This window comes from Oikopleura dioica, chromosome PAR (assembly GCF_907165135.1).
Source record: "Oikopleura dioica chromosome PAR, OKI2018_I68_1.0, whole genome shotgun sequence".
In the NCBI taxonomy this organism is placed as follows: domain Eukaryota; kingdom Metazoa; phylum Chordata; class Appendicularia; order Copelata; family Oikopleuridae; genus Oikopleura; species Oikopleura dioica.
Window position 1 is genome coordinate 12,576,545 of NC_137293.1, and position 481,103 is coordinate 13,057,647.

Consider the following 481,103-nt stretch of genomic DNA (forward strand, 5'->3'; position numbering starts at 1 on the left):
AAAGAGTTTGATGTTCTCGTTGAAATTTTGCTCGCGAATGAAGATCATCGGTCGAGATATTTCCTTGGAAATGTTTTCAAGATAAATGTCTGCAATTTGGTTCTGCTCGTCGTTGATCAGGTCGAAATCCAGGTAAATGTAACTGTCTTCGTGTGTGAATAAGAGAGGATGGTTTTCTTTCGCAACGATGAGTTTTATTCCTCGAAGGGCTGCATAACAAGTGGCTGAATGAATGCTCGTGACTCGGATAGTATTGAGTGGATCGTTTTCATCAGCGAGTTTGGCTAGCCTACAGACTCCAGAGACATAGCATTGGACAGTATTAGATGTCGGCCAGTAATCGATTTGGCGATTGTTGACGTAGATTTCGTGGTCGTCATTGTTGATTGCAAGAGTTATTTCTGTCGGATCTTGAGAAATCGCTCCAGCCAAATTTTGAAGACGAGGAATATTGGTTTCGGACAAACCTTTCTGGAATTTCTTCACTTCTTCGTCTGTTATATCAGCTTCAGTCGAAAATTTCAGGTAGACCAAAACAAGCAACATTGACGGCAACGATGATTTATTCCAGAAATCGACATCAAGAAGCTTTTCTGGCTCCTTTTCTAAAGCAATGATCGCATTTTGTGCATTTTTCTTGCAAAGGTTGATCACTTCTGACTCAAATTTCTTGAAAAATGCGCCAAAGAACTGGGTCTTTGAGGAAAACAGGTTGTCGAATTTTAATTTTGTTTGATCTTTGAGCAGGACGGATTCGATATGCCAGCCTTCGCAGACTTCTCGGATATTGAAGTCGCATATTTCTGTGAAAAGAGTTGCTGAAATTGTGCTAAGCGTTCTTTTATTGAGCCCAAGAGGGATAAGTTTTAAGAGTTCTTGTTGAGGAATAAGTCGCAAAAGCTCATAATCATCGAGGTGCTTAGACAGGACGTTTTCTATTGACGGGACTTGAACATTGTTGATTTCGTCGGTTAGAAGTAAAACTTCGCTCGCATATTTGTTCTCAAAAAGCTTGAAAAGCCTCATTTTTTCTTCCAGAAACGCGTCGAAACCAACCAGTTTATACGTCGCGATCGCCTCTGCGATATTATTGATGCGGTAGATTTTCTCCAGCTTGTTTATGATCGTGCAGATTCGCTCGTGGATCAAGTGCGCTTCGACACACATGATTCGATCGAGATCGTCGTCGCCGAGGTGCTCTGCCCAGGTCAGCTGGACTTTCCAAGAGTTCGCATTTCTTCGGTATTCGTGCATTTGCTCGATTAGTTCTTCTAGCTGCGAGTCGAAATACAGCTCTTCGTTCTCTTGGTGCACTTCTCTCAGGACGACGGGGATGAAATCATGATCTAAGGACCTCTTTACTTTGTCCATTTCCAATTGAAGATTTTTCGCGCGATCTGCAGCAGCTAGAAGTCTGTTGCATATTTTCTGCTCTTTTTCGATTATTTGAGTTTCTTTGATTTTCGTCTCTTTCGGCGCTTTTTCTAATTTCAACACGCTCATGAATTGATTCCACTCTTTTTCTCGGAAATTGCTGCTGATGATTTTGACGACCAAGGCGACGACGCACTCCCAAAAATGGACCTTTTTAATAAATGGCTGTATTTGCTCCTTGATAAATGGCGTTTTCTTTATGTGACTATTCGTATATTCTTCGTTTTCTGCGTTTTGTGCTTGTTCCTCTTTTCGACTAAATAATACATCTGCATTGAAATTTTGTATCTCGCCAAGTTGCTCGTTTAAATTGTGCAAGGCGTCGCCAACGTCTTCGATAAGTAGCTGTAACTGCTTGTACGTGTCGTTGATTTTGCGCTGCTCGGCTAGTTTGAGTTCTCTGACGCTTTCGAGTTTGATGTGGCTTGATTGGACCGAGTTCCAGATTTGATAACATTGTTTCGTTAAAAATGCGCATTGAGGAGTGATGCTTTCGTAAGGCAAAGAGTGGCCCAGTGCTTCGATTCCTGCAGTTATATTCGAGTTCACTTCATTCAGCTGGCTAATTTCGTGATACCGTTCCAGGTAAAATCTCAGTTGTTTGCGCGAATACTCGTCGCTGGAATCGAGTGTTGGTTTCGTCGACAAATTCCCCATAACGTTATTTAACAATGTTTTTGTTTTCTTCTGAGTCTCGATGTAGCGCCGCTTGAGTTCATCTACCACGTGCTGTTTTGGATTCTTGAGCCCATCGACAGTATCGTCGACGTTTTTGTGGATTCCTGAGAAGAGATTCGCGATCTTTTCCAATTCTTGCTTGATCTCTTCGTTCATTTCAGGAATATGGCCCGAAATAAGAAGCAACAGCTTTATCTTCGCCACAGCCTCATCCCGACTTGCAACGATCTTGCCAATATCATTTGCGATTTGGTGAATTTTCTCATAGTTCTTCGTTTTTGCAAGTTCTTCGGCGAGATCGTCGGCGAGAGATGAAAAGTGGGAGATATAGTTTCGCATATGAAACTCGACCGAGGAGACGACTCGAACACGCATGGATTTGATCTTGGACTTCATGCCATTACAGTAGCCTTCTGTCGTGAGAATCGCAGTGCCGAAAATATGGCTCCTTCCGTCGAGAGATTCGATCCATTCATTGAACTCGGTAAAACTGCTATTCAAGAAGCCTGGGCCATCTGCATCGCGAAAGACGTTCTCCACAAATTTCTCCAAATCGAATTCCCACAAATACTTGGCAGCCTGATGATGCTGTGGAAGTTGGTGATCGACAAAAGATCTGAGCTCGCCAAAGCACTTGTGGATCTTCTCCATGATTTGGGAGATGAGAGCTTCGGAGGCGCCATCTGCAGCGATATTCGGCAGTGTTGACTCAAAGCTCTTCAAAATGTTCAGTGTGGAAGGTGAGGAGGTGGTGACAGCGTAATCCTGTTTGAATGGTCACAAATTTGAATTTATTTGAACAGCCCTAATATTTATGTTCTCAGCTTTTGACAAGTTACAGTATTTTTATCAGACCGTTTCCTGAGCTCGTTGAAGGGCCAGGCCGAAAATAGGGATCATGTCCGAAACATGAATTTTGAACATTTCTTCCCACTTTCCGATTTCAGGAATAAGTTCTGCTCCTTCAGCCGCTTGCTTCAAAGATACAATCGCCAGGTGATCCTGATTGATCGTATTCCAAATCTGCATGAGCTGTTTTCTCCTCGCTTCCACCAGCGCTGACTGGAGTCGCAATTTCGTATGCTCCACCAGTTTTGGATGATTCCTCAGCGCTCGCTCGAACCGCGCAAGTGTTGCCTGAGCGACTTGTAGGTTCTTGCGCAGTTTATGCCAGCTTTCTTGTTTGTTGCGCGGCGCCCGGTCCAGTTTTTGGACCGTCTCCTGGGCTTCAAGCACCAGGCGGTTTATACGAGTTAACGCAGTTGAGCAAATCATTGCTACCATGTGGTAAAGATTCTGCAGCGCATCGGCCAACTCGAGGTGGCAAAGGGTCGAAGCTTTTAAGAGTTGAAAAAAAAAATAATTTTTTGACTTATAATTTTTCGAAATTTTCCAACTTTTCCCTTTTTCGAAGCTCTCAAAGAGCCATCCTTTCGGCAGATGTGGGAGAAAATTGAGATCCTTCATCTCCTCAAAGAGCGACGAAACTGCCAAAATCGGTTGTGCCAACTCCACCTCGGACAAAATGTGATTTCTGCTGAGTAACGTTCTGTGCAACGAAACCCGCGCTCCGTCAGAAAACTGCCGCCACGCATGGAAAGCTTTTGCCTTTTTGAAGTTTTGGAAGAATTTTACTTTCTGCAGCGATTTGAATTTCCTGTATTGCTCGGCCCAGGCGGCGAGGGTGAGGAACTCAGCGTCGTCGGGGGAGGAATAAAGGACACCGTGGTTGGAGAAGAGCCAGAACTCGGAGGAGGAAATCACGTCTGGAACAGTTTCTATATTTTGGATTCTCTTTGCTGATTTCTTACCAGAGTAAATCTTAAGGGACCTGGGCGAGCAGCGCTGAGCCAAACTTCACGCGCTCGCCGTTCTTCTTAGAAATAAGATTTTTTGAAATTTCTTTTTGTAAATTATATCTCCAAATCTTCAGCTTTCTTTTCCGATTCTAAGTTTTTCTCTATCATTCTTGGTTGATGAGCTAGCGAGAAAATGAGAAGCCCAACTTCAAAAGGCATCAAGTCTTGGAGACTAAATTTTTTCTTCATGAAACTAGCACCATTGAAAAGAGCGTTAAATTCTGAACAGATCCCACTCCATCAGCTAAACTAAATCTGTACAAACTGGAGATATAGGCCAGATAAACAAGATAACTTAGCGCCCGCGCAGCGGGAATTATGTCCAGGAAGCCCAAAATAGCTAAATCGGAGCGTCCAGCCGCGCCGCGACCAGCTGCGCGCGCTAAGTAATTTTCTTAATCTGGCCTTACACGCCAATAAGTACGGACTTAGTTTAGCTGATGGAGTGGGATCTGTTCAGAATTTAACGCTCTTTTCAATGGTGCTAGTTTCATGAAGAAAAAATTTAGTCTGCAAGACTTGATGCCTTTTGAAGTTGGGCTTCTCATTTTCTCGCTAGCTCATCAACCAAGAATGATAGAGAAAAACTTAGAATCGGAAAAGAAAGCTGAAGATTTGGAGATATAATTTACAAAAAGAAATTTCAAAAAATCTTATTTCTAAGAAGAACGGCGAGCGCGTGAAGTTTGGCTCAGCGCTGCTCGCCCAGGTCCCTTAAAAAGATTTTGGGGTGAAACCTTTGTTATCAAGATAGTAAAAGGAATCCATTCCTATATCATAATGATTCGATAAAACTTCTCCAGCTGGATACTTCCTTTTTAGAAAAGCAAACCCAATCTGTTTCTGAAAGCCTGCTCGAGTAAAGAGCTTGAAGCATTCCATCCCGTCATGGCCAGGTTTGAGTGCCTGCGGAGATTTTCGCCCGCCGCCCATTCTTCTTCTCAGACACTAAAAAATCAATTTTTGACGGAATAATGATCATAAAACTTACATCTGCTGCTTTAGACGGGGTCAGATCATCTGGGAAAAGCGGCGGCAGTCGATCCCCAGCGGCTCGCTCGGCTGTCTGGTTTTCTGGCGGGCTCAGGCTCACGCCCGCGGCCTCCACCATCAATTTGAGCGACTGAAATATAAATAAAAATACAGTTATGTGTATGCAACTTTGTCAAATCAGCGGCCTTAGAACAAATATTGACGAATCTACAATTTTCGCCACGCATACGGATAATTTACATATGCACTTGTACTGTTAATTTTACAATCTCCAGGTAAACATGCTACTTGTTCAATACTCGTGGAGAAAATGGCCAGATTTGCTGTCTCAAAAGATTTTTGAGAATATCTAGATATTATCGTATATCAAGAAAAGTTAGAACAAAAAGGATGAAACCGTATGGTAGCTTGGTAAAATAAATAAAATAAGTTACCTGCTCCCATGGTGTTTCGAACTCGGCATATTCTGCGGCGACGCTTTTTTAGAGGGCGACATTTTGTCTCCGTGGATTTTGATAAGCCCTATCTCTAACCGAATTTTATAGAGGTCATGAAGATACAGACTCTATTTTTCTTGTTTTATAATTTCAAATTTGTTTAACCCCTTCCTTGCAGCAGCTTCTTCAAGTTGCGAGAGTTTTACTTGGCCAACAGTGTTCGCAGGTTCATACCGACTTTTGACAGCGTCGAGGCTTTTTGCGAGGATAGAAGTCTTCGGGTAATTTCGAACTCTCGGTTTTCCCGTCGGCATATTTCAATTTCACGAAGAATTTTTTCTCCGTTTTCTTCTTTCTTTAATTGCTCATAATTTTTCCCGAAATTGGTCTTCTTTCTTCCTCGGCTGCGCAGAAACTAATCTCTTGAAAAACAAACTCACTCCCCTCGGGCCATGTTCTAGAAAAATTCTGATTTTTAAGTTTTCTCCTCTGAGTAGGAGCTGAGAGCTGGGCGAAACTACTAACTCGATCCAAATCTAAACAAAAGCGAACGTAAAGCGCCAAAATTTGCGCTCCGCTCCAGCGATATTTTGATGTCTTGATGGGCCCTTGAGTGCCTTTACTTGCTACTGCTCCTTTTTCCCATGCTTTTGAGGGTTATTTTGCCTAGAACATTAGGCGTGATGCTGATTTTTAGAGCAGATAGATGTTTTGGTTGATTTTGGATAATTATTCAGGAAGCTGTCTTGAAATAATGGTAACCATAGAGATTGGTGAGTTATTGGAGCTACAGGAATTCATTATTCTCACGTAAAATAAGCAACCTGGACCCGAATTAGCCTTTGGAACATTTGAACCAAATCGGAACACTTCAACATGCAGTGCATGTCGTGCACGCAGACGATGTGAGAACATATCACCTGATCCACAACTCTCTCACAATAATTCGATCTTTTAAATTTTCACGAAATGAAGGTTCTTCCGACTCTTTTTGCTTTTTCTCTCGGACTAGATGATATTTCTTTGTCTGTTTTGATTCAGTCGACTGTCAATCGGTCAGTAAGATTATTATTATTATTAAAATTGTGTTGAAAAGATGTGCGACTTTGGGAACTTCTAAGGAAGCCTGTGTTGCAAATGTGCGAACACAAATTGTCTCGACATATTATATCCCTACAACTTGCTCTTTCGCCGAAAACTGGACAACAGTCGGGAAAAATTCAAAGTGGTGGGGCAAGACAGAAGGCTACGGAATCATCGGATGTGGAGATATTACAAACGCTGAAATCGACCAAGGCGTCTTCGACAGTTACGCGAACAATGGCTACATCAACTGCTGGGCCGCTGGATCAGGCCAAAAATACAATGATTGCGTAGTGGAAGAACTTGAAAAGGGCGCTCCGTGGATTTGCCCGGGCACTAGAACTGCGCATTTTCTCGTCGCCGAACCAGGTTTGCCATGATAAAAAATATCTTTTTTTTTTTCACGAAACAAAGGAACCGACATGTACTGGGATGGTCATGGCGGTGGATACTCGGGTACAAAGTACTTTGATACTGTCGGCTACTGCGTTGGAATTGATATCTAGTGAATATAATTTCACAATTCACCGCTCAAATAAAGAAATTGACAAAAGTAATTCGAAGTGTGTAAATTTTATTAAAAAAAAAAACAGTTTGTGAATGTTTAAGCTGCAAGGATGGTTTGTCGAATTAGAAAAGGTGTGACCAGCAAATTCCTTCTCCAATCGAGAGCGCTTTAAAAATCAGTTCATCTTCGAGCGAACCACAGATGAACTCGTCTTTTGACAGTTGCCAATCTCCATCCTGCAAAATAATCAAATACTGCTAGCTAATTAACTTAAGAACCAAATCATGCGCCTCAAAAAGGCGATCGACTCTGAGCTTGTGGTAGTGCTCACATTCTCCATCGAGATCTTCCTCGCCAAACATGCAAAGAATCGCTTCAAAAAGCTCCGTGACATCGCCATATGCAATTTTCCCTTCATTTCCATTATCGTAGATCTCAAATGCCACTTATAAATAAATATTTATCTTCCTAAAAAATAGCATTACGTTCGAGCTTATCATGCGGCTTTCCCTTGGAATGGAGAGACAGCGCTTGTAGAAACTCAAGAAACGTCAGTTCCTCTGTGTTTTTCTCGTCAAATGCGTTGAAAACGAAACTTATAAAAATATCATATTTTCCTTTTTTTCACGAACTTAGTGAAGGTCTCTGCATCGGAGTCAGGGAAGAACTCTTCATAAATCTCCATGAATTCTTTTCTTGTCAAAAAGGGTTAGCTTTCATCGATTGCTCTTATAAAAAAAACTGTCATAAAAACCCTACTCAGAACTTTTTTGTAACAGCTTCTTGGAAAACAGGACATGTACCAAATCTTGATCTCATCAATAGTCCACAAGGTTTTTTCGGCCAAGTCTCTCAGTTTTTCTGGAGAAAGAGTTGATTTTTGTGCTCCCATTTTTCTCCTGTGGCTTTTCGAGTCTCTTCGTGCTTATATTGCCCTGCGAAATAATGAACCCTAATAACTGTCAGTTGAAAAAGTAGGTTACTCTTGAGAAATCCGCCGTTCAAGATTTACCGTATTTTAAGGAAACAGTTTTGGCAAATTGCCGGTCTTTGATGAGTTCTCCAGATTTACTGGGAAATCCCCGTAACCAGCTTCAAAATAAACCCTTCGACTGTACTTTTTGCTTATAATATTTATTATTAGAATATTGCACATGATCAGAAGATAAATGTACAGCGCATGAGAAATAAAAATAGTTAAGAAACGAAAAAAGGAACTGTGCTCACCAGTAGGAAGATCGGGTAGAATTGAAATGAAGAAAGTAAGTATATATTTTTGCGGTTTGAAGGGGCTAGAGTTTGTTTTTTCAATAAGTGTAATAAAGCTAGTCTATTTTAGTCGGCTTTTCGCGCTCCTAGTTTCATTGCTCCTGATTTTTTCATTGCGCGTTTTCTAAATGAAAAATATTTAGAACGATCTTTATGTTTGAAATTTTACTTTTCATTCTCAGCTTTTCTCGCCGCCAGTTTCGCCTCCCTTTCTGCCTTTTTCTTTGCTGCGGCTGAGGTGGCCCCTGATTTCGAGGAACTGTTCCAATTATCCGTATCCCAATCATCTCCGGCGCCCCATCCGCTATTGTCGTCATTAAAACCAGAGTTGAGGCCTGTGTTGCTGGTCTTCCTTGCACTTGTCTTCGAAACTTGCTTAGTAACTGATTTTTTCACGGGGATTATGGGTTTCGCAGGCGCATTCCAATCATCACCCCAGTCTGCATCCTCATCGTCAAGCTCTTCCGCGCCCCATCCTTCAGGGTGAAAATACATTCATACAGAAAATTGGAAAAGATGAAATTCAATTCAAATCAAAATCAACAATGATTAAAAGAATCTTGTGCGAAAACAGTGAGTTCGTGCTTGTGTTAAAAGTCCATGCAAAGAGGGTTAAAATGTATGAAAATTCAATTCAATTATTAGAGCGAATGTTAATTTCACGCCCTTACCCCATCCATTGCCTTCATCTTCCGATGCTTCTTTCGTTTCTGGAACGATGGCGTCCCAATCGATTTGATTTGGCTCCTTTTTCTGAAGCTTCATTCCTCCACTGGAAGAAGTCTTTGGCTTCGGCGGGGGAGTAGATTGGGCTGCTTGCTGATGACTCGTGCCACTAACAACGATTTCTGTTGGAACTTCTGGAGCGGCAGGGCCGGCTTCAGGGCCTTTCTTGAGCTTAGAAGCGGCGGCAGTAGCAGCAGCCATTGTCATGTTCATTGCCGCAGAGGCAGCCCATGAGCCCCAGCCTGAAGCGGCTGAAGCATTGTCGGAAGAAGCACTTGTTGACGAGCTACAATTAGTTCTCAAAATAATTGCAATCAAAGGGGTTTTAAACTGTTCGAACTGTTCCTGACTCCTCCAGTTTTATTTGGGGTCGCCTGTCTCGCTTCTTTTGGCAAGTACTGAGCAGCTTCTTCTGGATCATCCGAAATAATCTTCAGTTTCTTTACAAAAGTTGCCAAAACTTCAAATCCCGAATCCCGGACCATCTTTTCCGCGTCACATAAAGACTGTGAGACAGCCGGAATGATTCTTTGAGCAATTTCTTGTGGCGTATAAATTTCTGAGTTTTCCATCATTGCTTTCAACCCAGCTGATCGAGCGGGAGGGAAAGGATCCTTCAGAGCTCGCGCGAAGGCGGAGAGTGCAACTTTTTGACGAGTTTCTTTGTTCAGATATTTGAGGATCTTCCCTAGGCAGATTGTGGTGTTAGTTCGGATAGGGCCCTGGTCATCTTTGGCTTGAAGTTGAGCGAAGTGAGTCATGAGTTTCGTGTTGAGATTCTTGTCGTCGAGTTTGTCAGCAATGTGAAGAATGGACTAAAAAGGGATAGGGAATGATTTGAAGGAACAAAGATTACTTTGACTGTAGCTTCACGAATGAGAGGGGCAGAGTCGTGGAAACCAGCGGATAAGGGTACGAAAATTTGGTTGTTGATGACATCTTTTTTGAGGTGGATAACAATGTGCTCGATTTGGCGAAGAAGAGCTATTCTCGTCGCTCGATCACTGGACGAAAACATTTTCACTAGACACGGGACGATTTTCTCCTAAAATAAGTTAGGCGGCGAAAATGGATTGAAAACGGACCTGATATTCACTTTCTTCAAGCAATTGGCCAAGTTTGAAAATCGGCCCGAGCGCTGCAGCTCCCGCATCTCCGAACTGATAGGCATTGAGTAAAATGGGCAGAATTTTAAACCGAGCATAGTCTTTAGGAAAGTGGTCTAAATTCTTTCCCAGTCGTTCGAGAAAGGCCGTTCGGATATCTGCGTCTTTGATTTGCAGTTCGCCCAAGAAAAGGTTACAATCGACGAACATGTTGTCCATGAACTGTTTTCGCTCACGACAATTGCTGATGAATGTTTCTGGATTGGGTCGTTTCTGAGGATTTGCGGAAACGAGCTCGGCCCAGTGAGGCAGGAGATTCTTGGGTATCCTTCCGACGTCTCTTAGCGAGTTTGCAGTGTGCATCGTTCCATTAAAAGACTCCCAAATCAGACAACCAAGCCCCCACATATCAGAGGACCATTTACAACTTCTTTTTCGAGATGCCTTCTCTGGTGGGTCGTATTTTTCAAGCCCGTGGGAAACTTTGATAGGAGGAGAGTCGTTTTCTCCAAACATGTAATCGAGGCCCATTAGTTTCCATTCACCAGCTCGATCTACGTAAATCGACGACATGCACACATTGTTGTGTATTAAATTGCAGTTGTTGACGAGAAAACTGTTCAGGATTTTCAAGATTCACTCTTCCATAATTCCAAGAGTAGAAAAACCCGTTCCTGAGGCCGGCAACAACCTGATGAAGACCCCAAGCAATGGCCATGCCAATTTCTGTCTCGTCATCGAGCTTTTCAAGATAGCTCGAGAGTGGGATTACAGGCTCTGTAACGATGTAGATCGCTTTTTCGGATTCCAGACAATCTTGAAAAAGACTGAAAAAGAAGCTCGATTTCGGACAGAGTTACCGATGTATGTGACGATATTCGGATGGCGCAGGGTCTTTATCCTCTTGAGACAATTCTTAGCAACTTCAGTTGTGACATCGGAGCCAGTCTTTGGATCGTAGTTGAAGACAGAAACTTTCGTGTGTGGCGCCTTTTTCAGCTTGCCTTCGTGAATCGTCCAAATCGACTGGGCCGCGTCGAGGCCGGGAATTCTCTCGCCAACTTCATAGGCGAAAGAAGCCGTGGGATCACGAGTTAAAAGTCCTGATAGATACGAAGTCATCTGCAAAACATTTTTTTAGTGAAAGTGGACTTGTATTCACGAGATTTTTATTTTTTGACTTTTTCAAGTTGAAATGTTGGCAGTTAACAAAAACACTTTTATTTCTTCTTTTCGGCTTCTTTTCTCGCCTTTGTCAGCTAAAACAATCATCAGGAAATGAAGATGAAAGCTTGACTTTACCTTTGCCACGGGATCATCATCAGAATCTTCGTCCGAGGAGCTGGAACTATCCGACGAACTAGAGGAACTCGAGCTACTGGAGCTGCTGCTGGAGCTTTCCGCTGGTAATCCTTTCTTGATTCGCTTTTCGCGGATCTTCTGTGCGATTTTTTCATCCTGCTTTCTTTTCAGTTCTTTTTTCAACTCTTTCGTTCGCGAATCTCTGGAATAACTGTCAATAAAAGGAAAACAGGGGTAGATTTTACCGCTGGAGGTATTTTCGTTTGTTCGAGCATTCGTAAGACCAGTGGCCGTAGTCGAGGCATTTTTGGCATCTGACATTGCTCTACAAATTTGATAAAATGTCTATTAGAATTAAATAGGGCTAACTTATTTATAGAATATATTGTCAATATAAAACCTTGTTGGTCTCTTTTTGTCGTCTGAGCAAAGTATTGACCCAGTGCGGCCTGGATCCTCCCGACATAACAATTATCGAAAGCCACCTGAATTTAAACACTTTCATCCACTTTGTAAATTACTTGTTTTTTCTTGAGGATAACTGGCAAATATAAGACAAATATAATAAGTAACGCAGAAATACGCACAACTTGGCAAAGGCAGTAAATGATCAGTCTACAGAAAGTAAATGAATGAACTTATTCAATTATTTAATTTTTCAATTTAGAGAATGGAACTCAAATTTTTGCTTCATTTTTTGTAGATTATAAAGCGCTTATTAAATTATAATATTTTAATAAAATATAGTGATATTTATTTAGTTTAAATTAGAATAGTTTTTAAGTGCGTAATAAATTGAAATTGTGGAAAAAGTAAAGATACAACGATAGATATGTTTTGTTTGTTGTTGTTTGAAGAAGTAAGGCCTGAAAACAAAATAGAGAAAGAAAGAAAGTTTAAAATTTCAAATCATAGTCGCGCGGTTTTGCGAATTGAAATATTTTTGGATGCAAGTTGGATAACGATATCAGCGATCGGCTCAATCGTCTGCTGCGGAAGGGTAGAGCCAAAAATGCGGCTCAATCGTTGAGAACCGAGATTTTCTCGGACTTCGTGGGTCAACTCGATTCCTGCCTTTTCCGCAAGGATCATCAGTGTAAGTTCTATGAAAAAGGTTATTCAGGGAAAAGGGGAAGATTTGCTTACGTGGGAAAGCAGTGGTAAGCCTCTTGATTTTCGTCATTTTGTCAGAGAATGAATCTGCTCGTTTGGCCTGCCGTTTTGCTTTCCTCTTTCGCCGAGCAGACATTTCATGGAGATTTTCTGGGCTTCCAAGATCTGCTCGAGTATCTTCACTAAGATTGCGGAACCAAGGTTCTATGAAAGATCCATTACAATCAGAAAATAAAACTGCAATTAACTTTTTAACGCTTCTGTAGCCGACAAACGGGTTTTCGGATTCAGTCGTAAAAGACCGTCGAGAACTTCAAGCGCATCAGGTGGGAGGGCACAGAATTGCTCGGCAATTTTCCTTCTTGGCTTTGGGTGAAAACGAGTGATGAGAGGAGTGACTAGAGTTTTGAAGTGTTTGTAGTGGATGATTTCAGGCCATGCGGCTGGATCTGGAATGCCGCACAGTTTTGAAATGACTTCAAGTTGAGCGACGTCTGTTGAAGCCTGGGAAATTATTTTAGCGAATTTTTCAAATCAATTGATAAATGATTTAAAATCTAACCTGGAAGACCGGTTTTCGTTGATACATCTCTCCCAAAATGCAGCCAGCGCTCCACATATCAATTTTGCCAGTATATCTGTCATCTCCGACCAAAAGCTCAGGCGGCCTGTACCAAAGTGTTATCACTTTATTGGTAAAAGGCCGTGAATCTGTTGGTAGACAAATTCGCGCGAGTCCGAAATCTCCGAGTTTGACACTTCCGTCTTTTGCGATCAAGATATTTGAGCATTTCAAATCGCGGTGGAATACGTCGTTCGCGTGACAATATTCCAACCCAAGAAGAATTTGATAGAAGAGTTTCTGAAACAGTTTTAGCGAGTGATCTAGTAAAGACAGCTACCTTTATCTGGTCTGATTTCAGCGGAGCGTGCTCAATGATCCCCGTCAAATCATTATCAACGAATTCGAAGACGAGAAAAAAGGATGACAGGTCTTTTGCCTGAACAACAGTCTTTAGGTCAACAACATTCCGATGATTTAGCTTGGACAAAAGCTTCACTTCTCGTATCGCTGTAATCGGGAAGCCTTCCTTTTCCCTATCCATTCGGACCTTACGAATTACAAGTAAATAATTGTAGAAATTATTGCTTGTCACCTTTTTGAGGGCGACCAAAGACTTAGTTGATTTGCACTCGCCCCTGAAAACTTGTCCGAACGTTCCCTCTCCGATAATTGCATCCAGTCGATAATTATCTACGCATTCAAGCGGATCTTCGATAGTCAAATCCTTCCTGCTTCCGCAAATAGAAGGAATGGATGTTAAAGTCGGTCTTCTTTCACCTAGGGTTCGGCGAATTCCGTCGAAAACGTTTTCAGTTGGCCTCTGGAGCTTTCTAGAGCTTCTCCTGGAAACAGCCTTCGACGATGAAGAGGGTTTCACTGTCGAAGAGGAACTACTAGCAGTACTCGAGACAGTAGCATCAGAAGAAACGCCGAGTAACTCGCTTTTTGGCGAATTAGAATTTGACGAGCAGGCGCCTAGAGAATGTTCTTTTACTTTCCGCTTTCTACTTGAAATGGTCTTGGATCTTGAATTCTTTAAAATTGCCTTGACTCGTAATCTTGTGGGCCGCGAAATCTTGGGTCTTGATCCTTTTTCTATCGAGCTTGAGATTGTACCTTTTTGAAAATTGCTTCTGTAGTCCTTGGGCGTGCCCTTGGAGTTGGCCAGCTTGTCTTTCCCGGGAGTGGTGACTTTGGGCGATTTGGAATCGCAAACGGCGTATTTCAACCCGTTCAGCTCCTCCATGATACTTTGCCTGCGCTTATTGTTGCTGTAGTCTAGTCCAAGTGCAGAAAGAGGGTCGAAGACATCAGCCATCTGTTCTTGTGGAATCACAGCGCCCGTCATTCCGGGTTGAATTTTCGCAGCTGCGGGTTGAGCCGAACTACTTGGGCTTTTGCCAAGAAGCGTGGAAATTGAAAATTTTTTCGGCTGGGCTTCGTGCCACCATCTCTCGATTAGGACGGAATCCTCTTCAGAAAGCCGCAACGACTGGATTAAAAGCTTTGGGCTGTTCTTGAAGTCGCTTTTGGAGAGAAGCTTTCAGGAGGGATATTTTTTGAATTTCAATATTTAGCAATTTCAATCTCAAAATAAGAAAAAAAAACTTTCTAAAACGCTGAAATCATATAATCCCTGGCTTGTGTTGTTTTAGCTCAAGAAATCCTTCAGTCGAAAGCGACGGAAAATCATGCTGCGAGCAAACCCAAGACTTCATTACTGGATCTTCTTCTTCTTTTAAAATCTTCTTTTCTTTTTGAGCATTGAGCAGATTTCTGACTTCTTCCGCCACCAGATCTTTGTATGAATCCATCGCCACTGAAGCCTTTGACTTTTCTTTTGGCAAAATTTCCATAAAAAGCTCTGAAACTAATTTTTGGACAAGATGCGTGAAGAAGTCTTCTTCAAGCTTTTTCGAAAAAACAAGTCGCTCTTTTTCGTTTTGAAGAATATCTTTGACGAGTTCGCGCATTCTGATATCGATGCTCTCTCGCGCTATATGAAGAATAGCGTGTTCGTTTCCATAGAATTGTTGGAAGATCCGGAGCACTGACTTTTCGGTCACTCGCTCTACCAGCTCGTTTTCCTTTCGTTTTTCATTCTCAAGAGTTTCTTTTACCAAGTCAGAGACGATGCTTGAAATGATAGGTTCGTAGAGTTTCTCTTCTACTTGGAAATTTTCACTTTTTGAACTTGATTTCGTCGCTTTTTCAGATTCGTCGGAGCTCAGAAGACTGATGACTTCCTTCGTCTTCTCTTGTGAAGCGAAGCAATCTTCTGTTTCCTTATCATAAATCGGCAAATCTCCATCAAATTTTGGTGAAATCGACTTTGACACCGTCTGAGATCTCTTCCTGCTTCCTGAATTTGAGTTTTTACCGCTTTTGGACTCCTTTTTCGCAGCAATCATCGCGTCCAACTGGATTTTAGCAGGACTTTTTGCGCTCTTTCTCTGTTGGAAACGCTGTTTTCTCGCAAGATTTGGCCATTTGTAGACAACCTCGTAATCTTCCTGGTCAAATTCGATTTCGATCATTCTTTCATGGGAGAGATCAGCAAAGTCGTCGCGGGAAAACAATTCGTTCAAGCAAATTTGAGATTTGCCTTTGACAGTTATGTCGTCGAAATCAGCAAGATCCTTCACCCAAGTGTTTTCCAACCTTTCGTCCATAGATTCAAGAGCTTCGCAAAATCGTGAGCATTGCTCAGAGCTCCCTTGGGTCCCTTCGAGGCAGCAATCATCATGAGCTTCGATGTTTTCCAAGAGATAGAGAAGATCTTCATGTTTCTTATCTTCCTCAAACGATTTCTTCTCCTCCTCGAGTAGTTCTTTCACAAGGTCTTCTACCATCCCACAATATGTCTTTGACATAGTCGCTCTTTCAATGACTTCTTTCTCAGTAGATTCAACAGCGACTTGTTCAATATTTTCAACGAGCAACTGGTCAAATAGATTCGCCGTAGTTTCCACCAAACAGCATTCCCGCTCGATAGAAGATTTAAAGACGTCTTGAGTCAAATCCAGAATCACTTGATCAAGAAAAATATCAAAGTAGACTTCGGGTACTTGGACAAGATCGCCAAGAACGGAAGAATCCCTCCTTCCTCCCTGTTCGTCCGGGCAGCTGTTTCTTCTATCAGACGTTGGAAAATTGTTAGGCTCAGAAGACACCCTCTGAACTGTATCATCTTCGCAAGGCGTTCCCGGCGACGGATGCTCTTCAAAGTTGTCGATTTCTGCCAGAGGATCAATGAGATCTTGCTCTAACGCATCCAGTGAATTTCGATCATCGTCATCTTCGTTCTCCGCTTCATCGTCATCGTCCAAAATTTCAACAATCTCGCTTGAACACTGAACTTTCTTCTCGTAGTTTTTGGGCAAATTTTCGCTGATAGGTCTATTAGTGCTACTGATCGTTCTTCTTTCTGAAATTGAACTCTTGGCAGAATCCACACTGATTTTTCGTGGCTGGGCATTGTCGGAGAGAATTTCGCCTTCTTCGCTTGCTGATAGTTTCGGCATAGTCTTTCGGGGTTGATGATTTTGACTTTCTTCTTGTTCTGAAGAAATGTTTCTTAACGCTCTTGGATTGGAGAAGGTCCGAGAAGGAAGAGGAGATTGTTTCGATTTTTCGAGCATTTTGGATTTTTCTGAGTTTTTCCGAGTTCCGCGAATTTTCAACTTGCGGACGGAAACAGACTGGGCAGGTATGAGCTTGCGGTAATCTAAAGAAAGCGTGTAAGCAAGGAAAATGTTGATGAACTGTACCTATGTCACTTGAATTCGTATATTTCCTAATGTCAGTATTCTTATCTCCATCAGATTCAGTCGAGCTGCCAGTAATCGGCTCTGATGATGAGGAACTGTCGCTTTTTTCGACAGATTTTGGCGTGTGCTTCGGGAATTTACGATTGTTTTCACCTTGTTTCGGATTTTTATCCACTTGCACGATCATCATCGAGAGTCGAGCATTTCTGATTGATGCTTCTGACCAAACATCGGTTGTGCTGCCCTGTTGTCCTTTTTGGGGAACGCCTGTGCGGGAGACATCAGAACTGGCGGTTCTTGAACGGGACTGATCGCTGCTAGATAAAGCGCTTGGGAGGTTAGACGAGCTCGTTGTTTGTTCTGTCGAGGAGGAAGAGCCTGAGGAAGGTTTTCTTGTGTTTTTCCCCGTAGAACTGCTTTTCCGACGACTCAAGCGTTTCTCCCTCTTTTCACTTCTGAACTTTTTTGATCGATGCTTCGAGCAGTAATGTCTACTTCTGCTTGTACTTCTGGATCGATTCTTTCGTCGGCGGATAGGACTGCGAGATCTTGAGCGATGCTTTCGACTTTCGACAGAGTTGGAAAAAGGATCAAAATTGGCAAGATTCAAAGAAAATTGCAACTCTAACTTGGACTAGAAGATCTCGACCGCTTTCTTTTCTTCCTTCTCTCCCGAATATCCGATCTTTTTCGGTGCTTTCTTGATTTTCCCGGCTTCGAATCGACAATCACAAGATCATCGTCTTCATCCTCGCTAGAAAGTTCGATTGGATCAACGATTCGTTTCAACACAGGCTTGACAGTCCTGACTCTACGATGGTGTTTATCGCTTCCATCTTCTGTTCCAGGAAAGAGCTGGGGTTCTCGGTAGATATCTTTTGGTCTGCCAGAGGGAAACAATTCTTTGTCCAAAGCATCAAAAGAATCTCGCACTCGAGAAAGCTTTTTCTCAGATCTTTGGCTCACTGAAGAGTTGATTAGCCATGATTTTTCATTTCTAGAGCCGTTTCGACCTCTAGAATCGCTTTTACCTGTCTAAATGATCATAAACTCGTTGCAAAATCGGCTTACTCGACGCTTTACTGCTCATTCCAAGTCAGATTTAGCAAGTCAGTATTTGAGCACTGTTTCGAACCGTGCTCTACTGTATCTTCAACTTTAGACCAACATCTTTTTTTTCTGTTTGATTTGATTGGACGAGTATTTCGAGTTACTAATAAGCCAGAGAGAAAATATTTTTTTATTCTTATTTCTTCCAGGAAGGGCTTGTCTTCCTCCAAGATCTCGTTTCCGGAAGTTTTCGAGTTTCGTTTCGTTTTTTCGAGTCAAAGGCGCGAAAATGAGAAATGTGCGATTGGCGCGCGCGCAACTCTACAACTGCGCCTCCGCAAATTCGAAACTTTTAGGCGTCTCCTTTTTGGTTGTTACTTTTTCTAGAACTATTTTCGAGAAAATTTACTTAACAAAAAGTTACTTTGCCTTCAGAAGAGATCGAATATACAGAAGACATCTTTAATTTTCGACAAAGATATATTAAAAAAAAAATCCTCTTTAGAATGAGTCTCGTTCCGGGAACCATCCCCCTCGTATTCAACAGAGAGGTCACCTCCTCCGATGGGCCAGTCTACGTCCTGCTCATCGTCAGTCGAGAACTCAATAAGAGCGCAACTACTCGTCGACTTCGTGGAAAACTCACAGACGGAAAATATGAGTCGCAAATGACAGTGATTGTCACAGACAAACAACTGGAGAAAGGAGATCTGCTGAAGGTGAAGCACTGGAATATTACTGGCAGTGCGGAAAAGGAAAAGAGGTTGAAAAAAGAATAGATACTTTAAACTTTTGAATACTCGTTGATTTTTGCTTTTTTTTCAACCGATTCGAAGATGCTCTTTCAAATCGAAGAGTTCGAGGTCGAAACAAAGAACTTTCCGCTGCCAAAATCAGGCACGACCAAGATCTGGAAATACGGCCAACCGTTTGACCGGCCAAGCAAATCCGTCGTCGCTGCGCCGAAGAAGAAAGTAAACGTCCCCGGCGCACCTGCCCGTGGAAAGGAAAATGCGAAGCCAGCCACTGCTGATGGACGATTCATGAGCATCATGACTCTTACTCCTTACATGAACAAATGGGTCATCAAAGGTAACAATTTCAAACGCAAGAACTCTTCATAAACCCTTTTTTCTAGCGCGCGTGACACAGAAAAGCGCACTGAAAGAATACCAAAACGCAAAAGGAGCGGGAAAATTGTTCAGCTTCACCGTGGAAGATGGAACTTGCGACTTGAAAATTTCTGCGTTCAATGACGAAGTTGACAAGTTCATGAACATCATTGAAAAAGGCAAAGTGATCACGATTTCTAATGGAAGCCTGAAGCCAAAGAATCCGCAGTACAATCGAACAAAGCACGACTACGAGTGCACTTTGGGAAGAAATACGGCGATAGAAGAAGTCATGGATGATGATGGAGAGTAAGTCACTTTTTCAACTCAATTTTCCAAACGCTAATGTTCGTCTAGTATCCCTGAAATGTCCTTCGACTTCGAGAACATTTCAAAGATCATCGCCGAGCGAGCGAAGGGAGCATTCGTTGATGTTTGCGTTGTCATCAACAACGTCGGCCCAGTCGACACCATCAACACTCGAGCAGGAGCGCAACTCGAAAGAGAGATCTCGAAGTTGTCGATGATTCCACCAAAGAAAAGCTCCGATGCACGCTGTGGGGAAAACAAGCTGTCGAAGTAAAATTGTGTATATATTGGCCTATATTTACTATTATTACTGACCTAGAAAGTAATCTTACTATCCTATCTAGTTTAACGCCGAGAGAGGGCAAGTTCTCGCCGTAAAAGGCGCCAGCGTTGGAGAATTCCAGGGTAAGACCTTGTCGGTTGGACGCGACTCTGAAATCGTCCTTGATTTCACCGAAAAAGACGGAGAAAGAGTAAGCGTTTCTTCGAGTGAAAAATGTTCACAGATTTGTTCAGCTTCGAGTCTGGTGGCAGCAGGAAGGCCAGGACTCTACATTTGAAGGACAGTCTGGCGCGAACACTGGAGGTGGAAAAAAGAACCAGATGGTTACTCTTGACGCCCTCATGCACGGAGCCAACTACGAAACAGAGGGAGACAAGCCCTACTGGTTCAACTCCAAATGCTACCTTACCTACATCAAGAAGGACCGCATGGTTTACAAGGGATGCGTTGGAAAAGTATGGCTTGATTTTCAAGAGACAGATCTAGCAACTAAATTTAGGAGGGCACGGGATGCAACAAGAAGTTGATCGAGGAAGACGACGGAACCTATCGATGCGAGAAATGCAACTCGAACTTCCAGGACTTCAACTATCGAATCATGATGAACGCAGCGGTAAAAGAAAAGTTCACCGAGCAAGAAAATTAACATTTTTAGGTCACCGACGGTCGGGGCCAGCATTTCTGCACGTTCTTCGGTGACACTGCCGAGCAAATCCTTGATATTTCGTCGAAGGACTTGGGAGAAATGTTCATGTCCGACGGAAATGAATTCGACGATTTCATCAATACAAAGAGCTGCTTGGTACGTTTCATTTTTCCGAAGCCTTTCTGAGAGTGATTTTAGGAGTTCATTCTTGGCGGACGAGCGAAGTCTGAAATCTACCAGGACGAGCAGCGATTGAGAGTTGCTGCTCAACGAGTGGCTCAGATTGACTACAATAAGTACGGTATGGACTTGATCAACCGAATGAAGGAGTTCGAGAACAAATCTCTCTGAGACGCTGCGAGAGCCATTCATGTGACGAATTTTAAATACCTGCACACTGACTTGTTTTACTGTTCATTTAGCACCCACTGCCCTTAGCAAGAACATAATATTCCAATAAATACAGAAATCAGTCCCATCAACAAGGAAAAGTGTTTTATATTCGTTATTGGAGAAGGGGACAGATAAAAATCTAATTCTGGTAGAGCTTGATGATCTGATCATCCTTGAAGGCTGCTCGACAGACTGGGCAGAACTTTTGAAAAAGGCCAGCCAAGCACTTGAAGCAGGATCGATGACCACACTGAAGGGTGCATTCCTGGTGATCCTTGCCGTTGTAGGTCTCGAGGCAAACCTTGCAAGAGGAACGCTCGCTTGGAACTAAAATGATTTCAGTTATTTGCCGAATATCATATTCGGAATATGGAAAGAATTCTAATACCTGCAACTCCAATCGCATCACAGGCGGTTGCGAGCTCGTCTTTCATGCTGTTCTGATCTGCGGTCGCTTTTTTGACCTCCTCCTTGAGCTTTTTGAGCTCTTCTTTGAGTTTTTTGACATCAGTTGTAGCCTCTTCGAATTGCTTCGACACCAGACTCCAATGGGTAATTTTGTCTTTTAGTTCGGTTAGTAGTATTTAATTCGGTTACTGCATGATGCAGTCTATATCAGTCATAAATTTTATTTTCGAAAACAAAAATTTACAGAACCAAAACCCGTAGAACCAGCTTGTTTTTCCTTAGCAGCCTCGCAGCATTTTCCGACGAGATACTCTCGAGGACTTAGATTTCTGGCAGAACAATATTTCCTTGGACACTGCAGCTTTGCATCCGAGATGACAAGCCGGTGCTTAGCTTCGGCGTAGTGTTTTTTCAGACTCATTAAAGATTTTGAAAAGATGAATCAACCAATATTATAATTATATTAATAGTCAAGAGTTTAAATTAATTTCAAAAGCCTTCACAATCCTGGCAAACAGTAATTTCCCCATCTCCGTGTAAATAATCTGTAAGGAGAGCCATCTTTTCGGTGACTCTGCTACATCTCTTGCAAATTCCGACGCTTCCTGGCGCGATGATATAACCGAGCTCTATTTTTGTCGGATCCCACCGAATTGGTTTACATTTGGTGGTGCGTTTACTCATTTTTCTCAATAAACGTCTGTTTTTTTCAATAAACGACTGTCGGGAGACGATCGCTACCGGTAGGGGAGAAACAAAATCAGAAGCTATCACTTCAGAGCCTATTCACCAGGGCTGGATTCTCATCTCGAGACCGGTACGTGACTCTCCGAAAAAACGGTTGGCCTCAGAGTTAATCATTCTAATTTAAAAAAATGCTTGTTCAACCCAAACTACAAACCAAATTTCATGAGCCATGGTATTGTCTTCAAAATAATGAGCCTGCTTCTTTCAGATTTCAATTATTCAAAAATTCAGTTGATTTGATTTCAAAATTTATTGCAGCAAATACATGTATTTATTTATAAATTTTTCATGATTGCAAAGAACATGTTTTCATGAATCCATAAAGTTGACAAGAATATATCTCGTGCCCTTCGTTGTCGGCAATCCAGCATGCTGATGAGTCAATCTTCCGGGAAAAGCAAATCCCATTCCCTGCTTGACCTCGACCGATCTTTGATCTCCCTCCGTCACGCTTCCAACGACCGAGCACTTGTAACGAGTAAAGTAGGTACCTCCGCCTTCAAAGTCCACATTTGGTCTATTGAGGGCGATTTGAAATGTCCAAGTTGAAGAATCATGGTGAGGTCGAAGTCGATCTTGCTCGCCCGGTTTGTAGCGGACGACGAACATGAGGTTGGGCTTATTGTCGGGAGAGTAGCCAGTGTAAAACTTGGAAACCATCGGAGCAGCGTAAGTCTTGACAACGTAAAGCCACTCGTCATGAAGACCGATTTGATTCATGTGAATATCAACTGTTGGAACATTTTCGTATCCTCCAGACAAGCGGTCGTCTTTGTGAGCATCGTTGCCACCAGACCACTTTCCGTAGTGTTCCATTTCTTCAATCATATCAAAGCCGCCCTTCGAGGTCAAAAATGGGAAAGCAACAACATCAGGGCAAGGTTCTTCCATTTCCGTTTCTGGTTCAAGAACTCTCCAGTAATCAGAATCGAGATAGTCTTCTTCCCAATCTGGCCTGTTCCATTCAGGTTGCCAGAGCTCAGGATGAAGTCTATCAACAGGAAGGTGCTCCTTGTCAACAAGACGACCCCAGTAAGCTTGATTCGATACATGCATGAAAATGCCAAGAGTTCGAAGATTCGCAGAAAAGTCCAAATCCGGGTCCTTGAAATTCCCTCGCCACGGTGATTGAGCGAGTCCAGCAAACATGTCAAGCAAGTCAAGAGCAAGATTTTTGTGCATGAGGTAGGCTCCGTTTACAAATGGCATGTTCCAGATTCCGACGCGTGTGCCTTGAACAATGTCTAGATAATCATCGCTCCTAAAAATAAGATTTAGAAAAGTGAAGTAAATAGACATTTATGGAAATGAAAGACCAAAATAGAGGTCAATAAACCGCGATCGCCCGGAACTGAGAAATGCAGCTGATGGTGTTTTATGCTTCTGGAACTAAATCGAACTCGATCTTCAGCTGATCTTGGGGATTAGATGCTTATCGGACTGTGGCGCTCTCGATTGCGCATATAAATACTCTTGAGAATCGGAAAATTACAATTATAATCATGACTCCGAGAAAACCAGTCTTTTCAAAGAACAATTTTATGTTTTACAACGCTGAAGAGATTATTGACGAAGATATGGAAGAATGGAATAATATTTCTGTCATTTCGGTTCGGAAATTCATTGGAATAGTTCCACTCAACATGTAAAAAACCAACCTTGAATAATAACCATCAGAAGCAACTGCACCCCAGTAATTCGACCAAAGCTTGCCATATCTACTCATCCCTGGAGCAACCAATTCAAGTCCAGTCTTCATCAGCTCTCCAACAACTGCGGCGTTCGTCAATTGAACATATCCATCGACAAAGAACGCGAACTCTGCCGATTTGTCTTCCGTCAACTGAAGAGCGAATTTTCGCGCCATAATACTGCTCATATTTTCTTTTGAAGAAATAAACTTTGTTGACTTGTAAGAGGACCCAAAAGCTTCTAGGAAGGTTTCAACGCGTTCATCGGCCCAAGCAGTGTTGGAGTAAATTAGTAAATGGGTATTTTCTGCTGGGTAGTCTATCGAGGCAATTCTTTTGAGAGCATTGTGCACAAAAGGAGTGATTCCATCGATGATGAAAGCAAGGACGATGTCGCGATTTGTATCAGTAGCATCTTTGAGAGTTCAAAAACTAAATTTTCGACAATGTTTTAAAGAAATTCGTCTCAAAAATAAGTGCTCTCGAACTCGTTCCTTTCAATTTTTTGTCACAAGCTGGGCATCCATAATCCGGCCTCCAGCCCTGAGGAACGTAATTACTAATTCTATTCAGCTCATTTTTGCTCGGTCCGTTTCCATGAATAACCAAGGGCTTTGTCCGGTACTTTGTGTTCTCAACTCGATTGTCACCGTCGGCAGTTCGGGCGAAATCGATTCCAACTTCTTCGAGAGCTCCGTTGAGATTGAAGAATAACTCGGCTTTGTGATCCAGTGCGATTCCGTATTTCTCTCTGAGTTCTTTGTCGATGTAGGCTTCGGTGTAAAATAGCTGGTCGTCGTCGCGGTCACCGATGGAGCGAAAGTCGAGGAGCTGGAGGAAGATATCCGCGCGCGCTAAAATTGCGCCAGAGCAGAGGAAACGTTTCCCGAGAACAAGTGGGTACTTTGGCTATAAATTACAGTCCGTAAAAATTCGAGGCCAACTAGTTTTTACCTCGAGTGAACGATCCGGCCAAATAAGATCTTCCGCGGAAATCAGCACGTTCGTTTTATAATCAACTTTTCCCGCGATTTCATCGAATCTTGAAAAGATCTCTTCTTCCTTTCCAGTAATGATCACATCGTAAGCATCTGTGAAAAGAAAGTACAAGTCTTTATTCCCTTCGTATTCGGCAAGTTCTTTTTTGAGAAGATTGACCTTGTGTCCTCCACCGGGGCCATTTGCGATGTCTCCTCCAAGCCAGTCTTCTCCGAGTCCAAATGTTTTGCTTTTCAGACCAGAGTATTTTACAGATTCTTCCCAGCGAAGATAGCCATCAGTTTTTTCCGTCGCTACGGTAACAACAAGAAGCTCTCTAGCATTCGCCACCGATTGACTCAGTAAATGAGCCAGCGCTAGAACTTTCATTGCTTTGAGAATTCTCTTGCTTCTTCTTCTATTTCACTCTTTTTGGACCTCGTTCTCTCTCTCTTTTTTGATCTGATTTTACAACCGTATTTGGGATTCGTCAATTGGCCGCGCGGGGGACTTCACAAGTGCGCGAAATAAGCCGGCCACGGAGGATCGTCAATTGCCGCCAGAGCCTACTTTTGGGTCACCCTTCTCGACAATCTCAGCTCGGCAAACACAGCCAGCTCAAGTCGGCCCCTCGAGCTCATCTCATTTCAAAAGAGCTGATTGGTTGACCCGGCAGATTTCAAACGCCTGCTTGCTTTATCATAATTACCAAATTGTAAATTTTTTCTACTTACGACTGATGAGTCGCTTATCAAAAATAATATTGTACTTATCATCGTTTTAACGTAAGAAATTTATTGTAATTTGTAAATCTATTCAAAATCAGTCGAAATTGTGAGAAAATTGACTTCCTCTCGATGAACAGGAAAAAGTGGGTTTGAATGTGATGAAAGCTGAAAATAAAAATATAACTTATAAAGTGTCAATTCTTGCGCATTCTACCATTAAATTTGTTCGAGTTGATTTGCATCAACTTTCTTCTTTACTTCCTACACAAATCTGGCGCTGTCTACTTCGGAATTTAGATTTTCGTATATAAAAATGATCTTCCCGTCAACATTCCGATTTAAAAACTCAAGAAAATGAAACTTTTTTCTTGTCTTTTTCTAAAGGCGATAGCATCAGGGGAAACCGGATATTCGGGGAACTTTCGACGGCATGGCGTAGATTTCACTTGCTTTCCTGATGAGAGTTTCTCATTCAATCCTGCTGAAAGCTACCTGTCGAATTTTCCAGGGCAGCGCAATGACGGATTAAGACGTCCTGTAAGTATCAATTTTCAAGTGTTCCTTTTCGATTGAAAACTGCTCAAGCCTAATAATTATAGGATAATCGGGCAGTATGTATTGTCGACCGTCAAACTTCAGAAGATGTCATGTCTCTTGGACCAACGGATGTTGTCAAGAATGTTTTTAAAACAACTGAAACTTGTGCCTGCGAGTTTAATCCCTACAACCAGAGTGAGAAATTTAAATTTGATTCGACTCCAGGTTGCGCCGATATCTTTAAACGATCAGAAGACATCCAGGACGGACAAACAACCTGGATTTTCGGAATCGGATATGACGATTTTTGGGATATAAATGTAATAAACACGATGAGGCTGATCATATTTTATTATTTTAGAGCTACGGCATGGATTATTTGAAATATGACGGACGAATGTGGCAACTTCAGTGTACAATGAAGACAACTAGTGAAATCGGGATCGATCCCTTTTCAATCATTAGAAATGTATACGACAAAGACCAAGATTTCGCAAAAACATCGCTTTATTTTGGCTTGCGTGCTAGATTCAATGGTTTGATCAAAAATAATTTATAAAACGATTATTTATCGAAGGTGCTCGCTTCGAAAGCCGTATTTATGGACCTAACCTCCCACAAATTGGTTGGAAGAATAGAGAAGCTGTAGATCTTAAAATCGGAGATGACCCGGAGTTGCGTATCAATTTCGATACACTATCAGAATTACCAGAATTAACGTTTCCGGAGTTTTCCCAAGGTGCCCTAGTTTTTGTTTATTTCTTAGCTTCATATTTCAGAATCTGCCTACTCTCCTTTTCTTGCTCAATGTGGCCTGAATGTAACTAGGGACATTTAAAAATTAATGATAATTAAAAAAATAAAATTTTGGCATTCTGTTAAACATATTTTAAATGATTAAACAGTGAGGACGAGCTTTTTTATACCTATTATCCTGTGGTTGAAAACGGATGCATCAACACGGATTCATTCCTCGTCAACAGCGATGAATTCAGTCTTGCTACAGCTGAAACAGAGCAAGACACATTTGTTTGGAGTGGAGTCCAACTTTTGTACGGTGGCGTACAAAAAGTAACGTTCACTTGCAAAGTGAATGGCTGCAAAAGTTACGGCACAGGAGAGCACTGTACCCCTGCTGATCGCTGCAAAAACAACTACGGTTCATCGACTCGTAAAATGACAGTAAGAAACAATGATGATGCCGGTAAGTTAAATAGAGAAATTTTATTTATTCTATAATTTCATCTATATTTCTAAAATTTTCAGAGGATGATGATGACATCGACGGCTTCATTGAAGAAATCAGTTTCATCTTGTCGGACGCTGGCACAATCAAAATCTTCCTCCCTCTCCTCGCATTAATTTTCTTGCGATAAGCTCTTATAGGAAGACTCCCTTTCTTTACAATCATCTTTCGTTCTTTACCATCCCAAATAAATCATCAACTAACGCTTTATTTGAAGGAAATTAAGATATTTATTGAAGTAAAAATTGACAGTATGTTTATTGATAAGAGGCGTAGAATTTCTCAAGTCGTTGGCGTGCACTTCCAGCGGGCAATCTCGACTCTGGGTCTTAAAAGCGGTTTCGCACCATCGCTTTTGCATAAAAGCCATACCTTTTTCCCACATTTCAACAATCATTTGAACAAAAAACTTTCCAATTTCATCTTCGGTCCAATTTGGTCGTATTCTCGGTCGGAGATTCTTAGACACAACGACTGTTCGCATGATTTCTTTACTTGGCTGATCGCAGACCAGATGAGAATAAGGAGCAGCGTATTCTTAAGAATTCTGCCTTCTTGATTTCATATTTATTTTTTACCTGGTGCTTCGTGCATATTCGAAAACTTCGAGCGATTCAAAATTTCCCAAATAACAAGACTCAGGGCGTATAAATCGACTTGTTTGAAGCTCTCAGGATTTGATAAGTCTGAGTATCGGTCGAGTAGTTCTGGGCTCATGTAACGACTCGTTCCTTGAAAATTTTAGAGTCTTAGAAAGCACAGCATAGTTTATACCAGCTTGCCCAATAGACGATGCAGTACTGTACATATCTGGAGATAGTCTCATCGATAAACCAAAGTCGGCCAGAATAACGCTTTTTCCACAGTCATTGACCAGAATATTTGATGACTAAAACCAAACCATCAAAAACCCATACCTATTTCTAACAGTACCTTTATGTCCCGATGAGCCATTGGCATCCGCAGGCATCCAAAAGAATCTTTTTCTGAATGAATAAACTCCACTGCAGACAACAAGGAGAGCGTCAATTCCATCAGCAAAAGAGTGCAAGGAGAGGTCTTCTTCAAATATTGCTGGAGATCGCCGTTTTGGTAAAATGGCAAGACGAGCCAAAGAGAGTTGCGGCCAGTTTCACTCTTGTGCTCAACGGAGGAAAGAAGCCGGATCACGTGCTTTGATTGATAAAGTGGCGAAGCTTTGAAAATTCATAAAATAAGGTCTCTGATTGAAGATAGTGCTGATGATGAACTTTTCCTAAGACGGATCGCTCTTGTCTCCAGGAAGCACTTTCCGAAGCGTTGAATTCTTTCACACAGAAATCTCCCGGCTGAAAACATTCTCTTCTCAAACCAATCAAAAGCTTCTAACCTCATTTAAACACTTGACTTTCCAAACAGTGGAAAACCGACCTTGGCCGATCACACTGTCAAATCTGATATTGTCACTGTAATAACGCGACGTCGCAGCTGTACTCGCTGTTCTGGAGGAGGTCGGAGAATGGGCAGTGCTGACTTCTAACGAGTCGTGAAGAACTGTTGTCGGAATGCCGGAATCACGTGAGCTGGATTCTTCGTAATGAATTGATAGAAGTTTTTCTGATTTCCGGAATTTTCTCAGCCATATTTTTTTTATTGAATAAACAGATTTTTAAAAGGTCAAAATGTTAACTATGGGATCCCTTAATCGCTCAGGTGCGTAAATAATCGCAGGCTGTTTAAATTCCATTCCTTGAATTGATTGCGTATTGCAATTTTGAACTTGTTGGTCCCTGATTTCGTCCGTGGGGCGGTACTTGCGCATCAGTTTGGGATGAAGCCCAAGGGCCTAAATTTAGACTTGTCAAATCCTTTCTTCGCGAGGTATGCTTCCACTGTCAATCCGCGGCTTGTTCGCTTTCGACAAACATACCTTTGCCATGCGGAAATAAGAGTACGCGCAGATCATCACCAGAAGACAGGCAAGGCTCATTGAAATCAGCACAGCCGCAATCATGAGCCCAGGATTCGGAATGACGAGCGGATCATATCCTTTAAGACAAAGTAACTTCTTTATTTTTTTCTCAATTTACCAGAGTAGACAAATTCAGGGGGCTCGGTCGACGCCTCATAAAAATCGACATAATCCACGGATCTTGGACCGTATCGTCGCAGAAACTCTTCAGTATTGTTGAAGTTGATAACTTTATTGCATTTGTCGCCTCGACAATAACAGAATGCTTGTGCTCGGGCCAGGTCAAGACTGCATCCTTTCAGCTTTTGGCGATGATCGTAGGATCCTTCCAGACATGTAGCAAAGCTATTCAAGGTTTACAGAATATAAAGAAGGTGAAATCGTTATAAATATAATTGTTTCTCATGTCGTTATTTCGGTTGATTTCTTTCTATCAACGAGAGCAAAGAATAATCGCTTATCATTTTGTAACCTGTCCTTGGAACCTTGATAAGACCAGGTTGGATTTCAGTTGAGTTGTCTGGCGAAGTAAGTGCCCAGTAGCAAACACTTTGCTTTGAACAGATCGTTGACTCGGAGCAAACTTGTTTACAAACTGTCCCTTGGGTTGACCAAATTCAATCCGAAGATTATCAAAAATAAACTTTACGAAAAGGAGCCTTTTATGGTGATCTACTTTGTTTTTTCTTGGCTCAGAGAGAAAAGGACAGGGTGTTGATTCTTCATCACCCCTAATTTTATGGCTTTTCATACAGTCATAAATCACAGTAACAAGTGGTCACTTAGACATTATTCCGTTCTCTTTTTGAACTTTCGAAGTCAAACATCAAAATTGCCCACTTGATTTATGAAAATTAATTTTTGTTCAAAGATCAAAGGCCGAAAATTTGCTGGCCAAGAAGATAATGAAGAATTACTCAATTACGTCCTTTTCGAAAACCTTGACAAAGGATGGGCGGAAACGCGACAGGACTAAGCCAACTGTCACACATTCATCCTCAATCTTTTCTAAGGACTTCAAGGAGCGCCGAATGGGCCCCTCCTCTTTGACAATTGGGACGCAATTTCGGGATGAATTTAAATTGACAACCAAGATCCCTTTTTTTCGAGTCGAGCACACAGCGTAAGATTCACCGGAGCAGCACTAAATACCAGTTTTTATTCAGTTCTTTATAAAATAAATAAATTGTAAAGAATATAAAAATCAAACTGGCTATGTTCCAATATTTTCGTATAAAACCCACATTTTTGTCTACTTACTCGATGTGCAGCTGTTCCAGAACTGATAAGACCCAGCGCGAGGCTGATAAATGCCACCTCGGCGTGTGACCTCATTCTTATCTTTTTCTCTTCTGTTTTATTCTTTTCTTTTCTTCGGCAATTTCTGTTAATCGTGTTACTTTACTTGTCTTTTCTGAGCGTTTTATTTGTTCAGTCGAATTAGGCTCTGATGATGCTCGTTATCTCACCTTCTCGACAAACGAGCCGCCTCTTTTCTCCTTTATTACTGGTCACGTGGACAGGCTCAACATCCGCCCGAAAAGAGGAAAAATCAACAGGAACAGTACTTTTATATATTTAGCGAATCTCACGAAAATCCCCCGCAGTTTGCGCGGCGCACGCGCGGGCCTTAGTAGGGGGCGCTCGTCTTTTTTTTATACGAGGATTAGGCGAGATCAAGAGAATTTTTGTATTTTGATAAATAATTAATTGGGAGGGATAGTGACAAACAAATATTGATCTTTTAGTTTAGAATGAATGAAATAAATATTAAATTTACTGCTTTAGTAATAGTTTCTTCATTAAATTCAAAAAATTTTGAGTTGTGGGAAGATTTTGTCGGGGTAAAGGGTTCAATGGTTAGGGTTAGGATATCAGTCTCACATGTATAGACTTTTACCTATAGTCTTTCGGCCTGGCCAATAAAGAATGTTAGAGGTTGATTGTTTCTTCAATTCTATTTGTGTCTTTATTTTTCTTTGACCCGGAAACAAGGACATTTTCAAAATGTTCTCAAGGAGCTCAATCAATGCCAGCGACTTCCATAAATAATAAATGTGTGTTTTGATGATGGGAAGAGAAGCATCACAAACTCTCCTCTCCTGCTGTCTATTTTCAGGATGTGATCCGTCCCTTGATCGATGAGCAAAACTCATTGCCCAACGTCGCCAAAACTTCGGGATCATCTTTTTATGCGATCTTTATTGTTTTGATAGAAAAATATAGGTTGAACATAATGTATAAATACAGTATCTTGGCGCTGGAAAAACGAACAGAAGTTTTAGCTCAGTAAGAGTTCGTAGTACATGTCGAGATTTTCGGTCGAGGAGGGTGTGTGAATCGCTAGAATTTTTGATAAAGCCGGAATCGATTAGATCAGTACCGTTTTCGAGGATCGACTTAGCAAAATTCGCCCGGATAGATTCCTCAGCAACTTTTTTCGCTTCCTCCGGATCAGTAGGTCCTACAGTAGCTCTAGAAAGAAATGGGTTAGCGATTGCGTCAGCGAGTTTGCTTCTAATCTCACCTCAATTTTTCGAGAGAATTACGATCCGCGAGAACGAGGACTTTGCACGTGCCTTCCGTCATGTGATTAACGAGATTATCGAAGAACTCTTCGCCTTCCTTTCCGTTGTAGATTTTAGACGCGACTTCCTGAAGGTATTTTTTAAGAAGAACCCGCTTGTTTTCGTTGGCGCTTAAATTGTTTTTTTGTACCTTTGAAAGAGTCACATCTTTTGACTGTTTTACTTCGAACCCGCTCTTTTTCAAATGTTCCACAATATCATCGGCCTATAAGAAAGCTTCTTTGTCAGTACTCTTTGACTTCATTACCTGGTCAAAAGCATCAGGCTTGATCAGTGCAATGGCATCCTCGTCGTCTGGAAAGATTATCGACCTTTCTGCTTGGACACTTTCTTGAGAGTCGGCTGCGTGAATCGGATTAATTTCGGATGATTGGAATCGAGCGCGGAAACTTTCCGGAGCTTCTTCTGCCGCTCCTTTGGCAGGACCAAGGTACTCTCGCCAGTTTTTGATAGCATCGATCTTTGGAAAATCAGAAATTGAGCTTTAAAAAATCGGCTACCTTGGCCAAGCAAAGCACTAGGCAAGGACCAGCGGTCATCTGGGCAACAAGCTCGTCGAAGTACTCTTCATCTTTTTTGGAATCGTAAAGCATCTTGACCTGCTCCTCTGTCAACGTAACTTCGGATTGTCTTGCAATTTCAAAGCCAGCTTCTTCAAAAAACTATTCTCTTCGTTGATTTCAATCATGCCTTACCTTTGATCTCTTTCAAAATTTCCTCCCGGTGAAGTTTCGCGGCTTCTGGACGAATAATGGTTATTGTTGTTTCGGCTTTGGGCTCTGGGAACACTTCTTCGCCCTCAGCTGGAAGGAAGTCTGCCATTTTTTCTTGCACAGATTGAGGAATCACAGCCTTGGGGTAGTTGAATGTCGGGAAGAAAAACGCAAGTTCACGAGCAGCTTCGTCAGTCGAGGAACTACCGTGAACGGCATTGGAAATACCACTGAAAATTAAAATGATTTGTAATTATGCAGATTTTATGTACCTTGATCCAAACATAGCTCGGATAGATTCAGGACTTGTTGACTTGGCCTCTTCTGGTTCGAAAGGCCCGATGATGGTTCGCCAGAGATCAACAACTCCATCGCCCGTATCTCCCTTAGTCAGCCCAAGAACGCGAATAGGCCCGGAAGTCATGAAGGATACCAGTTCGTCATAAACTTCTGTATCTACTTTTTGCGGCTAAAACAAATTATTACTCGATATCAAGAAAAAAAGACTCACATAAAGAGAGGCAACATCATCAGCATTCAAAATTTTCTCCTCATCTGCGACGATTTCAATTCCATTTTGCTCGATCATGTCCAGAATCTTTCCGGTCTTGTTCTGGTCACTAACGACGTCTGGTTTCAAAATGCCGACAGTGACGATTTTCTTCATCGACTGAACAGTAGAATTTTCATTTTCAGATGAGAGCAAGCCTTCATTGTCTTCAGAATCGACGGCAAGAGCTGGATCAACAATGACGGTTCGTTCTGCTTCTCCTGCTGCTACTGCTGTTTCAATCTTGAACGAAATAAAAAAACTGCAGAGTGAAAATCAAAACCTGATGCATTTCCCGAATCTTTCTCTCGACAACTGGCGCGTTGCATCCTCTAATCAGAGCCACGAGCTCTCCACCGCCGTAAAAATGAAAGCAAGGCTCGCAATTTCCTCGGTAATTCTCCAAAGAGTCTATGGATTCGCACTCCGCAGTGGCAAAATGAAGCAATGGACTGCTAAACTCGACTTTGAGTCGCTGAAAGAGGCCGGCCATTCCTTTGCATGGTCTTTTATAGGTTTCGAAAATTAACTCATTCCTCGAGAAAAAATCATATTTTTAAACCGCTGCCCACACCAGTTTTGAAAACAATCAATGACAGTCAATCCAGGTTTGCCAAGAAATGCATCCCATTCTTCTTGATTCGTGAGTTCCTCTTGAAGAACAATCTCTTTCTTTCTCGACATTTTTCAGGGCGGAAATTTTCCTTTTGGAATCTCCTCGACCGTTTACTCACTTTTCTATCTGTAGCCATGACGACCCTCGCTCGTAGCTCGAAAAAAAAAAATCATTTTTAGGAGACAGCATGCAAAAAATGGTCAATTTTGATAACAATGATTATTGATTCATTGAAAATCAAAATTATTAACATTCTCTATATGTTTTGTTTATTTTCATGATTTATTAAATACGGTTGAAGAACATTGAAAGCAGACAAGTAAGATGCCGTAGTTTTGTAAAGTTTATAACGCCAAATTCATTTTTCAGTAACGGTGGGAATATTAAATATGGCCGATGTCAAGGAGTAACGCTTCAAATGAGAGAAATTCTACTTCTCCCTTGCGTCTTTTCGATTACTCTGGATACACTTGAAGTGTGGCAAAAGTTTCTGCAAAAGGAAGCTTTAGATTTATACGATCATGGTCGACTTGTGACTACTAATGAAACTGCCGAACTAGTGGAGTGTTACTTGTGCAATTGGATTTCTTTGGAAAATGCTGGCACAGGAGAAATGCATCTTTTTGGCGAAAACTGCGAAACAACAAATGAAAGAACTGAAACTGGCTTTGGAGAAACGTGCGGAACAATCGAAATCCGACGAAGTATTTTTGATATTCCTTACTCAGAAGTTCCGTACCACGATATGAAAAACAGCGTCCACCGATGGGATGTTAAGATGACTCTGAGAGTGACCTCAAAATTCGAAGTTGACAACGATTTTCTATTGAAGACTTGCTCGATGGATGATAGCTTATGCGTGTTTGATTGCGAGGATGACTTATGCAACCACTCTGGCTACGATGGATACCCTGATGATGGACGATTTCCGCGTTCAAAAACAACAATACCTAAAATAGTTCTCCATGATATGGGGTGAAATAAATATAAATTTCACGAAATTACAAAATCTTTTCTCCGTGAACATTTTCAAAATCTGACTGGATAAGCTGATAGAGTAGGTCCAGTTCTATATTTTCCAAGAAAAAGATCAAAAATCGAAAAGTTTTTTTGCCGTCTAGAAGCAATTGAAGTAATTTTCTGCTGACAGCGATTGTGCAAAAAGTACCCATTAGGGACTCCAATTTTTGACGGAAATATATTCTCGAGACTCTGAACTAGGGCGCCAGCTATTTTTTTGTCCATTCTGATCAGTTTATCACCGGTTTATCAGCAATCAAAGTTAGGTGAAAAATTCGATGTGGCGATGAGCGCGGCGGTGACTAGACAGCGTAGTGGCGCTGTTGCCCACCCTAACCTGACGCTTGACAGGAAAATGCTTGAACGAGATTTTCATTCGTGCGTGGGTAGGGTGCGCCACAGCGTCACCATGCCGCATTGTCACTGCCGCGCTCCCCGTCTCATCAAAATTTTCGTCTGACTTTGATCGCTGATAAGAGCAGAATCGCGTTATCAAAATGAAATAAAAAATAGCTGGCGTCTTACTTCAGATGCCCAAGAATATATTTCCGTCAAAATTATGATGTTACATTGAATATTTTTTACGCTAGAGCCGTCAGTAGAAATGTACTTCAATTGCCCTTAGACAGCTCTAGAACTTTTAAATTTCAATTTTTTTCCTCGGAGAATATGAAGCTTGGCCTGTTCTTTCAAGACCTCTATTCAAAGTTTGAAAATATTTAGAGAGAAAAGATTTTGTAATTTCGTTAAATTTATATTTTTTCCACCCATGATATCATTGATATCCATCAAAAGAAAACTCCTATCCAAGGCGAGCAAAAACATTTTGACCTAAAGAAAGAGACTTCAAATCGGCAGCTACAGTGGTGTCATGTTTGCAAAGCTACTTTTTCAGGTTGGCTCAACTTTAATCTGAATTTCAACCCAATGTTTTCAGGTGACGAGCTTGTTCAAAATACTGACTGCATGGAAATCACAGAAGATTCTATCGCTCTACCAATAGTTGACTACAATTGCGCGACTCAAATGGATCGTCAAAGGTCTGTTTAATCTTAGTAAAGCAATAATTAATGATTAAAGCGTGCTATATCGAAACAACTGGTACGAAGTTTGGAATCTGGAGCGCACCCGCTCAAACTATTTCTACTCCCAAGATGAAGTTATTGATCGATACAGTAATTACGACCTTGTGGCTACTGGCGAAAGTGCGTTTGATAGAAGACAGGTTCCATGTGCAGAAAATTATTGCAACAACATCAGCGGCTGGGAAATTTTGGAAGCTTTTCCAGCCACAGAATTGTTTGATGAAGAGAATTTCGCATCGAAAAACAAAGAAAATGAAGAAAAATCACCGCCTGAAAGTTGTTTTGTCTGCCAAGAAGTACTTGTAAACGATGCTGGAGTTCTCGAAAGCGTCGAGGGAAATGAAAATTGTGTGATTTTGAACGATTCTAGTATCGTTGAAAGCATCACTACGGAGCATAGAGAATGTGGAGTGACAGAATCTTGGGGATACGCAAGAAAAAAGGACGGAACGATTGCGCATCTCTCCTCAGCAGAGCGCAGAATTGTATCTTGGGGTGATCCCTCTCCGGTAAACTGAATATTGATACTTTGAATGATGTTACTTTAGTTCAATTGCTTGCCTGGTTGGAGCTATTGCTACGCATATTGCCAAGAAGGCGATAAATGCAATGGAAGATTTTTTTGATCGCTGAACATGCAAAAACATTGAAATAAATAGTTTCTGTTCTCATCGCAACTTTAATGTGTATTCTCATGCTGATAAACACCACGAGAGAGCAAAAATTGACGGTATCAATTCTGTAACCAATTTTCTCATCCACTTCATCTCTAGAGTGTTTGGGTTTAATTTGAATACCTTTTTTATGTCTTGCATTTAAAAGAAACAACTAAGAAAAAGAGATAGACAAAATAAACTAAGACTTTCCCGCAAAAATCAACTCAGGGTGAGAAATTTAAAGATGTTATTTGCCTCTATTGCGTTTGAATGATCTGCTAAATGAATTTATATCTAATCCACGTATCAGGGGTCTAAATATCATTTGCACGTATCATTTGGAGAGAAAAAGAGCTCTGCTAGCGAATCAACTCAAGTAGCGACGTTGAGCGCCCTTTTTGAGTACAATAAGGGCTCATCGAGAAATTAAGCCTAACAAAAGGATACAGCTTTCTAACAATTTTCAATCCACAGGTCTCTGTCGCAGACCTGAGCGGCGGAATTTCAAGCGGAAATCAGAGAGAATTAATAGTCAAATTGGCCTTTGTGCTCATGAATTTTTACAGCTCCTGCAATTGTCTTTCCTAAAACCCGAAGACAGCGAGAGGCGTGAAAATAAGAAACTGACGAGAGAGCGAGAATTCCCGCTGTTGCTTGAAATTGACCGCTGGAGAAATCATTGGCAATCGATAACAGGGTGCATATTTAGAGGGTGAAAAAGAAAATCGAAAATTCCAATTCTTCAACAAGTCAGATTTCAAAGGAACGGCTTTGCACTTCCTTATCGAGTAATAGAACAATACGAAAAAGTTCAACCAAATAAAGGACGTTGAGAGAACACAAAACGGAAGTGTTTCTCGTTTTTTCACAAAAAAACCATTCAAGAGAAAGCTCAGTAACGTAGAATTGACTGCCCCGCAGGCAACACCACGGGAACATAGGGAGAAATCGCGCTGGACCTTCCAAAACTAATCACCTACAAATAATCTTATGAAAACCTCGTGATGCCTCGTTGGAAAATTGTACCTACTGCATGCTTCCTTATCTTCACGATTTGGTTCTATTTCATATTGTTAAATCACCACGAATTCGTTGATGAAAACGAAGAAGCCAAATTGGTCAAGAGAAGAGACAAAGAGCCAGAAATATTTGAAATAGAGAATCAAGAAGAACCACCAGTTATCGAGGAAACAAATGAAAAAGTCGTAAATGAAGAGAAAAGCTCATTTGAAAATGGTAAAAATCTTGAACTTCGCCGATCATTTTCCGTTTGAATGCGTTTGACAATAATTAATTCCTAGGACTTCTGACAGATGAAGCCATGGAAAGAATCGAAAAAAGGTTTCTCAAACGACGCGAGTTACTCTCTTCAACCTGCAGAAAAAATGGCATTGAGCCGGTCGAAACTTTTGATCAAATTAGACAACTTCCGACCTTCAAGGTAAAAAATCATTGACATTTTTGCATTCAATCCTTTTAAGGACAAACCAAGAGAAAATATGCTCCTGAATCACATAATGCACGAATACAACGTGGATGTCTATGGTTGCATCCCTCCAAAAACTGGCAGCACAACCTGGAATAAATGGTGGTGGAATACTTCGCCGGATGATAAGAGCAGAAAATTCGATTCTTTCCAAACTCAAGGCAACAGGCATCGAATGAATTGGGGGCGAGAATTGGCTTCAAAGAAGCCAGAGCTCCTGTTTCTTCAAGTTCGCCATCCGCTGTCGAGGCTTGTTTCTGGCTGGAATAATATTTTGTGCAATGAAAACTGCCGAAATGCCGATCGAGTTCGATACTCTAAAACAGTCATAAGTCGACTTCAGAGTATCTATCAACGAAATCAGCATCCACCTTACAGTCCAAAGCATACCGAAACCATCAGGTACCAATGAAGCTATGATTACTCAATATCTAGCAAAAATTAAGGATGACCCCGTTCGAAGACTGGGTAGACGTTATCCTTGAAAACAACTTCTTTGTTGACGACTATTTCGATTTCGACATTCACTTCCATTCGTACAAAAGAGCATGCCACCCCTGTGGGATCCCATACAAGTACATTATCAAGGTTGAGACTTTTGCGGAAGACTTCCAATTCGTCCTCAGAAAACACGGAGTCTGGGAGCAAATGGTCGATAAGGCCAAGGAAGCTGCTGGATCTACCGGTAATTCAACCATATTTTCATTTATCTCAAGCTCAATTATAGAGAACAAGAGTATCGGACTCGAGTATCAAGAGGTCCTGGATCGACTAACTCCCGAGCAATACCAAGCTCTCCTTGCTCTAAAATCAGAAGAGATGGAAATGTTTGGCTACGGAGAAAATTTCACTTCACTAGACTAGCTTATTTAGTATAACACAAACTTATAGCTCTGCTACTTCTTCAGAAAATGGTGCCAAAAAGAATAAATACACGCAAGCAGTATTTGATGAGTCGTTATTTTTTTATTCTCGGGAAGGTTCTTTTCAGTGCATATCGGGAAGTTCTTGTTTCAAGTGGTTCATGTCTTTGATCTGGTACATGGTCGTTCCAGTGTGGCCTGTCTGCGAGACATCAAAGCAGAGGCAAAGCGTCAGGATCAGTTCCTAAAGAGGATATAGATTCTCTTCTATGTTTTCATTGTGATTACCTGTGATTTTGTATCGCGCACTGTCATCAAAACCCATAAGTCCTCAAGTACGTTTTTCTTTGATGTCTGATCGGGGAGAGTCAGAACTCTTTCCATAAACTTCTTGAGAAATGCGCAGACGGAAGTAGAGTCATTTTTGAATGCATTGGCTGTTCCTTCTGGTCTTCCCATCATCAACTACGAACAAGTTTTAATCAAATTCATATTCCGCTGATAAGAAAATAAAATGAAATAGTTTACCTCTGTCTTTCTAAGCATCAATTTCTCATGTGACCAGACTTTTGTTGTGACTTGAAGAGTTTGCAAACACAGCTCAGGGGATTCAAAGTGCTACAAATTAGTATTAAGAAAAAAATGCTTGTTTAGATATTTGTACTTTGAGGAATTTGAATTTGCGGGAGTCTTTTTGAGCAGGTGGAAGTTCTAGGTCAGCCCAGAATTTGATCAGGAACATGCTATCAGGAGTTGCTTCAAGGTACAACTTGTCCAGAGCTTCTTTGGGGTTGGTTTCGGGAAGCAAATCGGAGACGATCTGAAGCAATTTTAATAAAAAAAAAAGCCTGGGTGTTTGAGAATGATTTCTGTTCATGATGCAATTATGCTTATTTATACCTTCAACTCAACCGATTCCAATTGTTCAGGAAGAACATTCGCGTCGAAATTTAGCAGCACGTGATCCTTGGTTTGTTCGCCACCAAACTCCATCTCATTTTCACCAAATTTCGATGTCATCATTTTAATTTCGCCAATCTTGAGACGGGAAGAGCCAATTTTCCGGGACGGCGGCGTCTGAGCTCCCAGCATCCCATAGTCGGCCAGATTCGGCGGGTATTTCAAGCCTCCAACGCTAGGAAAAGAAATGTTGATTGAATGGAAAGAATGCAATTTGTAAAACAAACGGGATCATTTGTAGCGGCTCCGGTGCATGCAAATGAGATGGAATTATACTTACTCGTTGGAAGGATGCTTCGGCCATACAAAAGGATAACCGGCTAGGTTGCCCCAGTTGAATGCGTTTGTGATTCCGGAAGAGTTTTTAAGTCCCGCGTGTTGCTCCCGAAGTTGTCTCCGATGAAGCACCTTGAAAAGAAACTTGAGCAATCGGTCTTTCAACAAATTCATTTTTTGTTTCCAAATGTCTTTAGATTTTACCTGTATGTGAGAAGAAACCTGCTTTCTTGTCCGTCGTTTCCCAGTTGTCATGTAAATATATCTCGCGATAAGCTCATTTCGACCTAAAAAATCGATGGTTAGTTTGGGTGTGAAAAAGTTGTTTACGGTTTCCGTGTCAAACAGAGATTCCAAATCTTTGATTGATTACTGACACGAACACGCGCCGCTGATTTTCGCTGTTTACGAAATCGGCGATCTTCTGAGATTGGCTAATTATCCGATTTGTTTTGGAAATATAAAATGTACTTTGGTACTGTATGAAGTTCGGAAAGAAAGAAAAAAGGTTGAACGGGGTTTAGTCCAAAGCGGAGCGTCCGTTTGAAGCGAAATTGCGGAGGGGTTCGCTGGCGATTGCGGTGGTGCAAGGAATGTAGCACCACACTCTTAACGAATTCCTGTGCCATTCCGGGAACATTCCGACCCTCCCCGCCAAGTACCTGCCCCGGACTTTTCGTTGCGCAAACAGTCACTCATTTTTTAATTATCAAAACTTACCGTACATCTTTCCTTCATCAGAAAGTATGATTTTTCTTCGACCGCATGGTGGGTAGATTCGTAGAGCGTCTTGGAAAGCGTTTTCGATATCTGGGGCCCAGACTCCCTCATCCTCTTCTAAATGGCTCAGAAATAAACTTTCTGCTTCAAGAATAAAATTCTAGTGCTAAAATTGAGGAACAATTTAGAATCTCATAGAAAGCAGATGGTGAGAAATCAATTATAAATGTAGTACTTTCTGAGCCATTCCGTTATCGTCGTCCTTATTCTTCAAATCAGCACTCATACTGTGACTGTTATATTTGCCAGTAAATCTCTGTGGAACTCGTTCAAAGCCTAGAAATTTTTTTTTCTCTTTGCAACCGAAGAATTTCAACTTGGTTATTACTAAAATGGTACCTATCTCTAGATTGATAAGAGGGAAACAGCGCCGCCACGCAAAAAAATCAAGCTCTGGCGCCAGGTACGAAAAAGCGTACTGGCCCAGTGAACATGCAAGAGGGGCGGGACGGGCCTTTTCAACAATTAGTAAACCGAAGCAGCCAGGCAAAAACGAACCTGTCTGCTTTGATCAAGTTTAGAAATAGAAAAAAATCCTTGACTTTCAGATCTTTCCAGGTGTCTTTTGGCACCATCAAATTTTGAAAAGATATTTTTTAATAATAAAATTGTTTTCTATTAAAAAATGGGAAACGCTCGTCAAAATTACCAATTGGTAATGCATTACCAATTTTGGTAATCCATTACCAATTTTTGGTAATGCATTACCAATTTTTGGTAATGCATTACCAAACTTCCCAAAAATGGCCGATTTTCCTAGGTCAGACAGCCTGTGTGCGCTCCGCGCCTGTCTGGTAGGATACATTTTGAAGTGATTTACGTACGTGGTATTTATTGAGCAAAAAAATTGCAATTGTTGAAAAAATTTAGTAATGAATTACCAATTTTTGGTAATGCATTACCAAAAATCTTTGGTAATTTAGACGAGCGTCCCCGTAAAAAATTCCTAAATTTGTTAATGAATTTTTTCATAGAAAAGTTTCAAAACTATCAACCAGCTTCCGAAAATCTCATTTTAGACGTAATCATGTTCATACCTCTCGTGAATAAATCTGTAGGATCAAATCTGTTGTAAAAAGCCCCCTGCAACATCATTTTTGCAAGAATCTCTGTCGGTTTTTAAATTTGGTTTTTGCTGCTTCGTCGGTGCGAAGCTCTGAGTAACTGCGGGAGTGAATAGTTTTGATGGGGTAAAAGAGGAGGATTATCAGGCGGCTGATGAAGGCGGCGCTTTGATCTGATTCAGCAACTTCAGCAATTTGCTCGATCTGTGAAGGCAACATCCGACATCGCGGCGGGAATTGGAAAGCCAACGGGATTCCTTGCAGCTTCGCAGGAAAAAACCACAATCATAGTCAATTCTCCCAAAAATTTGACGGTAGTCAAAATTACATTCGTAAACATCGGTTCATCAATTTATCTATCGAATCTTTTATTTATATCAATTAATTTGAGGAGATAAAAAGTCTCTCTTTGAAAGATGTTCAAATTAATAATCCAAATAAGGAAGTGAGCTATATAAAGAATTTCAACCTTTGACCATTCGTGGCCACAAGTTGCAAACTGAAGAGCATTCAGCTTCAATTTCAATTAGAGAAAAAATAATTTCGAAAAAAACGATGGATCCAAGTTTTAGTTATGCGATCAGAACTTCTGACTGTAAATCTCACAGGCCTCCGTGTGGACCGGGAATAACGCTCAGACAAGAATACGAGTACCTTTCAAACCAAATTATTCGATTGAGGTAGGAAAAGGAGACTTCCTTCGAAGAAATATTTTTAGATCAATTCTCCTCGAGACAGATATTCTTGATGAAAACACTTACACAGACGATATTATTCAGCGAAATTTGACAGATTTACTGTTTCAAATCGAGAAAGTTATCTTGGATATGAAAGGTACGACATGCAGTAAAGATTAACTGCTACAATAAGATACGAATGGGATCAGGAAGGAGTACCGAAGAAGATACACCGAGCTCAGATCTCATTTGATGAACATAAGACGCTGCAGAGTTGCTCAACACAATGAAGGACCGGCGAAGATATACTTTTATATATGAAATGTTATTCCTATCATCAGCCGAAGATAAAGAATTACAAGCACACGACGATGGCCAAATCAAAGTCAATCACGAGCTTCAATCCCGGCTTAATTTCTTCGACGATCTTCTATTTACATTATAATTTATAAATGTTTAATTCAAATAAAAATTTATTCTAATAACAGCTACAGTAATATTTAGTATGTAATATTGATATTCAGGCAGATTGGCAAATAGTAAATTAAACAAGTTTTTTCTTGAGGAAGAAGCCGCGCATGTGAGTCGTTTGCCAAAGACCGACGCAGACGACGAGCATTATTTGGATGACAGCCCACCAGAGAACGCGCGAGTTGAGGATTTCGCTGATTTTTCGGAAACCTTCTTCTCGGTAGCGCTAGAAATCGGGTGAGCGATTGATAGAAGCGATCGAGCTACCTGGAAATCCTGCTCTTTGGAGATTTGGGAAAGTTGATCGGCAAGTTTTACGACGTGAAGTTGAAGCTCGGATAATTTATCGTCTTTAGCCACTCGCTAAATGGACGATTAGACTTGATTTTTCCCCCTGAAAAACCTTGTAATACTGTCGATCTTCTCCTATGTGGAACTGAATATCAATCCTCAACCTCTGCGCTCCATAAGCTCCATGCTCCTCGGTCCATTTCGTCGTATTCGAACTAGAATTATTCATTTTTAGCGAAGAAGATAAGAAAATACTTACCTAATGCACATTTTATGACTTCCAGGAGTATGAGTTGTGAAAGCAAATTTTCCCTTCGAGCCGTAGTTTTTGTCCATTATCACTTTTCCTTCGGGATCGGTGACTTTTACGTGCATTCCCAAACCAGGAGTTGTTTCCGAAATCATTCCCGTGGCTGTTGTTACGATCTTTTTATGGTCTTATAACTCTGAATTTGCTAGCAAAAATCTCGATTATTATTTTATAGAAAAACCATTTTCCTTTGCATGGTATTTTCCTGTCATCATCGTCTCGTTAGGCATCTCTTCAATGAAACATCGTGTCTCTCGGCCGTTCAAGTCAAAGAACAACGGCTCTAGATTAGCCAGGCAAGTGCCCAAAAGTAGCTGCAGTAGTATTTTCATTCTTAGTCAATGTTTTTTTGGTGGAGGAGTCGACTCCCAGCTCCGCGCGCTAAATTTTTCAAGGCCACTGACGCACCCCGCGGGCGGACCTTGGGATAAACCTTTTATGGCTATATTTAATCAATTTCATAAAATAAGAATGATTCATCTAACTTGGAAGTAACGGTTAACCAGAAAATGATGAGTTTGACAACCCGACTTTGCCTAATAATCATATCGAAGCCAGTAAAAGCAGATTTTACGGTCGATGGAGTGCCCAAGGCAGGATCATTCCACCTAGAGCCCGGTGCAAAACTCAACAAAATAAGATAAAAAATAGTGCACTAGAATTTTCGACCCCACATGACTCGGTAGCTAAAATAAATTGTTGAAGAGTAGAGAATGGGTATTCTTAACAAGAAAAGATGCTGCATGTACTTTTTGATCATCTGTGTTGTTGCGACGACGACTTTACTCAATGTCAAGGTAAAATAAAATTTTTCTTTTTTATCAAAAAATTAAAAGAAAAAAAATATTTTTGAATAATTCATCATCGAGGCCGATTTTGTGATCTATAAATGTGATGTACTTCAGACAATTTTTTTCAGAAACTAGTGGAGACCCACAAAATGCTTTACCAACTAGAGCATTGGGACGAGCTTGACGAGGAAGAAAAAGAAGCGATGGAAACGCTGAAATTCATCGAAAAAGCGCACGAGTTATTACACGAGCATGATCATCTGGGTCTTGGAGACGAGCACGATCATGATCATGAAGCTGATGATTCGAAGGTCTTTGCCGACGAAGGTGTCAATGAAGAAGTCGCAGTTCAATACGACGCTGTAGAAGAAAAACCCGCGGAAGTTCCAGAAGCTCAAGCTCAAAAAAGCTCAGAAGAAAGCGAGAATAACTTTGAGCCTGCGCATGCCATGGACCTGAATGAAGAAGGACCGTCGTTGGGATTTGACCTGGCGGACTTGGCTGGCTCAGGAAGCCTTGTTGATGAGCTTCGACGATTGTATAGTTTCATTACTCATATAAATACCGAGTACAGGAGAGGCTCTAAAATTATTTTTGTCGTAATTCGATAATCTGGAATTTCTAACGATCGTTCTACTTTAGAGCCTTTTTTCTCAGGTGTACGCAAGATAATATAAAATTTATCGGCACAGACAAGAAATACTTCATGGATTTTTCATATCCTCTTTGTTTTGACAGATCGAAGTTCTGGACTCCTGACCCCGAAAAGGGCTGTCTTGTCTATTCCTTCGGAGTTGATGACAACTGGAAATTCGACGAAGAAATGGTTCGCATGGAACAATGTAAGGTTTATGCCTTCGATCCGAACATGTACGACGAAGAAGACGGCACGAAAGATTCTGGAGTGGAGTTCCGGAAGATCGGAATCGGAAACAAAAATGGTACGATTAGCTTAATTAAATTTATCGTTTTTATCGACACGCGAGCATAAAATATTTAGCGGATGATGTCTTGCAGCCGGGCAAGCGTGATTATAAATATCGGAGTAGATATGGTGACGGTAAACTTGACAAGATTCGAACGCAGCCTATGCGCACTCTCTGGGGACTCATGCGAGAACTTGGTAAGCCGACTTATTCGTTAACTAAGAAATGTCATTTACAACTGACGGATTGTAGATTCTCAAGATTGCGTATTCACTGCCTTACTGTATGTTTTCAGGCCATACTGATAGAATCATCGATGTGGTAAAAATCGACCGCGAAGGACCTAGAAAAGCCTATGAACCAGCTGTTTTAAGAAATTTGCTTGAGGATGGAACCTATGCGTAAGATTTCTAAAAAAGGCTTCATTTGATCTTAGAGAGCTGTCTATTTTATGGTTCTTGCATATTTTATTAGATGCGTTCGACATCTGGTTTTCGAACTTCACTTCTTTGGCCCGATTGATGACGCGGACGAGGTTCGGAGTACTTTCAGCATGCTCAAAGGTAAGCGCAAATAGATATAGTCAGGGCTACTGTCTGTTTTTAATGTCTGACTGAAATCGTTGTTGATTGCAATTTTTAGGACTTGAAAACGCCGGCCTCAAACTTTATAGAAGCCAGGCATCGAAGACAAAGTCAAAAATCGAGTCTGTCGATGATTTCCTAACACTGAAGAATGAGAAGAGTACGTTTGTGTACGTCTTGTCCTGGTTTAACCCGAAGCCGAGCATATGCCATTAGGACCTTATGATTAGGTTAATCTTGTTTATAACTGCCAAATAAACCAATATATTGCTCAAGAATTCTATAGAAACATCGTCGAATTGTTTATTACTTACTTTTTATGTTTGAAAAGGAAAACACTGTTAAAAAGACCAGCGAAAGCAGAAAGAAATATGTTTTATCCACGATTGCGAGGAATCAAACTAAATTGAATAATCGAAGAGGAAAGCTGAAGGGGATTTTTGGTCGAGTCGGAAGAACAATAATTCAAGAGTTAGTGGATGTAGATAAGTGATAGTTTAAGTATTAATAAGAACTGGGAATTGAATGGCTCGAATGCTGGTCCTTTATCGATTGTGTGGCCGCTGATGGCGCCCGAGGGGGGAGCCTTCTCTCCGCCCCACCACAATGTGGCTTCCGCAAAAATGACGCTCCAGAGATTACCATGAACACGGCCGACATTTCTAATGCTCTGGTAGGCTTATCAGCAGAAGAAATAGAAAACATAAAGAAGGTCCTTCAACGGGACAAGGTACAAGTTATCAATGATATGATATGAGCGGATTTTTAAACCTTCTTTGCGTAGAAGATACGAACTAATGAAAGCATACGCGTCGGAAAAGTTAGCAGCCTCAGCTCGCAGGACTCATACAGCGGCTTGCCCATTGTTTCAGCAGACGATAGTTCTAATTCAACCATGCCCCGTAAGTAATTGTTATTCTGTAAATGGCAAACAAGATAAATGGCAGTAATATAGTTTTATTTAGTCCCTAGAGAGGCACAATTCTTCAAGAAAATGATTTGTAAAAATTTAATTAAAAAAATTTAGGAAACATTTCAACCATTCTTCATTATTTTAAACATTTCCCATGTCCCGTGTTTCTCCGATAATTCATGGTTTCTGTCTCTTAGTCCTATTAGATGAATATAAATTTGCGTTAAATGAAGCTCGCCATGGGACCAAAATTGCGGCTCCACGAGCTCAGCGACTACTCTCGCTCGAACCGATAAGAAAGATGAGATTTTAAATTGATCTTTATTGAAATAAAATCTATATTTTCGTTTTTCAGCAACCTCTGCAAGCAACAACAACAGTCAAGTATTTTCTGTGATAAATCCGAATCATGTGCCGAGTCAGTCTGTTGCAGCAAAGCCGAAGATAGTAACCGCAGGAAGAGCAAGCTCGATGAGGTCTCCTGCGAAAATTTCTTCTGCAGCGTCAGTCAGAGAAAGATTACGAATGCGCTCGACGGAAACTCTAACAGCTGATGACTTTCAAGTTCAAGTTCCTGCCCCAATGGAAGCTTTTCAAAGTTCACCGGCGAAAAAGCTCGAGAGCTTGAAAAGTTCTACATTGGAATCATCTGTCTCATCTGTCAGTAATCATACAAGGCTTACAGTAATGAGTCAAAATGGAAGCAAACAAAGTGAAGATGGCGACTCGCAAAACATCCAAGCAAGACCAATTCCAAAACCTCGATCAAGATCGCTTAGTCGAAAAACTTCAGCAAGTTCAAGGTATGAATGTACCATTTTGATTTGAAACTAATCTTAGAAGATCAAAATCTGTGGATGTTTGGGAGCCAAAGATGGTTATTTATGCTACAGTGCCTCAAACATGTGATGGTACGTTTTATATTACTAACATTATCGATTCTTTAAGGGATTATTTAAAACTCCAGAGGGGGATGCTGTTCTGACAAAAAGTTTTTTGCTTTCTTTTGCATATTTAATCCGGTTTTGAACACAAATTAAGATGGAGAATTGCTACCACCAACGCCTGTTCCTCGAAAGACCGTATCAACGCAGCAAAACCAGAGCTCAGCAAAAGAAGTTTACCAGCGAAACAAGCAAGAATACACGAACGATATCTTCACCGAGCCAGTTTCTATCAACGTAATCACACGACAAGGAAAGGGGTTTCTTTGGACCATAAAAAGCATGCTCGCATTAACCGCTGAATAATTTATGAGTAGAAAAGTACAGCACAGATCGATCTCCTTAACGAAGTTCGTCCGTTGAAAATCACGCGAAATTCGTCATCAGAAAACTCTACGCCTAAACGACGTCTCAGCCGTCAATTAACGGTTGACGAAAGTGCGATGAACAGCAACAACGAGACGCGTATTGGCCAGCGTCTTCCAACGATGCAAAACTCTACCCCTAACAACCCGCATCAAGGACCGATGAAACATCATTATACCAGTAGTTTACCTGGATATAGGCAGCGACCGCCTGCACCGGTATGAAAACGAGATAGCACTTGGAGGTAATGATATGAACTTTTTCAGACCCAGAACATGAGCTTGCCTGCCGGTCGAGGATCCATAGATCTAACCCAAAATCCTTACCGTCCGGAAGAAATCGTCAATTTACCAGCAGATCATCGACAAGGAAGCGCGCCAAAAGTTCGTCTGTCTAACCAATCCCCCATCTTATCCGAGGGACTTTCGGCGACATCTTCGACCCTTTTAGCTCATCAAAATTCAATAGATATGGAGCTCGATCCCGGATTGATGGCTTCGAATTCACCACGGTACTGAATATGTCTGCAAAGTGCGTCAGTGTATGAAATCTTCTAGGTCGATGATCCGAGGGACAAGTTCACCATCAGAAGATGATATCAATGTGCATAAGCGTCACCCGCGCCAATTCAGCAGACACCAAGCTTTGTTATGGGATGAAATTAATAAATAATCGACCCTTGCTCGGGTCGGCTTTCGCGACGATTGGAAACCCATTTTCTTATTCGCGAGCCCATTTATATTCGCTTGAATAGACGTTCTTTAATTTTCCATCCTTTCATCAGTCTAGGCCGGGGAGTAGATGGACCACGAACTCACTCACGGACTCGTCTTCGATGAAACTGTCGCATTTAAACATGGCATCTGAATTCGACACTGACAGCTCACTATCATACAATTCAACACCAAATATCGTCAAGTTAAAATTGGCTATTCGCGTCAAACCAGCGCCACAAGAGTATTCTATTCGATCTGGCTTGCCGGGGAATGGCAATCAGGTTAGATTGAACCTGATCTAATTGGTTAAAAAGTGGTTCAGGTGAAACCCGCAGAATTGGAAATCTACATCGAAGCCGCGAGAAACCTCCCACTTGTCAACGAAAAAGAACCTTCTGCTTACGTCCGGGCTTCAGTGAGCCATCCAAAGTACGGACGAAAAACTGGGAAAACAGAAAGAATACGAAGCGACTGTAATCCAATCTGGCGGCAAACGATTGTTTACGACCGAATAAAACTTACAGAGCTCGAGGAAGCGATCATGACCGTGAGCATAATTCATAGACACCGGACGAGGAAAAAGCTACTAGCCGAAGTGGAGATTGGTGGCTTGCGTTCCAGTAGTAGCTCACAGGTAGAGTGCCGAAGAAGACATTATTAAAACAGATTTATAGCTCGCAAATGGACAAGTAGGAAACAACAGTAACCAAGAAATTCACCTCCGTCGTCAAGCCACAACAGAGACGGAATCGACCCAGGTAGATTCAATCAAGAAATTTGAGTGATGCTCAATTTAGTTTGAGCAGTCGACGACGTCGATAGGCTCGCCGGAGACAGACCGCACGAAACTCATTTGGTCCTTGATGTTCAAAAACAAGGGCAAATGGGTCGACGCATGGATCAAGGTAAGATCTGCAGTATACAGTAGGCAACAGCTTAGAATGAAAATGAGTCTGACGTAAAGCTGAATAAAAAATAAACCTAGCAATCTCAGCTCGATAGACTGAGAGTAATTTAGATGCAATATGAACTGACTTTTCTTTTTCAGTTAGCACCACCGAAGAAGCCTAAAATAAGTTATTTTTCCATGTAAGAGTCCAAGACCGTTCACTGTTCAGAAATAAATTATTGAAGTTCCTGCCTTATAATCTCATGTTGTAACTTGTAAGTGATCAAACTTTCATTCCGTACAAAGGAGTACAGACAAGGCCCTGATCGTTGCAACCGAAACTTTTAAACTCTTGGAATGCTAGTGGATTATTAAGACGGATTAACATGTAATGTTAATGCACCTGTGAGCCGTATTTTCGACGTTGAAATTTATTGGAAGGTTCTGTACTTGGTAGCTGTTTTGTGGTGCAGTAGGTATGGTCGAGAGCGAGTGCTTTTGTCATGTTGAGAACGAAATGGAAATAGTTTAGAAGAAAGATATGAAAGGTAAATTATGCTAGACAGAAATGCGGCAAAAATGAATTTTGTTAGGTAAAAGGACAGCAAGTCAGCTTCAAATTGAAAATATATAGAAGGAATTTTAGAAAGGCATTCATGAAGTAACAAGTTTCCGTCTCAGACCCAAGAGTCGCCATTTTTAGCCCGCTGGGGTCTGATCGTTTCTCCATCGTGGAGAACTTGCGGCTAAAAATGATAATTTTGATAATGATAGAACCCGAAGAGCTCACCTGAAAATGTGATTTCTTGAGACCAAGATCATTTTTGTACGATTTTCTCAGTTGCTTGATTTGCCACAAAGCTGACAGCACCTGATTCATTTGATAAAAGACTTGTTATTATGAAAAATCTTAACCTGGCCGGCAACTTTGCGCATTTTGTCCGAATAATGCTTGGACTCATTGATCGCGCTGACTTTGAGTACGCCCTGATGTTCGATGAATTTCTGAGCATTCTCCGAGTGGTATTCTACCAGCGTTTTTGCCAAGAATAACGCTGCTAATCCGATTTTGTCATCAACAGAGGCCTGTTCATGAAAAAATTATTAGTTCAAAAGTAAAGAGCAAGAAAATGAACCTGCTTGGCGTCGGGAATGTTTGCGCAGACTTCACCCATTCCGTATTTGCCAATGAGCTCCTTATTCTTCAGATCGACGGCTAGGTTTCGCAAGGAGATGATCGCCGTGTTGGAGATCGTTCTACTTTCATCGGCGATCTTCTCGACAAGGAGAGGCAGCCCTTTTTCCTTACGAAAGTGAGCGCGCAGATAAGCAGAGGAATAATAGTTTTCGGACGTTAGATTCTGTACAATTCCGATTGAAGCTAAAATCAACAATGAGAGTTTGCAATTTGCGACTTGAACCCGTTTCAACTTCGAAAGGGCATTTGAGTATAATCCATTGCCTCAATAATCAATATTTGGTTGTCAAGAAGAAAGCCCAAACGCATGCATTAATAGTCAGAAACAGTAACTCAGATCTAGGTTAATTATTTAATCTTTTCTTATCCCTTTCGTTCCCCGAGACCTCTAAACTCCCATCGCCAGCAGCGGCGATTAATAATTTTAATCAATGAATATCTGAGTGACTCTCTTCATAATTAACCGTTGTTTACCTTCGATTGTTTGTGGGTTTTCCGATTGCATGATAAAATATACAAGAGGAGGTAAAATTGAGATCTGGATCAATCTTTCGACACCTTTGGCAGTGATATTGGGAGGTGGAACTCGCGGTTCCTGAATAAGATTTTTGAAAGACTGTAATCTTAAAATACAATCACCTTGTAAGGGGCTTGGACAAGTCTTGGTCGCCAGAAACAGCCTTGTTTCTCAACAGTAAGCTGTGGAATGAACTCTTTTGATGAAGCTTCGCGATGGATCCGAAATGTCAGGTTTCTTCAACTGGTTGTCTTTATTGCATCAGACAGACTTTTTGACATGGAAAGAACAACCCTTTCCTGAGAGCACAGACAGTGCCTTCGACGCCTTTACAGTTGGCGTTTCCAACCACAGAGCTGACAATCTCAATGATGTCACAGAGTGAATCTGAAATTTTCCATAGATCGACGAGTATATCAATTATTGCGCTGACACTACGCTCTTTAATAATTTAAAACGAGTACGGACCTATGAGTCCATCAGCATCGCGCAGGCGACGTCGGGCGGCGTCAGAATGCGACGAAAGGTTTCGCACGAGACCGGAACAATTCACAAAGCTCTGAAGTAGCCCACTTTGGCGGCTGTAGGCAGAGTGAAGACCGTTGTGGCGGAGTTCGGCAGCGTATGGAGCCAGGACGATTTGAACAACGTCGTTGATGACTTGGTCTAGGAGCGGTTGTTTCAGAGAGTGGTGTGATGAGAGATTCCACAATGTTCCAGTTACATGCACTCTTATCATTGGAACGTCTCTTCGTTGCCGGAGAACCTGATTTGTTTTTACTCAAAGCTCGCTTAGCAAAAATACCTTGAGAAGCGCAGAAATGCCTTCAAAATTCTTGATACTAATCTTGTTCTCATTACATCCGTAAGACGAATTTCTCAGAGCTCCTGCTGCATGCTCCAGCAGTTTATCAGACGAGTTTCTATCTTCTAGCACGCTTATGAGAACTTCAATTGCTCCAGCTTCTCGAACTAAATGTTTGTTTTCGGGATTGTTGTAGGTCAGGTGTTGGAGGTATGCAGCGGCATTGGTGGCTATACTGTCGTCCCCGTTTTCAAGAAGCTCGACAATGGCGGGAAGCGATAGGTCCTTGAACTTTTCGACGGTTTGGACGCGGCCGAGCGTAGCAAGGCGACCGGACATGGAGCCGAACTGATTTGTCCGGTTGAGGCCGAGTGATGCCATGGATGCACCTAAATCTGCCGAAGCTACTTCTAGCCCGCCCTGATAGGACTCGCCGGTGAATGATCCCATCGAGCGATTTTCCATGTACTCCTCGTATACATCCCCTTCATATGGATCGTAGTACACGCCCACACTCTGTTTTAAAAGGATCAATGTTGCTTTCTCTTTCTCTGTCAGAAATCTTACCTGGGAATTGATAGAAGACGGAGCATTGCCAATTCTTAGGATATTCTGTTGATTATGTTGGTGGGGGTCCATTTCATTCTGAGCCCGCTGAGCTGACTCTTTCGATTCGATCGAGAGTTTCTTTATTCGTTGCTCTCAGTGTCTATTCACAAGCGCAGTGCTGGTTATTCATCGTTTTCCCATAAAAATCCAGATCTGAAGATAAATCTCACTCAATCTTGTGCTGACTCAAGCTGCCTGTCTTACAGTTTATCTATCTTTATTAAATAATTATAATCGATTGGGCAAAAATACTCTTTTGGGTAAGGTTATACATAGTTTGAGAGAGATAAATTGGATTGGAAGCAATTCGTATTTAGACGTCAATAGTTTTTTAACACTGACTTTACAGAAATGGGAAAATAGAATGATGATGGTCCTTAGTACCGCTTGGCATCACTTTGATAATTGATAGGAGATAGTAAATTCGGATTTTTAAAATGAAAATAGCCCTAGCAAAAATTAAAAAAAGATTGAAATCGCAAGGATTGAGTAAAACATGTACAGCTGTCACAGTAGTTAGAATCAAGCGGAAAGCTTTAGGGCTACGAAACTAGGGCAAGCTACGCAGACCGAAACCGGAAAAAAACAGCGGGGGGATAAATCAGGCGATTCAATATGAAAAAAAAACGAGATTTTTAGAACTTTGATTTTTTAAAATTTTGACTTTTGTCGTTGTTGTTGTTCGAGAAGTGATAAAAGGCAAGAAAAGTGAACGTAAATGAACTTGGTTGTAGAAGTTTTCTATTGCTGAACGCTCATGAAGTGTGTAAATGTTTGTTTTTGTTTTGCAGAGTTGTTTTTGTACAGAAAACAAATATGAGAAATAAAAGATACCCCAAAGAAAAAGAATGAAAATAGAATGGAAGCAGGGGTACTTTTATGCCGTAATCATGTCGTTGTCTTCATCAGAAGAGTCGTCTCTAAACTCCCCAGCAGATGCAGCTCCTCCGCTCTGAGCATTGCCAGAATCAAGGGCGGGCACATCATCATTGGTAAAATTTTGATACGAAACGACACTCGACGAGGCTTGGGATTTTCTGTAGTAATGGAAAGCCACGCCGCTAAGAAAAGAAACCGCCAATTCATCAAGAAAACATGTCGCTAATTTACCTCAACGCGCCAATTATCAAAACGCTGAATACGGTCCAGCCCTTGGAAGATTTACTTTTGCCTTCTGCTTCAATTTTTGCCGGCTCGTCTATGTCTTCAATGTCGAAATAATCACGCCACGACCTAAATAGTACCATAACTTATCGAGCTTTCTCAGTAGTCTTACGTTGAATCTTTCATTCCGTAGTCTTCTGGGACTTCCTGTTGTTTGGGGCACTTGGTGCTCAATTTGGTTTCTTGATGATGAAATTTTTCTTAATAAAACGAAATGATAATTGGATATTATGATAAATCTACCTTTTTCGTTCTCAGACAGCTTTGATTCATCGCATTGATCGCCTGGTATTTTGATATATCCTTTGGAAATAATCTCTTCTTCCGTTTCACCGATGCAAATGTCTCGGTGTCCTGGGAAAAGATAGAACAGAAAGGTCGAGTATTCAACATACCAGATGATTTAAATGATGGATCAGGGATACAATCAGCTGAATCAGGATCTTTTCGATAGTAACCAAAGTCACAGAGATAGTCGTAGGCGGTGCATTTGCACTTGCTGAAGGTCTTCTGCGGTTCGTATCCTTTTCCGTTGTAGCAGACAGATTCCTTCTTGAGTTTCTTGTAGGTCGTCCTCTTTCCGAGCTGACAGCCTTCCTCTGATTCGCCTTTCAATTTAATATCTTCGTGAGCTTGCCAGTTTTCGTAGTCGTCATCGGTACAGGCTTTTCCCAAGATTGCCTTGAAATCGAAAGTGTAGACGACCCAGTTTTCTTCTTGCTCGTTCCAGCCCCAGATAGCAACGTCTGTTGATTTCTCCCCAGGCTCACCGACAAGTCCTGAGAAATTAGTGTATTTGAAGATAGCTGTCTTTGATTTGAGAATCTTGAAAATCGATGGATTACCTGTGATGTCAATCTTCTCTTCTGTGAATTTATAAGAATTCCAACATTGACCTTCATTAAAGCTGAATTTGATGGTGTCGATTTGTTCGTCATTAGTGACAGCCCAGATCACGGATCCAGAATCACCGATCAGCGTTCTTAAATAAACGATGTCACGAGTCATCATTTGCCAGAACATTCGAATCATCGAATTTGACGATGCTTACTTGTGGGGTCCTTCCAAGGTTCTTCTCCAGGTGTAACCACCATCGCTGGAAGCGAACACGTCGGGTTCATCGGTTGAAAGACCGTCTCCTACATTTCCGTGGCTGAAGATGAGGCCTGGCGCGTAATTAGTCGAGTATGGCATTTCTGGCACAGACACACCCTTGATTTGGGAAAAGGCACAGTGAACCTGGAGGCGACAGAAGTCGTTTTCGTCTTTTGTGCAACCACAACCCCAATCGTTGCAGTTAGTTGGTTGACCTAGAGGATCCCAGGTTGCTCCCTTGTCGTAGGTAATACGAGTCTCGATTCCCTTGTCATCCTTGAGCTAGATAAAAGAATCAGAAGAAATAATATAGGAGATAATCTTACGATGGATGTGAGATAGACGCCATTCATCGAGTCTACTTTCGCAAAGTCAGTTACATCATCTCCATTTGGATAAAGATTGTTGTCCAGTGATTTGCTGAAGACAGTTCCTGTATGATCCGAAACGTAAATCGCTCCTTTGCCAGTATCTCCTTCGTCATCGACGTGCATGAAGATCATGTTTTCCGAAGCATCGAGAATCGAGTAAAATTGCTCCGAATTAATGGCAGGAAGCTGGACCGCTCGGAAGTTATCGCCATGGTCGGTTGACACGTGCATGATTCTGCGTACATCATCGTCGCCTTCTGCCATGTATCGAACGGACACAAAGAGAAATTGCTCTTGAATGCCGAAGCTCCAGACATGTTCGGTGAGGGCTTCGCTCGTTTTACCATCATCTTTTGAACGATAAAGGGTCATTGAGAAGCGATCCCGGCGGCCCGATCCAAGAGGGTCGTGAGTGTAGTAGAAAATATCGTCATCTGAAGATTTGGTTAGTAAAGGGTTATTGAAAGAAGTCAGTCTTACTTTTAGGGTCCCATTTGAAGGCAGAAGTCTTGCCAGAATCATGAACAGCCCGCCAGCTCTTACAGAAATCTGTAGTAATCCACAACTGTTGAGAAGTAGCATCCGTCGCCAAAATGTGAGATGCTTTTTTCGGGTGGAACTTCATCTGGCTTCCTGATAGCTCAAAGGGGACAGTCTGTCTGGTCCAGTGGACTCCTTCGTCTTCAGAAACGTAAATGTCGGATGTTTCGCCGAAGCCGAGAGGGTGGTTGTTGACGATGAGGATAACGTGGCTGGAATCGGCAGTGGCAGTGAGAGCACCACGCTTACGGCTGAAAATAAATATGAAAACGAAAAGATTAGAGTTGAGAAATTTACCGGATGTATTCGTTTGAAATTTTGTCAGTGATTTCCTCGAAGTGTCTCCCGCCATTCGTCGATAAATAAAGCTTACTGGGATAAGCTACAAACGATTCGTACGTGGTAACTGCAAGAATGTGACCATTCTCGCCAGTCCAGACGAGAGATATGGAAGGATTTGTATCCTTGGGAATTGTGAAAGTGCTTACAACATTGTCTTCTTTGAATTTTGAGTCATTAAAATCTCCACATTTGTTAAAGCCGTCTTCTTCCTCTCTTCTGCTTCTCGATGTGCTTTCTTCTGATCGACGTTTGCGAACCGGAAGATTTTTTCGTTCAGGTCTATCGAGCGTCCGAACTCGCGAAAGATGATCCGGTTGGAGATGTGAGAGGTCGAGGCGATCTTCCCGAAATCCGATTACAGAGCTGACTCCAAGAAGGAGAAACAGCTTCATTCTACAAGAAATACGTTCATAGATGGCTCAAAAGTGTTAAATGTTGATGTTCAGTTTTTTTTCTACACTCAATTAATCAATTCACAAGTCGCTCAATAATACGTTCAATATGATTAAAGTGCGAGGGGAGAACCCATTCACGTAAACATTCCAAAATTTCGCCTCTGCTCTCTTCGACATTTATCTTTTCGACAAAAGCCGAGCGAGATGTCAACCCATGGATGCTGAAACATCTGATCAGATTCGTTGTTCTTTCGTGCAAATTCGCCCAGGTTCGTAATAACACTAAAAATTGTTGAATATGAAAATACATCAGAAGAGCGCCCTAGGCGAAAAGACTGTCATACTGTCAAAATAAAGAATTTCATTCATTGTTAATTACCTGCAGGCGGAGATAACCAAAACGATTTCATCTTCAAAAACGCTGGAAACACTTCTCCCGTCAACAAACAATGCGCAAAACATCTCAACAAAGTCTCATCTTCCCCGGTTAGCTGCCTCCAGTGCTCCCCAAGAGGCGTATTCGTCGCTGTATAGTAGCAAGTGTACAGTGCCTCGATTTCGCCAGAAGTGGAGTTGTATTTTGGAGTGTTGTTTTTGTTTCGATTGAAGGTAACGTACTCAGGAACGATGTGAACGATTTGCTCCGCCGTAACTTGGTGGCAGCATTTTAAATAGGTGTTGCCCTTCTGGTTCTCTAGCTTTTCTTGGTAGCAAATTATCTAAACAAAAAATAAATAAGGATCTTCTTTGGAAACCCTTACGTTTGGTCGTTTCTTTGCCAAAACACTTGTCGGATAAATCTTCCCTTTCTCCCCGGTGGGTAATTTATACTCACCCTCTTCAGTATGGAAAGCGATCTGGTCTCCGAATCCGGACAGAAAGAGCTCGCAGAGAAGAGTACACTCCTTTGCGCTAGGTTGAGGAAGTTCTCTTTCCACTAGCACTTTCTCTTCCTCATCATTCGTCAGCATTTGCCTTACGACGTGCGTAATCAATCTTCGCAACTTTCTGACTTCCTTCAATCCCTGTGACCGAACTCCAATCGTCGAAATAAACCCTTCTGGGTCTTTGGAACTTTCAGAAGCTCCGATAACAGACAAAAGAATGAGAAGATCGCCTAATTGCGATTTGGTTGCATCGGCCCAGAGCTCCTTTAGCGCCTTCATTCTGTCATTATTTGCATCAACTAGTTCTCTGACTGTGCAAGCGGCGACAATGGCAATCGCGAATTTGAGTAAGTTTTGTTGAGATGAGAGCGATAGAATTCGGCCGAAACGGGGAGATACTGGAAACGCGTTCATTGTTTTACCCAGAGGAGTAATGTTTCCTGAAAAATGAATGGTCAAATGAGCAGCGGCCGAAACTATTTTCACTTATGTCCTCTTTTTTGGCAAAAACATTTCGGCAAGCTGCCGAAACTTTTTTCGTATTTTACTTCGGTTTTTGTAAAAATGTTTCGGCACACAAACTGAACTGGAAATCTCAATGTTCATCGGCATCAATCAAACATTCCTCACTCCTCATCCTCTTCTCATCCAGGCTATCAGGAGAAAATTATCATGTCTTGGTGCGTAGATTTGAATTCAATGACCATGAAAGATGATATGAGCAGAAAGTATTTAATCTAATTGCCCCTTACCACGGGGCTTCGCCCCTTAGGTCCTAAAATGCCGGGGTCTAGTCTAGGGTTAGTTAGGGTTACCTCGGGAGATTTGTTCCGTCATTTTGCAGGTGCCCCCTAACCCTAACCTTTATTTTAGCAAGTACCAGAATTTTGATTAATTTTCTTTTGGAGAAAAGTCTTAGTGAGTTAGCTTGGGTTTCTGAAATAGGGTTCGTCAATTTTTGCAAAATGAAGAATGAATCTCCAGAAATACATCGTCTGAATATCAGAACTGATAGTAACACGAGATTTTGGAGGTGACAAATTGATAAGGACCATTTATTTGATGCGCATACCGTCGCGAATCAGGATGAGAATGGAAAAGCCTGCCGAAATTTTTTTGCTCTAAAGACGGTTAATTCTGATTTTCGTTTCGGCTCGTGCCGAAATGTTTTGCCAGAAAAATGAGTGGAATTTGTATTAATATTTCGGCAGGCTGCCGAAACATTTATCACATTAAAGCCATTCAAAGTGATTTCTGTTTCGGTCGCCTTTGCCGAAACTTTTATCCGTACTAACAGGTTTTTTTTAAGACTGCTCCTCAACTGTGGAGCGGTTTTGAGTATCTTAGAGTCGAAATATTTCAATTATCTCTTTTGCAGCAAGTAGGGGAGGGTCCATAGTGTGTTAAATAAGCTTTTGGTGGTTTGATCTAAATCGGTGGTGGAGCAATGACGTCATCATTCCGTAATTCTGGCTATTTTATAGACGGCAAACAAAAATTGAAAAGTGGTAAAAAGCAATATACTTTTGTTCTAATCGAGCAGAGGTCTTCCGCACATCAGTAAAAAGTATTTCGGATTATTTTTGGAGTCATCACCAAAGTTGGTGGTGGAGAAATGACGTCATCGTCAATTTTTCCTATGCTTTTAGTGTATTTTTGACTATCTGGTTACTCCACCACCACTGATGGTGCTGACACCAAATCCTTATTTAACACACTACAGTGCTTCTCTAACAAGGTCCAAAAGAGAGATTCAAAATATCTCGACTCTAAGGCACTCAAAACCGCTCCACAGTTGAGGAGCAGTCTTAAAAAAAACCTGTTACTACGCTTGATTCATTCTAGCAAATTCGTAGAAAAAATGACTGATCGTTATTTGAAAAGTGGATTGCCGGAAATCAAGGCTGACGGGAAAATATTTCTGAGGTGATTTTTTTTCTTTGATTGCTTACCAGAAATTTGTCTCTTTGACGGCCTCTTGAGAGCGCCCAGCTTGACACAAAGTTTTTCTGCCTTGGTAAGCGCTTCTTCGTCTGGCAACGTAACAAATGGAAAATTCTTGATCTCCTCGATTCCGAACGCCTTCATGCCTAGAACAAGATCGTCCAATGGCTTCATAGTGATTTCTGGCGGAGGAAATTTAGCGAAATCTTGGAACACGGCGGAAGAGTAAAGTCTGAAGCATCTTCCAGGCCCAGTTCGACCGGCTCGTCCGGCTCGTTGATCTGCTGCTGCCTGTGAAATCCATTCAATTTCGAATTTAGAAACTCCGGTAACGGGCGAGAACTTTTTCGCTTTATGTCTTCCTGTATCCACAACGTATTTGATTCCAGGAATGGTCAGGGAGGTCTCGGCGACGTTTGTCGCTACGACGACTTTTCTGATTGGTTCGGGAAAGTCTTGGAAGATGTTCTTTTGCTCGGAAGGAGGAAGGACGGAATAGAGTGGAAGTGCACGCATGGGGAGGGTAGCATCGAGTGCGGTAGAGGAAATGTCAAAGGATGAAAGATCGTCATCCATGTCGACTTCTCCAAATTCATCGTCATCTTCGTCTATAAGATCGTTAGTTTTTGGAAAAGAAAAGTTCTTGAAATGGTTCGTTTTTGGGGTTGTTCGTTCTCGATCAGATCTGACTGAGAACTAAGGCTACTTTGATGCTTATCATTGGGCATATAATTGACGGAACAAGACAAAAATCATCGTTTAAAATGAATCCTAATCTCGGTTTATTCTTTCCACTATACCTTGGGCATTTTCGGCTCATACTGCAAGAGTTACCCTTTTAAAAAAATTAAAAATTGAGATTGTAAAATATGTATTTCAGTCTTATTGTCATTCGACCTTGGGGTATCATTTTCAACCGAAATATTCTTACCTAAATGCAGATCGTCATTAATTCCAGGCTCTTTTTTCTCCTCTTCATCTTCTTTTTTTGGCTCTGATGAGAAATTATCCAAATCGAGCTCTTTCTTCTCTTCTTCTTTTGGCGGATCTTTCGGAAACGTTTCTGATAACATTTTTACAAGTCGCTTGACTTCATCCTGCCCCGTTACAAATACCAAAATTGATCCAGCGGGCTCTTCTCTGTGAATTCTAAAGGTGAACGTTTATACCAATTTATTTGTTTGAATGGAAAGATATGACGAACCTGCATATTTTTCGATATGCTGCTGCAATATAATCCCTCAATTCTGTCTGTTTGGCAAAAGACGTTGTCACTGGATATTGCCTGCTTTCGATTTTCAACACTGGTGGCACGAGTTTTGGAAAGAGCTTTTTATTTGCAATAAAGTCGTCGATTCGAAGTGTTGCTGACATGATGATTAGCTTGAGTGGGTTGATATTTCGCTTTCTGCGCAGCATCACTACACGGGTCAACATTCCAATCAGCACATCCGTGTGGATAGACCGCTCGTGCGCTTCATCGATTATGATACAGCCGAATTTGGACAGTAAGAAGTCGGAGCTCATTTGACTGAAAAAAAAATTCACTTCATGGGCCATGAATCATGGCGCATTTGGGATACAAATGTGGCCAACTCCCCAAAAAATAAAATCTTGTCTCGTTCGTGCCTATAGAATGGCCTACCTTAGCAAAACACCATCAGTCATAACACAAATCTCCGTCTCCTTCGAGGTCTTATTTTCGTATCGAATATGATGCGCCACTTGTGGTTCTTTCTTGCACATTTCGTAGCGAATTCGCTCCGCAGCCGAAGTAGCGGCAATTCTCCTAGGTTCGGTCATACCAATCATGCCTCTAGCGCAAAATCCAGCTTCGTAAAGAAATTGAGGAACTTGTGTCGTCTTGCCCGATCCAGTTTCTCCACAGAGAACGACGAAGTCATTTTCTGCCACGGCTTCTAAGACGGTTCCCTCATCGGAGAGAATTGGAAGTTCTTGACGAGCTTCTTGGATCTCTGCAGGGCGGTTGATCAGGACGTAATCGAGCTTCGGGTCGTTCAATTTTGGTTTTTCCTCGACGACTTCTTCAGCGACTGTTTGAGCTTCCTTGACTGGAGTTTCTGGAACTTCTTCTTGTATATCAGATGACTCAAGCTTGTGTGGCTGCGGAAGAACTGCATCGTTGTCAGATTCTTCATCGGTAGAAACATCCGAAGATTCGACCTCTTCTTTCTCTCCCTCTTGCTCCAGTTTTGCTCTTTTCGCCCCTCTGATCGCATTAATCTTCTCCTCCTTCAAAATTTCCCTATCCGGACGCTTCGCCAACCAGACCGACTTTTCCTGCGCTTTCTTGTTTCCAATGTGAGCAATCGACTGATACCTAGCCAGCTCAGAAGATGGAACGCGGAGTTCATTCAGTTTTTCAAGCAGCTCTCCTCGTTTCGCTTTCTTTTCTTTTTGCTCGACAAGCTTTTCCAAATGCTTGCGCTTTTTCTTCGACAACTTTGGCTTCAGAACTGGGGCGCGTTTGATCGAAACCGTCTTTTTCTCAAGGATCAAGGCGTTTGAATCATCAGCTCCTGCTTCTTCTCCGTCTAACAAAAATTGTCTAAACTGTGGCCAGAAAAGTAGGTTACCTAGTAATCTACTGTCCGCCTTGACCAATGTCGCTACAGTCTGATCTCTTCCACTTTTGTTAAACCGCTTTCGATTGCCCTTTGCCATAACTCAACTTCAACCCTGAAACACGAGTTTTCAGACGATTATTGAATCATTTTTATAAAATTTCGGCAAACTGGAGAAAATGTGAAAATTATATAGAATAGTAGTAATAATATTTATGAATCGAGAGAAAGGAAAACGGCGGAAACAAAAACTGAAACTGAACTCGGGAAAGAAAAAAAGGTTAAAATATAGAACAATGCGGAACATTTTCGGAGGACAGAAAAATATGGAAACACGAAAAAAATAGAAAAGAAAAGTAGCATAAATTGAGTCATAAAAGATTAAAAGAGAGTCATGAAGATAAAGAGGCGTTTTATTTTGTACACTTTTGAATACTTGAAAATTAGAACACTATGAGTTGGAAAAATAAGTTTGAAGTGAACGGATTACTGGAAACGACCTTCGGTGACGTTTTTAAGATGCCTGAGATTATAAAACTGCTTCATAAAAATAGAAGAAATTGGCTCGATTCAGACTTATATTTTTCACCAAGATGGGATCACAAAAAGCCTTGTTTTATGGGGAAACTGAAGCACGGAGACTCATATTTTTATTCAAAAAGAACCATTTTACCTTCCTTTTAAAATGAGTTGCGTTAGAATTCTATGTGGAAAACGCGAGCCAACAGAACACGGTCGGATATTTGAACAGTTGAATATTTTTGTTTATTTTTATTGTATCTGAGATGCCGAGGCAGAACTCTCGGTCAGGAACATTGAGCATTTTTATATTTATTGGAATTTGGATTTTTTCGTTTTTCTCGATCAGTTCATATCGTTTAGGATGGAAGACAGGCTTTGAGAACTTTTCCCGTTGCCATTCTAAAAGAGGGTTGAAAGGAGACAATCAAAAAAGGAGACATTTACCTGCATCAAGTCTAACTGGTGTTGCGTTGGCGGTATGAGCGGAATGTCAAGGGGTTGTGATGACGCTGAAGTCAGTTCGTTGAGGAAGTTTTCGTTGAGGAAGTCGTGCGTTGTGTTTGTGCTTGGCAGCGCTGTTGGTTGACTAGAATTGGGGAATTGGGGAGTGTTGAACTCGTTGTTCAGCGAACCGAGCCGCGGCAAATCGTAGCCGCCAGCTACTGAGGCGGAGGAAGAGGGGACGCCGTAATTGTTCATTTGCAACGGGTGGCGCTGCTCCATGCCAAAGGGGACAGATTCTAAAGAAGTGAATGTGATCAAAGATAGGTTAATTCCTTACCATTGTCATTGGAAGGGGTGAACACAATATTAGGAACTGGTGAAGTAGGACCCTGATAATGATGCTGATTCTCCGGCTGCGAGAGTTTGTTATTGCTATTCGGCGAAGTAGTATGAAGGTTGTTCTGTTGTGTGTTGGTCGATGACGATGTCTGCATTAAACTGTCGAAAGAGTCCGTTTCCGATCGTGTCTGTGGTGAAGATGGCAGCGAGTTTGAATTAAGTCTTTGATTGGCGTTGAAAGAGGCGGAGACGGGCGAGCCTGGCGACGATCCTGGCATATTCCAGCTCATTCGGTTGTTATTGTACGGATGCTGAAGGATTTTTGATATCAAGGAAGGGAATAGCCCAGGGACTCACCGGCCTTCTTGGGTTTCTGGGCGAGGCGAGTGAAGAATTTGTTGAACCAGTGGAATCTCGCTGACGCATCGCGCCAGGCGAGTCAATTCGACGATTAGGTTCCTTCAAAATTAAATGGTAAGGGGATAGGAAAGTTCCTGAGTGAGTACCTTAGCACTTGAAGGCCTCGAGTTTGTCTTGGGAATAGTAAGAGTCGTCAAATCCGGCAAACTTCCACACGGAGCTCCTTGTGGCGTTGAGAGTTGCGGCGGTCTTAGTCGGCGGTTCATCTTAAAAATGTATAAAAAAGGAAGAATTGTAGATTAATTACTGGTGGGTTAGGAGGTGATGGTTGAGAGTGAGCGGGCGCAGGAGCCTGTAGCTGATTTTGACCTCGTTCCTGATTGACTTGGTCGATTTTCTGATTCACCGTGTGGTGCAAAGCAGAATCAGAAGTCGCCCGTAAAAGTCCGTAGTTCTGTCCGCTACCGCCGTTCTGAGAACTCATCCCCCAGTTGCCAGGTGGTTCCAGAAACATTCCACTGCTATTCTGGGGATATGAAGGGGGTATGACTGGAGGAGGCTCTTGGGGAGCAGAGATTGCCGGCGCATTCATTGGAGGCTGGGGATAGCTCATTTGGCCGAAGTTTTGGCCGCACTTTAGAACGGATTTTAATTGTAAGGCTTTTTGAAATCAAGAAAGAGTTTATTTTTGAAAGTAATAGGTAATAAATAAAAATAATCCGATTCCTGAGAGCCGCTGTTATAATTATTATATGGCATTTGTGGCATTGGAGCATTCTGCGCAGCGGAGTGAATATTCGGCATGGAAGACCAAAGTGCATTTCTCGGGCCCATGCCCATCCCATTTTGTCCCTGGACTCGGTTCAACAGCGGATTCATCCTCATCGGGCCCATTCCGGGCAGCGGACCACCTGGCATCGGCATTTGCGGTCCTTGGCCCGGGTGATGTGTGACTGCGCGAACTTCTCGCAGGATCCGTTCATAGTTGCCCTTTTCTTCGGCTTCCTTTTGCTTCAGGAGCGCGATCTTCTCGCTGAATTTTCGCGGGTTCGCCATACTGGCTGGTCCAGTGCCAGATCGACTGGGTCACTTCAACATTTATCAAGTCTGAAAAGAAAACTATTAGCTTCAAATTTGGCATGAAAATTTGTCTCTTTTGGCAGACCAGAAAGAAGATAGAGATACTATTTCTGTCGATTCATGGGTAAATTAATCGATATCCGAAAAGAATCTGACTAGCACCGATGCTTCGGCGACACATACGAGCGGCTAATTATTCATAAACGGGTCCGCGAGCCTATTTACTCTTCCACGAGATATTTTTATCGCCTCAAAAATCGCCCTACAGGCAGAAAAAATAAATAATAAAAATTTATTCAAACAAAAGAATCTCCATCTAACTAATCCAAAATTAAATCATTTTTACAAAAAAGGAGAATGAAAAAGAATGTCTCTAGCACCATTGGAGCTTCTATTTTATGCATTGATCTAAAAGCTTCAGCATCTTTTGATTCAGATGCGAATCAATTCTTCTGTAATGGAATTGAATTAAAACCTAAGAGCGTGTCTTTTTCTCTCCGTCGTTGACCGTCAAAAAGCAGCGACAGTTCGATAGAAACAAATCAGTATTAATAAAACAAGCTGCTTCTGATTCCGCCGCAAGTAGTACATACACGAGTGAAAGAAAAAATGGCGCAACAGAAGAGTCAACAAATGCGCCGCACTGAAAGGGGCCCACTCGCACTTTCAATGGCACGATTTCAAATACTTTTCTGTTCCAATTTCTAAAGGACTTCACCATTCAACGCGGGTAGAGTAGATAAACTAGGCCGTGCTCAGTTTTCTAGGGAAAAATTAGCCTAAATTTATCAAACAAAAAGGCACTGATACTCTTTTTTTAAATTGCAATTCCGAGTCAGAATTTTTGAAATCAATCTTAATTTTCTTCAACAAAAACAAGCACTTTTATGGTGAAATATCTTTCTTGAAACATGGCATTTATAGACCTCGTAAAAAATTATAAAGCAATTAGCTGTCATTATTTTTATCTGTCTTGAAATACCGAACCTTACTTTTGTCCGTCGAAATGCAAGAAAGAAGCATCTCTTTTGAAAAATAAACTTTCAAGAAAAATAACCTCTTTTGTGAGGGAAAATGAAACGTCAACTGTACAATGATCTGGTATTGAAGCTGACAGCTTCCGTCAAAAATAAGATATTAGAAATTATAAAAAATTAAAATATGCCCGTCCCTTGATGTAAAAATATAGGATGAAACTATCGACCCACCTCAATACTCGAAAAACGGTCATAAACCGTACCGTGGTTTTCCATCTTAAGAGCGCCCAACTTAAGAGCGTTTTTGCCAATATTTTCCATATTTTGTCATCTGAAAAAATCCCAACTTTAGAGCGTTTTTAGGAATTTTTAATTAATAATTAGAATAACGTTTATTTCAACCTGAAAAATCATTGAAAAAAATTGTTTTCTACGCTTTTTTTCAGGTGAAATCATAGCCTCTGATTCAAAGATCGTAATTTTTTTATCATAAATAGGTAAAAATGACCTCAGATGCATTTTTATAGTTTTGGAAAAAGTTCATTTTATGCATTTTCATTCATCATTTTTTTCCCACTGTCGTCCTAGTTTGATCGTAAATTTTCCAACTTAAGAGCGTTTTGGTCTACCCTTGTCATCTGAAAAACGCTCTAAAGATGGAAAACGACGGTACTTGAGGCGCAAGTTATGAGCATGTTTTCCCACGCTATCAATGCGTTTGTGTGGATAACTCTATTTGCTCAGGATTACAGTAAAAAGCTAGTGCCGCCGCATCGAAAAAGAATGCTTGAAGGAAAGAAATTTTATTAGAAAAATGAAGACAGATCTTTCAAAAGTCTGTCTTCATAGACTATCGATTTCTGATGAACCATTATCTATGGAAATTATGTTGCGAAAGTCTAAGATCCTGTCTTCAAAAACGTTCGTTGCTCAAAGCAATCCTTGAAGTCGAACATTTCAACTAAAATTTGGCTATTCTTGACCGTTATAAACTTCGAAAGGCTCAATTCAAGAATGAGGATATTCTTTTGGCCTCGATCTTTCAAGAAAAAGATGGTGATCTTGAGTATCATGAATCATAATCTTAGGATTATCTGATGCTCATCATTTCCGAAGCTTCATCATGCGATGGCATCAGATAAATCACCATTTTAATCGAAATATTCTCCTCCTTGATTTCATACGAATTTATCTTCCGCTGGAACAATCTCTAAGTCGCTTATCTGCAGTTGTTCTTTTGGCCGTATCTTCCGATAATCTCTCTCTATGAGCGAGGAATTCGATCATTCAAACAGGGCGAGGACTCAGTGTTCGTTTTCATAATTACGAAATCGCGTAAATACGCCGCAGTTGGTTCTTTTCACACGATTCGCATCGTTACCCTCTAGTTCCTAGCCTCTCTTACAAATGAAAAGCTATTTTCGCAGTAAAGTAATTGGTCGATTTCCGCTGTAAAATCGCTTTTACGATGGCGATATTGTTTCAACCGGAAGCTAAGAAGAGCATTTCGTAGTAGATTTTCGCAATCTTTTAGTATATCGAATTTTCTAGGGCAACATAAAACTGTCAACCTTGAGGTAACAGGAGATTCATGAACGATTCTGAGTTAATTTCTCTGTCTAAGGTCAAAAAGGCCTATTTCTTTAGGGGCGATAATCCTTTTAAATTGCTTGGAGGTTGAGCAGCTCAGTGGATTATTGAAAATTTCGACTCGAAAATATTTTTTTCTTTCATTTTTTCTCTAGATCTCGAGCGCGCGCGAACCCAGGGCTTGGGAGGAGGGGCGAACGCGACAGCTGATTGGACGCGCCAGCTCAGCGCCCACGCCGCACTGAAGATCCAGGATCATCCTCGAGCACGAAGACGGCAATTTCCGGACATAGGTCGGCCTAATTTCCCCAGATATGTCATCGTCACCGTCTTGTGGAATATACTCCGACCCTGAGGCAAATTGATATCTTCAGTAAACGAATTCGACAAACACCTGATTTTCCAAGAGGCATAGTTTTCGCGAATTTTATTATCACTCGTCTGGGAAAACCGGGAACTCAAGTATTGCCGGATTTAGGACTGTAGCTCATCATGAATTAATTTTGAGCCAAACTGATTTTCCTTCAGACTTCATCTTTGGCAATGAATGAAAATCAAGATACTGTCAGCTTAGAGCCGATTCTTGGAAGAAATACTGTCCGAAAGAGCCCCTACACTTGGCTTACCGCTATTCTTCCTGGATTACCATCAATTTAGAGGATAAATCTGGGTCCCTATAGCACGAACAGACTGCTAGTCTGGATCCTGGGCTAAAAACTTGCGTCATTTTATCGACCATCGGACGGTAAAACAACCGCAGTTCAGCTCTTTCCCACAAATATGTGTAAAAGTAACGAGATAGCCATCGTAAATTAGTGCATTTTACTACACGATTCTCGTACTAATAAAGGACGAGTTACCATTACCCGTTTTTTTAAACCATTTTATCCTCGATACCGCATCTATCCTCATAAGTTTTCCCTCTCTTTTTGAGTCAGGAAATCCGCAAATCTCTAAAATCCGACTTGATGAAACAAAATCAACTCGTAACTGGAAAAATTCCTCAGTGTCCTCGATTTTTATACCCTAACGCCCCCTGCCTCTCGCAAATAAAATTTTCCCTGGAAATCCTAGCATTAAATGACGCCACTGGTTTTCGAACTTTCTGACAAACGATTTGACTGTTCTTTGTGTTCACTGTGACGTCAAATTCGTCGCTTCTATCTCGTGGCCCAGGAGAATCTCTGAAAGTTTGTCCTTGCCGGAAATTTTCGAAGGACATTCAAAAAAATGAATTTCTTATTCGATTTTTCGAACATTTTTCTTTACAAAAGTGTTGTTTATCCAGCTTCATTCCTGAGTTTTAAAGATAACAATACTCACCAGACCGGAGAATAATTATTTTATTAAAGAATATTATATTATTTAATTTAAAAACTTCAAATGAAAAACCATCGTCAATAAACTGCGCAAAAGCCTCCTGCTTACGCCCGAAAATCAGCCCGCTTGGCGTTAGTAATAATAAAATAACATCATTCTTGATTATATGAATGAGAATATTTTATTGAAATGTTTTATTGAATAGTTGTTTCGAAGATTTCACCAAACCAGTGCGACAGGAGAGAATAAGAAGAGAAAGAGGAGATGAAGAGAAGGGAAGTGCCGAGATCTACGACCGGAGGAGCCGGAGGAAATTACCAGCTGCCGCGTGGATCCCGGTTTACCTGACCGTTGTTTCGTCGTGTATCGTTCAGCTCGTTCATTTCGAACATGTAGACGCGAAGGTTCACCGACTGAAACAAAATCCATCAGAACATATTCATTTGCATCAAAATCAGATACTCTTATAGGCTGATATAGTCGATGAAAGAACTTACCTTTGAAGAAATAAATCTGTTGACTTCTGCCGCAGATTTGAGGGGCAAGGTGAACAATGGCGTTGAGGAGATATCCTTTGTGAAGCGATGCAAGTATGTCACGTGATCCAGCTGGAAATCACTTCCCGGAGCTCTTGTGACTGAACAAAGCGGTTTCGTCATCTGCCTCTGTCAGTGCAATGCTTACCGAAGAGTTGAATGTCTCGTGGATACTGAGGTTTTACTCGTAGCGATAAGGAGAAGCTTATTTGGCGGGTGCAGGATTGCGAGTCTCCTTGAATCTCACAGGAGAGTACCCACTCGTCGTTGAAGACGCGCTGACGATTGGACTCAAAGGCCAGCTTTGGGATGTAATCGTCGGTGCGATATGATCGGACCAAAAGTCTTTAAAATTTTTTTATTTTTTCTTTCTTTCGTGAAATTTGCATACCTGTGTAGATAACGCTGTCAAACGCAAACAGGCTGAGAATGTTATCTTTCACGCGGGCCTGGTGCCCCTGAACGTCGATGGATTTTTCAATTTCTTCTTTGGCTGATTCGCAGGTAGCAAATTTGTATTTGCAAGCTTTAGTGTGCGTGTCCAGCTAGAAAATAATTAGAAAAAGGTTAAAAAACAAGGAAGATTTTTTAGAACAGCAGCGTTTTTTGATCAAACAGGATGGACTGGAATCGGTAGATGGAAAACTGGTTTTTCTACTGGTAAAGATGAAGTGATCTTTACCTTATCTAAGGGTCCCTTCCAGTCACACCCCGCAAAGTTGTATCTGCATTTAGAAGGTCTAAAATACGGCGCGTGACTCAGAGCTTGTACTCAATTAATTTCAACCTTTTGTTACAGCGATGCCTTTCATGCGCCTCAATGTTACATCGGTTCACCATTTGCGAGCACCAGCTGCATTCTGTGGGAATTTCGCCGACAGCCTTACAAAAGGTTCGAAACGGGCTTCAAAGGAAAACTGATCATGTTTGCTTGACAGGAGCTCGAAAATTGATCACTTCGGCTTTTCAAAACTTCGAGAGGTAAGAGAAAATAAGCTCTTACTAGATTCTGAACCTATCCCTTTTCGGCTGCTAAGTTCCTCATACAGCGCTCCATACTGAAATAATCAGATGTCAACAATGATTGAGTTTGGTCGCGTGGCTATTTAGATTTGGCTGCGCGCCAAGATAGCTCGAGCTGAAGTCCGTGGCGTCTGTCCTCTGAGACGCACGAGCTTTTCGTGTGTATTCCCCAATGTGTCGTTACCTGATTTCGCAGCGGCAATTCGGACATGTTGACTGTTCTTCTTTGAGACGGGCGTCTGCAAGAAGATGGTTGAGACACGTGTAGCACATCAGGTGGCCGTTCTTGCACTGATAAAGAGCGACGCCAGGGACATCCAGGCAAACAGTACAGGAGCAGTGTCGGGTGATCTTATCCATCATCTCATCCGGCGAGTTTTCTTCCTCAACACGTGCTCGCTTTCTCGAATTAGAAGAACTTGTTGATTCTGGCTTAGCAGAACTTTGAGCAGGTGGGTCCAGAAGCCCTTCCAGGCCTTCCTCTGTCGATGTCATTTTCGAATGTTTGCCAAGTTGATTTTTTTTTCTCAAGAGTTGATCTTCTTCCTAAAAGAGGAGAAAAAATATTTTATCTCTCGGCTTGAGCTTGCTGAGCGAGACAATGAGCCGGAGTAGCAGCCCCGTGGTGTGTTTTTGGCTCCTGGTGGTTCGATCCTGGCCCCGACCACGGGCTACTAAGCCCTTGTGGACGACAGTGATCACACCCTAGTCGTAGTTATCTATGCTCCCAACTCTGCCATCATCGTACCTGTTAATCTGTCTTCAGGACTCTTCGTTAATAAAACTCACAGAGGACGAAAATCACTTTTCTTCACAAGTTTACTTCTTACTCAGACTTTGCGTCTGTCTATCCAACGTTGTCAAAAATGTGCCGAGTTTGCAGAAAACCCAAAGTCTGGCTTGAAAGTCTTTTCGATTTTACGAAAAAGTGAAACCGTTTTTGGTGATCTTGAGACACGTGATCAACGTTTTTGTGGAGCTGTATCACATGAGAGTTGTTTTCGGAGAGGTTTGGCCTGAGAGAGAGGGGCCTCGTGTCACGAGTTGAGTTTAGTTGAGCGTTGGCCAGATGCCAAAATAAGTGTAGCTGGACTTGACGGTCGAATGTCCAAAGGCCGTCTCAGTCTGCCTAGAGTTAGTATTTCAGCCTGTTTGAATCGATAGGAATATTATCTAATCATCTGGGTGCTGAGTTGGGTGATTAAATTTTAATTGTTTTGGGTGATAACAACTCAAAATTGGGATAAAGTTTGCTCCTCATCTAAATAACATCATCTTGATGAACACTATTACCATTTATTTTGTATTTTTAAAAGTGTAATAAATCGATCAATATTATATTTCCGAAGTTCTCGTGCTATTGTGAGAGATGACTCCTCCTTGATTTCAAGGGTCCAAATCCCAGGATCTACTAGTAGAATCCAGATTCAAGTGATGATGATTCGAGTCCTCTCCAGTAAAATTATGTTTACCTTTTTACTCTGTTTATTTGTCCTCCGAAGTCACTATCTGCCTCGGAACGTATCGACCAACAAAAGATAAAAATGAGAATAGTAAGTGCGCTTACTTTACTAGCAACTTACGCCACAGCGATAACGAAGACTGTAGCTGTTAGGAATTTAAAATGTTACTCGAATAATTATGAAGTGGGTAATTGTGACTCGATCTCCTTCAAATTCAATCTTGAGAAAAGGAAAGGATTCAAAAAAACAAGTTGATAATTCTTAACGCTCAGTTTGATCCACAAAAAAAGATCTCGAGCAGAAACGAAACTAGAACTTCTATTAGATGGAAAAGCAAGACCACTTGATATAAGAATCGTCTCACAACCTCGACGAATGATGAAAATTTTTCTCTTTGACGGACGAAGACTTCGACCAAGAGTATCCCCCTTTTACGCTGGAGTTCTAAGTACATCTGGCCTCAACGAACTGTATGTCACAATCAACAAGAATGATTACGTGGTCCTTTTGAATGGAAGAAACATTGCCCAGATAAGCAACAGAAATCTCGGAAAGTCGATGGCTCATCGGAATAAATTTAACAGAATCGTCAAGGCTCGCGCCACCAGTACCCTGCCCATCAAGTATGCAAATTAAAGTCTTCCATTTTTTCTGAAGGCGTTCAAATTTATATTTAAATAATTTCCAGACGACTGGTGGTGGCTGAAGGAGGACGGGTAAAGCGATGGGCTCGAAATGCCAATGATCCCAATTGTGGTTACACGTAGGATAAAACTAGAATTCATGTTGGTCAAATATTTAGTTTTGAAATTCCCTCGAGTGCAGCATCTGCTCGTGATAAAGCTACAGCCAAGAACTTCGAAGACTACGAAGGGGGAAAATGCATTACTCGGAGAGACAATATCAATTTTAACATCGCAGCGGTAATTGATCTCCGAAATTCGGGATTTTTAGGAAGTTTGATTTAGGCCCACGTTGTCGGCGGCGTAAAATCTATCCCCGGGCAATTCCCATGGCTTGTTTCTCTACGATTTGATCATTATGGAACAGTCACCCACGAGTGCGGAGGTGAACATATATTTTTATCCCTCGAAAAACAGGATTTCTAGCGTCTTTGATCAACAGAAAATGGGCCGTTTCTGCAGCGCACTGCTTCGCTAGCGACTATGTTGCTAAAAACTACCAAGTTTACGTTGGCGACTACTCTGTTGCAAACGACGATTACAACAAGGAAAGAACTCATAGGACAACAATTGCTCAGTACGTGAAACATCCTAACTTCAACATGCAATCATTGAAGGATGATATTGCTCTTTTGAGTTAGCCGAAGAAGTGCCGAGTTATAATGAATTCCGATCGCCCATTTGTCTGCCGACTTCTTCACAGCAATTTGGAGAGGGAGACTGCTGCCAGGTAAGCATAAAGATATTTTCCATAGTAAGGTTTTTACTTTAGGTTGCTGGGTGGGGCAAAACAGCATCAAACCAAGCTGATCTCGATAGATTCATTGAAATGGATCAGCAATGCGCCCGAAAAACTCCTGGATACTCGCCATTGTACACGAAAGATACTCCCTTAGTACCGGACACTCCAAGATTCACCTACCAAGAAATCTTTCCAGGCAATGAGTGCGCCAGTCTTATGCGAGGTCGCATGGATACTTCTGGAGCGCAATTTTGCGCTAGCAAGAGACTTGAATGCAATCTTATGGCTGATACTTGCCAGGGGGATTCCGGAGGACCCTTCTTTTGCAAAGAGCCCGGAACCTGTAAGAGAAAGATATAATACAGCTAAATAATCATTTTAGTTGACTCTGAAGAACCGTCAATCACAATGAATGGGGCTAGTTACAAACTTGCTAATACTGATAGAGCGGTTCTTTGGGGAATCACGAGTAGTGGCGGAAGTTACAATTCTGCTGGTGAGCATACTGGCTGTGGAGATGCTACGGGAGACAGTAAAGGAGGTTAAAAAAACTGACACTTTTAGGCACTCTTTTATCAAATTTTCTAGCTGGTATTTACACTAATGTTGCTTCGTACATGGAATGGATCATGGGCGTCTTCCGAAAGAATAGATTCAGCCCGTCAGGATGATCATTTTTTAGCTTGTGAATAAAAAAAAACTAGAAAATCATAATAACAAGCTCATTTGTCTAAGACGAAATGGCCAAGCGGGTTTAATTGATTTTCAAATTCCTCAATCGTTCTAAACAAAATGCATATCGTATAATAACCTTTCCCGCAAATGCATAAAATTGAATCGAGTTATGTTTTGAGTTGATTTTTATCCAAATATTGGATAAAAGGTAAGTTGTAAGAGATTATTTTCTGAAAGAGAAATTTCTTTTAGCAAAATGTTGCTGCTTTTCGGAGCATGTTTCCTGACGGGAATATCGGGCCGAGTTCAATATTCGAGCTTCGATAACCTTGACGGAATCCAGGTTGGCTCCAAATTTTTCTATCTCAATGCACCGCAAGGAGCTGCGGCTTCTCCAGCAAACTTTAACGACGCAAAAGAAGTTTGTGAGATGAATGGAGGGAAACTCGCGATCCCTCAAAACGCAGATGAAGATCAAGCTATCTCTAGCTACATCGAGGAGCATTTTCTTGGAGATGCGTCTCAAATCCGACAATACGACGGGGCGTGGATCGGAATCTACATGCTTCAAAACGGAACTTTCATGGACATCGATGGCAACCAGGCTGATTATGTTCCCCTTGATTTTCACTCCCGACTCGTCGCGGATTTCGATATTTGTCTTTCCATCACTCAAGGTTTCTACTTTTCGTCCTCGGAAAGCAGCTACACTGAAGCAGTGATGTGGGATGAGAGCTTCTGCGGCCGAAGTAAGATGCCACTTTGTGAGATCGATCTCTCCACGACCTGTAAAATTACTCTTGTCGCCCCTGCTGTCGAAAATCTGAGCCTTTTGCCTCACGAAGAATCCTGTGAAGGAAGCAGCCGATGTTTCAACGGGACATTGGTTGTTGACACCTGCACTTTCCCTACTCTCTATTCTGTCAACGAGACTGCTTGCGTTGATCCAAGAGAAGTGCCAGAATGTGATGTTAACGAGTGCCTTGACCCGAACGCTTGTCCTGTCAACTCCATAAACTGCACGAACGAAGTGGGTACATACACTTGCGAGTGCGATGCCGGATACGAATTCAACGACTTTGGCTGGACTTGGAACACAACTGCTTGGGAATGTTCAGATATTGACGAGTGTGCTGAGCAACTTGATGACTGCAGCGGCAGGAGCTCCTGTAATAATTTTGACGGTGGTTTTGATTGCATCTGCCACACTGGTTTTTATTACGAGAACTTTACCCACGGAGAATGCGTCGACTACGATGAGTGTCACGATGGAATCTTCTACGATAGAAATGTTTGGCCAGCGATTCTGATTGGAGACAGTCAAGATCCGATGAACACTTCTGTCATGGCGGATGTCTGGGAAATGATCACAGCATGCCCATCTTTCTCGAGTTGTGCCAATCAGCTTGGAGCGTACAACTGCACTTGTGATGATGGGTACATGATGAAGATGGATAACTTCTCTGACTATGGCTTCATGTGCGAAGACTTCGACGAATGTGCAAGTGGCGATCACATGTGCGATGAAAACGCTTTTTGCGACAATGACTCGCCTGGTTACAATTGTACTTGCATGATCGGTTACATTGGTGATGGCTGGAACTGCACTGACGTTGATGAATGTGCGGACGGAACTGATATGTGTGACGATAATGCTGTCTGCGACAACTTCGACGGCGGATACAATTGTACATGTGAAGTAGGCTGGGAAGGATCTGGATTCAACTGCACCGATGTTGACGAGTGTCTCGAAGAAGAAGCTCTCCGACAAATCGGCGCTTTTGATGACTGTGATATCAACTCTTCTTGTAACAACTTGCCAGGATCTTACAACTGTACCTGTGACGAGGGATATTTTGGAGATGGATTTAATTGCACCGACGTCGACGAGTGCGATCTTGGGATTGATATGTGCAATGATAACGCGGAATGTGGCAATTTTGAAGGTGGATACAACTGCACATGTGTGATCGGATGGGAAGGAGATGGTTTCAACTGTACGGACGTTGACGAATGTGCACAAGAAGATCTTCTTAGACAAATTGGTGCATTTGATGACTGCGATGTCAACTCAGTTTGTCAAAACTTGCCAGGCTCGTACAACTGCACTTGTATGGACGGATTCACCGGTAACGGAACCGTCTGCGACGATATTGACGAGTGCTCAGACGGATCCAACGACTGCCATGAAAATGCTTACTGCATGAACTTTGATGGCGGGTTTAACTGCACTTGCATGGAAGGATATTTCGACGCAGGTTCCCAAAATGATACAAGTGGTACCTTATGCGAGGACTTTGACGAATGTCTCGCGGGAACCGATGCTTGTCACAATCAAGCTACTTGTAACAATACTGATGGAAGTTATACTTGCGATTGTAATGACGGATTTTACGGCGACGGCTTCTGCTGCAAGGATTCTGATGAATGCGGATCACAAATCTTTTCAACTACTGATGAACCTACAACAACTACAAATTGGCAACCAACAACGACTACATTAGAAAGCTGCGAGTTCGGTCCGATCTCTCTTCCATGCCCAGCTGATTTTGAAGATTTCAATGGACGATGCTACAAAACACTTTCTAGCCCTCGAGATTATTATGCTGCTGCTGACCGATGTCAAGAACTTGCTTTCGAAAATGACAGTCCGAATGGCTACATCGCGACTTTTGTTGATGGAGCTCCTTTCTCTGAGCAATTTGATGTGCTTGTTTCACTTGCTGGTGATAAAGCACCTTGGATGGGGTTGGTCTGGAGTAGCGGCTTCTACGGGAACATATTTGGGGAATCATTTTCAGAAATTTTGGGTGATAATGATGCCAGTTTCTTTTGGGCGCCGAATTTCCCAAAACCAGCAAACGGCGACTGTGTCCATTTCACACTTGTTGCCACTTTGAAAAACAACGATTGCTCGATCGAAAGACCAGTCATTTGCATGATTGAATATCCCGAAACATTCCCTGTTGACTCTCAAGTTGCGACCAATAACTGCAGTGCGTTTGCCACTTGTGCCAATACTTTCGGAGATTATGAATGTTTCTGCAATGACGGCTACAATGGAACTGGATTTTCTTGCGAAGATGTCGACGAATGCGCTTTAGAGATCGATGAATGCGGTCCTGCTAATGTCGGTTGTGTTAATTTTGACGGAGGCTACAATTGTACTTGCGAAGACGGCTACCGAGGAGATGGTTTCGACCCTGCTTTCCTCGCTACTCGAATCGCTTACACCGGGTGTGAGGATATCGACGAATGCTCTGAAGGAACTCACATGTGTCACGGTATTGCAGATTGCACAAACTTTGATGGTGGTTACAACTGTACGTGTCATCTCGGCTATGAAGGTGATGGATTTAATTGTACTGATGTTGATGAGTGCCGAGAAGAAAATATGCTCAGAATGGTTGGCGCTTTTGACGACTGCGATGAAAATTCACACTGTTCGAATTTCCCTGGTGGTTACAATTGCACCTGCAATGATGGATTCCAAGGCGATGGATTCAACTGTACCGACATCGATGAGTGTGCAGAAGATGGAACTTGTCATGATAATGCCTTCTGCAATAATTTTGACGGAGGATTCAACTGCACTTGTTTTGATGGCTACCAAGGCGATGGATTCAACTGTACTGACATTGATGAATGCGCTGATGGATCTGATGAGTGCGTCGATTTCTCCTTCTGCACAAACTTTGATGGTGGCTTCAACTGTACCTGCGAAGACGGTCTCGAAGGAGACGCCCTCGTTGAGTGCGTTGATATGGATGAATGCGCTACCGGATTTAACACTTGTGGTGAAAACGCAAATTGTACAAACACTTTCCAAAGCTATGAGTGTTCCTGCAATCCTGGATTCCACGATGCCGGATATTGTCCAAGAGGATCTTCTGATGGATCGGATGACATGTTCTTCTCCACCATTGACCATGACAACTGCATTAATCTTTACCCATCTCTACGAAATTTCGACGAAGCCATCAATATCTGCCAAAACGAAGGCGGTGAACTCTTGACCTTCGATCAGACCAATCAAAATGATCTTAGCATGTTCAACGCTTGGGTTTTCAATATTGCTGCTGGTCTCCCTGCTTGGATTGGCTACACCGCTCCATCTGGTGCCAACGATCCATCTTTGATGACCAATATATACACAAATGAACCAATAGCGAGTACATTCAACCTTGCGCCAAAACACCCAAATATCTGGGACGAAGCCTGTTTCCACATGACGGCTATCGGCCAGTGGAAACAATCCGAATGCACAAAGTTCAGACCAACTCTTTGCATCTTTGATCAAGGTCCTGTTGGGGAGATTTGCGAAGACATCGACGAGTGCGCGGAGAATATTTGCGCTGAAAACGCTAATTGTGTCAATTCTGTCGGTTCTTTCGAGTGTACTTGTCCAGATGGGTTTTCTGGTGATGGTTTCACTTGCGAGGATATCAACGAGTGCGATTTTACTCCTGTTCCATGCGCTGCTAACGCAAACTGCAACAATTTTGATGGTGGATTCGAGTGCCTCTGCGCAGAAGGATTCGAAATGAATGCCAACGAAACTAGCTGTGTTGATATCAATGAGTGTGCTGACCCAACCACTTGCTCTGATCCTAATTCTTCGTGTTCCAACACTGAGGGAAGTTTCTCCTGCGACTGTAATGCGGGATACGAGCTTGATACTACAGATCTCTGCGTTGACATCAACGAGTGCCTCGATGGATCCAACCAGTGCTTCCATCAACTTGCTACTTGTGCTAACTTGGATGGAGGGTATGAATGTATCTGTGCCGATGGGTACGAGGGAGACGGTCTTACCACTGGTGATAACTGTACTGATATCGACGAGTGCTCAGATGCAACAATCTGCGATGCTAAGGAGAATAGCGAATGTGTCAATTCAGTCGGTAGTTATGATTGCGCTTGCAAACCTGGCTTCTTGCCTCTTGGAACTGAGTGCCTTGATTTTAACGAATGCCTTATCCCAGGCGCACATGATAAGTGCGATCCCGTCAATGGAATCTGCGACAACACCATTGGTTCATATGAGTGTTCTTGCCCAGAATTCTTCAGCGGTAACGGTACGGTCGATGATCCTTGTGTCAGCGACCTTGGTTTCTGCTTGTACGACGAACTCAACATCGAAAATGCTGTAATGACTGATTGCAGCACATCAACAGATGAGTTCGAATCCTGCACCGGTGTAACTTGTGCTCAAGGTCTTTACCTGACTTTTGATGGAAAAGACCCCATGAATATTGTTTCTGAGTGTACCTGCGACAATCATGTCAACTGCACTCATACCTTGAACAAGAATGTTGCCTGTGTTGACTGCCCCGATAACGATGTCATCACTTGGTTTGGATTCAGCACAAATCAAATCAAGGTAAGACATTCGTCAGTCATAAATTATTTAGATATTGACTTTCAGGTTTCCGGCCCAACCGGTGGCCTCATTCAATCCCGTGTTGAAGCCAACCTCGCCGTCACTTCTGACTGGAGCACTTACACCGTTCTCTTGGTCTTCCCAGGCGATCTCACCGACGCACGAATTTTCACCTGGGTCTTTGACGTTGCTAACGTTATTCTTGAAGCTGATGGAAGTTCTACAATGGTTGTGCTCAACCAGAATGCGAACTCTCCAAGTTTAACGGACGCCTGGTCCGAGTTCTTTGTTGGTCTCGACAACGTTGCTTCAATTGTTGACTCGGATGACTTGACAACATTCAAAGTTGGAGTTATGCCCGGATCTATCGCCAACCCAGACTGTGTTCTCGATACAAACGCTGATATGCCATCAGAATCTTCCTCGAGAATCAAGCAGAGAAAAGAGCGAAAATATGCAAGAAGAAATAATGCATAAATTTTCGTAAAAGCTGTAGTGACTCAAACGTAGTGAGAAAAATAAACTCTCATTTTTATATATCCAGAATTTTTAATTGTCGTTCAATTATATTTTCATTTTGATCAATTTATTAAAAAAAACAATGAACTTTGAAGAAGCAAGAATGAAATTTAAGTCGTCAAAAAGTATTCAGCGACAGGTACTTGTTGTTTTTTGGTAAAACATATCTTTACAGTGTACCCCGGCTGGCCACGAGAAGCCCTCCACTTTGACGAATTTCATAGTACAGACTTCTTCCTTTTCGATGGATACTTTTTGAATCGATCCACGTCCACAGCAGAGCTCATCACAGGTTCCAGCTCCGTATGATTTCGTAGCGTCGCAAACTCTTCCTCGAGTGACTTCGCAGAAATTGGGAGATTTCTTCCCAAAGATCAATCGGTCGTTGATGAACGAATCGAAGACTGCTTTTGGTAGAATTTCAAGTTGTCGTTGTTGGATTCGAGCAGCAGATTCGTACTTTTCTTTGATAATTCTGTTCATCTTATTGACGTTCGTGCTCGCTTTCCAGCAGGTTTTCTGAGCGCAGCTTCCGGAAGGACCATGGCACTTGCAGACAGTATTCTTGGCGCTTTCAGCAGCATTTCGACCGACTTTGTTATTGTGAATTCCAAATAAGAAGGGCTTCTTTTTAAGAGCAGCGACATCGGTAAATTCAAGAGCGAACTGCTCAGCATTGAAATTTTCACAATCAGCTGAGCCCAGTTTGCAAAATTTTTCGAGGGAGTTCTTGAGATGAGCCGTAGCGAGAGCATGGAGATATGCGCTTTCTTGAGTTGGTTGTTCAAGTTCTGGTTGCTCTTTGGGAAGCGTTTTGATGCCGTTGCAGCCCCAGAGGGTGTCAGACATCGACTCGAAGCAAGAGGAAGAAGTGACTTCAGCTGCATTCTTAATCGCAGGGGCGATGAAGCTATTGCGTCGACAGAGATTTTTTTGCTGAGAAGTAAATCCAGAGTAGGAGCAGATCTCACCAGCCGAAGATCGGATGCCAATCCAGGAGAGAGAAGATGCCTCTGAAAAGGCAAGGAGAATGTTGGAGATTTTCATTTTTGGTTGTTTTTGTAAGAGTTTGAATGATCATTGAAGGTATGTCTCCGCTTTTATATCGTCAAAGACTGTAGCGCTAGAACCTGATTCAAACAGATGTCCCAGTATTTTTTCTTTGAAGCGCAGATGGAAAATATAGCCAACATCCGTTTTTATCTGATTGTCCATCGTATGTTGCAACTTCTCAGAAGTGATCCGCAACAGATGCACCGATCCACCTTACCGAAACAAGCGGCTATCAAACAAGCGAATATGCATGAAATCGTAGTTCAAAGGTACAGGTTCAAGAGTAATTAGGTCAAGAATATACAAATTCATAATTATCTAAATTTTCCACTTCGGGTCTTTTTCGAGAAGATGATAGAATATTCCAGAAGAATTTGAAGGCTCCAGACGACAGACATCTACAGATAGAAGATTCCAGAACATTGTACCCTGGAAATAGAACCTTCTGGAAGAAACGGCGCCAGTCATCAGAAACTATAAATACCGGACGAGAGACGGTTTTTTCATCACACCAGAGACACAAAAACGAACGAAAATGTTTACTTTTTCCAACGAACACTTTGAACCGCTGATGAACCAGCTCTTTTCTGAGTTCGCCCATTCCGCCAACAAGCGAGGAGGATGCTGCCAAACTGCTGAGAAATCGAGCAAGTGGTGCAGCTGCATCAACCTTTCTTCCATCCCCACCAAGGCCGAGGAACTGCACGTGAAGGTGGACGAGAAGAGCCGCACTTTGACCGTGTCTGGAAAGTCTGAAACCGAGTCTACTCGACGAGACGGATTGAAGATCTTCTCAACGCACGTTTGGACAAAAGAAATTCGAATTCCAGAGGATGTGGAGCTGAAGACGATCGCGTCAAAGTTGCAGGAGAATCAGCTCACTTTCGTCGCCCAACGAGTGCAGAAAGAAGAAGAAAAGCAACAAGAAATTCCGATCGAGATCGTCGATACTCCTGCTCTTGACTGAGAAAGTCGATTATCGTTCATTCTTTTCTTAGCTGATTTTACGGAAAACACATAGATACAGTATTAACCTGCAATAAACGGAATCCTGATTTAAATTTTGCTACTTATGCTGGCTAGAACCAGCCTCCTTCGCTTAGCGTCATACCGCGTAGAATAAACCAGTTCTCGTCCGATCACTGAAGTCAAACTACGACGGGCGGGGTTAGTACTTACATGGGTGACCGGTTGGGAATACCTCGTGCGCTAAGCATTTTGCATTTTATTCAAATGATGATTATCGTTTTTAACGAGGAGCCGTTCATGTCGTAAATAATTCAACAATTGTTGAATAACCAACTCTTTAGTCATTGAAAAAAGTCACCATGTTTGCGTGCGGCAAGCATTGAGTTTTGAGCTTGCCTGGCGGGCGGCGTGGCACTTGGGAAAAAGCGCCCTCTACCGCGCGCCTTTCTGAAAAGAGGCCGAAAATAGGAGCGCGCAGCGACAAAACGACCTCGAAATCAAGGACCCCTTCTCTTTACTCATCCCATTTTTGAGTCCGATTTCGATTGTCTAACAGGTAAGAATCGTCTCCATGCCCTCTCTCTCCTATCCCTCTCGCCTCTTACAAAAAACAATCATGGCCCTACATACGAGACTTCTCAGGGGTGGCTGAAACTTTCCAGCCCACCTCCGGACTTAAGGGACCTGGGCGAGCAGCGACGTGCTTTTTCTAAGGTCAACGAAGTTTTCCAGTCCACTTCCGCCTTATAGACCCCCTAACATTATACCTTTTTAGAATCAGCAGAAAATTTTAAGAACTTTGACGGTTTAAAATTCTTGAAAACTCCACTTCCGGTCGATTCTAGAGCCGGAAATTGACGAAATTTAGGTGTAATGGTAGAGTGTGACCTCTCAAATTGATGCTCAGAAGATTTTGAGTCATCCTGTAATCAATATATCTGAAGAAACACTCCCAAACGGGGTGAAACCGACCGGTAAAATTATGTAAAAAAAGGCATAAATTATACACGGGGATTCGTCCCACGCGGTTAAGTCCGGAGGTGGGCTGGAAAGTTTCAGCCACCCCTGAGAAGTCTCGTATGTAGGGCCAAGATTGTTTTTTGTAAGAGGCGAGAGGGATAGGAGAGAGAGGGCATGGAGACGATTCTTACCTGTTAGACAATCGAAATCGGACTCAAAAATGGGATGAGTAAAGAGAAGGGGTCCTTGATTTCGAGGTCGTTTTGTCGCTGCGCGCTCCTATTTTCGGCCTCTTTTCAGAAAGGCGCGCGGTAGAGGGCGCTTTTTCCCAAGTGCCACGCCGCCCGCCAGGCAAGCTCAAAACTCAATGCTTGCCGCACGCAAACATGGTGACTTTTTTCAATGACTAAAGAGTTGGTTATTCAACAATTGTTGAATTATTTACGACATGAACGGCTCCTCGTTAAAAACGATAATCATCATTTGAATAAAATGCAAAATGCTTAGCGCACGAGGTATTCCCAACCGGTCACCCATGTAAGTACTAACCCCGCCCGTCGTAGTTTGACTTCAGTGATCGGACGAGAACTGGTTTATTCTACGCGGTATGACGCTAAGCGAAGGAGGCTGGTTCTAGCCAGCATAAGTAGCAAAATTTAAATCAGGATTCCGTTTATTGCAGGTTAATACTGTATCTATGTGTTTTCCGTAAAATCAGCTAAGAAAAGAATGAACGATAATCGACTTTCTCAGTCAAGAGCAGGAGTATCGACGATCTCGATCGGAATTTCTTGTTGCTTTTCTTCTTCTTTCTGCACTCGTTGGGCGACGAAAGTGAGCTGATTCTCCTGCAACTTTGACGCGATCGTCTTCAGCTCCACATCCTCTGGAATTCGAATTTCTTTTGTCCAAACGTGCGTTGAGAAGATCTTCAATCCGTCTCGTCGAGTAGACTCGGTTTCAGACTTTCCAGACACGGTCAAAGTGCGGCTCTTCTCGTCCACCTTCACGTGCAGTTCCTCGGCCTTGGTGGGGATGGAAGAAAGGTTGATGCAGCTGCACCACTTGCTCAATTTCTCAGCAGTTTGGCAGCATCCTCCTCGCTTGTTCGCGGAATGGGCGAGCTCAGAAAAGAGCTGGTTCATCGGCGGTTCAAAGTGTTCGTTCGAAAAAGTAAACATTTTCGTTGGTTTTTGTGTCTCTGGTGTAATGAGAAAACCATCTTTCGTTCGGTATTTATAGTTTCTGATGACTGGCGCCGTTTCTTCCAGAAGGTTCTATTTCCTATCAAGTGCCTATCAACTTTGTTCAAAGTGAAGAATAAAGATTACAAATCAACAGTGTTTTATAAATTATAATGCTTTTAATATTCAATGCTTCCACATAGAAGAATATATTTTGGAGGTAATTGATTGAGGTATTGTGCGGCGATCAGCTGAGGATCGTGTGGATACAGATGATAGAGATTTTGATGGCTTCGACTTTTTCTTTATGTCATCAGAAGTCACTATGTTTTGAATAGGTTTTAAAGTCATTTCTGAGGAATCACCTGAGGGAAAAACCCGGTTCTTACGAGCTTTTTTCTTTTTCTCTTTTGGATTGGAATTAGACTTCGAAGCTCTTAAATTCACTTATTTTTCCAATTTTTAACAAAGAAAAAATTAACCTCGAATCACCGGAGGTTTTTTCACAATTAGTGCTACTTTTCGAATTTAATGCTGGCAAATGTCTCTTTTTAGGCAGAGTATCTTGGATCTTTACCCCATCACTGTTTGCTACAATTCTGTCTTCGGTTTACTATGTTATTGCGAAATTATGGCAATGAGCTATCTTATTTTCCGATTGAACCGAGGCCTTGGTTTTGGAGTTTCTGTATTCCAGGGGTTACGACTAAAGAGGCGGTCTTTTTTCAAATCATCAAGGTGACACTCTACTCGTTTCTTCCTTCTCCACCATGCCTGGATGATCACTGCTGCTTGAGCTGACCTTTGCACGTATTCATGACGACGTCTTGCTTGTTTCAGAAGATGATGACGAGCTCCAGGCACAGTTCCGAAAAGATGTCTTGCAAAAGCTTCGGGGGATTCTCCACTGTACCTAAGTGCTTTATCAAGTTTCTCACTATCGCTTATTCGGGCTTTGATAGATCCCTGAGTTCTAGCCTTAAACTTCTATGTCTTTTTTTCTTGAGATTAAATAGGCCCGATAAAATTATGTCATTTCTCAAGCCGTTCATAGGAATTTCTTCGCGAAAAAGGATTCCTTCCACTTTCACAGAGCTAAGTTTTCTTGGAGTCTGAGTTTGATGCGTTTTCGTTTTCAGTTCCGTTTGTGTTCCGATCGAGACTCTTATTGGGTTTGGCGGTGGTGCTTCTACCGGTACAAATGTGCTCACAACTTGCTCTCGTTTTTTGTTCTCATTGATTTCAGTTATCGGCGTCGCTTTTGACATTGAAGCAATTCTTATTCGTCTTATTTCATCTGCATCGCGTCGAAGATGTTCTTGCTTTAGCATAAGGAATTTTTGCTTTTCTTCTTTGAGATTTTCACTGTATCGTCTCCATGCTCGCTGAATCTTACTTGCAGCCAGGTGCTTCACGTCTTCACCAACCAGTGCGTCCAAATTTATTAAAATAGCAATTGCATCCTGATGATCCGCTTCAAATGCCATGTCAAGTGGTGTCTCTCGCTCGATTGAGAAGGTCATCGAATTGATAAAAGCATGATATTGGAGAAGAAGTCTCATTGCTGCAACATGATTACTTCTTGCTGCGAGATGAAGGGGAGTGTATCCGTTTTCGTCTTGAGCGTCGACATCAGCGCCCCATTCCAGGAGGGCTGCCATCGAATTCGCCTTGCCATTTTCACTTGCAACATGCAGCGCTGTCTGACCTGATGAGTCTTTTATCTCAAGTCTGAGCATATTCTTTGCATTCGCAAGTCTTGCAATGTATTCGATCACATCTGCATGACCAGCTTCAGCTGCAAAATGGAGCGCAGTACTTCCAAAGTTGTCCTTTTCGAAGGTTTGAAATTTCTTTAATAAGAATCTTTTGAAAATAAAAGGAAATAGAAATCTATCCTGATGGAAAATCTCTTCTGGTGACGCATTATCCGCTAGATTCTTTACAGTTGACAAGCTGCCGGACTGAAGAGCTCCAAAGAGCGCCGTTTGACCATCATGATTCGATGCTTGAGTATCTGCCCCACGAGAAATTAAGGCACTTACACTCAGACTTTTGCCATGTGCAGCAGCTGCGTGGAGTGCTGAGTTACCATCATTGTCTACTGCTTGAATCTCACCACCGGAATGGATCAGCTAAAAGCTCTCTATGAGTATCCGGTTTCCAACAATGAAATCAAATAAAGAAAATTCTTCAAAGCGTACTTTCTCGATCGCGAAATCAGCGCCACGAGATGCAGCCCACATAAGAGGAGTCGCACCAGTTTCATCCTTGACATCCACATTTACCCCATGTTTGAGAAGCAGTTGAATAGATGTCTGGTGATTTGACGTGCTTCCAGCCGCTGCGGCGTAATGCAGTGCTGTTGCCCCATTACAGTCCTTATGAATGCCAAAAACTGACGAAATTCTAGTCCTACCTGCGCATGAACATCAACATCGCCATCAATGAGCTCTTGAATAAAATCAGCACGCCCGAGCTGCGCGGCCCAGTGAAGAGCCGTTCTACTTAGATTATCGGCTAAATTAACATCACATCCTTTAGCTTTTCAGAGGTTCTGATGATTCTAAAGAAATTTAATGATGAGTTGCCACCTCAAATCCTATTAACAAAGACGCCACGCTTTTGTTTGCAGCTTTGACGGCAACATGAAGTGCAGTCCGACCTTCATGATCCTGCCAATCAATAAGAGAAGAACTCCCTTTCTCCAGTAGCACCTCCGAAGTAAGAACAGCATCTGCTTGAGTATTTCCAGCGCAAAAATGCAATGGAGTCTTTCCTTTCGAGTCGCCAATATCTGGGTTCGCAGATGCCTTCAAAAGAAGACGGACAGCTTCCACATTGGCAAAATAGCTAGCACAGTGAAGCGCGGACTGGCCTTGATGGTTTTGAACATCAATATAATCAGAAGACATCGCTTTTAGAATATATTTTACACATGATCCGTCGGTGATTCTACGATTGGTAGCAAGATGCAGCGGAGTTTGACCATCTTTATCTGGTAGGGAAAACTGACAATTCTTAGCAACCAAGAGCTGAAGAAATTTAATCGATCCCTTATGTGCAGCGATGTGAGCAGCACTTCGACCAACATTATCGACGGAGCTAACTTGAGCTCCTAGTCTGAGAAGACATTTGGCAGTGTTGAGTCGGTCGGCGAGGACGCAGTACATAAGAGGAGTGCGACCGAAATAGTCTGGGGAATCCATCAAGGTGCCGTTTTCTTTTAGAACTTCCTCTTTAGTAGGGTCGCATAAGTGCTTGTTAGTTATAGAAGAAATTGAGTACGTAAATTATTTTCGCCCGTTTTCCTAGTTCATCGCGATCGCCTTAGAAATTGTATTTGTCAAAAGATGTGAATAATTTTAAATAAGCAGTAATCTAATAAACAGCTAATTCTATGACAATTGGACAAATATTAATTTTGCCCTGTTTGACTTTTGTGAGCTCCTTTAGTTTACCTTTGAGCGCAGCTTTATGTGCAGCTGTAATGTCGTCAACTTTAAGCTCTACTTCCATTGTTATCTATTTTTTTCAAAGAGTTTTGTATACTTTTTCTGGTCGGGCAAAAAGTCAAATATTTTGGTGAAATTGGATTTTCGCGGGAAAGCGTACGACGCTGAACGACTTCTACCACGCAGCGCCTGGAGTAGACAAAAGCTGACCTACAAGTAGCTTCTCAATAAGCTTTATATCGGCTTAAAATGTGCGAGACGCGTTAAACAAACATCTGAAGACGGAATTCTGCTTTTTTTTCTACGAAACATTTTGAAGATATTTCGACCAAAAGTCTGACCATGATGCGTAAATATAATATTCTGCGTTGTCCAATTTGTTAACTGAGGCTTACTTTTCGTTATTGGCAATTTGTGATTTGACATTTTAATTTGCGTCATTTTCTTGTTGAAATGTTGAAATCGATACCTGCAAAAGCTGCTTACTAACTAACCCTTACAATGATGAAAAACTACTATCTAAGGACTAACAAAACTAGTTAATACAATTTTTTTCTGCAGCAATATTTATTTCAAAAATCTATCATAAAGGGCGCTGAGGTAAATATAAATAAAAAAAAAACATTGCGGCGTGTAAAACGATAATTAATCACGGGGAGAAACTCGTGAATAAAAAGAAGGGAAAAGGCAGCAACGTCGATCGCGACGGATTGGGGTTTTTGAGATTTGTGTCTAGTTAACTTGGACTAAATAAATAGTCCAAGTAAGCTAATCAGAATTGTAGTGGAGGTGAATGAATGGAATCGGGGTAGATCTGAGCCTTTACTGGAGCTACAAGGGTCGCTCCAATTTTCGGGTGTCTCATCTGTATAATTAGAAGAGTTACTCGAAATATTAGAGTATGAAAAGCATCCTGGAGCTGACTCTTCCTCACATGACAAAGCAGGCTGTCCTCCATATAGCTGAATTAAAAGTTTTAGCTAAAGAGTCAAGCTCTTTTGTTCTAACCTGATTATCTTCGACTCTCAAGAAAGGACATTTCAATCTAATTCGACAACAAAAGTCTCCGCATAAAGTATCATTTCTTCCTCGCCGCAAGAGCTGGGCACACACAAATTGCTCATAGGTTTTCGTACATTCTTCAGCGATCATCTTCGTCGGGTCACCATTAGTAGGATCGGCAGCGTCGTCCAAAACATCATTTAACTCTTCGATAAATTGCGTTGCGCATTTGTTAATTCTATCTTTGCAGCAGTCACATAATGAAGGTTGCTTAGTCGTTCCTCGTTGAGTGAAGTTATTAGGGCAAAGAGCAGATGTTGATTCAGAACTTGAAGACGCACTTTTATACAGTAGACCGCATTTATCATCTTTGCTTCGACCATCCTCTTTTGAACAGGACGGGTCACTGAGTACTGTGGAACTAAAATTGATTTGATTCACTTGTCAAGGCTCATTTGCTGATTAGACGAATAAAATATTCCCTGTTCAAGTTTGAACTGTGGAAACAAAACTTACCAATATTCAACCATATCTCTTGAGCACTCTTCTTTGCCGAAACAATTGTATTTGATTTCACAGCTAGAGCTTGTATTCTCGTCCATAGGAAATTGTCCGACTAGATTCAACAGTGGAGAGCTGGTTATTTGGTCAAGGGTACCTGTCGATAATATGAGTATTAGGGCGACTAGCCAGGCACATTGCAGCATTTTTGTATACACCTTGTCATGGCAGTCCCAGAGTAAACTGGCTCATCCGAATCTTTTTCTTCTTTTGAATATCTCTTCACTGATCCCTTTTAGGTGGTGAATATTTGATATTAACGCTTCACGAGAGCGCGTTGTTTCTCTAAGGCGGCGTGGTAGCTCCCCTGTTAATGGAACAGGTTTTACTCCGCTTTGGCAAGTGAAAATGGCGCGAATATCAAGGGGATTGAGGATCGATTGACTTATCTGTTGCAAGAGGCCAATCGGCGTGGCGGCGATTACCGATCAATGCCTTCGGTCGCAGAGCAATGCACGGTGCACTGTGCGACACGCGCCCCGGCGTGGACCTGCATGCCTGCCGACCCGTCGGCCCCGCTGCACAAATTAAAAATTATCTCTCAGACCTGACCTTATACTCTCCCAGAGGGAAAACAAAAATATAAATCAACAGCTTCTTATGAATGCTGGAAGCACATGAGATATGATTCAAGATCCTATAATCATCACAGCGCTCAGGTTAGTGTTCCAAAAAGAGAAGCCGCTAAATTTGACTTAGTGTCTTTGCGATAGGATTTATGTTCATGTTTGGATTTTATTTCTATGAGCAGTTTTTCCTGAAATCCTATCAGAGAAAGAAGCTAAACCGCTTTAGGACACCAGGTGCAAGTCAGGATTGGGGTTGAGTCGACATCCTGGAGTATAAATGTCCTTGGATCTCGCATCAACCCTTACTTAGCGCTCTATGTTTGGCGAAACCTCCTTCAACGATTCCAAGAAAGAGACGAATACAGTTTAATTTCTTGGCGTCAAAGCTGTCATCGACACTTCTGTACTAAAATGTCAATCACTTCCATTTTTTCTGAATACATTCAAGCTAACCCATTACTTCCACAGTGCCGTACCGCATCAGGGCCATCGTTAGAGCGGTCCTTTAAAGTGCATTTCTTCATTATTGATAATGTTTGACATTAATACATCAATCGGTATAAAAGCAAGAGTCAGGTGTCATTAGCTCGGATCAGAACATCATGAAGATTTTCAAAGCTTTAGGATTACTTTTTGTCGCGACTGATGCGATGATGTCTTCAAGGCAGAGTTAAGAACAGACGTTTCTTGAGGGTTCTTTTTTTGAAAGCTCCTATTTTTAACTCTGTGAAGTGCTGCAGCTCGCAAAAATCAACGCATGCAGCGACTTCTCACTGGAAAATCCCGAAAGGTAATAAATATTTGTTAATTCTACTTTGAGATGTATTTGAATCAAACTATTTCAAACGTAGAGTTTAATCAACACTCTATATTTACGACGAAAATACTAGTTCAACAGAATGCGATTCCAGGGTTGAAATACGCTTCCTCAATGTTGTCTTCAAATATTTTATTGTTCTCAAATAAACTTGTCAAACTGAAGTAGGGTCTATGGCATGATTTCGGCGCGGTACTTGCAGGATGTACTTGTTGATCGGAAACGGGAACAAAAGTGCTTTGGATATTCTTGAGTTTTGATTCAAGCGAGGATTCCGCTGAATCCATTTGCAGTTACAAGCGAGCTTAAATTATCAGAAACAAAGAACAGTAGCATTTTAAGTCTTACTGATATAAAAACACCGAGTACGATGAGAAAGCCAACCGCAACGAGGATAAGATCCTATAAGCATAAGTCACTGACTGATGTTAGTTTAGGTAGGCCCTAATTGATGTTCTATTCATACCGCTGCTACAATAAATTCCAAGGTGTGCAAGGCGCTTTGATTATCCATGTTTTCTCTCTTGCTAAATATGAAATTCCGTCATGGTTTCAGCGTTTTATGAGAACGAAGAGACAATAGTCTGAATTCGAATGTCCTTCGAATCTAATAAATTTGCTAGACTGAGAGTAAGAGACATGTTCTTGTTGAGACAGAACAGTTCTTTCAACCAAATTATGTCCGTGATGCCCCCTGACAAGTTAACAGCCATTGTTGTGAAACTAAGTTTCAAAACAAATTGCTCCTTTGTTTTCATAAATTAATACATTTATTCATTCTAAATGAGTTCGCAGTGATCACTTTCTTATTTCATCATTGTGTCGACTCCCTTGACGTCGAGCAATAAGTTTCCAGTATCCATCATAACCTGAGCAGATGTTTTAAAATGAGCTCGAATTGTTTAGGCCTGATTACCTTGTTGGGGCTTTGAGCGATGACTCGAGAGACCTTCTTTCCGTACTCTATTCTTTGAAGCTTGAGATAAGCTGGGTTTTTCTTCAGAGCTTCACCGATTAAAGTTGCGCTAGAGTAATAAAATTTATCCCGATTCGAGATGACATAATTTACGATTGAGCTTCTCCCTCAGCCGAGACAATCTTCTGCTTCTTTTCTTCTAGCGCTTGTTGAACGATGAACTTGGCTTGGAAGGCTTGCTGCTGAGCAATCTGCTTGTTTTCAATTGATTGAGTGAAGAGAGGACTAAACTGGGTATCCGTGATAGCAACGTCATCGAGAATAATGTTAAAGTCACGTGCTCGCTGCTCGAGATCATTTCTGATAGCCATAGACACCTAGAAACTTGTCATTTCTTGTTTTAACAGGTAAATTTTATACCTCGTTACGTTTTGTCAAAAGTGAAGCAGCATTATATTGAGCCATCACAGATTTAAGAGTGTCATGAATGATTGAGGGCAACACTTTATCAGAGAAGTCCTCACCAATAGTCTGCGCGATAATACCGATTCTGTCTGGCTGAGGGCGGTAGAGAACACGGAGACCGATGTCGACCATCTGCAAATCAGCGGTTCCAGAGGGCGAGACGACCTTGTATGCTTGAGAACGAATGTCGTAGATCAGGGGCCACTGGAGCCATGGGATTCTAGGGCGCTTTTAGAAGAGACTCATTTGGGTGGGACTTACTTGAAGTGCATTCCTTCGGTCTTGATGTCTTCGCTCTGGACGCCTCCGACTCGAGAGAACAAAACAGCTCTGTGACCACCATCGACGGTGTAGATACTGTTCATAACACCGTATCCAGCGGTGAGAGCACCAAGGCCAGCATAGAGAAGCTTTTGAGTAGCCATCTGAAATCTGAAACATATTGAGTTGGTCAACATAACTGTTACTTTTTTCGTTTATTTTTAAACTTTCTAAAAGGCACACGCAATGTTGAAGCAACTTGGAAGGCACTGGATATGGATTTTTGGGAGGAATTTTACACTTTCAGAACTTTTCGTTTCGTTTGAAATAAATGAATTGCAAAAGTACATGAATCGTCAAATGAATGAGTATGTATCGCTATCGTAGTACTGCGAGTCCTCCGACGGTATCTTTTGCACGGGAAATTAGAAAAATATAAAGAGACTAATTAGGCACGATGACCCGATTGTAACATCTAAGAATTATAGCTTGAAATAATGAGATATGAAAAGATAGCAATGATCAGAAAAAATTGATGGTTATATTTTTGAATTCGCACTACCCGGATTAAGTTAAACTTCATACACTTTTTGTATGGAATAGAGGTTCTTTGAAGCGATTTAATTATGTTTTCATGGGTTTTTAAAGTGGTCAACAGCAACGAAAAATAACATGAATAAGAAATAATGTAAAAAAATATTGCAGATTTTCCCAAGCAGTTTGGTGGTGGTGAACAAAATATGTTTTTTTTGTTATTTTCATAGAGTTATAGCTAAGAAAAGTAAGTTGGTTCCATTTTGGAAATGGTACAGCAGGTGGTTTGAGGTAACTTGGATAGAAATTAAATTAACCGTGAGGGGAACGACGGCTTCTCCAGAATCAAAAATGGATTTGGCTTGTGAACAAGTCGCCAACTCGCATTCTCGAGTCGATCCTTTTTAGTGGAATATATGAATTAAGAGTTGCTGGCTTTAGGCGGAAGCAAGGCGCTTATGCAGCAACTGGAAACACAATGGACCAAATAAAGCAGCAGAAGTAGCGCTCAGAATGTTAACAGCGTGATTATCGAGAATGTCTTGGCCGGATATATGGCTGAAAGAAGAATTTTACTTCCTGTCGAAGAGAGGTAGCACTTACATAACACCATCGCCAGGTTCAGAGACGATAAGTCGGGTGTCAAGGTCTTTTCCCGAAAACTGGAAGAGCGCCCCTAGTACTGAGTCTATTGCTGATCCAAATAAGCCTAAGAAAAGATGAAAATAAAAGCATTTCTTGCGAACATTTACCTGTAAGCGCTAGGCTCAAGAAAAGCACCTTCGCAACCAGCTTCCCACTGTCATCGGCAAAGTCAATTCCATTTGTCCACCAGAGACCAGCAAGAACACAGACAGCAATCCAAGCCCCAGCAAGAGCAGCTGCCACGAAGCCAACGAGCGAAACGCCTCCATTGGTTCCTCTCGGAACTTTTTTGAATGGAGGAATGATGAGTCGACACATGGGCAGCTTTTCTTTTTTCACGTCCTTGCTATTGTCGAGTGTTTTCGACTGTTTTCCGCGTTTCTTTTCGCCCAAGCGTAGAACAGAACCTATTTCCGACGACCATGTATCTGCTGTCGAGCAGACAATCGTCCCGGTTATTGCTAAGAAGACTTACTCGACGGTCAATGAATAATGACTTTACCTAAAAAGAACCAGCTAGCGTCAATCCCTCGTGGCTGATTGAGTGTGAATGTCTTGGACTCCTGAACAGCCAGGTATAGCAGGCTGTATGCACATGCAACTCCACCATTACAGATGACCTGAAAACGAAAGAATTGGGAATATGGGGTGGATAGAGACATACGTTGATAGCGTTTCTTCTGGTGTTTCCAGAGTGATGATCTGGATCGAACTCTTTTTTCTGGTCCTTCTTGAACTTTGACCAGTACATGCTGCTAATGAAGAAAGCAAGAATAGCTAAACTTTTGATTAGGCAAACTCCGATTGAAAATTGATTACCGATAAAGAATACAGAACTAGCAGCGAATAGGATAATTCCTACTAGAATAGAAGCGAGCCTTCCATCAGGCGTAAGCTTGTTTGCCGATTTCATTGCAATTAAAACGCCAGATATTAGACCCAGGAGCGCGCGCAGGTGGCAACCCTCCGGCAGCGGATGAAGTGGCGGCTTCACTTCTCGTAATACCAGGCAGGGGATGGCCATCAACGCGGCCACCAGCGATACAAACAACGTAAACCGCATTTTTCACCAGGGCCTCATCTGAACAAAAAATTTCACGGTCAAAAAAAGGTCACAAAGAGCGGCAAACAGTGTCGCGTGAGTTTTTATTCTGAAAAAGAAAAAAAATAAAAACAAACAACACAGATTGGAAATGTGAACAAAGCGCGCTCTTCGACCAATTAAGTTTGAGAACGATGAGGGATGAGTGCTTCATGAGATAGGGAAGATAGCGATAAGGCATGAGAAACGATTTACGGTATAAGTAAGTCAGAGGCTGGGAGTAGACGGCAGGTACTGATAAAGCAAGCAGTGAGTGTTGAAAGGTTTATGGCTCGGTTTCAGAGGGAGAATTTGAACTTTCTGTCCATGGAACTCGCTCGTATGGAACGTCGATATATGCACGAGGAACACATTCAAGAGTTTTAAGTGATTCCGCGGATTTATCCTTGTCTCCAAATGCAATTGCCAAGACGCGCATTTCAAGTGAATCGGCCCGCGGAAACTCTGGCGCACAGAAGTTCTCATCGGGTATCTGGATCCAGCAAGTTTTCCCTTCAGACGCTAAAAAGATTAAAATATTCACTATCAATAAAGTTGACTAACTTTCAAGGAAACGAAACATCGCATCATGGTCAATCCTTTCGTCGTCTCCTGGGATGTAATCTCCGATTATAAACGGAATTCCCTGCGCCGGAAGCTCCCAAAATTCTCTTGGCCGATTGAGAGAGATTACTAATTAAACTTTGAAGACGCTTTAATTTTCTATTCCTTACCATCAACAAGTTGAATATGTCCGTAGTCAATGAAATAAACGCGATGCAGCTTATCTTCGTCTCCTAAGTAAACTCCTCTGTAAACTTTTTCATCGTAAATAGCCGTCACAAATGATCCAACTTTGACTGTTCCGATTGGTCGAATATGATCTATTTTATCCAAAAGTGCCTTTTCTAAAGACCAGAGTTCAACTGAAGAGTCCACATCTTGACCCCAAATGAACGAGCCCGAAGGATCGTAACGAGTTATTTTCACGGTCATCAAATCGTCGTTCGGCTATTAAGACATAATGAGTTGATAAACTAAAATTCACAAAAGTCTTACCCAAGGAAGATTGTAGATAATGTTAGTAGGTGAACTTGAACATGAGATAGAACTACACCCAGAGGCTGCCGTATGTTGTGTATTGCCTGACATAACGCTTTGATTTTCGTCAAAGACTTGACGCTCGGTATCTTTCACTATTTCAGGAGCATTGAGGCTTATTTCCGATAGTTTTGAGTTGACACTTGAAGAAGTTACGCTAAGGTTGTCTGATGCTGGGGATGGTACTCTTTTCTCTTGTTTTTGGCCAGCTGCATGTTGCTTTTGAGATTCGAAAGGAGCTGTAGAGCGAGATATATTCTGTTCTGTTTCATTCTTTTGCGTGTCAATTTTAGACGCTTCTTCGAGCTCAAAAATAAGGCTGCTGACTTCGCTACTGGAATTTGAAGAATTACTCGACGAGGTGGTTTTTGGTACAGCTGATAAGTCTTCTCGGTCGGTTGAAGGCTTCGAGGGAGAGTTTTTAGAGGGTGAAGGGCTTGAGGCGCTGCGTTGAAGCACGAGAGGACCGTTAGCTGGTTGCTTGAAGATCACCCCGGGAATTGATGGGGCGCGCTGGAGGTTCATTGGCGATTGTGATGGATAGTTTCGCCTGACTGAGTGGCCAGATTCTCCAGGCACGAACTCACGAACCTTAGAAGGTGACTTGAATTTGAAGCTCTCATTTTGTGAGCGAATTGATGGCGAGTCGCTCTCAAGAAAGTTCAATTCCTCCAGTATTTTAGAGAAATGAGTCATGTTGTTTTCTGGATGCTTTTTGTATAATTGGACCATTTGGGGTTCGCCGGAATCAAAAGGGATGATGAAGCAGGAGTAGCCATTCAGGTTTTGGTTCTTCTCGTCGAGGTACATATTGAAGATCGATCTACATAAATTTTGGTCGCTTTCACTGTTGAACTTTTCTGGCTCGTAGATTTTACACTTCACGATTTCACTATTGCCTGGTGCTCTGTACAGCTTCTTGTTGAAAACTTTTCTAATTTCGCCAGTAATAAGCTCGATTTCAGAGTATCCAAAGGGACTCTCATTTGGCACTCTGATCGTTGCCAATTGAGGGATGACTTTTTCATCCTTTTCCGACTCTAGCAAGTATATACAGGTCGAGTTGCGCATCTGTGGAGTAAGTTGAAGTTGAGTCAGCGATTCTAATTTGAAGTCACTTTGGTGGAAGCTGTTTTTAACCACGGTGAAGAACGGTAGAGAAACAGATTCTGGTATGATTTCTGCTGTAAAGCCTCCCTTCGCGTTTGGATGCATAGAACTTTGTGTATCTGTATGATGGCATCTGTTTTGGAAGCCATTGTATCGTGGGTTCTGGTAGTCATTCTGATTCGCACCGTCGAAAAAGTTTGTCCTGCGATACGCTACTCTTGCGCTTTTCGGAATGTGGACTTTTGCGCTTATTCCGCCATAATCCCTGCCTCCTGGACCTGGGCCTCCAAGGAACATCGGTCTTGATTCGTTATTGAAATGTCTGTAAGGTCCTCTATTGGAGTTTATCATCTTCTCCACTCTAGCTGCAACTTCGGGCGAATTAAACGTTGCATACGCGAAGTTCGAGTTACTAAATCTATATTAGCTTTTTAGGTGATGATTCGTTACCAACCTGCTTTTTCGGTCTGGCTTGATTCTGAGAGAAAGGAGAGTTCCATCCACTTCGTTGCAAATATTGTTGAGGAGTCTCTCAATATCCCCTTCACCGTGCATTTTGGGAATGTTAAACAAAGCGACTTGTGTGCCATCCTGACAGTCGAATGCGTTCTCGCTGCTAGAAACCTCCTCGAAATATTCTCTATGATTGCCTCTATAGTTGCTAGTGTGGCTGCCTTGGTAATCTGCAAAGAAATCATCTCTATTGCGTGATCCCGTCATTCTAGAACATTCTCGAATTAGCACTCGATTGGAGAACCTTGGAGTTTATTGAAAATTTCTGTCTATCATATGCGGATTTCAGAATGCAATATTTTGTAAGAATTTGTTAATGATTTTTCAGCAATGATTTTACTAGTAGAAGAAAAAAGGAAAAGAGGAGAATTAGCACTCCCCAGGCAGATCAGTGTGAGCGTGGGTGGTCGGACGTTGTCTAAATTAGGCGTAGTAGAGCTCGAGTGAACAGCCGTCGTTGATCTCGTAGTCGTAGAGGGTGACGTTGTCCTTGAACACGGTGTACCACTTCTTGAGAACGATCTTCTCATATCTACGCAAGCTTGAAAACACCAAAAACTACGCGAATTCGTACCTGGTACCAGTCTGCGCGGCGACTAGCTTTTTCAAGTCACCAACAGTATCCTGCGGGTTGCACTTGATTCTAACCTTTTTGCCCAATCGATCATTAACGATGATTTCTATCATTTTTATTCTTAAGTTTTTCTTGTCAGTGTTGCTAGCTTTACGACATCAAAAGTATTTTTTTGTTGTTGAAAAGAAAAAATGACTAGAGGCAAAAATGTTTTCTCGGAAAGAGTGAGCTGACTTTGACAATTCATTATTTCAGGGCAATGTTAGCTCTTTAAAAATTTTTCTAGGAAGAAACATGAGTCAAAGATAGAAGGTAGAGAAAGAACACGGTAAGATAAGAAACAAAATTTGCCTTTTTAATTTTTTTTTAATAGATGTGAGTAGTTCAGGAGGGCAGTATCAAGAGACTGAACGGAGTTACAATAACTTGTTTCGCTTTTAAATGTCGTTGCTTTTAATGATGGTGCTTTCTTTTCGTTTTATTGGTCAAATTCTTCTACAGTTAGATCAAGTCCGCTACGTTCATTGGCATTTCATCAATCTGAGTCGAGTAATACTGTTCAATATCTCGCAGAATTCGAATATCGTCGTTCTTAAATATTTCGCTGAAAAGAAAGGCAAAAAGAAGTCCCTTACTCTGACAAAGTTGATGGCAACACCCTTTCGTCCATATCGACCGGATCGGCCGATTCTGTGGATGTACAACTCACGATTGTTCGGCAGATCGTAGTTGATGATCAGCGAGACCTTTTGGGAAAGTGGGTTATCAAGAGCGATAAGAGCTGAGAAAGGCGTACCTGTGGGACGTCGAGACCACGGGCCCAAACGTCGGTGGAAATGAGAACTCGAGTCTGACCGGATCGGAACTCGCGCATAATCTCGTTTCGTTCCTTCTGTGGCATGTCTCCGTGCATCGCCGAGACTGTGAAGTTCGCCTCTCGCATCTTTTCGGCGAGCCAGTCGACCTTTCTCTTTGTGGAGCAGAAGATGACGGCCTGGGTGATGGTGAGCGTGTCGTAGAGATCACAGAGGGTGTCGAACTTCCATTCTTCGCGCTCAACGGCGACGAAAAACTGCTTGATACCTTCGAGCGTCAGTTCATCACGCTTGACGAGGATTCGGATCGGGTCAGACATGAATTTGTGGGTCATCTCGAGGATCTCGTGGGGAAGGGTGGCGGAGACGAGGACGACCTGGGTTGCTGGAGGAAGGTATCGGTAGACATCGTAGATTTGTTCTGAAATTGCGTCAAAGTTGAAGCGATAAAAAACGATGTACCTTTGAACCCTCTGTTCAACATCTCGTCGGCTTCATCAAGAATCAAGAGCTTGATGTTTCGAGTTCTCAAGTTTCGTCGACGAATCATGTCGAAAGTACGACCAGGAGTACCAACGACGACGTGCTGACCGAAATCGAGCTTTCGGATATCCTCTCCTACGTTCGTTCCACCAATGCACACGTGCGCCTAAGCACTTCAATAGCATCGGAAACAGTTTATAATTATACCTGGACATTCATGTAATCACCGAGGGCGAGGATGACTTTCTGGACTTGCTGGGCCAATTCTCGAGTGGGGCAGAGGATGAGAGCTTGGGTCTCTCGGACAGAAGTGTCGAGGACCTGGAGAGTGGAGATCGAGAAAGTGGCAGTCTTACCAGTACCGGACTGGGCTTGAGCGATGACGTCACGGCCCTAGAAACGCTTGACATCAAGGAAGAGAATGCTAGTTACCTTGATGATCTGCTTGATGGCTCTCTGCTGGATGGCCGAAGGTTTCTCAAAGCCATAAGCGTAGATACCTCTCAAGAGGTCCTCTCTGATGCCCATGGAGTCGAAGGTTGGGACAACATCGACCTCTTCAGAGGTCTCGAACTCGACCTTCTGGAGCTCATCATCAAGCGCCTTGCGTGCACGGGAACTCATTCTGAGAGATAAAAGCGATAAATTAAAAGAGACAAGACATTTTTCTGCGCTGTTCCATTCATGTTCTGTCGAATGAAGGTTCAGGTACAGTAGGGAAGGATTCATTCTAAGGTCAATACAATCAGTAGCGCAGTAGAGGAGCTTTCTGGAAGGGGGAGAGTCAGGGAGTGTTTATTCTTCGTTCGGGGATCTTTCTTTACTTCTTCGGTGGCGGTCTGTAGATGCCAACCACGACTGCGTGATCTCTTTCGTAGGGCTCCAAGGTCAACTGTTCCTGAGGCTTCATTTTCTCAGCCTTCATCTTTTTGACCTAAAAAACAAAAGGAAACTCCGATGAATAAATTCGGCATACCTCGGACGCGAAAACGGCTTCTGGCTTGGCAGTGGAGTCGATGCAAGAGGCCTTGATCGAGATGACAAAGTGACCCTCCGCTTTCAAAAAGTGGTGGGCATTGAGAGCCACGATTCGGGTCTGATCGGGCTGGGCAACGTCAGCGAAAACACAGTCAACCATGCCGACGAGCATTCTGTATTTGTGGGGGTGTCGGGCATCCTCGATGATGGGGACGATGTTGGTTCGCTTCTTCGCGACGTTGAGAAGATCTCGGCCGGATCTGTGGGAGAATTCAACGGCGTAGACGAGACCTTCTGGTCCGACGATATCAGACACGTGAGAAACAGTAGTTCCCGAGGCAGCACCAAGATAAAGAACCTGAAAAACTATTGAAGGGAGTAGAAAGGGAAGGACTTACTCTTTTGCCAGGAGCGATGTGGATTTTATCAACACCACCGAGAATAGCAGCAGCGAGCTTAGATCGGAAAGGATTCCACGATCTGTATTCGACTTTCTGGATTGGGTTGGCAGATCCTTCTGGAGCTGGAACCTCAACCTGAGGAATATTTTTAAGCAAAGAATTCGAGCAAGCTATATTTACCTCAATTTTCTTTTCACCGTAGACGGTATCGCCAGGGACCAAGTTCTTGGTGACAAGAACGTCTTCCTTGCCCTTGGCGATGAAGACTCCTCCGTGTCTGTGGGGCTCGACGATGACCTTGGCACCGCCACCTCGAGCACCCCCTCGGCCACCTCCGCGTCCACCGCCTCGTCCACGTCCGCCACCTCGACCTCCGCCGCGGCCGCCGAATCCACCGCGTCCGCCGCCTCGGCCTCCGCCTGAAAAGACAAGATAGAATCTTTTGAATAGAAAATCCCTGTTTACCTCGGCCACCGCCTCGTCCGCCTCCACGGCCTCTTCCGCCGCCTCTACCTCCACCTCGGCCTCCAAATGGAGCTGGTAGTGGTGCTGGTGCCATTGGAGCCATATTTCTAGAATAAACAAATATTTAATCGGCGGAGTAAATTTAAGATTTTGCAGGAGATTCTCTTAATAAATTAATGACTAACTAAAATGACTAATAAACACGTAGAATAGGGATTTATCGCAGGGAAAGACATTTCTCTCTTAGAATTTTTGTTGGCGCATGTTTGGCGGCCAATGGGAGCGTGCGAAAGAACAAAAATCACTCATCCGGGCTGGATCGAACCACCGCCCGCGTAAAACTGGAAAGCTCGTAGTTTTCAAGAACAACCTTGGTTAAATCTTTATTTCTTTTGTTTTTTAAAATACGTTATCTGATATCATCAAAGCCAGATTTATTTGTTTATATGAATATTTTTTTCTTGCAAAATTTATAAAGAATCGAAAATAAAGGAGTTTTAGACTCAAGAATTTGATTATCTGAATATAAAAAAATGATACTACAATATATCTGAATTTCATCAGACTCCAAGCCAATAAAATATTGATATGAAAGCGTAAAAATGAAATCAACGAAGGCGTGGCGTAACACATAAAAAGTTATATTTTCGCCGCCCAGTGAATTGTGAGTCACTTGGAAAGTTTGTACGCTTTTCGGCAAGAGTCAATTTAAAAAATGAAGAGTTTTGTAGAGGTTCCTGCTAATTCCGACTTTCCCATTCAAAATTTGCCTTTTGGCGTCTTTTCGACCTGCGAGAATCCGACGCATAGAATCGGAGTCGCCATTGGAGAGCAGATCTTAGGTAAGAACAAGTTTACTATTCACAAGTTACTGTAACACACAGATCTTTCGGCTGTTGATGATTCGATCTGGGCCGGCATTGACGCCAACTTGCCATCTGCGTTCAAACAGCCAGTCCTCAATGACTTCATGTCAATGGGTCGATCTGTCTGGTCTGCAGTAAGAAAAACTCTCCAGGATGATCTTCTTGCTGAAGGGTCATCAAGTCAAGAAAAAATTGCTGCTTGCTTGATCCCGCAAGCGACTGCTAAAATGCACTTGCCTGCAAAGATTGGGGACTACACTGATTTCTACTCATCGGTTCATCATGCAACGAATGTTGGAATCATGTTTAGAGGGAAGTTTTTGTTATAATTTATATAGGAAAATATCGCAGGATATGCACTTCAAACGTGAAACATAGCCGATACTTGAAGCCTCATTATAACACTTCATACAGAGTGCTTAAAACTTCAGATTGATTTCTTGACTGAGTTTTTCACGATCATGTGGAGCGTATTTAAAATCGATCTCTCCAAAAGAGGGCAGTACTTGTCCGGCACACACCGGGCGGTACAAACGTGCCCTGCTGTGATGATCAGATCGCTCAGATAAAATACGATTAGTATCAAGTTCTACCGTATGTCATTTAAAACTTCCGAAAGGCAAAGAAAATGCGTTAATGCCAAACTGGACTCATCTTCCCGTCGGCTACCATGGTAGAGCATCCTCTGTTGTCGTTTCCGGAACTCCTCTTCATAGACCAAAAGGTACTTTTCTCCAAAATTTATCAAATATAACAAAATCAGGTCAACGAAAGCCAGAAGACGGCCCACCAACTTACGGTCCTTGCCGATTGATGGATTTTGAGCTTGAAACCGCATTTTTCGTCGGAAAAGGGAACGACCTCGGCGATTCTATCAATGTCAATGAGACTGCCGATCACATCTTCGGAATGGTCTTGATGAACGACTGGTCAGCACGAGACATCCAAAAGTGGGAATATGTTCCTCTCGGCCCATTCCTCGGAAAGAACTTTGGAACTACTATCAGGTAGTGTCGCAATCAAGGAAGAATACCAAAAATATTTCAGCCCTTGGATCGTCACGATGGAAGCAATGGAGCAATTTATTGTTCCAAACATGGAAATGAAAAATCCTATTCTTGATTATTTGACGATGAATAAGGACTACAACTTCGACTTGAATTTGGCTGTTTCAATCAAGGGCGAGAACCAGTCGGAGTACAACCAAGTTGGCACCTCAAACTTCAAGGTGATTATTAAACAAATACAAAAAATTATAATTGATAAGTACATGTACTGGACAGTGGCGCAGCAGCTGGCTCACCATACAGTCAATGGCTGCAATTCCCAGCCAGGTGATCTTTATGGCTCTGGCACAATTTCTGGCCCAGAACAAGGTGAATATGGATCCATGCTCGAGTTGAGCTGGAAGGGCACGCGAACAGTCAAAGTTGGCGACGAAGAGCGAAAATTCATAAAAGGAACCGTTCAAGATTCTCATGAAGAAATCTTGCCTATAAAATGTTTTATGAGCGGTAAAAAGACGGTGACTCTGTTTTGATCTCCGGCTTCTGCGAGCGAGACGGAGTTCGAATCGGCTTTGGCCCTTGCGAAGGCACCATTCTTCCTTCAAAATAAACTTTTTGATGCGCTTCAATTGAGATCTTGAATAAATTAAAAATCCCTCAGAAACTTGATGACGGCGATTCTCATTTCTTGCCCTTTTTATGATACGCGCTTATTCATGCGAGCTGTGCGCCGTTGAAAATTTACTCGTGACAGACAATTAAAATTGTCAAAGACAAAGCCCCACAGTTTACAACCAAACGTCGAAAAAACCGCGAGAAAAAATGGATTCGAATTATAACGAAAATGAACGAAAGCCATGTGAAGAAGGAAAACCTTGTCTCCGATTCAATGGAGTACCTGACCCTTTAGATGGGACTGTGAGTAAACTTTTTATGATAATTTTATTTACATGTATATTTTTATTATATTTTAATAATTCACTTTAAATAAACGATTTTAGTCGAAATACGTTATTTACGGAGCGATTGGAGTTGCCGTTCTTCTTCTCCTCATAATTATATTTTTCGCCATAAGACTCCTAATGAAATCAAAAAAGGGAGACGGAATTCATGAGCCGGAGTCCCTAAAATCAGGAACCTATCGCGCTGAATCAAATGCGTACAAGTCCCCCGATGATGGATACATTCCCCCTCGAGTCCAAGCATACTCATATACGCCGGCTCAATCAGCTGAATCAGGTACTAACATTGACGATGGATACGTCGCGCCCAGAAATGATTCGCAAACTGAAGGCTACTTGCAGGAAAAGTTCTAACTGAGGCTATATTAGAATAAAATAACTATTGAAAGCCACTAAAAACTTTCGAAAGCCAAGATTATATGACTACAATCCTCAAACAAGAAAATAAGAAACAGTTATTTTCTCCTTCACTCCTGTAAATACCTAAAAATTTTCTGCATCAATATAAAATAAAAATCTCTCTTATCAATTCTTTATTTTGCTTTTCTTCCAAAATAAGGTCCCAATGCAGTAGAAAGTAAACATAAGAATTAAATGAGATCCTAAAATTATGAGAGAAAAATAAAATTGATCATCAGATCCATCAGTTGCTTCAAGGTGAAGCTTCTCGCAATCGTCGAAACTAACGATTCTTTGACTCATTGTACCGTTACTGCATATTTTTGAATAACATTCTAAGTGCTCTGAGCATAATTGACAATAAATAAGTTATTCAAAAACTATCCAAAAGACTTCTAAATCAATATGCAACCATTGTGACAGAAGTATTCCACGGTGATATTGATAACTTGTTGAAGTGACCTGAATCATTGGGCCACGTTAATTTACTGTGTTTGTACCTGTAGAAGGTAATCAACCCACTCTTCTGAAAACTGGCCGAGTGTTTCAGTAACGCCTAACAAGAGCTCAAAAATAAAGCCCGAATGATCTTGGCCAGATCTTCAATTTCTCCAAAGAAAGCCTTTAGAAATATATTTTAGACGGACAGAAGCCCGAAAAATAGTTTGAACTCTTTCCTGTTAGCGCAAGAGATGGCAAAAGTATGAGAATACTTTCAAACCATAATTACTAATTTCTCATTTTAACCGAGCTTAAAATACAAGCTCAAAATCACGGTCTTGAGCGACCAGAAACAACTATTCTTAGAAAAACAATTCTTTATGTAATGCACTCTTGGAAAGGCTGCCTTCCAAAAGATAATTTAGTAATTTCTTCCTGAAAACGATAGTTAGATGGTCATTTACGAAGATGACGCCGGCGGAGATAAGCAGTCCAAGCACAGTTGAATGTAGCTAGAACAAGAGCTTATTTAACCTAACAAGTGTAGAAAAATGAAAAAGGAACAATGGCCCCTCGCTCCCGCGAAGTTCCGGTGGCATGCATGGTGAATTATCGCTCTGGCTAATAAGGGCCTTGTGCGGTTACCTGAACAAGCCAGAAGATGCCCACGTAGACGCCAAAGTCGGGCAAATTCGCCGCTAAACGTGCATCTTAGAAAGTAGCGTTTTAATTGACCGATTTCTCCTCTAATGAAGAGCTACGGCAATCCAAGTCGGAATTTTTATTGCGCAATCTAGTTCAAATTTTGTTAGCCCGGAAAGAATTCGTTCTCAGAGGAAGAACGTCGTAAACCTTTAGGGTTCCTGCATCATTACATAAGGGATTACGAGTCAGAGTTACGTGGGATAGGATCTAAAGGATTAATGGGCAAAGAACCCTGCGAATTTCATAAAGAGACGATATCTAGGGCAGGAGAGCTCATTCAAATGGAAAAAATTGTCATTAAAAACCACTCTTACAAATCTGAAAACAGCAGTGATCAACCGTATCGCTGGACTGTGCGGGGATTGAACAATGCTCTGAGCGAAGAATAATTAAAGGAGATTAGGTAATTCTGGTTTGTGGAATTTTCCCAAGGATGGAAAATATTCTTGAGGAAGTAAGCAATCCTGGATCAATCTTGCCCAATACGTACCGAAGCCGAAAATCGCGTAGCAAGCCGAAGCAGGGAGTAATGAGTTCAAGATCGACTAAAGACGAGATTTATTAGACAATTACAAATCCTCGCTGGCTTCTTGCCGCCGCGCATTTCCACGCTCATCCGCTAACAACGCGCTAATGAAGAATATATTGGACTTACGATGAATGTACAAATCAAGAGAATCGCAGTATTCGTCGAAGCTTTCGAAATTTGAAGCTCTAAAAAGAAATTAAAATTTCGAAATCTCAAAATCCACTCTGCTTGTTTTTCTTTTTACCTTGGACGAAGTAATAAGCATCTATAAAGACTTTGTTGAACATTCGAGTGGATAGATAAATATTTAAAGTTATCTCGGCGCCGATATTATCACGTCTAAACGTGCAAGTGGGTTACCAGTTTTTCTAGCTAATTAATTTCAGCTCCTGTATTTCGTCTCCAAGTATTCGGGTGTTTCGAATCGAGCAATAATCTGGTGTTGAAATGAATAGTGGTTATTACCGATGCCGTGCTTTGAAATCTCATCTGAGCTCAACTTATGACGTTTCGATTTAACCTCTTAGGGTTCTTAGTTACACTGTAAGCTTCTTAGCAGATGCTCAAGGTTATGCAACAACTTCTTTTCTTGTCGAACTGAAGGTGTAATTAGGAAGCACGCTACGTGTGGGGTACCGTTTGACTGTTTCGCCAGCGAAATTAGCTCATGTTTGTACACATCGCTTCAGTCGGGCTCGCAAATTAGGGGCTGTTTACAAGAGAAGATTTTTCGTAATGTTATTACTAAGCTCATCAAATATTCAAATCTTGAAAAGTTCAAATTTCACGTTACAAAATTTCACATGAGTGAGTTTTTATCGGTTCCTGAAGAATCGTATTGGTCCCAAGATAAGTCTTCATAAGAATATACTTTTCCGCCCCAAAAGAAGCCATAAAACCGTCATCCCAGATCATATTTTTTGGATTCAGCCAAAAACACGCATAAAATCCAAGTGTGAAGAATGGTAGAAGAATTGATTCAAGAAAACATCGATTGATTGTCAGGTAACGGAAAAGGTGATAAATTAGCATTCCGATTTGTCGAAATCCATGATTTGATCGCTTCTTTGAAAACTTTTGCGATCTGTTACTTACTCTCTTACTAAACCACTTCGACTAACATAGAAAATTTCAGATAAAATTTTGACATTGAAAAGTATTTCAGCCTTGGGAGTAACAGTAAGCTTGAACGTATTTTTGCGGTATGAATAATTGTCCGTGACAGATTCCTGCGTGTCTTGAGCATATGTAAACTCCACCGCCATGTCCATGCCAACGATAAGGAGGTGTTCGTCGAGTTTTCTCTCGAATTTAGCGCCCAATTGCAAATGATAGTTGATCACGGAGAGGTCTTCTGTTTTATTGTTCATTCCTTAGCATGGCCTTAACCCTTAGCTTATGAAAGAAGACATGGGAAGCCGGATTTTAGAGAAGATTTTTGAAAGAAAACAGCTCATTTTTATTCACTTCTCTGTCAAAATCCGGACTAAAACATTATCATAAGAGCCATTTAAGGGTGTCAACAACGATCGAATTAGGGTCTGTCTTATGATTCGACCAATTAATATCTTTTTATTCAGCCTTTGAGGATTCCAAATCTTTTTTCAGATCTGAAATATCTCTGAAAATATGAAATCAAATATCAGGAAGGTACCTAAACTGTGGTAATAAAATTGGCAAAATCGTTGTTGACACCCTTAATAATGCAATTTTATGAAATTAATCCGCATAAGATACGTTAATTGTTGAAGCCCTAACTATTCGATACACCTGTTTCGCATCACTGACGGATCTTTTTTAGGGTTTAACTGAATCAAATTTATATTTCAGTAATTCACCAAATTGTCTGAACCCCAAGCCATGAAATAGTACAAGCGAATTTTTGACCACGATTAAATCATCGAAGCTGTTCAAAATCTGGTAATCGTGGTTCATCGCACAAACGATATTCGGCCCGAATTGAGCAATGTGTCGAAGGGATGAGAGCAAATCCTGTGTTTGCGAGAGATTAAGCGAGTTGAAAACGTTTTCCAAGAAAATAAACGGTGCTCGTGTGAAAAGCGCCGTCGCTACTTTGAATTTAATTCTGTTGAAGGTGGTCCATTTGTCGGTGATGTTCAGCATTCGAATCACTATAAATAACAATCAGATAATTAGGAAACCAGGTCAATTAGGAATTAGCGACGTTCACTTGAGGACAAGCTTCTTAGAAGCGTTGCTGGGGTGATGTAACAAGAAGCTGGAAGCTTGGCAAAAGACGAGTTTAATCAGCGTGGCAAATTACCGCCCATATTAACAGGCTATTTCAGGTCATCTAAAATGCCCTCGCCATGTAAAGAAAAGTTTTCAAGAGTTAGTGATCAAGTTACTTTTTCTTTTTTCTTCCGGTCCAAATTAATCATCGGTCGAAAATTTGACTTTCTTCGCCCGTTACTCGGAAAAGAAGGAGTTTTTTTTTACCTTGATGGACAAAATCATTCTGGTCCTTTTTCTTCATCGTCGGATTCATGAGCGAGAAACAGATTCCCAAGGAAGTAAGAACATCGCCCTTCATTTTTGTATCTATGGCTTCTCCGAAGAGGATTTTGGAGTACTGTGCGAAATTTTCATCTTCTGCGTGGCCAAATCTGAAATTCGGGTAAATCGGATGCTGCACGTTCCGACAAAAACAACAGGGACATTGATTACGTCTGTAATTGGCGGCTAATCAGAGCACCACTCGGCTGCTTCTTTTTATCACACTTTAGGTGTTTTAAGACATCGCGCAGTCATCTTTGTGGTTTTTGAACGTGGTTTTGAGGAAAAAAGACCAACATCAATACGATGATACCTTACTTGTTGTTTTAACTAAGATATGAGTATTTACTTTGACACCATTGAAATCCCCTTGACTGTGTATTTGATTGTATCAAATACAAATCTTGGATTTGCATCTCATTTTTCTAAGTTGATTTGATAATATAATGGATTCTGAATTCGAACCTCTCAAATAAGGGGATAGATCTGAAAGGATCCTTTAGGTCATTTATTCCAGAAAAATAAGGGTGTCACTTTATAAAATCCATGCAAAAAAAAACAACTAATAAGGTTTATCGATGTCTTCCTCTTGAAATTTCGACCTACCTCGTGATAGATTCGAACAAGCTCTTCGCAAAGAGAATATCTTCAGCATCATTTGCTATGAGAAGAGTTAGCCTCCTATTCGGAAAGAATCCATTTTGACCATCCTTTGAAAATTCAGCAAATAACGAAGGTGCTCTAAAGTTTCCATTTCAAATTCAAGCCGTTAAGTTATGAAATAAATTGACATATTTAAGACGCTTTTTAGACGTGCTTGAGAAGCCGCAAGCATTTTAAAATTGTGTGTTTATTCTACCGAGGCTTGAATCCAGAAGTAGCCGTGTACTTTGTCACAAAACAGTCATTATTCCACATTTAGTGATTTTTTTTCTCTCGTGGAGGAATGCACTTTTTGCCGTGACGCGGGTCATATGTTTTACGATAAGTAAATGTCTTCAAACGGTGTTTTCACTCTTTTCTTTGAATCTTTGGGAAAACTGGAAGCAGATTGAAATTGATCCGCGGAACTCATCGAAGATCCCAACGGATCAACTGATAAGAATAACGGAAGCCGTCGAAAGCCCAGACGAATACTTAGCTGTTGTTTAAACTTTGACGGCTAAAATACGTAGATCAGAAGTTCAAGCAATTTCTCGTCCGCAGATTGAAAACCAGTGTCAAATATAACTTTGATTTTTAATACTAAGCTGGATTTTTCGCGCGAAGAAGAAGACCAGATTATCCGCTAATGAGATGATTTCTTGAGCAGCTTCAAAGAATTATCGATCTGATAGAATTCGGGATTACTAGTTGGTGTTATTTTTTTGCGAATTGAACACCATGCAAGGTCAATTTCAAGATTCCCTTGAGCTCTTCTGCCTTTTTTAATATTAAAAAAAAAGAATAAATTCAAGTCTAAACTCGGGGTTTGATCATTTTTTTATGTTTTTGTATTTTTAAAGTGTACATTTAGTTTATTACTTAGATCAGTATACTTAGGTGTTCAAGCAACATCAAACTGCTTATCATCTCATTCCCCTCGAAGCTGCCTGTAATTCCAACAATATTTATACTGCACGTTCCCTTACTCTTCAAAAACTGATTTTCAAGTAGCTCTTGCTGGCTCTATTTTCGGCGATCCCGAAATTTCACTGCCGTGGCACTTCTAACGGAAGCCGCAAAAATCACCATGGGCTTCTATTTTTTCGGTTGCTAATTTAGTGATTTGATTTTGTTTTTCAAAAAACTTGCTTCTCCGCCACCTCGAGCTGAATATTCGCGTTTAGAAATGATCACGTCCTCGCGTCAAAGAATCCAGGTCACATTGACCTGTCCCTCTGACCTATCATTTTTTTCTTCATCATTCTTCTCTTCATTCATCTTCAGGGATGGTTAAATGGTAAAGAGATGGAAAAATATTACTCTTGTAACTGAAATTAATATTCTTTTAGTCAATCTAATAAAGGGAAAGACATAGGATAAGACTAATTTTCCGTAAGAAAGACATGTCAATTTACCCATAAACGAGGGTCTTGTATTTTTTAAGAATCATTTGTCCAGTTTGTAATTTGATTTTAATTTAATTTATTATAATTTAATTTAATTTTTGTAATTTATCATAAGGTTCCATACTCGACCCGTGAGGCACTACCAGATGACATTTGGTTTAATGGATTTCAAAATTGAATGCAGATGTCTTAATTCATTTCACACGTTCTTTTGTCAAGGGATTCTATAGATAGTTCAAGATAACTAGAAATTTTTATCTCTTTCATTTATTGACTGATTTAGATTCTGTACTACATTTAATTAAGTCGTACGAAAATCGTATTTTTTTCTCACTCAAATCATGTTTGATGATATTTTTAAAGGACCTTAAAAATCTTGCTACCAATGAAAATCACTTTTTTATATTCTTAAATAGGCTATTTTAAATAGCCTTTCGTAAATATAGTCCATAGCCTATGGACAATAGCTTTGTTTTTAAAAGTTAGAATTTGTATTTAATAAATAAATCGTATAAAGAAGAGTCTTAATCTTTCCTTCCTGTGTCGGCCCAAGATCGAGTATCAATATTTACTGATCCTCTACTAGAAAAAAAAACGCTTTGCGCTACGCGCGCCTGCCGCGCTAGGTGGCGCTGATATTTAGCGCGCTTCATTATAAAATCACGATAACTGCCATTCAAGCTCGAAAAAGTTGAAACACACAACCAAGTTCTAAGTGTCGCTTTTGTTTGCTCTATTTTTTGAAAGAAAAGATAAATTCCCGCTGAAACATGTGGCTTTTATCGAAAAATCAGCTAGTTAGAGCATTACCGCTTTTTGCCGCAGTCGATGCTCGAAAAGAGAATTGGGAATTTGGGGAGATTGAAGATACAACAACAGTGGCTTATAATGCAACGAAAGCTCCAATTCCAGCCGGAAGATTCAGTCTTGAAAGATTCGCTCCTGATGACATCGACCACTTCTGCGACTCTATCGAAGCCTGCATCGCGTTCAATCCACCTAACAGCATGAATAGGGCAAAGGTGAGTCGGAAAAATGATCCTCCACCATCTTAAATTTACTTTAAGTGCGACGGACGAGTCTTCAGTGAAGAAAAGGGCACGATTTCATACAGCAACTACCATAACCACGCCGCCTGTCGTTGGGAAATCCGCGCTCCAGAAGGCGCGAAAATCAAAGTCAAAGTCCACAGTGGTCCCACATTTGGGATGGAGCACCACAGCTACTGCGGCAATGATAAACTCTCGCTAGGATATCCTTCCGAAGATGGAACTAAAAAACTCTTTGCTCGAATTTGTTCCTCGAAAAATAACTCAGAAAGGCCGTATAATGGTCTGATGCCGTCTTTCTCGCCTAATGGAGAAAAAATTCAGTCGTATAAATTCAGGGACGGAATAATCTTAGGTACGGGACTCTTACAGTTGCTCGAGCATTATCGCTTTTTATAGATACAAATGTCTTGATTGTCCATTTCCAATCCGATCAAGCAGATAAAGGCGTTGGGTTTTCTATGGAATACGAAATGGTCAACCTTCCAACTCAGTTGCCCATCATTGACGTCGGAGACAATCTGGAAGAAGATCTCCACGGAGTCATCGAAGCCCTCGCACCTCAGCTAGCGGACCATCACGAGGAAAAACTAGCGGCTCGTCTAACGGTCAGTTGGCGTGAGATTGATTCATTCTAGCTTTTTTGTAGAAACTCTTCAAACGTTTCGACTCTCGAATGGTCAAATGCAACAAAACGCAAAAACTCCACGAAGTGATTTGGCAAGTCTCTCATGAAGACATCGACAAAACAAAAGAACTTTGGATGAGCTTCTTCCGAAACGCCTTCAACCAGTGCGATATTCCAATTATCAAGTAAGCCTTAGAATGCAATCGAGAAAGCAATAAATCATTTTTCAGCAATAATGAGGACAGATTTGACGGAACCAGCTGGCCGCGAAGAATCACCACGTGGTTCGAACGACTCAGACGCACGCTAGAACGCGCAAAAGCAAAAGAAGCGCGGCTAAAAAAGAAAGCTGAAAAGCAAGGGTAAGTTTAAATCTTCATTTTTTATAGAATTCAGGTGATATGCAGCTCGTGCCGATTTGAAAAACGCAAATAGACACGAAAAAATGACCTACTTGTAAAAATTTGTAAATTACTGCTAAAATATACACAATACTATTCCAAACCTTTTATTTTGATTTCAAATAGAGCATATAAAAGATTATAAAAGCAACTGAAAAAACACAGTGGTGCGGGATCGATTTCTAAAGTGCGCGCGTTTGAATGCGGAGCACAATCAATAGGAATTTTCGAATGTCATTCACGCATAAATGAATGGGCACACACTCTCAGGGAGCGCGTTGTGCGTTGCTGCCCGATTCCAGCAGCGCCGCGTGGGCGCTTTTCTTGAACCAAGATTTTGTTTGTCTTTTCAGCCGCCAGCGAGTGACTTTTCCGAATATTGAGTTCTTTTTTCTCGAGAACAGGAGTGAATGGTGTTTGTTTTTTGAAAGAAGGAGAGAGTAATTTACGAAAATGTCGATTTCCGAAGCGTCGAGCATGAAATCGGTGACGAGGAAGTCAGAAACGTCGGATGCTTCCACTTCAGAATCAGAGCCAATGGGTAAATATTGAAATTGTGAAAGCAAAAGGGACTAAACGATTTGTAAATAGCGCCGAAGGATTTTGAATTCAAAGTTCCTGGTAGGGAATTTATCACTTATCGAAACTCATTTATCGTTAATTGCCCATTTATCCCTTGAATCCTGTGCTCAAGTGTGTATTGTGCTTGTATCTCAAGTAATTTTTTGAACCAGAATTTTCAGTCATTCCACCGGCGAAGAAAATGCCAAGCGTTGATCAGCTTGACCCGAGTTTTCGAGGAATCAACGAGGATGTTCCACAGGCGCTAAAAGACCCAGTAGAGGTTCAGAAGCTTCTTCTCGCAGAGCAAATGAAAAGTGCCGAAGCAAGGGTAAGATTATTTCTCCGAAATAAATCTGAAATTTTTTCAGTCGAGTTTCGACTTTCTGATGGAGGAATACCAAAATGTGAAGAATCGTCTCAGTGATAAGGGATCGCCGGAAGCTCTCAGTCGCAAAACATCCAAACAAAGTGTCCAAGAGAGCACATCTGATGAGCTGCGGAAAATTCAAGCTGAACTGAATGCCACGAAAGCTCAGCTAAATGACATCCAAATGTCGAGTACCAAGAGGGTACTCAATGGAGAGGACGATCCCCAGGTAAAAACCTCCATCTAGCTTTGTGAATTCAATTAATTCAGGGTCTGCACATCCCGGAAATGTGTCCAGCTGAGCTTGAAATGGTCAAGGCGACAGTTATCCACGAGAACAAGCACAAATACAATTTGGAAAAAGTGGGCTCCCTCGAAGAAGAAATCGAAAAATACAGATCATTATACAACGAAACGCGATCTCGACTTACCATCATCAATGCCGACTTCGAGCAAGCCAAGATGGAGCGTTTTGAAGAAGTTGACGCGCTGAAATTCGAAGCTAATGTGCGCGTCCGAGAAGCCGAGAAAGATAGGGACTCGGCCAAGGCTCAACTCTTGGAGATTCGAAGACACGCGAATTCGCAAGTTGATGGGCTAAGAAGAGAAATCACTGTTCTTAACGAAAAATTGGACTCCTACAAGACAGAAAACAAGACCCTCGAAGAAAGCAGACTGAAATCGTTGAAAGAAGTTGACTCTACAATCGTCGAAGCTAGGTAACTGTTTCCCTGTTGATTGTTTTACAAAGCAATATTAAGAAAGTCCGCACTTGACGCCCAAAATCAAGCTAAAATCAACGAGCTAGAAATCGACAGACTCAACAATCTGGTAGAATCGCGCGAAAAAGAGTTCTCCAAGTTGAGAGTTGAGCTGAAAGACACAAAAGCAAGCCTTGAAGTGCAGCGACGAGACTACAAAACACTTCAACGCGAAATTAAGGAGCAAGCGCTCAAGTTTGAGAACGATAAAGAAATGATAAAAGCAGAGTATACAAAGCAGATCAACGATGGAAGACTCGAAATCGAGAAATACAGAGGAGCTTGGAAAAAGGTTTGGAATCAAGGAAGATTATTTTTTATGAGGATGATTTTCAGGCTAACTCGCAGCTAGAAACGACACGAAAAAATGCAGAGAAGAGATCTGGTCTCGCCGAGCTTGCCGAGAAAAGTGCAAACGAAAGAATCGAAGAAATTAAACGCGAACAGTGGGCTCTCGTTGAACAAATCCGTAGCGAAAAACGAGAGACTGATGCTCAACTTCAAAAAGAAACTGAAAATTGCAGTCGCCTTCGAAGCGAACTCGAAATGGCTAAGGAAGGGTTCAAAAGAATATTTTCGAGGGCTAACTTTTTCGAAATCGAAATCATGGAAGAATATTTTGAACTTTTGAAAGGATGAAATGAAAAATAATAACAGCGAAGCAGACCGAGTTAAAGCCAAATTCGAGAAACAAATTGTTAATCTACGAGACGAAAAGGCGAAGATTCAACAGTCGCTGAGTGAAGCTAGAATCAGAAACGAGCAAATTGACGAATTAAAGAAAACGATCGAAGTTGACCAAAAAGAAAAGAACGAATTGAGTAGACAGGTTTTTCTCAATACTTTTTCTTCAATAATTTTTAAAATTTTATTCAGCTCACAGAAAGAGATGGCCATTCAAAAGAGCTTTCTCTAGAAAAAGATGCTCTCAAGGCGGAAATTACAAAACTCCGACAAGAGCTCGGCATCTCCCTTGACGAAGCAAAACGAGCTAGAGAAGAAGATCGCATCAGCTTTTGGAAGAAAAGAATCGTCTCAACCAGCGAATTTCTCAGCTTGAAATCAAAAATCAAAATGTCTCGGATCAACTCGCAAAGTCAATTAATGATTTTGACGCGGCAAAGAATAAGCTTCAGAAAAAGTAATTGAATTGAAGACTTTTTATTCTCAAACTTCGTTTAAGAGTACGAAATCTGACAGAAGAAAGGTTGAAACTAGCGGCGGAGAAAGATCGAAGCCATGCCGAGCTAGAGCTTCTGAAGAAGACAGGAGGCGTTCCGAAAGAAGAACATGATCGACTTAAGAAGAGGCTGCAGAGAATGCAAGGCAGGATGTCCAACTTTGCTCACGTAAGAATGATTATTTTCTCAATAACCTCAGCAAAATTCTAGGCAATAAATATGCAAGAGGAAAGCTTCTCTGCCTCGCCTCATTGGATATCTCCGCGAAAAGCAAGATCTAAAGAATCGGTCCTAACATTGGATGGAGTTGAAAATATACCAGCTGAATTAACTCTCATCAACAAAAGGTACACTTTTGATTGTGTTCTTCTCTCTTGAAATAAAACATCAGGTTGGATCAAATGGAACAAGACCACAAAACGCACGAAGAAGTATTCAAAACCCGCATGCAGTAAAACGCCTCATTCCCAACAATTCCTATCTATTTTTCTACACAACCGCAATGTCCTCTGAGTTCCTTCTTTATTTTTCTACTTCAAATCTTATTTTTACAATCAAAATTGCAACTTTTCTATGAATAAATTTCTATTTCTATATAACTTTGAGTATATTTTCCAAATGCAATTAGTTATGATTACGCATGAATGATTTGACTTTTGAAAAAAGCCTTTGAACGTAAAATTTGAGTGCTCTTAAAAATTACTTCAATAAATTCTTAGCTAGATTTAGAAAGTTCAGAAATTATTCGCTCGGCGGCAAAAGTAGCCATGTTAGCATCGATTGAAAGAGTTAAATTAATTAAAAGTTAAAAGTTGTTCTGTCTGTCTGTATTTCTCGCTTTTGAATTGAGAAGCTATTCATTTACAAATTGATAGTTGCGCAAGTGAGAAAAAGTTTATCAGCAGTTGTCACCAAGGGCCTCAAGTTAGAGAGACAAGTTGAGCGCGCGAGCGATTGAGCTGGAGTCATTTTTTATAACTGAGATCATCCCACAAAAAGAGTCACAGTGTGTCACAAGTACAGACACAACAAGACCGATGGAGCAAATTGTTGACCAAACGCGGGCAAGATTGGAGAGAGTGAATGAAGAAACGCTCGAGCTCAGACATGAGCTCATGAAAACGAGAAATGAAAATGTAGTTCTGAAGTGTCAGCTGAAGCAAGAACTAAAGAAAAATGAAGCTTTAGGCAAAGGGTTTCTGATGAACTTTTCGTCAGACTTTTTCTAAAAAAATTCTTTTCTTTTTCATTTAGAATGAGAATCGTTATTAAATTTCGATTGTCAATTATAATTACTACCCTCTTGAAGACTCTAAAAATGAAGAACTTACTGCTCATATCAACCACCTGGAAGAATCGACAAAAACTGCTTTGAACTTTATGAAATGCATTGCCTTACAAGCGAAGGCTGAAATAAAACAGAATCGTGCAGAATTGACGACACTTTACAAGAGGTTTGGGGAAAAGACGGTAAGGGCAGTTAATATCTTTTTGTAGCTTCAGACGATTAGCAGAGTACGATAACTTGCACAGAATTGAGCTAGAAACAAATCTGACAGTAACTGATACTCGAGTTATCGCTGCGCAAACAGAGCTTGAATCTCTCCAGCTGCACATCTCCAAGGAAAGGAAATTATCAAGTTTTCTTTAGATAATTCGAATTTATTTTGAGCATCTCTTGATAATTTTCAAAAGCTTCGACAAAGCTTTCATGACTTCAGTGACGATATTTTGGAGATAAAAGAGACCAAAAAACTTCCAACGGCAAAGTCTGAAAATGAAGAGCAAAGAGACAAAAATCAAGACGAAGAATTTGACTGGGCTGATGATCAAGTCTAATCTTTTTTCAGAGAAACAATGTGCAGCCATTCGAGCCCGCCTTTGCGTACTTTATTATTTTTTTCTAGAATGTAAATGATCTGTATTCGTTATTTATGATTTCATAACAGTCATCCGAGAGAAGGTTGGTTCACGAAGTTAGCTTGAAGTTTGGAATCTGCGAATGATGATGGAATATTCCAAATGGGCTCTTCTTCCTGTAAGTTTATTAATTGATTCTTTTTCGAATGTCCGTTTAGTCCATTTATTGTATTTGGTTCATTATTATGCTGATTATTCTCCTCATTCAAGCAAAGACTAGTTGTCATATAGAAGAGCTCTGGTGGCCCTTCATTTCCCATCTTGGAACTAGGTAAGATGAACAAGCTTTGGCAATTTTTTTGAAGAATTAAGAGACCCGGAGGACAAAGTATTCACAGCGACATTTGCCATCAGCGGTCTGTTGGCAATGTCGACAATGACAGTCGCATATAAATTCTTCGACTCTTCGAATCCAAAAGAAAACAGCAGAATTAACATGATTGCTTGGATCATTGGTCTCGCTGGAGCGTTTTTCAAGCTTCTTGTCGGCGGCTATGGCGTGAGTACTTCCTGTTTACGTTCTGGCTAAATTGAGTTAGGTTTATGATGCTGCGACAATTCATTTTATTTGCGCTGGGTTAGCTTTCTTTTTTGGCACCATTTACTGCTCCTTGATGGCTGTCGTGACAAAAAGGTAGGAAAATTGTCTTTTGTAAACAGGTCATTCTTTAGATATATTGAGCAGAACCCAAAGAGGAGATGTACGTGCATTTACTATCTCCGATTAACCCTGTCCGTTGTCTTGATGATTGGATTTGTCATCGGCTTTGTTCTCCATAATTACGTCAGCTCGATGCCTGAGTTCTGGGAGTCACCTGTCATGTAAGTTATCATATTTAAACCTAAACAATAAGATTTCTTTAGAGATTTGCGATCACTTGGAAGACCAGAGTGTAACCAATTCGCAGATGAACTGAAGGCAGAACCAAATGCATGGAAGCCGAGACAACATTCTCAGGAGTACATGGTCCTCACATTCGTTGGCGGCATAACCGAGTGGATTATGGGTACGTAAAATTTAATTTTCTGCCTCTGAAATTCAGTTATTTCTAGGCTTCGGTTTCATTACCTACCTTGGAAGCTTTACTGTCGAGTTCGCCCGAATCGAAAATATCACTTTCGAAATCGAAGAGCGCGCCGAACTCGAGGAGCAATTTTCAACGATAGAACAACCCAGCTGGTCAGCACTCCACAAGCAAAAGGAGCTTCCGAACCCAAAGCCCTAAGAAAACTTTAATCATTCGCAGGAATCAACTCTGACACAAGTGCCTTTCAATACTCAATAAAACTACATAAACCTCAACTCTCGTTACTTTTTAGAAACTCTTTTTTTTGAGAAAGAGTTTTCTTAGTCGGTTTTTTGGTTTAGTTTGAAGGGTTCAAAGCGAGTTTGTTTGTAGAGGCGCGTTATATTGCCGTGAATTACACTTTTGAGACTTTGAACTTCTCGATTTTGAAAGGGAGTGGAAGTGTCACGTGCCGAAAATGGCACTTGAGAAGCTAAAGCCGCGGCGAGCTCAAACGCTTTTGTTGTTGATTCAGAGGAAATCAACTAAAACACAAATATAATAACAAGTTTGTATTAAATCGATGAATACTCCTCTCCAGCTATTTATCGATAAATTTGCAAATTTTGGATTTTATTACTCGGGTAATCATTTCCGGAGAAATTCGCAAAAGCGTGAAAATTTCGCGCCGTTATTGACAGTTAAAATATCACTTGTGACGACAAGTGCTGACTCTGTTTACTGGCCAAATGCGGGGATGAAAATTTTTATGCAAATATCAGGTTTCTTTGAGGCTGGGCAAGAAAGACGGTTTACAGATGATCATCATTGAAGAATTGCAATTAGGCGTAGCATCAAAGGTTATTTGCAGGGATTTTAGGAAACTTGGATGATACGAAGATGAATCAATAAAGAGTTTTTTTTTCGAAATAATTTACGAAATCGAAAAGAAGAACAAAGCGGGTACTTCACACTGTTAGTCAAGATTCTTGCCAAGAACTACCGAGCTATTTTCCTATGTTCAGCTGAACGGTGCCCAAGCAACACGGAGTCCCCAACAAAGCTCGCTCAAAAAACTCGGAAGTAGCTACAGATGGCTTTAACTCTCACAGATTCCACTTCCTGAGCCTCTCCAAACGGCGATTGTGTCAATTGGAGAGATGAAATGGCGCTAACAATTCTCTTTTGTAGCGAATCCGATCCAGCTGTAGATTTTAACCAAAACAAAGAGGAAGATTAATTCAAGCCACAGGAAAGCGGATTACTCTGTGGTTACTGTTAAGTAACTATGGAACGCCGCGATATACTGTTCTGACTCGTATGGTTAATGGAACAACGGAAACAGCGAGTCTTCTTTGATTTTCTCCTCGAGGCCTAGGACCAGTCTTATTCAATCTCACTCATTTATGATCGAATATCTTTCTTATTATGATATAAATGATTACTACTAATTTTTAAATTGAAATTCAATTGTTTAATAATTTATGATATTATTCTAAAAATTATCGCATTGATGAGATTAATACTTTCAAAAAATCATATAAGCGTCTAAACAGGTCAAATGTATTAATTTGGAAGATTACCGACAGTCTACCTTTTGATCTTCTTTTCAACAATAATCTTTGGATAGTTCACGCCTTCGGCGCTTTCTCTGGCGCACCGGAGCGCACCTCCAACAGCGCCGCGTTTTTTTTTGGTAAAATCTGTTTTCAGGTGAGAATAACTATTATTACAACTTATAAAAAAGTTTCAAAAAGATTAAAAATCGATTTTTGAAAAGAAAAAGAAATGAGTGCCAGTGATGACAACGAGGAAATTCTTAATTCCCCAGAAGATGGAGTCATTCCTTACCCAAGAACTGAGAAAGGTGCTAGAAAACCGAAGTGCGCTCGTTGCCGAAATCACGGAGTCATCTCCTGGCTGAAAGGACACAAGGCGAATTGTCGCTACAAAGACTGCAACTGCAACAAATGCATCCTAATCTCAGAGAGACGTCGGGTGATGGCAGCGCAAGTTGCGCTCAAAAGGCAGCAAGCAGCTGAAGATGCTATTGCTCTAGGCTTACGAATGCGACAGGACTCTTCTGATGGAGTAGACAACGCTGGTAACCCAAAGCTAGGATACTTAGCCCCTGGACCAGTGTTCCCAAAAGGTAAAACTTGCTAAAAGCACGCACAAATTTATGATTCTCTGAGGATCAGATCATGAGGACGAACTCGACGAAATCAGCGATGATGATGACTCAAAGCCAATCGTCGGAATCAAGCGCAAACTCGATGATAGCTTTGAATCTGCCCCACTCAAAAGATCCAGAACGAATTCAAAATACGTGAATCTCCTAGAGAGACTTTTTCCCGATCAGAAATCAGACGTAAACGCTGATAGTTTTGATTCAAATTAACATAATAAAGGTCCTCGAGCTCGTTCTTCAAGGTTGCAATGGAGACGTCGTCCGAGCGATCGAGCATTGCCTGGCAGTCGATGACAGCCGCAATGAGATCTCAAAGATAACGCGACAATCTGTTTCATCTGAGACTTCTTCTGCTACCCCGACGACCTCCTCTACGTCGCCAACATCGCCGGCTGAGTTTTTCCGAACTCTCACAAGTCCAGGTCGACCTCTGATTCCGCCGATCTCCCCTGCTTACCCTTACATGGTAACAAATTTTGTAAACTAAACAATTCTAACTTTTTGGCTTCAGTCCTCCCCAAGTCTTCTTTTCCCGTGCCTCTACCCAGGACTTGCCGGCTTAGGAAGCCACCCTCATCTCAACACAGACTTGGCAAAATGGAAAAAGTAAACTTCCCGACAACAATTACCGATATATGCCGGCCTGTATCTCTTTTTTTCAATTTTCTGACAACACAAGCGCATAGACGTGCTTTTTTTAAGGTTGTGCAATTTATTTCACCCACTTCCTCATTTTGAGACCCAGAACACCATACATATTTAGAATCAGTGAAAAAAATCTAGAAACTTGACCGTTTTAGTTTTTCGAAATTCACTTCCGGTTACGATTCTAGAGCCTGAAGTAGGCGAAATTTTGGAGTCATGGTAAAGTGTGACCTATCAAATTGATGCGCAGAAGATTTTCAATCATCTCATCATTGAGTAATTTGAAGAAACAGTCCCAAACGCGGTTAAACTGATCCGTAAAACTATGAAAAAAACATGATTTAATGAGAAATTTTTCAATTTTTACCGGTCGTTTACCGGCGGTTTTTGACCGCGGTTGAACTCGGTTCCGATAATAAATGACTAAATTCGTTGTGAGCTTCAATTTGATAGGTCATAAGCACGTTTTTCTTATAAATTTCGTGAACTTCCGGCTCTAGAATCGTAACCGGAAGTGAATTTCGAAAAACGAAAACGGTCAAGTTTCTAGATTTTTTTCACTGATTCCAAATATGTATGGTGTTCTGGGTCTTAAATTGAGGAAGTGAGTGCAATAAATTGCACAACCTTAAAAAAAGCACGTCATAACAATAAAGCGATTTTATGGAACTAACAAAAGACCAACTTCCCAAGTTGCTTCCAATTTGGAGGAAGTTTCTTTTAGAAAAACTTGACAATTGTTCTTCTACAATTTCCGTAACCACTCGATTTTAGGAAACACGCGCAAAATTCCATGATCATAAATTATATTTACAGTTAGTTACATGTGTTAGGTTCTTGAATGAAACTCCGTCGATTTTCTTTTCTTGGGTTTAAAAGCAATCTTCGTAGAAATCGACTCTGTTACCATCGGGGCAGCACTAGAAAGTTTTCAAGAATAATGTCAATAAACGAGCTGACCTTCTGCCCCTCACGGTAGTACTGAACATTGGGAATTCGTCCACAGCAGCCTATTATTTTTCCGTAGTGTAGGAATGACACGATGTTTGGTAGACTTATCGATCGAGCTAGAAACGAACATATCTGCTGGGGAAGAATAATCTGGGCTTGTATTTACGGCGTGTTAATATTTGTGTGGGGTTTTTTCTAGTTTGTTTGATGATTGTTTCTCCCCCGTGGGGGAGTGGGCCGAGCTCGCCGGTACTGCAATAGCGAGTCAACCCGTGGGAAGAGCGGAGCAAGCCCCTAACTACATCCCTAGTTCCAAAAATCAGGGTGACAATAGACGTCCCAGTAGGGACGGTCCCAGCTGTCACACTGAGAAGAACAGATACTACACTTGATCTTAGCCACAAAGGCCGGAAGCGATGCCGTGCTGGTGTGGAGAAAGGTACCGTTTTTCAAAACTGGCTATCGCGTTATGGTGCCTATTTCGATAGATGGCCTCTTACCTGTGAGAAGCGGAGGGGGCGCTACCGCGCTCGAGATAGCGGAGGATGGTGCTGGAAGACGATTTTCAGCTGGAAGAAGTTCACAACAATTTACAAAAATGAATTCCAAATTAAAGTTTCTAGGTAGCTTGCTATAATGACTTCTTATTACTTTTATTACTTAATTTTCTTCATGACAATATTTTGCCTAATGTGACATTAGTAATCAATTCCTTTCAAAATCAACATTCACTACTAAGTCGGAAAGACGAGCTGATTTAGGAAAATTCTCATCTGAAAATTGCTGATATCCATGAGAACAAGAACTTGTGTCTAGAACTTGTCTTGAGCGATGAATTGTTTTTCGAGTTTGGGAAAGTCAGAGAAGGTGCTTCTGCTAGGCGCGGCCCCGCGCAGTCGCTCGATTTCTAAAGAAAATGATATTTGTGATGTGTTTTCGCTTCCGGAATCGGTTACGGTTCGTGGTGCCTGAATGTTTGAGACATCTTCGCTCCCAGTTGAATGGCGGCTGGCCCCACTTCCGGTGGTTTTGGATATTCCACTCAGGTTCAAGACCGGCCAGCTTCTCCGCCAAGGAGAGATCGCACTCGCATCTCTGTCGTTTACAAGTTCCGATGTCATCCGCGCAGACGAGCAAGTTCTCACCTGTCTGCTCGTTTTCTCGCCCGTAGACGTTATAATGACCTATTTCGTTCTCAGAGCAAGGAGCGTTGAGCTTAGAGCTGTACATGCAATTATAGCAGGTGCTGTACTCTCTGCAAGATTTATCGATATTGTCGACTGGGTCTCCAGTCCCGATACCGAGGTCACCCGCCCCGTTTGGAAAGCACCAGCAGCCGTAGAAGCAATACTTCCCGAGGAACTTCTGTTTCTGACGAAATTGAATTGCGAACTATTGAAGGTTTTACAAATTAAAATGATGTCACCGAGAAAAAGTTCTATCTTTATTTTAACTCGCTAAAACCCGCCCCTTTAGCTGCACATATCGTTTGACAAAAGCTTTATCTTCTTCCGAAAACTCGGCTCTCGAACTTTTCAATCTTACGCGTTCCCTCCCCGTCGCAATGAGTTCCAACAACCCTCGATCAAATTGGGGATTTCTCTGAAAACCGTTATTAAAACTACTCTTACCAGGTGGCGGCGCGGGTCTGTAGCTTGGTATGAAGTTGACCATTATTTCATCGTATAAATTTTGATAGTCTCTTCTGCTCCAGTTCTCTAGCTTCATGTGTTCCATAAGCTCTTTCACTAGAATTTCTCTTCACAATAAATGTCGATAAAATTGTTTTTACCATCTTGCGTTCGATTGTACTGCAATTTGCGAATATCAAACTTATGGTGGCTCGACTCGACAAACACTCCTCTCGCCGAGATTACAGTAAAAAAGGGCCAAAACAGGAGCACGCCGCGCAACATGATTTCAAAATAGAAACTGGCGGAAGTTCCAGCGACCGCGTGGTCGATTGTGGTCAGCAGCGCCACGGAGAATGGGGGCGCCTCCCATCCTGATTCTCCAAAGGTTGAGTTCAAGGAATGCTTCTTTTTGATTTGATATCTATCACATTCATGATTCAAAATCGCAATAATAAAAAATAGGTTCTATCATGAATGATTGAAATTTTCTACATTTTTAGGTCTTTTAAAATTTGCGATCTCCTATCTACCATGAGATTTTTTTAGAGAGGGAGAAGGCCCCATTTACCCACACGTCATTCATGTTTTGAAAAATTTTTGAGTAAAATTCAGATTGAGATTTGATTTACCGCAACTTTCCCAGATTTCAATTCGCATTTAGCCAGAATATTTACTAGAGAATGGACAATTCCACTTTTCCAAATAACACCACCTCACATTTTTCTGAGGTCAGCAAAGCTTATGAAGAATATTTTTATTGAATTTTAAGGCGGATCCGATTTCTTTCTTCAATTCTTCAGAAGACTATGTTTTCGCTAATGTGACGGAAACTGCTATTTCCCCAAGAGAACTGGTCTTTGAATACGACGGCGATGAGTTTGACACTGTCAACGAAACTTACGCCCTCGTCAACGGAATTTACCTCGAAAACGGAACAATTGGAAACGACACGCTTGATGGTCGACGATACGTACCTTCGGCTATTCCCGATGTAAGAGTTTATAATGGTTTCAATTAAAATTTCCCATTCAGTACCTCACTACAACTAAACCAACTGAAGAGACGAAGGGTAACGACGGGAAACAAGGTTTCATATTCCTGTTCGGGCTTTGTGGAATCATTATTCTCATCGGTCTTCTCCTCAAGTTTTTCAACAAGGGAAAAGATCAAGAAGAAGATGAAGAGCACCAGAATCTGAGTAAGACCAAATTATCCTTCTTTTTTTGTTAATTTGCTAAATTTAGAAGCGAATGAAAACCCGAACGAAAAATTTAGCAAAATGTAGCTTTCAATTACGCTATCAGAATAATATTCAATAAAGAATACATGTTATGAACATGAAGTTTTATTTCTGTCGACTGAACTTGGGGCTTATTGAGTTGCGATGAGTTTGGCACTTGTATTCTTATTCAGGGTCATCGAGCAAAATTAATGATTACCAAACTTTCATCTAGTCGATGTTAGTGAGCATTAGTGGTGAAACGTCAAATACAAAGACAACTGTTTTCCAAAGATGAAAACATTGTCACGCGTTTTTAGTTCGTTAGTCAGACATGTGCAAAGGCATTTAGAAAGTCATTAATTAAGGCAGTCTACGTATTTCTCACAGTGCTCATTCCAAATTTACATTTCAACACTTCAACCCTGAAAAGTGATTATCAACACAGTGAGAACAACTTTCCTTGCGGAAGGATGATCCCGCTTAACAGCTGGCAGCCACGGGAATTTAATTAACAAGCATGCACCCTGGAATACGGTCTAAAGGAGAAGAAGGCTGATTTTCAAAAGGACACGCTAAAATTCACACTAGTTTCTGTTTTTCAAATGTACAGTATCGCTTCGCTCTTTACGACAATTGCATGACCACTGTGGCAAAAGAAGGCCTCATGCTTCGCGATATCTTTGTCGGAGTTGCTTTTGCTGCATTGAGAATTGAAGTCCGCACTTTCTGATATTTTGTCTTTTTATACGTCACGTGGGGCCCATGATCTGCCTTTTGTGGCTTTCTTCTGTTCTTCATGTTGCCTTGGCGCAATCTGAAAGACTTGTTCTTTCCAATCAAAAAGTTAGATATTGATACTATTTCGCTAACTGTTTATGTTTGCGCAAAAAAGTCAATTCCAAGTTCAAGAAACGAAGAAATATGTGAATCGGCTAACAGCGTTGCCCTTTTCGCCAATTTCAAAATGATGGAACTGGCTGCTTACTTTACAAAAAGGCGCAAGGCGAGAAATTGCTTTCTCCGGTACTTACAGCAGGTATTCGATGTCTACTTCCCGCTGGCAAACATTCTTTCGAGAAGGGATTGAGTCAGAACAAGAAGTTGAAGTGGATGGAGAATCCCTTGGAGAGATATTCTTTTCTTGGCCTCGACGATTTTGACAATCGAATCGCGAAGGATCGATCTTTTCCTGATGAAAAAAGTTAATTTTGTTTAAAGATATAAACATAATTAATAAGTAGGCAGCGCCTGTTTTGCCCAAATTCCCGGATCGCCCACATCCCGGATCGCCCATTTTCCTGGATCGCCCATTGTGGGCAAAACGGGAAAATGTGCGGAACGGGATTTGTGTGCAAACCAGGATTTGCAATTGTAAATTTGAAATTTGATAATCGATCGAAATTGATCTTTGGAAATCAGACATTCCAAAGAAGATTTGACCGAGTTATGATTTTATTTGTAGGAAGAAAAGATATAATACCCAGGCAGGGGTCTAAATATCAGCCAAAAACCCAGTGCGAGAGCGAAACTTTTTTTTCAAATTTTGTGCGAAGAGAAAGCGAAGCGAATTTGAACTTCCAGTGCGAAGCGAAAATTTCTTTAAAATTGCGAACATTTTTGGAGATAAAAATTTTTATTTCAAAAATAATAGAATTCATTGGTTTTCAAAAATTTGACAATTATAAAAACGTCGATATAAAAGGGTAAGTTCACAAAGGTTTGTGATACATAAGGCGACCATCTCGAATGCCTGAAGGAAAACCCTAAAATGTATTTTTTGCGGAATTATAAGACCCAAACTAAGGTCCCGAAGCCTCCGAGAGAGTTCAAGCTCTTATCTTTCAAATAAGGTGCTCAGGGCTACTGTGTTCATAAGAATTAACCCTGAGATGGCCCATCTCAAGTAAGGTAACATTCGGCACTTGTAAAGGTTAAAAATTTCAAAGTGACAAATTAAACATCACAATTGTTATGATATTCTTACAGACGCCCTACTATAGAGCAAAAAGTAACCGCCTTTTGATAAATAATGTCACTTTTTCGCTTTTTTTCGCTTTTGAGAGTTTGATATTTTGTGCTTCGCTTCGCTTCGCTTCGCTTCGCAATAAAGCGAATTCGCACTGCGAATTTAGACCCCTGACTCAGGGATAAAGAGTTCCTTTTCTAATTTTGTAAATCCCGTTCTGCCCAATCCTGAATCGCACATTTTCCTGATTCGCACATTTTCCCGTTTTGCCCACAATGGGCGATCCAGGAAAATGGGCGATCCGGGATGTGGGCGATCCGGGATTTTGGGCGAAACGGGAGCTGCCTAATAAGTATGAACGTACAGATAATAAAAATTTTAACCTTCGATTTTTTCTCTTTAAAAATTTCAGCTAACTTGTTCCAACTCTTTCCAAGAATAGTCATTGTTCCGTTTTGTCTCTTGAATACGCTAGAAAGTCGCTTGTTTTCTCTGCGTGTAAGTGTTTCTATCAGTAGTTTTCCAGAAAATCCAAAGTTAAAAGGGATAACCGCTGCTGATTGTTAGATGTCGTCAAGTATAAGTAGCAGCTGTGGGCCGTTTCCTTATTATTTTCCGTGTGAGGCCTTATCGAAAGCATTCTGTCGAGATCTTACTGTAAAGGTGGTGACACGAGAAATCAAGCGAGCAATACATCAAGTGAAGGAAAGCGATTTTGACACTATAAACTTGCAGTCCTGTGGTTACTCTTTCTGTCAACGAAAAGAAGACGGACCTGCCGATCTAGAGTCGCGAAATAATCGGTTGCATTTTTTTGTTTATTGGAGCTGATTTGTACTTCCTGATTCTTGACCGGTGTCGCGTTGACTAGCAGTTGACTTTTTGCGGTTTCCGTAAACTCGAGAGAAGATAATGATTTTAGCGGGCAAGAATGGCCTTTTCAAAAAGAAAGAAAGATAAAATTCAATTTTCTAACACTTTGTCATTATGAACGGCCACCAGGAAAAATGTCAATTTCGGAAGTTTTGCGAAAATAATCTTTTACAAAAATTGGCCACGAAAGAATTGTGGTTGAGGAGACTAGAAAGCCGGAAACGGTTCTCTATTTCTAAAAGATACGGTTTCGACAATTGTGCAATATTTTGTTTATTTAAATATAATTGGAATAGAAACATATAAGCTCAGTAGTGATGGCGCTGATGTTGTTGCTGGTGCGACCGTTCTTGGGGTCGATATGTGCTCCGTCCTTGGTGAAGATGCTGATCTGCATCGCGTTGACTCATTCGGTACGAGCGCAGTGGGTCTGACATGTGAGTTGAAGCCTGCTGCCCAGGACGGGGAGGAACTGGAGCCAGGGGATAGTAAGGTGGCGGGTAGGGTTGTTGGTAGCTCATCGGATTCGGATGGTAACTTGGAACTGTGTTGTAATTAGCCCGATGTGATCCTTGTGGAATGGAGTTGTAGTTCGGCATTGACATGGCATTTTGTTCTTTTGAAGTTTCAACAGTGTGGTCTTTTTTTCAAATTCAAAAAGGTGATGTTATTGCTGAAACATTCCTCTGGGGTAATTTCGATTAACTGGAGGATGGCTAGGTAACAAAGGATGAGATAATTCATGTTTGCCATAATCTGTATCCTGAACGTCGTCACTTAAAATAATGAAAATATATTCATCTTACGTGACTAAGTTTCAACGGCGGTACGACATTTTTCAATTCGACGTCCGACGATGGTTTTCTCTTTTCATACAAATCACTGTATCCCATTTTCACTGGTTTTTGAGGTGGTTGTTCTGTCTTCTTTTTCTCTCGCTCGCTTCTATGCCTCGGTTGGACAGGTGTTTGAGTTGACGCTTCAGAAGTTATAGTTCGGCTGCTGAGTTTCGAGCTCATTCTGGTACTTTGAGACTGAGATGGCTCCGGGCTGGAACCGGAACTTTCTTTCAGTTGTGGAAGTTCTGTGGAGACCGAATTCTTCATTGAAATTTTCGATTCGTTCAACGCCTTCTGACGAAGCTCCTTCGAAAAATTAGAAAAATATATTTGATGTTTGTGGCACCTTATTTGATGTTCTCAAACTTTGATTCTCCATCATGTATTCTTGAAGCAAATTGTACAAGCTCCGATCTTGTTCTGCGTCTATTTCGCCACTGTCGATCTTATTTTTGGCGATTTGCTGTCGTAAGTTTCGATTCTCCTCCTTCAACGCGTTCAGTTTATTTTTTATCTCCACCATTTCGCGAACTGAACATTAATATATATTTTCTCATTAGTTGTATTAACCGGAATCGAGATTTTTGCTATTATCTCGAGCTGATCTTGGGGACCTTCTTTTCTTTTCCGAGATTGACCGAGATGAAGTCGGAGTTTTCGCCCCGTGAGACCGAGCAGAGCGCGGAGTTCTATGTGATTCGGAACGTGGGGTCTTATTCATATCAGGCTTATTTGATTCTGCATGATCTGACTGAAGCTGATGCGCGTGACTTGTGCTTTTTCGGCGCTCTCTTCTCCGTCTTTCATGTTGAACCCTCGGAGAGTACTCATTTGCTACGTTGCGCTCAGCACGGGGACTTGCTCTTGGACTTGGACAATTATCCCAAAGGTCCTTTCGATCTGGTAGGGGGCGCCTTATCGGGATAAGTAACTCTTTTTCTAGCTTGCCAAATTTATAAAATTCAATTATCCTACTGGCCTTTCGTTCTGCGATTTTCTCCCATCAGACCGGGGCGTCAAATAGTCTGCATTTTCACTATCCGACATTTGCTCTCCCCAAGAATTTTTCAAACTGATCTTTTTCATGCCACTTTGGAACAACTATCCTGCTCGTATTCTAGAAGTCCCCTTTTACAAGACTTTTATTATACTCGATCATAATTATGAAAACAAGGCTTTTTACCTTTTATTAATGAGTTTTTAGCCATCTGAACTTTCTCTTTTTCATGATTTTCTTGAGCAAAAATGGGGAGGTGTTTTCACTTTGATCGGGGTGATCAATTTTCCTCTTTGTCTAGCTTGCTTCTTTTATATTTTTCTTTCTGAAAATAAAAAAGAAACAATTCTTCCTTATAATATTTGAGTACTAATCAAATAGGCCCTTTCTCGACTCCCCTCTCTCGGAAGTAAATATTAAAATTATAATAAAAACGAAGCCACAGATCGGGCTCCTGTATTTGACCTGCTGAGCTTGCGGGCTCGATTTTCGTAAAAAACCTGTGTCAAACTGCAATTTACTCTCGTTCACGAACGAAAGTAAATAATCGGAGATTAAAAATATTGATATTTATTATATCTTGTTACTGAATAAATAAGTCTCGCACAGTTATCGAGAAGTAGTATTGAACTGATCAAAGTACGCGTTCGATGGCCGGTTGGTGTAAACTTCCGAGTCCATGTGATTGAGTCGCTCGCACTGCTCCTTGGCGAGTTTGTGGTTTTCCTCATCCAGCTTCTTCTGGATATCGCGGCGCTGTCGTTTTTCGCTATAAATCGGCTTGATAATATTTGTATGCGAAGAGTTTAGGGATAGTTTGCGGGTATTCTCTTCCATGATTTCAAATGAGAAAACTTAAGCCGTTCCTGCGCTCCATAAGCATAAGAGTTTTCGCCTGCTGGATTCTGTCGTTGTCCCATTGATTGTCGATTTCTTTATTTTGATTTTGGATCGCTTTATTTTCGCTTCGCTGAAGTTCTTGCGTTGATCGGATGTCTTCGACCTGCGCGGGACTCATTCCCTAAAGGAACTTTTATTTAAAAAATAAAACTAGACGATTTTACCTTCCATCGGTCAGTAAGAACTCGGTGGGAGCCAAAAGTGGACTTGGCGACAGCTGGATCTTCCGTCAGCATAGTACCAGTAACGTTGTTTCTGATATCGGTCAGTTTGTCCTGCAACTCGCGGTTCTTTTCCGCGGCTTCTCGCTCACGCTTCTCTTTAGCTTGCTAAATTGGCATTCAGAAACATTTGTAATTTTTCAATTTACCTGTAAGTTAAATTGCTTCAATTCCTTTAAATCAGCTAATCTCTTGGCCTCTTTTTGGTCGAGCATCGTTTGCCACATCTCAGCCCAGGCGATTTGCTCAGTAAGGTACTTATGGGTGGTATAAGCTTCTTCCTGCTCTCGTCGAAGTTTTTCCTCTCTCTGGCAGTCTGAAACACACAATTTTTGAAATCGAAAAATTAACAGTGATTTTACCTGCCCACTGTCGTCGCTGATCCTGCTGGATGGAATTTCGCGATGGACCAGCAAGATCTTCTCCGTCGAAAACTTGTGCCGACGAAATACCAAGATTAGTGTCGACATCGGCGACTCGAACTGGAGCGCTGTTCTTTTTCGATTCCGGATCGTTGAGGTCCCACTCACGTCGGGACTCCTTGGTCTGATGCTCGAAGCGGAACTCGTTGATGCGCTTGGCCAAGTCGCGTTCGTCGCGCTCTTGTCGCTGCTCGTAGAGAAGACCGAGCTTGGCGTTCTTGTTGCTCTCCCGACCGTACGCCGCGTTGCGCTCATCTTCGGCTGCTAGTCGCTCCTTCTTTTCAGCCGTCTGCCGATCGAGCGCGGGCTTGTCAACGCCGATAAGTCTGAAAGGCTTGGTTATCATAAAAGAACCAGCTGCTTAAAAATAGAGATAAGGATGCATATCCACCCTCGGGTGAAAATTTCAATTCGAATTTCCAAAAATCATTTAGTTCAATCTTTAGTTTGCGAAATAATTTGAATTATTGCTGCAGAATCTCAATCGAAGCGAGCATAAAATGCATTTTTTTCATTGCAAAATATGAATTTACATCGATTAACAATAGCATTGACTATTTTTGCGATACTAACTTTGCTACGTTATGTATCTTTCAGCCTTCAGAGCCAGAGAAAACTGACTGAAAGAAGAGTTTGGCCTATTTATTATTTGAAAAAGGAGTTTCGTCATTTTTCTTGATAAACAGTAAAATATTATTTCCAATATGAAAATCCTTAGACAGCTCATAAAACAGGAAGTTCGACGCTGCAAAACATCATCTATCGATATGCGCAAAAGAATCATCTACGGCTTGCTTTTCCAACAAACGATTTTGCAGTCTTTTGCAATGGAAAACCGTTCAGAAAAGACTGCACGTTTCAAAAAGAATTCGATATCATAGGTCTGGTTCCAAAAAACTAAGAATTTCAATCTACCAACGTTTTCAACCAAAATTAAGCAAACCATCATACTTGGTCGCCTGTTATCGACAAAGTTTTACCGGCTGCTAAGAGAATAACCATCCTTAGAGAGCCTATTTCGCAAACAATATCGAGTTTTATATACTTCGGTAAAGATCATATACGGGCTAATTCAAAATCACTTGATTCGTTCGAAGAATTTATACGGCGAAAATTTCAGACTAAGAAAATATACGGCTTCGAAGTTCGAAAAATTACGCACAATCCGAATTCAGCAGATTTAGGTTTGTCATATGTTTTAGGTTTTATTGAGATAATATCATTTATTAAGGATTAGCGAGTATAGCCGAAGAACACAAAACTCCAGAAGCTTTTGCTGAACACATTCTGGGATACTACGATTTAATTCTAATCATGGAGTACTTCGACGAGAGCCTTATCCTTCTCAAACAGCTGTTATCTCTAGAATACGAAGATATTATTTACCTAAGAGCGAAAGAAAATCACGAAAAAAGCTTCAGCGAGGAAGATTTGACCAAAAAGTCGAAAGAAATCATTTTAAAACGTCAATCTATCGACCAGATTTTATATGACTGCGCGAATAGAACGCTTTGGCGGAAAATAACTGATTTCGGACTTGTAAAAATGGACTCTGAATTGAAAATCTTCCGAGAACTCCGAGAAAAAGCCGACCCGAATGATCTTCTTTTAAATTTTCAGGGGAAGAAATTCATGAATTATTTGAAAAACGAGCAGCTTCTTACCTCTCCCGAGCGTTGAAGATTCGCTCTTGGCGAAGAGTTTCTCGCATTCGAGACTTCTCAATTGCCTCTTTCTCTTTTCGGTCGAGGAGCTCTCCGCGGGTCTCCATTCTCCAGCTGCTGACTTTTCAAACTGACGATTAAACGTAAACACGCCTCAGGCCGAGACGTGTTCTAGAAAATAAACGACTTTTGGGATGATTTATTTTTATTGTTTTATCAGCTTCTGAAAGGTAAATAGTTATGGCAAGAGAGAGAAAGCAGTATTTTAAACCTTGTTATTCAAAGACAAAAATTTGTTTTTGCATCATTTTTACGCAGTTCTTCAGGCCGAGAGTCTTTTCTTTCGGGTCGAGCTGAAGACACAAGTTCTGAAACTCGCTGAGCAGGTAAGAGTGCGCTTGGCCTCGGGTTTTCCATCGTTGAGCCTCGTTTTGATCTTTGCATCTTTCCAAGCGCGGAATCGGATTGTCTTTCATCGGTTGGAGGCAGATCGGAGGCGTCACGTCGTAGTCGTACATAATTTGCTTATTCTTATTGTACTGAGTACTTGTTTAATTCATTGAATCAAGAGCAAATCATACTTGAAAATATTGATTTCGGGCTCTGGCATGACACTTGTCAATTGTCAGTGTTTTGTTTAAAACTAAAGCTTATATTAATTTTTTATTGAATAAAAAACAAACCGGTTAAACACAAGTCCGTCATTTCTCCACGAATCTGACCAGCAAAGCGCACATCTTCGTATGGTAAGAATTCCAAACTCTTTAGAACTTTATTTCGGTACCATAAAAACGGTTTCGATTCTTTTTTCTTTCGAAAGAATTTGATCTGTTTCACGAGGACTCGATTTTCCTTGGAGAGCCTTTTTGATGGATTTCGTTGAATTACGGCCTCGGCAAAGTCGTCCATCCAAGATCGTGCAAGAATAAGGATCGTCTCATCGGAAGGAGAAGGAAAACGATCTTGGAAGAGTTGGCCGATGTGCGAGCAAGGATGAATTTCAATCGACCCTCCAAGCATCCAGATCTGAATAAAAGTTTCTGGAGGCACTATTTATATTCACAATAAGTTACGAGATGTAACTCGAAACTACAAATTTTTGCATTTTTGAGTCACTAAATAGGTCTCAAGATTTTTCATCGAACATTCACATAAATGTCTTATGAGACCTTTCCTGCAGCTTGCGAGCACGGCACCAGCAGATTTAATTTCTATACAAGTATGAGTTGAAGGGTTATAAAAGCGAGAATATTCATCGAGTATCCAAGTTTGTGAGGGGACCGCTAATTGACGCCCCTGCACACGACTTTGACAAGTTTTAAAAACGGGCACTGCGACGCCTGTTACAACTGTGATGCACATTTCATAATCGTCAGATTTCCTAAAAAAGAATATATTTTCGAAGAGAATGATTTCAAACCTTATGTCCTTGATGTTTGTGTACTCGAAATATTGATTTCCGAGCATACCATGGCAAGGAAAGATCTGGATCTGAGCATTGTCTTTTCCAGAACTGTCAAAACACTGTCTGTTATTTGGATTTCGTGCAGTCATCAGTCCTTGAAAAAAATTGAGATTTTTTCTTTTTTTAGTTGAAAACCTTGAGCAATGATTTCTCCGGCAAAAATCAAATCGCTGTTCATCGTGTAATCGAGCTCCGGTAGAACGTTTTCCATGTACCAATGAAACGATTTGCATTGAAGATCTTCTCGAAGTTGAATTCTGGAGGTCAAGTCACCTTGAGAGGTTTATTGAAGAAGAAATCAAGGAGGACTACCTGCATCGATTTTCGCAAGATCAGGCGACCCCCTTCTGAAGTAAACTTCTTGGAACTCATCGAGCCAGACGTCTGCGACCCGGATCGAATTCCTGATGATCGGAGTCTCTCCTCCAGGATGAGAATAAGGCGATTTCTCGCGGAAAACATGCCCTCACGTTGGATTTCTCGACTTGTTGAAAATTCTCAGTGTTTAAAAAATAGAATATAGAATGAATCATGAAACCGTAACTATATGCGAGCAGGGATGAATTTCCAAGCTCCCACCGCACATCCAAATCTACGTGTAAATGGTCAAAGTTAAAAATTCAGGCTACGTGAATTTTTTACCCGGAAACTCATTTCCAAATTTTCGCCGCCCCAGATTTTCATCTCTTCGTCATAAGTTCCAAGCCAGTTGAAATACGCTTAGATCAATAATAACGTTTCGATTCGCTCAAAATACCTTTATCCATCGTGAATAGACCGCCAGCCATCGTTGGTGATCGAATCGGTCGAGCTTCGTCTTTTAAAAATATTAATAAAAAATTGATAAAATTTAGGTACATGCAGACGTATATGGATTTTGAGGACCATATGCTTCCATCCAGTAGAAGACGAGATTCCATCCGAACACTCCTTTGAAAATGTTGGCAGTTTTCGTCTCAGTAGTACGGAAAGTACCAGCGTCGATCACCTTAGTTCTTCAAATTGGTGTCTTACTAAAGATACCAAACCTCGATAACAGGTGTCATCACTCTAGTTGGATCCTCAGCAATTCGTTCCAATAAAGGCTCCGCCCAACCAGGAAAACACTCGCAGTGTGCATCGAGAAAAGTAATCGTATCGGCTTTTGCCGCTGCTGCCCCAGCAAGACGAGCTTGAATAAGCCCCATTCTTGTTGGCTGCCTGATCACTTTCACGAAGTTTTCTCCCATTTTGCTGTTTATTTCATTAACAATGTATTGCTCCAGCTTTACTCCTAGCTCAGGTCTTTTGTCGATTTCCGATTTGTCATCGACGAGGATAATTTCGGTTAACAGGATTTTTGGCGTTGTTCCGAGGATAGAGTAGACCGTTCGCAATAGAGTGCATTCGGCTTCATTGTGAAAAACAATCACAACTGAAGTCGTCGGCAGCGGCTTCTTCCACCTTTTTGACATGCATTTGCTTGGTCGTTTGTCCGACAAGTGTCTTGTTAGTGCGATTTTGTTGCAAACGAACTCGTTGAAGCCGTGTCGTTCCCAGCCTTTATCAATTTTGGCCTTGTCTTCGGCAGACGGATTCTCTGGAACATACGCTTTCCCAAACTCACCAGGGTCCGACTTTCTTGGTAGAGGCTTTCTGAGACACGGTTGAAGCTCTTCATCAGAATAGCAATCATGTGGAACACCTGGTTCCAACAAAACACGTCCCTTGAACAAGCCGAACATCTTTTCCTTGCCATAATGATCTCCTCCCGCAAGAGGCTCTGCAATTATTTCTTGTTCATCGTCATGCGATTCTTGCTGCATTGTCTCATATTCTTCTTGGAGAAGCTCTTCTTCCCCTTCGTAATCTTCTGCCCGTAATTTGTCTTGAAGCCGTTTCTTCGCTGCTAATTGTCGGCGAAGAGCTTTTTATGATTATGAATCCATGTAAAACTTATTAATATAATAACTGGATATATAACCATAACTTCTGCCGCTTCTTCCTTCTTTCTCAAAAACTCTTCTCTTTTCTTTTCACGCTCCTCTCGTTCTTTCAAAACTTTCTCACGTCTTTGCTGTTCCTCCCTGATTTTCTGAAGCTTTTCTTCTTCAGCGATTCTCGCATTTATTTCAGCTTGCTTCTGCTCTTTCAGTCTTCGTATCTTGTCGTCTACTTCTGCCTTCAGAATTTCCTTCTCTCGACGGATCTCGTGATCTGGCTCAAACTCGTAACTAGCGTATTCGTCGACTTCAACGTCGACATCAAAAATGTCCTTGATCATTGCTTGCTCCTTATTATGAGTTCGCAGATGGGTGATTTTAAATTTTGAGCCCGAGGAAATGTTTTGCAGAAAAGATTCATAATCTTCAGGTTCTTCTTGTGGAAATGTCACTGATAAAATTGTGACTTCTGTTTCAGAGTTTAATTTTTCTGTGGCAATTTTACCAGACTCAATTTGAGTGACATTCTGAGACTCTAACTCCGAATCAGATACCGTAGTTTTTTCTTCTTGACTCTCGTTATCAGATTCACTCTCTTCTTCTTCTTCCAACTCATTATCTTCATCTTCTGTATCGTCCTCTTCCTCGTATGATTCTTGTTCTTCATCCAACTCTCCTCCCTCTGACTCAACATCTCCATATTCCTGTATCTCCTCGTTGATTTCTATCTGATCTGCGAACTCTTCCTTTCCGTTAGCCACTTTTGGCTCTCTTTTTTCAAACCCGAAATTCGGAATTTCGGGAGCCACCGGCAATCCTGCTCTCAAATGCGCTAATTCTTCGTTTATTCCTCTCTCGACTTCGACTATCATTTGATTACTATTCGAATACAATATCGTGCACCAGAGTAATAGTGCCAGTATCAAAGCATAAATGCACCCTGATCGTCGCCGTGATAACACAGCCATTAAAAATATCTTGTTTGTATTTTGTAAAAAAGTAGAAATTTCTCAGTATCTTTGGGACGCTGACCAGGAGATCCGGGATTGCGGCACTTGAGGAGAATACTTTCCAAAATTCATTGTTGCTCAGATTTTAACCGGTTTGGGTCATGTCCAAGAAAAGGCTCTAATACAGTTTAAAATTTTATACAGTTGTGCTTCGGAATCTTTGATTACCACAAGTTTTAGTCTTATTATAAGATGTTTAACATGCAATATTATTTTCCAGATAACATACAGTATGAAGCTCATTTTATTATCACTGATAATTTATCAGTTAATGATAACAGAATAGAACGCGCAACATTTTGACACCAGCAAAGTCTTGATTTTGAATAAATATTTTTCAAAGTAATCGGAAAGCTCATTTCTTCATCGTTCCGATTCAACCTATGATTGTCCCTAATTTCATTCTCCCTGGAGTCACAGTGTTTCACAGTTGATAACGCGTGCCCGTGAAGTGCTCGCCCCCTCTTGTGAAATTACTATTTTCATCAGCCTTGGTGAACGTTACTCGGTTCATTGTTGCCCGGTGCTCGAGTGCTCCATTCAAAATCTCACTAACCCTGGCATTGAGCTGAGTTTTTTTGAAAAAGAACGACAGAGAAAGAAAAGAAGCTTCACGCGCCGTTTCAACACACTCGCCGGGCGCCGCTTCTTTTGTCCAAAAGAAATATTTTGCTCGTCTTTCTTTTGGGTGGGAAGCTTTCTTTATTAAAGTTTCTGGTTTTACGATTTTCACGTTTTTCGCGCTCTGATGATTACCTAGCAGTAGTAAAAGGCGGTACACACGACACGAACACTCACCATCCAAATTGAAGCTGAGAAAAAAAGAGAGACGATAAGCCGGAGAAGCTTTATTTACTCAGATTCAAAACTCAGAGGTTTTTAACAGAAGAGAAAATTGGAAGAGAAAATGGCAACTTTAAGGTAATTATAACATCGGTAGTCTTAATATGAATTTATATTTATTAAGAAATGCTCAATTCGGTTTTGATCCCGAAGATCTCAAACCAAAATGCACGTCCGTTTACGATTTGCTAGAAGACCTCATAAAACACTTTCGATACCTGATGGAAGACAACCCATCTCCACTACAGAAAGGTGTTTCCAGACCAGCACAAGTTTCATTGACAAAAATCAAAGAAGCACTATCAGAAATTCAGAAGACCGGCCACGAGGTATTCAAATTACCACCCTTTAGGCAAATCGCGTATTTTATTTCGCCTAATTTATTATCTGATTGCTCAATCTTACTTTAGGAAGTTCTTCCAAGTGCGGATAAAAAGTACACGCTCGCGCTCAAGCGACAGATTGAAAAAACCCTGGGTGATGTGGATCATGAAGGGAAGAATTTCTACGCGGCTGCGCACACATTCACCTCCGATCCGTTAAATGTTGAAAAGCGGCAGACGATGATTAGTGCATCGAGGACGCTGGTGAGGGAAGTCACAAGATTACTCATCCTTGCTGATTATGTCGACGTCGCAAACATCGTCGAGCTTGTCAATAATGCGGAACAGCTTTTTGCAAATGTCCGTCATGCGAAGAATAAGGGGGACTTCATGAATGCAATGAAAGAACTGGGTGCCAAATGTGGCGAAATTTACGTCAAATCTGGACAAAGGGAAGATGACATTCTCCCGGAACAAGAAGATCAGCGCTACGCCATCGCCGTTGCCAGACAGAATTTAAAAGGTAGGAAATCCTCACCGTTTGCGAGATAAACTAAGCTCAAAAAAAGACGCTGGTATCCGATTAATAACTGCTGAAAATGCATATTTTGCAAATCCGAAGCTTATCGAGGCGGAGAGGGCGCAAACAGACGCGCGAAGACAGTTCCAGGAGGCGCTCAAACGGATTGCAGCAGTTATCAAAGGAGAAAACTTCCAAGGATACAGCGACGTCGGCATCAATGCGGCTGATCTCACTATTCCGGCAAACATTGGTGAAGCATTAGAGGATTTTGATATGAACATTCCGGATCCTATTGACTTTGATTACCAGCAAACTCCTCAGGTAATTTTTTTCAGCTGAAGCCAAAAACTATCAAATCAAGGATCTCCAATCTCGTCTCGAGAAGCTCATTGAAGGAGCTGCTGCTATTGCTGATCTTGGATTCACAACTCCGAATCGGAAAGACCAAATCGTTTCCAGCTGCGAAGCCGTCCGAGAAGCTCTTACCGGTCTTCTAGATGACTACATGAACGCGTCAAAGACTGGTCAGCAGATAAATTTCCAAGATGCAATCGACAATTTGATAGAAAAGAACCGTTGTCTGCGAGAGTAAGTAGCTATTTAAAATAGCCTATTTTTATACCTTTTTCTCATTCACTTCAAGCGAACTTCGCCGAGCAGCTGGTGACCAGATCGGAAACGCATTTCTCAACGCGCAGGTTCCTTTCCTCAATCTCTACTCACTCGCGAAAAAGGGAGACAAATCTGGAGTTGACGAGTATGCACCTGAATTCGTCGAACATTCCGCCCAAATGGTCGAATCTGCGAAGATTTCTGCCTTCACAATTTCAAAGAACCCAGTGCTAAAGGCTAAAATTCTCCAAGCCGCGGAGGCGCTTTCCGACATGATTCAACCCGCAGTGACTTCAGCAAAGATGCTTGCTTCGGATAATCAACAGAAATGTTACATCGAACATATGGACGTTGTGATGTAAGAAAACGATAGCCTTCTACTTCTTATAAAGCCGATTTCAGGAATGAGTGGGAGCTCAAGCTCGCTAACTTGGTCGAAAGCGTCAACGAGTCCGTCGAACTCGTTGATTTCCTCGCAACTTCCCAGGAGCACATTCTCAAAGAAATCGGGGATTGTGTTTTGGCCGCGGAAGAAAAAAATGCCACGTGAGTTGCAAGATGAATAAAAAAAACAAGCTATAATTTACATAATGCGCTGACCTTTATCAACAACTTTAGTGGACTTGACAACGCCGCTGGTTTGATTTGTGGTCGCGTCCAGAGAATTTGTGAGGTTGTTTTGGCCGACATTGAACAATATGAGCCCGATTTTACTACAGAACAAGTCAAGGCAAGGGTTTAAGGAGTGATTTGTTAAAATATCTTATCGATTTTGTGCTCATAAACTTGACAGAACCCCTTGAAAGGAAGCAACAGAAGAACTCAAAGGTATCAACTTGCCTGAATTCTCAAAAGAAGCCACGGACGGCGTGGAGAACATCAATCAAAATGGCGAATGCGACAAGGAGGAAATAATCAGAGTTTCCAACCAACTCTTTACTGGGGTTAATGAAGTTTTCAGGTTTACTCAGAATAAGAAATTGTCTTGACGTTCTTTAGGGCTGTGCTTCAGACACGAAGTCCCCACGAATACGCTCATCTACGTGTTGAGGATCCTGCGAACAACAGCTTCAGAGTACGTTTCAGCGGCAAGGCAATCGTAAACAAATTTTAAGGATGATGGTTCTGTAGCAACTGGTCTTCTGACTGTGGATACCGTGGATTCAACCGAACTCGCAGAGCGTGCTGAAGTCATCGATGCTTTGACTGAGGAACAACAAGTCGAAATCAAAGCTGAGATTGCTGGTACACTCAATTTTAAGATCACCGCATGGAAAACTGTTTCTTAGATTTCCAACAAATTAGAGATCAAGCTCACCAGGAGTTTGATCGATGGGACGATGACCAGAACGATTTGATCACGATTGCCAAGAAAATGTCGTCAATTATGAAGCAAATGACTGATTACCAGACAGGCGAAGGGCCTCTCCAGACAAACAGGGAACTTATCAAGGCCGCGAAGAAGCTTTCAGAATATGGAACAAAATTGAACAACAAAGCTGCACCAATTGCGGAAGAGTGTAAAGACAAAAATCTGTCGAACAATTTGAAGAGTCATTTGGCAAAGATCGACCCTCTTCAAGTAAAATTATTTACAACTGCAAGATCTTTATAAAGATTTTAGCATCAACTGAAACTCCTTTCTCGAGTCAAGCAAGAAGTCGAGTCTGTCGCTGGGGATTTGGTAGTTAGTGGCTTGGAATCTGTCAACTCTCTCGTGCAAAATGCAAAGAATCTTTTGCGAGCTGTTCTGGAAACTGTGCGAGCTGCTCATACTTGCTCTATTCGACTTGAAGGTGCACAAAATCATCATTTGAAAATATAACATAGCATATTTTAGCATCCCCGGTAATCTGGCGACCAAAAGTTCCTAATAAAGTTCCTTTGATGGCAACGAAAGATCCCAACCAAAAAGAAAAATCGCGCAAAATTGTGCGACGAGAAACGAACAAATTGAAAAAACAAGAAAACACGCTCATGGATTTCATTAATATCGACTAACTTCTGATTCAAAATACCTATGTGTAAATAAAAATCCACTGAAAGAGCAAGTATTGGAAGAACATTCGCTGTATTTTTATTGAACTAGTTTGCATATGCATGAATTCGGAGAATGAGTGAGTGTGAGAAAGAGCAGGGGATGAAGCAGTGAAGCGAATTCATGAAGAGAATAGTGGTAGAAATGAAAGGTCAATAGAGGTCATTATCGTACGTTGGTCTAACGGCGCTGTGGCGATCCGTACCCGTGGAGGGCTTTTGCCTTGAAAATCTTATAAATCGAGTTACGTAGAGATAAATACCTTGTCTCCTTGGTTGAGATTGACACCACTAGAAAGATCGGCTCGTCGGGATATGATCAACAAGTATTCGTTGCCTTTTTCTTGGCCATTCGAAAGTTGAGTTACTTGTTCGAAGGTCCAGCCGTCAGATAGGGATGATAGGGTATTTGTCAGGTCAAGTTCGGAGCATTGCAGGACGCTTCAAAGTTTTCATATACCAAATAAACTCGGTTTATTTACCGATAAGTTGGTTGAACATTAGCAGATGGCGTGGGTGATTGACAGTTAGATCGTTCCATGAGTTTCTCCTTACACAGCGAGATCAAACTCTAACAAGAAAAGTAAAGTTAAAAATTGAAAAGGGCAACAAACTTGTATATTGTAAAATTCTGCCTCCAAGAGAATTCCTTGTAGAGTAGCATGACGAATTTCAATAAGGATTTCTGAGTGAAATCCTTACCCCCCTTTTTTATTGGCTCATCTGAAAGAGCGTAAAAAATTACCCTAGATGAGTCGGAAAGATTGGCGAATTTTCGAACTTATGACGTCATAGCACGTGACGGAAGTTATGAAAGTACCAAACTTTGGACGCTTACCATTTTCATGTCGCTTGAGCTATCATGACATGCAATACATGAAAATGATCGTCTGATCGAGATCTTGGTGTGCATTTAGGTTTCATCCCTCGAAAAAAATCTCATCCCTTTTATGAAAATCAGGTACTAGTGATAAAGGGTTGAAAGAAATTTTTGAAGGGATGAAACCTAGATGCACGCATAGCTCTCGTCGCGACGATCATTTTCCACTATCACACGCCCTGATAGCTAGAGAGGATCGAAAATGCGGAGCGTCCAAAGTTTTGGTACCTTTGGAACTTTGGTCACGTGCCATGACGTAATTTCGAGGGAAATTTCATCCTTTTTTGGGCGAATCTAGGATAACTTTTTACGCTCTTTCCAATGAGCCAATAAAAAAGGGGGGTAAGGATTTCACTCAGAAATCCTTATTGAAATTCGTCCATCGTTATCATAAATAAGCTTGTTGGTTCTCAGATAGTTGAGTAATAGCTCGAAATATGTAAATGATCGATCTGAATGTTAAAATAAATTACTCAAGTTTTATCGATTTTATATAAATTGGTGGCGCATTAATCAAATTACCAATTAAAAAAGCGCCTGTCTCATCCTTTTCCGAGCCTAGGTCATTAAGCTGATCGACGTCGTTTGCGTCGATGGAGGCTAGTCGGGCGAGGAAGCTTTTTGGGTCTTTCTTGAGCGTCGTCTTCGTTGTTGTGAAATATTTTCCACCGACGTTGAGGGTGATCCAGTTTTCGCTGATTGTTCCGTTTCTGTGGCCATTTCCTAAAATTAAAGATGACGGGTTTTTCATCGCTTATTTTAACAAACAAGTTCTTCTAAAGTTGTAGTACCAAAAAATTATTTATGTTAGATAAACCATCATTTTAATATCGTACCTTCTGCAACATCCGTCATTGAGCAAAAAGACATTTGCCCAACAGATGGGCGTCGATTACTTTCTATCTCGTGTTTTCCTTCTGTCATTCTTCCTGAGGGAATGGCTGTAGTAAAACAACTCTGACGGTACTTCTATGTTCTTCCTTTTTCCTTCTCTTCCTTGATTTCAATTCCTTGTAGTGAAGAAACTGTTCTGTAAAAGGTCTATTCTATATTCTGAGAGGCGCCAACGCGTTGTGCTGTGGTCCCAGGGCGCACCAGACACGAGCTAGATACACGGGAATGATACTGAAGAAACAAGCGCCACTATGTTCTCACAAATGGCAGGGTAATGAGATGCCGATATCCCTTCGAGTGGAAATACTCGAAGATGCTTCCCTTTCAATATCTACTGCCTAGCGCCGTAGGGAACCTTTCTAAAATAGAATTATCTTACACTAAAAGGTTTTTCTTCGCAAAAACTAACTATCAGGAAATATTAAAAAAATCGTTAATAAATCAGCGGCAAGTACATGAAACCTAGCTTTCAGCATAATAAATTTAAAATATCTTCTGGGAACTTTTATCTGCTTTAGAAGGTAATTATCTTTTTCGATGAAACATGCCAGAATACGATTTCTCTGCATAAAAACATTTCTCCGTGAAAAACTGGTCTCTCGATTTTTGAGAGCGATCTATTTCAATTGATCGAAATCATTTGCATGCAGATCGCCTACGGGTTTAAGTTCTGTAAATTTATTATATTACGTCGCGTGATAAACAAGGAAGTACAGTTTTTGAAAATTTGTTGAATGAAAAGAAAGGAGAATTAAAGGCGTCTTGAAACGGGAACTTTATGTTTCTTGCCATATTTGACATGTCGCTCTGGTTTTCCTTGAGTAACGCAGCACATAAGACAACCGAATGATACATTCAGAAACAAGTTCAAGATCACGAGAATATGACCGAAAAGCACTGTGGGGAGCCATTTGGCAGCACTCAGCTTTTCGAAAAGACTTGGAAAGCACCCTTCAGTGAAAATATTGTCCACGACATTTTCAATTGGAGCTGTTGTTGTAGTAGGAATAGCAGTAGTGGAAGTGTTGCTAGGTAAACAGGGCGATGGAACAGTGGAGTTTATAGGATCTGAATTGTTAGTAAGGCAAATGTCGGATATATTTACAGAAGGAACTAATGTTCGGGCTGGCAGTTTTTGTCGCAAAATAGAATTCTCAAGGCCGCAGAATTTCGATTGTCGCTCGCAGCAAGATTCCGGAACAGGAAAGTCTCCGGGCGAAAGATTTAGCTCTTTGGGAATAAGAAAGTTTTGAGAAAATAAGCTTTCTTCATTGAAAGGGAACTCGGCAGACGCTTCTCGACTACAAATATTTCTTATTTATTAGGTAGTTTTCCTTTATATACTAACCCAAGTCGTTGAGTTGTACACGGCTCTTCTTCACAGAAAGTCCCTCGGAGTGGCGGACCCATGAACCATGGGTAATTTGCTCGTTGATATGTCCACGGTAACGTTCGATCGTTACGGGTATCTTTCCATCTTCGCGATTTAGTCGTTGGCTGAGGCGTTGTTGTCGGTATTTGTTGAACGGGCACTTGTGGAGCGGGGTCATTTATATTTATAGTGCAGCCTGTGCAGGTGAAACCGCCGGGTAATGAACTTGAGTTCAACGGAATATCGTGTTCATTCGGATTGAGAGAACCATCTGGGTTTATCTTTGGAGGTGACACCGTTGGTGGAGGTGTAGGGTCTACTCGAACAAAACCATATTCCTGAAACCAAAGAGGTACAGCATTCTGTCCGGCGAATAGTTTGATGATTGGATTCTCCTTTGCAAAGTCCCCAGGTCCATTAATGCCGCAGCATTCAAACTTCTTATGGAAGAAATCGAGCGACAGACGCGTGGCAGTACGGTTTGACGCGGTGAGAAAGGAATATTGAAGTTGAAGAGCTGCTGCCTCGCGCCAGAGATTGAAATCTAGGTCGAGTGTAGAAAGAAGACTAAGTGCAGCTAATGCAAGGCCAAGTGAGCTGAGAATTAATTAGGTTCTTTTATGCTTGATTTCAAAACACCTGAAGACGGCAGTAGTTATTGCGAAGCCTTTTGATTCGTAACATACAGCGAAGAATGATAAAAAATTGACGAAGAAGATGAAGCCAAGTGACGCGATGAGAAGCACTCTTGTGTGAAAGACGAAAAAAAGAATCGAGTAGACTTCCTCTCGATGATCTGGTTTCGGGAAGAGGTCATAGAGAATTGAGTCGTTCCAGAAAGATGGCTTTGGAATGAATGGTTGGAATTGCACTTCGCGGGGATCTGTTATGTTCGGATTGAATTTTCTTGGCGGAGCTTTGGCTGCTTGAGAAAATGGCTGCGTCCAGAGAAAAATCGGAAAAATAACAACCAAGATGATGAGACTGCATGAACCAAGATTGATAAGCTGCGCTAGACTGGGCTCGGCAAACTGTGTCAGGAACAGACACAGAAACAGGAAAAAAAAATTCTGTCCCATATTTTACACAGGTACACAGGTCAGGAAGCAAAAATATCCTGATTTTAGACAGGTACTCAGACAGGTTTTTTCACACAGCTTATCAAACAGGTTACACAGGTCAGGGCCTGCCTGAACAGGTCTAAGCGGGTCAGAAAACAGGAAACAGGCCCTGTGACAGGACAAAAAACAGGAAATTTCAAAGAAAAAATATTACAAAGAAACAAAAAGACGCGAATTTATCGGTTATTTTGATTGTTGTACTCTTTTTCACGTCTTTCGCTATTGATTTCTTTATACATTTTCCCTGACTTATGCAGTTCCTGACCTGGTTACACAGGAACCTGTCTATGGTCAGGACCTGAGCGGGAAACACAGGTCTGTTTAACACAGAAACAGGAACAGGCAGGGTCTCGAAAAAAGCGTTGCCTGCCCGTGGTATTAGCGCCACCGCTCACTTTCGTCCACCGCGCTTTTGTTTTTCGCGCTAAAATTCCACCGCGGGCCCGTAGTAGCGCCACCCACGGACACGCGTAGAATTCCACGCGAGCCGGTGGAAATAACGAGTGCCCAGTTTTAATTTTGCGCGCTCGCGGATAGGTCTCACCCTCGGCGAGCGCAGCTAACTTGAAGATTTAAATGTTTAATAATTATATTAACAACAATAACCTCTATACTTATAAGTTATAACACTGGGAAATATGAACAAAAAAGTTCCCGGAAGTGGTAAGCTACCCGTTTGCTAAATATTAGCCGACTCACAGTCGAGGATTACTTCCAAAAAGAACCAAATACTAGGACTAACCGTCAAGCGACCTTATCAGATAGTATTCATAATGTGTTAGTTTCATAATAATTGAGTGCACTTTGTTTTCCGATAGAAACCCTGTATTATATATAGGCTAAATTTATTCCTATTTTATATAAAATACATAACTTTACTTATCCCTCTTATATCTGAACTGGACTAGTAAAGATATTCTTTTATCAATTCATTTAATAGTGGCTTCTTAGTTCCCCACATTGGATCGGCAATCGGAACGAACTGTGTAGTGGTTCGTATTGCGCTCTGCGGGTCGCCGCTTGGTCTAACTCCCCTCTGGCGCAGGCCTTATTTAGCAAACCGAGCCACCGTTGTTTTTGAAAGTGTACCACGGGCGGGCCGTGGAACGGCGAAAGTGGGGGCGCTAATACCACGCGCGTACCACGCTTTTTTCGAACCCCTGGGAACAGGGACAGCAAAAGAAAAATTTATCCCCCAATTTTACACAGGTACACAGGACAGGCCCAAATTATTACCCGATTTTACTTAGGTACTCAGACAGGTTCCCCAAAAACAGGAAACAGGACCTGTGACAGGTTTTTACACAGCTCAGTTTGCCGAGCCCAGGCGCTAGAAACTTCGTTATTCCAAGACAACCATCACATCTGATGAAGCAAGCACACGATGTACCAGCATGGCGTAATCTCATAATTTCATTTTTGAATAATCGTCATTCTTGAAACAGAAATTCTATAAAAAAATCAAAGAGAAAAATATTTCAATAACAGAAGTTTAAATTAAATTCTAATGAAGAATCAATTCAGATAATTTATTTTGCCCGTTCGCAACAATAACTCTTTCTTTCGACGCCAAAACCATGTCGTTTATTTTCGTTGATAATGTTGTGGACCTATCAAATCTAAAACGAAATTTTCCGGTAACCGAAGCAAATTCGAATGTTAACCTGAATTTGAGGGATCTCTCCTCCGCTTCTGCTGTCCAAAATTTCACTGCATTATCATTTCCTCCAGAAACAACCAACCATCTATCATTCAAGCTATAATTGCAAATCTTTCCAATTCCGAAACTGTGAGATCCTTTGAACGCCTGCGTCAGCATCTTATTCGACGACAATTTCCCACATTCGAGTTTGTTCGACACTATCGTTCCGTTTTCACAGCCAGCAAGGACGAATTCCGGGTCGCTGTTTCGCAGAATTGAAATCGTATGTACTTGAAGATTGTGATTTAGAGAATTGAATTGAAGAACAAACCTAGCGGTGGGGAAACATTCACTCTCGTCTCAGTTGATTCTTCGCGAATTTCATTTTTAAATTGCGACACGTCGAGCGTTTTGACGCACTTTTGCTGGTCTACTCGCCACGTTCTGATTGACTGATCGGACGAAGCCGAGGTAAGAATCTGATCAGTCGTCCATTCTACCGCAGTCGCTAAGTTCTCGTGCTTTGCGCGAAATGCTTTTATTTTCGGTTCTCCTTCTGCTTTGCTAAACATTTCGCACTCCAAAACTCATTGAAACGCTGTCATTTACCTGACATCAGCAACTCTGATTCTACCGTCGTCATCGGCCGTGGCTAATTTTGTCAAGTTCTCGTTCATCGAAATATGGTTGATTTCGTCTCTTCCAATTTTGAACGATCTTGTTGGCTCGATGGCATTTCTCGGGTCTCATTTTCGATAAACTAAATATTCCAATTTCTTTCCATACCTACTTGATAGACAATTTCTTCCGCGGCGACGAATATTGTTTCATTCGCCCCCGCACAAATGGATGTGATTTCTTCATCTGATATACTCATCGATTGAAGTTTATTTCCATTATCTAATCGAAAAAAAGTAACGTCTCACAGAACAAGAAAATAATTTACCGGAGAAGAAATGGATGCATCCATCCTCGTCCCCCGCCACAAACACTTTCTTCTCAGCAATATGCGCAACTGCATTGAATCCACTGTCACTAGATCCTGCTGCTGCCCACAATCTTACAGTGGCCATTCTACAAATTATCCGAAATGTAACATAATACGTGATTTTCAATATTATATTCTGGAAGAGCGGAATTGACATGAATATTTTACATTGTACCTATTCAATTTTTAGTGATCCATCTTTAGTATATCAGTTAAAATTTCATTATCAGTGAAAAGAGCTTCCCGAGAATTATCGTCTTCGTCATCAATTTCATTAATTGTTATTCCATTTTCTTCCTTTATTTCAATTTTTATGTCATCTGATTCTCCAATACTGCAGGGAACTGCTAATGCATCAATCGCGGATGCCAATGGGAAGGGATTCGATGGGATGACCAATGTTTCGTTCGGGCGTTCTAGCGTTGGAATTGCAGAACTTTCAACAAGGATTTCGTTAGCCATTCGTGCTTTTAGTCGTCTATCTCTGTTGACCAAAGTTTTTCAACTGCAGTTTGTAGTTACAGCTTGAGTCAATTTTAAGATATATAAAACTCTTCCTGAACCATTTAGAAACACGAGATTCTCTCATATTCGTGATACTGCAGGTTTTCAGCATCTCTTCTTTCGACGGATACTTATTTTGCAAGTAAAAGCTTTCTAGTTTTTCCGTCGTCGATATAAATTCCTGAAAGAATTGATGAAAACTAAAGGGCATCTTATAAGTTATAACTAACTTGTGTTAACTCGCATTCAATTATGAGAACTTTTCCATCGAGTTTGAGGGCAGGTTTTATTTCGACAATGTCGGGAACGGAGATTTCTTTGGCCCACCCGCTCTGGTGGATTTTCATTCCATCTGGCCGAGTGATCCATTGATCGCATTTCCCTCTTGGGATAATGAGACCCTTTGAGAAGTCAATTCCAACGCTTAAATCAGTCGGATCATTTTCAAACTCATTCAGATCGACTTTGATTATCCATTTGTTCTCCTCGATCGTGGGTTCATTGGGATTTCTCTTCTTTCGTTTATTAACAACTGGTACTTTTATATTAGCAGCTGGAAGGTTCTCTTCGTTGTCATCTTCATTTCTTTCGGCAACTTCAGCTAGCGCGTCCTTGTATTGTTTTAGAAATTTTCTTGAGGAGCTCGATATATGCTTCCTTTCGAGCTCATTGACAACCGAATCAAACAATTCTTCGCTCATGTTCATTTCTTGGCGGATATGACTATCGAAAGGATTAAAAGATAAGAATCTACCGAACTTACATCAAGAAAGCCGCAGGAGTGAGAGCTGACTCAGAAAGTCTATTGAGACAAGCTACGCCGCGGACATACTTCCTTGTGGCTCTAGCCCAGCAGTCAACATCAGTGCAGTTTTCTAAATGAAACTGGGCGTGTTCAAGGTTTTCCAGCCGAAAATTTTCCACTTTAAAGAAGTCTGGATCTGTCGTCAATGACGATGCTGGTAGCTTTGAGTACATATACATTTTGGAATAGCACCTTAGCTCTCTATTTTTGTTGCAGGTAATCCGCACCCGGAAGGGCCACTCTGAAAGAAAAAGTTGAAAAGAAGGTTGATAAAATTGATATTTACCTTCATCGTCGGTTTCTAGGAATAACAAAGGTGGACTCGGACGGTACCATGAACCGTATGGACCGACTCGGACTAAGATCACAAAATTCTTCCCGAAGGCTTTGTCTGTTGGTTGAAAGGTGATCAACTGTGGCTTTTCTATCGTCCCTATTTGGGGTAACGCGTCAAACTCTTCCTTCGACGGGGGCTTGTGTAGTTTAATTGAAAGGTTTTTCAAAAAATCCATTTCAAAAGTGCCTCTTTCAACTGTTTTGCTAAGGGGTGTATTTTGCGAAATGCGACGCGCGGCTGGGTTGGCGCAAATGAAGTTTGGCGTAATTGATTAGCGCGCGTGGGTGGGATCAAGCTATTCGTTTCAGGACGGTACACGCTCTGGTCCGAGCGGGCGATTAATGAATTCAATTATTCACGCCGTGAAATTCACGGAATCTTGGGGTGAAGAATTCTAACTATTAAAAACAACTCCAGGTATTTAACATTAACTTAACATTTTCATAACACGCATTAAAACGATTATTTTTAAGCATTTCTTATATATTGTAATCTTGGCAGAGGGAGAGTGTACAAGTTTCAATGTGCAATTGGTATAATAAGGACAGTTTTATTCCAGTAATAGTCTTCATTCGTCCATAGAATCATCCATAGCCCCAATCGCTTCCGTAAGGGGGCGGTCATCATCTTGATCGGAAAATGATTCAGTTTTTACTTCATCATCAATCTCCAAGATTGTCACTCCATCATCACCTTCATCTTCGAGCACTTCTATCTTCACGCTATCGGCCTCTTTTGATGAAGGCTCTACGATTGTACTCGTATTTGGTAGCTCCAATTTCTCATTTGTCATTCTAGCGATTCTACGTCGCCCTCTTTTCAACGGATTTAAAAATCATTCCCGATCAAATTTAAATTTTCAAAAAGAAACAAGAAGAAATCCGTTCCTGAACCACGCCCAGACCACCTTCTCAAGCAATCCAGTTTTGCTGCAGATGTTAATGATTTTCTCTTTATCTGGAAAATTGTTCTCGGCGAAGAACTCTTCGAGAATCATCTTTTTCTTGTCGGTTATTGTTACTCCATCGTCCGCTTGGATGGTGGTCCGCTTCATTGCTCGCTGTTGGAACCAATTGATAATGTGTGCTCTACTTTTATTCAGCATTGATGTTAATTTTTCTATTTCGTGCTCCGAAAGAGTGTTATCGTAGTTATTATAGCTCGCTTCCAGGACAGATTCTTCTTCGGGAGTGAACAAGGATTTGGGTTGATTTCCTGGGGTGACAACAAGTGGGACTTGGTAACCGATCGGAGAGGAAAAAGGCGCGTTCGGATTTCGAGGGATTCCAACTTTGAGACCCTCGGAAGCAATTGGAAGGACAGCAGAAGGGCTAAAAGCTCCTCCCTCGCCTGCTTCGACGACTTTGAGAGCTTGTCCAGAAGAGTTGGGTTCGTTGTTGATTGAATTGTCGGGTTGCTTGATTGCTTGAAATTCCTGAAGATAAATTAAGAGCTTATTTTTTTCGAAACTTACGGGCTTGAGTTCGCATTCGATTTTCAAAATTTTACCCTGAAGCTTGATCGATGGCTTGATCTGGACAATGTCTGGGATTTGAATTTCCTTCGACCAGGCAGTCGAAGAGCTGACTTTAACGCCATCTGGTCGAACGATTGTCTGTGCGTATTTTCCTTGGGGAATGATGAGTTTCTTTGTTAGGTCGACTCCGACGCGGATGTCCGACGGTTCTGTTGGCAGTTCGGTGAGATCTACGGAGGCAGTCCAGATGTTGCCGCTGATCGTTGGTTGAAGGATGTTTTTGGGTCTGTAAGGTAGGTTCATGTGAAGTGGGGTTTTCGCTTTGAAATCATCTTCAGATATTTCACTGAAAAAATGAATAAGGATCGGAAAATCAAAGTAGAGACTAAGGGTAATGCAAAAATCATGGAATTGATCACCCATGTAACACACCTAGCATTTTTGGAAAAGGGACAGGATTCTCCGAAAAAGTAGAATCTTTTTACAACCTCCTTTTTATGAGCTCTCGGGTTGTAATAGACAAGTTCGAAACCCCTGCTTTCTAAGCCAGGCTTCTTGACAGATTCTTCAAGAAGAACTTTTATTTTTTTCAATTTCTTCGAAAACCATTTCATTGAGTTTCGTTCTTCCATCGATAAAAACAGTGAACAGTTCTTAGAAAAGAATCAAAGCTACTAATTAAAATGTGGCGTTGAAGTTCGCCACCCCTGGCGAATTTGGAAACCCCCTCTGACTGGCTACCGTAGAGTAGGAGAGAACGCCTACTCGTGCTGATTCTTCATCAAGGCACTCTTACTCGATTTGTTTAAATATGACATTAGAAGGCCGCTGATCATCATCTTGATCGGAAACTGTCTCAATTTTGATCTCATCTTCTCCATCAAAAATCTCGATCCCCTCACACTCCTCAACTACTGCAAATGCGTCGTTGGAAGGTGTTGGCGCCTGAGAAAGAAAACGGGGGAAGGATGCGTTGCGTTGTGCTGATCTTTCCGCGTTTTCTTCAGCTCGTTTTTGGCGCCTTCGTTCGGCTTTTCGTTTCAGTCTTTCAGGTCGATTTTGCGCCAACAATAATTGATCGGGGTCAGCCCTTCGTAGGTAGCCCTGGCTGGTCCCCGAAAGTTCAACTGATTTTCGGATTGTGTCGCGGTTCTTCCAAATTGATCGAACTGAGTTTTCATTTCGCCCAAGTGCTCGAGCAACGCGTGCAAGACTATCAAAATTTATTTCGTAGACATCAATTCTGAATTCTTTCAAAATACCTGTAACGATGAGTGCGCGAATTTTCTTCCAATGTTTCGATAATTTGCATACGTTCAGCTAACGTAGTCGTCTGTGCTCTATTCTCTGGTTTCTTGCGAGTTTTACGAACTCGAGGAGTCACATCATTTTTCTCTTTCACCTTGGGTAATACCAAAGCCGAAATACTTTCGACTTCGACGGAGATGTCGCCCTGGTCTGTTGTCTTCTTCTCCATTTTATTTAAAAACTTATTATTTACCCGTTAAAATCGTATCCCTCTGACTCATTTTTAACAATCGCCGGTGGCCAATAATCGATTACGAGGCCGCCATCCCGCCCCCATTGGTCCGTTAACAAGGGCACCCGTTAACACTAACTTACCTTTCACTTTTCTTTGAGACGGGACACAACTCGCCGAGAAAATAGAATCTTTGAAGTGTCTTTTTACATCTGCCTTTTGGGTGATGATAAATGAGCTCAAAGCCGCGATCGTCGAAGCCTTTTTGCTTGATGCATTTCTCGAGAAGGGTTTTGGCTCTGTTGAATCGCTTGTAAAAAGCGCTATAGCTAGGGAAACTCGATGAAAAATGAGCTTTCTTCTGGGCTTAGTAGGGGGGACATATAATACAGTTTTAGAAAGCCCAGAAGCTAGGGATCATTTTGACTATTTACAGTAAGGGGTTTGACTCATGCCCTGGGGCGTTTAGGGACGTCTAAAGTCCCGAAAATTGGGCAATCTCGGAAAAATGGCCGTAACTTTTTTTCTGTCGAGCTTCAGAAAATGCGACTACTACCTACTTGTAGAGGAGGCTCTGACGAATCAGAATCAGTATAGAAACTCTTTGTCACCCCCCTCTTCTAGGGGCTCTAGAAGCTCTAGAAGTTGAGGAAATCATCCGAAAATCGTTACTTTTTTAGGAAAATTGGGTAAAAAAATTTAATTTTTGTCGGAAATAAATTTAGCCTAGTAATAATCGACTTCGCGCCGAAAAAAATACAGTTTGGGGTCATTCGCGGTCACTTGGGGTCATAAAATGAGAAAAACTAGAATTTCGAGGAAATTAAGTCCGAAACGTATCAAAATGACCCCAAACTGCATTTTTTTCGACGTGAAGTCGATTCTAACTTGGCTAAGTTGATTTCCGACAAAAATTAAACTTTTTTACCCAATTTTCCTAAAAAAGTAACGATTTTCGGATGATTTCCTCAACTTCTAGAGCTTCTAGAGCCCCTAGAAGAGGGGGGTGACAAAGAGTTTCTATACTGATTCTGATTCGTCAGAGCCTCCTCTACAAGTAGGTAGTAGTCGCATTTTCTGAAGCTCGACAGAAAAAAAGTTACGGCCATTTTTCCGAGATTGCCCAATTTTCGGGACTTTAGACGTCCCTAAACGCCCCAGGGCATGAGTCAAACCCCTTACTGTAAATAGTCAAAATGATCCCTAGCTTCTGGATTTTCTAAAACTGTATTATATGACCCCCTACTAAGCCCAGAAAAAAAGCTCATTTTTCATCGAGTTTCCCTAGCTATAGCGCATATGCTGTTCAACCTCCATTTTTCGTCACAAAGAATGAATACAAAAAATGAAAGAGAAGGTTTGTCGCCAGTATTGGCAAATGAGGAAAGCTTATGATTGGGCCGCGGGTTAGATAAGTGCGTTCCCAAAAGCACTGGACTCGGCAACCTGTGTATAAAACCTGAGTCAGGGTCTGAAAGAGGTGAAATCAAAAGCCGCAGAGATTTTCCATAAGTAATATAAGAGAAATCGCTTCACCTCCTTCAGACCCTGACTCGGGTTTTCTACGCAGGTTACCGAGCCCAGCAAAAAAATATCCAGAAAAAACTTGACACGACAAATAACATTCAGGTGATAAAATAATGAAAATAAGTGTAATCAATTGACTTACTCATTGTTGTCGATTTCTCTCTCAACAAAGTCTTTGCCGACGAATTTGTAAGCAAACGGAGTTCTAACGCTTCTTTTGATCGAATCGGAACCGTCTGGTAGAAATTGCTTGATGATGATCTTTCTGTCCGTGTAGCCAGGAATCTTGACGAGACCCTCCAGAATTGATTTCGCCTTTGCGAGGGCTTTGCTGAACTTGTTCTTCTCTGTATTTCCGATACCCATTTTAAGCCAAAAAATGGAGTGATACCGGATTGAAGAAATGGTAGGAAGGGCCAATCAGGTCGTTTGGCTTGTCGAGTGACTCAGATCTAGCGGTATCCAGTTTTTTTTTATTTTTGTTTCCAGAATTTCAAGCTTTTTATTTCTTTTGGTTGCTGATGAAAATTTGCTTGATTCTCCATTTCTAGTCATTTTTGGCTTCTTGCATCGATTCTGGAAATGCATGAAATGGTCTGGTAGAGATTCTCATCGCGCGCTGATTGGCCGCTCCCAAGAAAGCTGAAAATTACTTCAGTTCAAACCAGGAGTCATTTGTCGTCACACTTGATAAAAAATTTGGATGCGTTTATTTTTCATGACTTCTTAGAGATTTCGCGAAAATAAAAGAACGAAAACCGAAGTCAAGAAGCAACTTTTATACCTTCCAGTTAGATGAACGAAGAACTCCGAAGTCTGATTGTTTTTCAACTTGAGACGCGAGACGTAAACACTAGAATTAATAGTAAGTCGAGAGACTGAACGCATCATTTCACAGCTTTTGTTTTGTAGAATTTCACTACTGTGCTCCTGTATCGCTCAAAAACGCGCAGAATATAGAAAGAGCCGAAATTTTTGAGAGTTTTCAGCAAGACGCTTTTGATTTGAGGTAAATATATATGGAAATTTATTCATCCTCCTGGTCATTAGATAATCATCTGTTACATAATAATTAAGTCTCCAAGAATGCTCTGATAAGTAAGTTTTCGTTAAGTTTTGAAGATGCATTTTCTTGATTTCTGATTTGAAACTTACAACTAAACTTTCCATCACGCCATCCACATATTTTCATTTGCTTCTTTTTAGTCCTATGAAACCCCGCCGAGCTAGAAAAGAATCAACAGTGAATATCATGTCCTCGAATGACAAAGAAAAGTCTCAAGAAATGCGTGGATCTCGGCAATTCGTCGAGTACTCAATCGAATCCGTCGATTTTCCTTTAGAATCTACTTATGCCGACGCTCTCAAGGTAACTAAAGCTCAAGCAATTCATCTTCAACATCTTTTCCCTCTCAGAATTCATCGCAAAAAGTGACTCACGAACTCACCGACCGAAAACCGTTCATGTCCGGAAATGCTGCGATAGAATCTGTCCACGGTAACTTTCCCCAACCCAAGTTCCTTTTTAATCAGTTCAAGGGCTGATTCACTTGTACAAGACAAACTACGGCTTCAATATCACGGAGGAAGGCCCTAGCGACATGCTCCTGCTCGTCCATGTTCCAGTCGATCTAGACACGCACGATCTGCTCCGTTTTCTCGGAAATTACGATAAGAAAATGGAATACATCAAGATCGTGCGCGACCAATCTCTGAATCAGTACATGGTCCTCTTAAAATTCGACGAGCAACAAAGTGCTGATACTTTTTATCACTCAATTAATGGGCAGAAATTTAACTCGCTGTTAGAAGAAACTTGCCAAGGTAAATAAAAGTCGTCACATAAAACATTAATAAAGGTTTTCATAAGTCGCGTATGTGGGAAAAGTGGAACTGCTTCACGCTGGAGAAGGCGCAGGCTGGCCGTTACCGAATCTTACCGAGCTGCCTGCTTGTACGATTTGTTTAGAGCGAATGGACGAGTCGGTGAAGTCCGTTTTGACCGTTCTTTGCAATCATTCCTTCCACTCTCAATGTCTGAAAAATGGGAAGACTCCACTTGCCCAGTTTGTCGATATACGCAAACTCCGTCGAGTGAGGAAAGCGAACGAAATGCCTGTCTTTCTTGCAATTCAAAAGAAGATCTATGGATTTGTCTCGTTTGCGGAAACATTGGCTGCGGGAGATACACACAAGAACACGCTCAGCAGCACTACTTGGACACTTCTCATAACTACGCGATGGCGTTGAGCGACAATCGAGTTTGGGACTACGCTGGAGATTATTTCGTCCACCGACTGGTCACGAACGAAAGCTCGGAAAAAATCGTAGAGACGAAGGTCAATTCGAAAGATTTGGAAGCGAAAATTCAAACCGAGTGCTTGAAATTCTTCAGCGTTCAGTTGGAGGAACAGCGAAAATACTGGGAAGAGAAGTTGAAGCAGAAAGATCAGGAGCACCAAGAAAAATGCGAAAAGATCACTGAAGAGCTCGACAAACTGAAATCCCGCGCTGTCACCAAGGACGAATTTGAGAAAGAAAAACAAAGCTACGAAAAACGACTCCGATCGGCGACGGAAAAAGCAGTCAAGGCGTCTACGGAGTTGCAGAATGAGCGTTCGATGACTCTTAGCATGGTCGAGACAAGAACGGCGCAAGATAAAAGAATTAAATCATTGGAGGAAGAAAACGCCTCTCAATCAGCTACTATTAGAGATCTAATGCTCCATCTCGAGGCGCTGCAAACGATCAATAACGAAAACGAACTCAAGGTAGAAAAAAGTGCCAAAGGCTTTGATTCTTATCGAATTGGCGTTGGATTTGACTTGTTTTAGTTTCAAAAGCTGGAGTGAACCGCTAACAATTATTTTTTTCAGGGTGGAAGTGTCACTCTTGGCCAGGGTGTCTAAATTGGACAAAATTTTCGGGTCTGGCCGGCCATTTTCCGGCCAATAATTTTTTTTTGGGTTTGATCCGGCCAAAATCCAATCCAATTCCAATTTAGCCCAATAATCCAATAATTTGCCAATTTTGAAGTTCCCCAATTTAGCCAATTTTCCAATTATTTTCCGATTCCAATAAAAATCCGAATCCGATAAAAATCCGACAAAGTTTACTTCCCAAAAATATTTCCGATTTATATTATCTTATTTCTTCCCCGAGAAACTAAAAAAAGGACTTTAAAAATTGCTCTTTGGGATCTAGGAGTATTTTTGGTTAAAATTTGATCAAATCGGCTGATTCGGCTGGTTGCCCAACAATTTACCAGTATTCCAATTTATTTTGGCCGCCAATTTGCCCATTTTAGCCCCGATTTCCAATTTATCCCAACTATCCAATAATGCCCAATAATCCGAAATATCCAACAAAAAACCGGGGCCAGATCCAACCAATTTCCGGCTATTTTCCAAAATAGGCCAATCCAACTATCCGATCCAATTTTGTCCGTCCAAATTAGACACCCTGCTCTTGGCCAAGGAAGAGTTCGTAAAAATCGACGCAAATAACATAGAGAGAAGAAAAATCTTCACTGTACTTACGTGTGACATGTCATAGATCACCTTATTTCTTCAAAAAAACTCACGGATAGGTTTTTTCCCATGATTAATGTTTCTTGTTTAGAACTAAACAGTGTCAAATAGACCTCGTTTCGGTCGGGATAAAAATGAAGGCGGCGAGCAAGAAAGACCTTGCTGATGTGCGGCGCGCTGCTTTCAAGGGCGATATCGATATGCTGAGATCGACATTGAATTTCCAGCGTGACTTCAGCGCCCGTTCTCAGCAGCTTCCTGGCGGCTCGGCTTCGGACAAGCTTGAATGCAACATGAGCATTCTCGACCTTGCTGTCATCGGAAGAAAACCGTTTTCAAGTTCAAAGATTATTTTTAAACGATATAAAGAAGACCAAGAAATGCTAGAGAAGCTTTTCCAAACAAAGGGAAAGCACAGTTCTCTTCATTTAGGTACAATTTTCGTTCTTACTTATTTGGTAATATTTTCATTCTTTCTAGCGTGTCAGAAGCAAAAGAAAGGCCCTGTTCTGAAGAAAATAATCAATCTCTATGCAAAATATGGGTTTAAAGCTGATCGAGTTGCCGAGCACAACATGTCCACAATTGCTTGGCTACTTGACGATGGCGGGAAATGCGCCGATCCAAGAGAACCTCTAATTGGTACAGTCATTGACTTTTTTACTCTGGAAATGATCATTTTTTTAGCTTTGCTCGAGCACGGTGCCAATCCATCTTTGCGCGTCGACTACAAGGGAATTCGATCACTTCCTGAAGTCAATGGCAATGAAGGTCCTTGGGCTAAAGACGAAGAAGTCAAGGAGGACGTCATCGATATTTTGCACAAGGCACGGCGTCAGAAATCGAAGAACGTAGGCAAACTTGCGAAGCAAGCCTTTTACGAGTCGTTGAAGGAGAGCCTCGCTGACAACCCGAATGAAAATGCAAAGAGCTACCTCGAGAACATCGCGGATATGAGGGAGAAAATGCGCACCGTGCCCAGTGATGAGTCCGAAATCTACTTTGGCTGGAACAAGGTGTATGAGCTGAATAAAGAAACAGTTAAAACGCAGCGGGAGCGAGACGCGATCGAGGAAGAGTTCCAGTTTCATGACAAAGACTGTGACAGCTGTGTTCGCCGAGAGTGCGGAAAAGTCAAGAAGCGAAAATTGCGAAAGAGGACTAAGCGAGCGATTCCTGCACTACAAGACACTGAGAGCGATTGCCTCATTGTCAAGCAAGAAGTGATGGAAGGATCTTCCCAAAAGAAACCTCTGACCATCTTAGAGGAGCTGGAAAAGATGGATGATTCGGATAATCCCATCGATTTGGACAAGCTAGATACGCCCGCTACAAGTGACTACGGTATCAAGTCAGCGGCCGAATCAAAAGAAAAAGATCAGCAGGAAGATAATCAAGAAGCAGAAGTACCTGAAAAGAACAGCGATAAATCCTCAGCCGAGCCTGAAAAATCTGAATCAGCGAAGCCTCCACAAGACGACGGAGAGGCGCAAGAGGAAACTGAGCCATCTGCTGTTGCAACTGTTCCAGTTGAGACTGAAACTAAAGATGAGGAAAAATTTCGGAAGAAGTGTCCATTCAACCGACAATTTCAACTCCGTTGCCAGAGAAAGAGCAAGGCGCGATCGCAGACTCAGAGTCTATTCAGAAAAATCTAGAAAAAGTTGTTACGAGTCCAGCGAAGACAATCCTTGCCTCAGTAACAATGCACTTAGACGATGTTCCTCTCACTTCAGCTGCGCACTACAAGGATATGAACTCTCCGAAAATGTCATCGCGTGGAACCTCTCTGAACGGAAGCCATCAATCTGTTCCCGATGTTATTGATTTGACCAATTGCTCTCAATCTCCAGAAAAGCCTCCAGCTGAGACTCCATCCAGTAAAACTAGCTCTGAGACGCTGCCACAAGAAAAAAGGTACAAGTCTATTATTGCTTCAAAAGTAATAATTAACTCATTAATTTAGAGTCTGCAGAGCTATCGGTTGTAGAAAGCATCCAGGCTTGCGTTGTTCCACTTGCAAGGTCTTCTACTGCAGCCGACAATGCCAGTGTAAGGACTGGAAAAGACATAAACAGGAATGCAAGAAGCTAAAGAAACAATACGACCAGCGAAATAATTCAGGAGTTGAAGCTATTTCAGCAGTCACCGAGCCCGTGGAAATCGCCGAAGTTGATAGTGACGGAGCCATCGTTGACCAACTTCCTTCCAAGGAGAGGTCTATTTTGTTGATTCTTCATCTGTTGGGTCAAAATTTAGGATAGAAATACGTAATCTGTAATATGGACTCTGTATTATACAGATTTATAATAACCGACCATCGTAAACTAACCTAGGAAGATCTCTTTACAGTCTCAGTCAGAGAAGCCTAAGATGGAGGCAGCTTCGAAACCAAGCATGGCGATAGTTCATCCAACAAATATCACTCCTGCGCCAAAGCCTGTAATCGCTAGAATTTTGTCTCCGTCTCGAAATTCTATCAATATACCCGCGTCCAATCCCCCACCTGCGAGTGCAAATGAAACATCAAACAAGCGGGGAAACTCCGAAACAGGCTTGCCGGACGCGAAGAAAAGAAAACTAAACCGACAAAATCAGAACGACTCGGGTAGTGAAATCGCTTTTACTCGTGATGCACGCAACATGCTCACAGAACTTGGTAAGAGATCTTTTTAAACTCTCTTTTAAATAACCTTACTCAAGACAATCTTTCGGACAGAAATAAAAACTTCTCTTCCCGCAAGAAAGAATTCGACGCTGACCTAAAAAAGGTATGATCTTAAATTCTCGTCGAATATTTAATATTCCACTTTAGCTCGGAGAAGATGTCAAAAAATTCGAAGCCCTAATTTACCCAACCAAGCACAATCTAAGCAAACCCTAAGAAAAAAATCACGATTGTAATATCTTTTGTACAGCACGATTTCACTGCCTTACCAACTTAATAATTATGAATTATTAATTCACAATTGAAAAACTAAACAAAACTTCAATAAATATCTCTTGAGATACAGAGTTATCTTTGATTGAATCGTGTTATGTCGGCTCAACGAGGCATCCTCAATGCCTCTCGAATCAAGCGAAGAGCAGCAGTGAATCGCTCCGCAGGGAGGGGTTAAACAGAATAGAATTTGCTTATTTCTTTCTTGCTTTATTTGCGTAAATCCCAATCAAGGTTTGCAACCTGTAAAAACAAGTCGGTTACCATCTCTTCATTTTCCGCCATCTCAGGTTCGCACTTTCTCTTCCTCGATCTCAATATCATCATGATTTCAGGAGCTCGTGCCAGCGAAGCAAGATCAAATCGAGCTCTTGTCAATGGAGAGGCAGTTTGATGAGCTCCTAGGTTTGTTTCGTTTACATCTTTGCAAGACCAAATGAAATTCACTAGATGCTTTTTCAACAACTGATCCTAATGAAGCCAGGCGAAGTCGAAAGCGACGTGGAATAAGCGATCAGGTAATTTGAGTGCTTGATGCTCTTTGAATCAATCTTTTCTAGGAGCACCGACTGCACAAGCTTCATCAAAAGTTGAGAGAAGAGATTCCTCAGCTGCTTTATCCTGCTTACGTTCATCATGATTATACAATCTACACGAAGGATTGTAAACTTGTGATTGAGTATGGACTCGATAGGTAAAACGCAAAACGTGATTTTTAAATAATGAAAAATTCAGTCGCCGAGAATTCAACGGCGTCAAAAGTCTCCGTGGCGGTGTCGAAATTGCGAAGACATTCGTCACCGCGGAACTCTCCAATCCAACTGTAACTTTGATGTCTTCCGATATCAAAGCGCGGCTCGGTATTCTCGAATTCAAATGGACCGTTCATGGTGAAGAGAGATTGAAGTTTCTTTCCGCTGGTCGGCCAAAAGTATACACCTTCATTTCCCATCTCAACGTCAACGATGACGGACTTGTCTACAAACACACCGTGACAAGTATCGAAATCGATAAGTCGGCGGCTTTGTCTAGCCGGGCGATTCTTGCCATTCCCTTTGAGTTGGACTCGCTGGCGCGGCGGGAAGAAAGTAAATATTAGTTGTCCCTATCGTTAGTCATAATATATTCAAGCTCCGACGAGTTCGAGAAACTTTGCGAGAAGGACATGCAAAAGCTATAATTTCGATCGAGACGATGTAACATGATTTTATACGATGTATAGAAAAAGAAACGACTACTGTCTAAGATGTGCCCGTGATTCAACAACAACAAAATGTGATGAGTGCGTGCAGCTAAATTCATTAGCTGCATGGCTTTGATTTCTCCTTATTTATTCCCCAATTGTTTGTTCCGAAGTTCTGTTTGAGTTAAATAAAGATCAATTTCGATAAACGAACGATCACGGTTTGTTCAGAATGGGGCTGGTCTTTTTGGCTGGTTTAGCTGGCATTTTATGGGGCGTATATGTTGGAGTTACCCAGTTTTATCTAATGAGGCAGATGGCTAATGATCCTGATGATGAGAAATTCGCGTCTTACGGGTAAAAGAATAAGCCTTTTTTCACGCGTTCATATGTAAATTACATAATGTAATTTTAAAGAGGCTACGCTGTAATGACAGGATGCACAGACGGAATAGGAAAAGCTTACTGCCTGAGAATGTGCCGGAAAATAGACAAATTCGTTCTGATCGGTCGCAATCGTGAGAAACTCGGCAAACTTACGGCCGAAATGAAAGAAATCAACTCTAAAGTGCAGACGATTGAGATTCTAGCGGACTTCGCTGGGCATGTTGACTATCCAGCGCTTGAAAAGAAGTTAGCTAGCTTGGACATTGGCGTGTTTATGAACTTTGTTGGTGTCTCGTATCCGCTTCCGCAGATGATCCATAAAATGGACGCAGACTATCCGAATTTGTCGTGGGATCACATCAATGTAAATTTGGTTTCTGCGACGCAGCTATCCCGTGTGATTGTTCCAAAAATGGTTGAGCGGAAATCTGGTCTTGTTGTTTATGTTTCTTCAGGTTTGACCATCAGATTAATCTTTTCTAATTTTATCGAAAAGGCTCTTCAACTCAGCCAACACCATTTCAAAGCTCATATGCAGCGGGAAAGAAACTTCTTGATCAATTGGCAATAAATATGAGTTATGAATACGCGGGCACTGGGGTCGACTTCCAATCTATCAAACCTTACTACGTCGCTACCAAACTGACTCAAAACAAGCTTCAGCATAACTACAGCTACACCACGATGATTCCCTCTGCCGAAGAATACACAAGACAAGCACTTGGAACTATTGGAAGATTCGTGACAACTCACGGCTATGCGAAGGGTTTAATTGATCTTGACTTATCTTCTTTTTGAAATTTAGCCTCTTCGCGCCTTAATTTAGACAAACACCCGAAGGACACAAGTGTTAAACCTAAAGACAGCACCTCATGCTATGCAAAGCTGGCTATCTAATTTTAGTAAGTTTGATTAGAGTCTTCCCACTATAAAGTGTCTTTTCAGTACCAGAAAAAGCAATTGGCTGGTTTGTACGGAGAAAAATGCTCAAGCAGCGAGCAAGCAGAGGAAAATAAATTGACTACATTGCGTGCTATCTAATTTAAAACTGATTGCCCATAAATTCTTTTAATAATTACGATTCAACAATATTACCTCGATAAAATGAAGTGCAAGAGTCGTGTTTCATAAAATTACCAAATCCGTTAACGGTCAATTATTTTAGAAGCATTCTTCTTGATTATTTATTTATGAAATGAAATACAAATATACAATGCTTACTCTTAATGCTTCAGAATGATTCTGTCGAGACAAAGGTACCTTCGCTTGTGCGTTAGGTTTGAGTCGGCTACTCTAACCTACCAACATGGGCACCCGATCTTGACCGTGCCACTCCCGTCTCGAGGTGATCCAGTGATGTTCACCTGCAAGCCTGTTACAGGAACTGTTGGATCTCTTCTTCGAGACATTCAGAAGACGGATGGAGGAGTGTATCAAGCTGACTGCTTTACAACGGTAATTCCTTAACAAATAAATAACCTTAGCGTTTTTCTAAAGAACGGCGAACGCCTTGCAAAATCTACCTCATTTTGTCATCTGCTTCTTTTAAAAGAGTTCGATCTGGAGCTCAACAAGAAAAAATACAACATCAAAGTCCCGATGGAAGTCTCTGAAAAAGTTTACTCGCCATCAGTCCCGGCCGATAATGGGGTTAACGAGATGAGATATCAAGTAGCCAAGATTTACACAGCCTTGAATATTGAGGTAACTCAAAAACCGTGCAAATCAATTCAAAACTGATTCAAGGCGAAACAACATGAGAAAGAAGAAGAACTTCTGAAAGAAAAAGAAGCTCTCATGAAAGAAATGAAACCTTTCTTTGAAGCAAACGATGTACTAGTCCAAAAAGTGGAAGCAAAAACGAAAGCCATCCAATACGGAATTCTGGCTTACATGGTCTTCCAGTGGTCAGCTCTCGCTCGCCTCACTTGGTGGGAGTACTCTTGGGACATCATGGAACCTGTCACTTACTTCATAACTTATGGGTAGGAAAAGGCATATAATTGTCGTAGTAATGGAATTTATAGTACCTCTGTTGCTTTATATGGGTTTTACGTTCTCTCTAAAACTGCGCCTAATTACGATTCCTATGAGCAGCGACTTAAGCTCTTGTATACCCATAAGATGGCACCTTCTCTTACTCTCGATATTCCTGGTGAGTTTTAGACGATTTTCAATAAGGATTTCTGAGTGAAATCCTTCTCCCCCTCTTTTATTGGCTTGTTAGAAAGAGCGTAAAAAGTTACACTAGAAACACTGGAAAATTCCAGAGATTTTCAAAATATTGACCTCGTGCCACGTGACTGAAGTTCCAAAAGTACCATTTCTTTCGGACATCGGCATTTCCAAGTCCTCTTAGCTGAGCAGGCATGCGATACATGAAAATGATCGTCTTGTCGAGCTCTACATCGGCATCTTGGTTTCAACCCTTGTAATTTATTCTTCCATCCCTTTTTAAAATCAGCTGTTTGCTGAAAATATTGATTTCGAGAAAAAAGGGATGAAAAGGTTTGAGACTTGGATGCCGATGTAGAGCTCGACAAGACGATCATTTTCATGTATCGCATGCCTGCGTACCTTAGAGTAGTCGGAAACGCCGATGTCCGGAAGAAAAGGTACTTTTGGAACTTCAATCACGTGCTATGACGTCATAACTTCAAAAATTTCATCCTTTTTTGGTGGAATCTGGCATAACTTTTTACGCTCTTTCAAATGAGCTAATAAAAAAGAGGGGTAAGGATTTCACTCAGAATTCCTTATTGAAAATCGTCTTATTCTATTTTAAGATTCTCATAAATTTTCAGAGTACAACGAAAAAATGCGCCGACTTCATGTGATCAACAATAAACTGCACCGACTTCGTGATCCTCTTCGACTTCAACTTCCTATCCGTCAAATTCGCAACGACGCCACACTTGACCTCTATTAACCTAAAGCTTCTATGTTTCAATTTTCCCAGCTGTAAATTTCCTCCCAGAATGAGTTCTTTGTTGCCTACCTTATCCTCTTCCTGTTTATAATTCCAGACACTCTCTTTTACTTTTTAATGCACCTAAATTTGTTCGATCATAAAGTTGTCAACAATGAAATTATAGAGCAAAAGAAAATGAATGGCCGAACCGACATTTATTTCCAAGAGAAAGGCATTTTTGCATTCGCAGAAATTGTGGATAATCGCTGGAAAGGAAATCGGGACCTAAATGGGGAGATTCCCCACGAAATTCGCGACGACTACTTCCTTGCGTACAATTTTGCAGCGTATAGAGCGGCAAAGGATCAGAAAAAGAAAATGAGCATTGCGGTCAAAAAACAGAAAGCAGAATCAACATGGAGCATCAATGCAAATGAAATCGATATTATCAATCTCACTCGTAAAAAAATCGTAAAAATATTCGATGAAGCCATTTCAACCGTCAGGTCTAACACTCCAAGATTTCCATATCCTTCGGAAGCCGTCCTCGTGCTTTTGAACGGAGAATGGTCATGTGGATTGATTCCTTTGAATTCAAGACCATCGTTTGCAAACCAAATACTCAAGTTGCCAGTTTATCTTGTTTTCAAAAAGAAAATTGAATTCTGTTACCCAGAGAAGATTTATCTGATCCCTCCCGGTTCTCCCATCTTGAATATACCAATCGAGCCAGTTCCTTTTGGACTCATGCCGCCTATTTCTCCAAAATTCACGAAAGGCCATTGGGGAAGAATCCAAATACTCTTCGATTGGATGCGCAAATGGAAGTCTATTGGACTCAACCAAGAGGTCGAAGGCGAAATCATCTATATTGACAAGACTAATCGTTATTGTGGGATTACTGCAAATACAACCTATGGATCACAGGCGATATCTGAGTTGTTATGTAGATTATGGAAGGAACTGGATCCCATCGTTGAGGAAGATATGGAAGATCGACAACTTGACGATAAATCAGAGTGCTACAAAGCTGCCGAATTCACCTCTTACACGTCTCAAAAAACTTTTCTGATGCGAGTGAAGATATTAAAATTTGCTAATGACAAGAAAACAGTGATTGCGATGGACATCGACTCTGGAAAGATTTATCATCCTGAATGCAGCAAGCTAAAGATGCTTCCTGAAGAGTTGCATCCAAAAAACATTCCCCCATTCGTAACTATTGGAAGATTTCCAAAAAATACAAAAAAACATTTATTGGAACCAAAGAAGATTGTTTCAGTAACAGCTGGATGGCCGAAAGATTATAACTTTTATCATAAAGAATTTTATCACTTGAAAAAAATGCAATATAAGCGAGGAGAAGCCTTTGGAAGCCTTGGACTCAAGTTCGCCATTCACCTCCATGATTTCAAGATTGAGGAGAACGAAGAAGATTTCTTAAATTTCCTTGACAGTGAGGACGAAATAGACCCGGAGAAACCAGCCGAATTCATCAATTTGAAGAAGAAGATCACCAAAAAGTCGCCGTGGCTTGTCTCTGAATCACTCAGCCACAGTTTCGATTGCGAAGTTCAAATGTCATCCCACCAGTTCCATAATTTATCAAACAAGATCAGAGAACTCCTGCCGACACTAGAAGATTCTATTCTCGAAGATTCGGCACTAATTCAAATTTGCCACGTGCAAACACATCACTTGATGGCCGTCTTTGTTCTTCAGCATCCATATAAGAAACGAGAAGAAGGTCAAAAACATCAGCTCAATACGCAGACCGATTTCCACCAAAAATCCAAGATCGGATTTATGAAGAAGATCTAGAAGTCGAAGAAGAGGATGAGCTCGTATTAGTTCGCACCAATTTAGTCACTGAAGACAAATTCATGTATTACAGAGCGCTTGTGCTGGAGAGAGATGACTTCAAATCGAAAGGTAAATCGAACAGAATAAATATTTGAAATCAACGAGAATTTTAGTAGAGCTTATTGACTGTGGCGCACCCGCAATTGTCGACAACAAAGATATTTTCTATTTACCGAATAGATTGAAGCAAATTACCTGTCCGATTATACGAATAGAGCTAACTGGCCATGCAAGACGAGTTGCTGAAGCTTGCACGATTCCAAAGCAGTACAATGGAATAAACCCATTCGCCAAATTTGCTAAATTCAAGCGAGGGTTCTCAAAGAATAACCCTTGGACAAACGAAGATGTGCTCAAAGAAGTCTGCTTCAGAGGTTGAATCAGACTTGAAATAATTATCATTTACTCTACTTTAGTTTTGAATCAGAACAAAGCTAATGAAATGCACAGTGGCCGAGTCTTCAAAATTCAGTTCGATGCCAAAGCTACGATCGACTGCCTAACTATTTCACAGCCAATGGAAATAACTTCAATTTAAAAACATGCTTAGTTCCCGAACTCGCCCACTTACCCTTTTAGTTCCTATAAATTAGAGTTGCCTCCACATATTAACAGACAATATAATAATTAGAACAATAGTTCCGAACTCGTACATTTCAGAAATGGCTAAAGTTTTGATCGTTGGTTCTAACCGTGGCATTGGGCTCGAACTCGTTCGACAATTTGCTGCTCGCGGTGACTCTGTTTGGGCGACTTGTCGAAAAGCATCTGATAGTCTAAAAGAAGTCAAGAATGTCACTGTTATTGAGAACATTGACGTCGGCAAGGTAAAATGGTAAAGACCTAAACCGCGTATTATAATTTTTTAGGATGAAGCTGTTGAACTGATCAAAAACAACTCCACGTTTCCCGAAGCATTCGATATTGTCGTCGCCAACGCTGGCGTCCTAAACCGAGAGTCGTTTGACGATCTCCCTGGCTCCGAAGGAATACTCAACCAATTCAACGTCAACGCCATCGGTCCGCTCCGCGTTGCGAAGGGTGTTGAAGGAAGACTCAAAGCTGGATCTAAATTCAATGTCATCACTTCGAGAATGGGATCAATCGCTGATAACGGTTCTGGAGGCATGTATGGCTACAGAATGTCCAAAGCAGCATTGAACGCAGCGGCTACATCGCTAAAGCATGACTTCAAAAAAGTCGATGTTTCGGTTGGAATCATTCACCCGGGATACGTCAGAACGGGTAAATGACATCCCTGGGTATTTTGAGCTAAAAGTTTGTTAAGACATGACTGGCAACAACGGTTTGATCAATGCTGACGAGAGTAGTTATAGTAGTGACTGATGTTCTGGCGTTTTCTCTGACGCTCATTGGCTGTTGAAAATGAAGCACTGTTCCCTGGCACTCACGGCCCGAGGCGACGCGATGGCCAACTTTTGCTCTTCAGATCGAAATGAACTCATGGTATGATGACCCAAAAGGGATCAAGGTCAAAAAGGGTTGAAGGTCAAAATAAGGGTTGAGCTAACTTTGTTTCTTAGTCTGTTAAAACTGATAATTTTAAGTTGGTCGAATAATTTATTTCTGTTTATTCCTTATTTGGTAAGTTAGCAGAGTGTTTATGGTTTGTAGCGGTGAGGGTAAAGTTCTTGACCACTGTAGATGGGTGGGAGGTTAGTTATAACTATAAAGACAACAGCGGCAAAAGTAGCGGACATAAGTAAGCAAAAGCAGCATCCAAGTATCATACTTTCGAGAACAACTTTGATAAGGCTGGTAGCCATTTTTCTCGTTGGTTTTTAACTTTGCAATTTTGATACTCGAAAAAAAAATTTTTGCATCTTAAATGTCAGCGCGCAGGTGCGGTACAACTGGTACGCCGTCTGCAATTAATACAATCTGCCGATGTTATCGTCCTAGGGTCAAACAAACTATTTTTAGTAAAATTGGGCTAAAATTCATTTTTAGTAAAACGAAGAAACTGATCTGATGGCTTGGAGCGAGTGGCGCCGGTGGACCAGTGCTCGAAGCTGCGGATTAACCTTTACGATGGGCTCACGTGAGCGCGCTTCTAGAAGATTCGATCGACTTCCGGCTTACGTAAGTTATACACCGCGACTTGGTTTTCTTTCAATCTTTTCAAGGTATGAAAAAAGGTTAAATTGTAAAAAAGGGTTGAAAATCATTTTAGTGCTAATTCGATTTTTCCATCCTAAATTGGTTTTATATTTATGTTCAACTCATTTTAATAAGATATTTACATATTCAACTAATCATGTTTTAGGTTTATGGTTCTTCAACTTGACGCCGCCGACTCCAATGAATCTAAGTTTTTCTCCGTCCCTTCACCTGAGAGCTACAAAGGTACCTCAACCTAAAAATCATAATTCTCTTTTCCCTAAATCTTTCAAATATTAACTTGTAAAAAAAGGGTTTGATACGCACTAATGCGCTCTACCAAAACTAATCGCAGATGCAGTAGCTAATAGTAAATTTAGATCAACCTCATACTTCAATTCAACCTCAACCAACTTCATCCCATGCTGCCAAAGATCGTCTAGATGAATCACAATTTTTGTCGTCTGAGCAAACTGTATCTCCTACGCCATAATACTGTTTAGCACTTAAAATCAACTCAAAAATAAAACAAAAAAGGGATGCTAAAATGAAACTGTGTTGCAAGATTGGATATCACACATTTCGTAGAAAATTAATCAATTTATTTCTCTCTCATTTTAACATAAAACACAACTAAATAAAACAAAAATTCATGAAATGTAGACGTTCTCATCGTTGTCTTCAAGATGATAAAATATATGAAATGCTTCCAAGCGCAGGGCAAGTTCATCCATAACTCTATCAAATTCTAGCGGATTCTGCATTTTGCGTATTTTACAACTGTCGAATAAACAAGAGTCAGGAGATTACAGGCTTTTTATAGCATTTTACTGTATTTATTTTCAATAGCAGTGGAAAGGGAATTTTGTTCCATCAAATGACTATCGATAGTTTTGTTTCATTTTCAAATACTCTAACTTTTGTGTGCCTATCGCTGTTCTCGTCTCATTTTAAAAAGTTTATTAAAAAGCCATCAATTTTGTAATATACCTTCATTCTTTCTCTGAAATCATTTCATCTTTTTGTGATAAAACTCGTGTTCCATCATATTTTATACGCTTTACGAAAGCGCCACCACATATTGATATATTGATGGCTAATGTCCCAGTTTTGATTTTCCGGAAGTTGCGTGAAGAAAGTGTCGATTATAGGGTCAAACCCATAGAAAGACGAAAGTTCAAACGAGCGTCTCAACTCGATTGATCTTTAGGCCCCCTTTAAGTTTGATCATATATGAAATCAACAAAAATGAATCTCTCAATAAAGTTGTAAATAAAAGTCTCTGCGTCGACATATATTCGAGTGTGGTGGAGCATTGATTCTAGTTGCGAGTAAATGATGGCGCGTTTCTCAACTCGCTAAAAAGCAAGATCTCAATCGAAGAAATCACTTTGTACGGGTACAAAGCCAACGATATACACAGTACTCAGAAATGAGTTTTATTTTTGGCTTTGTGCTTTAATCCGAAATCGAGGAATGAAAACTGATCTTGATCGAAGGAGCGCAGAGATTGCTTTATTAATTCGGTATGAAAGTTACGGTGCGGAAAAAATTGACGAAGAAACGATTGACGATCACTCAAGCTGAGCAGCTTGGGGTACAAAGTCTTTTCATTTGATAGGCATTTCTGTGTTTAGTGTTCAGTGTATCTTTTACCAATAGTTTTATTCTACATTCTTACCGACGTAACAACGTTAATGGGAATCTGTCAGATAGGGCTTTTGATCCATTTTGTCAGTTTGACAATTGGAGGACTGATTTTTGTATCTGTTGAAATTTCGATCTTTTTCCTATTTTGCTGGTCTTGCTACCAGTGAAATGCTTGAATGAACTTTTGATTAACACTAAATGTTTAGTTTCAATTTTCTTTTAGTAAGTTTACAACAATGCTCTCGTCTATTTCGTGTTAAATGTTAAATGTCAAAATGAGTAACTTTGGTCTATTACAGACAAAATGAAAAAACCTGTTTTTATTTAGAGAAATTTATATGAAAAAGAACTATATGAAAGATGGTGATGAAAAATATAAATGTAAATCATCTTTTCTTTTCTCGCCCTTTTTACTTGTGCGCAGTTTTTTAAACCTGTAGACTAGCAACGTCTCCTCCTTGATTTTCTACAAGTTTTTTCTGTACTGATTATTCGAAAAATAAACTTCAAATATTCTAGAACGCCTTGTTATTTCTCAGCAAAGTCTATATAAAGGGCTGAAAATTGCATTCGAATCAGTTTTTGTTTGACACGCAAACTAACAAGAGCAAAAAACGGCATTTCACGATGGCAAGGAAGGCTACCAAAAAGGTAAGAATTTTGTGCATTTATTTTTGGACATGGTATCGTTATTACAGTCAACGGCTACGGTCAAGCGATGTGGCAACGCTGGTCGTGTTGAAAAGCCCCGTGCCGACAATGACCAAACTTTTCTGGAATCTCCAGATGCTCTCCCGAGAATGGTCGATGAGAGTGACGTTCCTCGTCGCTTCCGTCGACATCTCGACTTCGATGCTCCAGTTGGAGATGTTGGCGCTGATGAAACTATCCTCGTTTCGGGCAACGTTGAAGGCGACGAAACCCTGGTCGACATGGACGAGTGTCTCGACGAGGATGCTATTCTACGAACCCAAGTTCTTCTCAACGACGTTGAACAAGAGGAGCGCGAAACTCGAGACGAGTTTGAAGCTGGGGTTTTTGCCAACCGACAGCGCGAAGGCAACTTCCTCGAAGAATCCCGCTTCCACCGACCTGGTGACAATCCTGAGCGGGATCATTTCTACCATCGCATTGACGATCTTTCTTCTTTGTCTGTCGCTGGCTCTGAGCACGGTGATCCCGAATTGGCGAAGCGAAAAGCCGCCCATGTTGATGTAACCTATGGGGTCTTTACAAAAGATCCTGAAAAGACCAACACCGAAGTCCTTCGCTACAAGGACTGGAAAAACGACGTGGCGACTCCATGGCTCTTCGCTCCCATTAGTAACCGTATGGGACGAACTACTTACGGTTATATGCACTACGACAGTTGCAGTAAGTTTTATTTTTCAAATTTTCAATTAAATATTCTTGACTAAAAATCTTTCTAGTCAATCGAGTGCCCGACAAACTCACTCGAGCCGTCAACATCTTGGAACAGGTTTTGGCGAACAGAAACAAAGAGTTGGCTGCACTCATCGCCGAGCTCGAGTTCGAGGAAACCGCCATTTTTCTCGAGACCAGCGAGTTTGTCTTCAACCTCAAGAATGGCGAGTATGGACACGCTCAAGTTTCTGCTTCGCCCCTCCGAGTCACTGGACGACGACCAGATGATTTGCCTGCTCTGTTCAAGGTCAAGAAAACTGGTGCTCAAGCTTTTAGGTGAAGAAACACCATCTTTTTCATCTAACAAGCTGTAAAAAATAATTGCTTGTCAAATAAGAACTTTTTGTATTCTAGAAATAAAAAAATTTTTTTACAAAATTTGAACTTTTGTGTCTACGTGTCATTATTTGTAAATCGTGATTAATCGCATCTTGCTAGTTGAAATCTCGAAATGAAAATTGTCGACGAGCAGGTTGAGTGTTAAGTCTAGAAGTAGCGGCGGCGCACGCGTGCGTCTGGAAATCGGAAAAATCGTGTTTCGAGATTTTGAAAATCTTCTCCTGTCGCTCGCTTATTCTCCCATCTCGCATTTTTCGAAGCCGGCGTTTTTTAATTTCGTAAAGAGAAAGTTGCCGATTGTTAGAAAAATTGCTGATCGTAAGAGAAAGTCGCGGCTTTTGAGAGAAATTCCGCTGATCGGGATCCTTTTATTTTCTGATTATCTGTTTTTCATTTCTCAGCACCCTGTAAATCGAGTGTTTACGGTAGTTAACGGGGATTCATTTTTCAGATAATCAAGTATAAAGGGCATGTTTCTGATGGATCCGCCGAACGCTCGTTCCCAGCAACAACTATCGGCTCGGTCAGATTCTCGGCCTTCAACCCCTCGTCACCAGCGCCATCACCGAAATTCTGGTGGCAGCCGACGAGCGGATAGCCCAACCACTTCACTTCGATCTCTACCAGTCTGGCGAGAGGAGATTGTCAACGCTCCTGACGAGTTCCAATTTGTTCGTCCGCGAACTCCACGGTAATCGATTTTCAAAAACCCGTATTTACAGAGATTATTAGAGAATCGATGCCCTTACATCCGTCCTTCACCAGAATGACGTCCACCGCTGCTTCTCACGAGGAGCATGCCGCTCAAACTTCCGAGGTGCTTGGCGCGGAACTTGCCACCGGCGGAGCAACTACAACAACTGCTGCTCCAGGCTCGACGCTGCCTGAAACAACTCATTTCGAGTCTCCGTTGAGCCCTGTTTCTCAACGCTTGTTGACCGAAAAACCGACTTCTCTTGCCCCTCCTCAGCCCGTCAACGTAGCAGGTGGAGCTGTCCTTTCTATGCCCACCACTACGGCGCGGATTCCAGCGCCGACTCGAGCTCCAACCACCACCACCACCGAAATCGTAAGTAAATTTCGATTTCTTTCAATTTTTAATCGATTTTGTAGAAAACGATGTTTGGTTGTACCCCGCGTTTTGATATTGGATGCTTGGCTGTGGCCTGTGCGACTGCTGCAATCGCTGCTGTAGCGATATACATCCTTATTGCTGCTAGTCGCGCTTGCTTGCCGTCGACCTATGGCATCGGCTGGCCTGGAAATAATCCTCGGTAAGTGCTCTTTCAAAGAAGGACAGTTTAAAATGGGTTTTATAGAAATGGCGCTCAAACACCACCCGTAATCCAAGAGCCAGAGGATGAGCTTCTTCGCATACGGCGATCGTATTTGGTCGACGACCGACGAGTGCGCCGATCTTTGACCGACGAGTGCAAGGAAGTCGGCAACATCTGCGACTGCCAGTGTGCGTTCGCCGTTGACAACGGCCGATGGAGCATCTCCCTCTCTCAATCGCCTCCTTCGCTCAATGGCAACGATGTTTCCGAAGCAGAAGAAGGCGCCAACATGGATGACGCTAGCTCTACCTCCGCTCCCTCCACCACGTCGACCGTCTCTACCAAATGGGCCACCAACAGCGACTTTACGAGCATCTCCAAGCAACCAGGTAAACTTTTAAATTTAAAAATTTGATTAATTTGCCAGGATTTCAAGGGCTTCTGGACGCTAATCGTCGCATCGAAGAGGACTTTGGCGACGCTGGCTTCCATGAGCCGCGATCGAGCCCCTTTGACATGGTTGACGAGTTAGCCGAGATGGTCGACGAGCTCGTCCTTGACGGCGACGATGCTGACACCGGGGTGATTGAAGCGGCCAACGAGCAAGACGAGCCAGTTGACGTCGCTGGCGACGAGGCCACAGTTGGCCCGACTGCAGCTCTCGTTGAAGCCTCCGCCGATGGCGTCGAAGCTTCCGCCGATGGTGTTGAAGCCTCCGTCGTTGAATACGTCGACGACAACGAAGACGCATCCGAAGAAGGCTCTGGAGAGAACAACTTGCGCTCGGACCCTTCCACTCGACAAGGTCCGAATTTCAAACTTATTTTTGTGATTCTAATCTTGTTTTATATCTAGCTACTGAGCCTGCCGCCACCATTGTTACTCTTTGAGTAACTTCTCAAACCATCCAAGTTCCTGACTAGTATTTCCTGTCGCCACCAAATTTGCTTCATTTAATTTTTGCTGCTTATCAGCCACTTATAATCATTTATCCCTTTTGACGTTTACTGACCTAAATTTCTCGTTTGCTCCATTTCACGTGCCCTTATCCTCCACAAGTTCCCAAATGATCTAACTTTATACTGACTGAAAAAATGATCTAGCTTTTTCTTCCTTTTTCAAACGTCCTTTTTAATCTCACTTTTTTGACCGACAAACGATTACGGCTTTAAACTTGTCAATGAAGCTCACCTTATCTTTAAGATAAAAACATTTTAACATTTTTAGGATGTCATGGAGTAGCGACGATTATCGAGTATCGGGCACTGAGCAAGAGGAAACACTCTTAGCTCAACGTCAAGAGCAGCAACGACAACAGGTGTTGACGAGCGCTCTCGATGTTCATCATTTCAAGCTGGTAAGTGCTAAATGTCACAGAAACAGTCATTCACATCAAATCAGTTTGGCAAAACGACATTTCTTCCCGTCAAATTCTCCAAAAAGGTTTTCAACTATCGAAAGCTCATGCTAAACGATTGGCTGCGAAAACAGATCATCTTCACAATCGCTAATTACAAGGTAATCTTTGCTTTTTGTATATGGATTTTAACATAAATGTAGGAAGAGAATCTTGATCTTCCGTTGGAAATGCAGGGGCTTGCTCAAATGTGCGATTGTGAGTTTCGATTCTGGCGCGTCGAGAGTTGGATCTATTTCAATCAGTTCTACAATTCGCCAACGTAAATTTGCTTGTTAATTTGTACGCTTACTTATCACGCATTTATGTTTCATCCTTTGTTAATCCATCCGCTTGTAATTAAATGCATAGTATCTGTACTTATTTGTCAATTTGTTTTATCAATAGACGTCGTAGCGGAGTATGGATCGATTGTTGAAGGCTAAGACCCCAAGGCCGGATACGCCAATTTTCCGTTCCAAAAAACGGTTCGCGGATGCCATGGAAATGGCTACTCAATCTCCTATCGCCATCAAATTGATGCAAAAGGCGGCAAAACAAGGGGAAAAGTAGGTGCTTTCGCATCAAAACAAAAATAACAATTATTTCCGTTTGCAGTCTCCTGGGCAAGGTGATTGGATCGAAGCGAAAGGCCACGCGCGGCGCTCCATTGCAAACAGTGCCACAATGCTCCCCTATCTTTGAGTACCGAGGTAAGCGACAAATCAACTTTATGTCGATTAAAATCTTGTTTCCTAGCCGGAAAACGCAAGCGGACGTCGTCTGGTCGAAAATCGCCAAGCTCTGCTTCGCCTCGTCTTTCGCCCGAGAAGAAAAAGAAACGAGGACTCATCAAACGTGCCCAAAGACGCGCTACTCTTTATGGGAAAACGGCGCTTCAAATTGCTCACGGTAAATTATGAAAACGGCGAAAATATGAATAACCGGTTTGTTTAGCGGTCCGAAAAAATCCGCCAAGGCTGACGACTTCGTTGCTGTGCGGTTATTACACCGCAGAATTCAAGCTCACTCCTACAAAATATGCGGCAATTGAGCAGGCGGTGAAAGAGCAATCGCCGCTCAAGAAAAAACAGATTCGTCAAAAAACCCCGTCGCCAAAGAAACAGAAAGCTCTGGCCATTCTTGGCATCGATGAAAAGCCAACTGCCACTGCTGCTCCCGCTGACGATTATCCGAAAGTCGTTGCAAACGAAGGGTTGCTCTTCCCCTTTCAATACTTCAATCCGGCTCATAACGGTTTGTCTTTTTACAAATTTCAATTTAACAGCTAATGTAGAAGGAACTGCAATGATGCACGCCGTCCCAGCGGAACATGTTTTCAAGCCCGGCCCGGACATTCGCTATGCACAAATGATTGACGAGCTCAAGGAAAACTTTGGCGAGAAATGATTTTCTCGCCATTTATTTACTGTCCAGTTATCGCTCACTTAGTGCACATTTATTACTGTACATTTTGAGCTTGATGTGTCGCACTGACCAGTGTCCAAAAATAACAATTTCAGGATGTTCACGTATCCCAAATATCGTGGATATCGGTCTTTGCCGCCGTCCAACGGTGCGGACACGAAATCTCGCAGCAAGAGTGGCTCTGACGATGTCGCCGATGAAAACGCAAATCCCGCCAACAAGGTAAAATAGAGACGGTGTTTGTTTTTCTTATATAACTCATTTAGTCTTTGGATGCAGGTTCCACGGCTGCAATTGCCAATCCCAAGTCAAAGCCAAAACGCACCCTCCAGGAGTACATCAATCCTGTCTCTCCTCCGCCTCTTTCGCCACTGTCCGACATAGGAAGGTGCAAAAAATGATAATGAAGTTTAACGTTATCAAGATCATTTTTGCCCCCTTAAGAATCCAAAGTGTCGAGCGAATTCAAATCTTCCGGTCGACCTGGCTTTGACGATTTGCCGTTGGTAATCAGGGCATCTCCTCGCGGTCGTGGCCGACGTCGACGCCGTGTTACTCCTGAAGCCATCCGCGCGCTTTTGGTTGGCAAATCGTCCCAGGAACGATCTGAGAAGCCGCAGCGAGAGAAGTCACCTTCGGCGTCACGATCTATCATTGTGACGAAAGCGCCCACTGTTGCTGGAGTTAACGAGGAGCGAACTCGCCGCGAATTGTCGCCAACCTCTGAGCACTATTTTGGCGATATGCTCGATGATGCGGTGCTTGGAGTCGGACCATGTATTTCCATGGGTCACGTTTGGTCCAAAGAAGAGCAAGAGGAAGCTCGCCGCATCCGCCTTGAAGAAGAAGCGCAAAAAGAACGCGCCAAGAAAAACAAAGAGCGAGCTCAAAGTGCTCGCGAAAAGGCAAAACAGCTACGAGAGACGGTCAATGAAGAGCCGACCGCTGTTAAAGATCTGGAAGAAGGCCTTGGCCAAATGCATTTTCCGCGGCCAACGGTAAATGTTCCAAAAAACCCAGTTCCCACCCCAAGCGCGCACGTCGTTGTTGGTGGGCGACGCGCTCCATTCGAGCTGAACTGGACAGAAGATTGCGACGCCGCCGGCACCATCAATAACAAGCCCAAACGATGGAATTTGACGCTCAAGGACCTCCAGCGCATCTTCTCGACTTCGGTGGATACTTGCGATGGAATCCCAGCGTCACTTGCCGATACTCGACTTGGCTGGTATCTTCAGCAACTCGCCAAGATTGCCAAGACCACCGACAAGGCGACAGAACAACGCAAGCAACTCCGTCATCTGCTTGCAAACGACAATAGCGACGGCCCTCGATTTAACTCTGCTTACCCGCCGTATGGTATTCTAGAGACGCCACGCAAACCGTGGAAAACTTTGGGCAGTTTCTATCCTGTCTTCGCTCAGGACCTCTTTGGGCGTTACATTATCCAAAAGCTCTTCATCTGGGCGTTTTTTGGCGATGATGATTGGCGCCTGGTCAACATCAACGAACATGAGCTTATTGGACATGTCGGCAAGCTTGTCGATGTGATGAATGCTCTTGGCGCCAAAACGGTCTTCCCCTGGCCCTCGACGGATACGACCTCGTTCGCGACGTACAAGGCGATGTTTCTGCTTGCGGCGGGTTTCATTCCGACAACTGCTAAACAGCCATACGCTCTAGAAGCGTCAATGGCCAACGAGAAGGTACTATTTTATGAAAAACCCCATTTTTATAAAATTTAGACCTTCAAAGTCCTCTGCATGGGTGATGAAATCAAGCAGCCTCCGTGCGCAAAGCAACTACGCGCTATTGAACGATCGCTTGAGCTCCGGATCTGGCGATCAATTCCGGACTGCATGTCGGCTGTCTACCATCTCGAGGCAAAGAAACGGCACTCTACAGATTCCAAGGAAGAGCATTGGATCCTGACCTTTGCTGAGCTTCAAGAGCGCCTTAATCGCTCAATCGGGGTCAATACGTCTTATCGCCGAAAGAATTTGACAAAAGCGCAAATCGGCGAAATGGCGCTTATTCGCGCAATGGATGCCGTCTACGACGCCCTTCCACCCCTCTTCACCAAGTTCAAATTTGGGGTTACCGATGAATTGGTGGCGATGTTTTTGTTCGGCAATGCCACTTTGCCACCCACCGAGGATCTCAATTTCCTCAATTTGGTATGTACAAATAATAACGCACAAAAAATAACGTTTAATTTTAAGTTTGGCGTTGCAGATCCAATCGTCGCTGGCCTTGCCGATTTCCACTTGCGCGAGGAGAACCAATGTGAGGATCACGTTGGTGCAGTCAAATTCGCCATCAAAAAACGTGAGAAGGTCTTGGACGACCTGTTCCAAAACATGATCGATTTTGACGTTTTTGAAATGAAAGAAAACGATGCCCTTGACAACAAGACCAGCGACGCAGGGCCAGGTCGAAATTCGTCTTTCTCTTCGGAATTAGAACACCGTCGCGATCTCGCGGTTATCGAGCCATTTTCGACCTCGACCTCCTCTCCCGCAACCCAGACCCGAACCAAAAAGAAGACCAAGAAGAAGGTCAAGAACGTCGAAAAAAGCGCGGCTCGTTCTTCCTTTGGAGCTTCGCAGTTCGACGATGCACTTGACACAGTCAGCGAGGGTTCCTTCCCAGTCACCGACCCCTTCAAGGAAGCCGTCATTTCTTTGGTCAGCAGCAGCAGCTCTTCTGACGAAGAATAAGAAAAATTTCTGTTTTATGACGTAAACTTGTTCAAGTTTTTTCCATAAAAAGAAATTTCAAATTGAATATTATTTTTAAATCTTAAGATAATCGATGGGACTGAGTCAGTGGCGTGTTCTTTTTGCGACTGTTGTCGCAGTTGTCGGCTCGTATGATCTCTCAGATTGTCTTCAAGTTCATGGCTCGCCGTGGATTCCGCATGAGGCCTATTGCGACCCCGAGTTAGGTCATGCTTATAGCGAGCACTGCCGAGAACCGCTGGATACGACAACAACCGTAAGCACGACGAGCACTTTACCAACTACTACGAGCACGTCTACAACGCCGCCGAAGGTGATTACAACAACAACAACAAATGAAATTACAGAAAGACCCTCTACAATACGACCACCTCCAGTGCCTTCCTCCTCTTCCGAGACACCTACTTCCACGAATTCACCGATTCCATGGAAAAGTTCAACAATCTCTCCGGAAGAAAACAAAAATGAATCAATGTATGTTGAAATATAAGGGTATACTTGAGAACTATGTCACTTTTTTTTGCATGGTATAGGTAAAATTTATGTAAAATAATTTTTAATGTGGTCGAATTTGGAAACTTGCTAGGTGCCACATAGCAATTTTAGTATACCATGCGATCAAAGTATACCTAGCAAATTTTGATACCATGCAATTTCAATTTTTATTTTCAAATATAAAATTCGGAAATGAGATAAAATCTTTTGAGCGCGAATTTATATACCGATGAAATATTATGGAAAACATAATCGACTTAATCTTTTTGAACTTTTTCTTTGTTTACGGATTATTTTTTCCATAATTCTCAAAAATTGTTATTAATTTTTCCACGGAATTTATTTTAATTCCAAAACACGTGATTACGGCTAATGGAATTTTTAGTTTTCTACGAATTCTGTGGATCATCGTTGCGGTCTTCTGTGCTCTTGGATGTTGCCCGGTGATGTGCCTCAAATACAAGTATCGCCACGAATCATTGCCAAAAATCATCCGTGTCTGGGGTCGTCAACTTCGCGATTTCTTTTTGGATTTGATTTTTTTTCCGTTTGATTTTGTCGCATACTGTTGTTGCAACAATCAACGGGGCCAAGAAAATCAGATTATTTGGGGTGCGCGAAGAGCCGAACGCCTTTTGTTCTTTTGTCCTCCTTGCTGCCGAGAAGAGCGACGCCCGGGCGAGATATTGGAAGAGATTGTCCAATTTAGCCGCAACAGTAGCCGATATGGAAGTGGCAGCCGTATTTACCACGGGGAATTCAGCGGCGGCCGATATGCAGGTATATTTGGCCACTGTCTTTTAAAAACTTAACACTTTTTTAGCTAACCGATCTACTCGACACATGCGGCGAGACGATCGTTATTTTCAAGCGCAGCAGCAGCAAAATGCCAACAGTACTCTTCAGTATCAGCGCTTGGTAAATGAGGAAGAAAGAAAACGCCGGGAAATGAGTCGCCAAAGGGAAGAACAAACGCGACAACATGAAGAACAGCAGCGACTTCAACGGCGGTTGGAACAGATTGAAATGGAAGAGCGAAGGCAGCAGGAGCATCAGCCGCCGCCCACAAACACTACTCAATCTCAGACTTCCTCAGAACAACAAAAACCACGGCCTACGGTTACACCAAAGCAGTGCGCACCTCCTCGTCGTTTTAGTTGGTTAAACAATCGCTCCAGAGACACAGACGACGATGAAAGCGACAGCCGTGGCAATTGGTCGACGGCTAGTTCTAACAACAGAAGCACTTCTAAAAGCAGCTCCTTTTTTCGAATGTTTTCCTTTCGGAAAAAGAAAGCATCTGAAGGACAAGGCGATACTTTAGATGGTTCTATTGTTCGTGATACAACAACGTTGTCTGAGGATACCCCGCCGGAGCGACGACCAACTATTCCAGATGATAGTCCACCGACATACGCGTCAATTAATTTCGATGTGCCTGCAAGTCGAGGTCAACAGGAACAATTACGACTCTCAATTACTACAGACGAGTCTGATGTCGACGAATATGAATCCCCAAAATTGACTGGTGCTCAAGCGGCCGCGGAAATGGACCAACAATGGAAACGATCGACCTTGTCTATCTGTAGCGAAAAAAGCAGCAGTAGCAGTGATGTTTCGTCGACTACAATGGGCGAGTTGCTGCGGTTAAATTTAATCTCGTCTGAAGAAAGCGTCGACGAGCAACAAAATGCAGAATCCATGCCGCTCTCACAAGAAGAAAACTGCGATCAAAAGAAAGTCGTAAAGACAGAGGTGGAAGAAGAGGATAAGCACGAAGTCAAGTACGAGTCTCCGGTAAATACATCTACGCCGATCTCAGCTGTTCGCGCAAATCCTCGATTAACCTATCTAAAACGCCGGGAAATGCCAGTACCCCCAAGCCCACTCGCCTCTAACAGCTTCGATGGTCGTCTAAATACAATCGTCGAAGATTCTTCTGATGAGGTGAGTGTAGTAAAATAATGCGTTGGAAGGCCCGTTCGTGCTTTATTTTCCGTTAAGCTTTTCCGCTTGGTTTGACGTCCGGTGAATATGTCGACCGGATGATTTAGGGCCAGCCTGTGCGGTAGCGGCACAGATGCGTTGGCCATCCCAAAATCCATTTTCCATCCGACCCAAGGCGTTCGTTTTCCACCACACATGGCCCCCTGACCTTTCCTTCGAGGGTTAGTTTTTCCGTCGGACTAGTGACTAGACAGGATGGCCCTGCGGTTTTAATACAGATGTGGCGACGATCCGGAGAGCTTAATTTCCATCCTTACCAAGGCTTCAGTTTCACTACACTTGCGGTTTTCGTCTACTAGACTAGAATATTAAAACGGCGTGGCAACTTTTAAATTCGAATACACACCCAAACCTTGTAGAATTTTCCACTTGAAAGGCTATCAGATCATTTCGCGCCTAATATTGATCAAAATCTTGCGAGAAATTTGTGCTTGAGATAACATATCATTTTACCGGAAATTGTTTTATGTTTTGAGTGATCTCGCGGAAGTACCTAGTGGTCGCACCTGTCATAAATCTTCTTATAAACGAGTTTAACTCAAACAAACTCAAACAAAATGATTGTTCCCGTTGAACAAATTAAACCAAAGAAAAAGAGCGTTGCCAAAAAAGTGGCAAAATTTTTTAAACGCCAGTTCGTCGAGTATCGATACCCCGTAAACGAGATCAATGGAAAAGCACTCTGGATCGACACCCATACTAACCAAAACCTCGGAGCCATGACAAAAGCGTCTGTCAAAGCAGTCATGAATTGTCCACCGTCAATGCCTAAACTTCAGCCAAAAGCATTCGGATTGACTCCGCTCGTCACAAAAGAGGAACCCCCAATGTACTCTCACTTTTCAGACGAAACGCTGAAATACGCTACGATAAGAAGGTCTTATTCTGTCCGTTACCGCACAGCTTCCCGATTCAACTAACTTTATTTGCTCTAACCTTTTCTATATTTTAATTTGCAATTTGATTTGAATAAATTATTCCAAAAAAAACTTAGTGTAAAAGTACGTTTAGGAGAAAGATGCTAAAGACTCGCCAACATTGACCAAGTTGCTGAACGAGACACGCGCAAAATACCACGCGATGAAAAATTCCACGGTCAAGGGCGAGACAAAGCCGTATGCCAGCCTTACTGCGGATAGTCCAATGACGCTCAAATTTAAAACTGCAGCTGCGGATAAACCATTGGAGGCGACCGATCAACAAAACCGGGTCTTAATGCCACAAGTGGCCTCAGTTTCCGTCAGTCAAGATAAGGACAACGTGGCGGATAAGGAAAACATGAAGCCAATTCGACAAGATTCGAATTCAAACTACACCGACTGCATGATGCATGTGACTCCAAGCGATGATGAGTTTTTTAGCTTTGACAGTATTACCTCGCCCGCTGAATTTTCAAAAAGGTATTGTGTTGTTTCTGTAGTGTTGTTATGTTTATTACTTTTTATAAGTCTAATGGCACCTTCGCGATTTACGCCGCGCGATCTCAAGGAGTACACTCCGACTGCCATCCCAAAAAAAGAGACAGTGGAGGAAGAAAGTGATGACAGTGACGTTGACGTAGTCAACGACGATAAAATGAAAGAAGAGCCACAAGATGGAGACGAATCGTCAAGCCAAGGCTCGTCGCACTTGGGCTCCGTAGAAACTCGCTCGACAGAATCCAGTGGAGCGCCTTCGAACTTGTCCTTCATCACGTCAACGGCGTCAGTAAATACAGCGTCTACAACATCGACCACAAGTACAAAGACTACGACCTCGTCGAAAAGTTCTACTTCGTCGATCTCAACCTTGTACTCGGATGACTCTTCATCGTCTAAACCAAAACGGTACTTTTGCTTTAAGCCATTATGAAACTTATTAAAAATTCTTTAGCCGACGACCTTGTGTTTCACCGTTCCAACGAGAAGGTTCAATTCGAAAATCGCGACGCTCAACTGCCGGACAGCCTCCAAAGCGCTTTGGCTACACTCATGCGGATCATTCTGCTAAATAAGTTTTTATTTTCTGTGCAGTAGCTGTTAGGTTTTATTTTTTAAATCATTATTTTATGTCGCTCTTTTTGTCGGATTATTACAGAAGCAGCAGCAGCTTTATCTGATGATGGCTCCATCTAACGCCTCGTCTCACTTTCTCCCTCTGTCTCCTCCTTATAATTAAAATGATCTAGTCGCTCAACTTTAAACTGCACACTCACTCACTTTACCGAAAATAAAGTAAAAAATGTGTTAATGAACTGTCACAATGCAAAGCAATCGTTTTTTCCAGAGGGAGCAGAAAGATCCATTGTCGTTAATAACAGCAACTATGTCGAAGGCTGCTGCAGTTACGATTGCCAACAGCAGTCCGCAACACAGCTCCAACAGCAACTTTTCACGGGCAGTCGGGTCGGTACCAATTTATCAACTACCAACACCCAAGCAACGCCCATCGATCCTGTCGTCTCATCCAGTACGATATCCAGTGCCGGCGTTTCAATCTCCAAACACGCTAATCCCTCCGTCAAGAATCGATTGCCACATTCCTCCAAAAAGAACGCGACAAGAGCTTACCAGCACGGACCCCGTAATTCGCCTTATACGGCGAAAATTAAAACAAGATGCGATTGTCCAGAAAAAAGCCATTCAAGCAATATCATCATTGAGACACGCCGTGCAATCACCACCAAAAAGTCAAGATCAGATATCACTGCAAACAATGCATGCACCATCGACAAGTCCTCTCAGCGAAGACTCCGACAACGAGAAAGCCCTTCCACTCTCACCGGTGCCCGTCCTTCGGATGACAAACTCGTCTCTTCCATCACAATCGGTAATTTACTATTTTTGAAAAAAGTAAGTAAAAACTTTTTAAGAGCTGCCCAGGCAGCAAGAGTGTCAGCAGCTCCGAGACTATCAACAGCCGACGCAGCAGCAGTCAACACACAGCGATGCTGGTAGAATCACAAGTACCAAGCGATCGTCCGGAGGAAGTGGAGCAGTCTCATCGCTGTCTCCAATCGTTAATTTGTTGCCCATCGAAAACGGAAATCAGAAGCTTTCCACGAGCGTATCAAGTTTTTCTCCTCAAAGCGGCGGCAACCATTTTCCTTTGCGTAACGCTGCTTCTGATCGGCTACAGTTTGGGAAATTGGCAAACGATTCCGGCGTCCACAACTCAATTGCCTGCGAAAGCACCCGACGGCTCAATACTCATTCCAACTGTGTACACGCAAGCGCTGGTAAACCTTCTGAACACACTTCAAAGCGGTAATCTTGCTATTTCAATCCTGCTATTAATCGTTAAATTAAGATTACGAATTTGCGTTTCCGAGAAGATAAATATTGAAAGTGAGCGTTTCGATCGCGAAATTCGTAATGCTATTTCTGCCGAAGTTTTAAACGGTCAGGGATTCTTTAGTCAAAATGCAATGGACTTTTTTTCTGTTGCTGACTCTGGAACACCTCAACAAACTATATTACAAAATCCCTGGCGAAAAAACTTATTCCTGAACACTACAGCGTCTGACTGGCAAAAAATACAAAATCGGATGTTAGCAGATCCTATTGCAATGGGATTTGTTCTTCAGTATGAAGATTCATCGACGGAAAGTGCACTCAAAAAGCAAACGTCCTCAAATGGAATACCCACTCTGGAATCGCGTCTGGCCCCAACTCTAAGCGATGACAATCGTTATTTTTCAACGATAAAGCCATTTTTGAAAACGCCTGACGAAGATGACGATCTCTGTTATTATCTACAGTCGGTATTTCCAGACAAATTCGATACGTACTTAATATCCATTGACGGTCTGCTTGGAAATATAAAATGGGAAACTGCATCCGGAGCACTGGCGAATCTTGAATTTTACTATGCACTCTTGGATCCTACGTATCGGACGTTTATCGAAGATGGCGAGGTTTGTTCAACTCTGGTGTCAAACACGTTAACAAATATCAACCCATCACTTCCGACGATTTTTTACAATCTCCCGCAGATCCGGTCAAGAAACGCTCCTAAACAGTCACATCCACGGACCGATTTGGGCTATGATTTTCATCATGGAATGAGTATTACTCGTGAATTGGTCTCTCTGATTTCTTCATTTTCAACACAAAGTTACTGTATCGCCAAAAAACACTTGGCAGATGCAGCATTTGACGCGTTTAAATCAGCAAAATTTGAAAGTGAGATGCAAAACCTTCAAGACGAGCACTCTTACGATGATGAGGTAAATATTTCTGCAGACGGAAATTCGAACGACGCTGCGGTCCATGATGAAAAAAAGTCCAAAACGCAAATGCGTAAAAGTGCCCGTCTTGATGAAAAGCGTCGCGAAAACCAAGTAAAAGAAATGAAACGGCTCGCGTTTGAAGCTTATATTGACATATGCAAAGATGCGAAAAAATCAATTATTGAGGAAGGAGAAATAGAAGAACCTACTGTTCCAATCAACGACAAAAACTACGATTACGAATCGAGCCCTTACTTTTTAACGTCGGCATACTTCGAAGACACCGATCTTTTTAAATATCTCTCGCTGTTAGGAAAAACCGCATCCAGTGTGTTTTCTTTTTATCAGCCGTGTTCTTTACTACGTTCCAATGATGCTGAAAGTCAAGAGCTTCTGAAAAAGCTTCCTCATGCGCTACTTAACGATTGGCGAATTGGAACTACTGCTTCAAGCAAAAGCAGTCAAAAGAAGAGACACTATACATTTTACTCTACTGCAACAGCGTCAATGCGCGGTTCATGCTGCTTCAATGATGAAAGTTTGAAAAAGCAAAATTGTTTAATCAAGACATCTTCCGAATTTATCTGCTTAAGGATCATGTCGAGAATGCTGCTTTTCACCTGCTTGTTTCCATGAGGCGCGAGTTTGAAAATTTTTGTCAAGAATTAAGAGCACGGGCTCATCAGATTCTAAGATTTACAAAACAAGAAGAAGAAATCATCTCTTCGTATTTACTTGGCGAAGAGGAAACAGCTGAGCAAAAGCGCAATCGCTTGAGAACAATGAAGATGCACTTACGATCGAGAAAGCAGCTTTTACTATGTCAGAGAAGACAGATCAAGAGTTTTCTCTCCAAATTATTGGTAGTCTACTGCAACTTTGTTTCCAGTTGCGCAACTTCAAGCGGAAAAACGTATCCTGTCAAGACGGCTTGCTCACACGAAGACTATTCATTTACGCAATCGTCTTTCATTTCTCCGCTAAGTGCTGAAAATGGGAATAAAAAATGTTCCAGATGCGAAAGCAAACTTAACAATGCGACAAAGCGAATTCAACAATTGAATGATTTCCACTGTCGATTACCAAAACAAATATTAAAATTTTCTACGTTACAGATGGAGGATGTTTTTGCTTTTGCAAAACGCCGCTACTGCCTTCCAAAAGATTCATTCATAATCTTTGACATTTCAAAATGGCCCGATAAAGAAAAAGCTTCATTTCTTCCTCAAAAACGTATTGATGACCAACGCGAAGATAACAATGAAGCGGAACAAATTGGTAACGATTTTACGCATGTACATTGGATAAAATATGTTTAGCCAAATTACGCCAGTCGATAGAACACCCGGAAGGATCAACGGACAAGCCACAATTGCCAGAGGATGCACACAGTGCCACGGACGAGGTAAGAGCACCACCTTTTACGATGCTTCTTCAACATTTTTAGCAATATAAAAAGAAGTACAATTCATCTGGAGATACACAAACACCTCCAAAGAGAGTTTGTTTAGCCAAATTACGCCAGTCGATAGAACACCCGGAAGGATCAACGGACAAGCCACAATTGCCAGAGGATGCACACAGTGCCACGGACGAGGTAAGAGCACCACCTTTTACGATGCTTCTTCAACATTTTTAGCAATATAAAAAGAAGTACAATTCATCTATTGTACTTCTTACAGGAGATACACAAACACCTCCAAAGAGAGTTTCGTTGAGTCCCGCGTCTGCCATACCGTCATCATTATCACCTTCAAGTCTCTCGCCAGCGTCAGACGCTCCGGTAAATCCTGTCAATGTTACCAAAGGTAAAACTTGGAAGTTTATAAGCAGGATTTGACATTATTCCTTAAGAAAACCACTCTTCCGGAAAGATCAGCAGTTTCCCAAGTGGCTCCACCATCACAGCTACCGAGCGCTCTATCTTCAACGATTTCTCTGCCTCAAGATCGGCTTCCTGATTCTTTGCCTTTTTCTTCTCCCTCTTTGTTTCAGGAAATGATTGTAGATATTTCTCGCCCCAAGTTTGCTCCATGCTTTTCATCACACAAGCTTGCGCAGAAATCAACATACCAAGAGTTACTTCATCCCCAGGTGATTCCAACAGCTCTTTCATTATTTCTCCATCGACACCAAGAGATGCAGATGTTTCGGAAAAGTATTCCTTGTGAAGTTCCAAGATCTTATTTGATCGCGTCTTCGTGTCGCGTATCGATTTGATTTCATCAACTTTTTTGTAGAACTTGACTTGTTTATCGAAATGGAAGCTTTTCGCAAAACGCTGGAAGAACTCAAAATGGACTGGGTCCCTAAGGCAATCAACCAAATGGCTCGGTCGAACTGTTGGACGTTTGAATACAACGCCGCCTTTTCGGATGCTCGGTCGAAGCCAACCAGGGCCTTCTTCTCTAGGCTCTTTCCGAATTATAATTTTCTTCGATGGCCCTTGTGGAACGTCAAGATATTCTTTTGTCGCTGCTTCAGCCAATTTTCTTCCAGAGATTTTCTGATCTCTCAGAAAAACTGGCTTATTTTTGACATCATCTGTTTCTTCTTTTGCTTTGAAGCTTGAATAGACAAAATTCGATGAGTTTTTGACAGTTTCGTAGGCAGTGAAACATTGCTTCCCAATGGGAGTCGGATTCTCGCCAAAAATCATTTCAGATGAATTGTAAAAAGTGCTCCTTGGTATCCTCTTTTCCATTTCTAGAGCAACACAGAATGACTTAGAATCTTTCTTGGCGAATTTTAGCCAAAAAGGTTCCATGAACTCGATACACCGTCTGAAGACGGCTCTCAGCGGCCATGGGAAATGCGTACACTCTTGAATCTCCATCAAAACAATAAACGAGCCGTAGTCCGTAACTCCAGGAATCAACGGACCGAGACGGTCATCAGCAACAAATCTTTGAACAAGATCTTTGAGTCTTTGAACCTTTTCCACGCGCATTATCAGGGAGAAATCCTCGCGGAAGCGTTCCAATTCGAGAACAAATAAAAGAGTAAACGCAGCTTGCTGCTCATCACACTTCACTGTGTTCAGCTTTCAATAGAGCCATTCTTAGAAAAACATAATTTGTGGCTAGCTTTATTGAAAGCCCTGGCTAAATATTCTTGAAAAGGACCGGCAGCGTATTCATCAGCTCGAATACTGTTGATGATGTGCTGCTTCGATTTGCGGAAGAGAGCATCGTTTTTCTGACTGTATTCTTGTTTATCGTCAATGTCTTCTTCAAAACCAGAATCGTTGTCAGCAGCTTCTGATTTCAAGTCCTTTGCAGCTGTTTCTGAGGTCTTGTTTGGTTTCAGGAGCATCAAGAAATCGATTGATGAACATTTATTTTATTCACTTTTGTTTACTTATAATACGGCACTTTAATTACTGAAACCCTTGCCCGTGGACGATCTCCAATGTACTCAGAAAGAGCATTGAAATCGAGGCTTTTATTCGGATTTGGCAATGAATTGAGCTTCTTCGCTCCGTTTTGCCTATTTTTTGAACTGACAAATTTTTGTTGTTTTGTTTTTGTGAGGAATTGAGGAAGCCAGTAGGACAGAATAACATCCTGTACTCGATCAAGAACCCTCAGAATACTTAATCACGAATAGTTTTCGATAAAAATACTTTTGGGTGAAGATAGAAGGATTTGTTGTGTCGAATTTCTGGAAATATGTTCTTGGGAGACACCAAGGACTTATGGCGTCAAAAAACTTGTCACTTGAATCAGGTTGCTGTCAGACTAGTTAAACATTTGATGCTTGCTTTAGATATCTCCAAGTTTGATTATGATTTGTTTGCTGATCAACCCGTTCCGAAGTTTCGCGAGTGCAAGTCGTCTATCGCGGTCTTTATCACGGCTTGATCAAGTCCAGTCAATGAAGTGTACTAACAAAACTACAGTATCAACGTGTGCTTTTGAAATCTCAGCAAATATGCACACAAACTCGAAAAGTCCTGCTTCTGATGAGGCGTTGTTTGCTACAAGAGTGGAACTGTCATAATTATAGTATTCACGTGCCATTGACTGTCAAGCCGTGCCAGGTGTCTGTGTAAGAACGCGTCGACCGGTTAAATAAAACACAACCAATCGAAGCGATTCGTTCGAGTTCTTTAATCAAGTGGCGATCAAGAAGTGGCTATTTAATCATTCCAAGGCGTTTGATTTGTACACCAAACATGCCATTTGTCAAATTACGAATTCAGCTGGCTCCACCGTTCCTTCATAAAATAATAGAATTTGGCCATTCCAGTCATCTTGGTGAAGACTTCCGCCTGCACAGGAGCCAGCTCGACAGCTATCTCCGGTTTGATTAGATTTGATCCAAGCGAATGTTGCCTCAGCAAAACCAGAAGCTTGAGCAAATTGTAAATCAATGATTTTTACTCGGAATTGCACCTGATACTCGAGATATAGAGCGCTCTTCAAAAAGAACGGGAAACGATGCTCGTAAATCCAAAAAAGAATTCCGAATTTCTTCAATTCTTTTTGAAATTTTGGCTCTCCAACAAACGATCCATTCGTTTTCATATAAATTTTCTGCCCATAAACAGGCAACAAGCAAAATTTCGCCATGTAATCATGGAAAGCAGAGTCCTCCATGAGTTTTTTGAAGACATCGAAACTCACTAAAGTTTTCTAAAGCAATGCCTTTCAATTTTTTCAATACCTTCAGACATTTTCTCTTCAAACTGCTTTGATATTTAGACAAGAAAGCGTGTTCTCTCTGATATCTGTTTTTATATGCTCGGCCGGAAATTCTGTGAATCTGTGAATTTTGCTCCAAGAGATTGTTTGAACTGCTCAGTGCTCTGGCGCCTTTGACCGTGCAACTTCGGGCTTTGTTTTGTCTTTTCATTGAAACTACGAGAAATACAACTACCTCACAACAGAATTCCTCAAAGGAGGACAATATTCTGCACTTTCCTCTTCAGTTTAGACAATCTTTCGAAAAGAACGCGTTCTATTTTCAATCAAGCAAAAAGAACGCCAATGTAAGTAATTTTAAGCCCCGAAACTTTATTGATCGGCCTGAGATAGAAATGGTTAATTCAGAATAAAAAAACTGTGGCAGGCTATTTTTCATTCATACAAATTCTTGAACCGTAAATTTGCTGATATGTTGTATGAAATCGAAAAGGATATGTACAGTCAGGATAGGAACCTATTTCGGATAGCAAAATACCATTCTATGAATTTATTCTTCATCATCTTCGTCATCGTCGGCAGCGTGAAGGAAGCTCGGGTCGTAGGCAGCAGGTGTTTTTGGGTCAAGGTAGACAAGGCGATCCGCAGCGTCTTCAATAGACTGCGAAGATGTTGAGCAAACTTCTGTGATCGTGAAGTCCTGAAAAGTGCGCTTACATCTTTGAACAGAAAATTATAAATACCTTCATGTGCTCCTCTTGGTACTTCTTCTTCTCTTCTGGCCCGATCGAGTTAATCCACTCGAGAACTTGCTGCTTGTAGTCATCTTTTCGTCGCTCATAGTCGAGAGTCGCCTGAGCACTTCTCTTCTTGTCCTTTTTGAAAGCCTGGAAATCTTCTTTGAGGTTTTCGACGAGGCCAGTCTCCAAGTATTCAGCCTATAAGGTCGTGAGACGAAGAAAACCAATATGTTCAACCTTGAATACTTCATAGATAGATTTTGGCTTAGCAGGATGACCATCCCCACCAAACTCCTTGTCCATCTTCTTCTGGAATGCCGATCGTTGACCTTTCTTCGACCTCTCTTTCTTCCCTGATGATTTGGTGGAAGTCTTTGCCTCTTCTTTCTGAATCTCTTGCTTTTTGCTTGCAACAACTCGCTCGAGAATGCTCTTCATAAATTTCGCATCAACACCTTCCTCGTTAGCCTTCTTCCATGCTTTCTGAAGCCGTTTTTCGCTCAGTTTTCGTCGATTTCCAACAAATCTAAAACACAATTAATATCATCGTCCCTGCAATAGTAGGTATCGATTGATTTCTTACTTGATTCCGGCTTCTTCGAGGTGAAATCCTTTGACCTTCTCGTAGACAGTTTGCTCGCTCAAAATTGTAAGCGCATCATCAGGAGAATCGGATATCTTTTTCAAGATATCCTGGCAGAATTCAAGGTCGTCCTTCGAAATTTTACCACCTTCACAAAGCTGAGAAAAGGTTAAGAGACCACGGATTTAAAAATTTCTTACTCTTTGGTTTTCGTAGTAGACTTCCTTCTGGAACTCGTTCAAGCTCTCAATCCATTCGTTCAGCCTTTCGGGGAAGTTCTCCAACTCTTCCTTGTGTCGGACACGGAGTTTCTCGAACCGGGATTCTTTTTCTTTCAATTGTTTATAGGCGTCTTCGATTTCTTCCTTCGTAGGATTCTCGTCGAGCTTTTTCTTCACATAATCCAAGCAGTAAGCACGGAAAGAGGGAGATGGTGCCTTTGGTTGAGATTCGACCCATGCCGGTGCTTTTCCTCGATTATCTATCCAGATCGCTCGGTCGTACATCGCCTGGTGCTCTTCCTCCAGCTCGTCGTACCATTTCTTCATTTCTTGCTCATACGCTTCAGAGAGTTTCTCGAGCTTCTTCTCTCTCTTCTGCTTCTCCTTCTCGGACAAGCCTTCAATGTAAGCAGTCAATGCCTTTGACTGTATCGCGAACTTTTCAGCTTGATTCGACGCGCTTTCGAATTCCGCTTGCTTCTTAGTTTTCTTGAGCGCTTTTTCCATCTCTTCTTTTTGAATAAAAGTGCGGAGAGAACCTGGCGGCTTCTCTGGCATTCCAGGGAAGATTTTAGATACTTTCTGCTTCGTCGATTCGATTCGGGGACGTTTCTCCATAAAAGCGCTGCGATCTTCCTCTGGAAGCGATTGGAGGAATTCTTCGTACTCTCGCGCGTATCGTTTCGCGTCTTTTGAAGTCAGGATGATGTACTTAGACTTTTCATCGTCAGTGAGCTTTTTGTACTCAGTACGAGCCTCTGTGTATGTCTTGAAACCTTTTGAAGGGATCAACGAGAACTCCCGGTGAAAAAAATAAGTGACTTGAATTCAACTAAATGAATTTCAAGCAAGTAAGTTTATCTATCCCTCTCCTTTATCTTCCTGGAAACAGTGAATAGGTCCTTTTGGCTTCGCAGGAGCATTCTTCAAACTCTCAGCTCGTCGCTTCCTAATAACCTTGGAATCATCCAATGATGTTTCCTTCAGTCGTTCTTTCAGAGAGTTGATTTCATCGTCTTTCTCCGCAAGAAGCCGCTCTGTTTCCTTCAATTTTTCGGTCAGATCCTCCAGCATCGCTGGTGTTTTATCGGAAGTTGCCTAAAGTAACTTATAAGAGAGGGAGGAAGAATGACTCTGGCACCATTTTGAGCTTCTTTTCCAGCTCGGAAATTTTCTTTTCTTTTGAGACAATAGTAGCCTCGAGCTCTTTGATCTTTTCTGAATTGTCGGATGCTTCGCCGGTTGATTTCGACTGCTCCGAAAGAACAGCTTTTTGATAAAACGCTATCTGTTCAGTTTGCGTGAGCTTCTTGTCGAATCGTTTTCCAGCCTTTTCAACAGCTTCTTCGAAACTCAACCCCTCTTCGACGGAAGGTGTGATTGTGTAGAGAGCAGACGAAGATCGGACGTACTCGTCGCGAGCTTTTTTAATCGCAGCTCTATAAATGATTGTAAGACGGAGGTGAAATCTGTGCAGACTTACTCATCCTCTTGGAACTTGATGATCACGTCTTGCTGATCTTCCTTGAATTTGTTCAGCACCTTGGCTTGCTTTTTAGCTTTGAGCTCGGAAAGGTTCGGAATGCCGAGCTTTTCCGAAGCGTACTCTTCTGGCGACAGCCCGATTTGACTGTAATCATCCATTCTAAATTACCCATAAAAGATATTGTAGACTCATATTTCTGACAATAAGGATGAATATTTCGGAATTTAGAAAATAACGCTAAGAAATTTCCCGAAATATCTGAGAAAATGGAGAAATCTCCCGCTTGAGCTTGAAAATTCCTCTTTTCGAAAAAGAAAATTGCGCGCGCACAGCTGCGCGCAAAGCGTGATAAATTCGCGCACCCGTGATTCATTCTTTCGAAACGCGTGGGCTGGATGAACGACCAACCAGGCAACTTGGCGCGCGCTCAGTGGCGCATTCAGTCCATTTACTCCTCCCTCGAGAGAAGCTCCGTAGTAACAAGAGCTCGGGCCCACAAATTCCAAAAGCCGAAAGAGACGAAAACCCAAGAAGAAAAAGTCAGTAATTTCGGCGGAATTCAAAATGGCCACGCCGAGCAGGGACCCGAGCAGAGAAAGTTTAAAGAAAGATGAGGAAGATTCAGTCCCGTCGGAGGAGAGGAGCCTCACTGATTTGAAATTCAAGATTAAGCCCTTCGAAAGAAAGGTAAAATAATTTGAAAATATTGTTCATCCATTAATCAATTAATTAATTTAGCGTCCCATTTTCAACCCAGAAATAATGGGAATAAAAAAGAAGCGAACGGGGCCACTCACTCCCATCCGGTCCAGTTCCAATTCAAATATCCAAAAAGGCCTTGGCGAAGGAACCTCCAAATCGTTTCTTTGGTCGACCTCTTCCTCGAAGAAAGATGTGAATAAAGAAGCGGATAGTAAAGAAGAAGAAGGTTCCTCAGAAAAATCGCCGAAGAGAAATATCCTCAAGGGCGTGGAACGATACATGGGCTGCTTGAGCACGAGAATCAAAAAAGGCCTCTACGGTGGACCGTCTGGCCCGTGGAAGAAACAGTCAAGACATGTGATTCCGACGAAAATTGTGAAGGAAGAATTCGAGACGATGCAAACGCCGGAAGCCAGGGAAATCATGGATACGCTGCGGCGATTGACAAGACCCATCAGAAAAGGTAAAACAGATTAAACTCGAACGAAAATCTAGTCAAATTCTTTCAGGTGATGGATGGATGTCCATGAGAGAGGCAGAAAGTGCTCCTCTGCCAAAACCAGGCACGAAGCATGGACCACCTGTGAGTTGGACGGCCAGGGATCGCTGGAACAAGCAGAAGGTAAAACGAAAGTCCGAATTTTATCCTAATTATTATTCTATCTCTAGGTTGGCATCACAAATATGGACCAGCTGCGAGAGAAAGCTGCCGAAACACCGTCAACAATGTCCCTTCCTTCAAGCTCCAGTGGTGGTGGAGGAAAAGTCCGAGCAGCGAAAATGTCTCGCCAACGAGAACCTCGAGCCCAGCCTCCTTCCGAAACAATTGAGTCTGAAAGCTACAGTTTGGATAGTGTACCCAAACTCACTGTTGATCCATCTCGCTTCCCTAAGTATGAGAATTTTTTTGGCAAGAATCTTACAGTTATTTTTAGACCGGTGCATTGCTCGACTCCAAATCACAACGCCCCGAAGAAGTCTTTCTCCAGGGGCAATTTGGATGTTTCGAGGGAGCTCAAATACGACGAGCCATCGTCGAGTGTGTCCAAGTCGCAGCCCTGGAAGGTGAGTTTCTAGATAAATTTCTTAATAGGGCTTCTAGTTGAAAATTCATTTCAAGAAGTGAGACTTGTGAAATTCAATTGAGCAAGACTCTTCTAACATTTCAACTTGGCACTTAAGGATATAAGCTATGTATTTAAACTTTCGTAGCGCCTAAGTGCGAAGTAGGATCATTTTCATTTCAAAAGAAATCCTACCTAAAAATGCACGCAAAACTCAAATCTAGTACTTTTAAAAAAAAATTTATATAAAATTTTCTTTTTAGAGCGTTTTGAAATCTTACGATCGCGATTCCTCGAAATTTTTCCATTGAATCGCTAAAACTAAACCGTATGTTTTATTTCGATGATGTTGTGCTAGAAAATTGACGGGCTTTTATTTCAAAACTTTCTCGAATTTTCATTCTAGCGTTTTCCTCTTTCCTGCTCGTGTTTTTCTTCTTTTTGTGCTTTTTCGCCTGCAACCAATCAAAGCGCTCGGCTCAACCGCGCCACTCTCACGGAAAAGAGGAGTCGAGAGAGCGAGCGCCTAACGCGCCACTTTTTACACTATTCACGCGCTGGGTAAGCCTCATGGAAATGGCTCTAAAATCGGTTTCGGTCGGAATAAGGGAAAACTGATCCGTCAAATTTGTAGATAAGGGTTAAGAAAAGTTATTTATCGAAAAAACTCGACCGATAAAGTTGAAAAATTTCGAGGAATCGCCATCGTAAGATTTGAAACCGCTCTAAAAAGAAAATTTTCTATAAAAATTTTTTTAAAAGTACCAGATTTGAGTTTTACGTGCATTTTTAGGTAGGATTGCTCTGGAAATGAAAATGATCCTCCTTCGCATTTAGGCGCTACGAAAGTTTAAATACATAGCTTATATCCTTAAAAATAGAAATGAGTTGGATATTTCCAATAAAAGATGATAACGAGAGATCTATTCAGTCCCGGCCCTCGAAGATCCCAACCGCGCCAAAGGAGTACATCACTCCTGTTGATCACAGCAAGCCGATCCTCTTCTCCTGCCCTAACTACAAAGAATCATCAAGCTCTGGCTCTCCGGAAAGCAAATCGGTTGATTCCCAAGTTTCGTTCTCCTTCAGCCAGCCGAAAAAATTAAATAAACTTCGTCTCGGCGGGTCAAGCCAGAAGAAGAGCGACACAGGAAAAGTGAATGTCAAGGGCTACTATGAACAGAAGAAAAAGGTGAGAAAACAGAGTGACAAAATTTCGCGAACTATTTCAACAAGTGATAACTTTTTTTATTTCTAGTTTATGGAAAGCCAGCCCAAAAAGGTCGAAAGCAAGAAGGTTGAGCTCAAGGAAAAGACGCTCCCCAAGATTGAATCGGAGAAGAAGGAAGAGAAAGCGAAGCCAGCAGAGGTAAAGCAGAGAGACTAATCCTATTATATATAAGATGAAATAACATGTTCTCAAGCTATTTTATATGCAAACTGTTTTTATTGATAACATTTATTTAGTCGACACTTCCACCTGCAGCAGGAGGTTTTGGCGACTTTATGGCAAAACAAAAGGAAGCGTCGCAAGGAAAGTGGACATGTGATATTTGCATGGTTTCGAATACCGCAGACCTCAAGAAATGCTCCGCTTGCGAGACTCCAAATCCCAAAGCAGCTGGCGAAAAGGTACTTTCTCAAGTCTAATTTTCAAGATTTTATTTATTTCTAGCCTGCCGAGACTGCAACTCCGATCCCTCCCCCAGTTGCTGGTGGTTTCGCTGATTTCATGTCGAAGCAGAAGAGTCAAAGTGGCGGCAAGTGGTCCTGCGACGTCTGTATGGTCTCCAACGCAGCTGATCTGGCCAAATGCTCGGCATGCGAGACTCCCAACCCGAAAGCACCGGCTGGTGCCTCCAGTGCCGCTCCAGCAGCCGCAGCTCCAAAGTTCTCGTTCGGAACTTCGTCTGCAACACCAGCTACAGACGCTCCAAAGCCTTCATTTACCTTCGGCGCTGCCAAAACAGAGGAGAAGAAAGAGGATAAGGCACCAACGTTCACATTTGGCGCTAAAAAGACGGAGGAGTCAACCACTTCGGCTCCGTCATTTTCATTTGGTGCTAAGCCGGCGGAAGAAATGAAAGATTCTGCAGCTCCCAAATTCTCTTTCGGTGCTTCAACTGCCAAGCCCGCTACAGATGCCGCCAAGCAAGCGACAGAGGCGGCTCCCTCTTTCACTTTTGGTGCGGGAACCAAAAAGGCTGAAGAGCCGAAAGCCGCTGCCCCATCATTTTCGTTCGGTGGTGCCAAGACAGAGGAGAAAAAAGCTGATCCAGCACCATCCTTCTCCTTTGGTGGCGCTGCGAAGAAAGAAGAAACCCCAAAGATCGCCGCTCCTTCATTCTCTTTCGGCGGCGAAGCTAAAAAGGACGAAGCGCCAAAGCCAGCCGCTCCTTCTTTCTCTTTTGGAGGGGCGTCCGCGCCAAAGACTGATGCTGCACCTTCATTTTCATTTGGTGGTACACCAAAACCTGCCGAGCCAGCAGTTACTTCTGCACCTTCCTTCAGTTTTGGAGGCGGTTCTTCTAGTTCAACGGCTCCCGCAGCAGCTGCACCTTCTTTCTCTTTTGGAGGTGCTTCGAAGCCTGCCGAGCCAGCGAAGAGCGTTGCTCCAACATTCTCGTTTGGTGGAAGCTCAAAACCAAAAACGGAAGCCGCGCCGTCGTTCAACTTCGGAGGAGCCCCGAGTGCGCCCGTGACAACATCCGCTCCAAGTTTCTCATTCGGAGGAGGAGCTGCCGCAGCGCCTGCAGCAGCAGATAAACCGTTCACGTTCGGTGGAGCATCTAACAACAGCTCAACAACCACAACAAACACTTTCGGATCCGGATCATCTCAGAGCAAGCCCGCGGCGCCTTCATTCAACTTTGGTGGGTCGAGCTCTACTGAAAGCAAACCATTCGCTTTTGGAGGCAATAACGATAAGCCAGCATCAACGGCTGCTGCCGCTCCAACTTTTAACTTCGGGGGATCGCAGACGAACGATTCAACTGGTAGCTCTTTGTTTGGTAACAACACTCAATCAACTGCTGCGCCAAGTTTCTCATTCAAAGGAAAGTCAGAGCCATCAAGCCAAGGCTCCATGTTTGGCAATTCTAATGCCACTACCGCCGCTCCCTCGTTTAACTTTGGTGGATCCTCCAACACGGCTGCGAACGACAAGCCATTTTCTTTTGGCGGCAGTTCATCCCAAACTTCGTCGCAGGATAAGCCTTTCAGCTTCGGAGGCGCGTCAAACCAAAACAGCGGTGGATCTTCTTCTATGTTTTCCCCTGAGCAGCCAACAAAACAGGCGAGCGCACCGACATTCAACTTCGGCGGTAGTAGCTCTCAGCCCTCTTCTGGGACCAACATGTTCGGTGGAAATTCGAACAGCCAAAGGTAACTCAGATTTTATCCTTGGCGATAATTAAATTATTACTTTAGCTCTGGATTCAACTTTGGCGGGGGAAATACAAATCCCGCTCCTTCTGGAGGGAGTATGTTCGGTAATTCAAACCAGACATCAAGTCAACAACCCGCCCCATCTTTCAACTTTGGCGGCGGTGGATCTCAAAATAGCTCTCTAAACGGGAGCTTTAGCTTCGGCGGGAATTCAAGTCAACCTGCACCGGTAAGCTCATCTTTTTTCTATTCTGTTGCTTATCAAATATTTCAGGGTGGAAACATGTTCGGTGCTGGAGCTGCACCCGCTGCAAACAATAGTGGTGTAGCTGCTCCTCGCAGAAAAATCGTCCGCGCCCGTCGCAACAAACGATAATATTTTTTAACAATATCTTCCGTCTCTCAATTGGAAAAACTACGCTAAAATGACTATATTTTTCTGCATTTAGTTAAATTCTACTTGTGGTCTTTGTGCCGGCATCGGAATCAATAGGCTCTTTCAATTTATTTATTCTTCAGTTCAAAATCTTCAGTTCATAAATCAAATAATTCTTATGCCGCGCAGAGCCCCGTGCCTCCAACCTGTCTTCTTGACAGTTATTTTTGTGTCTTCTGTCTGTTTATTTATTTTAATGTGAAATGAATATAAAATGCCAGCATATCAATCTTGCTGTGATTTATTTGTACAATCAGATTCGAGCAGGTTACCAGTCAATATTTTTCGCGGATACTTCGGTCGTCTTCGGAACTTATTCGAGATGAATTATTGTGAAGCAAGTGGGGAATTACCTGGTGATGATCGCATCGAACTCGATATCGAAGAGTTTAGTTTCGCCAATTTATCTTTGATTGATTGCAGTTCCTCTTGTATATTTTCATTTTCCGGATGCATGACCTTCAAATTCGCAACAACTTCCCTGAATTAGAGATAAAACAAAATGCATGCTGAGAAATGACCGCACCTGAGTTTCTCCGAATTCGCAACAATTCTCCTCGTCTTAGAGGAATCAGGCATCTTATCAGCAAGAAGAATAAGACTTTCTGAAAGTCCAAGTGCATATCCGACATCAAAGCCAATAATTCCGCCGTTCACTTTCCCAAAGCTTTCGCCATCTTGAAATGCCTTCTTTTTAGCCGCTTCCTCTCCTTCTTTTTCTGCATTCTCTGCGAGCTCCTCTTCCCAAAACTCCTCCATTCTAAATTTCCATTTCCAAGTACAAATAATGACATTCTGGATAGACGGAAAATGCACGAAAGGCCGTGCTCAATTAACCCAGCATACATAAAATGTTAAACCGATACTTAGATGTCGGTGATATTTAGGGAATCGTGAGTACACGGAGAAGCGCCAAGCTAAATCCCTTTTTTACCCCAAGGAGGTACGCTTGAGTCAAAGGAGTATTCGGTTTCAAGAGAAAATGAAATGGATAATGTCTGTCCTCGCTTTAACCCTAGTTTTGCTTTTTATCGTAAACGAAAACACTGCTACTTCCAGCAGTCTTACAATAGAGAAAATCGAAAGAGTCGGCCGCGATTCCCCGCCAAAAGAGAATAATTTGGTACCGAATGAATATTCCGCTGACGAGTTACAAGTATTTATGAACAGGTTTGGTCGGCGACTCGATCTACTTCAACACCAGTGTGCGGAAATTCCAAAAACAGGTCTCCATTCAACGAAGAGTCTTGGAAGAGTAATTCCGGAAGCTAAACTGGCTTTTGCGCGGCTTGGAAATGTTCATCGACGTATTGGCATACACTCTACGAAAGTATCATCGAACACAGAAACATTTCTGAATCAACTGCCGCTGAGCGTTTTGAAACGTTCAAGGATCCATCGAGCACGCGCATACTTATTGTTCGACATCCGATGGTACGGCTCGTTTCCGCTTGGAATGAGAAAATGTCGAAACATCACGCCAACGGCGGTCACTACTACAAAAGCTCTCTACGAAAGGGGCTAGACAAATTCGACACGCATCAGTGGAACACGGATTCGACGAAAAGCCACTGGGTGAGTTTTCACAACTATATTACATGGATCGCCCTTGACGGTCACCAGAAAAACCGCCACTTCGAGCCCGCAATAAAAATGTGTCCTCCCTGTCAGAATTTCAACTACGTTGTCAAGGTGGAAACAATGACGGACGATATTTTCGCCATATTTCAAAAGGTCGAATTCGAAGTTCCGCCTCAATTCGACTTGGGCATTCCGCAGAGGTCTTTTGACAACGGCATCGGAACAAAGTCGACTGAAGCAATTGTTGAGCATATAAAGTCATTTTACAAGGATGTATCAAAAGTGGCACTAACAAAGTTGAAAGCGAAATTTCAACGGGACTTGGACCTTTTGGCTACACATTTGATGTGGACACTGCCGAACCTGGAGGACTTGAAGTCTGAAAAAACGACAAGTGTTTCTGAAAAGAAATTAACGCAACAAAATTTTTAATAAAAATCAATCTAATAAATATATACCAACAAAAAATGTGTTGAATGTTGAAGTACTAAGGCTAAATCATAGTGGAATTCGACATTGAAATTAGACGCCTCGAGCGACAAAAAGTTCATCAAGCTTTGATTCAAGTGCAGCATTGGCTCCACGGAGGCCATCAACCACTTGTTTCGCCCATTTGAAGTAATTGACGACGCGTTCCTAAAAGTTTGCTTTGTTTGTTTGTATATTTATAGATCTGAGTGACTATTTTCCTAATAATGCTTAGCTTCAACGCCATTCATTCAAGTAAGAAATACTACGAGAAATAATACATAATGTACCAAACGAACCTCATCCCAGCTTTCTGGAGTACATCTGTTTAGATCTCGTAAATTGTAGAGTTTATCAGCCAGTTTCACTTGCTTTGCCCCCGGCGTTTTCTTCGGCGCATTCTAAGCATTTTTTACAAAAGCTTCCTCCCGGCATTGAATTTGAGATAATTGCTTATCGCAAGAATGAAAACAAGAGATTCCGAACTTACCACAATCTGCAGCCTCTTCCGTTCCATCTTCTCTAGGTTCTTGTCGTCTGTCACCTAAATTCAAGGTAATTTCGTTCAAATACTCGTTCAACAACCTCATCGACATAATCTCGCACAATCTTTCCAAAGAGCTCTTCGATTTCTTCAAAAGTAGTGTCTGTATCTTCGACAGTATCGTGGAGCAAAGCAGCGCATAGAATATCCACATCAGTGACTCCTCCTTCTTCGGTTAAAATTTCAGCGACTCCGATCGGGTGATTGATGTAAGGAGTCTTGTCCGAATCTTTGCGCCTGTCATTTCGGTGCTTTTTCGCGGCGAAGTCTTTCGACGTGTTCTTTACTTTTCATATCAGTGCTCAAAACCCCCGAACCAATAATTAGACCTTTTATTGACTGAATGAGGCCAGCTATCCTGATCCAATCTGCGTCATTTTCAAGAGCAATAGACTTTCAAAGACGTCATTGAGGAACTTTTCGTTAAAAGGAACACCTGCCTGTAGCCTTGACTAACTTCGCGATTTGTGAATTCATCGTTATGTTTTGGCCTTGTTGCTCGTGTTTTGCTTTGGAGGTTAGTACCAGCGACTACGCGTTGCGCGCGTCCTTTGCAGCGGTCGATTCTTTCTCTGGCGCTCTGGCTTTTTCTGGCCGCTGATTGGCCAGACGCCATCGACCGGGCGCGGTGTGCGGTGCACCTTGCCACTAAGGACCCAGGCACCACCACCAGCGAATTTAGCGTAACCCGGCCATAATCCCGCCCACGGTCAATACCTCCACCAGGAGCACAGACACTTAGTAACTCTACCTCGATCCGTAGAGAAAATTTGAATACACGAGCAGAGAACTACCTGTACTTGGGGCGATTCTGTATGTTCTGTTTCTGTACTCCAAAGGTGTTTTGGCTCATCGTGTTGTTTTGTGTCCGAGGGCGGGTTTGCGAAAGGCAGAGTTGCGACTTCCAAATGGTTAATTCCTAAACATTGCAATTGATAGAACAGTGGTGCTAGAATTATCAGTGATTGTTAGACACTTTTCTGGCTCGACACAATTTTTGGAGTTAAGAAGATTTGGAGTAGGCTAAAAGGAGCAACTTTATTTTCCGGAGATACTCCAAATCGGAGCAAAATTTCAAAGCCGATTTTAATGGTGTTAAGGGCCTCCCGGCCCTTTCAAACCCCGGCAAAAACGCGCCTCGGGGCCCGGGCTTTCTTTTGAGCTATTCAGATACCCTTAAATATTTCTGCAACACCCTTAAAATCGGCGTTGAAATTTTGCTCCAATTTGGAGTATCTCCGGAAAATAAAGTTGCTCCTTTTAGCTTACTCCAAATCTTCTTAACTCCAAAAATTGACCATAGCCCACTTTTCTTTCTTTCTCTTCCCCCTTTTCATTATGTAAGGAAACACCTTGTTCTAAAATGACGTTTCGAGAAGGTCAAGTGGATTAGGAAGGTGTAGAAAATAGCTTTAGCTCTCTCCAATTAGCAGAAAAGAAAGAGAAATCTTCGAATGAACTGTTTTCTGTGTTACAATCGTGATTTACTCAAGGAAGGTTTTCTCCGAACTCTAAAACTGGTGACACTTATTATTTCTGTGATTTGCGCAATTTTATTTGGAATAAAATGAGATTTTTCAGGCAAAGGAAGGAATGGAGAACAACGCCTATAGAATCAACCCGGAACAGCCGGTCAAAGGAGCAGTGATCTTTCTCCACGGTTTAGGAGACCAGGGACAAGGATGGATGAGTGAGTTCAAGCAAAGACTTTCCAAGTACAGACAGGACATCGACTTCATATTCCCAAACGCGCCAGAGCAGCCTGTCACGCTCAACATGGGAATGAGAATGCCAAGCTGGTTCGACTTGTATGGCCTTTCTCCGGACTCAAATGAAGACGAGGAGGTAAGCGCTTGAAATCCGTTCATTTTGTGACTCGAGCTTTAGGGAATCGTGAAAATGTCCAAAAATGTGGATCAACTAGCAGACACTTTGATGAAACAACACAACATTCCGTCGGAGAAAATCGTCATTGCCGGATTTAGTCAAGGCGGCGCACTCGCAATCTACACTACTTTGAGCTCCTCGAAGAAGTTTGGTGGAGCGATTTGTCTTTCAACTTGGCTTCCTCTTCGTAAAAACATCTTGAAGGACTTGAAGGTAAGACTTTCCTTCATTTTCTTTCACCAGCCTTTCTATAAGGAGCACAGATTCCCAGCTTTCTTCGGTCATGGAAAGTCAGACAATATCGTCCCTAACAATTTCGGAAGAGTGAGCGCTGATGGCCTCAGAAGCGTTGGTTTTGATGTAACTTGGAAAGGTTTGGAACCTAGGTCTAGGATGGGGGGTGATCGCTGGAGATCCGAAATGAGGCGCTCGAGATGAATCACCGATGAGTGGTGCGCGGGTTGTTTGGATCTCCAGAGCGCGGAGATCGAAGCTCGATCTCCAAATGAATCCCAGGGATTTTGTCGATCTCCAGTTTTCGGTGATCGAAGCTCTGAATTTTCTCGAGCATCGATTTTTCTCGATTAAATTCATATTTTGCAGGGACTTTGCGGGTCAGTATCTCAGAAAATAATAGTTTCTAATGCTAATCTTCAAGAAATTATCGCTCACCCACCGAGCTGAGTCTTTGGAAATTGAATTGATTTAAAATTATGTGATTTCAAGTTTCAAAAATTTTGAAAACCATCTTATTGAGAAAAATACTCGAGCAGACATAGTAAATAGTACATTTTTATCCAAAATTACAATCCATGCGCTTGATTTGACAAAAGATTTGAAATCTACACTGGAGAATAAGTATTGCCTGAGATTTTTAAGTTGATCCGGTCAGTCGCTTCTGATATCAGGAGGCTGGCAGAAGATTGTTTTAAAGTGACTCATCCGACTTCGGGGATAAAAAATTTTTGGATCTCCAAGAAGTGGAGATCGAGAGTGGTGATCGATCACCGCAATTTCGGGGTGGAGATCGCGCGGATCTCCACGCAATCGGAGATCCAAAGAACCCGCGCACCACTCATTGGTGATTCCTCTCGAGCGCCTCATTTCGGATCTCCAACGATCACCCCCGATCCTAGACCTAGTTTGGAACTACTAAACAAGCACTAGCTAAGAAGCAACATTAGAATACCCTGGTATGGGGCACTCAAGCTGCGCTGACGAGTTTGGCGACATCAAGCAATTCCTGGATAAAGCAATATAAAAGAAAACTTCTTCAACTATTCTTCAAAAACGAAAGTGAATGTGATATATTATGAAACTCTTACTGGCCGTTAACTGTATGTTCGCCTTTCGAAATATCGTACGACTCTATGAAATTACTGTAAATGATTCAATCTCACCATCGATTTTCTTCTTAGAATGTCAGACGCTGTCGTATTCGGCGGAATGCTTATAGATTCCAGTGCTCTATTGGGGATCAATATTTACGCGCTAATAACGCTATCCGACTTAGAATGCGACTACCTAAACGCTTCAACCGCTTGTTCCAAGTTGAATAATGTCATTTTGGTAAGACGAAAGCCACTCATTTCAACGCTTATTCTCTTTTCAGCCCGAAATCATTACACACTTGATCGGCATTTTCGTCCTTTTTGTCACTGGGCACTGGATTCTCTTCGCCCTTAATGTCCCTGTCGTATTGATTCTTATCCACAGATTCAATTCCGTCCAAGCTGGAAGTATAGGTAAGCCGATAAGAGCCTGGTTTACTTTCTACGGTGGATGTTTAGGTCTATACGACCCAGCCGAAATCCACAATCAGCGCCGGCTGAAAACGTTCATGCACGAGAATCTCGTCAAAGTAGCGTTTCACGTGGTGTTTTTCTTCATTTACCTTTACTCGCTCATATTCACCCTTCTGTCGCAGTGATACGCCCTGCTTCTACTTGTTTGTTACTTTTTATTTCATTCAATTTCGCACTCGCCAAAATCGTGCTTAGACGAATTTTTACCAAGAAGATGCCTTTGCTTTACCTCCCTCAATTCAGATTCTGAATTTAATCGCCGCTTTTAGAATGACGTCCGCCTTTTCTCCCGATGGGTCGGAAGCAATGGGAAGAGTGATCGAGCGGCGCAGACTCCGTCCTGACTCAATTTCGGTTTCGGATTTTTACGATCTCGGGAAAGTCGCAAGCTTTTGTGAATCGATCAAGGGCGATGTGACTTTACAGCTTAATGACGTGCTATTACCGGACGCTGCAAAGATTTTGAAAGAGCTGAAAAAGAGAGTTGGTCCCGAAAGCGAAGCCAGATTCTGCATTCTTGCCGACTCGACCTTTGGGGATGGAGATGTCGATGAAGTTTCTGCGCTGCATCTCGACTGCCAGGCGCTGGTATATTTCGGCGACGCTAATTTTAAAACCATAACCAATATTCCGTCACTGATTGTGAGGTAGTAGAAATCCAAGTTTTTCTAGTGATTGAATGTTTTAGTTTAGACACGATTGAAAAGGAAAGCTTCGCCGCTTCTCTCGATGAAGTTGTTTCAAAATATCCAGGAGCTGTATTCTTGGTTGAGAATGAAAAAATGATGGAAGCAGTTGGAGAGAAATCAGATAGCGTCAGATTGATGACATTGGCGAATGATATCAGCGAGCTCTCCCCGGAAACGAAATCATTAGATACGGCGGTTTACATTGGCAACACGAAATCACCGAAAATAGCAGCTTGGTGTCTTCAAAATCAGCCCGAGAAGTTTGTTGCAATTTCGAGCGACACTTTCGAAGTTGAAGAAAATCCAGTCAATGTTGGGAGAATTCTTATGCAACGATTCTATCTCATTGAAAAGGCAAAGGATGCGGAGCGAGTTGGGATTGTCCTTGGCTCAAATGGTGGTCATGCGACAAGTGGATTATGCATGGATAAACTAAGAAAGCTCGGCCAAGAGGCTGGCAAAAACGTTTACAATCTCAGTACGTCCTTTTCTTTTAAAGCATTTTCATTTAATTAATTTTTTAGTTGTTGGAGAGCCGACGCCACAGAAACTAGCGAATTTCCCAGAAATGGACATTTTCGTTCTGATCGCATCTCCCGAAGAATCAATTCTCCCTGCAAAAGGTTTCTACAAACCAGTTTTGCATCCGTGGGAATTCATGATGGCTTGCTCTGATGAAGATTGGACTGGCGCTTATTCTGCCAATTGGACAGAATTGCTCGAGGCTGAGCTCAAGGCTTCAGTAAAGGGTAAATGTTTTTAATGCAAATAGATATAGTTTCATAATCTGTCAATAGAGTACGATGTTTCATTGTTCACGGGGAATATAAGAGCGGCAAATACAAACACAGCAATGGAATCGTCTGCTGGAGCTTCAGGAATGCAACTCGCAACGGTTGGAGAACGAGAAATCGCGCTGCTCGACTCGCACAAAATTCGCGAATCAAGAGAATATTTTGGGCTGACACAGGAGCAAAACGCAGCTCCATCGAAAATTGTTGATGGACGCTGTGGGATTGCTCAAGGATATAATGATGAAAAATGATTGTAAAGTAATAGATTGAAATTAATCCGGTTTGGCGTTTAGAATGGAGCAATCGTTATTGCAAAAGTACATTAAAATCGTTGGAGCAGTCGGGCTCTACTGGGCGATCTCTATTTCTCTCGTGAGGCTTTAAAATTTCTGCGCAAAAAAAATTATTTTTAGGTTTTTGTTAACAAATCTTTGTTAAAAGGAGACGAGCTCAAACTCGATGCTCCCCTTTTCGTCACTTTCTATCAGTGCGTTTGTACTGTTGTCATGTGTAAAAGTAAGAGAATCCTCCATCATGCAAGCGCTAAAATAACATCTAGTCTGCGATATCATGGCTCAAAAGTTCCCCGAAAAAGTTTCCTTCCCAAGCACAAAAGTCGAAAGCCAAAAATGCCGCGATGTTATGCCACTTTCTCTCGTCTTCGTCGCTATGATTGCTTTTAACAATCTCTGCCTCCAAGAAGTAAGAGTCTTCTCTCATTCTTTCTTCTATTTTTAACATAGGTTGGTGTTGCTTTCTACACCGTTGCTCGATCCCTCGTCACTATCTTCTCCCTCCTCTTTACCTATTTGATCCTCGGAAAGAAAACTTCCTGCCTCGGTAAAAATCACTTCGCTTGGACAGTTAATTTAGATATATTTTAGCTATTCTTTGCTGCAGCATCATTGTCGGCGGTTTCTTCCTCGGAGTCAACCAAGAAGGCGATCTTGGATCTCTTTCTGTCATTGGAACTGCCTATGGTGTCATTGCCTCTGCCTGTGTTGCCCTGAACTCGATCTTCACCAAGAAAGTGTTGCCAAAGGTAATATTTCAAATGAGATATCAGCGTTCACATGCGTTTTTAGGTCGATGAGGACATCTGGAAGCTGACGTACTACAACAACATCAACGCTTGTTTGATCTTCCTCCCACTGATGATTGTCACTGGTGAATTCGGCACGCTTGCTAACTTCCCCTTCCTCTACTCCTCCAAGTTCTGGATTCCCATGACCGTTGCTGGCGCTTTTGGTTTCACAATGGGCTACGTCGTCGGACTCCAAATTCAGGTAAATGTCAGACAATGCGACATCTTTTCATTTTTCTTGTATTCAGGTTACGTCTCCCATCACCCACAACATTTCCGGCGTTGCTAAGGCCTGTTGTCAAACAGTCGTCGCCGTCATGTGGTTCAGCGAAGTCAAGACCGTCCTTTGGTGGGTGTCTAATTTCCTCGTCCTCCTCGGCACTGGGTAAATTATAAAAATTACATCCCTGTTTGCTTACAGCACAAATACGTTCAGCTCGTACGCATTCGTCAAATCACTGGAGATGAAAAAAGCCCACGAGCAGCAGCAGTCCGCATCAAAGGCATGAGAAAATTAATAATATAAAATTCATAAACGCGCTGGCTATGAAGCCGCCACGCGTTAATTTCACTAGCCTTCCAAGTACAAAATTCCTATTCAATTTCAAGTTTAGTCACTATCACCAATTTTTATTATACTCAACTTTCATATTTAATCCATGCTTTACCTAATCGAATTGGTCGTTCAAGACGAAACCGTACGGAAATATTAACATGATTTAGGAAGACAAACAAAAGCTCCTAGAAGAAGAGAAATCTTAAAAGATAACGCTCTTTCTATCTAAAAACAGCTACTGTCGCTGTTATTTATATTTCTGTAGACTCCTTTAATTCCTTCCTTAAAACATTGTGCCTCCTTTTGTTCGCCTTTTTGTATCGTTTCTATTTCTGTACTTCTGTGCAATATTATTTACCTACTTCTTAACTTTTTTTCTTGAACGAAACGATCTTTCATTCGGTTTCAAACTGAAAGAATGAAGAACTTTCCTTTTCAACTAATCCTATGTAAACTATCATGATTCTAACCCTCCGATCTTTTGATTGATATTCAAAGTGCTACTTTAGCAACAAGAGATTTACTGCCCAAATAAAGTTTTATATCCAGTTTAACATTTGTTTTCTTCTGCTAATTTTCTAGCCCTGCAACAAAAGCTCAAGTGGCTAGTGTGAACTTTTTATTGTAGTTAATTCAAAAGATAGCTTTTAAAAGACCCTCGAAGACGACTTTTTGGCTTGAAATTGAAGCCTGAGAAAAGTGAGACTTACTGGAAATACTCTTGTTAGACATACGCTAATAAAATACCTAGCATGATTTAGAAATGACAACGAGATCTTTTTATTGAGAACGATTTTTATTGATTCGATCATTTTAGCACTAGTTTTCAATGACGGATTTGAGTTGTCAATTAACGAATTAGAAAGATAAAAATACAAGAATTTCGCCAGTAGAAAGCAATAAACAGAGAGAGATGTTTTGGTTGAGGTCACGCTGCGTCTTTTTGTGATTTTGTGTTGACTCGCCCCCTCGCCCGTCCAAAGCTAAATTCGCCAAAGCTAAAACACCTCTCTAACTCGCTCGAGCGCGCGTTTTTTTCGCGATCTGCTTTGTCCCCCGGCGGCAGAGACCAACCCGATAATCAATAATTACAAGAATCAACAAACTCGACTAGAATTACCGCCGAATTAAAAAAACGGGTCATAATTAAACATGAACTTGACCTTTCTTTTGTGAAAAATATTTTTAAAAAGACATTTTTCTGAATAGAGAAGTCGCTATCTTAAAAGATAAATCAATAATATTACCTTCATGTTTATAAGAAGGGACATATTAGGGAAATCTACAAACGAGCTGTCAGACTGTTGAACTTACGAACTTTGACCTGTATCTTGTCTCCTGGGCTAACTCATTTCAAGTTGTGAATTCAAGTTTGATTTTTTCAGAATTAAAAATTGATGAACGCTTCTCATCAGTAACAGGGATCTGATTGCTTTTCCGGACGTGTCCCGCCGCAAAAGTTAACCGTAACGGAATATCGAGAAAGTTGCCAATATCTTTAATTCCAACATATCGAAATGGACTACACAGACAAAGCGGGTTCAATAACGGACCTGCTGAGCAAACCTGGGAATGGACAATGTGCCGACTGCCAGTGAGTCCCTCGAATTCAAGATTAAAAACTTAAAATCGCAAAATTAAAGAAAACGACTTGATTTGGAAAATGCTTGGGGCGTTCTACGTTTTGGAGTCTTGGTTTGCCAGGACTGTAAATTGGTGCACATCGCTCTTGAGTCACAGCAAAGAGCATCGGTAAGTCCTTCTTGGCTAAGCCCAATTTCAAAGACGATTCAGGGTGGAGAAGATCCCGGAATTCTATCCTGCGCAAAGTCTCAGGTGTGGACAACCGAGGACATCGGAAAGTTCCTCTTGAACGGAAACGAAGCTGTCAACAAAAAGCTGTTGCCCGCGTTTCCAGTTTGGACTTACCAGCCGACACCGAACGATTCCATCTCGCTCAAGGAGCAGTGGATCAGTCAGAAATACAAGACCAGAACTGAGGAGGAAAATGAGAAGCTGAAACAGCCTCCGAAACATGCTGGGAATGAAATTCATCCAATTCAGGTACTTTTTATTCATATTCCTTTGTCGATAATTGTTTTTTTCTAGTTTTGTCGACGATCAAAGAGCGGCAACGAGCCTTGCGCAGCTATTTTGCACAAGGACAAGCTCTACCTCCGATCTGAAAAGCGAAAAGAAGACGTCTCCATCCTCGACGTCGAAACGGCCCTGCTCACTCAAGACAACGGCATCATGTTGGCCTACCGCGACAGAGCAGGAGCCTCGGACGAATACCGTTTTGCTCATTTGAACCACGACGATCCGAGTGTTGTCCTTGACTGGGTCAACACCTTGCTCTATATGAAATATTGCATACTCAAGCAGGACAATCCCAACAGTCGTGATACGGTAAGTAGCCATCTTTCTCACCCGACAGTGAAGGGTTACAATTGTTGACAACCCTTGTCTCCAGCCAGATTTTATTACACGTCGGTAATTGAAGCCTACGTGACTGAGATTCTGTATCTTCAGGACATCGGAAAACTACTGAACCGATACATTGTCCGCCAGAGCTATGTAACCGCCGGTACACAAGATCATCCACAACTCCTGTTTTTCGTGCTTTCTGAATCCCGACTTGCCGTCTTTGAGCACCACTTAGACGAAAAGGTAAGTGCGAAATTGAGAGCGAATGAGGTGCCAACAGCGTTACTTTTTCAGCCAAAATATCAAACTCGAATCTACCAAAACCATCTCTCAAGCGTCCAATACTTGACAGAAGTTGGAAACGCTCTTCAAATCCAAGTTGAAAAAGTTTACGGATACGATGAGTGGCTCCAGGCCCTTGATTTAGGTAAATATATAGTCGTGAAGTCGAGATTGTTACAGTTGTTTAGCCCTGAATAACGAACGGCTCTGCTCTATTCCTGAAAGACTTGAAGGCACGGGTTCTAGAATTTAGATGTAAACCGCTGTTTTTACCGATGGTTATAATTTTACAGACTGTAAATTACAGTAGAAAGAACCATGAGAAGCTCCATCCTCTATGGGTTCCCGCGTTGCCGATACCAAAATCACTGCCAGTTCCAATCTCCAGTTGAAGCAACAAGCCCAAAATTCACTTCCCTCTCAAGCGATCGGCAAACCTGCCAATCAAGTTCAACCGACTTCATATTCAAGTTTCAACGTTCAAAATGCTCTGACAGGTCGCAACAACACTGTCGGCCCGATTATGCCTCCTTCAACTGTCGATACTAAAATTCCGACAACCGCTGCGCGGCCAGATCGTATTTCGCCGAATGAGCCGGCGCAGACACAATCACAGACCTTCAAAATCAAGGAACATTGCTATCCTGCTATACCGCCAATGGGCGAGATGGGGAAAGGTAAGAAAATACTCAAAGACGTAGTGGTTATTCTTATTTAGTTCACCGAGGAGAGCTATCTATGGAAGCAATAAAACCTGTTGTTTCCAAGCAACCACAAAACGGCTTCAAAGATGGAAATGAAAACGGCGCACCTTCCGTTCTGCAGGCAAAGCCACAGCAAGTGAATCATCAGCAGTATGACATGAAGCCAAAGGAGCTTCCTTCTACCGTTAGTTTTTGTACATCTACAAATAATCAATGTATTTTTCTAGTTTGCTACTCATTGCTATCCACCTATCGGTCCAGGCCACAATAATCCTTCTGTTTCACGTCCTCTACCGCCAAGTGGACCTTCTGGAGCATACAATCGAGGCTCTCAACCTCCACCGGTGATCCCAAGACACCCAGGAAGCCAGGACTTCATCCCAGACTATCAAAATCGATATGACCGTCGACCTTCTCACCCTATCGGCCAGTACGGCGGTCCACCGCCTCCTTCGAAAAACTACGACCGATACCCGCCACCTTCTCATCAAAACGGGCAGGCCCCAGACTTCCTCCGTTCTAACTCAGTGCCAAATCACAATTTTAATCAAAACCAGATGAATCGCCCTCCATGGGAGCGTAGTAACAGTTCCAAGAATCATTATTTTTCCAACAGTTCAAATCATTCTTCACCAAGGTAATCAGCGCTTTTGAAACTTTAAATTCATCGCTCTTAGTCCGCCGAACCAGTGGTCAAACCAGCGTCCGCCCTCTGGAAACTGGGATATGAGACCGAACCAGTTCAAACCATCTTCTGTATCTCCATCAGGACCTCCTAATTGGGGCTCTTCTGGAGACATTCAGACAAACTCTCGATCAGCAACTCCTGAAATTTGGAGACGAGCCGAGCTTCAGATCACCGATCTTATCATGAATGGAATAGTGCCAGCGTCAGACATGCGGACAGCAGGTAAAAGTAATCAGCGAGCAAAAGATTTCTCATGTATATATAGGCCTAGATATTGACCCGAATCAATATGCCCACGCACAGTATTGTGCGGAAGAGCTCTACAACGCGATCAAGGATGAAAAATACGAGATGGCTCTCAGCTTCCTTCGAGGATTCCGTGAAGTGTTCCCGGACCTCGAACGAACAGCGAATCACCGATCTGTTCTTGAGTAAGTTCTCTTCCTTAATTTTAATCCTCATTCTTGATTTTCAGGACAAGGCGAGCTAGCAACTTTGAAAAAGATTGTTATCTCTAGAGTTCAAAACGAAAGAAGCTCCGTCTTCTCTTCGTCTTCGCAGAGAGATTTTTCATGGAATGGGTCATCCTCAGATGTCTCCTCGCCATGGGATCGCTCTAACAGAGGATCTTTCGACTCTAAGTTCTCATCTGCTCCATCTTGGAAGTCGTCTGCTCAATCAGGACCTTCTCGATCGCCATTTGACTACCCACAGCCTCAACAAGATCGCTGGAGTTCTGGAAATTCAAATAGTCTCAACTCATCTGATGTGTACAAGAGTCACACGAGCTCGTATCAAAATAAAGGCAGGTCGATGTGGGAACCACCTCAGGAGAAAAAGTCATGGAATGCGCCTAACAGAGACATCTGGTGTGATAAACCCTCGCCATCGCAATTTCAAAATAACTTTCGCGGAAGCCCTTCAGGAAAAGTTCGCTCAAATATGCGCTAATCCCTTTCATTTTCACCACTTTAGGACCAAGACGAACTTTTTATAGGATCTGCTGACCCCTTCAACAGCAGCAACGACTATTTCTTCACACGTGGTATCGAAGATAACTTGAACAAGCTCCTGGTCTCAGATCACTAAACTACTACTTCCTCGTGTTCAGGAGTCATGATCAACAAAATCCATTTGCTATCACCTTCCATTATCCGTCACAGCTAGATGTGAACAAAAAACAACCTTTCTTCAGCCATATCCAAATCAGGATAATTTCTTCTCGGTTCGCGTCTCCGTCACGTGACCATCACCACCACCAGCGCCATAAAAACAATCTCCTTTTGCCACAATAAGTTTGTGCACCTCTCACTCTGCTGGTGTACCCACTCAGTATCACTCAGTCTAAAACACTGGCAAAAGCTCTCCTTCTCACATTTTGTACGTTTTCAAACGTTATCACAGTGTTGTTCCGAATCCTTTTTCTTCATTTTATATACCTTCTTTTTTTAACTATCGGTAGGAAACATTTTTCCTTGCGTTCCTGATCCTGAAAAAGCAATTTTTTTCTTTTGCTAGATTACATATGAGTTCTTTTTTCTTTTTTGATAATAATTACCTGAAGTTTAATCTGCTGCACTCTGAAAGTTCTGTCCCATCATCAACAGATTCATTCGACAGGTTCCGTAAATCCTTGTTTTTTATCTTTGCTTCTTTCCAACATCAGCATATCTTTTTTCGCGTTTTTTATGTTTATCGAATCGGCCTGTCGTAAACGGTCCTTAACAATTTTCTCGTGATTTGATGATTCTTTTAATAATGCTAATATTATCTTATTTAAACTTAACTATTGCCCGACAGACCAAACGTCTTTTTCTCATAAAACTAAACTACTGAATGCTTCCTTTTCTGTGTCAAGAATTGTGATCGAGCAGCGGTGATTTTATTTTCACACAAAATGCCTTGATTCTCTATTTTCAAATTGCCTCATTCCCTCCAGGCCTTACTAAAAATTCGGACAAGCTCAAAGCATCGTAATTCCTACTTTTTACATCGTAATTTAAATCTTACCCGGAAGAACTAATTTTATACCGCTTCAAACGTCCATTTCCCAATTCACAAAAAAAAGTAAAAAAAAATCTAAAAAAAATCAGAGCCCAGGCTACCGACTTTTCCTCGAAGTGGCGCGATTATAAAAAACACGCCATGATTTTGTCAATCGACCTCACAGTCTGTAAACAGATCTACATCTATTCGATCTTCATGACAACTCTCTGCTAAAATATAAAAAAGACACACTCTTTCAAGTTTAACCTTAAACCATGCGCCACACTATCCGATCCTTCTTTCGATTGAGCTGGTATTGCGGATTTAAGATCAAAAAATCATATTCTATAAAGCTCTCGCCATTTTTACCCAACATGTTCACAAACAACATTCAAAGTTCAACAATTGTCCTTCATCTTAACAAAGTCCTGTCGCCTGACGTACTTACAGTAATACCGTATTTTTTCATTACCGAACCCAATTTCCGATCATAGTTTCCATCATCACCAAAATTTCTTTCAAAACGAAATCTGATCACAATTTCTAAATTGATATTCGAATTTTATACTTTTAAAAACCGTCCTGGTGCTAGAAAACTGTTTATATCTACAAATACTACGTTTGTCCTTTTTTCTTTTGGAGTCCACTGTTACCTTTTTCCGTATCGTTGTTTATGCGAGTGCTTCTGTAGTTCTAGCATCATATTTTTGGTCACTCTTGACAATCCAGAAGTCTCTTATTTTTCCAAGTCGCCAGAGGTTGAGCCCTGAATTGAATTCCAAGAATTCCCCTTTTTGCCCAAAAAATCATCTACTTTCAACTGGAGCCACTTTTTTCCCGTTGATAAATTGCCTTCATCACCTGATACCTCACTTAAAAACACATGCAAACATAACTAAACATTATTTTACCGGTATGCAAGCCTTTAGTCGTCCTTTCTCTCTGCCGGCACTAGCCAACTGTGGCTAGAATTTTGCAAAGGGCGTATTGCAAATAGATTTATATACTACCGACGAGGCAGTATATCAAATTTACTTCAGTGTGTGCTTTGGATTCTACTCACATTTGGCTCCGACATAGAGACTGTCCTCCGAAGGCCCCTTTTTTCGCCAAAATAAAAATAAAAAATCTGATGCTTTCTTGTCAAGCAAAAATTTATAAAAAGAAAACCCCGCTCTCGCTCAAAAGCAAAAATATTATCACGTTCATTGTAGCGTTTACCTTTTTTGATTTGTTAATTATAAAAGATGTTTGATAAAAAATCATTGAAAAAAAATCAACCTTTCACTTGCTGTACGGGCTGTTTTGCGAAAATAGTTCATTGGTTCAAGTTTAACTTAAAAAAAACATAAGCAGTCCTCCAGTCGCCTATCCAAAGTACATCGAGTGCTTCACCTTCCATCACTATTCTTTTCTTGATCTCACCAGTATTTTTTTTCGACATTCGGGTAGCGCCTTTACCCCTTGCGCAGCACTCGCCCCGGGCAGAGCGCCACATGCCCGGCGGCTATTTTAACAAAAAATTATAAAATACAAAAAAAAAATAATTTTAACCGCTGACTTTGCAAATATCGACTTTGTTCAAAGTGCTACCTAATCGCCTTAATTTAAAAGATCTCTAGAAGCTGCTCAAAAATTTTTGTGTATGCAGACACTTGATGAGATGTTTAAAAGATGTTCTTATTTTTTCTAACAGACTTCTCGATACACTTCGTTTTTCCGTTTATTTTAAAGCAGCTTTATAAAAATATAAATGCCTTGAACGTTTTGTCAAGGAGTTCCAGTTAATCCGCCATAATTGGGCCCCTCTTATTTCTGCCTTTCGTGAATTCGTTCAAAAAATAATGTTTCTACTGTCTTTTGCTTGTTTCTTTTTTTTAAACTACCAAAAACTAAAACTACCAAAAAAATTTTCAAAATACAAAATCCAAAAAATAAGAAAAAGATTGTGCCATTATATTCCATTTTGCATTCTTACTGTATCAAACACTTTTATTCTTCATGATATACGCTATCTTATTGGACACGATATCAAAAACAACAATTTACTATACTACTACTTTGCTTCAAAGTACTGACGGATGCGAGCGTTCGCCTGGTGAAAGAGTTCTACTTGCCTGCGGCGAGGGCCTTCTCCTTAAAAAAACATTATTATACACGTTTGCGTTTTACTTGAAGGGTGTCTCTACCTCAGACCTATCCTACAATTCCGCTGCTAGAACTTCTTTTTATTTTCAATTCAACTAGGGCGGTCGGAACAAGGCTCATCCCAGTATAACAAAAAAACTGATCTGATTGTCAAACTTCGAATCGCTGATTTTTTGCTCGACATTTGCTGCATGTCTAGCCTCGATTCCCCTTTTGGCCACTTTTGCCCAAGTCTCTTGACCTAACTTTTTTTCCTATCAAGTGACTTTGGCCCCTCTGAGATGGAGTATCTCCCAGTATAGTTCCATCCAGTTTCAAAAATAACATAAAAACAAGAAACTTTTTTTTCCTCTTCTGTATCACGTGATTTCCTTTCATTAAAAATAACCTGCTCCCTTAATCGAATTTTTCCTTATTTTTCGAAAGTATTTTTACTGTTTAGGACTTAAATTTAACTCAGTTTTGATTAGAACCTTGTTTTTATTCTTTTTACTCATTCAGACAGAAATCAGTATGGGGCTGACGGTGAGCAACTTACTGAATCGGCTTTTTGCCAAGAAGCAGATGCGAATCTTGATGGTCGGTCTCGATGCCGCTGGTAAGACCACCATCTTGTACAAGCTCAAGCTCGGAGAAATCGTCACAACTATCCCAACTATCGGTAAGCTGATCGAAGTAACCATTTGTTGAACAATATTAAAGGCTTCAACGTCGAAACTGTTGAGTACAAAAACATTTCCTTCACCGTCTGGGACGTCGGCGGACAAGACAAAATCCGACCTCTCTGGAGACATTATTACCAGAACACTCAGGTACCCTCCCAAGCATGTTTCACCTGCTCATCCATGTTTTTCAGGGTCTTATTTTCGTGGTAGATAGCTCTGATCGCGAACGTATCCAAGAATCGCACGATGAGCTTCACAAGATGGTAAGTCATCCCTTTCTTTAGTGTTAAACTCAGCCCCTCTTTTAGCTGAACGAAGATGAGCTCCGAGACGCAATCGTTCTTGTTTTCGCCAACAAACAAGATTTGCCAAACGCTCTGTCAGTCACTGAGCTTACTGAGAAGCTCGGCCTGAACCAGCTCAGAAGAAAGGTAAGTCCTTCATCGTTGACCACTTCTTTAACATTTTTCTTTTCAGTGGTATGTGCAAGCAGCCTGTGCCACCCAAGGAACTGGCCTTTACGAAGGCTTGGACTGGCTGAGCTCCGAATTGTCGAAATAAGCACAAGAACTTTCAATCAAACAGCAACCTTACATCGTTCATAAATCTACAAAACGCTCGAGCCAACTTTATAACTCACTCGATGGCGCAATTCTCCTTCAAGTCCACACGCATCCCTCAGTAGAAGAACACCTGCCCTCATTATTTCTCCATCTCTCTGTGCAATCTCTAGCGCCACCTGTAGCCTTAGTACGATTTCTACCTTTTAGTAGCAACAAAAAATAAATCAAAAATAAATTTCGTATAACCAGTACAGTCAAAAAGGCGTCGTTACTCTCATTTTCATTTCTAGGGATTTAGTGCAAACTATAGTTTCGGGGTCAAATACCACTTTATAGAAAAATAATCATGTAGTTTCTAGAACACCTCCCTGTTTATCTGTCAGTGCATATCAGTAACTCTAGTTCATTTCAATAAAACATTCGAACGGCAGCGGTCCATATCCTCGAATTTAGATGTTTTACGAGCACATGAATGACGTTTCCGACTATGATCGCGAAGTCAACACCTCAGGCAGGGAGCATATCAGCATGTAGGCCTAAACAGAGCTTGAAATTCAAGCCTTGAATGCAGATGCAAAGAGCGGATATTCATCCCCGAAAAGCACCAACAATTACTTCCAGCGCTAATTTGACTCCTCGACAACCAATGTCGGATAACCATTCAAGTAAGTGAGCACGCGCGACGTAGAAATTTTACTTTTTGAACTAGTGACTGCTTCGGAACTTGAGTGCGAGCCGTTGGTGACGGATTTCGATGAGATTTTGGAGGCTTACCGAAGCATGTCTAATGACCAGCAAGAAATTGAAAAGGTGTGCCTTGACTTGTGCCAGATCATCAAGTCGGAGCAGGAAAACTGGCGGCTCGGCAAGGAGCAGTAAGCAACTTTTTGTAATTTCTGCATCTTTGAATCATCTTAGGCTTCATTTGATGGCGTCTCAGTTGAAAAAGTACAAGAAAGACGTTCATCAAATGAGCACGAAGCTTCAGGGCGTCTACAACGATCTCCAGGAAGAACATAACCATCGAATGGTAAGATGAAAAGATAGTAACGACGTTACAACAAATTCTAGCGACTCCAGTCTCGCCTGGAAGACATGGAGCGAGCTTTCGCACTCATGCAAGAAATTGTCTTCGACGACGACAACATTCAAATTGGGGATGATATCCGCGAGACTTTTGCTGAAGTCAAGCAGCGATACGATGAATCTTGCAACCAGGACACTACCATTGGCAAGATTGTTGCCAATGTTGCCTCCATCAAATCTGAGTCACCAGGTAATTCTAACAAGTAAATCCCTTCTAATAAATAACTTTCTAGCAGATTTGGAGCTGAACTCATTCTCGGAGCCTGAATCCGACCTCAACGCAATGTACGGAGAACTCTACGCTCAACGAGCGTCTCAAAGTGCTCTCCCTGCTCCTTCCAGCCGAAGCGCACGCGTATTCGACCACCAGAAAGTGCACGCTGGAGAGTACATGTCCTCAACACCCTCTGTCAATTTTCAGCAGGTGTCTCCAATCAAGCGCGCCCTGAAAATTTCGCCCGTTGTTAAAACTCGTCTCACACCTCAGCCCGCGTCCCCGAAGCCCAAATCAAGACTGGCTGAGGAGCCTTCTTTTGTCGAGGATATGATCGTGGCAGAGGAAATTTACCAACAGAAGAAATATGAAGATGTGCCCATGGCTTTGATCAAGGCGCCAGGTAAACATTTTTCCAGTTTTTTTTTGCTTTCAATTAAATTATAGAGTGTGTTCCAACTGAGCTCGTTTTTTACGCCTCTGCTTTGGCGAACAAGCTCAACCATCACGGACTCTACGTCACTTCCCCCGAAACTGAGGAAGTTGAAATTATTGACAACATCAAGAAGCTCCTTCGAAACGGCGAGTATGATGATGATGAGATGCTTGAACATCTGTGGACGCAGTCCACCAACATTCTCTGCCAGTTGATGAAGGACTTCTTTTCCGACTCGAAGGTTAAGATTTTTGAAGCCGAAAGGTAATTCTTTCCTTAGTTCTTTCAGTTGCTGATGAATATTCTAGTGACTCTATGATGTCACTGATGCAAGCTGTGCGGTGCTGCAACACGCAATCAGTTCAGGTCAGAGAAATGAGAATCTAGACAAGTTCGGAAACAATCGATTTAGGATCATCTCATCGCTCTTGCCCCAAAACCGCGCTGCCAACTTGCCTTCCTTCTCCAGCATCTCCAGGGTGCTATGGCAGCTGGTCGTACTCCTGGCGAGCTTGCTGGTGCCTTTGGAGCTGTTCTTGTTAGCGCTGGCAGCAAGAATAAAAATGATCCAAAAGAGTTGCTCGAGTATTTGCTCAGCCTTGACGTGACTTTCGTCCGAGACCTTCTCGATACCGCAAAGGTAGCCATTCTATTTTTCTTTCATTTCTAACGCTACCATTTTTAGACAACCGGCACAGAAGCGTCCTACAGTAGCATGCTTGGGCCCGTGGGAACCCCACGATCCAAAGCTTTCTCCAAGATGATCGAGGAGCGCAAAAACAAGCTCCTCCAGAACTGCGACATCAAGCTTTTCACCCAAAGCCCAAAGAACTAGTTCCGCTAGAAACTAGCAGAATTTTATTTTATCCATGACATTTTTTCTATTTTTCAAGGCACACTGTTTCAATCCACCGTTTTCCTTCACTTAGCCGATATATACTCAAGATGTTCCTGTAGTCTCACTAACTGCCCACTTATCGACCAAAAAAGAAACAGATATTCAAAAACTCTTGTTTCCCTTTGATTCCAAACTTTTAATTTTCAGAATGGATGATGAGCGCCGGGCAGCGCAGATAATCGCCCGCGCTTGGCTCTCATACAGAGATCGTCAAATATTCATGGTAATTAGTGCGCAAACAAACCTACAAATACATCGCATTGTTAGATACTGAAATCGGTCGTGTCTGTGGCAGTTAAAGAAAGTGGACACCTAGTTTTGCAACGAATCTCGCCACTAGAAGCGAAGCTGCTAGAAACAGAAAAAGTATGGGTGCGGATGAAGCTAATGGGCGAATCGTTCCCGCCCAAAGTGGTTTTCAAAGTTATATTGGGAACTTCTGGCAAAGTGAATTATTTATCCGGGAGAGAACAACTCAAAGAAGATATGCAAGGCGTCGCCGAGAACATGGGCGAAACGAACTTTTGCAAGCAACTTCTCAGGTAGTGAACTCTTGCGATTCGAGAGAAAATAAAACAAGTTAAAAGTGACTTGGTGGAGCGCAAGCAAAATAAAAACGTTGTTGATATGGTTGACGTTGGCTCAAGCCGCGATCTCTGCCGACTTTTGGCTTATCGCGACGAATCTGCGGCGTCCGTCGGGGAAAGGGAAACACGTGGCGCTTGGTCAACTTGTCCGACATTCCAAAAGCAGCACCGTTCCGCGATCTCTACGAAATTCTTCAGAGCAAGCAGCTATCCATTTTACCAAAAGCATTCTGGGGAAAAACCCGCAACCGAGAAAATATTGAACGTCAAATACTCACCTTATTACAACAAGACAAAGAACTCAAAATACCGAAGCCTGTATCGCAGGACGAGTCGAAGCAACGCGTACAAGAAGCGGCCGATGCGCGCCGTGAGAGGATGACTGACTTGTACAAAAACAAACCGAACACGGCGTCCGAGCGATCGTGTGTTACTGTGGTCGATATTGGATCGTTAGACTTGGACTATGAAGCGCGCGAACTCTACGAGTGGAGTCAGTACCTTTGAACTTTATTTACTGTATCTATCTGAAGCTTGATCTCTATTTTTGTACTCGCTGATTAAGAAAAAGCCAAATAAAACATATATTTTTATAGCTCGTTGATTCTGTTGCTTATTCACTTGTTTAGTATGCAAAGATAGAGATAATCGGAACTCGGAAAATATGGAGTGTACGATGGCACCGCCGCCACAGGCACCCGTGGAGATACCAAAAGATGCCGTTTCCACGACATGTTCTGTGTCGAACATGTCCATAAGCAGGTTTAGCTTTCTACGGCCATTCGCACTTCTAGCGTTAGTTTTAGTGATGTCGACTCAGACGTAGCGTCTATCTGCCGCGACTTTATACGCGGCGTTTGCTCTCGCAAAAAGCGATGTAAGTTCGCGCATCCTACAGTAGCTGAATTGAATGCTTTGGTCGGTTGTCGCGAAGACAAAAAGTACGAATTCTGCCACGACCATCAAAATAAAACTTGTGAAAGAACAACCTGCCGATACATCCATTGCACGAGGTACAATTTGCTGAAAATATCAGGTTCATCTTCTTTTCAGTGAGGAGGAGCAGAACTTCTTGAAATCCCGTCATTTACCCCTCCGTTACAAGTGTCAATACGAATTAGGAATATACAATGTTGCGTTGAATAATAAAGCCATGCGTGAGATGAAAAGAGGTACCTTATCCCTCTGATTCTGAATATCCGAAAGAACCATTCTTTTTCCTAGAAAGCGAAAACAAAAGATTACGGCCTATTGCTTACAGTAACTCTGCCAACGATCTCAACTCCCATCACAAAAGATCATCGACAAGTATTTCAACAAGTATATCAAATACACTTCTTCATTCTCTTATTTCTATCCATAGATTTTTCTGATCATCAAATGTCGTACAGCTATCAACAGATACTAGATGAATCCAGCAAGATGCGCAAAGAAAATGACATGCTGAAACAAAGAGTAAAACTACCCTCTTTAAATTCTTTCACAACCTGAAATTAAGATCGAAGAGCTCCAGAAAAAATGTGCGGATCTATCTACCGTGAATGAGATGCTTCTGGAGCAAAACGCAAAGTACAGGCATGTTCTAAATTCGAGCCAGCCTCCTCCACCTGCCGTTCCGATGGAGGCTCAGGTAATGACATTCTTTGGAGGCTTCTTTTAATCGTTTGAAAGAATATCTACACTCATCCACATGGAGTCTCAAGTGGGCAAATTTACACCTCCTCGATAGCTCCTCCGGGCGTTATAAGAGTGGTAAATCAGAATCCTGTCATGACGCCGTCGATTCTGGGATGTGTTTCCAATAATAATTGATGAAATTGCGTCAGAAATTTTGGCTTTACCTTTGTTGAACACATAAAAGACAACTGCCAATCCCCCGACTTCGAATGGTCAAACATTTCAGCCGGTCCTTAGCTCGAATCCCCACCGAGTGATGGCGATGCCTCCGCCTGGAATACCAACAGGAGTGCAAAGCGTCGCGGTTCCACAAAATATGAGCCAGAGTAATCATGTTGAAGTTCAACTGAGTACAGCGCAGACTGTTACTGGGTAAGTAGACTCTAAAAACTCAGAAGATAATGCTACACATAGTGTGACCAATGATAAACGGCCGTATCAACAGCAATCTGCACCCTTAGTTCCATCGGGCCAGGTGAGTCGCTCTTCTAAGTATCCTGCTTTCTATGACAATTTTAGTTTCGACCAAGCTCAAATGTGATCGTAAATCAAGTTCCAGTCGTTACAATGCACAATATGATGACAACGCCGATCCGTCCAGGGATCGAACAACCTCAAAATCCTTCAGTTCAAGTCACCTCTTCAGAAAATTTGCAAACACAAAGTAAACTTTTCTTTTGAAACGCATTTTAACCTTGTTTCTAGTTGTAACAACTTATGCAAGTCAAGCGATGCCAAGGCCCGCGATAAATGGCCAACCTCATATGACGTAAGAATGTTTTCATGGAGCAAGTCTAACTCAAATTTCAGGGTTCAACCAACCATGGCGATGCAACAAACCCCGATTCAGTACACTGAGATGCCCTCTTTACCAGTTCATCATCAACACCCGTAACGTACAGGGTCCCATTTTAGTTTTGAAATCATGCTTTACGAACTCATGATTTGATAATTATTTTTACTTATTATATCCGTCGTTATCTGTCGCCATTCTCTTCAAAAAACAACCATCCAGCTTGCCGGAAACTGCAATCTGACATTATAAGTATTTTCCTGAAAGAAAAATATATTTTTTCGCAACTTTTTTTCATCATTGCAGATTATTTTTTTCGTTTCTTTACATTTCTTTTACCACGCTTTATTTTTTCAATCCCAACCTAAAAATCAAGTTGACCCGATGCCCGCATTAACACACAGTTTTCTATTTTCTGTACCACAAAAACATAACTGATTTAATCGCTTGTTTTCGTTGATTTTCGCGTTGTTGCATCATACCAGTAGTCAAACAAAGCAAAGTTTTACCTTTCTCTCCTTGAGCTACTCCTCCATGATATCAGTTAGTCAAAATATCAAAAACGCGCTAGTAGTGAAAAGTATTTCAACCCGAATACTCGTTTAACAACCTTAAAAATATAACGACTCCTTACCATCAGAATCGCTAGATCCGTTTCGAACAGATAATTGGTGTTCAGCTGATGTCAAAGTGTTTTACGTTTCTTTTGTTTTCCCGTTTTCTTCTTTTCAGAATTAACATTTTTCTTCAACAATGTTCCTAAAAGTGTTTGGCCCGTTGTACAACGAGTCCGGGCAAGACACAAGATGACAACCTTACAAAGTACCCCTCTGTACAATATCAAAGTATTCTTAAAACCCCATCAAACATGAGCCAAAGTCTTTCCTGCTCCTAAACCTAGTTTTAATCGTAACCTGAGCTTTCCATTTATTTCTTTTTCCGTTTTACCCAACTCAAACTTATTCTTTATTTAATTTTCTCTACGTTCTTTTTCTTTCACTTCATTGTGTCACTCACGAATACATATCTCTTTGTCCAAGGGCCAGTAAAACATACAATACTCTCTTATTTATCACTTTAATTTTGCGACACAAATTTTCAAATCAATTGCTTCTCCTCAAAAATCTATTTTATCCCGTTGCCGGTATTCTCGAATTCGCACTGAAGTTAAAGTGTATCTGTTGCCCTTTTTATGTCTCTTTTGTCAACACACTGCTGCATTATTATTTACAGTTTAATTTTATTTATTATTTTCTACAAAAGAGCAACTGGTCTTAGTTTCATCCGTCGACACACTTTTTATAAACTACCTGAACAACTCACTCAAAATATAAAAATACTCTCACTCAATTTACTCTCAAAATACAGAGTAAATTGAATAAACAGCAGCTTTCGATTCTTTGCAGTTTGTTTTGTCAAGCAGGTTATCAACTGAAAGCCGAAAAACTAAGCATAGAATAATAAAATACAGGCTTAAGTAATGCGAACTCGTTGAAATGGTAACTTCCGAAGGTGTTCTACCCGATGCCTTCAATCATGCGGATTATAAATTGGAGCTTATTCCCAACTCGGGACCACGAAAATTTGACGCCAAAATGGACATGAGAGGCACTCTTGAAATCGTTCCCCGAGAAGAAGTTGAGCCCCTCGAGCTTATTGAACTGGTGGAAGTTAAAGAGGACAAAGTAAAAGAAGAGTCGGAAGATCATCCGCCTCCACTGGAGTTGATTCCTTTGAATGAGAAGTCAAATCCTCATCTGTCGAAATGGAAACAACTAGCGCCGAGTACCCATCATCACTGTCTCTTCGTCGGTCGTTTTCTTCAAAATCTACCCGATAATTTCGAGATTTTCGAGAAGCAAAGAGCGACACTTGCGTTCATTACGATCGGCTTTCTACATGAGCTTAATTTTGAAACTGACTGTAACTTTGAAAAATTCGATGGGTGGTCTTACGAGCAAATTCTCGAATACGTTCAACTCCGACGACAACTAGGTAAAAGACCACTTCTAACGCGAAATTTAACCTTGAATTTCAGCCTCTCTTGGGAGCAAACTGTTGATCGCTCTTTCACCATCTGAGCATGTTTCTGATCCCAATTTACTTCGCGACGCAATAGGCAAGGTAGCCAATGTGAAACTGTTGAATTCGCTGAATGTCCATCAACTGTTCGCGCAACTTGAAAGACCAGAACAGCATAAAGAGCTCCGACATCATTGTGGATTAATGGTCAAGGAAGAAAAAGTTCTTACTCAACTAATCAATGGTGATATTCAAATTTACCCGGAGCGTCTAATAATTCTGCTGCGACTTGAGACGTCAATAGAAAATCTTGGAAGCAAATTGTTACGATCAGATCTATTCGAGCTTATTGAAGATTACATGCGCAAAATCAAAAGCGTGCCGTATTTTGTAACTCAATATAGGTGACCAATTTTAAATATGCTTAATTCACCTTAGATTTAGACTTAATGCTCTTCAAAGCTCAAAGAGGAATTTGTGCGCACTTCTCGTCATTCTACTGCCATTCATTACGAGATCTTTCCAGCACTGGAAAATGGCTCAAGCGTCACCTTCGAAGAAATGGGTTTGCCCTCTGTGGAATAAAGCAGTTCTCGATATTTTCTTTCGTGTTCAATCATTTCTTGGAGTCATTTTGTCTTGTGAAATTATTCCAAGTTTACAATCAATACTAAATGGTTCTGGACTGCAGTGCATGAACTTCTTCCGAAGAATACGACTTCTTGAAACGTAAGTTACGGATCATAACTTATGGTAATAGTTTGTTCTTCAAAAAATTTTAGCATCGAATACTTTGAAGATTGCCGTCTCCCCATATTTGTCGGCCAAAGACTACTCCAATCTACTGATACGCGTTGGACAATATCCCCTCAAATTATATCCGCAATGATCAAAAATTTTCCTGCTGAATATCAAGTCAAAATTGTAGAAGAAGCACTTCAATCAAACTTAAGTCCAAATGTAAGTCTCGAATAATATTGTACAGTATGTCCAAAGATAAAGTTCCAGTATTCAAAATATGTTTAATACACCAGTACTGGGTACAGTAAGCATTAACATGTGTTGGAAGCTTCTGTATGAATCGATTTTGGACGAATCCATCGAACTCGTCTTAGATCCATGGTTTCCGCGGTTGTATTTGAAATGTTATCATGTATTTCTTGCCGCTCAATTTCTCGATTTCGCGTTGTCTCAGTAATGTTCGCGTGTCCCGGCTGTGAGAAACCCTGGTCTTCTCCGGGCTGAGTCGTGGATCCTACGGCAGTTAGATTTTCTGGCATATTAGATTTTCTGGCAGTGCCAGAAAATCGCCTTTGCCAGAAAGTCTAACTGCCAGAAAGTCTAACTGCCAGAAAATCGCCTCTCTCGCCTTATATCGTCCCGAGGTAATCGCCGGCACTTGCGTCCGAAACCCATTCTGAAAATTTCAATTATGCGACTCGAATCTAAATCGGCGCGTTTTTATACTCGTTAAAACAGTCGGGATTTATCTTTATTTATCTTGCTTTCTCTCTTTAATTTTTGTTCTGGCGCGGAAATATAATTTTTCGAAGTGATCTGCATTGAATCAAAGAATCTGATGTCTAGAAAACGTATTTTTCAATTCTCGAAAGAGAAATGATGGCGCCCTTAAAGCTTTTCCTCATACAGAGAATCTCGAAGATATATTTTGCCCATAATTACGGTATTTACCCGCACTTAATTTTTTTAGATTATCTACGGTGCGATCGAACAATTATTGAGACGGCGAGCAACTTTGTTATCACAAGAATTTCAAGAAAAGAACATTTCTACCAAAATAGACGGAATAGTGTTGGCTTTTCTTCGGCGCTGGCGAAACAGTCACAATGGTATCCGGATAATCATGATTTTGAAAAGATATCATCGAAAGTCAGAAACTTCGATTCTAGCAAATTTGTATTTGCTTAGTCGTATCAAAAGAAGTCGAGCTCAAACGGGGGTAGACCTTGTCGAAGAAATTATCGAAGAACTTCATGGCTGGAGACTTAATAAATTCAACTACTCGAAATCCAGCAAATCTGATACGATTAAAAATACGGCAAGAATATCCTCCCATACGAACAATATTTGGAAAAGAGGCTCATTTTCAAGGAATCCATGTTCTTATCCTTTGATTGTGGATGTTATTATCAAGTCGAAGAACTTCCCGATAACACTTTATTCATGTTTAACAGAAGGCGATATCAAAAAATTCACAGTGTTAGTGGAGTAAATTCAAAATCAGTGAAAATAATCTCAAATTTAGTGACCTGATTAACTACACTCTAAAGAAGGGCGTTCCACAGGAGCTCCTGTTCCAGATGCTACTCCAAATTTCCAAACCGCACAGAAAAGATCCTTATGAACACGGCCTTACGAGCTCCTCGTATATTTACGATCATATTTTCAAGCTAATCAAAGCTAACTTTGGAGATGCTTAAATTTTCTTCTGCTCCTTATTTTCCTTATTCTAAAATTGTTTTCCAACTTCAAACCTATCAATAAAGTTATAAACTTCGAACACTCATCAAGAAACATATTTCAGATGAGGGTGACTCCGTTTGCCTTATTGGCATTGTCCAGCTGTCATAATCATGAAGCCGATATGAAAGCAGGTAGAATTAGCCAGGGTCTCCGTCCTCTTAAAATTTTTCAGCAAAGCATCGGTGGAGCAAAGAAGCCAACGAAGGACACGGTCATGCCCATGCTGATCATGGGCACTCGCACGATCACGGTCACTCACATCAACACCACGACGATGGTGGATGCCACGGGCATTCTCACAATGGAATGGATGTCCAAGAGCCACCGAAAGAAAAGTTTCAAGGCAAGAAACAATACATTGCCGAGCAAACTCTTGAAGACAAAATTGACATCTGGTTCAAGGCACGAACAACTTGCCCCACTTTGTGGATAATCGTTTGTTTTTAGGCTCTTTTCGCCACTTTCCTGATTTCTGCCGCTCCATATTTCATCTTATTCAGTGTTCCAATCGAAAGCAATACAGAAGAAAATAAACCATACTTGAATGTAAGAAATCAATTATCGCAAAGTCAAAAACTAATCCTACGACTAGATCCTGCTGGCATTCGCTTCCGGTGGCCTCCTTGGCGATGCCTTTCTCCACCTCATTCCTCATGCGTCGCACTCCCACTTGCCGGACAACGACGATCACGGACACTCACACGACCACTCTCACGGACATTCACACGAGGAATCACATGGGCACTCGCACGACGCGGAGATGGGTATCGGACTCATGGTTTTGCTCGGAATTATTGCTTTCATGTGCGTCGAGCTTTTCGTCCGACACATGAAAGGAGGACACGGACATTCCCATGGTGGTCATGGTCACTCGCACGCTCCTAAAAAGGCGGTGGAGGAAAAGAAAGACGATAAGGATGATAAAAAGACCAAGAAAACCAAAAAGGCGAAGAAGGCGAAGAGCTCTGACGATGAATCCTCCGATAAGGAACAAGAGAAAGAAGTCGAAAAGGAATCTGAGGAAGAAGAGTCTGAAGAAAAAGAAGAAGAGCAAGAGCTCGCTGTTGCCGGATGGCTCAATCTCGCTGCTGATTTCGCTCATAACTTTACCGACGGTCTCGCAATCGGAGCCAGCTTCCTCGCCGGCGAAAGCATCGGTGTTATAACCACACTCACAATTCTGCTCCATGAAGTTCCTCACGAAATCGGTGATTTCGCTATTCTTGTCCAGTCCGGCGCTACAAAAGAGCGCGCGATGATGCTCCAGCTTGTCACTGCCCTTGGAGCAATGATGGGAACTGTTGTTGGTCTCCTTCTTGGCGGTACTTTCGGAGCTGTTTCAATAATCTTGCCCTTCACTGCTGGTGGATTCATTTACATCGCGACTGTTGGTGTCATTCCTGAACTCCTTGCCAATGACAAGGCTACTCCAGCTCAGGTAAACCTCTATTCTTGAGAGTCAAACGCTTATCTTTGCTTCAGAACATCAAGGAAATCATCGCAATGTTCCTTGGAATTGGCCTCATGGTCGTCATCGGCTGGTTAGAATAATTTGAATAAACTACGGTACAAGCATCCTTTCTTTTCCGAAGCGGCTCACTTGCCATTATAGAAAGAATTTATTCTTAGAATCGCTACTTAGGTTTATATGTGCAATAAAATAAGACTGAACTTTATCTTCTTTTACTTATATTTTTCTGTTAAAAACGCAAGTCTATTTCACGGGTGAATTTCTTCTTTATCTTTCTTTACCATTTTAAGTTCATAATAAATTGATAAAAGTAGTCTTTGGTCTTTGGCTTTTCATACGAAAAATCAAATGACAATGCACACATTTAGTTGCTTTAATTTAGAGGCAAAATGGAAGCCCTAATAAACGAAGCAAAGGCTCGTCTTCAGTCCGAATTTGGTTGTTCTAGGAAAGTTATAAAATCGACAATATGACCATTTTTCGCTAATTAAAACTCCGCAGGTTATCAATCACAAGGCTGTCTAGGCAGCTTAAAAAGGCTCTTTTTAATATTTTATAACTCAATCAAGTGATGAACAGCTAATTATTGCATCTGCTCCTGGCCGTGTAAACCTCATTGGCGAGCATACTGATTATAGCAAAGGATTTGTGTTTCCCATTGCCTTGCCTCTTCGAACTGTTTTGGTCGGTTACCCGAACAACTCTGATGATATCAAAGCAGTCTCTCTTGTTGTCAATGGAAAGGTGGAGTTTAACGTTTCGGAGATTCAAACGGGTGATCCTTTCTGGGGAGACTACTTCAAAGGAGTAGTTGCTGAATTTCAAAAGAAAACCGGAAAGCATGTTCCTGGTTTTAATGCTGTTTTCCATTCGAATGTTCCCCTTGGAGGTGGAGTGTCTTCCAGTGCCAGTATGGAAGTGGCTACTGCTACGTTCCTCGAAGCCCTGACGAAAATTAATCTTGAGTAAGTGAAGAATATATAAAGCGTCTATATCGACAGTTTGACCGCAATACCGAAACATGAATAAGATGATTATTTTGTTAATGCATACTAACATGAGTTTAGCCCTACTGAAAAGGCATTACTGTGTCAAGCCGCCGAGCACAACTATCCAAAAAACCCGTGCGGTATAATGGATCAATTTATTTCTGTTCATGGAAAAGCGGATCATGCACTGCTAATCGATTGCCAAGACGAATCTTCGAAACTTGTAAACATGCCATCGAGTTCTGTTTGCTTCTTTGGTAATCTCGAAATTTCTTTCTAGAGCTATAATTTTCTGTCACAGTGATTAACTCCAACGTCAAGCACAAACTTTCCGGCGAAAACAATCCGTTCGCCGAGAGACAAAAGAGTTGCTTCAAAGCAGCCGAAATATGCGGGGCGAAATTTTTGCGAAATGTTACTCTGGAGGATCTCGAGAAAAACAGAGACAATATGGACGCCGTCACATTTAATCGCGGCCTTCACGGTGTGAGTGAAGATAAACGCACATTGGAAGCGGCTGAGGTTTTGGTGAAGGGCGATTTCAAACGATTTGGCGAGTTGATGAATGCGTCGCATGATTCTCTCCGTGATCTTTTCGAAGTTTCATGCCCTGAGGTTGACGAGCTCGTAGAAATCGCTAGAAAAACGAAGGGTGTCTATGGAAGTCGAATTACTGGCGGTGGCTTTGGCGGATGCACCGTTACACTTATTGAGAAAGATGCCATTCAGTCGCTCAAAAATGCTGTCAACGTAAAGTCTAATGCAGATTCGTGAGTTAACAACTTTTTAGGCAAATTACTCGAAGACGGCTACATTCTTCGACGCGCCCGCTTCCGATGGAGCGAAGATTCACTAATTCTACAATTTTATGTTTTGATTATTATTCTGTGCCTTATGATTCCCTTGAATGACACTCAACTTATACTCTTATCCATACAGTTGCAATTTCTGAGTATTACGATAATTGTTCATCATGATTCCTGCCAAATGCTATTTGATTAACGCTTTCAATTTCAAAGTCTCCTGAACATTGAGTTTTTAAGATGTCGATTTCGGGGGCTGATCTCCAGCTTCTCAACAATATCTGTGAGAACGGGACGTATTTAGAGGATAATGACGATGTCCAGCAGCAAGCAGGCGACATTTTACGCGACGTCTCCAACTGGAGTGAGATTGAGCCGGAAGTCCAAGAAAAGCTTTTTATTGCCTGTCGCCAGTATCTGGAAATAAGCATAGAAAAGCAAGAGATACTTTACGATGAGCTCGACGAGAAGGATAAGATGATTAGAGACGTTCAACAAGAAAGCAAGATCTCAGTGGATTATGGGATGAATCAAGGCGCCCATATGATTAAACAGCTTGAGGAGCAATTAGACCAGGAGCGTCAAGATCACGAGCGCGAGAAGACCGAGCTCATCGCTAAAATTGAGAATGATCAACGAGAATTTGAAAGCCAGCTTCGTGATAGAGATAGATCTTACGATAGCCTCTGCAAGGAAATTGAGACGCTTCGAATGAACCAGCTCAAAGTTGGAAACGACGCAGCAAATAAAGACGATTTATCTCGCAAACTCAATGAGAAGAGAGAGCTTCTTTCGGAACAAATTGATGCGAATCAGAAACTCGAAGAAGTCATTAGACAATTGGAGGAGCAGAATAAAACGTTGCGCGATGATATGGAAGAGGCGACGAAGCAAATGATTGCGATGGACGCTAAATACACGAAAATGGAGGAGCGCTACGAATCCGACGATGTCGAGCATGAATCTTTGTCAAATGAAAGAGACAAGCTCAAATCAGAAGTCGAAAATCTCCAACAGGCACTTGGCGAACGAGAACAAGAGACAGAGCAGATCAGAGTTGAGGTCGTGCAGAGAACTAATCAACTTGTCGCAGCGGCCCATGAAAAAGATCTCGAAATTGCCCGGCAATCAAAGCAAATTGATGAATTAGACCGTCAACTTCGCAATGCTGAACTCGCCCCAGAAAAGAGGCGTCTTCACGAGCAAGAGGAAGAACTCAAACAACGCGCTCTGAAGATCAGCATCTTAGAGGAAAAGCTCAATCAATCACTCAATGATGTGATTGAACTGAATGAGGTAATTGCCAAATTCAATCAACAGCAGACCCCCTCGGCTGAGCTCCATCATCTTACAAGGAGATACGAGTCGGTTGTGAAAGAGTATGAAGCTCTGAAAGGCGATCACGCGGACCTTGAGCAACGCGTCCAAGAACAAGAGCTACACCTTCGCGATGTCGAGGATAAACTTTCCAAAGAGGTTCATATTCGAACCAATCTTGAAGCCGGCGTCACTGGACTTCCGGAAGCGCGAGCAGAGAATAGAAAGCTAGAACAGACGTTGACGAAAAGGACCAAAGAGCGTGACAGATTAACGATGGGCATCGGGGAAATCGACGATAAACTCACAGAGATGATTGATGAGAACGACATCTTGCGAGCCCAACTTGAACGTGAGCAACGCGACCTTACTGATATTTCTAGGCTTAGAGAGCAGTTGAATATTAGAAACAAGACGATGCGCTCAGAGAATGAAACGCTCCGTGCGAAGGTTGAAGTTCTCGAAGAAGAACGAATCGAGCTCAAGGTGCGCGCTCGGCGGGCAATGATGAATTCGCTTCCTGAGAACGTCTCCACGGCGTCACTGACGCAGGCCCAGCTCGACCAAGTAACAGATCTGATTGACATCTTGCGCAGTGGTCAGCAGCCCGTCCCAGTAAAATCCAGCGAGGAGAGTAATCTTCAGAATAAAGCCATCGAGGATCTGACGTATGGTGTACAAAGCGAATTAAAAGCTCTCAGGGGAGAAATACAGTCATTTACTGATGCGCGCGTTTTAACCTCGTCAGCTCAATTACCGGTACAACTCGAGGAGAACGGATCTATTTCAGTTGACGGAGCCCAATTTACGGATCTAAACGCGCGGCTTATGCTCTTACAAAACGAACTTGACTCTGAAAGAAGAAAGTATAAGGAGCTAGAGGCCACGGTCAAATCAGGAGCCGTGCCAGAAGCTACTGAGCCGCGCGATCTATTAACCCAGTCAGCAGTGGAGGCCGAGAGACGTGAAAACGTCGCACTTCAAAGTACGATCTCCGATTTGCTAGAAAAGATAAAGTCTCTTGAAGATACTGAAGCAGAGCTGCAAAGAGAACTCGAGGAGAAATCATTAAAGTGGTCGAGAACAGAAGAAGAATATGAAACACAGTGTTCGGCACTGCGCGCAAACGTCGATAATTTAACCACTGAGCTGCAGCAATGCTCCGTGAACTTGGAAGAATTTACACGGTTGAAGAATTCGCTCGAGGGTTCAGCCGATCAGAAGGAAAGCCAGATTGCGGACTGCATCGCTAACTTGACAAATGTGAGGATAGAGTTAGTTCGCCAGAAGAGGGCAGTGCGCTTGGCTGAGCACGAGGTCTCATCCTTCAAGCGGAAACTCGAGCGAAGCGAAGACATTCTCGCAGCTCTGCGGAAGAAAAACCTGAAACGCATTGAATCAGTGGGAAATTTCCGAAACGAATACAAGCTGCAAATTTCCCGCTTGCGACAAGAACTAAGCAGCTCTGTGCCTCGATATCAATACGAAAAGATTCAACTTGAACTCGAGAAAAAATGCATCCATATTCGAAAGAGCGCCGAGATGGCGACTAATGAGGTCGTCGCAGAAATTGAACTCTCCCATATGCAAGATAAATTCCTCAAACTACAGATCGAGAAAGACCACGTTTTCAAGGAGCTTACGATCGCGAAAGAGAAGTTGGCACTTTTGTCTCACCTGGAAAATGACGAAAACACGCCGCCAGTCGAAACAATCAGGTCAAAATACGCTGCCTTAGAGATCAAGGAGCTGAATGAAAGGCAGAAATGCGCGCATTTAGAGAGAAGAAATGAAGAGCTTGAACAAGTTAAGTCGACTTTAGTGACGCGCATCGCTGACTTGGAAAAATCACTAGAAACGCTGAGTACGAAGGCAATCGCGCAGGCGGACAAAGAAGGCGAATTAAGGACCGAACTTTCAAAATCAATTCCTATCGATGTTGCGGACAAGACAAAGGCTCTCCTTCAAGAAACAGTCGAAGAAAACGTCTCCCTGAACTCAGAAACTGAGAGACTTCGCAACTTACTCGCGCTAGAAGAATCGCAGACAACGCAGTTACGAAAAGAACTAGGCCAACTGTCAAAATCGGTCGAGCTACACGAAAAGAGATTGAAAAATACGGAACTCTTAGACTCTGATTCAGAAGCTACATTCCTCTTACTCAACAAAGAGATAAACAACTTACAAGCGGAAGTGATTGAAAGCAATAATTTGAAAAATCAAGAGGCGAAAAAAGCTGACAAACTGGAAGAGCGTGTCCTTACTCTCGAGAAAGATGTGAACCAGCGTGACATACTTTTGTCGATATTAATTAGAGAGTCATTTCAGCGAACGTCCGTCTTGGAAGCGTCAGTGAATGAGTTCAAGAGCAGTTTTGCTGGGGCGATCCCTGTCGAGTCCCTGGAGAGATATCAGATGCAAGTGGCGAAAATCAAAAACCAGAAAAGTGAGCTGGAGCGCCATCGTGAAGCACTTCTGACAGAGAAAGGAGATCTCGAATCTGCTAGAGTAGAGTATGAAGTCAAATTGGCCGGATTGAATGAGCTTATGGCGAAGCTGAAAACGACTTCGTCACGCGAAAAGGTAATTTTCCATTTTAATTGGCATTTCTTTAATTTACTCTTTATTCAAGTTTGATTAGTTATTTTGAACTTTAGGAGATTCTGAATGTCCAGGAGTGGCATCAAAAAATCGAATTTGCAAAGATGTCCGAGCAGAAGGCTAAGCGCTCGGCAACTGAGGCAAAGACTCTGAATTCAGCTCTGAGAACACAAATAGACAGTCACTTGTGCACGATCGATGAACTAGAAAATGACTTATTAACGCGACAGAATGTGCATACTAACTATGCCGCGATGGCAAGTCGTCACGAATCGGTTATGATTGAGATCCGAGAATTGATGGATGACCATCACAAGCGAAAAGTTGAGGCGCTTAATTCCACGACTGAGGCCGAATTGCCGGATAATTTGGCGGAGAGGTCGTCGATTCTTGAGCGAAACGTTTTAGGAAACGATCTTAACTTGATTCCATTCTCACGCTGTAAAATTTAATGGATTTATATATTTGCAATCTATATAGAGAATAATTTATGAGTATTGAGCACTTAGCGTTATTTTGATCGTAAATGAAGCTCTCAAATCCCACGTATCCGAACTCACAGCAGACAGCAAACGATTACGTGAAGAAGCTTCAGCTGCCTGGGCAAAAGTTGTCGACAAAGAATCAAAAATTTTGCACCTGGAACAGTCCTTATCAAAAGCCAGACACTTACTCGAAGAAAAAGACAGAAATAGTGGCAATGTGATTATTCAGGGTCTCGAGAGAGATCAGCAGAATGTCTCAGGTCGGGTTACTCAATTTCGAATTCTGCTGATGAGCCTAATGATCCTGGGGATGTGTTTTCAGCGACGTTTATGATCCATTACTCAGGCGTAACCCAAGTCAGGCGCTATAGAAGATTCTTCTGTTATGGTGAAGCTTATGATGCTAGAAAAGAAAGCGTCGCAAGCGAATGCTGTTATTGAAACGAAGGTATTTTTGTCCCATTCTGTATATAAATCTATCTTTTTTCAAAATCTGCGTCAAAGAGTGATTAACCAAAATTACGTAGGAACAAGAGCTAAATGCCAAGAACGAGACAATCAAGCGACTGGAGCTACGACTGAAGGTAAATTTACTTACGTTCCACCGAACTGACGTAACGCTCGTATCATAAACGATAAATTTCACTCGTTATTTTTGAGATTCGTATTTGCAGTCAAGCGCTGTCAAATGAGTTGACCTTTACCACACCTAAATATATTGTTTGATCAGTTTTTTGTTAACTGTTGCAGTCGTCTGCAAACACGCTGACAACAGCAAACACTTATAGCTCCATTTTTCTGACAGGTTGGTTGATAGATACCCAGAATTCAGAATTTTGGAGATCGTGAAGCAGCAATTTTAATTTCAAGAGAGCATTTTTACTAATGTATTTAGGATGCCCGACGTGAACTTCGCAATCTTGAACTCCAGCACGATGAGCAGCTGTCCGAATTGCGACAGCGTTTGACAGCAGATGTGAGTGAACGCGCACTGCATTTAACGAGGACCCAACAATCCCTGACGGCAAACGCTGCTAATGCAGCCGCAGAGGAGGAGCTTGCAAAAATGCGTCAACAGCTTGACAAGAAGTCGAAAAAGATCGAGAGGCTAACGGATACTGTGAAGAAACAGCTGGAAATAAAGAAAATTATAGAGAAAAAGCTTGAGAAAGCTATTGCTCAGGCCCGTGACGCGCAGGGGAGCGCTGAAGCACTTGAAAAGGATTATGAAACACAAGTAAAACTACTCAAAGAAACTATTCAATCGAGGAATGACGAAATCGCCAGAATGAATAGGTAACTACTTTCGAGTATCTACAGTTGCCAGGAGACAGTCAGAGCTGCACAGTATGCCAGACGCAACAAACAAGAGATCAAGCAATAATCGAGGAATTTTATAGCCCGAGAGTGCCGCCGCCTTCCTCAATGGCCAGATCACGTCGAGTAGTCAGCGCACGGTCAAATCGCTAAAACCATTCCATTTTTGTACACTGTCACCATGACTTCCTTGTGCCATTTCTTTTTTATTTTTATAATTCACAATATTTTCTTATTCAAATCGAGCGTCAATCAAACCCTTCAGAATGATAACATGAGTCTATTTAATCGGAAAACAAAGCATCGAGTGAAGTGCTCTATCCAAATTCAGCAACTTACTGCTGTCCCATACAGGTAAACAATCACAAAAAATGTCATGCAAGTACTGTAACGCTCTTTCTAGCAATAGTTTTCTTTATTGCAAATTACGACTCGTCTCTAATGGGAAGTTCGAGAGTCGGACAAACAAGCGGGAGATCAAAAACAGCTGCGTAATATGGAATGAACCCTTTGAGTTTGAAATCAATATGAAAGAAGTGCCTTCACCGGCCAGTCTCCAGAAGATAATGGTCAGGATTTCTGTGAGGCAGGACCTGCCAGGCTCGAAGGATGAAGTTAAACTTGGTTACGTAGATGTGAGTACCTGTTTCTTTTCCGTTTATTTTGAATATTTTCAGTTCAACCTGTCAAAATTCTTCAAAACAGAGCAGGTTCTTCGAAGCTTTTTGCACGGATACGAAAAGTCATCTGTTCGCTGCGACAACTCCATTCTCCTCGTATCTGGTTTAATCGAGCCTATTATCGCAAACGGCAAAAGCATAGAGCCCGTTGCAATTATTGAAGCTGACAGTATTTCAAAGGAGGTCGAAGTTCCCCTAGGAAAATCTGCCTCAAAGCCTACTCATTCCCGTACGTCTTCAGGTAAGAAACAATATTAAAATAAGGGAGTGCGATGTTAATGAATAAATTAAGGGGCGTCTGGATACTCCTCGTCGAACAACTCCCTCAATCGGCCTGATCCGATGGTGAGTATCTAGCTTATTATGCATGTTTTAATTCAGAATTAAGAGATCAAACGGCCACAATAGAATACCCAGCCTTGATACGGGCACAGACACCTTCGACGACGGTAATTTAGACGACAACGCAGCTATAGTCGAGTCTATCTTCGAAAATATGCGATCAACATCAAGATGAAACGTTTTCGATCGGCTCCTTATGTGCTGCTGCTATTTATATCCCAAAGAATCGTTTATTTCAAATTCAAACTAAATAACAATTGACCTTCAAGATCTTAACGCTCTATCACCCCTTCTGTTTTTTTCTCAATTTCATAAGAAGTTTTCCTCGCCACATTTTAACGATGCCATTTCAAGGACACTTTTTGAATCTCGACGATGTATCTTACTTCATAATTTTAAAACATGGACTCTCAAGTTCCTATTTTTCCTTTACGCCACGGGCTTGAAATGACATCGTGATTAAATAAAAGTCTTTCAACGCTCTGCTCAACAATTTAACCTAAGTTCACAATGAACGCAGATCTGCAATAGCGGGAAAGCTGAACTGTTCTCTCCATTATATATTTTGTTTTCTTAATTATAACTGTGTGCGCATGAAGGCCGGGGGTTCTGCAGGATCAGAGTCCTCGGTTATAATGCATTTAATCATCTGATTCTTATAATACATTCGTTCCTTTAAATGCTATGAAATCATGGAAGACTCACTTCATCTTATTCGAAGGCAGCCTTTCACTCTTTGTTTTGTCATTCTTACTGCAGGAAAACAGATTATCGCAGGATAACTGAGTTAGAAAGATAAACTCAGAATAGCCTTATCATTGAACTTGTTTCAAGTTTATTTGCAAACTTTGACATGAAATCGGCATGAACGTAAGTGGAACAGAAGCTCATCAGTAAATTTATTCACTAATGATCAATATACAAATAAATAGGTTGAAGCAGAATTTTTCCTAAAATCAGATGGACATGCTGAATCCAGCTTGAAAGGTTGGGAACTTTTTCTGACTTGTTCCAACAACGTTAGCTTCCAAATTGAGGGGAATGCCTTGGAAGAGGGACATGGCTACACCGATGCCATAGCAGTACGCGTAGTGTTTATCTGAATATTGGGTAAGATATGATTGTATGAACTGTACGTACGTTGTAAAACGGATGAGACATTTCCCACATTTCCAGCCACGGCAAAAGCATGGATTGCAGCGTTGGGACTCAATAGATTTTGGCTAATTCCCTTGAAAATTTGTCCAAGAAGTTCCATTGAGTAGTAAACATGAACACCCGCTAAAAGTCGGTTTTTGCTTTTGCATTGATCATTTGCGGTCTACCTTTGAAAGAAGCATCGCCACCAAGAGCACAGCCAGATTCACGAGGACCGTGGCTGTTCATTTCAAATCCACGAATGTTGTTGTTACCACCGACGAAGAATCGATCGGAAATGTGACTTTTGTTGCCATTCGTATTAAGATAACCACCACTTGCAGTTAAAACACCGGTAATACCAGTAGACAGAGGCTGATAAAGAGCAAGATCTGCGAAGCCTTTGTATCCATTCTTGAAGAAGTCTGCATCGCATTTCATTCGGAACCCTTTCGCGGGAACGACTAAAAATTGTTGAGGATCTTGGCGAAGGGATTAAACTTTAATCATTAAACTAACCCTTCCTGATGAAGTTGGCAGAGGAGTCGTAGTTGACGGATAAAGTCAAGAAATTCTTCTGAGAATAACCAAACTGGTCTATGATGGACTCAGGGCAATCTTTGTCTGTGAGGGCGCTTATATTCATCTGCCTTTAAATCTTATATATCAGCGGAACTTCTCTTTTTCTTTTACCTGGCGTTGAGAGATACTGATCCGGTTAAATTTTCCGCGAATTTATTCGTAATCCCGAATTTTCCTAGCATACTTTCTTCCTTGATATTACACCATGGTTTCTCGCGATTTGTTGACGTGAATTCTCCATCGATGCTTGTTGTTTCGTATCTTTAAAAATGTGTTAGAGACCGAGATGTCCAATGAAGCACCACCTTAGAGGGTAGTTGATGTTGAGGGAGACGTTGGGAAAGAAGTTTTTCGGCTTATCGGCTCCTTCAGTTGAGTCCATGTCCTTCCCAAAGCTCATTTGAATCTGTCACATCGGTTAGGTCTTTCTTTCGTTATCCATACCAGGTCTTACCTTTTCACCGTATCCGAAAACATTAGGAATTGCAACTTTCACACCTCCTTCTGGCGTCATCGAATCAGGCGAAAGATCTCCTCCCGCAGAAATGCTCAATTTCTTCTCCTTCACGTCATAAACAACCTGATAGCCAGTGGCGTTCCCGTCCGTGTTGTAAGCTTCAGTCGTGTCGATGGCTACATCTACGGATTTAAAACAACCAGATTGTTCCATTTTTTGCTTCGCAAGCTGGGCCTCAACGAGAAGACTTTGGAGGTCGCTCGCTTGTTGGACATTTTTAACGAAATGGCGGAGAAAAGATGGTTTGGAAACTCCCTTGTCTTGTTCAATGGTGACTCGCTCCACTTTTACGGGGATCTCATCTGGCCGTGTCGACATTCTGCAAGAATAAATAATAAATTTTCGCAGATTTATTGCTCATGAAATGCGTTAGTTTTAGTCTCCTGCTGTATCAATCTGTTAAACAATTATTCATCCAAACACAGAGTATGCGGATGAAGAATGAGAAGTTTTTTTTTTAAGATTTATTGAACCAGAGGGAATCCAGAATTAGATGTGTTGCTGTTATTTTTCTAGCAATAAATAGGGCGAACTTCGATTCCAGAGTTGCCTAGTAAGCGCAGTAGGCCTTTCCGTCGGGCTTCTTGCCGGAGACATCGAAGCAGGCGATGTCGAAGAGAGCGGCGAAGAGGAGGACTGGGGCAAGTCGCTCCATCCAGACTCGGCCTTCGGCGGGAAGGAATCCCTAGACAGAGAATTCGAAAAGGGAAAGAGGTACTGTTACTTACAGCGCGTCGGACAGAGATCTGTCGGGTGGCGATAGCAGCAGTTCGGGCAGCAAGGACTCGCATTTTTCTGAAAAGGAAAGAGAATCAGCACTCGTAACGCTTCTGTTTTCTGCTAATTTACAGTCACAGTTAGAAAGTTTTGTCAATTTTGCAAAAAAGGCACGGAAAGTAGTCAAGCAACTGGTATGGAAAGAAACCGTTTTTAAAAATAGGTAAAGATCACAAAATTTTAATGGAAATCATTTGAGTTTCAACTGAGCTCAAGAGCTGATAAGATGGGGTTTTCGAAACAAGTGCAAGTTTTGTTGTTTAGTAATTTCGATGTTGCGATAGAGGAAATAAAAATGAATAGTACGTATTTTAGGATAATGTTGGTAAAGCTCAATAGAATGAATAGAAAAAAGGAGGAAATAAAATAAAAATAGAAAACGTGAACATGGTAACATTCGTTTCAATTTTTTGAGGAAAAGGGACAATGGAGCCAAATTAAGGCAGTGAGGGGAATTTTTTTATAAAAATTGTACTAGTTACTGGTTGTAGTAAGTACCCGCGTCGGTTAGTTCAGCAGCTGGAGGGGTTGTCCTTCACGATCAGCTAGAAATAGAAGGATAACGGATGTTCTAACGAGTCAACTTTTTAAACCGTGCGCAAATATTGAACGAATATGTAAAAAATGATAAATACGAGCTTCAATTTACTAATTTTCTGCACTAAAACTGTCATATTTTCATAAAAATTTGTCAATATACACGCACGGGTTAAGTGTCGATGTTTTATTTAAAAATTCGCTTACAGAATTGTACAGGAGCCTTTGCCACAGCAGCCTGTCTTCTCGCCTCTATGGTTGCTCTTGTGAGCTTGGTGCGGCGGAATGATCTGGTTGATTTGATGCACCAGATCGGTGAAGGCTTCTGAGACGTTGATCTTCGCTTTTGCTGATGTCTCCATGAATGTGCAGTTGCCCCACGAACGGGCCAGACTCACGCCCTAGAGGAATTATTAAATTTTATAAACTGAAATTTATTCTTTCACGAATAAGGTGTATAATCAAATAATGTTAATCGGAATTAAGTCCTTAATAATTTTTAAAATTTGAAGACTTATCAGAATTATTGTTCATACCTAGAAAATCAACTTGGCGGGTCATTTTCCGTAAAACTTTTCGTTAAAAATCTCTGAGAACCCATTCTTTGACGAGAGCCCGGCTCGAATTTTGCCGAGCGCGGGAACGATCCAATCACAACTCAGGATCGAGCCAGTAAATGAAAAAATGAAACAATTATTTTTCGGGATTCTAGAGATTCTCTCGGCATAAAAATAATTTTTCTCACTTGCAAAAAATTGATTTTAGTTTGATTCGTTATGAATATTTTTTAAATTATTAAATAAATTAATATTTCAATTACTAATAATTAACCAGTTACCTGTTCTCTTCCAACAACTCGTTCGGACTCGAGATCGCATTTGTTTCCAACGAGAACCATTGGAACATCATCTGTGTCTTTGACGCGCAAGATCTGCTCTCGAATTTCTTGCAAGTCGGCGAAAGTAGCTTGAGAAGTGATTGAATAGACCAAAAGGAAGCCCTGTCCATTTTTCATGTAGAGATCTCTCATCGCCGCGAATTGCTCTGTTCCTGCTGTGTCCAAGATTTCAAGAACGCAGGATTTTCCTCCCACTTCCATCTTCAACAAGATTTAGATCATGTTATTGGAAAAAAATATGACCTGTTTTCTGTATGAGTCTTCGATCGTCGGGTCATATCTTTCGACGAAAATGTTCTGGACGAATTGAACTGTCAGGGCGGATTTGCCGACACCACCAGTTCCGAGAACGACAAGCTTGTATTCCTGCATTGTTTCTCTGAAAGGATGAAGGTCTGATAACGCTGAATGGTGAACTGTCGAGCAATTTTAGCAAGAAATGAATGATTTCAGAAGAAAGTACAGAAATTCGTTGAAGAAAGTGCAGTGGAAGGAGTTTTTTCAGTTTTTCTTTTACTCTGTTAGATCATTGAGACATCCGTAGTGATAGACGTCTCTGGAGGGAGTGATGGCGATCGCCGATTGTGGGTTGACCGATCGGCCGCAGTGCGCGCAGCGTGTGCCCTAATCGCTCAATTGTTACTTGACTTGAAGACAACGAGGATTACAGACCTGTGGTAGCTCGATCCGCGTCCGCTCGGCTTCGATGCATTCTACGTTTGTCCTTGTTGATTCCACCTCCATCAGCGCCGACTGTATCTTCACTCTGTAAAATTGAAATGAATCTCTGGAATACAAAAAAGCAAATCTGATTAATGCGCTTCTATTTAGGAACCAAAAATAATCTCGTTCAATTCGAACTGCAGCTCCATTTTACAATCAAAGGCTGACTTAGCAACTAAAAATAGCCGCTCACTTTTTTGAAAATAGAAGCTTGACAAAAAGCATAAATAAATAATCACCTTCGTTTTACGTTGGCGGATTTGGTTATCGCACGACTGACGAAATTGGACACCTCCGATATGGGAACGTTATCTGGTAATACGTCGATAACTTTTTTCGGCGGCAGAAAGAGCGCATGACGTTCCAGGACGCCAAAGATCTCGTCAAGAAAATCATTCTCGATTAAATATTCTTTAGTGCATGTTATTGAACACAGAATTTAGAAAACGCATTGATTGCGCGGCGTTTTTATCGATTTCTGGCCAAATAACGGAACTCTGTCTTAACTCATTCTTGGTTCAATAACGCTCCTAAAAGATAGCCGTATATTTCTGGGCAGCTGTTGTGGATTTTACTACAGTAAGACTCCGCTCGTTGCGGCAATTTGTCGGCATAAACGTGCAACGCCTTAATATTCTCTACTAACTTTTATTCTTGCCTGAGAATGAGCCGGTATAAGGAAATCAGTCTTATCTCCAGCTCAGCTCACCTGTTTGTGTCGCCCCAATCTCGAGAGTAGCAGCGCTCGTTCTTCAATCCAATCCTCGTCAGCAAATAAGTCCAAAAGCCGCTCATCGACCTTGATCGACTTTGACTCCAAAAGAGCGATCAACTTCTTTCGCAGTATATTCAACTCGTCAACGGCCACTAATGTGTCTGGATTAGGGACCATGGCGGATGACTCGGGGCGATCCTTAATCGTATCAACGAGCATAAGGTCGCGTACTTCTAGTATTGAGTTTCGGTACTCTTCGATTAGGTACGAGAAGATTCTCTGATCGTCGCAGTTCCACTCATTTACATAGAACTCGAGCAAACTCATCCGCATCGTGGCTGGAGCACAGTTTTCTTTGAACATTTCATACACGTCATATTTTGGCCAGGCTTCAGCATCGCCTTCGGAAGTAAAAAGAATTAGCGCGAGATTTGGCTTCGACCGCACTAACTGTCCGCCGAAGCTAAGGACGATGTGAAAGTTCTCTTCGTCGAGTTGGCCGAGATATTTGATGATATCTTCAATCTGCTCATCTCCTCGTTTTGAAAGAAGACTCAGGGCTTCAGCGTGTTTTCCTTTACGCTTGAATAAGATCACTAGCTCGTCGATTTTACCATGCTCCTAAAAATAAATGAACTGTTAAATGATCTGATTGACGTATTTGAATGATTACCTGGAGGATTTGCTCGCATTCTGACTCGATGCAGAAGTTTTCTTTCAGTCGGAGAAGGGATGAAACCATCGATGGAGAAGTGTGCAAGTATGTTTTGAGAAGTACTGTATCCAATATACTCAATAATTTCAAATCGCGAGGCTCGTTAGAGAGCGCTTGACTTCTCTCTGATGTTAGATACGGGACGAGCGCACGGTATGCATCGATTAACAAAGGACCGGACAGATCTGGTGGCACAAAGATCTTCGTAGAGGGTCGACGAACTGAGGACGGAAGGAGGTCAGGATAGAGACCGATTACTTTTAGTGGATCAATTTTGCTTTGTTGGAATTTTTCTATTGCTTGGAGAAATTCCGAGTTGCAGAACATCTCGTATGCTTGCATGCTTGTAATCCGCAGTCTGTAGTTGGCTAGATCCTCAGGTGGCAAGCTAGAAGCGTTTTCGAGAAGAGCTAGAGCGAGGTTAAGCTGCTTTGATTGATGGAGAGATGAAATTATTGAATGCAGATCAGTCTGACGTAACAGAGAAAGTGAATGTGATGAGACTGCGAAAATAACATCTTCGACAGAGCATATTCCCAAGATAGGCGAGCTAGAGATCTTTTGCAGTACATTGTAGCTGTAATCAGGGGCGATCACAAATAAGCCAACTGACGAACCAGCAAGTGTCCACGGATAATGAGTAGCCAGTGAGATTGTCGGCTCATCAGTCGACACAGCGACGGTTGACAGGTTTTGGTCGTCTTTGTAGAAAACGACGCCAGATTGAGTCGCACAAATGACACCATTCTTGCCGTAAGAGCAAATCTGTGAGTTCATCAACCGGTCGTTGACAATTATCTCCTCGTTTTTCGCCGTGCGAATGTCGATCTTTGTGTAGCCATTCTTTGAACTGACCATAACGTTGTTAAAATTCATCCACGAAATTGACTTTGGAATTTCGTCGATGATCAGTTCTTTCATTTCATTAAAGCAGTTTCTGTTCCAATAATACAAAAGGATCTTTTTCTTTTGCGCAAGGCAAAGTTGGGCGATAGAAGCACAAGCTCCAGAAGAAGACTTGATCGTTTCAGTAACAAGAGAGAACCTAGAAACATTTCGAACGACTCCTCCAGCACCAGCGCGTTCTATTGCGTCCGTGATGTCTTCGTCGGGCTGGTTGAGGTCTTTGATGCAGAATTTCTTATCTTGCAGAACAAGAAGTAGCCCGTTTTCGTAAAAGACATCGAGCTGATCAACTTAAATCAAACGATAATTTTTTCCTTGAAAACGATACTTAGTAAGTATCGTAACTTCGTTTTACTTACTCTTTTGCTTCGATTTAATTGTTCGCTCAAGCTTTGAGTTTGCCTCCCCTTTCTTTGTCGTAACCTTATAAACGAGTAGGTGACCTTCTTTCGTCGAAATAAAAAGCCTATAGATCCGTTCTTCTATGCGATAGCCAGTTATGCATTCGATTGTCAGCGGAAGATTTGGAATAACAGCTTCTGATTGTAGCAATTCGTGCGCCATCGAATCGTCTTTACATATTTCTAAAAAAATTCTGTTTTCGTGAGACATGCAGTAGACAGATAAGCTTAGGTACGCCAGAAAGAGGCATCAGAGAGTCCCGCACAGGCTCAGGGGCGTCTATAAAAGCGCTATATTTTCTCACATGAGTCTCATATTCTGAGTTCCTGATGAATATTCTTGAAGCTATTCAGAAAGAAGACGGTTTTGTGAGCGAGAACATTGAGATACGAAATGGTCCTCATGGCTCTTCTATATTTTCAAAAATGGAGATACAAGAAGATGAAACGATCATGGAAATCAACACAAAATCGGTCATCTCCGTCGATTCGATTTTAAAATCAGGTTTTGAAACTCTAAAATTCCCTGCAATCAAGAATTATAGATGCTCTGCGAAACTTCATGGGTGGTTTGAAAATGGATCTAAATCCTTATGATCTTTTGGCAATCTATCTTACTCTGTCAAAAATAACAGGGGAAAACGCCGCGTATATTTCCTCCCTTCAAGTAACCTTTGACTCCCCGTTAACCTGGCCAGCGTCGGACGTTTTAGAGCTGCCACTCGAAATAAAATTTTTCGTCATGTCGACCCTCAGTCACGTCAAGAAAGTTTTCTCTGCGCTGAATGAGCAACTGCCAGAGCTGATCGAGTTCAAATTATTCAAATGGTGCTACCTAAACGTCATCACGCGGAATTTTAATGGAGGTGTTTTGGCATCAACAACGCCGGCATGGCTTGAAATAAACTCCCGAAACCAGAATGCCACGCTCATCCCCGGTCTAGACATGTGCAACCACTGGAATCCAGCTAATTGTCAGTACAGTAAGTGAAAGGAAACTTAGGCGCAATTCCGTGGTTAGGAACCATTATCGCCTTGTATTGTCGCGAACTCTAGATTGAGACACTGTTAACACCTTTCATTAGGACTCAAAGATGATAGATTCCTTCTGACAGCTAAAGACAAGGTACAAACTAAATTGTCTTGCAGCAAGTGCGCGAGTAAGTGCCCTTTCAGATTGACCCAAATAGCGAAATATTCATCTCTTACGGCAACAACAAGGGCGATCAAGAATTACTGTCGACATATGGGCAGGGTTAGAAAATGAAAGTTAATGAAGTGACAATTCAGTAGAAATACAGCGATTAATTGCTTCACCGAAGTCATTCTCTAATCACACTTGAGCTTCGTTCTTCCACGGGGCTAGGATCGACAAGTCCCACCCGACACCCGATCGAAAACCGACGTTTTTGTCGGGTTTTTGTTTGATTCTGCCTACCCTACACCCGACGTTGAAATTTTGCTAGAAAATCACCGGGTTTTTGTAGGGTATTTTTGTCATTCTCTAATCACACTTGAGCTTCGTTCTTCCACGGGAACCCGACAAAGACCCGATGTACCCGACAAAAACCCGAAAAATCCTACGATAAAAACCCGACAAAGACGAAAACCCGACAAAACCCGATCGGAAAAATCAGAGCTCAAGAAAATCCGATTCCGGATTTCGGGGGCATTTGTCGATCCTAGCCACGGGGTGTCAATTCGAAAACAAAAGTGCAGGAATGATTCAAAATTAGCAACTAAAAATTAACTCAGAATAACTATCAAAAATCATGATCAGCTGACGCCTCTGGACCTTCAAAAAGCCTCCATGTCCCCTGTTTCTCAATTCGTCAAGCCTGGAGCAGATAATTTGGTCAAGTTCTATTTGACAATCGACTCTTTTTCACCAGGTAATTGTTCATATAAAAATATCTTTATTACTAAATAAAATAAGATGTGCTAGAAAACAGTAAAAACTCACAGAAACAGTGAACCTTATTTAAGAATTGGTGAGCGTAATAGAAAAGATGGCAATTACTGACAGGGATACGAAAATGGCAGATATTGCTGTTAAAATTCTCCAACATCGGAGAAACATTTTACACGAGTCCAAGAAGAGAGTGACAAGGTGTGGACACCAGCAGCTTATTGAAAACATGCTGTTTATCATCGACAATCATCTCAAGGATCTTGAGGAGCGCAAAGTTCTCCGTCATATATTAGCTGATGAACAATTCCTTCATGTTTCTTGCCGGAAGTAAAAACTAAAAATGCAAATAAATTAAACCATTTCACGAAATTCAAATTACCAAGAATTTGAAATTGCTTTCCTTCCAGAACAAAAAGTTGCTCAGATCCGTTATCAGTAAATCCGGACTCAGCTTCAATCTTTGAATTTCCAACCCAAATATCGAGTGTGTCTTTTTCAATCGCAATCCGTTGCTTGAGGCCGCTCGGGAGGATTACCTTCCATACGATCATGTTTTTGACGGCTTCACGGACGTATTTTTCGAGAAGTTTTTCTTTCAGGTAGAGTTTGTAAGTGTAAGTGACGCCGCCAACTGCTTCTATTTTCAACCGCGCGGGAACTTTCTTTGGACCAACCGTGAATGTCTCTTCCCCAACAAGACGAAACATCCAGTCGTGTCGAACTACCTCCTTACCATCCACTAAGGTTTCAGGAATAATCGGTTTACTGATTGTTTCTACCTCTAATGAGTCTGGAACCGGTAGTCGTACCATGCGTAAACTCAATTATATGATTACCCGACGACATCGGCACCTCCCATTTTATTTCAGACATTCTAAGAAAGGATGAATTAGGTAAGTGAGTGCAAATAGAAAAATAAATTTATCCAGGGGTAGAAAAGTAAGTGCTTGAGGTCAGTGGAGAAATCAATGTTGAAGAATTAGAGTTGCAAAAGATGATTCAGGTGCTCAACTATCTACAGAATAGCGACTTGCGGAATTGGCTCACCATCCATGTACATTTCGTAAACAAGACCCTCGTGCTTTGATCCAGATGAAAGATCTTAAGTTGAATTATTGGAAGATAAGAGTTAAATCGACTCACTTCTAACTGAGAATGCTTTGCCATCAATACAGAAGGTCATTTCTGTTCCATCCTCGATAAAGTTCTGTGTTGATTCAACTTCATGCCCTTTGAACCAAACTTCAAGCTTCGTCGTGTCCAAGAAGACTTTCTGCTTCTTGTGAAACGGCTCCCACGCTCGCAAGATCTTTTCTTGCTTTCGTATAAAATCTTTTTCGGACATTCCATCGATCAGAAGCTTGTATTCTAAGTCTGAAGAATTGGAGCCGCCAAACAGCGATTCGAAGAAGCCAGCTTTTAATTTATTTGTACTGATAATCATCTTTGCTGAATGATTTTTCCCAAGCTTGAATTGGTCCACTCCAGTGAATGCCATCCGCCATTTGTCTTCGAAGACAATCTTGTCTTCGAGAAAAACTGTTCGTCTTCCAGAAGTAAAGCTGTGTTCCAGCCTGATTTTCGTCTCACCAGAGACAAGAGGGATCCTCCATTCTTTTTCATTCATTCTGGAAAAGAGAGAAAAAGATGAGTTGGTATGTCGTGAAGTTTAATAAATTATGAAAAGGGCAGTTATCTATCTGAGCATATTAAAATTTTGAGAGAGCCGCTTAAACTTGGAGTCTTCAGTCTCACTTGGGCCCAAGACAGCGATCATTCTGAGGTGCGAGTCCCGTCCTGATTGATGGTTTTGGGTTATAACGATTTGCAACATCCATGTGCGCAGCGGATTGCCAAAGCTGTTCTTGATGTTTATGGGTATCCACCCCTTTGGCTCGTTTGTTTTGAAGTCAGTCACTACGTTGACCAGGTCGTTGAAGTCGCTGCCGGCTTTGATGGTGATGTGCGACGGTGTGTAGGACTCGTCGCTCTTGCTATCTGCGTAGAGAAGGATTCCGACGACTTGTTGGCGGGAGCTAAAATAAGTAAAGATGCAGGACTCAATGAACATCTACCGAAACTGACAAGTGATCGTATGCGGCTGATTCCCATCAGACTGCCAGTAAGTATCAACATTGTTGTCGCGGAGATTACTTATCGGAAACTCGCGTTTACAAGAGCTCACCGACCAAATCGCATCGTGGCCAATATCAGGCAACTTTCCCTGCGTGTACTGCTTGAGGATCATGCTGCCTCCTCCAAGAAGATCAAACATGTCAATGCTTTCATTCATTCTGATTATTATTTATTCAGCACTGTGAATTTGTTGAATATTTTTAAATTGCGAATTGAATTTTTGAGAAACAGAAAAAAGGTAAAGTGGATTTTTTACAGAAAATAAAATTGCACATTGGAACTATTTGAAAAGAGGAAGTATTCAGAAAAAAAACTACATTCGTTGAAATCTGTAAATAGGTTTACGTCTAGCGTAGCAACAGCGGCAGTTAAAACCACAGTAGAACCATAGGAGAATAGAAGTAGATGCCGTCCAGAGGAAAATACAGAAATAAGTGTCTAGGACTGAAAAGCCGATGAACTGGAACTCCTCTTCAACTTCTTTGCGAATTTGGTTCATTTTTGCAAGCTCCGCAAAGAGCTTAATTGGAACATAAATAAAAGAAAATGAAAAGAAAATCTTACCACTGTCCGATGAGAAAGAGGAATTTCAGGATCTTTCGATAACTCGTCAATTATTTTCATATCCTGGTTCTCTCTCGCCATCTTGCTCTTCCGATAAATCAAAAAGGCTTCAACCTTTTTCTTTAGCATTCGAATTTTGTCTTCCAGCGTCGCATGCGGATTATTGTTCAAAATGTGATCGATTTCGTTCGCGTCGTAGCCAATTTTATGTAGCTCTTTGAACAAATCTTCGAGGGTTGTCTGGCGAGATTCTTCGTGTCGTTCGTGAGCGAAGCTTTTCAGGTCTACTTTTGGCGGTTCTGTTGTTCGCGCCAGCTCCTTTTCGTGCTCCACCATCCATCTGAAAGTTAAAAGTTATTCTCGACATAAGGATAACTGCCCATAATGGTAAGGAGTTTATTTATGCAGTGGGTTATATGATCAATACAGAAAATATCATTAGGCTCGAAGAAAGACTGAAGGAAATCGGGTTTCATGAAAAAGGTATTTATAAAATTTGAATTGAACTAGAGTTGATGAGAAAACTTTCGGTAATGGCGCTTTAATCTGGTCCGAATACGATACGATCGCCAAAGAAACATCGACCCAATGACGCAAACGACAAAGAAGAACCAGGCTAAGCCCTTGTGGCTTCTGAATAAGCGTGGTCAGCTCGATACCCTTCACCCAATAATAATAAAGGTATTCTCTTTATTCCGTTTTTCAGAAAAAATTAACCAAAAAGGATTCACCAATAAAAATACTCAATAAACTTACTTTGGCTTATCTTTGATAGCTTCAACAACTTCATCAGCATCATCTTCCATTCTATCATTATCCACCATTTTCTCACCATCAGCGAGGACAAGGTTTTCTTTAGAATAATGAAAGTCAAGATATTTGAGCGTTTCTTCCATTTGAAAGTCATCCGCTGTCTTGCAGAATACGCATTCTTCGCCAGATGGATACTGCATCTTTGGGAATTTCGGATCCTCGGAAGGCTCACCAGCGAGCCTTGCGTTCACTATAAGCGATGTAAGAACCGAAAACAAGAAAAAAGAAATGTTAAAAAATATCAACCACCGAAAACAATCAACCTGAGAATGGGTAATCAAAGGACAACTAAAATTTTAGAAAATTTTGAATCACATCATAATCCGTACCAGAATTATGCAGCTCCCAAAGCCATTTCACACCCGAGTTGTGATCGGTTACTCCAGCAAGTGGGAATTGCTCGATTTCCTTTTTGAAATTTTCTCGGCACTCAAGGCACGAGAAGTGATTGAGAATCATTTCTGACATCGCTTCTGCGAAGGTGGAAGCTTGTTCGTCTGAAGCCAGACTCGCGAAAAGATGAAAGGAGGTCCACAAGCCGCATGTGTAGCCTCTTAGATTTTCGACACTAGAATGGTATAACAGAGATGAATTGGGAAAGAAGGAACTTACCTAGGTGTACAAGCAGCGTATGATAAAGTTGGCTGAGATCCTTGAAGCTTTGTCAATCCAGCTTTATCAAGGTATCCTATCCATTCCTTTCGTTTTCTTATCTTCGAGACTGTCTCCAGCTCTGATGATAAGTTTCGAAGGTCCACATCTATGCTTCGACTAAAAGTTTGTGTTGGCAAAACAAAATCAGCTTCAAAAACGTACCTTGTCGGCGGATAAAGTTGGGAAACAATTTTGACATATTTTTTTATTGCACTAAGCGCTTCTCCTTCCAGTGGGAAGCTACTGACATCGTAAAAAAGCAACTGAAGAAGAGCGGATTCAATATCTTGTAGGTAAACTTTGCTTTGATCATATTTCGCCCAGGCATCGTCGTTTGCAGCGGCAGCGCTTTTCAGAGATGATGCAACGACGACATTTTTCCAGGAATATTTTTCGGTTTTGAGAGTTGAAGAAAGAAGCTCGAGGACTTCGGCGCGTGATGTTGCGTCTGATAGTTCGATTTTCTAGGAATTTTATAAAGAAAATGATTAGTAAGAATGTGACTCACCATTTTCACTGCGTCCTTCTCAAGGATTAATAAGATGGCTCCTTTAGTTTCTGGCCATTTTTTCACCGAAGCTTCATCTGTCAATCTTATAGAGATTTCAGAGAGAGAGGTCAAATCAGCAAGTAGATCCATCGTTGAACCATCAGCAAGTGCCATATCTAAGATTACGAGTATAGTTAAAAATAATCAATGCTTCGATAATTCTACCAGAAGGAGCAGCAACTAATGCGGTGAAAATGCCATCCTCTGAATTTTGTTCGACGACATCATTAACAGCAGCCCCTTCAATTTTTTCAAGAGATAAGAATCTCCCAAGACCATTTTCATGGGCAACATTTTTTTCTAGCGCGATTTTCAGTGCTTCTTCTTTAAGAGCGGCTGTGGATCGAGCTTCGAGCGTATTTTCTTTTTGATCGTAGAGTCTGTCGTTTGGCAGGAAGTATTTCATCGTTGGAAAGCCTTCGAAAAGGGATGATAAAAAATCAAATGAAGGCAGCGATTACCATGAACTTGATTCTCTCGGCAGATATCGCCATTATCTGGATTTCCGCAATCGATTACACCAAGTTTGACGAGTTTTCCCCAATCTTTGATTTCCTTTGCGAATTCTTTAATTGTCGGTGCGAAATGGACACAATGGCCACACCAGGAGGCGTAAAATTCGACGATCCAGAACTGATTCTTCTCCTCTTGAGCTTCTAGCGTTTCTTTGAATGTCTCCTGAATAATTCTTGTTTCTCTCTATCTTCGAATAGTTCTGTTTACCTGAGTAAGAATTTGGACGAAATCTGTGTCTTCTTCATAAAGACCCTTCGCTGGAAGACTTCCTCCAAAAGAAATGAAGGCAAGAAAGAGTAATTTTAACATCTACACGACTAATACGACTCCATTCTAAACAAAAAATACTTCAATATTTGAACGATATCAACTGTTTTGATATTCCAGCGTTCTTCTTTCAAACTCCCATCGCTCCGGGCCGAATTTGAAATTTTCGTTGTCGTAGAACTCTGCTGTCGTTTCATCAGATAAATCAACTGAATATCAATCAAATTTGAATTGAAGCAAAAACGTCTTACCTTCAGGCGTGAGTTCGGGATTGGCATTTGTAACTCGCCGATTTAAATGATCAAGTAATAAATTAAAGGGAGGCAATTTCTCTAAATATTCTTCAGTTCCACTGACTAGCGGCATCGACTTCAAAACCAAGCATCTTCCGTGTCTGCTTGATTCGAAATAGATACCATCGACGTCTTGAATGAATTGCTCCGTGTTATGAGGTAGAGATCCGTCTGGCGATCCAGAGGCTTCTTGTTTTGCAAAGTCAAATAGAATCGAATTGCCAGATTCTTTGACATCGTACATTTCCCTGCTCAGATATTTCTGAGGTATTTTGATTACTGTTGGAAAATGGCCTTTGTTTACGAAGCGCTTTTCTAGGTTCCATTTCGACATGAAGTTCATCAATTCAACTAAACATCAAAATAGGCTTTTTATACACTTATGAGCAAATTTTACCAATAACGCATCTTGTATCTGGCTCCCAATAAATATTTTTCACCAGGGGCGTTATATATTGAAAATAATAAAGGGCTCCAGTAATTAAGTGCGAAGCTAGCCATAAGGAGCAAAAGACCACTGGATCCATCGATAAAACTGCGGATAATGAAGCAGGAGTTCCCATCGCCAGTTTTGTCAAGCCAAAAAGAGGCATTAGATTGAGAGATGCAGCTGTAGCAACGCTTGCTAGGCCGATATTATTGAAGAGCTTCAATTTTTGATTCCAGCGCTTGCTTCCTCCAGCGAGGGGCGCGACCTTCCAGCGATTGTACCAACTTTCATGACGAACGCCGGTATATATGCGACTGTGGTGACCACTTCGTTGCAGGAAAACAAGCTCGTGCTCTGTGCATTTATCGGGGGCGAGGATTCCATTTGAGCCAACGCCGAATCCTAAGATTATTTTTAGAGACCATAAGCAAGAGAATCATTAGACGATCTGGGATATTTTTTTGGTTCAAATTCCAGGCAATGACGACAAAAAGTTTTATAGAACCCGCCAGTTCTGCTTCTGACTTCTGGTGATGTAACACAACCTCAGTCAATCCGAGCCCACAAATTCAGTTTCAATAAGAAAAACCTCCGAAAAACATCGGAGAAATGTTGCCACCAATAACACGGATGAGATATCAACTGATCCTTTCATGTTTATGATTGAAATCGTTGATTGCATGAAACAGGGGTGGATGATATCAACCCATTTTTTAAATTTGGCGACCCGTTCATTTCGACATTTCAAAAATTTGGTATGAAGTCTGATCTCTGTAAGACGCGACCCCTACCTTCATAATTATTGAGCATCGACATCGGCGTCTTCCTTATAAATTCCGCGCCCTCTTGCTCTTTCAACCAAACTTGAAAGTCCGCATTTTCTTTAACCCATCTTTTGGTCGCATGTTTCGATCTGGGAGCGTCGATTCTTCCGGATCTTCCATAATCAGTCTCCACATTAGGCTTGACTAAATCTGTGATATCGTAATTTTCGAAGGAGTCGAAGTTATAGAAAGCTGGTTGACTTGGTTTGTAAATTCCTTTCTTTAGCTGATCAGGACGGGAGAGCTAGGAAGAATGAATTATAAGAGGAAAGAAGCGTTTCAAACTTACCAGTCTTGTTTCTGGAGCGAGTTGAAGCTTTATTAAATCGGGAGCGGATTTCTGTAGAATTCTGTATTTATAGAGCTTCGGATCCGAGCGGTAGAGCTCCCGAGTCATTCCATGCTCGAAACCGGTAAGTGCTTTTTCCACATTTTGAGTTTTCCCAACGAGGGAGGAGCTCGATCTCACGCATTTGTACATTTTTACGACTTCAATGCATCATTTCTAAAACAGAAAAAGTCTTATTTTTCTACCTAAAAAATTACCCTTCAGTACCGGAAGATTCTCGATATTCTCTCTTAACGAGAGTCTCGTTAGATAAACAAATCTCTTCAAGTCTTTCAAAAGATTGGGATGGCATTTCCAGAAAATAAGATGGATCAAACCAGTTTGCCTCCTTTTGTTATAAATTTCACATGAGAAGGGATAATGCATGTGATGTTCTCTGTGTTTTGTTCGTGAGCGCGGGGTAGTTTCCGACTCAGTCGTCGATTTTGAATCCGCTGACACAAAAATAGTTTGGCTCCGGCTGTAAAAGTGATTTCATTGTAGATCAGTTATAATTTATGGAAAAAGTCGTATAACTGATTGTCTACTCAGAATAATTAATAAAACAATATGTGAAAACGTTCACGTGTTAAACCACTAACGAGAGGGTACCGTGTTAACGAGACCGAACCGGTAGAAGTTATTGTTAACTGCTGAAATAAAATAATGAGACGGGAGCCTTCGTTTTGGTTTAATAAGAAATTATATTTTGGGTAATTATGATATAAAAATAATATTTGCAGGAAAACAGGGAATATTCTGCTGGATTCTTTTCTCCCAACTCGCGATTCACTTGCGGCTGCTTTGGATTGAGTCGACTTGAGCTTTTAGCTGTTGGTTGTTTCGCTTGAGGAACTAAAATAACGGATAGCTTCAGTCTCCAAGTCTCTGAATTACCTGTAATTCTTCTTGCTGTCGGCGTATGAGAGCATCCTTTTCTTCCTGCTCCCGGCGGCTCACTGTTTCAAGATTAACCTATTAAAAATGGCAGTTACAAATCGATCTCTAGAACAAAAAAAGCTTACCTTGAGAACTTGAATTTGTTTTTTAAATGAATCAACTTCGTCTTGTAATTCCTGGACCTCTGCATGTTTCTCTTCTTTTCCAAGTTCTGACTGTAAAGCTTTACGAGAGCCGAACCCGTTCGCGGACTCGACAATTGTCTCATAGCCGGCCAGGGTCATGTTGATTTCATCTCTTATCTGAAAGTCAGAGGATAGAACATTCTTGCGGTAAAGTTCAAGTTTTACCTGAACAAGAAGAGCACCAGTTTCGGTAGAGCTAATTGCAATTTGTCTGATTAATTCATCCATCAATTCTGAATAGATTTCGCGTCGCGCAAGACAAATTCCTCGTTCTCGTGCCTAAAGATTTACTAGGGAAAGAAAGGGGATGAAGAAGAGGTACCTCAGCTTCTTCAAGTCGAGAATCCAGCAGTTTTTCTTTTGTCAAGATAGCGTTTCGAGTGGCCTGACGGGGAGATACAAGTTGTAAGAATTTCTGACCATTTTGCTCATATTCGCGAGGAGGAAGGATCTCTGAAATTGGATTTGACTATAGTTTATCAAAAATGATAACACTTTTACAGATGTCATAGAATCAGATGGAGCGGAAAAGGAGTTTAGATTAACATGGTCAAATTTTAAAGTTATAATAAGTTCATAAAATATCTTAATAAAACAGAATTATTGTGCTTGAAAATGCTCTTTACCTGCAAGTTTCTTTTCAATGGGAGTAAGGGCTGGCTTCAACTTTGGCGAGTCGGCGGATGATTTCTCCTCGTTGGGTGTGACTTTGACAGGCGGAAGATAGTCGATCAAGCTGATTTCGGGATTGGCGGCCATTTTTGGAGAACTTTGCTTTTCTCAAATCACCGTCGCTCAGAACTGATCAAAATTCGCAAAACAAAACAATCGATCACTGAATCTAGAAAATCTCGCTCAAAACTGAATCAGCCAATCCGAGCGCGCCGCTTTTTGTGACGTCACGAAAGAAGAATAGGGAACTTCTTTCATTCAAAAGATCATTTTCTACGATAACATCACTTTGTAAACTGGATTTATCTACAACTATCTTCTTAAAAATTTATTTATTGGTTGGGTTCAATGCGTAAAATTCCAGTTTTTGATGAATTTCTTCGTAAAATTTTAGGAAATCAGAAATTTGTCGATTGTCTTGAAAATCTATTCAAAGAAGAACATCAATTTCATAGGAAATAGGTGTCAATACATCAAGAGTTGCAACTTGCAAGTTCATCAGTACTTTAGATACAAAATGTGTCATCCACAGAGCGGGGAGTTTGAACGCGAAGTTGAAGTGAGAGAATTTGGCATTCAGTCAGCTCACTTCTTTCATTTTTTTGTATCGCCTCGGAGGCGGCTTCTACCGAGTCTACCGAGAATCTAAAAATAGTAACCGAGGTTCTTGTTCTTTTATTGGCCTTCTGATGCTTCCTGGGATCACTGGAACTGTTCAATATTGATTTTGGCCCTTCTCATTATTACTAAGAGACACAGAAATAAAGAAGAAGTTCATTTCATTTGTGAAAGATGGGGGAGGACAAAGAGGAAGTAAACAAAGCTTGGCGATGGGCAGTTTTGATAATAGGAAGGGTTTGCTACTTCGATATTTGTTGAAGAATAATTATTATAAAACCTGTGATCAGTTATTTTACTTGGAACTGGAAATGCAATGGGATGGTTGACGTTTGCCCCAGTACCTACAGCCACAGTCCTCTATTTCGGCATCACAACGAATCAGGTTGATTGGTTTTCGATGATCTACATGGGTGTCGGTCTTCCGGCTGGCTTCGTCGCTATATGGATTTGTGATGGCATTGGTCTTCGCAAATCTACTTGGATAACTATCGCCTTTTATTTTGTCGGCGCAGTCTTGCGTGTTGGATCTCTCGGATTCAAGAGCTACGATGAAAACGGCGACTTCATTCCTTGCGAAAAATGCTTCCCCGTCGCGCTTATCGGAACAGCTCTAATGGGAATAAGCCAGGCGTTTGTCGGTGTTCTTCCAACTCTTATGGCTGCCAGGTGGTTTGAAGATAAAGAGCGTCTTCTTGCAAATTCGATTGCTTCGCTGTCCATTTGCATTGGTTTGATGGTCGCATCTATTGCAGCTCCACTAATAACAAAAGGACCGGATGATCTTTTCTTTGAAGGAATCTTGTTTTCATTGCCAGTTATTGCTGCGGCTCCAATTGCCCTCTGCATTCCTTCTGATGGAATTTTACCAGCGCCGAAAACCATGCCATTTTTTGACAGGCTCAGGTTTGCAAATGATTTTTCGCCGCACGCATTGATTTTTTTAAGACTTTTGGCATTCGAAGGTGGCTGGGAGTTCTCCGCCGCTGTTTTGCTTGGTGCAATCCGAATTGGCCACAACTCAATGGTTCAAAGTCTCATCGTTCAGCTTCTCTGCCCGGCTGGCTATTCTAACATCTTCAGCTCGACGATTTGCGCCACCCTTATTATTGGCCCTGGGGTTGCTTTCAGCATGTTCCTGACGAGAATGATCGGCGGAACCGAGCATCATGCCTTGACTGCCAAAATTTGCGCCGCCATTTCAATCGCTTCGAATGTCGCTTTCACGTTTGCGATGAAAGTTCCCGAGCAAGAGATACTCATTGCATCCCTTTGCGTTGTTTATGGAATGTCGACGCTTGTTCTTCTTCCGCTGGCTTGCGAGATGGCTGCGGAAACTGCTCATCCTGTTGGTGGAGGCACCGCTGGAGGATTGGTAACAAGTCTAGGGGAGATAATTGGGCCGATTTTCATCTTTCTGAGCGGGCTTGTTCCGACAGGCTTTACACCAGAGGGGTCTACTTGCTTTGAAGATCAAGGTAGACTGACTTTTTTCACTTGATTATAATTTTCGAAAGGTCAAGATCTGATGACGTTTATGCTGGCATTGGATGGATTCTGTCTGTTTCTTCTCATAATCTATGCAGCGCGATACAAGTGTTCCTTCAAAAGAAGAAAAGCATTGGAAGAAACAAAAGCTCAAACTGCCCTCTTAGAATAAATAAATTTATTTCATACCAAACTCAATCGTTGATCCTTGACAAAAGCAAGAATAGCACTCTAAGAACGCGGATAACCTTTTTTCAGAGAAAAATGCTTACAAAGGTATCAGAAAAATGAATTTTTTTTTGTCTTATTAAAACTTTATAGCTGTCATTTCTACTTTTGGGAATCACGATTCTGATAATTGCAACAATTGCGTCTCTACTTTTAATCCGACAGCACCAACACAAAGCAAATAATGGAGATTGACTGATTTTGACTTTTTTATTAAAATATAAAAATGGAAGAATAATTATAAATCGAATTATCCCTTTTCATCAATATTTTTGAACAACTTTGAAGCAATAAATCCCTGTGCGCGAGCTGCTTTACTGTAAATAAATTTTATTAAAAAAAGAGAGAGTCTGTACTTACCCAGCAATCTCGTCACATTCATGGGTAATATCATCAAATTCGAATGGGGCAATACTATCGAGTCCTCCATAATCAGCTAAACTTGCCTCTTCGCAATGATTATAAATCATCATATATCTAGCCCAATATGTTGCAACTTTCATTTTTGAGAATCGAGACTTTAGACGATTTCAGGTCAGAGCGAGGTGTTTTTATGAGCTACGTTGAAAAATTAATGCTGTTCGGTTAGAACACGCGCAGAAGCAGGATAGTATCAATTTATAATTTCATATTTTAATAAGAATAAGACAATCGCATAAGAAAAATGATTACCTGTCAGAAATCATCAGAGATAAAAGCTAAAACCACTAATTCTTAAAAATGTCTGAATGTCATCTCGTCGCCATGCTTATTACAGTACATTTGTTCGGGTCATGTGACCTCCAGTTGACTCGGCTAATATTAGTTAAATTCGTGGGATTCTGAATTGGTGCACCTTGCCCGAGGCACCACCGCCGAGCACCATTTCACCTCTCCGACGCTGAAGTCTTTGCATTTGGAGTGGGGCGCTAAAGGAAAAGGTCTATTTTTTACTTTTACGTTTCGAACGCAAAGCGTTTCTTAGAGAAAACATAGAGAAGTCTTAGTTAAACTTTGAATGAAAAAATAGCCTTGAAAAAGTTTACCAAGCGCATGAAAAAGCTTTTATCACTATTCGCCTTTGGAGGCGTACTCGGCCAAGATATCGACTTCGCTGACGTCTTCGATCATGTCTGCGATGAGACTTCTATGACCGCTACAATCCGTGAACGAGATCTCAAGAAATTGGGTACATGGGGCGATGACTTCTCAAAGATCACACTCAACGAGGGATGCCAGGGCGTACCAGACGAATACGGAAACATTCTGTTCAGCGCTGGTTCTCTTCAGAAGCTTCCTCTTGAGTGTGGAACTCAGTACTGGGACGACGGCTCTGGGAAGATCACTTTCTGGAACGTGGTTCAGTTCACACCACCTAATGATGGCTCTCCCATCACCAGAGACGCAGATGGACTTTACAACTTTACCTGCGTGTACGATATGAGCGTCAACGATGATACCTTTGAGCTTTCACTCAAGCACAAGGTTGTTGCTGCTCCAGTCGATACAATCTGGTTCGAGGGTCAAACTGCCGAAGGAAAGTTCCGAGCCACCATGGAGCTCTTCAAGGATAGCTCCTACGAAGAGTCATTCATGGGATCATCTGTCATGCTTTCAGTCGAGCAGCGACTTTACGTCGATGTGACACTCGAAGCTAAGGATCCTGAAGTCGTTCTTAACGTCCAACGTTGCTGGGCTACACCTACGACTGAGGCCGACGCTCCTGTTCGACACACATTGATCTACGAGGGTTGCCCAACTGATCCTACAGTTGTTCTCCGAGACGATGCTCCCGATGCCAACTCTGCTCGATGGGAATCTCAAATGTTCCAGTTCGTCGACGAGGCTCAGGTCTGGCTTCACTGCGATATCCAAGCTTGTGACTCTCGACGATTCTCTTGCGAAAACACCTGCGAGGATCGAGAGCGACGAGAAATCCAAGAAATCTTCTCTGGATCTCGTCATCCACGAGCCGTCTCAACCCCCAATGCCAGTGGAACTGGAATGTACAACCCTAACATTCTCACCGTCGGACCTCTTCGATCCCAGGAGCGATGGGCTGATTCTACCATTGGTAAGTATAGCAAGTCTAAACTGGATAGCTTCAAATCGAGCTTCTTGAACAAATGGAAATCACTATTCGGCTCTTCAAGTGGCTCTCAGAGCAGTTTTCTTTCCTACTTACCCAAAGACAATAGTTATCGATCCTATTATCACTAATTTATATTTAATAAACGTTCAAGAATCAACCTTGTCTCGTCAGTTGCAGGTTCTTTCATGGCAACTGATGAGCAGTTTAGCTTTTCTAAAGGTAAATTTCAGGCACTGAGACGCAAGCTTTGAAATGGATTGTTGCCGTCGGAGTCATCATCATTGCTGCTCTTATTTCTGGCATTGTCTATTTCTGCAAGTTCCGAGATTCTGCCTCCGTCAAGCCAAAAGCGCGAGCTAACAACGACTGGCAATTGTACGGTGCTGGCGGAAAGCCAGTTGGTGCCCAAAACAATGGTGCCAAGGCTCCTCGAAATTGGTAATCTAGCTAATTGCGATCTTTGCATAACCAACGTATCCTACAAACTATCTTTCATATCGCCCATGTGACCATTTTCCTTGCGGATGAAAAGTGCCATTTATGTGCCGATTTCATGCCTATTTTCTACACCCATAATATTGATATTTGCCCCTACACAAAAACTCGAAGACCCTTTGAAGATAAAATGACTACCCACGCTCGTTTTTGAAAAATTTTACTGCGCACTGATTTAATTTGGTTTCTCATCTCCACTTGCCAAGCTGCTGTTCACCATTTGCCAAAATCAGTCTTTTTGACAAGCTGGTTTGTATCTTTGCCCAGGAACTCTGTGCGCTTGATATCAAACTGTAGATCTTCAAAAGAAGAATTGATCTCAACTGTACCCTGCATAAGCTCGACTAAGCTCGTGAATAAAGTCTGATTTACACAAAATAACTATTTTTGAAGGAGCAAAAGCAGTTATTCTCATAAGTCTTTTCGTTCGTAAGTGAAGACACGGATCTTCCCAGTGCTCCAGTCGTTGTACTGCGGTAGCCAGTTTGGAACGCTGTTGAATTGATTTTTGTATTTTGAAGCCGCCTCGTAGATGAATTGGTTGACTACTGAAAGATATGAACTATGCCGGAATGAGTTTATGAATAACCTATCTTTCCGAGCATTTGCGCTCTTGGCCGAGATCTACGACGAGAAGCAGAGCAGATTGTGTTGAATACAGAAGTTGACAGTCCCTGTAGCTCAGAGCTAAAAAAAAGAATTTTCTAAAGGCCGTAGATTCTTACTTACGTGGAGGTTGCCTCAAGAACATTGCCAGAAACTCCATTCGCAATGTCTTCAAGAGTCGATCCTATGATACCACCGTTTTCGTCGTATCCGATTGCAATCGCGGTTATACCCGCTGTAGCTACTGCAGCAGATGCGGTTTGCAACGAGGAAAGATCCCCGTCAAAACCGTCAGTAATGACAATCATCACATCGTTCACGTTATCCGAAGTATCCATCTGTGACGCTCCTTCTGTGATACCGTCTGCAATCGCTGTGGTCTCGCCATACCAAGTCAACGAATTGAGAGCGGAGTTAATATCGGATGTATCAACAAACTGCGCTGGACCCAGTACAGTCTTTGGATTTATCAATATTTTTCAAGATAAAAAGCTAACTTACGTTAACCTGGCCTTCTCGACCATCTCCGATATCAGTGATACTGATTTTGACGACAGTTTGAGTGTCAAACTCGGCCAATAAATCTCTGAAGAAATCTTGGACAGCGCTCTGTTTATCGCCAACTTGCGATCCAGAAGTATCAATAACCACCGAGATGTCGAGTCGTTCGTTGTTGAGTGTACATACTCGGTCGCAATTTCGACCTTGAAAGCCAGGTGGACAGATGCAATTATACGTATTTCCGTCAGGAACGCATTCAGCACCGTTCTGACAAGGATCAGGACTGGTAGGACAATTGCTTGGCGGCTCTGTTGTTGTTGTGGTTGTTGTAGTCGTAGTACTCGTTGTAGTTGTTGGTTCTGTAGTTGGCGTTGTTTCAGTTGTCGTCGGGGTCGTTGGTGGATCTGTGACCGGTGGTTCAGTTACTGGAGGATCAGTAGCAGGAGGAACTGTTGGTGGTGGCTCTGTTGTCTTTTGTCATTTATTATTTGAAAGATAAAAGTTTTCACTTACGATAGGAATATGACAAAATTGACCACTCCAGTTCGGATCGCAAAGACATACAAATGAGCCTGATATGCCCGTATCTGCTTCTGTATTCGCGCACACTCCGTTTTGGCACGGATCAGGATTGCAAGGATCAGGCGGTGGTTGAGTTGTTGTTGCAGGGCAGCTACCGCTTGCGACGAGAGTCGTACCGCAACACTCAAGGGTTGCGGCGTTGAACGTGTGGCCGTTGCAGCATCCACGCGTTCCTCCTTCAGTATTAAATGGGAATCTTGAAAAATTGATGTATTATCTTTCTGCATTTTCCTTAAATATTACCTTGTCGGAAATTCACCGCAACACTGGTCTGGTGGACCTCGAGAGAATGGATTTGGCTCACATTGAGTTGATGGATCCCAGCCATGTGAATTCGCGTAATAACTATTAAACTCGTTTATGCTGAAGACGACACTTTTGAGGAGTTATGATTGAGTCTTCTTCCGAATATTTTTAAAGTTTTAACTCTTTACTGTTAACGAATGCGGAATCACACTGACAAGCCATCATCTGACAATCAGAGTTCGAACTAGAGCACGAAAATTGCCGCTTAGATGGATCAAACCAAACTTGATAAACTTGTTCTGTTGGATTGCATTGTCCAAAAGTGTCCATTTGAATGCATTTTTGGCAGCGAGTCCAATTCTGGCACTTTCGATCGACGGTATCTACCGGAGTTCCTCGCCGGTGTTTCAAGTGCTCAGGTGAGGTTTGACACCAACAACCATAGTTCAATATCTCTGAGGGGATGTATTTATCCAGATTGTAAGCGTTCAACATATACTGAAGCATCGTATTGACGAGTTCTTCTTGCGATGAAAATGTATATCGTTGCTCAGCACCTGGACCGGCGCCTCTTGATGCACCTAGTCCAGATCGAGCGCCAAGAGAGTCCATCAGCATCGGTGGACGCCCTGGGTCAACGAAAGGGACTACCAATTATAGATTTCTTATTTACGGATGTCTACTTACAAACATGTCTAATTTCTTCTTGCTCGTCAATAATCTCTTGGCTTTTGGCTAAAAACAGTGAGACGGCCGACGACCATAATTTCATCGTCCAAGTTCGACTTTGTCTAGGCCCTTTTCAAATCTTGATGTTCCAAAATTGAGCGAGTGCAAACTGATTTAACAAGTCGGATCGGCTGTGACAATGAATTCTTCAAATGTCATCGGATAAAAATCCACTAATTAGAAATCCATACATCGCATCAAATAATTCTCAGCTATTTATCCGGCTGACATTTTTCCGTGACAAATTAGTCGAGACACGATTAAACTTTTTATTTAGGTTGGTGTTCGCAGTGAAAGAAGATTTCAAAGGGGAACTCTCTCGTAAGTGAAGCCTTCGATGTTTCCTGCGATGAATTGACTGTACTGCGGGTGCCAGGTAGGAACTTGTTCAAAATTGTCGATGTACTTTGCTGCGACTTCATAGATGAACTGGTTGACAATTTTGAATGGTGGTTGTGGTTCAATAAATTTCTGGCTCCTTGTTGTCTGACTGTCGCATATTCCCTGAATCACGTCCTCATGAATCGTGGACATGGCCTCTCTAAAATTCAGTTCAGATTCTGAAACGTATAATTAGATCTTTACTCAGTCGTTGCGGTATAAACATTGCTTGTGTCTCCATTTGCAATATCTTCCAAGGTTCCCAGTTGATATCCGCCACCTTCTGAATATCCGAGAGCAAACGCAGTTATACCAGCTGAGCTTACTGCTGCGACCGATGTCTTTCAAGGATTGTTTGCTTTGATTATTTATAAATTATAATGAAAAGCGTTTCAAGACAATTTTCAAAGTGTTTTCTTTTATCCGTTCCTGCAGATTTCCAAGATCTCCATCCCAACCATCAGTAATAACAAGCATTACGTCGCTCACATTATCATTAGTATCCATTTGTGAGGCCCCTTCAGTTATACCTGGGCCGATCGCCGTTGTTGATCCCCACCAAGTCATTGCATCAAGTGCAGAAGAAATATCACTTCAAAATGTTGTTAAATATTTCTTTTAATAAAAATAACCTTGTATCAGCAAAATCAACGGGACCGTAAACAGTCTCTACTCGTCCTTCTCGTCCATCAGCGACCGCAGTAATACTCACTTTTACTGCAGTTTGTGTATCGAACTCAGCCAAGAGAGCTGTCATAAAAGCTTCAATAACAGGCGCCTTTTGATTAGCTTGAGATCCAGATGTGTCAACAACGATTGAAATGTCCAAGCGTTCATTCTGCAGAACACAGACTCGATCACAATTTCGACCTTGGAATCCGGGTGGGCAGATGCAATTGTAAGTTCCTCCATCAACGACACATTGACTTCCATTTTGACAAGGATCAGGGCTGACAGGGCATGGATTCGTAGTTGTTGTTGTCGTCGTGGTTGTCGTAGTCGTAGTTGTCGTAGTCGTAGTTGTAGTTGGCTCAGTTGTTGGCGTTGTTTCAGTTGTAGTTGCGGATGTTGTTGGAGGATCGGTTGGTGGAGCAGTTGGTGGAGCAGTTGGCCCTTCAGTTGTTGTCGTCTTTGATGTTGTCATTAACTTTTTATAAGTTTAGAAATATTACCAAAGGAATATGACAGAATTGACCAGACCAATTCATATCGCACAAGCACGTGAACGAACCTATATTTAGAAATCAACAAGAAGTGTCATTTCTAATTCTTTTTGTCGAGTTACTATCCTGATATTCCAGTATCCGCTGAAGTATCCATGCAAGTTCCATTCTGACAAGGATCAGGTGAACATGGATTAGGAGCTGGTGTTGTGGTTTGTGGGCAGCTACCAGCTGCAAGAAGAACCGTGTTGCAGCATTCGTGGGTCAGAGAATTGAAAGTATGTCCATTGCAGCATCCACGGCTTCCATCTTCGGTATTGTAGGGATAACGGGTTGGGTAAGTACCGCAACACTGATCTGGTGGTCCCCTAGAGAACGGATTCGGCGTGCACTGAGTCGAAGGTTCCCAACCATGTGAGTTTGCATAGTAGCTGTTCTTTGATGGGCAATTGATGAACTTTGAGTATTTTTAGAAAGATCAAAAGTCCTCTCCTGTTGAATTCATTCAAACTGAAAATAATCGAATTCACGAAAGCAGCATCACATTCACAAGCCATATTTTGACAGTCGGTGTTCGTGCTAGAGCAGACGAAACTTTTTGAAGTTGGGTCAAAGTAAACCGAATAGATTTGCTGAAAGAGGTTATCATCTTATTTTCTCTTGAATCAGATGACCTCACTAGCCGAGCATTGGCCGAATGTATCCATCGACACACATCTCTGACAGCGATACCAGTTTTGACATTTTCGATCGACAGAATCAACTGGTGTGCCTCGACGATGATTTATGTGATCTGGATTGGTTTGGCACCAACAACCGTAGTTTAAAATTTCGTTCGGGTCGTATCTATCCAGATAATGTGCATTTAGCATGTATTGAAGCATGGTTGTGAGGAGCTCATTTTGACTTGCAAAAGAGTATCGCTCAGGATGTCCACCTCGACCGATATCAGAAATATCTGAGCTCTTTAGCTCAATTTTTGGAGCTGCAGGATCAGCTGTAGGAACTTAATTTAATCAATTACTGAACGTCTTCGGATTTTTCTTGCTTACAGATCTCCGTCAAATTCCTGTCTCCTTTTATTGACGCAAACAGCGTTAATGCGAGCTTCATAATAGAAAATCTCTTATTTCAGCAAAGCTGTCTCTCTGCTTAGCTGATCAAAAATTGTTTCATATAAGTTTGGCAAATTTAAATGTCAACCCAGAGTCAAATGCATCATGCAGCAACTTTTTTTGATTTGAGTTGTCACGCAGGTCTATGAAATAATTTTCGTAAACAACGGATAAGTAGGTTTATTTTACATGTAAAGGATTGATTTTTTTGTCGTTTTGGATTAGAAAAAGTCGAAAGTATCGTAAGGCTTGTCCAGCCATGGAGTGTTCCAGTTCCATTTGACGCGATAAAAGTCTAAACTCGAGTCTTTCAAGTGATAAGTGTATGATATAACCTTGATCCTGGAACTCTCGATAGTAATTTATGCATTCAGGTCCAATGCAGCACTGGCGACAAGTAGCAGCAGATCCTGAAGCGTGGATACGTTCTCATTCAAACTTGACTTTTACCTTTCGAAAAATTGCAAGAGCCTTTGATTCCCCATCCATTCGATTTCTTATTTGTAAGACAAGCCGTTGATTGCTTGCAACTCATTTCATACTGATGAATATAATAATAAAGATGAGTACATCTTCATCTGATAATTTGAAAGTCTCGTGGTGTGATTTAATTTCCGAAATACAATATTATTTCCAAAATACCTGAATTGGCTCGCCATTCTGTGTGCGCATCGTCAACGAGCAGAATGAGTCCTTCGGACATTCTTGAGTTTTTCCGTTCTGGAGACACTCAAGCAGCTTTCGACCGTTGCATGACAAACACTGTAATAATTTTGAATTAATTTTAGCAAGATTTCCGCACCATTGTCTTCGTTCGATCAATAACTCTTTCGGCATTTCCAGTTATTCTCGGTCTTGTTGGGATAGAGGTCTTTTGCAGAGTTGTTGTTGTTAGCCAACTTCTTGGAGTCCATGAAGTTGAAGTCGATAATGTTGTCGTAAAACCAGTCGTTGATGTCGGTTCCTCAGTAGTAGTCGTAGTAGAAGTTGTAGTTGTTGTTGTGGTTGTGGTAGTACTCCTTGTCTTTGTGGTGTTTTTATTCTTCGAGGCTTTCTTATTCTTCTGTCGATTTTTCCTTCTCTCAGCAGCATTTATAGCTCTTTGTTCCTCCCTTTGTTCTTAATAAAAATAAATAAGATTGTTAATATCATTTTCAAACCAGGAGTAAGCTTCTGTGCAATTATTTCCAAAGAAAAATATAAAATAAGCGACAGTTTCACCATTTCCCTAGCTAAAGCCTTGCTGCTCAGTTTTAAAGCAAACACTCACTGTCCGATAAACCGGAGTAGAAGTGATGGCGCCACCTGGATGAGGTTATTCTAGTTTCCTCAAACCTGCGGAAGCTCATGTTTGCGCGAAACAAATGCTGTAAGTTTAGCGAGCTCAACCGATATTTGCTTGATCAGAACAGTCTACCGACTCGGAATACAAGAAGCTTAAACTTGTCAGTACAATAAAGCATAAAATACGGCATTTTCTTACGCAATGGAATTATAATAATTGCGTATATTTTTATGACACGAAAGAATTTTCCGATCTATCGTGGCTAAACGTGCCAGACACGTATACTGACGCACAATAATTGCTGTCATATGAAAAGCGGGAATATTTCACCTGAAGATCGACCCTATATCAACAATCGTTAGTGACCGTAGTAAACTCACTGTAGTTTCTTCAATAGTTTGTCATGTGATCTGAATTCTAACGATCTTTCTCTGATTTGTGTCGATTCTATTTTGACGATTCTATTTTGACCTAAACTGGTGGCAAATAAAAGAGAAAATATGGGTTAGATCTCAGTTAGTCTTGATTTACTAGCGGGAGTAGGTTCGAGCTTCAGAAATAAATCACTCTCTCAGACATTTTTGTTTTGTCAACTCATGTAGCCCAATCGCCTTTCCGTCTACCTAAATGGCTATCGTCTTGTAGTACTAGTACTTAATTTAACGCCCTTCTGAATCAAAAGATTAGTCCTGTTCAAACGGCAAAAAAGAGAAGATACAAAGTGTCAGAAAATCTTTTTGCCGAGAGAATACAGCCCCTTGCTGCTCATTTCGTAAGCTAGTGAGTGGAGAGAAACATCGAGAGAGCGGCGCCGGAATAAATTCAAATATTGAATTTCGGTAACGACCATGCGGTGAGAGACTATATATACCTGATCGCGAGCACAATTTTCACGAAACGACGCGCGATGAAGCTCTTCGTACTCGCTGCAGGTTCTGGGGCCCTTGCCCTTCAGCGAACTCGACACCCTAAGGCGAACAAAGCTTGTTCTTCTATCGATGAAGAGTATGCTTGCTACACCGATTGTAACACAAGAGTAAGACCAAGACGAATTACAAGAGATGCATTTATTAAATTTTCTAGTACGATGGTTGCGTCTCACAGTGCAATGTCGATGACAGCCAGTGCGTTCGCGACTGCATCCTAACATTCTCCGAATGTGAATCAAACTGCCCTTGCAGAGAAGGATGCGAGGAAGGCTGCCCATGTGTTAACAACCCAATCGCAAATACTTACTGTTCCCTTTGTGAAACGGAAGAGTGTCTTTCCTTCGTTGACATTGTCCTCGGAAAGATGGATCTTGATGCGGATCCATGTGAGGATTTCAACCAGTACGCCTGCGGAGGCTGGGAAGCTACCGCCGAAATTCCAGATGATGCTGGCAGCTTCTCCCAGTTCTCTGTCGTCAGAAAAGCTCTCTCTGCTACTTTGAACAGAACCCTCTCTGACCCTTCAGTCGAAGGACATCATGGATGGGAATCAGTCGTCAAGGCCAAGAACCTTTTCAGCATCTGCATGGATGAGGAAACTCTCGATGCTCAATCCACTTCTGATCTCGCTGATACAATCACCATTTCCTGGCCAACACAAGGAATTCTCGATGAGGAGAAAAATGTCCAGCATTCTATTACTACTGCCTCCGCAAAATATGGTGTTTCCGCAATTTTCATCGCTGACCAAGACTTGGATGCTGATGACTCGAACGAGTGGATCGTTACTCTCGGCCATCCTGGACTCGGAATGAGCCAGACTTACTACACAACAACCGTTGACGCTGACCGTGAACGATACCGAGAAGCTTACATCAGTAAGTTTTGAAAATTCAAAGTGTGTTTTTATAAATTGATTGGATTCAATCAACGTTAAACTAACCCATCAGGCCCGTTGAAGTCATCATAACGCAATTTTTTAAGAATACATCACGGACTACTCACTCAAGTACCGCGAATTGCTTTCCACTTCAGCAACTGAAGAGTCCATCCGCTCGATGGCGGAGAAAATTTACAACTTCGAATCCAACATCGCCAAATACATGTGGAGCCCGACCGAGGGGCGTGACCCAGGTGAGTTTGAGTTACAATAATTTTCCTTCGCCGGTAACATTGAAATTCATTACTGACTAAATATTAGCAAATTATCAGCGAAAGAAAGTCGTTGGCGAGATTCCCGGAAACGAGATTGTTGGCAATTGGGATCAGTTTGTCAATGAAATCATCAGCAAAGTGAACGTTGACTACTCCATCGATGCTGAGACAATTGTCAACCTTTCTGATGAGAAGTGGTTCAACAACACGAACATTGCTATCGATGAAGCTGAAATGGGCAACGATGATCTCCTCGTATGATTGACCCCTATATGAAACCATACTAACATAATAATTTGTATAAAACATTAATCATCTAAAATTTATCTTCAATTCAGGATTACGTCGCCTGGCGAGTTCACAGCAACTACATCGGCTATTTGGGATCAGAGTGGCGTGCAATCTACGATGAGTTCACTGCTACTATTTCTGGCTCAACTCCTAAGCCACGATGGCAGACTTGCTCGGACGCTGCTAACAGCGTTATGGAATGGGCTGTTGGAAAACTGTACATCGAAGAAGACTTCCAGGTTGATTGAAAAACACAATATTTATATCTATTCGAATATTAGGGAGAATCTAAAGAAATCATGACTGGTCTCGTCGACAACCTGTTCAGCTCCTTCCGTGAAGATATCCTATCTGACGCCGACTGGATGAGCTCTGAGACAAAAGTCCAGGCACTCGACAAACTTGAAAAAATCACTACTAACATCGCTTTCCCGGACTGGATTAACGAGGAAGACGCTGTCAACGAAAAGTACGCTACTCTTGAGGTCAGCGACTCATACATTGGAACCCGGCGTTCTGGTAAAGAGTGGCAGCAGCGTGAATGGTGGACTCTTCTCAATGGCCCCGTTGACAAAGGTAAGATGAAGTTATGCTGATAATTCTAACAAGAGACCAAAGGCATGTGGCTCACTGGTCCCGCTATCGTCAACGCTTTCTACTCATCATCCTTCAACTCGATAACCTTCCCAGCTGGCATCCTTCAACCACCCTTCTTCAGCAAAGATATGACTACGGCCATGAACTTCGGCGGTATTGGCGTCGTTATCGGACACGAAATCACTCACGGCTTTGATGACCAAGGTAATTTTAAACTAATTGCTCTTCGAACGTTCAGAAGTCATCACGAGACAGACTAAATATAAAATAATTCGTGTCTAAATTTCGTAGTATTTCGCAATGCCTCTCACATGAGAAAAGTTTCATCAGTAAATACCTTCACTATTCAGGATCAAAATACGACGGCGACGGAAACTACAAGAACTGGTGGACGCCAATTGACAGGGATAACTTTGATGAGCGAGTGCAGTGCGTTAAAGATGAATACTCTGGATTCTACTTCGAGGAAGCCGACAAGAACCTCAACGGCGATCTCACTGCTGGCGAAAATACAGCTGATAATGGTGGTCTTTGGGAAGCGCGATATGGATACGACTGGTATTTGAAAGAAACCTCTGACATCTACGTCCCTGGTCTCTCAGATAAATTCACCCCTGATCAGCTTTTTTATATCGGATACGCTCAGATCTGGTGCGCCAAGTACAAGGTAAACTTGAAATACTTCAAGCTCATTTTCAATAAAATCTTGTAGGAAGACTATGCCAAATGGATGGTTGACAATGATCCTCACTCCCCCGGTCGATTCCGAACCAACGGCGCTATCCAAAACGGTGGCCGCTTCTTCGCTAATGCTTTTGGATGCAAGAAGGGAACACCGATGAATCCCGAGAACCAGTGCCGAGTTTGGTAAACAGCAACTGTTCCCGTTAGCTTACTCCTTAGGCTTTGATTTTGCAACACTGTTCAAGTCCTATCATCTCTGTCGTTATTTATGAAATTTTTAAAATCGATAAATAAACCGTAAATATTCACATGCCTTTTCTTTATTAGACTAACAACTTTCTCACATTTCAATTGAACATAGGAAGATCTCCATAAAATCGACGTTTCACAGGGCTGTCGTAGAAATTGGTTTCCGAGGGAGGACCAATGCGTTTTGAGGGGTCTTTGAGGATTTCGTTGGCGTAGGGCAAAAATATGGAGGGGGTCAAATCGGATCGCTTGTGAGCAAGAAAATGTTGCCAAATATCGTCATCAAGCATATTATTGTAAAGCCTGTTCCTAAAATAGCAAGTTTAGGTACCTTTGGAATTTCTGGGGGGTACTGAATTGTGCCGCCCTGCGCCGCCTTGCGCCGCCCTGCGCCGCCCTGCGCCGCCCAGCGCCGCCCAGCGTCGCCCGGTCCGAAACCATCCGGCTCTCATTCGACCCAACTATGACCTAGGAAACTGTTCTGAACAAGAGCGAGAGTTGGGCCCCGCCAACCCAATGAGTTCTCTACCAGAAAATGCGCGCGTAAGGGCCTCTGGCCCGTCGCGTGCTCAATTTATTTGTGATTTTATGCCAAATTCTGAGTTTGATTGCGAATTACCATGGACTCTACTGGCACCCAAAATTATAGGATGGCTTTTTTTTTAATTTTCAGACAATTCAAATATGTCAGAATAACTAATTTTATATGAAAATCTAAATTACCCGCTTTTGAAAGACAAAATATCTTCGGATCCGGCGAGACTGGGCGACGCTGGGCGGCGCAGGGCGGCGCAGGGCGGCACAATTCAGTGTCTCCCGAATTTCTTATCTTACGCGTCGGAAATTTGAAGAAAAAAAGCGACATATTTGAAGATCTGCATTCTCGAGTATATTTCTACTTTTTTCAGATTTTCTGTTCTTTTATGTCCCTATTGATGGTAAATTTTTCATCGAGCATGTATTTTGCAGCTTCAGCTAGGGAAAACACGTGCAAACGCTGTTTCGAAAAAGTCAATTGGGTCCAAACTGATGTATCGCTGAATGATTGAAAGATGGAAGAATCAACATAATGCACTTGATTTCAATTTCCTTCAATTCTAAAAAGCTTGTTAGCAGATCAAAATTTCAGCATGTAACAGCATGAACTCCCGAATCAAAGGTCGAAAGCGACTGCTCTAAACTTTGCTTACCAATAATTTTTCCGATCGAATATTCTTTGCAAGAACACACGCGTATACGCAAGAATCTTGCGGCAAGATAAAAATGAGAGGAACTATCGCATCGTTGCTTCTTGGCAGCTTGGAATCTGCTGTCCCGGCTGAGCTTTCTTCAAGAGTATGCCCGGATCCAGATTACTTGGACCAGTGCATTTCCGAATATCGAACGATCTACAACCGATGCCGATTCTTGTGCGAGACTGAAGAGTGCAACCAGCAGTGTGCTGTTGACTATGAAGGTTTGAGAACAAATATTTTAAAAGATAAGTAAAAAATCATTTAAAGAAAATCTAAAATTCTGTCCTTGCAATGAATATTGCCCCAACGGTTGCAAGGGGTGCGATTATTACCAGAAATGTCCCCGACCCGATATTGGTCCTCACTTCATGGTGGTCGGCGATCGCTGGAACGTCCGTACTGCTTACATCATGAATATCAAAGGAAAGTGGTAGCCACTCTGTTGAAAACAGCATGTTCTATCAAGTACGAGAAACTAGAAAATACCACGAGAACAGGCGAGCGAGATGAAAAGTGTGTAAGCTCACCTCCTGGCAATGGAGCACGCGGTTTCATAGGAGCTGACCGTATTGACAAGAGAGCAAGATGGGCAAGGGTTAGGTGCTAAATCAGGCTAAGCCGGATCGAACAGGAGTTGCGCCAGGGTGCTGTTTGTTCATTTGAAATCAAAATGCAAGTTGATACTTTCAAGGAAGTCTTCATATCGTAGTATGGATAAATATTTCGGCACAAGCGGCCAAAAAAATTCACATTGAGGGGATAAAATAACGTACCCCCCCCCCTAGCTCGCTCACATTTTGTGAACATTTTTCCCTTTTTCGCTTAGTTAAACTCCAACAAGACCCCCCTTGGTCGCTCGCTTTTTGTTACCAAGATCCGTTGGTCGCTTTCCTTCTTTTGCATTCTACGACCCCTTGTTCGCCCTCCTTGGTTTCGACGGCGCACCTTTGCTCGCCCGCCTTTCTCCGTCATTTATCCCTTGTTCGCTCCTGAAGCCCCGCGAGAACGCTTTATAACGCGTTGCTCACTTTCTTTTTCACTTTTAAAAGGCTTTTTAACTCGTAGAATGGTCTCAAAATTCGATTTTCATGATTTTTTCCAAGCAAACTTATTTTTTTATGCTCTTTCACGTCCATTTTGTCAAATTTTCATATCTTCTTAATAAGAAGAAATTTGGACACTCCATTTTAAGTAAACATAAGTACTCGAAATACATGGATTGAAACTTTGAGACTGTTTTTATAAAAAAATCAAATGCCATTTTCCTCGAGAGTTGCAAATTTTGATTAATTTTTCCGAGCTGAGCTGAGCTGAGCTGACCTGCGAAAAAATTTCTCTGAGCTGAGCTGAGCTGAGCTGGCCTACTTCGGAGGTTTCTGAGCTGAGCTGAGCAGACCTTTTGTTTAAGAGAGTTGAGCTGAGCTGAGCTGAGCGGACCCTAATTAGAGCTGAGCTGAGCTGTTTTTTACTGTTTTTCGGTAGTAAAATTGTATTCAAATCATTGAGCTGAGCTGAGCTTAGCTAAGTGATAATCGTCTGAGCTGAGCTGAGCTGAGCTGAGCAGAACAGATCATGTTCGAAAATAATGGAGCTGAGCTGAGCTGAGCTGAGTGAAAATTGTCTGAGCTGAGCTGAGCAGATCAGATCATTTTCCAAAATCACTGAGCTGAGCGACTGCTCAGCTCACTCAGCTCAGCAAATTTGCAACTCTGGAACCAGTGTCAACATGAAGATTCGACTATTTTGAGTATAAATGTACATATAAAGTCAAACTATCAAGTTTACGGCATAATACCGCGTTGCTACAAGATACAAAAATTTAACTGGACGCTTAAAAAAGAGGAAATGAAGTTTAGTTACTGTCAAAATATTCATGAAAATGAAAATTTAGTTCCCTATGAAAAGCTTGAGTCGAAAGTTCAGTAAGAGCTGTAAGAGCGACCCAAGCCGAGCTAGGCTTTGGCGGTCTCGCGGCGAACAAGGGATAAATGGGTGAGGAGGAGCGAACAAGGGCGCGCGAGGTAAAAGAAGGATGGCGACTAATGGAGCGCGCTGAAACAAGAATGAGAGCGAGCAAGGGGACTTTGATAAAATTTAACTAAGCGAGCAAGGGAAAAATGCTCACAAAATGTGAGCGAGCTAGGGGGTACGTTATATCAGCAGGCTTCTGAAAGAATTACGCAAATTAGCTTCGGTAGTGCTGGATCGGCACGAGCCGATATAAAAATCATAATATCGCCGTCTTTAGAGCAATAAAGTTTGGGTTCGCCTTTTCAATATCATCATTTTCTATAATTGGATTGCATGATTTCTAGGAAATTTACATTACAAATTTTCGAGATATTTTGATCAGATAACTCCTTTCTGGCTCCTCTTAATTTATCCTTGCTATTTATCTCAATTTAAACGACCTTAATTCAGAGTGTTGAAAATTTGGTGGTGTCTCAACTCTGTTTAGTGCCGAACCCAGTCTGAAAGTCTCAACTTGCATTTTTATTCCGAATGAACGAACAGCACTCTGGCGCAACTCCCTTTTGATCCGCCAGTTTTGATCCGCCGGATTTAGCACCTTACTCGTGCCCATATTGCTCTCTGGTCAATACGGTCCACCCCGTTTCATAGAAGGCGCAGGATTTGCGGTTCTCAACGGCCAAGGATATCTTTTCGGAGGCAACACCGACTACCAGAAAATTGCAACTCTTGATGGCTGCACTTTCAACCCAACTCCTTATCGCCTTCTCAGTAAATTTGAGAGTACTTATGGGCCATAAGTTATGGCTCCTTGCTTACGATCAATAACAAAGGTTTGCGAAAGTTATGTATGCTGATGTAATAATTCTTAGTCTTGCTTTGTTTCGGTGACTTTGAGAATCTTGATAGCTGTGAAGAGTTTGACGGAAGCACGAGCACTTCTTTGGACTACAAAACCGTCGAAGACCATCGATATGCCTGTCTCGGTGAATATGATGGTCTTGCTGTGACGATTGGCGGTTATGGTGGTGCACCCGGTGCTCAGAGAAGTGTTGAGATCTTAGGATCAATTGGATGGTACTCTTCCACTAGTCACCCTCAGTAAATGCAGTTTATAAAACATTATCTTTGACAAAAAAATCCAGAAATATGAACGATCACGTCTGTGTCACTCTCGAAGACAGGATTCTGACAATCGGCGGCCTTCAAGACATGCAATATGGAACAAATATCTACTCTTTCAAGGACTATGCTTGGTCGAAGCAAAGGAATGATAAACTTTTGACTGTAAGTATTTCAGAAATTTCATAGAAATAAGTGAACTTAGACAACTGGCCAACCATCGGCGATCTTAATGGAAGGTGGCGTTATTTTTTCCGTCAGCGGCTGGTCATCGTAAGAAAAGAGCTTATTACAAATTTTCTCAGTTTTTAGCCCATTTTCTGTGGAAAGAATTCTCTGGGACGATGGCAAAGTTATCAAGAACGAAAATGTCTATAACAATACAGCTGCTCTCTTCGCCCCAATCCTTTTTCCGATTGATTACGAGACCTGCCCATCTCAACCCTGCTACTAAATAACTAAGCGTTTGATATAATACATGATTTTATTTGAATCAACATGAATTGAGAGTTTGCATAAAATAGGTGGTGGTCTAAACTTTGAAGTTCATATGTGCGATAACAACTTCGGGTGGCCTAAACTTTGATCGTTCTCATGTGTGATTCTTTGAGAAAGTGGCCTAAACTTTGAATTTCCCCGGAGGCGCTTCTGCCATCGGTGACTAGAGCACTGCCCTACGCTTTATGCAGACCAATTAGGATTACGCTGCATTCAAGGTGATGACACACATGGAACTAGTCAGAGTGCCTCAGGGGAAATTCAAAGTTTAGACCACTTTCACACATAGGAAGAATCAAAGTTTAGGCCACTTTCTCAAGGAATCACACGTGAGAACGATCAAAGTTTAGGCCACCAGAAATTCTTATCGCACATAAGAACTTCAAAGTTTAGACCACCACCTATTTTATTTATAGGAACGGTGGAACGTTTGCGTCCCTGGAATGTAGAAATTTTTCGTTCTTTCCAGTTTCCCATGAATATAATGAGGAACACTTGAGAACTGTTTGAAGCAGAGAGAGGGACAGAAATGGTTGTTTGTATTTAGAGACGAGCTAGAACCTTTTTATAGGCTTTCTGTATCAGTGGTGCTTTGATTAGTTTTGGAAATCTTTTTCTGAGTATAAATCGAGAGAATTTCTAAAACTTTCCTGAAGGTCTTTTCGAAGGATCCTTTTTCAAGCAAGCTTGATGGATAGGCTTAACGTATTTTGTCATTACAGGCTCGTGTTCAGATATCCCTTACCGTTAGTAAATCCATGATATCATTGTGTCCTTCTACATCCCCCAGGATGTACGCTGTTATCGCAGGCACTTTGTAAATATCGATTTTCTCGTTAAGAACTGGCATGTCGCGGATGTTACGGTGCGATTTGGAGGGGCGTTGCTCGGGAGCGAGAAAATTTTCGCCCAAAATGTCCGGTCTATTGAACAAGAAATCGGCGTGACCACAAATACGGCCTTCCATCTTTCCGTTCTCAACTAATCGGAGGTCGTCTAGATCGTTGACGACAAAATCGTTGTCGGAAGTGACCAAGTACTGTTTTACCGTCCCTTTGACCATGTTCGTGTCGCACATAACGCGAGTTCCAGCAGGACTGTCGTGAAGAAAAGCTAAAATTTCCAAGTACCTGTGAGCAAGCTCGAATCGCTCGCGAAGATTGAGGTCTTTGTAAACCGCCGAGGATTCAACAAAATCACCAAGGGTTCCTTGTTCGTGGAACTCGGTGAGGATAGCATCTTCGCACTGCCCTACGTATTTGACCACATGTCTCGATTGTAACTTCTTCAGCATCTCGACGTTGTGGTGAAAGTCGTCGATTCTGTCTGGAAAATCTATGTTCGGGATCGAGTAGGCCAGGCTATGACCTTTCCATTTAGCATGTAAGATGATTTTTGACATGCCGGAGTTTATTTTTCGCCGGACTCTGAAGACCCAACGGTTAATTCAGTTCTGCGACCGGAACAAATTCTATTTTTGGCTCTTTTTTTTACTCACTTGATATCGTTGAAGTCTTCACAAGTCAAATATGGCCTACATTCTTTCATCCCTGTCAGTTGGAATTCTCCATCAGGACAAGCATTTGCTAGTTTTCCCAGAAGCAGAATTTCGGAGATCTTCATTGTTGATATTTAGCCTTTGTCTCTTTTTTATTTCTTTTTATCAGCGGTATCTCTGATGTGCCTTCTCTTCCGCTTTTTTTTTGCTCAACAGTTCGGGAATATAGAAACTTCAACGTTCCTTCCCGATATTTTCTCAAAATAAATCCTCAGTTAAATTCCGCCAAAAGTAAGAGTGTTCCTTTTTACTATAACCAGGGCACCTTCTAAACAGAACGTGGGTGCGCGTGAGCTCCACCACGATTGGAGCTTGGTGCAGCTAGAATCACTTAGACAACGCCCGTGATCGTAATCGAGACAGTCAGGCGTTTTGATCTGGCAAATCCATCAATGAAATTTTATCATATTGAGACACATATCGAAAGTTTCGAAACTTTTGATTTTAACGTAAATATGCAATTGCGGTCTAAATTGTTGAATGATTATTTGATCAATACTTTGAAATTAGTTTTCTGTTTGATACTAGAAAAACTTTTTCCAACTAAGAATCAAGACTTATTAATAATTAGTAATTATTTACATTTTATTGATTCGAAGTTAGCTAGTTGTTTCCGCTAAATAAAGTTAGACAACATCCACGTTTCTGTCAGCTTTAAATTAAAGGTTAGCCAAGAGAGAAATTAGATGGAACCGGGGTCCAAACAAAATGTCACCTTTCATTCAGCCGTTATACATTGCACGTTATCGCAGGTTATTGAAATGACCGAAGGGCATACGACTTTCTTTTTATCAAAGGATTTGGCCATTTTCTCAAATTTTGAGGGTCAAATTAATAAAGATAAATTGGCGTTTATTTATGTTTATCAAGTTCATCAAAGACAAGGGTTTGAAAATTAAGAAAGCTGATTTTCGACAATAAGAAGTACTTGCTAAAACGGGGAACACCCATTTGAAGAAAGAGATTATAGAGCAAGATGTGACTCTACTCGCTCAAAGGCTAAGAATAAAAAAGCGCATACGATTTACAAGCGTACCTTTGATAGTGCCCGGGGCTCCTGGTGCCCTTTACCAACCGGGATTACGAACACAAGGAAAACGCTAAGGGCACATTCTACGGCAATCATAATCATAACTTCGTCCAATTTCAACAAGAGGAAAAATAGAGAATGCCGCCGAATGGAAAATGTCTTGCGATTCCCGTGCTGCTGGTGATGATCATCCTTTGTGAAATAAGAACTGGAATGATCAACAGCTGGATGACGGGACAAGCAGTAAGATCGTCCAATCAATGTATGAAAAAATTAGGAAGTTACAAAGAATATCCTGTTGTTGTGCTTGGATGCTTTCCTGCAAGTGGATCGAGGTGAGGCCCATGTTGATGACTGTTTATTGAATATAATTTGTCGTGGTGAGTTGCATGAGATTAGCATAAGGATTTTTATCGTGGACATGTTTTTCCGCAATGCGCGTCATTTGGTGAGCGTAGGGACCAAAAGGCTACTCCCGCATTTCCCAAAATCCTGGATTTCCCAAATCCTGGATTTCTCAAAATCCTGAATTTCTCAAATCGCCAAATCAGGATTCTGCCGATTCTGGATTTTGGGAAATGCAGGATTGGGAAAAACAGGATTTTTAGAAATGCAGGATTCAGCTGAAATTTCGTCGAAAACAGTTGTTTTTCTCTATCTGTCAAAACTAAAATAGAATGTTTGGGCTTCTTTCGGCTCTGGTTCTTACTAGAGTCTCTGTTCACAACTTCTGTGAATTGATTCTGGTAGAATAGAAGCTGTTCTACAAACTGAGACTATGGGTTAAATGACTGGATGGAGTGTTCATCCCTTTCCGGGCGCTCGAAAATTTCTAGCGCATATTTTGGGACTTCAGATTCTCATTATTGATCGAAAATCTTGTCCGATTCAGACGACTTCGGTACCAAAATGATCGCCGATCTGGCGATTCTATATCTGTTTCATATTTGCAGTTTTAAAAGGGCAATCAAAGGGTTTATTTTTCTACCATTACATCTAGCAATATATGAAATTGGCAAATAACTGATGTCTCCAGGGAATTAAAAAATCTTTTGATAAATTTTGTTTTCAAGTTCCACCAAAATGTACATTCTTTTGGGTCGTGCCTGTAACAACAACTAAATCTATTTTGGAACTTCCAAGTTCAAAAACCGACTTTCAACCGATTGTTTTCGCAGGGATTAGGAGGCGCGACTTTTTTTGGAGGTGACAAATTATTCGGAAGGGATTTTTCAGCGCGGAAGATTCTGACTAAGAAGAATCTGGGTTGGATTTTTAAACCAAGCAAGTTTCTTGCTTTGCTAATTCAAAAGAAATAAAAATCCTGCATTTCCCAAAATCCAGAATCGGCAGAATCCTGATTTGGCGATTTGAGAAATTCAGGATTTTGAGAAATCCAGGATTTGGGAAATCCAGGATTTTGGGAAATGCGGGAGCAGCCGGACCAAAAGGGTGAATGACATTCCAAACTTGAGGATCGAAAAGAACCAGGCCATACTCGCCAAAGTCATCGTAGAGCTTTCTTGTGTAAGGATTTGTCAGAACAATCATCGCATGCTCGATCTGGCATGTTTGGTCGTAATGCTGGTGATTTGTCAAGGCTATAATAAGTCGGTAAATTTTTCTTCTCGAAAGAAAAAATACATTGAACCCTTTTTGCAACGAGCATAGAATATCTCTGTTTTATTTCGGCGGTGGTAGCAATTCGTGTTACATTGAGCGTTCTGTAGAAATCTCTACTTCCAGTACTGTCTACAACTGACATAATTTCTGAGCAATTTGTATATTTTTTGGGTGATATTTTTCTCGTTGAAAAATTTATGTGGGGTTTCTCAAAAAGGAAATAAAGCCAGCAAGATTTTTTTTTCTGGATAGTGCGAATCTAGCGAATTTTTTCTTCTTATCGTCGGGTCAAGGTGTTGAATCAGGTCTTGCGGGTCATGTCACATGATTCATATGAAAAGATTTCTGTCGGTAATTCATTTTTAGTCGCGTCCGACGAGCAATTGAAGACGCCACAGGTGTTTACACTGGCAGTTCAATGAACGAAGAGTACTTCCACAAGCTCGGATTCGAAGGAGAACTCGAACAATATGCATCTGGTCGTGTTATTGCTTCGAAAAATCAAGGAATTGCATTCGTTGAATACACAGAAGGCATGATTGTTTTAGGAACAGGTCTAAAAGTCTTTCGAGTGAACGGAAAATACGATTAAAATGCCATTAAAACTTTGGTTGACCTAAACAAGTGCGCAACCCTTACGACGCGATCACCGCCGACTTCCATCGCCAGGCTCGTCAAGCTCATTTAGGTAAACACACCTGCTCGAATTCCTCAGAAATTCATTTTTAGGCTACGCGACTCCGGAAGAATACGCTCAAAGTGAAGAGTGGCAAACCTGCAAAGAAAGCTACATCATGCGATGGTCGGCAACTGCGCTCTTCTTTGCACAGTTTGCAAATGTTACGGAGGTCCCGTTGAAGACAGTTTTCTACGAAGATTTTGTGGAGAACCCAGTTCAAGAAACACACAATATTCTTGGATTCTACAAGAAAAACTTTGATTTCAAGCCGAAAAATCTCAATTGGGACTGTGTAACAAAGGTTTGTACAAGTTCTTACTCTTGATGGTTGAACTCAAAATCAATCTAATCATTTATTCAAGGGACAAGAAATGCTCGAAAGCAGAGATCATTCTGTTCACAAGACCGATATCTTCTCAGAGGGAGATATCAAAGCGCTGGACACAGAAGTTGCTTACTTACAGGATCGGCTCAAATCACTGCTTGTATTTTTACAAAATCGAAATATATTTGAGCATCGTCAAGTCATTTTTCAAAGCGCTGAAGCTACCCGACGTCCCAAATAGCTATTACCACAGTGGAAAAGCTCCAAAGACCCTCCCATCGCCAGAAGATGCAATCAACGCGCATGGAACAATGACAAAAATTAAACGGGCGATAACGCCTCGCTACACGTTTATCAAAGAAGGCACCTACGAGTTTCACAATCCTCAATCGACAAGTTTCCTGCAGTACGGCTGGATAAACACAAAGAAGTTGTAAAACTTCATTTATTAAATTTACGACCATTTTTAATCTCATCTGTAAATTCGAAGCAGCCCAAGTTGCAATCAGTTCTTCATACAGACCTTTTCAAAACATATGCAGATCGTTACCAATAAAATATATTTATTGATGTGTTCCTCACCGTCCACATGATCAATCACACCCGTGCGCCCTTTTCGCGCGCCCTTGCCACTTCATCTCCATTTTTACTATTTTTACTCCCTTAATTGCGTTTCTCACTTCCTTTCGCACGGTACCAGTGCCCACTTGGACTTGGCGCCCTGCCTTGATTCATTACCAAAGTTGTCTCCCGCACTATAGTACCAACGACATATAATCTGCCTCTTTCCCGAATAAAGCAACCATTTGACCAAACTAAGTCTCGTTCATTGACGGAGCAGACCGGTTTAGGATACATCATTTTTGGTGACTGAATTCACCCAAGAGACCTCTGAAGCCAGCCCAAAGCCGAAAAATTTTTTGTTTTTTTCAAGCGCCGCGAAGAGAAACAACTCGTGCATCTGCTTGGAAACAGTAAGAAAAACGTTTTTCTCGATTCCAGTTGTGTCTACGTATCAGCCCTGGAGTTGCTTTTTCTACAAAAAATCTAAGGACCAAGAGTGCTTTAGGACCAGAATTATCGTTGTTTTTTCAAAAAAAAGAGTAAAATTTTCATTTTTCGAGTTTTTGAATTTTAAACCTCTTTTAAACGGAAAAATCAGCGGTAGATTTAGTTTAAGAGTTAGTATTGGAAAATAAGCGGATTTTCGCAAAACAAGTCTTTGTGAAAGTTTTTGTCGACTATTTTTCAAGACTAAATTTATTATGTCAGAGGGAGGTATTCCCCTGAAAAGCCTCACGGTAGAACAGCTTCGAACCGTCTGCCGCAACAAAGGACTTCTCACTGTTGGAAACAAATCTGAAATTCTCGACCGACTCACCGAGTTCTACACCGAAAACAACGGGCGCAAGACCGACGATGGCAACGACTACCTCATCGATCCGAGAAACTTGATTTCTGATCAACCTGAAGGCCAACCCCAATTTCCACCGATGAACAACACTCCGCCAAACTTCACTCCGCCACCACCACCACCAAAGTCAGGATCAACTGCTTCGACTGGTAGAGCTACAACTTCAACCTTCAAGATTCCAACTGCTTCCCAGGACAAACTCCGCAAACAAACTGCCGATGTTAAGTTCATGGACGCCCTCGATCCTAATGAAGTTGATACGCTGGTCCAGCAATTGTCCGACAAGGCCGCTATGTACGGATGGAGCGACGAAGAAGCCCTCGGTGCTGCTCATATGAAGATCAATCATGATTTAAAAAGACACCTTGGAATGTATCGATTCAAATCGTGGGCAGAATGCGCCGCTTCTCTCCGGAGGAAATACGGTCTCAGCTCTGACTACGTTGCTTCGCTTCTTCGAAACTTTCAAAAACAAGCAGGCGAAACGTTCCTTCAAGGATTCCAGCGATTAATGAAAATATGCCGTGCCATTGATTACGACCGACAAGATGAAGATTCCAAGCGCCGCATGCTCCGTGAAAATCTCCAGAAATTGATGCCAATGAATCAGTTCTACATTTTCGACACTAGATGGTATGCAGCTAATTGCACAACTGATCCCGAGCGCGTTGAGCAGATTTTGATCGACATGCATAACGTTTACGGTGGACAGAGGCCTGCTGATGATCCACTAGAACTTCATGCTCTTGCTGACATGCGGTGTCACAACTGCAAGCAGACGGGGCATTTGCAGCGCAACTGTCCAATTCCGACAAAAGATGACCTTTGGAAGGAACAGATGACAAAGATGATGGAGAAACTAGTCGACTTCATGGCAAGATCAGAGCAACGTGTTCAACCAACTGTTGCAGTGGCCGCTTCTAGCGCTCCTCAAACTAGGCAATCAGGTGATTTCAAAAAGTCAAGAAGCGACAAGAAATATCCACCATGCTTGAAATGCCCGAAGGATGAAAATGGCGAGCACTACCGCCATTTCAAAAAGTCTGTCCAAATCAGGATTGACTAGAAGACCTATGCACGATCCCTAATTCAACAACTACTCCAAGTTTCGCCCTGTCAACAACTCTTTTCGACTCTCTCTATCTCCCGAAAATAATCATCAATGTACAGAAGACCCCGATTCTAGCGCTCGTTGATTCGGGTGCGAACCTGAATGTGCTGAGTCTCGCCACCCTTAAGTCATCTTTCCCGACGCTCGAAACTTCTTCTGCTGCGATCCAGATCCGCGTTGCGAATTCCGAAACAATGACTGCAAACCAGACTGTAACAGCTGATGTTGAAATTGGAACTCTTCAGAAACGTCTCACTTTCGTCATTAGTGACAGTGTCAACTTCAGCATCATCCTCGGCGGTCACAACTTCGATAAACTAACCATCAACAAAACCGACGGGCATGCAACACTGGATGGCCACCAAGTCAATCTCGTCGCTGAATCACAAGCGGTTGTCGCGACAACTTCGGAAATCCATACTCTATCGCCGTTTTCGACGTCTCGACTGAAAGTGCAACTTCCGGTCACTACTGTATCTAACGACATCCTGCTGATCTCACACCGAAAAAGGGGTTTTCTCCACGAAAATGAGTGTCGAGTTCTAGAAGCAGTGTACGACTCAGAAAGTGAATTGAACCTTTTGGTTGAAAATCCAACTGCGGTGCCGGTTACTGTACCAGCTGGAATTCCATGTGCGAATGGTCAAAATTTGGCATCGAATGGACTTGAAATCAATTCGTTGATTGAAACTTCTGATGAACAACTGCACAACGATTTCCTGAAGCATCAAGCTGAACGGCGAGCCAAGTTCAAGCCGCACGAATCGGAGCACTACAAGAAGATTCCAATCGGTCCGGATCTGACGAAGCCACAGCGAGAGCAAATTCTAGCGACACTCGCTGAAGAACGTGAAGCCTTTGAAGTGTCGGCGCTAGATCTGGGAATGGTTGATAAGTTTGTCTGCCGAATCAAGCTGAAAAATGAAGCCGAGCGGATCTACGAAAAACCCAGACCATGCAGAAGCTCTCTACGTGAGCCAGGGAAACAAGTTCTTAAGTCTTGGCTGGATATGGGCGTGATCGAACCACGAGGGTCACGTCATTCGATTCCCATGTTTTTTGTGAAGAAAGCCTGCGGAGCAGCGCGGCCAGTGATCGATGCGAGACTACTCAATTTGCATACAGAAGATTATCACTGGCCCGTTCCCTCGCTGCGAGACATTCTGTCTGACGTTAGCCGCAAAATTGCTTCATCCAAGAAAATCTACATGAGCCTTACGGATGTCAAGTCCGCGTTCAACCAGTTGCGGCTCGCAAAAGAAGATCAAGATAAGGTCGCATTTGCGTTTGAAAATGTGCAGTATACCAGCACCCGACTGATGTTTGGATTGAAGCAAAGTCCGGCAATTTTTTCGGAGCTGATGTGGAGAATAACAAGAGACATCCCAAATGTCTATGTTCTGATGGACGATTGTCTCTTGCTAGCAGACTCATTTGAAGCGCATTTAAGCCAATTGAAGAAATTTCTCAGAAGAATGATTGATTTCGGAGTGACGCTCAAAGTCTCAAAAACGGCTATTTGTGCCGAGGAGTTTTCGTATTTAGGATTCAAATGCACGAGAAAAGGAATGGAACCGCTGCGCAGTAAAGTTGATGCAATTCTGAACTTCCCGGTGCCGCGAACAAAAAGAGAAGTGCGCCGATGGGTTGGCATGCAGAATTATTATTCGACTTTTGTGCCCGAAGGAATGCTCACTTTGGAACCGCTGCATCGCCTCTGCTCAGCAAACGAACCTTTTGCATGGACAACTACGCATCAGAAGGCTTTTGATGAATTTAAGTCCAAATTAGCGAAATTTGTCAGCCAGGAACACCGAGATCCGAAATTGCCGTTGGTCGTCGCTTCAGATGCATCTCACGTTGGTCTTGCTGGAACACTGTATCAACGGAGAAACGATGGCACGCTCGCTCCATTGGGATTTTGCAGCAGAAAACTCGCACCTGGAGAACAAAAATTGGCAAGTCGATATTTGGAACTCGCCGCACTTGTGTACACTTGCGAGTATTTCGAATACGAGCTCTACAACACAAGTTTCTACGCAATAACCGACCATCTCAGCATTTCCCGAATTCTTGAACAGAAGAAAATGAAGGACGCGATGCCCATAAGGGTAATCAACTTGATTTGCAGACTACAGCGATTCAATATTCTGAGCATCGAACATCGTCGAAATACAGATCCAGTTATAATCACGGTCGATTGTCTCTCAAGAGCAATTCAAATCAGCGAAGATACAGATATTGACGAAGATGAAGATATTGTTGATCGAGGTGTTTCGAACTCTCTGCAGCTGCTGGTGATGACTCGAGCTCAATCAAAGGCTCAGAAAGCTACAGTTGAACCATCCTGTCCATCTTCTTCCGATCAGAACTCGTCAAAGAAAAGCTCCGCGGAAAGCAAATCGCAGAAATCTACTCAAATCTCAAATCAACAACAAACTCAAAACTCAACTCAGAGCACAGACAAGTGCTTATCTTCCGATTCTGAATCTGCCGATCCCTTCTTGCTAATCGATGAGGTCCCGTATTCCAAGCAGGCGATCGCCGAACTCCAGCTAGAAGATTCTGATATCAAAGAAGATATAAAAAACAAATTACTGAAGCGACAAAGTGACATGCTTTATCGTGACTCTGAAAATCGGCTGGCCATTCCTGCTTCTCTCGCCTATGAATTGGTCTCGTTTTGTCACGTTAAATTAGTCCACCCCGGAATCTCCAAGCTTCAAACCTCTCTTTCACGGAAATTCCGAATCAAACAACTTCGAAGAATTTGCACTCAAATCTGCAATTCATGTTTATCATGTGTTACAACGAAGCCTCGATTCAGTTACAAGCATCCAGTACCGCCGAAACCAATGAAAAAAGGGTTTCCCTTTGAAAAAGCCTTTTTGGATCTAGTAGATTTCGGTCGTTTGGACAACTATCATTTCCGTTATCTGGTTGTTTTAATGGATGATCTGTCGAATTACGTTGTCGCTCGGCCAATTCAGAACAAGAGCGCAGAAGAAGTCGGACAAGCGCTGCTGGAACTGCTCTTAGCGAACAACGTGTCCAATTGCACAGTTGTTGCGGACAATGGCCTTGAGCTATCAAATAAACGAATGAATACTCTAATGGAATTCTTCAATATCAACTACACACATATTTCTCCCTATCACGCCGCTTCAAACAAAATCGAGAGGCGATTTCGCTGTCTTGGAATCAAAGCGAAGTTGATGGACGTTCAACCAGATATTTGGTCCCGCCAAATCTGTTTTGTCTTATATGCAATCAACAATCAGCCGAATAAGAATCTTGGAAACTTGACTGCAGCTGAAGTTCTCTGGGGCCGACCGATGACACTTCCCGCTTTTGCAGTCAAATCTACGCCTTCTGAACCTGCTCTTGTTGATCCAGATCGATGGATGGACTATTTAAACGGCTGGTTAATGTACTGCTCACAATCACTCACAAGCCTCAACAAAAATTACGCCGTCAAAATCAAAGGAAAGCCGCTCAAACTTGCTGTGGGAGGGACAGTTGCTTACTGGTCACCGATGCGCTTCGGCCAATCGAAGAAACTCCACAAAGGATTCAAAGGAACAGCTACAGTCATCAAGGTGCACGGAAATGGAGCTTACACTATCAAAGATCTGAAAGAAGGGAAGATCCTGAAAAGGAACATCAAATTTCTTCGTCCTATTAATTCTTTTGCGTAAAAATTATTTTATCATGCAGTAGTTCTATTATTCAAATACAGTAGCCTGGTGTTTTTTATAAATTTATTCGAGTCCGGAAACTTTCGAATTTCGTTATCTAAAAATTCATTCTTTCAGATCAATGATAAAAGCCCTTTTCCTGTGCGCAGTAGCAGCTGCCTCCATCGTCGTTCGAGATGGTGCCATCACCCTTGATGAAATCGGCGATGTCTACCTCACCCGCCAATCCCGAGTCATCGATTTTCAAGTTCTTCGTCCAGCTCCTACCAGTCCTTTCATCAATCTACCCTTCCACGAATGCAGCTACGACGAGTGCCGCCGTCAAGCCAAGATCAACGGATTCTCCAAGCGCGACTGCTCCGACGGACGTCAGGATTTCTTGAAAGATGTCTTCTTGACAGAGATCCAAGATGAATTCCAATACCTTCTTGCCGACCTTCTCGAGGAAGCAAACGAGATTCGCCATCGACGCGATATTATTGCTGGCGCTTCTCTTGTTGCATCCATTGCGAATTTTGGCCTGAAAATTGTCAACAACCACAAAATCCGAAACTTGAAGCGAATTTCTCTCCACCATCAGTCAATGATCAAGCAGTTGTCACGTGAAATTACAAATACCAAAGATGTCCTGCAACTGGCCATAAACCAGACGTATTCTGTGTTGGAAGATGTTTCTCGTCAAATCTGCTCCCTTGGAAACGACCTCGCGATTACAAGAGCGAAAGACCTGGCTTTTGAACAAAATCGACGGTACTTAGAAGAAATAGAAACAGAGGTCGCGACACTGCAATATGGCCGTCTTCCAGCGCGAGCAGAATATCGAAATATTTTCAACGGTGCATGTCTTGCTTCTTGTCAGGAAATGACTGCTGATGCATGTGGAAGATACTGTCAGCGAGTTCTGCACGATACACCGGCGTCAATGTGCCCTGAATTCTACGGCGCCAACATCACCGACGACGGAGTTGTGGTCAATTTCCGACTATCGCTGCCAATTATTCTTCTTGATCCAACTCCAAACTTCAAAGTTTCGTCATTTGGGATCATTGTGGAAGCTTCAGAAGAGTTGTTAGTTCAGCAAGCTATCGTTGAACCTTACGCTACTCGTCTTGGCTCTACTTATCACGAAATCGATAGATTCCAGTGCTTGTCCACAAGAAGACATATGATTTGCCAGCAGAGCGCACTTCTTCCATACCAGTGTTTGAACGATGTTTCGGCTTGCAAAGTTGAACAGAAGGTCACCAAAGACACATGCACTTTCCAATATACATCTGCTGGACTCATCGTTTATGCCTTTGGTGAAGCCAATCATCGCTACAGAACAACAGAGCATGATCTGACACGGCAAAGGAAAATTTTCTCCGGATTTAAATATTTCAACGCTTCACCGAATGACCAAGAAGTGGTCTGCCAGCCAAATCAAATAATTCCATTAAAGCGCCAGAATCTGCACGTCAAAGAAGAGATCACTTTCAAAACCAGTAGAACTCAAGTGTTCAGCCTTCAGTCTATCTCAGCTTTGAACAATACACGACTTCAACTCTCCTTCACTGACATCGTCGCAGATGCGGTCGAACTTGCCGAAGAACTGGATCAGACACAATTCTGGGGCACAATTGTTGCAGCGTCAGTACTCGGAACTGCTCTCATCGTTTCCATCATCCTTTGCGTCTTTCTCCTTCTTACCAAGAAGAATTTGCTAGGTGATATTAATGGCTTAAAACCTATATTATGATATGTTGCGACCCTGTTCCCTCAAATAAGTTCAGTGTCAGTTAAAGAAATGCTCCGTCAAATAATTTTTCTTAAACTTGCTTAGCGTCATTCACCCTACAAAATTTTTGCGCCAAAAATATACTAGTCGTTAGCCTAAAAGGGTGAAGTAATGTTCATTTAAGCTCTTGATAACTCAAAGTAGAGTTGTTTTTGTTTCGCACTTGAGCTTTATTAATTTTGATATTTACTGGTTCTGCCATGAAAATGATACTTCGGAATGACACTTCTATAAGTATTGACTACTAGTTACTTTTGGATCAAACGCAAATCTTTTACCTTCGCAACTTATCTGGTTATTAATATCAAAGTTAACTCAATAAAAATAGGCTTTTGTTGTAAAATTCTAGCGTGTATATTGTAAGTTCTAAAAAACACAATTTCAAACAGGTTAACTTCTACTCTATTGCAATTTCTTTCTTCACTCAGTGGGGGGAGGGCAGACTTCCTTGTCGATAAGTCCAGCTTCCCAGATGTCTTTATACCAGCTGCATTCCGGGTCGATCAGCTCGATGTCCTTGACTTGCCTTCTTTTTCGTTTTTCTTCCTAAAACAAAGATTAAATGAAAAGATTCAGTAGGCTCATAAGAAACTGAGCTAGTTCTGACAAAACCCATTCTTTACTCTTCTATACAAAATCCAAAAGATCCGTTAGATCCGTAAAAAACCGGATTAGTTTCGGCAACTTCCATTTTATCGCCGCCCCACCCTTATTACGCGCACTTATCGACCGCCGCCGCGCTGCTGACACACCGCGCTACTTCAACCGCTTCAACGACCCTGTCGCCACGCTGCCTCGCCGCGCTTACTTCATCCACCACAGTACAGTAGCCGCCTCGCTGTAAATTCACCGCCGCGCCGCTCCCATTTCGCATCAGTGCACGCGCTTCGACTTAACCCCTCACCGCGCTGCGCTCGCCCGCTCTTAACCCATCGCCGCGCTGCCGCCATTTCAAAAAAGTCTGTCCAAATCAGGATTGACTAGAAGACCTATGCACGATCCCTAATTCAACAACTACTCCAAGTTTCGCCCTGTCAACAACTCTTTTCGACTCTCTCTATCTCCCGAAAATAATCATCAATGTACAGAAGACCCCGATTCTAGCGCTCGTTGATTCGGGTGCGAACCTGAATGTGCTGAGTCTCGCCACCCTTAAGTCATCTTTCCCGACGCTCGAAACTTCTTCTGCTGCGATCCAGATCCGCGTTGCGAATTCCGAAACAATGACTGCAAACCAGACTGTAACAGCTGATGTTGAAATTGGAACTCTTCAGAAACGTCTCACTTTCGTCATTAGTGACAGTGTCAACTTCAGCATCATCCTCGGCGGTCACAACTTCGATAAACTAACCATCAACAAAACCGACGGGCATGCAACACTGGATGGCCACCAAGTCAATCTCGTCGCTGAATCACAAGCGGTTGTCGCGACAACTTCGGAAATCCATACTCTATCGCCGTTTTCGACGTCTCGACTGAAAGTGCAACTTCCGGTCACTACTGTATCTAACGACATCCTGCTGATCTCACACCGAAAAAGGGGTTTTCTCCACGAAAATGAGTGTCGAGTTCTAGAAGCAGTGTACGACTCAGAAAGTGAATTGAACCTTTTGGTTGAAAATCCAACTGCGGTGCCGGTTACTGTACCAGCTGGAATTCCATGTGCGAATGGTCAAAATTTGGCATCGAATGGACTTGAAATCAATTCGTTGATTGAAACTTCTGATGAACAACTGCACAACGATTTCCTGAAGCATCAAGCTGAACGGCGAGCCAAGTTCAAGCCGCACGAATCGGAGCACTACAAGAAGATTCCAATCGGTCCGGATCTGACGAAGCCACAGCGAGAGCAAATTCTAGCGACACTCGCTGAAGAACGTGAAGCCTTTGAAGTGTCGGCGCTAGATCTGGGAATGGTTGATAAGTTTGTCTGCCGAATCAAGCTGAAAAATGAAGCCGAGCGGATCTACGAAAAACCCAGACCATGCAGAAGCTCTCTACGTGAGCCAGGGAAACAAGTTCTTAAGTCTTGGCTGGATATGGGCGTGATCGAACCACGAGGGTCACGTCATTCGATTCCCATGTTTTTTGTGAAGAAAGCCTGCGGAGCAGCGCGGCCAGTGATCGATGCGAGACTACTCAATTTGCATACAGAAGATTATCACTGGCCCGTTCCCTCGCTGCGAGACATTCTGTCTGACGTTAGCCGCAAAATTGCTTCATCCAAGAAAATCTACATGAGCCTTACGGATGTCAAGTCCGCGTTCAACCAGTTGCGGCTCGCAAAAGAAGATCAAGATAAGGTCGCATTTGCGTTTGAAAATGTGCAGTATACCAGCACCCGACTGATGTTTGGATTGAAGCAAAGTCCGGCAATTTTTTCGGAGCTGATGTGGAGAATAACAAGAGACATCCCAAATGTCTATGTTCTGATGGACGATTGTCTCTTGCTAGCAGACTCATTTGAAGCGCATTTAAGCCAATTGAAGAAATTTCTCAGAAGAATGATTGATTTCGGAGTGACGCTCAAAGTCTCAAAACGGCTATTTGTGCCGAGGAGTTTTCGTATTTAGGATTCAAATGCACGAGAAAAGGAATGGAACCGCTGCGCAGTAAAGTTGATGCAATTCTGAACTTCCCGGTGCCGCGAACAAAAAGAGAAGTGCGCCGATGGGTTGGCATGCAGAATTATTATTCGACTTTTGTGCCCGAAGGAATGCTCACTTTGGAACCGCTGCATCGCCTCTGCTCAGCAAACGAACCTTTTGCATGGACAACTACGCATCAGAAGGCTTTTGATGAATTTAAGTCCAAATTAGCGAAATTTGTCAGCCAGGAACACCGAGATCCGAAATTGCCGTTGGTCGTCGCTTCAGATGCATCTCACGTTGGTCTTGCTGGAACACTGTATCAACGGAGAAACGATGGCACGCTCGCTCCATTGGGATTTTGCAGCAGAAAACTCGCACCTGGAGAACAAAAATTGGCAAGTCGATATTTGGAACTCGCCGCACTTGTGTACACTTGCGAGTATTTCGAATACGAGCTCTACAACACAAGTTTCTACGCAATAACCGACCATCTCAGCATTTCCCGAATTCTTGAACAGAAGAAAATGAAGGACGCGATGCCCATAAGGGTAATCAACTTGATTTGCAGACTACAGCGATTCAATATTCTGAGCATCGAACATCGTCGAAATACAGATCCAGTTATAATCACGGTCGATTGTCTCTCAAGAGCAATTCAAATCAGCGAAGATACAGATATTGACGAAGATGAAGATATTGTTGATCGAGGTGTTTCGAACTCTCTGCAGCTGCTGGTGATGACTCGAGCTCAATCAAAGGCTCAGAAAGCTACAGTTGAACCATCCTGTCCATCTTCTTCCGATCAGAACTCGTCAAAGAAAAGCTCCGCGGAAAGCAAATCGCAGAAATCTACTCAAATCTCAAATCAACAACAAACTCAAAACTCAACTCAGAGCACAGACAAGTGCTTATCTTCCGATTCTGAATCTGCCGATCCCTTCTTGCTAATCGATGAGGTCCCGTATTCCAAGCAGGCGATCGCCGAACTCCAGCTAGAAGATTCTGATATCAAAGAAGATATAAAAAACAAATTACTGAAGCGACAAAGTGACATGCTTTATCGTGACTCTGAAAATCGGCTGGCCATTCCTGCTTCTCTCGCCTATGAATTGGTCTCGTTTTGTCACGTTAAATTAGTCCACCCCGGAATCTCCAAGCTTCAAACCTCTCTTTCACGGAAATTCCGAATCAAACAACTTCGAAGAATTTGCACTCAAATCTGCAATTCATGTTTATCATGTGTTACAACGAAGCCTCGATTCAGTTACAAGCATCCAGTACCGCCGAAACCAATGAAAAAAGGGTTTCCCTTTGAAAAAGCCTTTTTGGATCTAGTAGATTTCGGTCGTTTGGACAACTATCATTTCCGTTATCTGGTTGTTTTAATGGATGATCTGTCGAATTACGTTGTCGCTCGGCCAATTCAGAACAAGAGCGCAGAAGAAGTCGGACAAGCGCTGCTGGAACTGCTCTTAGCGAACAACGTGTCCAATTGCACAGTTGTTGCGGACAATGGCCTTGAGCTATCAAATAAACGAATGAATACTCTAATGGAATTCTTCAATATCAACTACACACATATTTCTCCCTATCACGCCGCTTCAAACAAAATCGAGAGGCGATTTCGCTGTCTTGGAATCAAAGCGAAGTTGATGGACGTTCAACCAGATATTTGGTCCCGCCAAATCTGTTTTGTCTTATATGCAATCAACAATCAGCCGAATAAGAATCTTGGAAACTTGACTGCAGCTGAAGTTCTCTGGGGCCGACCGATGACACTTCCCGCTTTTGCAGTCAAATCTACGCCTTCTGAACCTGCTCTTGTTGATCCAGATCGATGGATGGACTATTTAAACGGCTGGTTAATGTACTGCTCACAATCACTCACAAGCCTCAACAAAAATTACGCCGTCAAAATCAAAGGAAAGCCGCTCAAACTTGCTGTGGGAGGGACAGTTGCTTACTGGTCACCGATGCGCTTCGGCCAATCGAAGAAACTCCACAAAGGATTCAAAGGAACAGCTACAGTCATCAAGGTGCACGGAAATGGAGCTTACACTATCAAAGATCTGAAAGAAGGGAAGATCCTGAAAAGGAACATCAAATTTCTTCGTCCTATTAATTCTTTTGCGTAAAAATTATTTTATCATGCAGTAGTTCTATTATTCAAATACAGTAGCCTGGTGTTTTTTATAAATTTATTCGAGTCCGGAAACTTTCGAATTTCGTTATCTAAAAATTCATTCTTTCAGATCAATGATAAAAGCCCTTTTCCTGTGCGCAGTAGCAGCTGCCTCCATCGTCGTTCGAGATGGTGCCATCACCCTTGATGAAATCGGCGATGTCTACCTCACCCGCCAATCCCGAGTCATCGATTTTCAAGTTCTTCGTCCAGCTCCTACCAGTCCTTTCATCAATCTACCCTTCCACGAATGCAGCTACGACGAGTGCCGCCGTCAAGCCAAGATCAACGGATTCTCCAAGCGCGACTGCTCCGACGGACGTCAGGATTTCTTGAAAGATGTCTTCTTGACAGAGATCCAAGATGAATTCCAATACCTTCTTGCCGACCTTCTCGAGGAAGCAAACGAGATTCGCCATCGACGCGATATTATTGCTGGCGCTTCTCTTGTTGCATCCATTGCGAATTTTGGCCTGAAAATTGTCAACAACCACAAATCCGTGAAGACGACATGAATGACGTAACAACCTACGAGTCAATCCGTACTTGGCCGTTTCTTCGAGTCCGACTTGCTCAAGAATCTCGAGCTGCCGCGGTGAAAAATATATCATTTCAACTTGTATTACTCTGTGATTTCTCTATTTCTCACTTTTTCAAATAATCAAAACTTTTCGTTTTCTTAGTTTCAACCCTGATTTATGATCCATATCTAAGTTTTCCCAGTCTGAAAATATCTCCATTTTCAGCTTGAAGCCGGGGAGGGATGATGTGTTCCTCACCGTCCACATGATCAATCACACCCGTGCGCCCTTTTCGCGCGCCCTTGCCACTTCATCTCCATTTTTACTATTTTTACTCCCTTAATTGCGTTTCTCACTTCCTTTCGCACGGTACCAGTGCCCACTTGGACTTGGCGCCCTGCCTTGATTCATTACCAAAGTTGTCTCCCGCACTATAGTACCAACGACATATAATCTGCCTCTTTCCCGAATAAAGCAACCATTTGACCAAACTAAGTCTCGTTCATTGACGGAGCAGACCGGTTTAGGATACATCATTATTATTCAAAAACCATTCTTTCATTCAATGAGGTCTAAAAAATATTGTAGTTTTGGTTTGGTATAGCCCCGAGGGCGGGTACGAACCGCCGGATCTTGAGCGCGTTGGTCAACTGAGACCGTTTGAAAATGTTAAAAGATTAATATTTATTCTTATATTGGCAGCAAGAGAGAAAGCAGCAAGAAAACCGACATGCCCACAGTGATAACGCCATTGTCAGTTTGCTACTTTTTGAGCTTGTTGTTCGCCTACTATCTTGGCAAGAGTAAGTCTACGAGAACTGTCTGTTTAATAAGGCACAATTAACGATGGATCATAATATGTTATCACCTCGAATTTTGTTAATCAGTAAAACATCGCAAATAGCAGGAGAATTTGCTTGCTTGTTTATGCATAGATATTTAACTTCGCATATTCGCGCGCTGACCTTCTTCAAGATTTTCCGGATCCATACTGCTTCAAAGCATCTATTGACAACAGACCGATTCGGCTGAAAAAGATAGAAGAGCTGACCGATGCTGAGATCAAAAAAGTTAGAGCCCAGCAGGCACCTTGTCATTATGGAAACTGTACAGCCAGGGAATACAAGAGCATCGAATGGCCAGATGTCGACGATCAACATCCGATCATCTGGGTGGGAGGAATGCCTCGATCTGGGACGACTTTGATGCGTGCCATTCTAGGTAGAAATATTTTTCGCGACTTTTATTATCAGCTTTCTTGCAGATGTTCATCCCGATGTTCGCTGTGGCGAAGAAACTAGAGTCATTCCGAGAGTGATGATGGTCCGGAAAATGTTAAAAAGTTCTACTCATATGAAAGGTAAATTTTGAAAAACGTCGAAAAATTATTTTTATTTCTCGATAGAATCTGCATTTTCGGAAAACGCACTTTCTACAGAAGGAGAAGCAGCAATGAACGAAGGGGTAAAGCGATTCATTCTTGAAGGTAAAGTCCTAGCATGAATTAAATAGTACTCATGTATTCCTAGTTATCGAAAAACATGGCCCTATATCAAGACGACTCTGCAACAAAGACCCATTTGCCTTGAAATTTATGTCAGAGCTGACAGACTGGTACCCGAATAGTAAATTCATCTATATGCTGCGGGATGCTCGATCAGTAGCACATTCCATTATCACCCGAAAGGTTACAATCACCGGCTACGACCTCACGAACTACACAGATGTCATTCACAGATGGGACATGGCACATCAGCAGATGTGGCAACAATGTCAAGATCTCGGACCAAAGTTCTGCATGCCAGTTCATTACGAACACTTGATTCTGGAGAAGGAACAGGTTCTCAAGAAAATTGGTAAGAAACACTTCAAATTCTCAAGAAAGAAATTGAATAATTTAGTCGAGTTCCTTGGACTCAAATGGTACGACGGGTTGATTCACCACGAAGAGCATATTGGCTCAGACATAAGCCTGTCGGCCTTAGAAAGAAGCACAGACCAAGTTGTCAAAGCGACGTATACAACTGGTACGTTGTTAATTATTTACAGTTTCCTTGCTCACTTTGTTCGCGCTGATAAATTATTTCTCGGCGCTGTTTTGTCATTTTCATCGAGAATCTTCTAGTGCTTATAATCTTTCAGCACTGAGCAGTTGGGAAGGCGTCATCCCAGAAAAGGACCTTGAAAATGTGGAAAAAGTGGCGCCGCTGATGAAAGTGTTTGGCTACAAACCCGAGGTTCATGTTGGAAGCTACGACCACTTTATAAGCAAAACGTCTGAAATGCGCCACATAGATATTCTCGCGAATGAGATCCGGAACTCATACAAACCGGTTAAGCCCAAAAAGTCACTACCGTCAAGACCTGTCATGAAACCGACAATAGCGCAATTCGTAGCAAATAGTCAAAAGAAATCTAAACATAAAATCACCCACACAGAGCTGTAGTTACGGGTTTCATAAAGGTGCTGAACTGTCACGTGTGTAGGTGAAAATTTTGAAACCCAAAATTAGTTTATCATTTGGAGACGTTTGATCAGTTCGAAACAGTCGAAATCCTTCAAGAAAACCTTCCCATTTAGAGTTTGAATTATCGCAGACCTGCCATCTTCACAGAAATAAATTACCAATACGTAATGAGTTGATTTGAGTACTTTGCAGAAAACTTTGCAGTTAGAATTGCTACTTTTCAAACTATTTTGCTTTCACTTGATTTTATTATCAACTTCGTAACGAATAGCATGCAGTCGATTCAGTAAGGAGACTTCATCGATGAAAAGAGCTTTTTCTAGCTTTCAAAATTGCTGGTACCGGAAAGATCGTCGGAAGAGTGGGTGGATCGACTGAGAAGTTGGGCCGTAGTTGTTGTTAACTTCCATCCCTTGAAGTCGGTCCTGGAGGCTTCTCAAGAAGTCCTGAAGATTTTAAAGGAAAAAATTTGACTTTCTCTGCAGAAGATAATTACCTGCTCGCTTTGAGCACCAGCAGAAGCAAAGTTCAAGAGTCCGAGAAAAAATGTTACAATCATCATGTTTCGTCCTTTTGGAATAGTATCTATCTGACTCCGATCCTCCGTCAAGCACGCATTTATAAATGTCACACAAATCGATTCACGCGTATAGATAAAAGGCTTTCCGTTTATTTATTTCGAGCTGGTGATGGTTTATAGTCAAACTGTTCGCTTTATCCAGGATGATCGAGGTCCGTGCTGCCACTCATATTGAGCGTGAATACTGAACAACGGTCATTAGAAACTCTGAGCTTCGACTTCCGCACCCGAGCAGCTGAGTTCTTTCGCGTCCATTACTGTCATTGGTGTCGAATATTCTGAAGATTATGCACCATTTGATGCAATGAAAATTATTAACGCGCTTAAAGATTCGAATCGCGATTGCGTCTGAAAATTGGAAGGTAAATCCAGGATATGGGACTCAATACATTGACAGGTTACCCACTAGCTCATTGATGAGCTCTCAGATTTTCGCTATCAATTATAGATTTCGTCAATTCTAAGACGTATTTAAAATGATGATGAACGGTGCCATTTTATTCTGCTAAGACCCCGTCGCACGAAGAAAATGTTAAGAGTTATTTTCCTCGTCTTCTGTGGCTCTATGTAAGAAAAAAATACACAGCTGAAAATCAGAAATAATTTGTTTAGAAGTGCTCATTTGAGCTTTTCCGATTGTATGCAGAGCTATGGATCGCAATTAGGAAAAGTTTCTCATTTTAAAATTGTGAATTTTGCTGAAAATCAGTCACTGTATAAATTGTAAACAACTTTCAAAGAAAATGCCTTAATAATCCTTAAAAATGACGAAACTTTGCCAGATTCTTTTCAAGCACTTACGTAAGAAGCGAAAATATAAGCTAAAACTATACCAACATGATTTCAGTTTCATGGACATGATCGCCACTTGTCGCAAGAAAGTTATTCAAGCTCATATGCCAGGCGCCGGACACGACTACGATCTGAAATGGAATTCTGAATAAATATTGAAACTCATTCGGAACTTTGATGAGTCATAAAATAAGTAAATTTACATTTTTGTCTTTCTTTCTTGCAGTGCATTTTTGGTTCTCAATTCCGACTTCTCCGATGAGGCTCTTGCCCCTTTTATTTTTACATGCATGTGCTCAAAGAATAGAGAAGGGAATCGCAGAGACTTTACAGATAACAATAGATGTGCTTTCAAACACGGAACCTAATGATAAAAAATACGTGTTCAAAATTAATATGCAGCTCGACGAGGACTCTGCTCAAAGCCTCAGGTAACAAAAAGCGGCTGTCAGGATGATGATGATCATTAAAGTTCTTCATCTAATTGGGAAATCCATTTTTCTTGGGTCTATGGAATCGCTGACTTTGTGGGCGCACTGAATGAGCCAGAAGGAATATCGCTGGTTGATTTTTATACGCAAGAGCCAGTTGGTCTAAATCTCAAACGATTTGGAGGTTTTTACTGGAAATTTGTCAAAAACGATGACTGGATCGACCTAACTCCGGGTGACAAAATTTCATTCGTGTTGGAAGGTAATAACTGGCTGACTTCATCCTCTGATATTTTTAACAACTGGGTATTCATTTGCCTTGCTGGAGACTGCGGCTCTACTGAGCCAAAGGAACGTTGCATATACGGTAGCACAGGGGATATTATTTACACACCTTTGGTGTTTGCGTCATAAAGCTCTTTAGCTGAGCACATGTAGCAAGTCTGAAGGCGTAAGACTGTAGGTATGCAACTCGGAATAAAGACAATTCAATCAACTGTTATGGATGGTGCGATTTTCCCGTCGAAACTTGGCGAAGTCAAGTTATTCAACAGAACACTTGATGATAAATGGACCTCTTGGGATGAAAATGGAGGACTCGGAAGATATGAAAGATATGCTCCTGTGACCGGACTGTCTTGTCCTCCATCTAACAAATTGCATGAAAAATCAGTGAAAATAGAGAGCCATTTTACATATCGAGGAATGTTTATCGACCTAGCAAGAAATTGGTTTCCAGAAAATTTCTCGCAGAATTTACGTTACGAAGACTTTCTAAGACTCGTTGTTGATATTGCTTCTGAGATCGAACTGACCCATCTTCATCTTCATTTGAGCGACGACCAAGGTTGGAGAATCGAGATTCCAGGCTTGCCCGAGTTGCATGAATTTGGAGCGCACAGATGCTATGGCAATTTTAAGGACAGCAATTTTCCTTGTCTCTTTCCCTCCCCTCAAGAAAAAGCAGAAGGCGACGGTGGACGAAGATTTATTTCTACGAGCGATTTCGTGTCATTATTGAGATACGCGAATGAGCGTGGAATTCAAATTGTTCCTGAGATCGATATGCCTGCACATAGCCGTGCCGCTGTTAAATGTTAAGTTCTCTTCCATGATTTCATTTAACAGTTTTGTAGCTATGGAATATCGCGCGCACAAAACGGGAGATGAAAGGTATCGACTCGATGACCCGGACGAGACCTACGACACTTCATCCTGGGGACGAACATTTGATGGAACTATGTGTCCTTGCAGAGAGTCAACATTTGCTTTCATTGCGCAAGTTGTAAGTGAAATGAAAATGATGTACCGACAAGCGGGCCTTTGGGACGACGAAAATCCGCCGTTATTTCATATTGGCGGTGACGAAACACCACCGACTTCGTGGAAACACTCGCCACTATGTGATGCGATGGTGGAATCAGGAGAAATAAATAGCCTTGACGAGCTTTTTCACTATTTCATCAAGAAAACTGTTGATCTTGTCGATTTTTATGGTTTCAGAGTTGCTGCTTGGGAGGAGGCTTTCATTGTCGGTAAAAGTGTCTTAATTTTTTATATAATTAACATCATTTAAGATGAAAAACCGGTTCCTATGGATCAATGGGGATCATTGAAATTTCCGTTGACAATCATGCCCTGGAATAGCCGCTGGTACGAGCACAATATCAAATATCCATACGAGTACGCCAACGCAGGATATCAAGTGATCATGTCTACAGCTGCGCACACTTATTTTGATCATCCAGCCGATCTTAGGAAACGATTGTATTTCTTGAAACTTTTTAGACAACAACCTTGTTTATGCAGTCCTTCAAAGTCCAAATGAAAATGGATTCTACTGGGCTTCGCGGTTCACAGATCTTCTCAAAGTCTTCAGCTACAGACCATTAAATTTTTATTCAAATGCTGACTATACAAACTTTGGGGATGAATATCAACCTGGCGAAGTTTGCGACGAAAATCCAAGTCACTGTCCTTCTCTTGAAAAGCCAGAAAATATTATTGGCATTCAAGGTCACTTATGGTCTGAGACGATGCGCAACCCAGAGATGCTCCTTGGGCAGCTTTTTCCAAGGTATGAAGAATTATTCGTTTTTTTGAAGTAAACTCATTTCTTTTTAAGAATGATGGCAATCGCTGACCGAGCAAAATATTCAAGGAGATGGGAGCTCAGCAACGAGACAGGTCTTCAGATTTTGAAGAATCGGTATTTTATTTATGACTGGTGCGAATTCAAAGAAAACACCAAAAAACTCATGACGAAGCTATCTTATGTCACGAACAGCTTCTTTTTTCGGCTTCCACTTGTCGGAACAAAGCTGGACAAAAACACTGGAGGAAAGGATTGAAATAAAGCTAGGACAGTAAGTGCTCTGAGCGTGAAAAAATCCATTGAAAGGGCTCAGTCTTGTTAATGAACTCGACCTCGAAATGCGTTTCCGGATCAAAGACGACAAAAGTGGCAATTCATTTTTCAGAGAAATAAAGCTGGATCAGAACCGTAAATTTTCAACGTAGAGTTTCAGCTCAAATATTTTAGAATTCTTTTTATACAATCACATGAACGATGAAGATAAAAAGAACTATCCATCTGGCTCAACAGTGACGTTGGAGTTTGTCACTGTTCTCTACAAAGGAACCCTTGATGGGTCCGTCGAGTGGTACCCTCAAACAAGCCGTACTCAAGAAGTTCAATACACGATAAATTACACAACGACATCGTCTGCAGGCACACTTTTATCTTCACTTTTTCTGATTCTAATTAGCTCTGTGCTTTTCTGAATAAAAATCTAAAGACTAAACAACCTGCCCCAGGGCCGTCTGTGGATGCATTCTAAGTAAAAATCATCCTCTCTTTTTTCAGTAGAAGAAAATGAAAAAGATATTTTTGCTTTCATTATTTTCAAGTGTCTTTTCTAAGAGATTGTACGGCCTAGAAATCGATGCCAGGGGAAGAGTTGTGACAGAATATGCGACTGGCAATAAAAACAGATTCATTGTCAGACTATCTGGTCATTGTCAGTTGCGAAACGGAGAGTACTATCAAGTGAACAATGTCACTGGAACATGGATATCCGATCAGCATATCATGACTGGTAGATTTAACGTTAACAAAAAGATGTTAAATGATTTTAGGAAGAAATGCTATTTCGTCTTCATATACTGAGGCAGTTTGCGATAAGAACATTTTAGGAGAGGTTTAGAAATAAAAAAAAATAATTTCTGTAGCAGAAAATAAACCAGAACAGACGAGCGTCGAAGTTTATCGGTAGAAGCTTTTCAACCTGGAGAGAAACACTTGGAGCTCTCGAACATTGGATTCGTGACCGACTTCACCTTTCTTGATGCAAACGATCAATTTGTTTTGCTGAAAGTGAATATCTTTTCCCCGGAATTGTTGAAGATTCCCTCATTTCCTTCCCTCGGCGGAAATTTATTCGGTGCTTTGGAAATGCGAAGCTTTGGCTTAGACCCGCAAGGAAAGACTCGAGATGGAAAGGTAAAAATCATGAGTTTTGAGAACGAGCGCGAATGCAAACTTGCTTCCGAAGCGACGAATACAATTTGTTTGATGAATGGCATCGGCTGTAGTGAAGATCCTGGCGCACCAATTTTCGATGAAGAGGAGAACTTAGGACTGTTCTATAGAATTTTGATAATTCATTTGATTGAGCACGGAACTAGTCTTTAGAAGGACTCATCATTTAATGACGTCCAAATGAACTCGACGCACTTAATAAGACAAGATCTCTTGATGCGAGTGAATAGAGGGCATAAATATTTTCTTTGAGCAAAGTAAAGTGGCTATTTTCTACACGATGGACGCCCGGCACCCCGAGTGTAAGACCAACATTGTAACGAAGGTTGAGCGTCTCCTTTCGAAAAATGGAAAAATCGAAAACTCCTTCGCCCTATCAATCGATAATAAGTTGGCTCAGCGCGTCGCCCAAATTATAAATTGTCCGATTCCAAATCCGAAAACTGACAACTATTTGAAAAAGGGGAGATTCGTACCCTTGGTCTCGATTGCCACTCGATTTGCGGACGGAGACAGTAGGAATGGTCCAAGTTTCATTAGATGGATAAATCTTTTATCAAAACCACTTTTCAGTTCTCACAGTTCTAAATTGAAGCTTGAACCCATTTGAAGATTCCGAGTTGAAATTAACATGAAAGACAATTCCAACGACTACAGATTAACCATGGTATCATTCTTTGGCAGATTCTTCGCTTACGATGTCGTGAATGTCAACGGAGAGTGGATCCTGAAAACAGGATCGTATCCTCTTGCCTCTGTAATTGCTGACTGCCCATTTGATTCTGATCTCAAATGGAACGTTTTCGGATAACTCTGATCAATACAATTCCATCAATTTAATTGCTCGTTTTATGTACAGTAATTACAGAGAACGACATTAACTCGCATCGTCTGGTTCAATGTCATTTTCGACCGCATCGATATCCTTGTTGAACACCGTTTCAAACGCAATCAATATTATTGTCATGTTATCTAAAAGCATATATTGAAGATGTTACAAAAAATATTGATATCAACGTCAAACGCAAACAGGCTCAATTCATGAGTAAAATTACCTATGCTCCCGCGATTCAAACACACATCAACAATCTCTTCAACGGTTTCCACAATCGACTCTTTCTCCGCGAACTTTGACCTGACCAGCACAACCTGAAAGTAAGATTGATAGGAAACGAGAAAAGCACGGGTCGATAAATCAGTGGGTCTTAGAAAATATGACGTGACAAGAAAGGACACTTCCGTGTTGATTTCAAGGGAAGATATGTTTATAGTAGTTCTGCGGTTTGTATTTACAGTTTGTTTCTATTTTTAATCATTTAGTTTTCTACTTACAAGCTCGTCATTGCTCACAACATCGTAAACGCCGTCGCATGCCATAACGATGTACTCGTCTTCGCTCGAACGTTCGAAGTAGTGCACGTCAGGTAGGCAGCTCACCGGCTGCTCCAGTTGCTCTTTATCCTTTGCACGTTTGTATTGGAAGTCCCCAAAGGCCCTAGCTACCGCGAGATTCCCTTTCCTGTGGTTCCCAATAATACGCTCGCGCATATTAGATGAGTGCCGACGCAATAGCATATTTGGTCCGTTCCCCAATAAGTAAAATATTTATCGCGAGCTATTGCAATGCAAACAACTCTTGTGGCAAGGCATGAACTCATTCTATTTCGTCCGAAATGAACAAAAGAAAGCTAGAAACCACGTGTCCTTGAATGCGGCCATCTCGAACTTTCAACCCCGCGTCAGTTATACGTCTGGTTTCGCGCTCGTCACTTGGCTTTTCTCAATTGAGCAATGAAATTTGATTTAGAGTATCATGTCAGAATTACTACCACGTGAGATACCACGAGATCTATCAAGACTTTCAAAAGACACGGATGATGCCATAAACGCCTCATTTTCGCTCGAAGGTGTCAAGAAGCGCAATTACAAGAGAAAACTTTATATTAGTAAAAAGGGAGAATAAGTAAGTTTCATCTCGAGAATGGAAGTTTTTCAACTGTTTCTTGTGATCTGATGTCGAGAACTTTACACCGGCTGGGAGAACTTCCGTTTCAGTTTCATTGGCAACGAGATCGACGACATCGGTAGAAACACTTTGGACGAGAAGAGTTCTTGAGTCTCCAAGGTTCGCTGTGAAAATATGAGCAGGTGTTATTATTGTTGCAGTACAGGTTGATCCGGACCATCTTTTTCGAGGTTTGATAATTATGAAAATTCTATATGAATCATATAATATGATCCGTGTTCTACAGACAGTACAGTATTTTCGTTATTTTCAATTATGAAAACTCTGCCTGCGGTTATTTCTGAATAAGTGCTGAAGTTCAGAATCGAGGGAGACGAAGCATTCCCTCAAAGCCCCAAGGACGATCTCCGGGTCGTAGAGAAACGGGTTCGCAATATTCGCGATGGCAGGTTGGCTCATTAAGATTGGCAGCATCTGAAGACAGCCATCGCGCACAATTTTTACTCATTAACTTTACTTATTTGACGCCCATTTTATAGACAAATTACAATTTAAAATGCTCATGGCGAATTAGGTTTGCCTGCTTGTTTAACCTTTTCTGCAGCTCTATTGGCAGTTTCGTCGCCTCCATGACCGTCAAACACGGCAAAGAGCGACCACTCTTCCAGTGGCGGCGGCAGCTTGGGCACACACAAATCTGCATCCTCCATTGTTATTCTAATTAAAGTAAGTAGAAGGGAGGGATAGCGAATTTGCATTTAGATTGCGGATACGCGCCTCAAGCCAAATCAAACATGATTAGCCTACATACGATTAAGTCTCAGTCACTGTACCTCCAGCCAGTCATGTCTGTCTTTGATGAGGGTTCATTTTAGTGTTTTAACCAGACGCGCAGTTAGTAAGTAACCCATTCTCTTCGCCCATAGAAAGTCGTTCCCTTCTCCATGCTCGGTTTTCTTCTTTAGCCTCAATTAGCACGTTAATCACTGAGCCAAATGCATAATTTACTCTACCGATGTTCGGGGAGTTTTGCTTTCGGTGACTTTCCATCAAAGTGGCTCAGCCTTGCAGCAACTGCTGACCCAGCCCACTGTTTGGTCTGCTCGGTTAGACCCCGCTCAACCAAGGAAGAGCGCCTAAAAACAGCGTTATTGATGACGAAAAATAAATGCCTTATGAACTGAGTATGTCAACGCCTTATGATTTATTTATAAATGTTTGGTAAAAAAGGAGAGCTGAAAATATGCTCAATTAGGTGGCTTGAAGACCAAGTATCCCGGAAGCAGAGTACTTGTCACCGCGAAATATTTAATCGCATTTATAAATATTCGATACTCGAAAACGTATGTGTTTGTTTACTGGATAAAGCTGCTCTTCATTAATATCTTACTGGCTCATTTAAATTTTCTCTTTTCAAAAATGGCTGAAGTTACCTTCGCTGCTTGATTCGATTTGTAATTTCATCACTTTTCATCTCCTTCTGACCGGGACCTGATCTCTTTTCAGCACCTTTCAAACCGTTTCTAGCACAAACGAAGACAAATTAAAGTATTTCCTTTGCTGAGCTGGATAGGTGATCGAAATTGCCCCAAGGCGAAGGCCTAGCATCACTTACCAGATTGCACTTTGACCCGAAGTTCACACTACTAAAGTTATTTTTACTGCTTCTTCTGGGAATAATGAGTTTTCAAACTATAAATTAGCGTCTATTTATATCAAGTGAACTGTAAGAATATTTTTTCAGAGCCTGATCTTGATCTCCCGCTGCGAAAAGCGCTATTGATTTTACAGCTTATCAGCAGTGATATAAAATGACGGTTATTTTCCGGTTGAGGGCCTGTCCTTTAAAAATAACAGGGATAGATAAGTGTGTCTTTATTTAGAAAAACAGGTTAAGCAAGATAAATCGAGGCGAAAGTTCGCTCATCCATATTCGCAGGGTGGCAAGTAGGGCAATTTATTTAATTGCATTTTCCGCGGACAGCTGTCTGATAATCAGACTAAATGCAATCTACTGTAGCAACGTCTGAAGATTCAGATGCAATTAGCCCAGCTCAATTGTCAGCTCCGTGTTCATCAAGCAAGACCAGTTAGTAAGGAAGAATTCTGAAGCGATATAAGGCTATCAATTTGGGCTCCCTCGGGAAAGTGAACTCTTCATTTCTACTGCTTTATTTTTAAACTTGTTATCAATAATAATTTATTATCATACAACTTGTTGTTTGCACAAAAGACACTCGTCTAACGCGCATGACAGAGTTTTTGGGCTCATTTCCAATGTCTTCTGTTTGGCGAGGGAAAGAGCAAAGTGGTCACCGACCACTAACACTTCATGCAAATGCAGAAGATGAATTAATTATTCAGCTTCTTATTGATCTCAGCCGCCAGTATATTCCTATGTTTCACGAATACGGCACGCTTGCAGAGCTGGCGAAAAATGCATCCTCGAGAATGTGAACCACCTCTAAGCATCACATCAATAACAAAAAGAACTTGATCGAATTCCGATTCACCGGTGCCACACAACAAGCGGTTTTACAACACCGTCTTATCAAATTTTAATTGACTCTGCATTCTCAATACGTTTGCACTTCTCAATGACTGAAGAGGACGCTGTTAAAATCTTAGAAATCTTGATAGTTTGTCTTTTAAACTGTCTTATAAAGATCATAAAATTTTGGATTGACTCTTATCGTTCAAATGCATCATTAGATTGATTAAGTAAGTTCGAATTTTCCATTCTGACCATTTTGTTTAATACGGACCAGTTCCATTGGTTTAACTGGCTCAATTTCTCGATGTTTCCAGCTGGTGGCGTTGGAAGGACGCCCCTGGTGGGCGTCGCGCGCCTCCGGCCCGATCACCCCAAGCTTCCTTTTTGCCTAAGGCGCGTGGAGAGCCGACGATATCGATCACAACATTCGACAACTTTTCGAAATTCAAGAGATTCCTTCTGTTTGCCAACAACGAAGAAGAATAGAGAGAGCGCTGATTTTTCTCCCTAGAATAGATTTCAAGGTATGATTATAATTTTTCGCTGTGTCACCAGAGAGCATAGTAAACTTGATACAGAATTGTACAACGCTTGACGATGCACTGATACTCAAAATAGATCAATTTTATACTACCTTCGATTCTTCTTGTCGATATTTTTTGGCTTTGAAAGAGATCCAATTTTGATAATTTTTCTTGTATCGATATCTTCTGACGAAACTAACTGGTCATTGCTAATTGGGTCAGGTAGCTTTATCATTTGCTTTCTACACCTAGTTGTCGGCCTTTATTGGACAACAAAGGAGAGGGCGAGAATCAGTAGGAACGAGCTCAGCGGGGTGTTGGACTGATAGTTACAATAAATCCAGGACACAGTCAATTAGCCTTTTTGAAGAAACATTTTTCGACCTTTGTGTTTTTCAATCAAAGAATAGAAATTTTCTCAGTTTTCAGAAGGAATTCAATGATCACGTAGATGAGCCCAGTTCCGTTTAATTGCCGAGCTTTTCAACTCCCCTGGGCGTTTCACCACTCGTGTCAAACGACATGTCAAGGGCCGAAGAAAAAGGCGCAATGCTCGAATCCCTCAGCTCTACTAGAGGCAGAGTAACTGAAGTATTGATCCCTTCGAGATTAGCCAAAGTCCGGATTAAAAGCTCAAAGCCAAGAGCGCGGATCAAACCTCAGTGTGGATTGTTTCCAGCTCAGCGACCTTGACGCGCATCTCGTTACAGTTTTCGTCCGCCGCTGCGATATCATTATAGATCGATCGAAGGGCCTTCGTTGTTTATGCGCTCGAAAACTTATTAGCGGGGGCTCTTAGGTGTCAACCGAAATTCAGAAATCGTGTGTAGGTCCTTCAGACCGAGAGGCTTACAGCGGCTATCCTCGGGCATGCGTCCAACAGATCCTTAGGTGCAGTGAGATAGGGGTTGTTAGGTATCGTGAATCCGGCTTAGCATCATCAGCAAATGGACGCGTATATATTGATTTCTTGTCAATAGAGACAAGAAATATAAAACGAAGAAAAAACTTTTGTTTTCAGAAAAAAATACGTCTTCCATTCGCCCCTTATTTTTCTTGGACGCTCGTATAGGGCCATTCTAATTGATGAAAGCCTTATTAAAGGATCAACCTTTTGCTTTCATTGCGGGTGCGTGGGAACAAAAAAATCTGAAGAAAAGTGAAGTTTCAGTATCCTCTAAGCTAAAAAATCTGTCGCTGAGCCAATTCGAAATCGCCATGCCACGCTTTTTTACGCCAAATGTCTTTGAATTCGATACTTTTTAATCGGATTATAGTTAGCTTAGAGCTATATTTTTTAAACTTGTTGATGATGGTTGTTTTAGATGTTCCAAAAAACCGAGAGATTCGAACTTTTTGCTTTCCTTCATTTACATATTTTAATGAGAAAAGGAGCCGTTCGTGGATAGCGTCGCAAATTGCGTTGTAAAGGGTTGAATGTATGTTTTCGGGTGTTAATTATGCTATCGATTGACGATGTAGGCTCGAGCTAGGGCCCAATTAACCCTTTAGGAATTAGAATTAAATCGGGAGAACTGGGTTGGTGACATTTTTTATAATGCCAGCCCCATCTGTCCACTTTGGCTTATGTCTTTTCAAACTTTTTTTCTTCACTAGCGTATTTTCCTGTTATGTCCAGCGATAGTTTCTATCAGCGGAAAAGTATTTTGTTTTCCAACAGCAGGACTAGCGCGTCCACTTTGATAAAAAATGCATGACCCGGCTGGTACTCGAGTTGGGAGTGCTCTAGCCGCGTTGAAAACATTTTAGTCCTCTTTCTCGCTCTCCCGTGTAATTTAGTAGCGACGCAAAATTGATGAACTTGGACAGATGAGCACTCAAGTCCCACTCGTTCACTGCTCCCTAACTCTCTTTGATCAAAAAATCAATTTTTCAAGTAACCCCATGCAAGGGAAAATACCGCTAATTAGAACTAAGTTAGTCAGCTTCATAAAGTATTCAGTGTTGCCGAAAGCGAGTTTTCTGGGGAACACTAATCAGCTCTACACGAGTTCTTGCAAACAAATAGGATTCAATAAATATTTCAGTTTTATGACGAGCTGTTCTTGAGTTGACTGGGCAAGAAGTAGTGGCTCCAACAAAGAGGACTCTTTCAAAATGGCTTGCAACTCCTGTATATTGAGAATATGTAAGTTATACTTAAAAATTTATCGACCAAGATTTTGTGCAGAACTTAGTATTATCGAAATATCGGGTCGAATATCATGAACTTTAGGCTTAGGCAGAGTCAGAAGTTAATTAAAACTGATTATTCGGCGCTAATTAAGTAATTATTCTGACTGCACACTAATTTGCCTAATGCATAGTTTGCATATTTACGTGCGCTATTGGATCCAGTTTTTTATCGATAGCATATGGAAGGGACGACACTTTGTCGCCAGGTGTCATTTGACATTTTTGGATTGTGACATGAATTTCGCCCTCCTTGGAAGGCTATTCGAGCACATTCAAATGGTGATATATTGGAAATCGAACCCCATATGGTTTTGCCTAGTTTGAGCACCATATGGATTCGATTTTTGAAATTTAGTCACGCAACGGGTGGCCTTACTTTTTTCATGCCAAGGAAATTATCACATCCGTCAAAGTGTGCGCAAATTTGCATATCCCAAGTCTTCTTATTTGCATTTTAATCTAAGCCCTAATTAAGTTAGTATTAGCTGAAGGGTATCATATTGAAAGTAAGACTCTCGTTTCAGTGCTTTATTGTACGACGGCAGTATTTGGTCTTCTGGTGGAAATATCGCCGAACGAAAATCTAGTCAGACTGACTGGTAGCAAATTAAGGCTGACATGTATAGTAACCTTCACGCCAGAAGAATTTAAAGGTAAAAGTCCTAATTATTGACAGGCCATGTTCGTTCCAATAATGTTATTCTTCCTTGATTTCATTTTAAAATTCAGACATCGACCTTAATTCGTGGGTTGGCTTTGAGTATCCAAGTGGAGCCAATACTGACAAACTGAAACAACGAAAGACGAAACTTGCGTCTCAAAATAAGATAAGGACGGCCGTCTCGATAAAAGATGGAAGCGCTGGATTGTCTGGAGACTACAAATGCTCTTACGGGGATCAATCCAAATCTATCTCTGTTACTTTCAACGAAAAGCTAACCTTCGATGACTCCGCTGAAGACGCTAATGGCAAGCAACTCGAGGTCGGAACAAAATCTTTCGACTGCAAGGCCCAACCAAGTGGATTGAAATACATGTGGACTGTTGGATCTGAAGAGCCAAAAGAAGGCCAGACGCTTGATTTCGGAGATGGTGTTACCAAAGATTTCGACGAGAGTACTGAATACATCTGCGAAGTGACCAGAGCATCTACTGGAGACTACGACCAGCTGATCTACAAATTTTCGGTTGTTTATGCTCCAGAAGTGACTATTCCAGAAAGTTCTTTTGTCAGAAAAGAAGGCGATTCTGCTTCCCTTGTCTGCAATGTCGACGCGAAACCTGCAGCAGATATTACTTGGTCGCGCGACGGTAAGGTCATAGAAGGCCAGACCGAGACAACTTTAAAGCTGGACAACTTGACCTTCGCCGATCATAACGGAAAATATAAATGCACGGCGAATAATAAAATTGGAAAGGAGGCAAGTGGGGAGATCGATGTGACTGTCGTGGTGCCTCCTAAAGCCACAATCACTCAGGGAGAATCCGTGAACGTGAAGGAGGGTGATAAATTAAAGCTCGAATGCACTGCTAGCGGCCAGCCAAGCCCAACGAAGTTCATTTGGACATTGCCCGACGGAACGCAGCAGCCAGAAGGATCCACCTTCAAAACAGGTTCGACTGAAATATATTCCTAAGTCTTACAATTTTCTTCAGACGCAAACAGCGATCACAATGGCGAGTTTACCTGCAGCGCTTGGAATGAGGTTGAAGGCGAGACTTACGGACCTGGAAACGCGACCATCAAAGTCTCCGTTCAATGTGAGCGACTTGAAAGACTGAACTTTATCTGAACTTAACTCCTTTTTTCAGACTCGCCAAAGAACAAAAGCCCGTCGACGACGATTTATGGCGTTGAGAACAAAAATACTGAGATGAAATGTATCATTAGCGCGAATCCAAGTGCGACTGCTTTTTGGAAAGAAGATCCCGATCAGGTAAAAGGATTCATAAAACCAGCGATCAAAATTCTTTTAGAAAAACACGACGACTTCTACTTCCGACGACCCTACAGAAACCATCAGTACCTACACCGTTCTTGCCTCAAAGGAAAACTTCAAGACGTACACCTGCAGTGCAAAGAACGACATAAGCGACGCTGAATTCGTTTTTGAACTTAAAAAAGCTACTCCTCCAGCAAAGCCCGAGGCCCCCACAGCCAGTGACGAGCAGATTATGTACCAAAGTATCACTTTCAACTGGAAGAGCCCCGAGTCTGTTATTCCAATAACCTCCTACAAGATAAGCTACACGGATAAAGATGGAAACGAGAAGGATACAGTTTCAGCTGGAGGTAAAGGAGAACTAAATTTTATCATCTCTAAGACTTACTAGCCGATACGACTATGCAGCTTACCGGACTCAAGGAAGAAACTGAATACACTTTCTACATAACCGCTCAAAATGAAGCTGGCGATAGCGAAAAATCAGAAGGCGTCACGCTAAAGACAAAGAAGCCAGGTATAATCCAGACATATTTTTCACAAAAATATACTCGTATAATAATCAACACAAACCTTCAATATTATATTCCCTAGATGATCCAGGTAAACACACGCTGACGTGCCTGCGGTATCCCAACGGAAAACGGAAAAATAAACAGTTTTCAAAGTTTTCATTTTCATCCCCGCAGAGGATTTAAACAACACGTAGTAGTGCACGGCTCTGAGAATCATTTTAACTCCATTCGTGATTTGCATTTTGACAATAACCCGTCGCTAGACCCTTCTAGTGGTGCATTTGCTTTGCTCTCATTATCCCCGTTTTTGAGAAGCATCATTTTGGCACTTGATAAACAATGCTTCTCAAAAACATTTACAAATATAAATCCAGGCTTTATACAAACTCAACATAACACCCTTGCCGCTTACGCTTTCATCCCGTTTATCAAGTTTATTTCTCACCTCACGTATCTGTTTTTAGTCCCGCCAACCGTCAAAATTACCAAAAATGAAACCGTCGATACCTCAATGAAATTCACGTATAAGATCGACGTCTTGGGCGCCGAAAACCTCAAGTCGATCGACATCAAATACTACGAGGTACGCTTTAGAAAGGTGCGATATGAAAGTTAAATGAAATTCCAGATCAAAGCAGATGGAACCAAGGGCACTGCAGTGACGAAGAAATTCACCGCAAGTGATTTCGAATTTAACAAAGAGAGCAAGATCGGCACCGCAAATTTGACTGGACTTGAAGCTGGAAAGACGTACGAAGCCGAGATAACCGTATTCAACGACAAGATTGGCTCCGAGCCACAGAAGATCAAGTTTGAAATGAAACCGGGCACTGGCAGCTCTACTGTTACCGTGATTGGCGTGATGCTTGGAATTATTGTCGGTAAGTTACACTTGTAATTTTTACTGAAGAAATCCTTATTTTTCTAATCACAATAAAAATTATCATGTCTTAAGTTCTCCTTGTCTTTGTGGACATTTCCTGCTATTACATGCGCCAGGGCGGGCTAATGATGACCTGCCACAAGGCGCTCTGCTCGCAGCCGGAGCCAAAAGTGCCAGAGTCGACAAACGAGGAAGCCGAAAAAGTACCCCTCGCGCCTGAAAATGGTAAATAATTTACTCCATCAATTTCATTCATCCTCTTTAGTATAGCCTGATGGTCATATATGAAAATCTTCACCGTCAAAGAAAACCGGACTCGTCCATTTATAATTAAACCTCGTTTATTTAATTAATTTGCAGAGAAACTTTGAATGTACTTCAGCTTCCTACACTGTTCACTCTTCCCCAAAAAAGTATTGCCACGTGATTGGATAAATCAGACAACTCATCAATAGTAAATCAGCATTTTTAAATGTACAGTTATTGTGCTTTCTAATTTTCTTATGCCTTTTTCTTGTTCGAAATTATCATTTTTATATATCACAACAATCGACCTAATATTCAGTCACGTGGCCAAATGGTTTATTTGTATGGCTTCGATTTAACTGAGATAAAAAAAAACTACCTGTAAGTAAATAGATCCATCAAAAATACTCGTTGTTTTATTGCAATTTACTGGAAACATTGTTGAGTCTCAGCAGATGTAGTTCTTGTGATCTCCTGAAGTGAAAGAGCTGGGTTTTCGTGAGCATTTCTCACTACTTTCGATTTTCGTATTTTAAAGAGAGTGAAGACTTCTTTTTTCAGTTGTCTACTTCCTAGAATGTAGAGAAAGGGATTCATTGCCTCGGATAATCGTAAAGCTAAATTTATTGTTTTTATTTCGGAGTCTTACTGTCATAAGAAATTACCCGAATATGCAGCAATATGAGTGAAATGAAGGACTCGATAGTTTTGGCAGAGAGCACCAAGATGATGTTCCTGGAAACCTTCTTCTTCCTTTATCCTGTTTCTCCAACCAACAAAACGCCCCTAAATAGAACTAGAGAACCTTAATGTTTTGTCGCCAACCCATGCAATATCTTGAATTGTCCACGGAGTTGCCCCAAAAACGAAGCCCCCAATAATGATCAGCAGCTGAATAACTGCTGATCTCCTTCTTGTCAATACTAAAATTCGGTTTAATCTTCGAATAAAACAGGCAAATGACCTCTTCTATCGGCAGTATTCCCAAGACTCTGCAATCGGGATCTATACTTCATTATGTAATAAACCAAGTTGGCAGTGGCGAAGATGAGCAACAAAAAGGAAATCGCATAGATTATTCCAAAAGGGATGATGAGGGCTTTGAGCAAGTAATCTTTGGAACTTGCTGACTCGCCGAGAATATTCTCTAGGTTTGTGAATGGAGCTCGGTGCCGATGATCTAAAAAGCGTCAGTAACACTCATAAAAAACTGGCAGGACCTAGTGAAGATATTTCAACTGGTTGAATGACACCGTAAAGTGTCGCTGACAAAATCATGATTGGAACCGTCCAAGTTGAAGCGATCATCGCGATCACTGTCGATTGCTTTGAAGCAGGTTCAAGTCTGATTTCTTGACTTTAACGGATTGTGAAAATTTTCAACCTGCACTTAAAATCTTTATCAAGGCAGATACATAAGTACCGCAGCATCGCAAAAAGTGAAATATTCATCCATGTCGTCATTGTAGTAAGAAACTCGAGTGTTATGTAAAAATAAGCGACCCATTTGCTCAAGTCGAATGATGTCCGTCCTGGGTCTTCTCGATACCCTCCAATCGCTAGTATCAGTCGTTATAATTTTCAAGAACATAAAATCTCTATAACCTGATGCTCCTCCAGATAAAAGATCGGAGAATGCCAAAGAAAGTATAAACAAATTCGCCTTGCTCATCGATTTCATATGAAGAAGAACCCAAATCACGACCGAATTGGCAAAAAGTTGCAACACAAAAATGAGTATTCCCCATATTCGGATACTCCATTTGACCCCTAAAAATCGTAAGAAAAGTCAAGTCACATGTGCTTTTAGATACCTTCTGAAACATGAAGATATTCTTCCGCGCATTCGAATGTAAGATTTTCATTGATGTCCAAAATACTCTCTTCTACAATATCCATTCAAAAAACCTCTTATTCGTTCTACAACGCTCAAGTATCCAGCGAGAATGAAGTGATACTCTTTTCGCGTCTGCGATATCATTTCGTCTACCTCGCTCTCTCACGGCCCAAGTAATTATACTCTACTCAACCCTTTTTTACAAAAATCAAGCCGATTTACAAATAGTTTTTTAATCAATGAATAAATTGGTAGTTATGAGGTTTCTTATTGGTTAGGAATTCTGTACAGTAAGTTGTTGTTTTTGAACTGTCTCAACGACAAATGTTAAATAAATTGAAAATGTTAGTGAAAATTATTTCATTTCACAAGGGGATTTTTTCATAAAGTTGCATGAAGTTGAAGTATTGTCTTCGTTTTTTGGGCGACGAGGTATCTTTTCGAGATGATAAAAATTGATGTACTGCGCAGTATCAACGATAATTGGAAAGCCTAGGACGATGAGAAGGAATCACAAGAAGACGATCTTGAGCTCGTCCGCGATATTGCCACGGGGGCCATTTTCTTGACGGGAGCAGCGGATTCGAAATTCGACGAAAATGTGAAACCTGACGAGCCAATAAGACTATCCCCGACAGATGAAGATTTTATTACTGGTGAACCTTCGTTATTGTCCTCTTCCGACGATGAATCAGAAAGAGCGACTGCGACAGCACCCGGTTCCTCGTCGTTGTTATCGTCAGAGTCCGATAAGTTCCATTTTGCGGCGCTCAGCTGTTCAGATATCGGAATTTCTGGGACGTTGCCAAGGGACCGAGCGCCAAGAGAATGATGTTTCTGGATCTCTTGCAGCTCCTGTTCCATGGACTTTAGAAAGTCACTTCGATCATCATGATCAGCGACGGTTGACTGACTCGCGTCTGGAATGATGGAGCCCCCATCGTTTTCCATATCTGTGTCGAGCTCTGTAAGGCCGACTTCGTCGTCAGTGGATTCCAAGGTGATCTTTTTCGCCATCAGAACTTTCGAGCCCTAAAATGCATCAATGAAGAAATTCTGATTCAAAAGCTGGGAAAATACCTTTGTTGATATTTGCGTTTTCTGCTCGTCGTCAGTAGAATCTGACTCCCAGGCCTTTTCCATCGCAGCCGTCTCCTCAACTTGAGTCTCTTCCTCAACCTCTTGGGGCGAGTTATCGTCCGGCTCTTTTTCTTCCGGTTCTGTACTCTCTACGGGCGCAGGCTCGAGTTGAATTTTCTCCACTTTTGGGATCGGTATTTCGGGACTTTTATTCGAGCCCGTATTTTCTTCGTATTTTTTGTTGAAGAATTGAAGCATTTGATGAATTTGACTATCAGATGCTGGCTGGTTTTCACTTGTATCCGCCTTATCATCTCCTGTTGATTGATCGTCTTGACTTGTTTTCGTCTCACTCTCTGGCGTGACTTCCTCATTATTCAGGACATCGGCCGGAGAGCTGAATGGATCGTCTTTGAATGGATCATCAATAGTTATTGCGTTTTTCGAATCGCCACCTTCATCTTCTGAGCTTGATATTCCCCAGTCGACCTTCTCGACTGTTGCAGGCTTGCTTGAATCGATCACAGGAACGAATTCGTCCATGCCAAATGTGTTGTCATTTTTCGTGGGCCCGAAATCTTCCGTAAATCCGAATGAATCCTTAAATCAGGTAAAATCATGATTTTGCTAAAAAGGTCGAGCTCTTACTTTTTCGGACTCCGCTTTAGAGCTCTTTCGCAGCACTGTGAAATTCGCGAAGTCGTCTTCGAAGGGTTTGACGACTTCGCTTGGAGTAGGTTCTTCATTATCGACCTTATCATCAGATGGATAATCAGGGACTAAAATAACGCCCTTTACTTTCCCATTCACGCGTAAAAGTTTGAATAAGCCCACTCGTCGCTGAATATATTATCCGCCCCTTTTTCATTATCTTACCTGGAGTCGCCGGTGGTGCTTGAGTTTCTTCTCCGGTATCATTGCCCGTAATCACTTCTTCTTGTGGCACTTCGTCTGAGACATCGACTGGCTCCTCAGCGTCTTCTGTCTTTTCCGGGGAGGCTTCTTGGTCACTTTCGGAGGTTGAAGATATTATCGAAGATTTGATCGGTTTTGCGGGTGTCCATGGTTCCACTGCAGAAACATTTCGCTCAGGCTTCGGCGGCGGTTCCGAGCTGCTCGACGAGTCCACATCCGGTTCAAAGGCTGGATTCGTTATGCTAAAATTTCGAGTTTAGCGAAAGCGAAAGGGCGCAATTCCAACACCGGATTTGAGGAAAATACCTCAGAGGTCAGACCTCAATGCGCGATACCATCAACGACATAGTTATATAGGAATGGAACTGACCTGAGGCGTTCAGTTTCGTTGATAATGATTTCGTTTTTCTGCAAGGTAGGGTCGGGTATGCCTCCATCCGCCGCGCTGGACGAGCGTGGTGGGGGTGGTAGGGGCTTTTCGGTAACACTTATCAAACCAGTATCTGAGGTTTCGGTTTTCTTCTCAATCTGCGGTACTTGAGGGCTTGAGTGCTCCGGTGCGACCATCACGTCGCCATCTTTATGATGACTTTGGCCGGCCTCTTCGTTCAATTTCTCGGCAGCCAGAACTTGCGCCTTCAACACATGTTAAACATCATGTCTATTTTCCGGATTTTCCATGCGATTTAAATTGTCAAGTATCACAAACGACATCCGTATTATAATATCTACACCTTTTGGACATGTTTTAAAGTGTCCTTTTACACGAGTTTAGTAACAAGCAAAGGTGTACCTGAAGCTGTGCGATCTGATCTTTGAGCATTTGGCGCTCTCGCGTGAAGTCTTCCTGAATCTCGCACATAGAAGATTGAAGCCGGATTAAATCCTCTTCTGCCGGATTTGGGCCGGGTTCTTCGATTTCCTCCGTCTGCACCTCGATATCATTCATTTCGACTAATCCTGTGTTTTGAACGTACTCGCACGTTGAGAACTTTTAAATTAAAATTTAATTTTAATTAAAAAGTCTCAAGTTTACAGATTTTATCGTAAAGTCCGTTGCGATAGAGGATGTAATTATGAGTCCACCAAATGGTTAGATAAGGGTCCGTGTAATCCCCGAATAACACAGATTTCAACTTTTATCTTTTTGTTATGCGTTGAGTTTCGACCAAGTGGCTAGCTATTATTTAACGATTGATGAGAATTTGGCACTAAAAAGAGTGGTTGGTATAAACTCCAGGGCCTTCTAGGAATAAGGAGGACGAACTAAATTAAGATCACTGAAAGGGTCAGTCGAAGATGCTCACGTGTGGAGCGTCGTGATGATCGAGCGAGGAATTTTATGAAAATTCTTGTGGTTAGGCAAGGGCGTGCTTGGTACGGTAGAAGCGAGATTTTATCAACCGGATTGGATCTAACTTCGAATCTGACGCTTTGACAGGCGGTCGAAACGTAAAGTCTACACGGTGAATTTCAACGCATCACCCAGTCGCTTTACGCACCTGAAATTCTCGATCTCAAAAGGAAGGGATCATCCTCTAGCCCTGGAGCAAAAAGCTAGTTATAAAGTAAAACCGCCAGGGCTAGTTTAAGCCAAGTTGAGCCCCTCCTGGGTCCCGATAACCACTTTACGGTTCAGTAGTTGTCCTAAAGCGTTCATGAACCCGTCTGAGTGATGAGCGGATCATTCTTCAAATTAGCCAAAAATTTGTAAATTGGCTTAGATAGAAAAGTGCTGACGTCCCCTAAGTCTCCAACGAGACATAAATTGCACGGTGGTATTTTAAACCGCCGGCACTTACGTTTTTTAGAAAATAAGAGCAGCATAATTTTAGCTCTGCGGGCGAGTTAAGGTGACATTTTCCCAGATTGCATAAAATTTGTCAGTTTTGAGCCCGCCAGGCTGGCCGAGAGAAAAATATAAACCAAACATTTAGGCCTTGGCGTCAAGGAGCTGTTTATTTGCCTGCGCGCCAAGATTGGTGGAGCTTCTTGAGCAGTAACCCAGTTATATAAGGGCGGTGGCTGATTTAGCATTTGTTGTCTACCGCAAAAGCGGTTCCGCCCAGCTAGAGGAAGAAGCCTTCATATCCTAATTATCTCCATTACACAACGTGGTGTCAGTTGTAAACACATTCCTGGCGGTGCGCTCGTTTGCGCCGTGTCGCGATATGCATTATTGACTTGACCTTCTTGGGCACTTCCTGTTTGCACGCCGGTCCCATCCCCTGAGACCTTGGAGATGCCGTTCTGAGTGAGCGACTCTTCCACCTGATGGCGCTTTCGGCACTTTGATATCGACGATCCCATCCCGTGGAGTAACGAGGTTTAGATCTTCGCAAACTCTCTCGATATTCGCTTTTCTCTGCAGTTCATTTGCGTTAATTGGTGGAAATAGGTTTACGACTGCTTTTTGCAAGGTGCAGTAATTTTCCAGAGCAAGGGTATTTGGTGTTTGCGCGCGTCGCCCGGCCGAATTTCGGGCTCGATTCAGAATTGAAGCACCAAGCGGTTCGGGGCAGGGCACCAACACCACCACCGCGCCCGCACGCCATACAATCCGCTGCCTGATCACCGAGGCCACTGCTTCACAAGCCAGGACCGCTAATGCAAGCCACCTACACACGCACGCATTCACTGATCGCTCACATTCCGATTCCAGAGTTGCCATCGCAAAAGTTCATCGAGGATAAATCCGATCAGCTAAACGCGCCGTTTCCTTTTAATCTTTGCAGAGGGATAATCCAATGTTCAAAGCAGATCAGAATTGAGAGGATTCCGACTAAGTAAGCCTCGGAAGAACATGCTTTCTATAATTAAGTTAACATCGCGCGTTGTATGAAACCTACCCAAAACACTAATTTCCTTTTAAAAATCGACAAATAGGGCAGCGTGACATTTTCAGAAGGAAACACCTAATTGCAGCATTTTTCGATTATTATCTCATTATGAAATGCTGAGATATACACGTTACTTAATATCGAGTGAGCGGTGATTGCACGAACCCGCGGATAATCCGCTAATCCGGATCTGCCCATTTTTACACGTTCTAAACGTTTAAATCTGAAATAGCCATGTTCATGCTCAACTAAAATATGCTTCAACGTCAGCGTGCGGTGGTAAAGGTCTACTCGAGATGCAAAAGATGACCGCACATCTGTCAGATGGCCGATGGGCTCTCTATGGTAATGTTATATAATCTCACTTTGGTTAGGCTCGCACGTAAAAATATTTCACCGGCGAGATCAGTTAATTTCGTGCAAGCTGCAAAAATAAAAAAAATGAAGAGAAATGCACAAAAATGTTAATTTTTCAAAAATATGCTTAGATGAAATATAAATTTATAATTTTAGAATTTTGAGTTGTCGAATGATCAATAATTACTTTTTTTTCGGAATAATTCGTTTATATTACAATCAGTTTTTTTATTTAATTAACTTGTTTTTCAATTTTCAATCACCAAACATATACAGAGTAGAAATGGCTTTAGCAATTTCCGATTGGTTTAACGGACCCATCATCACAGCATTGTTGATTGCCGTCATTGAAAAGTTTGAATCCGCCATCGTTGTTCTTGCAGCATCGTTTTTCGCCAGGGCTAGCTGTTCCTGATGCGAATCGAATGGTCTGAGATATGCCGTCACTATCTAGCCATTTTGAGATTTTGTCAGGACACGAGAAAGAATCTTTGGCTTCAAATAGGACGACATCGTCGGCGACAATTTGCCAGTTCTCCCCGCTGAACCTAATCATCACGCCAGATTGAGTGTTTTCGAAGCAATGATTGTTATTGTAGAATTCGGAATGCAAGGAAAATCGGGAACCCGAGAGAGAAGTAGTTGAGCTGGCAATAAGGAGATCTTTTGTCGGACAAGCATTTGCTGAAAATAAGTTTCAAAAGACGTCGTTACTATCAAACTTACGGCAAATTTCATTCTGGAAAGGAGCTGGCCCAATACCACCGTCGATAAACCAGTGAAAGGGACCGTTATTTTTAGTGTCCTTGACTTTTGCATGGTCGATGGCAAATTGTTTTTGACATTCGCACAAGGCGCGTTTGCACGTTCCTTGTTCATTCGTGCATTGTCCATCCTCGTGAGTGTATCGCATGTCGAAGCCCTCTGGAATGCATTCTTCTCCGAACTCTTCTCGCACACATGCGAGACAATCTTTGTGAGCCTTGCAAACTGCATCGGACGCATCTAGTGGTCGTGACCCAAATCCTGGCTGGGAGAATTGACGATCACCCTGTATAAAGTTGCAAAAGCAACCATATGCTCCATCAAGTTGGCTTGCAGCTAAAATATAGATAAAAAGACCTATTCAATTTTCAGAATAACTTACTTTCGTCATAAAAGCGGTTCAACTCTAAAGCATCGCCGTAGAAATCCGTCGCTCTTCTCTGCCGACTTGCGCCCGTGAGAACAACGAGGAGAGCGGAAGTCTTCATTTTCCTAGTTTGTATACAAGTCCAAAATTATCTTTTGGATCTTTCGACTATTCTGAATCGTCTTCATCGCCTCGTATTTATAGCAATTTGTAATCATAAAATCGTGTGAGCGCCGCGTGTGTTGGTGTGCCGTAAGCTGATGCGATCTCCAAGATGGGTACTTTGGTGTTTTCGCTTTCTGCGTAACCATTTTCTCCCTGTTGCGATGGGAAACATTGCGGGCCAACCCAATTATGTCCGTTTCACAAAATTAACAAGATTCTCAGTTTATGACGAAACACGGACTTAATGATATCAACGAACGTCAAGTTGCTTGATCAGCGAATTCAGACATGTATTGGTCATTTTAGATAATAATTATAATAATGATGAATAAACAAATCTAACAGTTCCATAGAAATATAATCACTGATTGAGAATTTTTAACGAAAGCTGTCATTTCTCAGAAGCCAAGCGAACCGCTAGAGAAGTATTGTCGAATTCAGAATTTGTAACGTTCCATTTGATCGTTGTGCTGACATGTAAACACAGCGTTTCACGATCAACCATATGAAAAGGATTTGTGCGCAACTTTGGCGAAATTCTACGATAGTATTGTCCCAGATTTTAAGCTCATTAAATTTTGGAATCGCCATGAATCCCTCCAATGGCATAGTATTTTAAAAACCCTTACTGATTTAAGTCAATTCTATTAAGTCCCTTCTAAAATTTTAGCTCTCATTTCTGGCTTTCGAAAACAGTGACTGTTACAGTCGTAAACCAAGTTGAGACTCATTTAAATTGACATTAAAATGTCGAGAATACAACTGTTTCATCATCGCCGGCATATCTCCGGAAATCAGGACAATCCAGAAACTTTTATGGCACATTCGACGATTTAGTTACTTCGACTTACCCAGCTTCTTGAGCTTTCAATAAACTGATAAAGATTTCCGATTTCTGTTTTTCAAAAAGTTTGCTTTCCGACATCTATTCCTGCCTCTTGCTGCATGCGATGCAATAAAAGTGTACACAAACGACTGTTTTAAGCTGGGTGTTTGAGTTTAGTTTTTTTTTCATGTTTTAAGGTTGGCAGTCGCAGATGTCACGCCTGGGTCTCGTCCTTGATCTGGTCAGGCTTGATCTGTTCTCGTGCTAAATGACAGGAATTAATCTTAACCTAACTAGACAATTACTGAGAGCTGATAGATGACGACGAAGCTAGACATGATGAGTGACTATTCTAGTGATAGAAGCTTGGTTAGATTTTTTTGAAATAAATATAGACATAAATAGAACTTCTCAACCACCTTAAAACTACCTATCTACACAGACACACCCTAAAATTTGAACCTAATTCATGCTCCTACCACTAGTTAGGTTTCTTAATTGACATTCGAGTTGATATAAATGAAGAGGTAAATGCAAACAAAGAAATATGAAAATAAAGAATTGTTGATGATGATACTGTTCGAACTACTGTAGTAATTAAACGACAATGACACGTTACGAGACGTATATTGAAGGAAATACTAAAGTGTTAAGCAGAACTGGCAGCGTTCTTACCAATCGGGTAGAAGTAAGGGTGATCCATTGCCTCACGTGCTGTCAGACGGGTGTTGTGATCATAACGTAAAAGTTTATCCAAAAAGTCGATTGCCTCATTCCTAGGAGCCGTCCGGTAATTTACGAAGATTAAATCAAAATAAAAAGCAGCGGGCTTACGTTACTAGGTGCTGGTTCTCGGCATGAACAAATCGTTCCCATCTCTTTCGACTGTGTCTTCCCAAGATATCGTTGAATCGAGGGTCGAGCTCGCAGTTGTACTGAACAAATTTTGACTATCCAATAAGAGGAATCACACTCACCTTATCCAAGTAATCATATAAGTCCTCAGTTCCCAAGACTTTTGCGATTCGAACTAACTGATCATAATTATCGTGGCCATGGAAAAATGGCTCCTTTCGGAAGATCATCGAGGCCAGCATGCATCCAAGAGACCACATATCCAACGAATAGTCGTAGTACTAAAGTCACAATCAGTTTTTCTATCCGTCCGACAAAAATGCAAACCTGGTAGTCAACAAGGAGCTCTGGCCCCTTGAAATATCGTGAAGCGACTCGGACGTTGTAATCTTGTCCGGGGTGATAGAACTCAGCAAGACCCCAATCGATAAGTCGCAATTTGCGTTGTTGATGGTCAATCATAACATTGTGAGGCTTCACATCTCGGTGCATGATTCCCATTGAGTGGCTAACAAAATGATAAAAACAAACGAGGAACTTGATCTTACCAAAAGTCCAGGGCTTTGAGAATTTCGAAAATGTAATATCGTGTATCGTAGTCAGTAAGTGTTTGATACAGCTGCTTGAAATCGGTATTGTTCACATGTTCGAAGATAAGAGCGGGAGTTCTTGAGACTGGATCCTTCACGATGTCCTAGGAAATACATTGAAAAAAATGGAAGAGACAAAGGACTTACAAGAAGGGAAATAATATTTGGGCCGCCGGCCAAGTTTTTAAGAATTTTGATCTCTCGTTTGATCTTCTTCTTTTTGACGGGCTTGAGGATTTTGACGACGCACTTGTCGTTGTTGGTGACGTTGATGGCCTCGAATACCTCGGAATACTTGCCTCGACCCAGCTTTCGAACAAGCTACCACAAAAGTTCATCGTCGGAAAGAGTTGTTCCGCGTACCTGATAATCGTCCTGATTTCCCCATTCGACAACATGACTCTCGTAGTCCCAGTACTCCCGCGGCCGATGGGTGTTCGCTTCCGCGTAATTCCTAGCCCGGGACGGCGTGACCATTCTAAAAAGCATCACCATGATCTTTCTCTTAAAAAATGGCAGTCTTGAAAACTTTGAACCAGAAATCTTTGCATCACTTTTTGAATCAACTCGTCGTCGTTTGAGACATTCGGTGTGTCTCAATCACCAGCGGAGCATTATTTTTAACCGTGTTCTCCATGATGAGAATGAGCGCTTTTCGATCAACTTTCAAGTCTCGAAGAACTCCTCGTGTCATTTCATGAAGCTTCTTGACCACAGGGAAGTAAACAGGGTCTTTCTTGTCTAGTTTGATTTTTGATAGCTCTTTCTTTATCACGGCTAAAACGTGAATCAATAAACAACATTATAATCAATGAACAGGTGACTAGCAATTATGATGTCTGCTAGAGTTTAGTACTAACGAACGATAATGCGCTCTCGCGAAGCTCACCTAGGATTGCTTTCTTTTTCTCTGACCCACTAAACTCGACAGGTTTCGAGCTATTTATTGGAGTGGCAGGCGGTCTAAGAGACGGAGTCTCATTCCTCAATGATTTTCTTCCAAGGTCCGATTCGGTAAGTCTCCTGCTGATAACTTTTGTCGAGGAGGATGATGACCGTTTGAAGGAGAGGCGTTGCTGGGCGGAAGGTGCTACTCTTGTTTGCTGTTTGGCGTTTTCCTTTTCAGTCGCGTCCTTTATTCGAGAAGAGCGAGAAGAAGTAGACAATCTTGAGCGTGAACGTGGTCTTGTGGTAATCGAGTTGAGTCGTTTGATATTTTCCAGCTCGCTTGCCTTTTTGGAGGAAGCAGACGCGGTCTCGAATGGTCTTTCTGTCACGACTGCAGTCGGCTGGCTGTGTTTGGCTGAATAATTTAAGATAAAGAAAATATCAAACGTTGATCTGGAAACTTTCATTTTATCGCTATCATAAGAGCTCTTAATTATGTAAAATTGCTTACACATTATGCGCTTGATTGGCGACGGGGGAGAGGATTTCGAAACCGCATCACTTGCGACCGACGAAACGCTATCTTCAATTGCTTTTGTATTTGCAACAATCTTCCCAGGAGAAAAGAAAACTGCGTCTAATTCGGGCGGCTTCACCGCTGGTTCATCATTTCTTACAATTAAAATGCATTTATGACTGAATAATGATCTTAACTCACCTCATATTATCCATTTCGGACTTGAGCGCATCTCGCAGCGAGACATGTTCAAACGATACCGGCTCAGAGCACTCGGTCATTTCTAATTCAAGGCGCTCAAAGTTGAAATTCGGATCAGTGAACATCTCTTCGCAAATTATTCCAGTGGTTATCTGCTTGAGTCCTTTGATTGGCATTGAACTTTTCTCAGAAGGCGAGCTTTGAATTCCGAGCAACGTGAAGCCCTCTAAGTCAGATTTGAAAAAATCTAGGGTTTCTTTATAATCACCTTCAGTTGGCATGAGCGCCCAATAACATGTCTTCATATAACCGTTAGTACTTAGAATCATCAGCCCTCCATCAAGCATCGACTTTAATGCTCGTTCGACTCTGCCAGGAAGAATAACTTCCAATTCGATTCCGGTAAGATTGTTGAGGTTCAAGTTAGATGATGCGTTGGACCAGAGAATGTCGATAAAGCGAGCAGCATTTCGTTGAGTGTTGGGGAGATACATGTCTACGCTGACTGGATCCATGGAATGAGCGATCATTGAGAAGACTGTGGATTCAAATGGAAGACAAAAGTCGAGGTAGCAAGACCACGGGTACGGATTCGCTTCCGTTACAGGGATGATCGTTTTGCCGAAGCTTCCGAGAGCTTCAAATAGTTCCTTTTAGAGCTAAATGACTGAACTTTGTAATAATATTAAAATAATCCATTAAAATCGTCATTTTTCTTCGTTCCTGAACACTTTCATCAACTTCTTGTGGGTTCGATGAGGCCACTCTAACGATGACTTGCCTCTTGTAGGTAGGTGAAGTTCTGTCAATCAGCAATTTTAAAATATCAACCATCCAGGGCTCATTTGGGACTTCATCGAGAATAAGAAAGATAACGATTGGGCACTTTTCTTTTGCATAATCTACAAGTTTTTCTAGGGCTTCAGGAACATAAGCATGAGGAAGCGTGTGTATAGTTGGATTGGCCCGGACAGACCAGCTCACTAGAAAGAGACTGCATGATGGTAGATCTTTAGAAAGCATTATCACTGTTTTACCTTGGCGGAGTTCTTCATTTGGCTCATCTGGGACGGCCTGAATTCGCGCTGTATGCCGTTTTCCACCGAGAGAAGACTTCGTCTCAGGCGGGAAAGGCCCGCACGAGAGAAACAAAATAAAGTCATCCATCCGAGTCCATCTAGAAATCTTTATGATAAGATAGGCAGGTCGACATAAATGAGATGTTATCAGTTACAGGAAAGCATTGAAAAAAGAAAGAGCGATCACCAGCCATATTTCATAGCTGTAGTTCGACTGCTCTGCTTCGCGTTTGACCAAAGTTGATTTAATCGGGTCTCGTTTGCCTTCGCCAACTCCACGAGATACTTGAGCTGATGCGTTCTCTTTGACACGTGCGCATTTGGATCTGAATAGGTAATACGGTAAACTTGCGTGAAATTGAATTTGTGTTTCGTTACCGCTCTTTCGCATCTCTTTGACTGGATCGACCATGGAGGTGGAGACGTGTTTCTGGTTGGCACTCTTTCTGATATTCTCGCGGATGTTGCCAAGAGAGTTGTCCACGACTGCATCGACGAACTGGACCTCTTCTCGTCGCCGTCCCTGAAGAAATAATTTTTCAACTTTCATATCATTTATAATTTGAGTAAATTGATTGGGTAATGCGAAATCAAAACAAAGAACCGAGGTATTTTACGACGTAAATACATAGTAGTAGCACTGGGTGGTTACTCACTTGTAGCTTGGAAATCGCTTGACGATCAATGTCAAGGCCAGCGTCAGCGGCTGAAATCTCCTCGTTTGTTGGAACGCGACCGGCGATTGATTGGAAACTGCTCAAATCGTTGCCGTACGGAGCAATTGCTGCGTTTGCCTAAAACGATAAATTCAAGCACAAACAGAACATAAAATCGTTCGTGAAAGCACTTGTTATAATAGTAAACGCGGAAAAATACCAGACTGTTATATAATTCACACGAAAACTCAGACTTACGCTCTTTGACTCCGAGTCAAAGTCTTTTGTGATTGATTTCTATTCAAATTCAATTATTTCCACATTCCTGGATTTACATAAATTTAAATCAGATACTGACCTCATCGGGATGACGTGTTGATCCATGAACAGGAAGTGGCGCCGTATCGATTTGATACTTTTCCCTTTCGCCAAGAGAAGGCCTTACTGGGCCAACTGGCATCATTGGTGCATGCTTCTTAAGCTCTTCGGCGTCTTTTTCTTTGGAGCTGAAGGAAAAGAATCCTCCTTCATCATCAGAATCGCTATCTTCCGCTTCGTTTACAATCGGCGGCGGTTTAGCGACTATGGGAGCAACTGGCTTCTTTGGTTGAGGTTGTGGACGGTTCTTGACAGAGTTCGGCATAAACGAGCTCGTGCTTACAAGACCAGAAGGCTTGACTGGCTTTATTTCTGGCTCAGATGCTGATGATGAAGACGGCCCGTCTGATCTTGAAACTGCTGGCGCGTTGATTTTTCCAGCAGGTATCTCTTTCTTTGGTTTCGGAAGAGCACTGAACAGCTTCGATCTTGTAGCAGCTGGTTGCATCTTCTTTCTCTTTGGCTTTTCCGCCTCTGCCTCTTCCGTTTCAAACTCGTCCAAATTCGGTGCTGTGATGAAAATTCTCTTTTTAGATCCAGTAGCGGCGGCTTTTGCGCGTTGTTTGCTCAACATCTTGAGTTGGTACTCTGATGCTAGAATGGAACCGCCAAGCGAGCCGGCACCTGACGAGTTCCATGAAGAATTCGTTTTTGGAGCGGTAGCTGCTGGTTTTGGAGCCGCTTTTGGGGCACTTTTTGCTGGTGGGAGGGACAGAGATGGTTTCTAAAGAGAGTAAATCGACAGAAAAGTACTACGAAATGTACCTTCACTTGTGGCGCTGGTGCTGAAACTTCCGTTTCGTCCTCCGAATCCGAGCCATATGCGACGAGTCCGTTCATTTCTTAACAATATCGAGCGATTAGGATCATCCACAGCCTCCTTCCAACAAGAACCTCTGATTTGGGAAATTCTCACAAAATGGACCTTGACTCCTTCTTACGAATACGATTGGCCACAAACGAGCTACTCTGCCCTGCGGTGAAGGGTTGAGGTTTCGATTGTATGGTGGGATTGTCGTATCGGTGTACAAAAACTATCCTGTGCACGTGAACTTCCAACCAAAACAACCTCTTCAAGTCAATGGCAAATTTATCTTTCAGTCACTCAAGCGAAAAAAACGAATCAGGTGTTCAGTTTTAACGGTTTATTTCTTTGCTTCTTGACTCTTCACAACTTTCAAACTTGTTCCAGCTTTATCTGCACTAGCCAAGCACTAGAAACAGTGTTAAATCCCGAGCATTTATAGATTCAAGTGATACCTGGGCTTCAATGTTCTTGTTGATACTTTTGGTCAAGAACTTTTGGGTGCTCTTTGTGTGGATTTGATCAATCTTAATCATTTTGAAAAACAAGAAAACTAGAATCATTTATACCTTTTTGGACTTGACTTGTTTTTTGAGCCCCTTCTTCGTTCGTCCCTGCTTGGCTTTGATACTTCCAGCAGACTGTTTCTTCTTTTTTGCTCCGACTCCTTTTCCTTGCGCCATTCTGAACGAAAACTAAAGATGAACAATTTGAACGGAGGAAGAAGGATAAGCTCCCCCGGAACATGTGACATTTTTACTAAACGGTGAGTGTGGCAGTTGGTTACAGTTCAACATGGAAGCTTTTATCCTTTCCAAAGTTTCAGCAGTCCGTCTTCTGAGAAGGTGGCAATCAAGTTCGAATGGGGATGATGAGAGATGCCGATAACGTCTTGTTCGTGGACGATGAGTGTCCTTTCTAGTTTTCCTAAAACCGAAACTCGGATAAGATCATGTCAGTCACCGATGCTTTACCTGAATGAGTTGAGAAACAATACAAAACCCTATCTTCTCCAATGCAATAGAGCCACTCGCCACGTGGCGACAGTGTCGAGCACACAAAATCACCTCCTTGTTTTTACCTTGAAGAAATCGGATCAACAGTAGTTTCAAAAAATTAGAGTTTACCAGAAGTGAAGGACTTGACAATTTGGCCCTGCATATTCATGATTACAACAGTATTTGAGCGATTGGTGACAACAAATTGGTCGTTATTTTTTGGCATCAGAGTGACCGAATGGATCGTAGCGTCGTTTCCGCCGAGCGACTTGAAGGTCGAAATGCACTCTAGTGTTTTGATATTCCAAATCTAAATCAATTCATTATTATTTCTGTATGACCAAAGGTCTTTTTTACTTTAACAGTTCCATCAGAAGAGCCTGAGATAATCATGTGACCATCCGCAGAGAAGACAGCCTCGTTGACGAAGGACACGTGACCCTTGAATTCCTTGAGTTGCTTTCCAGATTTGAGTCCGTGAATGCGGACGGTGTTATCGAAACTGCCACTGAGAATTTGCGATCCATCTTTTGAAAAGTTCATCGAAGTGATACCCTTTGAGTGGGCTCGCTCAAAACGACGAAGACATTGGCCTGTAGAGATTTTCCAAACCTTGAAAGGACGTTTTATTGTATAAATTTACAATTCTAACGCTACCTTCATTTTTCCACCCTGGTCGCCAGTGCAAAGCATTTCGGAGTCCCTCGAAAACGTCATCGACAAAATCGCCTGCTCCATCATCATATAATTATCCTGCGCTTGGTACTTGAGATCTTTTCTGATCTTTCCCGTCAAATAATTCCACACTTCAATAAATCCATCAACTGAGCCAGTAACAAGGTACTGCCCGTCGGGAGAAAATCGCGTCGTTTCCACATGGCTTGATTAAATTTTCGTTGACTGACATTTGGTTGTTCCAATATTACCTTTTTGAGCTGAATTTGATGGTCTTGCTGAGCACCGAAGGGTATTTTTCATTCTCTTCAACTTTCGACTGTGCTTTTCCTCGAAAGAGATCGATTTGCGATCCTGGAGGAAGAATTCCCTGATGCTGTTGCCATTTCAATGCCTGTCCCAGAAGAGCAATCAGCCTCGACGGTGGAACAACTGAAACTTCTTTCGCTAGTTGCGCAGCAATGTGTTGCCTTCGTTTGTCTTTTGTTTGTCCGTCTGGATAAGCATCTCGCGCGTCAAAGTACGGTCGAGTTAGAACGTTTTCCAGATGCATGTATCGTTCTGGCTGCATGTTTTTCAGGGCTGAAAACAAACAATCAAAAGCCATCTTGAAAATGCAAAAGTTTACCAATCATAGGATCTGTCTGTCGAAGCAAAGACCTCGCAGCGCCAAGTTCTCGTAGCTCGATGAGTTCAATCGTTATCTGTTCGTAGAGATCGATAAGGACCCGATCGGGCAGTTTGAGACTCGATATCGTATTGAGAACAACATCCCAGTGCCCTAAAAGTCTGCATCAATAATAAGTCACATCAAATCCTTACCGTTTGTAATGTCGGTAACAAATGAGTCAATCGAGTCAACAGTATTCAACGATACTTGCGATTCTTCTTGCAGCACTTGGAGTGTTCTGTGGAGACGGTTCTCCTTGCAAAATTGTTCAATTAACCTAATAACATCTGGCGATTCGATTTCAAGCGACATTCTAAACCACTATGAATCAATGGTGGTTCTAATTTCTCGAGTTTATAATTATTCTCTATTTAAAATGGCCGGTTGAGTCACAAGGCGACCTACGCAAAAATTTTATCAGCTTCTTGGTTCCTATATTCAGTAAGATCTAAACAGTAGAAAAAATATACAGATTGAAGAATGTGCATTCGTATCATTGATAATTAGGGATTCAAGGCATTTGTTCTAGACATGTGTTCTGGCACTGGGATAGATTCGTTCATGCTCTTGTTCTGTAAGAGTTGATAGTCATGTATCTCGACATTGTTATGTAAAACAGGCGATACCAGACGAGCTGACTTCTGTGACAGAACATGGCTTTTACTGAAGGCCAACTCCCTTCTACGACGTATTGGAGACCGCTGAAAAGGTTGAGAAGAATACATCAAATCAGAAACTACCTGGTGGAAGTTACGACAAGATCACATGTGGCGGAATACTTCCTCAGCAGGTGAACTGATTCAAGATACAACACGCGGACCTTTTCACTCTTTTTGACCTCGGAGCAGCTTTTGTGATTCAAATGTCCACTGACACCATACGAGTCAAATGTAACCACCACCGAAGCGTTGAATTCTAAAATAAACATCGAGACTGAAATCAACAAAGATAAGCTACCCGAAACTTGTGCTTTAACGTATTCTTGGACTTGATGTCTATCCCATCTTTCCGGACCATCATCAAACTTAGCTACACACTCTCCTTCCGCGCCGTAGGCTTTTACGGAATTCATGAACTCCTTCTTACGCCTTTCACCGAGGCCATCATAGTTTCCGGAAGAGAGGCAGACAATTTTTACGGGTATATTTCGCTTTTTCAAATGCAATATTGTCGGCCCAAAGAACATGCATTCATCGTCTGGGTGCGCTGTTACAATCAGAACGCGATCTGTTGAGTTGAACGGAGACTCCTTTGGTTGGAAAACAATCGCCATGATGACCATTGCTACTAAAACGATCCATATTCCGACCATTCTTAGAACAAAAAAAATCTAATCAATAAATTTGTTGAAATTGGAACAGTTTGAACTGAGGATTGAAGAATTTTTTCTAAGCAACTAAATCACGCATTGGATCGAACAGTGGGTAATCGCACATAAATCAGGAATAGAAGAAATTAGACTCGGACAACCATTTTTCCGATGTTTTTGCCCTGGAGCATGTCGCAAAATGCTTTCGGTGCATTTTCGAATCCATCGACAACAGTTTCCTCTGCAACTATCTTGCCTTGTCTGAACAAGCATTTCAAAGAGTAAGAAAAATATTTGCGACTTACAAATACCAGCCGATGAGTTCGCCAAGACAGAGCTCAGTATGCTCAATGTGCTCTAGCAAAAGGAACCGTTTCCTTGTGATGTTGTTAGAGTCGACATGTTTTTGGACTTCCTCGCTCAATACATTCGGATACGGAGCGTCAGGATCGTTGTAGGAAGAGATTTGCCCGCAAAGAACCACGTGAGAGTCTTTGTTCATTCGCCTGATCACGATCTCTGAGGTCTCGCCTCCGACGTTGTCAAAGTAGCAGTCAACTCCAGTACTTGCGGTGAATTCTTGCACTTTGGCAGCGACATCTTCGGTTTTGTAATTGATTGTGTGGGTGAATCCGCATTTACGGAGGTACTCACACTTTTCCTCAGTCCCACAAATTCCTTGGAAATTTTTAAAAAACCTTGATTGAAATGATTACCAATGACATTTTTCGCTCCCTTTCGCAAGGCATACTGTCCGGCTACTGAGCCAGTAGCTCCAGCAGCGCCAGACACAACGACAGTTTGACCTTCTTTTAATGCACCATGAACATGCATTCCGATGGAGGCAGTCAATCCAGTGACACCGAACAGACCAACGAAGTGATTCTCAAGGCCTGCTAGGCCCTCAATTTTAGGAATTTCCGTTGGTCCTTGAGGAGACGGCTTACTTTTCAGAGGTTAATAATAACCCGAGAAAATTCTGATTAACAAAATCCTATTTACCACTGCCTGTCATCTAAAACAACATATTCCGCCCATGGCATCATTCCGGAAACAAAGGTCCCATTTGGGAATTTTCCACTTCGCGACTGTATCACTTGACCAACTGCAAATCCATCAATGGTCTGTCCAATCTCCCAGCTTGCCGCGTAGCTTGGCCCGACGGGACGCATTCGCGATCGCATATAAGGATCCACCGAGATCCATGCGAGTTTGACAAGAATGCCTCCTTTAGGAAGTGATTCATTTGAAAAGCCTCCGTCTGGAAGAGCACATGGGCAGTCGATCTCACGTGTCCCAAAGTCATTTGGGGTCGGCGCGTGATCCGGTCGATTGGCGAGGAAAATCTCTTTGATTTTCATGACAGTCTAGGGACGGTTCATCCTTATTTCGGGGAGAAACCTCAGTTTAGTAAATCGCTTTCCGGGATGAGTTTTTCGCATCGAGGTCCTCAATTTCTAGGTCCCCAGGAAGAGCCCTGTACTTTAGTAGGTCCTCTCAGATCCGGCCTTTGCATTGGTCCTCCTTGGTTTCAGTATCATACGACAGTAGAATTAATTGTTTTATCGTATATTTAAGAATAGAATTATGGTATGAAAACCATCTCAATAATAACTGAATGAAAATAATAATTGGATTGAAACGATGAACAGTTCAGCTTGAATGCATTATGAATTTTTAAACTTTCAGGAAACCTCTTCTTTTTTAACTTGATCTTTCGCCTCTTCTGCTGGCGGTTCTTCTATATAAGCATCTTTGGAGACAAACAGGTACTTATTGCAGCCAAACTGAATGACGGAACCATGTGACAGTTGAACAGGCGACTCCCAGCCCGGCTCGGGAACGGAACACCCACATTTGTGTCTCGGAACTTCAGGACTTTGTTTTGCGCTTTTCTTGGCCCTCTTTTTGGCCTTGGACTTTTCGCTGCCTACGGAAGGCGTTGGTGATGGACATGGCGATTTTTTGAGCTTTGCTAAACTTTGACAGGTGACCTCGCTTTCGGAGGCGTTTTTGGCAGCATTTGATTCGTCTTCAGACTCGTCGGAAACGATGACTTTGTCCTTGAGCCATTCTACTTTCTTCTTATCTTCTGTAATTTTCCAGCCACCAAATTTACTCATTTCGTGAATTCTGTCGGTAAAGTCAGAAGTGAGCGGATCGTCTGGCTTGTGAACTGCTATTTCAGGGTCCTCAAGGCCGTATTCGATTCCATTGACGATCATTCCATGGATCGAGTAGTTCAGCAGTTCGAAACTTCCGGAGAGATCTTGGTACAAGACGGCGTGATGAGGAGAAATTGCTTCGCATTTCTCTGCTTGTAAAACGATATCATTTTCGGGAGAAGTTCCAATATTGCTGATAGGCTCACAGACGAATATTGGCGGAGCGTCTACCTCTAAAAATTTGATATAAAAACAGCCTTCTTTATAAAAAAACTAACCTAGTGGCATGAGAAGACAGCTAAAATTTTCAGGGACGTCAACCTCTTCAGGCGTCTTTGGCTCCTCATCTGGAATTAAAGAAAGTCGTTTTTGCTTTTCCGATAATTTTTCTTTGCCAAAACTGGGTATGCATGATAAAACAAGTTCGGCATCGGCTTCTGAAGCAGTACACTCATCAATGTATCTTCTCGTTTTGTAAGCTTTTTTGATTCCAATGGGGACGATGGACTTTCGTTTCGGCAGTGATCCAGCGTTTGCGAGCTCAATACTAGAATCGTTCAATAGTTTTGACGTGCTCGGGCGGAGATTAGTCGAGCGTTGGCGTTTTCTCAGCAATTCGGTTATTATGAAATTCGGGTCCACTAAAATATGGATAAGTCCAATCGCTGAAAGGTGCTTCAAACCATGTTCAGTTGAAAAAAGGTCCGCAATGGCCTTTCGCTGGCTGACAAACAGATCCCTGTTTTGCAAGAGCATTCTTTCAGGATGAACAGGGCACATCCATTTCGTCGTTGGCGGGTACTTGAGCGGTGGATTCAAGCAATCAGCATGGAAGAAAAGCGGACAGAAATCGCACATGATCAGCTGTGCTTTTCGACTCGAAATATTGCTGAAAGTTATAATTCGTAAAGCTTTAAAATCGTGTATACGAATTCGTATAATTAATTATATACAATTGTATACCAATGATGACAGAGCTTGATCGGCTCTCCAGTCAGCCTCGATAGTTGAACACATCCGTTGGAGTCGATTTCGTGGTACGGTCTCTTGTTCTTTCCCGCTTTCTAGAACGAAATTCAGGTTTACTTATTTTGAAGAACGCGCAAAACAAAAACCTTTCTTTGCCTCCTCTCTCCGGGCAAATTTGACTCCTGCGTGACTGAAGGGGGAATGACGAAGTTTGACGGGTTCATGGGCTTTTTATGGGCGAGAAGCATGTCAAACAATCCCTTTTGCTGGCTTTCTTCGTCCTCTTCTTCGTAAGATTGGCTTGCTTTCAATGTGCAACCACGACAAATCCATTTGTCTGAAATTTTTATATTCGAAGTCGAAGAAAGTGGTCAAAATTGTCACCTGGAAGATCGTTTGCATCACAAGGAGGATTCGTACAAGTCGGATGATAGCTGACTGGGCATTTTTCGCAACAAACTAGTTCTCCACCATCTTTACAGGCTTCGCAATATTCGTTATTTCGTCTTCTCCACCCTCTCTTTTGACTTTTTCCTTCATTTGAGCTAAATTTAACGGATTTAAAATTGATTTTTAAGCATAAATCATCAATTTATCAAATAAAATAGATGATTTAATTAACAATTTCTGATTTAGAAACGAGAAAAGTGGCAATAAACTCACACAGGTGGGGCGATAAGCTTCTGTATCTCATCTCCAATATACTCTTCTCTCGTTTCCGCGCTCATTTACTGCGTTCTACCTAGATTTCCAGTGCTTCTTATCTCTAATAGTATTTTCCTTTGATCCGCGGCTCAAATTTTCGCGTCGCTGCGAAACGCCGTTGGCGCCCAATGGCGTTCGAGAATCCGGGAAAGAATAAACCAAAATCGAAGGTCTCATTTTCGAATCGTCAGAAAATAGAGAAGAATGAAGAGGATTGAGTTTTCCGAGCCGATCTCGATTTCCGGAACTAATGCGAAATTTTCGCCTCTTGGAAAGTATTTGGCATTCGTCTATGCAAACAAGGTAATTAATTTTTATCAATTACAAATCTTTCTATTTTCGACTAAAGCAATTATTTTTCGTGAAATCGCAAGGGGAATTTTAGATCTGCGTTCTCCAAAGTGACAGTCTCCAAACGCTGACCATTCTAACGACCATCGATCAAGTGAAACACTTCGAATGGAGTCCCGACTCGCAACTGATCCTTGCCGTCATGCCCGGGCGAAACAAACTTCAAGCCTTCGACATTACCGATAGCAAATGGACATGTTCCATCGATGCAGGGCCGCTTGGGTTAGAGTGGGCTACATTTTCGCCAGACTCGAGGCATATCATTTACGCCAACGAATTTCATTTGATGCTTTCTGTCGTTTCTCTTGTCGACAAATCTGTGAGGACTATTGAGTGGCCGAAAAACCCGGCCGAGAACTTGAAGTTTACCCCTTGTGGTAGCTTGATGATTGTAGGTAAGTTTTGAATTGCTGTTGATTTATTTGCAAAATTGAATCCATCGTTAAAAACTTATGAAGGTGAACGGAAAAACACAAAGCATCAAGACGCGATCTCCGTGATTCGACTATCTGACTGGAAACTCGACGAGCATTTCGAGACGGAAACGCAAGATTTCAAATCAATCCAATTAGACCTTACCGGCGGAGCAATCGCCCTTTCTGACCCTCTTCCAGAGCCAAGGGTAACCATCTATTCAATTACTGGGCAGAAATACGCAACAGTTGATTCTGGTTGCAATTCAATTTGCAAATTCTCCCCGACTTCACAGTTTCTCGCGATTGAAAATTCTTTCAAAATTGATATCTTAAACACGATTACTTGGACAAAGGTAAAAATTCAATCAAGAGATGCTCCTAAACAGTTCTAAGATTGCTGTGTGCTCCGCGGAAACAAATCCAGCAGAAGTTGTTTACGAAGAAACAACCAATGGATTCACTGTCTCAAGGAAACATTTCGACAATTATATCAGTGACGAAGAAGCTCCTAACTTCACACATACCAAGTTCTCTGCAACGAATCGCTATCTTTCGACCGTCCAAGTAGGTTTTTCCCGGAAATTCACGGCTCATAGTTTTATAGGGCCAATGCGTTTTGATCTTCAGTGTTGAATTCATGCAAACTGTTGTGGGAATTTATTTCAAAGAAAAAGTGAAGGCGATTGAATGGAGCCCAGTCGAGAATCGACTCAGCATCGGAACGAGCAATGGAAACGTAAGAATTCCCTTGATTTTCGCCGTAAATTGATGTTTTAGCTGTATCTTTGGAGTCCAGGAGGAACAATGCTGGTAAAAGTGCCCCACCACGGCATCAACACAAAGAAACTCATGTGGAATCAAACTGGCGAGAGCTGCATAATCTACTCCAAGGACAAATGCTCGATTGCCTTTTTTGATGGCGATGAGAAAGAAAAATCGGCAAAGATGGCGACTCCTGAGCCACTTGGAAAGGCAAACTTGAACATTATCAACCGAGCTTGAAGTGTTAGTTATTTGTATTCAACTGCCAGTTTATCGTTTTACTTTTTTATTCCAGTCTTCTTCACATTCCCACACTCAAAGATTTTATTATAAATCCAAAATGATATTTCATGTTTTTTTCTAGAACAGGCGTATTGCTCTTCGTTGTTTTCGTCGATTCCATTCAGTTGCGAAAATGACTCAGGACGGGAAGTCTCAGAAGCGTCAGTCTATCGACAAAGAGCACAAAGTGAAGAAGGAGCCCGAGATTGTACTCTCAGACTCCTCGTCCGACTCAGAAGAAGAGGAAGACTCCAATGATCGTCGCCAGGACCAGGTAGGGCTGAGGAATTGTCCTTTTTTTCTACTGAAATCAGCCAAGACTAACACTAAATTTTCAACAGTTCAGGAATATTTTCGTAGCGGTAAATAAAGCTTCTGTAGTGCACAGAGTGAACACGTGAACACATTACTGAATATTCGAAATTCTTGAAGCAAGAATTCACCACCATCATCGCACGAAAAAAAATCATAATCTTTACGCTTTCTACTTTCTTTTCTCGTACTAAATTGTCTTTAGGGAACCGACTTGCCTGCCGAATATTGGCAAATACAGAAACTCGTCAAATATCTGAAATGGGGCAACCAAACGGCCACGGTCATTGCTTTGTGTGCGATGCTGGACTTTAACCTCTCTTCTGGTTAGTATTTTTTTCATTGCTTTATGCTAACGTTCTTTTCAGAAACCTGTCAAATCGCCATCCGTGAAGTCGGTGGTTTGGAAGTGTTAATTAACTTGCTGGACACGGATGAAGTGAAATGCAAAATCGGTGCGCTCAAGATTTTGAAGCAGATCTCGATGAACGCGAGCATCCGCCGCTCCATCGCTGATTTGGGCGGCCTGCAGACCATGGTCGCCATTCTCGACAATCCAAACAACAATCAACTAAGATGCCTCGCTGCTGAAACTATCGCAAATGTTGCCAGATTTAAGAGATCTAGGAGAACCGTCAGACAATATGGCGGTATTGAAAAGCTTGTATCCCTTCTCAAAGGCGCTAAGGTACTGTTTCAAGCTTCGTAAAAATTCTAATGATTCTCAGGGACAAGAAGCCGACCGAAACTTGGCCAGATCCGGCGCCCTCGCTCTTTGGAGTTGCAGTAAAAGTAACAAGAACAAAGCAGCGATTATGAAAGCCGGCGCCATCCCACTTTTGGCGAATCTGTTGAAGATCGAAGGCGAAGATAAATTCTCCACCCTCGTGCCCGTTGTTGGAACCCTTCAGGAGTGCGCAAGCGAGCCCGCGTACAGAGCCGCTATTCGAAAATCCGGCATGGTCCAGGACTTAGTTACAAACCTCAACTGCGACAATCAAGAGCTTCAGATGCACTGCGCTTCTGGTAAGACTTTTAAATCCTCCATGATTTCAGCTGATTTTCAGCGATTTTCAAATGCGCCGAAGACGAAGATACGCGTCAGATGGTCGCCACATACAAAGGAATCGAACCTTTAGTCAATCTATTGCAGAGCGTGGACAATCAGCCACTCCTTGCTGCCGCCACTGGCGCCATTTGGAAATGCGCTGTATCACCCAAAAATGTTAAAGCTTTCCAGGTATTCAAAGGTCAAAAATAGAAAAGAGCTCATGAATCTTTCAGGAACTGAAAACAGTCGAGCAACTTGTAAGCTTGTTGGAGAACCAGCCGGAAGAAGTCCTCGTCAACGTTGTTGGTGCTCTCGCTGAATGCGCTCAGGTCCCTGCTATCCGGACAACCATCCGAAAGTCAGGTGGAATCCCCCCACTCGTTGACCTTCTCACTGGAACGAATCAACTCCTCCTCGTTAACGTCACCAAGGCTGTCGGAGCTTGCGCACTCGAAAAAGAAAGCATGGAACAGATCGACAAGAAAGACGGTGTTCGACTTCTCTGGTCTCTTCTCAAGAACACGAACCCCGAAGTACAGGCTTCTGCGGCTTGGGCGATCTGCCCCTGCATCGAAAACGCACGAGACGCTGGTGAAATGGTCAGAAGTTTTGTTGGCGGTCTCGAGCTTATTGTTTCACTTCTCAAGTCTGAACAAACAGAAGTGCTCAGGTAAGATAGTTTTAGAAAGATTCGAAAGCTTATAAAATCATAGCTCTGTTTGCGCTGCTATCGCCAACATTGCCAGAGACGAAGAAAACTTGGCCGTCATTACCGACCACGGAGTCGTTCCTACCCTCGCTCAACTGACCAATACTCAAAACGATCGCCTCCGACGACATCTCGCCGAGGCCATCGCTCGATGCTGCGCTTGGGGCAACAACAGAACTGCCTTCGGACGAGAGGGTGCCGTCGCTCCACTTGTCAAGTATCTTCAAAGTGAAAATCCTCTGGTGCACCAGGCTACTGCTCAAGCTTTGCATCAGCTCTCTGAGGATCCCGACAACTGCCAGACTATGCACATGGTCGGCGTTGTAAACGTAAGCAGTCTATTTTCTTTCAATGGAATATAAGATTTCTTTTAGCTTCTAATGAAAATGGTTGGCAGCTCAGACGAAATCCTGCAAGAAGCCGCAGCTGGCTGCATCATGAACATCCGCCACTTAGCACAAGCAAACGAGAAGAAGAAAAACTTCTAACTCAAAAATACCCTTATCTACTCACTGAAGCTCTATTTTTATACTTTTGAGATTAATATATTTTCAATATTCAAACAAATCACGATTTACGATCTCTTCTGTGATTTCGTAAACAAACGTTTTTTTTTCATCGGCAGTCAAAATAATATTCAGCAGGAATTTATACAAGAAGCATACAAAACAAAATTGCGAAAGATAATGTCATTGACAGAGAAGAGGACGGATCTGGATCGTGCCAGGAGGCCTTTGGTTGCCCAGTTTCGGCGTCACAGATATCGTCAGGGCGATACTTCTTGATTTGCTTTTTGCAGAAAGCATCGGTTTCTGGCTTGCTGACGCGGCCATTGCATGAAAATGTTGCATCAGTCGGACCGATGCAGACAGAGGTAGGTTCTTGCAGAAGACACCCTGCTGGGTTTTCGAGGACAATGCTGGTTGTGTTTATTACACCTCGAAAGCTCTAAAATAACTTGAAGTTTGGTTATTTTAAAAACGGACCCACCGGAATATCACAGATGCAGGGCATGTTTGCTTGTTTTAGGTCAAGAGCTTGTAAATGAGGGAGTCTGCTCATTTGGAAGAAAAAGGCATCACACAAAACAAGCTGATTCTCGTTTAGCCTAAACTGCTTCAAGTTTTGCATGTTGTCACCAATCATCGTTTCGTTTCCAACATTCGTTAAAACATTGTGGCTGAGATCAAGATATTGAACGTTTCGAAGGAAAAAGTATCCTTGGAAGGATTTGATGAGATTGTGGCCGAGTTTGAGGTTCGTGAGACTCTTCAAATCCCTTGCAAACGAGTTTAAAGAAAATATTTACATTTGGGAAACCTGAAGAAATTTCCATCGACCCATTGAATTTTGTTATGTGAGAGGTCAAGTTCAGTTACACGGTCAAGGCGTCGTAGAGGACTGATGTAGTTCCCTACAGTATCGATCCCTTGTAGTTTTTCGAAGGCATTATAGCTGAGGTCGATAGACTCGAGATAATTACAGGCGGAAACGTCCGGAACTTCCGGGAGATTATTGACAGCCATGGTGATTTTGACTTAATTAGATAATCCATCGAAGAATTTTTTAAACTCTTACCTAGTTGCGCGAATTGAGAGACCATCATCCCCATCCTTTATTAATTTATCAAACTTCATATAATATATATTATTTGATTGAAATATATTCGAATAATCAAGTCGCTTACTTTTTTGAATCGTAAAGTTTATTGAATGAAAGGTTGATCTCACTAAGCGAGCCGAGCCACTGGAACGCTTCGTCCGGAATAAAAGTCAAGTTGTTGTGAGAAAGGTCGAGAATCCGCAAGCTGCCAAGGCCAAGGAAAGAATTTCCGTGGATTTCGTTAATTTTCATCGATGTCAGCGATAATTTATACATGCTGCCGCAGTACTTAATAAATTATTTATAGTTTGCGATGATAATAAACACAATTTTCAGGCGAGACTTATTTTCAGGCCAGACTTGGTTTTTAATAAAAATACCTGGAACGCCTTGTCTCCAATTGACCGACCCTCGCCATCTGCGATGGTCATTTCTCTGAGATTATTGCTAGGAACAGTTTGTTCAGTAGCAATTCCAGTTGGAAATCGAAAGCCAGCCACCGTCATCGTAGAAGCTTGTTGCCAGACATCATTGCTAAATGCTTTCCAGCCCATAAACATGGGCAAGGAGATGGATGAGGTGAAATTGACTTGAGGAGTTTCGCATATCAAAATTTAGAGTTCAAAAATTATAATTTTGAATCCTTTTTAACCGTCATTTTTCAGTGAAGCCTTTAAGATACGGACAACTTAGGGGCCACTTCAATTTCATTAATCTCATACGACGTTAAATTTTATCTCGGCTTAGCGCTTATCTGAAATAATCTTTCGCTGCGACAAATCGTTAGTATGCAGCGTAATAATTTTTCTTCGGCGCTTCTAAGACTCTCTTTTTATTTTTGAACTCTTATCAGATCGTGTCCTCTGCATCCACAGAAAGTCGGAAGATCGGTTAACGTATCACAAGCATAAACAACACTGGCTGACAATAGACAAAGTCGAATAAATGAAAAATTGATCATGTGTTCCGCGCCGGAAAGGCATGAAAGGAGTTTGCGCCGATAACGACTCTGACAAAGGGAGATTCTAGCGCCTGTCGAGTTCCAAGCGGATTGGAGAGATTCTCTCAGAGCCCGCCGCGGGGCAATCTCAAGAATTCAGTACTATTTTCTTTGATGAATATTATCGGGGGCGTAACGACTGTCACTTGCCAAGAGAAAATTTGCATATTTAATTGTCAATTCAATGCTGAAAGCTTCAGATTATGAATTAGAAAGAAATCGACCTAGTTTATGTTTTATGCATTTTATTAGTGTGAAATTCTCAGTTTTTATCTCCGCAAAAATAAGTCAGTGAAATCAGTAATATCGGTGAGCGAGCATAATAGCGAATTCGCTCATTTCGGCCTTTGAGAAGCTATTCTTGTTGTTGTCGAAGTTGGCGTGAGAGCTGATCTCGTGGAAGCTGTTCATGTCCACATTGAAGAGATATCGCAGGTTGTAGTACATGTCGAAGATCTCGGAGTGCTCAAGAACGTCTGAATAATTTCATTATCAGCTCCTAAGTTTTGTGATTTCTCACCGTTGTGATCGGAATCGAAGATGTCGACGAGTGTGCTGCCGATGTTGGCATAGAAACCGGCAAAAGCCTGTTTGAATTCATCTTTGTCGAGGAGTTTGTCGTTGTTCTTGTCGAACTTGGCGAACTCATTGCTGATGAATCGGGGTGCGAATTTCGTGACTAAATATGAACCATGAAGATTTTTGGAGTTTCTCGAAATTTTCAAATTTGATTTTGGTAAATGTAATCAAATCAAGACACAACATACATATGTACATATAAATATATGTACATATAATGTACATACAGAAGCTCGCATCTCTCCAGTGGCAGAAGTACATCATGTCTTGATCGATAGTCTTGCCATTGGCGCACTCGCGGAACGTCCTGGTGATCTCTTTGTCCCACTTTCCGTTCCACTAAAATCATTATAATTTGAGAATAAAATTATCAAAAAGAAACTAACGGAAGAGAAGAGGCGCTCAGAGTTGTCAGATCGTCCGCTGTTCATCCAAAAATTGCTTTCGGTGACTTGATAGAGTTTGGACATGTCAGGATCGTGGTGAAATGAATCATGCTCATGCATTTCGTTGTTTCGGAAGTGATTGTCCCCTCGGTACTGGTTTCTATTGAAATAAGAATCGCCCTGGTAATATTTGTTCTTGGGTCGGTAGCTGTCGTAATCCCGGTCGAAGTGGTTGAAAGAGTGTCGATCGTTGTATCGCTTGAAATCGTTGAATCGGTACTTGTCAAATCCATATTGGTCCCGATCGTAAGAATGATCTCTTCTATGTTGATGGTGATCGTCGCTGTACTTCTGATAAAACTTGGGGGAGTAGAAATCCGTCCGGTAGTCATCGTAGTGACGATTGCCAGAATATCTGTTGTTGTACGCATCCTTGTTCATTGGACCGTAGAAATATCGGTCGCTGGAGTGTCGGTCGTTTTGGTAGTCCATTCGGTAGTCATCAAAATGACCGCCGTTGGAGTACCCGTAGCCGTTATTTCTATTGGAGTAGAAGCTTTTGTTCATCGGTCCGTAGAAGGGGCGATCGTTTGAGTATCTGTCATTTTGTCGCCACTATAAAAATAATTTATAATTCGCAAACAATTTATTTAAGCAGTTTTACCTGTCGATCGTAATCTTGGTCATAGATCTGTCGGTGATGATCAAATTGTCTATCAAAATCGTAGTATCGCTCGGCAACGCTAGCCCCAATTAATCCTGCCGCTAAAAGCTTCATTTTCAAATTTTGACCCTTTTTCGACTTTGTCAGATCAAGTGGGGGAATGGAACGATGGTAGCGCGACTTTATTCAGCAGCTTTTTACTGAACTCAACACGAGGTCAGAAAATTGCAAACATTATTCGTAAGAAAACTTGAAATGGACTTGAAGTGTACTCGCAATGACCTGCAAATAATAAGCGTAAGAAAACTTCAAGTGCACTGCACTCGTGATGACCCAATAACTGCGTAAACCTGGAATAAGAATAGGATTTCTATAATAGAAATTTTCTATAATTTCTATGATTTCTATAATTTATGGTAGAAAGTTTATCATAGTTTTTTTTGAAGAATGTTGATAATATGAAATTTTTTGCCCCTTCCATAAAAAAATGCGACTTTTGAGACAATATGTTTTTTTTTTAATTTTTTATTATAGTTTTCAGTGATAACATGATTAACCAGTGTTTTCGATAAAAAGAGCTGTCAGTAGTCGAGAGTACTCCAATAAGATAAATTTCCAGTATTTTTCAGTGGTAACAGTTTTTCAATAAGATTGTGAGGGTAAGAATGAGATAAAGGAAAATTAACTCTTTGAGTTAAACTAAGCGAGGACACTTTATGAAAATTCCTAATAAAAAAGAGAATCTAAAGAGAAAAAAACGATGAGGAAGGAGAAGTAATCCCTAAAATGGTTGTTCGCGTCGAGTATTAGTGATTTCTTCGAGATCGACGCTTGCTTTCTGCTCCTCGGGAATCTTCCAAATTGTCTGGGCCGGGCCGTTGCTTGATGATGAACTTCTGGGTTCCTAAAAACAATGTTATTAATAAATCAACTTGATAAATATGATCTGAATTACCTCCGTATTGGAAGAGTTTGGCGGCGGTAACCTTGAGCCAGCGACGGTCCGGTTCGGAAGGGAAGAAGACGGAGTGGTCCTTGTTGACTTCATCGACGAAGAGTTTCGTCATCCATTTTTTGCTTCGTCCGTAGCCAGTCGTCTTGATTTTGCTCATCTGATGGATTTTCTCCTTGGTAACAACGCCTAGCTTCATAAGCTTTTTTTCGGCATCAACAAAGGAAAGTTCCATTCTTTCTCTTGGAGAATCGTCTTTGCTTTCAGGCTTCTCCGGGAAGCTGCCGAAGCCTATAATAATCCAATTAGTCCCGTTTTTCATGATAATGAGTTATTTAAATAAATATGTTGAATAATAGTGAGTTCTAATTACCGTATCGGAAGAGCTGCCTTGCCTCATGCTCGAGTCGGGTAGGATCTGGCTCGACAGAGAAGAATTTGGAATAGTCTCTCTTCACTGCATCGACGAAGATTGTAGCCATATGCCGAAATCCTTTGCTTTTTGTCCTTTCAATTTGCTCTCTGGTCATTCTTCCGGCTTTGATAAGCCTTTCTTCAGCCCCAGCCTCGGAGAGATTCATTACTGTCGTTAGTAGCTTTGAGAAGTTTTTTCTGAAAAAGTCAAGTCGGCGACTGGTTGAACTAGCCGGGTCAGGCTGGTCTTATAGGTTTCCAAATCTAGAGAATTTCATGAAGCGCGCCCACGAGTGAGCAACATGCGAATGGTTTGTTCTAGAACGGGTGATAGATCCAGAGTCAACGCGCACGCTATTTTTAGGTTTCGCGCTAATCTGAGCGCGGCACTAACAGCGCCATCAAAGCGCTCTCAAAATGGTTAGTAAAAAAATGCGCGAAGATTTTTGCGTTTGAATTTCTACTAACTCGTCCTTCCTAACAAACGACAAACGTCATACCGACAAACTATTTGTTTCCCGCCAAAATCAAGAATACCGTTGCAAAAATTGAGCTTTTGCATCCCGAATAATCAAAATGATTCTTTTGCATTCCGAAATTTCAAAAATCGTTCATCTTACTGAAAGGAATGATTTGCGATCGATATCCCAGATATCCCTTAGCTGTTCATGCCCTTTATAAGTGACCCATGATTCTGTAAAAATCATTCGAAATAATTTATTTCAAATAATTTTATTTCAAATAAACCAAAAGACTCAGATTTAGTCAGAGTTTTTGTCAGAGTCTCGGTTGATTACGTATCATTAGTAATACAGTATTAGTAATACTGTATTACATTGAGTTTATTAAACTCAAATGGTAATTTATTTCGAACAAGAAATCGAATAATATTGGGGATAATCCTCACACATTGAAGTAATAGATAAATTATCTAAGATAATCCTTTGAATTTTTATGCACAAATTGCGCCGAATTCGTTCAATCCTTTGGCAAATGAACTTGAGAAAAGGTCAATGCTACATGAGTTCAATAATTTGAACTCGTGGAAACGAATGAGAATATTTGAATAAGCGAGAACTTGTAACGATTGTAACTGAACTCGTTGTTGACCTCAGATAATCCGAAGAAACGAGGGCGTATAAAACTGCACTGCCTGTTCTTGCTTCTCCACTTGAAAATCGAGCAAGTCGAAAAAAGATGAAACTCGAAGTCGCAACTTTAATCTCGGCAGCTGCTGCTCACGGAAACTTTTGGGGACATGGAGGTCAACACATGGTAAGATAAAACCTTGATTTCGATGTTTAATATCTGAATTCTAGTGGCGAGGAAACGGCTATTTCCCGATGAACAACCATTTCGACTTCTATCAGGGCAACAACTACAACCAGATGGGTCGCTTTTACGGCAATGACCGCTTTATGGATTACTACAACCGATATGTAAGTCAATTTACGATAGAATTAATTCAGTCTTCTTTGATTTCTCCTCAAAAATGTTTTCAGTGGGGAAATAACCAAATGCGCCACTCTTATAACCAGTGGTGGCCACAGAACTGGTTCGGCGGAAACAACCAGTGGAACATGAGCCCTGCTTACAACTTCTACGGAAACAACTGGATGGGACGATCATTTTACGGAAACGATCGATTCTATGACAACCAGTACTCTCGAAACTTCTACGGCAACAACAATTACTGGATGAACAACAACTACCGTTACAACAACCAGTGGATGGATCAATACAACTACCAAGGCAACTGGATGAACAACTACCGTTACGGCATGAGCCCAGCTTACAACTTCTACGGCAATAACTGGATGGGACGATCCTTCTATGGAAACGACCGATTTTACGACAACCAGTTTTCTCGAAGCTTCTACGGTCATAACAACTACTACAACAACAACTACATGATGAACCGACACTTTGATTCTCAGTTCTTCTATGGAAACAACTACCACCGATTCAACAACTACTACAACAACAACTGGATGAGCTTTGGAAACAGCTTCTACGGACAGGATTCTTTCTTCCAAATGGCTGAGCAATTTTTCTGGCGAAACTCGGAATGGAACAGCGACAACGCCGACCGAGTTCTTCGATCGGTAATTGACCTTTTTCGATGGTAAGACTAATCTTTCTCTAGTGGCAAGGAAAATGGGATCAGTCGATGTTTCACTCCTTCGAAATGTGCGGAAACGGCCAATACGTCGACTACCAGATGATGGTTAACTGCCACTGGACTTCTGACTCGCACATGAACATGGACTTTTGTAAGTGATTTCTTTTATAAATTGAAATTTGGTGCTAACCTTTCATAATTTAGTCTCTCACTTTGCTCCTCGATACATCAGCATGCATTTCCAATACTTCGACATGAACCGAGACGGACGACTTAACCCAGAAGAGTTCCGACGTGCCTGGGCCGGATTCTTCTCCACTGTCGGTTCCACCATTGTTGACATGTTCGACCGAGATCACAACGGTAAACTTATGCAATTTCTCCTCCGTTAATTTTGTTCTCCAGACATGATCGACTCCTACGAGATGCATGATTTCCAGTATTACATGAACTACTTCTACCCATCATCTTTCCAACACTCCCAAATGAGCCGATTCTTCAACAACCACATGTACTCTTTCTCTAAGTGGGACATGACCGAGTTCGCTCTCCAGAATACTAACCGATGGTGGTAAAATACGTTTTCCTGCAAAATTCTGCACTATTTTCTGCCCAATTGAGTCAATCTGAGAACATTGAACACAATAAATTAGATAAATTATCGAACAAAAATACATGCTCACAATTATAAACTCGGCAAAATACTGGTTTTTAAATATTTTCTTAGATAAATTAACTTGAGTAAAAAATATGCTAACGCAGCTAAAATAATACTACTAGTAGATTAATCCTTCCACGTGAGACGGCACTCGGCCAACTAGGTAAATAAAAACATGCTGATTGTATGTCCTAGACATCTAGTCATGACAACAAATTAATTATCAAGAGAACTATAAAAGCAAGTTCTGCCAGAAAAAGGACATAAAAGACCTAATGAGAATCTTGGCCGTTTTCTTTTTATTTAGTGATGCCAATATTTGCAACTTACCGGTAAGGGCATTCAGAAATTATGTGAGAACTTATCTGTAGGCTGAACGAGGCTGGTGCAGAGGATATCAACCGCATTACTTCCACAACAGAGGAACAGGAAAGTGTGAGCGATTTATTTACGGAGGATGCAGGGGAAATCCAAATCGGTTCAAGACACAAGCTCAGTGCGAGAATGCATGTATCTGAATAAATAGGATGTCTGAAAGGAATCTTGTTTCTTGTCTTTGAAGCAATATTGTATTAACAGGTGCAGAATCGTTTATTCTTTGATATTTTGTGCACCTGATTCTACCTGATTTACTCATAGGTTCGGCATAATTACCGAGTGATTGATCCTTACAGTTGGATACAGCTGCTAGCAGTGCATCTCGTGAGGGCGTTGTTTTTTTCGAATATAAATACCAGTGCTCAAGAGAAATAAGTCATCATCGATCATCAAACCAAAGAAAAAAATCTTAGTAAATTCAGAAGTTTTTGAACTAAAACAACAATGATCAAGAAAAACTCCCAATCCATCATCCGAAGAAACTCATCCATCCAAAAGAAGCGACCACTTTCATTTGGGTCGAACGATCTACTTACAATCGAAGAGTTACCAAAGAAAAAAATCTATAGAAGAACTAGTCTGATGCGACTCAAAAACTTTTTCTCTTCTAAGAAAAGTTTCAAGAAAATCCACGAGGACAAAGGCCAGAAATATTTCAGAAGAAACACATCAATTCACAGCATTGAGTTTTGGGAAGCTTGATTATTCAAATTCTGTAAATATAAATGACGGAAAGAGTATTATCCCTGAATAAATACATTGCTCTCTTCTAAGCGTCATCGTTGTTAAAAATTGATTTTGCGTGATTGAATATTAAATCTAGGGAGGTCCAGCACGGAAACTCTCAGTTATTCAGTCGATACCTGTAGCAGAAAATGAGTTTAGAAAATCCGGTTATAGCACACGAACCTTCAAAGAGACCAAGAAAATGGGAAACACCGCTGATTCCAGAGCCTTCAGCAACTCTTGTTGCTTCGATATGCTGTCCTGTAATTATAAGAGTGAGGAATATCGCGTTTAACTTTATTCAGGGCTTCATAATCCGCGATCTCGCTGCGTATAATCAAATGAACGAGCGATTCTGGTGTTATCTTACGACTTGGTGCTGCTTAATTCCGCCTATTCAGGCGGTACTTGTGCAAATTCAGCGGGAAAGAATACGGAATAAAAAGAGGATAGAAAACACCTTCTTTTTATTCTTGTTCTCGTTTATTCTCTACCCGTGTGCGTTGACACAGGCGAGGATGGAATTATTGAATGATGAAGAGGTATGATTGAAGTTCTGAAGATCATTAGACATAAAATTAGATGGAAAAATACATTAACGAGATAAACGAGTATCAGTCGAAGAATCCTATTCGTCCGAGGCTCACATCATTTTGGCGAAAGAGTAAGAAGAAGCCCATAGAGCCAAAAGAAGATGCTGCGAACGAAAATCAAGAATAAATACCTTCCTTTAAAATAATTTCAGATATTTATTATCAATTCGATGTCAGGTGGGTTCTTTCAGTTCAGGAACGTACGTGTAAATGTGATAGTATTAGCATCAGGGTGAGGGTCAGGTTTTCCAATAATTTACCAGGGCAGTGTTTCTTTAAATTTGAACTTAAAGTCGATCAGGTATTTGAGATTGACTTGAGCGACATCGTAGACGATGAATTCATTGTAGAGCAAGCTTGTGTTGTCTGCATTACTTGGAACTCCCTCGCCACATGGAACTACGGTTATATGAGGAAATTATGAGAGGGGTGGATAATTCACCTTTTGTTCCGTTCGGGAGCTCTCGAGCACAAGCTGGATCGGGTTCAGTGCCTCCAAGGCCTTTCACAGAGTGGCATCCCTTGGGAAGTTTTTCGATGTATTCCGCAGCTTTCAATTCATGCCTAAGAAGTTTAGATAATGAATTCGCAATGAATCTACTATAATTTTTGAATAGATATAAACCATATTTTACATGTTTCCAAGCGCCACTTCTGCGAGCAAGAGCAACCCTCGACTGTTATCCGGGGAGGCAAAGCAGTAATTTGCAGATTTTGAAACCATATCGGCAAAGTAAATTCCCTTGCCGAACATATAACCAGTGACTGGCGCCTCTGGGGGAGCGATTCGAAGGCCCTGGGACAGAATACCAGCGTAATTTGTAAGACGGGAGCCGTGCCACAGAAGCTGTCGATTGTCGAACTTACTGAAGGGCTTAAAAAGGTTGAATTATTTTAACGACCATATGAAAATGAAAGTACCTTGAATTTCTTTGCTTCTTTGTTTCGGTCGATCTTGAAGACATTGTTGATCTCGAGCGAGTAATCTCTGTGCGTCTTGGCATGAGTAGTTTTCACATACTCATCTATGATCGCATACTCTTCTTCCTCTTCGCCCAAAACAGAAATATTCGTCTTGAGTTTTTCGTAATGAGTATCGATCGGGTTCTTCTCTGTTTTCTCTTCTGAAATAGTTTTTACAAAAATTTTAATAAATGAAAAATACCTTTGACAGCGTCGAGGATTGAGTACGCTGTCTCGATTTCGATCAGTTTGTCGACCACCTCAATCTTTTCTTTGACCATTTCTTCAGTCTTCAAAAGCGGTAAGGTCTCGCCAAACTTGAGAACATGCGGAACAAGATGATAAAAACGAGTTGATTTGTCTCGAATGAGAGACATGTTCTCCTTCTTGTCTTCTTCCTAAAATGAGTGTATTTATCGAAAACTCAAAGTGAAAAACCTTCAACTGCGCCAAAATCTCATTCAGCACACTCCATGCTTTCTTCAGCTGGTCCTTGCTTAATTTCCCAAGTGGCATTTTTTCAAGATCCAAGTCCATCTCGACCAGACTTTTCTGCATCGTTTTGACGTTGAAGATCAATTTGATTAAATCCTGGACTTCTGGAACAAGTTCTGATTTAACCTCATGCTCAGCAGATAGGTCGACTTTCTTGTCTTCAACTCCGTAATCCATTTCCAGTGGGAACATGTGATTTGGAAGCTTCAAATGGTTTTAAAATCGGAGAAAAGATATATTAAAACCCCCTTTTTCAAAAACCGACCTTGATGTACTCTTTCGCATGGAAGTTATTGCCGCTCTTCTCTTCAAAGAGCATTTCAAACTCTCGAGCGCAATTTTCCATGTTATGAAAATTTTGAATCTTCACACCACCAATCGAGTCACTTCCAATTCTTCCCCAAGATCGGAACAAGTAGAATCTCGTTTTAGCCTTGTTCTGAATTCCTTGGAGTTTGTAGTACGAGTTCTTGTCGCGCTTCAAGTCCACCGATGTCATCATAGCAGTGTACAGCTTTCCCTTGTACTCAAAGATTGAGCTTCCTAAAGAAATATTAGCAAAGATTGTTCTGATCTGACTCAGGCTTTGAGAAACCCAAATCAATACCTTCCGGAACTTCCTCATACGCCTCAGGATCAATGGCACCTCCATTCTGCACGGTCAGCTTAATCTTCTTACTCTCTCGCATCTTCGCTTCTTCCGCTACATCAACTCTCTTGCGCTTTCCAGGCTGTTTGTACTGCCCGAATGACGACAATTTATGTTCTTTTACGTACGCCATCACATCCGCTCGCCTCTCCCCCAGTTTTGGAGCTGCAGTTTTCAACGCAGCGAAAATGCCTCGCGATACAATTACCAAATCGAGCGTCTCGCACTTTCCGTATTTCTCGTGGAATTTGTGATTCTTGTCTTCGCTCATAGCTTCAAACTGGTCGTTCTCAGAGACGCAGAAATGCACTGTCTCATTCAGCACCGTCGTCACAGTGCCACCAAGCTGTTTGATTTCTTCTTCAAGGGCAGCTTTTGTGCCCTTTGCTTTTCCGAGAATGAAGATCTTCATTTCAGTAAGTGGCGGCATGAAAGCCGCTTTTGGAAAGACCCGCTTCAAATCTCCGTCAAACTTGAATTTCGCCAAATAGTCCGATGCTTCTTTCAGAAACGCTGGAATCTTCGGTGGCGCTCGTCCAGCCTCAGTAGCTACATAATCGCACTTCGTAAATCCAGAGATGCTTCCATTACACGCATAGTAGCCTTTGCTGCTCACTCTTAATTTACCATTGCCGCAGTTGTTACACTTCGGCAGTCGCCCGAACAAGAGAAGATCGGCCACATAATCGAGTTGGCGCGCCTTGCCATCGGGAATATCAACTTTATTGGTGCTCAACAAGTCTTTGATTCCCGAAGCTGTAAGTTGCGCGTCAATCTTGTCCTTTATCGCCCACAGGAGTTTATTCTGTTTCTTCAGCGCAGCTTGATGCGGGTCAATTTCTTTTGGCTCCACTTTGACTTCCGCCTTTTCCGCTTTCAACTTCGATTTCTTCGGCTTCAATAGTTTCATCACTTGCTCTTGGGCCGCTTTATCTAACCCCGAGAAGCCAGTAATCATATCAGCCGTGTACGAATCTTCCCAACCCACACTGCTTCGCACCTTTTTGAAGCAACCAACATGATGCCATCGTGGAATCGGGCCGAGGTGCGGCTTCTCCGGATCAACCATTTTCACAGCAATTCGAAGCTCGTCTTTCTCGATTTTCTCTGTTTGACAATCTTCTCGTCGACACTTTGCTCGAGCAGAAGGAGCGTAGCCGATTTCGAAATCGTCGAGCACAGCGCGGGCGGACTTTCCTTTTCCCTTTGTTACGGGCCCTCCGATTTTGTCGACTGCTTCCTGAAATCAGAGGTAATAACACAAAGCGAGCAATGGCGGAAAATGAACTTTTCGAATAAGCTAATCTAACCTTGACTCGTTCTTGATCCTCGATTCGGATGGAATGAAATCCCTCGATCTTATGAATCTCACCCGCTTTCAAACCCCACTGCTTCGCCTTTCCGAAGAAGCAGTTGAAATGCGTCCAATTTGGATCGACACCGTCATGATGCCTCGACTTCATCATGCGCGCCATTCGGACGACGTCCTTGTCGATCTTGCTCTTGCAGATCTTGCATGAGGCTCGGTTCGATTTCGAGTACTCAACCTTGAACGGCAAATGATCACCGATTTCCATCTAAAAAGGGAGGAATATTTTAGTTCATCATTTAGCAGAGAAATAACAAGAAGACGGAATGTGATTTGATTGGCCTTGAGGCTCGCTTATTCAGCACTAAAATTGCCCTTAATTGTCATTTACAGCTCCATTCAGCAGCAGTCGTTATTTCGGGAAACTTTCGATTGAATCTCCCACTCCTCAACAATAAAAAAATTCCGGCCCCCACCGAGAGAGCAAATTTGATCGAAAAATTGAAAAGAGATTGCACCGTGAGATCAGAAAATTGCTCTACACCCTCGTTTCAGTGCCGTTGAGATTTGCAGAAAATCACAACGCGAAGTTCAACGAGAAAAGGGCGAAAATTGCGCGCCCGCGCCCCTGCCTGATTGGCCCCCACTGAGAGAATAAAACCGAGTTTGCTCACTCGTCCTCGTCATTTGCTGGCAATTTTTCTACTAACCCGCTGCTGATATTTCAGAAAGACTTCCAGAGATATTCCTCGAAAGAGATTTAACCGTCACATTTTTTAGAATAGTTGAAAACTAAGACGAACCATGTCGAATACAGGTTCCAGTGGAGACATGATCCAGTCACCTATCAGTCTTCCAGGTTTGTCTTTTCATGACTTTTGTTTTTTAAACTATTCGCTCTTTGCTTCTTTCGCACGCATTTTTTTTTAAATATTAACTCATTGATACTAACTGAAGCTGCTTCTAACCGCCTTCAGTGCCAGTAGTGCGAGAACCTACTACCAAGCCTAACAAGTCACAGGAGCAGGGGTCTGGATTTTCGTCGGAGACAGAATCCGTCGAATCCGTTAGACGGAACATGGAAATGAGTGTCTCTCCGCCCATTGTCCAGGAGCGAGTTTGCAAGGTCGACCTTGTCAGATCGCCAGAGCGACCAAAAGTCCTTCATTTCGGGAAAAGAATCGGATGTAGGCATTTTGACTACTAACACAATTTTATTGCATGCTCACTTACCACTCACAGTAACAATTATAAAATGCAGTACTTACTATGCAAATTGGCACAGTAAATAGCCTTGGAAATAGCGCCCTTTGTTCAAAATTTAAATTGAATTCTGTAGATTTTGCGCACATAGAAATATAAGCCCTTAAATTTAAACTGCTCTGCAAACAGTCACGCATGCGCAGAATACGCACCAAGAATTTTTCTTAATAATCACAGTAATATGCTCAACACCAGTAATATGTATAATCTGATTCAAGCGCTTCAACAACGGTTGATCAGTTATCTCACGGGGAAATCGGTTAGGCTTCAACGGAAATTATAAAAAATTTTCTGGTCAATTGAGATCTTGCCAACAACAACGACTCACACTCAGACGGAGTTGAACCTGCTAAGATTTTCGTTTGCCAAGTTTGAATTTTTCCCAAAATAAGTCGCCCTATCCGGTTTGCTTTATCACCTCTAATATTTTTTGTTTTTCTTTTTCGTGAGCTAAAAATAAATTTCAGCGCCGTTGAGCGGATCCACTCCTGTCCAACGGAAGAAAGCTAAGAAGGGCGAGAAGAAATCCGCATCTTCAAAAAAGACGGACAAGATGAGCGATGAGCCAGCTACCCCCGGTACACCGGCGCAAGGCAAGAAATTAAAGTGAGATCTTGGAATGACTGTGAATTTAGAGTCGGGCGTGATGCTTTCCGATCTCAACTCGCGGTTTGCGAACATCGTCACTCGAAACGCTTCAATTGTCGATGAGAACCAGCGGCTCCAGGAGGAATTAGCCCAGCAGGGTAATAACCACAAAGGTAAGAAAATAAGCGTTCTAGTTTTTCTTTTTCTTCCATTTTGTAACTTTTATTTTCTAGAGGAGCTCGGAAGGATCAAAACCTTCTACGAGGCTGAGGTGAAGGAGAGCCACAAGCTTTTGAATGATGCGGCGAACGAAGCTTTCAAAATGCGACAGGAATTGGAAAGCACGGTTGAGAAAAAGAATGAGGCCGAGAGAAAATACGAGGAAAAGAATCTCTCGGTAAGAATATTTAATCAGTCTATTTCTAACTCGCTCTTTAGGAACGAACGGCCCGGCAATTAGCCGAGGAGTTGCAGAAAGAAGTGGACGACATGAAAGCCGAGCAGACTCAGTTGCGACGAAAGCATCAAGATCTTGATGCTCAAAAAGTAAGATTCGCCAGTGCTTTTATCTGAATTAAAACTTTCTTTTTAGATGAGCTTGAATGCTCAACTGGTTGAGGCGAAATCGGACGCCGACAAGTTCCGAAACCAACTTGCTGACGAAAAGGTTAAGCTCAACCAGAAAAACAATGAGTTGCAGTCACTCCAGTAAGATTTCTTCCTATTTGCTCCGATTTATATTTCACTTAAGAGAGAAATTCGAGACTGAGCTGCGAGTGAGAGATGTCGAGATCGACGAGGCTCGTAAAAACCAGAGCTCGATGCTTCAGCAGTCGCTGAATATGAAGAGCACTCATGAGGAGAGCATGTCGATCGCCATCGACAATATTCGCGACGAGCATGAACGCGATGTCAAGCGCCTTCAGAAAAAATTCAAGGTTAGTTTTTCTTACTTGTGATCACTTTCTATATTCATTTTAGGAGGACAACGCGCGCGCGCTCTTGAGAAGCTGGAGCAAAAGCTCAAGAGCACCCAGGAGCTTCTTCTTGCCAAGCGAGATGAGGCTTCGAAGAACCGTGCTCTGATGGAGCAGGCGATCGCCAGCAAGGCCAAGCTCGAGCAAGAAGTAAGTACATCGTCTGATTTCAGATTTATAACATTAATTTCTAGCTCAAGCGAGCCAAGGACCTCAACTTGTCCCTTGAAGCGGACCTTGCCTCCAAGAACTCTCTTGCGAAAGAAGAGATCGCCGACTTGAAGGCGAAGCTGGCCGACGAAACCGAGAAAGTCGCGAAGCTCGAGGACATCTTCCGTCAAAAGAAGGAACAGTACCTCGCCATGGAGAAGGAATGCTTGACGTACCGCCAGCTTCTGGAAGTCGAGGAGGCCAGGTAAGCAGCTTGCCTTGTTTTCTTCCTTTCAAAAATGTTTTCAGACTCAATATCACCCCCTCGCCGATCCGACGAAAGCGAGGTCGTGCTGAAACCCGACTCAGCGACTGTCAGACCCCGGCGCAGAAGAAGAGCAAAAGCGCCGACAATACCCTCCAGGTAAAATAAGATTCAGTAAGATTTGAAACTAACCGCTTCTTTTAGGAGGTCGATGTGAGCGAAATTGGCGCCACCGATAGCACCCGACCGGATGCCAGCTGCTTCATCATGTGATTGCTGTACCGGCCATCATATTTTTTTTCTTATTCCTGTCACTCGTAGAATCTGTAAATAGAACCCCTTAAAATCACACTAACCGCTTCCTATTACCCCTATCGAAACTAAAAAATAACGAAACACACGAAATACGTTGTGCCTTAGGATCCTTTACGTTCACTGCCCACTTATCATTTTCATTCTTCTTTCAGGCTAAATTCTAGCTTCAAAAATGCCCAAGAGAAGAATCTCCTACTAATTGAAACAACTTCAACAAACTTAAAACATTCACGAATAAATCTTCAATTCTGAAATGAAACCACTGTCCTTTTCTTTCACTAGAGCAAAATCCAGTCTGTCAGATCTTTGAATATTGAATGTCTGTTGACAATTATCCAGTTTACTAGTTTATTTTTCTGAAAGATAGACAATGAACCCATCGGATATACCTCCAGGGAAGTTGTATTGTGTTATATACACATTTTTTTATACTTAAATTACGGCGTTTCTCAACGCTCCTTTAAGCCCTATTGATCGAAAATTTCCCTTTTTAACGAGGTATGTGTACGTTTTGCAGTCTCGTAGTAGACTTGACAGGTCCAGCGTATAGATGAGTCAGTGCTCAGGGCTCTCAAAAGAGCTGACAAAGAGAAGATCAATAAATATTTTCCATTTAAAGGGAAGGTTTTCTTGAAAAAAGCTGTTTTCTACGTCTTTTGATGATTTCTACTACCAAAAAATAGATTTGTTGTACAGAAATACCATGTTTATTCATCATTAGTTTAGTATTTTTATTATCGTGTGGATTAAGGGAAGTAATTTTATTTATGAATAAATGTCATCAGTGGAAGAGGTCTAATTTCAAATGGGTTCATAAAAGTTCCTTGCTTATGTAATGAATTAAAGTCTATTTTATCAAATTAAAAAAGCTCAATTATGAATTATAAGCAAGAAGTACCGAGAGAAGTATCTGTTGATGTGGAAAAAGATTCTCAACAGTATTCTAAAAAGTAGCCATCTCATCAGAATGCTAACAACATGACTGGCGGGTGATGAAAGTATATCAAATTTTCAAGAATGCCGATCTTTTCAAGCGTGACTCGATCCAAGGAATAATGTTTAAATGGAATGCAAGCATAAAATACGAATTTAATAGAACGATAAATACTGGAAAGTCACGTCACGAATGGGAAATTTCATATTTTACGACTTCCTATAGAAAAAGTTTATGATTTTTTACATATTTGGGTCCAAACGGTGTTTTTAATTTTAGACCTTGGTTTTTCCTTGATGGGCGCTACAAGAAGGGTCATCAGAGCACATCAGAATGTTTTATGGCGAAGAATAGAGAGAGTTGCGGAATCCAACTGTGGTAGAAAGAGTTGGAGATCATCCAAACTTTCGTTCTAGTTAAATATTTTGCGATTGGAAAGAAACCAAGTATGCCAAGTTTCACACAAATTAATGTTTGTTATGCGTTTTTTTACTTTCCGAGAGAATATCTTAGAAGATTTCTTTATTTAAGTTTATCGCCCTTTGTGCCCCCGAGAATCGTAAGTTTACGCTAAAAACTTTTTTAAGTCCTTTAGTTCTTTTTAAGCTTCGCATTCACCAGAAAGACAGATCTGTATAAACACGAATAGACTATTCGGAATAGTGTTGTATAAAAACTTTTCTATGGCAAATCGCTTTGAAACTTAGAAATAAGGATATAATTGCAATAGGTGGTCCCTCTTTTGCTCGTTATCACCTTGATCGCTCTTCGATTACTGGTGGTCTCTCACTTTTCTTGATTGCGTAAAGCCGAGCAAGTGTGTGTGCCTAAGCCGCTAGAGTCAAGATCGGAGTCTGTCAGACGAAAAACCTCCCACAGACCTTTTAAAAATGACCCAAGTGAATTCGGAACATTTCCCACAGAAAACTCTGTTATTTGAATGTTAACTCCTTAGTACCTTGTCGTGACAACAGCTTGTCAAACGCTAGGAGACTAGTAATGCTGGAAAATATTATTGTTAAGATTGTAGCAACATCAATCATAGTCTTTACTAACCAAAATTTTTGAACGAGAAATATCTATTTTCATTTATTTATGAACATTTGTTTTCCGCCGGGAACCAAGTTAAAGCATTAATATTTAATCTGTTTTCGAAAGAAAAAGCAATCCAGGTATTGCGTTGTTTTGACTTTATTCCCGATTTTCAGTCGTTCATTCATCACTCCATTGTTACATTTCTGAGCGATCAAACAAAAGCGTTGTTTTAATGCCAGTTAATGCGCTGTCAGAACAACACCTCAGTCGAGCAATTCAATCCAAACGGGGACTGTGGACCCTTTCGTTCGTTGAACACTGGATCGTTGTCGGACAATTCGCATTGGAATAGTTCTGTCGCATTTAGCTGCGCGCATTTTTCTCCCTTCGCGTGTCCAACCCAGACGACGTTCAACTTCAGCCGGAGAGTCCTCACGTTCGGCAACAATTTTTCATAAACAAGAGGAGCACTAGCGAGCGTGAGCTGAGCGATTCAAACATCGTCCACAAGTGCACCCAACACCGCAAATTACAACTCAACTCTTTCTTCTCTTTTCACACACAAAAAATACAAAATAAGATATAAAAACGCACACCCCGCTCGCTAAAAAAAGATACGCCCGCGCAGCCCCCTTACGCCTGATCTTTGCGCTCAAAGGTACTCTACTTTTTCCTTGAATCTTTTTTACAATCCGAAATGTTTCTTGAAAGTTTCCAACTATTACCCCTGTATATAATCATCCATTAGGACTTTCTATGGTCTATTGAATACCAGGCGAACATTTTTCTTTTTCAGAATCCCAACAATAGCCCTGTACGTCATCGCAATTATTAAGTACCACATCAAATAGTTGGTAATAAAAGTACACGATTAATTGAAGAATGTGGCGCGATGTGTTTTTTCTGACGGCCAAACTGTTAATTTGTCAATTATCAGGTGTAAGTTTTTAAGAACATGAGCAATTTTTAATCCTTTCGAAGACGTTTAGGCCTGTGTGGGCACACAGTAAAATTGCACGAGATGGAAATTTGTATCGAAAGCCTGGTTTTCTTCGATAAGTTTTCGAAGATAAAAACAAGTGATACTCAAATAGATTCGTACAAATCGATCGTCTTGAGAATCGCCTTCTCGGTCTATCAAGATGGCGACGCTTATTTGATCAACACTAACTTCACTTTTATTAAAAAATTAGCCTTAGAAGTTGGAACTGACCTAGGTCAAAAGAACGTTAACAACAGGGGACTTGGAATACCCGCGAATTTCCAAAACATTTCGAAGATATGACATCATCAAAATAACTCGTGCTACAATAGCTACCTCCAACTCAAGTTACGCATTTTTACGTTTCATCAGGAAGAAATTGATTTATTTTAATACTTGAATTCAACTGTGCTTTCGCAATCGGGACTCGTGTTGAGGATCAGTTGCGAGGAGGAAGAATCAAAATATTTTTGGATCAGCGAGAAAGCAAGTCTCACAGCCCGCCCATCAAACAGAGAGAGAAAGTCCTCTTGGAGATAAAACTGGCCCCATCGAGTACAAAGGTGACCTCAAAATACGAGAACGGTCTTATTACAAAAATAATCAATTTTATTCTGAAAAAGTTCACTAATTTTTTATTTTTTCGGAAAGTCTTAATCTAGTGCTATGTGTAGAATAAATAGCTTTGTCAATTTATGGAAAATTGAGTTTATTTTTGCGTTAAAATTACAATTATACTTGGCTAGACAAAGAGGAGTTGCCTTGTCCACCAAAAATAAACCGCGCGGGCACCAGGAGCATCAGAATTGCCCAGGCAGCGGGTGTTGGAGGTGACAAACGACTTGAGGGCAATAGAGTTTAGTCGCAGCATGAAGGTAGTCGCGATCCCACAACTACTCCATTCAGCCACCTTACGAGCGCCAAATGTTCCACGCAGAGAATTCCCACCCTTCAAAGTTTTTTTTCCTTTTTCACTAAAAATAAATATTTTTACTAGATTTAATGCCCATCAGTTTTTTTCTCTAGAGGCTTGTTGGGAAATACTCGTACGAAAAGGACATTCGAACTTACGAAATTATTCAACGAACAGAGATTTCTTCCTGCCCGAAATCGTCCAAAGGAAGATTAATTATAAGAATAACAGCTGATACCAAAATAAATAACCACCCCTAAGTACCTATTAGGAACCTATTAGTACCTAGGTATTTTTATTTAAAAAGTCCCCCTAAACCATGCCCGTCGTACAGGCACATGCTCTTGAATAAAAAGTTTGAGAAAGGTCACCCAGTTTCTCTTGTTTCACAGCGTCACAAGTCCTTTGAGCAAAATCTACGCCATCCTCATATTACCGTCTAGCTTTGTAAAATACTCCAAAGCGGCATAATCCTCTGTCAACTTTGCTGATTTGCAGTCAATGCTGATTATACAAATTTAGACTGAAATCGGTACTTGGAAAGAACAAGCTCTTTGTGAGAAGAAACTCATTTCACCATGTAAGTTTTCAACTGTTTTATTGCTAGAATGTAATTTTATGAAACTCTTTGACTCAAATGACATTAAATCAAATGACATTAAATTTTACAATCGATAAGAAAATAAAAGTGCGTTCTGTTGAATGCGTCAGATATAATTGCATTATTTTCCAATATGTATAGACATGTAACTTGATTTGCCAATTTACATCTCAAGATAGATTATGGGACAAAGTAAACCGTTTAAAGTATTCAATTGTACATTCATTCAACTGGTTGTTTTCAGGAGTATAAAAAAGCAAGGCCCGCTGAAAAAGCGGGGCGAGTTCATCCAGAACTGGCGCGATCGCTACTTCATCCTCTACACGGACGGGACGTTCAATGGTTACCGCCGTGAACCGCGGCAAAACGACGCCAATCCCGAAAATAACTTCTCAGTGAACAGTAAGTCAAACAAAAGCAGCTGTGGTCGTGATTCAAGAGCGTTCAAATTTCCGGTCAGCAAAATTTCCTTTTTCAAATTCGCGGGGAAGCGGAATTTCTGGCTAGTTTGAACTTGTTTGAACAAGAATCGTGAGAATAATTTACATCGGTTACTCTATAATCCGTGGCGCTTCCAACTGTCCGATACGTGAATTTGTTCCGGTCCGATTACAGCAGTTCTTGTCCAAACACAGCGAATCCCTTCTATCATATACTTCAGACGCGCAACTGATAAAAGTCAGGGACACTGGATTTGCCCTACGATGCAGGCAGAGAAACGGTGGCGTCATCGACAGAAACTTCCAGTAAGTTCCCATTTTTTGTTGCTTATTTCGCGTAAAATTGCTTTACTGATGTTAGTAATTTCTCAATTTACTTTTATTGCTTTTCTTCGTAACCTTGGGTGGTCCTACCCGCTTCCGGGAGTTTTCTTCTATCTTGCGCTAGTCAACTAGACACGAATTTATTCAAGGATGGCCGCCCAGGTCAAATCTGTGCAAAGTCGTTACGTAATCAAGTAGCCAAAAAATTATAGAGCGGCAAACTCAAACGATCGCGACGATTGGGTCCGCTGCATCGAGGAAGTGTCCGGGCATCCCGAAGAAACGATAGAATGCGACGAACTAATGGAAGAAGTGGAGATAGGAGAAGGACATTCAATTCCCATGGCCAGGTGCATTTTCCCGCTTTCGAGTGTTGTTATAGCTTATCGTTTCTTCTCTAGGGATATCTACAGGCCGCGACTTTCGATAACAGATTTCGAAACAGAAAAAGTGCTGGGGCGGGGGACTTTCGGCAGCGTTCTTCTCGTCTACAAAAAGGATGACAGCTCAAAGAGACGTCTAGCCTTAAAACTCATCTCTAAAGAAGTTATCCGCCAAAAGGTTAGTTATAAAATATATTGCGATCTTTCCCATGGAAGGGCATTTTCAATTTAGCTTTTTATTGAGTATTAATAGAAATTCTACGAGACAATATTTTAATAAAAAAGTTAAATTTGCAGGGAGAGAGTCTACTCGCCTAGTTTACGGCGTCCAATGTTCGCGTTTATTTTGATAGAAAGAGAATGGACCCTGGATGACCCGCGACGCTTTTTTTGATAATTTTGCCAAGAATGGACAAAAAGTATTTGCTTAGGCGAGCACGTTCGCAGGGGAAGAGAAAGAAAGAATTTCCCGTTTCCGGCGTGAATGAATCTATCAAAGCCGGCTCAGAGCGCGGCGATGATATTTTCTCATCTCATCTCGTTTTTCAAAGATTCTCCTCTTTTCGCAATTGCCGATAACAATAATTCTTTATTTCAGGATGAAACTGAACACACTCGAAGCGAGCGACAGGTGCTCGGAAACATCAACCACCCCTTTCTCGTCCGACTTTACTACGCTTTCCAGGCACAGGTCATCCTTTTTGAAAGTCAAAAATTCCACAATCGACTTTTGAGAATCTGGAACAATCGTCGATTGTTCTTGAAGCATGAGATTATCCACTTCTTCGGGGCTAAACAATCAAAAATATAAAATCCCCGGGTTATGAGAAATTTCTAGCGATTCAGTGAGAATCTTGAGCGTGAAAAAAATATAGAATTCGCTCTTTTTCTGAACTTTTGGTCAATGAGCCAAGTTTTTATTCTTGAGAAGGCAAATCGCAAAAATCTTCTAAAGTTGAAAAATCTGATTTGCGATATTCACGTGGCGGACAGTTTTGCATTAAATCGCGGCTGAAATACCAAGTTGAGTGGCGCGAACTGCGAACTGAATTCAGCGGGGGGAACTTTCAAGTCATGACCTGACAATCAGTCCCAAACTCATTTATGCTTGGTAATGGAATTTGCACGAGGAACGGGTTCAAAATTTTAACTTCAACTTCACTTTCTCCTTATTTTCCTGATCTTACGCGCTTTTATGAATAGATTTTTAAGAAATAATCAAACTTGCTATAAAAAAATAGGAAAGTGAAGCGATTTTTTAAACCCGATGGACCAGGTGGCGAAATTTACACCCACTTATCCAGATGTGGCACCTTTCCGATTTCTAGGTGTCGATTTTACGGCGCGGAAATCACCTCTGCTCTCGGCTACCTTCACTCGGTTAGTTCCATTTTTCTCTTTTCTCTACTAATCCTGACCCTAATAATCATAAACACTTTCCGATTTCCCCTTTCAGAAAAATATCATTTACCGCGATCTCAAACTCGAGAATTTATTGCTCGACGCTGACGGCCACATCAAAATCACTGACTTCGGACTCTGCAAGGAGCTCAGTCGGGATGATCAAATTACCAGAACTTTTTGCGGAACTCCAGAATACCTGGCGCCCGAAGGTCTGTTATGAAAATAATAAGAGCATCTTGAAACAATCATTTTCAGTCCTTGACGACTATCCCTACAGCTTTCCAGTCGATTGGTGGTCGCTTGGAATCGTTCTCCACGAAATGATCGTCGGAAAACTCCCCTGGCCAACTTGGTCCTCTCATGATGAACTGTACCAGCGAATCTGCAACGAACGAGTCCCACCTCTGCCGAACAGAGTAGGAACCCTCTCTTGATCATTTTCCCATAATTTCAGATCCCCCGCGACACCTGCGATCTTCTTCACCGACTACTCAACAAAAATCCTGAAACGCGTCTCGGTTTCAACGGCGTCGTCGAGGTCAAATCACATCCGTTTTTCTTGAATGTCGATTTCAACGCCCTTGAGCGACGAGAAATCCGAGTAAGTAAACCTCCTCCTCCTCGTAATGCTTCGTTAAACAGAGCCCGTAATTACTGTGCCGCGGGAAGAATCAAAGGAGGACTTGGAATTTCGACGGTGTAATAAAATCTCCGTGAAATTTTCAAATTTGATAAGATCTCTCTAGGTCATCCTTTTGAAATAGAAAAAGAAAGGGGAACTTTGGATATCGTAGACCGAGAGTGACTAATTTTGTAGCCCGAATTCACGCCGTACATCAACGGGCCAGACGATGTGAGCCACTTCGACGGAGAGTTCACGCGTTTGGACCCACGCCGCGTGCTGCCAAGCTCGGACGAGAATCGGTCGATGATCGAAGACACTACGTATCCAGGTTTCAGCTACGACCAGGCACCGACCAGCGTCTCCCGCTCCTTCCAAGACAAGAGTGACCCCTTCGAAATCGTCGATTACAGTCATGAAGTCATGAACTGAAGATAAATTTCAATCGACATCGAAGACGCTTTCTTTCAAAGTTCAAATTCTCACCTTCCTTTTATCCGCACATTCTCCACGCATTTTTTCCAGAACACTCTATTCTGCTTCCATATTCTAGCGCCGGGAAAATGGACGATTACGACCCTTTCTCGCTATCCCGAAGAAAAATTTAGGCGAGGATGGAAGCTACCGAGTCGTTCGGTAGGCTACTGAATTATTCGGCTGGCTATCGAATTAGGGCTTTTATCGTTTCTTTTCTCGGCGTCTTGGAATCAGACCAGATGTCAACAGTCAATCGGCCATTCATTTTTATCCTCACATAAGTGTCAATTTAAGGCTATAACCTCTCTTTTGGCCTCTCTGGAAAACGGACTTCCTTTGGTCGATTTCAAAAATTGAAAAGGCTCATATACTCAAAATCTATCGTAGATTTCAGAAATGCGATCAAAAATTATTTTTTCTTTCGAAATTTCGTTTTTACGATCATTTGAAAAACGCCATTCGGTTTTCCGAAGAATTTTACCATTACAGAGGTAGATTTTTTTCGATCAATTGATAGATTAAAGCCTTCTCTACAATCCCTACGGAGAAAATCTTCGGTATATGTTCAAATTTTCATTCTAGGGCCATGTTAGTGCTGGCACCTGAGGATAAAAATGCGCGTGGACGCGCTGCGCGGAGTGCTATCCTCCAGGCCAAAAAGAGAGCGCTGTTGGCGAGCGTGTGAGTCAAGCGATTCATCGCGCTCTGATTGGCTGCGCGGATCTCAAGCGTCAGTCTATAAACAAAAGAGTTTTAAAAGAGAGAACCATAATCAGAATTTGGACAATTTCTTAAAATTTTTTCCAGAGGGATCATAGAATATGCTCTACTTAATATTATTATCGGGTTTATTCTACCTCAGAGCTTCCAGTTTTCTTGGAAAACCGAATGGCGATTTTTGAATGATTCTAGGGCAAAAAATTACTAAAGAAAAGTATTTTTTGATGGCATTTTTGAATTCTTTAGGAAAAAACAAGTATGTTTGCCTTTTAAATTTTTGAAATCGACCAAAGAAAGTCCGTTTTCCAGAGAGGCCAAAAGAGAGGTTATAGCCTTAATAGAATTCTCGAATTTACAATTTAGTTGAAAAATAATTTTCAGTTTCACGGATAATTGGGGTTCAGCCTAATTTTACTAAGAATTCGACAGTTAAAATTCAAAGTTTTTATCAGTTCCAAAGAGTCCAAAATTTCCAAAAACAGTTCCCGCCTGACTCCACAGAATAAAAAAAAAGAAAAAAAGTCGTCACTCTTTGAAAAGACAGCGTTATGGCTTGAGCCATACAGTAAAATGCAAAAAAAAAGCAAAACGAAAATCACCGTAAGAAAAACAATTTGCAAGATCCTTTCTTTGCGCATCTCCTTTTTCATTTTCAAACCACTTCAGTTTCAGACTCACACTTACTGTAATTTTTGACAGAAAAAATGAAGTTGCATTTGCATTTAAAATTCCCGTGCTTCCATCTTTTTCAATATTTCTTATTTCACTTTCGATTTCTTATCACTTTCAAATTTGCGCCATTTATAGTTATGAATCTCCCGATTTCTCAAAAACTTTATTTTGAGGTGATGTTTTGTAAAAAAACCTTCAAGCTTTTCGGAAGAGTGTATTTCTACCACTAGTTTCCTCACGTTCCATTATTTCCTTTTAGTTCACAAAAGATATTAACAAACAAAAACCTTTTTGCGAAAAAATAAAGCAAAATATGATCACGGAATTTTCGCAGTGCGAAAATTTCCCCAAATCTTGTCAGAAAACTCAAACAAGATCAAATTAAAATAATTTGCATCGAACAAAAATCACAACTATCCGTAAAATCCTTTATTGCTTTTGTCTGTTTCCCTTGAATAATAATCTTCTTTGACGATCGTCTATCATGAGTATCAATGATCGTCCATCGTGATTCGATCTGATGACCTGAAATCTTCCGTTTTGAGCTGCAAAGGATCAAAGCGCCAAAAGTCATCTGATACGATTAATTTGTTTGTTTCCATTAATTTGATTTTTATCCGTTTTTATGCTTCTGTAGTCTTGACTCAACGATGAATCCAGCCTTTTTCTATTTTCTTGATTCTTAGCATGCCAAATGCTGGTTTTGCTTGAATCATTTTCAACAGTGTTCAATTTGCTGGCTCCCTTTCTTGAATAAAAGTTATTCCCATGTTTTTTGAAATTTCAAACCAGCTTTTTAAAATGCAGCTTACGAATGATATTCTCCGCTTCTCACTATTTCCCGAGCTTATATTTATTATTTACGCATTTTTCTGGTGCTGCAACGCTTGAATTTTTCTTTTCTATTCACAATTATTAGATAGTAGCCATAACTCGTTCTATCTACCGTTAAACCTCACTTACTCACTTATTCTTCTTTTTCACTCGCCACTTTTTTTTAATTGAACTGATTTTAAAGTTAAAATAACATTTATTATCTGCGATTTTTTAACGTTAACTCTTCATGTTCCCCTTTCAAAAATAAAATTAAAAAAAAAATATTCCCTTTTCCAGTCGATCGATTCTGAAAATCACAAGTTGAAATTTAAGAAAATGCCTCACCGTCACTTGAAAATTTGAAACCTCTCAAAACCGGAATCCACCTGATGTGCTTGATCAAAACATCAATCAGAACAGCTCATTCAGCCGGGACGAAGCTCGCTGACTAAACACGGGAATGCACGACGCTAGAAGTCACTGCTCATCCATCACTTTAGGTAATCGAAAAAGAAATGCAGAAAACTGGTTTTGTGAAAAATTCCGTTTATCAAACCATATCCAATTTTGGTAGTTAGTGCTATGAAGCACAGTTTTGTCCACTGCGTTTCCGGGCCTTGGAAAAATTTGAAATATGATAATTTTGCTATAATAAATTCGCTTAGCGCCTACCAGGGTGTCCATTCATGCTATTACTGACGGAAATGTGTGATTATTACTGTTGGAAAAATTGGCGATTCGACTTCCATATAGAGCCGAAAATGGACATAGAAAAGGGAAACCATCCAATAATTGTAACAAGATCAGTTTCCGTAGATTGCGGACACTAGAGATCCTTCGGGTATCGCCGCTTCCTCGTAAAGCCAGATAAAACGTGGATAGAGGTCAATTAGACTCTCGTCGCCCCTTATCATCACAGTAAATCAGTACCCATGGCCCAATACATCCCTTATTCCGCTTCAGCGCCATCTGCTGATGCAGGGAAATGCACTCAGCCGGTTTCCACTTCGGTGCCTCCTTGTTGTTGCGCCACCACCCTCATCCGTCAATATAATCCGCTTACCGGTTCCAGTCTACCATATCAACTCGGTCAGAGTCTCAAACAAAAACCAAAGTTTCACCTTCAAAAAACAAAAAAAAAAACAAAAAATGATTTTTTCGACCATCTCCCTTTTTCTCTTACCAAGCATTGCTTTAGCAAACCGCGAACGACGACAAGCTCCAACAGAGATTGACGAATACGACTACGACGAAGCGTTCTTCGCCGAGGCTGCTCTCTACGGAGACTACTACGATGATCTCGCAGCGTTGGAAGCGATGCTTGCTGAGTTCGAAGCTGAATACGGAGATTACACCGCTGAGGATGATGCTCTGCTGGCTGAATTAGACGCTCTATTGGAAGAAGAAGCGAAACAAGATGCTGCACCCACAACAACCATTGCTAAAACTACTACAACCAAAAAAGTCACAACTACGACTACCACCACAACGACTACTACCACAACGACTACTTCCACAACGACTACCACCACAGCGACTACCACCACAAGGACTACCACCACAACGACTACCACCAGTACAACTACAACCTCTACAACTAAAACCACTACGACTTCTACGACTACGACTAGCACCACTACGACTAGCACCACTACGACTACCACCACTACGACTACGACCACTACGACTACCACCACTACGACTACCACCACTACGACTACCACCACTACGACTACCACCACTACGACTACCACCACTACCACAACCAAGGCTACTACAACTAGGAAGGCTACAACTACAACCACCACAGCAACAACTTCTTCAACCACCACAACTGCTGAGACCACCACCACAACCAACAAGAAAGCAACCACTTCAAAATTCATCGAGGAAGCACCAACTACTACTACTGCTGAAGTTTCAACTAAAACGCCCATCACGACGACTGAATTTGCTGCTACTACTGAAACTAAGCCAACCACTACAACAACGACCAAAAAAGCCACGACTTCTACAACTAAAAATGTCACCACGACCTCGACAAAAGCTCAAGATGAAGTTGTCTCTACTCAAAACAACGATGTTCTCGAGCGAACTTCTGCCAGACCCAAGATCGAGACGACCACCACCCCTGAGCCAAAAGTCAATGTGCACTCCGATGATAACGATGAAATCGAGTTTGTCGAGACTGTCTTCGAAAAGCTCCTTCAAGAAGAATTTCCTGAAGACGATGTCGAGATTCTCGAAGCTGGCTTCCTCCCACTTGGTTTCTCCTTCGCCATACTGTCTATTCTTCTTTTGTAATTTATGTATTCTTCTATTTTCACTGCCTTCTACGTGCTTAATAAAAAGGAAAAAAATAAGATGAGAAGTTTTCATATGATCTTAGAATGGCTCCTGCTCAGAATACTGAGCAGACAGTCCCGCAACTCTTCACCGAGCTTCAAAAATCGATCCAAAAGCAAGACTATGAAAGCGTGATCAAAGTTTCGAACAAAATCCTTCATACAAAGGAGGGATACAATGATCAAGACGCCTTGAGATGCAAGACAATCGCGCAAATCGAATTAGAAAAGTACGCAGATGCGATCAAGAGCTTGAATCAAACTGACAACGAGCTGCATTTTGAAAAAGCATATTGCTTCTATCGCATTCAAAATAACGAAAAAGCGCTGGAAATCCTGGAAAAATTTCCAGATGATGAAAAGTGCAACGAACTCCGTGCACAGCTCTATTTCCGACTTGAGCGATGGGAGGAGGCATTTGAAATCTACCAGGATGCTCTTCGAAATACAGTCGACAACTTTGAGCCCGAAAGAATCGCAAATATGATAGCTTGTGCTGCTATGGTTTCCCAATATCGCCCAGGCACTGTCGCAGAAAAGAAGGAGTTGAGTGATAACTACGATCCTCGTGTTACTGGCGATACATACGAAGCCGCTTTCAATAATGCTTGCCGCCTTACTGGTGCTGGAGATTACGAAAATGCGCAGGAAGAGCTCGTCCGTGCAGAGCAACTCTGCCGATCAACTGCCGAAGACTTTGACGAGGATGTCGGGAGTGAACTGGTTGGTATCCGATTCCAGAGTGGCTACATCAAACAAGTCACTGGGAAAGTGAAAGAAGCAAAAACGGCTTACAATTTAGTCATCGATACTTCAAACGACCCGCTTTACAATGCTTTAGCTAACCATAACTTGGGAACGCTGAACAAGGCTGACAATATCCTCGACTCTCGAAAGAAGTTTAAATCTATCCAAGCAACGAATATTGATGCTAAGCTAGTTGGCCCGCAAAGAACCGCTGCAACGAAGAATCGAGCGCTTCTTGCTTTATACAGTGGCAAACCAGCTGAATGTCGAAAAATTCTAGGCAAAATTGCTACTGACGACGATGTGATCAACGCTTCGATTCTTTTTCAAGAGAAAGAGTACATTCAAGCTTCTGCAGAACTGCTTAAATGGGGCCAGCAAAATGCACAGGCAGAGCTTGCGGCGATCAAAGCGGCTTCCATGTTTATTGAAGGTACTATTAATTCGTTAGTGTCACTACTTATCTAGCGTTTAAATGGGCCTTTTCCATCACATGTGCAGTGACTTCAGTTCATTCTAGTTTGCACTCCGGAGGACTACTCCTAATCATAAGTATAAGTTTAACGTCATTTAAGCTGGCGAACTGACTCACGCGGCGAGCATGCTCGAAGCCCTCCCAGTTAATCTTCGGCATGATCCTACAATTTCCAACATGCTGATTGCGATTCACACCGAGACTGGAAATCACGAGAAGGCGGAAAGTGCACTTGATATGGCGATTTCCTATCAAAAAAAGAATGCTGGAAATAATACCACTAATGTAGTGAAGATGCTGCGTCGATCAGGGTGGTTCTTATATAAATTATTGTAATGAAAGAATCATTTTATTTCTCATTCTAGTTTATCCGTATTTTACATATTCATCCTTGATTTTAATCCTTTTGGCCTTTGAAGCGTCCATCCGGTCAAGATGCTCATCAAATTTTAGTTTTCATTCAAATTTTAAGAGCCTTTTATTAGCTCAGTACAAAATCGATTCTGGTGATACTGAAGCTGCCGCTCTCATGCTAGAAGAAATTCATAAAGCAGAGGTATGATAGACAGACTCATTAGTATGATTTCTTTTTCTCTCTGCGTAGCCAAACAACCTCGCTGTCGTTGCCGAATTAATAAATGCCTACTCCAAAATCGATCCTAAGAAAGCTGCTGTAGTTTCATCACGGCTCCCGTCTCTCGAAGAGCTCACTGCAGATCTAGGTAACAAAACAAAAGGTGAAAAGATCGACATTTCTTAGATCTCGAGGACATCGAAACATGGGCGAAGCAGACTTCTTACAAAAAGGTCGTGAAGAAAGTAGATGAGACAAAACAAGAAGCTAAAATTGCCGACGAAGCGGCTCCTCGAAAAACCAAGTCGAAAAAGAAAAAGAAGCCTCGATATCCGAAGAACTTTGATCCAGAAGCGCCCAACAATGCCGCCGTCGACCCATACCGGTGGATGCCCTTGCGAGAACGACCTTATTACAAAGGCCCGTGATGCGATAATTTTTATTAGTCTGGAACTGCGGTCTCATCGATAGAATCAAGAAAGTCCATGAGAAGATCACATTTTTTATTATCAAAAATCCACCCCTGAGGAGTGTCTGAGATTGTCGTAAGGCTGATGTGAACCAGGGAGAAATGTCTATCTTCGATTATCAATTCAGTCTAGCCAAAAACCGTCATTGACTTTAATTTAATTTGATACTCTTCTCTGAGTTCATTCTCCTATTTAGGGCAGCATAAGTGACAATTGTCAGCAATTTTGCTTTTCGAATTTCGTTGAGTATAATGGGCGTTATGTTTTTGGAAATTTGAATTGGAAATTCCGTACGTCAATATCGTTTGACACGGAAAGCCAGCTACACAATTTCCTTGATTCATATTAACTCAGAATTCCGCTAGGAAGCGACAAAATGACGCTAAAAGGCTTTTACGCATTGAAATATCCAGTTATGGAAGTGCTCCCTTTTAGGGACCAAAAACACGTAATTTATCAATAAATTCCTAATTGGTTCGGAACTTATACGCACCACTTGTTAAGGAAAGCGTCGTGATAACAGAGCCAAGATTGGTGTCGGAAACCAAGGTGTTGCTGGACAACAAGATCTTATGGAACGTCTTGATCGGTCGAATGCCCATAACAGGTTAGTAGACGATCGTCTGACAATTAAGTTTTCATGTAGTTTTATTTCTGCCCATACTTACTCAGCCTTAGCCCGAGAGCAGCTGCTTCCCCTCGAACAGACGCTGGACCTACGAAGAAGCCCCAAAAGAAAACTACCAAAAAAGGAGGCAAAAAGCCTGGCAAAAAAGGAAAACGATAGAAGATCTCTTCTTCTTTCACGCAGTTGTTTGTACTCGGTGCAATTCGTTAGGTTTAGTAAAAATGCTATTCAAGTATTTTCTTCAATGATTTCCCAATGACGCTTCATCCCTTTTCACTGACTCACTCTAACCCTCTTGTTCAGTGTAGTAATAAATTTAGTGAGCAACAATAACTCGTGAGCAATTTGTAGATCAAAGGCCCCGTTAACGAGGAGTGAATGAGTTTCATGGGATGAGTAAGGGTTCAGGCACACCTGCTGAGGTATGCTCGCATTTTAGGATTAGCTTTGCGGTCGCCCGAAGCAAGTGCCAACTTGGGCGTCATGATGATGATGTATGCTAGTGATATCATGATTTTCTATTTTTATAACTCGTTGACAAGTGCTGTTTATAGCTATTCAAGAGTACTAGCTCTGAGGGATTAATTTTTGGAGACGCGGGGGTATTTTGCAATCATGGAAGAGTACAATCAAATTGTATTTTTAGCTTGTCACTTTTTTGAACTTGCTTTGAGATCAAGTGATGAAATCAACATGGAATTTTAAATAAGGTATCATTTATTTATGTTATTCGGGAAAAAAGACGTTCTCCACGCACTTGCCAGGGCGAGTTCTTAAAAGGGCGCACGAGAGGGGCAAGGGTGGAGCAACTGAGGCACGCGCAAGTAACGCGGTAGGAGATGGGCACACCCGGTAGGATATGAGGATTAGCAAATTAGCAGGAGCCCAGGTGATGTGCGCGGTAAGATATTTGGGTAAGCAAATGAGCATAATACCAGGTGTCATCGGAACATTTGCGAGCGGAAGTTCTCTCATCATTATCATCAAACAGCGGACAAAACAACTGGAAGTAATTAGATGTCGCCAAAAGGTTGGACATATATATATCATTCGACTCAGAATTTTCTCATCAAGATGGATTTCACAGAATCTGTCGCAAAACTAATATGCTGGCTCAAAAGAGCAGCCTCATCTTTTTTACATCACAGAGGGAGTCCATAAGACCTCTATAAATTACCATTTACAATATGGACGAGGAGATGCGAGATGGAATATGCATGTTCGAGCATGCTCAGCCAAAGCAGCGATTCTTCAGTGCAGTTCGGCTGATTCAAAAGTAAACCCTTGCAAAGGAACAGCCAAGATTGAGATTCTCGACCCAAAACTCATCATCGTCGAAAGGAAAGAAAACGTCAAGAAGCCAAGAAACGTCTTCAAGCTCAACTACGATCATCCGGACGTCAAAGACATCAAGAAATACGGCAAAGTCACCACCACCAGAGACCACTGCAAAAAATAAGTCTCATATTTGAATTCCTCGCATTTGTTTACCCTAGAATAGATATAAGTAGAAAAAAAACTTATTCGAAGTTGAAGGTCTTGAAATTATCCTCGTTGATTTGACCCGCATTTGTAGCTCAATCTGGGCTATTTAGCTTCATTTGCAATTGTCTTGTGTCCTACCGCGTAACTTGCGAGTGCCTCAGCTGATTGACCTCGAACCTCTCGCGCGCCCTTTTCAGAACCCGCTCTGGCGAGTGCGTGGAGAACGTCTTTTTATCCTGTTATTCTTTTGAACAGTTTCGGAATTGAACTCGAACAGTATCAGCTCTTTAGGAAAAACTTGTTTTCAGTGATGAAATAACTCTTTGTGTTATTGTAACTAATGTCTTCATCATCAATGTTCGTAGAGTGGCAGGGGTTTTGAAGAAGATTTTTTTTGGATTTTTTTCCTTTGATTTTTGAACGTTATTTTCAGTGTTGTTAGGCATTGTGTTCAGTCTGGAAATCTTTTTTGTTTCGCTTGCAGATTTTTCGCAGACAATGGCGGTTGAACTCGTCTTTTCTGCGGAAGGACTTGTTGCAAGGCTCACATTTGTACTTTTTGAAGGAAGAGTGTGTGTCTTCGTGTCCCTTGCGGTGATCAGCGCGGAGAAAGCGTAGATTGCAGACTAAAGATAATGTGTTAAAGGTTTTGCAATTTCAAAATGAAAGAAAAAGAGTATGGGTATATTCTGTGAGGTAATGATGTTTAATTTTGACCTTGATGAATAAATCAATATTTGAGAATCTACGTAGGCTATTGAAACGTAACGAGCGGACGTAAACGTCAGGAGAATACTTCGAGTGGGCTGACCAAATAAAAAACGTAATGCTCTATCAAAATTTAACAAAGGAGGTCTACAAACATGGAGCGTCGATGTCACGCCCTACGTCACGCAAGTTTACGGCCACTGCGTCAGATCCTCCCACAGCATTTTTTATACTATTAATTCTAGCAGACATAGGAAAAAGGTCTACTAATTCGAAAATCTAGCTAATTCCTGCGGTCGACACGGTGAATGAATTAAATGTTAGCTAGTCACTAGTCATTAATCAAAAATCTGAAAGGTTTTTGAAAATATTTGCTTACAATTTATAAGTTATAAAGAAATCAAGTTCGAATTCGGATGTATGAACCTTGAGATCACGATGAGCCGAGAAATGAGCGACTCACTTGTTTCAAGTTTGAGTGTGAAATTCTGATTCTCAAATTCCGTCGAATAATCTCGACGTGACTAGTCCTAACTTGATGATAGCTCAATAATGATTTCAACCCTCTAGACTGGGGCTAGTCATCAATCATCGATGCGGGGGGCGGTCGCAAGGTTGATTAGGCCTGTGGCGTAGAAAAAAGGATGATTCGTCCCACACGTTCCGCCAAGAAGACTTTATCAACCCTCTTTATTTATCTACCCACTCACTTCCTCTAATCAGAATCTAGTCAGAGAATTAATATTTTTACTTACATCGGCATTGATATTTTCGTTCATTAGTGTGGCTTCTCTCGTGGCGAAGTTTTTCCTCCTTTCGGACAAATCGTTTCGGGCAGTAGTCGCATTCAAACTTTCTGTTAGCGGCCTGAGAAGCATCGTACTGGCCATGTTCTTCCACCTGTCGAAGACATGGTGGCTTACTATCGGCAGAAGAAGTTCGTGACGAGCCTTCTGGAGGAGTAATGAGCCGCTGAGGCGAGCTACAAGCACTTCCTGTCGTGATATTCAGCTGCTCGAAATTCGCGCCAACCGAATTCGAAATGCTCGAGTTTGACCGTGTTTCTGAAGAAATGCAAGTCCGCAAGAGAGCAGCTTGGTTCATATTGCTGTCGTCCATATCATTTTCTGTTACATCAATTTCTTCTAAATCAGAGTCTTCGGCCATATCAGTCGGGCTCTCTTCGCTGAATTGTTCTCTAAATATAATTATTAGAAACTTAATAACTTTATAGTCAGATTTAATAGCTTTTATGTTTGTCCTAGACTCGTGCTATCAGATCGTTTATTCTCCGATAAAGTATTTTTTTTCTTTTTTATTGTTTTATATGGCTGAGGTTGTTTCTCATTTATTAAAGTATCGTAAACTGAATCTACTTGGATTGGACCTTACCGGTATCGTTGCTCTTGAAACTGTCTGTAGTAAGGATTCGGCTTGATCACTTGATAGCTAGGTTGAAGTACGAATGGAATGGCGACAGGATAAGTGAATCGAGGGGGAGAGTGGTGGTGGAACTGTTGTTCTTGGTGTTCAGGATGGATAAAGGGATATCCAAACTTTCTGTGAGTTTCTTCCGGGGAGGAATCGACCATCGTCATCTCTGCGTATTAGAAGGGCGTCTTTATAGCTCTAGCTAATGGTCGTCTAGCGCCACTGTGAAGGTTTTTTTCCCTTTCGATTTTGAGGGAATCTCCAACATGCTCATCTCTTTATAGTGGCATTCATGAGTCATCACAATTTGTCTAGCGCTGTTGCGTCGCAGCAGCGCGTCGCTAAAGCGTAAATGCGGCGCAGCGCGCAATGCGGTCAGGAATGACCATATAAACCTACCATAGTTATGTAATACAGTTCACATGGTTTAACATGCATTAATTCATATGCTTAATATTAATTTTGATTGAATTAAAATAAGTATAAGTCTTATTATACTAGTTATATAGTCAGAAATGTCAATTTATTTTAACAGTTCTCCATCAAAATCGAAATACTTTTATTATAAATATAATCAGAGATCGACTCTGCTCGTGTAATTTTAACTTAAAATTTTTAAGTAGATTGTTGATTATTTGCTACTCAGTATAATAATATCAGGATATAAAAATTAACGCAAGCTGTTATTTTTTACGTTATTGTTTTTCAAAACAGTAACTGTCCTCCTCCATGGGTACCATGGTACAGCAAAGTAAGACAGCCCCAAATGTTTTGCTACTGTTTTATAATATCGTGAGGGCGTTCGTTTCATAAAAAACTCTTGAGCAAACAGTCACGTTACGTAGCGGACGTAAACGTAGCCGCACAACAAAGCCTGTGTCATCGTGCCAACGGGCTCGGATTCAAGGTCGAACTGTGAAATTTTATGCCCATGAATAAAATCTAAATGATACAACTCAAAATTTGCGGGCGCGGAATTTATACTCGTAGAAACGGTGTCAGACTGTTGTTGAGTCGCGAAGGACACCCAGATTTGTTTTTCTAACCCTTCTTTATTGCTACGATACTTAGGGAGTAAGTCGTAGGGATTCGTTTTTATTGGGGTACTCTCCAGCTTACATATCCGGGTTCTTCCAAAAGAGCAAAAGATTCTTTCGCCAACAAATTTCCATGATTGGCTTGGAACATATGCGCCCTGCAAGAAGGAGAAAAAATACGTCGTGGGATAGGACTTGAATAATTTACTATGACGTAGACGGAGACGTCACACGTCGTATCTTTTATTATAAACAGAATAGAGGTCAAGAGTTACACCGCAACATTTGCTCGCGAACGCCCTGAAGAACAGCTGTGTTTCGTATCAATTCACTTTGAATTAGAAATTTTTCCGCAGATAAACGCATACGTAATGACGTTTTTACGCTTTGCGCCGTGAATATGAAATAAATGAGACTGACTTCTTTCTTGTCAAAGCCAACGATTGGTTATAAACAAATTCTCTCTCATTAAAAATCAAATTATTGAGATTTAATTGAGAAAACAATTTTTCACGCAACCAGACTAACATCGCTTTTATCAGTCCTTAGAAAAGCTGGTTCCCGGAACTCATTTTGAACTCATGACTACTCGTTTCTCTCTAACCTATGACAGTGAAAAGCTGCCAACGTCATAATTGACAATTACAATGTAAACGTAATTTTATGGCTCTTTAAGTGACTTATTTTCACCCTTACTCACTTTTTGTTGTTCTTCTGTCGTCAGAATGATAGACAAAAAGTAAAGGGTAGTTGCACTTGAGATTGATTAATTATAATTGAAAATCAAAATTCTGTTATGTTTCTTGGGATCATTGAGCCGGTATTTGCGTCAACAGGATTTCGAATTGATTTATAAGGTATAATTTATAAAAAGAAAACCATGCTTTATTGGACGTTTTTGCGTACATACTACGCATTTAGCACCAATAATTTTATGGGGACGTTTGTTAAAGAACCCAGGGAGCTGATATTTTTACGGCTTTCTTTTATTCCATAGATTAGCAGTAAAGTTAAGATACATTTTTCCGCAAGAAAAAAGGTCAAAAAGAGCGGATGGAATTTTTAGCCACTGGATTCTATATACGTAAAGGAGGATATATTTATTCCGTGGGCGCAAAGTTTGAGAAGAAAATTGACTCTGACGAATGTGTGATGTGTCTAATTAGATTGGGCTTGAATTTCATCCCCTTTCCTCATAATTGACGGGCGGTCATCGCTAGAGAATCTTAAGCTATTCCTAAGTGAAACTGTCTTTCACTGACGATTTCTACGTCACTCAGCGAAGCCTACATCACTAAGAATCATTCAATGACCCTTGTTTCCCCGAGGGAATCATGCCATAATTACTCGCATCTCTGAGGTTGGACAGATTCTTCATCGAACGTGCGTGAGGATGAATTATTGAGGACGCACACGCTCTTGATGATAAACTTCCTAATTCAACAACGCATTCAATATAATCATTAAAAATATGTCTTCTTAATTTTTGATTGTCAGATGGGTTGCAATTTGCAAGTGGAATTTTCCTGACGAGGGTCTGAGTAAATTTCCTGGTTGTGACAACCCGCTTCAAAACTCAATATTGACTAGCCCGCACGATATTTTTGTTTAATTTTCTCGAATATTCGTCGAGATAAAAGAGATGGCCTTCTTTGTGTCTTTTCATCATTTGTAAATTCCAAAGTGGTGTTTCTGAGAGTATATAACAGTTTTTTTTTCGACGGCATTTCAAATTTATTTTTAATAGAATGACTATTCAAGTTGGATACTGGAACATCCGAGGCCTCGTTGGCGGTGTTCGACTTATGCTGGAATATGCCGGAGCGGACTGGAACGAGACTTTCTATGAAGGTAATTTCCAAATTTGAAACTGGATTGAAGATACATCTTCTCATAGCTCACAAGACAGAAGCTGGCTGGGACCGAACTGAATGGACAAATGTTAAGGCGACAGCTGAGTTCCAGGAGGGATTTGCTTTTCCAAATCTTCCATACTTGATAGATGGCGATGTGAAGATTTCACAATCGACTGCGATGCTCAAATATATTGCGAGGAAGTTTGATATCGGACAGAAACTCAACGATACAGGTATTCATTTGATTAGGATTGCTGCGATTTAACTGTTCTTTTACAGAGGCCTGGAGAGTCGATCAAGCAGCCGATCAAATCGTTGATGTTCGAGGAGGCTTCGTCGGGCTTTGCTACGGTTTCCGGTAAATACAATATTTCAAAGGCATTCAATTCTCATTTCAGGCAGAACCCCCTTTGCCCAGCGCGAAACTTTCTGCGAAAACACGCTGAAACCACAGCTGAAGCAACTTGATCGATACATGAGCGGGTGCAAGTTCGTCGCAGGAGAGACTCTTTCCTACGTTGACTTTATGTTCTGGGAGATTTTGGATCATATGGAGTTATTTGACGCCTCGCTTTTCGATGGACTTGGTAAGTTGTTTATCGGCGTCTGCCCACCACAAAGCTGGGTCCTCGACCTTATCGCCTGCCGGCATGTGCGGAAATCCCCACCGATATTTAATGAATTAATAAAGATATATCCATTTAACCTGAATTTGCTTCTTTAGAAAACATCAAGGCCTTCAAGAAGCGATTCGCTGAACTGCCAAAAATTGCAGCTTACATTTCCTCTCCAAAGTTCATGCGCGGCCCATGCAATAACAAAATGGCTGCTTGGGGAGGCGATAAAGAATTGAAGAGAACATGGTAAACGATGTCCATCGTTTTTTTTTTAGAAAAAAATTAACTCTGATCTCTCTTATTCAATCATTTCTTCCTTTCGACCTCTTTCCGACGATTTCAATTTAATTTCGCTTCAAAATTAGTTCAAATAAACGTTCATTGATTTTCCTTGAAAGAAGATTCTTTCGCAGAATGAATAAAAGTGCTAGAATGAGTACACTTGTGCAGTATGTTGTTGTGCGTCGAGATCTGAACTGGCCCCTAGGATAAAGGAAGGCTACGAAGCAGCAAATATCAATTTACGATTATTTTTAATTTACGATAATTTTTAATCACGCATTGTTCAGGTTCTCAATCGCTTCTGCTGTGATAATCAAAGTATCACGAGGCAATAACCAATTTCGTAGCTAATAAGAAGGTTTTGACGAAGCTGCGGTCTCGTTGAATTTTTATTATTGCATCTGATCGCTTATTTTTACATGGAATAAAGGTGACGTCAATTAACCCGATAAAAGCGCGCTCATCGGTCAGGGATGCCATGCTTCCTGCGCGGCGATCCATCTTTGGCATGGACACGAGCAAACGCAAGCATATCTCAAGGTAGCCCAGACCATCCTCAAAGACGTATGAATAGCCAGAGAGTGTTAAGGATCTCGATAACATGCACAAAGTCATCTTGGGAGCAAAATCGGAGGAGCATTTAAACAAGCTTGCTAAAAAGCTTGAAAACAACAACGTAGATTTCAAGGATTGTTAATAATAACCGGTGTTTTATGAGTGAGATGATGTTGGTAGTACTGATTCATTAAATAATAATCCGCAATGAAGCTATGGATGGAACAGCCAGAAAACTATCCCACTGCGCTCGCCCTCAGGCCTTATCCTAAGGACGATGTCAAGAAGCTTTTCAAAGGTGCAGCTCGTCAAGTTCACATATTTCTTTAACTGAGGGTTTGTTCAGGTTTCAATCTTTTGACTAAGCAAGACGAGCCGAAAAGCGTACCTGAAACAAAGAATGCAGAGCCTAATACAGAATAGACAATAATTTAGTTTAATTAATCGATTTTTCTTTGCTTAGAATGGCAACGATCGAGGCCTCTGGTAGTACAGTCCGGAAGATTCTTCACAATCAGAATTTCGACCAGAGCACTTTCAGAGGACTGAGGAAGAATATCTCATTATCAAAGCGACGGAAAACAAGAGAATCAGATGAAAACTCGAATTGTAAGCGAAAACGTCTTGTGGAAGACGATCTCGATCCGAGGATCTTTCAAGAAGACTTCGATCTCGCATCTGACGAGGCAGAGCGATTATGTACTTATTTCAGGTAGGTGTAACAAAATTATTTATTTCTTTATTAAATGCTCTTAAATTTCAAATGGTTATATGGAAGACTTTAAGTTCTTACTTGATTGAACTTTATGGGGAGAGAGTTGAATAGGTTTATTATTTCGAGACTTAAAACTTTTATTGTATTTATGGCACGTATTTACGTCAATATCTAAACTTCAAAATATTATTATTATAACACGAAGTTGTAATAGACAATAAAACGGTTCTTCAGAAAAACACTTGAATCCTCGCCGAGTAAGTTCTCGCTGGAAAAAATTTGTACGTCTGCTAGTTTTCTGCGACTGACAGCAAACCTGAGGGATCTAGCTCGCTCCGCCACATATGAGTTGCTCTGGAGTTTGGTGAATATTACAGCCGTCGCCCCAGAAGAACTCATTTCCCACCTTTTTTGTCAGCCGTCGAGACTTCTGGAAGACATAAAGTTCATACTTACAGCTTTGGTTTTATCTACGATTGTTAACCATTTTCAAGTGGAAAAAGATTTCATGCATAACAAACCATCATGTCAGAAAGAGAGGAGAAATCGCTTCCTTTGCTCTGCCTTGCCTGCTGGATTTTGGGAAATCTAGCTAACAGTTCTGTTGGTATTCGAAACGCTCTTCTCCGAAGCAATGTTACGGAGCGCATTGTGAGTCTCCAAAAGTTCGATGAAATTGTTGACGAGCAATTTCTGGGCACACAGTCTTGGGCACTCGGTACGCTTCTGGGTCTTATGAGTATACTGCTTTATGAGTTATTCTTCCTAGGATGTCTATTACAAGGGAAAAATCCACCAGCATCACACAGCCAGGCGATACGGTCTCTCCCTCGTCTTCTCTTCCTCCTGGACACATGTAACGAAAAAATCAAACTTGACGTTCTCAAGGCTCTCACATCCTTCACAGAATTTTCTGGTTCGTCCTTCCATTATGAAAGTCTGTCTTAATCGTATCTTAGAGCGCTGCGATGCACTGGCCACTCCATATTTCATCGAAAAGATCATTTCATTTCTTGACCGTGATAATTCCGAATTTCAACAGCTAGCTCTATTTATTAGCGGAAATTTGAATCATTAATTTATCTATTCAGTGTTTTTTATTATCTCGCGACGAACCCTTGTTTCCTGACACTCATTTTCGAAAACTGCTCCAAGTCTTCTTCAATTCAGGGCTTCGCCATTCGATCTCTGTGCAACATAATTCATAACGGTGACAAGTCCTTGGTTTTGCGTCTCGCTGGCGAGAACAATCTCTCTGAACCAATAATCGCAGCTCTTCATGTGCAAGATCAATCACTTTTGTCGACAGTTCTCTTGTCAACGATGCGCCTCCACAATATCATCGATGCACATGACGAGGAGCATGCAGAGGACTTTGCACAATTTTTCGATGGTCAGTCAACAACACCTCTTAATCTCTCTGTTAACCAAAACCTTTCAGAATCAAATGGCTTTGATCAACTGGACTACCTAGCTAACAACTGCGAAAACGAGCGAAATGCTAGCGCCGCTGCCAGACTTTTGGAACGCCTCCAACAAAAAACGGGCTTTGAGTGAATCACTTCAAATTTACGTTTATCCCACTTTTAGAAAAATCCGCTTTTCAGTTATCCTGCCTTTTTAGAGTTCCATTTTCTTTCTGAAATTGTCTAAAAAACTCAATTGTGAAGTCACATGATAGTTATCATTAATAATTTTATTATAATAAATCATTTGGTGCAGCAAAGAAAACATCCACCACTTTTAGATGTCCGAAGATGTCCTGTTATCCGACTCGGAGTCATTTCATTCGGGCGTGAGTGAAAAAGACTTCAAGGAAAATTACAGGCTTCACTATCTCGTCTGGTGCAATGACTATGACGACGTGGCAAAGTACATCCGAGGCTCTTCTTTCGACATGTTCGAATTCGAAAGAGTGGATCAGCGAGGCCGCACGCCGCTGCACATTGCTATCTCCCTAGGACATTTTGAAATTGCGAGATTATTACTTTCATCTGGTGATTCTAGCTGACCCTATCGGACATTAATAACTGATTTAGGTGCAAATCCGACTTCGAAAAATGCAGGAGGCTGGTCCGCCTTGCACGAAGCAACGTCAATCGGCGACCCTGAGTTGGTTATTGAAATTCTCGTCAATCGCGCCAGTTTTCGAAAAATCAACGAGCTCCAGGGACGCAGCGCGTTTTTGAAGCACTTCTTCAGCATGCCCGATCTTTACCTGGAGATGAAGTGGGAGATCACGAGCATGATCCCGCTCGTTGGTCGTTTTTGTCCATCGGATACGATGAAAATTTGGAAGAAAGGAGCAAACATTCGAGCCGACTTTCACCTTGTCGGAATGGAGAAAATGTCCTTCAAAAAAGGATTCAAGAGTATCCTTTTCAAACTAAACGAAAAGTCAAAAGTTCCAAGCGGAGACATTGTAGAAGTCGACCACGTGGAGAAAACAGCTTCTTTCGAAAGCTGGTCCGCAGAGGAAGGATCAGTAAATACTGATAGGTTTCTAGATGCAAAAAATTCAAAGAAATACTCTTTTTTTAGAGTTACTCCTTTGAATCCACGATTCGTCAGTCTCACCACGGCCCAGCGACTCCGCTTGGAAAAGGCAGTTCAACACAGACTCACGAATCCGATCAAACTTTCGTCAGTAGATCCCCACAAAATCAAAATAGAACATGCTAAGAGTGGAATATGGGTAAACCCATCGGAATAGAAAGCCAAACTATCTTTTATTGTAGGGATTTCAATCAGATAAAAAAGAACAAGTCTCTGGATACGACTGCGATGTTTACAGTATAAATGGAGTAGAACTTCTTCAGAGGACGAGGACAGAACACTGCGAAGAGAATCAAAAGACCGATGGGACAGCTTTAAAACGCTCCTCAAGCAACAGCTCTGGGGTTGAAACCTTCGGACAAATCCTAGGTGTCGATAAGGGAACGAAACTAACAGACACAACTACTAGTTCTTTCCAGCAAGCGTATAATCCAGGTTAGTTGATAATTCAATACGAGACGGGTAAAACAGAATTCAAGACGGACTAACTCCAGAAGAATACTTTAATCCGACTCCGGAAACAGAGAATAAAGATATCGGTCGTCCGAAAATTATGAAAGAAAAGCGTCAATCCTTCAAAGGCTCTGCCTGGATCACGGAAAACAGTCCGATCTCTCTGGTCGATGAGCTCATTCCCATATTAGGTAAGCGAGACTTTCTCCCACGGTCAAGTATACTTTGCCCTCGAGCGCGTGTGACTCATCTAACAAGAAATATTAAGATATTCTTTGTAATTTCAATGATATTCCTTGGTTTGAGTCGCTGAGAGAGATGCTCAAACTTATTCCGAAAGGATTTCCTTGCAGGCTGGACGTTCCACTTTTTTATGTTTTTACAGCGAGAGTCACTTTCCAGAACATTAATGGAGAAGGCGAATTCTGCCAAAAAGGTAAAATGGCTCATCCTGTAACTGAGCAATAAATGGTCAGCGTTAAAACTTCCGTAGACGCCGATGGAAAACTAAAAATCGACGACAAAGTATTCCGCATTCCCGGCGAATACCAACAAGAGCATCGAAGTCTTCACGAAACCGTGGCTGAGCACAGGCGCAACCGCCGAGAAACTAACTTTGAGGATCCTGAGCTGAATGCTGCCATCGAAGAAAGTCTCAAAGAGCTGGGCGTGGCGAATGATCCTGCAACGAGAAGACAGATAATGGAAAGTCAGCGACAAGGTAAAAAAGTAGAAAACACGTGGAAACACAAAAGTCAAAAGTGATCGTATCTTATATAATCTCATACTCTCTGATTCAGCTCAACATGATCTTAACATGCGAATGGACGAGGACGAGGCACTCCAAGAAGCGATCAAGCGTTCGCTTAACTGCTGACGAATCAACTGTGTCATACGTTCCAAATTCCTATCTTCTCCTCAAGCTCTTCACCATTCTACCTGTATGCTTCAAAATTCTTTTACTTTTTCCTTTTATTCATGATTCAATATCCTGCGTTTGCTATACTTTGATTTAAAATGTCGTGTTACTTCCAAACAAACACATTCTTTCTTAAGAAAAAGTTTCTTCTTTCGAGGCGCTATTCTATTCCAATCAATCATGTTGGAGTCTTTTAGCACTATTCTTTCTATCGTAATCGGAGCATTTATCTGTGCAATAAAAAATAATTTAAAGCCTTTCAAAAATAATGATTTTAAAACTTTGTTTCAGTCAGAATGGGTCAGGTGTACACGCAGATGCGCGGGGACAATCTCGGCTTCCCGGGACTCCCGTCGTCGACTACTTTCGGCTCCCATGGAGACCAGAAGGTTGTAAAGAATTATTTCTCCCACTCTTATGAAACAAAAATATTCAGGGTATTTGGGAGGCTGATCAAGCTGACAAGAATATGTTCGGCCGAACGAACAACATCCTCGCCGGATACTTGAACAAGGCAGTTCTCGCCCTCCCAGACATTCCAATGCTCGAGGGGTGCCGTAAAGCAGCATTGGACCGTCAAGTCGCTGTTAGTATTCTTTTTAGATTCGTCGCACCTTTTCCATAAACTAGAGGATTGTCTCAGTGCCATAAATCCTATCCGTAAGGTCTAGGAAAACGGATTCCACCGTGACCCCGACTATTTTTTCCGACAAAATCCTACTCGTTAAGAGACATACTTGCAGTATTTTTAACCAGGGATAAAAATATTTCGGTGGCCTCTTTCAGGGAGGGTTGCAATTAGTCTGGTCCTCCAGACCAGAATTCGACCATAATCTGAATTCTGGTCCCCGGGCCCAGAATTCGCTTTTTAACCCCAATTCTGGTCCCAATTATTATTATTCACTCCTTGATACGAATTTAACCAGTAATTTATTTCAATTCTAGTCTTTGCTTAAATCAAGGTTAGTGTTAGGGGGCACTGGGCAAAATGACGGAACAAACTCACCCGAGGGGTTACTGAAGGTAACCCTAACTAACCCTAGACTAGACCCCGGCATTTTAGGACCTAAGGGGCGAAGCCCCGTGGTAAGGGACACGGGGAGTAGACAAAATTCTTCTGATATCATACAGATGATTGTCAACTGGAGTTTGTCAGAGTCTCAAGGAATTTTCTCTCGACTTTTGAGTTCTTTTGTGGCTCGACCGTTGACTTTCTGGCCATTTGGACCAGAATTCGAGTTGAGAAGGGAATTCTGGTCCCGGGTGCCAGAATTCAGATTTTGGTCGAATTCTGGTCCGAGGGACCAGACTAATTGCATACTTCCTCTTTCAGTTCAAAATATCATGCACACTGTAGCTCGTAGAAGAATTATCTTGCTTCGAACTGAATATCTTAATATTACATCGTCTTCCAAATTTCGGATTTTAGGCCCGAGCTCAATACAAAACTTTCCCGATCTTTGGCCACGAGGCTTTCGATGCTCACCACCATGTGAACTACACTGCTCGACGAGCAAACATTTTCCGTCACGAACAGCCTATCTGGGCGATGGAGCACTTTGGCATGGATCGCATCCGATTTTCCCAGGTGTGTTAAAATCATCAACTCGTCAGAAAGCAATTTCAATTTACGTCTTTCCCCGCCCAATTTCATTCGACCTAATCATCATGATATTATTTAGCCGGAAGAACTCAATCCAGCCGTACGAAACCCGTCATCAGGATTTTTCTTCGGTAAATCTGTTGCCTACCCAAGCTCGAAAAACGACACTTACATCGACTTTGACACCAGAAACTGGGGCAAGTCTGGCATCCGAGTTCAAAAGTAAAATCAAACATAGATTAAATTTCTGTTCATCTTATTTATTCGACTTTACAATAAATAAAAAAGTCCCGAGAATATATCGCTTAGATTGATTTAAATTTGTGCAGATATATGCTTTATACAGTTTGTAAAGCACCATCGTTAGGGTTTTCTTCGAAGTAAACTGCCATTTGAGGAATCGAGCATTTGCAGAAGCAGCAACCAAGTATTACACTCAACCAGGTGTTATTGAATCCTCTCATTCTGTCGAAAATCAATCGCATTTTAACTCGTTGATAGACCCAAACCAAGCTAAAGCGAATGTAAAATTACATTTTTTCAAACAAAGAAAAAGTACCATAAACTGACGAAAATGCCAAACCCAACCAAGAGTCCATTCGCCATTCTTATAACAGCTTCTTCCTCCTCTGTCGGTTCCCCAAAATCACCTTCATGTTTGACAAACTCAATGAGATCTTTTTCAACTTCAACTCCTGGCTCAAACATGAGCTTGTGCCCGCTCTCTGGCATTACAGTTTCTTCGTAATTTGTAGAGGAAATGCTCAAGGCCTGTAATTTCTAAAAAAATTGACACTGAACCAGCAATTGATTTTTTTGTATATACCTGCAAAAAATTATCAGCGACGTTGTTTAAAATAAGCCTGAAAATCAACAAGCTAACTCCGAAAACCAAAAATCGCCAAACAGCAAGTTTCATTCCCAATTTTTTGCCAACAACAAAAGCAGTGTACGGTTCGCAGAAGAAGCATCCTAGCCAGAACCAAAGACAGTAGCGAGCTCTGCATTCAACGATTCTCTCGAGTTGTCCACTTTGAATTCCCATTTTTTAGATTTCCGGTTTTTCTCTCAGTCTTGTTTTTTGGAGATGTTCGCTGAGAGACCTGCCCCGGGCAAAGCTGGTTTTGGAGCACTCTCTCGTAAATGTTTCGCCTTTCTCTCTCAATTATTGAACAAGGGACTCGAGGAGTCAGTTGTGTACTGTGTTATGTTTGATCTTTTTGTCTTTGCAAATGGAGGGTGGCCTCTTGGTCCAACTCAGTCGATGATTCATCGCGCTATTTCGATTCAAAGATTGTCAATTTTTATGATCGCTGCCGGAGGGAGGGTTGAACAGACTTTCTGATCATAAATGTCACCGACGATAATTGCTGGTATTTTATTATAACAAGGTGTTACTTACAACTTTGCCCCTATTTACAGTGCCTTCTCTTTCCATTTAGGCGTTTAGAATGGTCGGAATTGGCCGTGCATGCGGTCTCCTCGCTGGGAGAAGAGAACTGGCGATAAATGTTAGAATTCTAGCCCGAGGAAATCAGGGCAAGGAACGAATTGATAAAAGCAAATTGGATAAATGGGGCAGAATCACGCCGGAGTTCAAGGATCCTTACGAAGCCCATTTTTACAAACTCCATGGGAGAGGGGTCATTTCTTTTCTAAGAGGTCTTTTCCCGAGATTAGCCAGAAGGTGAGCCCTAAAATAGAAAGACACCAGATGAAGTGAAGCAGCAGCAGCTGTCCGATCCTGACTACGCGAAAAGGCGAAAGTTTTTAGGTATCGTCGCCGCTTGTTTCATTTCTGTTCTATTTTTCGGCACCGTGGCTTTGCGCAAGTTCCTATTTCCAAAACCTGATACAGATAGTCCTAATCCAAACGGTGGTTATTTCTTTTAACAGCTAATCTATTTCTTGATTATATAATCCCTTATTACCCCAATTCTATTCGGAGAAAAAAAAAAATTTCAAGGAAACTACCGACTTATGTTCAGAAAAAGTGGTTGATTCTTTATTGGCGGAGCGTTCGACTTTCCCACTCCACTCCGCCCGGCGGGAAAGAGCAAACTTGTGAAAAGAAACAGAGAAAATCGCCCGAATTCGTCACACTGAAAACAAAATACCCTCCAAAATGCCTCGATAATTGGTCATAAAAGTAACACAGAAGAGAAGCACTTATTGAAATGTCAGAGACGACCGAATCCGAAGAAATTCCAGTCTTTACTGATGGAAGTCCAGATTTGATAGAAAAACTTGATGACTTAAAAAGCCTTGGCGAGCTGAAAATTGAAACTCCTGAGCCGCAGAAATCGGTGGAAAATGAAGTCGAATCATCAGAAAACCCAATTGAACCGGAAGTTGCCGAAATTGCGAGGCAGGAAAGTTTGAAGGATGAAGCAGCGAGTACGACTGGCAGCGAATCTAATTTAGTCCAAAGTCACAGGTAAACAATCATCTTTTTTCTAGGTTATTTTTAATATTTGACAGTTTTATTTTTGACAAATTAGTTTTTTCTTTGTTCGAAATGAGTGATGTTTTTGGTAGGTCCTCGCTACCTTCTCTTTCTGGGATTCTTTCAACTTTCTCCGGTCGCGGTGATTTCTGGTCGACATCGTCGACTTCGCCTCAAGTTGAAAAGTCTGATGGACCAGATTATCTTGGACAGCGTAGAAATCTTTCCCTTGTTGCAAAAGTAAGTTTTTTTTTACAGAAATATATAAAATGAATATCTTTGCCAATTCTGTTGGTTGCCAGAGTGTCATCATTATGTCGATTTAGAACAAGAAAATCCGAGCTCATCCTCTTCATTACTATTTGCTTTAGATTGCTACTCGTGCGTTAATTGACCCCTGTCTGGAAAAGTCGATTATCATCGAGGAAAATTACCCGCCATTAGTCCAATTTTTAACGGTTTTGGAACAAGTATTACTTCATGGCTGGAAGCAGAAGATCTCGATGTTCAATAGAAATAAATCATTCTGGGCAGCTTTTGACCACAAAGAAATGGAATCAGCTGTTCCAGAGCTCAAGGTAGAGGGGGTTCATTTAAACGTTATTCCATTTCGTTTCAGGATACGAATAAAACCGTCAAAGACTTGCCGGGAATCAAGACTGGCCTCGGACGAGCACGAGCTTTTCTCCGTCTTGCATTGATGCAGAAGAAGCTTCCAGACTATCTCGATGCTCTCCAGGCGAGCGACTCAAGCTTTCGTGCGGATTTCTGGGAAGATTGGGCTCTTCTAAGGCACGACGAAGCGCCGGAGATCTTCGGTCATATGCAGGGACTGTCAATCGTCGAAGCCAATTTGGACCTGAAGGGCGTCAATTTAGATGGACAAGTTGGCGTGATTGACTTCTCTCTCGTTGCCGCTGTTACTGATGCAAGTTCAAATGCGAATACCAATCAATTAGAGAAAGAAAACAAAAGACTTTTGGACCAAAAGTCATTCCTTGAAGAGCGCAACAGACAATTAGAAGACCGGCTCAAGCTGCGATCGGATAAATTGGACGTCACCGATGAGACGAAAAACAATCTTGAAAGCGAGCTAAAAGCTGCGAAAATAACAATTTCTAACCTTCAAGTATGTACTTCTTTACTCTATTCTTTCCCATAGTCCGTCTTTAGGAAGAATTAGCTTCTGTCAAACTTGGTGCTGAATCAGATTCGAAAGCTTTGAATGAAAGTTTTGCCGTTCAAAAAAGCGGATTCAAGGCAAAAACAGAAGAGCTAAGTGGCGAAATCGACGATTTCAAGAAGAGATATTCAGTTCTTGAAAACCAAATGAAACTGGAGACGCAAGAACGACTCGAACTTGAGAAGATGCTTGAAAACGAAATAAAAAACAAGCAACAGCTAGAGTTGGGCATTCGTATGCTGGAACGAGACGCTTACGAAAAGCAAGGTAAACTATTACTAAAGAAGTTGTGTAGGGAACAAATTTGTAGATACTCTTGAGCAATTGCAAAAACAGCTCGAGGATACTCGTTCTATCAACCAGCGATTGTTTGACGAAGTTCGCGAGAAAAACGACAAAGAACGGGAGCGTCTTCGCAAACTTGAAGAGTCAAAGGCAGCCATTTCCGCTCTAAGATCAGAAAACGAAAACATTTTTACTGAACACGAGAAGCTGAAGATCCAGGTAAACTCATTCACTGCTCTAAAATATATTATCTTTTACAAAGGAAGCTGATGCGTCTGACATGAAACTTCGACTTGAGTCTGAAATCGACGATATGATAGTTCAACTTCTAAAATACGAATCAGATCTAAATCAAGAAACTGACCGACGGAAGATCGCTGAAAACGAAGCTAAAGCTGCTAAAATGGTGGCAGAGAATCTGTTGAAGGAATCCCAAAAGTTTATAACGCGTGGACTAAGTTGATTCTTTCTTTTTTATTATTATTGAGTTCGAAATAAAGTCTCGTTTATTTAATTTTGTCTATTGAAAACATCTGTTGATTCCTGCAAAGAAAACCGAGCACGAAGGCTCCAAAAAGCTTGTCGCTAGTCTTGAAGCTGAGTTAGCAGAACTCAAGGCAACAGTTGGAGATCTTGAGTCAGCCCTGGGTGATATGGCGTCGCAGTTGGAAAATGCCCAGCTCGATCGCGACGATATGAAGGATCTGCATGAGAGTTTGACGGGTCACAGCTGGGTCGATGAAAAAACTGTCAAGACTTGTGCAAAGTGCACGAGAGATTTCACGATAAAGAGGCGCAAAGTTGGTTGAAAGTTTCAATTCCGTAGCTAAATTTTCTTTAAAGCATCACTGCAGGAACTGTGGAAACGTCTACTGTGGCTCATGTTCGTCTAATTCAATGCCGCTTGCTTCTAACCCAAAGCCTGTGCGGGTTTGTGACAACTGTCACACATTACTTCTAGCTCGTTTGAGTTCAACTTGATGCTCCATCAATGTTTCAACCTTATTCTCATCATTCACTTTTCCGCATTTTCTTCTTCATTCTGTAAAACGTAAAAAAACCTATTGATCACCAATTTTTACCTCCGAAATTCGAAAAGAAAAACAGTATCGTTCCTAAAGAGTTTTTCTCCTTTCAAGAATTTTTCATGCTCTTCATTATTCAAAAATGCTTTATTGATTGAAAACTATCAGAATGACGGACGCGTTGTCTTTGATTAGAGAGTACACTCTTCAAAAGAAGGAGATCGAAACCAAAGATGGACTGGTTTATTTAGGTGATTTCGTCTGGGACGTCAAGGTCTGTAATAAATTTATGTGAAAATAAGTATCATTTCTGTTAATAAGGCGAAGACAAACTATACCATTTGGGGTTCCGGTCGTGATGGACAGGCCAAAGAGTACTACACAATCGAGGCGATCCTGTTTTTCCTCGAGAACATCGAGCTGACCCACCCTCAGTACATCAAGGCAGCTATTGAAAAGTTCGGTAGCAATGATAAAAACGTCTCCCGTCCTGACAGAAAGGACTTACTGGCATTTCTGCAGGGACAAGCTCCCACGAGCATGTCAATCGACAGAAATGCCCAAGTCGAGCTGGGACGACCGAGGCCACGATCGGATTTGGGCAGGAATCAAGAGCCGATGGATATTGACTTTGATACCTCCAAAGTGGAGCCATCAGAACGACTAAGAAATATTCTTGACAAGGTACTCTTCCTTACCATTTGTGCTCTTCAAGCCGATTACTAGCGATCTGGTCTTGTGATTACAAAAGATGACATGCTCGATGGATCTGAATTGCCGTCGAAGACTATCGCAGAAATCAAGACCAAGATTCAAATCAACAAGCGAGGACGAATAACTGATACAGACGTCATTTCAGCTGGTCGAACTACTGAAATAAACACCAATAACTTTGAACGAGTCTGGCGGACACGAGAGTCTATTCTTCAATGTAATTTAACGTAGAACTTACTGGCAATAACCCATTTCAGCTCAAGCAACAAATTTCAAGATCGTGCTCAATTACCTCGAAGTCATAAAGAAGAAAGAAGCAGGCGTCTATCCTTCTAAGAATGAAGGCATGATTCCAAACAAAAACAAGCCAAAAACAGAAGAGCTCTACTCTCGTTACGATCAAAGTCGACAAGATAACACCGGTAGTTTCCAGATTGATACCCTCGGTTCTAACACTGCCAATACTTTGTCATCTCTCGTCTCTGGTACAAAAAGGTCGATCGGTTATAATTGCTTCTTCCTCATATTTGTCTTAGACCTCACAAAAAAGAAGAGCCCACAATTTTGGCTTCGCCCGCCGCTCAATCGCCACCTGCAAAGAAAAAGTCGAGAACTCCAATTATAATCGTTCCTGCCGCTTCTCAATCCATCATCACTCTCGCTAACGCTAGGAACTTGCTCGAGGGGTACAAATATGTCAGCCATGATGTAGTTATATTTCGACCATTCTCCTTTAAAAGATTTTTAGGCTGCTAAAAGAGCACAAAGTAGAATTGATAGCGAAGTGCTCGTTCAATACAAAGGAGGCGGACGCACTATCCCATTCAAAATTATCAATAATGTTTCAAAGGTTTGATGGGCGTTTATGTTTAAAAATTAACCATTTGATAGTTGAACAGTGAAGACTGGGAAAGAGTCGTCGCTGTTTTTGTTCACGGACCGGCATGGCAGTTCAAAGGATGGCCGATCATGGAGAACAATGATCCGAATTCCATTTTCCAGAAAGTCCTTGTAAGAAAGCTTATTTAGATCAAGCGCTTCAATAATTAAGGCCTTCCACTTGAAATGGACGAACAAACCGGTCGAAGGCAATGTACGAAAGTGGAGTTGTAACATTGTCGAACTCGACGCCATTAAACGGCACGCGGACTCGCAACGATTCCGACAACTTTGGCAAAAGATCGAATCCTACTGCAAACGGGTGTGTATTTGCTTTTCTATGTTTATTCTTACGTTATAAATTCAAGGATCGACCCAATCTGCGAATCTTCTGAACATATACTATTAACTTGCTCCTGCCGCAACTCAAACATGATGATGCCCGTACATTGCTGCCCGTGTTGTTCCTCGACGATAATTCAACATATGCAAACCTTCTTTCTATTTCTGTTCAAATTGTTGCTGCTTTAGAATGAGTGTTCCCCCAGGTGGAGATTTAACGGGCAAAGATGCCGTTTTCGTTCCAACGGGAGAACTTCCGATGGAAAACCCAGAGACTGTGACCGGATACGATTTTGACGAAGGCGTCGATTATGACAAGCTTTTTGAGTAAGAAATATGCTTGGAATTATTTGTGATCATTGTCTTAGTACAATGAGCCGAATGGGCTTTCAAGCAACCACCTTCGGAAACGGTATCAAAGAGATTCGTCGAATGATCGAGCGAAAACTCCGTCCATCCGAAGAAGATATTAAAAAGGCTGCTGAGCAAAACTCAGGTTGCGATACCAATTGCCGAATATTTCTTGGATACACGTCTAACATGGGATCATGTGGTGTTCGAGAGGTAATTCGATTTTTGTGTAAGCACAAGATGGTCGACTGTATCGTTGCAACTGCTGGTGGCATCGAAGAGGATTTGATCAAGTGCCTTGCGCCGACCTACATTGGCCGATTTGATTATTCCGGGCGAGATTTGAGGTTAGGCTTTCAAGTTATATCGTTTTTAACTTCGATTTCAGAAAGCGAGGAATGAACAGAATTGGAAACTTGATCGTCCCGAATGACAACTACTGTAAATTTGAAGACTGGATCAATCCGATTCTTGACGCTATGCTTGACGAACAGGAAAAAAACGGAACACGATGGACTCCCAGTAGAATGATCGAAAGACTTGGAAAGGAAATCAACAACGAATCAGTATGAGATCAATCAATTTGTAAAAATTATCCATTAATGTGTGTTAGAGTATTTACTACTGGTGCTGGAAGAATAAGATCCCAGTTTATTCACCTGCTCTGACTGATGGATCAATCGGAGATATGATATATTTTCATTCGTACGCAAAGCCGGGACTGATTCTTGATCTTGTCGGTAAGTTTGTTTCTCTTCGACGCTTCTTTACTCTTTTACAGATGATATACGCGGCGTTAATAACTGTGCGAAGTTCGCGCTGAACACTGGTATGATTCTCCTTGGAGGAGGTGTCATAAAGCATCACATTTGTAACGCGAATCTGATGAGAAACGGTGCCGACTATTCCGTTTTTGTTAACACCGGACAAGAATTTGATGGCTCGGATACTGGAGCTAAGCCGGATGAAGCTATTAGCTGGGGAAAAGTAAGTGGAATTTACAGGATAATACATGACCAAAAATTAAGATTAAAATGTCAGCTGAACCGGTGAAAATCAGCGGTGACTCGACGCTCATTTTCCCACTATTGGTCTCGCAAACCTTCGCCAAGTACAAGGATGAATTCATCAAATATAATGAAGCGCAAGCTGCAAGAGGTGACCAAGAATGGTGGAAAATCCTCAAATGAAGCACCGATCCCATTTGAAGACGCTAGTACCAGATTTAGACCGTATTTTCTCAGTAATCAGCAAACCATCAAGCATATGTGAAGAAATCGCATGCTTTATTGGAATAGTTCATTTTAATTCGTCCTGAAAGAAGTTCAATTTAGGCTATTTGAAATTATCTCTCGCTAAATATCCTCTTTAGATGATAAAAAGATCGCTTCAGCGTGAATGTAGACGAGCACTTGCAGCCAATGCGAATTTTATCAGAAGAGAGCTTGCTAGAATAGATATTTCTGGTATATGGCCGCCGATTCCCACTCCGTTCAAACATTACGGGCGGTAAATTGGAATTTAAAAGAGCCAAGAACACGTTTCTAGCGGATACACAGACGCTGGTGTTGACTACGACTCGCTGCAGCAAAACTTGCAGAAGTGGAAAACAAAAGGATTCAAAGGAATAACCGTCCAAGGCTCAAATGGATCGTATCCTTATTTATCTCCGTCTGAAAGAATCGAGCTGGTTGAGAGGCTTAACGACATGTTGGCGGAAATAGCAAATGATCGCGACGATAAGATGCTTCTGATGGCTGGGGCTGGCGCGGAATCTACAGCAGAAACATTGAAAATAACGGAAGCAATGTGCCTAGCGGATGCCGATGTTCTGCTAGTAGTTACACCAAGTTTCTATAAAAATGCGATGAAGACGAGTGTGCTAGTCAAGCATTTCAGCACGATAGCTGACTTTTCAGACAAACCGATCATCATCTACAATGTTCCAGCTAATACCGGTTTAGGTATGATTCCAACCACTGAGTCAGGCGACATAACATCTTCTAGACATGCCAGTTGAGGCTATAGCCGATTTGTCCGACCATCCCAATATCTGTGGTGTAAAAGATTCTGGAGGCGACATTGCTAAAATTGGTCACTTACTTTGGCTCACTGAGGGGAAACATTTCCAAGTGTTGGCGGGATCAGCCAGCTTTCTCCACCCAGCTGTTCAACTGGGAGCTTCTGGTGGGGTGTGCGCGCTTGCAAACGTAATTATCTATCATATTTCCCTTTTGAGATAACTATTAACTAAGGTTTTGGGTAGTGAAGTTGTCCGCCTGTACAATTTATCTATACAAGGCGATAACGAGCGCGCAGCTTTGTTACAGAAGCGTTTGATTCATCCTAACCAGATTGTTACGAAAATATACGGTGTTCCTGGACTCAAGCATGTCATGGGAAATTTCGGATATGCAACAGGTCATTTACGCCCGCCACTCGCAAATATTGAGCTGCACGAGATGGAAAAAGCCATGCACGCATTTACGGCAGCAGGATTTCATGCTCCGCCTCAATAAATTCATTACGAAAAAAACTTGCTCTACAATCAAAGTTCAAAAAAAAAATTCGACCACTGTGTTAATTTAAATGATTCCACCCCTTCTTCACGAATTTCTGACGGTTTGCCCGAATAAAATGTGTGTAGCAAACATATTTCATCATCGTTTATCTTTCCTTTCGCTAGAATGACTTTCCGAGAGTATGCTCGGTATTTCTACCTCAAATATATGAAATTTCTGCAGCATCGAAATCGGGTTCGAATGGTCAAAACCGCAATCGGTGGTACTTTTTACACCCTTGGAGCGGGCGTCACGTGGTATCAAAGTATGAAGTTCATGGATGAAAGAAAGTCGCAACAGACGGGTATTGATTCTTTTGCAGCTGCGGGAATTCTCGCACAGGTTTCTGGATTTGGAGAGAATAAGTTATCCAAGGGAAAATCTCTTGATGGTAAGGCAGTGAAATCAAGGAAGAGAACTAAACATTTTCAGATCTTGTTTCGGAGATGGAGCAAAAGTCGAGAAACTACCAGCATATCCCTGGTCCAAGGCCATGGGAAATGCAATCTTTAGAAGAAAAAGAAAAATATTTAAAGCGTGCCTATGCTCAAGTCGAGAAAAATCTAATAGATCAAAAAACGCGGGAAGACGAGGAAGAAGAACGAATTCAAAAAGAAATAGAAAATATACGAAAAAAATTAAAAGAACGCAACAAATAAAAACTCTAACTTATTTTCATCTTAATTTAACTGTCCATTACGAAGAATTTCGCTACTTCCATCTATTTACAAATCGACTTAATTTTCAGATGAATGCGTTTGACGATCTCAGGAGCCAAATCTTTGCTTTGAACGGCGAGCTAGAGTCACTAGAATATAATGCTGCGCGTGATAAGTTCTCCAAGATCCAGAAGTTTTTCGATGAGCATCTTTTGAGCGCCGAAGGTTTTGAGCAAAAGACATCAAATCGCGAACTGCATGATTTGCACAAGAAGATTGAGAAGAAAAAGCCAAAGACAAAACTGTCCCTTCTGAAGAAGAAAAAAGCACCTCAGGCGTCCCAATCATTAGATACAGTAAAAACGAGCCTAGAAAAGAAAAAAGAGCCAGAGACAAAGGTCGGCGAGCGATCGAGTCTACACTCGTTAAAAGGAGAGACAAAAGTTTATGAATCATCGAGGAACGAAGATTTAGTATTTCAAGATTTTGAAGATTGCACTCTTTCCGTCAAAGGATCCGTTGGCTCGCTGAGAATAGAAAATATGAAAAACTCGAAGATCTTCCTCGAAGATTCTGTTCTTGGTGCAGCCATGGTTAGGTAAAATACGCATAACCACTCTTTAGCTTTTGAAGTAAATATTTTTGTTTGATATTGAAGATAAAATTTGTTTTAAGACGTTGCGAAAACTGCGAGTTTGAAATCGCAAGCCGGCAATTGCGAATTCAAAACTGCAAAAATACAGATTTCAAAATTGCTGTCTGCTCAAAGGTGGCTCTAGAAGAATCTGACACTCTTGGATTTGGCGTTCATCCTCGCCTCGCGCAGGTGTCAAAAGAGATGAAGGAAGAAAATATGGTCATTCTTGAGAATAGCCATTTAGGAATGGTCATGTTTCTGTTAAATACAAGCCCATTCTAGTTCGTTTGACAAATTTTTCTGCAAATATTTGCGGCTGTTCAATATTTTCAAAAATTTTGACCTTTTCGAAAGAAATCAACGATTTCGAATGGCCAGACACGCACACGCCCTCGCCCAACTGGAAAGAAATTTGAAATTGAAATCAACCTCATTTTTATCAAACTTTCATTACATGTATCCTTTTTTCAAAGATTCCTCGCGTGCCTGTAAACAAATCAGAGCATTCTCAAGTGATAGTTATATAATCTTCAACACTACTGTTATTCCATGAATGCTTTTCATCAGTTTCAAAGTGTATTTTAATTTTTGTCAGATCTATCATCTACACGAGCTATTCTAGATAAAAGTTCGATTCAGTTCAAGTAAGTTTACAGATACTTAAACATGTCAGCACCCCAAAAGCGCCAGCAAGTCTTTCCTCCAGCTAAAGGTTCTTTTCCGATTGATCATTTTCAAGGAAAGGTCGAAAAACCTTCGATAAAATATTTTTGTTCACGAGTTAGTTCAACCTTGTAAGAATGCAACGAAAGCTATGATTCCTACATGAAATGTCTGAAAGACAATCTTAATCAGGCTTCAAAATGTCGAGAAGCAACTAAAGACTATCTTGAGTAAGCTTATCGTCTTTATTTTTCGTTCAAGATGAGTTAAGATGTCGTATGAAAAATAACTTGATGCAACGGGAAAAACTGGAAAATCTGGGCCTTGCGAAAACGCCAAACACGTGACTTTGTATTTATGCATTTCATTTCATAATTTTACTTCAGAGCTGAGCGTTTATGAATGTCGGATACAGTTCCTGGATTTGTTTGTGGCGTGGCCGGTGGATTTGGCGGTGCGGTCGGTGCAATACTTACAAACCCCCTTGAGGTACAGTAGCAGATTTATAAGCGTAAGATAAACAATCATTCAAGGTTGTTAAAACGCGACTTCAATCGTCTGATCAATCAAAAAACACTGTAAAAACTCTTGATGGAAAACGAAGGTTAGCTCAATTTATCAAACATACCACTTATCCTATCCGATAGAGATTTCCTGATCAAAAACCTACTCAAGATAACAAAAGACGAAGGCGTCAAAGCTCTGTATAAAGGACTTCCAGTGACGTTGATAGGGACCATTCCAGCTCGATTCATCTATTTCGGTGCATATAACACGACTAAATCTTCTTTTGGAACAAATGAAAAACATGTACACATGCTCTCAGCCATGTCAGCTTCTGTTTCTCAAATAATTGGTAGGCAATTGCTAAATCCTTTAATATTCATGTTTTTTAGGAACATCGCCTTTTTGGGTGGTACGAACAAAACAGCAGCTTCACAGATCACAATCCCGCGCAGCATACACAGTCGCACAGTGTATACGCGACATCTACAAACAAAACGGACCTCTTGGATTCTGGCGTGGCTCCTCGGCCTCATTCTTCGGCATGTCCGAAACTGTTTGCTTCTTTCTACTGTATGAATCATGCAAGAAGAAGTTCATTAATCATGGCGACGGCGCTGACTCTCATTTGACCTCGCTCGATGGGAGGAAAATCTTTAAATTATTCACATGCACGGCGATTTGTAAAATGATCGCTTCGAGCTTGTTTTATCCCCACGAAGTAGTGCGAACGAGATTGAGAGAAGAAACGAGTAAAACAAGATACAGGTGCGTTGAAATCAACGAAGAGAATGGCAGAAATTCCAAAAACTAATTTTTTTCTAGGGGATTTTTTCAAACGCTCGGGCAAGTGTATAAAGAGGAGGGTCTCTCCGGCTGGTACTCTGGCATGCGCGTTCATTTACTTCGACAAGTTCCTAATTCTGCAATTGTGTTGTGCGTCGTGGAAAGCACAATCTTCTTGTACAAAAAATATATTCTCTGAGCCGCGCCTTTTTCCTTCTTCCCTATCACGAATTATTTCCGGCGAGAACTCTTCAAAAAACAATCGCGCGAAAGTCGCGCTTCAGTAATTAATGATTTCGCGAAAAGCTTCATCAATTACCATCCTTTCATTCAGACTTCTTTATCTGCAAAAACATGCCTTATCAAAATTCAAATTCAATAAACTTTTTCTGTTCAGAAAAAAGAAATGACTACCTCGAGTTTGTCCAGAGATTTTCGTAAGATAAACATCGAGCAGTACGAGGAAGACTTTTACGAGGACGAAATTGTTGATAATGGAGCAAGAGGGCCGGATATGAATCAAGTTCAGTCATTTATTAGTGCCGGAAAACCACAGGTTATCATAATATAGTGAGTTCAATTCTATTATTTTCCAGGATGCACTCAAGGTTGCTCTTCAAAATGCACCAACTTGCGTTAATAATCCACAGACGAAAAAAACTGCTGCTGAGGTAGATAGTATGATCAAAAGTAGGGTTATATTAGAAATGTTTAGATCGTTGTAAGAGCCTTGACGAGCCACAAAAACTCTCAAATTCAACCATCAGTGGATAGTTTGACTCCGGACGAGCTGGATATCCTTATGAAGTACATTTACAAAGCATTTTCGCTGAATCAAGACTCGAACACCTGCGCTAGGTAATTCTCCGATCTAGCCCAAAAATGCAAATAAAGCTTCTAGCCTCCTTCAATGGCATGACAAAGTTCACACGAAAGCCGGCTCAGGAGCGATCGTCCGTGTTCTTGCTGATCGAGAACGGCTTTAAAGTTTAAACTTCTACATGTAACCTGTTACATTCTCCATTCTGCCCTTCACTCAAATTCCAACACTAAAAGTGGCCGGGCTATCAATTCGGAGATCCCCTTCCTTACCGCACGAGTTCCCTAATCACAAGCTACAAAACTCCTTTTACTGCAATGAACAACTCACCGCAAAAATTCCAGAAAACCCCTTTCTTTCAAAAAAAAAATAACAAGAAAAGTTACAAGAAATGAACTAATCAGCTTTCAAAATTCTGTCTTCAACGTTATGCTTTTACATTATCAGAACAAAAAATATGTCTTCTCGTTTTTTAATTTTTCTTTCTAAGACAATTGAATGATTTGAATGGCTTCGTATCCATCCGTCGTCGATAGGTATTATCAACGATACACTTGGAATACAGAAAAGAAGTTTTCGGTAACACCCCAAGCTTTTCCCATTTCGACTCGATTCTAGGGACATTCAGGGCCAGCTAGAGTTCTTCGTCACTCAAATCGAATTCTTGTGAGTTGTCTTCATCCCGAACATCCCGTCCGCAAGCAAACAATTAAAAAGATCACCTTTCAAATTTCTGAAAAGTGCGATCGAGGGAATAACAAAGTTTCTGGAAAAAGAAAGAAGGGTGGACAGGTATTCTTTAAAATTTCAATTTGAAAATTGACCATTACTATTCTAGTGGCTAAACGAGAACGCCCCTATCTTGCGAATCGAGACAGAAGAGAGTGAAGATCCGATTTTGATTCAGAGTGGCTGCAGAGGAACTTTAGTCGAAGTCAATTCTCAAATTATAGGAAAGGTCAAGAGCACGTCATTCTGAATGACTCATTCATCATATTTTTCTGGAAAGCTTTTATCCTAATAAAGATAATCCGAAACTTCTTTTGAACGAGTCGGAAGGCAAAGGTTACATCGCCGTTGTTTTGCCACGTGGGGAGGAACTTGGAGCAGCGTTCGGGGAGGAGTACACATTAGACAAAGACCGCGTCGAAGCTGAGAAACTATCTGACGAGGATGCAGGAGCTTGCCCGATCGCTAGCGCATGCTAGAGGCGAGCTCAAACGGCTACGGGCTGATATGACGAAGTTCAAGGCCCAAGAGCGACATCGAATGAAAGTAGTAGAAGACATCGTCAATAGCAAACAAATTTCTATCGCCCAAGTTGAACAAATCAAATCTGGCAATTTCGAACCGCTGGCTAAGAAGAGTAAAATTCTTCCTCCCGAAACCGACGTTGACAGAAAGTTGAAGCTCTCTCAGACGATTGCGTCTCCCATCGGTCATGTTTTATCCTCTTTTCTGACAAAATCTGGCACTCCTCATCAACCGGGGCAGCTGGAAACATCTTCTATAATCAAACTATCGCAGGGATCAACGGGAAAATCAATCAAACAGCGTTGGATGCCCAAGGACGCTCTAGAAGGATTGGAGGACTATTCCCATTGTTGGATTATCTTTCACTTCCATCTCAATGATCCCGAATCGAATGGAAAAAAGTCGAAAGTGGCTCCACCACGAGGAGGAGGGACGAAAGTGGGAATTTTTGCATCTCGCGCTCCATATCGACCTAGTCCAATTGGCCTCTCTCTCGTTGAAATAGACAGAATTGACCATGATAAAGGAGAATTGGTGGTCAAAAACTGCGATCTTGTTCATGAAACTCCAGTCCTAGATATCAAGCCATACATACCTGACTACGACAAGCCTGGCGAAGACAAGGATGTAAAAGTGGCGAAGTGGCTAGAAGAGAAGAATGCGAAAGAATCTGAAATCGCAGGAATAGGATTTACGGGAAGAGCTGACCAACAAATGCAGGAGCTGTTTTCGGTTTCAGAATACGACTCTGCTGAAGCACTAAAAAGTGCTCTTACGGTAAATCTCAGAATTTGAAAGAACTCTCTAGATAAAAATTTTAGAAAATGCTAATGAACGACCCGCGTTCAATCTACCGAAAGACACAGCTTGAGAAAGGCGAGAAAAATCGCCTATTCTTTTGAACTTTTCGAATTTGACTGTTACTGTTTGGTTTGACGGCGATTACGCTGAAGTTCTCAAAGTCGAGCCATATTATGAGCATAAGAACGATTGAGAGAGAAAGAGCTAGAAATAGGCTATTTATTTTCTCTGATCGAATTGCGTTCAGATGAAACTTAGAGAATGACGTATCACGAAGAAGACTCGAGATCGAGTGGAGGCTCCGGTGGAGGTAATTGAAAGTGAAACCGGCATCTTACAAACTCTATTTAGCGCCTGGAAAATGCCTAATTATTGGAGACTCCATGCTTCAAAAAGTGAATCCTGATGGTTGGGAGCACGGAGCTTACTACTTTGCATATGCCGGGATCAAAGTCAAACAGTTGATGCAGCAAATAAAAGTATAAACGAAACTGGTTTTGATAGTTTGTTACTTTTTTGTAGACCGAAGTCCTGCCGCCACCTACAGATATCAGTGTAGTATTTCTACATGTTGGAACAAATAATGTTTCGACAAGAGCAGATTTGAAAGAGCGAGAAGATGTTTTGGAGCCGCCAGAAATTGCCGAGGATATCATGAATGTAGTTGATACTCTTCGCAAACACTATGAATACGCGCACATTATAGTCAGGTTCGACGCCGTGTCCTTAGATAAAATCCCTATGATGCGTTTAGTGCAATATTACCAAGACTTGATCCATGGAAACTTGGCGATCTCGAGCGCGTGAGCAGCATCAACAGCGACTTGAAAAGATCTGTTCACGATACTTACCTGAAAAACATCAAATTTGTCGACTTCTCAGATCAATTTCTTTCCAACTGGAAGATCCGAAAAGAGTGCTATCGTTTCTTTTATGAAAGGCAGTTAGATGAGCCCGACTTATGTCATCTTTCTGATGAAGGAAATGTCCGATTCAATGGTAAATTGAACTATTTCCTTCTTTCCTTCATTATTTCTCAGAATGCTTAAAAACATGTCTCGCGGGTGCGATGCATGAAGCGCGCTCACAGTGGCCCAGAGATGCAAAACTACTGGGTAAAAGAGAATGGGACGAATTCCGCCGCCGTACATTCAGAAGCCGAGATAATCCACGCTTCAAATATACGAACTACGAGCCTAGTCAAAAATCATATGATCGGTTTATCAAGTCGAATCCTCGAGCAGCGGAAACCAACGGAGATCCCAATCCTAAGAAAAGCGGAGGAGGATTTAACATTTCTGAACTACTGGTAAATTTGATTCTCAAGTGAGTTTATTCAAGCTATATATTTTAGCTATTGAAAGCTAAGGGTCGAAAAGATGCGGAAGAGCGGGCGCAGGCCGCTGGCCAAGGAGGCCGTGATGAGAGACGACAGAACTCCCACGATGGTGATCAGCGAAATCCTTCAAGGAATCGTGACCGTAGTCGAAGTCCTCGTCGTAGCCCAAAGCGTAGAAGGGATTCGCGAGAGCGCGACTCACGAAGCTCTCGACGTCGCTCCCCTAGCTTTGATCGAGATGGTCAATTCGATCGACGGCCAGATTCGCGTAGCCGAGATCGTTCATCGGACGTAGATTATAGAGCTAGGAGGCCTGACTGGTCAGATAGTGGGAGTCAAGGAAGAGAACGTGACTCTCGAAGTAGATATGACTCGTACACTGATACGGATTTTCGAAAACCTTCTCAGCGGGGAGATCGGCGAGGACATGATTCACGCGATCGAAGAGATGACCGGGATGATCGCCGGGAATCCTCGCGGGACAGACGTCGAGACTCTTACGACTCCTACGGTCGAGGCCGCTCGCCACAATCTCGAGATTTCCGAGAGCCGGATTGGAGCGAAAGAAGACGTCGCTAGCCCTACTGTTCATCACAAAATGTTAGAATTCAATAATAGAACCTCCTCCTTTTGGTCATTTCGTACCCCTGTTGAGTCGGTGCGAAATGGAGTTTTTGAAACTGCCAGCCCGATTAGAATTAGATCGACCCATCTCAAATGTTCTATTAACAACTCCTTCTAATTATTAAATAACTTTTAGAATGAACTTCGAAATTCGACGGCTACCGCTTTTCTGGATGAGAGGAAACGAAGTGGAACCCTCGTTTCAAATTGGAATCTTAAAAATTAATACACTGGTTCCATGGAGACGATCTCTATCCGAATCTTTTATGAATTCATTCTAAAAGTTATCCCTTTCGCTCCTCTCGCCGGCTCTCCTGTCTTAAAGCTCCAAGAAATGCTTTTGACCCCTCGAAAAGACGAACGAAAGATCGAGCGCGAACTACAAACCAACTATCCTCATGCAATAATCGAAACGATAGATCTCCACCGTGGCGATGCCTACGAAACTGTCGCCGAGTTCCCGAGCTTTGGCGTCTCAGCCATTGCTCGAAGTGCTGCCCAGTCGAAGCTTAATTTGAAACAAAAACTAGAAAAAATATTTACTCCCGAAAACTGATTAAAATCCTTCATCCTGCCGCTCGTTTATTAGAAATAAACTTTATCATTCAAAGTGAATACGAAATGTTTTGAATCTAATGTTACTTCCGAAAATCATTCGAAATAATTCTTCGAAAATTTATTGAAAAAAAAATATGATGAGGAACAGAACTGTGTGACGATTTTTGTGATAATTCATTTTTCAAGGTCTTTCATCTCATTTCAAGTCAGCTTGAATCGCCTGTCTTAGTTCTTCGTCGGTAATCGCATCAGTTGCAAGTTCGTCAGTAAATGTGGCCTCTTGGTTGATAAAAATATTGATGGGTCTTGTATTTCCTGATAGAACTCTGATTATATACCACCATCGTCGCCAGTGATCAGCTTGCGTGTCAAGGTAGAAAATCGCAAAGGTAGCATCAACTTCTCGTAATCGTTCAATCGATCGCCTTATTTCTGGTAATGGTGCATTTTCTCATAAAAATTTTACCTGGCAAGTGGACAAAAGGAGAAACCAACCACTGAAAGTTGATATCTTTGCAAAACTGCAGCTCTGAAGTTATTGACATCCGCTTGCCCATCGATCTCCACAAGAAACTCAGCTGCTCGAGAAAACGAAAAAGAAAGTAAAAGCAATTTCAAAAACTTCATTTTCAATTATTTTGCCGAAAAATATTCTTTTCGATCTTATTTATAATTTCGCTGGTCAATCAGGTGGAAAATTTTGCCCAACAGCAACGACGATAGAAAATTCTAGGGCCTTCTAACGGCTAAAATAACAGTGCCCGGAAATTCCGGGCAGGGATGCAATAAACTTCAAAAATAGCAGGATTTTGAGGTGATCAATTTCTTTGAAGTTCAAAGTCTGAACACTGAACCTTTCAAAGCTCCATGAAAGATATTCCTATAAACATCAAAATAACGTTCATTTGATTGTATTGTATAAAATAAATATTTATTAAAATAAAAATGAATATAGAAAATTTAGTCTTAGCCGAGGATACATCGAGTGACTTTCTCGGTGATCAAATCTCCAAGAGTCGTACTCCAAAGAATCTGGGTGATGAAGGTTAGTCCAATTGCATGCGTCAGGAAGAGCTCTTTTTCGTTTTTGAAAAGATATGTGTTGAGGATTGATGTTCCGACGATCAAAACTTAAAAGAAATTTCAGCGGGGAGATGGTTGAAAATAACTTACCGAGAACGAAGAATATAACTTCCGCAACTGGCGCAAGCAGTTTCCTCATCTTTGTGATTCTCTTTCTCCAGTGTCGTTGTTGCGCTCCCTGACTTGGCTCTAGTGCCGGATCTACGACCTTTCTTCTGCGTTTTTTCTTGACTACTACTTGAGTTGTTGCGGGCTCGACGGGCTCTTCTGGTGCTGGAGCAGCGGCTTGTTCAGCTGGAGGCTCAACTCGTCGTCGTCTTTTCTTGACAACAGTTGTCCGCTCAGGAGCAGTCTCAGTGGGTTCTACCGGAGCCGAAGAAGCAACTTGTTCTGCTGGTGCAGCACCTTGATCTGCTGGAGTATCGGTCCGGCGTCTTCTTTTGACAACAGTTGTTTCCTCTTGACCTCCTTGTTTGGTCGATGGTTGAGATGGAGCTGTTTCTACTGGAGACTCGATTGCCGGCCCATTTTCTTCGCCAGTTTTCTTTCTTCGTCTTCTTTTCTGCTCAGCTGGAACTGGTACTGGCGCTGCTTCCTTTTCTACTTGAGAATCGCGCTGTGCAGCCAAGTTGGCTGCCAACTTTGATAATGTTAGGATATTTTTTAAGAAATGGGCATTACCTGTCGAGAGGCTTGTTCGGTCATCCTCCTGCTCAATCTTGGCTCAAGGCCGGGAATCGCAGTTGATGGCACTGAAAGCATCGATGGATTGTTTCTGTAAGCCTCCGAGATTAGGTCCGAAGTCTCTTGAAAATCTGTCAAGTTGTCGACTTTTTTCTCATCAACGCCGTCGAACATCTCAGGGTGAAAAATCGGATTGACAACTGTGACGGATTCTCCAGTTGGATCATGTCTTCTTGGGTCAGAACCAGGAATATCTTCAGGGCGAATGAGCCACTCGTTTTCTTTTAGGATAACTGATGGTTCCCATATTCGGCTATTTAGGTTGGGATTCGTTGTATAGCCGTCTTGAATCGGCAATTCTAAGAATCGTATATTTTCAATGACAAAATTCGAAACTTACCTTCGACAAAACTTTCCTCGGCCTCCTCCTCGCTTTCATTTTCAGCTTCAGGATTAGAAGCTCTTCTCAATTTTGAAGCACTTCTAGCACTGTCGTTTCTTTTACTTTCGAAGTCTTCCATGGGTTCCGACTTCACAGTTTTGACCATCATTCCTCTGATCGATTCTCGGACGTTTATCGCTAAACAACTTTCAATATAAAGGCTACAATTGTCTATCTTACAAGATGGGACGACGGACATTTCCTTTGAGCTTGCACGAGCTGTAAGTCTTGAGAAGTTGCTGACATCGGAGTCGATCGAATTTGATTTTCGTGGCGCTTTTGCTAAAATTATATATTTAAATCATGACGCTCTCAATTTTATTAGACAACTTACATTCTCTGCCAACTTGTGTGGTTATTTCGATATCCTCGAGCATCAGTGAAAATTTTCTTTGGTCCATTGCAAAGAATTCAGTTGCATTATTTTTTCGTTCGCCAGCTTCATCGATTTTCGTTGTTATTTTGTAACCCAATTTTGCTCTACAAATAAGTTATTTTTTCAATAAAATATTTGATACTCGTACTTGGTCCCTTTCATAAATACTGCTCGTTGAAGTTCTCCTCGAATGAAGCCTCTCTTGTGAATCATTCTTGAGAAAATAAGTGCACTCGCTTGGGGGCAGGGTTCAGTTTGCCCCAGTAGGCAATAAATCCAAGTATTTTCTCCATTTTCTGTGATTTTCAGTTGCCGATTACTTTGAATTACAGGTACGTGGCTGATTGATTCAGTCTCGTATTCCATAAGAATGTGAAGGATCCTTGGATAATTTTACAATGATAATAACGGTATGAAGCTTACTTGAAGACGATCCCCGCGGGAATGCTGGTGAAAATAGAAGCCATGAACATTCGGTTGAACCAGAGCAATCCATTGTTATTGGCATCGGTCATCGCGCGGATCCTCTCAACCTGGTCGTCAGAATCCAAGTCGGCCTCGGAGAGCAAGGAAGAATAAACCAAAACTGCGGCCATCATAGAGATAAGAATCTCTTCTATCTTCGGGAAAATCGTAGTGAGGGCAAGATACGATGATTTACTTTGCTTCTTTGACAAGTTGATTATTGAGGGTTGAAGAGCTTAATTAATTTTATTTTGATAAAATTTGTCGATGAGTTACCGAAGAGCGAGCGGCTTCCTTTCCATGTTCCAATTTTGGTGCCGTCGTTGAAGATCTGCATTGAGGAAATGAAGCCGTAATAATCTTCTTTTGAGTCTCGCGAGTAAAGACAAATGCTAACATTTTCGACGTTGTTGGCAAAATCTTCATCGATAGACAAAGTCAAAGCATTATTCTTGGCCATTTTTTTATTCGCGTCTCGGTAGATGATTGCTTTCTTTTCCCCGTTATCGCCTTCAAATAGAAGATACAGATCGAATATTGTGTTTTCGCTCATTTGGTTGATTGAAAACTTCATCTGGATGCCAGAAAGCCCATAGAACTCTCCAGTAGAAAGGTCATCGACTTGTCGTTCTGTTTGAATTTTAACTTTGTCCAAGAGATGACCAAAGATGAGCCAGAAAACGGCCAAGAGACCCAGAAAACCGATAAAACATCTAAAGAATCTATAGAATGTTCTTAACCCTGTCTCGAGCGCTTAAAATTTGCCTATCTCGAGCGCGAGCGCATCTTCATGCGCTCGTGGTCTAGAAGATTTTTTGCAAAATGCCAAATAGAGGCAATTTCTCTCGAAATGGCTAATTTTCTGGGTTTAGCTACGTCTCCGAGACCTAGAAAACACCAACATGCGCGTCTGAGGCAAGAATAATCCATTATCATTGGTTAGATTTGCAAAAAAATCTTCTAGACCACGAGCGCATGAAGATGCGCTCGCGCTCGAGATAGGGTTAAGAATAATACCGCGATTGGCAGTCCTGACTGACTGATTTTTGAAAGATGCACATTGACGTTACAATTCTCCATGCTAAAAACATAGGAGATTTGTAACGTAGATTGCGTAGGCGTCACTGGTTTGACGGAACTCTCAAAGAAGAGACACTAGAGTCAAATTTTAATTGGTTGACTAGTTATTTGATTCAAAAATTTAGAATCAGTCAGTCAGAAATGCCAATCGCGGTATAAACATACCCTAAAACTAGCTTGGACTCGTTGAAAATGGAGAAATTGATGCACTCCGGGCCTTCAAGTGCTTCGGCCGATAGATTCGACGAAAGTTGGAAAACACCGTAGTCAGTCAGGTTGCCAAAATAGTCCTTGCACTCAGTGATCGTTGAGTCGACTTTTCGGGGGTTTAAAAAAAATAAATTATCGTTAGATCCTGATTAAAGATTGTTTTAATAAGACACCCGATACCTACGCCAAAATCAAGGTATTTCGGCCAGTCGACGAAAAACGAAGCCATCCTCAAATCTGAGAAAGAACGTCGTCAACGACGCGTCAATAGCGAGGCTCTAGAAAATCTTGAGAATTCCAAGAAATAATCTTTTTCTGAGACTTTCATCCGGAAATTAAGAAATGATAGAATCTGACAGTCTTTGAGAACCCAATTACGTTCAGCTGGAGCTCATCAAATTCTCTTTGATCAATTCATGAATCCGGTCTGTCTGGAGGACAGCTGCAGAATCATTAGCGCCAGCTTTTCCAGGAAATAAAAGTAGCCGAGGATTTCCAGGAAATAGAAAAATAAAAAACAACCAATGTTCGAAGATATTGCAACATTTAATATTCTTGCTGACCTTGAGACTATCGCCAGTCTACTGAGTACAGATGGCTCTAATTGCTACTATCCTGATCTAACAACTGCCGGACATCAGCTTTCAAATTCAATGCCCACTCCGAATCCTTCCCAGTCATATTATCCTCCTCCCGTTACTCCAGTGCCCCAAGTCATGGTTCTTCTCTGCTCTTCCCCCGACATTTCAGTCAGTCCATCAGCCTCCATTTATTCACCAGACTACATTTGTAATTCCGTCACGTCTTCTCCTGCTTCTTTGAGTTCTCCGCCTCAACCAATGCCATCAATAAATGCGAAACCGAGAAAGAAGCGAGTCAAAGTCCAGCAAGTCCGAAACAAGAAGTCAAAGTATTGTCCCTGCAAAGACTGCATAACTGCACGCTTCGAGCGAAAAATCCGACCGAGAAGCTCCCGTCATCCCTGCATCGTCCCAGACTGTAAAAGCTCCTTTGCTCGACCTTGCGGGCTGAAAACTCATCTCCTTCTCCACGAAAAAGGAGATCCGAGCCAGCTTCAATGTTTCATCTGCGCCTCTCTGGCCTTTTCAACCCGTGACACTCTCATCGAACACGTTCTTGATCATGAAGCTATGTCAACTGGATTTGTTAATCCTGCTCTCCCTTTACCTCCTGTTTATGATACTTTTGTTGACCCGAGTTTACCATTCGACTACTCTTCATATTCGTATTCCATGTAAATAAATTTTAACATAGAGACTTTATTTTTCTTCGTAGATTTATTTATATCATTCTTTCAAGCTAAAGATCTTTGTGATGCGAAAATAAGATATTCATTCTCGCCCTTTCTTCTGGAGACAAAGTCGTTTTCTGAGGCTCAATTATCTCCCGTGATAAATTTTCTTTTGAGTAATACTTCTTTAAAAATGCAGTTACTTTCTCATCGTCAAAGACTAGTCGTTTCGTCTTTCCGTGCACTTCACTGCACTCTTGGCAAAGCCATTGTTCAGGAAATTGTCTTTTCGGGAATTCAGGATCTTCAGCCGGTGCACCTTTTAATCTTTCGTTGACGATATTATGTATCTTCCAGAGCCAGAGAACAGCGTCATCTAAAGAGCCAATTTGTTCAATGGGAAATCGTCTCTCCTCAGCTTGAAAGTGTTTGCCACAGTCTCTGCAGGAGAAAATTGTCGTCACATAGTCGTAGATAAGTTTTGGAACTTTTTTGACATCATCTGTCTCGTGAGAATTGGCAAGCATGTAGTGAAATGTTGTCCAAAGCCTTTTTGGGATTTTAGCAAAGATTCAAAATTGAGTCGCAAATTATAAAATCCCATTCCCACATGGAAGTCCTCGAAATTGAGGCGAAGAGCCAGCACAAGCCATCCAAATTTCTGGCTGTGTCGATAGGTCACGCAACTTTTCATCCCATTCACTAAAGCCGATCCCTTCTTTTTCCTCGATCCATATTGATAGATTAGACATTTTGTCCCTCAAATGTGAATCAAAGGGCAAAATTTCTTGAAACAGCAACGCGAAATCCTGCGCTAACTCCAATCTTGTACCGTTGATTTCTTCCACCGCGCAAAACTCGTCCTGGAACATGAGAATTATTGTTGATTCCAGATCGGATAGGTAGATTTTCTTTCTATCGATTGCCGACAGGTCCATTTCCGCTGTTTCTCCGATTTCTTCGGGAAAACATTAAAAATAAGAAGGAATATGCTCACTTTACCTGATTCAAACACGGGATGAAATTCGTTGTGGACGTCTCCGTCGTCGCTGTGCCCCTCCACTCCAGGTAAATTTTCCAAATCATATGTGAAAAACGAGCGCGCAGCAAAATCCGGAAAGACATTTTGCAGAAGATTTCTCCGCCAAACAAACATTTCGACCCATGTGAATGGAGAAATGGTAGGGTCGACCTGCCGCTTAGCGTCGCGTTTATTGATGAGCTGTGAGAGAAACTCGCATTCTTGTGCGTCTCTTGAGCGAACACGGCGAAAGATGATACCATTTTTACAACCAAGATCAAGCATAACAGACCTAAAGATGGACTTGAAATCCCGGATTTGAATTCTATTGCTATGTTTTGAAGTCCTTCCTTGTTAGATAGGGATCATACTCTCGATCCTTCTCGTCCTCCACAAATAATACAAAGTTGACATCTAAATTGAATACGTTGATCGATTTCTCAAATGGATAAAATCACCTGTATCAACATAATGAATGAATATCTTCGCAAAGTCCCTAGGACTAACGAAATTTAACTCCGGCTTCGGTGAGCTGAAAATCCATCTACTTGGCGGATTTTCCATCAGAAAGTCAATTGCTTCTTTCGTCAATCCAGCTTTAGATTCATTCTCGTACTTGACTGCCTTTCCGCCGTTTTTCCGCGTAGTATCGTATGCTCCAAAGATACGAAAATTTGGATAACCGCCTATCCAAAATGGATCGCGATGACAAACGCCGTAGTTTTGCCCAGTACACTCAAAACCAGAGACTTTTATCATGCAACTCCAATTTTCTATGCTTTTGGCAAAAGATTCGTAAACTGGGGCAAACTCGTGACAATGACCACATGTTATCGCATGAAACTGTACCAAATGCGCGACATCTTCAAATAGACTTTTTTTCAATCTGACTTTTCCTCTTACCTGAGTTTTTTATAGCCTTTGAAAGCTCCTTTCCATCTGGTATAATATTTACATTCTTCGAATGCGTATATAAAGCTCCTGCATTTTTCGGCCTTCTTGCTTCGCAAAATATATTCAGACTTTCAAAAAGCAATAAATATACTGTTCTCATTGTTCTTTTTCGTTTTAATTTTAACCGAAAGCAGCAACAAAACAGAATGCACTTGAAAATACTCAAGAGCGATAATTCGTCGGCAAAATCTTTTTTGAACAGAATTCATTCAAAGCATCGTCCATTGAAGATATCTTTTTGTAGCACTTTATCTGTGTAATTCTGAAATAAATGTTTACAAAGTGCTTTTCTGTTAAATATTACCTGGACGTAAAATAAAACCCCAGTGACAGGAACGGATCGAATCACGCATGGTGCAAGCCCTCTCGTGAAAATCTTCAACCCTTCGTTTCTGTAAATGTCGCTGACATATCCATACCACGTCGGAAATCTTCGCGCACCGAGAGGATCAGATTGAATTCGTGTTTTCACGACATCGGCAGGGAAGCAGACAGTCCAAGAAACTAATCCTGTTAGAGCTCCTGCCATGAGTTCGCTCAGTGAGCCGAAACCATTTTCCTTGAATAAATATTGATGAGCTATTCAGATATTCGAAAAAACCTTGAATAACTTGTTAGCATGAAAATAAACTAAGAAAAAGACGCCATAACTCGGGATATTCCTTATCAAGACAGCACCGAATCCAGTATACAGCCTCCGTAGTCCCACTTTTCTTCTCATTTCAAGGACCTTGGAAAAAGTTGATGGCTGTTTCTCCCTACTGCCGATTCCAGATTGTTGCATCTGAGTTTTAACAAGCTCAAAAGGAGTCTCAACAATTGATATAGTGAATCCGGAAGCAGCCCCGGCGATGAACTTTTCTGCAGATTCGTTAAGATTGAGTGGCTAAAATTGCTTAGTTTCATGAAGCAAAGAGTGAATTTACCTCAAGCGACCTTCTAACAGTCCCTTCTGAGGCAAACAAAACGGAGTTCATTCCAGCTTGAGCCAAAACAGGCGGTAGTAGACCTTTTCCGAGTGCTCGAAGTCCTTCATTTTTTATTATTTGTAAGCAGCAGTCAATGCTGTTTTTATAGAGATGTGGGAATGCTTGTACCCGAGTTTTTACGGTATCTTTTAATGGATTACAAAAGATTATAAGAAAAACTCAAAATCAGTGTAATCCAGTAACTAATGGATGGCCAGCGATAGTCGAAACGACTCCTCCAATACTCCCAGAAATCAATTCTCTTACTCCTTCGTGCATTTTGAAATATTTCTCATAATTGCGAAAAATTTTTGGACGATCGTTTATTTATTCAAGAGCTGAGTCTTGTTTGCTATTTTTGTAATTTTTGATGATGATGAAAAAATATATTTATTGAATTCACTCGATTGAAAGACAGTTTACCAGTTCATTCAAAATAATTATCTTGGTTGTTGTGGAGGATATCCATATGGAGCTGGTGGAGCCGGCTGAGGATACGGCTGAGCTTGCGGATATGGCTGAGCCTGTGGATATGGTTGAGCTTGTGGATACCCAGCTGGAGGTGGAGGATAAGACTGAGCTGGTTGCGGATATCCGGGATAGAGAATAACCATACCCTTGAGAAGCTTGGGGTTGTGGTGGTGTCGGTTGGGCTGGATAAGGTTGGTGAAAGTTTTGAGCAGGAGGTTGTTGGATCGATTGATTCGGGTAGGGTTGATGGGGCACTGGTTGGGCATATTGTACCGGAGGAGGCGGCTGCGGGTATGGTTGATGAGCTGGAGGGGCCGGCTGAGCATGCTGTTGCTGATATGGTGCAGGGGGATATCCAGGAGCAGGTTGCTGGTAAGAATTCGCAGCAGCGAGAGGATGTTGCTGCTGATTTGATGCTAATGCAGCTGGAGGGGTGGAAGTCGCAGGAGATTTTGGGACTTCCCCTTGTTGCGCTCTTTTGTGCGCTTCGGCCATCGATAGCACCTTTGCCTTCCTTATATCATCTTGGAACTTCTTGTCTGGCTAACAAAAGTTGCTTATAGCTTTGATTTTATGATAAAAAGCTTACTGTTTCCTCGATGATACTCTCTTGCCTGGCGATTGATCCCGGTGCAGGCGAAGGTTCCGGCGCTGCTAAACCCCAAGCTTCCATGCCTTTCAAAAACTCTGGATTTTTAAGATGAGCTCTGAATTTGACTTTGTGAAAAGAAAAATATGAAAGACGATTGCGGAAGCTCTGTTTGAGGTAACCACTGGCGGAATTTGCTTTGACGTTTTTTATTTCTGCCGTATGCTCTCCCAGTTAAACAATTATTCATTTGCCTCCTACAAATTTTCAGTTGAATTCCTATTCGAAACTTTATTTCAGTCATGGAAAGTTTGATTTTCAGCTTGATTTTCATTATCATTCCATTTTTCGGTTTTATGTAGACAGAGAACATGGAGCCTAAAAATGTTGCGTTCTTTTTATAAGCAAAATACAGACCTGTAATAACTTTGTGCAGCTCTAAATTCATCGAAAAAATAACTGTAAAAGATCCCATTTATAAATGAAGGCTGATTTTCACACCACTGGAAACCATGCTTCTCGGGGTTGAATGTTTTCGCATCATCGTTGACAAATTTGTGATTTATGACAAATATTTCATTGTCGATATGATTTTTCACTGTGTATGTCTTTTCTCGGAAGTCAAAGTCCCATAGTTTATAAGCTTGTATGAAAGTAGAATTTAGATCCAAGATTTCGCAGGAGATTTGCACATCGTTATGCACAATCACTCGACCCAATTCGTCAAATACCTTACTTTTGCAAACAAACTAAATTGAACGATGAAATTCACATTATTAGTAGTAAGAATAAACCTGAGAGTTAAGATAGAAAGTCGTTTCGCTTATTGAAATGACACATCCGGTGTTGATCAAAGACACGGGATCGTCTCTGCTCATATTTGCCAGCAGTTGTTGTCTAAAGTCTTCTGGCAGAAGAGTTTCATTACTTATGTTCTCGATGTCGACAGATAACCAAAACCCGTAGTGTTCATATTTTAGGATCTTGGTCACGTCAACGACGGATAATTTCGACCAAGGAAGTGTAGCATTGATTTCATCGCATTTTTGTTTTGCTTCAGTATAACTTGCCAGATCGCGAAAAATTGTGGCATTATAGACTAAAATTCAGATCATCAGCAAACTACCACCTAAAGGGTCAGTCTGGTTTACCTTGCTGGTTTATTTTTATTTCTAAACGTTCATACTCTCTCGATCCTTTTCGTTTTACAAATGAAGTTGTCAAGTGCTTGTCGTTTTGAAGAGTGGTCTCTTTTAACATCGATAGAATAGTGTATGTTAGACCAGGTCTAAAACTATGGAAGAAATAGTAACAATTTATACTTACATCAGGCAAAACATGACGAAAAACAAGACAACGCCCTTACAACAACGCTTCATCTTATATTTTTAAGATCAGGAACGGACTGGCTTTTATTTTAAATTGCAATGTTACAGATATCGTAAGCAATCACCCGTGAGATGAACAATGTCCAGAACAAAAATAGATCGCGTTAGTTTTGGAAAATTTAATTTGCAGTTTTATTAATAGAACTTTCTTCAGTCTCGTCTTTCGTAACGACTTGATTTTCAGTTTGATCGGAGTCAGCTAAACTTTTGCGTTCGTGAAGGCACATAACACTGAATCTTAACTCAACATAAAAAATATTTTCAGCTTTGAAGACTCACAAAGAGTATCTTTTTGATGTTAAAAATTTGTCACCAAAAAGGAAGTAAGAAATTCCAGTAATAAAAGACGGTTGGTCCTGGCACCACTTTTCATAGAGTTGCAAAAATTTAACTCAAGTCTTTTTTTAATGCTGATGATAAGAACAACCGTGGTATCAATTTTTGCAACTCTGCTGAAAGCCACGTTCCTCAGGGTGGAAATCTGTGGCATCATCATCGATGAGTTTCCCGTGTGTAAAAAATATGCTTTGATTAAGATGATTTTTTGTGACATAATCTTTCTCATTCGCTTCAAGTTTCCATAGCTTGTGCTTGTGAAGAAAAGACGAGTTGAACTTCAAAATTTCACAAGATATGGATTTATCGTTGTGAATGATGACTCGTCCTTTGTCGTCAAAAACGTTATTTTTACACACAAACTAAGAATGATTTTGATTATTTTAAAACAAGTGTAATTTACTTGATTGTTAAAATTTCGGTTTTCGTCTATAGAATAAACATAAACGCATTCATGATGGTTCTCCAAAGAGACGGGTGACGGTCTTTTGATATCTGCGGCCACTTCTCTTCTAAAATCAAGCGGTATTTCAGTATTGTTCATAATCCCATTCACGTCAGTTGAGAGCCAAAAGGTTGACTTTCGGTATTTCAGAATTTTGGTGACGTCAACGATGGAAAACTTGGTCCAAGGAAGGGTGCCGTTCATTTCGATGCACTTTTTAATCGCTTCGTCTTTCCTTGTTGGTTCAAGAAATATGGTCGATTCAAAGACTGGTATAGAAAGATCAAGTGTCGATAAATGTTCATAGTGTCTCTTTATACCTTGTTCGTCTATCAATATTTTCAGAATTTCAGTTTTCGCTGGTTCTTTCAGTCCCAAAAATTGTGTCCGCTGGAACTTGTCGTTTTCTTGTTCTTTCATCGTATTAAATATATTCATAAGTATAAATGCAACTACAGGCCTAAAACAAAACTTGTTCAGAAGGCAATTTTCTTCAAAATTCACTTACAGTAAACATAAGAAAAAAATAAACAAAATTGCTTTCCAACGAATTTTCATATTTTATCTGCGCTAGCCTGCAAACCTCATAAAAGTTTGAGAACTCGTCAACCATAATTTATGGTCTTCATGCCACAAAAAGAAGAACAGCTACACCGAAAATTGATGCTTATTATATTTATTTGATATAATAAAGGAATAAAACTTACTATGGCAGATATTACCATCATAGTACTAGCAGTGGACCTTTGCAAGCGCAGGCGGCCCGGCCTTCCTCGGGATCAGGCGCAATAGTTCGAACTTGGGTTCTGTCAAAGTACGACAATTTCGGAAATTGTAAAATTTGATAATTGGACGAGTGGTCTAATAAATCGGCGATAAAAGTGGAGAACTAGAACCTATTCAGAAAAAGATTTTCAGAAAAATATTGACGTCGTAAAACTTTATGGCCCCACATACGGGATCCTGTTTTGCCCTTCCTAGAACTTTTTGAAATATTCAAAATTTGATTTTTTAATGAGAATGCTAAGAAGAGAATTATTCGTAAACGCTTGGTTTTTTTGCATTGGAATACTCATAGGTAGGGATGGCATACAAAAATTAAATCGCGATTGCGAGGTCGCCTGGGAAAACCAAGGGTACCATCTTGTAGAGCAGAAAATTCTGATTCTGATAGGACCCAAAAAAGGATTTTCGTAAATAGGTACCTGGATTTTTAGGCACTTTTCTGTAACTCCTCTAAAGGATGCAAAAATTAATTTTTTTTCGTGGAAAGTAGTGTATTTTTATGCGAAAAATCCATTTCTGCAAAAAAATTTAACCGCGTAAGAAGAAAAAACCGAGAAAAAAGCTAAAAACTGTCGAGAGAGGAAAACAAAAATCAGTGACGCGGCGGTTACGTAACAGCGCGGCAGCCGCGTGGCGGCGCTGTTCGCCCGCTTGCCAATTTCACCGCTGGAAACACTTTTCATTGCTATCAAATCCTTATCAGCACTGTATTTCAATTCATTTGTTAATAATGATCATACATTTTATTTGAATTCTAAAAAGTGGGTTGTTCCTACGGAAGCTCCTGATTCGCGGAAAAGGGATGAAAGGGAAAAATGATTCCAGGTCCCCTTTTGCCGGTTTTTCTTCGATTCAGTCTTTCAAAACGCGATTTAAAAGCTACTGAATTCGAATTTTGCTATCATGAGTCTTGAGGAAGGGTTGAATAACCCTTTTCTCGAAGGGAAAGAGAGAGAAAGAGAAAAAATGCTTCCAATTACGATGTCTTGGAATGGCTTTTATCTAAATTCGATATATATTTAACACATAATTAATAAATCAAATATTTTACAATTTAAATCAAATAAAAAGCCAAAAAGACAATCTCAAGCGAATGATTTGCTGCAAAATTGTTGTTGGCTTCATTGCAGCTCTCGTTATTTTAGCAGTTGGATTTGCTGGTAAGTCTTTTTGATTGAAGCCTTGTTTTTTATTTCGACAATAAATTCTAACTCATAAATTCAGGTTTCATGGCTGGCTACCGCGTCGGTGCTGATTTGGACGTCGATGGAGTTGACGACGATGCTGCCTACAGAGACGTATTCGATCCGTTCGACCCCGACAACGAATTCATCACAAGCAGAGAAGGGCAACAGAATCTCGGATAGAATTCAGCTGGCTCTTACTTGCTACTTGTGCACTTTTACATGTAAAACACGGCCTGTTTAAATTTAGCTGCAATTTCCCAAGAAGATACATTGAAAAATTACAAACTCTTGGCCATTTTTATCTTAGTATTATAAGTCATAGACTGTACGAAAGATCTATTAAATTGAAATAAAGAAGTATGATAAAACCGGCGTCTTAGTACTTTATTTATTACTCTGTATCAACTCGAACCGAGAACCACGACAGTGCAGCGACAGTTTCTCCGGTCGGGGAGCTCACTTGCTCTCGAAACTATAACAATGCGCGATTCATTAAAACACTCCTCATCTGATCTTAGCATCAGGCCTGATCAGCTGGAGAAAAGGGCCTCATTCAACAGAGCGGTGAGATTTTCAAGATCCGAGTCACTTCTGGGCGATCATTTTTTTCTGCGTGAGAAGCCGCTGCAATCCGCAGTTAATATTGGAGAGCACATCCGTCGCGATAAGGAGAAACAGGCCCAGAGCTCGCAAACGTCGAACAATCAAACGAGCAAAATGGAGACCCGGGCCTTCAAGCAAATCATCGAATTCATGAACGCTCGGTCTTTTTAGCGATTTTTTTTCGCTCGAAGATTTTCAGCGATTGAAGTTATGAAAAAAATCTCTCTACACGAGGCAAGCCCCTTAAATTCAAAAATCACAAAATGGGGCTGAGACGGCCCGAAAGGCCGGCAAGCCCCTTAAATTCAAAAATTAAAAAATTGGGCTGAGACGGCCCGAAGGGCCGGCAAGCCCCTTAAATTCAAAAATCAAAAAAATGGGGCTGAGACGGCCCGAAAGGCCGGCAAGCCCCTTAAATTCAAAAATCAAAAAATGGGGCTTAGACGGCCCGAAAGGCCGGCAAGTCCCTTAAATTCAAAAATCAAAAAATGGGGCTGAGACGGCCCGAAGGGCCGGCAAGCCCCTTAAATTCAAAGATCACAAAATTGGGCTGAGATGGCCCGAAGGGCCGGCAAGCCCCTTAAATTCAAAAATCACAAAATGGGGCTGAGACGGCCCGAAGGGCCGGCAAGCCCCTTAAATTCAAAGATCACAAATTTTTTGCAGAAATGGATTTTTGCATGAAAATACACTACTTTCCACGAAAAAATTAATTTTTGCATCCTTTAGAGGAGTTACAGAAAAGTGCCTAAAAATCCAGGTACCTATTTACGAAAATCCTTTTTTGGGTCCTATCTGAATCAGAATTTTCTGCTCTACAAGATGGTGCCCTCGGTTTTCCAAGGCGACGTCGCAATCGCGATATAATTTTTTGTATGCCATCCCTACTCATAGGTATTCATCTCCAAATATCAAAATCTGCAGATACCGAAGAAGAACTTTTCAATGGAAAGAGAACTACAAAGGAAGATATGAAGGAAATTTTTGGAACAAGTGGACGAGAAAGAGGATCTAAGATCTTTATTGACAAGAAAAACTTATTGATTTCAAAGCCTATTGATAACAAGGACGAGTTTAAGATGCTTTAGGTTTATTACTCATTGAGAAACGAAATCGAGAGCTCCGAAAGTTATTTTCCTGGAGCCCAAATCGTGCAACTTCGTTCCCGTCTTCGCCTCTTCCCGATTTCTGCAGCTGCAAATCAGCACCAAAGCCTTCAAAAACGATAAATTATGACAAATGGACTGTTCCAAATTATGAAGAACTATCAAATTTCCGAGAAAAGGACATTGAAAACTTCAAAAAATCAAAATTTCATTCTCAAAACTCGCCACCTTTGATTCTCTCTAAAGCTCAATCGTCGATTGAGTACGTCAGGAAGCGGTCAAAAACCAAAAAATAAAAATTATGAGAAAGCATGAGTTGATCGTTGGGAAGTTATGGTTATGATATCAGCCCGGAAGAGCAATTCAACCCATATTTGAAAGTCGTTGCCGACGAGAATGAACATTTTAAATTTGAATTCACTGCAACTTATGGCTACTTCCTTATTTCAAAAGAAAACGTCAATATGATCCGGACCAAGGATGAATACTTGCTTGTTCTCAACGAGTGGGCATTGACTGAAGATTTGAATGAGATTCTGAAAGATGTGCAGTACATCCCGAAAATTTATGATGCCAGGCCGTTAACTGATATCGTTCACTTCAAGCTAACTCATTATTCGTCAGGGAAAGAAGAAAGGGTTGCTTTTCCCGTAACGATTCGACGCAGGGAACTCCCGATATTACAGCTAAGAAGGTCGGATGAAATATCCGAAATGGTGACCATCGTTACTAAAACTGGACTACGACCATCATGCCTAAAGACGCTTATTTCTTCGATCCGCGAATTCTATCCGAAAGTGACGATTATCGTAGCAGACGATTCTCCAAAATCAGAAATAAAAACTGATGAATTTCCGGGGGTCAAATATTATCTTATGCCTGAAGAAGAAGGGTTTTTCGCTGGAAGAGCTCTTGTCATCAGTCAAGTCAGAACGCCTTATTTCATCTGGGTGGACGATGATTTCATTTTTACTGAAGATACAAAGGTAGTTTTGATGTCAATTAAATTCTTCAACATTTTCAATAGCTCGAGAAATTCGTGGAAGTGGCTGAGGAATCGCAGTTTGATATTGTTGGAGGTCTCGTTGTCAACAAAGGAGATAAAAAAGGAGCTGATTGGAACTCATATGACAAGATCAGCATTCAGTATTCTGCAGAAGGCAACTGCTACAAACGAGATAAGCATCAAATTCTCACGAATTTACCTGGCTTTGAAGGTAAAAAATGAAGAAAATATTTTTTCTTATTACAAACTTCGTTTTAGAGAACTGCATCGTAAACGACATTGTGAAAAACTTCTTTATCGGGAGAACTTCTACCGCCGGGTCGATTCGAATGGATCCCAATTTCTCCCAACGAGGCCACAGAGAATTTTTCCTAGACTCGATAGGAAAGTTGCGAATAGCTTTTTGTGATTTTGTCACGGTATATCATGGGCAAGAAGAGTGCATAAAAAGTCAGCCGAATATTTATGCCGAACGAAGACATCCTCATGGAAGCAATCTTGCGAGACTTGAGCAGAGTATCGCTGAGAATTGGTTTTTCAGAAATTATTTTTCCTGTCAAACTGATTTTACTTAAAATATATTTCCACTCTACTCAACTTTGATTCTATCTTTCAAATAAATTATTTCAATCAAATCATTTCAATCAATGATCACCTCATCGGTAAAAATCAAAAAGCCACTAGAACGCTTCAAATATTCCTACAAAACGAGTGAGATGAACTCTACGCTTTAGAGCCCACAGCGTACATAATCTTATTTCATAATAACATCTTTTTCGCTGTGAAAATGAATGGAGGAAACACAAAAAGCGCATCGGTTTCCGACCACGATGCATTGAAGGCGTTTTCTCTTCCTTGTTTCCTATATTCCTATCTTCTCATTTTCATGATTACTTGCATTATTTGCGTGACAACCTCAATCATTTTTCCTTGGTGACAGCGGGTATAAAATCGACAGCAAGGATTCCAAAGCTCCCAGAATTTTCGTTTTTCACTTTTCGATAAACCTGACAACCGATGAAAGTGCTTGCCTCGGTCCTCTTGGGCCTTTCGCAAGGCGAAATCGTGAACTGCACGGAAGAATATCTCAAACCCCCACTGAATTTAAATTGCTGTAATTATTAGCATAGTTCTTTAAAAAATATTTTTTCAGCCGGAGAAGCTGCTGACGGTAATAGTTGCGACACAACCACTCATCTATGCTTCACAACGCCTGACTGCTATACTGAATACGGATGTAGACTTAAAGACAGCTGCCCTTGTGGAGCCTCTAAAGAGAACGATAGTGTTTGCATTCCTTGTTCCGATTTCCCAGTTGATCCAATACCCCCTCCATCTCTACCTATTCCAATTCCCCCCTTTGACGGTATCTTCAAAAGCTTTGACTGCACTGTAAATGGAGATTTTACGTTGAGCTTGAGAGACTCAACCGGATTTCCAAAAGGGAGACCTACGATTCTGCCTGTAAGTACTCCTTATTCACTGTTTCACTAATCAAAATAGGACAATCGGGAACTCTGCTTCATTGATCGCGACACTTCTCAAAAAGTCAAAGAATTAGCGAAGGAAAATGTAAGCTTTTTGACCCTTCTTTTTTTATAAATTCATATAAGATCATAACCGGTATTTACGGGGATGTCGGAGAATGCAAATGCCCATTTAATCGCTTTAATGAAGGACCAATTTCTTTTGACGACTGTGGCGTGTTTAAAGAATCACAGACACCCATTCAAGAAGGCGGAGACTTTTACACAGTGTGGACCTTCGGAATCGGATTCGATGATTTCTACGACCAAACTGTTAGTAGAATAGCTCTTTATATAATAATCAGAACAAACATAGTCATACAATGCTTCATACTTGAAATATCGAGGATATAGCTGGGAATTCGAGTGCAAAATCAAAACTTCTGGTGATGTTCAGGAAGCATTTTCTAGCATGGCCTGGGAACGACCTAGTGGCACTGGAGAGTATAAAGCTGAGCTTGAGTTCGACTTGAAGGTTTTTTTCGAAGGTAAGGATATCCGCCAACCTTGAAATTCCACGCTAGTAAATTTATTAGGTACCCCTGTCACAACGAACGACATCATCGAGCTCGAGGAGAACGATAATCGAATCTTTCAATTCAATTTAGACGTAGTTAATGGTATTTATTCGAGATCACCAATTAAATTAAATACACGATTTAGCCCCTGAAAAATATATGCCATTTTACCGAAAATGCGACTTATTTTTTCATGATGCAAACGACGTGACAAGCAACCTCTTTATGCCCGAAATAATTATTGACGGATGCATAAATCCTGCATACGCTGAAGAATTCAGAGTAGAATCCATTGACACGCCAGGAGACGCGCTCACTTGGTTCCGACCAAAAATATTCGAGGTTAGAGAGCTATTACTTTCAATAGGACAAATGTTTTCTTAAAGGAATCCAACTTTCTCCAGACAGGCGTCCTTGACTGTAAGGTTAGTGGTTGCCAAAACTTCGGTACTCTTGGATGTACTCCTGGTCCAGCTTGCGTCAGCGATTACCCTGTCATAAGAAATAATGGATCTTCAGGTATTTTTATTTTTTTAAATAAATCTTACCAATTTGTAGAAAACGTTGCGAGCGAGGAAGTTTCAGCCGTGGTAGAAATGAAAGCTTCTGGAACTCTGACCTACGAACTTTCAACACTGCTTTTATTTCCTCTTTTCTTTTTTAAGTAAAGGACAAACATTTGTCATAACAAGCATGTGATAAATGATTTACCACATGTAATTGCTCATCTATCATTTATTATTTAGAAACTTTCTTAGTTAATAAATATTCACGAAAATACTGTTTTAATAGAATTATTTCATCTTCGAACTCGTCATAATAATAATAATAACACAAATTTCTGTAACTAGGCGCTGTTTTATTCACCTGCATGGGGAACATCTTGCTCATCACGTGGTACAGTTACAAACAATGGTCATTCTCATGCAGAAAAGAAAGTTAAAAGATGGCCAAAAGAATAAAAAATCTCCCAACCATGGATACTTTTTGAACAGAACAGAGAACTTGGCGAGACAGAAAAAGTTGAGCTGTTGCGTTTTCTCAAAGATTTACTCTTCTTCTTCGCCTTCTTCTTCTTCATCACCTTCCTCGTCGTCACCGTGGGTCATGATGTAGGCGAGGTTCTTAAAATATCGTTTCAAGATAGGCAGGAACTAAAAAAGGTTACCTTGTAATCGAAGTTGCCGGATTCATCGATCTTGGCAGCGTCCATCATGGACTTGAGCTCTTCCTCGTTGAATCGGTCAGCCTGAGTGGTGAGGACTTCGGCGAGGTAGTCCTTGGGGATAGTGCCCTTGCCCTCGGGATCGAAAAGTTTGAAGGCGTTGCAAATGACATCCTCGGAGTCGGTTCCGTGGAGCTTGTCAGCGAGCATGGAGAGGAAGACAGTGAAGTTGATGGCAGCTGGAGCTTCAGCCATCATCTCGTCGAGCTTGGAGTTCTCGATGGACATGACACCGAGGGAAGCGTAGGTGGATCGGAGATCCTCCTTATCGATGAATCCGTCTCGGTTAGCATCGATCATGCCGAAGGCTTCCTTGAACTCCTGGATCTGGGACTGCTCGAACTGGGAGAAGACGTTCGAGGTTCCTGCCTTCTTCTTTCCCTTCTTTGGTGCCATTTTTATTGAGTCTTGGAAAAGATAACTTAGATTTTACTTGATAGACAATCTCTTTTCTTACCTCAGCTAGTGAATATAATCCAAACTAAACTAAAGCCAACTGACGTGTCAATCAGTACTTATACGGCAGTGCATGTCTCTTTTTCACACTCTCTTAGGGGCGGGAGATAATCCAGCCAGGGCTGTCAATTGCTCATGATTTGAGGTTCAAAGCTTGTAAAAAGGTTGAGTTTATTGCAAGAAACTATGTACAGTAAAATTTTTATAGCGTGATTTAGGTAGCTTAGGTTTTCACTCGTCTTAGCTGGGACTTGTTTATTACAATCTTTACGACGTCTTCCGATGAGTCCAAGGTGCGACCGGATTTTTCCATAAACGCCTAAAGACTTGTTAAAAGGATCTCTAAAGCAGTAATATTACTGTTATATTTTCTTCGCTGTTGAGTTTCTGGTGCATGGACCGATCAAAACATGTGTGTCGCTTCTGTCGATTATTCCAAAAAAGTACCGAGGCTGAATTCAAGGTCATTTCAATTCAGGTAAACCGAACTCTTACGCATTTCTGGATGAGAAACTCGTTCGCCGATGATAAGAAACGAATAAGGATCCATACGATCATTATTCCAGTGCTTTGAATGTAAAAGTATATTGAACTCCCCGTTAGGCCCGTTATAGAAATTCCAAAATTTCGCATTCCAAACTTGAAAACTACCCCTTTCTGTATCCTTAGGCATTCTTATCATAACGGAAAATCCGTCATCGTCATAATGCTGAGGAGGAATAGAAACGAGAGCCGCCCAGCCGTAATCTGTCCTTACTACGCCGTTCTTGTTCGTTTTCTTTCTTTTCCATGCATCAACTATACTTATCTCTGCTTCGCAAGTTGGATACTGACAATTTGTTCGCTTAGGCCAAGGCTCAAGCCATTTCAAGACAGAGTCTTCTACCCCCTCTATGCTACATTTTACTCCCGTTAAATCAATCGTCGTCGTTGTTGCTGCTGTTGTTGAGGTTGTCGTCGTTGTCGTCGTGGTCGTCGTTGTCGTAGAAACAGTTGTTGTAGTTGTCGTGGATATTGGAACACACGAAGTGATTCGCTCGATCTCACTTCTAGACAAAGCGCTAGGGAAAGAAGCATCCATGTGGGAAGTTTGGAGGTTCAATCCAGCCCCGACAAAGCCATCATTGCAGGTGCAAATGTAAGATGTCGGGGTATCTGTGCAGAAAGCGTTCAAATCACAAGCGTGCGTTCCTTTAGAAATATTCTTATCAATATGTTAATTTATGGTACCTTCTGCGCACTCATCAACTTCAAGCAAAGAGAATGAGATACTGTCGTGGCAACTTTGGGTGAAGGGCGCAGTTTGGGTGAGAGGACGATCATCTGGTGAGCAGTCGTCAGACCAGTAAGAGATTTTCGCACCCGTGGCGGACTGCCAATCTTGATTTCCTTTAGACACATCCCATGCGTACGGATCATAGTCTTGAATTATGCTTATGCTCATTCCCGAGGCGGAAACCAGCTCAAGTTGTTCAATGCACATTATATCTTTAGCCGCATATCTGAAGGAAATCTTCTCCGCATTGTCCAAATCACCTTCGAGTTCGCCAGACATCTCTTGAACTTTCTTCCCTTGGTAATATTTCAGGTCAATCATCTGCTCTTCTCCGTCATCTAGTGTCAAAAAGAGGGATTTTCTTGCCCCCGACGCTTCAAAAACTTGATTTTGTTTATGAATTAATATTTTTCAATCGTTTTTGTGCCAAAAAATGCATCCCTTTTATCGTAAATTCATTCAAAAACATTCCTATAGGCGGGTCTCTACCCTTATCACTGCAAAGCGCCATATTTATCGTGAAGACGCCTTCAGAAATCTTCGCCAAAGCAAGCAGCTTGTGAAGAGCTCTCATGTTTTCACTTTTAAAAAATATTCTTGAAAAAAAAACTTAAATGTTCAAAAACTGAAATGTGTTGCTTGTATTTAGGAGATTGAGTTTATGTTTGAGCACGTCGGTGAGGCGGCATTCCGGTTTTATAACCGACTTGAACTAATCCACTATTCACCAGGTGTTCTGACCGCGCGGATCCACGAGTTAAATGCGACAGAAATACATCAAGTCGTCGGGATTACCAGATTGAACTCCTGTGTTTTTTCGCTTACAACCGCAATCTTCATTACATCACCCCCAGCTTGAAAAAATAGACTCGGCCTGCATTTCATAGATTTTCTTGCTCTCTGCCCTGCAAAGAAACTCAGAACTTCCATCTTTATGCCATTTTCGGCATTAAGATACTAAGTAATTTTGTTAATTAAGCTGTGCAGATTAAAGCACCATTTATTGAGCTACTTTGATTGGAAAATATATCCGTTTTTAACACATGTTACGATTGAAAGCGTAGTGATCAGCTGAAAAGTGTACTTCACAGCTGTTATTGCGTTATTTTTTTAAAGTTGATTTAACAAGAAACAAAATCAATTTGAAAGAAAGTTGAAATAGGTCAGTGGCAGACGTTTGGAAATCAAGTAAAGGCACATGAAGTACTAGAAGATAGAAAGCTTTGCGACTTTGAAGCGTTTATAAAACCAGGGTTCTTTTATGATACAGGTACTTTGATTTGTGTGAAAGAAAGGCTCTTGAACCAGCCAAAAGACCCTCCAAAAGAAGAAGCTTATCAATGGAATTTTAAGGTGAGGTTATTAATCTCTGTTCGGATCCGTTACTTCGTTTTCGATGAGGCCAGCTCGTTCGGTTGAAGATTTTGGTTCGCCCTTGTTGTTGAACTCGTGGAAGAGGGGATTGTGATTTTCAACCTTCGAGAAAATTACATAAAATTAAAGATTAACCTAAACTTACCGGTCTACTATCTTCGCCTGCGCTCCAAGCATCGTTGAAAGTAGTAGTGACTGTGTCTCCCCCAAGAACAAGCTGTGGAAGCTGCTTGTATCGGTTTTCTCTGACCCGTTTGAGGTAAACGAGGCCTAATCCGGCGGCAATTATTACGATCGCGATTGAGACCGACGCCCAGCTCATTCCTTTATGAATTTCTGGAGTTTCATCTTGAGCAATGAGCCCATCGCAAATCTCGGAAGTCCAAACTTCCTCGTTTTCTCCACAGCTGATAACTGATTAGATAGCTGGAGATAAATAAAATTCTACCTCAAAGTCATCGGAGAGGCACTACTATGGTCTGAGCAGACAACTCCATCCTCGCAAATTGATGGCACGTCTTCCAGTGGCTCTTCTTTAAATTGACCGGCTATTCGAACATCTAAGCAAAATTAAAGAAGGAAATAAAAAAAGAACACAGACCTTTTGTCGCCCAAGGGGCAAGTGTAATTCCGACGATTTTAGATGCTGGAAGATTTGTTAGTGGGCGTACTTCTCCAGTTCGAGTATGTACAGTTAACATGCGGACGGCAGAGTTGCCAGATTTATCGGAGAGTGCAACGTAAAGTAAATTCTGAATAGGTTAAAATAAAAACAAATGTTTATAAATTAAAATCACCTCAAAAATGCTCATCTTTATGACTGGATTCTCGATATCATCATGATAGTACGCCATAGAAGTGTGTTTCCCTGCGTACTTATATGTCCAGAATTTAAGAGAAGCCAGTTTTGTCGGTTTAACATGTCCAGCAGTAACATCACAAAGTGCTTGCCAAATCGTAGATCCAGAAGCCCAGTAGATTTTACAAGAATAGGAATCTTGTACCAGAGATGTAACATTTGTTAGAGCTAGATAAAATGTAAAGTGTAACTTTCTTCTTGTTATTTTACGAACCTTGAGTGGCTTGTTTCGAATTCGCGAATTCCTTTCTGGTAATAAAGGGAATATTGTTAACGTAGAAAACAGCTTGGCCAAACTGATCTTCAAAAACGACAATTTCGTTTCTACAAACACCGACTTCGTTCTCTCGGACGCCCGTATCCTGCATGACAACATGGATGGCTTTCAGAGATGGATTGATCTTTGCCAGTGCATTATTGGAGAATTTAATATAACCGGTCTCTGTATCGAGCGTTTCGAATCGGCGAGAGCCATCTTTGAAAGTAGAAACACTCAAGATATCGACTTCATGAAGGTAGGTAAAGGAAGTCGTGTCAGTCAGAATGTGGGAACGATCAGAGACGTCGACATCCGCCCAGAAAAGGGGCTTATCGTAATAGTCCTGAAAATATGGCATGATAATGACATCGCATATATTTTTTTACCTTTATCAGTTCTTGGAATTCACCCCGCCGATCTGCATCTGTTCGGGCCGGTAAGTTCCACAGACCTCGGGAAATTTTCATCTTTTTCCCAATAAGGATTGAGTTCGTTCTTTTCAAATCTGTAGCCACATGACGTAAGGGTACAACATCATCTGGCAACGAGAATGGAAGTACTCCTCCCAAGTATGCAACTTCGTTGAAAACTTCGTGCACCGTTACTTGGTCGTGATTTTCCAGTCGCTCAGGATTGACCATGACCACATTCATTTCTGTTTCAGAAAATACAAGAATCTCGAATCCAGCATCTCCGTCTTTTCCGCGGCAGAGTCGGGGCGGATCCAGTGGCTCCATGCTAGCCGAATACTGGAGAATCGAATCGTAGCCGGTGTGGCAGCCGCATTTAACTGATTTTTCGCCGTTCTAGTTATTGTCAGGGGTTTGAAAAAGTGGAAGAACGCGGGAAGAAAATGCGCGCGGGCGCCGCGCTTTCTTCTCCGCCGCGGAAGAAGGCGCGAAATTCTTTAAAAAAGGGGAAGAAAAACTTCTTCCCGCCTTCTTCTCGCGGCGGAAGAAGATTTTTTACACCGCGTTCAGGGGCGGGCCGCGCGTACCAAATTGTGTTAGACTTCCTTAACTGGAAATCATGCAAATAACTAAGAGTTTTTTTTGATGGTTCGATATCTAAGAAGCTCTAAGGAAATGGCTCTTTTCGTAAAATTAAAATTTGAATGGTATGATTACTAATCATTGATTAGGGATTCTCACGGGAAAACAAATTGTACTCAATTTTCTTGAAACTTTCAATCTAGATGTATTTTTTCCGCTGATTTCAAAATGCAAAAATCAAATGATTTTCACAATTGTGAAATTCTGAGTAAGTGGCAATTTATAGCCGATAAGGTCGCTTGGTGGTAAGCCCTAGTATTTCGTTTGTTTTGGAAGTAATCCTTGACTATGACTCGGCTAATTCTTAGCAAACGGTTAGCTTACCACTACCGGGAACTTTTTTGTTAGGATCACCCGCCGTTATTTGTGACAGATTTCCTACAGTAGGCTGCTCTTGTGGCACTTTCGTCAAATTTGCCTCCTGTGGCACTGCCTCTACGGTGGTCTACAACAACGGGCGCAAGTACCACAAGACCACCCGTGACTTCAGCTCTAATTCGGGCTCAAAGTAGAATTTGTGCAAATCAAACCATTTCATGAAAGAACCACTTTAAAGAAATCGAACCATCCAAAAAAGTCCTTATATTTGCATGACATCCAACTGAAAATAAAGTGGGCCGAGGCGCGCTCACTCACCGGGGTTGAATTGAAAGAGGGCTGGGCGTACGAGAGCTCGAATACACCGCTCACCCCGCGCCAACCCTTTTTCTTCTCGCCCCGGAAGAATATCGCACCTTCTTCTGCGGCGGGGAAGAAGGCGGGGCGCCCGAGCGCATATTCTTCCCGCGCTCTTCCACTTTTGCAAACCCCTGGTTATTGTTATTACAAAATAAATATAATAAAGCGTACTAGATCACTGTAAACTGAAAAGCAAGACTGCTGACAGGGATTTTGAGACGAGCAGAGTCCAATTATAGAAAGATGGTTAAAAATTTCCGCACAGGCATCTTTATCCGTGTCACAAGTCGCTTGATTCATTGCACAATAATAAGTCTCATCTGAACCATCAGCACAGTCGTCTTTTCCGTCGCAAAGAAATTCGGAAGAGATGCATCCTCCGCTACTACAGCGGAAGACGTTGTCAAGCAAGTTCAATTCATCATCGTAACAATTGGTGATGTTCGCGAGCGAGCTGCACTGGGCTTCGTCAGAGCCGTCTAGGAAAATAAATCAGGTAAGTATTAAAACAACAAGGTGGCACCTTGGCAGTCCGCATTTCCGTCGCACTCGAGATTTCCAGTCGTTTGATCACCAATACATTGAGCGGAGCCATCTGCACGAGTCTTGCACAAGAATCCTTTGCATTCATTGTCATGATCACAGAAACGCTCGTCCGCGGCTATTTGTGTTACTGGGTTGATGTGACAGTCGTTTTTGCCATCACAGACTTGACTTCGATCTAAAGTAAAATCAAAGTTCCCTTACTTATATTTTTTAAATACCGATGCACTGTGGCCCAGCATCAGCATCGCAGGAAAATTCTTCAGGGCTACAACCACAGTTTTCCTCGTCGGCTCCATCTGGGCAATGATTCTCGCCATCACAAATTTGATGCGATAGAACGCATTGGTTGTTGCAGTAAAGCCCAGTTTCGCAAGGATGCGAATAACTTGGATTACCACATAAAGCGTCATCTTCGTCTTCGTTATTTGGACAATCATTTCGACCATCACAAACCCATGCTTGCCGGGCGCAAACGTTTTTGCCTGATTTGTGGCAATGAAAAGCATCAGGAACGTCGCAGTCGAGTTGTTTACAGTCGGATTCATCCTCGCCATAGCCACAATTGATGATTCCATCACATTTCTGACTCTGACTGATGCATTTCAATGACCTTAAAAATAATCTAGAGTCAATTTCTCGAAGATTCTGAATACCGAACGCAATAGTATTGGTCTGCTCTGCAATGAGGAGGAGGACATTTATATTCATCGTCTCTACGAATACAGTGCGCAGTTCCATCACAAAGAGCTTTCTGTGGAAGGCAGTCGCTCATGCGAGGAGTGTAGCCGTAACGTCGGACGATTGTTTTGCACTGATACATTCCACTAGGACACTTGCAGGCGCTATGAGTTTCGTCTTCTTTATTTGGACAGTCGATAGTTCCATCGCAGAATTTACTCTGTTCCACACAGCGCTCGTTTCCTTATAAATTGCTCAAAAAGTTCAATGAGTAAAATAAACCTGATCCTGAAGGCGAGCATTTTCGACGAGTTCCCGGAAGAACAGAGCAGGGATCTAAATTTTTTCGCGAAAATCGCAATTTGCGAATATTTTGCGATTGCGATGCGAAATTTCGCAGAAAATTCGCAATCCAAAAACTTTTTTGATCTAATCGCAATCGCATCGCAATCGCAACTCAGTTTTCGCTAATAATTCGCAAATTGCGATTTTTTTGCGAATTTCGGTCTTGTCAAAGTGCTCCCTTGTTATTCTGACATCAGTTTTCTTTGACTCAGAGCCTATGTTCTGTGTTCTTAAGGCTTCATTGAAAGCCTGACCTCAAAAAATTTTCTTAATTCTATGAAAAGTTACTTTTTTCGCTAAAATTTCGCAAATAGCGACAAAATCGCAATTCGCGAAAAATTCGCAATTTGCGACAAAAATCGCAATCGCATCGCAATTTCCGGAGTATTTTGCGTCGCAATCGCATCGCAATCGCAATTGATTTTCGGCAAAAATTTAGATCCCTGGAACAGAGCAGTCAAAATTTCCGCACTCCTTCTCATCAGAACCATCTGCACAGTCTGGAACTCCATCGCAGAGAGAAATTGGAGCAATACAGTATTTCGAATCCCGTGTTCGTTCGGCTTCTTCCAACTGATCATTCGAAAGCCCTCCGCAGGTTAAAAATCCTCTGTCGCAATGGTTACCTTGTTCCTTTGTTTGTTTCCAAACTTCCTCGCAGTTGCCAGTGTCACTATTCATTTTCGTAAATGAGCCGCAGTCATCAACGCATTTTCCGGTCGAGGAGTCCCTTCTGTATCCATCTCCACAAGTGCAGACAGCATCCGGTCTCATTCCGTTTCCTGGCTTGAGGAGACAGAGTTCGTTTGGATCGCATTTATTTTCGCATGGATTTCCAGAGTCCAGAGATGGTTGTAAAGCTTTATCAATAACAACGATTGACATTGGCTTTTGATCAAGTGATTTTGCGAGAAGATTTTCTGCCTCACATTCCAAGCTTGCATCACAATTTTTATGGATGCGGTAGATGCTCTTTTGTTGTTCTTCCATTCCGATATATAAATATACTCCTCGAAGAGTGCGATTGAAAATATATGAGTGCTATCATCTGTAACAGGCTTGAAAACATACTGGAACTCGGTGAAATCGAAATTTGTTCTCGCAATATAATCCTCCCGAGCATCAACGAAGTAGATCATGGGCGAGGATGACCAATTGCCGCTGAAATCCTCTGAACTAGCAGTGATGTCAATAATGATGTCATTTGGCCAAGAAACTGGAGGAGCTCCTTGCATTGTGTTATCTAAGAGAATTTTTGCATCAGTTCCATCCATATTCACTCGGCCAATGTGACTGTAAGTTCCCCAGTCGGAATAGAAAAGGACACCCTTCGGCTGATAAAGTGCAACGGCTCTTATGTGCTTGAGTTTATCTCCAACTCCAGGAGTATTCTCGTCCATAAGAGTTTTCGTAAATCGTGGACCGTCCATTTCTCCAGTCATAACGAAGAGCTTTCCGTTAATTTTATCGCCAAAATAGATATTCCCAGTAATCCAATCTACAGAAAGAGCATCGATTTGAGCACGCTCTCGAAGACCGTAGGATTTAACATTCTCTGTGAACAAGTTTTCATTGAGATTTGAAATATCGTGGATCGAGTCTGCTCTAATCGCTCTAATATGAGTAGTACCTTTTTGGCTTCCGTCAACAGAGGCCCAGTAGAATTCACTCAACCTATAGTTGTAATCAAATGCGACAACATTGGACTGTTTCGTGGCGAATAATTCTGCTTTTTGCTCTTCAAAATTTAATCTGGCGAAGTTTTTCTGGTTGCCGAAGATTATTTGTGGTTTGTAAGTTTCAGAAGCGAACTCATGAGTTACTCGACAGATTCCGTTCTCATCAGACGCGTAACCGTCCACACATTTGCAGACTGGTGCTTTACCTTCTGTCGGCACGCATTTTTGGGAGCAAGGAAGATGACCAACAGAGCAGTGTTCATCATCGGTTTTAACACACTTTTGAGTTGCGAGATTGAGGTATTCGCCGGCGCTACAGTCAATTTTCGGTAAAGCATCATCGCAGTTTACCTCGTCATTACCATCCAAGCAGTCTTTCTCTCCATCGCAAATCTTTTCATTTGGAACGCATTTCTTGTCATTCCAATTGCTGGCAAAGCAAGAGAAGACACCGTTGCAGTGTTCACAGTCTTCTTCATCTTCCATCTCTTCGCAATCCGGAATGCCATCGCATTTCTGAAAGTCTTTGATGCATTCGCCACTAGACGGGCATTTCCACTCATCGGGGGCACAATTGCTAAATGTTTGATCTGCTGTTTTTCTCGGGGTTCTAACTGAAGGCTGTGGATCTGGAAGTGGCTGATCGGATTGAACTCCGTCACATGTGCCGGTCATTGTGCAGTAATATTCGTCGTCGACATCGCGTCGTTTGATGATATGTGATCCGTCGTAACAACCATGAGATGAGTCATCATCGCCATCAACAAAAAGGATCTTTGACTCTTTAACACACTGACCATTCTGACAGCGATAAAAACCGACTGGGCAGTGGATATGAGCAGCTTCGTGCGAGTTCTCACTCGTTTCATCCACTGCAGAAGCACCTTCTTGATGCCAACTATCACAAAACGACTCGTCTGCGCCGCGTTCACAATCGTCAGTTCCATCACATCGTGATTCCAGGTCAATGCACTGATTCATATCTGGGCAGAGCCAAACATGATCGTTATCGTCAACTTTTTCCAATCGACCATTTGCTGGGCATGACGGATTCATCGGGAAATCGATGCTTGTATCGCCAAGTTGGTGCCTAAAACAGGTTTTTGCATCTTTTGCCAATGCGTATCCTTTTTGACATTTGCAATGATGTCCCATGCTTCCATCTTGCGGCTTCTCGCAGATATGTTCGCAGCCACCATTGTGTGGCCCAATGACGGACGTAGCGATACTCTTAGTCGTATCAACCTCGCAGAAATCTACGTTGCATTCGGTATGCGGAACAGTTATGTCAATGTTGAGTAGATCGCCAGCGAATTTGATCTCACTCGGTCCTCCTTTTTCGGGTAAACTTCCGGAAAACTTTCTCATCGTAATAGTTTGGGAGTCTTTACGCTCTAGGACGAAAAACAAATCAATTCCATTCGAAGCCTGGATGACAGTATCACCAGTGATGTCGGTTAATTTTCGCCACTTTTTATCATCATGCTCTTTGCACTGAACAGATTTATCCATCACAATACAGAGACGATTTTCAGTAACCGCAAAGCTGTGAACTCTTCCATCAGGGATTTCAATTTTATATCCATCATCAGTGGTGAAGTGATACCCAGGCAGTTTGATGATGAAATAATTGTCTTTGTCGTCATTGGTCTCCCGAATGAGAGCAAAAATCGTGTCTATGCAATTAACAAGCTGCATTTGAATGATCTTCTGATTTCCCCTCGCCATAAATATGAGACTCGGATTTTTGGAGATTTCTTCTGACGCTTCATTCCAAATTGCTTCGGGATTCGTCGTACGGTAGTAGTTCGTGTTAAAAGCTTCACTGAAACGGAACTGTCTCATTTTTGTGCTTCTTGAAACAAGCTTCATGCTAAATTCTGGTGTGCCCCAAGTAAGTGGAACTCGACCGATATGAACAATCGGGAACGAGTTGTTCAGGAGGCTCGATTCATGAACAAGTACCAATGGCAAAAGGTTGGTATTCAAGAGAGCGGCGTAAGCAAGTTCGATGGTACCCTGTGGAACAGTCTCAACAACATCAAGGCTTTTTCCAAACAATGTAAATATTCGTGAAGGAGTTTGAAAGACCAGAAGAGCGGGGTCGGTATCTGCCTTCATTTCACACGCTCTTGTTTTGTCTTCTTCATCGTCTCTAACGCACAAAACGCGACTTTCAGCTGCAATGCCGCTTATATTACATTTAGAGAATCCTTCAGGGCATTTTTGTCTTTTTCTTCATCAGACTCGCAATTCTCCTCGTCAGATCCGTCGAAACAGTTCTTCTCTCCATTACAAACGTCCCAGGAGTTGATACACTGGCGTTTATCAGCGCAAAGATGATGTAAGTAGTCGACTCCACATGTGATTTCCGGCCGCAAATTACAATTTTCTTCAAGCTCGTCTTCACCTCCCGGACAGTCCCTGACTCCATCACAAAGTGCGCCTTGGTAATTGTCGTACTTTAGTCTTACTTGCTGAGCCGATTTAGAAATACATTTTCCAGAGTCACATTTGAACTCATCATCGCTACATGTATCTTTCTTGCAGTCGAGCTCGTCGGAATAATCGCCACAATTTTCATTCCCGTCACAGCGATAATTTTTATCGATGCACTTGTGATTGTGGCAATAGAACTGACTTGAGAAGCAAAAGTCGACGAGGCTCGCTTTTGGATTTGAATTCTTTTTGCACTGGTAATTTTCGTTCATCGTGTAGCCGATATAACATTTGCAAATAGTTTTCTGTCCGTCGAAGTATTCAACTTGAGCATCTGCACACGCACGTGGAGCTGGATCAATGCTCTGGATAGCGTCGAACAGGACAAGATCTCTCGCAGAAGGAACTGATCGAACAAGGGATGTACTCCCATCGAGCTCTAATTTGTAGATTTTGTTATTTGATGATAAAAAGAGCTCTGTATTTTTGTGACAGCTCATTCGCATCAATTTATCTTCAACGAAGATTTCTTCACTGTCGACGATGTCGACGCAATCACGGCCAAAGAAGGTGACTAGAGCAGAGTCAATGCCAAGCTCGTGAGCGCAAAGTTTTCTATTTTCGATCGAAAAAAGCTTGTTTGCGCACACAACTATGTCTGGCACGATTTCTGGCATGAATCTCGTTTGAGGAGGACTCCATTTACTGTCTTTTAGATCAACATAGATTATAACCGCCAGATATTTTTGATCACGAAGATCTTGCTTCGATCGGAAGGTGGTGTGGTGGCCAGACAGGTCTTTTATGTAAAGAAGGAAAATTCGACCATTTTCAGAGTCAACCGCCATCGAAACTGGGTCGCCCAACCGCCTCATTGATGATGTGATAGGAATGTAATTCAAGTCGTCATCGTCCTGATCTTTCAATTTGTGAATTGAGGAGGCGTAGATTCGACCATCGGCGAAAAAGAAGATTGTTTGTCGAGCTGGATCCAAAGCCATTGCGGAGGGTGATTTAACAGGTAAGTATGTCAAAGTCTTGACTCTTGATGGCAACTCGAGGGAACGGTACATGATTTCAGCGCGAACATGTCCAGATAAAATTGCAATGACATCATCGTCTGCTGTTTTGACAAGAAGCCCATCGAGTGGATGAGAATCATCTACAAGGCCTGCGTGTATCTGGTACTCTTCTTCTTCAAAATCGTAAAATGAAATCGATGACGAATGATGATTTCCAACATTTGCCATGAAAAAGAGATCGTCAGAATGCTTCTTTTGCGATAAATCACATTCTATTTCAGAACCGCCCCGCAAAGTCGATGAGTAGCAAAGATATTGGCATTTACCGTCTCCAGATCTAAGAGCAAGGGCCCCATCTTTTTCGGGACATTTTTCTGGAAGAGTAACATCTTCGCGTTTTATCACGATTTTCACTTCGGATGAGATACTTAGAGAATCATATGTTTTTATTGTTGGCTGCTGAGTTTCCTCGTCGATTTGAATGGTGTAAATATTTCTATCATCATTAACAACAAAAGACATGTCGGGAAGAACTTGCAAGAGACTTTGTATCTTCCCGTGCTCTTCCTTTTCGAACTGGGATATGTCAACGTCATCGAGCAATTGGCCGTTGTAATCGTGGACAAGCACATGCAACTTTTGCCCAGCAGCAAAATAAGGGACGAAGATTTTTCTCTGCTCGTATGAGACAGTGATCTGGTGGATGGCGTAAGATTTGTCATCCTTCAAATGAGAGAGCATAAACAGCCGTCTTTTTGTTTCGCCATCAAGGTCAAGCGCGGCAATGTCGAAGAAAGTATTGGTCAAAATGGTGCGCGAATGTTCAAGAGCTCCGATAAGTGGGTGATCGATGATGAAACGCAAGTTACGAAGTGGATCCAGTCCAACTTCAACTTCGCTTCTGTCACTCAGGAATACACATTTTGGTGACTCATCTGGATCGTCGAAATTAAGTTGACAGAGCCAAGTTTGAGGCCCAGTAAAGTAAATTTGTTGAAGATTTGTGTGGAGGGAAAGTTTCTATAATCACTTTCACTCCAGAAAACAAGAAGGAAACTTACGTGAATCTCGTTGATATTAAAATATTCCTGGAAATTATTAAATTGCAATTTATCCCAGCGATAATCACCATCCGGGGTTCTCAAAAAACACATAAGATCACTATTTGATAGTCTGATGAAGCAAAACAGGGAGGAGTTGTCGTCGAATGTTGGTGCTCGCGTGTGCTCATCGCTGAATATTGAAGTGTACAAGCGTTTTCCGTCTTGATCCTCTTCATAAAATGTGTCTTTATCGATGTAAACGAAGGATTCGATTTCATATTGCACTGTTTCTTCTTTTTCTATACAGGCAGGAGCTTCGGGGTCGAACTCCTTGAGCAGATTTATACTTTTTGCTTCGTCACATTTACAGATTGGTTCAGTTCCATTAAATATAGCTTGACATGTAGCACTATCGTCGCAAGATGAAGAACAGTCTGAGTTGCAAGACGCCTCGTCCGAACCGTCATCGCAGTCATTTATCCCGTCACAAAGAGAAGATCTGAATATCTTTTAGAATCTCATTTGCATCGGCGCTCATACTTAGGTATGCAAACTGTCGGCGTTGATTTACACTGCGTCCAAAGATAACTGACTTCCGGCGAGCTACAGATTTGAGCTTTCGATTCACCTTCTTCTCTATCTTTTGGATCTTTGAGATCACAATGGGTCTCGTCATCAACAGTTTGGCAGTCGCGCTCGCCATCGCAAGCGACTAGATACTGGAGGCAAGCGTTTTCATAACTGCTGATGCTCGGAGATGGTTTTTCACAGAAGAAGGAGTAATTCGGGTCGCATGTTAGGTCCGAGGGCAGTACACTGTACGGTAATAGCGACAGTGTAAATTTCATGGTTCCAATTTCATCGTTATCTGAAGTTTATAATTAAACAGACATCGAATACCAAATTCAGTCAAAAAAGCAAACAGAAATTGAGTTTAATAATTCAACATTCGGGAAAAGCTGTTTAGATGTTGACTCCGTCTAAGTTCATCGACTCAATATCCAGTCCTTTTGTGTAATAAGTCAGGTCCTCAGCATTTTTTCTCTCTTCATTCACGAAATTTCTAGCAGCGTCCTGTTACATGGTTTCACAAAACACTGCTGTGAGAATAAAAAATAAATATATCGTCAGCGTATTCACGAGATTCATTCAGCTCTTCGTTTATGAGCAAAATACTTTCGTTTTTGAAGTTTATGAACCAATTCCTTGAGCGCGTCATTTTGTTGCTCTTTGGTCATCTTCTCGAACTCCTCCATTCTCGTTATGAACATTTTGGTCGTCTCTTCGAAAATCTTCATTTTTGCTTCTTCATCGAGCAAAAGTGCGACGATACATGAAGATCGGAGCTTAATCAAGTCGTCCTTTATCCCGGCTATTACGTATTCTTTCTCTCAAATGTTTGGACACTTTTTTATGTAACACAATAATATTTGCCAAGCAAGTCGGCTTGTTTATTCTTGCCTTTGAAGCTACTATCTTCGAATATAGTAATTAGCCTCGTCCCTTGCGGCATTCATTCTTGTAATCCATCATCTTCCAAACTGCGAACTGAAAGACTTGATCGGAGAGTATTTTCTGCGATCGCTCCCAAGAGCAGTTTATGGCCATGTAAATAATTCCCAAAGTTGAGCCGAGAAACTTTAGAATCGGAGGGTCTTGGTCGATATTTTTCGGGTCCGCTAAAAATCATAAATTTAAAATCTTCGAACAGTTTTTACTTCTTGGAAGAGCCATGACTTTCATTAATGAGTCGAGAATGTCAGTTTCAACCAAATTGATTGTGAACTTTTCATTCATACAGTCCATCAGCTTGTAAACAGAGTCCAAAAGTGAACAAATTGAATTCGTCTCCACATTATCTGCGATCATGGGGAAACCATGCTCGTCCTTTTTCCCGTCGACGAGGAAGTCCAAAAAGCACGCTTTCAGTACAGTCACGTTGAAGTCGTACTTTTTGACGAGCATCATAGCAAAGTTGTCGATGTCCTTCATTGTCGGAGCATAATCGTGGTAGAAATCAACCACGAAGGAGAAGTATTTCACTGCATCTTGGAAATCCTCGGGCGAATGAGTTTTTCTTGAACTCAAAACGCCCATAATTTTTGCAACAACTTCGTCAATTTTAACTCGCCGAAAAGTGTCCTCGACCTTGGCATGGACATCATCTCCGTCCATGTCGTACTCATCATCAGAATCTATCAAATACTACTTTAGAATCGCCTCGAAATTCGAAAAAGGTACCGGATATCTGAAGATTAAACTTTCGAATACATTCAAGAGTTTCATCAAAAAGCTGGTAATCTTTTCCGTCAAACATTATTTTTTTCTTACTTAGTCAAAATTGGCACTTTGCTTGTCTAGGCGCTAATCCAAAGACGCCAGATTTGAAATAGTAAAGGTCAATTTATTTTGAAGATTAAGCTCTGTCAAGTAGCGCACAATGAAGGGTTGAATAGTTAAGTTTGTTTTGGGTATAGAAGTGGTAAAGGTAGTTATAGGAATCAGGAGGATTTTAATATAAAGGAACACACGGAGAAAGTTGGCGACAGTTGACGGGTTAAAAATTAAATAAAAACAAAGAGAAATTTACAGAAATCATATTTTTCGTACTTCGCAGATAAAAATCCACTTCAACTGATACTTTTACTGGACGCAACGAACAATGCCACGTAGATTTTGCTTCACACCAAAATGTTTCTGAACTTGGTCGAATCCCATCGTTTCGTACTCGACTTTTTTGCACATCAAAGAATCGAGTGATGAGAAACGCTCCGAAATTCCCAAATCTGGTAGCTCTTGAAATCAAGTTTTAGCTTTGAGGAAGGAGATTAAGTTTGTACCTAGGTAATAATTTTGTTGAGAAGAAATTGCAGAGAAATTCGAATTTTTCGTGACACACCAAGCCGCCCAGGCTTGACTGAAACAATCATTTATCAAAAATCCCACTTATTTCTTAACAACCTGTTTGAAAAATCAAGCCCAGAGTTTTCATTTGTTGCATTTATATAAATATCAGTAGGGGAAAGCCCATCTTCATTAGGCGGAATAATGATCGGTAGTTTCCGGCAAGAGTGAGGAAATGTTCTATGAGGGCGTTTTTCGATTATTCCATTTTGCCAGAAAAGAATTTCTTCGCGATTCCAAATTGCCCATTTTAATTCGCCGTGAACAACGTACTCAAGAATATCACCCGATCGAAATCCTGCTTGAGAGAATTGATCAGGTAAGTGCCACCGATCAAAGCTCATTCGAATCAAAATCAACTTGCGCTCTTTTGAGGCTTCTTGCTCAACGAATATTCTCCACGCCAGTTCGTCTTTCAGCGATCGTTTCACTTCCAAATCGGAATCGTGGACTACTCGATGGGAGGAATCGCCACCGTCAGTGCCGAATACAAAAGTATTGCCGTCGATTTCGTTGCTATTTGAAGGAATATCCAGGTCATGGCCCAGAGCAGCTTTTGCTCTAAAAAGTCAATTAATTTCCTTATTTGATCGAACCTTTTATTTACCTTAAAACTTGCTGCTGACCCTGTGTCTTGACTGCTTGGACGAATGAAGCTGGCTGGTCAATTTCGTCGTCCATTGGAGCCCCAACTTGGGAGTACAGCCCTTTGCCCTGGCTCTGTCCCATTTTCTCTTCGACTTCAGTCTAAATTTGCCTCTTTTAGAAACAGTTTGGTTTGAATGTACAGAATATTCTGAGAGACAGAAGTTAATTAATTTTCGTCCTCAGACTCGCCAGAATCCGCGTTTGAAGAGACCGCTGAAGAGTCATCTGAATCATACATGATGCCCGGCTTTTGAATTGGAACGTAATGAGTTTTCGAGTTTTCCTCGATTTTCAGCAGCTAAAAGTAGTACTTAATTGAATGGATGCTCGGAAGAGAGCTCATTACCAAAATAGCAGTATGAATATGAGAGCGCTTTGCAGGTAAACGATGGCAAGGGTACCAGCCCCAAACGATGACGCCTTTCATTCCATTTTTGGGGCGCCAATCGCCCCACGAACGAGCCCCACCGCAATTTCTCCACTCGGTCTTTTCCCAGTGAACGAATTGAGGACCGCCACGACGGAAGCCGTCCAAATTTGATAACACTAAAAATTGTTGGTCGACAAAATGGATTCTTTTTACCTTGATTGGAGTCATTAATTATGGCAGTGCGATGGAGATCGTGGTCAGAGAGCGACGACAGGGTGTCAAGTGAGCTAACTGAACCATCCAAGTTATTTTGGGCGACGTTTTCGCCAGGAGTAGACGGGATGGTGCCGACCCACGTTTGTGCAGCTTGGTTTTGCTCTGTCGTACTTGTTCTGAATTTTTTATAACAGCTTATTGATTTATATTGACTCGAATTCAACCTTATCACGGAAGAGAGCGGAACATTTTCAGGAAGCCCGATTCCGGAATTACACGAAATGCAACTCAACAAGCAGTCCCCAATAAAGCGCAAAGTTCCTTCGTAAATTCCAGTGAAGGAAACTTCATCCCCAGCCAGTTCTTTTACAGCGTCGTGTGTTGATGTGTAAGATGTTAAAATAGGAGATACGTAACTAGGATATCCAATTGGCTAAAATGATATCAATCGAGGGTTTTGCATTGGTATTTTACCTGATCACAACTCGAGTTGATAATGTTTCTCAAAATAGCCCTAGCGTTTTGAATTGATCCCCTCTCAGGATTTTGATTTCTCACAAATACAAGTTCCTCTTGCTGCGCCGCCCAATTTCCTCTAACACTTTCCGAGTTGATTTTGATAATTTTGAAGCTCAACTGGCGCCGCACAAGCATCATCAATCTGTAGTCGCTGCTCTCATCTTCAGTCACAATGTGTCGAAACGAAAATAACTCTGGTTCGTTGTTCAAAACCGCTTCACGCCACTTTGGATCATTCTCGTGACAAATTACCGTCTTCCTTGCAGTTTCAATCTCTTTCCAGAGCTTGGAAAACGTGAGCTCACTGCTGGCCTCTCCAACGGTTAGTTTTCGCAACTCGTCGCTCTGTAATTTAATCGCCAGTCGTAAGGCAGGCGCAACAATTTCATTCAATAAAGCCATGTCGTCAGTGAAAACCCACTCATCCGAAAAATCCGGCATGATGTTACCCTGGAACATTTGATAGAGCCCATTTAGGAATATTGTCGCATCCGCAGTATTGCCAGCTTGTGACGCATTTGAGATTGCTTTTCGTCCGACAATGGACAGGGCAAAAACCAACGTTAGAAAATTCGTCGGACATTCGGTTTCTTCAGGGTGTGTCATACTGAAACAGTGGTTTGCCCAGTGGGAATAGTGAAGCAAGAACTGGACTTTGCTGACCCCTGCTTGTGCCAGATCGTAGTCAACATCAGTGTTGTGTGAAAATGCGACAGAAGTGACGACTTCGAAGTCAGAATCGTAATTTTCTCGATTCAGCGTCTTTATCAACTCATTTTTCGGATCCAATAGCTCGTCAAGTCTTTCGTACTTTGCCGCGAAATAAATGATGCATCTGGTGAAAGATGTCTTTACAAGTTTTCTGTAGTCATACATCCCTAGAAAATCGGTGCTAGAATCACAAATTGAATATCCAGGCATAACATAATTCTTCTGAACGACTCGCCAAGTCATCAGTAGATTCTTGAAAAAGGCGCTCAATCCGTAGACCCATTTTTGAGAACGTAGGCAGCACATGCTCCTCGCGAAGCATAAATGATTCTGAGTCGCTGGTGGTTCGTCTTCTGTAATCGCCTCGACCTCGCGTTGTTGGCAATATGTTCCTTTGAACTCTAAGCCACGCAGTTGGAAAGATACAACACCATTTCCAAGCTCAACAATTTGAAGAAGACCGTTCAAGCTTGTAGCTGTGGATTTGGACGCCAAGATGAATACGTCCCCCTCTTTTACATTTCCAAATCTTCCAAGGGCAATATCTCCTGCGAGCTGATTTCGCAGCGATATCGCCAAATTCTCGTAGAAAATCGAATTTCTCTGGGCATTTTCATTCCTTCGTCTGTGAGTTTCAAGCTGCGACTGTAAACGCTCATCGCCCGCAGTTTTTGTTTGAAAGGTCTTTTCCCAAAAACGCAAAGGTCGGACGTAGGAGGTTAGAAAGACGCTCGCTCCGCCCAAAGGTTTTATGGGAGCAGAAGTGATCGTGGAAATAACAGCTTGAAGATACATCCAGCCAGAGTGTGGCATGCAAATCGGCTGCGAAATTGCATGAAAGGCACTTCCCCAAGTAGATGCGCACGGCATAATGTGTACGTAGATGAAACATAATCTTCGATATAAACCGAGCACTTTTGAGGCGACGATGTTTCCCAAAAACCATGTAACAAGAATAGGTTCTTTGATGTCATACTTCTGAAGATCGAACACCAAGAGATATGAGCACATGAGAATGAGCCATTGATACTCGCAATCGCGGAAGAATCGACGGGAAATACTGAAGCTTATGATCGCAAGAAAAATACTTTTTCCAAAGATTGACCAGTTTACGAAATATGGAGAATCTGCCGCGCTCCAGAACTCATTCATGAAAGCAATCGGCAGAAGGAGATTTTTTATAAGGATGGTTATAAAGAATTGAAACTTGTCGAACCACATGACTGCCGCAGCAGAATTGACTTCGAACTTTTTGTATTCTGGAGTTCGTAAAACAGGGTGCTTGAAAATAATCCATGGATTCTGTGATCGAAGGCGAGGCAGCAAGTAATCGCATAAGAAGCCAGTTACGCTTAGGATCGCAAGAATTACAAGATTAAAAACTGAAATTTCCAATGGACCAAGAACAACTTTCTTCATTGATTTTAGCTCATCGAAAACATTAGCAATGCCGAGCAAACATGCGATAATGAAGATGATGCAGCCGTTAAGTATCGAGCTCTCTAGGCGATGATGAGCTGATGTAACAATCTTCTTGTCGAGTGATGATATTTTATCTTCATTCTTTTTCAATCCAAATATTCGTTTCAATGCTAAAAGATCATAGTGCGGATTTCCATTCGAAGCTCGGGAGATCACGTATGCCAAAGTAAGGCAAAGTGCAGAAGAAATTGAGAATATTCGATTGTCGAGCTCGCCTTTATTTTTCATCGAAAAGAAATTTAAAACGACAACTGGTACGACACAGCCAACTGATCGAAGGAGCACTGTTATTGAGTCTTTCAAGCTTGAAGATCCGGTTCCACCGAAGAAAGTTATCTCGACACTTTCCATCGTCCAATTGAGGAATGTGATCAACCGCGCATAAAACCCAAGCATGAATAAAACGGGCATCAGATACGTCATCAGCTTCGATATTTCAATACAAATAGCCAAGAATTTGATGTCAACGAAGAAACATCCGTAGAGAGTCGTTCCACCTTCCAATTTGAGCGAATGTGAAACAAGGACGAGCATTATTGTCAAGAGCGATGAAAGAATGAAATAAATCGGTCGTGCAAATGCAACAGAAAACGCATATCCATGCCCAGGAGACATTACATCAGGAATGGGCGACTTGATAGTCGAGTACTGACAAGTAGCAGCCACAAGGTAAAGAATCCACTTACTGAAGATGAAGCTTTGTTCGGGATATCTGGCAATCGCTATCGGTCGTTGAAGAGTAAGTAAGTACGATGCGAGTAATGAAATCAACCCACAAGTTATAGCCGAAACAAGAACATTTGAAAAGGAGGTGGAAATATCCAAGAGATTTGACAGGTCCTGCTTTGTATAGAATATCTTTACTGGGAGCGCTGGAATTCCAAAGAGGTTAAATTTATAGTACGTCCATTTTTTGCGTGCGAATTTTCTTACAAAGTACTTTTTCTGATCATACTTTATTTTGCGCTCGCGGCGGCGAAGAACCCGTTGAGTGACGCTTCCAGTTGTCATAGGAAGTCGATCGAGTGCCGAATACGTCAATTGAGCACGCTCAGCTCGATTGAGCATTTGCATAATTTCAGAAGTTGCCATTTGATTTGATGGGGACTCCGTAAACCCTTCAGGAAGGTCAAGATTCGGGGGAGGCGCGCCGGATGCTGATCGCTGTGAATTTCTTCCAAAATTAAATAGACCTTGGACTTGAAATGGCGTCGGTGTGTCACTTCTACTTGCTGGTCCAGTCCCAAATGTACGCCGAGATCTCAGCGAGGATGATCTGTTACTTCTCTGATCAAGACCATCAAGTGTCATTTGCGATCCTACGATTTGATTACGCGAGCTCATTGCTACTTGATTTGCAATTGTAGTCGCCAGTTCCATAGGAATGATGGGGCTGTCCGGTCTCTTGTTCGTACCAGTTGATGATGAAAGGGAATCAGCTTTCTCTGGAAAAGGGCTGCCATTGTCAATTCTCTGGATCGTCGACAACCCTTCTTGTGTACTACTTCCAGCCTCGCTCTGATTTTGTTCTTGATCTTTTCTCTTTGCGCGGAGGATATTGCATACTTCTTCCGAAATATCCTCAGCCGATTTGGGCGAATCGATCTTCTCGTTGTCGTAGTTCGTTACATCCACAACTGAGCTCTCCGAAAGCACGGATTTTAGTGTATTTAATCGACCCCTTCTTCCATTATACGGCCTGCTGTTCGATAAATTAGGAAGCATTTCACCTGCTTGTAGTTTCGCGTCTGAAACAGACAAACGCTCTGGGTCACTGCCCGATGCTTCTTTTCTAATTGTACAGCTAGCTGATGTAACAACTTGAGTGTTTTGAGGGTTCTGTTGAGCTTTGGGAACATGGCGGCGAATGGACTTTCGACTTGGTCGCTGTCGATGGATGATTTTTGTATTTGCTTCAATAGGAACACCGTCCACTGGTTTACTCGTACTGGTTGACGGTTCACCCTGTTCTGGGTTCAACAAAAGTGGCTCTATTTCTGTATTGGCCCGGGCATTTTCATGATCTTCGGGTTCAGATTGCGACTCCATTTTCGACCGTTTAGATCTCCGTTTTGTTGGAGTTTCTTTGTTTATTCCGTAATCGACCGATCCTGGTCTTGAAATTTTCGGCTTTCGTTCAAATTGTCGATCTGCCACTCCTTCCACCTCTGGATTTTCTCGAATCAAACAAAGACCAGCCGTTTGGGTAATCAAAGTTCCATCAACAGTTGTCGCCGCGGAGCCAGTAGGTTCATTTGCCAGATTCCACGAGGCATAAGTTATGTTGTCAAATGAGCCTGAATTCTGAGAACGAGTGGTTCCCGAGCGTCCTGAATTGCCAGTCGGTCTTGAAGGGGAGTAAAGTCTTTTGGAAAGCGCAGTGCTTCTACTTTTACTCTTTTTTGATCCAATAAATTTGTCATGAATAGCGACCCAAACCGGCGGAACCGAAGATGTCTCCAAAGTTTGAGGAGTAGATTCATTGAGAACTCTGCTGAAGAGATAACACAGATACTTGAAAATAAAGACGCTTGAAAAAGACACTCCAGTGATGATCCAAATACTTTCTGTTCGACCAAGCAAGGCGGAGAAAACAATCGGCACGACCGCGAAATGGAACCAAAGGTAGGTATGGATTACTTTGTTCACTTTCGGCGACTGGGACTCGCCTGGACTCCATCCACCAGTCAAAGAACACACGAGTGCCGATGGAAGGCGATTTCTTATTTCTGTCATTATAATTTAAACTTCCGGTAATAGTAACAATTCATATTTTTAACAAGGAACGACTCAGAGTCCGATTTCTGAAATGAACGAGTTTATTGAACTTTTCGTCTTCTTTTTTTTATAATTTCGCAAGGAAAATTGTGTGGCAGTAAAACTTGGGACTAACAAGGAGGAATAAACTAGTCTGAGTCTGAATCTGAGTCCGAATCGGAGTCGTTCTTTTTCTTCCACTCTTTTGCCATTTTGAGCAGATTCATGTTCGGCTTGGCAACCTAAAAAAGATTGAAAATTCTCTACGGTAATGAAATACTGACCTCGTCTTCCGGGAAAATATAGTCCCAGTATTCTTCCCAACCAGCATCTGCACCGGTATCTGTGGTGAGTTGGCGTCGTTTTTTAACTCTTCTCGGCATTTGGCTCTGAATTTTCAAGTCAAATAAAAATTTGATATTAATATATATCGAACCTTGACATAATTGAGGTTGGCCTCATCATCTTCAGCCTTTTCAAATGCAAGCCACTGCTCGAGAACCAAAAGCCTTTCAACCTTTTCGGCTCCAGCTTGTCGAAGAGAATCTGAAGCTTCTCGGAACACATCTCTAGCCGGATGATAATCACTAAATTTGAGATCGAGAAATGATTTTTTGGCAAAAAGCAACCTTTCGGGATCCTTTTGATCTTGCTCGAACTTGGCAAAAGCGAGCCAAACTTTCGGATGCGAGGTTCTTTCCAGAAGTCGTCGATAGAGCGTTCGTGCGTTGTCAATTTCTTCCAGGTCGATTTCGAAGTCAATGTATGTTTTCCACAGAACTTCTGGCATGTCTAACTGAGGCTGAGTAATTGCAAGTTCGAAGATTCCTCTGAAAAGATCGATAATTCCTGCTTCAGCACTTTAAATTCTACCGTGCTCGATCAGGATCGCCGAGAATAGTCTCCAGCTCAGCAAATTTAATCCATGTGGTGCAATTCGCCGGTGCATATTCAAGGAATTTTTCGTAAAGCTTTCTGCATCGATCAAATTCTCGAAGTTGCAATTCAAGCTCGATGTATTCGCGGAAGAGCTTGTCTTTTGGGCACTTTCCGATGGCGACTCCTAAGACGCGCCGGGCGTCCATGAGATTTTTCTGGCGAACTTCGAAGTGCGCAAGATGAAGCCAAATTTTTGAAAATGTGAACTAAGAAAATTGCCATCCCGAATCCCTGAAAATCAATTCATACCTTTTTATGGGGCAGAATCTCGAGGCAAGCTTTCCAAACTTCTCTTGTTCGCTCGATATCGCCCATTTCTGTTTCTTCAAATAACGCGTACATAATCTGAATCGTTTCTTTAATCCTTTTCTCGGGCATAAGGTTTGTTACCCATAAATAAATGTATCTCCGCCAGTCGTTTTTGTTCGGCGACTCTGGAATATTCGCCACCGCCCGTTCGTACGTATCCCGAATCACATCAGAGTCTCCTTCAGACTCAACCATTCTCAAGTAGTCAAACCACGTGTCGTAATCTTCTGGGTCTTTGGTCAGCTGATCTTCGTACTTCTTTCTTCGCTTGTTCCAGACGACGTCTTCGATTCCTTGCCGGCTGCCGAATCGCTTCTCGAAGGCAGAGAAATATTTGAAGATTTCTTCTTGCGCGTCTTTCGCCAAATTGTCTGAAAAATCATATAAAATCTGCGAAAAAGGGAAAGTAATTCTTACCAAGAGCATATTTGAAAATGCACCTGCATCGTTCATACTCTCTCTGTCTCTCCTCGAACCGCGCAAAAGCAATGAACAAATCTTCAGAAAGAAACTCATCCCCATAAAATTCAATGGCTCTTTCGTATACGCCACGGGCTTGTTCAACCGCGCCAAGTCGTTCTTCCCACTTGGCGTATTTCATCCAGTTCTTGACATCCGGGTGGCAGAGGATGAATCGCTCGTACACGCCTCGGGCTCGATCATATTCCTAAAAATCCTTGTTTTCGCAGAGAAAAGAGGGAAAAATACCTTGTATCTGTATTCAAAGTTGATGTAACTGTGCCAAGCTTGTGGATCTGGCTCCCACTCCATCCATCTTTCAAAAACGGCTCGGCAGGCAGTGATATTCTGCAGAACTTCCTCCATGTAGGCATATTTGTACCAGAGCTGCTGGGCTCGGGGAAGGAGCGTTACTGCTCTGTCCCAAACGTTTCTAGCGTGGTTCACTTGCTTGTTTCTCATTTCCATTTCGGCGTAGCGGAGCCAGACTTGAATGCATCGATGATCCACGTCGATTGCTCGTTCGTATATGCTCCTGGCTCGTTCGATTTCCTTCATGTTGTCTTACGAAGAAGAAGTTGAAAATTCTAACTGACAAAGTAAGATCTACCTTCATAAGCTGCGTATTTGAACCAGTTAGACATCGTGGTCCGGTTCTTTCTGATCGAGTCTTCAAAGACCTTTCTTCTTCGCATTTTGTTGTCATCGAGTTCTTCCTGCGAAGTGATCTTCTGCTTTGGCGGCGGTGGTGCAAGTTCCAGTTCTCGCTCCTTAGCTTCTCGGAGCAGCTGTTCGGCCGTGATCTGCACCGGAGCTGGAGCCTTGTTCTTGACCTTCGACATCTTTGGCAGACGGATCCGTCCCTTGTTCAGGGACTCCTCGTCCGTTCGAGCTTGACCCTGCATGGTTGAAGACGATTACCTAACCACTCTATCTGAAAATACGAAAATTATCAAAAGTTGCTAGTTTTCGCAATGATAGATTTTTTTTGAAGAACTCTTTTTTTTTATCTTCGAGTGACGTCATAGCGCGCATTCCGAATGACTCATTTTGAATCATAAGTAGTCTTCAATCCAAAACTGCTAATCGATGGAAAATCACTGATTTTAAATCAGTCACTGAAAATATGGGCCTTTGGCTAAACTGAAATTGAACTATTTAATTATTGTCGTAAAAATCTTCTCATCACTCAGAAATGTGAGAATACCGCCAAAAAGGCAGGTTTTTTCTTTTGTTCTCGCTTTTTGTTTTCGCTGGACCAATATTTACGATCGTGTGGGGTGGAGAGAGCAGAGAAGCACGCAAGTTGGGTAAAAAATTGCTCATTCAGCGCATTTCTCTGGGGATTGATTAATCATTTTCCCTTTTCCCTTTCCGACTGATAAACGCCCGCGCGAAAAGAATATTCTGGTGAGCACGAGAGAGGAAGAAAAGTAGAAGGTGATTGAAAATGAGTACGAAGATTGAGGTAAGAAAAAAGGAAAAGTTTTCCCTCCTTACTCCCCTCTAGCTCCTCTTTGTTATTTAGGAGAATTTCAGCAGCCGTTCAATCGCAATTAATTATTTTTACAAGCTTAATTATTTATATTAAAGCTGCCGGAGGAGAAGTCGTCCACAACCACATCATCGGAAGTCACAGTCGATCAGCTCACTGCTCAATTCGACGCCCTCGTCCGCGTCGATGACCTCGATCTTCAGGTAAACAGAGTTATACTACCAATTACTTCAATTTTTAACATTAGACTCTTACCATCAATGGTGTCGCCTACTACGCTTTAAAGAAAAAAGCCGGTCTCAAGAATCCCTCAAAGAAGCCAATTGCGCCGAAGAAAGATGTCAAGATTGAACCAAAGAAAGAAGCCCCTCCAATCGGCGGGAGGAGAGGACCAGTCAAGAAATCTGGACGCGCGAAGAAAACCGGGCCTTTCAGTATGATATGCCTTCCTTACCAGATTATAAATGTAATTAATAGTGCTGGCGGGGCCACCAGCTGCTGGAGGACTTCCCGGTATGTCTACTTTCTCCTCACCCAAATCAACCGGTAAGTTATTTTATTCGAATTCAATCTCACCCATAAATTTTAGGAAGCGACGATCTGGCATTCATTCACGACGCTGCAAACACGAACATTTCCTCTCCCCAATCGAGCTCGTCTTTGAATCCAACTTCGCCAAGTACCAGCGAGCTCAGCAACATTCATAACTTCGACTCCGTCACATCTGCCAACGACTTCGACGCGTTTATCGAGAATCTCGAGCCTTCTTTAAGAAGAGAAGATGTAAGACCTAACTTCCATGTTCACCTGTTAACGGAACCTTTAGTTTGTGCCTTTTGAAGAGCCGCAAGGCGATATGAAACGCCACCGAGATGTCTTCGTCGCTCAAAATGCCATCGCCAATGGTTCGAACATCGTGCTCCACGAGATTCCCGACAGTCCAACTCAAGCAGCAATCCTTCAAGAATTGAACAACCCCGGTCCCTGCTGCAAGAAACGAAGATTCGACAACCCCGACGATGAGTTGATCTCAACGATGATGACTGACGATTTCTCCTCTTTTCATTCGTCGGAGAACCTGCTGAACGGACAACAGTCAAATGTTTCTAATCCTGTCCAATATGCAGATTCTTCTTTGGTACCCCCGCATGAACAGTACTACTATCAAATTCCTGACAACATTCCTCATTCTGCTCCGCAATTCGAAAACCAGAATCAACAGCAGATTCCCGAGGCTCAAGATGATGATGTCGTGCTCGAGCTTAATGAACTTACTTGTCCAATTACTGAAGCAAGAAATGTCTTCATCAAGAAAGATATTTGGGGCCAAAAGAACCAGAAAGAAAAAGATCAGGCTGCCAAGGTAAATCATTTTTTGTAAGATGAGTCATTCATACAATTTAATTCAGGTGCTGATTGACGCGAATCGAGTGGAGGAAGTCAAAGCGAGGGAAAATGTGAATAGAGGACTAGACCGACAGTTTCAATGCATTTTGTGCCCTGCCCTCGGCCAGAAAGGCAGAGGATTCAACAACAACGAAGACCTCTACCGTCACCATTGCCAACACTTGAACTACAAACCTATCACCTGTGATACATGCGGAGAGGGCTTCTACCGACGAGATCATTTAAACCGACACATGCAGAATCAGCACAGCGTCAGCGTTAAGAAACGAGTCCGTGCTCCGAACGGATCCACGCCAAATATTCCTCAACGACCCCTCAGACGACTCAACACAATACTCAAACTAGGCCTTCAGCAACTTCAAATACCGACCAGTTCGGAAATATCATCGTTCCTAGCTCAAACTGTAACTAAAACCCTAGAATCAACTCTCTGTAAATAACCAACAAATGCTCCCAAAGTTCACTCTTCCTCGCTCTCGTAGAACATCTTGCAAAGCAATCATGTTTATATTCAAATTTAATAAATTCAAAAGCTGTTTATGTTTAAAATTGTGTTTACTTTCTACGAAAAAGTGTGGAATTATTCTCAAACATCGTATTCAAGACCTGAAAATGGAGCTGTTGGGAGAAATCGAAGTATTTTTGACGAGGGAATTGAAAAAGTTGAGTCCATTTTGCAGAAGTCATGACAGGAAATTTGAGTACTTCGTCGGACGGTTACTATTTTGTGAGCGATGTACCTGGGCAAATCATCCTGCAAGTCGAGCACTTTTATCAGCGGAAGAAAAACGGTCAATTATTGCTAGGAAGACTCAAATTGAAATGCGAACGATTTCTTACAGCGAAAATCTCAAGATTTTGAAATATGATGTGCAGAAGATTCAAAGAGTCCTCAATGAAAACTTGTTTTGTCCAAATTACGAGCCGGAGTACAAGCATTTGAGTGATATACTCCCAAGAATCGGGCGTCAATGTAATGAACTTGAAGAAAGAATAAAAGCGGCAAAGAAAACACCATCGGATGTTTCAATTCTGAAACAGCTCGATAATCTTGTATGGGATTCGTTTACGATAAAATGCAAGAAGAAATTAGTTTGCAGCTTGAAAACTCTTCCAGTAGTGAAGAGCCACGAAAATGGTGCTTTCATCGTGAGAAAATCTGCCAAAACAAGTCATCTCGGCGTTATCCGTCTCGACAAATTTCCTCAGAAAGGGGTTCATCAACACTGATCGTGAATGATTTTTCGAGCGTATATAAACCCGGAGACAGCTCGTCGCGTTTTCATTAGCAGAATCGCAAAAGATTCAAAAATATCAACTTGACAGATATTATTTGCTAAATAGAAAACTAGGAAAAGAAAGAGTGCCCTTTTTGGAGAGAGTTGAAATTGTTGAACGCGTTTCAGGATGAGCTATCAATAGTTTTTTTTTATAAATTTCAATAAGTTAAACGCTTTGCTGATCTCAATAAAGAGGAAAAAGTGAAAGTTCGCTTTATCGATTCTGGAATTACAAAAACGACTTCGACGAAGCGATTGAAGGAGCCCTTGGATCCGAAGTTATTGGACGGATCTTCTTGCTTCGAGTGGATTTCTTGTAAGAATAACGCAGACTTCGAAAGAGCTGAGATCGGTGATTTGGTTCGCATAGGAAATCAAGGTGTTATTTACGAAAGCGGAATGGCACCTAGAGAAATGGCGAGGAACGTCGAATATCTTTCCAAGGTGAAATATCCACCTCTTGAAGCGGGGAAAACATACGAAGGAACAATCCTCTGGAACGAGAAAGACTTCCGGAGACATATCGATAAAAATGATAACGCTCCTCATCCTCTCTGTCGAATGAGATTCAAATTCAAGACCCCAAAAGGAGATTCTGTGCAGTTTGTGAACGTGTTGCAGGATGAAAACAGCCATTTCCCTGATCCGGCTCTCCCGACTTCAGATGAACATTACGGAATGTTCCCAGATGATAACTATTCGAACATAATTCTCGACAAGATGGCGAATGAAATGAAGAAAAAGACATTCAAAATCGAGATCATACAGCGAGAGCATCTTTACGGCTGTGATAAGCACACTCGCCACTGGCGGGGATATTCAAAAGAGGTTTGTCTTTAGCAAATGGCGGTTTGTCTAAAAATTTTGTAGTTGCTGGCGCTGCTGGAAAAATACCTACGAAAAATTGCCAAGGATACCGATCCGGATTCAGATTGGTTCTTTCCTGCAAATTATGTTTATGAGAACGTTCCGGAGAAGCCGAAGAAGAAGAAGAGATACAGCAAAGAGGTCCAGGAGAAAATCGACGAAGTTGAGCGATTTTACGTCATTGCCACTAAGTCCATTCGATTGAAGATCCTCAAGAAAGACCCTCCGAGTCCTGTTATCAATCCTGCATTAGAAAATCCGATCGTTGGTTCTGGATCACTTTTCGTCCTTGCTGATCAAGCCCGACAGTACATGGATAACCTTCTGAAGGAACTGTACAATATGAAACATAGAGACAAGGACACGGAGAAGATGGTCTCGTCGATGAAAGGATATGATGTCGGTCGATATTCCCCGACTACAAATAAACTTGAAGATGATGTTTTCATCCGAAAACGCAAAGTTGATGGTGTCGCTAAATACTACAGGAACAGGCTTAAAATTGTGGACTGATTTCTGAAAGAGAAGTCTTTATAAAATCTAATGACTCGAATTTATATAACAATTGAAAAGTCAAGTACAGAGTCAAAGCGACCAAACACCCAACTTATGGATCGTCTGATATTCGGATGCCATGGATGAGATACATGGATTACCCAGAAGGGGAAATGGCCGACGAGTACGTCCCTCAAAGCCAATTGAAACTGATACCAGATTCGCTCGAGCGACTGAAGAGATATCATGTGTTCCATTACGAGATCAAGAATGTACCAAAGAAACTGCTCGATGCTGCCCCAATCGGAGTCGATTTCAAGGTCACCCTCCGCGATCCCTTCACTGCAGTGCAGAAAAATAATAATTACAACCTGCTCTTTATTGGTAAGCTTTCCATTACTTGTTCAATATTCTTATATCGTTCTTTGTAGAACCTGCAGTTCTGGAGAAAGCTCTGACTCGTAAGCTGTTTATCACGAACAAACCTTCCGAAACTTTTATCGACGGACGAAAAATTACAATCGATTGGGACAGCAACATCATCGAGTATTTTCAATTTTCTAAAGTTACCGTTTCTGACGATGTTGTTACATTCTATGGAAAAAAGTCTTCGCGCGGCACCATTGGCCAGTTCTTCCGATACGACGGCAAGGAAATGTTCAAACAACTCGTCGAAGCTAGCAAGTATCTGTCGAAAGAGTGCCTCGATAAAAAGGGCAAGAAGAAAATCAAGAATCGTCTCAAGGCTTACTTCGCCTTCAAAGTCGTCGATGGAAGAATTCGCGTTTTCGACTATCAAACCGACGAAAACATCACTAATGACCCTGTCTGTTTCAAGAAGATTTTGAAGCGATATCTTAGCAAATAATTCAAAGTGCCTTTCTTCCACACATTGCCATCACAAATCATTCACCTGCCAACCACTTTATTATTATATTATATTATCTTTATTATATTTTTACTTCAACTGATACTTCAACAATTATCTTCCGAATTTTAAAATATTTACTATCACCAGTTTCTTCACCTACTTTTATTCCTATCATACTGTATGATCAAAAGTAAGCCAAATTTTCCTCAAATAAACAAATTGATATTCAACGAATCGCGGTTCATTAATTTCTCCGCAATAAGAATGTCTGGACGAAGCTGGTTCAGCTGGAATCGGACTCAAAACGTGCACAGTCTGGAAAGACTCCGACAATTGTATAGTCTCCTGACGAAAAATAAAACTGTGACGCCGAATAATAAGTCTTTAGTCGTTGAGGTACTTTTCGAATTATCACGGGAAAATCCAAATTTGTATCGTTAGACTCTCCGATCGATTTCTGAAATTCTCATTTGGGGCGATCAAAATGACTCGTCCGTCTTTGAGTTCTTCCTCGAAAAGAACATGTTCCAATTTTTCATCAACTTGTTGAACTCGGACCCAGGAAGCCATGTCTGCATTCAGCTGCTGCAAACGCTGAATATCCTTTTTGAAAACCTCCGCCACGAGACCTCGTTATTTTACCTTCTTTCCAATAATCATGTAAATACAATTCTTGTGTCCAGATTCGACTTCGAAGATGAAGAACTTCTCGCCTACTACATTTCCTTCCTCAAGACGTTATCGCTTAGACTTGACAGTAACACCGTTCACTTTTTCTTCAACGAACATCGCGCTGATTTCCCACTTTTTACTGAAGGTATTACTTTTCATTTTATATTCATCTGCTCAATAAAATTCTAGCGCTGAATTTTCATGCTCACTCTGAATCAATGGTTCGCGCAGCAGTCCGAACCCTCACGCTTTCTGTCTACCGAGTTCGCGAACCAGCATTGGAAAGTTTTCTGCTCGAGCGAACTGCAAAGCCGTACTTTTCACAGCTCGTCTACGATTGCCAGCAAATCGCCATTGCTATAGATACTCAACACGAAACTGGCAAGGTCGAGCCTCAACTGCTCAATGATCACATGGACTTTCTCCATTACTTTGCGGACATAATTTCGAACGCTTCTCCGGCGCTTGGAAATTTGCTGATAGAGCTTTTGCTTCAAAAACTTTTGAGCGTTTACGCGGCGCCTATATTCAAAGATATTGGGGTGGATCCTTCATTTGCTGAAAGAAGGAGTCAGTTTGCGCCAGCCGTAAGCTTGACCCTCATGGCAGAAGTCTTTAGTCTGTTGAAGATAGAAGGGCTAGAACGGCTTTCGAAAGAAATGGGCGACTGGGCATGCTCTCAAATTATCGCATCGTCAGGATTCATGTCAAAGCCAGCTAATTTACAACAGCAGCTCGATGCCCAGCGAGAAATCGCAATCCGTGAACTCAATCAAAACAACTTGAAATCATCGCCATCGACTGAAAGCACCTCTGAGCCTGAAGCACCGCCGGAAAATAGAGTTGGATCGCCGATTTACGAGTTCGAGAATTTTCCACTTTTAGATTCTTGCTTGAAAGCTTTAGGTCAGTTCAAAAAGCTCTTTTCTTTGTAAAATATGTTTTTCATAGAAACCGAGCGTAATTATCTGAATGTTTTGCCTACACTTCTTTTTGTCAATTCTATGGTCTCGAACTTGAACGATACCTCCCAACTTATGATGAACCATGAAAACCCAGCCGATGCCGAAAAACATTCATACGGCGACTGCCTCTTCGAAAAGCTCATTCGTCTTCTCGAAAAAGCCGTTTCGAAACCCACTTCAATCAGACTGATTACAGTCTCTCTCGCGTGCAATATCATCGAATGGCTCAACCAAAATGGGGTAGAAGTTCTCGATGAAGTAACAAAGGTCGCCCAGGATTTAAAGACTAATTTGTCGATTCCATTGCGACAGGAAGAGTTATTCTTGAAGTTTTTGAAGATGAATGGCTCACACTAAAGAGATTTCCGAAAGCGACGCAATTATTGGCAGACACGAGGTGGGTCTTCTTTTAGAGATTAAAGATTCATCAAAATTTAAGTGTCATCTCTGAAATCTCTCAAACGCCAATGTCTGGCCAAGTGCTCATAAAAAGACTGCCGTGTGGAGCTGACGAGCAATTGCAGTATGAAATTCTCCTATTCTTCCTTCTCCGGCAACTTTCGTTCAACCTCAAGAACGAAAAGGATGTGGAACTACCTCTCGCTTGTCCAAATCAACTTCAGAAAGTCGGAGCAAAATTGGACTTGAATAACGCTGAACTCATTGGTACACTTTCCATAACTCTGCGTTGAAAATAAATTATTAGGGTGCACTGTTACAACAAATGAGTCTACTCAAAGACGATTCATGGTCGTCGATACCTATCAAATAATTTTGGTCGAACCGGATTCAAAACTTGGTTGGGGAAAAGTCACATTCGCAGGGCAACTTCAGGACTTGGAAATTGAGCAGCTCTCTCAAGATGAAAGAACACTTGTTATCACCGTTCGCCAGTCAAGAAAGAAGTCGTCCAAACAGGTAAATTTTAAAAGTGCGAATTCGCATTTGCAAATAATTATAATAAAGACTTTGACATTCGATGATCATATTCGATCTCTAACAGCGAGACAGCGGCTCACAAAAGGCCGTTTACGCGCTCGTCATCTCAAGCTTCAAAAATCTCCGCTGTACTCGACCTTCCAGCCAATTTCCTTCAAGTATGAGATACTAAGATTTCAAAAGATATATCGAATTCAGGATCCGTTTGCTTCATCGTCAAACTGTTCAATTCACCGGCCGGGCCACGCAAAGGTCGTTGAGAGTCAACCTCGCTCAGCTAATTCATCCTAAAGAGAACCGCTTCTAAATAACCTGTAGATATTTCTCCAATCCTCATGCCTGCCTTTTCAAATCTTCATAATAAACTCATTCATTATTCAAGTCAAAGAAAATTTCGTAAAATCAAATAATTTTTATAATTTTCGTGAGCCAATAAATCTTATTAAAATTAGGAACATGTTACATGAAGCCTATTCTTTCTTCTGCAAACATTTTTAATCACGTCTTTGGGTCCTAATAGGTTCTCAAATTGAGCAAGTTTGTCGGCGAATGCATTGAACTTTTCAAATTGATGAGCGTAATAAATAGCGAATCCCATAAAGCCTCCATTATCTCGCTAGTTGTAACAAAAGCCAGCAAATCCTCTCGAAGTCGCCGAAGGACAACTCCGACACTTTTTTTCTTGGCCCATTATTGAAAAAGTTTTTTTACCATGAAGATGTGAGGAAATCCTCGAATAGGCGAGAACAAACAAAAAAGGACATAATTAAAAAGTGAGCCGAGAAAGAAGGGCGTAAGTCGAACGGAGAGATTAAAAATTTAACGCCAGCTGGCTGACGGCGAACTGTGACTTCTTCCAGATTTAAGAAAAGAAGCTAGAATTAGAGAGGGGCAAATCAAACCGAGAGAGATATAAAAATGGCGAAAAATGAACTAAGAAGACGAAAGAAAGATATTCCGAAAGGTAAGCGTTTTTTCGAAATGTTTTTTTTGAGCTTGAAATATGAGTAAATCGAAGTTTTAAAAGTAGATAAGTCCCTTATAATGAGTGTATAATCGTTTCCGTTTGAAAGCCTCTGACCCCAAGAACATATTAATTATCCTGACAAACATTATTTGCCGTCATTAAATTTAAGGCCGAGTCGGTAGATATCGTGCTTCTCAGACAATCATATTTCTTATTTTAACGAAAGTCAAGCAGTATCTCCTAAATTCTTTAGCTGAGCAATAAACAGGTTTCGTCCATCGAATTCACAACTAGCTGGAATGCACTGCCAACCATCCATAATTCAACCACTTAGCAGCAATTACAAATGTCGCGATTGAACACAATTAACAGTGGTCGTATTTTGCGATAACCTTCCACCTAGTAAATCTTACAGTAGTACAGAGCACCCAGTACTCACGCCTTTTATGGCCGCAGAGCCCGAAAGTCGAAGAAACTGAAACTTTAAAAACCTCTTTAACGCAAAACGCGATCCAGGCTAGTTTCAAAGCTTCATTGATGTCATAAGGAAGGTCCGTCCTTCCGCGAGAATTTTGCTTTTTTTCTTCCACTGGTTTGAGAGATATCGAGGAAGATTCAAGAGAATGAATAAGCGAAAGAGTATCACGGAGGAAAATCCAGTTTTGAATCTATTGCAAAATCAGGCTCAAAAGGGACCAGGGTCGATTAAATACTTTTTCGGAATCAATGAAGAGAGCACATAAAATTGACCCTCGAAATCGTACAACAACCGCCGCAAAAGTCGATCGAGTTCGATTGTGCCAGTTGAAGGGAGTCAAATGGATGCTCTGAACAGAATTGCCCGTCGCCGCTCACTAGTAAATCGTGTGTGTTTCCCACGCTCCTGCTTTCGTGTTCTTTGTAAATATTCATAAACAGTGCGCCGTATAAAGCAACTTACACCAGATTATCCGCTCGTGTGTATGTTTTGACCCAATCTTGTAGATAGATCCAGTGTGAGAGGCTTCTATTTACATGGTTTTCCCGTAGTCAAAGAAGAATCGTTATGCTGATCATTGAAATCATTTTTGATAGTGGACCATTATGCAAAAATCTGAAATTTTGCTTTTGACTTTCGAAAATCAACGGTAATTCGAAGAAGCAATTATAGAGCTAGATTTATCTTTAACTTTTATATTTCTTCACATGAGCATCTGCTAAAAACGCGCGTGAACTAACAGCTGTGGGAATGTTCTGAGTTCATTTGAATAGCAACCTTTGCCCCCTATTCCCGAATCTGACGTTAGGAAATGGGACAGATGAATGATGAGTACAAAGCCTCGCCGTTAGCACAAAATACTGAGGAATCGAGGCTCAAATCCAAACGGGATAATCCATTGCTATAATACTCTCTTTTCCAGAGTCTAATTGATTCTCGTTCGAACAATACGTTCACGGAATCAAAATGATACGCAAAGAAAATAGCAAAGAAAAAAACGTTAGAATAAAGGTGGAACGAGCCCGCCCAAAGAACTCAGCAATAGAGAGCTCAAATGAGAAGTCCGCCGAAAAAGATAGCCTAAGAATGGCAAGAAGAAGATCTACTTTGATTCAGTTTATCCAACAAAGATTCATGGGAAGCACAGGTTAGTCGTTTTTTTTGTGTTACGACCTTTACGGCCCTCAGTGTTTTATTCTCTGTACATTGAACGGTTAAATATAATAATACAAAGGGAGCTCTAGAACGCTCGCAAGTTCGGAATCATTGCTCTTTGAATTTCGCGTTGAAGGTTCTCCATCGCTTTTTGCGCTTTTGCTTGGTCGACATTTTTCTTCATCGTAAATGTAACGGTTTTACCGGCGTTGGAGGTCTAAACATGACTTTGTTATACGGACAAATGACGGTTTATTTTATAACTTACCGGATAAATGATGTTTCGGGCGCTTTGTTTGAGATAAGCGGCGTTAATTCTACTTGCTTTGATTTCTCTCTGGAGCGAGCTCATCTGCACTTGCATATCAGAAACCTGAAGGCATAGAATTAATAACACGCAATTTCAGATACAGTAGCCGCTGCGGCTCTTTTGATTAACTTTGGATTACCGGCCTTTCCGAGAAAGAAAAAGTATTTATCCCACTGAATTTATACCGAGTGCCTTTTTTAACGAAAACGCGAGTTGATGCACTTGGACATAAAAAATTAATACAGAAAAGCAGTTTGTTTGATTATCATACGGCGAATTTATTATTTTAATAACGTAAGAAAATATATTCATATACACGTAAATAATAAATTGAATGCATCATCGCCGATAGACTCGGTTTTGACCTCAGAATTTAATTGCCGTGACTTGTTCAATTACATAATTTGTATAAAATCATAACGCGTGAAAATTTTGAGGCGAGTTCAGTTTCTCAATAGTCAGTTTTGGGCTTCGTTAGAGTTTTAGGGCATTTCGAAAATTGATTTTCAACGAACCTGCTCATGGAGACCATTGTTCCTCGTTCTGAGCGTGGCGAGTTCCTTCTTCAGATCGAAGGGGCTTGGAGGGGTGATGTCGATCGCGGAGTCGGCAGAGCTCATCGAAATCGAGCTCTTGAGTTTGGTGAAGCTGTCGTCGCTCATGTTTTTCACCGTGGCGTTGGAATCGACGGTCGAAAAGCTCGCGTCGCTCAGCTTATCATCGTCCTCGTCAAAGTCGATGGACAAGTCGTTCGAGGTGAAGCTCGAATCGTATTTTGGAACTTGGCCGATTTCTCGCCAAAATCGTCGAAGTAGAATTCAGGCTCCAGATCCTTGATGCGTCTGAGTCCTAAAATAAATCAATCAATAAAAGCATAAGTAGCCAATTAATTTATCTCCCCACAACCCTCCTGATGACATGCCAACCATCTGTGGTTTTAACAGTCACAGGACGGGAGATCATAAATTTGCAAGGCTTCAAAGGGTGGTTTGGAGGGATTTCGCCTGCTTGTTCGATGAAAAATCATTATTTATGTGAAAATCTATTATATTAGAAGGCATTTCAACGACGTCGAGATAGAGCTTCGGGCCCAACCCTCAATTTAAATTTACCCCTCTTCAAAAAGGGTTTTTTCAAGTGTTTACTAAACCGCCCTAAAGGGGCCAGATCGGGCGTGACGTGAAAAAATGCGTGTTTTATCTTCCTCCCGCAACTCGGCACGATAAGGGGCCTCTTCCAAAGGGGCTGGTTAGGTAATGTTTGGGAGCATTTCCCAAAAAATGCGCGCCAGTCTTTGATCGCTCCAGCGGAAGTTCCCTGACACCTGCTCTTTTCACAAGCGTTTTCAAATGTTCCGATTGTTTCTTTGAAACAAACTCGATTTGAAATTGGTTAACTTTGCGCATAAATCAAAGGCGCTCGGAGTGAAATGCTTGCCAAAAATGGTTGTAAAAGCTTCCGAAGCTGTTTACACCGGGCAATATGTAGCTACTCGTGCCATTTCAGTTGCAAATTTACAGAAAATTAGCTGCACGAGAGCGTATTTGCTTCTTAAAAATGGGTTACTCGAATTGATGATTATCTGCTCCAAATCTGGACACTTTCGTTGACCTCCTAAAGTCAGCTGGATGCGATTTATGAGCCCTTCCAAATTCAAAATGCGCATTTACAATTATGCAATTCAGGTCACACAGTCCCACGTGGGTGCGAAATTTACCAGTGCTTTTTGACAAACTAAAATCACCCGCAAAAGTGACCCGCTGGGTAGATTATGCTTGAATAGTCGTCTCGGTTTTATACCGGATTTCATGGAGATTACTGATACAAGGCGTATTTATCTGTGAGCATTCTCCCGTCAGAATTTTGAAAATAGACATTTTGTGACGCGTGAGCGGACTCGACTAAAGTGCTTGAAAACAAAGGAAATGGGATTAGGGCAACACTGGTCAGTCTTAAGGGAATGGCTTCGATACCTCCTTAATTATTAATTTAATGGATTAACTTTATTGTCCTAAACGGTTGAAGTACCGTAAGAAGGATAGTTTCAGTTGAAATTATTGAAGAGGCCCTTGTCTTAATTTTTCTTTGGGGTTTGTTCAATTTAGAGGAGGAAAACAAAATATCTCCTTGTAAACTTATCGCGCAGATGGCAAGGGCGCTCCAAAAACGGACTAATCCGAGATTTGTCCTTAGCGGCTTATCACTCGTAAATTTAAAATCCCCAATAAATTTTACCTGATTCAGCGTTTCTCAAAAGCGTATCCAGCATACAGTCGATTTCTACCATTCTGACGAGTTGTTCTTCGCGGGAGTTTTCTGCCAGGATACTGGCTGGTCGATCTCGCATATTTTCTTGTTTCTGATCTCTTTGCCAAAAGGTGAATTGGGCTCTTGAGTTTTTCGGTCTGCAAGCTCTTTTGGAAAAATAGGGCTACGTCCGATTTATGCTTGGCTAAAGGCTCTTTCCGCCAAACTGCGGCTTGGCGGACGCGACGGGCACTTCGGAGATGGCGCGCGAGGGTTAAGGCGCGCTCCTCGCTCTCTTTGCACCGCCGCGCCGCAATTTTGCGCGGATACTTTTCGTCGCTTTGATCTCAACATGGCCTTCGTAAAATTATGCATGGCCTCTTGCGATGTACATTCACACCCGCCGACTAATTCGTGGAAATTGGGTTAGACCAAGGTGTCCAAGACCGACAAAGAGCGGCGTTTGAAAATTTTATGATAGAAAATCTTTGTGGCGATAATTTGGGTTCAAGGTGATTTTCGCCAACCAATTTGCATATTTTTGACATTATGAAACCAGAAAAAGGGGCTTAGATAATATGGGGTTGAGATGACGTCTCGCATTTTCGAAAATGTCTCACCAAAAACATCTTCACGATTCATTTTCTCTTCAATGAAATTTTATGCCGCGTCCTCTATTCAGTACTTTTATAACCGACCGGCTTCTTCGAACCCCATCAAATGAAGCCGAGCATTTATCGACCTTGTACTGTGTCTTTTTTTGAGGAGTCGTTAAAATTGTTAAAGTTTTTGACGAGCTGACCATTCATATTATCAGTGATTAGAGTCGCACCTACAAGTGCGACCACTCAAATTATATTCCAAAAATCGCCAGCCCGGAACATGACTGCTTTTAAAAAGCGAACACTTTTACATAAAAAGAGCATTTCAATTCAATAATTACCAGCAAATTGAAGTCTCCAATCATTCTTTTTCCCGTTACTAGAGGTCTATTTTGGAGTAAAATGCAAATTTCAAGGGGTTTATAAAAAGATTATTGCCCTTGCGGAAAGAGCACCGTTTTTTCATGCATCCGGTTTTACGGCTGTCCCTTTTTTCCTAAACAAGGTCAAGTGAGCACTCGCGACCTTTACGGATAAATGATGCGGAAGTAGGCCGCCGAGAAAAATTTGTAAGCGTGGTACTAGGTCAACTTTTCTACGAATAGAACATATTTTTAGAAAGCTGGCTTTACTCAATTTCACAGGGAAAATCGCCCGTGCGAGAAATTTCTCCGGATCACTGAGTTTTACAGATTCGAGTTCAAAATTTTGTGCTGCTAAAAATAATTTCAGTTTCTTTCAACGCTTATTTCGATTACTTATAGCTGCATCTAAAAGTCCACGTGACAGACTCGTGAGGAGTAGCTCATAAAAGACATCTGGATTAATTTCACTTTCGTGTATCCAGAAAAAGCCCAAGGGAGAAATTTTATGATTGCCTATCACGTCGATATTAGCTCCAATTTTGCACTTTGGCGATATTTATCGACCACTTGCCACGGGCGATCGCTATCCGATTCTTCTTGACCTTTTCCAAAAATTTCAAACTTCGCCTTTTTCATGCATCCGGTTTATGGCTTTATGGCCTTAGAAAGAAGCGTGAGCTCAAATCTCAATGTTTGGACGAAAAAAATTATTCTCCTGTCAAACCTTTCGTGCAGTTTAGTTCCACAGGTGGCGTAATCCTTTATTGTTCCCATTGTTTTGCGCAAACAAATTTCGACAGAAAGTTTGTGAGTCTTAGGAGGGCTAAGCCTGTAAACATTTGGTCGGATGGGAATTTTGCTAACCAACGATAACATAATAATTGGAGAGCATAAAACTTCCTCTTTAAAAAGATGAGCAAACACCAAAAACCGTTTGATCCACAGATTCGAGTACTCACTGCATGTTTATTTATAAATCAATCAATTGCTGGTAATCACGTGATGGAACTCCAACTCAAAGGCGCTACCGCGACTAAACTACCCTCTCCATCCAGTGTTTGAAAAAACCCGCCCGCCAACCCCGCGGGGGCCGCGGGCGGGGGCCACGGGCGCCCGCGCCCCCCGTACCCGCAAGAAATCTCGGATTTGGCCCCCGCGCCCGCCCGCGCCCGCAGAAAATTTTTGATCTGGCCCCCGCGCCCTCCCGCGCCCGTGGAATTTTTTTTCGCGCCCGCGGGCGCCCGGGGCTCACCATATACTGAATAAAGCTAATTGAGAATGTTGGGCTTTCACCTAAAAAACTTTGCGTAAAATTAATGAGCCCCATTCCTTGATTATCAATAAAGAGATCCCCCCGCTTTGGCCGTCTTTGACTAGAAATTCAGCCGATTCGGATAATGAATCTAGACGTACAATAGCAGTTCTTTAAAACAGAGAAATCAACCTTTCTCATTGCATTCTAAGCAATCGAGAGACCCCTAATTTGTAAATTATCGGGCCGTCTCAGCCCCGTTCCTTGATTTTTGATTTAGGGCTTGACGGCCCTTCGGGCCGTCTCAGCCCCGTTCCTTGATTTTTGATTTAAGGGGCTTGACGGCCCTTCGGGCCGTCTCAGCCCCGTTCCTTGATTTTTGATTTAAGGGCTTGACGGCCCTTCGGGCCGTCTCAGCCCCGTTCCTTGATTTTTGATTTAGGGGCTTGACGGCCCTTCGGGCCGTCTCAGCCCCGTTCCTTGATTTTTGATTTAAGGGGCTTGACGGCCCTTCGGGCCGTCTCAGCCCCGTTCCTTGATTTTTGATTTAAGGGCTTGACGGCCCTTCGGGCCGTCTCAGCCCCGTTCCTTGATTTTTGATTTAAGGGCTTGACGGCCCTTCGGGCCGTCTCAGCCCCGTTCCTTGATTTTTGATTTAAGGGCTTGACGGCCCTTCGGGCCGTCTCAGCCCCGTTCCTTGATTTTTGATTTAAGGGGCTTGACGGCCCTTCGGGCCGTCTCAGCCCCGTTCCTTGATTTTTGATTTAAGGGGCTTGACGGCCCTTCGGGCCGTCTCAGCCCCGTTCCTTGATTTTTGATTTAAGGGGCTTGACGGCCCTTCGGGCCGTCTCAGCCCCGTTCCTTGATTTTTGATTTAAGGGGCTTGACGGCCCTTCGGGCCGTCTCAGCCCCGTTCCTTGATTTTTGATTTAAGGGGTGACGGCCCTTCGGGCCGTCTCAGCCCCGTTCCTTGATTTTTGATTTAAGGGGCTTGACGGCCCTTCGGGCCGTCTCAGCCCCGTTCCTTGATTTTTGATTTAGGGGCTTGACGGCCCTTCGGGCCGTCTCAGCCCCGTTCCTTGATTTTTGATTTAAGGGCTTGACGGCCCTTCGGGCCGTCTCAGCCCCGTTCCTTGATTTTTGATTTAAGGGGCTTGACGGCCCTTCGGGCCGTCTCAGCCCCGTTCCTTGATTTTTGATTTAAGGGCTTGACGGCCCTTCGGGCCGTCTCAGCCCCGTTCCTTGATTTTTGATTTAAGGGGCTTGACGGCCCTTCGGGCCGTCTCAGCCCCGTTCCTTGATTTTTGATTTAAGGGGCTTGACGGCCCTTCGGGCCGTCTCAGCCCCGTTCCTTGATTTTTGATTTAAGGGGCTTGACGGCCCTTCGGGCCGTCTCAGCCCCGTTCCTTGATTTTTGATTTAGGGGCTTGACGGCCCTTCGGGCCGTCTCAGCCCCGTTCCTTGATTTTTGATTTAAGGGGCTTGACGGCCCTTCGGGCCGTCTCAGCCCCGTTCCTTGATTTTTGATTTAGGGCTTGACGGCCCTTCGGGCCGTCTCAGCCCCGTTCCTTGATTTTTGATTTAAGGGGCTTGACGGCCCTTCGGGCCGTCTCAGCCCCGTTCCTTGATTTTTGATTTAAGGGGCTTGACGGCCCTTCGGGCCGTCTCAGCCCCGTTCCTTGATTTTTGATTTAAGGGCTTGACGGCCCTTCGGGCCGTCTCAGCCCCGTTCCTTGATTTTTGATTTAAGGGGCTTGACGGCCCTTCGGGCCGTCTCAGCCCCGTTCCTTGATTTTTTGATTTAGGGGCTTGACGGCCCTTCGGGCCGTCTCAGCCCCGTTCCTTGATTTTTGATTTAAGGGCTTGACGGCCCTTCGGGCCGTCTCAGCCCCGTTCCTTGATTTTTGATTTAAGGGCTTGACGGCCCTTCGGGCCGTCTCAGCCCCGTTCCTTGATTTTTGATTTAAGGGCTTGACGGCCCTTCGGGCCGTCTCAGCCCCGTTCCTTGATTTTTGATTTAAGGGCTTGACGGCCCTTCGGGCCGTCTCAGCCCCGTTCCTTGATTTTTGATTTAAGGGGCTTGACGGCCCTTCGGGCCGTCTCAGCCCCGTTCCTTGATTTTTGATTTAAGGGCTTGACGGCCCTTCGGGCCGTCTCAGCCCCGTTCCTTGATTTTTGATTTAAGGGGCTTGACGGCCCTTCGGGCCGTCTCAGCCCCGTTCCTTGATTTTTGATTTAAGGGGCTTGACGGCCCTTCGGGCCGTCTCAGCCCCGTTCCTTGATTTTTTGATTTAAGGGGCTTGACATAGGCTTGGAACATTGATTTGATCAATCTCAGTTCTGTCCCCAACCCCACCCACACCCATTGTTTTAAAAAGTCAAATTATCTTAGTTTTTAGCTTAATTATGGTTTTTTTTAGATTTATTCTTCTTTAATTTGCAGATTAATATCCCTCGAACCCGCGGGGCCTGCGGGCGCGAGGGTAACGGGCGCCCCCTGCCCCCCGGGCGCCCGCGGGCGCGATTTTTCGCGCGGCCCCCGCCCGCGCCCCCCCGCACCCGCGCAAAATTTCGGAATCGGCCCCCGCGCTCGCCCGCAACCGCGCAAAATTTTGGGATCGGCCCCCGCGCCCGCCCGCGCCCGCAGAAAATTTTGAAATCGGCCCCGGCGCCCGCCCGCGCCCGCGGAAAATGTTGCGGGTTTTCAAACACTGTCTCCATCACCAGCAGTACAAATCCGTTGCCAAATAATCGCTTCTTTGAAGTCCCCTTTCTGGGTCAAAAATATCGTCTTCATTGCGCTGACCCCAAAATTTGACACATTTGACCTTTTACGCAAACTGAAAACGCGCAATTTCTAATTGAAATTTCCAGCTTGCCAAACGAGCCAGAAAGAAGGGATTAGGCTTCAGAAGATTAAACGCCAGCTCAATCAAACAAGAGTCTTTATTTTATTTTCCCATCGGAGCTCAAAGCAAACCGAATCAAAAGAACGGCTTAGTACAGTTGAGTTGTCTCTTTAGTGTAAGCCATTAATATGATGAGTTAAACGGCTGTTGAGCACTTATCACATCTCAGGGTAAGGCCGCAAAGGTCTTTTAATAAGAAAGTTGACTTACCGCAGAGCGGATGCACTAGAAACCCATTAGCATAGAAGAAACGTTCTTTATGAGCTGGAGCGGCAGATCATGGGAGTCGCGAAAAAGTGTAAGCAGTAAATACTGTATTTTAAGATAAAAAGCTTATTTCTTGATGATTTTCCATTTCTTTTCAAATAGAACAGAAGCTCAAAAAATAATAATTCTGAGTATAACCGATAATTTATTGTATTACAGAGAGGAGTCACGTGCTTCGAGGATGTGGTTCTATAAGTCGTGGCATTAAGAACACTAAAAGGCCCTAAACAACTCAGCCTCTTCATTTACAGAAATGATGAGATCTGCTTATCACTTCTGCCGTCATCCCTTGACGAGCTGTAACTCCAGTGCGCAGAGTGAAAAACTAGGTTTTATTTTTTCAACGAGCACTTGATTGATACGAGTACAGATTTTGATCAAAAAAAAAGGCTGACGATGGACACATCGATGGACCCAGAGGGTAATGTGATGAAAGCATGGCCAGTTGTCGATCCCTCTTTTTCGCTTATCTGGCGAGGATTCATTCAAAGTCGCTTTACTTCCGTCAAAATTTTTCAAAAGAAAAAAATTCTGAAAAAGTAGAGAATGGTAGAATTCACTCATTCAGAAGCAGGGTTGAAAATAGAAGGCCTAGAGCCATCAGAAACATTGCTCAGATTCAAGCTCAAAAAACGAAGGAGTATGATATTGAATTCATTTTTTATCAAATCTAACTTTTAATTCTAGCTTCCGATATTGAAGACAGAAAGAATGACATCTCAAAGAGCAATGGAAAAGGAGGAAACCCTCTGGTAAGTGCTTTACCCAAGATGATGGTATTAAAGTAATTGTAGTTAATTCTCCTTCTGGTGTGCGTCATCCTCACCTGGGGTTTTGCTGCGACTCTGGTTTTCGATTTGGTCGACTACAAAGCGCTCATCGGTAAGTCAAACGAGAACCGGTTATAAAACGGGCGGCGCTGGAATAATAAATGTGTAGACAAGGGAAAGAACATAGGAAGTGAGATCCAAGAGGAAGACATAAAAACGCCGTCGGTGCGCTCTATCCCTTTCAATACGAAATCGTGCGACACCCGATTAGATCACTCGGCCAGGGACTGATAAACATTGATGATTATATCACCGAGGCCCTAAGTCCGAGAAAGGGTAAGATAACCCAAAAAACCAACAGGGTTCAAGTGGCAATTTCAGATCCGTATCAGTTGACTGATAGCAGAAAACCAGTGCCATCTTGTGGGGTGGTAAAAAGGGTCAAAAGGAGAGCAAGTAAGACGGATTTTTGTGTGCAGAGTTCTTCATAAAATTCTTAAAATTTGGTTTTGGAAGGGTTCTCCTGTGTGTCTTTGTGTGTTTGAATTTTCATAGTTTCTTCTCTCTTTATCAAAATAAAATTAGGTTGGGCCGATGAAGTCACTCAAGAAGAAGCTGTTCCGCAAAAACGTAAGTACCAAAAGACTTTTAAAATGATCAGCTACTCACCTTTGTCTTTCATAACAGGTGTGAAAGCGAACAAAACGATTGAGTTTAAAAAGTATCCGAAGCTCTGAGCGAACTCTTTGTTTCAACTGTATATCTGTACATTTTCATTTACAAATTGATCAAGCTATCTGCCTGTTATGAGACATCTGTAGTATGTAAACGCCTTCTTTGATTTTCTAACAGAGTGGATAGTTTGCTCTCTTTGAGATTTATTCTAAAAATACACTACCTCTTCTCTGTTCTCTCTCATTTCTTTCTTATTCGAATAGAATCTTCCGTCGCTTCTTCTATCTCTCCAGTTTCCTCCTTGACTCCATCTTCTCCTACTCAAATCTATCCAGAGACCAAGATTAATGGAGTTTTACTGGAATCCAAAAATGATGATAAACCCGCGGAAGTTGTCGAGGAAACAAACATCAAAAACGTTTCCGAAGTCTCAATCCTAAACATGGATATCGACGAGCACCCGGATGGCGTTACTGGCGACCTGCCAGGATCCGGAAATATTGACGACCCAACTGATCAGCTTGGTCTGACGAAATCGACTCCTACCGGTTCCCAACGAGCGAAAAATCGAAGAGAGGTATCGGCTCGTAAACCTTCACCTGTTGCGAAGGCCGGAGCTTACGTCGGCGCTTTGCCAATTAACCCGTCAGTGCGAGCGCAGGTTAAATCAACGGAGAAAATAGGCAACGTCAGAAGAGGCACTTTGGAAGTTTCAATTGGAAATTTCAGAATCATAAATCCTAAAGCACCCACTCAAGCTGCTGAGCAGGCATTATCCGTCTTTCGCCAGACGCTGGATAGTCATTATGCCAACACCCACAAGCACTTACTGTATATGGGGCCAGCTGATACAGATAAAGTATGCCAAGCTCATTTGCCTTCCTACTTCGCCATTGAAAACATTATCCTGAACAAATATGCGGTCGCTTTAAAGTCCCGAAAAGTCAATGATGAAGGAATCCTCAAAGAGGGCGACCCCGATGAGCGTAACATTCTCAGAGGACACCCCACTGCGCCCTTGGAATTCGCCAATCGAGCGGCGAGTCCCCACAGCGATCTTGAAAGCGACGCCGTAAGCTCCACTTACGAATCTTCTCAAGGCTCGTCTGTCAGACGACCGGCCGTCGAGCTGACCTCGATAGACAAAAATCCGATTTTGATCAAGACTGATCCGTTGCCTATCGCAGAAATGCACGAGGCAAACAAGAAGGCGACTTTGAATTTATCGCCGATAAATCGACCCGACGCACTTCAGAAAAGTGTCGACTTATCAAAGGAATTGGGCACCATGCCCGATGAGTACATAAAGATAACACTGGAAAATCCTGTAAGGAAGCAGCCAGTTGATGAAGTGGAATTAATCCAAAGGAAATGAGTTGTGAACCGACAGCAAAAAAATCTGAAAAGAAAGATGTGAAAACTCTCAAAAAGCAAATACAAAGCACTGGATTTAGGTCTTTCAAACTTTGAGCGGAAGCAGTATCAGGAGGAGTTCAAGCCATACAAAGATAAACCGACTATTGTACGTCTAGTTTATCTTCGGTTTTAATATTGTATATTGTGAATTGGCAATGAACTGTGGAGGACAGGTGGAGGAAGTGAGAAAATCCGTCCGCCGGATTGCAGTTAGCTTGATGGCGTCGAATAGAAGAGTGAACAAATCGCCAGCGGATGTTTCGGATCCAGTTAAACAGAAGGATTATCAAAGACAGGAAGCTGAAAAGAAAGAAATCCAATCTACCATAAAAACAACTCGAAGAGTGCCGAATTTCAGGAAAATTTCGAGTTACTTTTAGAGCATTAATTTTCAATAAGAGCAATTCAAATCTTTGAAAGAAAACTCGAGCGAACATGCCCAGATGCTCAAGCGCTTCAGTTTCATCGCCGACGTTTTGTGCCTATTGAAGATGTCGATCAAGTGCCTGCCGAGCAAATCGAGAAAGTGGGTGACGCTCAAGCCGTCTCCTCTTCAACAGAAGAAGTCAAACAAGATGAAATTCAACAACAAATCGCCAAAATCCGCGACGCTAAGGCAAAACAATGGACGGAATACATAAAATCGGTGAAAACCACTTTCGGACTTTCGAAATCAGACGTGAAGGAAGATTCCTCTATGTCTGCCAAAATTTCGGAAGTGAATCGAAAGCACGGAAATTTGACTTGGCTGAGCCGGAACTATTTGTCGGAAAAATACTGCAACTTCACCAAGTTTCTTGGTCAGCTGCAAGCTGCCGGAGCTGCGTCTCACACAAACAGCGTCGATAAGACCCGTGGCAATAAACAAAGTCAAGCAAAGTCGAACAAATTTTGGACACAACTCGAGAAGGAAGTCAAAACAGTTTCAAAAGTTACCATCAACATCCTTGTTCAAAATGATGAGCTTCATGAGGTCCTCTTCAAGGCATTTTTTATTTTCACGTTGCTACTCAATTTACTACTGTTTCTTGTTTGGAGAACAATAAAATACATTTGGTTTTAAAATTTGATCAAATTATAAGTTATGATTCGTCTTAAAAATTTACTGAATTCTATTCCTCACAGAAAGTTTAGCCATTGAAAAATATCCGATTCTCGGCGACATCCGGCCGGAAAAGAACTCACTGAGGCTCAAAATCGAGACTCATGCAAAGTCCGCCTCTGAATACATCTTCGAAGTTCGCCGGAAACGCGTGCTCAACAACGGCCATATAATCGGCCGTGCAACCGGTCCAAGCACAGAAGATACGTTCGAGGTTCCAGTTCCAACTGGAATATGGCTTGAAGAGGATTATGAAGTTTTAGTGCGCACTGATTTGTTTCCTTCTTCGGAGGTATACGATGTCCGGCCAGAAATCATTCCCGAAGTTCTTTGGAAAGAAAGTGATGACTTCTTTTCCACTCTTGGCGCGAAGAGACTAATAACTGTGGATGAGCGAAAAGGGCACAAAGATTACTTGGAGTCAACAAAATCGCTGAAAACTCTAATCGAGGGATACCCAGGCGTTGCTTATGTTAAGTATTTGTATGGCGAAGCAATGAACAAACGAGCAGAACACTTGAGAAGCAATGATGTACTACAGGAGGCAGTTAAAGTACTACAGGAAGTCGCAAATGATGAAAATGCTCTCCCAGATGTCAGGTAGAGAAGTTAATTTCACAAAAAGAGTAGACTTAATCTTTCTTCATAGAAATAAAGCAGCCGAATTAGCGGCTGATCGCCTTCGCTTTCTTGGCAAACGCGGTGGCGCTTTGAGAATGGGAAGACTGCTTGTTGAATCCAATCCTACCCGTAATTTCAAGCATTTAAAAGACGTTGGTGTCACGTGCCTGATAATTGGGAAAAACGAAGAAGCTGAGGGCTATTTCCGAAGAGCTGTCGAGCAGGATCCCACAGATGGATTCGCCCTCGTACATTTGGGATTCGCGCTCAAGATGCAAAATAAATACGAAGAATGCCTGGCGCCCTTTGAAGATGGTGTGAAATCTCAAGAGCCTGGAACGGAAGAGTCAAAGTTTCGATACCACTGGGGCGATGCTCTCATGCGGCTAGGCCGAAAGCCCGAAGCCGATCAAATGTTTCAGGAAGCGGCCGAAGCCGGTGTGTTTTTGTCAAAATTCCAACGTTCGACATACAACATTGACCGGCTCACTGGAAGACCATATTGGGAAAAGTCACAATTAGATAAGACTCTCCAAGGTTACTGGACAAGGCTGGAGAAAAAATGGGAAATGATGAGAGATGAAGCGCTTGCGTTGATGGACGAAAACCACAATTTTCCAAATTTTGAAAAGGAAGCGGAAGGACTTCAAAAAGAAGGAGACTGGAGGCAATTCACTCTTTGGCAACAAGGAAGAAAACAAGAAAGAGAGTGCAAACTTACACCGAAAACATGCGCTCTTATTCAGGACATGAAAGAAGCTACGGGATGTAGAAGGGGTCAAATAAAATTCAGGTAAATCGTATCAGATTTACCCGACTCTAGTCCCTTTTTTAGTGTCATGAAAGAGGGTACCACTGTTTGGCCCCATACAGGTCCAACCAACTGCCGTCTACGCTTGCATCTCGGCCTTCGAGTGCCCGATGACTATGAAAAATTGAGTATCACTGTCGCTGGTAATCGAATTTCAAAATAATCAATCGCTAAAATTATTTCAGACCAAAAGCGACATTGGGAAAACGGAAAAGCATTCGTATTTGACGATTCCTTCGAACACTCAGTGGAACACAAAGGAAGCTCTTACAGATTAGTTCTGATTTTCGACTTCTGGCATCCAGAGATGACTGAGCAAGAAAAACGTACTGTGACTGCAATTTGATTTTTAGGATTCTTTTAGATTTAAATTATATTTTATTTAATAACAGCATAGATAAACACTTCATACAATAAGAAGGTGCAATAAATGACAAGAATTGAAGTTTCACTCGCATTTAAATGCTTTATTTGAATAATTTAAAATAAGTTAAACAGTCTATTTTTTCTTAGAACTTTCGTTGGCAAGTTTTTGTTGGTATTTAGCAGCTAATTCTTCTATAACATCGTCTCGAGCGAGATCGTAATGAGAAAAGTCCATTGAAAATTCACCCTTTCCTTCGGTGCATCCTCTCAAACCAGCGGTAAAGCCGAACATGTCGTTTAGGGGAACTTGGCAGTAGACCGTTTTATACTGAGAGAACATTCTATTTCTAAACAAAAATAAGGCGATTACCTGATTGTCGAGCTCGAATTCTTGAATATCAGCATGTTTTTCGTACAAATACTTATTGACTCGATCGTCGAACTCTTGCGGATAAACAACTTCAACGTTCATAATTGGCTCAATTACAGCTTTGTTCGCTCTGTTCAAAATCTGCTCGGCACAGCCCTGGCCGCAAAGTTGGAATGAAATTTCAGAAGAATCAACCCTAGAAGAGAGGGTTATGACTATCTTTCGGATAAATAGCGAACCTGTGTTCAGCTCCATCGACAATGTCAATTTCAACTCCAACAACGGGTTCTCCAATTTGAGGTCCGGCGGCGAAAACCTCCTCCATGCCAGTGATAAGTGGCTTAACATAGCCTCTTGATAAGTTTGTTCCAGTTAGTCTGTCGTTGAATATATTTTCGGTGTTCGACTAAAAGTATTCTCAATGTATGCGAATTTGTCCAGAGCATACCTTGGCGTTGATATTAGCTTTACCAATTGCTCGACCATATTGACCACGTCCGCCGGACTGTCTCTTGTGTTGATAGTCAAAGTGGACCACTCCAGGTAAAATCGTTTCACGGAAAGCGACCTAGAATAAAATAATACACAGACAAAAAATTTCAGTCGTTACCTTCGGCTGACCGAGCTCAACAGGGCAGTCATATTCACGTTCCATTCGCTGCGCATAAATCTCAAGATGGAGCTCGCCCATTCCAGTCATGTGATACTCGCCAGATTCTTGGTCAAACACCCATGTGAAGGAAGGATCTTCGTTAGAGAAGCGGACCAGAGCTTTGAGGAAATTCTGAGTCGCTTTCTTATTCGTCGGCTAATTCAAAGTTTGATTGTTCTGTAATGGTCTTAGAGATTACCTTGATTGACATCGAGACGACGCCCTTCGGTACATGAATACTTTCCATCGACAAGTGTTTCAGATCATTAACTGTAAAAGTATCTCCACTAGCGCAATCGACTCCAAAAGTTGCAAAAATATCTCCAGCAAAAACTTCGTTCACATCAATCATGTCCGAAGCGTGCATTTTCACCAATCTTGAGATTTTCACTGGCTTCCCGGTTCTCGTATTCACTAGTGTTTGTCCTTTTTTCATGTATCCTTGGTACATTCTCATGTAAGTCAGCTGTCCAAATTTGGACTTTTCGAGTTTGAATGCCAGCATTACGGGAGGATGAGCTTTTGAGCGTTCAGGAGACATTAATAGAGCTTCTGCTTCTTCTTCAGATCCTTCTGGCACTGCCTGGTTCGCAAAATTGTCGACTTGATCTGGCTGGGGGAGAAAACGAACACAGGCGTCGAGAAGAAGCTGCACACCTTTGTTCTTCAAAGCAGATCCCATGAGAATCGGCTGGAAAGTTCTCGCAACAGTGCATCTTCTGACCGCGTCGTAGATTTGTTCATTAGTTGGAACCTCTTCCATTAAAAACAACTCTCCGATCTCATCGTCTACATCGGCCAAGCATCCTACTAACTCCTCGAATTTCTCCTGTCTCAATTCAGCAAATTCTTCCGGTACAGGCGCGCGTTTGATATTTTCACCATTGTCACCATGGAAATAAACGACTTCATTTTCGACGATATCAATCAAGCCTTCGAATTCTTTTTCCAGGCCAATATTGTAATACATAAACGCAGTATTGATACCAAGCTTTCTTCTCATTTGATTGATACATTTTTCAGGATTTGCACCCGTTCTGTCCAATTTATTGATAAAGACAACAAACGGGACATTATAACGTTTCATTTGGCGAAAAACTGTTAGAGTCTGAGATTGAACACCGCCAGAAGCACACACAATCAAGGCGGCACCATCTTTATCGAGGTTGTAGGACAAAGAACGCATGAGAAAGAATTCAATGTGGGAGTCAATAAAAGTCAGTGATGACATTTGTCCTTTCAGAATCTGCAACTTGTTGGTTAGAAATGAGAAGCCTCGTCAATTTGGAAACTACCTACTCGACTTTAGTCTAGTTCAAGGTGACAGTATGGTACTGTAAGACAGTAGCAATGTCTATTACGTTCTTATTAGCAACCCTTCCTAGGACACGGAGAGATCGCTCGACTTCAACGGTGAAATCAACGTGACCGGGTGTGTCAATGATATTAATGTCTGTTCCTTTCCAGTTTACAAACGTAGCCGCAGATTGAATCGTAATTCCTCTTTGTCTTTCGAGCTCCATCGAGTCCATCACGGCGCCGACGCCATCCTTGCCTCTTACTTCGTGCATTTCATCGATTCGCCCAGTGTAATAAAGAATTCTTTCTGTGACAGTCGTCTTTCCGGAGTCGATGTGCGCCGAGATTCCAATATTTCTCAGCTTTTCGAGCTGTGCTTGACTCTCTGCATTGTAACGAAGAAAAAGAGCTCGATACGCATTAAACCCTCTCCTCAACATTCTTTAAATATTTCTCGTTAAAAAGGTCATACTCATCTATCAACTTTTTTCTTTATTTTTTTGGCTTTTTAGGAGCAGGTCATTTGCATTCGGTGAAACATGATAATCAAGTACAGGTTTATGACAGCCTTTCTTAGCGGCGATTCCGGTTATTTTTCTATGCGGTTCATCAGTGTCTCTTCCGATTTTCAGTGTTCCCTGAAGTAAGTTAATATTCGATTCATAAACTCCAGTCACTGACCTTTATCAGTTCATGAACGGACAAGGCTATTTTCATATTGTACATTTTGTTCTCTACTTTCGTAGCCAAGAACTTAGACTGCTCTTCTCCGTCTACCCACTTCAAGTTTTCATACTCGCAATCAATGAGCACGAGGCCATATGGGTTCGCATACTTATATGAGGGCCGTCTTGGGAACTTTTCGACGTCAAGAAGCTCAGTGACAAGCGATGGTTTCTCAAGCCTATTTCCAATCAATGCTTTAAAAAAGATTTACAGGAATTATTCTTGCGCGCTGTTATTTACCTAGTATCGTCATAGTCAGCCGGATCTGATGATATAGAAATCCACTTGATTTGATAGAAAAAACGCACATCGATGGAAAATTAGGAACATCTTCGATGTCAGCTGCAAAACAGATTCGTTTTGTATCTTGCCGTTCAAGCTGTGCTTGAGAAAAATTTCTAAAATCGTATTCCCCGACGAGATATGACGCTGCTTCTTTCATAAGTGAAATATCCAATCCACTTTGTTCAGGTCTTCAAAGTATTTTAAGTCTTTTAAGTTTATTCATATTCTGATAAATTGTATATACTTTCAGATACGTTTCAAGACCAGTTCCTCGAATCAAAGATATATTTATAGTGACGCGATTTGCAGCTGAAGCGTGCAGAGAAATCTGACGGAACGGGCGCCCATGAGGTAATCCAAATATCGTCCGGCAATTGACGATTAATGATTGCTACGAAGTTTCTTTCTCCAGAAGTGACGTTGTTTTTTATCTCCTCTTCGCTCAGCCGAGAGTTGACGAAGAGCGAAATTACGTTATTCACAGCGTGGACGCCCTTTCGAGGTTGTTTTCAAAAAGTGATGCTAGAGAAAATTAAGGGTTGGAATGTTTCTAGATAAGTTGTTGTTGAGAGGACTCAAGTCGAAAGCTCGTCAGTCTATCGACGTTAAAAAGTCCGAAAACCCGCGTTATGAGGTAAGAAATATTGGCTTCGCTTGATTCTAACGATGATTTTTAGGAAACCGAGGATTTATTTCCTCAATCTTTTTGCTCCCAAGCAAAAAAGGAGCAGACGCGGTAACAAAGAATGCAAAAGCATTGGAGAAAACTATCAAATGATGTCAATAAACATCAATTGCATATTTTTAATTGAGTATTTTGTGTGTTTTATTGCAGGTTCAGCTAGCTTAGACTCTTCTTGAGACAGTGATCCGTGTGTAGTTGTGTAGATTGTCGTTTTAGCCGTGATTTTCCGATTAAACCTTTCCTTGTCCGTTCGACCTCCAGCAATATACTCCGCAGTTCCTATATCATCCACAATTTTCGTTCTCAGCATCGCGTCAAAAACTACGTCTTCTATTGTCACCTTTCCAGCCGGGACTGGTGACCTCTGCAGGCCATTGTACTTCGTGCCATCGTAAGAGAATCGAAATGCAACCTTGCGCTTGCGAAAGACAGACGGTCCATCGTCTTCCTTCTCGCTTTTTGAATCCGTTTCTTCTTCTTGGGTGGCTGTTCCTCGTCGTTCTGGAGACCAGACTGCGCCAGCTTGACCTTCATCTGACTTTTCGTCTGGTTGCCAGAAGCATTTAACCGGCATCAATTGCGGATCTGAATCAACCCATTCCTGATCTGATCCGACAGTTGCGCATTCTTCTTCATCATCTTTTCTAG

General features: G+C 41.8%; 165 protein-coding genes, 5 long non-coding RNA genes, 1 other non-coding gene and 3 pseudogenes across 195 annotated transcripts in view; 82 read left to right on the top strand and 92 right to left on the bottom strand.

Moving 5' to 3' along the window:
• Positions 1-6,346: 6,346 nt before the first annotated feature.
• On the top strand, positions 6,347-7,024 carry LOC145704396 (uncharacterized). Its single transcript, XM_081781844.1, has 3 exons — positions 6,347-6,456; positions 6,498-6,853; positions 6,899-7,024. Exons 1-3 carry the CDS (start codon positions 6,371-6,373, stop codon positions 6,988-6,990), a joined length of 534 nt encoding a protein of 177 aa, XP_081637970.1. The 5' UTR covers positions 6,347-6,370; the 3' UTR covers positions 6,991-7,024.
• Positions 7,025-7,114: 90 nt separating this feature from the next.
• Positions 7,115-7,884, bottom strand: LOC145701901 (neuronal calcium sensor 1-like). The gene is made up of 4 exons (XM_081779114.1): positions 7,796-7,884; positions 7,478-7,587; positions 7,271-7,437; positions 7,115-7,228 (listed from the first exon to the last, which is right to left on the bottom strand). The coding sequence occupies exons 1-4, from the start codon at positions 7,882-7,884 to the stop codon at positions 7,115-7,117; spliced, it is 480 nt and encodes a 159-aa protein (XP_081635240.1).
• Positions 7,885-8,112: 228 nt separating this feature from the next.
• LOC145705897 (uncharacterized) lies at positions 8,113-9,269 on the bottom strand. The gene is made up of 3 exons (XM_081783396.1): positions 8,933-9,269; positions 8,431-8,737; positions 8,113-8,385 (listed from the first exon to the last, which is right to left on the bottom strand). Exons 1-3 carry the CDS (start codon positions 9,198-9,200, stop codon positions 8,328-8,330), a joined length of 633 nt encoding a protein of 210 aa, XP_081639522.1. The 5' UTR covers positions 9,201-9,269; the 3' UTR covers positions 8,113-8,327.
• A 32-nt stretch (positions 9,270-9,301) lies between these two features.
• LOC145701902 (N-terminal kinase-like protein) lies at positions 9,302-11,219 on the bottom strand. The gene is made up of 5 exons (XM_081779115.1): positions 10,954-11,219; positions 10,762-10,909; positions 10,073-10,709; positions 9,844-10,032; positions 9,302-9,802 (listed from the first exon to the last, which is right to left on the bottom strand). Exons 1-5 carry the CDS (start codon positions 11,213-11,215, stop codon positions 9,302-9,304), a joined length of 1,737 nt encoding a protein of 578 aa, XP_081635241.1. The 5' UTR covers positions 11,216-11,219.
• A 421-nt stretch (positions 11,220-11,640) lies between these two features.
• LOC145705896 (cyclin-dependent kinase 9-A-like) lies at positions 11,641-14,610 on the bottom strand. The gene is made up of 8 exons (XM_081783395.1): positions 14,190-14,610; positions 13,666-14,048; positions 13,411-13,620; positions 13,071-13,370; positions 12,757-13,012; positions 12,542-12,712; positions 11,796-12,498; positions 11,641-11,720 (listed from the first exon to the last, which is right to left on the bottom strand). The coding sequence occupies exons 1-7, from the start codon at positions 14,419-14,421 to the stop codon at positions 12,305-12,307; spliced, it is 1,746 nt and encodes a 581-aa protein (XP_081639521.1). The 5' UTR covers positions 14,422-14,610; the 3' UTR covers positions 11,641-11,720; positions 11,796-12,304.
• A 73-nt stretch (positions 14,611-14,683) lies between these two features.
• Positions 14,684-17,406, bottom strand: LOC145705895 (uncharacterized). Its single transcript, XM_081783394.1, has 2 exons — positions 16,844-17,406; positions 14,684-16,800 (listed from the first exon to the last, which is right to left on the bottom strand). Exons 1-2 carry the CDS (start codon positions 17,031-17,033, stop codon positions 14,699-14,701), a joined length of 2,292 nt encoding a protein of 763 aa, XP_081639520.1. The 5' UTR covers positions 17,034-17,406; the 3' UTR covers positions 14,684-14,698.
• Positions 17,407-18,376: 970 nt separating this feature from the next.
• On the top strand, positions 18,377-20,722 carry LOC145703792 (replication protein A 70 kDa DNA-binding subunit-like). The gene is given in 10 exon segments (XM_081781180.1): positions 18,377-18,645; positions 18,727-18,985; positions 19,032-19,314; positions 19,363-19,510; positions 19,513-19,584; positions 19,659-19,787; positions 19,831-20,052; positions 20,097-20,210; positions 20,253-20,399; positions 20,442-20,722. Coding segments are annotated over 10 exon segments (1,773 nt in total). The 5' UTR covers positions 18,377-18,399; the 3' UTR covers positions 20,595-20,722.
• A 53-nt stretch (positions 20,723-20,775) lies between these two features.
• Positions 20,776-21,465, bottom strand: LOC145701903 (uncharacterized). Its single transcript, XM_081779116.1, has 3 exons — positions 21,300-21,465; positions 21,025-21,198; positions 20,776-20,963 (listed from the first exon to the last, which is right to left on the bottom strand). Exons 1-3 carry the CDS (start codon positions 21,463-21,465, stop codon positions 20,776-20,778), a joined length of 528 nt encoding a protein of 175 aa, XP_081635242.1.
• A 563-nt stretch (positions 21,466-22,028) lies between these two features.
• LOC145703123 (multifunctional procollagen lysine hydroxylase and glycosyltransferase LH3-like) lies at positions 22,029-25,025 on the bottom strand. The gene is made up of 4 exons (XM_081780437.1): positions 24,437-25,025; positions 23,971-24,391; positions 23,450-23,897; positions 22,029-23,052 (listed from the first exon to the last, which is right to left on the bottom strand). Exons 1-4 carry the CDS (start codon positions 24,848-24,850, stop codon positions 22,101-22,103), a joined length of 2,235 nt encoding a protein of 744 aa, XP_081636563.1. The 5' UTR covers positions 24,851-25,025; the 3' UTR covers positions 22,029-22,100.
• A 2,178-nt stretch (positions 25,026-27,203) lies between these two features.
• On the bottom strand, positions 27,204-29,263 carry LOC145701027 (TGF-beta receptor type-2-like). Its single transcript, XM_081778257.1, has 8 exons — positions 29,041-29,263; positions 28,881-28,999; positions 28,341-28,796; positions 27,905-28,299; positions 27,746-27,860; positions 27,550-27,702; positions 27,344-27,508; positions 27,204-27,299 (listed from the first exon to the last, which is right to left on the bottom strand). The coding sequence occupies exons 4-8, from the start codon at positions 28,004-28,006 to the stop codon at positions 27,229-27,231; spliced, it is 606 nt and encodes a 201-aa protein (XP_081634383.1). The 5' UTR covers positions 28,007-28,299; positions 28,341-28,796; positions 28,881-28,999; positions 29,041-29,263; the 3' UTR covers positions 27,204-27,228.
• Positions 29,264-31,115: 1,852 nt separating this feature from the next.
• On the bottom strand, positions 31,116-33,495 carry LOC145701187 (thioredoxin domain-containing protein 3 homolog). The gene is made up of 11 exons (XM_081778414.1): positions 33,342-33,495; positions 33,057-33,279; positions 32,735-33,016; positions 32,496-32,692; positions 32,206-32,453; positions 32,011-32,162; positions 31,758-31,970; positions 31,641-31,715; positions 31,450-31,577; positions 31,306-31,397; positions 31,116-31,265 (listed from the first exon to the last, which is right to left on the bottom strand). Exons 1-11 carry the CDS (start codon positions 33,455-33,457, stop codon positions 31,204-31,206), a joined length of 1,788 nt encoding a protein of 595 aa, XP_081634540.1. The 5' UTR covers positions 33,458-33,495; the 3' UTR covers positions 31,116-31,203.
• Positions 33,496-35,194: 1,699 nt separating this feature from the next.
• Positions 35,195-36,169, top strand: LOC145704486 (uncharacterized). Its single transcript, XM_081781938.1, has 4 exons — positions 35,195-35,304; positions 35,347-35,449; positions 35,490-36,003; positions 36,043-36,169. Exons 2-4 carry the CDS (start codon positions 35,376-35,378, stop codon positions 36,118-36,120), a joined length of 666 nt encoding a protein of 221 aa, XP_081638064.1. The 5' UTR covers positions 35,195-35,304; positions 35,347-35,375; the 3' UTR covers positions 36,121-36,169.
• Positions 36,170-36,495: 326 nt separating this feature from the next.
• LOC145704097 (uncharacterized) lies at positions 36,496-38,582 on the top strand. The gene is made up of 5 exons (XM_081781532.1): positions 36,496-37,386; positions 37,452-37,591; positions 37,632-38,038; positions 38,083-38,321; positions 38,364-38,582. The coding sequence occupies exons 1-5, from the start codon at positions 37,155-37,157 to the stop codon at positions 38,498-38,500; spliced, it is 1,155 nt and encodes a 384-aa protein (XP_081637658.1). The 5' UTR covers positions 36,496-37,154; the 3' UTR covers positions 38,501-38,582.
• A 7-nt stretch (positions 38,583-38,589) lies between these two features.
• Positions 38,590-40,741, bottom strand: LOC145705373 (transcriptional enhancer factor TEF-5-like). The gene is made up of 9 exons (XM_081782841.1): positions 40,691-40,741; positions 40,456-40,615; positions 39,940-40,022; positions 39,740-39,867; positions 39,400-39,634; positions 39,164-39,319; positions 39,028-39,117; positions 38,788-38,964; positions 38,590-38,743 (listed from the first exon to the last, which is right to left on the bottom strand). Exons 1-9 carry the CDS (start codon positions 40,739-40,741, stop codon positions 38,624-38,626), a joined length of 1,200 nt encoding a protein of 399 aa, XP_081638967.1. The 3' UTR covers positions 38,590-38,623.
• Positions 40,742-42,023: 1,282 nt separating this feature from the next.
• LOC145703273 (uncharacterized) lies at positions 42,024-42,607 on the top strand. Its single transcript, XM_081780610.1, has 3 exons — positions 42,024-42,259; positions 42,298-42,413; positions 42,450-42,607. The coding sequence occupies exons 1-3, from the start codon at positions 42,135-42,137 to the stop codon at positions 42,575-42,577; spliced, it is 369 nt and encodes a 122-aa protein (XP_081636736.1). The 5' UTR covers positions 42,024-42,134; the 3' UTR covers positions 42,578-42,607.
• Positions 42,608-42,699: 92 nt separating this feature from the next.
• LOC145703272 (transmembrane emp24 domain-containing protein 4-like) lies at positions 42,700-43,452 on the bottom strand. Its single transcript, XM_081780609.1, has 4 exons — positions 43,278-43,452; positions 43,131-43,233; positions 42,995-43,090; positions 42,700-42,953 (listed from the first exon to the last, which is right to left on the bottom strand). The coding sequence occupies exons 1-4, from the start codon at positions 43,421-43,423 to the stop codon at positions 42,801-42,803; spliced, it is 498 nt and encodes a 165-aa protein (XP_081636735.1). The 5' UTR covers positions 43,424-43,452; the 3' UTR covers positions 42,700-42,800.
• A 502-nt stretch (positions 43,453-43,954) lies between these two features.
• Positions 43,955-45,890, top strand: LOC145703531 (putative methyltransferase-like protein 24). The gene is made up of 7 exons (XM_081780894.1): positions 43,955-44,125; positions 44,248-44,699; positions 44,783-45,060; positions 45,120-45,242; positions 45,341-45,446; positions 45,520-45,608; positions 45,688-45,890. Exons 1-7 carry the CDS (start codon positions 44,042-44,044, stop codon positions 45,843-45,845), a joined length of 1,290 nt encoding a protein of 429 aa, XP_081637020.1. The 5' UTR covers positions 43,955-44,041; the 3' UTR covers positions 45,846-45,890.
• Positions 45,891-48,708: 2,818 nt separating this feature from the next.
• Positions 48,709-49,257, top strand: LOC145705376 (synaptotagmin-like protein 2). The gene is made up of 2 exons (XM_081782843.1): positions 48,709-48,849; positions 48,891-49,257. Exons 1-2 carry the CDS (start codon positions 48,709-48,711, stop codon positions 49,227-49,229), a joined length of 480 nt encoding a protein of 159 aa, XP_081638969.1. The 3' UTR covers positions 49,230-49,257.
• A 1,076-nt stretch (positions 49,258-50,333) lies between these two features.
• On the bottom strand, positions 50,334-52,616 carry LOC145701904 (catenin delta-2-like). Its single transcript, XM_081779117.1, has 7 exons — positions 52,545-52,616; positions 51,978-52,493; positions 51,641-51,938; positions 51,486-51,559; positions 51,130-51,250; positions 50,594-50,838; positions 50,334-50,543 (listed from the first exon to the last, which is right to left on the bottom strand). Exons 1-7 carry the CDS (start codon positions 52,614-52,616, stop codon positions 50,334-50,336), a joined length of 1,536 nt encoding a protein of 511 aa, XP_081635243.1.
• Positions 52,617-52,786: 170 nt separating this feature from the next.
• Positions 52,787-82,779, bottom strand: LOC145701016 (putative ATP-dependent RNA helicase kurz). Of its 2 annotated transcripts, XM_081778244.1 has the most exons (11): positions 82,739-82,779; positions 56,054-56,491; positions 55,697-56,007; positions 55,172-55,650; positions 54,802-55,127; positions 54,596-54,732; positions 54,146-54,529; positions 53,994-54,104; positions 53,863-53,950; positions 53,697-53,819; positions 52,787-53,647 (listed from the first exon to the last, which is right to left on the bottom strand). In XM_081778244.1, exons 2-11 carry the CDS (start codon positions 56,488-56,490, stop codon positions 53,464-53,466), a joined length of 2,580 nt encoding a protein of 859 aa, XP_081634370.1. In that variant the 5' UTR covers position 56,491; positions 82,739-82,779; the 3' UTR covers positions 52,787-53,463. The 2 variants fall into 2 exon arrangements, with proteins under 2 accessions (XP_081634370.1, XP_081634369.1); XM_081778243.1 differs by lacking the exons at positions 52,787-53,647; positions 53,697-53,819; positions 53,863-53,950; ... (5 more) ...; positions 55,697-56,007; positions 56,054-56,491 and adding exons at positions 56,533-56,775; positions 56,873-57,212; positions 57,255-57,820; ... (3 more) ...; positions 60,970-61,879; positions 61,922-62,024 and having other exon boundaries at positions 82,739-82,778.
• On the bottom strand, positions 62,064-64,239 carry LOC145701019 (uncharacterized). Its single transcript, XM_081778247.1, has 6 exons — positions 63,882-64,239; positions 63,721-63,840; positions 63,572-63,673; positions 63,213-63,525; positions 62,876-63,171; positions 62,064-62,830 (listed from the first exon to the last, which is right to left on the bottom strand). Exons 1-6 carry the CDS (start codon positions 64,185-64,187, stop codon positions 62,774-62,776), a joined length of 1,194 nt encoding a protein of 397 aa, XP_081634373.1. The 5' UTR covers positions 64,188-64,239; the 3' UTR covers positions 62,064-62,773.
• LOC145702241 (zinc finger TRAF-type-containing protein 1-B-like) lies at positions 68,704-70,828 on the bottom strand. Its single transcript, XM_081779456.1, is given in 7 exon segments — positions 68,704-68,954; positions 69,039-69,178; positions 69,226-69,622; positions 69,760-69,817; positions 69,865-69,958; positions 70,098-70,135; positions 70,285-70,828. Coding segments are annotated over 7 exon segments (1,137 nt in total). The 5' UTR covers positions 70,596-70,828; the 3' UTR covers positions 68,704-68,855.
• On the top strand, positions 71,524-73,779 carry LOC145701023 (kallikrein-8-like). 2 transcript variants are annotated; one of them, XM_081778251.1, is made up of 7 exons: positions 71,524-71,769; positions 71,830-72,186; positions 72,252-72,326; positions 72,366-72,486; positions 72,532-72,631; positions 72,673-72,976; positions 73,019-73,158. In XM_081778251.1, exons 1-6 carry the CDS (start codon positions 71,645-71,647, stop codon positions 72,885-72,887), a joined length of 993 nt encoding a protein of 330 aa, XP_081634377.1. In that variant the 5' UTR covers positions 71,524-71,644; the 3' UTR covers positions 72,888-72,976; positions 73,019-73,158. The 2 variants fall into 2 exon arrangements, with proteins under 2 accessions (XP_081634377.1, XP_081634378.1); XM_081778252.1 differs by lacking the exons at positions 71,524-71,769; positions 71,830-72,186; positions 72,252-72,326; positions 72,366-72,486; positions 72,532-72,631 and adding exons at positions 73,371-73,529; positions 73,577-73,779 and having other exon boundaries at positions 72,838-72,976; positions 73,019-73,331.
• On the top strand, positions 73,753-79,577 carry LOC145701015 (uncharacterized). The gene is made up of 3 exons (XM_081778241.1): positions 73,753-73,871; positions 73,916-79,046; positions 79,092-79,577. Exons 2-3 carry the CDS (start codon positions 73,920-73,922, stop codon positions 79,521-79,523), a joined length of 5,559 nt encoding a protein of 1,852 aa, XP_081634367.1. The 5' UTR covers positions 73,753-73,871; positions 73,916-73,919; the 3' UTR covers positions 79,524-79,577.
• Positions 79,686-81,222, bottom strand: LOC145701024 (protein Wnt-4-like). The gene has a single exon (XM_081778253.1). The coding sequence runs from the start codon at positions 80,610-80,612 to the stop codon at positions 79,695-79,697; it is 918 nt and encodes a 305-aa protein (XP_081634379.1). The 5' UTR covers positions 80,613-81,222; the 3' UTR covers positions 79,686-79,694.
• On the top strand, positions 81,716-81,834 carry LOC145706228 (5S ribosomal RNA; annotated as a pseudogene).
• LOC145701025 (DNA damage-regulated autophagy modulator protein 1-like) lies at positions 82,110-118,128 on the top strand. Its single transcript, XM_081778255.1, has 8 exons — positions 82,110-82,143; positions 116,813-116,943; positions 116,984-117,096; positions 117,138-117,324; positions 117,365-117,459; positions 117,498-117,647; positions 117,690-117,832; positions 117,879-118,128. The coding sequence occupies exons 2-8, from the start codon at positions 116,908-116,910 to the stop codon at positions 118,049-118,051; spliced, it is 897 nt and encodes a 298-aa protein (XP_081634381.1). The 5' UTR covers positions 82,110-82,143; positions 116,813-116,907; the 3' UTR covers positions 118,052-118,128.
• On the bottom strand, positions 83,048-83,166 carry LOC145706239 (5S ribosomal RNA; annotated as a pseudogene).
• On the bottom strand, positions 83,916-84,332 carry LOC145704898 (uncharacterized). The gene is made up of 3 exons (XR_014134515.1): positions 84,214-84,332; positions 84,097-84,167; positions 83,916-84,054 (listed from the first exon to the last, which is right to left on the bottom strand). It is a non-coding gene; the product is annotated as an uncharacterized LOC145704898 (long non-coding RNA).
• LOC145705378 (uncharacterized) lies at positions 84,676-87,339 on the bottom strand. Its single transcript, XM_081782844.1, has 5 exons — positions 87,193-87,339; positions 86,340-87,060; positions 86,151-86,275; positions 85,936-86,112; positions 84,676-85,866 (listed from the first exon to the last, which is right to left on the bottom strand). Exons 2-5 carry the CDS (start codon positions 86,938-86,940, stop codon positions 84,676-84,678), a joined length of 2,094 nt encoding a protein of 697 aa, XP_081638970.1. The 5' UTR covers positions 86,941-87,060; positions 87,193-87,339.
• Positions 90,883-91,970, bottom strand: LOC145701026 (prohibitin-2-like). Its single transcript, XM_081778256.1, has 5 exons — positions 91,778-91,970; positions 91,472-91,736; positions 91,205-91,428; positions 91,052-91,160; positions 90,883-91,004 (listed from the first exon to the last, which is right to left on the bottom strand). The coding sequence occupies exons 1-5, from the start codon at positions 91,939-91,941 to the stop codon at positions 90,942-90,944; spliced, it is 825 nt and encodes a 274-aa protein (XP_081634382.1). The 5' UTR covers positions 91,942-91,970; the 3' UTR covers positions 90,883-90,941.
• On the bottom strand, positions 92,035-94,058 carry LOC145701020 (transmembrane protein 19-like). The gene is made up of 6 exons (XM_081778248.1): positions 93,776-94,058; positions 93,621-93,733; positions 93,459-93,576; positions 93,064-93,417; positions 92,915-93,020; positions 92,035-92,869 (listed from the first exon to the last, which is right to left on the bottom strand). The coding sequence occupies exons 1-6, from the start codon at positions 94,017-94,019 to the stop codon at positions 92,749-92,751; spliced, it is 1,056 nt and encodes a 351-aa protein (XP_081634374.1). The 5' UTR covers positions 94,020-94,058; the 3' UTR covers positions 92,035-92,748.
• Positions 94,069-96,988, bottom strand: LOC145701017 (uncharacterized). Its single transcript, XM_081778245.1, has 5 exons — positions 96,703-96,988; positions 95,097-96,660; positions 94,772-95,048; positions 94,602-94,730; positions 94,069-94,559 (listed from the first exon to the last, which is right to left on the bottom strand). Exons 1-5 carry the CDS (start codon positions 96,966-96,968, stop codon positions 94,324-94,326), a joined length of 2,472 nt encoding a protein of 823 aa, XP_081634371.1. The 5' UTR covers positions 96,969-96,988; the 3' UTR covers positions 94,069-94,323.
• Positions 96,997-97,642, bottom strand: LOC145701028 (ubiquitin-like protein 5). The gene is made up of 2 exons (XM_081778258.1): positions 97,336-97,642; positions 96,997-97,293 (listed from the first exon to the last, which is right to left on the bottom strand). Exons 1-2 carry the CDS (start codon positions 97,446-97,448, stop codon positions 97,185-97,187), a joined length of 222 nt encoding a protein of 73 aa, XP_081634384.1. The 5' UTR covers positions 97,449-97,642; the 3' UTR covers positions 96,997-97,184.
• LOC145701018 (eukaryotic initiation factor 4A-III) lies at positions 97,787-99,302 on the bottom strand. The gene is made up of 6 exons (XM_081778246.1): positions 99,066-99,302; positions 98,841-99,026; positions 98,613-98,799; positions 98,132-98,571; positions 97,971-98,081; positions 97,787-97,926 (listed from the first exon to the last, which is right to left on the bottom strand). The coding sequence occupies exons 1-6, from the start codon at positions 99,255-99,257 to the stop codon at positions 97,837-97,839; spliced, it is 1,206 nt and encodes a 401-aa protein (XP_081634372.1). The 5' UTR covers positions 99,258-99,302; the 3' UTR covers positions 97,787-97,836.
• LOC145701021 (rRNA 2'-O-methyltransferase fibrillarin-like) lies at positions 99,432-100,595 on the bottom strand. 2 transcript variants are annotated; one of them, XM_081778250.1, is made up of 5 exons: positions 100,478-100,595; positions 100,193-100,431; positions 100,010-100,147; positions 99,610-99,969; positions 99,432-99,567 (listed from the first exon to the last, which is right to left on the bottom strand). In XM_081778250.1, the coding sequence occupies exons 1-5, from the start codon at positions 100,578-100,580 to the stop codon at positions 99,454-99,456; spliced, it is 954 nt and encodes a 317-aa protein (XP_081634376.1). In that variant the 5' UTR covers positions 100,581-100,595; the 3' UTR covers positions 99,432-99,453. The 2 variants fall into 2 exon arrangements, with proteins under 2 accessions (XP_081634376.1, XP_081634375.1); XM_081778249.1 differs by having other exon boundaries at positions 100,010-100,431.
• Positions 101,152-102,883, top strand: LOC145701905 (fumarylacetoacetase-like). The gene is made up of 6 exons (XM_081779118.1): positions 101,152-101,319; positions 101,362-101,653; positions 101,961-102,067; positions 102,107-102,350; positions 102,391-102,571; positions 102,611-102,883. The coding sequence occupies exons 1-6, from the start codon at positions 101,193-101,195 to the stop codon at positions 102,881-102,883; spliced, it is 1,224 nt and encodes a 407-aa protein (XP_081635244.1). The 5' UTR covers positions 101,152-101,192.
• LOC145704334 (uncharacterized) lies at positions 103,111-103,815 on the top strand. 2 transcript variants are annotated; one of them, XM_081781782.1, is made up of 3 exons: positions 103,111-103,268; positions 103,352-103,659; positions 103,727-103,815. In XM_081781782.1, exons 1-3 carry the CDS (start codon positions 103,173-103,175, stop codon positions 103,758-103,760), a joined length of 438 nt encoding a protein of 145 aa, XP_081637908.1. In that variant the 5' UTR covers positions 103,111-103,172; the 3' UTR covers positions 103,761-103,815. The 2 variants fall into 2 exon arrangements, with proteins under 2 accessions (XP_081637908.1, XP_081637909.1); XM_081781783.1 differs by having other exon boundaries at positions 103,352-103,815.
• LOC145705026 (uncharacterized) lies at positions 104,774-105,763 on the bottom strand. Its single transcript, XR_014134545.1, has 4 exons — positions 105,631-105,763; positions 105,513-105,571; positions 105,348-105,402; positions 104,774-104,850 (listed from the first exon to the last, which is right to left on the bottom strand). It is a non-coding gene; the product is annotated as an uncharacterized LOC145705026 (long non-coding RNA).
• On the bottom strand, positions 107,191-108,835 carry LOC145701906 (uncharacterized). The gene is made up of 5 exons (XM_081779119.1): positions 108,763-108,835; positions 108,510-108,644; positions 107,847-108,013; positions 107,239-107,518; positions 107,191-107,194 (listed from the first exon to the last, which is right to left on the bottom strand). The coding sequence occupies exons 1-5, from the start codon at positions 108,819-108,821 to the stop codon at positions 107,191-107,193; spliced, it is 645 nt and encodes a 214-aa protein (XP_081635245.1). The 5' UTR covers positions 108,822-108,835.
• LOC145703416 (uncharacterized) lies at positions 110,658-112,140 on the top strand. The gene is made up of 5 exons (XM_081780774.1): positions 110,658-110,976; positions 111,022-111,358; positions 111,403-111,611; positions 111,653-111,816; positions 111,862-112,140. Exons 1-5 carry the CDS (start codon positions 110,725-110,727, stop codon positions 111,995-111,997), a joined length of 1,098 nt encoding a protein of 365 aa, XP_081636900.1. The 5' UTR covers positions 110,658-110,724; the 3' UTR covers positions 111,998-112,140.
• LOC145704254 (uncharacterized) lies at positions 112,402-115,498 on the top strand. 2 transcript variants are annotated; one of them, XM_081781702.1, is made up of 11 exons: positions 112,402-112,573; positions 112,624-112,653; positions 112,776-112,924; positions 112,965-113,192; positions 113,234-113,682; positions 113,725-114,016; positions 114,061-114,553; positions 114,601-114,865; positions 114,908-115,073; positions 115,116-115,252; positions 115,297-115,498. In XM_081781702.1, exons 1-7 carry the CDS (start codon positions 112,486-112,488, stop codon positions 114,361-114,363), a joined length of 1,539 nt encoding a protein of 512 aa, XP_081637828.1. In that variant the 5' UTR covers positions 112,402-112,485; the 3' UTR covers positions 114,364-114,553; positions 114,601-114,865; positions 114,908-115,073; positions 115,116-115,252; positions 115,297-115,498. The 2 variants fall into 2 exon arrangements, with proteins under 2 accessions (XP_081637828.1, XP_081637829.1); XM_081781703.1 differs by lacking the exon at positions 112,624-112,653.
• A 1,451-nt stretch (positions 118,129-119,579) lies between the features above and the next one.
• On the top strand, positions 119,580-121,264 carry LOC145703193 (doublesex- and mab-3-related transcription factor dmd-4-like). The gene is made up of 4 exons (XM_081780518.1): positions 119,580-119,984; positions 120,028-120,203; positions 120,244-120,489; positions 120,535-121,264. The coding sequence occupies exons 1-4, from the start codon at positions 119,621-119,623 to the stop codon at positions 120,631-120,633; spliced, it is 885 nt and encodes a 294-aa protein (XP_081636644.1). The 5' UTR covers positions 119,580-119,620; the 3' UTR covers positions 120,634-121,264.
• Positions 121,265-121,476: 212 nt separating this feature from the next.
• Positions 121,477-122,193, bottom strand: LOC145705646 (uncharacterized). The gene is made up of 3 exons (XR_014134618.1): positions 122,120-122,193; positions 121,629-121,735; positions 121,477-121,588 (listed from the first exon to the last, which is right to left on the bottom strand). It is a non-coding gene; the product is annotated as an uncharacterized LOC145705646 (long non-coding RNA).
• On the bottom strand, positions 121,847-122,037 carry LOC145706229 (U2 spliceosomal RNA). The gene has a single exon (XR_014134666.1). It is a non-coding gene; the product is annotated as a U2 spliceosomal RNA (small nuclear RNA).
• A 238-nt stretch (positions 122,194-122,431) lies between the features above and the next one.
• On the bottom strand, positions 122,432-123,007 carry LOC145701908 (uncharacterized). The gene is made up of 2 exons (XM_081779120.1): positions 122,576-123,007; positions 122,432-122,526 (listed from the first exon to the last, which is right to left on the bottom strand). Exons 1-2 carry the CDS (start codon positions 122,847-122,849, stop codon positions 122,432-122,434), a joined length of 369 nt encoding a protein of 122 aa, XP_081635246.1. The 5' UTR covers positions 122,850-123,007.
• Positions 123,008-123,871: 864 nt separating this feature from the next.
• Positions 123,872-124,601, top strand: LOC145703135 (uncharacterized). The gene is made up of 4 exons (XM_081780451.1): positions 123,872-123,981; positions 124,023-124,244; positions 124,286-124,451; positions 124,498-124,601. Exons 1-4 carry the CDS (start codon positions 123,934-123,936, stop codon positions 124,536-124,538), a joined length of 477 nt encoding a protein of 158 aa, XP_081636577.1. The 5' UTR covers positions 123,872-123,933; the 3' UTR covers positions 124,539-124,601.
• On the bottom strand, positions 124,586-127,041 carry LOC145703137 (uncharacterized). The gene is made up of 3 exons (XM_081780452.1): positions 126,825-127,041; positions 125,507-125,664; positions 124,586-125,289 (listed from the first exon to the last, which is right to left on the bottom strand). The coding sequence occupies exons 1-3, from the start codon at positions 126,885-126,887 to the stop codon at positions 125,100-125,102; spliced, it is 411 nt and encodes a 136-aa protein (XP_081636578.1). The 5' UTR covers positions 126,888-127,041; the 3' UTR covers positions 124,586-125,099.
• A 940-nt stretch (positions 127,042-127,981) lies between these two features.
• LOC145704178 (uncharacterized) lies at positions 127,982-129,484 on the bottom strand. The gene is made up of 4 exons (XM_081781616.1): positions 129,337-129,484; positions 128,500-128,684; positions 128,121-128,459; positions 127,982-128,077 (listed from the first exon to the last, which is right to left on the bottom strand). Exons 1-4 carry the CDS (start codon positions 129,359-129,361, stop codon positions 127,982-127,984), a joined length of 645 nt encoding a protein of 214 aa, XP_081637742.1. The 5' UTR covers positions 129,362-129,484.
• Positions 129,485-129,704: 220 nt separating this feature from the next.
• Positions 129,705-132,499, bottom strand: LOC145702380 (RIB43A-like with coiled-coils protein 2). Its single transcript, XM_081779601.1, has 6 exons — positions 132,358-132,499; positions 130,634-131,019; positions 130,421-130,587; positions 130,215-130,379; positions 130,012-130,171; positions 129,705-129,914 (listed from the first exon to the last, which is right to left on the bottom strand). Exons 1-6 carry the CDS (start codon positions 132,462-132,464, stop codon positions 129,760-129,762), a joined length of 1,140 nt encoding a protein of 379 aa, XP_081635727.1. The 5' UTR covers positions 132,465-132,499; the 3' UTR covers positions 129,705-129,759.
• LOC145705386 (galactosylceramide sulfotransferase-like) lies at positions 131,398-132,218 on the top strand. The gene is made up of 4 exons (XM_081782849.1): positions 131,398-131,548; positions 131,632-131,877; positions 131,925-132,158; positions 132,199-132,218. The coding sequence occupies exons 1-4, from the start codon at positions 131,398-131,400 to the stop codon at positions 132,216-132,218; spliced, it is 651 nt and encodes a 216-aa protein (XP_081638975.1).
• Positions 132,500-132,626: 127 nt separating the features above from the next.
• Positions 132,627-135,725, bottom strand: LOC145702966 (polypeptide N-acetylgalactosaminyltransferase 3-like). The gene is made up of 7 exons (XM_081780268.1): positions 134,851-135,725; positions 134,681-134,810; positions 134,580-134,639; positions 134,465-134,541; positions 133,041-133,383; positions 132,939-133,000; positions 132,627-132,896 (listed from the first exon to the last, which is right to left on the bottom strand). The coding sequence occupies exons 1-7, from the start codon at positions 135,625-135,627 to the stop codon at positions 132,633-132,635; spliced, it is 1,713 nt and encodes a 570-aa protein (XP_081636394.1). The 5' UTR covers positions 135,628-135,725; the 3' UTR covers positions 132,627-132,632.
• LOC145705388 (polypeptide N-acetylgalactosaminyltransferase 3-like) lies at positions 133,427-134,421 on the bottom strand (the record flags this gene model as incomplete). The annotated part of the gene is made up of 6 exons (XM_081782850.1): positions 133,427-133,446; positions 133,527-133,738; positions 133,778-133,916; positions 133,958-134,095; positions 134,135-134,287; positions 134,367-134,421. Coding segments are annotated over 6 exons (717 nt in total), but the record flags the coding sequence as incomplete, so codon positions are not given.
• Positions 135,726-135,738: 13 nt separating the features above from the next.
• On the bottom strand, positions 135,739-136,616 carry LOC145701909 (uncharacterized). The gene is made up of 2 exons (XM_081779121.1): positions 135,798-136,616; positions 135,739-135,756 (listed from the first exon to the last, which is right to left on the bottom strand). The coding sequence occupies exons 1-2, from the start codon at positions 136,614-136,616 to the stop codon at positions 135,739-135,741; spliced, it is 837 nt and encodes a 278-aa protein (XP_081635247.1).
• A 671-nt stretch (positions 136,617-137,287) lies between these two features.
• On the top strand, positions 137,288-141,094 carry LOC145705048 (catenin alpha-2-like). The gene is made up of 14 exons (XM_081782496.1): positions 137,288-137,675; positions 137,722-137,926; positions 138,008-138,443; positions 138,490-138,764; positions 138,805-139,031; positions 139,087-139,413; positions 139,458-139,601; positions 139,674-139,785; positions 139,862-140,016; positions 140,055-140,130; positions 140,171-140,300; positions 140,345-140,637; positions 140,680-140,851; positions 140,896-141,094. Exons 1-14 carry the CDS (start codon positions 137,662-137,664, stop codon positions 141,054-141,056), a joined length of 2,727 nt encoding a protein of 908 aa, XP_081638622.1. The 5' UTR covers positions 137,288-137,661; the 3' UTR covers positions 141,057-141,094.
• A 13-nt stretch (positions 141,095-141,107) lies between these two features.
• On the bottom strand, positions 141,108-143,232 carry LOC145705069 (BTB/POZ domain-containing protein KCTD5-like). Of its 2 annotated transcripts, none has more exons than XM_081782525.1 (7): positions 142,809-143,232; positions 142,495-142,695; positions 142,356-142,424; positions 141,707-141,753; positions 141,575-141,663; positions 141,356-141,533; positions 141,108-141,315 (listed from the first exon to the last, which is right to left on the bottom strand). In XM_081782525.1, the coding sequence occupies exons 1-7, from the start codon at positions 142,894-142,896 to the stop codon at positions 141,274-141,276; spliced, it is 714 nt and encodes a 237-aa protein (XP_081638651.1). In that variant the 5' UTR covers positions 142,897-143,232; the 3' UTR covers positions 141,108-141,273. The 2 variants fall into 2 exon arrangements, with proteins under 2 accessions (XP_081638651.1, XP_081638650.1); XM_081782524.1 differs by having other exon boundaries at positions 142,353-142,424; positions 142,809-143,231.
• Positions 143,233-143,358: 126 nt separating this feature from the next.
• Positions 143,359-146,819, bottom strand: LOC145705055 (uncharacterized). Of its 2 annotated transcripts, XM_081782505.1 has the most exons (5): positions 146,687-146,819; positions 144,878-145,247; positions 144,215-144,835; positions 143,972-144,167; positions 143,804-143,934 (listed from the first exon to the last, which is right to left on the bottom strand). In XM_081782505.1, the coding sequence occupies exons 1-5, from the start codon at positions 146,766-146,768 to the stop codon at positions 143,926-143,928; spliced, it is 1,278 nt and encodes a 425-aa protein (XP_081638631.1). In that variant the 5' UTR covers positions 146,769-146,819; the 3' UTR covers positions 143,804-143,925. The 2 variants fall into 2 exon arrangements, with proteins under 2 accessions (XP_081638630.1, XP_081638631.1); XM_081782504.1 differs by having other exon boundaries at positions 143,359-144,167.
• On the bottom strand, positions 146,820-149,976 carry LOC145705061 (WD repeat-containing protein 53-like). Of its 2 annotated transcripts, none has more exons than XM_081782512.1 (6): positions 147,948-148,102; positions 147,788-147,901; positions 147,611-147,746; positions 147,333-147,565; positions 147,024-147,291; positions 146,820-146,978 (listed from the first exon to the last, which is right to left on the bottom strand). In XM_081782512.1, the coding sequence occupies exons 1-6, from the start codon at positions 148,072-148,074 to the stop codon at positions 146,864-146,866; spliced, it is 993 nt and encodes a 330-aa protein (XP_081638638.1). In that variant the 5' UTR covers positions 148,075-148,102; the 3' UTR covers positions 146,820-146,863. The 2 variants fall into 2 exon arrangements, 1 of the variants encoding a protein (XP_081638638.1); XR_014134548.1 differs by lacking the exons at positions 146,820-146,978; positions 147,024-147,291; positions 147,333-147,565 and adding exons at positions 148,724-149,216; positions 149,257-149,539; positions 149,585-149,976 and having other exon boundaries at positions 147,709-147,746; positions 147,792-147,901; positions 147,948-148,674.
• A 518-nt stretch (positions 149,977-150,494) lies between these two features.
• Positions 150,495-152,676, bottom strand: LOC145701910 (uncharacterized). Its single transcript, XM_081779122.1, has 4 exons — positions 152,375-152,676; positions 151,909-152,325; positions 151,110-151,458; positions 150,495-151,070 (listed from the first exon to the last, which is right to left on the bottom strand). Exons 1-4 carry the CDS (start codon positions 152,587-152,589, stop codon positions 150,495-150,497), a joined length of 1,557 nt encoding a protein of 518 aa, XP_081635248.1. The 5' UTR covers positions 152,590-152,676.
• Positions 152,677-154,599: 1,923 nt separating this feature from the next.
• LOC145703189 (BRCA1-associated protein-like) lies at positions 154,600-157,714 on the top strand. The gene is given in 10 exon segments (XM_081780514.1): positions 154,600-154,984; positions 155,032-155,128; positions 155,197-155,217; positions 155,326-155,488; positions 155,536-155,617; positions 155,659-155,943; positions 155,990-156,157; positions 156,160-156,890; positions 156,996-157,020; positions 157,597-157,714. Coding segments are annotated over 10 exon segments (1,671 nt in total). The 5' UTR covers positions 154,600-154,914; the 3' UTR covers positions 157,626-157,714.
• Positions 157,715-157,744: 30 nt separating this feature from the next.
• Positions 157,745-159,881, top strand: LOC145705057 (uncharacterized). Its single transcript, XM_081782508.1, has 4 exons — positions 157,745-158,081; positions 158,130-158,291; positions 158,337-159,566; positions 159,616-159,881. Exons 1-3 carry the CDS (start codon positions 157,784-157,786, stop codon positions 159,305-159,307), a joined length of 1,431 nt encoding a protein of 476 aa, XP_081638634.1. The 5' UTR covers positions 157,745-157,783; the 3' UTR covers positions 159,308-159,566; positions 159,616-159,881.
• Positions 159,882-159,970: 89 nt separating this feature from the next.
• LOC145705080 (uncharacterized) lies at positions 159,971-160,644 on the top strand. The gene is made up of 3 exons (XM_081782535.1): positions 159,971-160,308; positions 160,353-160,420; positions 160,465-160,644. The coding sequence occupies exons 1-3, from the start codon at positions 160,023-160,025 to the stop codon at positions 160,531-160,533; spliced, it is 423 nt and encodes a 140-aa protein (XP_081638661.1). The 5' UTR covers positions 159,971-160,022; the 3' UTR covers positions 160,534-160,644.
• Positions 160,645-160,657: 13 nt separating this feature from the next.
• On the top strand, positions 160,658-161,994 carry LOC145705065 (uncharacterized). Its single transcript, XM_081782517.1, has 7 exons — positions 160,658-160,755; positions 160,823-160,880; positions 160,926-160,995; positions 161,041-161,108; positions 161,151-161,284; positions 161,326-161,678; positions 161,722-161,994. The coding sequence occupies exons 1-7, from the start codon at positions 160,688-160,690 to the stop codon at positions 161,793-161,795; spliced, it is 825 nt and encodes a 274-aa protein (XP_081638643.1). The 5' UTR covers positions 160,658-160,687; the 3' UTR covers positions 161,796-161,994.
• Positions 161,829-205,149, top strand: LOC145705067 (acyl-protein thioesterase 1-like). 5 transcript variants are annotated; one of them, XM_081782523.1, is made up of 5 exons: positions 161,829-161,838; positions 203,463-203,726; positions 203,769-203,981; positions 204,024-204,141; positions 204,941-205,149. In XM_081782523.1, the coding sequence occupies exons 2-5, from the start codon at positions 203,475-203,477 to the stop codon at positions 205,027-205,029; spliced, it is 672 nt and encodes a 223-aa protein (XP_081638649.1). In that variant the 5' UTR covers positions 161,829-161,838; positions 203,463-203,474; the 3' UTR covers positions 205,030-205,149. The 5 variants fall into 5 exon arrangements, with proteins under 5 accessions (XP_081638649.1, XP_081638647.1, XP_081638645.1 ...); XM_081782521.1 differs by lacking the exon at positions 161,829-161,838 and adding an exon at positions 202,348-202,398; XM_081782519.1 differs by lacking the exon at positions 161,829-161,838 and adding an exon at positions 202,559-202,792.
• On the top strand, positions 162,008-163,381 carry LOC145705064 (very-long-chain 3-oxoacyl-CoA reductase-B-like). The gene is made up of 5 exons (XM_081782516.1): positions 162,008-162,130; positions 162,191-162,615; positions 162,657-162,919; positions 163,026-163,062; positions 163,106-163,381. The coding sequence occupies exons 1-5, from the start codon at positions 162,081-162,083 to the stop codon at positions 163,174-163,176; spliced, it is 846 nt and encodes a 281-aa protein (XP_081638642.1). The 5' UTR covers positions 162,008-162,080; the 3' UTR covers positions 163,177-163,381.
• On the top strand, positions 163,399-165,226 carry LOC145705066 (calcium uniporter protein, mitochondrial-like). Its single transcript, XM_081782518.1, has 5 exons — positions 163,399-163,615; positions 163,658-163,864; positions 163,907-164,145; positions 164,188-164,315; positions 164,965-165,226. The coding sequence occupies exons 1-5, from the start codon at positions 163,517-163,519 to the stop codon at positions 165,087-165,089; spliced, it is 798 nt and encodes a 265-aa protein (XP_081638644.1). The 5' UTR covers positions 163,399-163,516; the 3' UTR covers positions 165,090-165,226.
• LOC145705054 (uncharacterized) lies at positions 165,260-167,558 on the top strand. 2 transcript variants are annotated; one of them, XM_081782503.1, is made up of 3 exons: positions 165,260-167,003; positions 167,048-167,308; positions 167,351-167,558. In XM_081782503.1, the coding sequence occupies exons 1-3, from the start codon at positions 166,955-166,957 to the stop codon at positions 167,470-167,472; spliced, it is 432 nt and encodes a 143-aa protein (XP_081638629.1). In that variant the 5' UTR covers positions 165,260-166,954; the 3' UTR covers positions 167,473-167,558. Both variants share the same exon structure in this region; 1 of them encodes a protein (XP_081638629.1).
• On the top strand, positions 167,591-169,572 carry LOC145705071 (1-hydroxy-2-glutathionyl-2-methyl-3-butene dehydrogenase-like). Its single transcript, XM_081782528.1, has 6 exons — positions 167,591-167,761; positions 167,804-168,179; positions 168,223-168,401; positions 168,906-169,037; positions 169,222-169,301; positions 169,436-169,572. Exons 1-3 carry the CDS (start codon positions 167,597-167,599, stop codon positions 168,279-168,281), a joined length of 600 nt encoding a protein of 199 aa, XP_081638654.1. The 5' UTR covers positions 167,591-167,596; the 3' UTR covers positions 168,282-168,401; positions 168,906-169,037; positions 169,222-169,301; positions 169,436-169,572.
• On the bottom strand, positions 187,873-189,793 carry LOC145701914 (uncharacterized). Its single transcript, XM_081779126.1, has 3 exons — positions 189,649-189,793; positions 189,419-189,608; positions 187,873-189,317 (listed from the first exon to the last, which is right to left on the bottom strand). The coding sequence occupies exon 3, from the start codon at positions 188,971-188,973 to the stop codon at positions 187,873-187,875; it is 1,101 nt and encodes a 366-aa protein (XP_081635252.1). The 5' UTR covers positions 188,974-189,317; positions 189,419-189,608; positions 189,649-189,793.
• On the bottom strand, positions 189,804-190,927 carry LOC145702626 (uncharacterized). Its single transcript, XM_081779877.1, has 3 exons — positions 190,692-190,927; positions 190,421-190,650; positions 189,804-190,377 (listed from the first exon to the last, which is right to left on the bottom strand). The coding sequence occupies exons 1-3, from the start codon at positions 190,699-190,701 to the stop codon at positions 190,216-190,218; spliced, it is 402 nt and encodes a 133-aa protein (XP_081636003.1). The 5' UTR covers positions 190,702-190,927; the 3' UTR covers positions 189,804-190,215.
• Positions 191,024-192,987, bottom strand: LOC145705056 (uncharacterized). Its single transcript, XM_081782507.1, has 5 exons — positions 192,193-192,987; positions 191,993-192,150; positions 191,647-191,935; positions 191,413-191,607; positions 191,024-191,369 (listed from the first exon to the last, which is right to left on the bottom strand). Exons 1-5 carry the CDS (start codon positions 192,829-192,831, stop codon positions 191,220-191,222), a joined length of 1,431 nt encoding a protein of 476 aa, XP_081638633.1. The 5' UTR covers positions 192,832-192,987; the 3' UTR covers positions 191,024-191,219.
• Positions 193,075-193,884, bottom strand: LOC145701916 (uncharacterized). The gene is made up of 3 exons (XM_081779127.1): positions 193,697-193,884; positions 193,355-193,652; positions 193,075-193,311 (listed from the first exon to the last, which is right to left on the bottom strand). The coding sequence occupies exons 1-3, from the start codon at positions 193,855-193,857 to the stop codon at positions 193,075-193,077; spliced, it is 696 nt and encodes a 231-aa protein (XP_081635253.1). The 5' UTR covers positions 193,858-193,884.
• Positions 194,152-199,517, top strand: LOC145705047 (uncharacterized). Its single transcript, XM_081782495.1, has 11 exons — positions 194,152-194,386; positions 194,438-194,864; positions 194,911-195,023; positions 195,071-195,294; positions 195,337-195,466; positions 196,397-196,657; positions 196,724-196,834; positions 196,933-197,097; positions 197,141-198,849; positions 198,895-199,081; positions 199,127-199,517. The coding sequence occupies exons 1-11, from the start codon at positions 194,264-194,266 to the stop codon at positions 199,226-199,228; spliced, it is 3,552 nt and encodes a 1,183-aa protein (XP_081638621.1). The 5' UTR covers positions 194,152-194,263; the 3' UTR covers positions 199,229-199,517.
• LOC145705081 (uncharacterized) lies at positions 199,408-200,255 on the bottom strand. Its single transcript, XM_081782536.1, has 3 exons — positions 199,815-200,255; positions 199,642-199,769; positions 199,408-199,600 (listed from the first exon to the last, which is right to left on the bottom strand). The coding sequence occupies exons 1-3, from the start codon at positions 200,045-200,047 to the stop codon at positions 199,557-199,559; spliced, it is 405 nt and encodes a 134-aa protein (XP_081638662.1). The 5' UTR covers positions 200,048-200,255; the 3' UTR covers positions 199,408-199,556.
• Positions 201,283-202,481, bottom strand: LOC145705077 (guanosine-3',5'-bis(diphosphate) 3'-pyrophosphohydrolase MESH1-like). Its single transcript, XM_081782533.1, has 5 exons — positions 202,322-202,481; positions 201,923-202,149; positions 201,828-201,881; positions 201,637-201,738; positions 201,283-201,505 (listed from the first exon to the last, which is right to left on the bottom strand). Exons 1-5 carry the CDS (start codon positions 202,356-202,358, stop codon positions 201,392-201,394), a joined length of 534 nt encoding a protein of 177 aa, XP_081638659.1. The 5' UTR covers positions 202,359-202,481; the 3' UTR covers positions 201,283-201,391.
• Positions 205,150-205,187: 38 nt separating the features above from the next.
• On the top strand, positions 205,188-205,817 carry LOC145705079 (protein cornichon homolog 4-like). The gene is made up of 3 exons (XM_081782534.1): positions 205,188-205,337; positions 205,381-205,513; positions 205,559-205,817. The coding sequence occupies exons 1-3, from the start codon at positions 205,188-205,190 to the stop codon at positions 205,696-205,698; spliced, it is 423 nt and encodes a 140-aa protein (XP_081638660.1). The 3' UTR covers positions 205,699-205,817.
• Positions 205,818-205,846: 29 nt separating this feature from the next.
• Positions 205,847-207,309, top strand: LOC145705060 (2-(3-amino-3-carboxypropyl)histidine synthase subunit 2-like). Its single transcript, XM_081782511.1, has 4 exons — positions 205,847-206,220; positions 206,262-206,740; positions 206,787-207,011; positions 207,060-207,309. The coding sequence occupies exons 1-4, from the start codon at positions 205,880-205,882 to the stop codon at positions 207,305-207,307; spliced, it is 1,293 nt and encodes a 430-aa protein (XP_081638637.1). The 5' UTR covers positions 205,847-205,879; the 3' UTR covers positions 207,308-207,309.
• On the bottom strand, positions 207,141-257,512 carry LOC145705070 (33 kDa inner dynein arm light chain, axonemal-like). Its single transcript, XM_081782527.1, has 7 exons — positions 257,268-257,512; positions 256,964-257,094; positions 256,807-256,920; positions 256,582-256,758; positions 256,454-256,531; positions 256,346-256,411; positions 207,141-207,151 (listed from the first exon to the last, which is right to left on the bottom strand). Exons 1-6 carry the CDS (start codon positions 257,398-257,400, stop codon positions 256,346-256,348), a joined length of 699 nt encoding a protein of 232 aa, XP_081638653.1. The 5' UTR covers positions 257,401-257,512; the 3' UTR covers positions 207,141-207,151.
• Positions 207,321-209,252, top strand: LOC145705063 (GDP-fucose transporter 1-like). The gene is made up of 9 exons (XM_081782515.1): positions 207,321-207,428; positions 207,470-207,572; positions 207,616-207,758; positions 207,800-207,896; positions 207,941-208,098; positions 208,142-208,342; positions 208,389-208,525; positions 208,577-208,643; positions 208,864-209,252. The coding sequence occupies exons 1-9, from the start codon at positions 207,351-207,353 to the stop codon at positions 208,900-208,902; spliced, it is 1,023 nt and encodes a 340-aa protein (XP_081638641.1). The 5' UTR covers positions 207,321-207,350; the 3' UTR covers positions 208,903-209,252.
• Positions 210,082-213,742, top strand: LOC145705050 (uncharacterized). The gene is made up of 13 exons (XM_081782498.1): positions 210,082-210,290; positions 210,340-210,448; positions 210,491-210,760; positions 210,806-211,105; positions 211,229-211,366; positions 211,418-211,550; positions 211,594-211,638; positions 211,732-212,082; positions 212,124-212,293; positions 212,337-212,746; positions 212,787-213,019; positions 213,063-213,228; positions 213,273-213,742. Exons 1-13 carry the CDS (start codon positions 210,214-210,216, stop codon positions 213,313-213,315), a joined length of 2,445 nt encoding a protein of 814 aa, XP_081638624.1. The 5' UTR covers positions 210,082-210,213; the 3' UTR covers positions 213,316-213,742.
• LOC145705076 (ADP-ribosylation factor 4-like) lies at positions 217,412-218,410 on the top strand. The gene is made up of 5 exons (XM_081782532.1): positions 217,412-217,592; positions 217,634-217,743; positions 217,788-217,859; positions 217,905-218,027; positions 218,074-218,410. The coding sequence occupies exons 1-5, from the start codon at positions 217,445-217,447 to the stop codon at positions 218,155-218,157; spliced, it is 537 nt and encodes a 178-aa protein (XP_081638658.1). The 5' UTR covers positions 217,412-217,444; the 3' UTR covers positions 218,158-218,410.
• On the top strand, positions 218,573-220,859 carry LOC145705052 (uncharacterized). Of its 2 annotated transcripts, none has more exons than XM_081782501.1 (10): positions 218,573-218,670; positions 218,762-218,824; positions 218,869-219,034; positions 219,078-219,189; positions 219,231-219,435; positions 219,479-219,862; positions 219,907-220,159; positions 220,204-220,261; positions 220,308-220,535; positions 220,581-220,859. In XM_081782501.1, exons 1-10 carry the CDS (start codon positions 218,613-218,615, stop codon positions 220,728-220,730), a joined length of 1,677 nt encoding a protein of 558 aa, XP_081638627.1. In that variant the 5' UTR covers positions 218,573-218,612; the 3' UTR covers positions 220,731-220,859. The 2 variants fall into 2 exon arrangements, with proteins under 2 accessions (XP_081638627.1, XP_081638628.1); XM_081782502.1 differs by having other exon boundaries at positions 219,482-219,862.
• LOC145703880 (uncharacterized protein CXorf58-like) lies at positions 220,935-221,984 on the top strand. Its single transcript, XM_081781278.1, has 3 exons — positions 220,935-221,016; positions 221,061-221,335; positions 221,381-221,984. The coding sequence occupies exons 1-3, from the start codon at positions 220,942-220,944 to the stop codon at positions 221,760-221,762; spliced, it is 732 nt and encodes a 243-aa protein (XP_081637404.1). The 5' UTR covers positions 220,935-220,941; the 3' UTR covers positions 221,763-221,984.
• Positions 222,014-225,214, top strand: LOC145704101 (uncharacterized). Its single transcript, XM_081781537.1, has 12 exons — positions 222,014-222,142; positions 222,187-222,393; positions 222,434-222,552; positions 222,605-222,700; positions 222,744-222,835; positions 222,879-223,010; positions 223,052-223,167; positions 223,241-223,429; positions 223,472-223,532; positions 223,577-223,721; positions 223,763-223,826; positions 223,868-225,214. Exons 1-12 carry the CDS (start codon positions 222,045-222,047, stop codon positions 223,950-223,952), a joined length of 1,404 nt encoding a protein of 467 aa, XP_081637663.1. The 5' UTR covers positions 222,014-222,044; the 3' UTR covers positions 223,953-225,214.
• LOC145704568 (protein catecholamines up-like) lies at positions 225,324-230,140 on the top strand. 2 transcript variants are annotated; one of them, XR_014134470.1, is made up of 7 exons: positions 225,324-225,845; positions 225,889-226,276; positions 226,317-226,601; positions 226,655-226,832; positions 227,584-228,092; positions 228,139-228,487; positions 228,529-228,668. XR_014134470.1 is itself a non-coding variant. In XM_081782025.1 (5 exons), the coding sequence occupies exons 1-5, from the start codon at positions 228,418-228,420 to the stop codon at positions 229,905-229,907; spliced, it is 1,314 nt and encodes a 437-aa protein (XP_081638151.1). In that variant the 5' UTR covers positions 228,328-228,417; the 3' UTR covers positions 229,908-230,140. The 2 variants fall into 2 exon arrangements, 1 of the variants encoding a protein (XP_081638151.1); XM_081782025.1 differs by lacking the exons at positions 225,324-225,845; positions 225,889-226,276; positions 226,317-226,601; positions 226,655-226,832; positions 227,584-228,092 and adding exons at positions 228,804-228,902; positions 228,949-229,794; positions 229,839-230,140 and having other exon boundaries at positions 228,328-228,487; positions 228,529-228,758.
• Positions 230,217-231,821, top strand: LOC145701917 (galactokinase-like). Its single transcript, XM_081779128.1, has 5 exons — positions 230,217-230,254; positions 230,397-230,792; positions 230,895-231,073; positions 231,118-231,566; positions 231,607-231,821. The coding sequence occupies exons 1-5, from the start codon at positions 230,217-230,219 to the stop codon at positions 231,670-231,672; spliced, it is 1,128 nt and encodes a 375-aa protein (XP_081635254.1). The 3' UTR covers positions 231,673-231,821.
• LOC145701918 (centrosomal protein of 290 kDa-like) lies at positions 231,860-235,989 on the top strand. Its single transcript, XM_081779129.1, has 2 exons — positions 231,860-235,519; positions 235,594-235,989. The coding sequence occupies exons 1-2, from the start codon at positions 231,860-231,862 to the stop codon at positions 235,987-235,989; spliced, it is 4,056 nt and encodes a 1,351-aa protein (XP_081635255.1).
• Positions 236,051-237,882, top strand: LOC145704569 (uncharacterized). The gene is made up of 6 exons (XM_081782026.1): positions 236,051-236,282; positions 236,385-236,470; positions 236,550-236,606; positions 236,918-237,318; positions 237,423-237,693; positions 237,743-237,882. Exons 2-5 carry the CDS (start codon positions 236,408-236,410, stop codon positions 237,490-237,492), a joined length of 591 nt encoding a protein of 196 aa, XP_081638152.1. The 5' UTR covers positions 236,051-236,282; positions 236,385-236,407; the 3' UTR covers positions 237,493-237,693; positions 237,743-237,882.
• LOC145701919 (early estrogen-induced gene 1 protein-like) lies at positions 237,614-238,536 on the top strand. The gene is made up of 5 exons (XM_081779131.1): positions 237,614-237,693; positions 237,743-237,978; positions 238,045-238,260; positions 238,312-238,364; positions 238,408-238,536. The coding sequence occupies exons 1-5, from the start codon at positions 237,614-237,616 to the stop codon at positions 238,534-238,536; spliced, it is 714 nt and encodes a 237-aa protein (XP_081635257.1).
• On the bottom strand, positions 239,197-240,944 carry LOC145705059 (sorting and assembly machinery component 50 homolog). The gene is made up of 7 exons (XM_081782510.1): positions 240,535-240,944; positions 240,386-240,486; positions 240,192-240,341; positions 240,018-240,148; positions 239,687-239,962; positions 239,502-239,642; positions 239,197-239,460 (listed from the first exon to the last, which is right to left on the bottom strand). Exons 1-7 carry the CDS (start codon positions 240,913-240,915, stop codon positions 239,318-239,320), a joined length of 1,323 nt encoding a protein of 440 aa, XP_081638636.1. The 5' UTR covers positions 240,916-240,944; the 3' UTR covers positions 239,197-239,317.
• Positions 241,105-243,210, bottom strand: LOC145705072 (ras-related protein Rap-1b-like). Its single transcript, XM_081782529.1, has 5 exons — positions 243,053-243,210; positions 242,750-243,010; positions 242,119-242,312; positions 241,326-241,919; positions 241,105-241,282 (listed from the first exon to the last, which is right to left on the bottom strand). The coding sequence occupies exons 1-4, from the start codon at positions 243,179-243,181 to the stop codon at positions 241,916-241,918; spliced, it is 588 nt and encodes a 195-aa protein (XP_081638655.1). The 5' UTR covers positions 243,182-243,210; the 3' UTR covers positions 241,105-241,282; positions 241,326-241,915.
• Positions 243,207-246,485, bottom strand: LOC145705049 (vam6/Vps39-like protein). Its single transcript, XM_081782497.1, has 7 exons — positions 246,228-246,485; positions 244,921-246,158; positions 244,242-244,868; positions 244,074-244,159; positions 243,772-243,954; positions 243,482-243,575; positions 243,207-243,433 (listed from the first exon to the last, which is right to left on the bottom strand). Exons 1-7 carry the CDS (start codon positions 246,478-246,480, stop codon positions 243,323-243,325), a joined length of 2,592 nt encoding a protein of 863 aa, XP_081638623.1. The 5' UTR covers positions 246,481-246,485; the 3' UTR covers positions 243,207-243,322.
• LOC145705062 (uncharacterized) lies at positions 246,581-248,523 on the top strand. Its single transcript, XM_081782514.1, has 8 exons — positions 246,581-246,774; positions 246,815-247,252; positions 247,355-247,395; positions 247,446-247,519; positions 247,614-247,623; positions 247,956-247,985; positions 248,047-248,161; positions 248,256-248,523. Exons 1-8 carry the CDS (start codon positions 246,600-246,602, stop codon positions 248,510-248,512), a joined length of 1,140 nt encoding a protein of 379 aa, XP_081638640.1. The 5' UTR covers positions 246,581-246,599; the 3' UTR covers positions 248,513-248,523.
• LOC145705073 (fas apoptotic inhibitory molecule 1-like) lies at positions 249,084-249,857 on the bottom strand. The gene is made up of 2 exons (XM_081782530.1): positions 249,325-249,857; positions 249,084-249,282 (listed from the first exon to the last, which is right to left on the bottom strand). Exons 1-2 carry the CDS (start codon positions 249,806-249,808, stop codon positions 249,197-249,199), a joined length of 570 nt encoding a protein of 189 aa, XP_081638656.1. The 5' UTR covers positions 249,809-249,857; the 3' UTR covers positions 249,084-249,196.
• LOC145705075 (anaphase-promoting complex subunit 10-like) lies at positions 249,834-250,482 on the bottom strand. Its single transcript, XM_081782531.1, has 2 exons — positions 250,257-250,482; positions 249,834-250,217 (listed from the first exon to the last, which is right to left on the bottom strand). Exons 1-2 carry the CDS (start codon positions 250,472-250,474, stop codon positions 249,878-249,880), a joined length of 558 nt encoding a protein of 185 aa, XP_081638657.1. The 5' UTR covers positions 250,475-250,482; the 3' UTR covers positions 249,834-249,877.
• Positions 250,499-253,768, bottom strand: LOC145705051 (sulfhydryl oxidase 1-like). Of its 2 annotated transcripts, XM_081782499.1 has the most exons (10): positions 253,622-253,768; positions 253,360-253,576; positions 253,064-253,315; positions 252,857-253,014; positions 252,511-252,812; positions 252,307-252,465; positions 252,024-252,262; positions 251,638-251,884; positions 250,882-251,221; positions 250,499-250,837 (listed from the first exon to the last, which is right to left on the bottom strand). In XM_081782499.1, the coding sequence occupies exons 1-10, from the start codon at positions 253,721-253,723 to the stop codon at positions 250,631-250,633; spliced, it is 2,223 nt and encodes a 740-aa protein (XP_081638625.1). In that variant the 5' UTR covers positions 253,724-253,768; the 3' UTR covers positions 250,499-250,630. The 2 variants fall into 2 exon arrangements, with proteins under 2 accessions (XP_081638625.1, XP_081638626.1); XM_081782500.1 differs by lacking the exons at positions 250,499-250,837; positions 250,882-251,221 and adding an exon at positions 251,248-251,514.
• On the bottom strand, positions 253,770-255,738 carry LOC145705058 (uncharacterized). The gene is made up of 5 exons (XM_081782509.1): positions 255,518-255,738; positions 255,196-255,472; positions 254,372-254,806; positions 253,933-254,325; positions 253,770-253,890 (listed from the first exon to the last, which is right to left on the bottom strand). The coding sequence occupies exons 1-5, from the start codon at positions 255,707-255,709 to the stop codon at positions 253,781-253,783; spliced, it is 1,407 nt and encodes a 468-aa protein (XP_081638635.1). The 5' UTR covers positions 255,710-255,738; the 3' UTR covers positions 253,770-253,780.
• A 713-nt stretch (positions 257,513-258,225) lies between the features above and the next one.
• On the top strand, positions 258,226-259,623 carry LOC145703124 (solute carrier family 49 member A3-like). Its single transcript, XM_081780438.1, has 3 exons — positions 258,226-258,837; positions 258,880-259,409; positions 259,449-259,623. The coding sequence occupies exons 1-3, from the start codon at positions 258,248-258,250 to the stop codon at positions 259,589-259,591; spliced, it is 1,263 nt and encodes a 420-aa protein (XP_081636564.1). The 5' UTR covers positions 258,226-258,247; the 3' UTR covers positions 259,592-259,623.
• Positions 259,624-260,636: 1,013 nt separating this feature from the next.
• On the top strand, positions 260,637-262,594 carry LOC145706016 (beta-tectorin-like). The gene is made up of 2 exons (XM_081783526.1): positions 260,637-261,700; positions 261,949-262,594. The coding sequence occupies exons 1-2, from the start codon at positions 260,680-260,682 to the stop codon at positions 262,158-262,160; spliced, it is 1,233 nt and encodes a 410-aa protein (XP_081639652.1). The 5' UTR covers positions 260,637-260,679; the 3' UTR covers positions 262,161-262,594.
• LOC145701920 (uncharacterized) lies at positions 262,380-264,766 on the bottom strand. Its single transcript, XM_081779132.1, has 7 exons — positions 264,337-264,766; positions 264,146-264,281; positions 263,834-264,098; positions 263,321-263,791; positions 262,943-263,277; positions 262,803-262,900; positions 262,380-262,758 (listed from the first exon to the last, which is right to left on the bottom strand). Exons 1-7 carry the CDS (start codon positions 264,764-264,766, stop codon positions 262,625-262,627), a joined length of 1,869 nt encoding a protein of 622 aa, XP_081635258.1. The 3' UTR covers positions 262,380-262,624.
• Positions 264,767-265,159: 393 nt separating this feature from the next.
• LOC145701921 (uncharacterized) lies at positions 265,160-266,402 on the bottom strand. The gene is made up of 4 exons (XM_081779133.1): positions 265,891-266,402; positions 265,658-265,850; positions 265,463-265,599; positions 265,160-265,418 (listed from the first exon to the last, which is right to left on the bottom strand). Exons 1-4 carry the CDS (start codon positions 266,400-266,402, stop codon positions 265,181-265,183), a joined length of 1,080 nt encoding a protein of 359 aa, XP_081635259.1. The 3' UTR covers positions 265,160-265,180.
• Positions 266,403-267,716: 1,314 nt separating this feature from the next.
• Positions 267,717-268,760, bottom strand: LOC145701922 (uncharacterized). Its single transcript, XM_081779134.1, has 5 exons — positions 268,697-268,760; positions 268,339-268,655; positions 268,179-268,298; positions 267,987-268,077; positions 267,717-267,946 (listed from the first exon to the last, which is right to left on the bottom strand). Exons 1-5 carry the CDS (start codon positions 268,758-268,760, stop codon positions 267,717-267,719), a joined length of 822 nt encoding a protein of 273 aa, XP_081635260.1.
• Positions 268,761-269,571: 811 nt separating this feature from the next.
• LOC145702195 (neprilysin-like) lies at positions 269,572-272,773 on the top strand. Its single transcript, XM_081779406.1, has 9 exons — positions 269,572-269,857; positions 269,905-270,628; positions 270,735-270,884; positions 270,952-271,160; positions 271,244-271,435; positions 271,478-271,772; positions 271,815-271,997; positions 272,144-272,460; positions 272,506-272,773. Exons 1-9 carry the CDS (start codon positions 269,729-269,731, stop codon positions 272,662-272,664), a joined length of 2,358 nt encoding a protein of 785 aa, XP_081635532.1. The 5' UTR covers positions 269,572-269,728; the 3' UTR covers positions 272,665-272,773.
• A 1,683-nt stretch (positions 272,774-274,456) lies between these two features.
• LOC145703887 (uncharacterized) lies at positions 274,457-277,522 on the top strand. Its single transcript, XM_081781284.1, has 6 exons — positions 274,457-274,527; positions 276,593-276,765; positions 276,805-277,033; positions 277,078-277,219; positions 277,260-277,327; positions 277,367-277,522. The coding sequence occupies exons 4-6, from the start codon at positions 277,082-277,084 to the stop codon at positions 277,506-277,508; spliced, it is 348 nt and encodes a 115-aa protein (XP_081637410.1). The 5' UTR covers positions 274,457-274,527; positions 276,593-276,765; positions 276,805-277,033; positions 277,078-277,081; the 3' UTR covers positions 277,509-277,522.
• A 71-nt stretch (positions 277,523-277,593) lies between these two features.
• On the bottom strand, positions 277,594-279,335 carry LOC145703885 (protein O-mannose kinase-like). The gene is made up of 3 exons (XM_081781282.1): positions 279,051-279,335; positions 278,298-278,979; positions 277,594-278,251 (listed from the first exon to the last, which is right to left on the bottom strand). The coding sequence occupies exons 1-3, from the start codon at positions 279,173-279,175 to the stop codon at positions 278,192-278,194; spliced, it is 867 nt and encodes a 288-aa protein (XP_081637408.1). The 5' UTR covers positions 279,176-279,335; the 3' UTR covers positions 277,594-278,191.
• Positions 279,336-280,100: 765 nt separating this feature from the next.
• LOC145701923 (sialate:O-sulfotransferase 1-like) lies at positions 280,101-282,355 on the top strand. The gene is made up of 2 exons (XM_081779135.1): positions 280,101-280,475; positions 282,130-282,355. The coding sequence occupies exons 1-2, from the start codon at positions 280,279-280,281 to the stop codon at positions 282,353-282,355; spliced, it is 423 nt and encodes a 140-aa protein (XP_081635261.1). The 5' UTR covers positions 280,101-280,278.
• A 14-nt stretch (positions 282,356-282,369) lies between these two features.
• On the top strand, positions 282,370-283,313 carry LOC145702880 (uncharacterized). The gene is made up of 3 exons (XM_081780170.1): positions 282,370-282,451; positions 282,493-282,743; positions 282,805-283,313. The coding sequence occupies exons 2-3, from the start codon at positions 282,558-282,560 to the stop codon at positions 283,006-283,008; spliced, it is 390 nt and encodes a 129-aa protein (XP_081636296.1). The 5' UTR covers positions 282,370-282,451; positions 282,493-282,557; the 3' UTR covers positions 283,009-283,313.
• A 13,385-nt stretch (positions 283,314-296,698) lies between these two features.
• LOC145702611 (protein-tyrosine sulfotransferase 2-like) lies at positions 296,699-298,692 on the top strand. The gene is made up of 8 exons (XM_081779849.1): positions 296,699-296,864; positions 297,037-297,282; positions 297,326-297,421; positions 297,467-297,547; positions 297,591-297,917; positions 297,963-298,088; positions 298,204-298,338; positions 298,609-298,692. Coding segments are annotated over exons 1-8 (1,086 nt in total). The 5' UTR covers positions 296,699-296,791; the 3' UTR covers positions 298,611-298,692.
• Positions 298,693-300,128: 1,436 nt separating this feature from the next.
• Positions 300,129-302,707, top strand: LOC145702432 (beta-hexosaminidase-like). The gene is made up of 7 exons (XM_081779656.1): positions 300,129-300,332; positions 300,374-300,672; positions 300,805-301,428; positions 301,469-301,867; positions 301,910-302,099; positions 302,152-302,409; positions 302,458-302,707. The coding sequence occupies exons 1-7, from the start codon at positions 300,160-300,162 to the stop codon at positions 302,681-302,683; spliced, it is 2,169 nt and encodes a 722-aa protein (XP_081635782.1). The 5' UTR covers positions 300,129-300,159; the 3' UTR covers positions 302,684-302,707.
• Positions 302,708-303,209: 502 nt separating this feature from the next.
• On the top strand, positions 303,210-304,684 carry LOC145701924 (uncharacterized). The gene is made up of 4 exons (XM_081779136.1): positions 303,210-303,430; positions 303,471-303,532; positions 303,589-303,974; positions 304,486-304,684. Exons 1-4 carry the CDS (start codon positions 303,424-303,426, stop codon positions 304,682-304,684), a joined length of 654 nt encoding a protein of 217 aa, XP_081635262.1. The 5' UTR covers positions 303,210-303,423.
• A 31-nt stretch (positions 304,685-304,715) lies between these two features.
• On the bottom strand, positions 304,716-307,404 carry LOC145703160 (protein phosphatase 1B-like). 2 transcript variants are annotated; one of them, XM_081780476.1, is made up of 9 exons: positions 307,273-307,404; positions 306,853-306,975; positions 306,673-306,805; positions 306,433-306,556; positions 306,168-306,313; positions 305,871-306,059; positions 305,206-305,642; positions 304,929-305,022; positions 304,716-304,845 (listed from the first exon to the last, which is right to left on the bottom strand). In XM_081780476.1, the coding sequence occupies exons 3-7, from the start codon at positions 306,684-306,686 to the stop codon at positions 305,528-305,530; spliced, it is 588 nt and encodes a 195-aa protein (XP_081636602.1). In that variant the 5' UTR covers positions 306,687-306,805; positions 306,853-306,975; positions 307,273-307,404; the 3' UTR covers positions 304,716-304,845; positions 304,929-305,022; positions 305,206-305,527. The 2 variants fall into 2 exon arrangements, with proteins under 2 accessions (XP_081636602.1, XP_081636601.1); XM_081780475.1 differs by having other exon boundaries at positions 306,433-306,805.
• LOC145701925 (protein phosphatase 1A pseudogene) lies at positions 304,751-305,421 on the bottom strand (annotated as a pseudogene).
• A 1,304-nt stretch (positions 307,405-308,708) lies between the features above and the next one.
• On the top strand, positions 308,709-315,046 carry LOC145703445 (neural cell adhesion molecule 2-like). Of its 2 annotated transcripts, none has more exons than XM_081780805.1 (12): positions 308,709-308,857; positions 310,906-311,006; positions 311,578-311,706; positions 311,783-312,667; positions 312,710-312,814; positions 312,866-312,990; positions 313,031-313,346; positions 313,388-313,513; positions 313,976-314,094; positions 314,140-314,392; positions 314,467-314,619; positions 314,660-315,046. In XM_081780805.1, exons 2-12 carry the CDS (start codon positions 310,976-310,978, stop codon positions 314,662-314,664), a joined length of 2,247 nt encoding a protein of 748 aa, XP_081636931.1. In that variant the 5' UTR covers positions 308,709-308,857; positions 310,906-310,975; the 3' UTR covers positions 314,665-315,046. The 2 variants fall into 2 exon arrangements, with proteins under 2 accessions (XP_081636931.1, XP_081636932.1); XM_081780806.1 differs by having other exon boundaries at positions 314,665-315,046.
• LOC145703448 (uncharacterized) lies at positions 315,042-316,285 on the bottom strand. Its single transcript, XM_081780808.1, has 5 exons — positions 315,861-316,285; positions 315,605-315,820; positions 315,466-315,563; positions 315,306-315,426; positions 315,042-315,257 (listed from the first exon to the last, which is right to left on the bottom strand). Exons 1-5 carry the CDS (start codon positions 315,946-315,948, stop codon positions 315,067-315,069), a joined length of 714 nt encoding a protein of 237 aa, XP_081636934.1. The 5' UTR covers positions 315,949-316,285; the 3' UTR covers positions 315,042-315,066.
• Positions 316,286-316,697: 412 nt separating this feature from the next.
• LOC145702619 (uncharacterized) lies at positions 316,698-319,947 on the bottom strand. Its single transcript, XM_081779866.1, has 6 exons — positions 319,266-319,947; positions 318,843-319,108; positions 318,434-318,714; positions 318,206-318,336; positions 317,558-318,157; positions 316,698-317,509 (listed from the first exon to the last, which is right to left on the bottom strand). The coding sequence occupies exons 1-6, from the start codon at positions 319,419-319,421 to the stop codon at positions 316,970-316,972; spliced, it is 1,974 nt and encodes a 657-aa protein (XP_081635992.1). The 5' UTR covers positions 319,422-319,947; the 3' UTR covers positions 316,698-316,969.
• Positions 319,948-321,876: 1,929 nt separating this feature from the next.
• LOC145703514 (uncharacterized) lies at positions 321,877-322,961 on the bottom strand. Its single transcript, XM_081780876.1, has 3 exons — positions 322,817-322,961; positions 322,396-322,770; positions 321,877-322,353 (listed from the first exon to the last, which is right to left on the bottom strand). The coding sequence occupies exons 1-3, from the start codon at positions 322,920-322,922 to the stop codon at positions 321,959-321,961; spliced, it is 876 nt and encodes a 291-aa protein (XP_081637002.1). The 5' UTR covers positions 322,923-322,961; the 3' UTR covers positions 321,877-321,958.
• Positions 322,962-323,944: 983 nt separating this feature from the next.
• LOC145703157 (casein kinase II subunit alpha) lies at positions 323,945-325,739 on the bottom strand. The gene is made up of 8 exons (XM_081780473.1): positions 325,601-325,739; positions 325,385-325,558; positions 325,196-325,341; positions 324,975-325,155; positions 324,770-324,928; positions 324,627-324,727; positions 324,468-324,568; positions 323,945-324,056 (listed from the first exon to the last, which is right to left on the bottom strand). Exons 1-8 carry the CDS (start codon positions 325,730-325,732, stop codon positions 324,007-324,009), a joined length of 1,044 nt encoding a protein of 347 aa, XP_081636599.1. The 5' UTR covers positions 325,733-325,739; the 3' UTR covers positions 323,945-324,006.
• A 37-nt stretch (positions 325,740-325,776) lies between these two features.
• On the bottom strand, positions 325,777-327,517 carry LOC145703154 (uncharacterized). The gene is made up of 5 exons (XM_081780470.1): positions 327,112-327,517; positions 326,844-327,069; positions 326,637-326,797; positions 326,127-326,540; positions 325,777-326,014 (listed from the first exon to the last, which is right to left on the bottom strand). Exons 1-5 carry the CDS (start codon positions 327,371-327,373, stop codon positions 325,800-325,802), a joined length of 1,278 nt encoding a protein of 425 aa, XP_081636596.1. The 5' UTR covers positions 327,374-327,517; the 3' UTR covers positions 325,777-325,799.
• Positions 327,518-328,049: 532 nt separating this feature from the next.
• LOC145703153 (proline-rich protein PRCC-like) lies at positions 328,050-329,865 on the bottom strand. Of its 2 annotated transcripts, XM_081780468.1 has the most exons (6): positions 329,722-329,865; positions 328,937-329,680; positions 328,837-328,875; positions 328,579-328,716; positions 328,301-328,445; positions 328,050-328,248 (listed from the first exon to the last, which is right to left on the bottom strand). In XM_081780468.1, the coding sequence occupies exons 1-6, from the start codon at positions 329,794-329,796 to the stop codon at positions 328,106-328,108; spliced, it is 1,284 nt and encodes a 427-aa protein (XP_081636594.1). In that variant the 5' UTR covers positions 329,797-329,865; the 3' UTR covers positions 328,050-328,105. The 2 variants fall into 2 exon arrangements, with proteins under 2 accessions (XP_081636594.1, XP_081636595.1); XM_081780469.1 differs by lacking the exon at positions 328,837-328,875.
• A 163-nt stretch (positions 329,866-330,028) lies between these two features.
• LOC145703151 (WD40 repeat-containing protein SMU1-like) lies at positions 330,029-332,441 on the bottom strand. The gene is made up of 10 exons (XM_081780466.1): positions 332,257-332,441; positions 332,063-332,215; positions 331,686-332,016; positions 331,417-331,639; positions 331,117-331,371; positions 330,884-331,069; positions 330,736-330,838; positions 330,331-330,688; positions 330,217-330,288; positions 330,029-330,170 (listed from the first exon to the last, which is right to left on the bottom strand). Exons 1-8 carry the CDS (start codon positions 332,414-332,416, stop codon positions 330,567-330,569), a joined length of 1,533 nt encoding a protein of 510 aa, XP_081636592.1. The 5' UTR covers positions 332,417-332,441; the 3' UTR covers positions 330,029-330,170; positions 330,217-330,288; positions 330,331-330,566.
• Positions 332,442-332,448: 7 nt separating this feature from the next.
• Positions 332,449-333,430, bottom strand: LOC145703159 (N-acetylglucosaminyl-phosphatidylinositol de-N-acetylase-like). Its single transcript, XM_081780474.1, has 3 exons — positions 333,062-333,430; positions 332,845-333,019; positions 332,449-332,805 (listed from the first exon to the last, which is right to left on the bottom strand). The coding sequence occupies exons 1-3, from the start codon at positions 333,414-333,416 to the stop codon at positions 332,664-332,666; spliced, it is 672 nt and encodes a 223-aa protein (XP_081636600.1). The 5' UTR covers positions 333,417-333,430; the 3' UTR covers positions 332,449-332,663.
• Positions 333,431-333,439: 9 nt separating this feature from the next.
• On the bottom strand, positions 333,440-334,906 carry LOC145703156 (prostaglandin reductase 2-like). Its single transcript, XM_081780472.1, has 4 exons — positions 334,422-334,906; positions 334,130-334,359; positions 333,719-334,091; positions 333,440-333,674 (listed from the first exon to the last, which is right to left on the bottom strand). The coding sequence occupies exons 1-4, from the start codon at positions 334,772-334,774 to the stop codon at positions 333,560-333,562; spliced, it is 1,071 nt and encodes a 356-aa protein (XP_081636598.1). The 5' UTR covers positions 334,775-334,906; the 3' UTR covers positions 333,440-333,559.
• A 60-nt stretch (positions 334,907-334,966) lies between these two features.
• On the bottom strand, positions 334,967-337,368 carry LOC145703150 (uncharacterized). Its single transcript, XM_081780464.1, has 7 exons — positions 337,211-337,368; positions 336,932-337,092; positions 336,694-336,884; positions 336,542-336,642; positions 336,262-336,467; positions 335,857-336,219; positions 334,967-335,811 (listed from the first exon to the last, which is right to left on the bottom strand). The coding sequence occupies exons 1-7, from the start codon at positions 337,273-337,275 to the stop codon at positions 335,099-335,101; spliced, it is 1,800 nt and encodes a 599-aa protein (XP_081636590.1). The 5' UTR covers positions 337,276-337,368; the 3' UTR covers positions 334,967-335,098.
• Positions 337,369-337,380: 12 nt separating this feature from the next.
• Positions 337,381-339,116, top strand: LOC145703152 (WD repeat-containing protein WRAP73-like). The gene is made up of 6 exons (XM_081780467.1): positions 337,381-337,555; positions 337,638-337,998; positions 338,062-338,372; positions 338,413-338,583; positions 338,624-338,755; positions 338,797-339,116. Exons 1-6 carry the CDS (start codon positions 337,457-337,459, stop codon positions 339,019-339,021), a joined length of 1,299 nt encoding a protein of 432 aa, XP_081636593.1. The 5' UTR covers positions 337,381-337,456; the 3' UTR covers positions 339,022-339,116.
• A 51-nt stretch (positions 339,117-339,167) lies between these two features.
• On the top strand, positions 339,168-341,702 carry LOC145703149 (outer dynein arm-docking complex subunit 2-like). The gene is made up of 8 exons (XM_081780463.1): positions 339,168-339,337; positions 339,581-339,701; positions 339,744-340,063; positions 340,104-340,401; positions 340,443-340,615; positions 340,660-341,096; positions 341,140-341,464; positions 341,510-341,702. The coding sequence occupies exons 1-8, from the start codon at positions 339,197-339,199 to the stop codon at positions 341,621-341,623; spliced, it is 1,929 nt and encodes a 642-aa protein (XP_081636589.1). The 5' UTR covers positions 339,168-339,196; the 3' UTR covers positions 341,624-341,702.
• Positions 341,703-341,709: 7 nt separating this feature from the next.
• On the bottom strand, positions 341,710-343,343 carry LOC145703155 (uncharacterized). The gene is made up of 6 exons (XM_081780471.1): positions 343,118-343,343; positions 342,823-343,025; positions 342,714-342,748; positions 342,456-342,672; positions 342,126-342,414; positions 341,710-342,083 (listed from the first exon to the last, which is right to left on the bottom strand). The coding sequence occupies exons 1-6, from the start codon at positions 343,295-343,297 to the stop codon at positions 341,784-341,786; spliced, it is 1,224 nt and encodes a 407-aa protein (XP_081636597.1). The 5' UTR covers positions 343,298-343,343; the 3' UTR covers positions 341,710-341,783.
• Positions 343,344-344,034: 691 nt separating this feature from the next.
• On the bottom strand, positions 344,035-345,309 carry LOC145704705 (uncharacterized). The gene is made up of 4 exons (XM_081782175.1): positions 344,703-345,309; positions 344,544-344,655; positions 344,258-344,416; positions 344,035-344,213 (listed from the first exon to the last, which is right to left on the bottom strand). Exons 1-4 carry the CDS (start codon positions 345,267-345,269, stop codon positions 344,035-344,037), a joined length of 1,017 nt encoding a protein of 338 aa, XP_081638301.1. The 5' UTR covers positions 345,270-345,309.
• Positions 345,310-345,907: 598 nt separating this feature from the next.
• LOC145703865 (uncharacterized) lies at positions 345,908-346,977 on the bottom strand. The gene is made up of 3 exons (XM_081781263.1): positions 346,692-346,977; positions 346,322-346,609; positions 345,908-346,270 (listed from the first exon to the last, which is right to left on the bottom strand). The coding sequence occupies exons 1-3, from the start codon at positions 346,897-346,899 to the stop codon at positions 346,173-346,175; spliced, it is 594 nt and encodes a 197-aa protein (XP_081637389.1). The 5' UTR covers positions 346,900-346,977; the 3' UTR covers positions 345,908-346,172.
• A 952-nt stretch (positions 346,978-347,929) lies between these two features.
• On the top strand, positions 347,930-350,034 carry LOC145701927 (uncharacterized). Its single transcript, XM_081779138.1, has 7 exons — positions 347,930-348,007; positions 348,052-348,171; positions 348,235-348,837; positions 348,879-349,005; positions 349,059-349,217; positions 349,260-349,425; positions 349,884-350,034. The coding sequence occupies exons 1-7, from the start codon at positions 347,930-347,932 to the stop codon at positions 350,032-350,034; spliced, it is 1,404 nt and encodes a 467-aa protein (XP_081635264.1).
• Positions 350,035-351,345: 1,311 nt separating this feature from the next.
• Positions 351,346-354,914, bottom strand: LOC145704545 (poly [ADP-ribose] polymerase 1-like). Its single transcript, XM_081781999.1, has 9 exons — positions 354,627-354,914; positions 353,275-354,556; positions 352,933-353,210; positions 352,611-352,871; positions 352,375-352,570; positions 352,131-352,333; positions 351,845-352,083; positions 351,652-351,773; positions 351,346-351,608 (listed from the first exon to the last, which is right to left on the bottom strand). Exons 1-9 carry the CDS (start codon positions 354,891-354,893, stop codon positions 351,466-351,468), a joined length of 2,991 nt encoding a protein of 996 aa, XP_081638125.1. The 5' UTR covers positions 354,894-354,914; the 3' UTR covers positions 351,346-351,465.
• Positions 354,915-355,328: 414 nt separating this feature from the next.
• On the top strand, positions 355,329-357,790 carry LOC145704548 (uncharacterized). 2 transcript variants are annotated; one of them, XM_081782002.1, is made up of 10 exons: positions 355,357-355,484; positions 355,603-355,812; positions 356,356-356,481; positions 356,524-356,649; positions 356,710-356,873; positions 356,915-357,022; positions 357,069-357,184; positions 357,228-357,414; positions 357,458-357,603; positions 357,648-357,790. In XM_081782002.1, the coding sequence occupies exons 1-9, from the start codon at positions 355,430-355,432 to the stop codon at positions 357,560-357,562; spliced, it is 1,197 nt and encodes a 398-aa protein (XP_081638128.1). In that variant the 5' UTR covers positions 355,357-355,429; the 3' UTR covers positions 357,563-357,603; positions 357,648-357,790. The 2 variants fall into 2 exon arrangements, with proteins under 2 accessions (XP_081638129.1, XP_081638128.1); XM_081782003.1 differs by lacking the exon at positions 355,603-355,812 and having other exon boundaries at positions 355,329-355,484.
• Positions 357,791-362,562: 4,772 nt separating this feature from the next.
• Positions 362,563-368,704, top strand: LOC145704547 (RAC-beta serine/threonine-protein kinase A-like). Its single transcript, XM_081782001.1, has 12 exons — positions 362,563-362,627; positions 362,893-363,050; positions 363,310-363,394; positions 363,625-363,762; positions 363,814-363,973; positions 364,394-364,480; positions 364,886-364,923; positions 365,070-365,175; positions 365,252-365,408; positions 365,455-365,615; positions 365,654-365,800; positions 366,017-368,704. Coding segments are annotated over exons 1-12 (1,476 nt in total). The 5' UTR covers positions 362,563-362,625; the 3' UTR covers positions 366,254-368,704.
• A 114-nt stretch (positions 368,705-368,818) lies between these two features.
• On the top strand, positions 368,819-370,875 carry LOC145704550 (uncharacterized). The gene is made up of 2 exons (XM_081782004.1): positions 368,819-369,006; positions 369,705-370,875. The coding sequence occupies exons 1-2, from the start codon at positions 368,967-368,969 to the stop codon at positions 370,808-370,810; spliced, it is 1,146 nt and encodes a 381-aa protein (XP_081638130.1). The 5' UTR covers positions 368,819-368,966; the 3' UTR covers positions 370,811-370,875.
• Positions 370,861-374,092, top strand: LOC145704546 (signal recognition particle subunit SRP72-like). Its single transcript, XM_081782000.1, has 7 exons — positions 370,861-372,031; positions 372,174-372,381; positions 372,557-372,629; positions 372,678-372,795; positions 372,834-373,067; positions 373,622-373,724; positions 373,796-374,092. Exons 1-7 carry the CDS (start codon positions 370,897-370,899, stop codon positions 373,902-373,904), a joined length of 1,980 nt encoding a protein of 659 aa, XP_081638126.1. The 5' UTR covers positions 370,861-370,896; the 3' UTR covers positions 373,905-374,092.
• Positions 374,093-375,663: 1,571 nt separating this feature from the next.
• On the bottom strand, positions 375,664-377,612 carry LOC145703908 (uncharacterized). Its single transcript, XM_081781306.1, has 3 exons — positions 377,331-377,612; positions 376,694-377,136; positions 375,664-375,856 (listed from the first exon to the last, which is right to left on the bottom strand). The coding sequence occupies exons 1-3, from the start codon at positions 377,534-377,536 to the stop codon at positions 375,669-375,671; spliced, it is 837 nt and encodes a 278-aa protein (XP_081637432.1). The 5' UTR covers positions 377,537-377,612; the 3' UTR covers positions 375,664-375,668.
• Positions 377,613-380,108: 2,496 nt separating this feature from the next.
• LOC145706021 (glutathione S-transferase Mu 3-like) lies at positions 380,109-381,269 on the top strand. 2 transcript variants are annotated; one of them, XM_081783533.1, is made up of 5 exons: positions 380,109-380,257; positions 380,304-380,495; positions 380,542-380,620; positions 380,665-380,849; positions 380,987-381,269. In XM_081783533.1, the coding sequence occupies exons 1-5, from the start codon at positions 380,155-380,157 to the stop codon at positions 381,127-381,129; spliced, it is 702 nt and encodes a 233-aa protein (XP_081639659.1). In that variant the 5' UTR covers positions 380,109-380,154; the 3' UTR covers positions 381,130-381,269. The 2 variants fall into 2 exon arrangements, with proteins under 2 accessions (XP_081639659.1, XP_081639660.1); XM_081783534.1 differs by having other exon boundaries at positions 380,542-380,613; positions 380,661-380,849.
• Positions 381,270-381,285: 16 nt separating this feature from the next.
• Positions 381,286-382,156, top strand: LOC145706022 (putative peptidyl-tRNA hydrolase PTRHD1). The gene is made up of 5 exons (XM_081783535.1): positions 381,286-381,366; positions 381,616-381,701; positions 381,751-381,846; positions 381,927-382,014; positions 382,063-382,156. The coding sequence occupies exons 1-5, from the start codon at positions 381,294-381,296 to the stop codon at positions 382,137-382,139; spliced, it is 420 nt and encodes a 139-aa protein (XP_081639661.1). The 5' UTR covers positions 381,286-381,293; the 3' UTR covers positions 382,140-382,156.
• Positions 382,157-382,183: 27 nt separating this feature from the next.
• On the top strand, positions 382,184-384,146 carry LOC145703803 (uncharacterized). Its single transcript, XM_081781193.1, has 5 exons — positions 382,184-382,428; positions 382,666-383,149; positions 383,201-383,347; positions 383,391-383,824; positions 383,873-384,146. The coding sequence occupies exons 2-4, from the start codon at positions 382,957-382,959 to the stop codon at positions 383,507-383,509; spliced, it is 459 nt and encodes a 152-aa protein (XP_081637319.1). The 5' UTR covers positions 382,184-382,428; positions 382,666-382,956; the 3' UTR covers positions 383,510-383,824; positions 383,873-384,146.
• A 7-nt stretch (positions 384,147-384,153) lies between these two features.
• Positions 384,154-386,619, top strand: LOC145703802 (ankyrin repeat domain-containing protein 13A-like). Its single transcript, XM_081781192.1, has 8 exons — positions 384,154-384,428; positions 384,471-384,930; positions 384,973-385,126; positions 385,170-385,422; positions 385,467-385,631; positions 385,709-385,876; positions 385,934-386,161; positions 386,241-386,619. The coding sequence occupies exons 1-8, from the start codon at positions 384,179-384,181 to the stop codon at positions 386,315-386,317; spliced, it is 1,755 nt and encodes a 584-aa protein (XP_081637318.1). The 5' UTR covers positions 384,154-384,178; the 3' UTR covers positions 386,318-386,619.
• A 29-nt stretch (positions 386,620-386,648) lies between these two features.
• Positions 386,649-388,261, top strand: LOC145703806 (uncharacterized). Its single transcript, XM_081781196.1, has 4 exons — positions 386,649-386,748; positions 386,796-386,945; positions 387,789-387,947; positions 388,042-388,261. Exons 1-4 carry the CDS (start codon positions 386,656-386,658, stop codon positions 388,186-388,188), a joined length of 549 nt encoding a protein of 182 aa, XP_081637322.1. The 5' UTR covers positions 386,649-386,655; the 3' UTR covers positions 388,189-388,261.
• Positions 388,208-389,364, bottom strand: LOC145703805 (uncharacterized). The gene is made up of 3 exons (XM_081781195.1): positions 388,789-389,364; positions 388,522-388,742; positions 388,208-388,475 (listed from the first exon to the last, which is right to left on the bottom strand). The coding sequence occupies exons 1-3, from the start codon at positions 389,005-389,007 to the stop codon at positions 388,301-388,303; spliced, it is 615 nt and encodes a 204-aa protein (XP_081637321.1). The 5' UTR covers positions 389,008-389,364; the 3' UTR covers positions 388,208-388,300.
• Positions 389,365-389,930: 566 nt separating this feature from the next.
• On the top strand, positions 389,931-393,044 carry LOC145703804 (RUN and FYVE domain-containing protein 2-like). Its single transcript, XM_081781194.1, has 9 exons — positions 389,931-390,399; positions 390,501-390,648; positions 390,780-390,986; positions 391,028-391,537; positions 391,582-391,858; positions 391,902-392,095; positions 392,139-392,296; positions 392,427-392,676; positions 392,720-393,044. The coding sequence occupies exons 1-9, from the start codon at positions 390,140-390,142 to the stop codon at positions 392,855-392,857; spliced, it is 2,142 nt and encodes a 713-aa protein (XP_081637320.1). The 5' UTR covers positions 389,931-390,139; the 3' UTR covers positions 392,858-393,044.
• Positions 393,045-393,059: 15 nt separating this feature from the next.
• Positions 393,060-394,998, top strand: LOC145703807 (parafibromin-like). The gene is made up of 9 exons (XM_081781198.1): positions 393,060-393,175; positions 393,223-393,585; positions 393,628-393,832; positions 393,873-394,110; positions 394,152-394,323; positions 394,364-394,465; positions 394,507-394,626; positions 394,667-394,816; positions 394,863-394,998. Exons 1-9 carry the CDS (start codon positions 393,071-393,073, stop codon positions 394,887-394,889), a joined length of 1,482 nt encoding a protein of 493 aa, XP_081637324.1. The 5' UTR covers positions 393,060-393,070; the 3' UTR covers positions 394,890-394,998.
• A 6-nt stretch (positions 394,999-395,004) lies between these two features.
• LOC145703808 (putative deoxyhypusine synthase) lies at positions 395,005-396,532 on the top strand. Its single transcript, XM_081781199.1, has 6 exons — positions 395,005-395,163; positions 395,205-395,534; positions 395,576-395,753; positions 395,801-395,927; positions 395,969-396,174; positions 396,216-396,532. Exons 1-6 carry the CDS (start codon positions 395,027-395,029, stop codon positions 396,375-396,377), a joined length of 1,140 nt encoding a protein of 379 aa, XP_081637325.1. The 5' UTR covers positions 395,005-395,026; the 3' UTR covers positions 396,378-396,532.
• Positions 396,533-396,559: 27 nt separating this feature from the next.
• On the top strand, positions 396,560-399,638 carry LOC145701928 (4-hydroxy-2-oxoglutarate aldolase, mitochondrial-like). The gene is made up of 6 exons (XM_081779139.1): positions 396,560-396,696; positions 396,736-397,151; positions 397,195-397,397; positions 397,443-398,139; positions 398,181-399,005; positions 399,083-399,638. Exons 1-4 carry the CDS (start codon positions 396,560-396,562, stop codon positions 397,704-397,706), a joined length of 1,020 nt encoding a protein of 339 aa, XP_081635265.1. The 3' UTR covers positions 397,707-398,139; positions 398,181-399,005; positions 399,083-399,638.
• Positions 399,639-400,058: 420 nt separating this feature from the next.
• Positions 400,059-401,341, top strand: LOC145703809 (solute carrier family 25 member 36-A-like). Its single transcript, XM_081781200.1, has 5 exons — positions 400,059-400,196; positions 400,241-400,311; positions 400,355-400,563; positions 400,604-400,979; positions 401,037-401,341. Exons 1-5 carry the CDS (start codon positions 400,110-400,112, stop codon positions 401,194-401,196), a joined length of 903 nt encoding a protein of 300 aa, XP_081637326.1. The 5' UTR covers positions 400,059-400,109; the 3' UTR covers positions 401,197-401,341.
• A 28-nt stretch (positions 401,342-401,369) lies between these two features.
• Positions 401,370-402,268, top strand: LOC145703810 (actin-related protein 2/3 complex subunit 5-A-like). Its single transcript, XM_081781201.1, has 4 exons — positions 401,370-401,553; positions 401,594-401,668; positions 401,713-401,855; positions 401,899-402,268. Exons 1-4 carry the CDS (start codon positions 401,404-401,406, stop codon positions 401,981-401,983), a joined length of 453 nt encoding a protein of 150 aa, XP_081637327.1. The 5' UTR covers positions 401,370-401,403; the 3' UTR covers positions 401,984-402,268.
• A 28-nt stretch (positions 402,269-402,296) lies between these two features.
• On the top strand, positions 402,297-402,796 carry LOC145701929 (protein Abitram-like). The gene is made up of 3 exons (XM_081779140.1): positions 402,297-402,396; positions 402,436-402,609; positions 402,656-402,796. Exons 1-3 carry the CDS (start codon positions 402,325-402,327, stop codon positions 402,794-402,796), a joined length of 387 nt encoding a protein of 128 aa, XP_081635266.1. The 5' UTR covers positions 402,297-402,324.
• A 52-nt stretch (positions 402,797-402,848) lies between these two features.
• LOC145702684 (tRNA (adenine(37)-N6)-methyltransferase-like) lies at positions 402,849-404,033 on the top strand. Its single transcript, XM_081779942.1, has 2 exons — positions 402,849-403,848; positions 403,893-404,033. The coding sequence occupies exons 1-2, from the start codon at positions 402,991-402,993 to the stop codon at positions 403,971-403,973; spliced, it is 939 nt and encodes a 312-aa protein (XP_081636068.1). The 5' UTR covers positions 402,849-402,990; the 3' UTR covers positions 403,974-404,033.
• LOC145702683 (uncharacterized) lies at positions 404,033-406,431 on the top strand. 2 transcript variants are annotated; one of them, XM_081779941.1, is made up of 6 exons: positions 404,033-404,182; positions 404,224-404,351; positions 404,395-404,582; positions 404,627-404,871; positions 404,913-405,193; positions 406,194-406,431. In XM_081779941.1, the coding sequence occupies exons 1-6, from the start codon at positions 404,134-404,136 to the stop codon at positions 406,389-406,391; spliced, it is 1,089 nt and encodes a 362-aa protein (XP_081636067.1). In that variant the 5' UTR covers positions 404,033-404,133; the 3' UTR covers positions 406,392-406,431. The 2 variants fall into 2 exon arrangements, with proteins under 2 accessions (XP_081636067.1, XP_081636066.1); XM_081779940.1 differs by lacking the exon at positions 406,194-406,431 and adding an exon at positions 405,227-405,946 and having other exon boundaries at positions 404,913-405,181.
• A 65-nt stretch (positions 406,432-406,496) lies between these two features.
• LOC145704406 (uncharacterized) lies at positions 406,497-407,059 on the bottom strand. The gene is made up of 2 exons (XR_014134456.1): positions 406,860-407,059; positions 406,497-406,818 (listed from the first exon to the last, which is right to left on the bottom strand). It is a non-coding gene; the product is annotated as an uncharacterized LOC145704406 (long non-coding RNA).
• Positions 407,060-407,308: 249 nt separating this feature from the next.
• Positions 407,309-410,963, bottom strand: LOC145702425 (uncharacterized). Its single transcript, XM_081779649.1, has 11 exons — positions 410,914-410,963; positions 410,689-410,839; positions 409,720-410,156; positions 409,402-409,678; positions 409,127-409,360; positions 408,937-409,082; positions 408,783-408,884; positions 408,561-408,740; positions 408,158-408,519; positions 407,567-408,116; positions 407,309-407,523 (listed from the first exon to the last, which is right to left on the bottom strand). The coding sequence occupies exons 1-11, from the start codon at positions 410,960-410,962 to the stop codon at positions 407,360-407,362; spliced, it is 2,652 nt and encodes an 883-aa protein (XP_081635775.1). The 5' UTR covers position 410,963; the 3' UTR covers positions 407,309-407,359.
• A 1,090-nt stretch (positions 410,964-412,053) lies between these two features.
• Positions 412,054-414,060, bottom strand: LOC145701930 (sulfhydryl oxidase 2-like). The gene is made up of 6 exons (XM_081779142.1): positions 413,910-414,060; positions 413,465-413,869; positions 413,378-413,420; positions 412,988-413,298; positions 412,805-412,943; positions 412,054-412,534 (listed from the first exon to the last, which is right to left on the bottom strand). Exons 1-6 carry the CDS (start codon positions 414,058-414,060, stop codon positions 412,054-412,056), a joined length of 1,530 nt encoding a protein of 509 aa, XP_081635268.1.
• Positions 414,061-414,083: 23 nt separating this feature from the next.
• LOC145703316 (mitochondrial basic amino acids transporter-like) lies at positions 414,084-415,061 on the bottom strand. The gene is made up of 4 exons (XM_081780661.1): positions 414,887-415,061; positions 414,562-414,846; positions 414,265-414,519; positions 414,084-414,222 (listed from the first exon to the last, which is right to left on the bottom strand). Exons 1-4 carry the CDS (start codon positions 414,935-414,937, stop codon positions 414,166-414,168), a joined length of 648 nt encoding a protein of 215 aa, XP_081636787.1. The 5' UTR covers positions 414,938-415,061; the 3' UTR covers positions 414,084-414,165.
• A 217-nt stretch (positions 415,062-415,278) lies between these two features.
• On the bottom strand, positions 415,279-416,159 carry LOC145703864 (uncharacterized). The gene is made up of 2 exons (XM_081781261.1): positions 415,989-416,159; positions 415,279-415,942 (listed from the first exon to the last, which is right to left on the bottom strand). Exon 2 carries the CDS (start codon positions 415,723-415,725, stop codon positions 415,369-415,371), a length of 357 nt encoding a protein of 118 aa, XP_081637387.1. The 5' UTR covers positions 415,726-415,942; positions 415,989-416,159; the 3' UTR covers positions 415,279-415,368.
• A 2,955-nt stretch (positions 416,160-419,114) lies between these two features.
• Positions 419,115-423,428, top strand: LOC145703007 (beta-1,4 N-acetylgalactosaminyltransferase 1-like). Its single transcript, XM_081780310.1, has 4 exons — positions 419,115-419,235; positions 421,628-422,825; positions 422,867-423,056; positions 423,104-423,428. The coding sequence occupies exons 2-4, from the start codon at positions 422,304-422,306 to the stop codon at positions 423,418-423,420; spliced, it is 1,029 nt and encodes a 342-aa protein (XP_081636436.1). The 5' UTR covers positions 419,115-419,235; positions 421,628-422,303; the 3' UTR covers positions 423,421-423,428.
• On the top strand, positions 420,028-420,412 carry LOC145705565 (uncharacterized). The gene is made up of 2 exons (XR_014134610.1): positions 420,028-420,103; positions 420,168-420,412. It is a non-coding gene; the product is annotated as an uncharacterized LOC145705565 (long non-coding RNA).
• A 401-nt stretch (positions 423,429-423,829) lies between the features above and the next one.
• LOC145704715 (uncharacterized) lies at positions 423,830-425,672 on the top strand. The gene is made up of 9 exons (XM_081782183.1): positions 423,830-423,959; positions 423,999-424,309; positions 424,349-424,417; positions 424,459-424,644; positions 424,688-424,859; positions 424,908-424,991; positions 425,035-425,231; positions 425,276-425,408; positions 425,448-425,672. The coding sequence occupies exons 1-9, from the start codon at positions 423,863-423,865 to the stop codon at positions 425,555-425,557; spliced, it is 1,359 nt and encodes a 452-aa protein (XP_081638309.1). The 5' UTR covers positions 423,830-423,862; the 3' UTR covers positions 425,558-425,672.
• A 67-nt stretch (positions 425,673-425,739) lies between these two features.
• Positions 425,740-426,681, bottom strand: LOC145704716 (myosin regulatory light chain 2, ventricular/cardiac muscle isoform-like). The gene is made up of 3 exons (XM_081782184.1): positions 426,572-426,681; positions 426,058-426,521; positions 425,740-426,013 (listed from the first exon to the last, which is right to left on the bottom strand). Exons 2-3 carry the CDS (start codon positions 426,508-426,510, stop codon positions 425,939-425,941), a joined length of 528 nt encoding a protein of 175 aa, XP_081638310.1. The 5' UTR covers positions 426,511-426,521; positions 426,572-426,681; the 3' UTR covers positions 425,740-425,938.
• Positions 426,682-426,766: 85 nt separating this feature from the next.
• Positions 426,767-428,125, bottom strand: LOC145701931 (uncharacterized). Its single transcript, XM_081779143.1, has 4 exons — positions 427,801-428,125; positions 427,066-427,761; positions 426,931-427,022; positions 426,767-426,889 (listed from the first exon to the last, which is right to left on the bottom strand). Exons 1-4 carry the CDS (start codon positions 428,123-428,125, stop codon positions 426,794-426,796), a joined length of 1,209 nt encoding a protein of 402 aa, XP_081635269.1. The 3' UTR covers positions 426,767-426,793.
• A 693-nt stretch (positions 428,126-428,818) lies between these two features.
• Positions 428,819-434,762, bottom strand: LOC145704713 (uncharacterized). Its single transcript, XM_081782181.1, has 13 exons — positions 434,084-434,762; positions 433,575-433,613; positions 433,268-433,535; positions 432,833-433,224; positions 432,592-432,789; positions 432,240-432,547; positions 430,725-431,144; positions 430,294-430,681; positions 430,018-430,247; positions 429,822-429,972; positions 429,669-429,780; positions 429,366-429,627; positions 428,819-429,322 (listed from the first exon to the last, which is right to left on the bottom strand). The coding sequence occupies exons 1-13, from the start codon at positions 434,625-434,627 to the stop codon at positions 429,209-429,211; spliced, it is 3,426 nt and encodes a 1,141-aa protein (XP_081638307.1). The 5' UTR covers positions 434,628-434,762; the 3' UTR covers positions 428,819-429,208.
• A 2,611-nt stretch (positions 434,763-437,373) lies between these two features.
• LOC145704714 (uncharacterized) lies at positions 437,374-440,685 on the bottom strand. Its single transcript, XM_081782182.1, has 3 exons — positions 440,361-440,685; positions 439,839-440,319; positions 437,374-439,797 (listed from the first exon to the last, which is right to left on the bottom strand). The coding sequence occupies exons 1-3, from the start codon at positions 440,666-440,668 to the stop codon at positions 437,509-437,511; spliced, it is 3,078 nt and encodes a 1,025-aa protein (XP_081638308.1). The 5' UTR covers positions 440,669-440,685; the 3' UTR covers positions 437,374-437,508.
• A 626-nt stretch (positions 440,686-441,311) lies between these two features.
• On the bottom strand, positions 441,312-442,137 carry LOC145701932 (uncharacterized). The gene is made up of 3 exons (XM_081779144.1): positions 442,062-442,137; positions 441,539-442,015; positions 441,312-441,499 (listed from the first exon to the last, which is right to left on the bottom strand). The coding sequence occupies exons 1-3, from the start codon at positions 442,135-442,137 to the stop codon at positions 441,312-441,314; spliced, it is 741 nt and encodes a 246-aa protein (XP_081635270.1).
• A 46-nt stretch (positions 442,138-442,183) lies between these two features.
• On the bottom strand, positions 442,184-443,467 carry LOC145703008 (uncharacterized). Its single transcript, XM_081780311.1, has 4 exons — positions 443,332-443,467; positions 442,782-443,285; positions 442,661-442,737; positions 442,184-442,615 (listed from the first exon to the last, which is right to left on the bottom strand). The coding sequence occupies exons 1-4, from the start codon at positions 443,451-443,453 to the stop codon at positions 442,464-442,466; spliced, it is 855 nt and encodes a 284-aa protein (XP_081636437.1). The 5' UTR covers positions 443,454-443,467; the 3' UTR covers positions 442,184-442,463.
• Positions 443,468-443,497: 30 nt separating this feature from the next.
• LOC145703000 (pecanex-like protein 1) lies at positions 443,498-449,474 on the bottom strand. The gene is made up of 5 exons (XM_081780302.1): positions 444,433-449,474; positions 444,183-444,391; positions 443,956-444,134; positions 443,719-443,918; positions 443,498-443,670 (listed from the first exon to the last, which is right to left on the bottom strand). Exons 1-5 carry the CDS (start codon positions 449,404-449,406, stop codon positions 443,539-443,541), a joined length of 5,694 nt encoding a protein of 1,897 aa, XP_081636428.1. The 5' UTR covers positions 449,407-449,474; the 3' UTR covers positions 443,498-443,538.
• Positions 449,475-449,498: 24 nt separating this feature from the next.
• LOC145703001 (crooked neck-like protein 1) lies at positions 449,499-452,089 on the bottom strand. 2 transcript variants are annotated; one of them, XM_081780304.1, is made up of 10 exons: positions 451,745-452,089; positions 451,384-451,697; positions 451,093-451,342; positions 450,757-451,046; positions 450,616-450,711; positions 450,301-450,572; positions 450,057-450,257; positions 449,864-450,014; positions 449,712-449,816; positions 449,499-449,669 (listed from the first exon to the last, which is right to left on the bottom strand). In XM_081780304.1, exons 1-10 carry the CDS (start codon positions 452,037-452,039, stop codon positions 449,577-449,579), a joined length of 2,067 nt encoding a protein of 688 aa, XP_081636430.1. In that variant the 5' UTR covers positions 452,040-452,089; the 3' UTR covers positions 449,499-449,576. The 2 variants fall into 2 exon arrangements, with proteins under 2 accessions (XP_081636430.1, XP_081636429.1); XM_081780303.1 differs by having other exon boundaries at positions 449,864-450,257.
• Positions 452,090-452,160: 71 nt separating this feature from the next.
• Positions 452,161-454,576, top strand: LOC145703005 (uncharacterized). Its single transcript, XM_081780307.1, has 7 exons — positions 452,161-452,602; positions 452,728-452,832; positions 452,877-453,063; positions 453,107-453,175; positions 453,219-453,412; positions 453,456-453,992; positions 454,039-454,576. The coding sequence occupies exons 1-7, from the start codon at positions 452,585-452,587 to the stop codon at positions 454,474-454,476; spliced, it is 1,548 nt and encodes a 515-aa protein (XP_081636433.1). The 5' UTR covers positions 452,161-452,584; the 3' UTR covers positions 454,477-454,576.
• A 58-nt stretch (positions 454,577-454,634) lies between these two features.
• LOC145702366 (uncharacterized) lies at positions 454,635-456,775 on the top strand. The gene is made up of 2 exons (XM_081779587.1): positions 454,635-456,144; positions 456,187-456,775. Exons 1-2 carry the CDS (start codon positions 455,716-455,718, stop codon positions 456,694-456,696), a joined length of 939 nt encoding a protein of 312 aa, XP_081635713.1. The 5' UTR covers positions 454,635-455,715; the 3' UTR covers positions 456,697-456,775.
• On the top strand, positions 456,765-457,783 carry LOC145702367 (uncharacterized). Its single transcript, XM_081779589.1, has 2 exons — positions 456,765-457,062; positions 457,110-457,783. The coding sequence occupies exons 1-2, from the start codon at positions 456,813-456,815 to the stop codon at positions 457,544-457,546; spliced, it is 687 nt and encodes a 228-aa protein (XP_081635715.1). The 5' UTR covers positions 456,765-456,812; the 3' UTR covers positions 457,547-457,783.
• Positions 457,784-457,785: 2 nt separating this feature from the next.
• LOC145702368 (protein CLEC16A-like) lies at positions 457,786-460,506 on the top strand. Its single transcript, XM_081779590.1, is given in 9 exon segments — positions 457,786-457,945; positions 457,991-458,366; positions 458,411-459,127; positions 459,173-459,510; positions 459,513-459,583; positions 459,626-459,852; positions 459,893-460,240; positions 460,243-460,283; positions 460,324-460,506. Coding segments are annotated over 9 exon segments (2,343 nt in total). The 5' UTR covers positions 457,786-457,813; the 3' UTR covers positions 460,417-460,506.
• Positions 460,507-462,512: 2,006 nt separating this feature from the next.
• LOC145703002 (aspartyl/asparaginyl beta-hydroxylase-like) lies at positions 462,513-476,512 on the top strand. Its single transcript, XM_081780305.1, has 8 exons — positions 462,513-462,717; positions 471,365-471,429; positions 471,472-471,559; positions 472,033-472,077; positions 474,673-475,240; positions 475,290-476,054; positions 476,097-476,215; positions 476,258-476,512. The coding sequence occupies exons 1-8, from the start codon at positions 462,537-462,539 to the stop codon at positions 476,416-476,418; spliced, it is 1,992 nt and encodes a 663-aa protein (XP_081636431.1). The 5' UTR covers positions 462,513-462,536; the 3' UTR covers positions 476,419-476,512.
• On the bottom strand, positions 462,746-465,486 carry LOC145703009 (uncharacterized). 2 transcript variants are annotated; one of them, XM_081780312.1, is made up of 4 exons: positions 465,271-465,486; positions 463,551-463,884; positions 462,994-463,098; positions 462,746-462,942 (listed from the first exon to the last, which is right to left on the bottom strand). In XM_081780312.1, exons 2-4 carry the CDS (start codon positions 463,695-463,697, stop codon positions 462,811-462,813), a joined length of 384 nt encoding a protein of 127 aa, XP_081636438.1. In that variant the 5' UTR covers positions 463,698-463,884; positions 465,271-465,486; the 3' UTR covers positions 462,746-462,810. The 2 variants fall into 2 exon arrangements, with proteins under 2 accessions (XP_081636438.1, XP_081636439.1); XM_081780313.1 differs by lacking the exon at positions 465,271-465,486 and having other exon boundaries at positions 463,551-463,981.
• On the bottom strand, positions 476,513-478,706 carry LOC145703004 (elongation factor G, mitochondrial-like). The gene is made up of 6 exons (XM_081780306.1): positions 477,660-478,706; positions 477,419-477,616; positions 477,257-477,376; positions 477,048-477,214; positions 476,809-477,004; positions 476,513-476,766 (listed from the first exon to the last, which is right to left on the bottom strand). Exons 1-6 carry the CDS (start codon positions 478,689-478,691, stop codon positions 476,572-476,574), a joined length of 1,908 nt encoding a protein of 635 aa, XP_081636432.1. The 5' UTR covers positions 478,692-478,706; the 3' UTR covers positions 476,513-476,571.
• Positions 478,707-479,223: 517 nt separating this feature from the next.
• LOC145701933 (uncharacterized) overlaps positions 479,224-481,103 on the bottom strand; it is a 2,605-nt gene continuing 725 nt past the window's right edge. Inside the window, exons 3-8 of the mRNA XM_081779145.1 lie at positions 480,569-481,103; positions 480,504-480,537; positions 480,038-480,264; positions 479,726-479,958; positions 479,441-479,679; positions 479,224-479,397 (exon numbers count right to left, since the gene is read on the bottom strand). The exon at positions 480,569-481,103 is cut by the window's right edge and continues 314 nt beyond it. Of these exons, the coding sequence (XP_081635271.1) occupies positions 479,239-479,397; positions 479,441-479,679; positions 479,726-479,958; positions 480,038-480,264; positions 480,504-480,537; positions 480,569-481,029 (1,353 nt within the window). The 5' untranslated portion in view covers positions 481,030-481,103 and the 3' untranslated portion in view covers positions 479,224-479,238. The remainder of the gene's footprint in view (positions 479,398-479,440; positions 479,680-479,725; positions 479,959-480,037; positions 480,265-480,503; positions 480,538-480,568) is intronic.

Bases quoted from the DNA above. Each gene is read 5' to 3' on its own strand.
- LOC145704396 (XM_081781844.1), top strand. From the start codon at position 6,371: ATGAAGGTTCTTCCGACTCTTTTTGCTTTTTCTCTCGGACTAGATGAT. The intron at 6,457-6,497 runs GTCAGTAAGATT...TGTGTTGAAAAG, and splicing joins ATTCAGTCGACTGTCAATCG to ATGTGCGACTTTGGGAACTT. The intron at 6,854-6,898 runs GTTTGCCATGAT...CACGAAACAAAG, and splicing joins TTTTCTCGTCGCCGAACCAG to GAACCGACATGTACTGGGAT.
- LOC145701901 (XM_081779114.1), bottom strand. From the start codon at position 7,884: ATGGGAGCACAAAAATCAACTCTTTCTCCAGAAAAACTGAGAGACTTG. The intron at 7,588-7,795 runs GTACATGTCCTG...TATTTTTATAAG, and splicing joins ATTGATGAGATCAAGATTTG to TTTCGTTTTCAACGCATTTG. The intron at 7,229-7,270 runs GTTCTTAAGTTA...ATTATTTTGCAG, and splicing joins TTTTTGAGGCGCATGATTTG to GATGGAGATTGGCAACTGTC.
- LOC145705897 (XM_081783396.1), bottom strand. From the start codon at position 9,200: ATGAACATGACAATGGCTGCTGCTACTGCCGCCGCTTCTAAGCTCAAG. The intron at 8,738-8,932 runs GTAAGGGCGTGA...TTCACCCTGAAG, and splicing joins AGATGAAGGCAATGGATGGG to GATGGGGCGCGGAAGAGCTT. The intron at 8,386-8,430 runs GTAAAATTTCAA...TTTTTCATTTAG, and splicing joins AGAAAAGCTGAGAATGAAAA to AAAACGCGCAATGAAAAAAT.
- LOC145701902 (XM_081779115.1), bottom strand. From the start codon at position 11,215: ATGACTTCGTATCTATCAGGACTTTTAACTCGTGATCCCACGGCTTCT. The intron at 10,910-10,953 runs GTAACTCTGTCC...GTCTTTTTCAAG, and splicing joins GAATATCGTCACATACATCG to ATTGTCTGGAATCCGAAAAA. The intron at 10,710-10,761 runs GTTTTTCTACTC...AATCCTGAACAG, and splicing joins GTTGCCGGCCTCAGGAACGG to TTTTCTCGTCAACAACTGCA.
- LOC145705896 (XM_081783395.1), bottom strand. From the start codon at position 14,421: ATGACGGGCGCTGTGATTCCACAAGAACAGATGGCTGATGTCTTCGAC. The intron at 14,049-14,189 runs GTACAATCTCAA...AACATTCTCTAG, and splicing joins CAGAAGCAATTTTCAAAAAG to GCGCCTGCTCGTCAAATTCT. The intron at 12,499-12,541 runs GTAAGCAAATCT...CCTTTTTCATAG, and splicing joins GCTTACCACTGCTTTCCCAC to AACTTACACTGATGATCCTT.
- LOC145705895 (XM_081783394.1), bottom strand. From the start codon at position 17,033: ATGATGATCGTGCAAGTGGATAAAAATCCGAAACAAGGTGAAAACAAT. The intron at 16,801-16,843 runs GTACAGTTCATC...CGCTTTCTTTAG, and splicing joins TACGAATTCAAGTGACATAG to ATTACCGCAAGCTCATACCT.
- LOC145701903 (XM_081779116.1), bottom strand. From the start codon at position 21,465: ATGAGTCTGAAAAAACACTACGCCGAAGCTAAGCACCGGCTTGTCATC. The intron at 21,199-21,299 runs GTTTTGGTTCTG...CCGAACTAAAAG, and splicing joins AAAACAAGCTGGTTCTACGG to ACAAAATTACCCATTGGAGT. The intron at 20,964-21,024 runs GTATTAGAATTC...AAATCATTTTAG, and splicing joins TGATGCGATTGGAGTTGCAG to TTCCAAGCGAGCGTTCCTCT.
- LOC145703123 (XM_081780437.1), bottom strand. From the start codon at position 24,850: ATGAAAGTTCTAGCGCTGGCTCATTTACTGAGTCAATCGGTGGCGAAT. The intron at 24,392-24,436 runs GTAAAAACTAGT...TGTAATTTATAG, and splicing joins GGCCGGATCGTTCACTCGAG to CCAAAGTACCCACTTGTTCT. The intron at 23,053-23,449 runs GTTGGTTTTTTA...TCTTATTTTTAG, and splicing joins TCTGATGGTTATTATTCAAG to GAGCGATGATTATCTAGACA.
- LOC145701027 (XM_081778257.1), bottom strand. From the start codon at position 28,006: ATGGAATTGACGCTCTCCTTGTTGTCTGCAGTGGAGTTTATTCATTCA. The intron at 27,861-27,904 runs GTACTGTTAGAA...GTTTGGTTTTAG, and splicing joins TGGCTCATCGGGACATAAAG to TCATCAAATATTCTGGTCAA. The intron at 27,703-27,745 runs GTATAAACTATG...AAAATTTTCAAG, and splicing joins ATCGTCTATTGGGCAAGCTG to GAACGAGTCGTTACATGAGC.
- LOC145701187 (XM_081778414.1), bottom strand. From the start codon at position 33,457: ATGTCGAGAAAGAAAGAGATTGTTCTTCAAGAGGAACTCACGAATCAA. The intron at 31,971-32,010 runs GTAGCCGATTTT...GATTTTCCAAAG, and splicing joins TAGTGCTTTGCTTGGCCAAG to ATCGATGCTATCAAAAACTG. The intron at 31,266-31,305 runs GTACTGATCTAA...CAAAAATTCTAG, and splicing joins TAAGTCGATCCTCGAAAACG to CGATTCACACACCCTCCTCG.
- LOC145704486 (XM_081781938.1), top strand. From the start codon at position 35,376: ATGGAAATCACAGAAGATTCTATCGCTCTACCAATAGTTGACTACAAT. The intron at 35,450-35,489 runs GTCTGTTTAATC...TAATGATTAAAG, and splicing joins ACTCAAATGGATCGTCAAAG to CGTGCTATATCGAAACAACT. The intron at 36,004-36,042 runs GTAAACTGAATA...ATGTTACTTTAG, and splicing joins CTTGGGGTGATCCCTCTCCG to TTCAATTGCTTGCCTGGTTG.
- LOC145704097 (XM_081781532.1), top strand. From the start codon at position 37,155: ATGCCTCGTTGGAAAATTGTACCTACTGCATGCTTCCTTATCTTCACG. The intron at 38,039-38,082 runs GTACCAATGAAG...GCAAAAATTAAG, and splicing joins AAGCATACCGAAACCATCAG to GATGACCCCGTTCGAAGACT. The intron at 38,322-38,363 runs GTAATTCAACCA...GCTCAATTATAG, and splicing joins GGAAGCTGCTGGATCTACCG to AGAACAAGAGTATCGGACTC.
- LOC145705373 (XM_081782841.1), bottom strand. From the start codon at position 40,741: ATGAGTGCTGATTTGAAGAATAAGGACGACGATAACGGAATGGCTCAG. The intron at 40,616-40,690 runs GTACTACATTTA...TTTTAGCACTAG, and splicing joins ATAACGGAATGGCTCAGAAA to AATTTTATTCTTGAAGCAGA. The intron at 38,965-39,027 runs GTAAACTATTTC...ACTTGTTCGTAG, and splicing joins TGATGCTTAGAAAGACAGAG to TTGATGATGGGAAGACCAGA.
- LOC145703273 (XM_081780610.1), top strand. From the start codon at position 42,135: ATGGATCCAAGTTTTAGTTATGCGATCAGAACTTCTGACTGTAAATCT. The intron at 42,260-42,297 runs GTAGGAAAAGGA...AAATATTTTTAG, and splicing joins AACCAAATTATTCGATTGAG to ATCAATTCTCCTCGAGACAG. The intron at 42,414-42,449 runs GTACGACATGCA...TGCTACAATAAG, and splicing joins AGTTATCTTGGATATGAAAG to ATACGAATGGGATCAGGAAG.
- LOC145703272 (XM_081780609.1), bottom strand. From the start codon at position 43,423: ATGATTTCGGAAACAACTCCTGGTTTGGGAATGCACGTAAAAGTCACC. The intron at 43,234-43,277 runs GTAAGTATTTTC...GAATAATTCTAG, and splicing joins AGTCATAAAATGTGCATTAG to TTCGAATACGACGAAATGGA. The intron at 43,091-43,130 runs GTTTTTCAGGGG...TCGTCCATTTAG, and splicing joins AAGATCGACAGTATTACAAG to CGAGTGGCTAAAGACGATAA.
- LOC145703531 (XM_081780894.1), top strand. From the start codon at position 44,042: ATGGGTATTCTTAACAAGAAAAGATGCTGCATGTACTTTTTGATCATC. The intron at 44,126-44,247 runs GTAAAATAAAAT...AATTTTTTTCAG, and splicing joins CGACTTTACTCAATGTCAAG to AAACTAGTGGAGACCCACAA. The intron at 45,447-45,519 runs GTAAGATTTCTA...ATATTTTATTAG, and splicing joins CTTGAGGATGGAACCTATGC to ATGCGTTCGACATCTGGTTT.
- LOC145705376 (XM_081782843.1), top strand. From the start codon at position 48,709: ATGGCATCTGAATTCGACACTGACAGCTCACTATCATACAATTCAACA. The intron at 48,850-48,890 runs GTTAGATTGAAC...AAAGTGGTTCAG, and splicing joins TGCCGGGGAATGGCAATCAG to GTGAAACCCGCAGAATTGGA.
- LOC145701904 (XM_081779117.1), bottom strand. From the start codon at position 52,616: ATGGACCCCCACCAACATAATCAACAGAATATCCTAAGAATTGGCAAT. The intron at 51,939-51,977 runs GTATTTTTGCTA...AAAACAAATCAG, and splicing joins GCATTTCTGCGCTTCTCAAG to GTTCTCCGGCAACGAAGAGA. The intron at 51,560-51,640 runs GTCCGTACTCGT...GGAAAATTTCAG, and splicing joins CGATGCTGATGGACTCATAG to ATTCACTCTGTGACATCATT.
- LOC145701016 (XM_081778243.1), bottom strand. From the start codon at position 62,009: ATGGCAAAGGGCAATCGAAAGCGGTTTAACAAAAGTGGAAGAGATCAG. The intron at 57,821-59,332 runs GTAAGCAATCAA...TTCATTTTTCAG, and splicing joins GTCAAAGAGACAAATTTCTG to GAAACATTACTCCTCTGGGT. The intron at 57,213-57,254 runs GTAAGGGTTTCC...TTTTTTGTTTAG, and splicing joins TGGCAAAGAAACGACCAAAC to ATAATTTGCTACCAAGAAAA.
- LOC145701019 (XM_081778247.1), bottom strand. From the start codon at position 64,187: ATGAGCTATCCCCAGCCTCCAATGAATGCGCCGGCAATCTCTGCTCCC. The intron at 63,841-63,881 runs GTAATTAATCTA...TACATTTTTAAG, and splicing joins CATCACCTCCTAACCCACCA to ATGAACCGCCGACTAAGACC. The intron at 62,831-62,875 runs GTAAATGTCTCC...ACCCTCTTTTAG, and splicing joins ACCAGTTAGACTTGATGCAG to AATGGCAACGGGAAAAGTTC.
- LOC145701023 (XM_081778251.1), top strand. From the start codon at position 71,645: ATGAGAATAGTAAGTGCGCTTACTTTACTAGCAACTTACGCCACAGCG. The intron at 72,327-72,365 runs GTAGGATAAAAC...TCAAATATTTAG, and splicing joins GATCCCAATTGTGGTTACAC to TTTTGAAATTCCCTCGAGTG. The intron at 72,487-72,531 runs GTAATTGATCTC...AGTTTGATTTAG, and splicing joins TCAATTTTAACATCGCAGCG to GCCCACGTTGTCGGCGGCGT.
- LOC145701015 (XM_081778241.1), top strand. From the start codon at position 73,920: ATGTTGCTGCTTTTCGGAGCATGTTTCCTGACGGGAATATCGGGCCGA. The intron at 79,047-79,091 runs GTAAGACATTCG...ATTGACTTTCAG, and splicing joins TCAGCACAAATCAAATCAAG to GTTTCCGGCCCAACCGGTGG.
- LOC145701024 (XM_081778253.1), bottom strand. From the start codon at position 80,612: ATGAAAATCTCCAACATTCTCCTTGCCTTTTCAGAGGCATCTTCTCTC.
- LOC145705378 (XM_081782844.1), bottom strand. From the start codon at position 86,940: ATGGATTCCCCAGACTATTTCGGTCGCACTCCTCTTATGTACTGCGTC. The intron at 86,113-86,150 runs GTAGGACTAGAA...GGCATTCATAAG, and splicing joins ATGTTGATGTTCATGCGCAG to GACTGTAATGGGGCAACAGC. The intron at 85,867-85,935 runs GTACGCTTTGAA...GAGAGCTTTTAG, and splicing joins CTGATTTCGCGATCGAGAAA to CTGATCCATTCCGGTGGTGA.
- LOC145701026 (XM_081778256.1), bottom strand. From the start codon at position 91,941: ATGGCTACTCAAAAGCTTCTCTATGCTGGCCTTGGTGCTCTCACCGCT. The intron at 91,161-91,204 runs GTAAATTATGTC...TTATTACTCTAG, and splicing joins GCTGAGGGAGAAGCTCAATC to CGCAACTTTAATCGGTGAAG. The intron at 91,005-91,051 runs GTAATCAGGCCT...ACATCTGCTCAG, and splicing joins TCGCTCAAAGCCCCAACAAG to GTTATGATGGATACTGGAAA.
- LOC145701020 (XM_081778248.1), bottom strand. From the start codon at position 94,019: ATGCGGTTTACGTTGTTTGTATCGCTGGTGGCCGCGTTGATGGCCATC. The intron at 93,734-93,775 runs GTAATCAATTTT...TCAAAAGTTTAG, and splicing joins TAGTTCTGTATTCTTTATCG to CTATTCTTGCTTTCTTCATT. The intron at 93,418-93,458 runs GTAAAGTCATTA...AAGTCTTCTTAG, and splicing joins CGCTAGCTGGTTCTTTTTAG to CAATAACCGGGACGATTGTC.
- LOC145701017 (XM_081778245.1), bottom strand. From the start codon at position 96,968: ATGACGGGATCACGCAATAGAGATGATTTCTTTGCAGATTACCAAGGC. The intron at 95,049-95,096 runs GTAAGACTTTTG...ATGTCTTAATAG, and splicing joins TTATCTACAATCTTCCTTGG to CCGAACGACGATTTGATGAC. The intron at 94,731-94,771 runs GTAAGGAATAGA...AAGTTTAATTAG, and splicing joins ACATATTCAACTTGTTGATG to TAATCTCTCTCAATCGGCCA.
- LOC145701028 (XM_081778258.1), bottom strand. From the start codon at position 97,448: ATGATAGAAATCATCGTTAATGATCGATTGGGCAAAAAGGTTAGAATC. The intron at 97,294-97,335 runs GTACGAATTCGC...AAGCTTGCGTAG, and splicing joins GCCGCGCAGACTGGTACCAG to ATATGAGAAGATCGTTCTCA.
- LOC145701018 (XM_081778246.1), bottom strand. From the start codon at position 99,257: ATGAGTTCCCGTGCACGCAAGGCGCTTGATGATGAGCTCCAGAAGGTC. The intron at 98,800-98,840 runs GTATAATTATAA...TGAAGTGCTTAG, and splicing joins GTGATTACATGAATGTCCAG to GCGCACGTGTGCATTGGTGG. The intron at 97,927-97,970 runs GTAAGGGACTTC...GAAATATTTAAG, and splicing joins TTGCCATCAACTTTGTCAGA to AACGACGATATTCGAATTCT.
- LOC145701021 (XM_081778249.1), bottom strand. From the start codon at position 100,580: ATGGCTCCAATGGCACCAGCACCACTACCAGCTCCATTTGGAGGCCGA. The intron at 99,970-100,009 runs GTAAGTCCTTCC...ATAGTTTTTCAG, and splicing joins ACATCGCTCCTGGCAAAAGA to GTTCTTTATCTTGGTGCTGC. The intron at 99,568-99,609 runs GTATGCCGAATT...TTTGTTTTTTAG, and splicing joins AAGCCGTTTTCGCGTCCGAG to GTCAAAAAGATGAAGGCTGA.
- LOC145701905 (XM_081779118.1), top strand. From the start codon at position 101,193: ATGAAGAGTTTTGTAGAGGTTCCTGCTAATTCCGACTTTCCCATTCAA. The intron at 101,320-101,361 runs GTAAGAACAAGT...TGTAACACACAG, and splicing joins CATTGGAGAGCAGATCTTAG to ATCTTTCGGCTGTTGATGAT. The intron at 102,351-102,390 runs GTAGTGTCGCAA...AAAATATTTCAG, and splicing joins AACTTTGGAACTACTATCAG to CCCTTGGATCGTCACGATGG.
- LOC145704334 (XM_081781782.1), top strand. From the start codon at position 103,173: ATGGATTCGAATTATAACGAAAATGAACGAAAGCCATGTGAAGAAGGA. The intron at 103,269-103,351 runs GTGAGTAAACTT...AAACGATTTTAG, and splicing joins CTGACCCTTTAGATGGGACT to TCGAAATACGTTATTTACGG. The intron at 103,660-103,726 runs GTTCTAACTGAG...TCGAAAGCCAAG, and splicing joins GAAGGCTACTTGCAGGAAAA to ATTATATGACTACAATCCTC.
- LOC145701906 (XM_081779119.1), bottom strand. From the start codon at position 108,821: ATGTGGAATAATGACTGTTTTGTGACAAAGTACACGGCTACTTCTGGA. The intron at 108,014-108,509 runs GTAGGTCGAAAT...CCCGAATTTCAG, and splicing joins TTGTTCGAATCTATCACGAG to ATTTGGCCACGCAGAAGATG. The intron at 107,519-107,846 runs GTAAAAAAAAAC...TGTTATTTATAG, and splicing joins GAATGATTTTGTCCATCAAG to TGATTCGAATGCTGAACATC.
- LOC145703416 (XM_081780774.1), top strand. From the start codon at position 110,725: ATGTGGCTTTTATCGAAAAATCAGCTAGTTAGAGCATTACCGCTTTTT. The intron at 110,977-111,021 runs GTGAGTCGGAAA...ATTTACTTTAAG, and splicing joins ACAGCATGAATAGGGCAAAG to TGCGACGGACGAGTCTTCAG. The intron at 111,817-111,861 runs GTAAGCCTTAGA...ATCATTTTTCAG, and splicing joins TGCGATATTCCAATTATCAA to CAATAATGAGGACAGATTTG.
- LOC145704254 (XM_081781702.1), top strand. From the start codon at position 112,486: ATGTCGATTTCCGAAGCGTCGAGCATGAAATCGGTGACGAGGAAGTCA. The intron at 113,193-113,233 runs GTAAAAACCTCC...CAATTAATTCAG, and splicing joins ATGGAGAGGACGATCCCCAG to GGTCTGCACATCCCGGAAAT. The intron at 113,683-113,724 runs GTAACTGTTTCC...AGCAATATTAAG, and splicing joins TCTACAATCGTCGAAGCTAG to AAAGTCCGCACTTGACGCCC.
- LOC145701025 (XM_081778255.1), top strand. From the start codon at position 116,908: ATGATGATGGAATATTCCAAATGGGCTCTTCTTCCT. The intron at 116,944-116,983 runs GTAAGTTTATTA...ATGTCCGTTTAG, and splicing joins CCAAATGGGCTCTTCTTCCT to TCCATTTATTGTATTTGGTT. The intron at 117,097-117,137 runs GTAAGATGAACA...TGAAGAATTAAG, and splicing joins ATTTCCCATCTTGGAACTAG to AGACCCGGAGGACAAAGTAT.
- LOC145703193 (XM_081780518.1), top strand. From the start codon at position 119,621: ATGAGTGCCAGTGATGACAACGAGGAAATTCTTAATTCCCCAGAAGAT. The intron at 119,985-120,027 runs GTAAAACTTGCT...TGATTCTCTGAG, and splicing joins TGGACCAGTGTTCCCAAAAG to GATCAGATCATGAGGACGAA. The intron at 120,490-120,534 runs GTAACAAATTTT...TTTTGGCTTCAG, and splicing joins CCCCTGCTTACCCTTACATG to TCCTCCCCAAGTCTTCTTTT.
- LOC145701908 (XM_081779120.1), bottom strand. From the start codon at position 122,849: ATGTACAGCTCTAAGCTCAACGCTCCTTGCTCTGAGAACGAAATAGGT. The intron at 122,527-122,575 runs GTAACCGATTCC...CATTTTCTTTAG, and splicing joins ACATTCAGGCACCACGAACC to AAATCGAGCGACTGCGCGGG.
- LOC145703135 (XM_081780451.1), top strand. From the start codon at position 123,934: ATGGACAATTCCACTTTTCCAAATAACACCACCTCACATTTTTCTGAG. The intron at 124,245-124,285 runs GTAAGAGTTTAT...TTTCCCATTCAG, and splicing joins TACCTTCGGCTATTCCCGAT to TACCTCACTACAACTAAACC. The intron at 124,452-124,497 runs GTAAGACCAAAT...TGCTAAATTTAG, and splicing joins TGAAGAGCACCAGAATCTGA to AAGCGAATGAAAACCCGAAC.
- LOC145703137 (XM_081780452.1), bottom strand. From the start codon at position 126,887: ATGACTATTCTTGGAAAGAGTTGGAACAAGTTAGCTGAAATTTTTAAA. The intron at 125,665-126,824 runs GTTAAAATTTTT...TTTTTTCATCAG, and splicing joins TTAAAGAGAAAAAATCGAAG to GAAAAGATCGATCCTTCGCG. The intron at 125,290-125,506 runs GTAAGTACCGGA...CAAGTCTTTCAG, and splicing joins GTAGACATCGAATACCTGCT to ATTGCGCCAAGGCAACATGA.
- LOC145704178 (XM_081781616.1), bottom strand. From the start codon at position 129,361: ATGGCTAAAAACTCATTAATAAAAG. The intron at 128,460-128,499 runs GTGCCACAAACA...AATTTTTCGAAG, and splicing joins GTTTGAGAACATCAAATAAG to GAGCTTCGTCAGAAGGCGTT. The intron at 128,078-128,120 runs GTAAGATGAATA...GACGACGTTCAG, and splicing joins CGCCGTTGAAACTTAGTCAC to GATACAGATTATGGCAAACA.
- LOC145705386 (XM_081782849.1), top strand. From the start codon at position 131,398: ATGAAAATCCTTAGACAGCTCATAAAACAGGAAGTTCGACGCTGCAAA. The intron at 131,878-131,924 runs GTTTGTCATATG...TCATTTATTAAG, and splicing joins TCCGAATTCAGCAGATTTAG to GATTAGCGAGTATAGCCGAA. The intron at 132,159-132,198 runs GTCAATCTATCG...CTGCGCGAATAG, and splicing joins GAAAGAAATCATTTTAAAAC to AACGCTTTGGCGGAAAATAA.
- LOC145702380 (XM_081779601.1), bottom strand. From the start codon at position 132,464: ATGGAGACCCGCGGAGAGCTCCTCGACCGAAAAGAGAAAGAGGCAATT. The intron at 131,020-132,357 runs GTAAGAAGCTGC...CAAGCCTTTCAG, and splicing joins ATCTTCAACGCTCGGGAGAG to ACTTATCGGCGTTGACAAGC. The intron at 130,380-130,420 runs GTAAATTGAAAA...ATGCCAATTTAG, and splicing joins TGAAGCAATTTAACTTACAG to CAAGCTAAAGAGAAGCGTGA.
- LOC145702966 (XM_081780268.1), bottom strand. From the start codon at position 135,627: ATGCAGCAAGAATCGCATGACGATGAACAAGAAATAATTGCAGAGCCT. The intron at 134,542-134,579 runs GTATTTTGAGCG...TATTGATCTAAG, and splicing joins TCTATTCACGATGGATAAAG to CGTATTTCAACTGGCTTGGA. The intron at 133,384-134,464 runs GTAAAAAATTCA...ACTTTTATTCAG, and splicing joins ATTTGGAAATGAGTTTCCGG to ATCTGGATGCTTGGAGGGTC.
- LOC145701909 (XM_081779121.1), bottom strand. From the start codon at position 136,616: ATGATAGTCGAAGTCGAGAGAGGAATAAACGAAGAATTAGCGCATTTG.
- LOC145705048 (XM_081782496.1), top strand. The intron at 138,444-138,489 runs GTAGGAAATCCT...GCTCAAAAAAAG, and splicing joins TGCCAGACAGAATTTAAAAG to ACGCTGGTATCCGATTAATA. The intron at 139,602-139,673 runs GTGAGTTGCAAG...CAACAACTTTAG, and splicing joins GCGGAAGAAAAAAATGCCAC to TGGACTTGACAACGCCGCTG.
- LOC145705069 (XM_081782524.1), bottom strand. From the start codon at position 142,896: ATGACAGAAGGAAAACACGAGATAGAAAGTAATCGACGCCCATCTGTT. The intron at 142,696-142,808 runs GTACGATATTAA...CTTTAATTTTAG, and splicing joins AATGACGGATGTTGCAGAAG to GAAATGGCCACAGAAACGGA. The intron at 141,754-142,352 runs GACGAATTTCAA...AAATTCGTCATG, and splicing joins GCTTATTTATGATAACGATG to CTACTCTACAAGGAATTCTC.
- LOC145705055 (XM_081782504.1), bottom strand. From the start codon at position 146,768: ATGAGATTACGCCATGCTGGTACATCGTGTGCTTGCTTCATCAGATGT. The intron at 145,248-146,686 runs CTGGGCTCGGCA...CCAGTCTAGCGC, and splicing joins AATAACGAAGTTTCTAGCGC to AGCTTATCAATCTTGGTTCA. The intron at 144,836-144,877 runs GTGTTTTGAAAT...ATTAATTCTCAG, and splicing joins ATAACTACTGCCGTCTTCAG to CTCACTTGGCCTTGCATTAG.
- LOC145705061 (XM_081782512.1), bottom strand. From the start codon at position 148,074: ATGGCCACTGTAAGATTGTGGGCAGCAGCAGGATCTAGTGACAGTGGA. The intron at 147,902-147,947 runs GTAAATTATTTT...TTTTTCGATTAG, and splicing joins ATGCATCCATTTCTTCTCCG to ATAATGGAAATAAACTTCAA. The intron at 147,566-147,610 runs GTAAATGACAGC...CGAAATGTTTAG, and splicing joins ATCAGAGTTGCTGATGTCAG to CAAAGCAGAAGGAGAACCGA.
- LOC145701910 (XM_081779122.1), bottom strand. From the start codon at position 152,589: ATGGAGAAGAAGACAACAGACCAGGGCGACATCTCCGTCGAAGTCGAA. The intron at 152,326-152,374 runs GTATTTTGAAAG...AAATTTTGATAG, and splicing joins TCGCGCACTCATCGTTACAG to TCTTGCACGCGTTGCTCGAG. The intron at 151,459-151,908 runs GTAAGAGTGCCT...TCATTTTTTCAG, and splicing joins GTCATATTTAAACAAATCGA to TGAAATATCTGAAGATGATT.
- LOC145705057 (XM_081782508.1), top strand. From the start codon at position 157,784: ATGAAGGCGGCGAGCAAGAAAGACCTTGCTGATGTGCGGCGCGCTGCT. The intron at 158,082-158,129 runs GTACAATTTTCG...CATTCTTTCTAG, and splicing joins GCACAGTTCTCTTCATTTAG to CGTGTCAGAAGCAAAAGAAA. The intron at 158,292-158,336 runs GTACAGTCATTG...TCATTTTTTTAG, and splicing joins TCCAAGAGAACCTCTAATTG to CTTTGCTCGAGCACGGTGCC.
- LOC145705080 (XM_081782535.1), top strand. From the start codon at position 160,023: ATGGAGGCAGCTTCGAAACCAAGCATGGCGATAGTTCATCCAACAAAT. The intron at 160,309-160,352 runs GTAAGAGATCTT...ACCTTACTCAAG, and splicing joins CAACATGCTCACAGAACTTG to ACAATCTTTCGGACAGAAAT. The intron at 160,421-160,464 runs GTATGATCTTAA...ATTCCACTTTAG, and splicing joins TCGACGCTGACCTAAAAAAG to CTCGGAGAAGATGTCAAAAA.
- LOC145705065 (XM_081782517.1), top strand. From the start codon at position 160,688: ATGTCGGCTCAACGAGGCATCCTCAATGCCTCTCGAATCAAGCGAAGA. The intron at 160,881-160,925 runs GTTCGCACTTTC...TCATGATTTCAG, and splicing joins TTCATTTTCCGCCATCTCAG to GAGCTCGTGCCAGCGAAGCA. The intron at 161,109-161,150 runs GTAATTTGAGTG...AATCTTTTCTAG, and splicing joins GACGTGGAATAAGCGATCAG to GAGCACCGACTGCACAAGCT.
- LOC145705064 (XM_081782516.1), top strand. From the start codon at position 162,081: ATGAGGCAGATGGCTAATGATCCTGATGATGAGAAATTCGCGTCTTAC. The intron at 162,131-162,190 runs GTAAAAGAATAA...GTAATTTTAAAG, and splicing joins GAGAAATTCGCGTCTTACGG to AGGCTACGCTGTAATGACAG. The intron at 162,920-163,025 runs GCGAAGGGTTTA...AACCTAAAGACA, and splicing joins TCGTGACAACTCACGGCTAT to GCACCTCATGCTATGCAAAG.
- LOC145705066 (XM_081782518.1), top strand. From the start codon at position 163,517: ATGTTCACCTGCAAGCCTGTTACAGGAACTGTTGGATCTCTTCTTCGA. The intron at 163,616-163,657 runs GTAATTCCTTAA...GTTTTTCTAAAG, and splicing joins AAGCTGACTGCTTTACAACG to AACGGCGAACGCCTTGCAAA. The intron at 163,865-163,906 runs GTAACTCAAAAA...AACTGATTCAAG, and splicing joins ACACAGCCTTGAATATTGAG to GCGAAACAACATGAGAAAGA.
- LOC145705054 (XM_081782503.1), top strand. From the start codon at position 166,955: ATGTATTACAGAGCGCTTGTGCTGGAGAGAGATGACTTCAAATCGAAA. The intron at 167,004-167,047 runs GTAAATCGAACA...CGAGAATTTTAG, and splicing joins AGATGACTTCAAATCGAAAG to TAGAGCTTATTGACTGTGGC. The intron at 167,309-167,350 runs GTTGAATCAGAC...ACTCTACTTTAG, and splicing joins CAAAGAAGTCTGCTTCAGAG to TTTTGAATCAGAACAAAGCT.
- LOC145705071 (XM_081782528.1), top strand. From the start codon at position 167,597: ATGGCTAAAGTTTTGATCGTTGGTTCTAACCGTGGCATTGGGCTCGAA. The intron at 167,762-167,803 runs GTAAAATGGTAA...ATAATTTTTTAG, and splicing joins AGAACATTGACGTCGGCAAG to GATGAAGCTGTTGAACTGAT. The intron at 168,180-168,222 runs GTAAATGACATC...AAGTTTGTTAAG, and splicing joins CCCGGGATACGTCAGAACGG to ACATGACTGGCAACAACGGT.
- LOC145701914 (XM_081779126.1), bottom strand. From the start codon at position 188,973: ATGCGCGTGGAAAAGGTTCAAAGACTCAAAGATCTTGTTCAAAGATTT.
- LOC145702626 (XM_081779877.1), bottom strand. The intron at 190,378-190,420 runs GTGCAATTCCGA...AATTTGCTCAAG, and splicing joins CTCTATATCTCGAGTATCAG to CTTCTGGTTTTGCTGAGGCA.
- LOC145705056 (XM_081782507.1), bottom strand. From the start codon at position 192,831: ATGGAGAAACGTCCCCGAATCGAATCGACGAAGCAGAAAGTATCTAAA. The intron at 192,151-192,192 runs GTAAGAAATTTT...ACCTTTTCTCAG, and splicing joins TCTACTACGAAAACCAAAGA to CTTTGTGAAGGTGGTAAAAT. The intron at 191,608-191,646 runs GTTGAACATATT...ACGACCTTATAG, and splicing joins CTATCTATGAAGTATTCAAG to GCTGAATACTTGGAGACTGG.
- LOC145701916 (XM_081779127.1), bottom strand. From the start codon at position 193,857: ATGGATGATTACAGTCAAATCGGGCTGTCGCCAGAAGAGTACGCTTCG. The intron at 193,653-193,696 runs GTAAGTCTGCAC...AATCATTTATAG, and splicing joins ATCAAGTTCCAAGAGGATGA to AGCTGCGATTAAAAAAGCTC. The intron at 193,312-193,354 runs GTGCCAGAGTCA...AAGTTACTTTAG, and splicing joins TGGAAAAGAAGCTCAAAATG to GCAACTTCCGATAAAACACC.
- LOC145705047 (XM_081782495.1), top strand. From the start codon at position 194,264: ATGGCCACGCCGAGCAGGGACCCGAGCAGAGAAAGTTTAAAGAAAGAT. The intron at 195,024-195,070 runs GTAAAACGAAAG...TTCTATCTCTAG, and splicing joins ATCGCTGGAACAAGCAGAAG to GTTGGCATCACAAATATGGA. The intron at 198,850-198,894 runs GTAACTCAGATT...TTATTACTTTAG, and splicing joins GGAAATTCGAACAGCCAAAG to CTCTGGATTCAACTTTGGCG.
- LOC145705081 (XM_081782536.1), bottom strand. From the start codon at position 200,047: ATGGAGGAGTTTTGGGAAGAGGAGCTCGCAGAGAATGCAGAAAAAGAA. The intron at 199,770-199,814 runs GTGCGGTCATTT...TCTCTAATTCAG, and splicing joins GCGAATTCGGAGAAACTCAG to GGAAGTTGTTGCGAATTTGA. The intron at 199,601-199,641 runs GTAATTCCCCAC...ATCTCGAATAAG, and splicing joins TTCGATGCGATCATCACCAG to TTCCGAAGACGACCGAAGTA.
- LOC145705077 (XM_081782533.1), bottom strand. From the start codon at position 202,358: ATGAATTCACAAATCGCGAAGTTAGTCAAGGCTACAG. The intron at 201,882-201,922 runs GTTGTTGAACGA...CCTTGAATTTAG, and splicing joins TGCGAGATTATGTCGATGAG to GTGACAGACGACAAGAACCT. The intron at 201,739-201,827 runs GTAAGTTCGGAA...AAAAATGCTTAG, and splicing joins GGAAGAGGCTGCAGATTGTG to AATGCGCCGAAGAAAACGCC.
- LOC145705067 (XM_081782519.1), top strand. From the start codon at position 202,697: ATGTTCTGTTTCTGTACTCCAAAGGTGTTTTGGCTCATCGTGTTGTTT. The intron at 202,793-203,462 runs GTTAATTCCTAA...GAGATTTTTCAG, and splicing joins AGAGTTGCGACTTCCAAATG to GCAAAGGAAGGAATGGAGAA. The intron at 203,982-204,023 runs GTAAGACTTTCC...CCTTTCTATAAG, and splicing joins ACATCTTGAAGGACTTGAAG to GAGCACAGATTCCCAGCTTT.
- LOC145705079 (XM_081782534.1), top strand. From the start codon at position 205,188: ATGTCAGACGCTGTCGTATTCGGCGGAATGCTTATAGATTCCAGTGCT. The intron at 205,338-205,380 runs GTAAGACGAAAG...TTCTCTTTTCAG, and splicing joins AGTTGAATAATGTCATTTTG to CCCGAAATCATTACACACTT. The intron at 205,514-205,558 runs GTAAGCCGATAA...GTGGATGTTTAG, and splicing joins CGTCCAAGCTGGAAGTATAG to GTCTATACGACCCAGCCGAA.
- LOC145705060 (XM_081782511.1), top strand. From the start codon at position 205,880: ATGGGAAGAGTGATCGAGCGGCGCAGACTCCGTCCTGACTCAATTTCG. The intron at 206,221-206,261 runs GTAGTAGAAATC...TGAATGTTTTAG, and splicing joins ATTCCGTCACTGATTGTGAG to TTTAGACACGATTGAAAAGG. The intron at 207,012-207,059 runs GTAAATGTTTTT...ATCTGTCAATAG, and splicing joins GCTCAAGGCTTCAGTAAAGG to AGTACGATGTTTCATTGTTC.
- LOC145705063 (XM_081782515.1), top strand. From the start codon at position 207,351: ATGGAGCAATCGTTATTGCAAAAGTACATTAAAATCGTTGGAGCAGTC. The intron at 208,526-208,576 runs GTAAATTATAAA...AAATACGTTCAG, and splicing joins CTCGTCCTCCTCGGCACTGG to CTCGTACGCATTCGTCAAAT. The intron at 208,644-208,863 runs GCATGAGAAAAT...AACATGATTTAG, and splicing joins AGCAGCAGTCCGCATCAAAG to GAAGACAAACAAAAGCTCCT.
- LOC145705050 (XM_081782498.1), top strand. From the start codon at position 210,214: ATGGACTACACAGACAAAGCGGGTTCAATAACGGACCTGCTGAGCAAA. The intron at 210,761-210,805 runs GTACTTTTTATT...GTTTTTTTCTAG, and splicing joins ATGAAATTCATCCAATTCAG to TTTTGTCGACGATCAAAGAG. The intron at 211,106-211,228 runs GTAAGTAGCCAT...CTGTATCTTCAG, and splicing joins ATCCCAACAGTCGTGATACG to GACATCGGAAAACTACTGAA.
- LOC145705076 (XM_081782532.1), top strand. From the start codon at position 217,445: ATGGGGCTGACGGTGAGCAACTTACTGAATCGGCTTTTTGCCAAGAAG. The intron at 217,860-217,904 runs GTAAGTCATCCC...CCCCTCTTTTAG, and splicing joins ACGATGAGCTTCACAAGATG to CTGAACGAAGATGAGCTCCG. The intron at 218,028-218,073 runs GTAAGTCCTTCA...TTTTCTTTTCAG, and splicing joins TGAACCAGCTCAGAAGAAAG to TGGTATGTGCAAGCAGCCTG.
- LOC145705052 (XM_081782501.1), top strand. From the start codon at position 218,613: ATGTTTTACGAGCACATGAATGACGTTTCCGACTATGATCGCGAAGTC. The intron at 219,035-219,077 runs GTAAGCAACTTT...GAATCATCTTAG, and splicing joins TGGCGGCTCGGCAAGGAGCA to GCTTCATTTGATGGCGTCTC. The intron at 219,863-219,906 runs GTAAACATTTTT...ATTAAATTATAG, and splicing joins GGCTTTGATCAAGGCGCCAG to AGTGTGTTCCAACTGAGCTC.
- LOC145703880 (XM_081781278.1), top strand. From the start codon at position 220,942: ATGGATGATGAGCGCCGGGCAGCGCAGATAATCGCCCGCGCTTGGCTC. The intron at 221,017-221,060 runs GTAATTAGTGCG...TCGCATTGTTAG, and splicing joins GAGATCGTCAAATATTCATG to ATACTGAAATCGGTCGTGTC. The intron at 221,336-221,380 runs GTAGTGAACTCT...ACAAGTTAAAAG, and splicing joins TTTTGCAAGCAACTTCTCAG to TGACTTGGTGGAGCGCAAGC.
- LOC145704101 (XM_081781537.1), top strand. From the start codon at position 222,045: ATGGAGTGTACGATGGCACCGCCGCCACAGGCACCCGTGGAGATACCA. The intron at 222,836-222,878 runs GTAAAACTACCC...CCTGAAATTAAG, and splicing joins ATGACATGCTGAAACAAAGA to ATCGAAGAGCTCCAGAAAAA. The intron at 223,533-223,576 runs GTGAGTCGCTCT...TGACAATTTTAG, and splicing joins CCTTAGTTCCATCGGGCCAG to TTTCGACCAAGCTCAAATGT.
- LOC145704568 (XM_081782025.1), top strand. From the start codon at position 228,418: ATGAGGGTGACTCCGTTTGCCTTATTGGCATTGTCCAGCTGTCATAAT. The intron at 228,488-228,528 runs GTAGAATTAGCC...AAAATTTTTCAG, and splicing joins TGAAGCCGATATGAAAGCAG to CAAAGCATCGGTGGAGCAAA. The intron at 229,795-229,838 runs GTAAACCTCTAT...TCTTTGCTTCAG, and splicing joins ACAAGGCTACTCCAGCTCAG to AACATCAAGGAAATCATCGC.
- LOC145701917 (XM_081779128.1), top strand. From the start codon at position 230,217: ATGGAAGCCCTAATAAACGAAGCAAAGGCTCGTCTTCA. The intron at 230,793-230,894 runs GTAAGTGAAGAA...ACATGAGTTTAG, and splicing joins CTGACGAAAATTAATCTTGA to CCCTACTGAAAAGGCATTAC. The intron at 231,567-231,606 runs GTAAAGTCTAAT...ACAACTTTTTAG, and splicing joins CGCTCAAAAATGCTGTCAAC to GCAAATTACTCGAAGACGGC.
- LOC145701918 (XM_081779129.1), top strand. From the start codon at position 231,860: ATGTCGATTTCGGGGGCTGATCTCCAGCTTCTCAACAATATCTGTGAG. The intron at 235,520-235,593 runs GTAATTTTCCAT...TTTGAACTTTAG, and splicing joins CGACTTCGTCACGCGAAAAG to GAGATTCTGAATGTCCAGGA.
- LOC145704569 (XM_081782026.1), top strand. From the start codon at position 236,408: ATGGTGAAGCTTATGATGCTAGAAAAGAAAGCGTCGCAAGCGAATGCT. The intron at 236,471-236,549 runs GTATTTTTGTCC...AAAATTACGTAG, and splicing joins ATGCTGTTATTGAAACGAAG to GAACAAGAGCTAAATGCCAA. The intron at 236,607-236,917 runs GTAAATTTACTT...TAATGTATTTAG, and splicing joins GACTGGAGCTACGACTGAAG to GATGCCCGACGTGAACTTCG.
- LOC145701919 (XM_081779131.1), top strand. From the start codon at position 237,614: ATGAGTCTATTTAATCGGAAAACAAAGCATCGAGTGAAGTGCTCTATC. The intron at 238,261-238,311 runs GTAAGAAACAAT...GAATAAATTAAG, and splicing joins TCATTCCCGTACGTCTTCAG to GGGCGTCTGGATACTCCTCG. The intron at 238,365-238,407 runs GTGAGTATCTAG...TTCAGAATTAAG, and splicing joins TCAATCGGCCTGATCCGATG to AGATCAAACGGCCACAATAG.
- LOC145705059 (XM_081782510.1), bottom strand. From the start codon at position 240,915: ATGTCGACACGGCCAGATGAGATCCCCGTAAAAGTGGAGCGAGTCACC. The intron at 240,342-240,385 runs GTGGTGCTTCAT...ACATTTTTAAAG, and splicing joins AACATCAACTACCCTCTAAG to ATACGAAACAACAAGCATCG. The intron at 239,643-239,686 runs GTAGACCGCAAA...ACCGACTTTTAG, and splicing joins TGGCGATGCTTCTTTCAAAG to CGGGTGTTCATGTTTACTAC.
- LOC145705072 (XM_081782529.1), bottom strand. From the start codon at position 243,181: ATGCAGGAATACAAGCTTGTCGTTCTCGGAACTGGTGGTGTCGGCAAA. The intron at 243,011-243,052 runs GTCATATTTTTT...ATCTTGTTGAAG, and splicing joins AAGACTCATACAGAAAACAG to ATGGAAGTGGGAGGAAAATC. The intron at 242,313-242,749 runs GTAACTGGTTAA...TAATTCCTCTAG, and splicing joins GAGTTGTTGGAAGAGAACAG to GGCGTGAGTCTGGCCCGTTC.
- LOC145705049 (XM_081782497.1), bottom strand. From the start codon at position 246,480: ATGTCTCACGAAAACAGAATTTTTTTAGAAATATGTAAAGACGATTCG. The intron at 246,159-246,227 runs GTAAGTAAAACG...GTTTGATTTAAG, and splicing joins AATTAAATCGAAGCAAAAGA to TTGATCAGCTCGATGTCTTT. The intron at 244,160-244,241 runs GTGAGCTGAGCT...GAGAATATTAAG, and splicing joins GATTGGGGCGACACAAACAG to GCGTTGCACGTTTATGCCGA.
- LOC145705062 (XM_081782514.1), top strand. From the start codon at position 246,600: ATGAATATTCTTGAAGCTATTCAGAAAGAAGACGGTTTTGTGAGCGAG. The intron at 247,253-247,354 runs GTAAGTGAAAGG...ACCTTTCATTAG, and splicing joins TCCAGCTAATTGTCAGTACA to GACTCAAAGATGATAGATTC. The intron at 248,162-248,255 runs GTAATTGTTCAT...ACCTTATTTAAG, and splicing joins AATCGACTCTTTTTCACCAG to AATTGGTGAGCGTAATAGAA.
- LOC145705073 (XM_081782530.1), bottom strand. From the start codon at position 249,808: ATGAATGAAAAAGAATGGAGGATCCCTCTTGTCTCTGGTGAGACGAAA. The intron at 249,283-249,324 runs GTGAGTCGATTT...ATTCAACTTAAG, and splicing joins CAAAGCATTCTCAGTTAGAA to ATCTTTCATCTGGATCAAAG.
- LOC145705075 (XM_081782531.1), bottom strand. From the start codon at position 250,474: ATGAATGAAAGCATTGACATGTTTGATCTTCTTGGAGGAGGCAGCATG. The intron at 250,218-250,256 runs GTAGATGTTCAT...TACTTATTTTAG, and splicing joins ACGATCACTTGTCAGTTTCG to CTCCCGCCAACAAGTCGTCG.
- LOC145705051 (XM_081782499.1), bottom strand. From the start codon at position 253,723: ATGTTAAAATTACTCTTTCTTGCCTTCATTTCTTTTGGAGGAAGTCTT. The intron at 251,222-251,637 runs GTAAGTTTATTG...TTTAACTTTCAG, and splicing joins GCTATCAAAGATAAGCCAAA to ATGGATGGTGGAGCACGAAA. The intron at 250,838-250,881 runs GTAAGATTTTCT...GTTCCAATTAAG, and splicing joins CTCTTTCTCATCGGACAGTG to CTCTTTGCGGAGCTTGCAAA.
- LOC145705058 (XM_081782509.1), bottom strand. From the start codon at position 255,709: ATGTACAAATGCGTGAGATCGAGCTCCTCCCTCGTTGGGAAAACTCAA. The intron at 255,473-255,517 runs GTAAGTTTGAAA...CATTCTTCCTAG, and splicing joins TCGCTCCAGAAACAAGACTG to CTCTCCCGTCCTGATCAGCT. The intron at 254,326-254,371 runs GTAAAATTTGCT...TTTGATGTTTAG, and splicing joins AGATACAAGATGCGTTATTG to TTGAATTGATGAACTTCATG.
- LOC145705070 (XM_081782527.1), bottom strand. From the start codon at position 257,400: ATGGCCGCCAATCCCGAAATCAGCTTGATCGACTATCTTCCGCCTGTC. The intron at 257,095-257,267 runs GTAAAGAGCATT...ATCCAATTTCAG, and splicing joins CATTGAAAAGAAACTTGCAG to AGATCCTTCCTCCTCGCGAA. The intron at 256,532-256,581 runs GTAAGCTTTTTT...CATTTTTAATAG, and splicing joins AACAAATTCAAGTTCTCAAG to GTTAATCTTGAAACAGTGAG.
- LOC145703124 (XM_081780438.1), top strand. From the start codon at position 258,248: ATGGGATGGTTGACGTTTGCCCCAGTACCTACAGCCACAGTCCTCTAT. The intron at 258,838-258,879 runs GTTTGCAAATGA...GATTTTTTTAAG, and splicing joins CCATTTTTTGACAGGCTCAG to ACTTTTGGCATTCGAAGGTG. The intron at 259,410-259,448 runs GTAGACTGACTT...AATTTTCGAAAG, and splicing joins TACTTGCTTTGAAGATCAAG to GTCAAGATCTGATGACGTTT.
- LOC145706016 (XM_081783526.1), top strand. From the start codon at position 260,680: ATGAAAAAGCTTTTATCACTATTCGCCTTTGGAGGCGTACTCGGCCAA. The intron at 261,701-261,948 runs GTAAGTATAGCA...GGTAAATTTCAG, and splicing joins ATGGGCTGATTCTACCATTG to GCACTGAGACGCAAGCTTTG.
- LOC145701920 (XM_081779132.1), bottom strand. From the start codon at position 264,766: ATGCTGATGGACTCTCTTGGCGCTCGATCTGGACTAGGTGCATCAAGA. The intron at 264,099-264,145 runs GTAATATTTAAG...CAATTTTTCAAG, and splicing joins TGCGGTGAATTTCCGACAAG to ATTCCCATTTAATACTGAAG. The intron at 263,792-263,833 runs GTAAGTGAAAAC...AAATGACAAAAG, and splicing joins AATTTTGTCATATTCCTATC to ACAACAGAGCCACCACCAAC.
- LOC145701921 (XM_081779133.1), bottom strand. From the start codon at position 266,402: ATGACAACATCAAAGACGACAACAACTGAAGGGCCAACTGCTCCACCA. The intron at 265,600-265,657 runs GTCTTGAAACGC...AATCCTTGAAAG, and splicing joins AAGAAAACACTTTGAAAATT to ACATCGGTCGCAGCAGTAAG. The intron at 265,419-265,462 runs GTAAAGATCTAA...ACTGAATTTTAG, and splicing joins GTTTATACCGCAACGACTGA to AGAGGCCATGTCCACGATTC.
- LOC145701922 (XM_081779134.1), bottom strand. From the start codon at position 268,760: ATGGTGAAACTGTCGCTTATTTTATATTTTTCTTTGGAAATAATTGCA. The intron at 268,656-268,696 runs GTTTGAAAATGA...ATTTTTATTAAG, and splicing joins TGCACAGAAGCTTACTCCTG to AACAAAGGGAGGAACAAAGA. The intron at 268,078-268,178 runs GTATTTTGGAAA...TATATTCATCAG, and splicing joins AGAATGGCGAGCCAATTCAG to TATGAAATGAGTTGCAAGCA.
- LOC145702195 (XM_081779406.1), top strand. From the start codon at position 269,729: ATGAAGCTCTTCGTACTCGCTGCAGGTTCTGGGGCCCTTGCCCTTCAG. The intron at 270,629-270,734 runs GTAAGTTTTGAA...CAATTTTTTAAG, and splicing joins ATACCGAGAAGCTTACATCA to AATACATCACGGACTACTCA. The intron at 272,461-272,505 runs GTAAACTTGAAA...AAAATCTTGTAG, and splicing joins TCTGGTGCGCCAAGTACAAG to GAAGACTATGCCAAATGGAT.
- LOC145703887 (XM_081781284.1), top strand. From the start codon at position 277,082: ATGAACGATCACGTCTGTGTCACTCTCGAAGACAGGATTCTGACAATC. The intron at 277,220-277,259 runs GTAAGTATTTCA...AAGTGAACTTAG, and splicing joins GGAATGATAAACTTTTGACT to ACAACTGGCCAACCATCGGC. The intron at 277,328-277,366 runs GTAAGAAAAGAG...CTCAGTTTTTAG, and splicing joins TCCGTCAGCGGCTGGTCATC to CCCATTTTCTGTGGAAAGAA.
- LOC145703885 (XM_081781282.1), bottom strand. From the start codon at position 279,175: ATGAAGATCTCCGAAATTCTGCTTCTGGGAAAACTAGCAAATGCTTGT. The intron at 278,980-279,050 runs GTGAGTAAAAAA...TTGGGTCTTCAG, and splicing joins GAAGACTTCAACGATATCAA to AGTCCGGCGAAAAATAAACT. The intron at 278,252-278,297 runs GTAAGGGATATC...AAATACGTTAAG, and splicing joins ATATCATGGATTTACTAACG to CCTATCCATCAAGCTTGCTT.
- LOC145701923 (XM_081779135.1), top strand. From the start codon at position 280,279: ATGCCGCCGAATGGAAAATGTCTTGCGATTCCCGTGCTGCTGGTGATG. The intron at 280,476-282,129 runs GTGAGGCCCATG...ATTCATTTTTAG, and splicing joins TTTCCTGCAAGTGGATCGAG to TCGCGTCCGACGAGCAATTG.
- LOC145702880 (XM_081780170.1), top strand. From the start codon at position 282,558: ATGCGATGGTCGGCAACTGCGCTCTTCTTTGCACAGTTTGCAAATGTT. The intron at 282,744-282,804 runs GTTTGTACAAGT...CATTTATTCAAG, and splicing joins ATTGGGACTGTGTAACAAAG to GGACAAGAAATGCTCGAAAG.
- LOC145702611 (XM_081779849.1), top strand. From the start codon at position 296,792: ATGCCCACAGTGATAACGCCATTGTCAGTTTGCTACTTTTTGAGCTTG. The intron at 297,918-297,962 runs GTAAGAAACACT...TGAATAATTTAG, and splicing joins ACAGGTTCTCAAGAAAATTG to TCGAGTTCCTTGGACTCAAA. The intron at 298,089-298,203 runs GTACGTTGTTAA...ATAATCTTTCAG, and splicing joins CAAAGCGACGTATACAACTG to CACTGAGCAGTTGGGAAGGC.
- LOC145702432 (XM_081779656.1), top strand. From the start codon at position 300,160: ATGAGGCTCTTGCCCCTTTTATTTTTACATGCATGTGCTCAAAGAATA. The intron at 301,429-301,468 runs GTTAAGTTCTCT...ACAGTTTTGTAG, and splicing joins TAGCCGTGCCGCTGTTAAAT to CTATGGAATATCGCGCGCAC. The intron at 302,100-302,151 runs GTATTTCTTGAA...AGTCCTTCAAAG, and splicing joins GCCGATCTTAGGAAACGATT to TCCAAATGAAAATGGATTCT.
- LOC145701924 (XM_081779136.1), top strand. The intron at 303,533-303,588 runs GTTTAGAAATAA...AGAACAGACGAG, and splicing joins ATAAGAACATTTTAGGAGAG to CGTCGAAGTTTATCGGTAGA. The intron at 303,975-304,485 runs GTTCTATAGAAT...ACCCATTTGAAG, and splicing joins GAAGAGGAGAACTTAGGACT to ATTCCGAGTTGAAATTAACA.
- LOC145703160 (XM_081780475.1), bottom strand. From the start codon at position 306,597: ATGCAAATTCGCTATCCCTCCCTTCTACTTACTTTAATTAGAATAACA. The intron at 306,060-306,167 runs GCAGAGTTTTCA...ACCTCGAAAAAG, and splicing joins TTATTCAGAAATAACCGCAG to ATGGTCCGGATCAACCTGTA. The intron at 305,643-305,870 runs GTTGAAAAACTT...AGAAAAGCCAAG, and splicing joins ACATCAGATCACAAGAAACA to TGACGAGCGCGAAACCAGAC.
- LOC145703445 (XM_081780805.1), top strand. From the start codon at position 310,976: ATGGCTTGCAACTCCTGTATATTGAGAATAT. The intron at 312,815-312,865 runs GTGAGCGACTTG...TCCTTTTTTCAG, and splicing joins CATCAAAGTCTCCGTTCAAT to ACTCGCCAAAGAACAAAAGC. The intron at 313,514-313,975 runs GTATAATCCAGA...ATCTGTTTTTAG, and splicing joins GCTAAAGACAAAGAAGCCAG to TCCCGCCAACCGTCAAAATT.
- LOC145703448 (XM_081780808.1), bottom strand. From the start codon at position 315,948: ATGATCGCTTCAACTTGGACGGTTCCAATCATGATTTTGTCAGCGACA. The intron at 315,564-315,604 runs GTCATTTGCCTG...ACCGAATTTTAG, and splicing joins GAATACTGCCGATAGAAGAG to TATTGACAAGAAGGAGATCA. The intron at 315,427-315,465 runs GTTGGCGACAAA...AGTTCTATTTAG, and splicing joins CAATTCAAGATATTGCATGG to GGGCGTTTTGTTGGTTGGAG.
- LOC145702619 (XM_081779866.1), bottom strand. From the start codon at position 319,421: ATGAATGATATCGAGGTGCAGACGGAGGAAATCGAAGAACCCGGCCCA. The intron at 318,337-318,433 runs GTAAGATAATGA...GCGTTATTTTAG, and splicing joins AGCACCACCGGCGACTCCAG to TCCCTGATTATCCATCTGAT. The intron at 317,510-317,557 runs GTATTTTCCCAG...GATGCATTTTAG, and splicing joins AAACGCAAATATCAACAAAG to GGCTCGAAAGTTCTGATGGC.
- LOC145703514 (XM_081780876.1), bottom strand. From the start codon at position 322,922: ATGAAGACTTCCGCTCTCCTCGTTGTTCTCACGGGCGCAAGTCGGCAG. The intron at 322,771-322,816 runs GTAAGTTATTCT...TCTATATTTTAG, and splicing joins GAACCGCTTTTATGACGAAA to CTGCAAGCCAACTTGATGGA. The intron at 322,354-322,395 runs GTAAGTTTGATA...ACTTATTTTCAG, and splicing joins TTTCCAGAATGAAATTTGCC to CAAATGCTTGTCCGACAAAA.
- LOC145703157 (XM_081780473.1), bottom strand. From the start codon at position 325,732: ATGGTGATGCTTTTTAGAATGGTCACGCCGTCCCGGGCTAGGAATTAC. The intron at 325,559-325,600 runs GTACGCGGAACA...CTTTTGTGGTAG, and splicing joins GAAATCAGGACGATTATCAG to CTTGTTCGAAAGCTGGGTCG. The intron at 324,728-324,769 runs GTGAGTGTGATT...AAATTTGTTCAG, and splicing joins TATATGATTACTTGGATAAG to TACAACTGCGAGCTCGACCC.
- LOC145703154 (XM_081780470.1), bottom strand. From the start codon at position 327,373: ATGATCGCTCATTCCATGGATCCAGTCAGCGTAGACATGTATCTCCCC. The intron at 326,798-326,843 runs GTGAGTTAAGAT...TTTAATTGTAAG, and splicing joins TCCGAAATGGATAATATGAG to AAATGATGAACCAGCGGTGA. The intron at 326,015-326,126 runs GTGAGCTTCGCG...TTCACGTTTTAG, and splicing joins GAAAAAGAAAGCAATCCTAG to CCGTGATAAAGAAAGAGCTA.
- LOC145703153 (XM_081780468.1), bottom strand. From the start codon at position 329,796: ATGAACGGACTCGTCGCATATGGCTCGGATTCGGAGGACGAAACGGAA. The intron at 329,681-329,721 runs GTACATTTCGTA...TACTCTCTTTAG, and splicing joins CACCAGCGCCACAAGTGAAG to AAACCATCTCTGTCCCTCCC. The intron at 328,446-328,578 runs GTGAGTAACCAC...TTATTTCTTCAG, and splicing joins AAGCGATTTCCAAGCTACAA to GGACGGCGACGAGAAGAGGT.
- LOC145703151 (XM_081780466.1), bottom strand. From the start codon at position 332,416: ATGTCGCTTGAAATCGAATCGCCAGATGTTATTAGGTTAATTGAACAA. The intron at 331,070-331,116 runs GTAAAAAAGACC...GAATTGATTTAG, and splicing joins CTTCTGATGGAACTGTTAAA to ATTTGGAATATCAAAACACT. The intron at 330,689-330,735 runs GTAAAGCATCGG...TTTCGGTTTTAG, and splicing joins TTGTTTCTCAACTCATTCAG to GAAAACTAGAAAGGACACTC.
- LOC145703159 (XM_081780474.1), bottom strand. From the start codon at position 333,416: ATGGTCGGAATATGGATCGTTTTAGTAGCAATGGTCATCATGGCGATT. The intron at 333,020-333,061 runs GTAGCTTATCTT...TGTTTATTTTAG, and splicing joins CGTTAAAGCACAAGTTTCGG to AATTCAACGCTTCGGTGGTG. The intron at 332,806-332,844 runs GTAGTTTCTGAT...CAACCTTTTCAG, and splicing joins CTTGTCGTAACTTCCACCAG to CGGTCTCCAATACGTCGTAG.
- LOC145703156 (XM_081780472.1), bottom strand. From the start codon at position 334,774: ATGAAAATCAAAGAGATTTTCCTCGCCAATCGACCGGATCACGCGCCG. The intron at 334,092-334,129 runs GTAATCATTTCA...AAAATTTCCAAG, and splicing joins GGGAGCGAAAAATGTCATTG to GAATTTGTGGGACTGAGGAA. The intron at 333,675-333,718 runs GTAAGTCGCAAA...ATGCTTGTTCAG, and splicing joins GAACTCATCGGCTGGTATTT to ACAAGGCAAGATAGTTGCAG.
- LOC145703150 (XM_081780464.1), bottom strand. From the start codon at position 337,275: ATGAGCGCGGAAACGAGAGAAGAGTATATTGGAGATGAGATACAGAAG. The intron at 336,885-336,931 runs GTGACAATTTTG...TAAAAATTTCAG, and splicing joins TGATGCAAACGATCTTCCAG to ACAAATGGATTTGTCGTGGT. The intron at 336,468-336,541 runs GTATACAATTGT...TATAACTTTCAG, and splicing joins ATCAAGCTCTGTCATCATTG to CAATATTTCGAGTCGAAAAG.
- LOC145703152 (XM_081780467.1), top strand. From the start codon at position 337,457: ATGAAGAGGATTGAGTTTTCCGAGCCGATCTCGATTTCCGGAACTAAT. The intron at 338,584-338,623 runs GTAGGTTTTTCC...ATAGTTTTATAG, and splicing joins GCTATCTTTCGACCGTCCAA to GGCCAATGCGTTTTGATCTT. The intron at 338,756-338,796 runs GTAAGAATTCCC...TTGATGTTTTAG, and splicing joins TCGGAACGAGCAATGGAAAC to CTGTATCTTTGGAGTCCAGG.
- LOC145703149 (XM_081780463.1), top strand. From the start codon at position 339,197: ATGACTCAGGACGGGAAGTCTCAGAAGCGTCAGTCTATCGACAAAGAG. The intron at 340,402-340,442 runs GTAAGACTTTTA...GCTGATTTTCAG, and splicing joins TCAGATGCACTGCGCTTCTG to CGATTTTCAAATGCGCCGAA. The intron at 340,616-340,659 runs GTATTCAAAGGT...TGAATCTTTCAG, and splicing joins AAAATGTTAAAGCTTTCCAG to GAACTGAAAACAGTCGAGCA.
- LOC145703155 (XM_081780471.1), bottom strand. From the start codon at position 343,297: ATGTTTATGGGCTGGAAAGCATTTAGCAATGATGTCTGGCAACAAGCT. The intron at 342,673-342,713 runs GTAAGAGTTTAA...TATCTAATTAAG, and splicing joins CTCTCAATTCGCGCAACTAG to TCAAAATCACCATGGCTGTC. The intron at 342,415-342,455 runs GTTTCCCAAATG...CTCGTTTGCAAG, and splicing joins GTCGATGGAAATTTCTTCAG to GGATTTGAAGAGTCTCACGA.
- LOC145704705 (XM_081782175.1), bottom strand. From the start codon at position 345,269: ATGAACAAAAGCTTCTACTCCAATAGAAATAACGGCTACGGGTACTCC. The intron at 344,656-344,702 runs GTTAGTTTCTTT...TAATGATTTTAG, and splicing joins CTGAGCGCCTCTTCTCTTCC to TGGAACGGAAAGTGGGACAA. The intron at 344,214-344,257 runs GTGAGAAATCAC...GAAATTATTCAG, and splicing joins CTTCGATTCCGATCACAACG to ACGTTCTTGAGCACTCCGAG.
- LOC145703865 (XM_081781263.1), bottom strand. From the start codon at position 346,899: ATGAATCTCTCCGAGGCTGGGGCTGAAGAAAGGCTTATCAAAGCCGGA. The intron at 346,610-346,691 runs GTAATTAGAACT...GGATTATTATAG, and splicing joins AAGGCAGCTCTTCCGATACG to GCTTCGGCAGCTTCCCGGAG. The intron at 346,271-346,321 runs GTAATTCAGATC...CATTGTTTTTAG, and splicing joins CAAACTCTTCCAATACGGAG to GAACCCAGAAGTTCATCATC.
- LOC145701927 (XM_081779138.1), top strand. From the start codon at position 347,930: ATGAAACTCGAAGTCGCAACTTTAATCTCGGCAGCTGCTGCTCACGGA. The intron at 348,008-348,051 runs GTAAGATAAAAC...TCTGAATTCTAG, and splicing joins GACATGGAGGTCAACACATG to TGGCGAGGAAACGGCTATTT. The intron at 348,838-348,878 runs GTAATTGACCTT...ATCTTTCTCTAG, and splicing joins CCGACCGAGTTCTTCGATCG to TGGCAAGGAAAATGGGATCA.
- LOC145704545 (XM_081781999.1), bottom strand. From the start codon at position 354,893: ATGGAAATCGGTGATCATTTGCCGTTCAAGGTTGAGTACTCGAAATCG. The intron at 354,557-354,626 runs GTTAGATTAGCT...CTCTGATTTCAG, and splicing joins AGGATCAAGAACGAGTCAAG to GAAGCAGTCGACAAAATCGG. The intron at 351,609-351,651 runs GTGAATTATCCA...ATATAACCGTAG, and splicing joins GCTCCCGAACGGAACAAAAG to TTCCATGTGGCGAGGGAGTT.
- LOC145704548 (XM_081782002.1), top strand. From the start codon at position 355,430: ATGTCGAATACAGGTTCCAGTGGAGACATGATCCAGTCACCTATCAGT. The intron at 356,482-356,523 runs GCAAGAAATTAA...CTGTGAATTTAG, and splicing joins CCCCGGTACACCGGCGCAAG to AGTCGGGCGTGATGCTTTCC. The intron at 356,874-356,914 runs GTAAGAATATTT...CTCGCTCTTTAG, and splicing joins ACGAGGAAAAGAATCTCTCG to GAACGAACGGCCCGGCAATT.
- LOC145704547 (XM_081782001.1), top strand. The intron at 365,176-365,251 runs GTTAGTTCCATT...TTCCCCTTTCAG, and splicing joins CTCTCGGCTACCTTCACTCG to AAAAATATCATTTACCGCGA. The intron at 365,801-366,016 runs GTAAGTAAACCT...CTAATTTTGTAG, and splicing joins TTGAGCGACGAGAAATCCGA to CCCGAATTCACGCCGTACAT.
- LOC145704550 (XM_081782004.1), top strand. From the start codon at position 368,967: ATGCACGACGCTAGAAGTCACTGCTCATCCATCACTTTAG. The intron at 369,007-369,704 runs GTAATCGAAAAA...GCATTGCTTTAG, and splicing joins CTGCTCATCCATCACTTTAG to CAAACCGCGAACGACGACAA.
- LOC145704546 (XM_081782000.1), top strand. From the start codon at position 370,897: ATGGCTCCTGCTCAGAATACTGAGCAGACAGTCCCGCAACTCTTCACC. The intron at 372,796-372,833 runs GTAACAAAACAA...GACATTTCTTAG, and splicing joins AGAGCTCACTGCAGATCTAG to ATCTCGAGGACATCGAAACA. The intron at 373,725-373,795 runs GTTAGTAGACGA...ACTCAGCCTTAG, and splicing joins CGGTCGAATGCCCATAACAG to CCCGAGAGCAGCTGCTTCCC.
- LOC145703908 (XM_081781306.1), bottom strand. From the start codon at position 377,536: ATGACGATGGTCGATTCCTCCCCGGAAGAAACTCACAGAAAGTTTGGA. The intron at 377,137-377,330 runs GTAAGGTCCAAT...AATTATATTTAG, and splicing joins TTTCAAGAGCAACGATACCG to AGAACAATTCAGCGAAGAGA. The intron at 375,857-376,693 runs GTAAGTAAAAAT...CATTATCTTTAG, and splicing joins ACGAAAATATCAATGCCGAT to TCTGCAATCTACGCTTTCTC.
- LOC145706021 (XM_081783533.1), top strand. From the start codon at position 380,155: ATGACTATTCAAGTTGGATACTGGAACATCCGAGGCCTCGTTGGCGGT. The intron at 380,258-380,303 runs GTAATTTCCAAA...ATCTTCTCATAG, and splicing joins GAACGAGACTTTCTATGAAG to CTCACAAGACAGAAGCTGGC. The intron at 380,621-380,664 runs GTAAATACAATA...CATTTCAGGCAG, and splicing joins GGGCTTTGCTACGGTTTCCG to AACCCCCTTTGCCCAGCGCG.
- LOC145706022 (XM_081783535.1), top strand. From the start codon at position 381,294: ATGAATAAAAGTGCTAGAATGAGTACACTTGTGCAGTATGTTGTTGTG. The intron at 381,367-381,615 runs GATAAAGGAAGG...AACCCGATAAAA, and splicing joins AGATCTGAACTGGCCCCTAG to GCGCGCTCATCGGTCAGGGA. The intron at 382,015-382,062 runs GTGCAGCTCGTC...GGGTTTGTTCAG, and splicing joins TGTCAAGAAGCTTTTCAAAG to GTTTCAATCTTTTGACTAAG.
- LOC145703803 (XM_081781193.1), top strand. From the start codon at position 382,957: ATGTCAGAAAGAGAGGAGAAATCGCTTCCTTTGCTCTGCCTTGCCTGC. The intron at 383,150-383,200 runs GTACGCTTCTGG...TATTCTTCCTAG, and splicing joins CACACAGTCTTGGGCACTCG to GATGTCTATTACAAGGGAAA. The intron at 383,348-383,390 runs GTTCGTCCTTCC...ATCGTATCTTAG, and splicing joins ATCCTTCACAGAATTTTCTG to AGCGCTGCGATGCACTGGCC.
- LOC145703802 (XM_081781192.1), top strand. From the start codon at position 384,179: ATGTCCGAAGATGTCCTGTTATCCGACTCGGAGTCATTTCATTCGGGC. The intron at 384,931-384,972 runs GTTTCTAGATGC...CTCTTTTTTTAG, and splicing joins GGATCAGTAAATACTGATAG to AGTTACTCCTTTGAATCCAC. The intron at 385,877-385,933 runs GTAAAATGGCTC...AAACTTCCGTAG, and splicing joins AGGCGAATTCTGCCAAAAAG to ACGCCGATGGAAAACTAAAA.
- LOC145703806 (XM_081781196.1), top strand. From the start codon at position 386,656: ATGGGTCAGGTGTACACGCAGATGCGCGGGGACAATCTCGGCTTCCCG. The intron at 386,749-386,795 runs GTTGTAAAGAAT...AAAAATATTCAG, and splicing joins GCTCCCATGGAGACCAGAAG to GGTATTTGGGAGGCTGATCA. The intron at 387,948-388,041 runs GTGTGTTAAAAT...GATATTATTTAG, and splicing joins ATCGCATCCGATTTTCCCAG to CCGGAAGAACTCAATCCAGC.
- LOC145703805 (XM_081781195.1), bottom strand. From the start codon at position 389,007: ATGGGAATTCAAAGTGGACAACTCGAGAGAATCGTTGAATGCAGAGCT. The intron at 388,743-388,788 runs GTATATACAAAA...CAATTTTTTTAG, and splicing joins TCGCTGATAATTTTTTGCAG to AAATTACAGGCCTTGAGCAT. The intron at 388,476-388,521 runs GTACTTTTTCTT...CATTCGCTTTAG, and splicing joins GGCATTTTCGTCAGTTTATG to CTTGGTTTGGGTCTATCAAC.
- LOC145703804 (XM_081781194.1), top strand. From the start codon at position 390,140: ATGTCAGAGACGACCGAATCCGAAGAAATTCCAGTCTTTACTGATGGA. The intron at 392,297-392,426 runs GTTGAAGGAATC...GATTCCTGCAAA, and splicing joins AAAATGGTGGCAGAGAATCT to GAAAACCGAGCACGAAGGCT. The intron at 392,677-392,719 runs GTTGGTTGAAAG...TTTTCTTTAAAG, and splicing joins TCACGATAAAGAGGCGCAAA to CATCACTGCAGGAACTGTGG.
- LOC145703807 (XM_081781198.1), top strand. From the start codon at position 393,071: ATGACGGACGCGTTGTCTTTGATTAGAGAGTACACTCTTCAAAAGAAG. The intron at 394,111-394,151 runs GTCGATCGGTTA...TATTTGTCTTAG, and splicing joins CTCGTCTCTGGTACAAAAAG to ACCTCACAAAAAAGAAGAGC. The intron at 394,324-394,363 runs GTAGTTATATTT...AAAGATTTTTAG, and splicing joins ACAAATATGTCAGCCATGAT to GCTGCTAAAAGAGCACAAAG.
- LOC145703808 (XM_081781199.1), top strand. From the start codon at position 395,027: ATGAGTGTTCCCCCAGGTGGAGATTTAACGGGCAAAGATGCCGTTTTC. The intron at 395,928-395,968 runs GTAAGTTTGTTT...ACTCTTTTACAG, and splicing joins ACTGATTCTTGATCTTGTCG to ATGATATACGCGGCGTTAAT. The intron at 396,175-396,215 runs GTAAGTGGAATT...CCAAAAATTAAG, and splicing joins AAGCTATTAGCTGGGGAAAA to ATTAAAATGTCAGCTGAACC.
- LOC145701928 (XM_081779139.1), top strand. From the start codon at position 396,560: ATGATAAAAAGATCGCTTCAGCGTGAATGTAGACGAGCACTTGCAGCC. The intron at 396,697-396,735 runs GTAAATTGGAAT...ACACGTTTCTAG, and splicing joins CCGTTCAAACATTACGGGCG to CGGATACACAGACGCTGGTG. The intron at 397,152-397,194 runs GTATGATTCCAA...AACATCTTCTAG, and splicing joins TCCAGCTAATACCGGTTTAG to ACATGCCAGTTGAGGCTATA.
- LOC145703809 (XM_081781200.1), top strand. From the start codon at position 400,110: ATGTCGGATACAGTTCCTGGATTTGTTTGTGGCGTGGCCGGTGGATTT. The intron at 400,564-400,603 runs GTAGGCAATTGC...CATGTTTTTTAG, and splicing joins TTCTGTTTCTCAAATAATTG to GAACATCGCCTTTTTGGGTG. The intron at 400,980-401,036 runs GTGCGTTGAAAT...ATTTTTTTCTAG, and splicing joins ACGAGTAAAACAAGATACAG to GGGATTTTTTCAAACGCTCG.
- LOC145703810 (XM_081781201.1), top strand. From the start codon at position 401,404: ATGACTACCTCGAGTTTGTCCAGAGATTTTCGTAAGATAAACATCGAG. The intron at 401,554-401,593 runs GTTATCATAATA...ATTATTTTCCAG, and splicing joins TTAGTGCCGGAAAACCACAG to GATGCACTCAAGGTTGCTCT. The intron at 401,669-401,712 runs GTAGATAGTATG...AGAAATGTTTAG, and splicing joins CGAAAAAAACTGCTGCTGAG to ATCGTTGTAAGAGCCTTGAC.
- LOC145701929 (XM_081779140.1), top strand. From the start codon at position 402,325: ATGGCTTCGTATCCATCCGTCGTCGATAGGTATTATCAACGATACACT. The intron at 402,397-402,435 runs GTAACACCCCAA...ACTCGATTCTAG, and splicing joins ATACAGAAAAGAAGTTTTCG to GGACATTCAGGGCCAGCTAG. The intron at 402,610-402,655 runs GTATTCTTTAAA...TTACTATTCTAG, and splicing joins AAAGAAAGAAGGGTGGACAG to TGGCTAAACGAGAACGCCCC.
- LOC145702684 (XM_081779942.1), top strand. From the start codon at position 402,991: ATGCAGGAGCTTGCCCGATCGCTAGCGCATGCTAGAGGCGAGCTCAAA. The intron at 403,849-403,892 runs GTAAATCTCAGA...TAAAAATTTTAG, and splicing joins CACTAAAAAGTGCTCTTACG to AAAATGCTAATGAACGACCC.
- LOC145702683 (XM_081779940.1), top strand. From the start codon at position 404,134: ATGACGTATCACGAAGAAGACTCGAGATCGAGTGGAGGCTCCGGTGGA. The intron at 404,583-404,626 runs GTTCGACGCCGT...TGATGCGTTTAG, and splicing joins TACGCGCACATTATAGTCAG to TGCAATATTACCAAGACTTG. The intron at 404,872-404,912 runs GTAAATTGAACT...ATTATTTCTCAG, and splicing joins AGGAAATGTCCGATTCAATG to AATGCTTAAAAACATGTCTC.
- LOC145702425 (XM_081779649.1), bottom strand. From the start codon at position 410,962: ATGGCTTCGTTTTTCGTCGACTGGCCGAAATACCTTGATTTTGGCGTA. The intron at 409,083-409,126 runs GTACGAGTATCA...ACTTATTTGTAG, and splicing joins GTATTTATGAAAGGGACCAA to AGCAAAATTGGGTTACAAAA. The intron at 408,520-408,560 runs GTAAGTTTCGAA...TACGATTCTTAG, and splicing joins CGAGGAAAGTTTTGTCGAAG to AATTGCCGATTCAAGACGGC.
- LOC145701930 (XM_081779142.1), bottom strand. From the start codon at position 414,060: ATGAGAACAGTATATTTATTGCTTTTTGAAAGTCTGAATATATTTTGC. The intron at 413,299-413,377 runs GTATGATCCCTA...GTCCATCTTTAG, and splicing joins GAGGACGAGAAGGATCGAGA to GTCTGTTATGCTTGATCTTG. The intron at 412,535-412,804 runs GTTAGCGCAGGA...AATCCCAAAAAG, and splicing joins ATCAACGGTACAAGATTGGA to GCTTTGGACAACATTTCACT.
- LOC145703316 (XM_081780661.1), bottom strand. From the start codon at position 414,937: ATGAACTCCGTTTTGTTTGCCTCAGAAGGGACTGTTAGAAGGTCGCTT. The intron at 414,847-414,886 runs GTAAATTCACTC...AAGCAATTTTAG, and splicing joins CTGTTAGAAGGTCGCTTGAG to CCACTCAATCTTAACGAATC. The intron at 414,223-414,264 runs GTAATATTTAAC...CATTTATTTCAG, and splicing joins GGGTTTTATTTTACGTCCAG to AATTACACAGATAAAGTGCT.
- LOC145703864 (XM_081781261.1), bottom strand. From the start codon at position 415,725: ATGCTCAGCCGGCCCCTCCAGCTCATCAACCATACCCGCAGCCGCCTC.
- LOC145703007 (XM_081780310.1), top strand. From the start codon at position 422,304: ATGATCCGGACCAAGGATGAATACTTGCTTGTTCTCAACGAGTGGGCA. The intron at 422,826-422,866 runs GTAGTTTTGATG...CATTTTCAATAG, and splicing joins TTTTTACTGAAGATACAAAG to CTCGAGAAATTCGTGGAAGT. The intron at 423,057-423,103 runs GTAAAAAATGAA...ACTTCGTTTTAG, and splicing joins GAATTTACCTGGCTTTGAAG to AGAACTGCATCGTAAACGAC.
- LOC145704715 (XM_081782183.1), top strand. From the start codon at position 423,863: ATGAAAGTGCTTGCCTCGGTCCTCTTGGGCCTTTCGCAAGGCGAAATC. The intron at 424,645-424,687 runs GTTAGTAGAATA...GAACAAACATAG, and splicing joins ATGATTTCTACGACCAAACT to TCATACAATGCTTCATACTT. The intron at 425,232-425,275 runs GTTAGAGAGCTA...GTTTTCTTAAAG, and splicing joins TCCGACCAAAAATATTCGAG to GAATCCAACTTTCTCCAGAC.
- LOC145704716 (XM_081782184.1), bottom strand. From the start codon at position 426,510: ATGGCACCAAAGAAGGGAAAGAAGAAGGCAGGAACCTCGAACGTCTTC. The intron at 426,014-426,057 runs GTAACCTTTTTT...CGATATTTTAAG, and splicing joins CCGGCAACTTCGATTACAAG to AACCTCGCCTACATCATGAC.
- LOC145701931 (XM_081779143.1), bottom strand. From the start codon at position 428,125: ATGTCTGGCGAACTCGAAGGTGATTTGGACAATGCGGAGAAGATTTCC. The intron at 427,023-427,065 runs GTAAGAGTTCGG...CCTTGAATTCAG, and splicing joins AGTTTCTCATCCAGAAATGC to CCTCGGTACTTTTTTGGAAT. The intron at 426,890-426,930 runs GTAATATTACTG...ACAAGTCTTTAG, and splicing joins ACAGCGAAGAAAATATAACA to GCGTTTATGGAAAAATCCGG.
- LOC145704713 (XM_081782181.1), bottom strand. From the start codon at position 434,627: ATGGAAGAACAACAAAAGAGCATCTACCGCATCCATAAAAATTGTGAT. The intron at 433,536-433,574 runs GTTTATTTTACT...GCAATTTATAAG, and splicing joins ATGCTCGCCTTCAGGATCAG to GAAACGAGCGCTGTGTGGAA. The intron at 433,225-433,267 runs GTATTCAGAATC...ATTATTTTTAAG, and splicing joins GACCAATACTATTGCGTTCG to GTCATTGAAATGCATCAGTC.
- LOC145704714 (XM_081782182.1), bottom strand. From the start codon at position 440,668: ATGAAATTTACACTGTCGCTATTACCGTACAGTGTACTGCCCTCGGAC. The intron at 440,320-440,360 runs GTATGAGCGCCG...AAAGATATTCAG, and splicing joins CCGACAGTTTGCATACCTAA to ATCTTCTCTTTGTGACGGGA. The intron at 439,798-439,838 runs GTAAGTTTCCTT...AAGTGATTATAG, and splicing joins TTAATATCAACGAGATTCAC to AAACTTTCCCTCCACACAAA.
- LOC145701932 (XM_081779144.1), bottom strand. From the start codon at position 442,137: ATGTTTGACGGAAAAGATTACCAGCTTTTTGATGAAACTCTTGAATGT. The intron at 442,016-442,061 runs GTACCTTTTTCG...AGTATTTGATAG, and splicing joins GTTTAATCTTCAGATATCCG to ATTCTGATGATGAGTACGAC. The intron at 441,500-441,538 runs GTAAAAACTGTT...TATGATTTTTAG, and splicing joins AGTCATGGCTCTTCCAAGAA to CGGACCCGAAAAATATCGAC.
- LOC145703008 (XM_081780311.1), bottom strand. From the start codon at position 443,453: ATGGGACAGAGCCAGGGCAAAGGGCTGTACTCCCAAGTTGGGGCTCCA. The intron at 442,738-442,781 runs GTTGTTAAGAAA...TGATTGTTTCAG, and splicing joins GGGCTTGATTTTTCAAACAG to TCAAGCCTGGGCGGCTTGGT. The intron at 442,616-442,660 runs GTACAAACTTAA...CTTGATTTCAAG, and splicing joins TCAACAAAATTATTACCTAG to AGCTACCAGATTTGGGAATT.
- LOC145703000 (XM_081780302.1), bottom strand. From the start codon at position 449,406: ATGACAGAAATAAGAAATCGCCTTCCATCGGCACTCGTGTGTTCTTTG. The intron at 444,392-444,432 runs GTAAAATACCAA...ATATCATTTTAG, and splicing joins TCAACTCGAGTTGTGATCAG to CCAATTGGATATCCTAGTTA. The intron at 443,919-443,955 runs GTAAAAAGAATC...AACAATTTTTAG, and splicing joins AATTAATGACTCCAATCAAG to TGTTATCAAATTTGGACGGC.
- LOC145703001 (XM_081780303.1), bottom strand. From the start codon at position 452,039: ATGCAGGGTCAAGCTCGAACGGACGAGGAGTCCCTGAACAAGGGACGG. The intron at 450,573-450,615 runs GTATGAATTGAT...CAATTTTCTTAG, and splicing joins AGATTCTGCCCCATAAAAAG to TTCACATTTTCAAAAATTTG. The intron at 449,670-449,711 runs GTCAGTATTTCA...AATCTTTTTTAG, and splicing joins ATATTTTCCCGGAAGACGAG to GTTGCCAAGCCGAACATGAA.
- LOC145703005 (XM_081780307.1), top strand. The intron at 452,833-452,876 runs GTAAACAGAGTT...TTTTAACATTAG, and splicing joins TCGATGACCTCGATCTTCAG to ACTCTTACCATCAATGGTGT. The intron at 453,064-453,106 runs GTATGATATGCC...TGTAATTAATAG, and splicing joins GAAGAAAACCGGGCCTTTCA to TGCTGGCGGGGCCACCAGCT.
- LOC145702366 (XM_081779587.1), top strand. From the start codon at position 455,716: ATGGCACCTAGAGAAATGGCGAGGAACGTCGAATATCTTTCCAAGGTG. The intron at 456,145-456,186 runs GTTTGTCTTTAG...AAAATTTTGTAG, and splicing joins GGCGGGGATATTCAAAAGAG to TTGCTGGCGCTGCTGGAAAA.
- LOC145702367 (XM_081779589.1), top strand. From the start codon at position 456,813: ATGCCATGGATGAGATACATGGATTACCCAGAAGGGGAAATGGCCGAC. The intron at 457,063-457,109 runs GTAAGCTTTCCA...CGTTCTTTGTAG, and splicing joins TTACAACCTGCTCTTTATTG to AACCTGCAGTTCTGGAGAAA.
- LOC145703002 (XM_081780305.1), top strand. From the start codon at position 462,537: ATGATACGCAAAGAAAATAGCAAAGAAAAAAACGTTAGAATAAAGGTG. The intron at 471,430-471,471 runs GTAAGTGCTTTA...AAGTAATTGTAG, and splicing joins GAAAAGGAGGAAACCCTCTG to TTAATTCTCCTTCTGGTGTG. The intron at 476,216-476,257 runs GTAATCGAATTT...AAATTATTTCAG, and splicing joins ATTGAGTATCACTGTCGCTG to ACCAAAAGCGACATTGGGAA.
- LOC145703009 (XM_081780312.1), bottom strand. From the start codon at position 463,697: ATGAGCGACGACAGCTTCACCAAACTCAAGAGCTCGATTTCGATGAGC. The intron at 463,099-463,550 runs GTTCGTTGAAAA...CTATGCCTTCAG, and splicing joins ACAATGGTCTCCATGAGCAG to GTTTCTGATATGCAAGTGCA. The intron at 462,943-462,993 runs GTAAGTTATAAA...AGTCATGTTTAG, and splicing joins CCCGAAACATCATTTATCCG to ACCTCCAACGCCGGTAAAAC.
- LOC145703004 (XM_081780306.1), bottom strand. From the start codon at position 478,691: ATGTCATCACTGACTTTTATTGACTCCCACATTGAATTCTTTCTCATG. The intron at 477,215-477,256 runs GTATGCTCTGGA...GAATACTTTTAG, and splicing joins AAGCTAATATCAACGCCAAG to TCGAACACCGAAAATATATT. The intron at 476,767-476,808 runs GTAATCGCCTTA...ATGTTCTCTCAG, and splicing joins AATTCGAGCTCGACAATCAG to TATAAAACGGTCTACTGCCA.